Consider the following 576,716-nt stretch of genomic DNA (forward strand, 5'->3'; position numbering starts at 1 on the left):
GGAGCAGATTATTTGGAGTGTCCTCTCACTGTTCCATGAAGAAAACATTCCCAATTAATCCCATTCGTTTTTTTACAGCTGTTTGAAAATGCCGTGTTTTGTGCTCAAATTTAAGAGAAAACAATAAAAATAAATCAGTACTGGTTTCATTCCAGTTGGCCTGGGTTCAATTCCAGCCAAGGTCATTGAGATTTTTCTGATGTGAAATAATCTGTGGTGACGTCTTCCTTCGGAAGGGAAGTAAAGGCGTTGGTCCCCGGTCCATGAGTTGATGGATCGATATCTAGTCCAGAAGTGAAGTCACCTCTCTGACGTCGGTAAAGAAGAAGTATCCAACTTCTATACTTACTAACAAATATCCCCCTCCCGTGATACTTGTGGAGTGCGCAGTAGTATATACGGCCTCTAGCAAAAGCATGTATCGGACTAACCATTCCTTCACTTTCCTCCAGCGATCTTCGTTAGGGCCTGGCCGGCGCCGGTATTGATCAATAAAAAGTTTAGGATTACCAGGAGTTACACATTGAAAGATGTTTCGCTATTCCCAAGTATAATTATCTAATCCAGATCGATAACGGAGTAGCGGTAAGGGGTGGTTGCACAAGCTCAAGCTCAAGCTTATATGACAAGAATGATTTGATTGAGTCCCCAATATTATTTTTTTGTTAGATTGCGTCTATTAACCAAATTGTGCTATTATGACCACGATAGCTATATAAAACAGTGTAAAATATAACTTCCACTAATTGTGCTATATGAACCGTAACGTACACAAGTTGCCTTGGAAACGTAAGCGAAGCATCAAACAAATTATGTAATCTTCTCATTACAGTTCCTTGTCTCCGGATTGCAAGTGTTAACGTGAATAATCCAGATTGAATACGATAATCACTTGGATAGATTTCTATTACCGAATTTACAAAAACTTAAATATTTTTTTCAACTATAAGAAAACCAGAAAAGCAAAATTAACATGAAACAAAATGATATAATTTATGAAAACAGTTGAAACAGACTAAATCTCAATGTGAGGTTTCCTCAAACTGATAGATTAATCTAAAAACACATTTACATTGAAAAATAATAATGCTCGTAGAATACGTTTATTTTCGGCTTTGCATCACACTGCAAGATTGTTTAATATTTTCATATTTTGGTCATAAATTGTCCAAAACCACGAAAAACCATTTTTCATCACTTGTTATCGTATAAAAAAGCTTAAAAACATGTTAAATAATTTTGGCCATGGATTTGATATAGTTACGCCACTGTGCGTCGCACCTCTAACCGAAACTAGCTTTATGTGCAATTTTAGCTGAAAAGAAGCATGTTTTAAAATCTTTAGGTGAATGCTGCTGTTAGAATATGGATGTTCTTATCATTTAATTAAATTTAGGGGAGGCTGGAGTAAGTTGGCGGAATCTTTTTTTCTCCTTTTGTATTAGACATATGGCGCTGTTTATAGTCCTGCACTTCAAGTACTGTGTAATACATTCTCCCATGTACTTATGTTGCATTACATTCTGTTTCGTTCACGTTAAGCGTTAAGTTTTCGAGCATATTAGAGTGAAGAGCCCATTTTAGCCGTATTAGGGAGGGTGCCTCACCATCTCATTAATTACTCGGAATGCAATTGATGCGATGCGTATGAAGTGGCACCAGTATCTTTGCTTTCCAATGCGTTGAACAAAGATGGCTAGCGCTGCTCTAACCACCAGCTTCACATGGTCAGGGTGAAAATTACCCTAGGTAAAGTCTTTAAATTTCAGCAGTTTTGTTATTTAGAGCAAGTTCAAAGCTATTCCACAAATTATTAGATTTTTCGATAGCGCGCGAAAAGAACTTTCCGTGGCCGTATATACAATATACGTAACCACAAATAAACTTTATTCTTTTTTGTTTGTTTACTTCGGAATTTCACCTGAAGAATCTTGAAAATTCTCTTTTACACGATCTTCTTAAATTAAAAAATTAAACATGATAAGTGAAACCATCGCCAGCAGACACTGGTCTCCCCTACTATAAATAAGAAGTCAATAATTTAACAACCAAAGTACTAAAGAAATACTGCTTAGCTTGGGTAATTTGCGTTCTGATGGAGAACAAAATATAAACCATCTGAATTCGCTGATGTTGAAGTAACTAGAAGAAATTTTTTATTCGCCCAGGTGCCCAACACCGCCTGTAGGCGGCCTACTTATTTTAAAGCTTTAATGAAAAATCCACTTCTAACATGAATTATCAACATTATTTTCGTTTTTCTTCTCACGAAACCCACCTACAAAAGTTTTTTCAAGCCAAATAAAAATTTAGGCACTAGAGAGTTGAAGTCCATTTTTAATCTAGACGGATTTATCTTAAATAAAATACCGGCAATGATTTGATTCTTCTTAGCTTTTATCGGAAATCCTTTATTGTTGTGCCATCGCAATCGCAACGTTGCAAACTATTCAACGTGGTTTGAACATAAAAAATAGCAACAATAACTATCCACCAGTACATGCCATGAAAATCTACAGCATCGCTTACCTACTGAGCCCACTGTGTTATTAGTCGCCTAATAATATACAACCGCAGTGCACATCTTCTTTAGATGTACACATTTAGGCGTTTTTCAATAACACCAGGTAGAAGTCTGCAAGATTATTCCGTGACGGAAGACTGCCTAATGTAACGATAGGGTAGACGAGCCCTTATTCATCTCACTAGTAAGGATGTCTCACTATTTCGTTGATATCTTGACTTACAGTAATTGGATTGCGCTTAAACAGGTACGAGGTACCATCATATTTGCTTCGTTTCTAATGTCGTTTTTCATTGAAAAACACCGCAGTGGATTGCACTGGTTTTGCACTTTTTAGCAGAAGTGGGAATGAAGGAATGCTAGAAAATGCAACACCAGTGCAATCCACCGCCTCGGGGTTTTTCAATGAAAAACCCCATAAGAAATAGTGCAATTAGAAATCTTGCCTGTATAAAATGTATAATTCTCGCGTTTGAGCGAAGCGAAAATTCAAGTACAGCGCACCTTTCTTCATCCTATCATTTGAGCTAATGTGTTGAATAGAGATAGCAGACACTGCTCTAACTAATGTGTTCAAATGGGTGGGGTCAATAGAGGTACTGAGATGAATTAGGGCACAGTAACCCTATGATAATTATGTGATGTTCTTGTAGTTGTGGTCATATCAGCTGCAGTGGAAGCTACAGAATTTGTAGTTGCACACTTTCTAGCGGGTGATATTTTATGATCAAATATTTATTTTATTTATGTCGAATCGCTGTATAAAATAAATCAGAAAATTGCGCGTAATTCCAATTATTTGCCTCAACTATAGGAATACATTACACCTACAAAATATCTCAATCATAGGGACTAGCTTAAGTATTTTTTGGTTATACCAGTTGTTGGATAGAGATGGAGCTTTGGATCTTCTAAGCAGTTCACGCACGCTTTATGACGGGTGGCTTAGATAGAAGCTATATAATTCAATTAGTTGATTTGATGTTAAATAAACATAATCAGCCGTATTCTCTATTACGACGGATCGCTTTTACGAATGAATGTGATCTGCCTTCTCAATAACGACAGCAAAACCAAACGGGAGCCAACTTCGATCGAACCACATTCGTTCGAAAATGTGATCCATACCCACCGTAATGCAGAATAAGGCTGAATTACTCATTCGTTTGGGATATAATTTCCCCGACCCGTACGACAACAAATTGTCGATATCTTCGCTGATCGGAATTAATCGATGAAACAACGGTTCGAGAGTCGGTCCGGAATACCCACTTGGTAATCGACAGCTGATGAGCTGTGCCAATTATCTCCTGAAGACAATCATGGTCGCCTGCCATTCCCGTTTTGGAATGCTTTTGGCTTTAAGTGGGGCAACCTTTGTTATAGTAGTCACTAATAAACATTTTATTTCGTCTTCGAACTCCGCTAACAATTATTTAACACTGGTAAACGCTCCTTCGATCGCGTTCTCAAATTAATGTAGTTTGTCATATGTACGATTAGGAAAATAGCAGCGGGAAATTTCAATTTGATCAACAAGATGGAAATATTTTGCCCACTGTTGCCATCTTGAACACAGCTCAACCACATCGACCACGCATGCGGGAGGGCCGTAAAAGTGATCTCGGTATTATCTCAGATCATGCACAATAATTGGACGATCAGCAGCAGTAAAACTCTCCACATCGGTGCTCCGACGCGCGAGACCTGCTTGGGTGGTGGCACTGCAGAGGAACACATCTCGGCTGAACAGCTTGTTTCCTTCTGATGGCCATGCGGGTGCCTAGCAAGTATCGAACTATCTCGTCAGAGGCAGCCTACGTGATAGCTGGAACGATTCCCATAAACCTTCTACTCGAAGAAGATAGCGTGCGTTATAGCGATCGAGGCACGAGAGGAGTCCCTTAGCAAGCCATAGCTGATACCTTAAGCAAATGGCAACATTAGCGGGATATCGCTGTAAACGGTAGATGGACCCATCAACTAATTCCATGCCTGTCGGTGTGGGTGAACAGAGCGCGCGGTGAAGTGAACTTCCGCATGTTATCTGGGCATGACTGTTTCAAGAAGTATCTGAATAGGTTTGGCAACGCGAGATCGCCGTTCTGTATTATAAGCGGTGTTGCAGAGTAAACGTCTGAGTACGAAAAAGAACCATTGTCGGTGAGGACGTTAATATGAACAATATTGTCCAAAGAATGTGCGCGGCAAACAAAAACGGCACGCGGTGAACAGACTAGTTGTTCACATCATGACAGCGCTGCAACGAAGATAGCGAGAGGAGCAACGACCAGTAACGTAGCCGTACACGGCTTCGGGTCGTGGAGGTATCGATGAAAAGGTAGCTACACTCAAACCCGAATCGCCAGACCGACCTTGGTACTCGACTAATCAGTCTACTGAAGAGAGATAAAGTAGATCAGCAGGTGCGCCTGAAGTAGGCTAGATTCACCGCCGGGGACTAGACTGAGCGGATGTATCGTCGACGATAGATTGTCGGGCACCAGAGAATCGGAAGACATCCTTCTCCTGGAATCGTAGGACTGACCTCGGTACCTAACCGACCAGCATCGTGGTAACACTTAAGAGAGAACTTTTGGCGTCAGGAAATTTCTACGTTGGAGTTGGCTAGGCCCACCGCCGGGGACTACTTCGAGTATATCGTGAAGTAGCACCGGTAACCCTCCACCCAGAATCGCAGGCCCGACCTCGGAATCTGCCCAGGTAGCATCGGTTTTGGAAGATCTTCCACTACCTGGGAACTCTTTATTGTAGTAGAAATGATCCACCATCGGGGAATATTCCGAGCTACGCGAATCAACGGCTTGAATTCAGTCCGGAATCGCCTGATAGACCTCGGCATTCTACCGGACTGCATCGAAGCAAGAATAACGCGTGCGTCAATGGTTGCGGGCGACATTGTTTCGTCGGGGAGCTCTCCGCCGAAGTAGGCTAATTCCACCGTCAGGAACTATGCCGAGTAGCACCGAATGTGACAAACCACCAGTATAGGGTCGTCGAGAAAACAGTGAACCGGAAGGACTGATACGGCTGTTATGAGACCAGCGAACTAGTACGACCAGCTAGACCCAGAATCAAGTGAAGTGCATGAGCACAGTCTCGCCCCGAAATAGTCATTTCAAATGAAATCCGGAGAATCAGAAAAATATCGGACTCCTTGGTGGAGGTTGGAGGAGTAGAGTTCAGAGTTATCTTTTCTGTTCAGAGTCCCTTACTCTGGCACACGATCACTCGAAATGTACGACTATGGTCTAACTATTAAACGTGTGCTGGGTCGGCGTAGAAACTTCACCACCAAACACACACACACACAACTGGATCCCATTGGCGACCATTGAAGCAAGCCCTTGCTGTTGTGACAACTGGCTACATTTGGCCATAACGTAATTGAGCCATCCATGGGACTGCTGAAGCTGATTTTTTTGTGACAGGTACAGTTCCCTTGCCAAACAAACTTCATTCTGCTACAAACCGTGAGCAGTAGCCTTGTAAAATTCGAGCCCCTTCATTAATTTGAGATTGGTTTTCGCATAAGTTCCATCGTCGATCACGACACATCCACCAAATTTCGTCAGCACTTGACCGTACAGCTGACGGGTCCGGGTTCGGACCGGTTTCTGTTGTTCAGGGCTGCTGTTAGGTTGCTTATTTTCCCGGTGACATTTGTAGCCTTCTAAAAGACGGATTCGCCACACAGTTTAGTGTTCAGTTTATTTGCCATAATGGCATAGATTATTAACTAATAAACCAAAAATCAAGTGACTTTCTTGTGTGAAACCTATTGGCATTTCAACTAAAAGTGAGCTTATGGTACCAACCCTTCAAAGGCTGCATCAAGATATTGGATTTCAATCAACTATGGTCAACGAGTTAGAAACGGCGTTTCTCAACAGACTGACCTTTATTGAATGGGAGATTCGAGTGTGTATCTTCGTCGCGAGCGGTTGACTCTCGTAGAGCTCCCTTCGAATCGGTTAATTTTCATCATTTTCGGGACAGTTTACTGCCTCCCGGTTATCGAAAGTGTGAATAATGGTGCAATTTAACGATTATACAAAGTGGCTTATAAAATCATTTTTCGCCATATTCTCGACTGACGCGAGTGGTGACAGTTTGTGAAAATCGAATTCCGGCAAATAAAAACAAATCTTTTCCTCGCATTACGGGCCGTCCATTCCCGATGCAAGGACAATAAAAGTGCACAAAAAACATCTAGAAACACAGTGCACATTCTAAAAATTGTGAAAAATTGTCTTTCTGAGAAAAAAATTCGATCCGAAAAGTGAAAAATGCGGCAATAAGAAAAATTGGTATATTAAAAAAAATTGGCGTTTCACCGGCGACTAGCGACTACCAGGTGTCGCCCCAAAATTCTTCGCCCGAAAAATAGGTGGCAAACCAGCCAGTCGGTGCTCAGCTAATTTCGTCCGCGTCCCTTGTCACCTATTTTCTATTGGGTGTTTCATCGGCGGTGCAATCTTTGAAAATGAGCCGCCTTGGATATTCAACTTTTTTTTGCTTTCTTATTTTATTGCAAATGAGTAGAGATTTTGATTCTTTTTTATTCTACATTGCAGATATTTTGTCGCATGTAAATTTTGAGTGTTCGTTGATGTGATGACACTGTAAGGGAACACGTATCCGCCGGTCGGCCAGATTTCTTTGGACTAAGCAAACTAATTTCTATGTTTGTTTAGGGTTTGTTTTACCAACGGAGGAACTGATCCACAGAACATTCAATGTGCATAGGGAAAACGCATGGCCTTATTTGATTGGAATGATTACTTCAATCATGTATAAGGTTTGAGAATTGGAAATTCGCGAGAGGGATCGGGGACCGGTTGGCAATTACCTTCAGTTATGTCAGCACGAAGATTTACTGTCATGTTCATTGGTTAGCTTTCAATTCTATCTCACGCCTTCACGCGAGTCTAGGTCTATTGATGGCATTTGGTTCTTAGACCGGCGACGACTGGGTGTTGTCGGCCTTCGGCCGATAGTGGGAGAATGAGAGGGTGCGAATGGATCTAGCCAAAAAGACAATACCGTAAAAATATATAGTTGTTCTGAGGTCGGCTCCAATGGGACTTTGACTGGAATCGATGATCGCGGGTCAATACGTACTGAAAATTCCTTGTGTCTGTTTTAATTTCAAGTTCCGTTATTGGTAACAAGCCCGTGAATCAGGTTAACGATCCATGTATTTCCCTTCAATGTTCGATATAATCATTCGTATACGTGTATTTCACAAACAATCCGATATGGAAAATAAGAAATACTTTCGTTGATTTATGATATCTCGAGCTATCATAACTCTTTGTCTGTATAACGTGTTATCACTCGGTAATTTGCAACCCAAAAATTATCGTAGAGAAGGAAGAGCGAAATTAGTCTAAATAATGTCGCAATAAATAGTAATCCGGCTCATTACGCAGATAAGATTAGCTTTTCTAGGCAATGCTCCCACGGTCGGCTGTGTGGAGTTGAAATTGCTTTTAATTAGAAAACATAGGATACTCTCGGTGGCCGGCTACCCATAGTTTAAAAAGAACCAAAGATTAAACAAGATCTTCTTTTTCGAGAGATCGTGTTCTCGAAAACTAGCTACTACCTGATAAACTATGCTTTACAGGTCGCACCGCTTGCTTGGAGCGAATCCTAGACCCTATTCCCTTCCGTTAAGTAGGTGGAGCATCAACACTTCCCGTCTACCAATTCCTTTATCCTTCCCCGTGAACGACGAATAGGGGGCGGCCAGCAATGATGGCTATCATGCTGTTGAGGTCTTAATATGGGTCGGATTGGTATGAATTCCTACTTACCACTTCCTACGCAACTCTTATTAGATAATCAGCAGTCAAACATGATGAAGTCAGTGTACATTGGCCAAAATGCCATGCTTCACAACGTAACGCAACGCAACACAATCCAACAATGGAAATAACTTAGTTTGCATTCCTGTTTTCACACTTCTTAATAAAGTTTAATATTAATAAAAGCCCCTCTTACTACGAAATCATTATACATGTGCAATTCCAACTATCTACAAGAATAGTACTCGACACAAGAAACAAATAAAGGCGCAGGCAAATACCTTCTGTATAAGATTCCGAATTTTATTCAAACGATCGCCGGGTAAAATCAGAACCGACACGATAGAACCCACGAAAAAATTCGTCACGTGATTGAATATTATTACAAAATATAAGCAGTGCTCCTTATAGCCGGCTATCCGGAGCTCAAGTACCTTATTTTGCTAATCGTATTAATACAACAAATGATAAATTTCCCAAATTCTCGGCAGCCGGCTGCCCAGAGCACTCATTACATGATAACACTATTGGCACACTTACTAACAACTCTCCCCTTCCCTTTCATGTGGAGATGGGAGGATTCCAGAAGGCACACAAGGAAGCAATATAGGTACATTATTGTATAAGCTGTTCTTCAAAGATGAAGAATTTATATATGATTTTGGGTCAGAAAATTCGCCCCATCACATCAAACAGAACTTCAATTTGTGCATTTGTGTAAATTGCAAATTCGGTTGCGTAAAATTGGACTTGATTAACTGGAAAACAAAAAACATTCACCGCGTGTTGTTTATGTTAACAAAATAAATAGCGAAATGAACTCCCTGACATTAGTGGAGAAAAATAGAATAGTGATTGCATTCAAGGATGATGTGATTTGTCTAACTATTCGCCAATCTGTAAATACAAACCGTGTTAAGAAATAAGTTTCCAAAATTTGACACTATTTTGTCAGAAAGGGGTGCTCCCCCTTTGCCAGCCGGCTGAAGCTTTGCATAGGAAAAAAATCACTAGAGAATTGAAGAGATGTACGATATCAATGAGCCCGCCACTGAAAGCTCTGAGCCCGAATAGCAAAATGTAATGTGGAACATAGCTAGGTTTTGCTACAACCAAAGATACATACTATGTATAGTTCCTTCGTCCTAACTCCACATCGTTCAGATTTGCGGGGTGAAAGTCTGAAATCAATGGTAGTCACCGAACAATCTCAAATATTGAACGATAACAACTACACTAAGTCGAATATTTATATTTGTATGCATTTGTGGAATGTGATATTAATATTTGGGAGACATGCCGATTATGGAATCTGCGCAGTGTCTAAGGAGATATTTTCTTTCAAAATTAACAAGTGTTGATAAATTTTTAATTATCATATTTTATGGTGACTATATTATTAACATCTTTTCTGGGTCGTATTTCACCTCATACGACAAATTTCGCTCATTTTTTGCTTTGCAGCTTTATTTTAATTATTGATTAATTTCTCAATATTGTACAATATTATTGATTTCTTGCTTTTCCGTGATCATCATTCCTCGAACACAGTGTATCACTGCAATTTACTATCGCGTTCCTTTCATGCAATATTTCCTTTTTGGTTAACCAATATACAAAATAATAAATAGTGACTAAATAATTGCATTTTTAGCTAGGAAAAAGTTGAACAAAGATCCTACAAAAGAAATAAACAATGTATTCCTTACAGCCTATCAACAGTTCCTCTTAAAAGCTAAGCACATCACGTTCCATTTTCTGGATAGATCTCGCAGTCACACTCAAATCAGTCACATGCGCTCGATTTCTAATAGTAAATCAATCTATCATTAGTGCCTGCTCATTGGCTCCATCAGATCAAATTCAAACAACTAGCTTTCCCTGATTATCTGTTGCCGCACGGGACCCCGTTCTGGTTGTACCCGTTCCACCCGAGCCAACAACATCCCATCCCAGTTCCCGTTTCATCGAGTTTCAAACCTGAACTGGGGCGGTCCTTCTTGAGCGGGTGGGTGAACGGAGCTCAGCTACAGTCCCTGCGCCGGCTGCTTCTGCTTATCGGCATCTTTTACTTATCGTTCCGCTTGTTTCATTCGGGCGTTCTCGCTTCACTCATTCTCGTTCTATTACTAAATATGTACAGTTTGCTCCTACGATTCGTCCTAGTCGCGTTCATTCAGTATTATTAGCACACGTGGTCTTACAATTGCTCGTACAGGAATGCCCCCGTCGGAGGCTAAATCTCACTTGGTTATAGTTTACGAGAACGAAGGAAAAAAGATACCTACACAAGCTCTTCGAATGCGCTGTCAAATCACATAATCAAAACCAATGTCCGCACACTGTAATAGTGCCGGCTAGCAATCTCTCGGATAATCTGTCTTACGCGTTAGTATGTACAGTTAAAATCACATTTCGGGTTTGGATTTCCTCTAACTAGCAATCAATCCTAGAGAACGAAGCAAGATTTGTTAATGTCTAGTGTTGGTTGTGGCGTTTAGTGCAACAAAAGGGTCCTTTTGCAGTATTTCGTTTTACCGAAAGATGAATCGATGAGCATGGTTCTGAACCATGTTTTGGCATATGTTTAGCACGCAACCTATTAAATCTACACCAATTGAAAAGAGACGGTTTGGCTTTGCCCGTTTCTTCATCCGATGTAGGAATGAACTGGGCAGCATCTCGATCACTAAATCAAAACGGCATATTTGCCAAGTTTATTGCATGTCGTATTGGATCCTCAGAGGCCGAAAGATGATCAACTCTTCCAGTCGAACTGTCCTTTCTAATAAACTTTTCAATTTCTATTAAACGTCTAGGATAAAAATGTTTACATTTTTAATGTCGCAACCCGTTACCAATTTATTTGAACTTTGTGAATTGAATACTAGAAAAAGTTGTTTTTTCTTGGTGAAGAAATAAAATGATCGGAGTTGTGGAAGTAAAGTTAAATATCACTCCCAGTCAATGCCCTAACATATTTTGAAAAAAATTATAGATAAAAATAGTCGAATAATTCACATTCTCTTCCGATAAATTATGGTTAGAGCATGAAAACTACTCATAAAAAACGAGGCGTCTCCATCAATATAATGCGATGGAGAAAATACGAAATATTAATTTGAAACCAATGTCGATCAATTTTTCAGAATGGTATAACGTTCTGATAGATTCCTTCTGCATTCACTTTCAATCAGGCATATAGATCCTTGGCACCGACATTCTATCTATCCTCATCTAGTGTGATTAATGGGGCAGGAGAGTTAAGCTTCCCGCAGAAAACAAAAACATCATGTGATAAAACAATCTTTTCCGTAGCGTGCGTGTCTGTATTTGAAACTACATCCTCGAAGGTTGTTGTTGTTCATCGATTCTTTTCTTAATTCGCAAAAGCTAGCTAGCATCGAAACAGTAAACTGCAAGTGGTTATCTTTTTTTTGCGTCCCTTAACACTGTATCAACTGACTCATCTGTTTTCTCTCTAAAATGTCTAGCTTATTAGAAATTTGTTTGAGAATGAATGAAGCTTCTTACCTCAACGTAGTAAATCCTAGCAACTAACATTTTGAATTGATACTGTTAAATTTCGCGCTTATTCTGTTAGGTTGCTAGTTTATCTCTGAGCGCCCGACGGCGCGTCTTCGTCTGCAGAGTGCTTTCGAGCGGCGTCTGGAGCGACTGTCCGGTTCGGGTTGTTGCTGCTGTCGCTGCTGCCGGTGTCGTCATTGGTCGTCGGATGAGCCGACCAGTCTCGGCCAGGCTCGTCGTCACCGCCGTCAACCCCTGCACCACCAGCACACCGTAACCGCTCGTCGCTCCGCCGCAGCAGCGAGTAATAGTTATTGTTACCTCTCCTAGTACTATCATAGTAAGCAGCTAGTAGCGAGTAGTGCAACAACGTGCGGAATATCTAGGAAACAGAACCATTCGAATTGGGGTTGGCCGGCGGCGGCCCTTTGGATGCTGGCGTGGGCGCTGAAGCTGCTGACGCTGCCACCGCTGCTGCTACGGCTGCCACCGCCGTAGAGGTGCCGTTGCCACCGTTGGTTGTGAGCTGGGAGAGCGTTTCCTGCGATGCGTTCGCCTTCAGGATGTTGTTCTCGTACTCGAGCTGGTTGATGCGGTCCATCAGTTCGGAGATTTTTTCCTTCAGCACTTCGACCTCCTCGCGGACGGCAAACATCAGGTGCGATTTGACCAGATCCTGCAAATGGGAGAATGGAGAAAGGGAGAGATTGTTAGAACATGTTTTGCAAAGTTTGGCCGGTAAATTGACCCGGGTATTTTTTGGGAATTCAAGCATAGTTGCATTGGTCGTATTGATCAAAATGAGTTCACACAAGACAGATTTTTTTTTTATTTTGGTATAACTAGAACCACTAAATCTTTGATCTAAATTATGAGAAAGTTAAGATTTCTTGTGAAGTACCAAATAAGGCAAGAATCTATCTTTAATAATTTTCACTTTTCACAATGTGTATATAACAATTACATTTGCTATCTTGTTTACATGACAAGCGCCTTTTATAGTTTTATTAGAGCCACCCATGCAGGTTTTGTTCCCATCTTAAGCATGGCAATCCCACAATTCCGGTGCAGTGGCCCTTGGCCACTGGTACTGGTTCTTGTGAACTGGTTTATTATTTAATATCGGTGTATCATTTAATATTGGATAAAAGAATTGTTGGAAAGATGCCCAAAATATCTAGGTGGCAAAGGTATAAATTATTTATTATCTTTGCACCGAATGAAACGTTTTTCCTTAAAAAAAAAATAAAATGAATTATTCATCGCCGTATCTGGTAAGGTGCAAAAAATTATTTTTCGGACCGATTTTGGTAGATTTAGTTAAAAACGGGTTTGTTCCGAAATGCCTTGTAAAATAATTGTGATTAATTTAAAAACGCTGTCTTCATAGTTAGCTAACATACTACAGTTATGCCGTTCGTATTCCTTTCAATCAATTTTTACTTCAATCAAAAATCGTAAGATATAAATATCCAAAGGTTTAAAAATAGTAATATCAAAAGATTCGAAAAATTTTAAGATTTGAAGATCCATGAGGTAAAAGGTTAAAAAACCAGAAGCTTCAAAACGCCAATCATTCCATAAACCGATTATTCAAAAAGGTAAAAGAATAAAAAAAAACCCGATTTTCAAAAGTTTCAATATCGGGAGATTCAAAGATCCAATAATTAAAATGATGATCTGCAAATCCAGAAGAGCCGACATATCCAAAGACTTAAAGTTTCAAAAATTGAACCAAATAATCCAAAGATGATGAGATCCTATAACATAAGTAATCAAACATCCAAAGAGTGAAAGATCGAAAAACTCCAAAAAATAAATATTGAAAGATTCAATGATCCAACGAAAAATAGATTCAGAAAGTCATTGTAATGATCCAAAGACCGCTCTGGCTCAATGGAGGTCGATTTGAATATTTATCCGATGGCAAAATATTGCTGATAGATCTTCTTTTCGATATATATTATATTCATTTAATACAACAGGCCCCTGAAAGGTTTACTTCCGGACCAATAATAACCCATTTGTATATTTGTGTACGAAAAAGTATCTTGTCTACGTACCAGCATGGGAAGTAGAGATTGATGGTGTAGTCTCCAATCGAGGCCTTAATTGCAAAATATTGAGGTTGGTTCCTTCCAGAACCCTTTGATTTAGTCAGTGAAAAATTCTGATTTGCAAGCAAATGCGTTCAGCATACATCGAGGAGTATAAGAACTTTTCAATCAATCTCATGTCGAGTCTTTCGTCGGATCTACTCTTCCAAACTTTGTTCTTTTGAACGGGGTTCGTCTACCTGTTCGCCTTTTTGTGCCCTGGGGCATGCCGTCATTGCGAACATTTGGGCCATCAGCTACTCAATATAGAAACGTAGAAACCGCACCCTTGTCCACTAAAGAGTGAGAATCTGACAATCCCATATTCTAATGTGCCTATAAATTTTCGAAAAAAGAAAATCATTTCCTCTCCTAATCTGCTTCGTAAAGGCCTGAGAGTGTTCTTTGATGGGTGATATTTCAAAACCTAAGTAAGTGGCTCCTCATCGCGGAAATCTAAGAAATTAACAGGAGTTTCCTCATGGGACATCAAAAACCTCAAGTGTCCCTACATTTCATTCCTATGATTTTCCTAGGTTTAACACGAAGGTTTTTGGTTGACTGCCGACGTAGATCTTCCACGATTTTAACATTATTCGCCAGGGCCGAATTTAAAGTTGTCAGTTGCCAAGTCCGAATCAAAAGCCGACATTGTTACTTTATATATCGCACCTCAGCTGGTTCAAGAAGACTTCAACTCCCACGGTAACCCACTGAAAGAAAAGATTCAGCAATTCAAAGATTGCAAGATACAAAACACAAAATTAAACAATCCCACAATCTCACGCTTCAAAAATCAAAGTTGAGAAAATTCGATCATTCCAAAATCCAAAGATCCAAAAATCAAAAAATGAGTGAGATTTGGTATCCCCAAAGTATACAAAAATCTAGAAATAAAAATAAATATTCAACGATGAAAACATCCAAAGAATCTACAAAAAGTTCGTATAAGAGAGCTGCATAAGCTTCTCGTTTTAAGTAATTTTGCAGTACTTTTATGTTCTAATAGCGATTTAAGCAGCTTTCAAATTCCATTAAAGCTTAAGCAGCTTGAAATCCACCAAGAACTTTATGTGAACTTTAAAGTGTGCTTTTTAAGTATTATCCGAACTTCTGGTTGCTTGGGTATGATCCAAAGTTCAAAAAGTGCCCAAAGATACTAGGTTCCAAAACTTGAATGATTCAAAAATCTAAATATCTGAAAATTTCAAAAATTGAAGATCTAAAAATCTTAACAATCGAAGATTTAATGGTCCATCAAAGATTAAAAGATACTAAAGGAAAAAATAAAATAGTCGAAGCTTTAAGAATCCCATCCATTTACCCAAAGATCCAAAAGAGCCGAACGATCCAAGACATCCCATGATTTTACATGTAATGGACCAGATCCAGAAACCTAGTTCAGAAATCCAAAATTTTAAAGACACGACGATTTGAAAATGTAAAGATTAAAAAAAAGACAGCTCCAAAAGTCCATCGACCCGAAGCTCCAAAAATTCAAAGATTCGCGAATTCAAAAATCTAATTTAAAAATCTGGAAGAGTCGAAAGGCCCTAACGATTCAATAGTCTAATGAACAAAAAAAAAATGCTGAATTGCATGATCGAGAAATCCGTGCTGTCATGCTTTGTTAGTGGAAACCCAAAATTAGTGATTTTGAAATATAAAATGGCTGCTCCCGGTTAGCATTGAGCACTAAGACTTGAAGTTTAATAGATGTTAAGTAAATGAAGGAAATTGATGATTACCGACTGACTTTTAAGATTAATTATGGTCCATATTCCCCCATCATGGGTATTTTCGTATTGGGCTTCACGAGTAGTCATTAGGTACAACGGAATCCGCTATATTATTAATAAAGACTATCTTCGGTGATGGAGTTGACGAGTAAATGACATAAATCGATGATTGACGCCATTCAAAAATACGGCTTAGCAAAAAACTAAATAATCCTAACAATAAGGGTATTTGTGAAATGGGCTTCACTAATAAATACCAGATGCCGATGTTTGATAACAACTATGAAGGTAACTTACAGGGAAGTAAAATTTCGTATATTCCAAACAATACGGGTATTTTCTTAATGGGCTTGACAAGTGATCGTTAGATGTTGATGCTTGACAAAATACATAGGCTTTTTTCTGAATGGGATTGACGTGAAGATGCCAAGATGATATTTACGCTCGACGACATTTTAAAATCTAATATGGCGACATAGTTTGCGTTTCAAAATGCCATCCAACAACGATTTATAGCATCTAGCCAAGACGTCTACGACAATACCATACTGCTACACTGTTTTAAAGAAACCTGGAAATTTCCATTGAATCTGATGTAACAAAAAGAACTACAACGGAATGTTCCATGATATGAATATTACATGACCATTGCGTCCATAATAAAAAAAAGGGCAACCAGCAATGCCAGGGACTCGAACCGACAACCATTTGCTCACTGAGTACATCTGTTTACTAACTCGGCTATACTGACACACAGTTGCCTGGTCAAAAAATGTCCTAAATAAACTTCAGCTGAGTGCTATCTATCACAAACGAACTGAGTTGCGGCTCGTAATTTTACAGATTGGAGCATGTTACATTCTATAATCAACCAGAGAATTAGGATGCGATATTGTTAACTTCAACTGAAATATTTGTATTTTTTGAAGTGTGTAACATTAATATAATCGATATATAACTTGTCCAACAGAACCCTTTAAAAAATTGACCACCTGTGCAAAGTTTCGGTGTATTCAAAGTTCAAACTGATTTTTGTTATTTTATATGGAATGCCTTACGATTCAGATTACTCGAATGACCACAATTAAAGGTGCTCTTCTTGCCCGCATCTGCAAATGTCTTGCTGGATCGGAAGATTGTGTCATTTTTTTAAAGCAAATGAACTTGGACTTTCTGGTACGATAATTTCTGATCAATGACCAGATCAGTTTCGCTGCAATTCGAGCTTCCCAATATCCAGTTTCAGGTAAAATTTAGTGAGCCATTGTTAATAAGTTAATATCGTCGGAAGTACGTCTACATCCTTTTACATACTGTGCAATCCTAAAACTCGTCTTTTTGATACCATATTTATCTTTAGTGTCCGGTTCGACTGGACATCACACACAGTACATTTTTGCTATTTTAACGATTTCTTGATTTTCGATTATGAGACGTTGTACGTCCGATTTGAAGCAAGCTTTGCATACCGGGATGAGATTTTGGTTCCATCAAAGCACTTGATTTGCTCGTTGCTTTCTTTTAACCCTTTGCGACGCGATTTTTTATCATTGTTATTACTGTTATTTTTAGCTTTATATAGGTCGCTGATTCTGATTCTGACTTCTAAAATGTAAAATTCAAAATGGCGGATTGAATATGGCGACTGCTTGGCTAAATTTCATGTTTTTTATATTTGCCTAAAACGTCTTACAAGGGGATTTTCGGGGTCACTGATCCTGATTCTGACGTCGAAAATGTTAAATTCAAAATGGTGGATCCGATATGGCGACTGCGCTTGCCAAAATTTCATGTTTTTATATTGGCCTAGAACGTCTTACAAGGGGATTTTCGGGGTCACTCATTCATTTGTTGGCGCCATTTTGAATTTTAGAATTCTGTCATCAGAATCGTAATTATCGACCCCCTCTCGTAACTCTCGTAAATCGAGTTTTATGCTTATCGTAACAAAATTCGTAAATTTCGTAAAAAACAGCTGCCATTGTGTAGCCGCCATTTTGAGTTTCCAAATTCTGTTATAAGAATCGTAATCCGCGACCTCTACAACCACATAATTTATTTTTATGCTAGTTGAGAAGTTATCCCTGTCTCTCAGAATCTTTTATAGACCAACATAATAATAAACTCCATTTTTGCATGCTTTGATAATTTTTTTCGAAAAAAACTGACCTATGAAAGTCTGCAAAAAAATCTATTATTTAGTTAAATTTTTGAGATACCCGCAAAAAAAAATTAGATTTCTAGGACTTTTAGTTCAGACACAGCCGAATTTATTGTAAAAAACGAGATTTTCGAGTTTTAATTCATTAGAACTTAACAAATTCACATATTTTTTGTGTTAGTTGTACTTCGTACATCCCCGAGAATTGATTAAAAGAAAGAATTCGTATTTATATGTCAACGCTAACTGGAAATCCAATAAAAACTTAGGAGAAGTAGGTGAGACGGACGTATACGTCCCACAGCGTCGCGAAGAGTTAAGCAGTCCCAAATGTAAAGGAAGCATTTGTATTAGCATGGACATTACAAACTGGAATGTTGAACGAACTTTCATTGAGACGTAGCGCATGACCAAATAACCTACACGATGTTGTGATACATCCCTTTTAAAAAGGTTAAAGGTTTATTTGGATCCGTCAAACAAGCATTTATCATAGCGTTGTTTTACGATTCGTTTCTAAAACTTCAGCCTTAACTAGCTACAAACGCAAATAATGTAATCAAAGTAATCCCAAAATAAGTAATTAGTTTTGGAGCTACTGTGTATTACACAACTTGTTAATAAAATCAGTAACATATGTACATGTTAGGGATTTTGTGTGTTCAAAGCAATGCAATGGTAGAATTACATGAATAGTATTTCTGATTTCAATTGACAAGTAATGGCATGGTAATTATGACAATCTATTTGCAAAAATTTGACCTTCTGTTTTCGACAAACTTTCCAGTCGGTTTTCAACATGTAGAACAATTGCAACGACCCTTTAGCAATAAGAATATTTGCTGGACTGTGCAATGACTGACGTATGAGACAAGAGCCGTTCTTCCTGTAACTAATAAAAATATGTATTTCCTTATAATCGATTTAATATCACCGTAGACTTATTGTGGCGGTTTTTGCTTGTTGTTTTTTGATGAAAAGTAGAATGAACCAGCCGTGGTGACGTTTCGGCTTAGTGTTGCTCTTCAGAACTTGCTATTTGACCCTCTATTCCCCGTTAGGTTGCTATACAAACTAATTAAAATTATCCACCTCTCCCCGAACAGCTGTTATCTTGCATCGTGAGTGTCGTTGCAATTTTTTGAGTAAACAGTTGTAGGGGGACGAGAACCCAATCCCCAATTTTTTCTCTCAGTTTGATGTGGACAATTTCTGCGTTTAGTTGTTTTCTTTCTACTTTTCACCGTAGCACCCCAATATAAAACAGCCGCAATATACATTTCCTCTGCGTACATTATTTTATATATATTACAGGAAGAACGTCTCTCGCCTCGTACCTCAGTAATTGCAAAGTCCTGGAAGGATTCTTAGTGATAAAGCGTCGTTGTACTAACCATGCAATTGTTCTGCACGCTGAAAATCGACTGAAGAGTCTGTTGAAAACAAAAGCTGAATTTTTTTAAACCTAGATCGATCGGCGTAAAAATCGAACTGAGATCCACCGGTATAAGAATTGCAAAAAAAAGTTTTCCCGGAAAACATCGGCAATGATGAATCCCAGCATAATAACCGGTTAAAAATAAAAAAGTGGTACGCTGGAAAATCCCTATATCGTTTCATTCAAGATTGGAAGTCAGTAAAAGAAAACTGATTTGTAAGAACCGGATATATTTTCCAGGTTTTCACACTGAAGATTGTTTAAACAATTTTTATGATTTTTACGCTTGCAGTTTATATCCAATTTCCAAATTCTAACATATTTAAAATGGGTTTTACTAAGCATTACTTTCGGTTACTCAATTGAACTTAGCTTTGGTAAAACAAAACGAACCCTTCATCCGAGTAGTTGTACTCCAACCGCTATCGCGCAGACCAATAATTCCGTTGGAATCGCAAATACGACACTTTCATTTGTTGGTTCTCCAATCCATCAAACGCGACATTGCTGATCGAAAAAAAAGACTCTATCACTGACTTCAACGTACCTTACATAGGACGACACTCAAGAAAATAAATATTCATAGGTATGATAAAAAAGGTGCTCCTTCTTCATTATTCACGGTCGCCATGACACTCTGCTAGACCTTTAGACAGTTGAGTCATCCACAATCAACCATCAGACCGTACAAAGAATGAAAAGGGGGAGGGGGGGGGGGTGCGGAAACAACAAGTACGCCCGTGTCGTGTGCACTTTCCAACAAAGAAATTACAAACGGTTAACTGAAGCAATTAAAATCAACATTATTCCAATCATTGCCGTCCTGATAGTTGTTGTGATGTCCGGCCATGTGACGCACAAGCCCCCGCGATCGGTTTGTTCCGAGGTGTTGTTCTGTTTTTTTTTCGCACGCGAGGCGATAGGAAGTGTTATATGTGTACGCGCGGCCGTGCCAATGTGAGCTATTATCAAATGCGAATCGCTCCGTTACGAATCCAAAGATTGGCTGCCGTAGTACAATATGGCTGCTGTTTTTTCGTTGTTTTGCGCTTATTTACTCATTTTATTCACCCCCAGATGTCATAATTCACACCGAACCACCCCGCACGCTGTGGGTGAGATCATTTGCCATTTATTTATTTCTGTTTTCATTACACTCAGCGGCTCGTGTGACATTTTTACTAGTTGTATGTTTATGAATTTGATGGCAGCACAAAAAAAAGTTGATTGAAACGATTGAAGCTTTGTGGTGTGATTGTGTGTGAGAGGACACACGTGATGCCCGCCGGGACTAGTTTGGGCTGGTTTGTAGAATTAGATTATGATCGTGTCGTGTCGCGACGAATGGCATTGAGTCAGAAAGTAGAAAAATAAAATTCTCTTATCAGTTCAGTGACCAACGTGGATAAATATTGCTGTAGAAAATTGGTTGAATTCTGTTCTATTTTAGGGGGGGTGTGAGTCAGGCAGATTTTTTGCGACATTTGATGATATGGAGTAGTGTGTAATTGAGCAGGGACACGTCACTTTTGAAAGTCGGTTAATGTTTGCTCAAATTAAGATTTGTTAATTCCTTACGAATAAAAGTACTGGTTATAACGAAATTGCTGTAACACATAATGCTATTTCTGAAACCGTCAACAAATCAATAACAACAAAGTATTTTTATTAATAGAAATACGCACCAACAGAAAGCTCAAATCACCACTTCCCTAACGACGCTATTTGCGATCGTCTTCGCTGCGGTATCAAATCGCTTTTTCCTTATGGCATTTTTATTGACATTTTCATTTCTCTCGAACGACGACTGTTAATTGATCTCAATTGATTTTATACACAAATCGTGCCGAACCGATACTCTTCACCCGTTCCCTCGGTGGCCTCGAACAATGTAGTTGTATTGGTTCGCTGTGTGATCGTCCAAAAATAAACTCGAAGCGTGAACGGAAAGTTTTACTCTTGGGAGACTACCCGATGCCTACCGGTTAGTTTCGGAGTAAAGTTTGCCACCTCTCGCCATACAAATCGATTCGAACATGTTTCTACTTGTCATGAAAAAACAGCAAATCAGCGAAATTCCATTAGCACGATTTTCAAAACACCCCCCGCTGACCTTCGACGTGTGGTCCGAAAACAGATTTGTTTTCCCACCCGCATTTTGCTCTGATGGCCACTGACCCAGTTTGCAGTGGCAGCAAGAACAAGCAGAAGAAAAAATCTGACGCACGGTGGTTGATCTTTCGAAGCCATTTCCTCCTACCGGAATATGTTAACGAACGGGATTCGGCGAAGCCAGTGACCTGAACGGGAGCCGTGCTGCCACTGGATCGGAAAGCTGACCTTCACACATCCGAATCAGTCAGTCTGCGGCGAGGTCGGTTGGGAAATTTCTAGAAGCTAAATTAACCAACCGCCAACAGGCTGATGCAATCAATGCACGGACGGGTGTTTGAGAGGGGTTGCAGCGTTTACCACGTTTGTCGTCCGCTAGCTGTGCGCTGTGCACTTGGCAGCCTAGCATCGCGAACGAGGTGCTAAGCAGCAATTGTATGCTGCTAAGTTAGGAACGATACGGCCGGCGGTATGGCAGCGTATGGTTTAGTGCAATTCAAGTTTATTGTCGAGAGCCTACCGATTCTGATATGGTTGACATTTCAATAGTTAATATAATTATCGTTTAATTAAAACCCTGAGAGAATCAGGGAACCCCATTCCCCGTGTAAAACCTAAGAATCAACATGAAATGATAAATAGATGAACAAATTGTCATATGTCTAAAACTAAACTATTTAAATTAAATAATTTCGAGTAGATTCCTTTTAGAGATATGACAATAATGTAAAAAGAAAACTACGAACATATTTTGACACTGATTAATCAATCAAACCGATGACAACGCACCTCACGCGATGATTTCAAATAGGACACTCTAAAATTGACTCGGTGACTAACTGACTAATCGCAAACAAAGAATTTATTTTTCCAACAGGCTGGAGGCGTAAGCGTCTACGTCACATCAAATGATAGGGACACTGCCGGGCGGCGGCGTGGCTCAGATAACTGGAATGTTGCCGTCATAGAGTTACACACAAAAAGGCAACAAAAAGCATGCGGAACACATGACACCGAGAACCGGTTGCACTGACCGGCAGCCATCGCTGGTGGCCACGTCACTCAGATCGAGGGGCTAATCAGTTGAAATTTATGTGCGAAACTCACGGAACAAACAACGGGAAAAAATGACGTGTTAGACATCGGAAAGTGTTCTATGTTAGTACCTTTGAACAGCGCTTGCGTATGCGTGCTGGTGTTCGCGTGTGGTGTTGCGTTTTGAATTCTGATCGATCGGCTTACATTTGAAGTTAATGTGTAGTGTCGACTCGGGACCGATTAGAACAAAGAGTGCCTACTCACACTGAACTGGAATACATATGCGGTAATTATAATGCGCAGTCAGATGAAGATTTACATTCATACGGGAATCGAGTTACCTGCAGGTGTGACAACAAGCTCCGCAATTGCCACGTTTTTAAATCTTAAATCTTTATCCTACGATTCATAACGCATTCAGCTAAAAGCATCGCATTTTGGTTTCGGTATGCACACTCAGTACATAACTCAAACGCCAAATTATCAATGACACCGGGCTATTTTTAGCGCGTGAACCACTCTCGCATACATCGAACTGCTGCAAAAAGCAAAGAATAGACCCGCGGGATTCACGAATTCAAAAAACGAGGCCCTGAAACGGGTATATGACGGAAATATTGCGAAGTGGGATTTATCATCTGTCAAACGAACGTGGAATCGATGTTTAAATTATAATGCTGATTGCAGCCGCTCGCCAGCGAACAAGAAGTGCTGCTGCTGCTGGTGGACGCAATTAATTACAATAACTGAATGATATGAGGGGTGGACGTGAGGGACGCACACTCCCTGAGTTAGTTTTGCGTAGTACACATAAACTTGAGGTTTTGCAGTGCCAGACCTTGGTTAGGAACAAATATACCAACAACTGTGACCAATAGAACATTTGGATCATATTATTGTAATATATCGATGACCAAGTTGGGTATTGGGTTAGTGTTTCGAAACAATTATAAACAATCTTAGAAATAACACAGACTAAGAGACATAACACTCGAAAACAATGCTTCGTCCGCTTTAACGATTATTTTAAATACATTTGTAGTTGGGACTGTGGTCGCATTTGCGATAATGGCGCCACTGACAAGCCAGTGGGGGATAGACCACTAGTGAAAAATTGTTCAAAACCCACATGCAAACGAATGTTTGGAACCCTGTATAAAGGATGGAGCTCGTGGCGGATCTATATTCTTTGGAGGAATTTCCTCAAAGTGTTATGTCAGTTAGTATGTGGAAAGAGTGTCCATTTGTTACGAGAAATATCTTAAAGCGTGATAAAGATGCACTATAAGGGTCACCAAAACCAAAAGTCACGAAAAATCAAATCACGAAAGACACGAAAGTCGAAAGAGTCGAAGAGTAATTTCCAACAAACCGTTTAACTGTAGGGGAGTGTCCCCAGTTGTGGGCCACCGACATTTTTTCGCGTGTATGTTTTTTCTGGCAGTTTCAAACTTTGCAAAACATCATATCTCAACATATGCTAGTTCTTGAGTGCACTCCGAATAGTCTGTGTTGAACACTGTGTTGAGAATTAGTCGAAGAGTAATTTCACTAATTTTAGTGATTGATCTTTTAGCTGTAAAATCATTGGATCAAAGTGAGTAAAAATGCATAATCCATGTGTTACAGACGTACTTTATCGTACATAAAAGATTTTCGTGAAATCATTTAGGGGGAAAATGTTATGTTTTATCAAAGTATTATCATTCCCGGTTGTGGGCCACTTTTGTGCCCGGGTCCGAACCATCCTGAAAAATCATTCCATATGACAATTTTATCCCTAGTTATGTTCATATTTATTGTATTTAGGTTTATTTAATCGCTTTTCAATTATTATGTGATTTTATCGTTGGTTTCATAATTGAATGTCAAGCAGAATTTTGACTTCTCCTAAGAACATTGCCAATTTTATAGCTATAAAGACTGTAACAGAAAAAACACACCAAAACACGCAGAAGAAAACTCTGAAGAAACGCTGAAGAAAACGTTGAATAAAACGCAAACAACACCCACGATGAACGAGCAAACTAAAAGTCATCACAGAGAAGTTCGGCTTACTCAATTTGTTTTGTACGCACATCATCTTGATTTTTTTTAAATGTATCCAAAATATGATTTTAGTTCATAAATTATATTAAATAGGACCAAAATTGAGTACACTACCCTACATTTTACTACCACCTAATACTGCGAAGACCCATTACATTGATTGAATGCGATTGGAATGTAGATCTGAATTGCTGAAGAATGAATTTACGGGAGGTTGATGAAATCGGGTACAAAAAGTTAATAAAATCGGGGGTGCATTAAGACAAGGGTGCATCAAATCGGGAGTTTATAAAAACGGGTCGAAACTGTATGCCAATATGAGCAAGTCATATCACATGTGTCCACTGTGATTCAGACTTGAATGTACTGCGAATCTAGGTTAGTTTTACTCCATATTTTCGCATTTTAGAGCATATTCCTAGCCCACACCCGGGGACAAAATTTTGTTCGGCTAAAAAACGTCTTGTCAGAAAATGTTTCCTAATTTTTACGTTTCAAACCGATTTATTCAATACTTTATTCGACAGTTGAGTTGAGAATTCGTCACACCTTTCGGACGGTAGGTACAACTTAGCATACACATGGTCGAAAGAAATTTTATGGACTAAAAATAAAAATGGGTCCACAACCGAGTTACTTCCGTATTCAATTTCTTCTCTTAATAACTTGAAATCAAGCAATCGGCAAACAAACAATAGACCTCTACAGTATGCAGTACGAACTGCGAGGTACAGCTTCGTGTAGTGTCGTATACCGTTGAAAAATAGTGCGAACAACAAGGGTCCTAAGTTACTGCCTTGTTGAACACCTAACTTATTTACGAACTATGATGGTATCCTGTCATCTACATTCACTTGTAAAATCCTTCCGGAAAGATCAGAAATCCCGAGACAATTGTAAAATGAGATAACTGGAAAAAAGCATCCTGTGATTGATTTTATCGAACGGTGCTCAGTGTATCTGACATCCATTTGTGTTTTGACTACCGTAGACGCAAAACTCAGCAAATTTGTTGTAACTGATCTTCCTGATATAAATCCATGTTGATCGAATAATATGTAATCATTTGCACAAATTAATCATACCGTTTGCCTCTTCTCTTGGTGTAAAGCTGATTGAAAAAACCTCAGTGAAATGGGTTGCAAACTGTGGACATGATCGGGAAACTTACGTGATGACCTTAGGGCCTATTCTCAGTCACGTCCCCTAATGACTAGAAGAAAATTTTCTTCTAGTCACTAGGTGACCTGACTGTGAGGATAGGGCGCCTTATTATCAAGAAAGACATTTGAAGGTACCGATGGCTTTTTTCTTTTAAAATGGCCTGCGCTTTAGCTGAGTCTTCATCCGGAGTACATATTATCTATGTAAACTGGCATTTAGCGAGCGACATGGATTGCTGTCAATGCAATCGATGGAAGTTACAAGCATAGACAGAGGCCGTCGCATCGACGGCATAGGTTTCGTTGAGAAGCTCACGTTTTAATCGACGTAGCCAGTCCAAGCTAATCTTAGATAAAATGACGATTGCCATTCATATACAAACATAATACGATAGGCACCTGCAGGCCGCCCTGTGTAAATATGCATATGGGGTGGAATGATCAAAACCCTAAATTCAGAGCCTTTATGTGACTGAGAAATTGTAGTTCCTTTCTATTTGCAATATTCAATTCAGTGTTAAAACTATTGATGAGGACAGAGGAATAGTATGTCAAAACTAGAAATCATTCACGTTTAGTCTGCTTCGAAAATAAGGATTTCATAAATGCAATATCAGTAAATTACATTTATATGCCTTACAATCATTTAGTATGAATCTGAATCAGACTTTCCTGTTGGAGCAAGATATTCAGGTCTTACCTCGCTCATTTTTGTGCCAGACTTTATATGCATACTTTAGAAAATATAATATTATAAAGATAATAAAATCATTGAAAATCAGTGATTTACAGGTAATTATTTCTGCTATGAGATAAGATTGATCATTATAATTTACGACTATATTAACCATTCAACGGCCACTATCACTATTTGAAACCGCATTTTTCGTAATGTCATATTTAAATTTTGTAATTACGTAAAAACTTTATATGGAGACGTGTCATTGTGCGGCACGAAAAGTTGAACAAAAGATCAACATGTAAGGTTGTAATGATACCTAATCAATGAAGCAGCTCAACAAAATTGGGAATCTATAAAATATGATTGCACGATAGTGGAAGATGAAGCTTGTGTCAAGCCTAACTCAAATCAAAATGTTCTAAAATCGATTGAAGCAGTCAGTTACTCATTAAGACATTTATTAAGACTATTTATTGTCAGACGGATTATTCAACTAAATAAAATAATATGCTCAGGAATGGTAGAAAGACATGGACTTCCATTGGTCCACTACCCCTTCAGATCAGGAGCACTATTTACTGGTATCAGTAATTAAAACGAAGAATAAATAAACTGAGGTATCGTAAATATAAAAAATTAAAATAAATGTATTCCCTTTTATTTGAAAATTTTCAATAATCCGTCATTCAGTGTGAAAAGCTTAATTAAATGATGAACGATACAGGTTCCTAAGCAAATATCAAATTGCAAATACTAAGATAAATTATAATTATAGCTTTTTATGATTGGATATCAAAAAAAAATCGATAGCAAAACATTTATAGGAAATATAAATTTTTTTACAAATTCGAACAAATGTTGAGATTCGAACAGATGTTGAGATTCGACAACCATTTGAATCTAGTATTTAACCTTTTCCACTGACACAGCATAATTCGATCGCGCATTTATTGCGGAAGTTAGCTGCCTGCGGGCATCGAAGCTCTGCAAATGATACACTAAGCAGCTACCTAACAAATCATTCACAATATGTTACTGCCAATAATGTAGTGAGTTCTTCGAAAAATGTAATAGTAGGGAGCCCACAAGGAAGCAAGCTTCGCCCACTACTGTTTTAATATACATAAATGACCTTCTACAAATATGAGATCTTCGCTTATTTGGGTACGATACGGCGGCATTCTACGAGTTTAACACAGAAGAGAAGATAGTCGCAATCTATGAACAAGAATTCGCAAAGTTCCACGAATACTTCGGTGCAAACTTACTATCACTTATGACTTAATGTGTCCAAAATCTATCCTGTTTCTCTTCCTGTAAATAGATAAGTTATACCCTGTATTGATAGGATTACGTAAGGGAAGGAGACATTCACAAGGGGTATAAATTCCAGCAACGGAGATGTAGCAACCATATTATCAGGGAAGAGCGGATTACGACGACAGAGAAACGAAAAACGTAAACTTGCAAACGTTTTGGCAATCGGAAGATCAACTACTGTATCCGATTGCCAAGACAACTGGACCTAATTGAAAAATTCTGTGAAACCATCAAGTGCAAATCAAGAAGAGTCAGAACAGCAAAGTATGACAACATGTACAAATTCAATTGGCGCGCAGCATAAAACAAAATAATGGATCAAGCTGTTGTGAAAAATAAGTTCCTAAAATTGATCGGTTTAACAGTAAATCATTTCAAACTCTTTATTCTATAAAGTAGCTATAAGTTAACGAAGACAGTTAATAATAAATATGACCGCACCTAGTCTAAGAACCGATGTTCCTATATCTGCTGTGATATTCGAGTAGGTCGATATGATCGAAACTCAAAACAAGTATGGTGTTCCATCAAAACGGCAGTAATTGATTTTAAATAATGTTAAAGTCGGTTCGAGAAGTGAAACTTTTAGTAACAGAGAAAGTGTAAACGTATTTCTTCGAAAGATACCTATATCCAGCTTTATTCAGTAAGGAATATGGTACTGATTTTACTTCTGGAAATTATTTACCACTTGAAACAGTACATTGAGCATGAAAACAATCCAAACTCCCGTTGATACATAAGATAACTTTTTTGAGGTAATGTTGTATGATCTTTCACCACGAACTACTGTAGATTGTATTTCAAAATGCAGGCAGCCATTTGAAGACGTGGGTGGAATCCGTTACGAATGATCCTTGGAAGCATTTCTTCCGAAATATTATTTTCGGGTTTTTTTCTTGTGACGAGAAAGCGATCTATCCGGGCCTTTTGACACTATCTTCTGCAATAAGACACCAGTAGCGACGAAAGTATGGACGAAGGCGATATTTCAAAGGAAAGGGAACTGAAAAAGCGATATTAAGCGATACAGAAGACTGCGTTTCATCGTCGAGAAAAGGATCCCCGCGTGGACTGAAAAAATGCGCGTATGAACATTGCAGAATTGAGTAAATTGATATGCATTAACAGTAAGAATAAAATACCCACCGACTCTGTTATGCTTATGCATTGATTGATGTCAAATAAGTGAGTTACGAACCTTTATAATTCGCAAAGAAGTCAGACTAATTCGTGTGATTTTAGCTTTCTGTTTTTCATAGGTATATAGCGTTGTCTGAGTGAAAATAATATTATGACCCAGCGTGGTGAACGAAGGAATATAGCGGGATAAATTCATTTCTATCACCTCAAATACGTCGTCCTGATGAAATATTTCACTTGACAGCCTTTGGAATCCAAGCAGCAGTTTATGATCACATAAATCATCTGATTTCAGGGCTGTTAAAATTTTTAAACGCAAAGCTTTACATAGTGATGTGTCTACTGACAGAACAGAAAAGTAGCTTTCCGATTTTAAGTAAATAGCGTTGTCTGAGCGAATAATACCATCGTCAATGGTAATGGATGATGCATTGAATTTATTCTCTTCACCCGAACTACATCATTCAGACCTAGTGAAACATATTTCAAGTTCGCGGACCAACAAAAAAAGAAACTTGACCATAGATTCTTGAATATTTAATCGACGGATGTACGCGGTGAAAGATTATGTATTCACACCTCGGTTATGTTGTCTTCGATGTACCGAAAGACCTTCTTGAAACTAATGAAAAGTTTTGCTTGAATTAGTTTCGAATACAATGCTTGTATTTTTACAGATTCAACTATATAAAAATAAATTCAAGTCCATTTTAATTACAAGTTAGATTTCCATTTCACAAACCAATGGACAAGCGGTGCCCTCCTGAAAGTTGACCAATGTGTTTTGAAAACAAGCCTAAACGCTTTTATGCCACTGTAACACTAGCAATGTGAATGCGAGATTCTTTATTGCTGATTTTACCGTCGGTATTCGTGTGATAGTGGGATAACTGTTTCGGGTAATGATTGGAAGCAAAGTGATATTGAAAATATTTGTAAGTACTATAAATTAACAATTTTACCTAATCTGAGCATTGTTGTGAATTTAGATTTTAAAATAAGAAATATTCCTAGTTTACAATTAAAATCACAAAATTGGAGAAAAAATACAAAATTGAAGTGATTTTCGAATTTTTTTGCTTCAAACGAAATAATGTTTAAATTAAAACTATTTAAATATCGGAAGAACATCTGAAAGCAGAATTCAGAATCCGGTCATAATCTTCTAATCATATCATGCATTAAAAAATATTGTAGAAAACCTTTGCCGTTTTATTTTTCAAATTTGACATTAAATAGCCAGACAACATGCATCTTAGACACTTTTGGTAAATGAGATCTTAGTCCGGCGTACTCTGAAGAGTATTAAAAATTCTGAATGAAAGAGTTTTCATTTAATTTGTCTGTCACGTATCTATCGATACATTGAAGCAAAATTAAACATAAACCTTGTTATAGGTAAACACTTGTTTATTAAGCATTGCTCTAGAATCTTAATCACACATGATGAGAAAACAATTGAATAAAAATTCCCGGCTAAAAATCATAGAATTGAAATTGCATTTCCTAAAAAAAAACTCAGGTTTCTGTTTTCAGCAATTGCCATTAACCCGAAATTTTCAAAAAGAGCCCCAGAGAAGTGTGCGCAGCTCACTTAGGTACTGTTATCAACCTTCGCAAACAAGGAATTTCTTCTAATTGAAGTTAAAACCTCTTTAATCGAAACGAAAAAAACATAGTTACACCCCTACTTACTCTTGCATTCTGCACCATAACGTAGCAGGTATTGGTCTGATCCTGACCTTTCTGCTTGATTTCATACAGCCAATTGTCCGGCATGTACCGTTGGGGCTGCTGTTGCAGGGCAATAGTTTCCATTTTAAAAACGCTGCACTATTTTCCTTCGCACACAAAAACGATAATGAAGACACCTAGTTAATTCTTCCTTGTCCGAAATTTTCTGAAGCACACTCAGATACAGAATTTTCTGTCCACCGTTTGATTTTTCTGCTATCGCAACACTCCTCCAAATAATGGAGACGCCGAGTTTTTTCTTCCTTGTAGGGACTTGATCTCCCGAAGCACACTCAAATACAGAATTTTTTCTTTGCCCACCGTATTTTTTTTCTGTTATCGCAACAATCCTGCCAGCTCAGGACAAAATTCACTTTTCAGGACGTTGTTTGCTATGAACTGCTAGACTTCTGAGCGGCGACTGAGTGTCTGCTCCCGGCGGGATTAGGTTTTATTCAACGTATGGAAAGAGAGTCGCGACCGACTGTGCGCTCCCGTTCGATGTCACACACCCCGCTCGAACTGAGCAGTAAAGCCCGTTCATGCATTCACGTATGACACTCGTGATCGGTCGGTTATCGCAGTGTTTGATTAGTTTCTGTTCATACTAACGGACCAACCAAACACAAAGATAATCTCACTGCTTGCGGTAGCACGAGTTCGCGAGCCTGTGTGTATTCGATGGAGAGTATGAGAGCGACCCGAATATGCGTCATTGTCTACTCTCACAACCGGTCACTATCTGCCCCAGGCGGTGCTAGTAATGGTGCCTGGTGACGGAAGGCGACTGCCGAAGGCACCCGAGCTGATAACGTCATCATCAGCATTCAGCAGTGCCCGCGAATCTCAGTTTTTCAACTTTGTCTCTTGTTCATTTCGCGGAGCGGAAGGTGGAAATCAAATTATTATTGTTCTTTCGAGAATCGCTCAGTACCTAATTAAAGGGTATGAATTATTCGAAGTAGTGCTACGCGAACGAACGATGATGAAGTGAGCATGGGAATTTCCACGCGGAAGAATCAATGAAGCATACGACACTCGAAACATTTCCTTTTAAGGAACAGGCGACCATGCCACTCCATTGAAAGTATGGCCGCTGGAGCCGAATGGTGGTTGCAACGTATGTCACCGTAACTTGTAATTTACGGATCAAATAATCTGAATTTTAATTACAACATCGTTAAACGTCGCGGCGATATCAGATTAAGTCTATATCTTGATAATCGAATCAAGGTGCAAAGTACCCACTGTACGAATATAATTGCGTTTCGCTGATGAAGGCCACCTTTGTTTGTGCAAATTATTGTTTGGCCACATTTTACGCTTCTAGTTCATTCGCTTCTTTTTGTCAACAGAAAATTTGTTGGGGGCTGAACAGACAAAACTGATTGTGCTGTGCAAATTATTGCGAATTGCGCTACAATGCGCTACGGAATGCTGTACAGGCTGCGAGGAGATGTGCGATTTACGAAGAAAAAAATGACGAAAAACATTCGTTTGATTTGGTAAACGAATGTACCCGTCGTCCATCTATGGGGTTATTTTGAGACTACAACATAATAAGAAAGAAAATAACGTTAAGGACTTAGTCAGATTTTCACCAAATTTTGGAAGTTATAGCTTTTCAAAGTTTCATAATCGGGTTTATCCATCTTTTCAAGTATCATTTAATTAATCTTTCTCTATGCATCTCTCATTTTCTCCTTCAGTAATTATCGCTTTTGACTTAAACTTCTTTTTCGGATTGAATCAAGGAGCAATTCGTGGCAAATATGGCAAACAATCAATTGTTTGAAGATTTCTTTCCCATGGCAATTTTGGTTGTTTTCCAGTTATTTTAACTTCGCTTCAATTTTCGAAAAGATTGTTTTTAACCAATTTTATCCACAGCGAAAGACACCGAAATAATACCAAAGAGCGTTGATCAAATAATATTTGCTATAGAGTTCACCTAATCATCGGTGCGTTCTTTGTTTGCGAAATCTTGGGTGTAGTTATGCGTGGAAGATTTCGATTGCTTGTTCGCCTTCGCGTATCATCGCGAAGGAATCGATCGTATGTATGTTAACGTGTTCGATCGATCGCGGGGACATGTCGCGTGTATGTAACATCGCGTGAATAAATTCGATTTTATAACCATTCGCATATTCGCGTGTGTTATTGGATGATCACGAGGACCGTGAATACGATACTTAATTTTCAGCGAACGGTTAAAATGCTAGAAGAGAGTGAGTCCTCCTATATCACTACAACTCCATGTGATGTCGCCATGGAATGTGTAATCTAGTGTCTATCAGTGTCATTTTTGCATTAGATTGGGCCAAGTGAAAGCCTGTACCTAGGCTGCTAGGACCGAAGATAGGGACTTCCAGACGTGACCGATTCATGATCACACAAACACGGGCGTTTGCAGGTTCGCGCTTGAGACCACATTTATAAGTTCATAATTGATAAAACATTTATTTAATCACCGGGGTGTTCTCGTGTTTGCAAGATCGCGACCCTAGGTATGCGAGAATGATCGTGAAGGATTCGAGCGATTGTATGTTAACGGGTTTGATTGCGTTGGCGTTTTCATGTCGTGTGGATTCTTGAAAACTCGCGCAGACCGTGAGAGTGATGTTTAAGTTTGAGTGTACGGTTTAGGTGTTGGAACTGAAGGCTCTGGACTAAGGGCTTTCGAACGTGACCGATTCATGATTTCCCGGGGACGCGTGTTTCTATTAATGCACATGAGATCGCGTTTATAAATTGTAGGTGCTCAAACGTTAACTTGATCACAATATCGTTTTTATATTTGCCACATCGAGGACTTAGTTTTATATGGATGATCGCAATTGCATGTTTGAGTTTGTGACCAAGGCTGTAATATCACCCAGGACTCGAGCGTTTGTAGGTTAGCGGGTTTGACCACATGGGCGTGTGTTTCGCGTTTATGTAACTTCGCGTGAATAAATTCGTTTTTATATTTGCCACATCGAGGACTTAGTTTTATATGGATGATCGCAATTGCATGTTTGAGTTTGTGACCAAGGCTGTAATATCACCCAGGACTCGAGCGTTTGTAGGTTAGCGGGTTTGACCACGTGGGCGTGTGTTTCGCGTTTATGTAACTTCGCGTGAATAAATTCGTTTGCTTATACGAGTAACCGCTAATATATTAGCGTTGAATGTTCTCACAAACTGAGAATTTACGGTTCCCCTATATCCCTAGAGTATCCGGTCTTGGCGCATTGTGATTTCTAGTATATGTTTGTCTTTTGCGAACAAGATTGAAGGCATAGACCTGGGCTGCAAAGACCAAAAGTAGAGGCTTCCGGACGTGACCAATTCATGTTCGCGTGGGAACGGGCGATGGTATAATCAGACTTGAGAGGGCTTTAGTGTATACGAAATGGCGAAGGTAAGTCTGCGCAAATGATCTCGATTACAAGATCGCATGCATGATCAGATTTGTAATATCGCGAAAGACACGAGTGTTTCTATGTTAACGTGTTTCATCGCTAGGCGTTTTCGTGTCGCGTAAGCTAGGTTGTTTATAACTTCGCGCGTTTGAATTCGTTCATCTTAGCGTGTAGCTTTGTATATTCGCGAAGGCTTAAAACGTTCGTGCGAGCAGTCCTTCTGATTCAGTGGACGAAAGTAAGCTTTCCCATATCACTGCACAGTGGTCCAGAATGTAAATTTAGCAGGAATTTTAACCTCTCGCTAAAACCAATTGACTTAGTCTTACCATATGATAAGGAAAGTCGTTGTACTTTGCAAGGTCCTTCTTTTCGTTCAATCAGAAGCAGAAGTTGTAGAACAACATATTTTAGACAATTTTGCTGAAGACACCCAAGCTCTTTCTTTTAAACTTTCCATTGCACGAGAAATCCAAATGTAAGCTTTAGGGTATTCCTTAAAAAAGGGTTTTATTTCTGTAATTTTTGCAGTTTTTATTTTACGCTGAAGTATCCTTTGGGCAACTTGAAGATTATTTTAGGGCGCACAATTTGCTTTAAAACACTAAACTACCAAACTTTTTTTGTTTCAAAAGCCATGAGAATTTTTTTATAAAAACGCTTTTAATCCACCTAACAGTGTGATGAGACATTTCTTATAACTCTTATCACTCTCTTCGGATATTATATCGTTTGAGAACATTTAGAACTTGATGCTTCGCGATGTTTTTGATAACACATATTACATGGGAAAGTGGCAGGACTCAGAGAATCGCTCAAATCAGCATAGGACAACATCAGCGCTAGAAATCTCAAATCAAATCAATGGGAAGCGAAAAAATGGCCCATAAAATAGACATAGCTACGAATTATTGTTAATGTTCTGTTAATAAAATATCTAAATTGTGGTGGGAAAACTGAATTTTCCTAAAGGACACCATTCAAAGAAAATCAACAGTGAATATTTCCAGACTTTTATTTCCTATTTAAAAACTATTGTGTTTTTTATATACTAGATTGCATGATTCAGTGATCGAAACCCAAAACTTCATAAAGTATTTGAAATTATTAAATTAAAATTTGTTTTTGCTATTGAAATTTACAAAATGATAGTATCGCCCCTTTGGCGATTGTTTACCTTTTCGGTCCCACCTATCAGCATTGAAGTATCGTTCTTACGTTTTTTACAATAACTACCGTTCTACACCACCGATTTCGTCCGGGTTTTTTTCAATAGCGATCATTGTTACTATTTACAGCTGGTATCAGTTTGATAATCCTAAAAAATACGAAAATGACAGTTTCGCCCGTTGTATTTTTTGCTGTAGTTTAAGAAAGCAATATCGTAGAATCCAAATTTTTAGGTTAATTGGATGCGTTTCAAAGCCCTCATTCGCATGTATGAAAAAAGCCTTATGTTTACATTTGTAAGTATCGCCATTTTCACAAAAAAGGGTTGAAATGAAATCGCAGCTCCGGATATCACGCTATCTTTGAAGTGCATGCGTACATAGTTCCAAATTTTACTTCGACATCGACTTTTTCTAAAGGTGACTTCCCAGTAGTATCCTTGATTTGAATTATTATCGCTAATCCTAATGCCAAAGAACAAATAAAAACAAACAAATGTTGTAGCTCGATTCAATAAGAAATCCCCAAAAATGAAATGTACCTATTAATGTGAAACACAGTGAATAATACATACAATAAAGATCCATTTTTATCAGTCTCATGGTGTATTTTAGGCTGACAAAATGGGGACATTGACTAAATCGGGCAATTTTTTTTTTCTTTATAATAAACTGAAGCTGTTAAAATACTGTTGAAATATTCTTGATGTAGTCTGATAACTATTTCTGATTATGATGAACTTTTTATTTTTGCATATTTCCATCTTCATGATAAGGAAAACATGCTCAAGAAAGGATTTACTCGAATTCTGTCTTGTTCGTCTGCTAGAGCCCATCAAACATATGTTCATATTTTGCTGATAAAATCAGGGTTTCAATGTATTATAATAGATATTCAGCATTCGAAGAAGTTTCTTGTGAACGAGTGTAGAACGACTTTGTTTCTACTTACTTGAAGTCAGCAGCGTAGCCAGAAATTCGATTTGGTGGGGGTTTGGTGAAAATCGATCATACTGTCCAAACGGCATAATTCCGAAACCGTAATTCTTGAACTTTTAAAATTATGCAGAATTAATTTTTCAGAAATAGTAACAGAGTTCGTGTCTAGCGAATTTGTTGAGACTTTATTGTAGTCATGAATATTAACCTGAGAAAAATCACCATAAATACTTCTTGGACGATATACCGTCAAAATTATTTTATCAAATGATGCGCTGTTTAACGTTTGTAAAACTCATCGAAGATACTAAGCCTCCGAAGTTGGCGGTTTCAAAATGATGCTATCTTGACCTTAAATTACTGATTTTAAACATTTGACCTATACATATAATTGGTCATACAACAAAAATCAAATGCTCATCAAAATCGATCAGAACCTGCTAGTATCGAATGGAAATCGTCATTTTTCATAAATTTCTCTCTACATTCGTAAAGTGTTATCCTCGTTATTAATCATATTACGTTTTCGTCTCAACTCGACGCATTCCCAAAAAAAATCTGTCTTAGTCCACCTAGTGGTGCAATTGTGCTTGTCTCATTTGTCCAGACTACGATTCCATGGCTGGTTATGTTCAGTACAATGGTGGGAATGAATATTACATGTTCAGTACGATTTGCACATACATACAATGGATCGACAGCCACGATCTTGAGATAATATGTGATACTGAAACATCGCTTGAAACCAGCGGCGGATCATGGAGAAAGATCCGGGAGGTCCAGATCCTGCCGAAAATTTTCAACTTGTTAAGAAATTTTAAACTAGTTTTAATTTTAAAGTAGCAACCCCTTACTGCATACTCCCTCCAGGCCGGTATGATTGACGATTTTTAGAGTGATTGCATAACCTTTCTATATGAGAAAGACAAAAATGTACCAAAGTCCAAAAAAAGTCAATTTTTGTCAAACATCTCAATGTTTCATGCATTTTAAAGTCATTTGGTATCAAAAATACAAATTTGATTTTGAAAATTTTTCATTTCAGTTTATATGGGAATTTGCTGTGTGATTGCACTTTTCAACTCGTAACTCCGGAACCGGAAGTCCAATCAATAAAAAATTCAATAGCAGCCGATGGGAAGGTTGTACCTTTCATTTGAGACTAACTTTGTGCAAATCGGTCCAGCCATCTCAGAGAAACAGAGGTCAAATTTTTTCCACATACACACAGACATTTTCCGATCTCGACGAACTCAGTCGATTGGCATATGACACTCGGCCCTCCGGGTCGGGATTGGATTGACGAATTTTAGAGTGAATGAGAAAGGCAAGAACATTTTTAGCAAATGTTGAAAGTTATGCATTTTTTTGGTGAGCAGTTCTATGTTTCATAGACATTAAATCAATTTTAACTTCTCTTCCAATTAAACAAAGACCCTTATTACAGTACATCTCTACAAAAACGAGATCAATTTGAAAATAAATCTGAGGACTATGATTGATTACAGAACTCTGTAATTTTCTATTGGAATGTTTTCAGGCAGGAATTTGATATTGATGCTATTAGACAACTGTGAAATCAAGACCAATAGATCAGTTACATATCGGGACCCCATTCCGACAATTTATCAAAAGTCCTCATGATGTTTACAACAACAGGTTATCAATCTACGGATCAGATAATTGTTATTGTAATATCGAATTAAATCAGTCTGCATCAATAAATTTTCAACTTCAATCCAATATTTTTTTTTGGGTGTGGTGGGGGGGGGGGGTTGGTGGCGTTGTATGGTGTTAAACCCCAAAAACTTCTCTGGGCTACGCCGTTGCTTGGAGTTATTTATTTCGCTTTTCATTTTCCGATATGTTTCAGATCGATCCGATGGTCATTAGAAAAATTGCAGTCAGAAGGTTCGCACAAATGAACATTTTTGCACTGATAAGTTATCAAGTTCCTTCCAGACAACTTGGAAGTGTTCGGTGATTATTCCTAGCGGTTGTAGATAGAAAAATGAAATACAAAATTCGATTTGTCGAAATAATGTTTGGCTTATTTCAATGGATTATTTCTATATTGAACAATAAATAGGCGACAAAGAGTAATCAACAAACAACAAGCCATAACTTTTAAAGTATTCAAAATAGATATTTAAAGTCTTCAGTAAAGTTATTCGCAAAAGTAAGAGCTACAAATTTACTGATGGCATCATTTCAATATAATCACTTCCAAAAAAATTTGTGAAAATATCTCACTCATAGGGGGATTAATCAGCAAAAGCACAATACCAAAAGAAAGGGCATATTGCCTCCATTAAATTCCTCGAAGATACTATTGACCTAAAATAAGCCGTTTTGGCGTTAATAATAGATTACATGTTTTTGGTCATATTTCTGGCTATGGGAAATGATAAAAATCTTTCGTCCGCATTTAATGTTAAATATCTCTTTTGATAATAGTACGATTTCAATAATCTATAGCTTGTTCGAAAGGTATTCGTTAAAGCTGTCTAAAAACATATAAATTGTTAATCTATATTGTCAATTTCGGCAGATAATTTAAAAAAACTGCAAAAAACGCCATTTTTACGCATTCAAACATTCATATCTTGGAAACTAAACATCAGAATCAAAAACAAATTAATAGCGTTCATACTGTTTTTTAGTTCTTTCATTTAAAATTGGTTTGGATAAGATCGGTTCAGCCATTGCTGAGAAACACGAATGAGAATTTGTCCGTTACATACACACACACACACAGACACACACACACACACACAGACATTGTCCCAAATCGTCGAGCTGAGTCGATTGGTATATAAGACTCGGCCCTCCGGGCCTCGGAAAAAATCTTGAAAGTTTGAGCGAATTCTATACATTTCTTTTATAAGAAATGTAAAAATATGACATTCACATAGCATCATCTTCGATTAGGGCACTTGACATTAAATACTGTTGCTGGCATATGAAATAGCATGCATTGTTTTGATATCTATAAATATATCTTTTATAATAGTTAATCATAAAATTGTTCATTTGTAGTAAAACGTAACTTTCTAACGAAAGAAGCTAGGGGTTCGTATATTGAGACAAACTGTTCTCCTTCAAAATATGTAAAAGTTTGTATTTCGAAAGTCATCTTAATGGAAAATCAGAACTACAAGTTAAAAACACCCTATTTTTTCGGTTAATTTCTTGTAAAATGATAAGTACAAGGCTTACAGTTCCAAGTTATTTAAAATTTGATTTGCTTCAATTTTCTGGACGACTGCAAAACTTTATCGAACCATTAAAAAGCCATTAAACCATTAAATAAATAAATTAATTGAAAATAATAGAAAAGACTAGCAAAGTGCAAAATTTTATCATGAAAACGAAACTGTATCTTTTATACTGTCCACTGTGAAAGTAATTTAAACATACTACCAATTATTGAAAAACAAATTTTTAATATAACTTTTGCAATTTTAATTTTTTTTTTCTGGCAAATCCTATAAGTGTTTTTCAGAGTTTTGGAAGACGAAAATTTTCTTCAAATGCATCAAAACTCTAGCTTCTATTAATCAAAAGATATAAGTACCTACTTATAATACTACTCAAAAAAATTGATTTTTTGAAATCAATTTTGAGATATGTTAAAAATATCGTCTTCGTCATTTTTTGCTTGTCCAATCTTATATGTAGTTAGAAAACAAAATATTTGCCTTAAAACGCTCTTAAAGTTGTCTGAAGACTACTTCAGTTTTAAATCAACACCGTAAGTTATTTGAATATGACAGTTTTTCTAAGAAACACCCCAACCTCTGATTTAAAATTTGTTATAAAATGAAAAGTATGGCAGAAAGAGCTTACATGCCTTCAGCTAACTTTTCTAAAATTTGTCGTTCTGCAATTTCACTGAAGGTCGTTTGGGTCTAGCTAGAATAAATAGGAAAAAAGTTTTTTTTTATTTTGGTAAAATTAGAACCTCCCCAACTATTGTTTTAATAAAAAGAAGTGGCTCACAAACTACGAGAAGCTTTTCCAACGACCAAGTTGTTTGGTTTAAGTCAAATCTCAAAATTCCTGCTAAATTTTCCGAGCCGCTGTGCACTGAAGGGTCTACAATAATGGTGCCCTGAGACCCTGAGTCTAGTATAGATAAATACTGTATTTTAGAGTGGGAGTATGTTTCATGATCGCGCGAAAGCAAGCGTTTGTATGTTGACACATGAAACGGTGTTTGTAAATTCGCAAGTGCGACCACGTTGAGTTAATCGTCCGGACGTTGATATGATTGCGAGGTTGTTGGCGTGGGTATGAGTGAATGATCGCATTTGCGACCGGGTTTGTATTATCGTAGGAAGCTTCAACATTTGTAGATTATTGTACGCGTTCTTTTGGTCGTTTGTATCGTATTTTGTTTAAATATTCCAAAAATGTCAATATTTTCAACATTATGGGAAAGTTTTTTATTGATAGGCAAGTTCTTGACAGTTGAGAATCAATATTTTTGGATATTTTCAAAGCACTTGGGATCCGTCCATGGGTAAAAAATTGTATATTTTTCAACTTTCAGAGAAAAGTTTTTTATTGAAAGACAAGTTATTGGTCATTTTGGACATGGTGGTCCGTAAATCGATCAAAATGGTACATTTAGGGGCAAGCAAGCTATCGACAGTTGAAAATCAATAGTTTTGGACATTTTCAAAGTACATGGGGGTCCCGCAACAGGCAAATTTTTCAACTTTTCAGAAAGGATTTTTTCATCGACTTTCAACTTTTTTGATGGCGTGCAAACCATTGATTTTAGCAAAATGATGTCTTCGAGGAAGTTTCTTGGAATAAAATCCCCCTTGTTTCTGTTTCATCGCATCGATGATTAATTTCCCTAATAGTACGTTACGAACTTTATTTTCTTGAAAAATTCTTTCCAGTAAAACTGTTCTTTCCAGTAAAACTGTAGAGGAGCTTACCGCAAATATTTTAACGGAGGCATCAACTTTGGTGGTTTCCTTGGTTTTCGAGATATATGGCGGACAACATAAGTTATTTTATGAAATTTTAAATAATTTCTGATATTCTAGAACGCATGTAAATTTTTGAAATAAACAACTTATAAAAGATGCTATCCTGATATTGCTTAGGGCTAGGTGTAAAACTAACATTTGAAATTCGATCCGCGTCCCGAAAATGTGGTATAATTTTGATCGGCTGTAGTACTGTTAATTGATGATGGACTTTCATGATTCGAACATCAATCGATTCAATCAATTGCCAGTAAAATGTTATCAAATTTATTCGGGTATTTTAATAGTACACTATTGAAAAATCCGCAAATCTGTAAAAAATAGAATAAACATTCATTCCGCATGAAGTGATAAAAAAGTAAACTTGAAATCGACCTTGACAGATCTGAACCAATTTTGGAGGAATTGTTCGTCTATGACTAATGTATGCAACTCGACATTTCTGTGTTAATTGAACCACCCCTCGGGTCATGGGAGCACCCCCCGTTTTGACAAATTGCCAAAACCCTTGTTCTTCCTTTCGCTATATTCTCGGTCCTATTTGCTCTATAATCAAATCGCAAGCTGTTTTGTGTAAATTATTCAAGGAGTCTAGAAAAAATATCAGGTTTTAGCAGCAGTGCTGATAACTATGCAATTTTTTCAGTAAAGTTTTTCGCATATATTTTTTTAAATTTTTATGCCATCGTGTTACTCAGACATTTTTAAACAATTATAATTTCAATATAATTTCAGCCAATCCCGTGATACACTGTTTTGAAGCGAAAACTCGTATTTTCCCCTATAAAATACCATTTTATTATCTAATCTTGAAAAAATCTTCAAATGCTTATAAAAACCGTCCCTGATCTGCTAGAGGCAAACCAAAAACTTAGTTTTTCATCATATCTCGTCTACTTCACGATACATTGTGTATGAAATCAGTTTTTGCTTGAAAACGGCGTATCTCAGAACAGGCTCAAATTATATGGCAGTTGAAAATCCTTTTCCTGCAAAAATGTCTGAGGAACGCGGGATTAAATTATTCAACATTACAAAAAACGTATGGTGAGAAAAATGAACTTTTAGTTTTTAACTGGAAAAATCACATAGTAGCCAGCACTGCTGCTGGAAACTAATATTTTATTTAGATTCTTTGAACAATTTCTTTCAACAAATTTCTTGCAATTTGATTATAGAATAAATGAAACCGGAGCAATAATCAAAAGAATATTAAGGGTTTTGCGTTTTTTTTAACGGTAGGTACTCTCATGACCCTCAAGGGGTGATTCAATTGAATTGAATTGGCCCAAGATGAACAATTCCTCCAAAATCCGGTTCAAATCCGTGACGGCGGATTGTAGGTGCCTCGATCATTCGCGCGGAAGGACCCATATACAATTTTCACTTATCTGCGCAAGGCTTTCCCTAACACAGATCTAGTGCTGACACTCACCGTGTGGTTCAATTTCTGTCATAGTATTCTTGACCCGAAACACAAGACGTAGTTACCAGAAAACCGTCTTTATTAGGACGAATAATGATGGACCAAAAATTGAATTAGAAAAATAATTCCATTAACTTGGTTTATATTTGCGCTTGTTACTGGTCAATTATATGCCTTTACCAAAGAATAATAACATTTAAAAATTTGATCAACATTATATAGTTATCAGTCCGTTCAATATTAATCTGTGATGAGGGGGGTGGGCGTAGCGTATTGGTAAATCGATTGCCTTGTACGCAGCGCACCTGAGTTCGTGTCCCGATCCCGCACATAGGGTTAGAAATTTTTCATAAGAGATTTTTCTAACCCGAAGAGGCGAATGACCTCAAGGTTAAAACCTCTATAATCGAAATAAAAAAAAAAAAAAAAAAAAAAAAAAAAAAATCTGTGATGAATCAGCTGAATCAAAATGCTTATCATTGTAAAGTTGCTTTCATTCAATTGTTCCGTTCTACTGTACATTTTTCCAAATTGAAATACGTGTTTCAGGTGAAACGATCTTTTATCTGGGATGGCGAAAATTTTTGAAAAATGTGGAAATCTGAAATTCGCGCATGGGGGTCCTTTATTTTGTCTAGTCAATAGATGACGTGACTGTGATGTTAGGGCCCTCTTTACCATCTACTTATACACTCTAATACTAAAGGGTCTTATGAAACAATATCTATCCATTCGAGTTGAGCTTTCAGCCGCTCATATAATTCTACACGGAAAAAAAATCCGTTCATAAATTCATGAAAACAAGATCACGAGTTCGTGACCAAGTTCCTGAAATTATGAATAATAAACCTCGTATTTATGAAACTAATTGTGTTTCCAAAAAAAAAGTAGTACAAGGCGTTACATTCGAATGTTTGGTAGGGTTACTGTGGTATTTCCCTGGACATTTTTAGTTTTAATTGTGATCCTTGTTCACAATTTGGGAACAAACAGACGACAGTTAAACGATGTTCATGATTGCAGGAGCTTATTCGTGATTTCTCATCAAGTTACCGTGATATTTTATTCATGAGTTTGCTATTGGGTTTTTCTATCAAAGTAGCGTGAGATATGTTCATGATTGCAGGATTATAGTCATGATTTTCGCAATTTCTATTTCGTGGTATTTTAGTCATGAGTAGAGAGATTCATGCTCATGATTTCAAGATACTAACCACAGTAATGTGATTTATATTCATTTCAGGATATTCGTCAATATTTTCATAATTTCTATTCACGTTATCGTAATATTTTAGTCACGAGAAGAGTGATTTATGTTCATGAATTCAGGATCTTAGTCACGATTTTTGACATTTTAATCACGAGTAATGTGTTCTATATACATGATTTTAGGATCTTAGTCACGATTTTCATAATTTTTATACACGTTATCTTGATATTTTAGTCACGAGTAGTGATTGACGTTCATAATTTTAGGATCTTAGTCACGATTTTTGATATTTTTATCACGAATAGTATGATTTATGTTTTGGTGGATTTAGGATCTTAGTCACGATTTACGTAATTCATTTGCACGTTATCATGATATTTTATTCTAGAGCTTACTTTCGAATTTGGCACGTGGAGTGATGTGACATGACATCAACAGTTTTTATATTCGTAATTTTTCTTCGCATTATCGCGATCTGTTACTTTTTGTTTATTATCGGTTTTTGTACTCGCGACAATATAAGCAGGAACATAAATGAGTAACTAATAAGCTGGATCTTGCCCCATGAAGTATATCACGAACACGTATCATGCATTTTTGGTGTTCAGCGCAGTTTTCTTTTTCTGTCGAGATATCACACTTAACCTATTCAAAAGAATGTTCTAGGTTCTAATAATTTTCTTATTTCTACTGCTCGTGCCTCTAGCTGTTTGCTAACAGCTGGGCATATATGATATTTCATGGAATAGTGTATGGAACAAAAATGATTCTACTAATAATACTCTAGATTTTGTGAAATAGTTCCCGTGAAAATTTTATGACCATATTGCATGAAATTGAAAATGGCTAGCGATATCTTCTAAATATCATAAGGACGCAAGATAGATCCCAGGTCAACTAGGAATCATGAACTAGTTCACAAACCCATTAATAATATTTCATAATTTTGTGAAATATTTTACGTGCACGAATGGTCAGTCGTGACTATTGAATTAGGAATCATGAACAAGTTCAGGAAAACATGAATAATATTTGATGGTCTCGTGAACTATTTCAAGAGCACGAATGGTTTGTCATGTTTATTATACTAGAGATCATGAACCAGTTCACGAGTACATGAAAAATATTTTATGACTTCGTGAACTATTTCACATGGACGAATGGTAAGTCATGACTTTCAGTTCTTGAATACATGAATAATGTTCTATGATTTCGTGAAATATTTCATGATGACAAATGGTAAATCACGTCATTACACTAGGAATCATGAACCAGTTCACGAATACATGGATAATTTTGTGAACTATTTCTCGAGCACGGATATTGGATTGTGATCAATATATTAAGAATCATGAATTAGTTCACGAGGATTGTATGGATTCATGAATAAAATTCCGAATTTTATAAAATAGTTCACGAGAAAGTATCCACACTGTTTTGATTTTGTGAACTAATATTCCTAAATCTATGAATAACATCATAAGGCAACATTTGGTTACAGGAAATCGATTTGATAATGACATGGCGGAAAACATGACATAAGTTCACAAAACAAAAACAAATATTTCTACTAATAAAAGCGTTACCGAAGTGAAATTTAACCTGAACATAAAAGCCATGATTTTTAATCATGGTCCTGTTTTCGTAACGTAAAAAATGGTAGTTCCCGTGTAGTATTTGTAACCACTCACAGGTTTAATAAATGTCCCGAAAATTATGTTATTCGAATTTATTCCTATGCTTTGACAAGATTTTTATAGAAATTTTTTTCTTGCTGAATCATGGAATCCATCCGAATCTCTGCCAATACTTTGTCAAGCAAATATTTGCACTCTTTGTTCGTAATAGTTTTAGGCATATACCGATACAATTTTTTGAAATTCACACCTATTTTAGCTTAACGTTGATTATGCCACTATACCACAAAGACAGCTCAACAAACTACAACAAAAGGTTTGACTAACTTTCCCATAGAATCGTTAAGAAGTAAAATGTTTCATGAGAGTTTTCAAATAATTACGTAACATTTACCTACACATGGACTGAACAGTATTTGTAGTTACCGCCAACTAATCTAAAGCCCTATACTTCGATGATATTAGGTGTACTTTTTGATTTTTAGTGTCTCTTATCTTACCTCACTGTCTCATGCTTGTCTGTTGGCAAATTTCTCTCGCCAGATAACTTTCGAATTTGTCCTTGCTGTTTTATGGCGGAAACCGACACAAAAAAACAACTCGTCGACAATCAGCCCATCATCAGGTACAAACTTTCCGTTATCGTAAACAACGATTCAAACCTATGTCAACGCGATAACGCACAAGTTGTTTGCGTTAGATAGCGCATCGTAGCTGAAGGTTGTTGTTGACAAAACAAACAATAGATACATAATACATATTAATGCAACCTGTGGGCGTAATCGCCATAAAACCTTACCTTACTGACTCGTAATTTTATCACTATTAGATCTCTTTTCGTTTGCAATGTAGACATTTGAAGTTGCGTGGCAATAAAAATGATTGGTAATGTTAATTTATGTATAACGCACTTGCCGAACAGGTTTAAAGCAAAAGAGGCAACAAGTTTGATTTGACTTTTTCGTAAACAACATAAATCACTCGAGAAAAAAACCATTAAACGTATAAGAGCTAAAATGGGACTTTTACTGACAACGAACAAACAATTTTCGCTAGCGGTCACGTGCGAAATGGTAGCATCGCTTATCGATCATGTTTTATTGCCAAAAAAACCGAGTGTTTTTTAACAGACCGTGACAAAAGTTCCGTTTGTGTATAAAACAGATTCGCGGCACTACTTGAAAGTTATTTTCACCTAGAACCCGGCTGCTTGCGACGCAAGTAGAGCAATTTATTGTAATATGCACCAATATTGATAAAAGACATTCCAGATCGAGCCGGATCGCTATTTGAGGGTAGTACTTGGTATGGGAACACGCGCGCGCGCCAGCGCATAGTCGGACGGTGTGATCGCCGGCTGAAAGTGTTTACCAAAGTCAAACATTTGCATTTTGTGCAAATTGCAAAGCACATTGCTGCAGCGGACGTGCTAGGCATCTGGAATTTAGAACTGCACTCTGATGTTTCGAGGACTGCTTCATCAATGTCAGATAGTGCGAAAGATCTCAAGTTGCGTTCGCGCCGAGGGGGGCGAAACTTGGGTGACCCCATTTCAAACTTGAGTGTTCCTCTATAGTAAATGTGTGTGGTGTGTCTTTCAAGATTAAATTTAATCGGAATCGATAGTTATTACTGCGTCAAGTAGGAAAATAATATAACATATACTCAGCCATTAAGTTATACATACCTGAAATAGAAGAGAAAAATTAACGATTAGTTTATCCAATTAATAATAAAAGGTTGATTGATAAAAATATGTTCTTTTCCATCATGGATCATGGATTTGCATTAAACAAATTCTTTATCCTATCTAGTATGAGGCGAATATTGGTTTTATCAATTCCCTGAATGCTTATTACTTCGAACGACTTTGCAGTTTATAGGCTTGAAGTTATCTTAAGGAAATACTGAAGTTATTTTAATTTAAATCGAGTTGATGACCATTAAATGGGTCAGATGACAGGTAATAACAAAATCACGTAATAAGAACAGAAGTAGCAACGAAGGGTGTCTCTGTGACAAAGAATTAAGGATTTGGTTTATACGTTGACGGTCATAGATTAGAGGCTGTATTTTTTAAAGACGCACGATCCTTATTACGCTAATGGGGCGTTAATAGAAAAAATGAAACCTCACACAGCCCACATGATAAGTTGTGTACTTTCCCCCTAATGGTGTGATTCGCGACTAGACTCAAAGACACAACTGATCGAACGCCGTAAAGCATCAATCCATTTGTGAGTTACTTTCTGTTCACAATTGCCTTCTTTTTGTGTCTGCTATCATGCCAGCTTACGACCGATTGCGCCTTGTTTGTCCCGGACAATCATCCATCGCATGTTCGCCTATTTATTGTTGGACGAAAGCAAACAACCTGATGTCCTTATAAACAGCTGAGTACTTCTTTGTTTTTTTCCACTGACTACAGCTGCCGCCACCGCCGCCGTAAACGACATCATTGATCATTATTGTTCCGTTAGTCCATCGAATCCATCAAACAGCGCATAGTTCTCCGGGGAAACGTGCCGGAATAATCGTAATCGAGCCGGTCAGTTTCAGATATTCGTACGAGTCTGAACCATTACGGTTTCGACTGTCGCTGATAAGAACACGAACCGGCAATCTTGGAACCAATATAGTCGCTGTCGGATCACGTCCACTAGGTCTGGTGTACAATCGGAGCCGAAAAAAGAAATAGATTATGTAAACATATTTATATATGTTTAGCTTAAGCAAAGCTTACGACGTGTGGTGGCGCGGAATCTATAAAATTGATAGCGATAGACGTAGAACAAAAACGAATTTCAAGGACGCGATTGGGTAGGGGATTGATTAGCAAAAGTAGAGTGCTTCTTCCGGACTAGCAGGGGGCTGTTTGCATACGATAGCTTAGTAAGAGAATTTTTCGAAGAACGAACAAATCAACGAACTATTCTATTAATAGTAGCTTAAGAGTATTTCAAATGAAATTTCGTTATAAATAAAAACAACTACTACGAAATGCGCTTTTAGTTTTTCTTGATTTTTGGAAAATCATTGGTAACCAAACATCCAAAAAATAGAGGACACACGCAACAAAAAATATGCCCTATGGATTTTGTTGCACCTATTTCAACGGTGTTGCTGTTGCCGCATTGGAATAGCTAGAACAAAATCCATAGTGAATATTTTTGTGGCATATGTCTTGTCGCCTCGTGTGACCTTAAGCAACGTACTGAATGCAATAGAACTTGTATCAAAAACATGTTCCATGCAAGATGTCGATAAAACAGAGTGAAGAGATGATTGACTGCCTTTTACCACGTTCAAAAATTGATATGAATTTTAAAAATATCGCAAATTATGCTTTGAAACCAAATCACGAATCATGCAAAGAATTCGGATCCATGATTGTCTAAATGTTTCATTTCAATATAAACAAAATAAAAAGCAACGCGTTTTTTTAGTATGTATACCATTGCAAACAGGTATTATGTATGATCAGTGTGAGTTTCAAAAAGTCACATATGTTTGCCATGAGTCTACGCCCTATCGCGGGGCAGCGCGGTTCTCGAAAAGTTAATCTGCATTGGAGCAATTATTTCTTCCGAAACAGGTTCTGCTGACATCGCATCAGATGGCTTTGATCGTCGACGCACGTGATGTCGAATTCCGGACTAAGTCGGTTTTGAATGACAAACAACAACAGGTTTCTTCAAATGCGCTGCCCCCGAGCCGGTTTTCCGATGTGCTTGCCAGGAATACTAATCACCTTCGAATCTATAAGTTTATTAATAAATGACAAAAGTGTGTAGATAAAAATACAATGGAATGGAAAAAAAGGCGTCGATAGCGAGGTAGCTATTCGTTCGATGGCGAGAAGTTGATGTTGCACTAATTCATATTGATGAGCTTAATCGGCTTATTGATCTCCATATTTATACATTATTTTGTGATATTTTGTTTAAAATGTCGTTATTCTAAATAAATTCAAATTACACAAAGGAATCTGTTCTAGTTGTTTCTGTTTCCCTTAAGAAGGGTTCGAAGGTTTAAGTTATTTTGCCCTTCCTCTCCTTTGTTCAAAGAATCTTTCTCTTTGAACAAAGGGGGAAGGGGGTACTAATAAGTTACTATTGTTGTTGAAAATTGTTGAACACATTCTGGACTACTCTTTTATTGCATCGGTGTATCAATTTGAGTGGAATTGTGATCTGTATGAGCGGAGATGCAAAAAACATATTTTCCCATACTAATTTTCATACATACTTTAAACGCAAATCCGAAGAGAAACTAATCGCTCACAAAATTTGCATTACCATATGGGACTACAAAAGAGACTCAAACAGCGCTGCGCTCGCCAATTTTAATAATTTATAATTTTTTCCTTACAATCACGAACTAGTCTAATGAGCAGCCCTTGGTAGACGGAAAAAATGTTCCCAAAATCTAATACCATTAAGTGTCATGAATTCTGGAACAATAATGTTTTTACTTTAAGAAAACAGAACCATGATTAAAAATCATGTGTTTTATAATTATGTTCAATTTACGTTCAGGCCTGCACTGCATAACGCTTTTATTAATGGAGATATTTGTTTTGTTTTGTGAACTTCAGTCACGGTTTCCGCTATGTATCCAAATCCATTTTCTTTTCCCGAGCTAGTTTACAACTTCATGAACATTATTCATAAACCACAGGTTGGCTCGTGATTTTATTCACATATTTAGAAATCTTATTCGGAATCGCACCATACGACGTGAACTGATTCATGATTTATTACATATTGACCATGATCTGGTTTTCGTGGATATGAATTAGTTCACCAAAATCAAAACAATCTGAATATATTCTCGTGAACTACTTCGCGAAACTCAGAATATCATTAATGAACCCTTTCAATACTCGTGGACTGAATCATGATTCCTAATATATTAGTACCAACCCATCATTCGTGCCCGTGAAATAATTCAGAAAATCATAAAATATTATTCATGTCTTCGAGAACGTGTTCATGATTCCTAGTATATTAGTCACGACTCACAATTTGTGATCGTGAGAGTTCACAAAATCATAAAATAATATTCATGAATTCGTCAAATGGTTCATGATTACCAGTACAACAATTTTAATTTCACGCACAACTCTGCACACTAGAGTGACAAGAAAAAAATGCCCCTATCGGCCCACTCCTGAATCGATTCCTAGTCCCACCAGTAGTACTTGCTCCAAATTTGAAGCATTTGGACAAATTAAACTACCGGACCAAAGTGCCTAAAGTTTGTATGAGATTGTTTTATAATTTTCATGGAGAAAATCCACTAGCTCGCATTTTCACCGCTAGGTGGCACTATATACATCGTGTTATCACTGTATGTGAAAATAAGAAAGATAATTCAATTGTCTACAACTTTGTCGAAGACTGGCGGCCAATCTGACTTTGTTAAAAGAAGTTACGAAACTTTAAACGAAGTTTAACAAACTAAACATTTTTGTGAAATAATGGTTAGGTTTAACTCAATAGCATGCTCAGAATTATAGTAAATAATACGAGCCATGTTTTGGTTAGAAAATTTAAGTTCCACATGTTACCGTATAGAGGGCGCCAAACCTAACTTTTTAACGGAGAGAGATAGAAATTCTGCAAAGTTGTAGAACAGGCATTTTCCAGTAATTCTTCCGAACATCTCTATATTCTATCTCTCTTCTATGAAAAAATAGTGTTAGCGCCCCTAGGCGGTTACAGGTGGAACTACAATTTTCTTACCAAAACATGGCTCATATTATGCATCAAAATTTTTCTAAATATGCTATTGAGCTAAACATAACTATTATTTCACAAAAATGTATGATTGGTGGGAATCGAGTACTAATAAAGGATCATTCATAAATTACGTAACGCAAAAATTGCCCAAATTTGACTCCCCCTCCCCCCATGTAACAAATTGTCACAAATTTCTTTATCCCCTATTACCCCTCCCCTATTACGTAACAAATTCCTTGAAAATTTTTTTTTCTTCGGTGAAAACATGTTACGTAACGATCTAGCTTACTCCCCCTCCCTCCTATGTCACAATATGTAACAACTTGTCGAACCCCCTCCCCCCTAAAAGCATTACGTAATTTATGAATGGTCCCTAATACGCTTCACTTCGATAAAAATTAAGGTTTTCTCCATGTAAATTGTCGAAACATACTATACAAATTTCAGAACCGTTTGTTCGATTTGCTTCAAATTTGCAGAAATTACTCCTGGTGGGACTAGGAAACGACTCAGGAGTGGGCCGATTGAGTTTTCAAAAATTCATCATTTTCCTGGGCAGTCTACTGCAAACAGGCATGAAATTTTTACGTGAACTATTTCACAAAATTTGGAATATTATTCAAGGAACCATTTCTATCCAATATTTAGTTTATTTGACACGGTTTCATGCGTTAGCTTAACTGAGCCGTGGACCTTTAAATATTTACAATGTGCAAATAAATATAAAGAAATCGAATAAATTATAAGTCTATCGGATCTTGTGTATGTGTTTCGTGTCCTTCTTTCTTGTCGAAGATCCTGCATCGCCTGTTGTTGCTTGGGGGTAACTTAGTCCGTTTTCTCTAGATTTATCGTTTTCATCCATGCTGGTCTCGTTATTGATGTGGTATAGCTTCTCACGATTAACTGTCTTGGATAATCACGATCATATATCCGTGTTTTTGTCATTTGCTTTATCGTTGGTGGTACTGGTTGTTTGTTTGGGAGGTAGCAGACGCATCACAACGGTCAGAAATGCCGTGTTCGTACAGTAACTACAGCTGTTTGTGATTTAGTTGATGTTGATGAGAGCGGTGTGTTGGGTTTACTTGCAATTGATGTTGTTTCGTTAGAGATATTTTTACATCGTTTTCCGTAGTGTCTTCTTGTTACAAAACTGACACGTAGGGGGTCTGCCCTGCATATGCCCACAGCGTGATTTGAGATTCGGTAACGCCAACTATTTCAAACTGAAAGTTCAAGTAAGAAGGAATAGGCTTCGTCAGTTGGATTTTCACGACACGAACGCCGTTTGAAATACCTGGGAAAAAATTTCCCCAAGCTTCAAACTTAACGGATTCCACCGTTCTCTATTCCGACATAAGAGTTGTATTGAACTGATTGCTAGTACACGGAGATAGATCGTGCGGACGCACATCAATCTTATCATCGTCTATATAAACCGGGTATCTTTAATCTAACATTGTCATGTTCAACGACATGTCGTAAATTGTTTTCCTTGGCAAAGTTTTCTCCTCTGGCCAATGATTTTGATGTTATCAGTACAGCAATACGAATGTGGTGGAACTGGATGACGACGTCCACCATGAGTGTAAGCTTCATTTGCATATTTAATAAATGTTCCACTTCGGGAACACTAGGACGAATAGGGGTAGCATTTAAAATAGACGGCTACTGTATTGAACCGAACATTTTTCAACTGATTACCTTTACCTATCATGAAATAAACGATCGATACAGCGGTTTCACATATATTCTTGTACTTGAAATCGAGTATATGAATTCGAAAAGACTAACACGTTGAGTTAATCACGGGGGTGCTGGTATGATTGCGAGATCTCGGCTTCAGTATCGTGCAACCGCTACTACGAACCCTGGTCACTTTATGATTGAGTTAATCACCAGGGCGTGGATATGTTTGCGAGATCGCAAACATAAGTGTGGATGGAGGTCCTCGTTTGTGACCTGCTTTGTATTATCGTGCTAAGCTTGAGCGTTTGTATGTTTGATCGTATGCTCATTTGTATGTTGCGTGTATGTAACTTCGTGTCTATAAATTCGTTTTTGTAACCATGTGGCCGCTCGCTCGCATATCCGCGTGGGCTGTTGACTGCTCATGAGCCATGATTTTAATGTTTAATTTTTAAAGTATCGTTCAGATGCTAGTGCATTCCCCCATATCTCTAAAGTAGCCGGCAATTGCGCCCTTAACCTTGTTGTCTAATGTACAACATGTTAGCCATTTTTTTAGAATTACCTAGCTGAGAGCATAGGCATGGGCTGCTAGGTCCGAGGGTGAGGTCTTCCGACCGACGGACGGACGATTAATGATCGCGTGGGAAAGGGTGTTTAAATGATGATGTTAAAAAGTGTGTAAAAGTTAATAAGAGCTAACATGTGAACTTAGTCATCAGGGCGTTTTAATGCTTGCGAGATCGTGAGCTTAGATTTGCATGGACGATCAAGATGGTATGTTCGCGTTTGTGAACAAGTTTGTATCATCGCGAAGGACGCGAACGTTCGTATGGTAACGTGCTCGTTTGGCTAACAAAAAGCCCATGATACTTGCATGCTCGTGGTGTTTGTAATATGTTTAACCTATGAAATAACCATGAACCATGGTCCGATAGATCGCAGATAAAAACCATAGTTTGGAGAATTTATGGGATATTGAAACCATTTTATGATGTTTGCATGAAGCGTCATGCAAACTTATGACTTAGGGTTAGTGATTTTTCTTAAGATATTTATCTAACCCGAAGGAAGCTTTAAGGTTGAAACATCTACAATCTAAATTTATCCAATCCACGAGTTCACATCGCCGGTTTCGAAGCCGCATCACTAGGGAAGAGTGCAGAGAAAGTTTATACGCTTAGTTCTAAGGAACATAGGCCTTGGTGTGATCCGTATACTTTGTCACAGTATCGTGATCGTTGCCAGCCGGTCAATCTGAAGACCTTAGAATGTCGGTCGTAGTATCCAGCGAGCTGATAGCCTAATACAATTTATTTACTTTTGTATCCCCTAGGCTATCGTCCGACACACGATTATTTTCCAATATTTGAAAATTCGGCAAAATGGGTGGGAGCAACAACAAAAAAAAAACGTTTTTTTTTATTAGAAAAAAAGTAAGTTTTGTAAAAACGCCATTTCCCAAGTTGTACCAAGTCGATTGACGGAATTCCGACCAATCGAAATGTATTGGGATATCATAAAAAATAAACTGGAGAAGAGGGTAAAATACTAAGGATGCTACTTCAATGGACAGAAACTGAAACAAAAAAGCAGTCTGGGGAGTTGACGAAGAGTTTGTGCAGAAGTTAATGTCATATATCAAGCCGCCAAACTTCAAATTCTCATTCGAGAGGACAAAAATAGTCAACCCATATTTTTTTCGTGAATTGGAGCTGTAGAGCTGGGTTCTCGGAAGGGCTCCCTATCGGAATCACTCACTACAATTGCACACAAGACGGGGAATACCATCCATTTAAACGCTATTTCAGGATGATTACGGTGGGCCCTGATTCTTATTGTGAAACGATCGCGTGAGAAAGGGCTCTTATTTATGTTCACTAAATCATCGAAGCGGTTTTGTGTTTATGAAATCTTGGGCGTGGATGTCCGCGATTGCATGTTCGGCTTAGTGTATCATCGCGAAGGGCTCGGACGTTTGTAAGTTAACATGTTCGACAACGTGGGCGTTTGTATGTCGCGTATGCTAGCGTGTACGTAACTTCGCGTGTGTAATTTCGATTTTATGACCATGTGTCCATTCGCGTGTGATCTTGGATGTTTATAAATGCTAAAACAATCGCTTAATCCCCGGGCGTTTCCATGTTTTCGGCCTAGGTGTGTGAGGATGATCGCCAACGATACGGGAGATTATATATTAACGTTTTTGTATCGTGTTTAAAAGTCGTGGGGATTCTTGAATATACCGCGGATCGCGAGTCTGATACGCCAGTTCTGTATCCATTCCCTAACCCAGCTGACAAGGGACTTAGACGAACACATACACAGATGGACATGCGACCAACACATAACAATTGTACACTCGTATTAAAAACTACAATATTACTACACTAACACTAAGAAGCTTCTTGTTTTACATTTCGTTAATGATGGATCGTTACTTTGGGCTGGTGAAAAGTATGAAAAAACACTAAATATAATGAAAGGCCCATAAGCCCTCTCGGTATCCTCGATGCACCAATATCGAGACGAAATGCAATAAACATCTCAAAGCAATTGTCTGTCGGAGACCATTTAAAACTGATGCACGAAAGCATATGATTTTTGCAATACCGTCAAACCCACCATTCTAGGGGATTCCAATTTGGGAAAGTTTTAGAAACTTTCTCATTTTTAGATGAAACGTCGTTACACATCAGATATAACAATTCTAAAAATACAATGTATTTTTATAGCGTTAGCGGTACATAACATCTAAATTGACATAACATCTAAATTTAACATTTTAACGACATTCAATTAGCTAGAGATTACTGGGTAGGGAAAGTTATGAAAATTAGAGCCATAGTACTCAAGTGAGAGCAAGGCTGTGAAGTAAACAGATCGGAAAACTAGAAGTGGCAGGGTCATTAAAACAGAATTATTATCGTACGGGCTTAATCTTTGTCTTCTGTTAATGAGGGTCGAGCATAGGCAGTATAACTACGAATCACCCGAGTTCACTAACATGTGTCCTGGTATCTATAGACGTGTCCATCTTTACCGTGACAACCGACAAAATTAAGCCACGCAAGATCACCACTGAAAACCTGCCGACGATTGGCATCAATCTTAATGATGATTGCTGCTGTTCATCTCTGTTTGCCGTTCGAATGCCGGAATAGAATTTTATTAGACTATTGTCACTGTGCTTACAGTCGTAGCAGGTTTGCTACATTGTGTAAGGCAATGGCTGTGTCTACAGCGGCTACCCACCGCTGCCGATGGATTCCTTTTTCTTTTTTCCTTTTTTATTTCGACTATGTTAGTCATCTAAATTTAACATTTGTCAGAATTTTTCGACGTAGGTACGTATCGATTCGCAACACTTCTACACGCTCACTTCATACGCGGATCAACCGTACCGTACCGAAATCATCTCCTTCCGATTATCTCTGCTACCCGCGCGTACCCTCTTCTATGATCATCATGCCCATATTGGGGCGGACGCTTTGCTGGCACGACTCGCTTGACAACTTTTGCTTTCGTCTTACTAATCATACGTGCGCGCCTGAATTTTCACTTTCTCCAGCCCAGGCAGAGCAGCGTTCGAGAGCCGGGACCGAGCGAAGCCAAGCGCACTGATAGGGTTTTTTTTTGTGCGACTGATATTTGCACAGGCAGAAAGAAAATCGCCTTAAAAAGTATGTAGGTCAATCCAATTATAGAAATGCCTCCATATTCACCCAGCCAGAGATAGCTGTGGGTTTGATGTTTTCACTCGTAGCCAGCCGCCGAGCCGTCAGCGGTTAGCTGGGCGCATTTATTTTTGCCTGTTTTTATAACGTTTTCAGCAGAACCTGTCCGGGTGAAAGAATTGCTTTCCATTTTGGCGCGAGCAAGTGTTATTGAACCCACGGATCTCAACGAAACGTCCGTCGTCGTCATAGAGGGTAGTCGCCAGGATAGGATGGAGACTTAGAGAGAGTGTTTTAGGAAAGTTTGTCGTGAGATGATGCAGCTGTTGTTGGGCCTAACTTGACGTCGGTGAATTCCATTCAACCGTCTAGAATACAAACTTGGGAAAGTGGGGCAGGTTAGTTACAATTGCCAATCAAAAGATACACCAAAACTGACAGAATTGAAGTGTTTAGCATCCTTTGATTGAAATGTATCTGTTTTGAAAATCGACTGAGTTTAAAAGGAATCGAAAAAAGACTTCAAACCGACCTGAAAGGAACTTGCGTTTTCGAAATAGTCGAATAATGGCTGACTCACCAGCGGAGAGGAATGCCAATAATTTATAAATTGACCGATCATGCGCTGTCCTGAATAAAAAATCGCGTTTATCGCTCAAAAAGTCAATGCCCATTTGAAAATAAAATTTTCGTGATAACCAGCTCGCTCGCTATCAAATATGCACTTCGTGAGGAACCTCGAAAAATAACCTCAAACAGAACTCGTGTGCCATGGCAATAATCACAAAATTACAACCACAGTTTGGTACGATTTCGCTGCTTGGGTTGCACATTTCTGCATTCCGGTTATCGGTTTCACGTCAATCAATCTGTCAATCAAGCCCGCTGTCAATCGAGTTTCGTTGTTCAAGTAGTGGTTGCTATCTTGGTTTGCTTGATTAGTAGCAGAAAGAAATCAGGCAGCGTGTCACAAGCAAAATCTTCGCTCGACGTACGGAGTTAGAAAACTAAATCAGAATAGTGTTAGAGCACTCTTCGGTATAATCGGATTTCAGAATGATCCACGTTAATAGTACGAGTCGTCTTTCCGTCCCTTCTTGTTTGTGTCAGATTGTCACGCATGGTTATGAAATAATTGCTCGGTTTAGGGTTACATGCGACAAAGCTGAAGGGAAGACAAACGACCCGGCAAGAAATCGTCCCATGGTGTCTCTTGCATAATAGAACACATAACCGAGTAAATAGTACATTGTTGCATGCCTGCAGGTAATTTGAAACAGTTTTTTCGCCATTCTGCCTTAATGCGATTAGAATGTGGCGTGAATGAAGTGTTGGTGTTTTCTGTAGCACTCTCATTCTGTGTATTTCTTTGGTTAGACCATGTTAAGAATGTTTCCCTTATACACATCAGATAGTGAATCGGGTCACGCGACTGCGAGTTAACAATGTCTGTATCATCAAACAAAACCGGAAGCATTGTGTCTGAGAATGCGACTAGGAATAGTTCGAATGAAGTTTGTTCTATTTTTGTTCTCATTTGGTTTGGAAGCAGAAATCGCACAAATTATATCATCTATATTTGAGCTCAAATTCGTGCATTTCATACTACAATCAATCACAGTGTGCAGAATAAATTAATCGAACGTCCCTATTTTCAACTTACCATTTAAGTTAATGTGCTAATTAATGTGTTCAAAAGGTTGGTATGGTGGGCTAGGGAACAGCTACCCTATGAGTTTGAGATTATGTAACGGTTTGTTCGTGCGCAGAACTCCACCAAGGGCAAAATTTCACCAATAAGAAGGCTCATTGCATAACAAATGAGACTTCTACAAGTCAGGCCTACCTGCACATATCTATTGGTATACGTTCACTGGACATTATATACTTTGCTGAACTCAGCACTGACAACTCGTGCTATTGGTGTACGATGAATGATAGTAAAATATTCGACTCACTATAGTATAGCGAACTGGTGAGTTTTGTTCATCTTTGCCTAGTCGGAAAGAGATTCTGCTCAATCGCGGATCGTAAAACATTGACCGGAAATACACGATTGCAAAACTTACAAATTGTAAATTACAAAACCAGGACCAACGGCAGTCGCCACGAACATATCTCGCTTCGCTAGTGAACAATTAAAGGCACATACGGACTAAAATTCCACGCAAATCGTAAATGTGGAGAATTTATCAGACATGTTCAATTACAAAGAAATTTCGCAAAATAACGAAATATGCAAAATAACGAACTATGAAAACACAATTCATAGGTGAGTGGTAGAAAGATTTGATGTGGAGGAAGGAAAACGGCCTGGGTAACTTGTTGCCGGAAGCAGTTATATTTTATTATCATTCTTGTGAGCCATTCCTCAGAGACACGCAATCGGTACTAGCAGATCAGTTCATATTGAACTGAATCTATGTAAATTAGACTGGTTCAATTTTTGACTTTTAGCTCCACCCGGCTCTATTGATTCCTTTTACAGACCTTAGTAATGCTGAAAATTTTGGTACCGATCGATTGTGTCTATCGACCCTCCAAAAATTTCAAAGTTTATATGGAAATTAGTATGGAAAATCGGTTAAAATTGAAAAAAAAATCTTAAAAAAATCACCTCAAAAATCAATTCATGAGAACGCTATATATTTCTAAAGGTATTCTTCAACTGAACTGATTCGTGGCACATTTTAAGTTTGTGAAAATTCGCTGAGAAAAGCTATTAACTAAATAAGCAGCATGACTTCAAAACAAGTGGATTTTATTATTAATCATAGCAACCCTGTTTGAATAGCTCCATCGTTACACAAGTGTAAACTAGACTTACCACCAGCCGCTCCCGTATGACAGATGCAGCTATTCAAACAGGGTTGCTATGATTAATAATAAAATCCACTTGTTTTGAAGTCATGCTACTTTTTTAGTTAATAACTTTTCTCAGCAAATTTTCACAAACTTACAATGTTCCACGAATTTGTTCAGTAAAAGAATACCTTAAGAAATATATAGTGTTCTAATGAATTGATTGATGAGGTGAGTTTTTTAAGAATTTATTTTCAATTTTAACCGATTTTCCATACTAATTTCCATATAAACTTAGAAATTTTTGGAGGGTCCGTAGACGCAACCGATTGGTACCAAAATTTGCACAATTACTAAGAGCCATAAAAGTAATCAGTAGAGCTTGGTGGAGCTAAAAGTCAAAAATTGAACCAGTGAACATGGCGATTCAATTTCCATTCATTCTCACAAATTTGTTCGTTCGAGCTGTAGAGTAGGGTGTCCCAAAATGACATCATGTTAAAAAAGTCATCGGGCTAACTTCTTAAATAAAAGGTTAGGGTATTAGGACCACTTTCTTCTTCGGAGTGAATTTGCTAAAACGCTTCCTACTGGTGGCGAATTTTGATTTTTTGAAAAATGGGCCGATTTTGGATAAATTTTCCAATTTATGCCTATTGAAGTGGTCCTGAACTGTCTTAGTTTTTTTCAGCATTTTTTCTCTTTCTGGAGATCCAAATGGACAAGTTTGGTTAGTTAGTTTGACAAATTTTGAATTATAACAGCGGATTATTAAAATCCATTAAAACTTAGCAAAAAGTGAAATTTTTGTGTTTTTCAGTATTTTTTCTTCAAAACTGGGTATCTACAAAATTTTAAAAGTATAGAAACACTTTATATAGTTGAGCCGAATACAGGGGCGTGATTTTGCTGAAGAAAAAGTATAGCTACGGCTAATGGGGTATGAGTTATTTAAGTTTTTGTTGGATAACCTTTGACGTTTTTAGCAATTCATAAAAATAATGCTGTTCCAAAAAGTAAAGTCAGAATCACATACTACAACTGCAGACGAGACGGGCAATGGCGCCAAAAAAAATACTAAAATCTAAAATACTGCTTTAGGCCAATTGCAGCGGGCCGTGATTCTGAATGTGATAATCATTGTACGGTTCAGATATGTGCGGCTGTGGAGACTTCGCGATCGCGTGTATCATCGCGAAGGGCTCGAGCGAATGCACGTTAACGTGTTTAATCGCGTGTGCGTTTGTATGTCGCGTGTACTAACGTGTATATAACTTCGCGTGTATAAATTCTATATTAAAACCGTGTGCCATATTTCGCATATTCGCTTGTGCTCTAAAATGACCGCGCGTGGACTGTGAATCTGATACTTGATTTTTCGTGTGCGGTTCAGATTCTAGAACAAAGTCGGTTCTACCATATCACTAGAGTTCCCAGTCGTGTCGCCGTGTTGTCTAGAGGATATGAGCTTTATTTTTTGATTGGTCCAACTGAATGTATGGACCTAAGTTGCTAGAAGGAAGGATAAAGATTTGATCTCGCGCGTTTGCGAGTTCGAGTTTAAGACCGCGTTTGTAACTTCGTAAGTATTAAAACGTGCACATTGTTACCGGAGTGTTATAAAGTTTGCGCGATCGCGAACGTAGGTGTGTATAGATGATCGCGAAGGGCTTAAGCGTTCGTATGTTGACGTGTTTGTTGTGTGTGCTCGCGTGAATAAATTCGATTTTGAACCCTATGGCCAATCACATATTCGCGGGTATTCTTGGAGGGCCACGCGGATCGTCATTCTGATATTTAGTTTTCGGTGCACGGATCACATTCTGACAGGGAGTGAGTTTCTCCATATCTCCATATCAGAGTTACCGGTCATGTCGCCGTCATGTGTTGTCCAGTGGATATGAGAGCTTTCTTTCTAGACTTCTGGAATCGAGGATAGAGACTTCCGGACGTGACCGATTCATGCTCGCCCTAGTTCGGGAGACTGTAGTTTCACGCTTGAGACCGCGTTTGAATGTTTATGAGTGCTGAGACGTTCATATTATCACCGGGATGTTATCATGTCGGTGTAGGTTGCGTGGATGATCGCGAAGGGCTCAAGCATTTCTAAGATTGTTTGTCGCGTGTATGCGACTTCGTGTGTATAAATTCGACTTTTATGTCGCCATGGAATGTGTAGCTGCGAACACGGGCATTTGGGCACTGTTAAGACCGCGATTGTGAATTTATAAGAGCTTAACCGTTCACTTAGTCATCGGGATGATATCCTATTTGCGAGTTTACGGGTGTGGTTGTGCGTGGATGATCGCGAACGCCTCGAGCGTTTGTATATTGACGTTTTTGTCGCGTGTGCTAGTGTATATGTAACTTCGCGTGGACACATTATTTTTATAAGCGTGTGGCCATTCGCATGTTCGCGTGTTCTTCAATGATCGCGCGTGGATGTCTTGTCTAGTTTTTATTTCTATTGGTCCAACTGAAGGCATGAGTTTGGGTTGCTAGGATCAAGGGCATAGACTTCCGGACGTGACCGATTCATGATTGCGCGAGCGGTGGGTTGATTCTCGAGACCGCGTTAGTAAATTTTTAGGTTCAAACGTTCATTTAATTATCGGGGTGTTTGAATGTTGGCGAGATCACGGGCGTTCGCTTTTGTGACCAGGTTTGTGTTATCGCGAAGACCACGTTTGTACGTTTGGAATGATTGTGAGTGTATATGAGAGAATAAGCGATTTGTGTTAGTGAGTTAGATGTTACACCATAAGTTCTGTTAAGCCGATGAGTCACAGTGACATCACGTTTAACTAGTCGTTTGTTTGGAAACATAGTGTTTCCGTTTTAAAAATTAAAGAAAAAATTAAATTAAATTAAAATCTATTCCTACAATAAGCTAGTGTCGGTTTCTGGTGAGACGAAGTCGAAACGCACCCATGACTTTATTAAGTTAGGATTTGTGCCTTTCACGTGCACAGAGTGGTTTTCACCTACTCACCTTCTTCTGATCGGGTCTTATCCATAACAAAGTTGTTTTTCCACAAGTTTCCTGAAGACACCGTGTCTCTAACTATTTTTTATTCTCCATCATTACTTCTAGAAAGTTTATTCACCATTATTTGAAGATACTCTTAAAGTAGACGGTTTCAAAATTATTCGATCTTGTGACTCTTAATGTATAAATACATAGCGTAAGAACGAAACATCGCATACCAAATCTAATTTAGCCATTATATTAAACACACAACTGCCACCTACTGGACTTACTGCTGCATTTTTCATTATTTCAATCAATCGGGATCTTCTAGAGACAGTGGAGAACGCATTTTTTCAAAAAAAATTGTAACGTGTTTTCAGATGAGTCAAGTTGGATGAACAAAATTACGTTACAAATCCCTGGAGTAAAATATTTCGGCACACTGATAATATATATTCGTAAATATCATAAAATCGATCATGCAATGCACGAATTCATTCGTCGTTTTCTGCAACAAAGTATTTTCGTGCATTCTAAATAGTAGGTTTCGTTCATTTCATAAACAAGAATGGTCGCTTGGTGAACGAAAGCTTTCGTAAATTTTACACATTTAATGTACACTGCACGAATGTTATCGTTGATAACGACATTATTTTTCTTGAATGAAACGAAATGTTTTGTTTATTCTAATAAAAGTATCTGTATATTACGAACGATTTCGTTGGTCGCACGAATTCATTTCGTTTATCTTAGAAAAGTTTTCGTATTTGTTATCCTTTTATTGTTTTCAGTCGATCTTTTGTGATCATGCTGTTTTTAATTTAATTTAATTTAAAAAATCGATGTGGCCAAATCGATTTTATTGTGGTACGAAGAAATGGCCGCTTGATGAACGAAAGTTTTCGTAAATTTTACTTATTTAGTTTAAATTGTACGAATGTTATCGTTGATAACGACATTATTTTTCGTGAATGAAACGAAATATTTCGTTTATTCTTATAAACGTTTATGTATATCGAATGATTTCATTGCTCTCATGAATTTATTTCGTTCATCTTAGGAAAGTTTTCGTATTCATTAGCATATTATTTTTTCAATCGATATTTTTGGATCGATGTTTGACAACAACGATTTTTTTAACTAATAAAAAGGATCGATCTGGCAAAATCGATTTTATTTAAGCCTACTCACCTCCACTGAGGACTAGAAAGATTGTGGTTTGAAGTAATGGCCGCTTGATGAATGAAAGTTTTCGTAAATTTTACATATTTCGTGTACATTGCAGGACGACGTTGATAACGACTTAATTTTTTGTGAATTAAACAAAATGATTCGTTTATTTCCATAAATGTTTATGTATATGATGAACGATTACGTTGGTGGCGCGAATTCATTTAGTTTATCTTAGAAAAGTTTTCGTATTCATTAGCCTTTTATTGTTTTCAGTCGATCATTTGGGATCATGTTTGACAACATCGATTTTTTTATTTAAAAAAATCGATGTGGCCAAATCGATTTTACTGTGGTATGAAGAAATGACCGCTTGATGAACGACATTTTTCGTAAATTTTATTTATTCAGTGTACATTGCACGAATGTAATCGTTGATAGCGGCATTATTTTTTCGTGATTGAAACGAAATGTTTCGTTTATTTTAATAAACGTTTGTGCATATTACGAACAATCTCGTTGGTCGCACGAATTCATTTCGTTCATCTAAAAGAAGTTTTCGTATTAAGTAGCATATTATTTTGGCTTTGCTCCGACAGAGAAAGCGCAAACTAATTCATACAAAACCAACTAGCAGTTCGCGATGGCTCAACGGATTCATACTGCTCCGGATTCTGGAACAACTGGAAGCGAAAGAGGTTCAGGAAATCTTCCTGAAACCGACGAACACGGATACGGCTACTAAATAGTCAGACCGAGACCGTCGTTATGATCAACAATTGGTCGGTGTTAAGTCAGACCGGACTAAGTCGCAAAACATCAAAAAATGAGATAATTACAACACTGGATAGAGAATTTCTTCAGCTACATTCAACTTTTGCCAGATTTGAAATATGTAACCATAAACAAGAATTATGGGAAAAAATAATTTCCAATTATAACGTAGATGATGCTGCGATTCAAACTTCAAACCCGTTTTTCTCGAAATCAATATTTTGTCACTTAGTCCGGTCTGACTTAACACCGACCAATTATCTGACGTATAGCAACAATAACTCCATATTGAAGCTTTTTGACGTATACGGTTTGACGAATAATGCTTGTAAATATTATAAAGATATTCGTATATAACAGCGAACACTTTGTTTGCCGAACGAAGCTGTTTCGTAATAAGCCAACGAAAGCCGTTTCGTGGTTTTCACGAAAAATTAGTAACGAAAAATAAATGTGTTTCAATAGAACTACGAACGATTCATGATATGTACGAAAAATCCGTATATTTTATGAAAATTTTCTGTACGAAACTAATGCCTAGCGATTTACGAATATATTTTATCAGTGGCACGAAATTGCCATTCCTGAGCATATTCTGAGCCCGAAAGAAGAAAGAGTTGAAATTTCCACAGGAAGAATTTTGATCTTGCAGGCTATTTGTGGAAGTGGTAAAATTAGCACTCCCTGAATAATTTTTAAAACAAGAAAGGAGATTGATATGGAGCAATTTTGAAAATAACATTTTGTAAGCATCCTAAATTTGTTGAAAGTGATCAGGAGCTGAAGAAAATAAAATTTAAAAATTATTTGTACATAAACTACGATGACACAACCGGTTTAGCAGCACTACTAACATGATTAGGATAATAATTTCAAATTTTTGAATTTTGCTTTAATTGTAATATGCAAATGTTTGTAGCACCGTTTGAAACTATTTTGTGTTTTCAACTTGTTCGATGCTATTGAAATTTTAACTAATTATACGCCCCTGAGGAGCCAGTCATCGCAGCGGATATAGCATAAACGAAGGCGAATGCGAACAGTGCCACTATCCAGTTTCCCATCGAAGAAAAATCTAGTAGACAAATAATCATGAATCTTGACACAATTACCCGCTCCCCCCAGTGCTACCGGCAGCAGTGAAACTATTGCTTTGTTTACATAGTCGATCACACAGAAACTTTACCTACAAACATTTGACATTCCAGCTAAACCAGCTGCAACTACCTGTGACGGACACTGGACCCTTCGCCGTCATTGAGCGGAAAGGTGACTTCTTCGACACCTATTCGTTGACGTCGCCGAAAAGCGTCAAACGTGTATTAATAGCCAAATTTTACACTTATAAACACAAAACTACAAATTAATAGTTTAAATTTATTGGTCCTAAGCAAGCCAAGAAGAATCCGCGGGGCCGAGTCCGGCCTCCTCCGCCCAGCAGCAAAAAAAGGTAAACAACGCTCCAATGCGGTGCCAATCTAGTCCTGTTCGAATGAAGCCGACCTCGAACGGAATCGTTCACACGAAACGGCCGGGACGGACCGGCACGCAGGCGATGCAAAGTAAAGTGAACAACGAAGACAACGTCGGCGACGATCAAGGTTTTTTCGCGCTATTTTCGGCACCGGACCAAAATAGCAAAAACGCCTCCTCGATGCGATGGTTTGTCCACCACTACCGCTGTGTTGCGGCAAACTGGTTCGCTTTTGGCTCCTGCATATTTTGCTACGTTAATCGGATGGATGGAATCGTTTCGGTTTTTTTGATTAGCGTGATTATGCGGGTTGAGTCGGTGCAACGATGGTAAAGAGGCAGTGATATTGGATGGGCGCGGTTCGCTCCGGAAGTGGTCATCAGTTTTCGGATTATTTATTTGCAGATGATGCAAACGAGCAGCGATAGCTAGCCAAGTTCGAATGATTGAGTAATAAACGAATTGGCGTGCCATCTGCTAGAGCTTTGATCTGAATTCGCATGGATGCGCCCCGTTTTCCTCGTGGGGTCGGATTTTGGGAAAAATTTTCAAAATATTTTCGATTGGACGCGAATCGGAATGCGGTAGCATGACGCACATATGCGCAAGTGTATCGAGTTGTATTTGAAGACCTGATGAGTTTGGTGAATTGAAGGAAAGCAAAAAATAATTGTTATGAATTTCGATAATTAGAAGCAAAACTGCGAACAACATAATCCTTTTTTGAAGCGAGATAGATTGATTAAATGCCAATACGATTATCCGTAAATATAGATTTCAGCACAGATAAGCAATCATAATACATTTGGAAACCTTTCCGCACTAGACACATCATCCTAGTTTAAAAGTCTAAAGCACAAAATTTACATTCGGTACGCTTCAGGTATGCCTAAAAGCGATTGCTGCAATTATTTTGCCAAGCGGTATGTAATTAAGAGAGCCGAGCCCGAGCCGCACTTTCAAGCTTCTAAGCCGCGAAAAGAACCGCCGTCTCGGATAGTGCATAATTATTTCTGCAGCTCGGCTATAGTCAACCGACCGCCGAAGCGCTGTCTCTACCATTATTACACTACACCATTCAATTACCATAACTGGTAGAGCGCTTGCGAAGGCAAAGCTTGCATCTAATTTCATCAGCAGCGGCTAACAGTAGCTTAGCAGGTTTCTTTCTAAGACCTACCTCTCGCTTTTAGGTTTTAGTGCTAAGTAAACACTAAATAGACGATTTTTGTTATTGGTGATCATTAAAACACTTCAGTTCATAGCCGGCGTTCACACTATTTATGGCCGAACTATCTTTCGAAAAACAGTTTTTTTTAAATATTGGAAGCTTCAGGGTTAATTTGTTCACACTGGACAGGACACGGTGTCTAAGCCGTGTGGTGTTCGGCGCGCTAAAATTTTTTTATCACTATTTCAGCAAAAAATAAAACCACTGGGAACCTGCTCTCCCATATCTTAAGAGGCGACTAACAACATACTAGGGTCAAGGTATTGATCCGTACCAAAGACTTAACTTGGACGGTTCTTTAGTCATCATAACCTTTATCCATTCTATATTGAGTAAATCACTGACATAAGTCACCTTTTCTGATTCGCTATTCCTGATTGTGTACCAACGTTTTAGGTTTCTTCTAACGGTTGTACAATAGCCGTAAAGGATGAGGTCTGATTCTACACCAAGTAACAGCATGAATTAATATACCGGCTCTTCCACGCCAAGGTATAACTTTCAAAGCTTTGGTTTCAGAACGGTATTTGAAAAAAGCAAACTTTCAAGTAGGATTTTTTTGAATTGGCCAAAAATGAAGTCTGTCGAATTACACAAAAAAAATTGTGTGGCAAGCGATCTGTAGATGTGTCAAAATAAGTAATTTTTTTTTATTAAACATGAAACCGTCTACCGACAAATCTACATTGACGAATACCTCCAAAAGTGACTTCTTGAGGTCTCATGAACGTCGGACACAAGCTTTGTACTACTTTTGCTTCCCTAAACAGTGGTAAACATTTGCACACTCGGGCGAATGACCACCCGGTTAAAGCCCTCAATAAACAAATTACAAATTACAATTTGAACACTCTAGAACTACACTCTGTCAGGAAATGTAGAGGCATCAGAAGCTAAAACTTCGTTAAATAGCATTCCTGGTCCTTTCTTCAAAGTCGTCCAGTGCAGTAATCTGTGTCACTCTTTAGAGTTTGAACCGCTCATATAGTAGTCGGTCTTTGCCAGTATTGCTCTTCTCCCATCCATTCTTCTTCTGGGTCGCCGATGGGTCAAAATCCTTTGTCGTTGTGTTTATTATATTTATTACGCATGTCGTTTGCAATTTGGCATTCAACCCAATTTTGGAAACGTGTTTGATAGGGAGAGTGGAGATGCCAACTTGTCATTAACATTTAGCATTGAATTTTAACATTCATTTAGGATATCTTTTTCACTTTTTGTGCGCTTGCTTTGTACTGCAAACTTTGGAAATAATCATTGAAATGTTAACAAGTAGCAATACTCCCGATGACCGGCTGTTCGGAGTTCAAATTGCTCGTTTTGAATTATCGGAAATTGATCATATTGTCTATAGATGAATAGATAACTCTATTATATTCTACATGGCTTTATCCTGTTATGTAATGACCCGCGGAATAATAATCCTTAAAATGCCTACTGGAGGTCGCACTCCTGAAAACTTTGATCTAAAATGAAAAGACAAAATGCGTGAGTGCTTAGCTAAATCACAATATCTACCAAGATATATCCTGATTCAATTCCCTACCTACTAACACTAATCCTATCCTGCGACACTTGTGCATGATGCAGAATTCATAATAGTCACAAGTGTTGAACTAACATTCCTTGCCATCCCGAAATTGACCTGCATGGACGTGGCCATCTACGTTATTGATCATACTATAATCTTAGTCTGTTTAGGTTGCACGTTGACTTTGATGTGCTACTCCCAAGTATCACAGAATTGGTTCAATAAGCAATTTCAATAGGATTCGATCAATCACGGGAAACTCACGGGCAGTCAACTAAGTTAAGCTAAGCTAGATAAGACACGGTGTCTTTTTCCAACAACTTTTAAAAATATCTAAAAAACAATCACGTTTAGTTCTATGTAGAATTTTCCAAGAACCGTTCCAAAATTCATTAGATTTTCTATCAAGCCGTTTTGACAGAAATCCTATCAACATTGAGCTATGGTTTGGTTGGATTGATCGAAGATCATGGTTAGCTTGTAGCAATTTCATTTTCGTACGTATATAGCGTTTTTGAACTTGATCACCGAAGTCGTGCAATAATACTTCTCCACCTTTCAAGTTTTATGTCTTTCGCCTCGTTCGGTATTTTTTCGCCGAAAACAACTTATGCAAATCGATACGGTACATTATGTTGTTCGCTATATGATGATCATTCCAAAAATAATTAAAAAACGCTTTTAATCCACCTAACAGTGTGATGAGACATTTCTTATAACTCTTATCACTCTCTTCGGATATTATATCGTTTGAGAACATTTAGAACTTGATGCTTCGCGATGTTTTTGATAACACATACACATGGGAAAGTGGCAGGACTCAGAGAATCGCTCAAATCAGCATAGGACAACATCAGTGCTAGAAATCTCAAATCAAATCAATGGGAAGCGAAAAAATGGCCCATAAAATAGACATAGCTACGAATTATTGTTAATGCTCTGTTAATAAAATATCTAAATTGTGGTGGGAAAACTGAATTTTCCTAAAGGGGTTATATATTATACTGAGCCAAAAAAATCACATTTTTTTTGAATCGATTTGAAGTTTATACTTTACCTTTTGGCGATTGTTTACTTTTTCGGTCCCACCTATCAGCATTGAAGTATCGTTCTTACGTTTTTTTACAATAACTACAGTTCTACACCACCGATTTCGTCCGGGTTTTTCTCAATAGCGATCATTGTTACTATTTACAGCTGATATCAGCTTGATAATCCTAAAAAAATACGAAAATGACAGTTTCGCTTCTAAACTGCTAGCAAAAAAAGTATCGCCCTGTTTGTTTGCATGGAGCGTGGAGGGCGAAACTTTAAATAAACAAACAAAAATACAGTTTCGCCCGTTGTATTTTTTGCTGTAGTTTAAGAAAGCAATATCGTAGAATCAAAATTTTTAGGTTAATTGGTTGCGTTTCAAAGCCCTCATTCGCATGTATGAAAAAGCCTTATGTTTACATTTGTAAGTATCGCCATTTTCACAAAAAAGTGTTGAAATGAAATCGCAGCTCCGGATATCACGCTATCTCTGAAGTGCATGCGTGCATAGTTCCAAATTTTACTTCGACATCGACTTTTTCTAAAGGTGACTTCCCAGTAGTATCCTTGATTTGAATTATTATCGCTAATCCTAATGCCAAAGAACAAATAAAAACCTCTCGAAAACGAACCGTTTGGGAAAATCATCATCATTACTGGAATTTTCATTTTCACGAAACTTTTCGATAACCTTCCGTCACTTGCGTTAATGCACTGTGTGCACAGTGCACTGAAAATCTAGCGAAATCGTCTTAGGGCACCAGCGGGTCTAATTCAGAGCTATCTGCGCGGCGAGTAAAGTAAAGAATACTAAAAATTAATTTCTATTCCATAATTTTCAGTTCAGCAATTCGAGAGATCGTGCTCACCGCAAGCCATGAAAAATAGACTACGTTGTGAAGCGATGGTCACTATTTATTAAAAAATCACGGTTAAAAAAAAAAATTATACTATTAAAAAATTTCAAATAGTTTATAATTTTCACAAACTTATTAAGAAAAATTGTTTAATAATCTTTCGTAATATTGTGTAAGAAAAAAGCTGAAAATTTCAGTATTTTCTCTATCTGCAACATATTAACCCTTAAGTATACCAATTAATTGGTATACGAATTGGAATAGATTCGCCAAATTTTGGAAGAAGTCTATAAAAAACCCCTTGAAAATTACCTAAAAAATGTTGTAGTTCGATACAATAAAAAATCCCCAAAAATGAAATGTACCTATTAATGTGAAACACAGTGAATAATACATACAATAAAGACCCATTTTTATCAGTCTCATGGTGTATTTTAGGGTGACAAAATGGGGACATTGACTAAATCGGGCAATTTTTTTTCTTTATAATAAACTGAAGCTGTTAAAATATTCTTCCCGTCCCTTGATGTAGTCTGATAACTATTTCTGATTATGATGAACTTTTTATTTTTGCATATTTCCATCTTCATGATAAGGAAAACATGCTCAAGAAAGGATTTACTCGAATTCAGTCTTGTTCGTCTGCTAGAGCCCATCAAACATATGTTCATATTTGGCTGATAAAATCAGGGTTTCAATGTATTATAATAGATATTCAGCATTCGAAGAAGTTTCTTGTGAACGAGTGTAGAACGACTTTGTTTCTACTTACTTGAAGTCAGCGGCGTAGCCAGAAATTCGGTTTGGTGGGGGTTTGGTGAAAATCGATCATACTGTCCAAACGGCATAATTCCGAAACCGTAATTTTTGAAGTTTTAAAATTATGCAGAATTAATTTTTCAGAAAATAGTAACAGAGTTCGTGTCTAGCGAATTTGTTGAGACTTTATTGTAGTCATGAATATTAACCTGAGAAAAATCAACATAAATACTTCTTGGACGATATACCGTCAAAATTATTTTATCAAATGATGCGCTGTTTAACGTTTGTAAAACTCATCGAAGATACTAAACCTCCGAAGTTGGCGGTTTCAAAATGATGCTACCTTGACCTTAAATTACTGTTTTTAAACATTTGACCTATACATACAATTGGTCATACAACAAAAATAAAATGCTCATCAAAATCGATCAGAACCTGCTAGAGTCGAATGGAAATCGTAATTTTTCATAAATTTCTCTCTACATTCGGAAAGTGTTATCCTCGTTATTAATCATATTACGTTTTCGTCTCAACTCGACGCATTCCCAAAAAAACCTGTCTTAATCCACCTAGTGGTGCAATTGTGCTTGTCTCATTTGTCCAGACTACGATTCCATGGCTGGTTATGTTCAATACAATGGGGTGGAAATGAATATTACATGTTCAGTACGATTTGCACATACATACAATGGATCGACAGGCACGATCTTGAGATACTATGTGATACTGAAACGTCGCTTGAAACCAGGGGCGGATCATGGAGAAAGGTCCGGGAGCTCCAGATCCTGCCGAAAATTTTCAACTTGTTAAGAAATTTTAAACTAGTTTTAATTTTAAAGTAGCTACCCCTCACTGCATACTCCTTCCGGGCCGGTATGATTAACGATTTTTAGAGTGATTGCATAACCTTTCTATATGAGAAAGACAAAAATGTACCAAAGTCCAAAAAAAGTCAAAATACAAATTTGATTTTGAAAATTTTTCATTTCAGTTTATATGGGAATTTGCTGTGTGGTTGCACTCTTCAACTCGTAACTCCAGAACCGGAAGTCCAATCAATAAAAAATTCAATTCGATGGGAAGGTTGTACCTTTCATTTGAGACTAACTTTGTGCAAATCGGTCCAGCCATCTCTGAGAAACAGAGGTCACATTTTTTCCACATACACACATACATACACACACAGACATTTTCCGATCTCGACGAACTCAGTCGATTGGCATATGACACTCGGCCCTCCGGGTCGGGATTAGATTGACGAATTTTAGAGTGAATGAGAAAGGCAAAAACATTTTTGGCAAATGTTGAAAGTTATGCATTTTTTGGTGAGCAGTTCTATGTTTCATAGACATTAAATCAATTTTAACTTCTCTTCCTATTAAATAAAGACCCTTATTACAGTACATCTCTACAAAAACGAGATCAATTTGAAAATAAATCTGAGGACTATGATTGATTACAGAACTCTGTAATTTTCTATTGGAATGTTTTCAGGCAGGAATTTGATATTGATGCTATTAGACAACTGTGAAATGAAGACCAATAGATCAGGTACATATCAGGACCCCATTCCGACAATTTATCAAAAGTCCTCATGATGTTTACAACAACAGGTTATCAATCTACGGATCAGATAATTGTTATTGTAATATTGAATTAAATCAGTCTGCATCAATAAATTTTCAACTTCAATCCAATATTTTTTTTGGGTGTGGTGGGGGGGGGGGGGGGGTTGTATGGTGTTAAACCCCAAAACCTTCTCTGGGCTACGCCGTTGCTTGGAGTTATTTATTTGGCTTTTCATTTTCCGATATGTTTCAGATCGATCCGATGGTCATTAGTTAGAAAAATTGCAGTCAGAAGGTTCGCACAAATGAACATTTTTGCACTGATAAGTTATCAAGTTCCTTCCAGACAACTTGGAAGTGTTCGGTGCGGTGATTATTTCTAGCGGTTGTAGATAGAAAAATGAAATACAAAATTCGATTTGTCGAAATAATGTTTGGCTTATTTCAATGGATTATTTCTATATTGAACAATAAATAGGCGACAAAGAGTAATCCACAAACAACAAGCCATAACTTTTAAAGTATTCAAAATAGATATATGAAGTCTTCAGTAAAGTTATTCGCAAAAGTAAGAGCTACAAATTTGTAGAAGGCATCATTTCGATATAATCACTTCCAAGAAAATTTGTGAAAATATCTCACTCATAGGGGGATTAATCAGCAAAAGCACAATACCAAAAGAAAGGGCATATTTCCTCCATTAAATTCTCCGAAGATACTATTGACCTAAAATAAGCCGTTTTGGCGTTAATAATAGATTACATGTTTTTGGTCATATTTCTGGTAATGGGAAATGATAAAAATCTTTCGTCCGCATTTAATGTTGAAAATCTCTTTTGATAATAGTCCGATTTCAACAATCTATAGCTTGTTCGAAAGGAATTCGTTAAAGCTGTCTAAAAACATATGAATTGTTAATCTATATTGTCAACTTCGGCAGATAATTAAAAAAACTGCAAAAAACGCCATTTTTACGCATTCAAACATTCATATCTTGAAAACTAAACATCAGAATCAAAAACAAATTAATAGCGTTCATACTGTTTTTTAGTTCTTTCATTTAAAATTGGTTTGGATAAGATCGGTTCAGCCATTGATGAATGAGAATTTGTCCGTTACATACACACACACACAGACATTGTCCCAAATCGTCGAGCTGAGTCGATTGGTATATAAGACTCGGCCCTCCGGGTCTCGGAAAAAATCTTGAAAGTTTGAGCGAATTCTATACATTTCTTTTATAAGAAATGTAAAACTAGCCAAATAATATCTAGTTTGGCAAACGATCTGTAGATGTGGAAAAAAGAGCAAATTTTACGTCACAATTTAACGACTGAAAAATAATAGTCGCAAGAACAGAACATGTTTCGTAAAACTCGCCTCAAATATAGTAGAATGTAAAAATCGTATGTGAAAATCAAGCTTAAAAATTGGACTGAGATCCGACAGCATAAGAATCTCATCTCAGTTCTCATTCGGAAAAGTCCGCATTGATGAACCTTCAGAATGAAAACCGGTTAAAAATAAATAATGCGTTAGCTCCAAAATTCGTATAACGATTAAACGTATAAAGATTAAAGGTCAGACCAAGAAAAGTACTTTGTATAAACTTGATACATTTTTAACGGTTTGTATACTAAAGGTTAATGTCTTCTACATTCCAATATGTTTGTACTTTCAATTGGCAAATATACAAAAAATGTCAATAGAAGCGACTCCTAGTTCTAGGCGTGTGCAAAAACGATTCATCTCAAGGTAAGATGGAAGTCAAAATAAAATAGACTCCCCGGTTGAAACTATTCCTATTCTCCAGAACCGGGCCATTTATGATATTTTTTTAGTCAAAGACCTAATTTTCTTAAATCTATTTGAGATTTTTGGACCTCTGACGGAACGATATTTTGCTGTGATTGAAATATCAAAAATTCGCCCTGATAAGCTTAGGCTGGTAGTGAATAGTCTGAATTAGGTAAAAGATATGGCTGGTCTTTTACTAATAAGTACAGAGTCTATGTACCAGCAAACCAGATCATAATCGATGGCGTGGTGTCTGGTTCGAGTTTGAATTGAGCAGATCTGCTGAAACACGAGGTTGGTTAATTTAATGACCCCCTGCTTCCCTCAGTAGATATACAGTGACTACAAACGATTGCATTCAGCATCAGTCGCAACTGACGGGAAGAGAACCTATGCCAACTAAAACTCATTTTCGGGAGACCTTCGTCGGGTTTACTCTACCTAACTATCTTCTCTTTGGCAAGGTTCGACTGCGTGTTTGCTTTCTTGTGACGTGAGTTTTGCACTGTATTAATGGCAAACGTTGTGTAAAATGCCGTGAGAATTGCAGGGATGTTTTGCAGAATGATCTTTTGCAGAATCTTCCGCTGTGCCTCGAATAACAGAAAGAGGAGCAATTATTCCTCCCCTCAGTTTTACTGTAATGGCCAGAAGGTGTCTATTCAAGGTCGTCCAAGCAGCTCGCGGAAGCACTGGTGCACCAGTGCCCAAAGCAAGTAGCTTCTGGTCTTAGAATTCTGAGTTCACAAAGGAACCCACAACACTTCCTGAGATATTGAAACTCCCAGGTGTTCCCACGTCTCAGCCGGAGAAGGAATTCAGCGATGGATCAATAAAACTCTGACATTGTGGGTCGGTTTCGCAGCTTTCAATATTTCGGACCTTCTTGAAAGCATCCCGATAACTTTTCTTTCTCCCCGCGCAGTAAAAACATTCTTGGTGCAGTTGGTTGTAAACCTGACACCTCCTTACAACGATTGTATCTTTCGATGGCAAATTCATCGAACGAGGTCACGGATTCGATCACTATTTTACAGCGGAATTACAATGGCATTATCCCAGATCTCGATTCTTTTAAATTTTTAATGAAAAAAATTGACCGCATATTTCACGATTTTAATATTAGTTGTTGGAATCGAGAAGATTCTTACGGAGGAGTACTTCAACATCAAAAAAGCTTTGAAGTAGTTGCTTGATTAATTAGACCTCTGCATTGCTTCAACATACATTTCCCCTAGAGCCTCAGTTGGTTTCCGACGGGTTTACGATATTTCGAAACTGCTCTGCGCACCGACACTATTTAGAGAAGATTTTAACTCGCACAGTGGTTGTCTTTGTTGGAGTTGTCCTACTGGAGCTCCCTGTCAGAATGATTTACTACAATTGCAGACGAAATGGGAAATGTCAGCCACTAAAACATTGCTTAAGGCGAATTGCAGCGAACCGTGATTCGGAATATGATATTGAGTGTATGGTACAAATATACGGGCGTAGGGACTTCAAGATCGCGAGTATCATCGCGAAGGGCTCGATCGTTTGTATGTTAACGTGTTCGATCGCGTGGGCATTGGCGTGCATAAATTTAATTTTGTGACCATGAGGCCATTTGCATATTCGCGTGTTTTCTTGAATGATTGATCGAACCGCGAATCTGATACTTAATTTCAATGTGCGGTTCAGAATTGCTTAATCTCGCAATATTCCTTCTTGTTAAAATTAGTTCATGATGTCTGTCAAAATAAAGAGTCAAACTTCTGCAATAGGAGTACTATGCGAGTGCAAACATATATGCATCTCGACAATTTCATGGATGCGAATAAATTTGATAAATACTGGTTTCAGGGTAATCCTGAACAGTGCGACGTACAAAGCGTCCAGCTTATTGAAAACAAATGTTAACGAGTAAAGTTTCCAACAACGACTGTAAACACAAGTACGTTTGCCCTAACTCTACTCCGAACCAAACAGTCCATTCGAATGTGAGCTTCTAGAAACATCTGAAATACTCCCGGCAGGGGATTATACCTTCACTTCCAGGTGAACGCATTTCGAATCGGCGTGACTTTAATTACGCACAGTCATTCGTCAACCGGTTGGCGCATCGGAGTTGATTAGAAACAACTGCTGCGCCGGCGTTGGCGTTACGTTGTTGAGCGATTGTATGGATTGCATTAAAATGGACCGAGAGCGAATTCGTCACGCTTGCCGAGCCGTCCGTTCATCAAGTCACTTTCAATCCGCAGCACACTGTACCGTACCTCACAGAAGGAAACGTCTGTCTGTCTGTCTGTCCGTCGGTCTGTAATTGAGAATTGCTGTGACCCAAGGGAGCAGTAATTTCTCGCGCGGATAATGAGCCAATTAAGTAAGAGTACCAGAAAGCGCCAGAGATATGATGCTGAATGTGCTGAAGCTACTCACAAAGTACCAGCTACCGGTCATTATGGAGTCATGGTGGCATAATGTACCAACAGTTGCATAACTGGGGTGCAATTGATGCTTGTGCTAAGAAAATATTTTTTTTGCAGGGAAATGGAGACGGAGAAGATTTAATTTGTTTCTGATGAAGGTTTTGTTTTGAGCGAAGATAGTCGAGCACGAGAAATCTCACAACCTAGTTTCACCACTATCAGAGCAGTATATTGTTACAGTTCTTTTATGTTTCAAAAGTACTTATATTCCACATCAAAAGATGTTTGATGGTCTACAAGGACACACACTGAAGAAGCATTGAATATACGCATATGATAAAAAATAAATAAAGAGATAAGAATATCATGCTCTCTTTGCTACTTGAAGTGCATGGACAAGAACTTCGCCTTCAAGAACCTTCATGTGTTTTAAGACAATCATTTATATTTATCCAAGGAACCCGATAAATTTACGTGAATAGTACCGTGTTTCCTTTCACTTACCATAGCTTGCTCGATCTTGTTGTCAATTGCAACTGCACTCGTTCCAGATGCACTGAAAATAAAAAGAGAAAAAAGCTATTAATTCTGCTTCTGTTGAATTGCACTAGTTGACGGGTTGTGACATTTGTGAAAAAAATCAAAACACTGTATGTAATATATATTACAAAACACGCCTAAGTATTTGTTGTCGTAGCAACTATCTATGTGACTGCTTTTGAAATTTCCCCTTGTCGAATGAAAGGCGTCCTTCTGGAGAGAAATGCCATAAGACCGTCGAAAATAATTGGTCCTAAAAATGCAGCTCTCCGAATCCGAAATAGGATTTCTCCCCGCCAATTGACGTTTGTCTTATTCGAACCAACATGTTTATGTTGCTTCGATAAATTCAACAGCATGATGAAAGTGTTTAGATCTATATAAATTATACAGATGAAGCACAAGTCAGCCACCTGTACCAATTGATTATCATGTTGTATGCTAATGAAATGCGTGAATTTGTTTACACATAACATGATGATGGTAATACAATTATTTTGTACAGAACAATAGCACAATTAGTTTTGCTGTCATATGATTTATAAATACTAAAAATTCTTTCTGATCGAGTCCAGATCACATGACTGGTTTACCTACAGTTCGGGACCGATGAGTGAACTAATCATAAATTAATTCATCTGTCCTATATGAGGAAAAAATAATTGTTATGTTGAAGACTGCCAAACTTTAGATATCTTTCGAATGTAAAATGTAAATTTTTATTTAATCATCAGTTCAGTAATAAAAGTTCGCAACAGTATGTCGCCTACTCTATGTAAATATAGTTGAACGAAGAACGATAACAGTCTATTTGCATTTTCAATTTATATGGAAAAAATCGTAAACCTCTGCGATGCAAACGGACATAAAACAATCGCTTTCCAATTCATGATGTCAAGATAGTCATTGGAGATCTCGATGCTCAAATTAACCACAAGCAGAAATTCAGATCCGGATATTGGAAGATTCACGAGCATACGAACTTAAACGATCTTAGACTTGTTGACTTCACCGCCACTAAGAAGAATATGGTTATACGAAGCACTTTTAGCTTCTGATACAGCTATATCTGTACTTAACCAGGAAGTTCTGGAAAACCAAGTCGATTAAAGAACTATGTGTGATAAGATAGCAACCGAAAACAATAACTAGCGTTATCGTCTAATTTCGTGATCAATCGATTGTACAGTCAATTTTGGTGAAATCAACTTATTTGACATTGGCAGCGAGCGAAAAACAACTTTAGGCACATACCAGTTTGAACTGGAAGCTGAGATAATGGAACGTGCGATGCGATAACAGAAAAAGTTGGACCAACTGCCTAAGAAGCGTAAGACAGTAATACTGGCTGAGGTTATTCGGAATGTTGCGTGATCACGGCGATTGAAGATGCTAACGATAATCAGTAGGGACCTGAGTTGGTGAGAAAATACGGGAAGCCATGCATATGAAAGCAGTCGTCGGAAATGCAGCGAACAGTGTCCAAGGGTTTGTGTAACGAGCTCGGAGTTTCCAAACAGCCGGTGCCAAGGACCATCTACGACGGTGTATAGAAGAATTGAGTGTGGAGGAGATTTGCAGAGATTTTCGGTGAACTCAGTAGAGGAAACCGAAGAGAGTTGAAACAAAGGAAAGTTCAAACAAAGTCCATTTCTAGCAAAACCATATCATTAGGAATTTTTTCAAAAATACTTTTGTTAAACATATAGGAAAGATATACAACAAAAGTACTTTGGCCAGATTTATATCGGCTTGGTTTCGCTAGCAATGGGCGTTGTTTGAACTCTCCTCGGTTTCCCCTATCTGGAAAGTAGCCAAAGCTGGATAGGTGATATGAACGGAACTCGTTGCAAAATTGACGGACAGCAACTCGGCAAAAGATTTTCACTTCGAACCCGAGGAAAACAAGACAAAAAGTAACGCCAAATTTTAGATGAATTTTAGATAAATTTTTCCATAGTTTCGATTGGTTTCATTTAAAGTCCAATTGATTTTAGTTAAATTGAAACAAATTTTAGTGACATTCTAATACGACTTTATTAAAAATCTAGGTAAATGTGAGTTTCAGTTTTCCAAAATTTTCGCGAAATTTTATTACAAATTTTGTTAAATTTCAGTTAAATTTTAATTAAATTCAAGTTTACTTTTTGCAAGATTCTGGTTAGATTAAAGATAAAAACTAACTATTACTAAATCCCAATTTATTTTAGTTGAATTTCGGTTGAATCTTTGGTATAATTTTCGAATTATTTTCAATTTATTTTTATTTTAGTAAAATTTTAGTTGCATTTTGGTTTAATTGGGTAACATTTTAATTACATTTTAGCTAGCTAGTTTTTAAGAAAATTTTAGTATTTGAGAAATTTGTGTTTAAATTTAAGGCAGGTTCTTCGTTCGTACTATGACTCTCAGACAGTTCGGATGTTTTTTATAATTTGGGTGCGGTGCGGCTTCGTTTTGTGTTTTATTTTCAAGGCCACATTCCTCAGCGTTTTGTCCACGCAGTGAGAATCGAACAATAGCCAGCTATATAAACTGGACTGGAGTATCGTGGGATACAAATATAAAGAAAAGTGATCTCTTACTTTTATTTAGTGCTTTTTCCCGTCTGCGCGGGTGCTGACCCCGTGCGTTAACGGTGTCGATGGCGCCCTTCCCAGCTAGCTGGAGGTGATAGGCTCTCCCCGATCCAAAAAAAAATCGAGAGCTATCGACCGGTCCCATTGTATATTTTAAAGATTTTGAAAGACCTGACAGAACGGTTCTCGGCTTCTCCGACAAGGTAAGAGCCGAGATGACTAATTCAAAGTAGACAAACGATACTGCTGCCTGCGAGCGGTGTATGCGGGACTATTATGTGTATATTCCAGTAGTAAGGGTACAGTCTAAAGGCGACATCAACGATGAGTTTGACATGTGAGGATCTGCTGCAGTACGCTTACTCCAACCGGTGAAAATACTTGATTGCACGCGTTTGCATTCAGTATTAGTCGCGGGGGGATGAAAACATACTTTAGCTAAGGGGGGTGCTTTAGAAGCTGACATTTATGAAATACCAATTTCTTTCAACGAATTAATCATCAGAGAACCCTCGAAAGCTGGCAATTTTCGTTAAGAAATGGGAACTTTCGGAAACATTCGATAGTCCCTAAGGTATCGACGAAAGCTTGGTTCAAGGGAATGGGTGTAGGTCGTGACTTCTTTCGTGTGATGTCCCAACTGATGTCAAACTATTACACGCTGGATGAACATCCCCGGCGTATTGGGCTCGTGGATAGTGGTATATGCGCTTGTTGCGACGGCTATCACGATATCGAGCACATTGTCTGGGCGTGCACCGAGTACAGCTCCGCCAGGTCTCGACTAATGTTTACCCTCCAGGCCCGAGGAAGACCACCCGAATAGCCGGTTCGAGATGTTATGGTAAGTCCCCCATATGTCCCTCATCTATCTATTCCTGAAATAAATCAATATAAGAATTTATCTTCTCATTTTTCTCCTTCTCAGAAGTCTCCTGTTCTGCTTTGTGTCTCCCACTCGCATTAGAGCGTTATACGTGATTCAGTTTTGAAAAACCGTAGAAATACGATATTTTGAATCAGATTCGACTGATTCTCATTAGCTTTACCAGAATTTCTTTTCCTGTGGGACATCACGTTTGACTAGGTGTTTGCTCAGGAACATAACGGCTTCCGGTTTTCAAGATAGCTTAATTCCGGCGCTAGCTGAATTCGGCTCTATGTTAGTCTCGGATTCTGATAAAATTGAGTCGAAACACACACTTCATAACTAAATTTAAGATCTATCTATGATGTTCTCAGACACTTTTGAATATACATACTATTGATAATTACAAATCAATTCGCTGCGCATGAGAAATCTTTACATCATCGAAGCCTTAAATGAGTAAGGTCCATTTACAAAACTGAATAAATTGTATTTCAATTCGTTGGGAAATGAGAAGAGAATTGATGACAGATTCAATCATCTTTACTAACTACTTAATCTATTTTTTTCATTTCTATTGAATGTTTTGCAATTTTTAAAACTTTTCTTGCCAGAAAAAAAAATTATTTAGATAATTTTTAGAATTTAATTTATATTAAACTTTCTTGAAAAGCACATTTGGATGTTTACGATTTTTGGTTACTCGATTACGCTCGGTAACACAGCTGATCAGTAAATTAAGCTGACAGGAGCGAACAAACATTGCACAGTAACCATATGAGAGTAGAAGCTGATAGCAATTGACATCGAATAGAAATGATCAAAGCCCGACCCACCCCGAAGCCAACATGTTTTTAGTTTAATTAGTTTTTTAGCCTCCGGGATGCACCGCCGCTTGTACTATGGAAGCCCTCGATCCCCCCGCAACAGTCCAGCTACTGCAGCCAGCGTTCACCAGTCGTCCCGGTCCAGTGTGCGGGAGTGGAAAAAGGATCTTCCAAACTGCATATTGCGGCGGCAAGCATCCATCTATTTCGAAACCTTCTACCACCGAAATGTTCATCGATTCCAGCTCACCGTCAATTGCGCAATGTTCCTATCGGTATCAGACTCCGCCTTTCATGCCAGTGACCCGCAGCCGTTCAGGAGTGGTACCTAGTTAAACTGCATTGAGTACAACCCTCGGTTTCCCGTTTTCCCGGTCACCGGGACGCACACTGAGGAAGTCCTGAGGAAGCCCTTAGTCCCCCCATCACAGTCGAGCCCTTCCAGCCAGCGACCAACAGCCGTCCCGGTCCTGTGGTAGAGTAGGGACGAGGGGTCTTCCGCAAACCTACAGAAGACAAGTATGAAGCATCTGTGAGCTCTTTTTTGCTTCAAAACTCTTCGAATTCCAGCCTTGGACAACGACGGGACAAGCTGCTACTATACTACCAAAACGTTGGTGGTATCAATTCAACCGTTGAGGAATATCGCCTTGCAGTCTCCGATAACAGTTTTGATATCATCGTCTTCATCGAAATGTGGTTAAACGATGACTTCCTTTCCAGACAGGTGTTCGGTACTGGATACGAGGTTTTTCGTTGCGACCGGAACCTTAAAAATAGCTGTCAATCTACTGAAGGTGGTGTATTAGTAGCAGTTCATCGCAGCTTGAAGGTACGAGTTGTTGAGAAGACTTGCTGAGATTGCCTCGAACAGGTCTGGATGATAATCGAGCTTGATGACCGTAAGTTGTACGTCCCACCAGACCGAGTGACATCGAATATGTAGACGCACACTGCAGCTCAGTTTTTGCCATTCTCGAAGACGCTAAATCGATTGATGAGAAGATCGTACTAAGAGATTTCAATCTCCCCAGCATTTCGATGAAAATTTTTTCCCGCAATGAATTTCTTTACCCGGATTCCGATCACTCCGTTCATCACTGAGGGGCGGCGAAGCTTCTTGACAGCTACAGCTCAGCCACGTTACCACAAATTAATCCTATTGCCAACGAGAATAACCATCACCTTGATCTTTGTTATGTCAGCGATCAGGTTTCTGCTACATCAGTAGTGATGGTTCCCTCTCTAGTGAAACCAGTAGCACATCACCCACCATTAATCGCCACGATCGATCGCACCCTGGCGCCCGATTACAATGTTCATCCGGTCCTCGTCTCATAGGACTTCCACAAAGCTGATCATCGCAGTGTCGCAGACCTCTTCTCCACTCTCGATTGGCTAAATATTCTGGACCTCAAAGATGTTGATACCGCATTCCACACATTTTGCAACGTTTTCGGTTATGTTATTGACAGGCACGACCCAAAGAAAGTTCATCATCAACAAACCGGCCCTCCTTGCCAAACGAGCACGATGCGACGGCTGAAGTCCATTAAGAGAGCTGCTCTGCGAAGGTTTACTAAGTATCGCACAATCCCACTTAGAAACTTTTACGTCAGCCACAACCATGCTTATAAACAAGCTAATCAAGATTGTTTCTTTCAATACCGACAAAACATTCAGCGAAATTTCAAGTCGAACCCAAAACATGACTTTCCACGGCCGCGCAGCTACCACATCCCAGGATATGCGCAGACTTTTTTTCGGAGAAATTCGCGAATGTGCTCACTGATGAGGCCTTAACAGTTGATCAAATTGAACTCGCTGTTAGTCAAGTTCCGGTCGTGAGCCAAACTCTAAGCGCTATCGATGTCAATGAAACGAAGATTAACAGAGCTTGTTCTCGGTTACAATCGTCTTTCAATTTGGGACTCGGCGGCTTCCTTCAGTACTTTTGAAAAGGTACATCGACGTTTTAACGACTCCACTTCTAGGCATCTTTCGAGCATCTCTTGCCAGTGGCATTTTTCCATCCTGCTGGAAGTCCGCGAACATGTTCCCAGTCCATAAAAAGGGTAATAAGCGAGACATCAATAATTACCGTGAAATTACTTCAGTTGTTCGAGCTGGTGATCATGGAACCTCTTCAGGCTCACTGCAAGCAGTACCTGAATGACGATCAACATGTTCTGAAGTTCTGAAGACTCCACACCTGTCCTTCGCAGACGATCTCAAGATGTTTCTTCTCATCCGCTCTACTGAAGATTGTAGATTACTCCAAAGACAGTTTGAAACCTTCGTTGACTGGTGTAATATGAACCGTATGTGTGTAATTCCAAAGAAGTGCTCGGGGATATCGTTCTCACAAAAAAGACCCGCTTTGTTTTAACTACCGTCTACTGGATACTGAAATTGAACGCGTTAGTCAGGTGAAGTATCTAGGAGTGATACTAGATTCGCAGCTTACGTTTAAACAGAACGTCTCCTATACAGTTAGCAAAGCATCTCGAATGCTGGGATGCACGGACATTTATTGTCTCAAATCGCTGTACTGCTCTATGTCACGGTTGATCCTGGAGTACTGCTGCGAAGTTTTGAATCAAAACTATAACAACGATATTGAGAGAGTTGAGTCTGTGCAACGACGATTTTTACGTTTGTGCTTCGTAGGTTGCCGTGGAGAGATCCCGCCTGTCTGCCAAGTTACGAAATTAGTTTGGAATCCATGCTTGTTTGAAGGAATACAGCAAGGGCTTTGTTCGTTGCTGATACTTTGCGAGGTCATCTGGATTGCCCAGCCATCTTGGAACAAATTAACATAAATGTCGCACCTTGAACAACGCGTAATAACCTCATGCTCCGATTGCCATTTCGACGCGCTAAGCATAGCATGCACAGAACCATTACTGACCTAAGAAGGATCTTCAACCGAGTCGCATCAGCTTTCGACTAGAATTTGTCTCGCCCAAATCTACATCTACGATTTTCCAGAACCTTTAACGGACCAGTTAATTTGGACTGATTCCTTCATAGCTGTTTCTTTCACTGTATTGTAATTATTTTGATCAAAGTTTGTAACGATTTGACTGTTAGCAATAAGTTTAGCATTAAGACATCAATGGGGCTTTGAATTGCCTGTTGGTGTAAATATGACAAATACAAATACAAATGGAAATACCTACAGCGAAAAACTTAAATCCAAGAATTAGAAATTTGAAATGCAAATTCGACCCAAGATGTAAAATCCCCGAAAAAAAACTTTAGTCGGATTCTGGTGAGGTCCGAATTCCGGCCTCAAAAACCCTAACCCGATCTCTTTTAGTAGTGGTAAATAATCTGAAAGAATAAATCCACGCCTGTTTTCCAACCAAAATCGTCAATGTTGGCTAAATTTTTCCTACGGAAAAATTGAGATTCGCAAGCTTTTAATTAATAATGATCGGTGAGATTAAAACTCTCGTATATCCGCAATATCGGATTTCGATCTGCGGCACGATAGTTTCTGCTGTAGTACGTACTACGAATCGCAGCTACAAGTAAAATTTACTAAATTCCATTAGCATAGAAGCCCAACAAACTTGCTTTCATATTAGTCCGACCACCACCGCAGAATGCTTGAATGCGAAACACAGTGGTCAGACAGACCACTTGAGGTACTCAGCATGTAGGCCACATTACCACAGCATGAATTGCCGTTTCAAATTTCCCTCGTTCGACGATGGCGAATGTGCGGAGTATTTAGCGTGCACGCAATACAACACGCAACCATTAATTGATGTTTCTTATGCGAACTTATGCTGGGTTGATCCCCGGAAGGGTTCAATTTACTGGCGAGATCAGTCTAAGGCGATTAGTGTAGAATAGAGACAGCTGTGTTATCTCTTAAAGGTCCACAAAAAAGCGCTGATTAAAAGGAAAATTAAAACTGAAATAAAATTTCGAATCTACGACATGCATACGCACTTTCCTGATTGGGACTCAAACAAACGACGAACTATGGCTTGTTAAGAGTTACAACTAGTCCAAGGAGGTTCCAATTAGAATCGTACCCTTTCGTGTGCTGTCAATTCACTGAAGCAACCTCATTCAAAGGCGCGTCAGACGCACCCGCACTCAGATAGACCGTATTGCAACATATGTGCGGTTGCTGCAAGGGATCGCGTTCTCCCTGCCATGCTTGCAGTCGGTCTAAGTAGTCGGTAATTGGTGCAGCAGTTTTATGGCCTGGTTTTAATTAAAGTTAATTAGCCTTAGTGCGACCTGGAGTAGATCGTTTTCGTAAGTTGTGGTTGCTACCAGGAATTAAGATGAAATAAAGGCACTGTTTTATTTGAGCCATTAAAATTTTAACAATTGCGTTTATATTTTCAGTCAGCTATTTTCGTTGAATAGTCTATGAAAAAGTACAAAGTGCCGCGAAGCCTTTCAACAACTCGATCTAGAACCGTACAAGCACGATTTGAAATGTCACTTTAATTGAAAACACCCATCAGAACTATGTACAACAATTTTCCTATAGTGTGACTAATGGGTTAGTTTAGCGCTTGAGTTGCTAAATATTTCCCCCATTTCCCAACGCTTCGCTGAAAAAGTAGACACAAATAATTGTTCATGGCAGTGGAAATTTACTGCACCCTGACTCGGTTACCACACCGTAGAACAACAGTCGCACTTTTGATGAAAAACGTCCCAAACAAGGCGGCACTTATCTCGCCTGTTTACTTGCCCGGTCGTAAGTTATAAAGGGCAAGCGAAAAAGTTTCTTCAACAACAATAACACCTTCATCGGCCGAGACTGATTTGCGTCACCAAGCAGACCCAACTGTCCGATGTGATTTTTAAGCACATCGAATCGGGTAGCCCGCATGTCGCGCACCAGCCAGGGGAAAATGACACAGCCCTTCTTCTCTTATCAGGAACGACGAGGTTTGCGGCGTTACTTAACGTAATCGCGCTGCCGTCCGGCATTGTGGCACTGTTTGCCTGTTTGACATTCAACATCTGATAAGAAATAAGTGCTTGCAATGGAGGAAAATAAATTAAACTAGTTCAGCGATGATTAAAATCCGCTCTTCGCTCGGATCCGAAATGCCATTCCAAGCGAAATATTCCGCAGAATCCGAGCTCGGCTAGGGAGATAAAGAACCAGTTGCTGCTGCTGCAGATTGTATTGGTTCACGTAATTGTACGACGAATGACACGAGTCGCCGCGGTTCAACGTGCGAGGCAAAACGCACTGATAAAGGCGTGTTTACTGTCTATAGCAAAAGATTATATATATATATATACCGGATTTACTGAAGGTCAAATTTTATGCCGATTCCATACCGGGCACCGAAACCGGTTCGATGAACCGGAAAAAGTTGGATTAAACGATTTCCTGAAATGTTTATCCATGCAGTTAATTTATAAAAATGAAGACTTGTTGAGCAAAGATTTTTTTACAATGGCTCATAATAGGAGAAGAAATGCTCGATGGTTTTCGATCATTATCTCACTTTTTGAGATTTTAGTATTTAGATGGCTTTGACTTGACATCGACCATAAGATCTTATTAGTGTCAAACATGAATTTGAATCTTATTTTTTAGGGCTGTTCTACTGGAGCTGTAGAGCTGTGTCACCGGAAGGGCTGCCTGAATCACTCACTACAATTGCAGGCGAAACGGAAAGTGTCACCCAGTAAAACACTACTTAAGACCAATTGCAGCTATCTGTGAGTCTGATTGTGATATTAAGTGTGCGGTTCAGATGTTGGGGGCATAGCCCTAGTAACGATTGAGGTTTTATGGCATTCTTTAAGCCATTCTTAAAACTTCGGATGCACTAGTAATGTGCCTTTTAACACCAGAATTGCTACTTGGGAAGAACTTTACAATCGCGTGGGCATGAACATTTATTTGATCACGTTTGAGACCGCTTTGATTAGATTATAAGTGCTATAGCGTTGACTAAGTCATCGGGGACTTTTGTGTTTGTGAAATCTTGGGCGTGATCGCGATTACGTGTTCGTCTTTGAGTATCATCGTGATGGTCTCGAGCGTTTGTATGTTAACGTGTTCAATCGCGTGGGTGTTTGTACGTCGCGTGTGCTAGCGTGTATGTAACTTCGCATGTATAAATTTGATTTTGATCCGCATGTTCGCGTGAATTCTTGAATGATTGCGCGGACCGTGAAACTGATACTTAATTTCCAGTGCATGGTACAAATACTAGATGTCCTGCTCATGTCGCCATGAAACATGTGGCATAGTGGATATGAACGACGTGTTTTTCTTGCATTGGTCCAACTGAAAGCATGCACCTAGGCTGCTAGGACCGAGGGTAGAGAAATCTCAAGGTTTCGACGAATTGTGTGCGTCTTCTTCAGGGAAGACTATATTGCGGAATAACAGAGTAGAAATTTTTTAAATTTAATAATTAGAATTACATGTTACAAGAACTTACAAAAACTTATTATCGTTCCTCGTTAATATCACTGACATGTAAGTGGATTGTCAATATATGGGGATTTTTCTTCTGGCACAAACGGTACAAATAATACACAATAAATTTGACGAGCTGTACATTCACTTTGACGAGCTGCACATAAACTTTGACGATCTATTTAAACTGAATCTGGACTTTCTGCCATAACGATGAAATTACACATTTGATTAAATATTCTTTGGCTATGATCGATCTTGTTTAAAGTCGTTACTTAATGACCGTGTTGGAATCATGTTTCAGATATCTCGGGCGTCGGTGTGCGTGGATGATCGCGAAGGAAGCAAGCGTTTGTATGTTAACGTATTTGTCGCGTGTGCAATAACTAATAACTTTTTTTAAACTTCTTTAAGACCTGTTTTTTGGCGATCTGGTCGGCGTGGATTGGAAAATTATTCAAAACTTTGTAGATTTTAGGGCATTATTATAGTAGTTTCATAATTACCACTAAAAGCTTAAGTGCGGGTTAGTAGAAGAATTTCCGTCCATAGATTTCTTCAAGCCATGAACAAGAGTAACAATCAAATAGACCAGCTGTTGTTGATTATTTTTGTTATAAATACTAGACATTTTTTTTCTTCCCACTGCCTGCCATCGCAATATCAGTCCAAGGTTTCCATTGTCAACCGGATCAGTAAGATCCTTACGGTTCCAGCCTGACCGCCACACAGGCAGCAGGAGAGCATTTTGTTACCAATTTTGTTCCTCAAGGTAGTACGCTTGGTCCGTTACTGTTTACACTGCTCGTGAATGATGTGGTTTTCATCTTGATGCGTGGAGGAAAACTGTTCTTTGCTGACGACTTGAAAATATTTCTAGTTATAAAGAAAGAAGCTGATTGCCGTGAGCTACAGTATCTCGTTGATAACTTCTACAGTTGGTGTAAAAGAAACATGATGGTTCTTAGTGTTGCTAAATGCTTTGTTATCAGCTTTCATCGAACGAGGAACATGTTTACTTTCAACTACAACATCGCTGGAACTCAGCTGCAACGCGTTGACCATGTAAAAGATTTGGGCGTCATCCTAGATGAAAGGCTAAAGTATACCCATCACTTCTCAGCGATCATTGACAAAGCTAATCGTCTACTAGGTTTTATGTTCAAAATATACAAAATATTTATTCGATATGCGTTACGTCAATTGCCTTGGAATGATCCGCTGAACTTGCCACCATATGAAGACCGTTGTCGATTATTAGGACTAGGCCATAGGCACGCCTCGCAAGCCACCTTCGTATCTGAGCTTCTTCTGGCTGAATATGATGTTCCCGATCTCCTATCGCAAATTAACCTGTACGCACCAACCCGTGTCCTTCGTCCTCGAACACTGCTACATACTGAAATGCGCAGCACTAACTACGCTGCCAATAGCCCAACATTAGCAATGGTCCATCGCTTCAATGATTTTACGGACACCTTCGACTTTGCCATTAGTTCTGCACAGTTTCGGAACCGTTTGTTGTCAATTTAGGTTTATTATGTATAGTTTAGTCATAGTTATAGTTCATTACGACTCAGTGTCAGATGGACTGAAATTGTTTAAATTTAAATACGAATACAAAAGTGAGGGTTTCCAATCATTCTTCAAATTGAAACAAGCAATGGCACGCGGCACGTACAGAACTAACACTTATCTTCCTTAGATCCTATCTACCACACGGAACACGCGTCCTTGGTCTGCCAAAGATTATTTAGTATTTTGTCATCTTCGGGAGTCCTGGCATGGGACACTTCTAGTTTAAAAGAGTTCCAAACCAGGGGTCATTGCAATATCCCGGAGGATTTTGAATCTTATTTTATTACTATATTAATAATAAAATCATATATAAGTCACAAATCGCGTAATATGATCAAATGGGAATTTTTTGAGGCTAGTTTAAAAATAACCCGAGAAAACAGAACTAGAAAACAGAACAGGGTACCGTAAACAGGGATGACTTCGATCACCTTTCATAATCAGAAAGGTCAAATGGACGTTGTTAGACGTCCGTCACAAGATAAAGTTTCTCCCACAGTTAATTTCATCCTTAGAACTCGATCGGATCGTATGTGTGTTTTTTCCAGACTAAAGAAAAAATCTCTTTACCTTCACAATAATTCACATAACCTGATGCAACAATATCCAACCGTGACCCAGGTTCGTCCGGATAAGCTTAGAGTTAAAGTGTCCAGTCCAGGCATAGGCAAATAAGCAAGTGAAGTTACAACACTGCAGTCCCTTTGTGGAATTTTCACCTCTATTTCAACAGACTTCAAAGCAGATTATTAGCGCACATTGCATGGCTAGTGCTACTATCCTACTGACACTAATAATCCGTCCTGATCGTGACTCGAACATGTGACGCGTGGTTTATGAGGTCAGTGTCACACTCTCTGAGCCGCTGCACAAGGCAAATGAAATTGTTTCTTGAAAAACTTTCTAGGAACCAGCGCTGTGTCTACGTGCCACCTCACGAAGCAGAGATCGACGGTGTGGTCAATGACCAAAGCGAACATTTACTAGCGTATGATATTAGCCGTTTTGAAGACCTTTTAATTCAATCAGTGAATAAATTTGATTCTAAGCAATTACGTTCAGTATTCATCGCAGATGATGGAACCGAATGATATTATTAATCAAAGTTGTTAAGGATAGCTTACGCCGGGTTCACTTTGTCGTCTTTTTCGACAAGCTTCGTCTGTTTGTTCGTCTATTTATAGCACAGGTCGTGATTGCTCTACTTGGACTGACTGGTTTCTGCATTAAAAATTTAAAAATGATCCTAATTCGTAAGGTCCTTATTGTTGTCTGAAGAGTCTGTGCCTACTCCGTGATTGACCAGAACAAGCGAAATTGCTCAGAGATTTAACGAAAGGGTCCCGGAAGTAGCTATCCATCCTCAATGTGCACGTTTCGAGAGTTCTATACTTTGAAATGCCAATGACGGCACCGGCCACGTCCTTACAGTCATCGAGGAAGGGAAGAAATGTTAGAGTAACAAACGTTGTTCTGGAGACCGTGTATCCCTGTGCATCTTCACGTTTGCCGCGGGAGGGAGTTATTGTTAGTGGGGTGCGGTAAAGGGTTACACAAATCTGGATTCACCTTGATGAGTGATACTATCTATGCACCTCTTAGTAGTGTTATCATGTGTTTCTTGCTTTGGGCAGCCGGCTGTCGAGAATTTGATAGGTTTATTGTTTATTGAAATAATTTTGAAATGTTCGGTTTGTAGAAAAAAGAAGTCGGCAATGTTGCTTATGTTTGATTGAATCAAACGGCATATGAACGGTTTTATTATTCCTTGCTTTTTCATTCTGGCGAAACACGGCATTCCAAAAACAATACAAAATAACGAAAAGCGATTATTTTTAGTGTCTCGAGACATTTGTCGACATATCTATGTATTTAAAGGTTTCGTAAAAATGCATTATTTATCATGTATAAATTTTGGTACTATTATTAATGACAATTGTGTACCGGCATCTTTCTCCGCGGACGATTAATGCTTATGATCGCCCGTAGTTGCTACTCCGTAATTGACTAGAACCATATTAGGTTGCAAAATGTTCAATGAAAGAACATGCTTGGGAATAACATGATGAGTCACATTGTACAATCTGATCCGTGCATTCTGATCAATACCGACGCCGGCCACATCCGAGTGCAGATCTTCTGGGAAAGGAAGGAATGTTAGTCCAATACATGTTGCTACTAGACACCGAGGAATCCTCTGCATCTCCACATGTATCACGGGAAGGGGATAGCTGTTAGTAAGTGTGCCAATAGCGTTATCATGTAATAATTGCTCTGGGCAGCCGGCTGCCGAGAATTCGGGAAATTTATCATTTGTTGTATTAATACGATTAGCAAAATAAGCAACTTGAACTCCGGGTAGCCGGCTATAAGGAGCACTGCTTATATTTTTTAATAATATTCGATAACGCGACGATTTTTTCGTGGTTTTTATCGTGTCGGTGCTGATTTTGTATCAACGAAAGTATTTCCTATTTTCTATATCGGATTGTTTGTGAAATACACGTATACGAACGATTATATCGAACATTGAAGGGAAATACAGAGGATCGTTAACCTGATGCACGGGCTTGTTACCAATAACGGAACTTGAAATTAGAATCATTAAAACAGACGCGGTGAATTTTCAATACGTATTGACCTGCGATTATCGATACCAGTCAAATCAAAGTCCCATTGGAGCCAACCTCCGAACAACTATTCATTTTTACGGTATTGTCTTCTCGGCTAGATCCGTTCGCACCCTCACATTCTGCCACTATCGGCGGAAGGCCAATAGACTTAGACAAGACCATGCGTATTCCCCACGCGCATTAAGCACCCACTAGATTAGTTTCCTAGTTGGTCTAATAAACACATAACAAACAAAGAAACTAGTTTGCTCAATCTAAAGGAATATCAGCTCGATTGACATCAACCGGCGGATATGTGTTTCCCCTTACAATGCCATCAAATAAAAGAACATTTAAAATAATATACCACAAAATATGTGCAAATCAGAATATTAAGAAATGAACTATTTATATTAAAATAAGATCGGAAAAAAAATAGTTGTAGAATCGAGGTGGTTCATTTTAAAAAATTGCACTGCTGGTGAATCACTTTATAAAAATAAGTGATATAAGGGACGCGGACGAAAATAGCCGACCACCGCTAATTTGGAAGAACATTGTTATTAAAACTACAAAATTCAATCTTATCACTGATTAAAGTCGTTATCATTAAACTAATGGGATATGGGATTTAGCATGATCTCCGATAAAGTTTCTTGCAGCACAACCACTTCAAATCAGATTATAACGAACAGATTCATATAAATGGAATACAATAAAGCCAACTGACGTGCTAACCAATGCTGATATAAAATCAGATTTTTGAGCTTTAACAACCTTTTTTAATAAAATTCACAAAACCGATTTTACACACTGGAACCAGCGAATATCATTATGGACTGAGGTCCTGGACCTCCGTTGGAAATAAGATACGCTGAACCGTGTATAGCGTGTTTCCAAAGTACCGGATGTTGATAGAGTCGATGTAATGGATAGAAAAACCGGGCAATAAAAGAGATCGTCAAAAAAGCCATGGCAGTTTCATAGGGGTGGGCCTCAACCATCCGTCATCCATCGCTGTATTTTATTACACACAACACGCCCTACGCTTAGTACTATCATGCGGCTCAAATTGCAAATCGAACCGTTGATAGTGTGAGGTATTTTCAACAAGTGCTTTTGAAGGCATTGAAAATGACTAAATACCAACACAGACAGTAAGAAACAAAGAGGATTTTTTTCTTTATTTCGGAGCAGAGAAAAGCCTGCTGGAGTGGAGATTTTTGTCTTAATAAGCGAGCAGAAATATTTTAATTTCTTTCGTCGTATCCAACAGACATTATTAATTTTAGGAACTGCGTCATCCATTTTCACGTACGTATTTTTTAACGCTTGGAAATTCGCGTTAATGGCTCTCTAAACGAGAAGCCGCCTGTGCTCGAATACGATTCCGCTGGAGTTTGTGAACGTGCCTGAAACATATAATGCTTCTTTAGGCGGTAATGAGTGGCACTGGAATCAAACGGTAATGGTCTACATCAACATTACTTACCCTTAAAAAATAAGCCCTAAACATGTTGATATTAAAAAGCACCGCCGCTAAGGTCCAAACAAATTAAAAATCAACTGCCCCCTTATTATCAGAAAGGGAATTGAAAAAGCGAAAACTTTTGAACATTTTCATTCTCAAATGTAACACGGAAATTGTTGCTTATCTTGCCTATGAGAGCCCTCGTCTTTTTGATGCTTAACGTAATGTTAGCAAAGAATTAAAACACACCAAAATTCCTTAACCGATCCTTCTAACTCTACAGTTCAACATGTTTCGATTGCTTGAAAAATGAGAATAAGATTTATCGAGACCCTTTAAAATATCCCGCGTACACTATATTGCACCTTGAAACAACATTTCAACGTTGCATCCCACCAGAGCCGAGATCTAAACAGTCACCCAACTTCACAACGCCCCACCACCATCAATCAAAGGAAACGAACGGGTGTATCGCAATCATTAATGACGGTGCGATCAGATTCCCGGACGTGCTGTGTTGGTTGTGAGGTTGCACTGCAAAAATGAGATCATCCTTCAATCACGCAGCACCGCACTGGGTGCTGCTGCTGTTTCCATTCCAGAGCCAGACCAGCAGTCGCAGAGCAGCGATGAAAACAAGCCCCGAGGGTTATTGAAACATTTGATTAACAGCCGAGTTGTTTAAATTATTTTGAATAAATAAAACAGAAAAGGAAGCTTAAACACCTCGTCGGATGAGTGAGGCAGCAAAGATCGCACGAAGCACTGTTCAGTTTTTCTCGAATAAATTAAGTCTGCTGAGTGTTTTCGTTCCGGCCTCAGCCGCCGCAGAGCGCGGGGCAGGAGGAGTAACGATACGGTGGGCTGGGTCATTTTTGGCCACCAGTTTTCGGTCATTCGAAGCGTCTGGGATCGGGACAGAGAGAGAGAGGTTAGAAGACAAGGAAACAACAACGAATTCAATGTTTACACTTTCACAAAAAATGTACATCAGTCGGACAAAGACCTGTTGGTAAATGCGATTGTTTTATGCGCGCATTTTATTGCTTCGGTTCGTGTGTCCGCCGTCGCCTGTCTGGCTTGTGGTGCCGCCGGCCGGCCACGAACAGTCACTATAAGGTGATGTCTGGTTGAAATGAGGTAATAGTTTTGTTATGGCCACCTATTACGGCTTCTCTGTGGTCGTAAAGTCCGGCTTTGTTCACCTAACAGTGCAGCTCAAGCGAAAATAATAAGCGAGCGAATTTCGATTCGACGAACCACTTGAACTTTTTATACTTTAGAAGTATTGTAAAGGAACTTTGGTAAATATTTTACATTTCCTCTCTCGGATTCGGTTTGTTTAGGTTAAAATACACCGTTTTGGTAAAAATCCGGATTAAAATTGGACCTCTATCACTAAAGTTTCTAAACTAGACAATTACCAAACTAAGCCTACAATGTCCCCTTTTTTTAAATCGTTGTGAAGTTTAGGTATTGAAATTCTGAAATATCAACCAAGGTATTGATGTTGTCTAGCATAACTGTACGGGCCGTGGAAACTTAATAATTGTGTCGTGAAAATTTGATATGAAAAATAAAATAATCGTTATAAAACAAATTGTTTTGCAGTGAAGATCCCGAAAAAGATACAATTTCTTCAGTAAAATATTCTGTCCACTAAGGAAATCCAGTGGTGGCCATCTTAGTTAAGAACTTTATAGAAACTTGGTGCCAATATGTATGTGAAGTTGTGCACGAATAGCTTTATCTCATCGCATTAACAGCCAACAAAATATGCCGTCATGTTTTATCTCATCATCTTAATGGCCCATAATGTGCGATAGAGTATACGGCTTAATACTGGGGGCGTAGAGACGTCCTGGTCGTGTGGTAACGGGTGTTTATATGTTGGCGCTTCAACTCGCATTTATAGATTCGAAAGGACTAATATTTTCACTTAAGGCGACCTCTACATCAGTGGCTCACAAAAGGGTGTATTTTAGGATTTTTTAAACATGAAAGCAACAAGAAAAAGAAATTGACTTTTCCAAAGTTTTTTGAATGTCAATGGCGGTTTAATAAACAGTTGCGTGCAATGGGTCGCCGCGGACTATTAAAACTCTATGCATGATTCAGCCCGTAGTTTTTGCCCCTAACAAAAAAATTCTCATTCGAAAGGCTTTTCTTTTTTTTATTTCAATTATAGAGGTTTTAACCATTAGGAAAAATTTATAACCCTATGTGCGGGGTCGGGACTCGAACCCAGGTGCGCTGCGTACAAGGCAATCGATTTACCAATACGCTACGCCCACTCGCTTTTTCTGCACAGGATAGACTAGTATGATGATTGAAAGTTATTTTAGTAATTTTTACTAATGTACTCGATTTTTCAGACTTCTTATTAGCAGTAAGTGCTTTACAAGGTTATTCATTGTAAAATGGGATTTTTAAAAACATTTTTAGTTCAGTCTGCTCCCAATTAAATTATCTAAAAAACACCGTTTTTTGCAATCGTGCAAGAAATTTTGAAAACCATGGTTGTTAAACAATGGGCTTTTAAAATATTTAGAAGCGAAAAAAATAAATTAAAGGAAACTTACAGGTATGGGATGTTAATCAGCTAACTCTAAAACTTTGTGAGAATTTTCCCTGAAATTAATTTAAATGATTGAAGCAAAAAAAAACGATTTTTTTATATTGCCTTAGGGTCTCCTTATCAGGCAACTTAAAAAATCTTAATCATCGGAACATCGCAGATGTAGATTTCTGCAGTTTGTATTATCGCGAGTGATACGAGCGTTTGTATGTTAACGTGTTTTATCATGTGAGTGTTTGTATTCTGCGTAAGCCAACATGTATGTAAATATGTATAAATTTATTCGCATGTTTGTTTGCCGTGGTCGGTGATTCCTGTGCATATTTTCAGATATTCCGTTCAGATATTAGAAGAGAGTGAGTTTCCCTACTATAGTTATCAGCTATGGCTAATTGAAGTCTGTTTTCTAGTGTATAAGAGCTCGTCTTCCTGTGTATGTTCGGACATGAGACCGCGTTTATAAATTTAATGTTTGTCTGATTGTGGCCGTAAGTTTGTGTGGATGATTGCATGTTCGCGTAATCGGTTTGTATTATCGCGAAGAACACGAGAGTTTGTCTGCTAACGTGTTTGATCGAATGAACGCGTGCTAACTTGGCACTTCCAGTGTAATAATTTGTTTGAATCATCATGAAACCGATTGCCTATTCGCGTGGGCTGTAGCTCTGATATTTACTTTTGAGTGTACGATTCAAAAGCTAGAAGAGAGTGAGTTCCCCCATATCACTAATGTTACGGGCTATGGCGCCCTAAAACTTTTTTAGTGCATATGACTTTGTTTTTTTTTGTTGAGTATGATCCAACCAAAGGCCCGAACCTAGGCTACAATGCAATTGGTCGATCAGACCGGACTAAGTCGCAAAATCTTTAAAAGTGAGCAAAGGATAGCAGAGGATAAAGATTGTCTTCAGGTATATTCGACTTTTTCCAGAATTGCAATATGTTACATTTTGCAAGAATTATGACAAATATTAATTTCGAATTACAACGTAAAGGATGCTGCGATTCAAACTTCAAATTCGCTTTTCTCGAAATCAATACAATGTCACTTAATCCGATCCGACTAAACACCGAGCTGTTCATGATCGCGCGGGAACGGACGTGTGCATATTCAGAGTTGAGACAACGTTTATAAATTCGTCAGCTTCAAAAGATTGTTTTGTTTGACATCAACCGTTACAATTATTATCTGAGAATATTCTTGCAAAGTTTCAGAGTCCAGCTGATTAACATTTCATGCCTGTAAGTTTCCTTTATTTTGATTTTTAGCCTTCTAATAACTTAAACTACGTTTTTCCAAAATTCCGTGCATGATTACAAAAAAATGTAAACGCTTTGTATAGTTATATATTCTGCATAAACTGAACCAAAAATGTATTTGAAAAATCTCAGTTTACAATTATATTAGCGCACTTACTTCTCAAAACGCTCTTCCGAAGAATCGAGCACTTTATGAAAAATGACTAAAATATTCAAAATTTAAACTCTCAATCACCATAATAGTCTGTGCTGTGCAGAAAAACCTACCGAAAAACATTTGAATTTTTTGTTTCAGGTATCTTGCTGTGCAAGGATTTTTATGAATACGCCATTTGTATTTATTTTAGCATTCAAAAACTTTTGTTTTGAATAAATATGTGTTCGAAAATATTCAAAAGATCATTTGTTTCTTTTGTGGTTTCATGTTCATAGAAATCCGAAGTAACACGTTTTTATAAGCCACCGATGAACAATCTTAATCAGCGGGTGCTTTTGTTTGCAAGATCACGGGCGTAGATATGCGTCTATGATCATCGCTATTGCATGTTCACGTTACTGTCCAGGTTTGTATTGTCGCGAAAGACTCGAATATCTATATGTTAATCAAGCTGCTAGTGTGTTACATACATTCGTAAACTGACGGACAAGATTATGGTGCATTCATCCGGGGGAAATGCAGCAATGATAAGTTCCACGCTTGAAATTTACTTCACCCGAATGCCAGTCGAGTATTTTCGTTTCGTTAACTTGTCGCGGGAACTTTCTGTGGTCGTAGGAAGCGGGCGTTCGTATGTTTAAGTGTTGACACCTTTCTTTAACCACATGTGCGGCGATTGTATAACCGCGTGTGCAAGAGCGTTTGCAGATTCACGACTGAGATTATACATTCGTGTGATGAAGCGTTATTTTAATAGGGGCGCTCTTATCTTTGCGAGATCGTGGATGTATTTATGTGTGGATAAGTTCCTTTGTATATTCACGTTCGCATTTATCACACAGTTGTATTGTCGCGAAAAGCTCGAGCATCTGTATGTTCACATATGCGTTTGTATAATCGCGTGGGTTTGTATTTATGTAGGAGTATCTGTAAATAAAATTATATGGTTGTGTATGTGTGTGGGTGCGAGGGAGTGAGTATGTAACACAAGAAATATTAAAGGTTCTATGGATGTACGACATACATGCTACGATATGAAGGCTGTTTTACATTAATCGCAATTTTTTTGATACTGAGTCGACATAATTAATTCTGTAACATAATTTTTGTAATTTGTTCAGTTTTTTCTACAATTTTATCGCGCCACAAATATGCGTTTGAAAAATGTCTTAAAATTTTAAAAAGTCTGACCTTTCAGTCAGTTTGTGATTAATTGCCAACTATTTTTCTTTTAGATGAGCTTCATTTGTTTGGGGTATTAAATAAACTAAACTGCCCATCTCATCCTCATAAAGTGACTATTTGGTGCAGTTTGTGCACGAATGGCGTAAAAATGATGCTGGGGACAACATCATTTGCGAGCAATATCGAGACATGGGTGAGAATTGGTTGCTTCTAATTTTTTTTGCGCAAGATTTGGAAGACCTTTTGTCTAAATCAAATGGACTTTTCATTGGTCGATTGTTGGCTGTGAGACTGTTAAAAAAGAAAAAAAATCAGAACCGACACACAGCCATTCCCAGCGTGGAAGATTAGTCAAATGAGTCAAGCTCTCCTCCTTAGTTAATAGCCAAAGACAATGAATCATCTGGATGAAGTAATTGTGCCGCCCTGATACTTAGAGTCAGTTGGGAAAATAGTGCTAGTAGTGATGAAACGCTGCTTACAGCATTTCAGTGTTGATTTATGTTAGATTCAAGTACTTTCTATTCATTTGGATCGTCATCCACCCTATTCGAAATTATGCATTTCTATTTAGATCTGAAACCTATCAAATCGAAGCATTTTCTAATTTTCCCAGTCTCATTCATTTCATTTTCAATGATTCTAAGCAATGTTCCACAATATTTTAAAATTATTGTAAAAATGTAAGTTTTTCAACTGTAAGGGCAGAATGTACGGAAGGAGTTTTATCAAAATCTGTACGACTGTCTAGACAACTTTGCTAAGGAGATTCTAAATTTTCAGAAGTATATCAAAAAAGTTCAAAAATTCACTAGCCCCACGAAATCACAAATATCGATATAGTGCTACACATTCATTTATTTTAGGTGATGTGAAGCATTTCGATGAATTGCAATACTTATTGAAGCAATTCCATACTTTTGGCGGGTAGTGTATCTATTAGAACAGGTGTTGACATTGCCAGTGCAAGAATGACCCAACTCCAAAAAAATTGTTTTGAATTATAGGAGAATTTAATTTTTAATGAATAGTTGCCACTAAAGCGCTCTTTTCTTCTCGGCTTTTCTGGAATAAATTTGTACGGAATCAAGATATTTTAGACCAGGAATTTATGTTTTACAGTCGCTTTAACGGGTTTTTGAGTTAGTTGGTCCGTTTGTTCCATTCGATGGGAAATTGATCACAGTGAAGACCCGTTTTCATCAGCCGCATGGTGTGTTTTAGGTTGGCAAAATGAGGCCACTGATAAAATTGAGACATTCTTTTTCTCAATCTTTAAAACCCAAGACCGTTCAAATATTCTTCTTCAGTCGACAGATATAGCCTCACGACACTTTCTTATTGGTATAAATCTCCCGTAAGGAGGTCTCCCATTGCGTTTTTCTAATATTTCGCATCAAAAAAAATCACAAAAGAAAGATTTACTCGAATGCATCAGGCGGATTTTCATGTGACGCTGACAAAATAGGGGGCTAATAAAATTAGGTCTTCGTTGTATATAAATCAATTATTTCTCGACAAACATATGATTACGGCTTAAAAGCCAACTGTCAAAATTCACTTTGAAAGGAAATTCCGGGCAAACCGTTACTGGTCGAAAACTGTTCACGGTAGTTAATGAAAAAGACAACATTTCTCTTTTGTTTACTACCAACATCTGGGATTGGCGAGAAACGGTTTGTCCGGAATTTCCTTTCAAAGAGAATTTCGACAGTTGGCTTTTAAGTCATAATCATATGTTTGTCGAGAATTATTCAAAAATTTCAAAAATGATAATTTTGAGGCTGTACCTGATTTGAGTTGTGCATTCAAAGCAAAAAAATATTTTCTGTCAATTTTCGCCGAAATTATGCGTATCATTCACTACTGCAACTGTTAGTGCTCCACGACTATTGGCGCCAGGGATGCCACATTGAAATCTGTGTTTCGGCCAAAAAAATCTATTTACCATCTGTGATGACTAAAATAGGAAAAAAAATCTGTGAAAATCTGTGATAAATTTCCAAAAAATCTGTGAAAAATCACAATATTTCCAAAAATCTGTGAAATTTTCAACAGAATGCCAAAAATCTGTCATCTGTAAAAAAGAATCTGTGTTCAAAAATTGTGAAAAAAAATCTGTGATATTATAGAAAAATCTGTGAATATGGTAACCCTGATTGGCGCCCTTACCCTACCGAAACTTCCATATCCATTGTCTCAACTATCTTCGATTTGAGCACCGTTAGTCAAGGAAGCGGAACCCACATCATATCATAATCGCGCAATAAGTTTGTTCTCTCGTTCATCCTCACTCGATTTTGTTGCAGAACAAGGTACTATGACTGATAAACATGCGCGCAGTTTTTTCACGAACCATCTTCTTCTATCCATGCTATAGCAAGCATTACCTACCACCACTACTGTCACAGACTGTCTACAAAACTTCGCAAGTGACGTCATAGCGCACGTTTCTCCATAGCAACGCTGTGAGCTCTGGCCAAGTTAGTGTGCGTGATTCAGCGTTCGTTCAAAACGACGACGAAAAATGAAAAGACCGACCAATCACCACACAACTACAATCAGCTACCAACCCTGACTATAGTCTCTGCACACAGATGGGAGTTTTTTGATTTGTTTTGTTGTGACGGAAATCAGCTGACTTTGAATTGTTACACATCTATGCGGAACAAAGAAAGAGACAGAGAAAGAGAGAAGAGCGAAATAGCAGTGGGAAACGTAGAACGGGAGGTAGATGGTTGGGTGGTGACCTACGTATTTCTTCGCGTTCCACCTTCGGGAGCTATCTTCAGCAGAACTGGTCGGGTTCGTTTCGTGGTTGGTTTGATTGGCTAATGTTGACCTGACTGTTGTGTATGACGGGACTCGCACGGTTTGCTTCCGTGCCAAGCTAGCGGGACTGATTTCATGTGCTCCGAAGTGAAAAGCTGCATCGAATCCAGATGGTGTACGTGGAAGCGAATAGTAAAAAGAGCCTGGCTAAAGTGGAATTTAATTTAATTCCAATTTAATCAGAATACGAGTTAATTAATTGTCATCTAGACATACCATATGTGATTTGATTTGTTTAGCTATTACGACTTCTACAGTAGTCTACGAATATTGGGCTAAAATATTGGACATTGAAACATCTAAAATCAGCGTCCAAAAAGATGGCTTTATGAAATGGTACTTTCATGGAGTTCAATTTTGCCGCAATTATTTATGTTCAGTTTGCGTAACTTTTAAGGTTACTTGAAGTTAATTAAATATAATTTATTTGTATTTATTTACCTTACCATTTCACTCTCGCTGATACTATCTGTGCCATTTCACTTACGTTTATACTACCATCTATTGGAAATAAAGTCTATATATGTTGGTCAAGTGGGCTGTGCCATACTGATGAACCGAAAACGAAATGTTAACCTAAATTTACTGCAAATCAAATTGTTTGAACATATCGTGACATAAAAATAAAATGCAGTCCTAAGAATATAACAGATCAAGATGAAGAACTACTAGATTTGATAATTCCCTTACCCGATCAGAATGAAATAACAAGATTATATCAGAACACAATTTTTGTATCATATTGTGTTATAAATTAGGTCTCGTTAGTAGTTAAAATAACAAAAATTCATAACAAGTAACAATGTGAGATATAGTTTTGAAATATTTCTGTTATGTGTTTCTGATCGGGTATATTGCAAATGTCGATTACTCACGATTACAAAGTCCCAGTAGTGTTTCTGACTGACTGACGATTTCGATCAACTTAGCAGTTAAGCTGTCAATTCTATCAATTTGAACCACCCGCCCCGATCAGAATGAAATAACAAGATTGTAACAGAAATCAATTTTCGTTACATTTTGTGTTATAAATTAGGTCTGGTTAGTAGTTAAAATAACAGAAAATTATAACAAGTAACAAAACGGGATATACTTTTGAAATCTTTTTGTTATGTGTTTCTGGCTGGGACTGCAACCTTAAACTAATGCTAGGTCATTTCGCTGAAAAAGATCTCACGTATCAAGAATTTAAAGTTTTTCTGCCCCCCGCAAAAAGTCACAATCATCGCTTAAAAGAGCGGTTGCTCAATTCGAGTGCTGCTGATGAAAACTTTGCAAACAACGAATCGCACGGCACAGAGTTGGTTTTATGTAAGCTGCTACTCAGTCCACAGACGAAATGAATAAACTACTACTGTTTCGATATTCAAGAAATGCGCGATCCATCCAAGTGACAACAGGAATTAATACTTCGAAAGAACAAGCGAAGGACGAGAAAAAATTAAGGAAGCAAAACACGTCCGATTTGAATTCGCTCACATCAGCTAACCCTTTGCTGGCACGACAACCATTATTTAATGTATAATTTTAGCCTACACAATAATTTTATGCTATGCTGGAGCATGTAATGTTGTGTGATATCAAAATAAGAAAATGAAGAAGCTCAAAGCTAAAAGAGCCACGAAAAAACATAAAACAGCAGTAGACAACGGAAAATAATAAACAAATAAGTACATTCAATATAATAATAAATGTGATGAAATACTGAACTTGAAACCCCCAATAGTAACGAAATCGATAGTATAACTCGATCGACAGTAAAGGGTTAACTTAAAATGGCACGAAAAGCCGACTCGCGAAAATAATAAACAAAGCGACGTGCAAAGATTAATAAAACGAAACGGTCTCATTTGGTGAATTCCTTTGGCACGACTAAAGAAGAAGAAAAACTCGTCCCAACCCAGCGCCGTTGTTTGTAAACACATCGACCGAAATCTTTATGTATATGCATATTTCTGATTTGAGAAAGCGTGAATAACTTCTTTTCTTCAGTATTTTTTTTTTATTTGGCCCGATAGAAACGATTGACTGAAGAGCTCTGCTCTGTTAGTCATCATTCATTTTTGGAGTAACACTTGTTGGAAGCAGTTTTGCAAGCCCGGGTAATGAAGATGGCCGGTAAACCCAAGTCTTCACTTGATGATGGTTTGTTTTAAATGGCGGCGGAGAGAAATTCGTGATAACAATAAGAAAATTAAAAAAACCGGAACCAATCAACGAACGGGTTGGTTAGCTTTTTTCAGGGAGAGTTCTTATTTTACTTTGTTCGCACTTCAATCGAGACTTTCGCGGCACCTAGTGCAAAATCAAGGTTAATTTGATTTTGTATTAACTGAAACGGAGCCTGTTTGTCTGTACGATTGTAGGTTAGAAAAAATCGACATCATGTTGTCTTAAATTGAGAATCATCATAAAATGTTAAGTGATTTTTGCGAGTCTATTAGACCAATGTTACAAAAGCAAAATGCTAAGAGCGATTGCTCGAACACTGGTATCTTTTCAACTGTAGAGCTCTAATCCCGAGCCAAAATATTATGAGATATGGTTATTTATGAGATTGAGCAAAATTTTCGACACATTGTGTCGGGCTTTGAAAGAAATAAAAACCTGTATCAAAACAATTGAGCTAATAATACTAAAACTAAGCAAGTTTTGAGAATATCTCAGAATATCTCCATTTCCGCAAAACGTGTTTTTGCCTTTCTCATATAGAAAGGTTATGCAATCACTCTGAAAAACGTTAACCTAATCCCGGCCCGGAGGGCCGAGTGTAATATCCCATTCGACTCAGTTCGTCGAGATCGGAAAAAGTCTGTATGTGTGTGTATGTATGTATGTGTGTGTATGTGTGTGTGTGTATGTATGTGCGTATGTGTCAAATAATGTCACTCCTTTTTCTCAGAGATGGCTGGACCGATTTACCCAAACTTAGTCTCAAATGAAAGGTGCAACCTTCCCATCGGCTGCTATTGAATTTTGGATCGATCGGAATTCTGGTTCCGGAATTACGGGTTTCAGAGTGCGGCCACAAAGAAATTTCTCATATAAACTGTAGGAAAAATTAAAAATAGAATTTTTATTTTTGATGCTAAATGTGTTCAAGGTGCATGAAATGTCGAGATTTGATGCAAACTCGAAAAAAAAATTTGACTACGATTCACTTTTTTGGATTTTGGCACATTTTTGCCTTTCTCATATAGAAAGGTTATGCAATCACTCTGAAAAACGTCAACCTAATTTTTTTTTCGACTCGTTTAGGGTTTCTGGATTTTAACAGGGGCGTAGTTGATGGTTTACGGAGAGGGGTTACACCCCCCCCCCCTCTACTGTTCGCGCCCCTCCTTTAAAAATCTCTTTAAATCACCCCTCAGACCACCACCCCATCCAGCCCTCATACCCCTCCCTTTCAACCCCATCATCTTTAAACCACCACTATATCACAAAGCATACCAATTTAAGCTGGGGAGTCGTTCGTTCATGGAACTTTCGCCCTCTTCACATACCCAGCCCCGCATGACAAAATGAGTTAGCAAGCAGATAACATTGATCTAATGCTGATTAGGCTAATGGAGTAGGATATTTTTTGTTTCAAGTGTTTCACCGTCGACACGTAGCTCATCAAGTTCGTGGCTGGCATGCCATTGTGTATAAGTGCAAAGTGTACTAAGAATGTAATGGACATTTCCACGATTATGTTGAACATAAAAAGCCTCCGTACCAAAGTTTAGAGAAATGAGAAAGGCACAATCGCACCACTAGGTGGATTAAAACAGGTTTTTTTTAAAGAGGTTTGTCGTGACTACGATTCCAGCTCAACAGAAACCACCAAACTAAAAAAAAATCATTAGTATATGTACCTGTGGTGTCCTTGAACGATCGATTAAAAAAAATTCTTCTTTTTGAAAACGGGGACGATTTATCCAAAAAAATCACTATTTTACGCTAAAAAAAATTAAAAAATCCATAACAATAACATGAAAATTTTGACGAAAAAATGGTATCGTTCAAGGACAAGGCAGTTCAATTAAGAACAAGTCAAAAAAAAAAGTTTTGATATCGGTTGAAAACTTATCCGGCAATCGTAGTCAAATATGCTTTTGGGAAACATGATTTCGAGATAATCGCGTTAAAGTTTCAAGTATAAGCAACACCTCCATAAGAAAGCAAGATGAAAAACGCTATAACTTTGCGTCCGATCTCTATAAAAATTTGAGGTAACATTCTTAAGAACCTGAGCTTTACGATAGAAGAATAAAAAAAAATTCGATTTTTTGGACGACCTCAAAATATAAAACCCCTTAAATCGATAAATTCGTCATTCTAATCATGAGAACTGTAATTAAACTAAACATTTTACCGATAAGTTGTCCATCATACAATCACATTCAAAATGCTTCATTTCTCTTTGAATTTTTGTTGACAAAATATAAAAAAAACCACTCAACCCACCTGAAAGGCAAATATGCTGAACTACAGACATACTTCTTCCCTTTCCTCCTAACTGAAAATTGACTGTAACAACACTGTTCGCAAGTATGCACAAGGCATTCCACGAGGATTTTTTTTTGCATTTTTTGTTAAAAGCTACGAACACAGAATTTTGTAAAGCCGCAAGAAAGGAGTTACCTTTTGAGGGATTCCATGAAAAACCGGCCGACCGCAAAATATGATCATCGTCGATTCAAACGCTACTTTACATTTGTGTTCGGTTTATGAATCTCCATGATTTTCTCTGGCAATTGCAATATTCTAATACAAGAGCAATTTTTCAAAAGAGCGTAAGACGTTTCTACGTGCAATAATTTCAAAAAATTTTTATTCGATTTTCACTATTTTATATAGTAAAACTATTTGAAAACGAGTTACAGAGAATGAATACGTCTGCACGAAAAAAATGCAAACTGAAAAAAAATTTGTGTTATTTTTCACAAGAACAAAAATTTATGATAAAAATTCAAATTTCAAAAAACCCACTTTTTCTAATTTTTTATATTTTGCCAACAAAAACCTAAAGAAAAAAGAAACATTTTGAATGTTATTTCATGATGGAGAAATTATCGGTGTTTTCAGTTTACATTTTTTACCGCTTTGAAGTAGATAGATCGTGCGAAATAGAACATGCGGCTGTAGCCAACATCCCTGAATTTTATCACAGTGTTTGTTGAATTGGCTTTGTTTTTATAGACAAAAATGTGTGGCGCTGAAATCGCGCCAATTTACCCCGGGGTAAGTTGGCGGTATGTATGAATATGCCAGAAAAATGGAGATTCAATTATATCAAAGGTTCGTGCTGAATGTCTTTTCAATAAAATTGTACATTAACCGACAATTGCCAATATATTTCAGTCTCAATACCCCGTCATTTTACTTTTGCTTTTGAATATGGAATACGCGTCAAATTCCATATTCAAAAGCATATTTTTTGAAATTCTTCAGGCGATTTGCCGAAGTAAATATCCCCTGCATTGACGAGATACACAAAGTTTTACTTTGGAGTGAATTCCAAAAATAAAAATATTTGATGACTATATTTGCACTGTAAATAGTAGCGCCAACTTCCGCGTGCGTCACTGCCAACTTACTTCAACCGCATATTTTACAAAAAACTATTTAAAAAATAACTTTAATTCATGGATAGATTTAATATCTATACGGAAGCTCTTTTCACGCTCTATCGAAAAATAAAATCAATTGGGAAATAGATTTAAAATCACCCCAACTAACACAGAGTTCAAAATTTAAAAAAATTGCTCGAAAACACAATATCGCCCACAGCTTCTACAAAACAGAATGTTTTTCAACAAAAACATATTGGATAATGGGTTTCACATAACTTGAGCTACACAATGAGAGGTAGCGCTATATGTCTAATAAAAACGAAGACAAAGGGATTCCGCCAACTTACCCCAACCACCAACTAGCCCCGGGCTCCCCTAATATTTAATTAACTTGATCAACATAAGTTCAATATTATCTTCATGTGGTTATATTTTGAAATACCGGTGGAATGGGTTTGGAAGTGGAGCGGGTGGGTGTTTAGTAGAATGGGAGTGGAGGATGCGTCAGAAATCCTTCATCTTATTTCGGTATACGAGGTGGATGAAGGAAATGCGGATGTGAGGGTGTTCCAAAGGGACAGGAGTGATGAAGGAGCGAGGTGTGAGGGCAAGGGTGGGGAGGGGGAGTGCTGAGTGGCGACACAATACTCAACCGCAAATGTTGCCTTTCATTTGAGACTTGGTTTGAGAACATCGGTTCAGTCATCACCGAAGAACCGATGTGACTTAAATTGGGGAATATGCCCGGAATCCGGGATTTCCGGAATCGTCGATAGTGGACAATATATCCAAAGAATGTTTGATTGGCAATCAGTGATCTAGACGTGCGAATCGAAGTAATTTGGTGACCATTTCAATAGTTTTTAGCCTCTGCGGTGTTACGATTGTACCGATTTATATGGGAAATTCCAGTGCAACCTTACCAACCAACCGGTAACTCCGGAACCAAGAGTCAGAACCAAATCAAATTCAGCAGCAGTTAATGGCATTACTGTATCTTTCATTGGAAATCAAGTTTGTAAAAATTGGTAGAGAATTCGCTGGGTAATAGGTGCGATATTTGCTTAGGAACTTGGCGAGTTCCCCGGAGGCATCATGAACCGTCATAGGTGGCCAATGTCGTCAAAGCTGCTTTGATTTATCTTTAGTGATCCAGACCAGCAAACTAGAGTAATGTTGAACTCATTTTAATATGCTTTACGTCATTTGGACATCATGGTTGTGCCAGTTTATATGGGAATTTGCTGTGTGACCGAACTCTTCAACCCGTAACTCCGGAACCAGAAGTCGGATCAACTAAAAATTTCATAGCAAGCTGCTACGGGAGCGTTATATCTTTCAGATGAAACTAAGTTTGTGAAAATCGGTTCAGCCTTCTCTGAGAAAATTGTGAGTTTAAATGACACACACATACACACACATACGTACACACACAGACATTTGCCGATCTCGACAAACTGAATCAAATGGTATATGACACTCGGCACTCCGGGCCTCGGTTGAAAAATCGATTTTTGCAGTGATTGCATAGCCCTTCTTTATATGAGAAAGGCAAAACATGAACTGTAACTTTTGGAGAGCTACTTCAAAAGTTATAGTATTTGATATATTTTTCCTCAAATTTTCCCAATGTTGCGCCAATGTCAAACACTTCAGACGAAATGGGCGGGAGTCTAAAATAGTCCGAATGTTGTGAAATTTGGCATCTGAGCTTACTTTGACATTTGTCATAATATAAAGTGCGGTGGATCGAGAATTCAGAAATGAGTGCTTTTTCACAATGCCCTAGGTTACACTCTATTGGATTTAAATTATTCAATTTAAGAATTTAGATTCTTCAAATTCAATTTTATATACCATTGTTCTCTTTTCAATACACTTGGTTAGAAACCAATTAATTTTCAGCCCGTAGCTAGCAAAATAATTTCATTAGGAGACAGCAGACCAATGCCAGATCTCCAATTTACCTCTTCGACTATATAATTAGCAAGTCATACTTAACCGTCTGCCATAATTCGGTCACCGGAAATACATACCTGAAAATAGAGAAGGAATATAATTCGTTAGAATAAGCATTCTAGTTAGTAATAATTACATTTAGTACATAAGGTGAACATATGTATTAGAGAATTGAATATAGAAATAAATGTCGTTACAACATAAAAAGTATAGGACAAAATAATTATGATTGCGAGCTAATTAAGAAATCGTAACGTCAACCCACTTTCTGAACACTTGACCTGAAAACCTCGATTTTCAAAAAAAAAAAAAAAAAAAGAATCTGGAAAATATGTGGATATTCACTGCTTCTGAAGTGACTGCGGCTTCATTAAAAAAAAAAACTAACTTTCCTTCGTCAACTGGAACATCTTCGCCACGTTTTTTTCAGTATTTCGTATGCTACCGACTTACAAGAAGTCCATCAAAAGTAACTACGTTGAACACTAGCAACAACTCCACTGGAACACACTCTCCAGTTGACCTACAAATCCTCACCACCCACACCCTAAAGCCGAACTCGAACGACCCACGTCAGGCCAACCACATTTTCATCATGACAGCAATCACTTGACCTCTGACATTTCATTACACCTCATACAGCCAGCTAGCGAGCAAGCGAGTGCGTTCTCGGAGAACTGGTTTCACAAAGCAATTTTCAACTGACACCCCCGTTTCACCTTCAAAGCGCTATGTAAATATAAGTACCAAGGATGACGTAGTGTCAGTCTGTTGAAAAAAGCAAATAGGCTTGTTGGATCATTTTCAGGACCACAGCATTGAAAGCGCAACACATATCGCCTCGCCTCCGCCATTGATATACAATAAAGACTGACCTTGCGTTTGAATATTTTAATACTAAAGGCAAACGCTGGCCATGGGCCGAAGGGCTCCGACAACACCTCAGTGCAACCATGCACATGTCATCTGACTACAAACCGGACATGCGATGCGGTCTTTGTGCGCTATGAAATTGCATGTTTCCTGCGGCTCTGAAATCGATACCGGCACATGTCTGTAGATTCAACCATACATATAATAGCAAAGAAAAGAAAAATCGCCGGCATGGTCGGTCGAAGAAATTGTTTTCAGAGAAACCATCGGAGAACACGTTTCCCCTGAAAAGACAATATTTATTGCCATTCCACGGAGACCACTTCGGGAAAAACTGGCGGCTCCACGTCGAGTAAACAAAATTCGAAATGAACACGACAGTTCGCACCCCCTCCAAGTTTCATGCTGCCATCTTGTCCCCGCGGCAGGAATTTCTGCTTCCTGAACCAATCCGAAATCTTTTCCAAGCGACGGCGTTCGGTTTCCGCTGGCGACCGCATTCTGTTTGCGAAGAATTTAAAAACAAAGTTGTTAATCCACATGGCTACACGGCGATTGCGTGAATCACTGGCAAAGTTTGTTTTTGCTATTCTTTCTCACTCTCTTTCTCGGCGGTGGTGTCCTGTTGCCGACGTCAACCTACAGCGACAGGAGTAGCCTGGGGCTAGACGGATGTCTTGCTTGTGTGAACAGCAGAGGTGGGAAATAAATAATTTAAATCAGTTTGCAGATAGGAAACAGAAAATTGATTGGAAAAATAACAAACAAAACGGCGGGAATGCAAACCACCGAAAGCATTTTTTCGCGGAAATGACAGCATTTTTGCCAGGAAAGTTATCCACTGCAGCGATACGCATTCTCGATTATGCTACAAGACAGCAATGTCGAAGCGCAGTTAGACAATTCCAGCTCAGAATCAGAAATTGTGCAGCGTAAGATTTCAATGACTAACAATTAAACTATTTTAAATGTTAATTAAATAAGTCACAGTTAAACGCGTCAACTTCGTCTCATCAGTACCAACCAGTATAGTGAAAAATGCAGCACATTGACTTGCTAGCCCAAACTGCAATTATGCACTCATAGGCTCTGTTCCAATGGCACATAATCCATGGTCAGTCGAACAAAAGTAGTGTTTGCTTCTTGGATTTACCGTCTATTTGTATGGCCAAAGCGGCTGCCGTGATATTGATGAGACAAAGTCGAAACGGTAATCCAGTATTTTACTGATCAGGCGCCAAATGGATTTAACCTAATTTATTTCTCACGAATGTCAACCTTTAATGATTTCATTTTATAATTTGTGATTGTTTAGATTGTCGTATTTTTTCGGTTTGATTGGCAAGAAATCTAAATTCTTATAAAATTAAATAAAACAAAACCTTTTATTTCTTATTTTTCAGATTACTGATTTTACTTTTCTTTGTAATTTGAAAACGTTTTTATTATTTTGAGTTGGCGGATTTCGGAATTTTTAATGTCAATTATGAAAAGCATTGATTTTTAGTTCTTTTATATATTTGATTGATTTTGATTAAATTGGGGAACATTTTTCAAAGCATTGTTTTTTCTAAAAAATGCTTCATTGTATGTGTCGATTTGCTCCTATTTTTACGAAACTTCCAGAGTTTATTTATGCACGAGAGACTTTGGACAAATCAGCTTCCTACTTCAATGGGACGCACGACATTTTTTTTATTGAACAAGCAAATAAAGAAAGGTTGTTTTAATGATCTTCTGCTGTTAAAAGTTTTCACGCATTCGTTTTGCCATTTGTTATCGGTTTTGCCCTGCGGAATCGGTATTATCTAGTCTTATCGCATCACTCGTCTTTAATTTTTTTTTATTTCTGTCTCCTCAATTTTTCACTTTTTGTCAAGCTCTAGTACCGTGCATAAAAAAAAATCGCCTGAGAAAGACCAAAGAACTGGCACAGAAATATTCAGCCGCGACGGAAAGTGCACCCAGATCCTATTTACAGCAGAAAGCTGACATTACTGGAAAGTATTTTATAAAGGACTACCGAGTCTGCATCCCCGCCCACAAAATCGAGATTGACGGCGTGATCATCGACTAGTTTTGAATGCTATTTAAATGCCTCTTTTGGCAAAATATACGCCCGCATTAGTGTACTACCGATACAATTCCTTTTACCACTGTTGTGCATTCAAAATGCTGTTTACTAACAAGAAGTTTTTAAATAAATTTTGAATACTGATTAACAATATTTACAAAATGCCAAGATACTGCAAGAAACATCAAAGCTGCAAATAATATGCTACCTTACAGCATATACCAATGCTTGGTGGTAGCTGGATTAGGAATGCTGAAAAGCGTGCCTATTGTGGGGAAAGTACACATGATCTATTACCATGCTTCGCGTACAAACAGTGCTCGGAAAATCTAAATCCTTTGAAAGACACTCTTAGCGCTCTTTTGCAAAAAGATGAGCTACCACGACAAAATATTAAGATATCTTGGCTCAGGAAAAGTGTGACTCCAATATCTTTGTTACTTTTTTGGAGAGTTGTCCTACTGGAGCTGTAGAGCTAGGTTCTCGAAAGGGCTGCCCATCAAAATCACACACTAAAATTGCAGACGAGACAGGCAATGGTGCCCACTAAAACACTTCTTTAGACCAATTGCAGCGGGTCGTGATTCTGAATGTGATATTCATTGTACGGCTCCGGTATGTGTTGTCGTAGGGACTTCGCGATCACGTGTATCATCACGAAGGACTCGAGCATTTGTACGTTAACGTGTTCGGTCGTGTGTGCGTTTGTATGTCGCGTGTGCTAACGTGTATGTAACTTCGCGTGTATAAATTCTATATTATGACCGTGTGCCATTCGCATATTCGCGTGTTCTTCAATGATCGATGATTTCTATTGGTCCAACTAAAGGCATGAGTTTGGGTTGCTAGGATCGAGGGTAGAGACTTCCGGACGTGACCGATTCATGATTGCGCGAGCGGTGAGTAGATGCGCGTTAGTAAACTTTTAGTTGCAAATGTTCACTTAATTACCAGGGTGTTTGAATGTTGGCGAGATCGCGGGCGTTCGCATTTGTGACCAGGTTTGTGTTATCGCGAAGGCCACGTTTGTACTTTGGAATGAGAGATTGTGAGTGTATATGAGAGAATAAGCAATTTGTGTTAGTGAGTGTTAGCATGGATCTAATTAAAAATATAGCAATAAAAGAAGGGTGCCTGAGAAAATTTGGCCCAAAACCACCATTGTATATTATTTGACCATGGCAGTAGATAACAAATGTCGCCAAGTTAAGTACTAAAATTGATCACAATGTAGCTTAACTAAAAAGAAAATAATCGTATCCCAAGTTTCTGTGATATAATCACTGTAATACTGCTTTTTGATTCACTGAATCTTGGGATAGGTTTAAGTTATATTGAAGTTTTAGATGATTTTAGGTGTAAAAATGTTACAGGAACATAATGACATAATAATATTCAAAAGAATGATACATGCATTGCGAGAAAAATGCAGTTTTACTTTTGAACTGAAAATATTACATATTTGGCAACACTGCAACCAAATATTATTATTTTTCTAGATTCCTTGACCAATTTCCTTTAAAATGCATTTTACCGAATATTTATACACCAAATTAATTGATACTCTATTTGCATGAACAATTTGCCATGCACAATTATGACAAGTCATACAAATTTTGTCATCAATACACACTTATGGCGGTTTTTCAGAAAATACTTTCAATATAGTCAACCGATCCTCGTAACATTTGAGAGATTAATACAGAATAGATAGAGGCGCAAATTATCTTCCCTGAATTGTTTCAACTATCTATTAGCTTCAAGTTATTATACTTCAAACTTTAAAAATGGTTTTTTGTGCAATTGAAAGTTATTTATATACTACAAAATCTCATCCGGTGTTCCTCAAGGAAGCTACCTTGAGCCGCTTATCTTCATCCTATTTATTAACGATTAAATCAATCTCACTCCAATGTACAAGCTGTTGTTATCTGAAGATTTGTAAATTTTCAGTGTAATCCACCTCTTATGAGATCTTTGTATTTCCTCTAGTAATGCAAATTTTGAGGAACGCAAAATAATATTCTTCCTTATTACTCGACCTGCCAGCTTCTCACACATATTCACAGCGCTCTGAAAATTTTGCTTACGTTATCATGGTTTTGTGAACTTCTTCCCCAGGTGATGGAGTACGCCGTTTCAGTAAATATGTTTTACGATCCAATATATTCGTTATGATCTAATGTCTAGGAATCTATTCTTAAGGTTCGAGTAAATTTGTTCAATTTGTCATTCAATATGATGTGATCAAAGAAAATAGCTAAAAATGTTCTTTAATAGTGTCAACCAAGCGGAAACAATTCCGTTCCTAAAACTCCAGCCCACAGTGTTGATGTAGGGGCAAGATTCTGATCATCATTTCTAGAAATATTTTGTAACAATGCTTTGATATCGTTATCGTGATAAAAAAAAATCACAAAAATACTAACGATTTTTTGTGAATTTAATAAAACTACTAATTCTGCAATAAAAATAAACCTTAGTTTTCAGTTTTGTAGCACCAAAAATACTATTTAGATGTTTTATAGCAGGTTTTTTCAGTTTAATTTTAATCTGTTAAACTCCCAAGAGAATCACGAGCTTTTATGTCATTCCCTTTCCGATCAACCATTTTATCCCATAACAATCATCTCCCATTTACAATAGCTTAATTTAGCTGAGCTTAGGACAATTGGACAAAATGACCTATTCCCACTAAATCGATGCTGTTGACGAATTACCACTGTAGCATATTCCGGCTGATTAATTTCGGCAAATTCTCAAAGAATCAAAGTAGTTGTAGATACACACTCCATCTGACTTAACGCCAAATTTATGCAATTTTTATGACAACCACCCGCTATTTGTAACCGCAGCTGCGAATCGCCTTCCAAATTATTTGCGTCACGGCGAATTTAGCAATGAAAAGCAACTCAAAGTTGACACATCAAAGTTGAATCGTCTAAGCTAGGTCAAAATCAAGCTTTTGAGCAAGACTTCAACATGAGTGTTTGCATTCGTCAAAAATCATCCGCTACATTTGATTAAATGAATAAAATGAAGGTTCGGATGGCACACTTTTAAGTAATTAACGAAAAAAACTTCAAACATTTAACTAAAAAGTTTAGATTGTTGACGACCGGTAAAATATACTAAAAATTTTTCCTACTAGGAGAAACATTGCCACTTCGGCCACTATTCACATGTAATTAATTGGCCGAATCCGTTGTCGTTGTTTGCTTTCAATAAATGACAGCCAAAGATATGACGAAATTAAATAGTTTCACCGTCACAGATCTTCTACGAACTGAAACTAATGCGAAAAATCTATCCGCTTTACCCCACGCTTAGCGCGATAAATAACACATCTTCAGTCATCCAGAGAACCATTTCCACCATCAATGTTAACCGCGTGACAGAATTAATCTACCCATAAACTTTAACCACCGGTGACAAACACTGGTCACGACGATTGAGACAGGTGATTCAAAATCCATCCGACACTTAGCCGCTTCCATGTGGAAGAAACACGCTGAGTTAGCATGTTCGATCATTTTCTGTTACCGAACACTGCTTGGCGAATTGATCTTTTATGACGCGAGTGTCTCGGGAAAAGAAGAGAAATGGATAGCGAAGAGTGGTAGGAAACGAATTAATTTTTTAAATTTATGTTTTCGCCAAGTGGCCCGGAAAAGTGTTCTCACTATCGCACCGGTCACGGTCTGTCTACAGGTCTGGCGTCTAGCGAAATATGATTAAGCATGCAGGAAAATTGGGAAGAAACTTTTAGACTGGCGCCGAATTTATTTGTCGGGCAGTTTTTCGTATGATTGAGAAGTCAGTTACAGGTGTGATCAAAAACATCGAAGATTTATTGAGACACCAGCTCCTGTTCCGCTGGAATCCTGGAAAAGATTGCGTCCACACCGAGCCACGCCTAACTAGCTTCTATAACCTGGTTTCGCGATGTGGGTCGTAATCTGATCGAAAACAGCTGCAATAAATTACGCATCATTGTTACGATTTTTATCAACACACAACTTAGAATCGCTATTCATGCCACGAAATAATTGGTCATGCATCAGGGCACCGAACCCCGCACGATTCGCGTTGATGCCGCCCATTTGCTATCTTCTTGCAAGTGAGGCTTCGATAGCATTGCTAAACGCGATGTGCTGGCGGCTCTTCGCATGCAAAGTATAAGCATTGCTAATTAGTTTAGAAACGTGAGGGCGGAAATCGAAAGATCTCGACTCAGCTGACAACAAATTCCGCGCTTCATCGATTGAAGCTTATGGAAACTAGCCTTTCGGCTATCGCACCCGTGCCCATTTAGTACAAAGTCTCACAAAATCACTTGAGCATAACTAGCTGGAATTTTTATGTGCATTTACTCAACTCTTCGTGCTCTTCTTTTTCTCGTGTGCCAGGTATACCCCTGCAATCGGCACAAAAATATGTTCAGCCTTTGAGCCAGCTGCTTTTGCCTGGTTATGTGCCAGTTCGCGGTGTACCTCCACGGAATTGCATAATGTGTTGGAGCTCCACTATTGTGGCTTCATTTTATTTCGTTGAATTTTTAAAAAGGAATTAGTTGTAATGATCGTTTTTCCTCACGGGGTGGGTAAATGCCCGGGGAAACCGGTGGATGATGTATAAGTTTTTCCGCAACTCAACGGACTGACTGACTGACCGAGTCTGTGCGGCGTTGTGTTACGATTTTTTTATGCAATGAAAAACTTCACACCTTTCCCGCGGTATCTTCTAATAGCAAAACAGAATCCGAAAAAAAATATGAATTAATTGTAACGGGTAATGAATGATGGTGCGCATCCGTACCTGCTGCGTACAATGCCGCTTTGAGATGTAGCAACGTGACGCTGTCGGTATCCGGGTCAACATTTGATTTGAGAAGCAACGAAGAGCTGGGAGAACTGTGTGCCACTTTTTAACAGTTGGAAGCTGAGCAAGTTCGTAATGATTGGCTAAAGGTTGGCAAGGTTTGGATTTAGTACACAGTAAATCTTAAACCCTGATCTGACATTACAGATGATTAGGTGACGGTCTCTTAAGCCAGACGTCGAATGTTCAAGCCCCCACCTGAAAGGCTTTTTGAAGTTAGCAGGATCGAAGCATTTAAACAAACTTCTTAATTTTCTGAATAAGGCTCCGGTATAATTCAAGAGTTTTTAAGAAAAACGCTAACCGCGTTAAATCCGCGCGAGGTCAAACCGATTTGGAATATGTACGAATTGTTGGAAGTGTTCTTCCAATCATTCACATTGGGATCAATTTCTTTGGACCTTTTTTCAAATAGATATGTTCGACCATGCCCGACTACGTCCCGAGAAATGGACCTTAAAAATCCGAAACTTAGTTGCCTTCACATTTACAACTCTCTCCGAAGCTCCAAAGGGCAGCCACCTGCAACCGATAATTTTTCTATTATATATGAATGACTTCTTTCTGAAATGTCTAAAATAATCATATACCGACAATTTCATATAGATTTATATTAACTTCTTGAAAGATGTCAGTGATTCGGGTACTTGCGTTAATTGGCTTGACAAAAATAGTTTCCAAAACCTGTGGTAGCAGATATAACGCAGCAAAAAAAGTTAAATATTCAGAGTTTGAAAGCTCTTTAACATGCTATAGCTTGTTTCATATTATTCATATTCACAAAAGTCATCAGTGGTTCGAGTGTGGTACTATATACATAGACATCAAACCAGGAGATAAAATTGCTTTTCGTTATGCCTAGTGTTTAGTGTTTTGTTGATGTTTTACTATGTTTAACTGACAATCAGCTTAGCAGCAGACAAGGGTGATCACGAAATTATAGCAACATCTTATTTGGCCAGCAATCTGTACCGGCGGAAAGCAAAATGAAATTTTCGTAACAACAGATCATTTGCTGTTTTTGGAGCAATATAATGAAAAAAGCACTATTTTGGCCAAATTTAGCTTCATGCCCGATGGTCCGGAAGATCCCATATAAAAACCATATTTTGGTATATTCATGGGGTTTTGAGACCATTTTATGGTGTCTTGATGGTTGTGGAATTTGGCACGGACCATATTAATGGTATTTTTATGTGGTTGTATGGTGTTTGAACTCATAAGAATTTGCTCGGCTAGTCACGCACTTTAATCACAGTGCTTCAAAGAGTCAAAAAAAATTTTCACGTTGTTTATTCAAATGCGATTTTTGAACTGGAGTCGACTGTTTCCAGTTTGTAGGTTAGGTGTCTGGCTAAGCAATCTTATTCTTAAAGAAAGAGAAAATATTTTGTATTTGTCCGACGCTTCGGTCCGCTTGGGACCTTTTTCAAAAATTCGATAATTGTAGTGCTGCTGTCCGATTTGTTGTTGTACGACAATCGATTGTCATTTGGTTTTAGGCTCATCTGTTTCGATCGTCTTCATTTTTTTTTCAGAATCGAAGCGCTCGTCTATTCTACCTCGTAATACGGTTCACTCAACACTATTCTAGAACAACGAATCAGGCAACAAAGAAACAACAATTGTCGAATCCACGAAAAAAGTCCCGAACAAACCGAAACGGCTGAAGAAAAAAAGTTTGATTTTGATTAAAAATATGACTATATAGGCAGCCTAGTAACCTACTCAAATTTGTCAAATTTCACAAGATAATATTTTATATTCAGTTCGTTTATTTTTTAGGCACTCACAAAACAATATAGTTACAGTTCTATTTCCCGAAGATGACGAAACAAATAAAAAACGACTGCCAATTCGTTGGTCAATGTTTACAGTTGGGCCTTGTTATTTATTTTTAACTCTCAGCATCTCTAGGTAAATATTACTTTTGAATCATCTCTCAACAGAATGGCTTTGGTTTCACATAACACGGATTGAAATTTAAGAAGTTCACTGTAATATAAGATGTGAGTGGAAAGGCCGTACAAATGATTACAAAATTTAGTGAGGATTACTGATTCCTGGATAAGTCGAAAAGAGGGCGGGGAGTGGGGAATCGTTTCGCCGCTCGTTTAGATAAACGTGTATTGAAAGTGTTTGAGCATTTGTCGAACATGGGAAACTATGCGCTACAATACTTGGTGTGAACTCGAATTGTGAAGTCCAGCACGACGAATTTTACGTAAAAATTGACTAACAATCATTGTTGGGGGCCACGTTTTATACAGCACGATAAGAGAAACTACTATGAAACCTCCTTTTTAAACGAAAAAATTGGTAAAAAACTACAGATTGACAAGCAATTTGTACTAGCGGTAATATTTAACAACTCTTAGACGCAAATACTTTAATAGACAATGAAACATACAGCTAGGAGAAACTAAACTGTCATGTTCAAGACTCTTAACTCAGTCAGTCTCGTTTTTCTGATTCCGAATATAATTAAAGTTAGGTTTTGTGCCCTTTCGCATAAATTGGATTTAAGCCATTTTTTCCTAGGGAAGAATGCTGCTTAAGTTACCCATGATTAGTCAACGCATCCACTATCCTCTTTACACAGCTGAAATGTTAAACTGAAACGTAAATAGTTCAGTGATTGCCTGCTTTATAATTGACATGGCTCTGTGCGTGGTAATCGTTTTTTATTGTTGAAGAATTTAGTTGCCTTTTTGTTGTTACGGGCTACGATTGAATATTTGTCTTCTGCCCAAGACTGTTTTATTCGTTGGTACTGTGATAGCTATTAGTTTGGAGGTGCTGGATAAGGTCGTTGCTGAAGGCCCACACGTTATTGTCAGAGCAGCAATATTACTGATTGAGAAACCTTTGGTGGTCTAGCAGATGAGATTGAAAACCGTATGCTGGTTTGGTTTGCAGTGCAGGAACTATTCTGTGCAAGGCTTTCAGTGGTGTATCGCGTGTTTATAGAACTGATCGTAGCATAGAAAAATAACGGGAGCAAATTCGTGACCAAACCCAAAATAATTTTTTTCTAGCTTTTTATGATCGACATACCTAAAAATATACTGCATATTGACGACAAGTGTAAGTTAAAATTTGTTAATCCTCCGGTATTCCTGACAAATTTTGAAACATGTACACTCGCGCGTGATAATTTTTCAACCTACAATATCTCCAGTTTTTGATTGTCTTTGGCAAAGTTGTTTATAAAATCAAAACCTACCAGGTTGCATGCCGAATAATTCTGGATTCCATCACTATATGGCGCCAGCGCGTGCTGCATATGCAGAGATTTGGCATTTATAAATGACATTGCAACAAAATCATAACGGGGAATACCAATGTGTTGTACAAAGTATCAAAGCGCGTCCCCGAGCAAAGTCGAACATCAAAATAACAAGTAGAAATCATATTTTGATAATAACATCAAATTGAAATCTTATTTTGCTATCAATTTTAGATTTTTTGAATATGACATCAAATATTGATCTTATTTTGCTATTCTTGTTTCTTAGAAGAATTTTCTATGTTTATATTTCTTTGGTGAAACATCAAAGTGAATATATATTATGCTATCAAAAAAATTTCAACATCTCAATGAGCTTTCAATTTATTTTCATTGATAGCAGAATTAGTTTTCTGTTTGATGTCATAGGACAAGTTTGCTGCTCTCCATTTTGATCTTTTAACCGTTAAAACGACCAAAACGACAACAACCTGAGTAATCATTTGCCGAACATCACAACATCAAGTTAAGTTTTCAATTTGAGGTCAGACTCTAATCGGGTCGTGCAATTATATTATATTGCACTTTAGTTTGTGGGTCAGGAAGCAATTGATAAATCGGTTCTGCCACATTCCTATCATACAAACACCGCGGGTAACATTTAGGATGAAGTTCCTCCAAACCTCAAACCAGTTTCACCTATACATATTGCGACATTCAATGTTAATAGAATACGCATTAGTATCCAATGCTAGATCGGAGAGTATACCTCATACCTCGATTTTATCATAGTTTCTGCAAGGACAAAACTCTTGAACAGTACCAGTACTGCATTCTTTATATAGTGGAAGTTTGTATGCTCCCTCTCACGAACACATGAACAGACATTGCAGTACTTGAAATCAACTGCCATGGTATAGCTCCAAAGTTTGATTAGGCACTGCGTCTTAGTATCGTCCCCTGTTTAATCCATACAACTTCTACAGTGAGAAACTTCGTACAAACAATCAAAACGGGTAGAACTGTTCTTAATTCTTTTGATTTATTCCTATACCTACTATATTCGACCGAGCTAGAGCAAACTTTTAATCTTAAATACTTCAATAGTTCTTGAATCCATTTATATCAGACAGGGTAATCTACTAAGTGAAAAATCAGTTTTTGTGTACTTTGAGTTTCAAAAACCTTTGCAGCAATGTGAGAAAAAATATTCTTGACATCTATTTTCCATCGAACTCTGTCCGCACTGCATGGCCAGAGAGGCGATTCCACCAACTGGCCCCTAGATTGTCGCCCATCAACACATGGACCGAGACAAATTATTGTACCTCACTTCAAAATGAAAACGTGTCCAAAGATTTTTCCCCTCAGAAAATTTCAACTATCTCGACTGAGATTGAACCCATCGAGGTGAGAAGCAGTCACAGTTCAAGCTCAAATACCATCCAGAAAAATTCATGCACTAATGCAATTCCAAAAGTTTCCCGTCAGTTGAAATAAGTCTGAATTCTGCCAATTTATACCCGAGCAGATCGGAGAATAGAAAAAATAGAAATGGCGTATAAAGTTTGTTGAAAAATCGAATTTTGTAGTCATCGACAACGAATCTTACGCGCAAGTTGACTACAAATTATTATAGAGGACACACTTTTATATACAACAGAATAAGGACAAGTAATACGAAAAATGTCTTTCCAACCGAAGAATTAAGTGAAAATCTAAGGACTGGTAGGCAATTTGTAGTTGCAGTCATATTTCATAACTCTTAAAAACAACTACTTCAATGTTCATTAAGATTTCCGTGCTCAGTAGATTCGTTATTCTCAAACTAATCTCCGTTGAATTCACATTAGTGATGAACATTTCAGTAGAATAAAGGGTGAGTCGATAATTATTATGACACTTTCAAACTTATGGAGCTTGTTTCATATTTGACCGAAATTAACCAAATTTTGTTCAGTTTCTCTTTAGAATTAATCGGTTACAGTTTTGCAGTTGTCAATGAGATTCCGGTCGCGGTGGAAGAAAACCAAAAAACCATTCGTGAAAAGTTTTTGTGCTCCCACGTGCAAAATTCTGAGTTGTCGTATCGTGCTTTGAGTAAACTAATGGACATACACCATTCAACTGTCTCAAGGGTCTTCCAAAGGTTCCAGGAACGGATGACAATGGACAGTATGTCAGAAGCTAGACGAAAACCGGAAATAACACGTAAACAGCCGACAGGGTGCTGGTTGCTCATTTCGAGCGGAATCCGAACATTTCGACTCTGGACGGACAAAAAAGTTGATGTTTCGCAAAGCTTCATCCAGAGGACCAAAAAAACGATTCGGATTGGAAGCGCACAAGGTTCAGAGCTTCTCAAATCGAGACGAACAGCAGCAGGATACTGAAAAAGCACGAGCTCAAAAACACTACATCAACGCGGATTTTGAGCAATTGCCGGGACAGGAATATTTCACGGGTGAGGACAGAATTGCTGCGAATGACCCTTTCAAACGGAAGAAGCTATAAAAATTCGCTTCGAAAATCCTGATTTATCAGAACATGTGCACTTGTGACATCTGTGACATCATGGCCGGCGAGATTTACAAAATTTCTTGCCTCCGAAAACGCAAAAAGCACGATCATAAATCTTTCAAAGCGCAACTACTGGTAATACTAAAGTGTTTATTGGTCAATACCGACGCCAGCCAGACCCGAAGGAAAGGGAAGGAATATTAGTCCGATACTTGCTTTTGTTAGAGGCCGTATATACTACTACGAACTTCACAAGTATCACGGGAGGAGGATATTTGTTAGTAACAAGATATCGACCCATCAACTCATGGACCAAGGACCAACGACTTTACTTCCCTTCCGAAGGAAGACATAACCAATGAATTTTTTACCTCAGAAAAATCTCAACGACCTCGGTTACGATTGAACCCAGCCCAACTGAAATAGGTGGCGGTCACGCTTACTACTCAACCACCGGTGCCATCGACATTTCCTGACAGCTAGTCGAAAACACTAAACTTTTTGCAGGAAGATACGGCGATTCACCAGAGTCTGCAGACCGAGCAGCATGCATCTATCGGCGTGAGGAGGCAATATAATTGGATCATTTCATGGAAGCTTCCTAAGAGTAAATCACACAAAATATCTTTGTAACGTTCAAGTCGGTTACATTGAGAACGGCATGGTATGGTGCCCACATTTGCACAACGTACTCCAGAATACTTCTGATCAGGGCACAGTAAAGCATTCCGTAAGCCTAAGAAGTTGTCAAGGTGATATAGTCGAAAAAGCTTAACTTCCTATCGAAGAGCCCAAGTCACGGATCGATTTGACACTTTCAATTGTTCTTCCTCGTAGACTGTAGGGGAATTATGGTTAAAACCGACACCTTAAGCTTAACAATTTTTCTAAGTTGCCACCAAACCAATAAAATTATAGTTTTTATGCAGAATTCTTCTTCAGAAAATTCTTAACAAGACTTAATTTTTTCAGCGCTTCAAAAAATTAATTTCATTAAAAATTATTGGTTGTAAAACTTGGAAAACAAAGTGACTTTTTGTAGGCACTGCGGGTAAAACCGACACCCTATAGGGGTAAGACCGACACCCCCTTTAATTTATTTTCTCTCCACTTTATTAAAATCTTTATGTTTATTAAACATGAGATATATGCGTGAATAATAAAGTGTGAGTATGTATGATGCTAATATGTGCTTTTTATTGCTTCATCGTGTAGTGAGGGGAAGAAAGTTCGAAAGCGTAGTACTATAAATAAGAGTATTTTATGCTATAGGATTATTTATTGATGAGTATTTCCAAATAATCCTTGCGCACATCGTTGCAACCTCCAGTTTCATATTATTTCGTAAGAGAAGATTTGCAAGCGTTCTACGTTCTGCTAATTGGATTCATTCACTTATAAGTGACACACACACTTCTTAGTAAAACTATCTTTTTCAGATTTGATTTTTCGGACTCTGATCATCAACGATCTATTGGGGTACACATAAGATCACTGTCTCATTGTGATAAAGTTCGTCTATGACAAACCAAGAGAACACTAGAAATTCGGTTTGATGAGCTTTTTGCAGAAATAGCAACAGCTTCGATAGAATCAGATAAGCAAAAATTCCAATTTTCGATTTTTAAAGAGACTTACAAGAAATAAACACAATAAGAGTATTTCTGTGCATTTCTGTTGATACTATAGTGTTCTAATAGGCTAATTGAAGTGTCACAAAGATCCCCAGTATTTTGAAATGAATCGCAAATATACACAACCATCTTAACAGCGTGTCGGTTTTACCCTAACCATAGGGTGTCGGTTTTACCCCAACAGCGCACATTTTTTTATAAAAGCGATTAAAAATATTGAATTTGTCAAACTCGTCTTCAATGCACCTAGTTGATCGTAGGACAGGCCGATAATAAAAGGTAGTGAAAAATGTGGTGATTTGAAAAGCTTTTGTTCGGTTAAAACCTTAAAATCAACCAACGAAATTTAACATCCAGACGAGTATGAACGCTGCTGTCGTATGTTTTGTTTATTTTTATTACATTCGGCGTACCAACATAAATCCAATTTTTCTTCAAATGCTCTAAATAAACGTACTAATAATAATGTATCATTATGAAATCAATAAAAATTTGATTTCTAGGAAATGTTGTGGGGTGTCGGTTTTACCCACAGTGTCGGTTTTTCCCACAATTCCCCTACTCATAATGTCCTGAAGTAAGCAAACTAGTTACTTCGCAGGGATAGTTCGGAAGATATTAAAATAGTCCGCGTATAGCAATTTCCCAGACTTGATACGACTACAGATATCGTTAATAAATAAAATAAAAATCGGCGGGCCCAGTTGATTGCCTGTTGGTGTTCTGAATGTGCTTAAGCGCGTGTGCCGAGCGATCGGAAAGATAAGTCTGCAATTAGGTCAGCGAATCTCAGCACTCCACCATGGGTATTTGAAAGCTCTCCTTCTATTGACTCGTTTCAGTGGAATCATTTAGCGGAGTATATCATATACTTTACTGTAGAACAACTCGACTGCCTCGTCAAGCTGATTACAACACATTAAGTCGGTTAAGTCGACAGTGGCAATCAGTGCGGAGATATCGTTAAGATTACAACGGTTCAAGTCAAAATCAAAGTCGTCAATCGAGTGAAATGGATCATCTCCAGTGTTGGTACGTACATCTAGCCGCAGGATAAACGGTTCGTGGTGAGGATCAACTTGAAGAATAGCTGACGGAGGATCAACCAGCTCTGTGATATCCGTGCAACCTTAGACTCCGTTACGGTTATTTCTTGTTCCGGTGCGGCATCAATAGGTAAGAAACATGTTAGATCGTTATCGAGCGACCACTGAAGGCGTAGAAGATTGTAATCCCCAAAACCGACAACAGTGTCGGTGCTGCCAGCATTTTCTAAAATAGTTTGAACGGCATTAGCGTCCGCGTGATTCAAATCCGGAACACAACTAATATATACGCTAAGGGGAATTCTTGTGTTTTCGTTCTCATTCCTCTCACGTTCTGGTAGTAAACGGAAAGAAACTGCTCGAAATGTGCAACAACTTCGGGAGCAGATAATACAGGAAGTAAATCAGGTGTAAATAGTTGGGAGGAGGCGAAGAGCAGAAGAAGTCATCGTAGCTGAGTTGGGCGTATCTGGTTTCCAAAAAAACTTTCTAGAATTCGACTTCCCTTCGAACTCACGAGAAGCAAGCCAAACTGGCCATGTGGACGCCGTCATAGCCTTATCTTTGTGTTCCGTGGGCATGCCAACTTTGAGAGAGACAAACTGCAGAGTTTAAAGGTCTTTGTCAGGAGTGATATGCGGCTAATTCGTTGAATTTTGTTCTGATGGACATGAACCCAGCAAACTTTCATGAGCCCCTTCCGATCAAAACCTATTAGGCCATGAAGCGCGAACTTCGGAAGACCAAAGGAATGACGAAGGACAAAAAGGAAATGATGAGGAAGTTGAAAAGAAGAAAAAACGTCCTGGAAACGGCAGTACAGGTTCTGCGCTATGCTGGAATGCTTCAATAAATGTTTGTCTGCTTCCCGAAAGATGTAAGCAAAGCGTCGAAGAAATCCAGTACGTAAATGTGGTCAACAAACACTGTGTAGTTAGTAGTAAAGCTCGAAATATACGCATATGGGAAGGTTTCTTCAAGTATCGGGTTATTGAATAATCGAATCGTTCGGACCGTATGGCAAAAAACATTACGGTCTACACACGGGACCAAAAGCTGTATAACCTGGGGCTGATCAAATTCAATGGGTGCCTATGTGCCGATAAGCAATAGATCTGGCAAGGAATCTGCAGATGTGACCGGAAAATTTCGAATTTTAATTAAATCTGATCAAACTGTTATACATCAATGAATACATCAAAAATGTTTTCTGCCATTTATTAGATTCCTCCGAGGCTCCGTCAAGTTTTAGCCAGATTTGGCGAGTATCCATTATAGTAAGAATAAGTACTTAACAGTGATATCGCGTTAATAGAGTTGGCGATATTGAGAATAGGATGAACCTACCAATCTGCCCGGAATCTCGCCTAATCGAAATGTATTGGGGTATCATCAAAACTAAACTGGAGATAAGTGAAAAAATGGCAAAGGATGCTATCTCAATGACCTGGTGCTGGAAAAGCAGCCGGTGAGGTTGACTAAAGACTTGTGCACGTATGAAGCTCAAAGTTCAAGTGTTCATTTGAGAGGAATAAAAATGGAAAACAGTGTAGTGTACTGAGTAATCAGAAAGGGTGATATATTATGATAGAAGAATATTTTATAACAGTTTTACTTATTACAAAAAAGTCTCAATTTTGCAAGCGTAAAATACACCTAGGGGCTGATAATAACGGGTCTTCACTGTAATAAAAAAGCATAAAATACTAAAAAAATTACGATGTCTCTATTTACCTAAAGCTAACTGTTTGTGCACAAACAGTTTTTTTCTTTCTAAAATTAACAGTTTTGTTTTCCTATGAAGATCATAATGCGATGAGCTTTAAAATTCAACCGAAGACCAGTTTTCCAATTGATCAAAAGATGACAGAATTGCCGCGAAACAAATTTATTTCCTAGAAATAACGGCAACAACTCAAAAAAAATAAAGAAACTGCGCCATTCATTCGCCCATCGATTGCAATGTTATCACATCCAAGCGGTGGTGGGGAGAATCGAATCTGCTGTGTCGTTTCCTTCCACGTATCTGCGAGATTCAATCAAACGTGGCACGGCGTTTTTAGAACAAGCAAACAAACCGCACACTACGCACCGCGCGTCGAGAGCTCCGACTGGCTATTTCTCCCCAGGAATCGAGATCACGCGATACACGCGCCGCCATTCAATCCTCCCGATACCACATGCTCAATGCCAAATTCCTATATAAAACAGTTTTTTTTTTCTTCTATTCGCTTGCTCCTATCGTCATCAAGTCCGTCACGCTTCTCAGCGATAGTATAGTCATTAGCTTGTACGGTTTCGGTGGTGTATACAAAATATAATCTAAGCGTTGATTAGCTTCTGTGGTTTCACGAGCTGAGAGATTTTTTGCTTCACAGGAGGACACTAAAGACAGCGGAAGCGAACAGCAGGGGGCAGAGGGTGCTACGTGTCACAGAAACAATTAAGAGTTTGAATGCTAGCACTATTCACTGTAGGGTATCTTTCCCTTATTGGTTATTTCAGCGTATTCCAACACTTCTTTTAGCCAGCCTCGAAAGTGGAAGGTGGCGTGGTCGAAAAGAGCAACCGCATACCCTTCGTGATTTATACCGCTAGGGCCATTTAGCTGCCAAAAATAGAACTTTTTTGGCCCAATTACGGGTGTCTTTCTCGTAAACGTCATTCGTAGTCACTTTTCACAGAACAAATTTGAAGACATTTGAAGAAAGCAATAAAGCTAACTATTAGTAGCTTGAAATGTTACAGTAGTAAATTTGAGCGGCGAACTGAACAAACTTAATGTATTTAAATAGTTTTTTCAACGATGAATCTATTCCCACCGTGTTGAACTTGGACTGAATTTGGTCGTGCAGCATCACGGCTATCATCTATTGTGCCCCCTATCTGATCCTTCGAAACTCATACTACAGCCATTAATTATCGACTTTGAACGTCTGCCGGGCCCCTGTCGAAGCAAAAAAATCTTTTGTCGTGGCCGAAACCTGAACAACAATAGTGAAGCCGCAATTCAATCATGAGTTATAATAAAAAAATAATAAAGTGGCGACCACTTCAAAAAAAAATCAACTCAGACAGTCTACACTCCATCAGCCTAACTAAAGCTCGTAAAACAACCTTCAAGGTCTGTCTGTATGCAAGTGCCCCAGAGCCCACACAATCGTCCGAACGTTGATGTATTTAAATTCCTATTTTTTATACGACCTTTTATAGTGCAGCTGACCGCCACCAGTCAGATCATATGCGCTGTAGACAGACAGACCGACAGAAGGGGTCTATGGCGTCAAGGTTCACAGTTGGGCTTTTTTTTCTCGAACGTCATATGCTAACATATTTACGGCCCGTTGTTCACTCGGTGTTCGCACTGATGGAGTATATATGTAGTGGCATTAGAGCATAGCAAGGTAGTTGCAAACCACTTTCGCAGTATTCTGGAGTGTTGACAAAAAAAAAGAAGAAACACGGTGCACGAGAAACACGTACGGATGATGACCGTCAAAATCGGTCGGTAACTGGGTACAAGATTTTTCTTGGCTACCGTTTGGAGACGCCGTAGGCGATGCCGGAGGTACACGAAATTGTAAACGGAATATGTATCGTAGAGTGACAACGAAAAAAATCACCCCCGAGTCGATTCCTAGCCCCACCAGGAGTTTTTGCTCCTAATTTGAGCCAAATCGGACAAGTCGAAGTTTGTTTGGGATTTTTCGAGAATTTACATGGAGATCAGTTATCAGCATATGTATGCATCAGTTTATCACTGCACGTTAAAATAAGATAGATCGATTTATTGTCTACAACTTTGTCGAAGATTGCAAATCAATCCATCTTCCTTGGGAGAAGTTATTGAACTTTTAATGAAGTGATGTTTGAGTCAATTTTGCATGGGACCTAACAGCACATGGCGGCGAACCAGTAGTCGATTTCCACGATCTTTATTTTTTTGGAAATAATGGCCAACATCAACTTTTCACTGGAAAGAGATAGCAATTAAATGTCTTCTACAAAGTTGTAGAACAAGCCCTTTTCAGTATTTTTTGTAAACATGTCCATATTCTATCTCTCTTCCTTTAAAAGCTAGAATTGGCGCCCTCTGCGCTTTGTAGTCAAAAGATATACTGCCCATAATCGCGAATCAGTCCCATAAAGATAGGAAATCCCATAGAAAAAGAGACAAATATGCGATTATGGACGTATACTAATATATATTAGTATTGCAAGAAAATAAAGTTCGTGGAAATCTACTATTGATTCACCATGTGCTGTTATGCCCCACGCAAAACTGACTCAGACACAATTTCATTAAAAGTTCAATAACTTCTCCCATGGAAGTTGATTGATTTGCAGTCTTCGACAAAGTTGTAGGCTATAGAATTATATTTAATATTTTTTACTTGCAGTGATAAACTGATGCGAACAGTGCCACCTAGCGAAAAACCTAGGAACAGTCTCGAGCGCTTTTTGACGGGCTACAGCGAGATGAACGGCTCTCTTGTCTACTGATCAATATTGCTTAGAAAATTTTTCCGGAAGTCTGTCCAGCTTTTCAGTTTCCCCAATGACGTTGATATTGTGGCACGTAATCTTAAGATGATCGTGGGGATATACATCCGGCTAGCTTACCGCGTTTTTTAGACTGATTGTCCTTTACAGCCTTGAAACCTCGCCTCAATGTTGATAATTATCTAATTCCTTGGCATTTTTTTTTCAAATTTGTTTTCAGTGGTTTTCATATGTTTTAATACTAGATGTTGATGTTTTATTCTATTTTTAGACATATTATGAAGAATGTACTCCTCCTTTGCATTTTTTCTTATATTAAAAATCCATATTCGAAAGCTGCACCCCCTTAATGATGTACGATTAGGCTAAAAAATTGCATAGATTCCTTTTTCGATGAAATGTAGTTTATATAATACTTTATGTGAAAATTTAAGATGATCGCCTTTATTGATGTTTTGCCTATAGAACCACCGTAGTTCTCCATACAAACTTTGGTTTTAAACTGAGGAGCCCCGTTCCATTTTTTTTCAAAAATTTCTACCCTGGAGTGACCTGGGCCACCTAACTTTTGGCATTTATTTTGGTTCTACTCCCATTTTTTAATGTTGTTTCGAAGTGTTATATAAACAAATACAAAATACATCAATTACTCGGATTATTTGTCGTATAATGAATCATCACCTTCTGATAATTTCAACAGGGTTGTACCATACTATGGCAGTAAAGTGTTTTCACTCATAATTGACAGTGATGCAAATACCCACAACATTATCTGGGGTAGCTCAGATGCCAATTTGAGAAGTACTGTATTGATGATGATGATGATGATGGTCCCACCTCACACTCCCACAAATGACGTGATTCATGGAATACTTAAACAGTGTAAATATGCCTATACTCAATGTCAGTGATACGGATTTTCATTTTCAAAAGATAATTTTCCGTTCAATCCATCCCAACCATGATTCAAATTCAAAGCCTCCTTTGTAGTTGGTGGGATTTTCACGACAAAACCGTGCGCCATCATTTCAAATTGATGCTCTTTCATCCACCAACCAAATCGGTCGTCTGAACTGCAGAGGCAAGTTTAGGTTAAATGTTGACATTTTTTGCGTTTTCAAGTATACATGAACAGTAAGAAGAGTAGTTTTGCTTGAAAAACCTAGTCAAGGTCCCAGTAAAGAGATACCCACAGTGTCAATGAAATTGAAAATAAATGGAAAATGATCGAGTCTCTCTGGACTGTTTGAATAAATGATGCAACTAATAACTGCGAAATAACTGGCATGATTTGAGATTTGTTCTTCCTACCAGTACAAACAAACCTGTTGAAAATTTGCAGCTCTGCTCAATGTGAACAATCGCCCACTGTTTGCAAGATCCAAGAGAGAACAGGTGTTAGATATAACTCTTTGCTCTGACGCTATTACACACGAGTTAGCAAACTGGTTCGTACCCAACGAGCTCGAACCGTCGTTATCTGTTCATCGCTCTAGGAACAGGGCCCAGCTTTCATGGGTATTTTCCAACGACTGAATCTCCAAGTGACTTGGATGCAATGGTGAGTTCTCTCGTAGTAGCAGATTACAAAGAGGCTTGTCTGCTTCCTGTTACTATTACTTCCTTCTACGGGAACTTCTGGTTGGGATGCTGATTTCGCCGATGATTTTCGTTTAATGAAAACCGCATTAACACACTTGTTGATTTGAAGCAGTAAGCGTTATGTGTTCTTGAGCAATGGTGTCTTCATGTGAATCCAAGTAAAACATCAATAGTGCTTTTCACTCAACGGAAGATTACAACCAGAACTCGTTCATTGTAGTTCATTGACTTTGAAACTATTGTCATGGATCAAATTCTTGAATAATGCATTTAAGTTGACTCCCAAAGCCTACAGTGATACCCTTCGACCATCTGAGCAAAGTGGTTGGAAAAGCCATTGCATACATGTCTTAAGCGTCAACGGGGCTAGTAAATTAAATAAGTTACTTTCGAAATCAAAAGACTTCCATGTCAGTTCGATTAGAACTGCTAGCGGCGATTTCTCGTTTGACGGAGATGTAGTACTTAACTGTCTTTTTGTAACGATGAAATGGGCGATTGAAAACCTATCTTCGTATAAGTCTCCGGGAAAAGATGGAATCATTCCATTATATTTTGACAAAAGCATATTTTGAAAAAAGTTCTTACTTGTAGTCTTGCAAAGGATACATTTCATTAGCGAGGAGGGAAATAATTATAAAATTGATTCCCAAAGGTGGCCGCTACATTCGGGATGTTAGCTTAGGCGAACACCCGCTGCAAGCAATGCAACATGCATATCAGCGGGGGTTGTGTACAAAATGCTTTTTTCGCAACGGTAATCAAGTTTAGGAGTTTTTCTTAACATTGCTTTGACAACATGTCTTTCGAATTCATTTAGGAAGAAGCACGAGGTCACAGTGTACATTTATATATCATGAGCTGGATACACGCAATGCTTACCAACCGACATCTGTGAGACCGGTAGATATACGAATACTGAGTGTCTGCGGATGTCCGGGTGTGCTGTCACCACTTTTATGAGGCCTTGTCGACGATGGTTTGTTGAAGAAACTTAATAAGCTCGGGTTTCCGACGTATAGTTTTCTCGATGATTATTTTATAATGATCACCGGTAATTGTATTAACCAACTTTTTGATTTGATTCAGTAAGCTTTCTGTGTATTTGAGCAAGTGTGTCTTCATTTTGGACTATCAGTTAATCTAAATAAACCAACAATGGTGCTCTTCACGCAACGAAGGATTACAACCGGAGCTCAGCTGTTGCATTTCTTTGTTTATTGTCCGAGCGCGAAATTATAAAAAATTGATTTACATTATGAAGCTTCCATGTATATTCGCCATCCTTATTATCAAAGTATATAAATACGACTGGATAATGTTTATTAATTATTGTTTTTCATTCCTCGGCTTTGCGGTATTGTATACCACCCGACGCTTCGGCCACTGGCTTTGGCCTTTTTCAAGGGAAATATGTTATCGTTCTACGTCTATGTCGATATATGACGTATTGACATAGAACGATAACATATTTCCCTCGAAAAAGGCTAAAACGAGTAACCGAAACGTCGGTAGTATATAATACACGCTCTGATTTACAAGACCGCAAAGCCGAAAATTTAAAATTTTTTGAAACCCGATCCGAACCCGACTTGTTAATACGGAGGCCAAAGAACACGAAGATTTTTAATTTTAGGCACCCGAGCTGGTTCCCAGGCTCAGGGTTTTTCAATTTTAATATGTTCGGGATTGGCTCAGATTCGAGTTTTTCAAATTTTATGATTTCGGGCTCGGGTCGGGTTTAGATTTTTCGGAAATTCATATCATTTGATATGGGAATGTCTTGCAGTAATGCAATTGCGTATCCGGATTTTTAGCTCTCCATACATAGTTGAACCTATGTAGAGCTAAAACTCAAGGATATGTTCTTATTCCAGTATGGTAAAGAGCTATTGGCTTTATCGGAAGAGTTCGTTATGACTGTATTGTGTTATCATTTTTTATTTCCACTCCCTTTTCTCTTCCCATCATGATGAGACGACATGGAAAGGTACAAATATTCGAATAACATGGGGAACCAGCCAATCGAGAATAGTCTCGTTCCTGAACAATGGTCAAATAATGTACTGCGGAGCCTGTTGAAGGAAACAACGCAGGTCAAGAAGCGAAATATAGTACATTAGTTTAGATTTTATATCAAAAAACTTGGCTAAAAATAAATTATTTTAAGATGAGCTATTCACCATACCCTTCTGTCATTCCATCAATCCAAATTTTGGTTTTATCTTATAAAAAATTGTTTATAATTGGTGTATCTCCCTCTTTACAACATGAGCTGTTCATCATGTAGATAATAGAGATATCTCATTGAATGTCTTAGTCAAGGATGATTTGTGCTTAGATGTTCTGATTGTAGACTGTCATTTGTGCTTTCATAATATTTTATCTATCCTCGAAAACATCATTTATTCGAATTTGAACGATCATCGATTCTTCCATCCGATATCGACAGGCAGTTCACAGTTTTAAACCACCATATATCACACTTCAGGAGAAACTACCTATGACCCAAATAACTCTTTCGGCAAAATGACCTTTTCGTTCTAACGATATTTAGTTTAAAAATTTGGGTAGAAGTATTTTAGAGTATATTGTTTACACCAGTGGTTTTCAACCTTTTTTGTTTCATGTACCCCTTTCCGAATACTTGCTGAAAATTGTTGACCATCATTACCCTGCCCGAAAAATATATTTTCGAATAGATAAAACCATAATTTTACAATCAAAAATCAATACATACTGAAACAAATATGAAAGCAAATATCCGACGGGATTGTTATGATAACAAGTTAAAATTTCTTCAGCATAATTCACCCCCAAAAATAGTTGAATTCACCCCTGGGGTGAATTCATCCCGGGTTAAAAACCACTGGTTTACACTGTATTTTTTTCGCTGTCAGTTTTTCGAAAATAAGAAAAAATGATGTCACCCGGAAAGCAACGTCACGAATTGATTTTGCGCAAGTACCTGTAAAATCTTCAACTCTGAGCATCGAACGAAAGGAGACAAACGGTCAGAATGGATGTTCGATTAGTGATCAGAATCACAAGCGTTTAAGCGGAATTCCAATATTCCGGTCAGGGCTGTGGCCAAAAGTTGAATCTGTCCAAGTCTTTTGTTCAGAGAGACAAGGGCCAGGAGGGACTGCATACGTACAAAGTGCAGAAGGCTCCAAATCGTGACAAACGGCAAAATACGGTGGGAAAGTCACGGGCTCGGAAATTGTACAACCAGATGCTTACAAAACCTCATTGTTTCATTATGGATGACGAGACCTATGTCAAGGCGGACTTCCGGCAGCTTTCGGGGCTACTGTTCTTCACCGCTCAAAACAAGTCTGATGTTCCGAAGGAGGTAAGGAAGCAGAAACTTTCAAAGTTTGCTAATAAATGCATGATTTGGCAAGCGATCTGCTCATGTGGCAAACGGAATGCGCCGTTCGTGACTACCGGGACTGTAAACGGGGAGAACTACCTCAAGGAGTGTCTACAGAAGCGTCTGCTTCCTGTATTGAAGCAACACCTGGGCCTCACAATCTTCTGGCCGGATCTAGTTTCGTACCACTATTTAAATGTTGTCCTGGAGTGGTACGAAGCTATGTACCCAAGGACATGTTTCCCCAACGCATCGGAACTAAGGTTCATCGAAAAATACTGGGCAATTATGAAGCAGGCACTACGGAAGCATCCCAAGGTGGTCGAGTTTGAGGTAGACATGAAGAAAAAGGTTTTTGTACAGAATAAGCTGCAGCCAGATTTTTTACAGAACCTAATGAGTGGAGTTAAGCGTCAGGTGCGAGCGTACGGTTATGGTATTGAAGTTGAATGCAATAGATGTGCCAAAAGCCTGCTAATGGGTTATATTTTATTGCCTGAATGTTTGAAAAGGATCGGTCCATAATTTTCTACAGCGTTTTTTCCGTGATGCGATTTGATGTGGGACACCCTTTGTGCACTCTAGCTGTATTTTCCGGGCGTGGCGATTTGTTGTTTAACGATGATACGAAATCAGCTGTCTACAAATACAGATCACTTTGTAGAGGCTTCACCAACTGAAATCCGACCCGCACTTCGCAGCGATTGTGAAAATTTGAAGAGAAACGGATGACATTGGGAACCACGAGAAGCAGTTGAGGCGTAGGTGCAATTTAGATTCCAGCCATTTTGGAAGCAAGCTCGACCAGAAAGTGAAGGGTTGGGTCAGCTTTCTTTGAACCGTGTTTGGTGTTTATTTGACCAACTAAAGACTAATCCACTGGAAATACGCATGGTCATGTCGGAGTGGAATGATGACTGTTTAATGATGTATGAGGATTGAGAATTGACAATTCGCGAGAAGAATTGAAAACCAGTTACCAATTTGTCATATTCATTGGTTTATCGCAGTCTATAAAATCATCAATCATTTATAATTATTATTCTTATTGTATTGAGTACTTTCGAATACTTTGAAGCAGTACATACATGATATTATTGATTGTAATATTAAACTTATTTCGTCATGAGTATAAAAATATAGCTCAATTGATGACGTAAAGATGGACAAAACCAGGAGTCCCTTCTTTATTTCTCGCATCTACTCCATTTTATGGGAATGTCGTGTTTCGACAGAATAAAGAATAAAGAGTTGGGAGTGGGCGTAGCGTATTGGTAAATCGATTGCCTTGTACGCAGCGCACCTGGGTTCGAGTCCCGACCCCGCACATAGGGTTAGAAATTTTTCCTAAGAGATTTTTCTAACCCGAAGAGGCGAATGACCTTAAGGTTAAAACCTCTATAATTGAAATAAAAAAAAAAAAAAAAAAAAAAAATAAAGAGTTGAGAGTTGCATAGATCGTATAACTCATCAAGGAGACTCCAGATTTGTGTAACTCTTTACCCCATCCTACTAACAAAAACTCCTTCCCGTGGCAAACGTGGAGATGCAGAGGTATACACGGTCTCCATAACAACGTTCGTTACACTAACATTCATTCCCTTCCCTGATGACTGTAAGGACGTGGTCGGCCCCGTTATTGGCATTTCAAAGTATAGAACTCTCGAAACGTGCAAATTGAGAATGGATAGCTATTACCAGACCTTATTCGATGATTCTCTGTGCTATTTCGCATGTTCTGGTCAAACACGGAGTAGCGACTATGAATTGTACGGTCATCATGTTCATGCAACGCACTTGTCAGTTACAGATATTCAATACTTGGTAAAGGGTTTGTACAGCCCTCTGAGATCTGGCATTCAAATCCTAGTAAGGCAATCAAATTCATTAAACATCATTGGGATAAAATGCAAAATCAAACAGGACCCTTCATGTCTCCACTATAAAGGAAAAACTGAAATACATAACTTTAAATTAAATTATACCGCAATATTCCTTCAAATGGTCACAGAGTAAATCAAGGCTCTACAAGCAATAAAAAATGGCAGATGACTGAGTACAAAATATCCCGTTAAGTTCCACATACGAATCATCGACCATATTTTTTACTAAAGGTACAAGCCGCATGATGTCGTGTGATAACATGAGTAGAAGTAAGTGCACCGTCTTATACAAAAGGAAAACAGAACGTAGCAAGTAATGTGAAACAAAGGATACAAAGGTCGTCCGTCAGGTTAACTCCATAAAAATGTTCGTGTGGTGCACCTAAGAGCTGATAGGAGCATTGCCACTCGGACCACTCAACCATGGCAGCAGTCATAACCAAGCATCCACCATCGCCGTAAATTCAAGGTTAAATTAAAAAGGGCTCTGCAAGTGCAGGAGATTCCCATAGAAGGTGGCATTCGAGCCGACTCGGTAATTCCACTGAGTCATTAATTATCCAGAAAACGGACCTATCCCAGTGCAAATTCTTTCCTGATTCGCTCCCCTCAATGGATCTGCTGCAGTGTGTCAGCGGAAGGGTGCTTCTGCGCAGACTCGTCACATCAAAGTTCCAACCGTAAAACAACAAAAACAAGTGGAGAAAATCGTCCAGACCATGTAGCTGTAGCTCGTACCACCAGAAACTCATAATAACAATGTTTGTTTTCACTTTCCTTGTAGCTGTCGCGAGCTGTCTCTCCCCGTGCATCCGGAGCAGAGAACCTGTACCCTTCACCCCACCATGATCCGTTGCATATGATATTGCGGGAATCGCCTGAGTGCAGGTTTTTTTTTCGAAGAACCTCTTCTTCTAGTTCTTCTTGTTGCCACCGTCCGTGAGCTGAACAGGGTAGAACAAATTTTTCGCAAAATGGCTGCTGATGGAGAAAAGTATTTGCTCAGACACTTACTTTGGATAAAAGTGATCGATGTATTTCATGACAACCTCCCGCAGAATGTCCTGCTTGCCCGACAGGGAATACTGGTGAACGGACATCATATCGGTTTTCATGCTTTTGCTGCTGCCCTGGGTATGATAGAAGTAATTAAACCAACGGTTGTAACCTGACTTGCACAGAGGTGTGGCTCCACAGTCCGAACACTTTACACATTCAGGTTTTACCAGCCGAAAGATGGCCTTACTTCACACTTTTCGGACCCCTGTCCGCACTTAGATTTCCAGACGAACCGTTTTCCAGCACTGTATTTAATTCACCTTGAATGGCAAATCAGCTGAACAGAAAAAAAAATAATACGCGCACTGCAGATTCGTCTTGCAGGTTTCTCTTTTTCCACCTCTGACTGCCACTTTTCTTCGACCACGAATTGCGGTTGTTCAGTTTTCTTCTTTACGTAATATTCCAACTCGAATCACTTGCCGATACGTATCTATCTATTCTTCCGATTCGATTATATTTAAAATTGTATTGAACGAACAGCTATGAGCTCTGTTCCGGAAAAGGGAACGAATAGATTTCACCTGGTTTCAAACTAAACACTGCCGCCGTCGCGCACACACAAAAAGCCCTCGAATCGAAAGCTCAAGGACCCCACAGCTCTCGAAGGTAACAGTACCCGGAGCTGGTTGGAGTGCGATTTCAAAATGGCTGGTGCTGATGGTCTTACAGTTCTGAAGAAATTTCTACTCGGTGGCCATTGCCATTTTTATTTTCACTACGAGAAGGCCACCCCGCACCGAGGAAATGCCAACCGTGCAAAAAGCTCGCTTCTGATTAGAGGCCAACCAAAATGACGAAAGGTGTTCGATCGGTCTTCTGATCGCTACCACCGAGAACAGGTTGCCTATCGAAGATGGTCGAGAGAAAATTCGACCCCTTATTTCGTGTTGCTATTGGAAATGGGCACGGCTGCGAAGATGACAGCGACGACGACGACGACGTCGACAACGACGTGTTTCAAATTCAAAAGTTCACACTGTACTAGCCATATACAGACACACGGATTGTTGGTGCAGTTATTTTGTCTTGTCCGGTTGGCACTACCAGACCAGTATCCCACGAACCAAAAGGCACGGCAGAAACTCTCCGAGGTAAACCTCTCCCCCATAATATATGCTCTGAACCATCTTCGCAACATATAACGTCAGTAGCATTCGGGGATTGCTCACCGAAAGAGGGAAAATCATCAATATTTTCGTGGAACCACTCTCTGGGCCACTTTAAACAGCTACTGCTGCTGCAAAACTTCATCCAACATAGCATCGTCGCAGTTCAGCCAACCTAATGGAAATAAAAAACAACCCAAACTCTCTCGTGTGAATCGATTTTCGCTCTCTTTCTCGGCGGGTTTACCGATGCTCGAACTCCAAGGCAGCCGCGAGCAGTACAAGCGCAAAGCAACAACAACAACAACCCATGCAAGGGGGTTTTCTGTTTTCGATGTGTGTCCGCTTCACGAGCAAACATAAACATGCAAGAGTATGCCTTTATGCTACAGGCACGAATTGCAACACACCAGCTGAATCAAAACAAAAACAGACCAGCACTATCAAACCGAAGTGGCCAGCAAACAGTGGGAGCGAAATTTTGAAAGAGAGCAAGATGAGAGCTTCAGCCAACCATTTGCGAGAGTGGCCGAAAAGAAGGTAGAGAAAGAGTGGGCCATGATGTTTCCCAATTTACGCAAAGCCAAGCGATAACGACGATGAAGATGCGAAAATCGAAAATGAAAATGTATGCTCAGCCGAACGATTCCTTGCGAAACTAGGTTTTTAGGAAGCGAGCAGCACCATGCAAAAAAACAAAACATAACATCGATTGGCTTATGGTGGCGCAAGAATGGCCGCTTCTAATAGGTTATGGGGCACATTTAGAAACTCTTCATCGTTTTACTCGAATTGCTGAAACGATTACTCGGTCGGTCGGCCATGTTTGAAATTTTCCAATCAGTTTTAATAGATGTCGAAAAGGGGGGCATAAATCGAATGTTTTCCAAATATCCGCGTAGTTCAACCGGCAACCGAGCAGTCCAAAGCGGCACGCGGCGCGGCTGCTTCGTGTACGTGTACGCTGATGAGGTTGACCCAAATTTTAGAAAGTGTGGTCTGCCGACGAACGACGGCCACCGGCCAGTTGGTGTACCTTTAGCTGTACATACCTCCATATGTACATATACCGCAGACCGCACGCAATTCTACGCATTCTGCAGAAATCGGTATTTTGACGTTTTTTTCCTGTTTGACGCGAGGCAGATGCGCGAGGAAGAGAAGTATTTGGAGGAATGGCTGAATACACACGGTCTGTGTCCACAAGGCTTCGTTTGAAAAATAGACGTTGTTCGGTTGGCGGTGGCCATGAGGGGTCGCATACTCTTCCTGCTTTGGATAGTAGAATGAAAAGAACAGCAACATGGGGGCTACATATTTTGTCAACAGCAGCAGAAAGGAGGGGAGTAGGGAAGGGTTTTGGAATATACACAACGCAGCCGATTTGTTATGAATTGCGTAGTGACACATTTAAAGTGCGTCGCAGAATCTCCATCATTAGATTTTCTGTTACAAGAAAGCCTTTTCCAACCGATTTTTCTACCATAAATCTAGAGAGGTACATTTCAAAGATGTACAATCCTTGAGAGGACTCGGATTGTAGTATCTAATTACCTTGCAACAAATCAGCGCAAGCTGGCAACTTGCGTCCTTCTCAATTGAGTATTGAGTTTATTCATTTTATGCATTTTATATATTTTGTATATTTGATTATTTTATTCCTTTTAAATATTTGCCTAATTTTGTTTTATCCATTCGTTTTATTTATTTTTATCTTGGTTTACATGTTATTAATTTTATTTATTTTGCTAGTTATATTAATTGCATTTAGCTATTTATTTTATTTAATTCCTCTTATTTATTATTTCATTAAATTAACTAACAAAACTATCAATTTAACTAATTATGTTAATTTCATAATTAGATTTGTGTTATTCATTTTGCATTTTATTCGTTCCAAGTGATTTTTTTATATCATATATTATAAAGATTTTCATTCATTTTATATATTTTATTAGTTCTACTGATTTTATTACTTTATTCAACTGATTACTGTAATATTTTATTACAATCTGGTATTATTCATTTCATTTTATTCATTTACTTCATGATTATTAACTCTATCAATTACATCCATTTTTGCTAATAGAAAGGATATTCAATCACTCTGAAAATGAACTATTCAACCAAGGCCCGGAGGCTCGAGTCTCATATACTATTTGGCTCAGTTGGTCGAGACCGACAAATGTCTGTATTTGTTTTTCGTAGTAAGGTTTAAAAGGCTTCAAAACCCTGGCCTGTTATGTATTGGAACTGTGTCGGACTCACGGCTCACTTTCGTGCCTAGCCACTAATACGCTCCTTACTTTTTTTCGCCCTTGTTCCCATGGGAACTACGCCAAGCTATTACTTCATGGGGGAGAGCGGGTTCACGTTGTACTTTCATGGCACCACTTTCTTTTGCTCACGATTTTTCCGCAGCTATCTCGGAGCCTAACCTGATCCATGAAATGGCTTGATTTTTGAGCATTTTAACTCTTCTCTTGTTTTTCGCCTCCATCTATTAAGTCGTTATTTAGCTCTCGTCTCGGTGAGCCGATTAACTGTTGATTTCATGAGCCATGATTCCGAGAGTCATTCAGTCCCCAGCCTTATCACGATCTACTCCGATAGTCCCTAACGGGGAACTCACCCTACTCCGACTGAGAGTTCCGCGACGGAGGAATTTCTCCCGACACCAATACCCGCTTTCTTGAGCCGTTTAGCTCCCACCTTTATAGAGATCTACTCGGATATTATTCGGCAGTCTAACTACCCTACCTTGACTGAGAGTTACCAGGCATCGAAATTTCTCTTGGTACCGATGTTTGTATCGTGAGTTATTTAGCTCCCAGCCAATTAGAATCCACCCTACTGTGCATTCTTCGGCGGTAGATTTAACTCGATTGTTGTTTTCGTGAGCCATTTAGCTCTCCACTTCGTACTACAATCTTTTCCGATCTGGTCCCCGGCGGTGGACCGAGCTTCCGGTACACTGGTGCTCCAACGACCCGCTCCTGGCTGGTCTACTCGATCTAGTCCCTGGTGGCAGCCTACTCACGGTAGGGAGCCGAGGTCGGTCCGGCAATTCCGGTGGAAGTAGTCTACTCCGACGAAGAGTTCCCCGACGGCGGATTTTTTCCGAACCCGATTTGTTGTTTCACGGCGACCTTTTAGTCGGTGGTGCTGCTTGTTGGTTCCTTCGTCACTTCTTCTGTAGCACGGATAGTATACTCTTTGCTACTCTCTTCACCGCACCTCACGTATACTCACCATGGCACATCTCTTCGACGATATTGTCGACTGTCACGCCGAATTCCTTCGAACTTTTTTAAACCTAGCGCATTTGAAGACCACACGTTCCGTCACTTGCACGTTCATACACTCCAGATAAAGGGGTGACGAAGCATGTTCAAACCAACGCTGGTACTTCCGAAAGCATCCGTTCCAGGACAAAAACTGTGTCAAATGGAAGTTCATCTCACCATGCTATGCACCCACACCGACACATTTGGGAAGGGTCGGTGGGTCCACTTTCCTTTCTTCTTCTATTCTTGCTGCCACTTAGCCAATGAGTTCGCTCTGACCAGTCTCCTTGCATTTCGCGTATTTCTCCACTGGAAGCATTCTACGTTCTCAGCTAGAAGTTATACAGATGGCAATCATCCCGGCAATGATGCATACCGCCTCCGACGATATCGTTCTGTCCGCACGCTCGACATGAACAGCGCGAAACATGCTTATCAACTTCCTCCGGTACCGCTTTGAGTTCAGCGCAGCAACCCAGACAGGTACGCCATACCTCAGTCTTAAGGATGAGACATCCACCAAGTGACATCTCGTGCTGTATATTGTTCCTTCGATTGTTCGGCAAGATTCTTGCCAATACGTTAGTTGTCATCGCAGCCCTCTCGTATAAATAGTAGACATAACTGTTGTAATTTAAAACATCATCGACCATCACATTCATGTGCTTCAGCGCAAGAAACGCTGACCAGTACGACCTCCGTCTTGTGGTGAACCAACTGCAACTTGACATCAGCCATTCAGTTTTCCATGCCGTCAATAGCTCCACTTTTTTCAGTCTCTGCCGTCAATAGCTCCACTTCCTCGAGTGTCTCGCCTGTTATCGTCAGGATAATGTCATTTGCAAAGCCGATGTTCTCGACTCTCCTAGGAAGTTGCAGTATTAACACTCCGTTGTACATTATATTCTAGAGCGTACTCCCGCCGTGATCCCATTCGATCTCTGCCCCATGTTCATCTCGTAAACCTGTACTCGGTTTTGAAAGTAACTTTTCAGAAGCTTGCAAAAATGGTCTGGGACCCGCAGTCTGCAATAACATTGCGCTGTTGAAGGCGTTCTTCAGGTCGATCATAACCACGGTGCCGTAGCAATTACCCCTTCTCTTTTGCTTCAGTGCTTTCGACGCGCTCGCGATGTTTGTACGGATGGCGTCTGCGATTGTCCGTTCTCACTTTCACGTGCTTCGGGATAATTATCAGTTTGTCAGCGCATATTTCAGCTGGCGTTGTTGGACTCTTGATCTTGACCATCACGACACCGTAAGCGTTGCCTCAGGAATTAGCGTCGACATCTCTACATAGCAGGTAGACTTACTAAGCATTATCTCGCGTGAAAAAGCGGCCCTTGCCGCACGGAACGTTACTTTACTCTCTTCTCTGTCTGCTTCAGATCTTGCTCTCTGAACGCGTCTTCTGGCTTTCAAGCAGGCAGTACGGTAGATACTAAGCCTTTCGTTCCACCAATACGGCGGACGCCGGTAGTTTCTCGGCTCCATTTTCCTCGGAATGGTTATGTCACACGCCCTCGCCAATGTTTCCGAAACCCGACTCGACGGCGTTCGGCACTGGAGCGAGGCAGTCAACACAAAAATGCTTCCACAAAAAGGTCCTCCCCTAAGTTCTTTATTTTCCACTTCACTCTCCGCACTACAATGCAATTTCGCCGTCCAATGGTGTAGTGGACGTACTGTTCACTAACTCACCAATTCATGTTATCCATCAGCGATGGACTACAGAATGTTACGTCGATGATAGATTCCCGACTGTATTTACAGAATATGCCAGCTGAACCTTCATTGCACAGCCTTGCATCTAGTTTTGCCAGGACTAAAAAAAAGTAGTAACCTCTTGCGTTGGTCAGTCTGATATCCCACTCAAGTGTTAAAATCTCCTCCTATAACAACTGGCGTTCGTCCGACTAATGAATCGGTTAGTGCACCCGTTTGTACTGCTCTGGAGGGCATAACAGCTACATACGAATACGTCGCTGATCATGCTGATCACGAAGCTCTCGTGTGTGCCCCCTCTTGGACAGGGAAACCGCCCTTCACCTGGATTGCCGCCATCCCTGCAATATCCACCACCCAGTTACCGTTATTGGGAAGAACACGATACGACTCTGCAATAATTGCAACGTCGCTCTTCATTTCTGTTGTCCACTGTCACAACAGTTGCTGTTGTCGCAATTATTGAGATGCAACTGAGATGTCTCCATCATCATTGACCTGCCTTAACCTTTTGGTACTCTGGGCATAAGAAGCAGATCTGTTAGGGCCTTCACAGTTTCTTGCCTGATGGCCGAAACTCAGGCACCTGAAACACTTTTCCGTTTGTTTAATAGGGCTAGAGATCAATCGTAACGAGCACACCAACCGCCCGACTTTAATGTTGCCGGTCACCATAAGTTGGTTGGATGCGGTTAGTGATAAGCGTATCGCCCCACTGCCGGTATGCCACTACACGTCTTCCTCAACTTGGTTTACATCTGCTCTTTCTCTAGAATACAGTGTTTTATTACCGCGCTCCTCACTTCGTCCTCCGTTGTGATCTCGTCCAGATTCCTGTACTCGACTCCCACCGCTTCTGCCCTGAGTTCCCGATAGGTCGAGCCCTTAACCAATGGATATTTCTTCAGGTCGAACAGCATCTCACCTTTCTGAGTGCGCATGGTTCTTTCTATGTTCTCACCCAGTTCCTTCAGCTTGGGATCCTTTCTCACCCTTTGAGGATCGCAGTGTACGTCATGCCGTCGTTTGCTTTGTCGACTGGAGCCTCTCCCTTATATCTCCCCTTGCGCAGCCGAATGTCTTCTTTCTTCTTTTCATCATTTTCTTTCTGTTTTTCATCCTCTTTTCTACAGTTTCTTCGGTTCGCCATTCACTCTGCGATTGTCGGCTGTTTCGCTGTCCTTCACCGACCTTCTTGGGCTTCTTCGGTTCCTCCTCCTCTCCTGACGTTTCCATTATTCTTTTCACAGAACGAGAATACCGGTCACCCTTCGTCGTCTCACAGGTTTCTGCCTCCGCTATCTCTGTGATTTTCAGCGTCCTTTCGGCGTTTTCAGCACTCTCCAGCAGCGCTATCTGTTCGCATTCGGCGGCTGCTATGGCAAAATTGATACTGATCACTATATCCCTGATCTATCCGTGCATCCGAGCTCGTAGAGTTCTTTGATTTTTTAGGCTCAGCGTCATCGCTTTGGGCAACCCAGACTGGTGATCTTTTCGTGTTATGCTTGATTTCGGGATGCGCGCCTCAAACCTTAGCTTTCCTTGGCGACCCATTGGTTTATAGATGCTCGAGCTCGGTATGACCTCCCTGCGCAGCTTTCGCTGCTCTGCTGCGGTTGAATTTGTTGTGGCGCTTGTTCGTTTTACTGGGTCAGGACCTCGGTAGCCCACCTTTGGCGAACCGATTCACCGCATAGTTTTTTATATTTTTGTTTCTGTCCTTTTTCATGCTTCTTGGGTCCCAACTTCAAACAGCTATCTACGCCCATAGTAAGTAGTCGCCTCTATATGATTCCATGGTTGCCTTTGAAGCAGAGAGGTTACATGCAAGGGTTGACGCTGCCCTTCATGATGTACCGCGTTCAGAGCCGGATCGACGCTAGTCTGGAACGTTCAACTGGGCCTACTTCCATTGGCTAAGGTGCTAAGGTTTCGAACGTACTCGGATACCTACCAAAGTTTTGATGGAACAGGAGGCAGCCAGTAACATTAGCCAACACGCCATTCCGGGGAAGTATCCTTGCAAGGGTATTGGAGTGGTCAGTTTCGATGAAATCGTAATTCACATCCGTGTTCTGCCGTCAGTATGCCATAATTAGGATTTTACTGGTATCGATCATAATGTGCCGGTTGGCACTCCGGTTGGGCTAGGGTGCTTTTATTGATCTTTAGCCTTTGATAGGTTCTTAGCAGAAGCAGCACAAACTCGCTTCATCGGAGTTGCTATCGGAGTTATGGCTACTCGAACCCCACCATACCCTAGCAAGACTCCCCAACAAGCAGTAGGTCTGGAGGGGAGAGAGATGTGCCAGGGGGTTATTAATGTACCATCTACTTCTCAGTGGATTCCACACCCATTTTTACAAACTTGATTTCAATTGAAAGATATGACACTCCCATTAACTGCTATTGAATTTTATTCAGATCCGAGTTTTTGTTCCGAAGCTATAGGTTGGTTAGTACGGTCACATAGGAATTCCCCATATAAACCGTTATAATCGTAATACATCAGATGATAAATTATTGTCCACTGTCGACAATTCCGGGAGTCCCGGGCTTCGGACATATTCCAGAATTAAAGTCACATCGGTTATTCAGTGATGACTGAACCGATTTTTACAAATCAAGTAACAAATAGAAGGTATACAATGTAGTTGGTTGCACCTCCCATCAACCCTACGCCCCTTTTCGAAGTATCGTTGGCCGCATTGACCACCATAGAAGGTTCCGGTAGTCCCGAGACAAATCACACATCTATCTTTCACAATTATCGAGCTCACATCAGTTTCTTGGAGATCGTTGGGCCGAATTTAAAAAAATAGACTCAAATGAAAAGAATATTACCCCTATAGATAGCCATAAAATTTCGTACAGATCGGTTATATGGTTCCAGAAATATAAAGTGAATCGCCCAGTCACATATGAAATTCCCATATAAACCGGAACACATATCTTTTCATAGAGAGGAACCACATGAAATTTCAGAAATCGAATTCCTATTTTTGATGCCCAATGTCTTTAAAATGCATGAAACTTCGAATTTTGATGTGATCTCGAAAAAAATGTTTTTTGACAAAAATCTACTTTCTAGGACTTGCATCTTTTTGCAACCCATTGTATATAAGTGTTCTAAGAATGTAATAGGCAATTCCATAGCTATATTGAACATAACCAGCCATGGAACCACAATTTGAAGAAATGAGAAAGGCACAATTGCACCACAGGATTCAAACAGGTTTTTTTTTCTCATTCTCAGAAACGCCTTTAACTACAACTACACCACGAACATCACGCGCGCAACTCAGTGTGTTGCCGATCTGCATCTGAACCGTACTACGAAATCGTCTGGAGGAATCCCCTGCTGATCGGAGGAGGACCACCCGGCGTCTCAGTTAAAGGTGTCTCATGATGGCAGCCATCCGATTTTGTAATTAATGTTGTTGATCACCCGTTTGCCTAAAACTGACAGTTCATATTTTTCTTCTACCAATCATCACTGTCTACCCTCTCTCCCTTGTATCAGAAACGGTTGCTGCTACGTAGATATTGGAACTCACTTCCTCCTGTAAATTTTGCCGAAGAATAACAAACCCTGAACCCCCTCCCCTTCCCCCGATGTGTTTTCCTAATCCTAGAAATTACAGAATTCTAACTTGTATTTTTGATGCCTAGCGTCGAAATTTTTATATTACCTTAAAAAAAAATATACGTTATCAGGTTCATAGTGGTCACAATTTTTCTATAGGCACTCTTCCTGCTAGTTATTCTTGTCACCGTTCCTGTGAGTATGAAGTTTTTGCTGCTTCATCCACTGCTTATTTATTTATTTAATGATTTGCCGGTTTGCCATTCATTACCACAAACAGTGTTTAATAAAGTCATTTTCGTGCTCAAAATTAATAGCATCCAAACCGTTAACTTTAGTAGAATAGTTTGTTCGGAGAAGTTCTTAGTTTCATGATTGCGCTGCTATGGGAAAATACCGTTAAATGATTAATTCACAAAGTGATATACGAAATTAAGACGGACAATTTGTTCCTTGATCAAAGTTTTAGCAAATGTTGCTTCAAAATAAATTATTGAATACATGAAATATCTAGTTTGATAGCTTTCAATTTGGAACATTTTATATGGTAGAAATTAGTTTTGTTATCATAACTTTTTTAGCCATTCTCCTACGCTCCACAGAAATATTTGTGGTATCGGAGCAAGTATTTTTTGAGGAACATAATAACATCCTATCAGTTGAATTAAAAAAGATTTGAAAAATTTTGCGATTTATTTCCAGCTTAAATAACCCGTCAAGGAGCAAAAATTAGCAAACAAAATCATAAGATACTGAAAGTACTAGCTTTATACTTTCATATAGTAGCTGAATTGTTTAAAGTTGATACTTTGAATACCCTGGCAACATAAACATCCCTAATGTAACTGTAACGAGAAAATCACCCAAAATTACTAAGAAGATTTTCGTATATATCATAAATTCAGAACTAACAGTTTGGGCGAAAACAGTTTAGTCTTTACAAATACGATTTTGCGATCATAATATAATGCGTACCTCACCAGTGTTACAGGCACATGATGATGATGATGATGATGATGATGATGACGATGATTCTTTTTGTTTTACAGCTTAGGGGGTTCAGGGACAGCAACAATATGGATTTTTCACACGCCCAAATAAATCATAAACAAACATCTATTACAAAAATGAAGGTCAAAACCATTTGCACCTAAATGATTCAAACATTGGATATCCATTTACTGAGTAAACAAGTTGATCCGTAATATGCTTGCTCCAATCGGTGATTCGTTAAAATTCATTTGGAAAACGAAATATTCCACCGCCTGCTTATTACCTTTATGCGAACCCTGTCTGTCCGTAGAATGTATGGTCACTTATCGTGATCATATCACCTGCCGCGTAGGTATCTTTTTTTAGTTTTATTCGGCATGTACATTTCACCACGTGACATCCAACCACTTTGGAATAGGACCAGAGTCAAGAGTTCTACTCGAAATCAAAACAAAGCAAAACAGCCTTTGATTTATGTACTACACATGTTCGCTTCCTGCTTCGTCGCTGTTCGCTTGTTTTGTCTCACCATTTTATCGTATCGGTAAGATAGTCGACCCAGTAGTATAAAGGTTCGTTTGTATCACATGAAAACTTTGCCTAACTCATTAAAACAGAAATGTTGATAATACTTCGAATTAATTGCCAAAAAGCAGGTGGTGTTGGATGAAAAAAAAGTCACACACTACAATATCGTATAATATTTTCGAATATTCTAATTTAAGATAAACATTTTTGCACGAGCTTTGCGTTTATTTGACAGCCAAATTCTTTTCCTTTTTAAAAACGCTTCGTTGAAAACCATCACTTTCAAAATATCTTTCACCATCGTACAAAAATTCTTAATCGAATGTTAGTTGGAGTATTGGTCGGTTTCTGTCTGCTCGTCCGGTTTCACTGAGGGAAGCAAACAGGACCCGCTAGTTTTTCTGCTGTTCTTCAACGATGTTGCCGATTTTCTGTTTGAACTATCTACTTTAATAATAGTCATAACCAAATTTGACAAAACCAAAACAAAACTTACGGACTGTTAAAAACTTTTAATATTTTCTAACTGCACTCTGAACAGTTCTTAAAATTGTTTTTGATCACTACTCATCATGTTGAACGCTTTCTTGTATTCAGATTTTTTAATGGAACTTTGATTAAAATTAAACAATTGGGTCGCCAACATTTAATATAATTTTACTTCAAGACTTATGTGCGTATTTTCATTTTTATACTACTGCGACTAATATTTAGTTCAATTTTAGTAAGCCCCTACCCTTGCTTTTAGTTGATAATAATCATTTTGTAGAACTTTTTATTTCAGCATACTGAGCGAATCCTGATGAAATTTACAAGATTCTGGAATTTCGATCATACAGTTTAAACGAAGCCTATAATTTTTTTATTGAACGAAAAGTATCCAACAAATATAGTGTTACGCGCGACATGGTAATTACATAATCATAGCGTCATTAAAAAAACAAACCGACAATCATTTGCTAACTAAGTACGCCAAATGACTTACTGGCACACAGTTGCTTGTTCGTAAAATAGCATATATAAACTGCACTTCAACCGTTACAAACTCGCCGATCTTCGGCTTATAATTTTACAGATTAAAATATAATATTATATGATCTGATAAAAATACTTTGCGTAAGCTAATTACGTCTACTGTAATAATAGTATAATTTTATTGTGCAATGTCATTGTTGCCAAACCTAAACCGCGACACCACACGATCTAGTATGGCTCACCCTATTGACTGATACATCAATCAGAACTACATACACGTGCGCGAACGAGCGCTGAAGGTGGCTAAGTAGAGGTTAAAGTGCGTTTCAATTGTTTTTAGACTGATACGTACCTAACAATGGGCCATATATCGGATGCTGCAGGAAATAAAACGGACTGAAGGCACGCTCGAGCGCTCGACCTCGAACGGAATGCAACTGCATTAGGGACGGTGGGGGTTGTCTGCACATCTTCAAAGTGTTACTAGAGAATGCCATATATGTATGTGCTTCGGGGCAGAGAAAAATGAAAACATACAGAAATACCGGGCGATAAACTCAATCTTCCATCCGTGACTGAACCGCATCTAGCAAAGCCAAATCGATCAGAGTCCAGTACATAGTCTTGACTGTGACGACGACTGAAAGCTGACGGTTGCGGTGAAATATGAGTCCCCCTGACAAGATAAGCCACGTACCACAGCACCGGGTGTGCATATTTCTCGTTGCAACACACGAATACAAGAAGTTGGCGTCGTCCCCGTCTCCGTTAGCGATGCGATCGGTGCCGGGTTTGACGAGGGAAAATGGGTAAGACTAGATCGTGAAGAAACTGCCGGAAAGTTTTCTGCATTGCAATGAAATGGTGGCTTATACCACATATTTTCAAAAGAAAAATAAAACTCTTTCATCACATCAAGTGGCCATCCACTGATTGTGTTCTCACTCCCTTTTATCTTAAAAATTGCATAACATGTATAAGAAGTTGCGAAGGCTCTGTAAAATATAGACTGTTAGCCCAAGGGAAATGGCGACTTTTGAAATCCAAATCTCAAGAGAAATAGTCACTAGATTGTAATACAAGTACTCATGTTGAGCTTCTCATAGTTGGGCTTGACGTGGTACGTGAATTTACCCCTGTTGAAATGCTCGTATCTCTATCAAGAGTTTCCAGTTTGTGTTTGAACGGAAGGGAAAAACTGTAAAGTTTTTCCTTTCAGGTATCTAAAACTAAAAAAACTACTCAGGCTTCTTGGTAGGATAAGGGGTAGGATGCATGAACAATTGTGATGGTTGTTGCAGCGATAATTATGGGTCCATTGTTTCCTTTGAAATTACTATCTTTGTACACTCGTCAGATACCGGCTGCTGTAGAGCAACTTCTCAGTCAATGAACTGGGTGTGCCGTTCATAGAAGGTTTTTTTCAGACCATTAAATACCCACATTCGATGAAGTGCCAACTAATTGAATGGTTATTTACATGAGTTAACAATAACTACTTCATAAACACATAGTCATAGCGTTTGATTAACATTATATAATAATTTTTCTCTGTCGGTAGACAGATATCGATACAGATATGAACAAATACTAAGTGAAAAATCACACCTGCAACGTGAGCGTGAAGAAACGAAAGTGAAAGCTTGTGCTTCTAATTTGATATGCAAGCCACCTTTCCAGATACCCATTGCGTATGGCAAACACAGATTGCAGCCACGGGCGTGGCGACCACAAATAGCTAACTTTGGTGCGTGAGATACGTTGTTGGGTCAATACATTATTCCCAATCAGTGTGCTACACGGTAGGAATGAGTTTAGGTTGGATATACATAACTATCACAAACTGAGTTCGAATTTTGTCCTTTTAACATAATTTAGATCTTAACCATTTCAGTTGCAATTTGTCTAGTTCACCTCGTTGAAACTAAATTTGGCAAAACTTTAAAAATCTGGACAAAATTTAAAAAAATGATTTTTTTACCAATCTTTAAACATTTTCATATTCCAAGTTTCTATTCTATTCTATTCTAATCCTTACACAGCCAGTATTGAAAAGCATCCTGGAAAACACTGCAGATATTCTTTAGTGTTTTTCTTGTCAACATTAATATTTGAAGCATATTATGTGTAATATGTCGCAAACATTAAAACGGCCAGGCCTACTGTGCAGAGTTTGGTTTAAAGATGTTTCAAAATTATACGGCAATTACATTATTCATTTAATGAATAATCTAACTAACGAATTATTTTGAATCTTGAAGGAGGAAGAAACGAGGACAACCGTACCGTACCGGACCGTTAAACATTTTCGTATTCCGAGTTTCGTTAAAAACAAAAATGTGAATTTTTTGAAGCTGCAAATTCTTTGTAGTTTATTAAGATGAAGTTTACTGGGAAAAATACAATTATCATATGCATGCTGTGCATCGCTACGAAGCATTCTGCCTCGGCTTAGGAGTTAAACGTTATTAGTACCAATTGTCTTGTATGATGTAGCTGTATGTGTCAAACTTATGTAAGAACAAGTTACATTTTCACTTTGATCAACTGTTCCACCACGGGCACTGTGGGTCGAGATGGGGATGTGAAAAACCAATCGCGATGGGTGCAATTTACTTTGTCATTTCCTCATTTCACTCGCAGTTGAGGGCCGTGGGACTTTGCAGTTTAGTTCATACGTACACGCTATTACGGAGCGGAGCGGGTATTATTTTTTTTGTTTGATTTTTGACAATTGATCTGTACGAGATGAGGAAGCAGACTGAGCTTCACTGAATGGTGTGTATGGAAGAATTGTAGTATGTAATGAATCATATTTTCATAAGAAATTTTTAGTTGCTTCTTGAAGGAGAGAAATAGAAAGGTGTTTTCTACAACATTATAGAACAGGACTTTTGCAGTGATTCTTGTGAATAAATCCATTAGAGTGGCCCATAAAAAAGTGTTTCGTACGATAACGCCCCAACCGGATATTGAAAATATGATCAACAATAAGAAATGTAAGCAGTTTCTTTATTTAAAATTCCAACTGGAACTACGCGCACAAGTCACTTGAAAATATTGCGAATTTCACCGAGTTAACAATGCCTTATTTCAGTAAAATACACAATAGAAAGTTGTATTTGTTATTTATTGCATAAGGTGCTATTTATTTAAACTCTTTTCATGCTAGCTTAGCTTGTAATAATCAGCACAATAGTCGAAAAGTTTCAAAAATGGCTACTGTTGTGGCAGTCGACAACAGAAACGAAGTGCGACGTTGTTATTATTGCAGAGCCGTATCCTGTTCCTCCCGATAACGGTAACTGGGTGGTGGATAGTGCAGGGATGACTACAATACAAATAATGGGCGGTTTCATTGGTCAAGAGGTGGTGGATAACACACATGAAGGGTTCGTGATCGCCAAGATCAGCGGCGTATTGCTCTCCCGAGATGGATACCTGAGCAGTATAATCGGATGCTGGACGCATTAACCGACTCGTTAGTCGGACGAACGCCGGTTGTTATAGGAGGGGGCTGGATGCTACGACCGTGGAGTGGGGTAGCAGGCTGACCAACGCAGCTTGTTGAAAGCCTTGGAGAAGCTGAATGTGAGACTGTGCAACGAAGGTTCTGCTACCACATTCCGTAAAGACGGTCGAGAATCCATCATCGACATAACATTCTGCACTCCTTCGCTGATGGATAACATGAATTGGCGAGTTAGTGAGCAGTACACACATAGTGACCACCAAGCGATCCACTACACCGTTGGTCCGCGAAATTGTACGATAACACTTTCGGTGAGGACTGACGAGAGGAAATGTAAAATAAAGGACTTCATTAAAGACCTTTTTGTGGAAGCACTTCGAGCTGACAGCGTCATTCCAATTCCGAGTGCCGATGAGCTGTCGGAAAAAGTAGCGAGAGCATGTGGTGCAACAATGCCGCGGAACTACTGGCGTCCGGCGTACTGGTGGAACGAGAGGCTCAGCATCCTCCGAGCTGCCCGCCTAAAAGCCAGAAGACGCGTTCAGAGAGCAAGATCTGAAGCAGTAAGAGAAGAGTGTGAGGTAACATTCCGGGCGGCCAGGGCCGCTTTTAAACGCGAGATAGTACTAAGCAAATCCATCTACATGCAGATAAGTAGACGTCAACCCCTGGGGAAATGCTTACCGTGTCGTTATGGCCAAGATCAAGGGTCCAATGATGTCAGTTGAAATGTGCGCCGACAAACCTAAAACTATCGTGGAGGGTCTTTTCCCGAAGCACGACCCAACCGCATAACCGCCTACACCGGACGTTGATGTGGAAATGCTGGTGGCAATCGAGTTTCCAACGACGAGTTCCTTATTGTGGCAAAAGGGCTGACAGCGAAGAAAGCTCTCGGACCGGATGGTATCTCCAACGTGGCACTGAAGATTGCGATCCTGGCGTTTCCGGACATGTTCAGAATAGTCCTACATAAATGACTGGAAGATGCCTATTTCCGGATAGATGGAAGATCCAGAAGCTGGTGTTGCTGCCAAAACTAGAGAAACCACCAGGAGATCCAGAATTGGATTGGCCCATATGCCTGATGGATACTCTTGGTAAGCTCAAAAGGTCATCACCAACAGGCTACCTACGCTGAAAGTGAAAACGGACTATCGCAGAGGCAGTTCGGGTTCCGGAAAGGCATATCGAAGGTGGAGGCTATCCGCAGTCATCGCGAGCGCGGAGAAAGCATTGAAGGAAAACAGAAGAGGTTATCTCTACTGCGCCGTGGTAACAATAGATGTGAAGAACGCGTTCAACAGTGCTAGCTGGGGGGCTATCGCCGTACGCAGCACAGAATGCGGGTTCCGGACTATCTATGTAAGGTTCTGAACAGTTATTTCCAGAACCGAGTACTGGTCTACGAAACGAACATGGAGCAGAGATCGAATAGAGTCACGGCAGGAGTACCTCAGGGCTCCATATTCGGCCCAACGCTCTGGAATATAATATACAACGGAGTGTTAACACTGGAACTGCCCAGGGGAGTTGAGATCGTCGGCTTTGCAGACGACAAACCACAAGACCGAGGTAGCTGGGCCGGGATTGTGTTTTCAATTTTCAGAGTGATTGCATAACCTTTCTATATAAAAAAAGGTAAAAAGTTTTAATCTCTAAAAATTGCACATAATTACAGTATAAACCATAGACATACCCATAATTAAAGTATAGCCTAACCAGCTGGCGTACGAGCAACCTTAGCGAAGACCGGATAACCAACACCAATGTGATTTGTGTGGTATGTTCACAGGGAAGGGAAAAAAACAAAGATCGCCTGTTCTCCATGTTAGGAGCGGCTCGAAGCAAGATCTGTCCCGGGAATGGGAAATCGAAGTAGAAATGTGGTTCTGCGGCAGCCCCATCACGTAGCGCAACCTTGGTAAGGAAAAACACCGAATCTTCAATCAATAACTCTGAAAAATGTAAAGTAAGATACCTGAAAAACCAATCGGCAAATGACACTGGGTACTTGGAAAGTGAACATCTTATTGGAACCTTAGAAAAGTACCCTGCTTGCTCTAAGGCAACAAATAGTGAAGATGGATAATACGCTCAGGAAGCTCGAGGGCGCGGCATAGACGAAAGAGAATGCCGCGCAGTGAACCCCACTGCAGGTGTCTCACTTCGGAATCTCAAGTCGCTAAGAAATCAGAGCACGGTGTCGGTTTTGCAATGCTTGTTACGTAACACCGACGGGTCATTAGATGGAGGTCACTGAGTGATCATATCCGCGTGTTTAGGACAAGGCGTAAGTTCTTGGACTAAAGCTTGATCAACACCTACGCACCAACAAGCCCCTATGATGTGAAAGATGTCTTCTTTGGGCGTCTAGACGCGACCAAAGGATGACGTAAAAATCATCACCGAGGACGCAATTAAACAGTTCAGAAGGGAAAAATTCTTTCAATAAGTTATTGGCAATGAAAGCTTCCACTCAATCACTAAAGACGCCTAAGGTATACTTATTGCAGCCTACAGAGGGTATAGAGTTCTAAATTACTTTTGAAAATGTCTTAACTTAATGATGAGGAAAAAAATCAACTGTGAGCCGTTTTGACACACATAATGTCATTTGAGTTCGTTTATTTTAGAAATGAGTCATGGAAAAAAAAACCTGCGAGGGAGGCTGTAAAAGAATGTAAGTCAAATCGGTCGGCCCCTCCGAAGCTGACTCACGTCTCGTCAAGTTTCGATATTTGCGATGGTTGTGAGTAGACTAGTTACACAAGCAAAGGTCGATCAGCGAGCAACAGCAACAGCCACTAAAGATGAAAAAAGACGAACGAACAACACGAATTCGGAGAAAAACGAGATATAGTTGTCTAGATAAATTTCACCGTAAGGGATCCAACCGTCGGTGTGGCTAAGAACTAAATGACGAAAACAGGCATCGGTATTGGGAGAAATTCCGCTGTCGGGAAACTCACAGTACCAGTTAGCAGATAAATAGGAACGAGTAGCGCCAAGAAAAATTAGAAACTCTGCAAACAGGGTTGTAAAGAGATATAAGTCATTATGGTCTGCATTTCTGGATCCGATCGGGTCTCGGCAAGTTGACAATATTTGCAGTAGACCTGAGCAGGTCAGTTATACCAACTGAGGTTGGACAGCAAACAAGAAACAGGAACTGTGGAAAAAACACGAATGATTAATACAAAGTAAAAAGAGCAAGAGTACAATCACTCTCGTAGTAATACCTGATGGTGCTCCCGAAAGGATGATTGGGAGGAGCAAGAGGTTTAGGTTTAGTCGGTAGGATTAATTCAAACCACCGCAGTAAGAATACTATGAGCTAGCAGGCGGTGGTGTCTGATCAATATTCCTTCTCGATAATGTACATTGCCCCAATTAGTTGAGCCGAGTGGCCACAAGAATCGGCTCACCGGGCTTCGGAAAACATCTTCAACGTTTAAGAGTTTGTATACCTTTCATTTATAAGAAACGTAAAAAATCAATTTGGAGCAATTAGTAGGAACTACATTAGTCATTGAATATCTTATATTAAACGCTTTATAAGTTCAGACTTGCATCAACCATGGGTAAATAAATCCAGCAAGTAACCAAATGACTTTGATGATGTGATGCTATACATAATAATACCTCAGAATGTTATTGTTTTGCAATAAAAATTGTCTAATGACATCGAACTGAAAAGTGTTGGAGCTATCAGCGAGAATAAATTGAAAACTCTAACAGTTGTAGAATTTTTCCAGTCGATTACGAAAAAGGTATTGAATTTAATGTGTTGCCAACGCAATAAAAATGAAATTGCCCCAACAATAAAAAATTAAACTCAAACACAGAAAATTGAAAATAATAATCGATATTTAATTTTTTTCAATCGTAAATTGAAATCTTTTTGATGCTGACATGACCTCGATTTGCTCTCATCTGGACGATCGATTTTGTACCGAGAAAGGGCTGCAAACAACAACTAGCCATCGCGCATCGTCAGCTGCAGCTGACTGAAGGCCCTGCGGCCACACAGGCCTACAAACCATGTCGTAAACCAATAAATCGATTCGTTTTATTTTATTTCATCTCTCGCGATTCTTCCCCATTTTGAGTGAATCAAAACAATCATGGCTTCGACAGACTCACGGCGAGTCAGTATCATAAACCGGCAATAAAAACAAACACAACAAACAAACTCTCCGAAATAAGCTGTGACGCCGATGATGTCATACGACCGATACGTACCCGGTTTGTGTTTTTGGAGGTCTTTCTTTCTGTGTTTCTCCGCGAAGCCCCGAAGACCGAAACTAATGAATGGTTAGTAGTGTTGTTGCCTTCGGACTTTAATGGATTTTAGCACAATTTACGACCTCGGTCAATCGAGATTACCTATAAATCGAGTTTTTACAGGTAGGTGGTAGTGGTCATTTTATTTTGCTTACGTGTAACAGAGTTACTGAAAGTTGGTGGCCACGTTCTGCCATCAACAGAATCAGTTTGAATGTTGCTGGGCGCAACAATCCATTCCATCATCTAATCTGACAGCTGTGCAATAATCGCCACTGATATGGATTCCTATTGTTTACACTTGCTTGTAGGAAATGCAAATGGCTCTCCTACGCTGAATTGGAAGTAGGGTGAACTGCTTACAGATCGACCATCAATCTTCGTTTGTAGACATTAAAACACTATCTGATTATTTAGGATTGATGACCGATGACCGTTGATAGTAGTTAAGTTTCAGATAAAGCATCTCACTTCGCCGAAGAAGATTTCCAACAGGCTTACGGAGCAGGTAATATCTAGGATTCTAATAACGCATCTGCCCCATTATCAGTGACAATACCCTATCTGACGCAGTCAACCGGTTAATCAGTCAGAGTGCCACTTACGAGCACATTGTATATCTACTTACCGCCTGCAGCAAAAGGAATCACTGACAACTCATTCGTCAGCTGTCGGTTCGGTGTTTTGTTATGACAAAGAAGAATTAACTCACCTGGAACAAAAAGAGAAGGTGTAAATGTTAAAAGTTTTGCACAATAATTGGCTTTGTTCGAAGGAGACTGGTAGCAAAATGGTGGAAGATATAAAGTGGGAATACAAGTAAGGATGTAATTGGTGGAACGATGTGTGGTTGTTTGCTCTGTTGAACCTGTAGAAGCTTCTACTCTGTCGAAAGTGGCACATAGTTGACCTATGACACTGAGGTTTATCTCGTCTGTTTTACGCTGTTTCTACATTGTAATATATTAATATTATACCGAATACATTTTTAGACGCGTTCTTATCAAATATCTGCTATGTTTTTCTTATATGCGTAATAATAAATCGTTCGTTCTGACTTTAAGTTCGGAATAGCCACACGTTTAATGCGAGTGTAAAAGTTCTAGCTAAGATATGCGTTTACACCACTGTAGAGCACGATAACATCATATTTCGAGAATTTCTCCTAACCCAATGGTGTTAAATATTTGTGTTCCATAAGGCAAAAGAATCCTAATGTTCTCCATTTTTTGAAGTATTTAACGTTTCAATATAGGGTCACGTTTCACAATTTTCAGCCGGAATTTTATCCGAGTTTTTGAACGTGAATATCTGCTGTTGTACAGAATAAAAAATGATTTTTGTGCTATCTGGTTGGAAATGTGCACAACAATTTTGTAACTAACTCCGTAGAATGTAAAATTACTAAATATAACGGCAATAATGGATTTTGTGAAAGTGGTAATTATCCGCATTGGTCCGCACAATTCGACCAATCAGCGAGCGTTGCTAGGACATCCCTCTTTGTCATACAATGAACTGCGGAACACATATAAAAAGGAAACAATAAAAATTCGTTAGTTTGCGCTGTCGTTATGGGCGTAGCAGCTGCTTCGTTCCATGTCAGCTCGCATTCTTGGGTGTTAATATGGTATATAATCCAATGACACTGGAGTGTCAGTTTCATGCATGCACAGAACCCGAGCAGAAGAAAATAACTTAAGAATACCAAATACAGGTATACTGTACCCAATACTGAACACCACAATAAGATATTGAGGAGCCTTGCATAAGAGGTAAAATACTTGAAATAATAACTGAAACATGTACTACGAATAACTGCTTGATACTGAAACGAGTTATTATAATACCTGAATAATAACAAAACCTTTTCAACCTTCCAAATACAAAACTCGCTGTATGGAGGAATTCAATATGGTATTGATTTGGTATTTGTAAAAATAACTGGAATACATAAATAATACTAAAATAAAGTATTATACCTCATTGAGGTATTAAGCAGTTATTGAAGAATGTTTCTTCAATACCTGCTTAATACCTCAATGAGGTATTAATAATCAATTAATACCAGGTTTTGGTATGATAACAGCAAATAGTATGCTCGGGTTATTGGCCAGGTATTTTCTCCTGGTCGGGACCCGAGCAGAAGAAAATAACTTAAGAATACCAAATACAGGTATACTGTACCCAATACTGAACACCACAATAAGATATTGAGGAGCCTTGCATAAGAGGTAAAATACTTGAAATAATAACTGAAACATGTACTACGAATAACTGCTTGATACTGAAACGAGTTATTATAATACCTGAATAATAACAAAACCTTTTCAACCTTCCAAATACAAAACTCGCTGTATGGAGGAATTCAATATGGTATTGATTTGGTATTTGTAAAAATAACTGGAATACATAAATAATACTAAAATAAAGTATTATACCTCATTGAGGTATTAAGCAGTTATTGAAGAATGTTTCTTCAATACCTGCTTAATACCTCAATGAGGTATTAATAATCAATTAATACCAGGTTTTGGTATGATAACAGCAAATAGTATGCTCGGGTTATTGGCCAGGTATTTTCTCCTGGTCGGGAAGCTACAATGATCACACATCACAAAAAAGCAGAAAGCTCTTTCTTTCGGAGCTGAATAAACGGATCTCAAGCGTGCGCTGGTGATGGGGTGGTTCGGTGCGAGAGAATCACACTCTCTTGCCAATTAAAATATATGTGGCGTCCGGGGTGTTCTGATTAATTCACCATGGCGTGCGCTCTTTGGTTTAGTTTCCTCTGGCAAGCGGTAGTGCGTTGGTTTATGATTTACTGCTGATATTATGATTTACTGCTAATTGTTTGATACCAGTTACTTCGTAAAGCTTACTTACGAGTGCACGGTGTCTCTGGTAGAAAATATTAAGACAAAAATTCAGTATCGCTAAACTACACACTGATCGAAAGCTTAGATGCACCTAGCATGACTTTGAAATCTTCTATCGAGGGGTCTAGTACATTTATTTTTTTAACATTTTGATGATGATTTATTTAGGTAATTTTTCAATTTGCAGTTTATAACAAATATCTTCCTTTTAGAAGGTTACATCAGTGAACACACACTGTCAGTGGAACGGACTTGTAACGTTAAAGAAAATCTTCGAAGACACCATTTGGCCAGTTTCGCGTTGGTAATTAAGTATCTTGAAATTCTCAAAACAAAACGTTTCTTCCAATTTATGTTTCTACATTTATTTTTGCTCGGGGTTTCTATGTAACTGTTACATTCGAAATTATGTTCTATGGATGTTTTGAACAATTTTATCTCATTAAAATTTGTTTTCGTTTTTAGTTTCGTTGAAAATTACGAATTTAAACACGATCGAAAGACTCTCTCTTTAGAAACACATAAGATCAGTGGTCCACATTTTAATAGAAAATTATACTCTCGGCAAAATCATTTCATGTTCTGTTTTGTAGTCAGCGAGAAAATGTTTGGAAGCATCATGTAAAATGTAAAATGGTCCGAAAATGATATAATTTTGAACTAGAAAAGGGTAGGAAAAGTATCCCAAGCAAACAACTAATATTATGAAATATAAACAAAAGGGTATAATTTCGCGGAATTGAAGAATTTTTAAAACATTATTATAACAGGTTTATAGTTCCATGTTGTCCCAAAAACTCATTTGTTTAAGTCTTTCCACAACTCGATAGAAGAAAAAAATTGTAAAGTATTTTAAATAACAGTAAGGTGGTACCGGTACTGGAAAATTTTCTTTAAAAAAGTGAAGTTTGAAATAAATCTGAACATGTATTAACAAGTATTCTAATCAAGAAAGCACTCTCACTTACTTTCGAATAATATCTCACCTTCTTGCAGAAGATTTTTTCTTGTAAGGTGGTAAATTCGTTGATTCCTAGGTCGCGACTATCATTGGATTCGATAGCTGATAGATGCTGAACTGAATGGTTTGATACTGATGATAAAAAGAAAGATTCTATCTTCTAGCATTTTTCGAGCACGATTCAGTGTAAGTCACTGCACAGTGGCCTAATACAGCAGTTTGGTTTGCCTGCCTGCCATTCGTAAATCAGACAGCCCATCCCACCGACAACAAATCACAAATTGCGCCATTCCAGACGATGTCCGTCAAATCCAAAATTACTAGGTACTAAATCGGTGTTCGTTCTTTTATAGATAAATATTAAACAGTAAATCGAAGACAGATGTAATGTAGGCTGCAAACTAGTTGTAGCGGTACATTTCGAATAAGTGGAACTAATTCGAATTTCGTTTATGAAATATTCACAAAAAATCATATCCATTATTTTCTGCTTGTTGTAGGTACTCTGAATTGAAAGTCAAGATCATTCTAATTATGTTCGACCAAATAGTTTTGGAATATTGCAGTCTCAGTTCAGCGAGAGTTGCCAACATCAAACTTAAAATGCCGCCGATCCTGCTAATCTTTTTTTTGAAACATGTTTATATAATAAAGGTTTTCATCAGGCGTAAAATATGACACCATCAAGGTATACTGTGGTAATAATAGTTTCCAATACGTAACTTGCGAGTTTGCAACTACACGCTTCCAAGGAATTAGAGTTTTACCGCACAGATAACTGAACAAACGAAGTCAATCACAAAAATTTTCACAGTTTTTTAAGGCGAAGCAATCATTACGTTTACTTTATGTGAGCTTGTTATCGTTTCAAATTGGAGCTCCCATCCCAAACTGCCTATACAAACTGCATGTCGCTCATGAGGGCCTTGTCTACATATAATTCTAAGTGTCCAGTGTGGGTTGGAGAACCGGACACCAATAACAACACCTTTACTACAGTGATTTTTCGTTTACTTATATTGATTCCCGTTATTACGGAATACATTGGAGACGATGACATTTTGGTTTTCGTTAGGTTTCAGTTCTATGCTAGATATATTCATTATCAAAAATTTTGCATGGTACCGAAAATACTAGTTCTTAGTTTTATTCAGTAGCGGTATTTCGGTACCAAAAATGGGTCGGTATTCCCGGGATTGTTGGTACCGGTACTACCGGTACCACAACCCTACTTACGAGTTTTTGGAACATTTTTACACTACCCAGGGAAACTTAAAATACTCGGTGCCAGGAGGAAAACTGAGAAAACGTTTTACGTATCAACATATATCATGCTATAAATGCAAGTTTATAACGATCCGTAGAATCAGATTAATTTTATAACAGGTTGATGTATAACGGTATTTGTACATCCAGATTAGAGGCTTATTTTATGTGTGTCTAAATGACGCAATGTGCATTATGCTTATTTTATTTGTAGAGAAAATATGACCGAAACTATGGTAAAGTGCTATGGTACAGTGCCTATTTTCACCATACTAACATCACTGCATTCATTAATAACTCGCCCTAGAATCAATGGGATGCATACAAATTGGCATCAACAGAATTCGTTGTTAAGAACCAAGATAATAGTATAAATCCGCTGAGAACAGTGAAATTCTCGTGTTTGAGCGCAACGAAAACTCGAATCGAGTGCCCCTATTGTGGCGCTACCCTTTGACTCGATGCGTTGAACAAAGATGGCATATCGGATTCTCCTCGTCAATAACTAACGGCAACTTAATGCTAGTTAGATAAGTCCAAGCCAGCACCAAATTGGCGTTAGTTAGACACTAAAATCCATGTCTAACTTGCGCCAATGTGGTGCTGGTTTGGACTTATCTAATTAGCCTTAAGTTTGTAGTAGTTACTGACGAGGAGAATCCGAAACACTAAAAAACCATACTTTATGAAAAATATGCAATGTTTGAAAATCACTATAAATTACCTATTCTTTGAAAAATAGGTGGAGTAAAATGCACCACAACAAGGAGGCGTAATTCACAAAAATTTAAAATCGCCCCATCTTCCCCTACAAGATATTCGCCTTAACGATCCAATGCTGACATCCCACGTGTGGAATTCCCCATTCCACAAAGATCCGTCCGAAAATCTCCAAAATCGTACCCAACCAACTTATATTCCGATGAAACTAGGCAGGTTTCACAGGCATGGAAGGCAAAACATTTTCCACAGTCAATGATATTATTTTGACGCAGGCGCAATTTTTTAAAAGGGCGCAGAAGTTTCTACGTGCATTAATTTCGTTTTTTTGTTCGGTTACTCTATTTTGGACAGCAAAACTATATGAGCACGACTTACAGGGAATGAAAACTTCAATAGGAAAAAAAATACACTGAAAAAAGGTTGTGTCATTTTTCACAAAAACAACAATTTATGTTAAAAATTTAAATCGCAAAAAAACACATTTTTAAAATTGTTTATATTTTGTCAAAAGAAACCAAAAGAGAAAAGAAACATTTTAAATGTTTAGGTTTTTCAAAAAACCCATAACATTTCATATAATTTTCACTATGACATCAAGGCGATACTGTAAACTATTGGAAAGCTAGCTACAAGAAAACAACTAGAATATGATTCAACTATATAGTTAAATCATCAGTCCCTATGCTTGAACAAAATTTTGATTGTTTTTGTATAGCTTTCAAATGGTTTACGATATCGCCTTGATGGCAATGGGAAAGTTACAAGGAATGTTACAGGCCTATTGAAAAACCTATTGTTGTTGATGAAGAAACGCGAATAACTTATGAAAATGTCATAATAGAAAAAAGTAATTGTGTTGTTAAAACAAAGTTTAAAATATCTCGAGAACTGCTACGCTTCAGAAAATTTTTGTTATGAGCATTTTGATTTAAATTTGGCTTTAGAAACATTTTCGAAAATAAAATTGTATTTTTGACTGCAAATATTATGAATTATAAAAATTTGCCAAAAGTTGTTGTTAGGAAAACCTTTTTGACACTTTCTCCATGATCAAAATACACTGAAAAAGTTTATTTTATGTCTTTATGACGATAAACATTAGATTGTTGACATTTTATGATGGGATAACGCGAATAACTTTTAGAAAGGGCTTAATTACACGAATAAATTGTTATTGTTGCAACAAAATTCCAAATATCTCGAGAATTTCCGCATTTAGGAAGATTTTTGTTAAATGCATTTTGATTCAAAATAATACTTAGAATTATATTCAGTAATGAAATTACAATTTTGTATGTCAATTAGTATCAAATTTCAAAACATGTATAAAGTTATTGTTAGAAAAAGTTTTTTACCAATAACTTCTTCCTCATGCATCACATTCAAAATGTTTCTTTTGTCTTTAGGTTTTTGGCAAAATATAAAAAATGGGATTTTTGCAATTACATTTTTTAATGAAAATTTTTGTTTATTTGAAAAATGACTTTTTTTAGCGTACATTTTTTCGCATAGAGGTAGTCATTCCCTGTAAGTCGTTCCCAGATAGTTTTGCTGTATAAAATAGAGTAATCGACCAAAAAATTTTGGAAAATAATGCACGTAGAAACGTCTACGCCCTTTTGAAAAATTACTCTTGTATCAAAATATTACAATAGCTAGCAAAAATCATGGAGATTCATAAACCGAACACAACAGCAAAGTTTCGTTCGAAACGATGATGGTCATATTTTGCGGTCGGCCGGTTTCTCATGGAATCCCTCACGTGCAAATGCCCTTCTATTGGCTTTTAACTGGTGTGAAGTGGGTTTATTATCCGATTTGTCCCATAATTTTCTTTATTTGTGCATGCCACGCGTTAAACTGAGCTTTGTCTAAAAATATGCAGCAAGACAAATACTTTTTGGGACCAGTGTATGTGGAATAAAAAAACTCAATAATCGTATGTAAAACATATGAATTGAATTTATGCTAGATTTATTCTAGAGTTTTCAAGAAAGGTACAAATGTTTGAATACTTTTCATTCCAAGGTACGTGTACCATTATATCGGGATTTCCACCAGAAATACCGAAATGGCTGATTTTAATGCAACCATGCAGAAGATAGTAAAAATTTGCAGCAATCGAATTAACATTCTAAGTGTATTCTACTTCATTTAGGTTATGTCTCTGACATTACCCACCCATCTTTTTTCTATATTTCGGTTTATCTATTGACGCCATCAATTTAAACTGTGTGGTGAGATTTCACCCCTGATGTATCCGTAGCAAACTGCACGTGCAAGGTATTGTCTTAGCCGCAACAGGAAGCTTCCTACTTTTCACACACGATTGCGAAAATAATTTCGACACTACAGTGCAATAAATCACCTCTTGTCAAGGCAGCCCCGAGATAAACGATCCCACAGAAACTGCTTCAATCTAAACTGATCCCGTTGCTACTGCTGATGTGATTTGCCCCGCAATAGTGGGTGTGAGAGTTTAAATGTTTCGCTATCGATTAAATTATTTCGAATTGAGTAATTGACAAAAATAACTTTCAACACTATGCCTGTACTTTGTGAGCGAGCTGTTTGCTTTCTGTGGTAATGACAAAATGATATAACAGGCTACATCGAACTCAAAATCTATCATCCTCGATGTCGTTTTGCTTTAATACCTTTTACTAATTGTCTAACGAGATGTAATTACGTTTATCGTTTACCGCAAGGGATTTGTTTTCTATTTGCGATAAGCATTGAAATTATACGTCGTGTCCTTCACTTAAGATAAGGACACGCCCATCGCGTTGAGCAAGCTGCAGCAACCGCCAGGGTGGTGCACTGCATCGTAAAAAAAGCAGTTCCAAAGATAAACGTATCATTCAGTGACCCCTAGTAGATACGATATACCCAGCTGCTACTGCCTGATGCAACCAGTATCAAATAGAGATAGCGTCAGCTTCAGTGAGAAAAGAGTGAAATGTGAAACAACAAAGTGATCATATAATCGCATTAGTCCAACAGTCACCGGTTGCAAATTGGTTTCAAAGTTGATCGCAACGGCATTTCAACTCATTAATCTGTCACTCCTTATTCGAATCGAAACACCCCCTCCGGTGTCAATCTTACCATTTCAACCATTACAACAACCACCACCAGAGAGCTTTGCTGTCTTAATTTCGAGGGATTCAATCAAAGGCAGTAAAATGCACTTTCTCGGTTACTCAATATGTTCCCCAGTATGTATATTTCGCAACTACTTGGGAGTCTTCGACTCACCACATTTGATTCGTAGGAAACTGAATAAACGCAGAGACGAGGAAGGTGGGAACAGTTTCGATCGACGAATTGACGTCATGCTCGGTGTAGAATTACATCAAGCGTGTGGTTGTAGGGCACATGTTGCCTAAAGGGCGTTCGATGAACGCAAAGTATAACAGCCCCCCCCCTCGTCTGGACTAAGTTTGTCAGCATAGAGTGTTTTGGGGTAAATAGGAAAACTGTTAATATAACTTCGTTAAGTTGAAACTGATTAACACTGGCACCATTTTTTCATCTTGATTTGTGTTTAACCTGTTGGCAGTCGCGTCATTATCTATATTTAGGTGACCGACTGCAGTTCTAAGACGATTGTTTGTTGTGCAATACCTGTAACATTTTTTCCCACAAAACATCATCTGAAAATTAAAAATTATCCTAACAAATCCCATAAAGAGCTAAGTTGGTATAGAGGTACAGTTATTTCGGATACTTAATAACAGCTACAATTCTTGGTTTAGGCCACAAAAAAGGAAGTGACATTCGTTTGAGCACTAACTATTGGTTTGAATTATTATTGAAAACTGACAAAATATTGATGTAGAGTGTCTTTCACTACCTTTTCCATGTAATCGTATTATGTATATAGGATCTAATTAACAATAATCTTACTTCTATTCTAGGATAAATTAAATATAACAAATACTTATAATTGTTAGCCTGAAATTTTGGAAAACATGTTTGTGGGATTTACATAATTGCACCGTCATCCGACACTTTCACAAATTTTTCTCGAACGATTATCCTGCTTTCTGATGTGATAAAAATCTTCTTCTTAGTTGTCTTGGTTACATTCGCAAATGAACTAATAAATTGGCTACACCCTGGCATCGTAACACATTGCAAAATACAAATATCTTGTTTGGCAAGACATTTGTAGTGGTTGATTAGAACGCAGTTTTGTCATTACTGAAACTATAAATCAGCAAATGATTTCCAGTAATCTCGAGTTTATGCGGCTGCTTTCTTCTATTCACAATTATTCACAAATTCCCGAACAAAGTTTTAGGATTCACAGCTTTTGAAAAACCGCGATACTCGAACACTTTGAATTGTCTATCAATATTATTGAAAAAATCCGAGTTTTCCCAATTTTTTCCTAAATTGCTTAATATTGTTTTCAGGGTAAATTTAAATTTAAAAAACGAGGTATAACTGATGTTTACCGATTTATTATACGATGCGCGAACTATCGCAAGAAATGCAGGATACGGCCAAATATGTCGAAAAATTCTTGAAATTAATGCGTAGGCGGATATTCCAAACATTCGAAATCGACGACGCTTCTAATAAAATGCAAAACGTGACCAATATGAAAATCTATTTCCAAAAGTTCCAAGTCTCCACGCTGGAGGACTACACGCTCTTCCCTCTAATAACATGCCATAATTTATGAATAGTCCCTAATAGGTTTAAGTCAGCATTTCAATTCCTCTATCACTTCACTATCTACTACAGGAAGGCCTATTCTTATAGTCACCTCACTCACGTCACTTGGGTCACCGTCACGTAACTATTTTGAGAGTAAGTTTAAGTAAAGTGACTTTTAATTGAACATCGCCATTTTCGGTGTCACCTCACGCAAATTGTACAGCATTATTGGCCATGTGTACCCAACCTGACCGTGTGTGAGAATAAAAACCCTGATAGTATGCGTGTAGATGAATTGTGGTCAGTTTCTCCTCCGTTTGATTCATAAAAAACCTTTGCTGAATCGCAAAAGAAGAATATTTCGCGGTACAGTTGATAATCATTATTCAAAATTTTCAAACAAGTAGCCATAAAACATAACAACCTATTTGAATTTTACTTTTGAAAAAAAATAGCTGTGATTTGTCGTCACACTAAAACACTGTACTGGGACACTATAGCTACTGTTTCAAAGACAGTATTCCGATAGGTGATTAATTTTTCCGGCAATCATTTTACATGCTTCGCATCGTGATTATCAAGGCCATTAAAAGATTCCTGTAACGTTTGAAAGAAATTGAATTCATTATAAAGGACACATCTGGGAAGTAATCCCCCATACATTGAATGGTGTTTTTGTAGTTGGAATCTAGGTGTACAGACCTATTTCCTCCTACCTGACACTGAACGTACAAAACATTCTGCGATAATATCATTACACCATTACACATTACACCTTTGCACATCCATAGTCTCCAATCTGAAAAACAAACAATTACTAAATTTATAAGATTTTATGGTCACCGCAACATGTTTATTTCATGGACTTGTTGATTTTTCTCGGTGAAAATGATGTGGCTGCTGTTCAGATAATATTGACGGCAAAAGCTGCGTCTAGTATCTCAAAATCAACAGTCAACCATCATTGAGGAAGTCGACACTAGTGACCAATAAGGGCACGAAACAAAAATGAAATCAGATATTCGCGAACATGGATATGGCGGTAACAATGATGACGCAATCGCTGTCGCTCGCACGAGATCTTCTGGACATATAGAAGTTTTATAGAACACTGCGCACAAAAACTGTCCCAAAATGAGCACTGTGATTGCGTCTAACAAAACTTATGTTAAATTTTTATTATGTTAAAAATTGGCCAAAATAAAGTTGGTTAAATCATACGCAAATAGAATTTCTTTAATAGATTAGTGCACTGTACGCTTAGTAGTACATTATGCATCTTACTTAAGCGTGTTAGACAAAAACATTTCAATTAACTGATGACAATATAGCCGAGAAGACAGTTTTAAAATACTGTTAGTCCGGAAAAACTTGATATTTTAACAATCAAACAATAAGCAAGAAATAAGCAAAAAGTTAACAGGCCAAAAAGTGGCAAAACAGCGTTTTTTCTGAGGTGTTCATCAATCCACGAAGTATATACCCTCGTATATTATTAATTTTGTAGACATACAGAAACGAACACAGTAGCGGTAGGACTAACTGTCGTGATTTTATCCCTACTTTGTATTAGATTGATTGCTAAACCATATATCTATATCATCATAATCATAATAAATTCAATGTTGCAACCGGCAGCAGCATTTTAGTCGATTTCGGTGGTTTCCAATTAATATCTATGCAAGGTTGAAAACGCCGTGACGATACAGTGAACGTACTTCCGTAGATTATAACGGAGAGCGACTAAAATATTGTAACTAGTTGAGCCAATAAGTCAATAAGTTGGGATTATTGTTTCGATGTCCTATTTTCAGTATATCAGATGATCAGAGAAAAAGAGGGAAAAATTAATCAAGAAATTGAAATCGACTCTTCTGCATTTACTATACACTCAACTCGAGTGCTTTCGGAATTGCGCTCTGATCTTCTCATCTTCGAAAAACCCCTTACGTTTTCGTTAGGTGCAATTGAAACAATTTCTCAATTTGTGGTTAAATGAACCTGTAATAAAATAGACATTACAGCAATGTTCAAGTAGTCAAACATCTTCCAATCCTTATGGTAATTGTGGAAAAAATTGAGCGAATTATTTTTATTAAAAAACGAACAGATTAGTATCAATATATTTGTTTGAAGAGGTGACAAATTGACTTAGAAAGTAGAATCGAAATCATCATAGCAAGTTGGCCTTACACCTACGCTACTCTTCGGCAAAGTGCGATGTATTGCTTTCCATGTATCGGAATCAGGAGATGCTGAAATTATTGAGCTTTTTAATATTTATAGTTTCCAGTTAGTTAGTCATTCCTCCAATGATACATTTAACAATTTTTTACGTAAATTAGAAGATATTAGTAATCAGTGTTAAATAATTTTCATTCGATTTGTGGACAATTTTCTTTACTAGATTAAATTCTGGCCAGTCTCCTGTAATAGATTAAAGCATTGAAATATATATTGTAATCCCATTGATCACCAAAAATCCTTCCTAACTGTGGATCTTATCTGCCAGGCCAAGGTCAGTATTGAAAATAGTTTCATTTAAACCGAATATATCAAAAAATTGTGTTAGCATGATGCCTTAGACACCAGATCAAGAAAGTAAAGTTGAACCGTTTCTACAAATCGCTTGCTAAATCAGAAAATTTTGCTCAAATTTCGACCTTCTATTCGCATGAACATTTTATGGATATTTTTCTACTCATTTCGATTTAGCGTCTTCTACACATTTTAAACGTGTAGCTTAGAACACCTTGCGTTTTCCAGCACCGTCAAAGGATTGTCACATTCGGTTAGTGCATGAATACTGCGCACTCTAGAATATTCATTGTTGTACGAGAGTAAATTATAACTTGAAAATAAATAACAAAAATCAAAAAAGTGATTATACCAAGTCATCGGAATTAAAAGCTTTATTCAATACTTTTTTGAAGCCCCTCCCGAAATAAAATCCTGACTACGGGCTTAATGCTCAACCAAGTACACTTGGGCCTTAATGGGTATGGGTTTAGTTTGAAAGGTCAGTAGATGACGGAAAATAACGATTGATGCCATTTTGACATCCAATGTGGCGCTTTCCGCTACCACGAAACAGTAAAAACCATTATCTTTTTTTTTGACGTCGCTAGCCGTGCATTGAAGAATGCCTAAAACTCTGAACTAGGCCCCGTCGAGTCCAGTCCGTCATCTGTCCGTCTCGTCTGATGGCAGCGAATAGTCATTGTTGGCAGCAATGTTGCCCTTTTATGTTAAATTATCTCGGAGAAGTCATCAGAGGAATATAACACATGAGATAGAAAATAAATAAAATAAAATAAAGAGTAGAGCTAGTACTGTTATTGAATATTAATTGAACATCACATGTACCATGCAATAAAACTATTCGGAATCGTCCAAATGCCAGAAAATGATATATATTTACCATTAACGACAATTAACTCCGTTAGAAGTTTCTCATGCTATGCTGGACGGGAATGGATGATTGACGTGCATCGGTAAAGCAATCGTACCTTCATTTATCCAATCCGAATGAATCGAATCGCATGCACGAATTGAACACCAGTAAAAAATGACCAACGAATCCCAAGAAGGATCACCCACTATTCCCTCATATAAGCCAGTTCTGCATCCATTCCCTGGTCCACATGTCACAAATACTCAGACGCCCACATACACAGATAGACACAAGGCTAGCACACAATTGTACACTAGTACCAAAAACTACAATTATTACAACACAAAACAACTAATAGGGTTCTACTGTTATTTTTTTTAATGCGCCTGTGCACGTTACCGAGGTCGACCGATAAATCGACACACAATGACTTCCACAGCGAGCCGTGCTCACAAAGACTGCCGTTAAGCTGTTGAACAATGTCTGCAAACACAGCCCACAGAAAAAGTCAATCCACGGCGACCCGCCAATCGGCCACGCCAGTGTGCACAGGCTCTTAGTTGACTGTTAGTTTGGGCTGGTGCGGAGTATGAAAAAACACAAAACATAAAAAAAGGCCCATAAGCCCTCTCGGTCTCCTCGATGCACCACTATGGAGGCGCAATGCAATAACCATCCTAAAACAGGTGTCTGCTCAAATATGCTTGAAGATGTTTGCAATACCGTCAAACCCGTCAACCTAGGAGAGGGACGAAACAGTAAAAACCATTATCAAACCAATATGGGTGTTATTTGGTAGTCAGTAGATGACGGAAATTGACGATTGACCCCATTTAGAAATCCAAGTTGAATGCTTCCGGTAACCACGATACAGTGGAAACCATCATCAATTTGGGTAGCAGTTAAAAGAGGTGATACGTGAACGACGGAAATCGAGGACTACTTCGAAATGGAAGACGGTGGCTTTCAGATACAAAAAAAATGGAAATTACCATCGATATGGGTGTCGCTGAAGTAAATTGACGATTGACATCATTTTGAAATCTAATATTGCCGCTTCCGGTTACCACAAAGCACAGTGATTTTTATGCCAAAAACGTGGAAAAAATTTCCACTCAAAAAAGGTAAAGCGTACAACAATGATGTCTTCTGGGACGTTTTATGATGATTCAAAACCTTCATTTAGTGATCCTCCTTGAAGTGAGATATTTGCTACAATTTTTTCCGAAGTATGAAAAACAAGATGAAGTCTTTAAAAAAATGAAATGAAAATTTTTGCGAACATCTTTACTGAAGACCAAAAATCTCTTTTATTTCGATTATAGAGGTTTCAACCTTAAGGTCGTCCGCCTCTTCGGGTCAGAAAAATCTCTTATCAAAAATTTCTAACCCTATGTGCGGGGTCGGGACTCGAACCCAGACGCGCTGCGTACAAGGCAATCGATTTACCAACTACGCTACGAACACCCCTAACCAAAAATCTCTATTTATCATCACTGGCCGTTGTTTGTGATAAATCCTTAAAAACTTTTTTTCAACATCTTAAACATCGTAGATGAAGCTTCAGCAAGTTCCAGAAAATTATTCGTCTTATCAAGATGCATATCTTTCCTGAAGATTGGTCTATCTCTTGAGATAGAAGTTATTGGATAATTTTTGGTAAAACTTGAAACACCTTATTTTTCTACAATTGCCAAATTACTTTCAAAATACACGAGATAAGCAATTTTTGTAATATATAAAGTTGTCCATTTTGATAATTAAAAAAAAATTACGGAACATACCGAACTTGTCAGAATGCTATTTAAAAAGTTATAATAATAAATTGGCTTTAAACGGATCATCCACAAACAATCAGCAATAGTGTTGAAAATATTAAAAATGAGAACTTAGTGTTTTCAGTAAAGTTGTTGTCAAAAGCTTGCTCTACAACTTTGCCAAAAACGTTATTTTAATATAAGTTCATACAAGAAAATTGGTAAAAATATCCCACTTTTAGGGTGATTAAACATTAAAGTAACAAAACCATATGAAAGGGCTTCTAATGTCCATAAATTTCTCATTGAGTTTTATTGAGCCAAATTTAACGATTTAGACGTAATTAATAGATGGCACAATTTTTTTTCCGAGTATTGTCCTACTTTAGCTGTAGAGCTAGGTTCTCGCAAGGGCTCCTCGCCAAAATCACACACTACAATTGCAGACGAAACGGGAAATGTCACCCACTAAAACACTGCTTTAGGCCAATTGCTGCGGGCCGTGATTCTGAACGCGATATTCATTTTACGGTTCAGATACAGGAGGGTGTAGGAACTTCGCGATCGCGTGTATCATCGCGAAGGGCTGGAGCATTTGTACGTTAATGTGTTCGGTCGCGTGTGCGTTTGAATATCGCGCATTTTGTAAACTTATTTATTCCAACTTGCATAGCTGTTCTGAATAAATGAATGAATGCAAATGTTTATACTGAGATCTCGGGAAAGTTTCATTTGTTTTCTTTTTTTTAGCGAAATATTTCCGAGGCTCAGCAAACAATTGTAGCTTTCGCTGAGATCTTAGCGAAAAACGAATTTGCCGAGTGCTGTGCTGTTCAAATCTCGGCAAAAGCAAAATATGCTGAGATTCAGCTAAAAAAAAATTAAGTGCGTATGTCGGCAACCAAAATTCTACTGAAAAATCCATAAAGCGTCGATCGACTATCGTTAATATGTGTTCTTTTTCACCTTGATCGTACATGCCAAACAGCTGCCAGCGAGTGAGCGAGCGCACACCAAGATTCGCCTAGAAGTTCATCCCAACCAATTGAATCAAAAGAACAACAACAGTCCACCGCACAGCTCTCGCTTCAATCTTCTTGAAATGCGGGGAACTCCCATAAACTGGCCTGATTTATTGCAGTTTGCTTGCAGTCAGTCAGTGGGTGAAGCAATTTAATCCACCAGTCGAAACCGGCCAAACACTTTGAGATGCGTATGATGATGGCTGCTAGCTACTGCGGCAGCGACGACAGCGGCGTGTGGTCCGCTTGATCTGGTTTGTGTGCCGCGAGCAGCTGCCGTCACCGCACGCTTTTCCCATACGAGTGACGTCAAGTCGATAGGCGCATTTATTTAGTCAGTCATTGTGGATCACTAAAATGGAAGATTTTATGTTTGTTTACGTATTAAGTATTCTTCTTATTTGAAATCGAATCGTAGTCGCGCATGTTAATCCTTCGTGAAACCGCTTAAAGTGTGCGGTTAAGTTACTAACGATGAATATATTGATAGAATTGAATTAAACTTCCATTTCCCTCGGTTAGTATCGGGAGTGAGGCTTTTTTTACCTGGTTCCGGTTTTTGTCGCGTGTGCCAGCTGAAAAACCGGTGCACATTGCCTCGTTGACAATAACCATAATTTATTTTGGTACCACAATAAACATTACCGTAAAACCGCGAGCCCGAGAATGAGAATCACACCATCCGCGAAAGTGTTGACATTTGAAGTTTCTTCTGCTGTACACATCCGGGATCGTACGCACGCAATGTATTAAAAACACGTGTGTATGTGCTAATTAGCTGGGTACACATAGACGAATATAATCGCGCGTAAAGCAGGTCCTGAAAAGTTATGCGAATGAATGAACCGATGAGTGATGATGAGTTGGAAGTTTCCGTACCGCACATGGTGTTTGTTATTTGCCGCGTTTGAAATTGCGCACCTTCCACCGAACTGACTGTTCGTTGAGTAGAATGATGAATGGGCAACGATTTCTTTTGCCTTCCAGCGAATAGAAATGTCGGTCGGTGAACCGCTGCCTGCCTCAAATGCGACCGGAAACGGGAGAAATATGGGCTTGTTGGAGCACTTTGAAGTTTGTATGACAATGTATGACAATAAATCATCTGAAATATAAAAGTCGGATACTTCAGGGCTCAGGTTTCGGAAACAAAATAAAATTTTTCGTGCATTGACATTACAGCCAATTGGCCGTAGCTGAAAAGTCGAGGCATTCGAATTCGCCCACTACAATGGCTTCTACTGCAGAAATATTTTTGTAACGCTGTATAAGTTGAAAATTTAAAGGGAATATATGTTTTATTATTCCCATGTTCTTCAAAAGGGATTCAACAACAAATATCCGTAGATGACAGTGATGAGTCAATGTAGTTGTTTTTAATTTGTAATTGAAAACCTGCTAAATTCTAGGATGAGTTTAAGCATTCTGCTTGTCATTTGAGATTGACGTGCATTATCAGTTGAGTCATTAGAAAAAAATTGACCACCTCGGAGTCGTTTCCTAGTGAAACCAGGAATGTCTTCTTCAATTTTGAATTAAATCGCCGACAAGTATAGCATACTTGAAGTTTGTATGGGATTTTTCATTCACGGAACTTTAACGGAAAATAGCCAGTCCTGATAAATTATAGTCGAAATCACTTTTTCCTTTTTTTTTTTTTTCTAAAGAAGAACATTTTGTTGGATTCAGAAGCATTGGATTATCACTACACCGAAGGCTAAAGATATCGAAATGCTGCAAGAAATGTGCGTTCTTCAAAGTCCTAATACAGTTAAAGATTTTGAGGTCATCCGCGTACAACAAGCCGTAGTTCACATTGTTGAAGTAAAGTAGGAAGATGAGTGATCCACGATGGCTTCCTTGCGGGATACCAGATGTACCAGTAAACAGTTCCGAATATTCGTTTCCTGTATTAACATTTAGCTTACGAGTTTATCCTAGTTTATCCAATTTGGCAATGGTGATGTCGTAATTGGTCTTATCGAAGGCGCCGGAGAGATCCGGCGTACATTGCACCGCTTTGTATTCTATCCTCGAACCCTTCAGAGACGAAAGAAGTGAAAGACAAAAAATCATCATAGTCGATGGGCTAGACCTGAATCCATGTTCTGAGATATATTGCTTGCAATCAAAAAACACCGGTTCCATCACAACTAACAACCATTGCTCGTGAACTGGATACACAAAAGCTACTCTCCACAGCGCTAGAAACGTTGCGGTTAATAGCTAGGCCGGAAATGCATTTTTTCAAGAGAAAACGACAATTTGAGCTTGAATGCAGCTTTGATAATATTCAAACTACTCACTTGAAGCTCAGACAATGAAAGTTCAAGGGTACGCTACTGGTAGTGTTGGCAATCTGGTTCGCCAAAAAGGTTTCAGTAACAAAAAAACGCTGGAAAATTTGGTGGCGACCATTTAGCCAATACTTTTCGAATCATTCCCAGCTTTGCCAACTAAAAGATAATTTGATTATAACTTTGTCGAAGATTACAAATCAATCTTCGTTCGAAATTTTTTTTCTTTGAGAGTCATCCAACAGAGTGCTGAGCTGTGGAGCTTGGTTCTCTGAAGGGCTCCCTGTTAGGACAGGCTCACTCATTACAAAATTGCAGACGAGAAGGGAAATGTCACCCATTAAAACACTGCTTAAGACCAATTGCAGTGGGCCGTCATTCTGATTCTGATATTCAGTGTACAGTTTAGACGTGGTGACAAGACAATTTCATGATCGCGTGAAAACTAATGTTTATATGTATGCGCTTGTGACCGCGTTTATAAATTTTCACTTAATTGCCACGACGTGTCCGAGATCGCAGGCATGGCAGGTGTACATTGATGATCGCGAAGGACTCGAGCGTTTGTATGTTAACCCGTTTGATTTCGTGAACGTTTGCATATCGCGTGTTTTAGTGTGTATGTAACTTCGCGTGTGTAAAATCAATTTATTTACAGTGTAAATATAAACATAGCAGAACCCTCTTCTATAACAAGTGAAATTTTTTTAAAGATGGTCCTGCTAAATGCTTCGACCTAGGCTGCTAGGACCGACGGATTCATGATTGCATGGGAAAACGTGTTTGTGTAATCGTACTTGAGATCGCGTTTATAAATTTGTAGGTGTTGAAACGTTCACCTAATCACAAGGGCGCTTTTATGTTTGCGAGATCCTGGGCGCTGGTTTGCATGGATGATCAATGTTGTATTGTCGCGTAGGACTCGAGCGTTTGTATGTTAACGGGTTTCATCGCGTGGGAATGCGTGTAGTGTGTTCGTATTTTCGCGTATATAAACTCATTTGTATAACGATGTTCTTGCATGTTCGCGTGGGCTTATGAGTGTTCACGTAATCCATGATTTTGAGTTTACGGTTCAGATCTTGAAGGGAGTATAAGTAGAGTATCCAGCCATGGCGCCCTGAGGCTTCTAGTATATTTGACTTTTTTAGACGAGACTTAATACTTCCGGACATGAACGATTCATGACCACGTAGGAGCGGGCGTTGATAAAATGGCACTTGAGACCAATCTGATAAATTCGTAAGTGCTGTTTATGTATACGAGATCGCGAGCCTAGGTGAGCGCGAATGATCACGATTGCATGTTCGCTTGTGTGAACAAATTTGTATTATCGCGAAGGGCACAAGTGGTTTTAGATTACCGTATTTCATCGCGTGGATTTGAGTTCGTTTATATAACCGTGCAGTTGTTTGCATATTCGCGTGGGCTTTTAAATGTTTCCATGGGTTTGAGAATGTAAACTAGCCGTTCTCACAGGAATCCCCAGTTATGGCAGCCTGTATCTGGTTATCTAGTGTAGATAAGTTCAGCATTTTAAAATGGGAGCTCCCGGACAAGTACGATTCACAAAAGTACATAAGATTCACGAAGTACATAATTTCGTGATAGCAGCCGTCTGTATGTTGGCGCTTGAGACCCCATTTATAAATTCGTAAGCGTTAACACATTGACTTTATCATCGGAAGGATTTAATGATAGCCAGATCACGATCATACGTATGCGTGAATGATCGCGTTTACGACCAGATTTATACTATCGCGAAAGGCTCAAGCTTTTGTATGTTATTATGGGCGTTCTTTTTATTGCGCGGACGTTTGTATCTCGCGCTATCACGTTTGCAATTTCACGTGTACTAATGCGTTTCTGTAACCGTGTAGTTTTTTGCATCTTCCCGTGTGCTTTTGAGTATCACCGTGAAAGAAAAATCGAAGCGAGAAACATAGCAAAAATTAGACATACATTCAGTAAAGATTAGACAGACGAACGACTCGTATAATACAATATATTAAAAAAGATATTAGGTATTGTGGCAATCAAGAGCAAAATGGCAAAACATAATTGAAATGAAAAATGAGAAAGACAAAATCATACAGCGCGTGAAAAATAAATATTAGTATTCCGAACACCATAGAAATAGTACAAACCCTAACTGTTGGCTGAAGTTTGGATTGGGCTGGTGAGAGTAGAAAAAAGCATGCAACATAAACAAGGCCCCAAAAAGCCCTCCCGGCATCCTCGATGCACTACTATGGAGGCGTGTATTGCAATCAACATCTTCAAGCAACAATCTGTTAGAAATCAATATGAAAAGCTACAATTATGTGCAATAGAATATGAATGGTTATTTTCCTAGTATAGATTATTTAGCATAAATTATTTTATCTTTATTTCAAAATTGCGTCAATATCAATTTCTGGCACCTGTTCATCAAGACCATTCCGAAAATACCCGCATTGATTGGGTTATAGAGAATTTTGCTTAACCGGAAGACGCCATCTTTTATTTAACAATGATGTCAACAATCAATTTCCGGCATCTAACAGTAAACAGTAAACAATTTTGTAGTTTTATTGAAATTTCAACCGAGTTATACATTTAGATATACAGTACAGTACTGATATTTTATTTTGCGAATTGAATCCAGGTGGGTACCAAGCAAACATTTAATTCAACAATAGACCCACCACCCCTTGCTTTACGATTCTTGGCTTGCTAATACTTGGATTAACTTGGATATTACCGACACACATTTGTATTGATGAAATTGTGTCCTATTACTTTTTTTTCGAGAGTTGTCCTAGCGGAGCTGTAGAGCAAGGTTCTCGGAAGGGCTCCCCGTCAGAATCACATACTACAATTTGCAGATGAGACAGGCAATGGCGCCTAATAAAACACTGCTTTAGGTCAATTGTAGCGGGCCGTGATTCTAAAAATGATATTCATTGTACGGTTCAGGTATGTGCGAGCGTAGGGACTTTGCGATCGTGTGTATCATCGCGATGGATTCGAGCGTTTGTACGTTAACGTGCTTAATCGCGTGTGCGTCTGTATGTCGCGTGTGCTAACGTGTATGTAATTTCGCGTGTATAAATTCTATTTTATAACCGTGTGTCTTTCGTACATTCACGTGTGTTCTTCATGATCGCGCGAACACGGACGTTTGTAGGTTTGCGTGCGAAAACGTTCACCTTATTACCGAAGTGTTATCAAGTTTGTGTGATCGCGAGCGTCGATGTGCGCTGTTGACCGCGAAGGGCTTTAGCGTTCGTATGTTAACGTGATTGTCGCGTGTGCTAGCGTGTATGTGACTTCGCGTGTACAAAACTGGATTTAGTAACTGTTGCATTTTGTAACTCGCGTGCGTTCTTGGGTGGTCACGCGGATCATCATTCTGATAGTTATTTAGTTTTCGGTGTACAATTTACATTCTGACAGGGAGTGAGTTACCCCATATCACTAGAGTTCTCGGTCATGTCACCATGTTGCCAGTAGATATGAGAGCTTTCTTTTTTTAATTGGTCTAATTGAAGGCATGGACCTAGTCTGCCGATGCCAAGGATAGAAACTCCCGGAAGTGACAGATTCATGATCGTGCGAGCGCGGGAGTTTCTAGGTTCACGATTGAGACCGCGTTTAAAAATTTATAAGAGCTGAGACGTTCACCTTATCACCGGGATGTCATCATGTTTGCGAGATCTCGGGTGTAGGTGCCGTGGATGGTCACGAAGGTCTCAAGCATTTATATGTTAACGTATTTGTCGCGTGTATGTGACTTTGCGTGTATAATTTCGATTTTATAATCATGTGGCGTGTATTCTTGAATGATCGCGCGCGGATCCTGAATCTGATGCTTAATTTTTAGTGTATGGTACAGATGGTAGAAGAGAATCAATTTCCCCATATCACTAGAGTTCCCGGTCATGTCGCCTTGAAACGTGTTGTGTAATGAATATGAGCGTCATTTTTTTTGACTGGTGCAACTAAAGGCACGAGTCTAGGCTGATAGGACCGAGGTTAGACTTCCGGACGTGACTGTTTCATGATCGCGCGAGTGGTGGGTTAATACTTGAGACCGCGTTTGTAAGTTTATAGGTGCTACAACGTTTACTAAACTACCGTGGTGTTTTAATGTTGATGAAATCGCGGGCGTCAGTATGTGTAGATAATTGCAATTGCATGGTCGTGTTTGTGACCAGGTTTGTTTTATCGCGAAAGCCACGAGCGTTTGTACGTTTGTATATGTAGGAGTATAGATAGAGTATAGTATAAAGAAATAGCAATAAAAGGAATCATAACATGCCGAAAATAGAAATAAAGATGCATAGAGCATGATTTACATTAGAACGTCGCACTGGGGTATAAATGTACCCCATGTCATTCTTGGGGTCGTGTGAAAACGAGAATTCGTTAATTTGGAGTTTATAGTAAGAGTAGTAAAATATCTTTTTTCTGATCAAAATACTCCAGCGTCTTGTTGACGTAATGGGAAGATGCGTTGTCCGGCCAGAAGACGTACTTCCCATCCGGACGATGCACCTCTAAGAATGGCAGAAGAAATTTGTCAAGACACTCCTCCTGGCACACTTGTTGATTAATGGCCAGACCGCTCGACTTGAACCACGGCTTTGAAATCCCTCTGTCTGATATGGCGATGTAGCGCAAAGGTTTTTTTTTCAAATTTATTCTTAAACTTATATTTTACTTCGGGGAGTGTGGCCGACTTGTCGCTGGAGAGGAAGCTGTAATTTCCTGGAATGTTAGTCTTCGAAAGCCGAAAGTAACTATCGTCGTCCAGCACGAACGCGAAAGTTCTTCGTCATCCACCGGCACTGCGATTTCACGATCGCCATCTGCTCGTCCGTGTACTCAAGGGACCGAGTCTTCTTCCGACAGATGATGACCTCCATCTTGAGGATTCGGTGAATCAAGGTATGGGAGCAATGATATTTTCGGCCGGCGTCACGCAAACTCGTTCCGTCGAACAACTTTTTCAAGGCTTCTTTCTTCTTCTTCTTTATCTTCGCCGGACGGCCGCTACCGGCCTTCCGCTCCACGCTCAGAGATGCCAGGATCCGGTACTCATGGGCAAGTTTTCGTTTCGTTTGGTCTACCGTAAAATTTTTTCCACGATGACCATGCGTTTCGTAAAACCGTACAACACGCTCGCGGAGTGCTTACTGTTTCGACGCCATCTTCGATTGAACTGAGAGTACCCTAGCCATAAGAAACATGCCATCTATTTCTAGGGAGTCCAGAGAGCAATTCTCTTGGAGAGAAACAAGTTTATGCATATATTTCGAGTTAGAGGTATTTTAAGATAAATAAATTTTTTACACAAAAAGATCAATAATTCTGTAACGGTTGAGGTTTGTTGGTATGTGTAGAACCATTTTTTTCCCTCCAAATATAACAGTCAATCACCCCTCGAGAGGTTCTTAATCATGAACCAAAAATCCTGTATAAACTGACAGGGGTAGCCGAAGTTTCATAAAACTTCTTTATTTAAATTATTAAAGTCGGCTACAAACATCAAGCGCTAATTTCGGACTGTAGTCGTTCGGACTAACAATTACTTAAAAAGAACTTCATCAAAAAATCAGCTGGGATGCAACGACAGAGTAACATATAAACCGGTTAAAGATAACTGATTCTTACTCTACAGAGAAGTTGCTTTCTTACACTCAAGGATCTACTTAAACGATGATCTGCCCTTCCGACGTTTACTGTCTAGTCACTAATTGGTAAGCTATTCTATGCACGCAAGGAAAATACCATAATTGGATACCCGGGAAATTCGCGCGTCGGTCCACTTTTGCACTAAATACAGTCACGCTTCGGAAAATCGCCTCCTACCGTAAAGGTGCGGCCGAGGCCACCGAACGAAACTTTTTCATGATTATTATTTTCCATCGTTCACGCAAAGAACTAATCGCTACCGGTCGTAATCTGGCCAGAAGGACAACGAATGGCCAATCAGTCAGGCGAACAAGCGTTTGTTGTTCCCCCATTTGAGGGGTGAAACATGGATTCGCTCAATTGAGCGACATCCGACGGTTTGTGTAAAAATGAAAAAAAACATTCGCAAGTTTTTTTTCTCTCCATTTTATACTACTGTACCGAAACAGCCGCACCCACACGGCATGCATGCAGTGTGCATTATTAGATGCATGTTTCGATTGATGACTGGCTGGTTTCGTTGCAGTTGGAAAACATTGTTATTAAAGATGACCTACATTCGGGTCTAATCACGCTAATAACTGCAGCCAGCCTGCAACCCAGAAGGGCTGCAGTAATTTCGAAAAATTATTATTGGTGGCAATGCGATGTGTGCGATTGTTTAAAGGTTATTTTCGCGGAATGTTATGCAATCAGCGACTCACACAGCGGGTTTGAAGTTTTTTCCCTCAGACGATTTAAAAGCTTAACTGAATAATACATTCAAATCATGTTTTCTTCACTCTTTACTCTTTGGCCAAACCTCAATCAACGAGTGCCCACTATGCGACTTGGGTAGCATCTGGTCACGTGTCGTCACAAACACTGTAACTAATTCAAACAGCCAATTTTACAACAGAAATCACCTCTAAGACATTGCATGCAAGCAAACACACAGGTTCGTTCGTGTAGTATTGAGAATTGTACCTATAAATGCCACAAATGATTGTCGCAAATGACCCATGAATACCGCATATTTATCTTCTAAATTATAGACTTTAGCTCGATAAATCAAACGACGCTAACGGCCAAGGTTAGTGCGAGGGATTTTTTTCACACCGCATGAGAATGAATTAATTAATAACAAACGCTGTGCTGTGCCGGACTAACTAAGATGCAAAACACGCCTTAGAATGTAACCTCATTGGCCCTATTCAATAGCACTACTCCACTACTACTTACCTGTCCAACATTCGATGGATGTTCCGCTGAAGGTTCGCCTTCAAGTCCTTTGAGCTGTACTTCTGCTGCGAGGATCGCTTCCCGGAAGTAGCCAACTCATTCAGATCCCACAGTCCCATCTTCAAATTTCACAAGCAAACAAATGAATCCGTGTCACCGTGGTACAGAACTACCTCTTGCCGAAACAAAAAATCTTCCGGTTGTTGTTGTCGCGTACTGCACTAGCCGAGGCGAGAATTAGTCCCGATTCACATATGAACGACTAGTGAGCCTCGGTGATGCTGCTTTCTCTCATCGTTGCAACACCTTGCTGACGATGCAGTTGGCAAGTACTGGTCAGCTGAGGAAATTTTGGTACTATGTTACCGAAATAATGCCGTAACGCGCCGGAAAATAAACCACACCGCCAACCCGAGACGCGACGGGGATGATGCGCGAGGATGCCGCACACGGATAGAGGAAATCGCGAGCGAAAAAAAACCGATTCGAATGGATTCGATTCAATACTATGTTGCACCGTTGCGATTCTGCGATCTTCAAAACAGACAGTGGTCGGGATCGTGGTCGGTTGAAGAGTGAAAATTTTGTACCGCTAGTAGTTGCTGCTGCGAGAGGGAGAATAAAATGCACATTAATCGGACACCCCGAGTAGTGGTTCTTACTCTTTGATACGGTTTGCCGGTTTCCACGAATCCAATCAATGGAAACATGGTCATTAATATTTTACAAGGTCACTTGAAAATCGATAGCCAAGCACGGGAAAGTGACTAACCGGTTGCTGGCGGGACCGTAGGTGCAATTTGCCTTACGATGATGGAACGGAAATGCGCGCGTTACCCTTAAGAAATTCACGGTCAGAACTTCGTATTATGAAACGAATCAGTTGCTGTTTAGCGATGATGACCCGATTAAAAATGCACCCGGCGTTGATTGATTGAGCTCGTGCACGATCAAATAATTTAGCATAATGTAATACTTTGGAATAATTTAGAAGTTAATTATTTTAGGTTGAAAATAGTTGGAAGGCTATTTTAATTGCTAAACATTTTCATTTCGCTGATGATATCGAGGTAACTTTAAGCAATTACAATCACCATGGCATGCCAATTTATCGAGCAAATGCTAATAACATATGTAAAGAAAAAACTTCACAATGGTTCGTTCTCACAGTTAGGCCGCTTATTAGATTTTCCGACTATGTGTATTCATACAAAGAATCACTTTCAATAATTATTTAATAAAATTTAAAAAAATCATTTAAAGTTTCTGTTGTCGGCAGACTTTCCATGAACATCGACATGTTTGTGCCTATGTACAAAATTTCGTGCACGCGTTCAACCTCAAACATGCTTCGTCTCGATGTACAGGTTCGCCTCGAACATCGAACCCAAGCGTGTGGGTTTAAAATAAGCACAGAACCAGAGCGAACATTGCGTACGATATTCGTTTGGGAAGACTGGTTGTCCGAAAGATGATAACTCCCATTTATTTATTTATTTATAAACGTAAACCATTAACAGGCTGTATATTCTGTGCTACACTTTTATTTTGATCGTCTTTTTTCAATTTGAGTGAAATGGCGACCTGTATGAGCACAATGATGCACAAAGTGATTTTTCCTATACAAATTTCGATTATGATTTTAAATAGGTAAGGCGAAGCTCTGGAATGTTACGAAGGTTGATTTCATTTAGTACAAAACCAAAAACATCCAATATGCTAAGTACTAACTTTAAGTTAGATACTGTGCCCGGTCACAAAAAAAAATTAAGGAGAAAATTGGGTAAAACCATATTTGCATATGCAGAGCACAAAACCTATAACTAAATTAGTTAAGGAGTGTGCGGTTCTCCTTAACAGAGAGAAATTGGTTTCTTCCAAAACATTTTTTCTTGGGAAAATATACAGCACAGTGCTTAATTATATTAGCTTGCTAAGTTTCGACTTCACTGGTTCTCATCAGCTTAAACAGAACAGCTTCTCCTGCGGGACACCACGTTTGACTAAGTGTTTGCTCAGGAACACCAATCGTGTCTCCGTCTCTGGAGCTAGTGTCAATCCGGTGCTAGCTTACTCCTGTCACTAAGTTAGTGTCGGGTTCTGATGACACGAAGTCGAAAAGCAAACTCCATAGCTAATTTGAAAATTCGACGACAAAAATCCGATGTCGGAATTCCGACCTTGGAAATCTGATTTCGTAAGTGCGACGTTGAAAATCTAATGTCGCAATTCCGACGACAGAAGCCCGATGTCGGAAATCCGACAACGAAAATCTGAGGTCGGGAATCCATTACCGGCATTCCTTTGCCGAAATTTCAACACCAGAAATCTGATGTCGGAAATCAACGTCGACAATCCGATGTTGAAAGTTCGATGTCGGAAATCCCAGTCGGAATTGTCAGGAGTCCGATGTCTTAAATCGGACATCGGAAATTTGATGTCGAGTATTCGATGTCGGAATCTCGGTGCTGTACATCCGACGAAGAAAATCGACAACCGATGTCGGATTTCTAAAGTCGGAAATACAAAGTCGGAGTTCTGATGTCGAAAATTCCACGTCGCAAACCCAACGTCGTAAATCCGACATCGAAAATTCGACGTCGGATTGCCGATATCGAATGTCCTATTTCATATTTTCTTCGTCAGATTACCAGCATCGGGATTTCCGACATCCGATTTCCGACATCGAATTTCCTACATCGGGATTCAGACAGGCACTTTCCGACATCGGATTGCCGACGTGGGATTTCCGACATAAGATATCCGATGTTGGAACTTTGATATAGGATTTCTGCCGAAAGAATTCCGACATCGATTTTGCGACGTCAGAATGGCAACTTGGATTTCTGATGTCGCAACTCCGACGTCGGATTTCCAACGTCGAAATTCCGACATCCAACATCGGAATTCAGATGTCGAAATCCTACATCATATTTCCGATGTCGGATTTTCGGAATAGCAACTCCGAGTTCGAATTTCTGACATCGGAATTGGACAATGGATTTCCGACTTCGGATTTTCGATGTCGGATTTCCATGTTGAAATTCCACGGTCGGATTTCCGATATCGGATTTCTGACGTCGGATTTCCGCTATCGGAATTCTGGCATCTGATTTCCGACAACGGAATTCCGACAACGGACTTCCGACTTCGGATTTTCAACATCGCATTTCAGACATCGGATCTCCGACATCGGAATTCCAACATTGCGACAGTGAATTTCCAATGTCGAAATTTCGGCATCGAATTTCCAACGTTGAAATTGCAAAGTCGGAATTCCGATTTTTTGGATTTCCTACGTTGGATTTACGATGGTGAATTTCCGATATGGAAGTTTCGACATCGAATTTCCGGCGTTGAAATTCCAAGGTTTCTGAATTCGAATTTTCGATGTCGAGATTACAATGCGGGAAATCTGATGGAATTGGGGTGCCCGATTTCGGAAATCTGGCGTTGGAAATTCGACGAACGAAATTTAAGGTCGGAATTACAACGTCGGAAATCCCATCTCAGAATCTCGGCTTAGGATATCCAATGTCGGAATTCCGATGTCGAAAAACTGGTGTCGGAAATCCGTTGTCGGAATCCTGATATCAGAAATCCGATGTCGCAATTCCGATGTCGAAAACGGGACATCGAGAATTCGATGTCGGAAATCCGATGGCGGGACTCTGATGAAGGGAATCCGACTTCGAAAATCCGATGTCGCAAATTCCATGTCGGAATTCCGATGTTGCAAATTCGATGTCAGAATTTCGACGTCGGAAATCCGATGTCGAAATTTCGACGTCGGGAATCGGACGTTGGAAATCCAATATCGGAAATCCAACGCCAGAAATCCGATGTCGGAATTCTGACGTCGAAGTTTCGAAATAGGAATTCCGACATGGGATCTCTGACGTCGGATATCCGACATAGAATTTCCAACGTCGGACTTCCAGATTTCGGACATCGGATTTCCAACATTGTATTTTTGACTTTGAATTTTCGACATCGGATTTCTGATGTTGGAAAATCGGACATCGAAAATCTTATGTCGGAAACCGGATGGCGGAATTCCGACGTCGGAAATCCCATGTCGGGACTCTGACGACGGAAATCCGACTTCGAATATCAGATGTCGCAAATCCCATGTCGGAATTCCGATGTTGAAAATTCGATGTCAGAATTCCGACGTCGGAAACTCGATGTCGGATATCCGATCTCAGAAATTCGACTTAAATCCGATGACGGAAATGCGGTGTCGGAATTTCGACGTCGAAAATTCGAAATGAGAAATACGAAGTCGAAATTCCAAAGTCGGAAATCTGATGTCAGAATTCCGGCAACGAAAATCCAATGGCGGAAATCCCACGTCGGAATTCTGATGTCGGCAATATCAAGTCAGAATTCCGACGTCATAAAGTTACTTCATCTAAAAGCTGAAGTAGTTACATCTTCAGTAGTCGGATTTCGAATGTTTTGACAGCGATTGTTGCACCAAATGATGAAAATTTTGATTTTGAGTCCGTAACTGCAAATACCTTGCCAGATAATCAGTTTCCTAGTGAATTCATCGACGAAAACAAATTTGGATCTGCTGGAGCCGTCACTCCATGCTGTGGTCAGATAAAACTTTTGTCCGGGAAACTGCCTAAAATTCACCATCAGGTCAGGAAGACATGAACTGTACTTCATCAGAACCCGGTTGTAAACTTGTTCTGACTATTGAATCCTTCAATTTAGACTGTTTTCGGCTACGTTTTCCACGCAATTGGACTATTGTAAATATTCTAGGAGAATTGCACTACATAAGGCTTCTCGTGTTTTGTTGGCCCCACCGTTTTCAAGAAAAAAGATTATGAAACCTTACATACACTAGAAAAAAAGTTGGGTATGAAAGGGTTAAATAGACCATGAATATGGTCCGTGTCCGAACACTATAAGATGGTCTCAAAAACCCATATATAGTTCAAAATATGATGGGGATGGTATATGGGATCTACCGGACCATGGTGATGGTTTTTTCGTAGGTTGATCCCCTTGAACCCTCCGGCACTAGTGCGAATAGCTCCCCGAATGAGCAGCCGCTGGTGCTGAAAGAAGATTTAGCTAGAGTTTCTGAAGGTGTTGCACAAAATACAACGGCGCGAGTGCCGGAAGGTTAAAACGCTATGAAAACCGTATTTTTAGCGACATCCTGATCTGAGCGCTATGTGTTTGTTTTCAAAATGCCAGCAGAAGGTTTGCGTTGAACTTTTTTGCCGCATCTCGAAAGGACCATGTCGGGTTTTCTACGTTAGTGTGCAGGATATCTTTTTTTTCTCATATCCTATCTAGCCAACATTTTTATACTGCACCTATTCGAAACGTCATAACAAGAACACGTGTATTTTCCAAACAAATCGCTTTCAAAAGATTCCAATCCGACCATTAGAGACACCGCCACAGAACAAATAATTTGTCCAAATTCCAAGTGAAACACTATTTGTGCAATGGATAAGCAACAAAGTGGTAACTAGAATTGATTGCTTCCTCTAAAGATAAATATAGTGGAACGATTTTTAGTCGAGATTAGAAGACTTAGGAAATATTGTGAATTTCGTACGACAAAAAGCACCAAAAATAATATATAGGGTGATGAGCCCATTTGCGCTATGTTTCTATTATCACTCTACCCATTTGAAGCCGTTGGTTAGAGCAGTGTCTGCCATCTTTATTCGACGCATTGAGTCAAATGGTAGCGCAACAATAGGGGCTCTCGATTCGAGTTTTCGTTGCGCTCAAACAAGAGAATTTTACTGTTTGCCGCGCATTTGTGTTATTATATTGGTTCTTAGCAACGAAGAAAAGCTGTTGATGTCAATTTTCACGCATTCCATTGATTGTTGTGCGAGAAATTAACGAATTAGTGAGGCACCTTGCTTAGTATGGTGAAAATAGGCACTTTACCCTAATACAAATATTTGAGATATAATTTTTTGTTGTACCATTTCGGTTGGGATATCTTATTTATGTGCAATACTTTCGCTAATTGTTTAAAACAACGAAACTTTATTACACTGAAAACTAATACAGTTATCTTTGATTGGAAAATTCAGTTTCGGCTCATACTATTTCACAGAAGTAATTTTATTTCCGCTACACGTTTCTAGACAGCAACTAGTCGAGAAATGCGGGTTCTGTTCTACAGTATCGATAACTTCGATGTCTCATGGAAAGACTTAACAATAATAACAATAATAATGTCAATAAGATTTCACAGATATAAATAATAGAATAACACCAGTAAATCGATAATTTGAAATGAATTTACGATTCATTCGAACATCAGAATAAATTCTTTTACTCGGGTTACCAAACCATCAGCCACCAGCTGAGCGATTCGCTCAAGAAACCACTCAGCTGACAGTGACGATAAATTGCACCGAGTCAAATTTAGTCATCCTGATTGGCAGTTCACCAACATTTCCCAGCTTGCTAACCGCAAACTGGCAGCCAGCGCGTTTTTCTTCTGAATTGATTCAGGAAATATCGGACATACAGTTAATTCTAACTGCACAAACTTCTTCCGTTAGGGCACTGGCACCAACCAACTGTCACTATCAGTTTACTTGTCCAACACTAGGGCTAGGGCGATTTACTATTTCCGCCTGTTCTATCGATACTGACCGCACTAGAAACTTCGAGAGAGAGAGAGAGAGAGAGAGAGAAAAAAGACGAGCCACAATCGATAAGAAGTTCCGAACTGCACTAAGTGAACGATTCAGCGCGCACTTGATGGAAACAAATTGCACCTAGACCTTGTTGAACTCGAGCTTGCGGCACGTTACGTCAGGAACTACCCCTCATCATCTTCGGGTTGTATTGTCAGCATGACTACAACGATGAGACTATAGCAAGCACTGGTATCTACCGGGCCGTGGAGCTATTCACTATTCAAACGAATCAGACAGCTAGTCTGTGGCATGCCAGGTCGCCGTAGCTCACGGAAAGTACCTTCTTCGCCGCGCTGGCTGGCTGGCTGGCGCGTTTAGTGGTGTGGAATGCATAAAAATAGATTACCCACTCGAATGCGTTCCAATCGGATGTCTGGATCTCGACGTTGACCTTCGCCCGACGCGGAGCGGCCAGGAGTGCAATATATGCAAGTGAATGCAACGTGGAACCCGAAGCAAATAATTGTATTTGCAATAAGGAATCGATACGACAGCTCCATACGAATACGCATGGGTTCTGCGCAGTAAGAACCGAGCAGTTGATATGGGGGAACTGGCAGACTTGACGGAATTGTTGAACATTATTGATGGAACACTGCATACGGGTAGTTTTTTATGGTAATTTTAACTGAATGCTAAATTTCTATCGATAATGTACCATGCAAACACATCAATTAACAGAAAAGACGTAGACACTTAATGACTTGTAAGGAAAACAAATTCAACCTGTTTTCATTTCGTCCACTAAGTATAAGACACATTCCACAAAAGCAAAACACCTTAGCATTGAAATCGGCACTTCAAGGCAAAGACCACCGCCGTCACTGTGACTATGATTTGGATGATCTATTGCTAGGCTGACTTTGGGCTGTGGCCAACAATTTGTTTCTATTTTTTGTTTCGTTCGTTCGTTTTGTTTGTCTGCTTCGTCGGTCGGTCCCGTTTCGACTAAAGTTTGGATATCTGTGTCAGCAGCAGCCAGTAAGAGAGCAAGTAAACATTTGAAACGCTTCTTTGGACACGAATTCGGGCATGCAGAGCTCGGCCTCAGCTGGCAGAAGAAAAAACAGACACTGACTGGTTGGAATGGCCCTATCAAGGGGCCGTAGCGTCATTTGCATTCCGAAGTAAATGGTGCACTAAAAGATTTGCACTCAGGATGGCTAGATGTCGATCGCAGTTTTTTTCTGAGAGATACTGTCGCAATTGACGGAATGCCAAATTTAGATTGGTGCTTTCGGTAGACTGTTGGTCGCGGAGAAGAAACAATTTCTAAAAACAGTAACGAAGCTCATGCAGAAGTAGGAATTCTGAATGATGAATATGACGCATTTCACCGGCATGCATATCCGAAATCAGGTGGTGTTCTTCAAATATTGCACACGATGTACAAAATATATAATATGGGACAGTCGTTTTTAAAAACGGTAATATGTACAATCATTTTCGACTGGCTTTAGGATTAATGGATAATTCCGGTATGAGCTATGAAAATGCAAACATTTAACCACCTTGATTTCGTGAACCTTTGAACAATCTTTCAGCTATGCAAAACTTATTGTGCGATCACCGGAATCTCAACTGTTATTTGATGTATACAAAACTACTGTGGTCGTACAAAAGGGCAATGATTACAAAGGAAAAGGTATTTATAGCATACTAGTCGCCCAATGACTCGTAAATGAATTTTCGATCTATCACCTGCTTACCGCATACCCCATAAAACATGTTCGGCTTCAAGAACCATTTCGTCCAGTAGATGAGAACAGTTTAGGCCCACTTTAAAACTATCTGCATAGCTTAAGGTGAATCTGAATTAAAATCTTATACGCCCAATTTGGATGCACGCTAACGCTGTGAATATCTCGGTAACTAACATACTGATCCAATATGGTTTAGTTTGTTTAGTGTTCATTTGATTAACTAGAGATTCAATCCTTGAGTTGAATATACGGGGGAAATACGCATTGTTTGTCTGTGTGGAATGGGAACTGGTACATCATGCTTTAATTACCAATTCACTACAGCCATAATTGCACAAAATCGTGTTTTTTTTAATAATGGCTAATGTTGCAATGCATTCAGTAATATTAAGTTTTCAATATCATTCAGTAATATTAAGTTTTCAATATCCTAAACCTTCGTTCGAACCGGTCACAAATCTTGATAGCTCCTGGTTTACCTTGAGTTTTTCAACAGCAACAGTCTTTCTCAAGGCTACCTATATTTTCGCTCGATCAGTCTTTCTCAAGACTACCTATATTTTTTCGACAATTAGTCTTTTTCAAGACTACCTACTTTTTCTACTCAATCAGTCTTTTTCAAGACTAAAACATTTTTCAAGAACAATTCAGCCTAAAGAAATATTTAATTCTTCCAACATGCCTGGGTCCTCCCAGAAAGCCCGTGTGCCAAAAATTAAAGCTAAACGGAAAAGGGTATCTTCTCCACCCGAAAATTCAATTGACTGCAGCAACTCATTCGATGTTTTATCCGAATGTGAAGCTGATGAAATTTTTAAATTTCCTCGCATTGCGCATAATGCCAATGAGAAGAAAACGCAATCACCTCCGCCTATAACAGTGATGATCTCCGACTTCAAAGCCTTTCGAACTGAGCTTTCGACGTTCCTTCCGGACGTAAAAGTCTCTTTTCAGATTGGCCGAAGAGGAGAATGTCGAGTTACAGCGGAGGAATTGATTGGCCACAAACGACTACTCCAGTATCTTACGGAGAAGTTATATAAATTTTATTCATATGATTTCAAGACAGATAGACCATTCAAGGCTGTCTTGAAAGGGCTACCTCAAGGTCAAAGTTTGGATGAAATATCCAACGAATTGAAAAATTTACTTGGCTTTTCTTCTTCACAAGTTATTCTTATGAAGAGAAAGGCTACCGGCGATGACACGCCAGTACGCACTGGAATTATCCAGGAGCTATATTTAATTCATTTTAACCATAATGAGGTTAATAATTTGAAAGTAATTGAAAAAGCACGTTTTATGTTCCACGTGCGAGTAAAGTGGGAACATTATAGACGACATGGGGGCAGAATTCAAAATCTGACCCAGTGTCGTAGATGCCAAGGCTTTGGGCACGCCACAAAAAATTGTCATTTGGATTCCAAATGTATTAAGGTGTGATAAATCGCACACGAAAGATACTTGTCCGGTGAAAAAAACCACAAAAAGTTTCAAATGCACTAATTGTAGCGAAAATCATAAATCGAATTTCTGGGGTTGTCCTGTTCGAGAAAAAATTATAAATTCTCGTTCTAGACAACAAAAACAACAAATAAAAAATGTACCTACTTCTTTAGGTACACTTCAAGAAAACACGCCCAAATGTGTTAATCCGATTCAAAATAGATTAACAACTTCTTCTACCTCCGTCACACCATCCTACAATGTGTCATCTTATGCTTCAGTGGCAGGTAGCAATGCCAAAATAACGGCTACAACTACCACGCCCTCAACCTCGTTTGCACCCAACGCTTCCTTTAGTCCAATGGATCTAGGTAGCGTAACGGAAGAAAAATTAAAATACTAACAGGAGGCTATGTTACCTATGATGATTGCATGTTAAATTCTCCCTCCATTTTGAAGCTTTTCAAGCGGGTTGGGAATTTGCTAACAAAATTGTAATGAAATTAAAGTTTAACAATGACTTTAAATAATCATTTAAATTTATTAAATTGGAATGCTCGTTCATTAAAAACGTGCGAAGACGAATTTTTCAACTTCTTGAGGATACATAATGTGCATATAGCCGTTGTGACCGAAACTTTTTTAAAATAAAATATTAAATTGAAGAGTAACTCTAATTTTGTTATTCATCGATTTGATCGAATTGTTGGATTCGGCGGAGGAATCGCAATAGCGGTTAATCGCAGGATCAAACATTCCGCTACGCCGTCTCTTGACACCAAGGTGATCGAGAGTTCGGGTATCGAAGTTGAAACTGATCTTGGTATCATTTTTATTGCTGCAGCCTATTTGCCTTTTCAGTGCACTGGTGAGCAAATGAATTTCTTGAAAGGAGACTTACAAAAACTTACAAGAAATCGGTCGAAATACTTCATAATCGGTGATTTTAACGCCAAACACCGAGCCTGGAATAATGCTCAAAGCAATCCCAACGGTAAACTACTTTTTAATGATTGCTCTGCTGGTTATTATTCAATTTTGTTCCCGAATGATCCTACATGCTATTCGTCTGTAAGGAATCCATCAACAATTGATTTGGTTTTGACAGATCAAAGTCACCTTTGTAGCGAATTGATTACACATTCTGACTTTGATTCTGATCATCTTCCAGTAACTTTTTCACTTTCTCAAGAAGCTGTTTCCAATCCCATTAGCTCAGTGTTCAATTATCACAAAGCGAATTGGGAAAAAAATTATATTGAGAATAATTATAATCATGACTTTGATTTACAAAATAAAGCTGACATTGATACGGCATTACAAAATTTAAGTATATCTATAGTTGATGCTAGAAATTTATCAGTACCAACAACACAGAAAAAAATTAATACTCCTATTATTGACGACGATCTTCAACTTCTGATTCGCTTGAAGAACGTTCGAAGACGTCAATATCAACGTTCTCGTGATCCTGCTATGAAATGTATCTATCAGGATCTACAAAAAGAAATTAAGCATAGATTCACACTCTTAAGAAACGAAAATTTCGCGAAAGAGGTTGAACAAATCAAGCCAAATTCTAAACCTTTCTGGAAACTTTCTAAGGTTCTTAAGAAACCTCAGAAACCAATTCCAGCTTTGAAGGAAGGTGACCACATACTTCTTACAAACGAAGAAAAAGCTCAAAAACTTGCTCAGCAGTTTGAAAGCGTCCATAATTTTAATCTCAACGTTGTGAGTCCTATTGAAACCGAAGTCCTACAAAAATATGAAAACATTTCAAATCAAGTATTGTCTCTAGACGATATTGTTGAAATAAACTATGATGAGATCAAATCCATCATAAAAAAGTTAAAAAATATGAAAGCTCCAGGTTATGATGGAATTTTCAACACTCTTCTTAAAAACCTTCCCGAAATCACCATGAGATACTTGGTCAAAATATTCAACAAATGTTTTGAATTAGCATACTTCCCTGAAAGATGGAAAAATGCCAAGATTATTCGAATTTTGAAGCCAGATAAAAACCCAACAGAAGCATCTAGCTATCGAACAATTAGCTTACTCTCTTCTATTAGTAAATTATTTGAAAAAAATCATCCTAACTAGAATGATGTCACATATCAATGAGAATTCTATTTTTCTCCCTGAGCAGTTTGGATTTCGTATTGGACATTCAATTACTCATCAACTTGTGAGAGTAACTAACATGATAAAGGCAAATATCTCAGAGGGCTATTCCACTGGAGTTGCTCTTCTAGACGTCGAAAAAGCTTTCGTGTTTGGCACAAAGGTTTAATTGCCAAAATGTGGGATTTCAATTTTCCAATTTACATAATAAAGATAATTAAAAATTATCTTACTAACCATACCCTACAGGTTTCTTATCAGAATTGTAAATCTAATAAGCTACCCGTTAAAGCAGGCGTCCCTCAAGGATCAAGCGTCGCACCAATACTTTACAATATTTTTACCTCTGATCTTCCAAATCTACCTACTGGCTGTAAAAAGTCACTTTTCTATGATGATACTAGCATCTCAGCCACTGGGAAGAGTCTTCGTATTATCTGCAGTCGACTGCAACGAAGCTTAAATATTTTCAATGATTACCTGACAAAATGGAAAATTTCCACTAATGCGGCAAAAACACAATTGATTGTGTTTCCGCATAAGCCAAGAGCTTCTTTTCTTAAACCAAATAATAACCATATTATTAAATTTAATGGTTTGAATTCAACGTGGACAGATCAAGTTAAATACTTGGGTTTGGTTTACGATAAAAAACTTACTTTTAAGGATCACATTGAAGGAATCCAAACAAAATGCAACAAATATATAAAATGTTTATACCCACTTATAAATAGGAATTCTAGGCTCTGCCTAAAGAACAAACTATTAATTTATAAACAAATATTTAGACCGGCAATGCTATATGCAGTGCCAATCTGGGCAAGTTGTTGTGCTACTAGGAAGAAAACGCTTGAAAGGATTCAGAATAAAATTCTGAAAATGATTTTGAAGCGTCCTTCCTGGCTTAGCACAAATGAGTTGCACAGACTTGCAAACATAGAAACATTAGAAATTATGACGAACAGTATTATAAGCAACTTCCGACAAAAATCGTTGCAATCTTCAATTGTAACGATTAGCTCTCTTTATAGTTTATAAGTTAGGTTATAAGATTTGTTTAGCTCCTTATTCAGAAGACAAGTAGGTTTAGAACATCCTACTGAAAAAATACTTAACTGCAAAAGCATATTATAACTTAATAATAATTAACTGAATCATGTAAACAATAGGGATGAAAAGTCACCACTTGTGGCTGAACACCCAATATACTAAATTAGAAATGTAATGCAAACAAAACAATATAATCAAATAGAAAATAATATAAAAAAAATGTTTTCAATATATTCATTACTGTCATATAATTAGCAAGATTTCATTTTATATAGAACATATGCAATGCAAGTACGCATAGTAATTAATATTTCCTTAGGGGCCGTACATTAATTACGTCAGGAAACATGGGGGGAAGAGCCCCAAATTATTTTATAAAAACTTATTTGAGAGGGAGATGAAGTCTGTCCTTTCTTACATATCCGTAAGGCTGTGTGGTATTCGGTAGCTAAAATTCTCGTACTATTTCAGTAAAGAATTGACCCACTGGGTTTCTGTTCACATGTCATGAAAGGCGACGGTTGTGATCCACTACGAGTTTGATAACAGTCTATTTTCGTTCTCTGGACAAAACCAGCCTAGAGACCTAGTGGCATCCGGCGGGTTGAAGCATCTCAACCAAGAATTTATCCACTGGCTCCCATGTTGTCAGAGGCGACGGAAAAAAATGGCGTCCAGTCAAGGTGTCACTCGCAATGAAAAAATAAAATCCTATGTACATCAAATTGCGATAAATTCCGGGAATACAACTTGCAGACACACCATCTGTTTCTTGATTTCAAAGCGGCGTACTATTCAGTGAAACGAAACGAGTTATGGCAGATAATGGTAGAACATGGTTTTCCGACGAAACTGATTAGGCTGATTCGTGCAACGCTGGATGGATCGAAATTAAGTGTTCGGGTTGCGGATGAGATTTCGATGTCCTTCGTAACCCTAGACGGATTGAAGCAGGGTGATGCGCTGTCAAACTTGCTGTTCAACATTGCTCTTGAAGGTGCCATCAGGAGAGCAGGCGTGCAAAGGAACGGTACCATCGTCACTCGGTCGTATATGCTCGTAGGATTTGCGGAGGATATTGATATTATTGGAATCGACTGCCGAGCCGTGGAAGAGGCATTCGTACCTTTTAAAAGGGAGACAGCAACAATTGGCCTCACAATCAACACCAGCAAGACGAAGTACATGATAGCTGGAAGAATACGTGGGTCCAATAGTGATGTTGGTGGTGAAGTGGTGTTAGGTGGTGATAAATTTTAAGTAGTGGAAGAATTTGTGTACCTTGGAACTCTAGTGACGTGCGATAATGATGTTACCCGCGAGGTGAAAAGGCGTCTTGCAGCTGCAAATAGGGCTTTTTACCGACTTCGTAGCCAGCTGAAGTCCCGTTGTTTGCAGACGAAGACAAAATTCGCGTTGTACAGGACATTGATAGTTCCGGTTGCCTTGTACGGCCATGAAACGTGGACGTTGAAGGAAGTCGATCGTAGTGTTCGGTGTCTTCGAACGTAAGGTGCTGCGAACAATACTCGGCGGTAAAGAAGAAAATGGCATCTGGCGGTGTCGCATGAATCACGAGTTATACCAAGTATATGAAGGAGTGGATATTGTCAAGCTAATAAAAACGGCAGGCTGCGGTGGGCTGGTCATGTGGCACGAATGCCGGAAGAACGACACTTCGCCTGTCGTTCATTCAGTAGAGAACCGGGAAGAGGCCGGCGACTCAGTGGCAGGCCGCGTACACGATGGTTGTTTGCAGTGGGAGAGGACCTAAAAGCACTCAATGTCCAGGGTGACTGGAAGAGATTGGCCCAGGACCGGGTCCAGTGGAGGAGAATTCTTCACATTACTTCAACATTTACTAAAGGTGAGAAAGGAAAAAAACATACAGCACATGAAAAAATAACATTAGTATTGAGAACACCTCCTCGACCTCCTCGATGCACCACTATCGAGGCGTATCGCAACCATTTCCAATTCTTAAAATAACTTTCTGTTGGAGGTCGACATGAAAAGATATAATTATGTTCAATAGAAAATGAAAGGCTATTTTCCTAGTTGGCACTTTAAATAGAAATTCACGAATAAACAAGTATTGATTGTTGATAACACTAGTTTACAAATTTGAGGTTAATTGCATGAAGTTATGAAAAAGGTGTTTTCTAAGTCAATTTTGGGACGCTGATCATATCCATTTTCTTTTTCAAAGAACCGTTTTTGTGATTTTTTAAAAAAGGTGTTTTTGAGCACTTTTTGCAGTTTTTGGCCAATATATCAGGAACAAATCTTCCGATTAACACAAACGACACCATTCGAAAGGTATGGATGTGCCCATTCCAAAAATGTATAACATGTTAGGATAAAATATCAACAATTTAGGGTTAAGAGCAACCAAAATCAAAAAAAGTAGTGTTTGGCAAAATTACTAATTTTTGGTTGATTTTTCATAAAAAATAAACCAGCAAAAAAAATCTTTTAAAATCTTATGTGACAGGCAAACTTCTTACGTGAATTTTAAGCCTAAGATTACGAAAATCCGACAAAAACTGGTGATGTTATTAGGCACCGAGTGAAAATTGCTCTGTTTTTCACATATCTCTTTTGGTCTAAAATAAGATTACACTAGTTTACAAGAAAAATGAAGTTACGAGAAAAAGTGTTTTCTAGATTAATTTTGGGTCGCTGAATACGAAAATAATACTCTATTTCTCTTTCAAAGAAGTTCGAGTTTAAAAAAATCGTTTTTCTTTTGCTTCCGCTTTTTTGTTTTTGCTCTATTTTTTATTACAGAAAAATAATTTTTCATATTTTCAGAATCTAATGTGACAGATTTTAACAATTTTAATGTAATCGCGATAAGCTAAGAAGAAAGTTGTTTCCTCAGTTAATTTTGGATCGCTGAATACGAAAACCAAGTCCATTTTTTCAAAAAAGGATTTTCAAGATTTCTTTGAAAAAGGTGTTTTTATGCACTATTTTAGTTATTTATCAATATCTTGTTCAAATAGGATTCGATCGAAACAGTTCGAAAGGTATTGATGTTCCCTTTCCGAAAATGTATAATATGCGTTGATCAAATCTCGACAAACATATGATTACGGCTTAAAAGCCAACTGTCAAAATCATCTTTGAAATGAAATTTCAGACAAACTGTTACCCGCAAATCACAGATGATTATAGTACACAAAAGAAAAAAAGTTTTCTCTTGCATTAACTGCTATGAACTGCGTTTAGCCAGTAACGGTTTGTCCGGAATTTCCTTTCAAAGAGAATTTTGACAGTTGGCTTTTAAGCCGTAATCGTATGTTTGTCAAGAAATGTACATTTATTATGATTACAATCGACCAAAGCACTGAGTGAAAATTGTAAAAAAGTTTTGTTTTGTCTGTGGTGAGCACATATTTTACGAAGTAAAGAAATTTTAGCACATATTTTACGAATTAAAGGAACAGACTTCACAGCAGATTCTCAGTTCACAGAATATTACGTGGCTAGTGCTACGATCCCACTGAGACTCCTTTCTGATAGGGACTCGAATATTTGACTGGCTTATGAGACCAGTGCTACACCCTCTAAACCGCCGCACCAGGGCAGGGTCCGCTGAAATCATAAAATTTCCATTTCGCTCAATGTGCCATAGCATCAACATTTTCCATCCGATGTTAGTGATATTAGGCTTAAAATTAACGGAAACATATTATTTGTCATCTTAGATTCTAAAAGGTCCGAAAAAAATTGTTTCTCGGTAAAAAAATCGTTTAAAAATGAGTAACTTTTAAAAATGATCAAAAATGCACTTTTTTAAACTTTGGCGCTTGCAGCACTAAAAATTTTACATATGATCGACACATATTATATGTTTTTGGAAAGGGCATCTCGCCATCTTTCAACTTGCATATTGGCTAAATTAATTGAATGATTTTGACAAGAAATATTGACTAAAATCTACAAAAAGTGCTCAAAAACGAGTTTTTTGAGAAAATCACAAAATCGCTTCTTTGAATAAAAAAATGAATATTGTTTTCGTGTTCAGCGACCCAAAATTAGTCTAAAAAATACTTTTTCTTGAAGCTTTATTTTTCTTGTAAACTAATGTAATTGAAGCACTAAGTTTAGTAAAACCTATAGGGGAGAGTGGGTGCACTTGATCCTATTTTTGTTTTTTTCTCATAACTTTTCAATGAAATAAAAAATTTAATTGCAATATTCGCCATTTTGTAGTCGATTCGAATTGTAAGAGCTTTAAATAATGTGTAAATCCGAATACTGTGTCCTGTCTGTAATATTAATCCTCAAAAAGGCAAGGGGTCTCAGAAGCCCGGCTAGTTACAGTTCACTAGTTTCAATGAACTCGTAATTTGAAATACAAATAATCGAGCGTTTTCGGGCTTTCGATTTTTTCACTGGTAAAACTACAAAAAAGTGGTTTTCATTGGGTCTTAGGAGCAACGGTTCTTGAAGTCACAATTTTAGCTTGCCTTTTTGAGGGTTAACAGTTTTGAAAATCATGCCAAAATGAAATTTTGGTAAAAATGGGTGGTAACTTGATCCCCTGACTACTACAGCTAAAGAAGCAAAGTACCCTACGACTAGTAGAGACGAAAGTTCAGCTAATAACCTATCCTGACAAATTTATTAATAAGAATACCTCTTTAGATAGACGACAAACTTTAACTACAGTAGAAAGCCAAGACAAGTATTTGAGATAAATCAGTGCTGATTAAATGGCTTCTCGAATCTTCACTACTATTTTGTGGAAATAATGTTTTTACTATTTCTATACATTTCGAAAGTGTTTGAGAGAGCTAATGATAGGGATCAAGAATACCCAGTGTTACAGGTATCAAAAATACCTGTTGTATGAGCTGAACAAAATTAAATTTTTGTTTTTTGTATGTGTTCTGAAACTTTATATTCGAAAAACGTGTTTCTCCACAAAAGCTCTTAGAAAGTAATCTTGAAAATATTCGCTGTAAAAAGCCACCACCTTAAACACAGTAACAAAACCGCTACCACTGCAAGAGCAAAGACAATAGTCTAATAAAAATCGAGTTTTGGAAGGCAAACATAGATGAACATCAGCAACATTTCATTGATACTAATCGTCGATAGGTTTTTATTGGTGATCTTACGTGGTTTCTCTTCTGTCGGTTTTCACGGTAAAGAGGGACTAGCCTGTCTTTGCCAGGAAACATGTTGGTAGACTTGAGTGATTCGCAGTTATGTTGCTTAAGCTCGACTCCTGCCAGCAGAAGACAAAAGATTAGCCCGTAAGACTGTTTCTGATGACTCTGCTAATTCTACTTTTTCGATCAGCATATTTCACATATTTGCTCCAAATTTTTATAACTTTATAACTCAGTAATCTCTAGCTAATTAAATATCGTTAAAAAGCATTCATATATAATTAGTTAGACGATTTTATACAACCGTTCAAAAAATTTGTTAAAAGATCTTCGAGATGGATTTTCTAAAATATATTTTTCTAAAACATTATATAACTTTTTCAAACTAAATGTAATACATTAGATTTGTTTTTTAAACATCACAAATGATCAACTATTTCATTTTTTATATTGCGAAAACTTTTTTTTTATAGATTATGAGATATGGTCAGGGAATCAAATATATCCCCAATGATCAAGTGTCCTCACTCGCCCCTTGTTGTTGTTTGTTGATTACTGATATATGCGTTGCATTAATTTTCCATTCCATGCGATAGAACCTTCTTTGGTGGGTACTGAAGCCGGCATGACAGTGTTGACTAATGGGAAGGAATATCCGACGATCGACATCCTTTCAGGCTTAAATGGTTATATACAAATTGTGGCGAAAAGTGAGCTAAGTTCGTGATTTTTTAAAAGTGTTTTATGCAAATTTTATTTGAAAAAGTGAAAGACAGTTCATTAGTAGTACTATCAAAGTTCGAAAAAAAACAGATTGAATTAAATAAATATTCAAGGTTGTTTAAGTTATGGCCTATCCCCTGAAACGTGTTTTTGGCAGAGGTTTGCGATGAACGTTCTCCAAGCCGAACCGCTCAACAGAAATCAAAAAAGTAAAAAAAAATGAAGAAAAATGGATTGTGGTGTACTAGAACGAATCGGTTTCACAAAAAAAATCCGATAAAAAAATATGTTATTAAATTATTGGATGAAAAAGGAACCGTTCAAGTACACGAGAATATTAATACAAACAATTAAAAAAAATGAAGATCGGATGAATAATTTTTGAGATATCACGTTCACCGCAACGGTACCTTTCAAAAAATATAGTTCCGAGATAATTACGTTTAAAGTTTTGTGTTAACTTCACTCGTGGAAGAACCTGCGCGCTGCGAACGGCTGTAGTTTGAAATCTGGTGCTCCGATCTGGATGAAATTTCGCACAGATATTTTCAAAAATATGTACTTTCAGAATATTCAATAACATTTTTTTTTAGTTCGAACTTTGTATATAACCCCTTAATGGAGGTCGATTTGAATACCGAAAGCAAAAATAATGCCAACCTCCTTTTCAATACAAACCATATCCATCTAATACGACCGGCCCCTGAATGGTCTACCTTCGGACCAAAAATAAGCTATTCAACATAACCGATACATCGCGTGATCTTACTAAACTACATTCGAGCGTGCACAAAGAAGTATTTTGGCTACGTACCCGCCCGGGAAGTAGAGATTGATGGTGTAGTCTCCGAGGCCTTGGTTGCGAAATGCAGAGTTGGCTCCTTTCAAGACCCTTCACTTCAGTTAGAGAAAATTCTGCTATCCAAGCAATTACGTCCAGCAAATATCGAGGGGTATAAGAAAACAACTTAACAGTTATGTGTCCAACAAAAAAACACCTTTAACAGGCCAACGTGGGTACCCGGGTACCCACAAATTGAAATGCTCATAACTATGGCTTCCTTTAACCGATTTGGACACTTTTGGATATTTAGGACTCAGGAATTCGTCCACCTTTTGATTCTGTACAATAGAACCGGAATAATGGATCTGGTTTTTGGTAATCCCGATTTACCGGAGTAATGTTCCAGTACTAGGATATGATTTGTAAATTTTAATAATGTACTAGCAATATGAGTATCAAAACTCTTCAAATTGTATCGGAAGTCTGTTTTTTATTGTTACGGGACCCTATGGCGACTTGAAAAATGGAATTGGAATGAAATGGCCACTCACGGCCCCACGGGAACCTGCTCCGGAATGTCCGCTCCGGGGTCAAATCACCAAATGGTTTCAAAACCACGAGATACAGCCTACTGATGCAATTCCAAGAATATTGATACCCATATTGCTAGTATTCCATTGAAATTCGCAAATAGTACCCCAGCACTGGAACCTGCTTACGGAAACCCGGATTCGCGGGAACCGAATGAAGTAACACAATTCACTTTTACCAAGTCCAAAAGTGGATGAGTTCCTGAATCCAAAACGGCCAAAAGTATCGAAATCGGTTAGCTATTACCTTAGTTACGGGCATTTTAGTTTGTTACGTAGCAAAAAAATTCAGGAGCCCCTCCTCACTCCCACCCTTACTATATCAACAATATTATTAACCCAAAAGCTTGACTTAGTGAAGTTCTAAGATGTCACTAAGTTTCAATTTCCAGCTATGAATAAAACATAGGAATTTAGTTATTTGAAACTTAAAAAGGTACCCGGGTACCTTTCGCTGGATCTGTTCTTCCAAATACCCGCTGGTGCGCAAACGACGATTTCGCTAGATTTTCAGAGCAGCGTGCACTCAGTGCACTAGCGCGACTTCCGGAAGGTTAAGGAGGATGGATGAAGGTCGTGACTTCCTTCGGGTGATATCTCGGGTCATGTCCAATCATTATTCGTTGAATGCGCATCTCCGGCGTATTGGGGTCATGGAGAGCGGTCTCTGCGCTTGTGGCGACGGTTATCGCGACATTAAACATGTTGTCTGGTCGCGCACCTAGTGTTTTTGCGACAGATCTTCGTTAAACGAATCGCTTCGGCCTCGTTCCAGTCAAGTATTTTAAACACGATAGATATCTAAATTAAGTTATTTCTTCTCTTTTGGTTGACACGCTGACAGGTACCTGAAAATCTGAATCCAAAAGCATTCCCAGCATATTGAAAGAGGCTAACCGACGGTTCGGTTCATGATGTAAGGACAGTGATCTTCTGTTTGTCAAAAAACTGCAAGTTTAATTTCCTGTTATTGTTGTCCACCCTCTCCTCACCTCCCCTAATGTGGTCTTTTCTACTTATATTGGAATCAATCCCTTTTGTATTCCTTATAAAAACCTACTAATGTTTCTCCTTGTTTCAATTTTCAATCAAATAATTGTTCTTGTGAAAAAATACAAATTGTGTATCTAGTCTTTAAACATATTTTTAACTGCATCCTTTAGTGAGAATAAAATTGCAATTTCTTTTTTGGAGATCGATCTGAACTCCTAAATATAAAATATAATTTCAAATTTTAAACAATATTTTCAATAAACTTAAATTGTAAAGAAAAGAAATTTGTATCTGATTTAAAATATAAAAATGTTGTAGATCGAGAATTCCAGACGCATGCATTTTGTACGCGAGGCGCATGGTCAATCTCAGGTTTTGGTTTGTTCTAAATTTTCGAGTGGGTAATTCCCTCCTCGGCAATTTTCGAGTGGGTATTACTACCCATACTACCCACTTGTTCTGCCTACCATCAATCCAATTAGCCAAGGAGAGGGATTATCAGCTATAATTTTCATATTTATTAACTTTCTTATGATTGATTTGATCTTATCGCAGTTTTTTTCAAAAACTACATCTTGAGGCTGTTTTTGATGTAAAACGTTTTCATATTTCCGATAACTTCGATTTTAATAGGACTCACGTTTAGAATGATATTGTGCATACTATCAAACTGCTGAATAAGTTTCCATACTCGTTCCCCATTTGTAAAAAATATGTGATTACATTCTTTCAAAACTTGAACTGGTTTCTGATGTTTTCAGTCTCAAACCGAGAATGACCTCCATTTCGACGCATCATAATCTCATATTGTTGTTTGTTGATAGATTGCTATGCTAGATTGACAACGTGAGCGATTCCTAGTCGTTAGCGACTATTTCAAGCAATCTACGCCACTGATGCCGCATCCTATTGACTCAATTTCTCATGTTAAACAGCGTCACTCGCCCACCTATACAATAGAAATAAAATCCACATGATTCGAGAATCTGCCAGCGCGAGTGCACTACCTGTGCATCGCATCATTACGAACGCGAGCAGAGAAATAAACTGGTTCGATTGTTTTGACGTGTCTGTCACATCCGCTTGCTTCTGGCATTTGGTAAACTGCTACAAGCAAGCGGTGCAACTAGATGCCACCAAGGTAAATTTCCGAGAACACATTTCCCGCTATATAAACGTTTGCAACTTTTCGGGGAATTAATTTCCTTTACGGATCTTGCCAAACGCAAAAAAAATTGGCCAAGCTCCGGCAGGTGTTGTGAACGAAGCCTGTGCACTGATAGGCATTTTTGCGGATAATAATACCGGGCGCAACAAAAAACAACCCTAATGACAGCGAATGTAGACCATCTGCTAGCAGGGATGTAAACATTTAAATGGTTTACCACAGCAATTTGTGAAAAACATCACCTCGATTGCAGTGAGTCACGATTAGGGTGTCGTGTTGCGCGATTTGCTGCGACATACTTGGATCTTGAATTAAGGCGTGTGGTCAAACTTTTACGATCAGTCGATTCGCATTTCTCTTCCACTTTGTTTAAGCCGCGTGATTGATCGCTCACTTCATCTAGTCGCCGTTTATCGTTTGATCACTTCATTTGACATACATATATTTTATCTTCAAGCTCATCACCCGGTATTTTTAGTACGGAAGTCTGTCATCGGTTCTACGCCAGGGAATTGCATAAACCCGTCAACAACGAGCCAGTCTACATATTGAGTTTGTCAACAAAACAGAAGTGAATGCACCCGCGCAGCACCATCGACAAAAAAAAGCGGCCAGACCAAGTCAGGCCGGGTCTAGCGCACAATAACTCGCTGACGATGTCAGTATAAAGTTGTTGTATGGCAAATAGATGGGGAAAAAGACCACTTCCAGTGGCGTGTTGTGATCGGGACAACTAATGGTACAAACAAGAATGGAGTTAATATTTGCTAAATTTGTGGTAAGCAAATTTCAATGGGATTATTCACCTGAGTTTGTTTTGCTGATATCATTGATTTTTTCAAATAAAAATAAAAATGATGAAATACATTGTGAAATTGATTTCTTTCAATTTCGAAAATGATCAAAAAATTACATTAAAATGCATAGTAGTTGAAATAAGAATTTTAGCACTCTTTAAATCTTTACAGTGGTACTTGCCTTTAAATGTGAGAAAAAAGATAGCGCGTACTATCTATTTAGCAGCCGAGAAGAAGGTCCCCCCTCATCAAATCCCAAGGACTCGGTGCACAATCATATATCGTAAAGAGCCTATTTTCACGAGCAGCGTCTGTCATCTTTGTTCAACGCATTGCCTCAAATGGCATGGTGAAAATAAAAGCACTCGATACGAGTAATTGTTGCTCTCAATCGCAAGTATTTTACTTTTTCTAGACCATTTTTTTGATTATGCTTGTTCTTAGTCACGATGCAAAGAAACTGATATCAATTAATAGGCATTCCATCGATTGAAAACCGAATAAATAGCAAAATAGTACGACACTTTTCCTAGCAGCGCAAAAACAATCTCATCACCCTAACTATGCGCTGTGAAGAGAGAACTGTTTTCACTATGATCAATGGAATTGCCAGGCAGAAGCGATAAAAATAGATTCTGTGATTGGCAGCACAATTTGCTCGTTCGATGGAATAGTTATGTTTTTCTTTTGGTTCCGCAACTAGACTTTGTTTGTTTTGCTTTTTCTAGCACGCATTAAAAATTTGTTTCGATTGGCAGATCCCCTCATGCTAGGTATCGTGGTTGGGAGATATTAGATTAAACATTGCTTTGTCCGATCGATGGAAAACGTGGTGCACACGAACACGTTGGTAAAATCAACTAGAGTACATATATCGTCTACCTACCGCTGCCTCGTGGAGCCTTGGGAACTAGGTCAACATGTGGAACAACAATTCTTACCTGAAAAGATAAAAAAGAAAATAAAAAAAAGTTCAGTTCAAGTTGAAATTTTGGATGTGCAAATTTAGATTTGCAAATATAAACGGTAATTCAATGCGTGAACAAATCACTTCAAATTCCATAAGACCTAAACTCAGTGGTACTTAGACAACACATTTGTTAAGCAGATTTCGCCTTCAAGCGTGTTTGCTTTCTTTTGAGTTCGTTCGATCAGTGGTTCGAATTTGTGATTCGCACTCCTACCCCAAACATTTCCCTTCACGCCTTCCCGATCAGAAACACATAACAGAAATATTTCAAAACTATAACTCGCATTGTAACTTGTTATAAATTTCTGTTATTTTAACTACTAACGAGACCTAATTAATAACACAATATGTTACAAAAAATGTGTTCTGCTATAATCTTGTTATTTCATTCTGATCGGGTTCTCAAGTAGATTTAGGAGCTCCGAGTAGCACAAGAAAACAAGTCAGGTCTGCGGCGTGTGATCTAATGGTTCCATTTGCAGTAGAGATGGATATTTATAAGATAATAAGATATTAAAGAATTTCGAAAGCTTCTTTGAAAACAGCTGTGTTAAAGTTTTGATGAATGGAGCTCGGAACGGATCTGTATTTTTGATAATTTATTTTATTAGCTCAGTTTTTATGACGAAGCACCTATCTTAATACAACTTGATAATGCATCTATAGCTTTGTAGTGGTCTATTCGTAGAACCGCATGATTTTGGCTCATTCCAACTGATGCGAACGTAAGCGGATGGACGGCTTGGTAAAGTGTCCTGAATCGGCGTCTAACCCCAAGTAACAATTCTGGTTTTATAGCACACTACAAGTGCATTCTAAGTTTTAAGAGGGGCTCCAAGAGTGCCATGAAACCTCAATTGTTACTTGGGACACTTTAGCGACGCGGTATGGTGACAGCTTTTGATATAAAAACAGAACTCGAAGTTATTGCAACATAATAAATTCAATTTGTATTTGCATTAGTTTAATATCTATCAACAGACAGTCACGCGACATACATGATGCCTAAAGCAACTGGTAAGTCCCGGGAAGCATTGCGTAGTGTTTGGTTTCTTAGCCAAAAAACGTAGTGTTTGGTTTCTTAGCCAAAAATGCCTTTTCGAATTTGTATTAGGATTTCATTTTTTCGAGAGGTGCCCTATTAGAGCTGTAGAGCTAGTTTTTTGGAAGGGCTTCCCGTCACTACAATTGCAGACGAGACAGATAATGGCGCCCGCTAAAACACTGCTTTAGGCTAATTGCAGCAGGCCGTGATTCTGAATGTTATATTCATTGTACGGTTCAGATATGTGCGGGTGTAGGAACTTCGCGATCGCATGTATCATCGCGAAGGGATCGATCATTTGCACGTTAACGTGTTCGATCGCGTGTGCGTTTGTATGTAGTGTATGCTAGCGTGTATGTAACTTCGCTAGTATAAATTGTATGTTAAAAACGTTTGCCTTTCGCGTATTCGAGTGTGTTCTAAAAAATTCGCGCGCGGTCCTGATCTGATACTTAATTTTTCGTGTGCTGCTCAGATACTAGAACAAGGTGGGTTCTTGTATATCACTAGAGTTCCCAGTCATGTCGCCATGGAACTTGTTGTCTAGTGGATATGCGCTTTATTTTTTTGATTGGTATAACTGAATTTATGGACCTAAGTTGCTAGAATGGAGAATAAATATTTCCGGACGTGACCGATTCACGATCGCGCGTTTGCGGGTTCGCGATTGAGACCGCGGTTGTAACTTCGTAAGTACTAAAACGTTCGCGAACGTGCGTAGATGATCGCGACGAGCTTAAGCCTTCGTATGTTGACGTGTTTGTCGCGTGTGCTAGCGGGTATGTGACTACGCGTGAATAAATTCGATTTTGTAACCCTGTGGCCATTCACATATTCACGTGTGCTCTTGGATGGCCACGCGGACCGTCATTCTGATATTTAGTTTTCGGTGTACGGATCACATTCTGAGAGAGAGTGAGTTGCACCATATCACTAGAGTTTCCGGTCATATCGCCATGCAACGTGTTGTCCAGTGGATATGACAGCTTTCTTTTCAACCCATTCATGCCCATGTTGTTTGTGGACAACAACGTTTTTAAACAGCTATAACTTTTGATTAAGGCAAAATTTGCTCACAAAAACTAGTAAGGCTAATAAATGTGACTATTGCCTTTCATTTGAGTATTAATAGTTGCAAGGACCAGTTCTAGAACTGAAGTTATTGCAATTAGTCTGATTGGATTCCGATGGAGCAGTGCTGCCAGGAACAGTTTACGTTGACGACGGAAAATGAATTTTTCATATATCATCATTATGTTGCAATATTATTGAAAATTGATAAAACTTATCAATTTAGACTGTCTTTGGCTACATTTTCCACGCAATTGGACTATTGTAAATATTCTAGGAGAATTGTATTGAGCATTGGAAGATACAAATTGAGCAGCTTCTAGCACTGCAAAGGAAGCACCTATCTTTATGAAAAAAGGCTTTTCGTGTTTCTTGACCCCACCGTTCACAAGGAAAAATAGTTTTGAAACCCTGCATGCACTAGAAAAAAGTTGGGCATGAAAGGGTTAATTGATCCAATTGAAGGCATGAACCTAAACTTCTCGAATTGAGGATAGAGACTTCCTGACGTAACCGATTTATGCTCGCGCGAGTGCGGAGCACTGTAGGTTCATGATTGAGACCGCATTTTAATATTTATAAATGCTGAGACGTTCATATTATCACCGGGATGTTATCATGCCTGCGAGTTCGTGAAGGGCTCAAGCATTTGTATGATTGTTTGTCGCGTGTATGCGACTTAGTGTATATAAATTCGATTTTTATGTCACATTGTAACGCGTAGTTTAGTAGATATGAGCATCATCTTTTTGATTGGTTCACTTGAAGGCATTGGACTTATGCTACTAGTGCTGAGAATGGGGATTCATGATCGCGCGAGCACGGGCATTTGGAGGATCACTCTTGAGATCGCGTTTGTGAATTTATAAGTGCTAAATCATTCACTTAGTCACCGAGGTGTTATCATGTTTGCGAGATCGTGGGTGTGATTGTGTGTGGATGATCGCAAAGGACTCGAGCGATTGCATGTTGACGTTTTTGTCGCGTGTGCTAGTGTGTATGTAACATTGCGTGGACACATTATTTTTATAAGCGTGTGGCCATTCGCATGTTCGCGTGTTCTTCAATGATCGCGTGGACGTCTTGTCTAGTTTTTTTTCTATTGGTCCAACTGAAGGCAAGAATTTGGACTGCTAGGATCAAGGGCAGAGACTTCCGGACGTGACCGATTCATGATTGCGCGAGGGTTGATGCTTGAGACCGCATTAGTAAATTTTTAGGTGTAAATGTTTAATTTGCATTAATCACCGGGGTTTTTGAATGTTGGCGAGACCGCGGGCGTTCGCATTTGTAACCAGGTTTGTGATTAGGTGATTAGAGTTATAACTGAGCGAAAAAAAAATGGAGAATACGATATTTTTGCATATTTCATGAAATTGAGTTACAATAATCTATTTTTGTTATTTTAAGTGCATATATCTTTTGAACAATAGAAGCTAGAGTTTTGATGTATTAGAAGAAAATGTTCGTCTTCAAAAACTTTGAAAACATCAGAAGGATATGGACAAGGACAAAAAATGAAAACTAAAAAAGTTATATTAAAAAATTGGTTTTTCATGAATTGACTCTTTGTAGTATGTTTAAATTACTCTCACGGTGGACAAAATAAAAAATATAGCATGATAATTTATTACACTTTACAATACTTTTCTATTATTTTAAATAGTGGCTAGAATGGTTCTAAATTTATTGAAATCAGGAAATTAACTTTTGGTAGGAGATAGAGTTTCGCTGCCTTCCAGAAAATTTAAAAAAAATAAAATTTTAAAAAACTTTGTCTAAGACCCTGAAACTCTATGTCGTGTACTTTTCATTTTACAAGAAATTTAACAAAAAAATTTAGAGTGGTTTCTTAAAAAATGGTTTTCTTTGTATAACTTTTGTAGTTTTGATTTTTCATTAAGATCCCTTTAGAAATACTTTCAGATATTTTGAAGGAAAACAATTTGTCGTAATATACCGAACCTCTAGCTTCTCTCGTTAGAAAGTTATATATACTTTATACTAAAAATAAACTATTTATTGAATAAATATTGCAAGATATAAAAAATATCGTATTTGCCATTTTTTGGAGATCTATACTACAAAGCATGCTATTTCATATGGCATCAACGGTATTTAATGTTAAGTACCCTAATCGAAAATAATGCTATTTGAAAAAGTTATATTTTTTATATAAAAGTTCTCATAACTTTGAAACGAAAAAAGTTTAGTAGTTGGTGCTTTAAAGCCAATTATTTACCCTAAAATAATCTTCAATTTGTCTGAAGGGTACTTTAGTGTAAAATAAAAACCACAAAAGTTACATAAATAAAACCGTTTTTTAAGAAACACCCTAAAGCTTACATTTGGATATCTTATGCAATTGAAAATATAAAAGCTAGAGCTTGCATGTCTTCAGCAAATTTGGCTAAAATGTGTTGCTCTACAACTTCATCAATGACATTGCTCTATCTCGAACCGTTGAAAAGTTCAATTTTAAATATTGCTAAAATTAGAATCACCCTAGCATATGTTTAAGAACCCTCGTTGTCAAAGTAGCTTTGTTGGGTCATTGGTGTTCTAGACCGTAAAATCCAAATACCAACACAAAAAGAATTTTCTGTGTGACCGCATTCTTCAACCTGTAACTCCAGAACAGTAAGTCCAATCAGAAAAAAAATTACATGGCAACCGAAGGGTAGGTTGCACTTTTCATTTAATTTCATTTCGTTTTTGCAAATCAATCCAGCTATATCTGAGAAACAGACCAGGCCTTTTTGTGAGAATAAGCTCGCAGAGCGTCGAATTTACATGCATGCGGTTTATGCTACACAAATCGGCGAAGGTTTCAAAATCTGCAATCTTCAGGTGAGCTAATGACACGAAATATCTTGAGATCGTCTGCGTAGAAGAAGCGTGGAATCTTCTAGACTAGAAGTCATAGAAGTAAAGCGGAAACGTCAGCGTTTCCAAGTGTGGAACATCATGCAAGACTAGGAGATTTCTTAAACACACAAATAGTGTTTTAGTTTCTGGAGCTAGTGTCATTCCGGCGCTAGCTTTATCCTGTCACTAAATTAGTATCGAATTCTGATGAGACGAAATCGAAACGCAAAAAACTAACTGATGATTAAAACCATTTCCAAACCAAAATTTTGGGTTCTTTTTCCCCTAAAACAATGAAAACAACTGTCAATATGGGTATCGTTTGAGAGGGACTGACCAGGAGATGATGTATATTGATGATTGAGGCCATTTTGAAATCCAAAATGACAGCTTCCCGTTACCACAAAACAGTGAAGCCCATCATTAATATGGATGTCATTCAAAAGGATGTAGTCAGAAAACGACGGAAATTGATTATTTAGGCCATTTTGAAATGCAAGATGGCGGCTTCCGGTTACTACAACATCACCATCAATCCATATTGATTAGACCGGCAACAATTTTGAATTTTTATCGGAACACTGTTTAAGCAAAAGTAATTGGCTTCACATACCATTTGTCAAATATGAGCTTTTTCCGAAAACTCTGGTTCACTCACAAGAGTTTTCAAGTTTCCATGTGAAAATATATGAAAAATAGGCACCAGAAACAATAAATTCAGTAAAAAATGCCAGTATCATCTTGTGCATCTCGTAATCTGCAGATATATAGCTTAAGGTGTAAGGATCAACAATGTTGAAGACTGCAAATAGATCCGTTATTGCAGTAAAAAGATATTCTCATATAAAATTATGTGTTGCCTCTCCTTCTCGTACATGTTTAGAATAGAAAATTTAAAAAAAATTGGTTGGTCGTCAAAGTTAAATAACTCTCTCGGGGAACCTCAAATCGATATGCAACCTTCAACAAAGCTGTTCGTTATAAAATAAGCTAAGTTTGCAGGTATGAAGAGTTTCTGTGGAATTTTTCATTTGATTTTAAGTCTTTATTTCCGAGTTTCAATATATATTACTATAGAAACTTGGGTGAATTAGAGCTATCGGAAACAGTTCATATTTTGCATTTGATTTGTGCATCCAATTACCATTTGAATTAGCAGTGTTCCGAAAAAAGTCAAAATTGTTGCCGGTGTAATGGGTATCATTTGAATGGTGGTGGTCAGAAGATGACGGAAATTGATAATTGAAGCGATTTTGAAACTTAAGATGAAGACTTCCGCTTACCATAAAACGTTCGAAAGCTTTATCGAACAAGTGGTTCCTTTGAATGGGGAATGAAGGTAATGGGTGTTTGCAGTAATTTTAAATGTCAAGATGATGACTTCCTGTTATTATCCGTGAATGTACAGTTCTCGGCAATTAATTTATTGTAACCGCTTTGATTATGTTAAAATCAGTACTCACAATATATTGATACGAAACATGAAGATTTTAAGTATAAGAGTAGCTCGCACCGACTTAGAGCTTAGGTAAATATCCAGGAGTCAGTTGCATAAATTGTAAATAAACCATACTTTTTAAAGTACAATCAACCACAAGACTGAATTTCTAAGTAACTAGTGGTGTATTCCCTGCAGCATGCTGTCATTATAGACTTTAAAAACAAAAACTCCGGTATATCTTCAGCAAAGATCTAGATTCATTCACAAGAAATAATGGCAACGTGTGATAGTTACAGACACAGTTCAACAGAACTCAACTTCTTTTCAAATGATAATGTGGGTTTCTACAGTATGGTAACCAAAAGTTGTTACTTTGGTTTTGCAAATATTAAGTATATTGGTTTTTTACTTATTTGTGGTAACTGAAGACTTTGTTTTCAAAACGGCATCAATCATCAATTTTCGTCATCTAATGACCAAAACTTTTTGAATAAAATCCATATTGATGTTGGGTTTCACAGCTTTGTGGTAATCCATCATACTGATTTTCAAACCGGCGCCAATCATCAACATATTCTAAAAAAATTTAAGCGCATGTTAAAACGTATTTAAAATTACCTTCCCCTAGGTATGTATTAATTATCTTGGCATGAGTTGTTTTCATATTAGCTCGCGTTGGATCTGACATAATTTAACAATCGCTCACAAAGGGCTTTTATCGATTAGTGCAAGGGAAAACTCAAGAAACGCAATCGTGGTGTTTCAAAGTAGCTGTATACCTTCTACACAGGTGACGAATAATTAATCTATGAATATGCAGTTGATGTGCTAAAAATGCTTGTTGGAATAAGTATTTCTCAAATCAGTTTACGCCCATTTGTAGTGATTTTCAAGGAGAATATTTTGAAAGACAATAAATTCATATTTGATATTATAATATTGTGCATTCCTATTTTTTCCTGAAATGTATGGAGCAACCCGGATGAGGGACTGAAATAAATATGGACTCTTCTACGTAATACGGATATTAAAGAACGACACGTAAGCAATAAGCCCATAACCCTATCCCAATGCCATACCGTCTGACTTACCCAATGAAGTTCTTGACAAAGCAATACACGGCCACAAGCGAATGATCGTTCAGGAAGATTTCCGGCTTAATCACTGGCAACGAGGACGACATTGGTTCCAGCGAGCGCCCGACCGAGGAAGGATTATTGGATGATGCGCCGGAGGAAGCGGTAGTATTTTGAGCTGCTGACGCTGCCGCCGCCGCCGCTGCTGTTGCTGCCGCAGCTACCTGTGAAACTTGGGATGCTGCTGCCGTGTTGTAATGATTGGTCGAGGCAGCCGTTGCGGTTGCGTTCATTTTACAGTTAGAACGGTAACCGACATTCGGGTCTCACACTCAGTATGCCACACTCATTTTGTTCCGGATTCTTCCGACCGCGCGTTCACCCTAAAACTGGGTCACTGAACATCGAACATACCACTTCACTCGGTTGCACTGCTCAACCGAACTGACATCTTCCGAAACACTTTTTTTCCCAGGAAAACTAAGCTTACGAATGATTTACATGGTTTCAAAGGGGTGATTGAAGAATTTCGTACTGGTAAAGAACTAATTTCGCACACCGCGCGGTTTTTCTTTCTTTTCTAGTCTTTCCTTCCAAAACACAACCTAACTAATTCTACTGGTACAAGTACACAACCGCACGATCACCAAGTTATTTGTACTTCTCGAAATAGATATAAATTAGTCGATTGACATGAACCGCATCAGCTGCTCCAGTTTCCGAACCCACCGATTCGACTGCTACTGCTGTTTCTTCCCCGGTCACGATCGCCACCGAAATGGACCCGCGTCGATTCCGAACGCTGCTGGCCGCCGCTAACTTTCGCTGGTAGTGATTCTTGCACCTTAAATCACTCATATACAATCTTTTGACACTCTCGCTAATGGAGAGCTCTGTTTGTATACACGATACACGCCAGCACACAGTCAGGGCACGCGAAAGGGGGCGCGTGCGGGAGGCGAGAAAGAGACGAATTAATACTTGTTGGCTGATTTGGCAAATTTCGAACCTGCTTGTCACGTTCGGATTTTCTTTCTTTCTCTTTTTTTCTGAATGGTACTTAGGCGTGCACACTATGGCCAAATAAATATTTAGTGGGAAAAACCGTACGGATTTTTAGCTTTATTTTGGATGTCTTTTTACTGGCACGTGTTACCTGATCTCCTGCGCTCTGTGGAAGCACACTTTACGGGTTAGAATTGTTGAAATTTAGAGGTGACTTTTTGTTCAATGGCTGTTCACACGCTCATTCGATCCGTCATCGACCAACAGACAAAACAAACTGGCACACGTTCACGCCATGACAAAATCTCAGTCATCTCGTTCGCTCATCCCTAGCTCGGTCAACATGGGCATCGCTGAATCAATGCTACCGATCCAAATGTATTAGGGAATCAGCTATTGTCGATTTTTGTATATAGATATCGAATCGTAATAATTCCGATTAGAAGAACATAGTATGTGGCTCAAACCTGATATGATTATTCCTTCTCGAATATTGAAGTACTACTTCATAAAGGACATCTCTGAAGTTCCATTGGTCTTAAAATTGTTTCAATATTATTATGTTAATTGTTTTTTCGTTATGAGTCAATTAGACTATTAATTTTCTATCTTTCGCGTATAAAGGTATTGTCTACAAACGATACCACCAACTTTATCTCAACCATATCATAAAATCAAAATTTTGACGATATTTCTATACACAAGTCAGTCATATTTTCGGTTTTTCGGATTCTCCTCGACAGTAAATCCAAAAATGACACAAAACTTATGTGTACAATTGAAACCACTAGTCGATGCTGAAATACCCGGTTGGTACAGAAGTTATGCTTTTTACTGTTGAGGACCAAACTGCCTGGAAACTTTTGTAGCTAATGCACCCATTTTATCCCAATATGATACTTTTTTCCACGTTTCCACAAAAGTTTCGTTTCAGTGTGGTACTTATCAGTAAAACTCCGAACTTCTGTATCTCCCTGGACATCACTTTTGATCAGTCATTTCAACATTTCATATCAGTTTTGTGTCACTTTTAGATTTAGTGTCTAGTCAAGAAAACTGTTACCTACTGACGTGGAGAAACCGTTAAAAGTGGCCGTATCAACTGTTAGCTATGTGATAAAAGTGTTAGGTTAACGTTGAAGACAAAAAGAGATGCTAGCGGTGCCAGACGGAACCCTAACCTCTCTGTCCAAGATGTCCCAAACGTGTCTTCTACAACTTATACAACAATGCATCGAGGTAAATACGATCCGGAAATTCGACTTATAGTTAGAGATTCCAAATCTCGACGATAAACACAACAAGATGACAAGAAGGCCAAAATACGATCCAGGAAACTGTACACGACGACGATAGAGTGATAGTGGGCGATGAAACGTCAAGTTAGACTTCAAACAACTTGATCAGGACTTTTCTATGGCAACCAAAAGGGGAAATTTGTAGACAATTTTAACAAATGAAACTGTCGAAGTTTTTATGAATTTATTTGGCATTCTGGTTTAGCAAGCTACCTCTACATGTAGCTTGAAAAGCGAAATTTTCATTGCAACTAGGACTACCAAACAGGAAATTTACGCAAACGAGTTTCTGGAAACACATCTGCTGTCATTTTTAAAGCTGCTGAGATCTGGTATTATGGTACTGGAGCCCTTATTGGTACAAGTAATACCGGTAAAAACTAGAAGAATTATATTTTTTGTAAAAAATAGGAGATAATATTTTTTGTAAAAAATCGGCAGAAAAGAGTACAATTAAAAGTACTTAAGAGAAAGCTGTTTTCACGATTTATATATATATATATATATATATATATATATATATATATATATATATATATATATATATATATATATATATATATATATATATATATATATATATATATATATATATATATATATATATATATATATATATATATATATATATATATATATATATATATATATATATATATATATATATATATATATAAGACCTAGCCTTTTGACACTTTAAGTATATTTGTACTGCCCATGATCGCATATTTGTATCATTTTCTATGCGAAGTCCTATCCTGATGGAACTGATTTGCGATCATAAGCAGTTTAGGACATGCATAAAAAGCTCAAAAACTTTTGCGCGATGAAATAGTGAGATCAATGTACGACAAATAATACAGAAAACTATTAATAACTTTCTCTGTTATAGTGTTATCTTCCCGTCAACTCGAAAAAAAATATTTAAAAAATTGTGCAAAAATTGAACTTCCTGTAACTGTATGTATTAATTTGGAACACTCATTTATTCACATAAACTGCGTCGCCTTTTTTCTGGTTTTTGTAAAAAACCATTTTTTTACAGCAAATCAAAGCGAGAACGACAGTAAAAGCCAACTGGATCGGTCGCATTTACTCACGACATTTTTGTTTTGCTGTAAATTAGTTTCTCGCGTCGCATTCCAAACAACTTTGCCGAAGTCACCTTAATAAATTTGAAAGAGTTGGTGCTTTCTGTCATTATTTTCAGATTTAATTCCTAGTTTGTACATTTAAATAAATTAATAATTCCTAATCGCACAGGTTGTGGAATGCTATGAATATAAATAAATATTCTAAAAATTCTTGCCAGACTCATCGTTGATAGTGAATCTCAATTGTCTCATGTCTTGTAGATTTTCGGTCATCCGGTGACAAAAATCGGAAAAAAGTTTGATACTGAAGTGCCTTTCGGTAGTAAAAAGTTGCGTTTTAACTTATGCACAATTCCCCACTAAATTTTTACACGTCGTACTCAGTTCGCCATCTGCAGGCGAGTAGCGGAAAGCGTTCTCGCGTTCAATTAGGGTGAGTTCAAAGTGACTGAGTTCTGCTAGAGGTTCTACTCTAGAAGTAGAACAAATGATTATTATATTTGACGTACACGAACATCGCGACGTATTGTATATACATTTCACGAGACGTTATGTTACAGGGTGTATAGTTGAGGAAAATGGCGGCTTAAAAGAAAGCAACATATTTAATTGAATTTTATTGATGGAATTAGTGCTAATAATTCCATATGTGACTAAACGTTACCACAGGTGTAAAAGAAGTGTTGTCTATCAGAAGATCCGCAGAAATATGCGAAACAACGTATAATTTGTTTTTTCATTTGAGCTCACGAAATTTTGAGCATTAGATATTTTTATTTTCACTACCATTTTATGCATTGATTTTAGGTTTCCTTTAAATTAATGGACAAAAGGTAAGTTACATCCATTTTACACCGTATTTCCTACGTAATGTGGTTGAATAAGTTCCTGATAATTAACCTGCCTTACTAACACAAACTCCTATTCCTGAAACATCTATGAAAGTAGTATGGGTTCCCTGCACTTTCGCTAGTACATATTCAACGAACATTCCTACCCTTCCTCGGCGATTGTAAGGACGTGGCCAGGTGTACACTGTGATGCTTGTTCCACTATGAAGAAAAAGCGTTAATCCCAAATGTTTTTTTCTTGCGACGTGGTATGGTGGATATTTTGTTAAATATTAGCTGATCACTGTACAGCCACCCACGATTTGTGCAATCGCATATGCTATGCTATGCTATGGTGATAAAAGGAGCTCATCCTTGCCCTTGTATCGTCAGAGGCAAAACCACAATGAGGTAGAATACACTAAGTATTTCAATAGATAAGAGACCCCTTCCTTATCATTTGTGAACTTAGTCGGAATCTTCAAAAAGGAATACTTTGAATTCTCTTTTGAAATCAATCAACGGTACGTGAAAGATAGATTCCGGAATTTATTATGAATAATTGAAATAATGTACAAAATTTTCACTTGTATAGTGCAGAAAATAATCAAATAGGAAGACTTTATGTACTGTATTGGTGGTCCTGGAAAACGAATTTGGTGGTATGTTGGTGGTTCAACACATAGCAGAAGCTATTTCGAAATAGTGTACTTCGTAACGACCTCGGTCAATTCCGCAACAACTTATTTGTCCGTCTCTTCTGGCAGTACCTAACGACCTTGTAGCGTTGCTTTTGAATCTTCACAAAAATGTGAAACAATAGTCAATAGCAGGCATTGTAATTCTCACTCAAACGAGATGAGTTTATCCAATGTCTAATTTTTACAGGATAAGATGAATCGAAAAATTATCCATCTCCGCAAATAGCGTGATTTACCTGACAAATTTTAACTCATCATTTCCTTCTCATTGGAGAAGGTGTTATTTTTTATTTTAGTGAAAATTCATAAGTGTCAAAGTATATGTTCCATTACCAAGAAACCCAACAACGAAGTACGATAGACATGTTTTGTAATGTATTTGATGAGTGTCAGCAAAGGAGCGAGCACGAAAGGGGTACGCTGATAAACTTGTTAGCTCATTCTCCAAAGGATTTATTTATTAATGTGAGTTCTATTTGTAGAAATGTTAAATTATCTGGACTCATTTACTCATATGAGTGATAAATGCAATGCCTGGTCGATATTGTAAAGAAGTTCCATTCATCTTTACGAGGATCGTGTGATAATTCTTCGTTGCTCAACCCATCTGACGGTACAAGGACAGATTTAACCAGAGAGTTTTTAAATTTTATTGGAACATACTCTGTACATATTACAAAATAAAAATTAATTAAATGTAATACGAAAATTCTGAAGCTTTCTAGAAAAATCTGTACTTATGTGAAAACTGTTCGTATCAATGTACCTCAACCGTCAGAAGATTGACCTACGAAGAAATCATCACGCGAAGGATGGCATTTGATTGCAGTATCGCCAAGTATAAAAGAAACATAAGTAGGGCGAAGACCTAATGTTGGCCCCATTAGGGAGGGTGCCACACTATTCTATTAATTACGCAGCCTACAATCGATGAAATGCGCTTAAATTGGCATCAGTATTCTTGCTTCGTTCCCAAGAACCAATGTAATAACAAAAATGTCCTCAGAACGATAAACTACTTCTGTTTGAGCGCCACGAAAACTCGAATCGAATGCTCCTAGCTTTGCTTTATCATTTGAGTCAATGCGTTGAATAAAGATGGCAGACGCTGCTCTAACTAACGGCTTCAAATTGGTAGAGCAATAATAGAAATAGGGCGAAAATAGGCCCCACACCCTATATGTTTCACATTGTTTTATAAGGATGCGCAAACAACGTTGCGAGGAAAGCAAGACTGCCGGGAGGAACATACAAATATGACGTTCTGGAATTGACCAAACCCGTTACGAGTATACCAGCTCGAAATAACTTCTACTGTCTATCGAACCACCAATAGTAACCAACATATGGATTTTTTGATGGCCACTTATACAGTACAAAAAGAGTTTTCCTGTATGATTATATCCTGAGTTAGAAAAGCGAATGTTCTGAAAATAAATCCATAGTGTACCTCACAATCCATCTCATACGCACCGCAAAAAAAAGCCAGACATTGATAATTGCGACGAATCTTTTGGTTACGGCATTTTGATGTCTTCGGAAATGTTTCTTTATTTTTAGAATTATTTAAAATAATGTTGGAAAATTTTGATTCAAGGGGGTATATACGCAGATGGAAAAATTAACTTTGCAAGTTGTTGCCAAAATTGATGGTCATGTATGGAAAGTTTGTAGTGATTTTATGAAACTTTATTAAAGTAGCAAAATTGCTGAAGCACATATCAAGATACCCCCTTAAAAACGTTTTTACTGTAATTTTATTTGTTTTTTTCACAGTTTATCAATGTTCTACAATATTGTAGATGCTTTCAAAACACACCTTTTTGCAGAATAGATTAACTCGCTATCTCTCCGTTTAAGGATGTTTTTGGGTGGTTTTTGGCTAACTTTAAGGGGCTATGGTTTGTAGAGTAGCAGGTAGTTGGAACTGAATTTATTTATTTGGCGTTCAGCAAGAAATGCCCTATAGATACATTTTTAAATCATTGGGCGATTTAAAGGTATCCTTGGAATAATGTGGGGTAAAATACACTAGCGTTTCAATAAATTATTTGTATTATGAAGCATGGAAAATGAACCATTATGCGAAATTAATAAATATTTGAAATATTATAGTCTATTCCATATATTCCAACATTCAAAGTTATTTTTTTGTTATTATCATGCTTATTGAGGCATTGCAAATTTTGTTTTAATTCTCAAAGGCCCCGCTCTCATAGTTTGACAAATGTCAAAGTAAGCTCAGATGCCAAATTTCACATCATTTGGACAATTCTAGACTACCGCCAACTTCGCTTGAAATTTTTGAAATTGGTGCTATGGAAAAATATGGAGGAAAAATTATTAAATTCTATAACTTTTGAAGTGGCACTCGGAAAATTACAATTTATACCTCATTTTAAAGAAAATAATCTTAGTATTTGAATGGAGATATTTTTGTTTCTAGAAAGATACGGGAAAGTGGGGTACTGGGTCATTTTGGCACCAAAATCCCCTATTTTGCATAATTTTTCTGCTCCGTGAGGCCAGTCATACATATTTTGCAGTTTTTCTAATGTGAAAAAATCTCAGAAATGAAACGGAACCCTTTTGACCTTAGTCCGAATACGAGAAGTTGGGGCTTTTTGTCATTCATATTAAATTTCATCAGTTTCTCGTGCATATATCTCTATTATTCTTCAATCAATTTTCATAAAATGTAACTTGTTGAACGTGGAAAATTCTGAGGAATAAAACAAAAATAAAAACGTTAGAGGTAAAATTCAGAAACATCAAACATTTTGATATTAACTCTACAGATCTCATAAAATAGTAGTAAATTAAATAAGAACTTTTTTGTTAAATGTAGTTAATATGTGCGATTTTATGATAAAAATGTCGACACTATATGTCAGATAATTTAATGTTCCTGAATTTTACCGGTAACGAATCTAGTTTTGTTATGATCCTAAGGATTTTCCACGTTCAACAAGGTATATTTTATGAAAATTGAGTGAAGAATGATAGAGATATATACACGAGAAAATGATGAAATTTAATATGAATGACAAAAGGGCCTACAACCCCAACTTCTCGTAATCGGACAAAGGTCAAAAAGGCTCCGATCGATTTCTGAGATTTTTTCACATTATAGAAACTACAAAATATGTATGATTTGCATCACGGAGCAGAAAAATCATTAAAAATAGGGGATTTTGGGGCCAAAATGACTCAGTACCCTACTTTCCCGTATTTTTCTAGAAGCAAAATTATCTCCATTCAAATACTAATTTTGTAATTTTCTGATTGCTACTTAAAAAGTTATAGCATTTAATATATTTTTCCTCCATATTTTCCCATGGCACCAATTTCAAAAAATTTCAAGCAAGGTGGGCGGGGGTCTAGAACTGTCCAAAGGATGTGAAATTTGGCATCTGAGCTTACTTTGACATTTTTCACAATATGAGAGAGAGGGCTTCGAGAATTCAAAAACAAAAAATCTTTTTGCAATGCCCTAATGCTCATGAGTCATCATTGTTCTCCCGTCATTGGAAGAACAAGGTATGTTTGATACTTTATTAACATATCTAAACATTTTTGTACTCAACAGTTTAGCCACGAATCAGGACCTTTTCAACAGACTAATGGTGTCTTCCGATCCCTTAACCTTCCGGCAGTGCACGCTGCTATAAAAACTAGCGAAATCGTCTTAGAACATAAGCGGCTGCTCGTTCAGTGGACAATATGCCCGACTTTCGGAGGGTTAATTTCATCAATCCGTAAGATTTCCAAAAAAGAGTCCCATTTAGAGGAAAGTCATTGGAATTATTAATACAACCGAGTATACTAAGCCATGAAACAATCTTAAACTTGTCTGAAGACTACTTCAGTTGTAAATCATATCTCGAATATAAGTGATGCGTTCTTTCAATAGCTGAGGCATCTAACAGCATGCTTCCGTAAGTATTTCGAAAGCATGGGCGGACCGAACTTGATTTGCACCTACTGGAGATTTTGATGGGCTACAGCAGTTTAAGTTTATTCCAAAAACTTGCGAAGCTAGTTTACAGTGATTCTTGATAGTCAACCAAAAAGTAATGCCATCTGACCAAGATAAAGACTGATTGGTGTTTATAGTTATCATAGGTTTGCAAGTATTAATATTTTATATTAATCAAATTCCTGAGGGCATATTCAGCAGTAGTGATTAATATAGGAGTTTAAAAGTGAAACTGCAAGGGAGTACCAGCTTGAGCGGGTGTTCTTTTTTGTTTAAAATTCATGCCATGTCTTAAGCGTTACTGGGCGCAAAATTATTTTCCCCCGGTATATCCAGTTTGAGAAGTTGCTAACTGTAATCGATTAATGCCAAACGATAATTGATTCGTCGAAATAATTGATTAGTTTAAAAGTAAAAGCAGGAGTATGGTATAGGATAGTGCGTATGCATTGGCCTGCTAAGCCAAGACAAGTTTCGGCTTCGCTGTGTCTCATAGGCTTAATAGAACTTTTAGTCCAACGGGACATCACGTTTGACCAGTCGTTTGATTGGAAACATAAAGTGTTTACGTTTTGGGATTTAGCGTCAAGCCGACGTTAATCTATTCCAACAATAAGATAGTGTCGGTTTCCGATGAGACGAAGTCGAAACGCACCCATGACTATATTAAGTTAGGATTTGTGCCCTTTACGCACAAATAGTGGTTTCATAAAAAAAATTCGCCTTAGAGAGAAAGATTGGTATTTACCCAATTTTTCCTGTTAGGGGAAGAATATAACACAGTAGCAGGGTATTATACTCGATTTTAGATTTTTTTATATAGCAATTTGGAACATTGACTGTTCAACCATTTTTTTTCCTTTGGTCAAATTAAATGTTGCATACTCTCAGACGTTCGACTGTCACGCCAAAAGACAAGAGTTCGTCGTTTCCTTATACTCTTCAGTGACTGAGAGCTTCAGTGTTTGGCTAACCGAGACATCACTCGGTATCAGCCAATTGATTTAGGGCGTTTACATATGTTGTGTGAACTGTTTATTGTCTAACTTGCGCCGATCTGATGTTGGTTTGGATATATCGTCTGACAGCAAGTTGATGTCAGTTACTGTCGAATGAAACACGAAACATTCAAATCTAACTTTTATAAGAGAGGTGTTGTGCCCTTACATGCTAATTGGTTCAATCATTTTTTTAAATTAAATGATGCGTGTATTTTTATTGTTTTTTGATTGTAGGTTAAAAGGTAGGTTAAAACCTACCTTGGGGTCATACGCCACTAATTTAGTTAGGCATAGTAGACGATTGGCATAATGGACGAAAGACAAAATTCTCAAAAATACAAAAATAATCGCAAGGCTTTTTTAGAAAAAATAGTTTTTACCAAAACTGTTCTCCTCTAAGGAGAAATATAGCATAGTGCATCATTTTATGATCAAATAATTTTTCGTAACAATCATTTAATTTTTTAAACTCATTCTTTTATTAAATCAAAATGCATTTTATATTTTCCTAAATGTTATTGTAAGTCTGGTCATGGTGGCAAAAATAATCCGATCAATACTGTTAACAAAATTGCCATCTTAGAAATAGTTTACAGGCTGCGTTCCACGCCATGGAAACTACTAAATTCCGCAGTACATTTTCCGCCCGCCCGGCGCCGAAAGCCAATATGGTGGTCTTATTTTGCAAAATCATTCATATTCCGAACTCGCTACCGAACATTGTGCGCTTCTCAATGAACCGCCATGTTAGCAAAAATTCCGTCTAAAAATTTCCCTCAAGGACCTTGACCTGGCACAGCATTCGCAGGCACGATCCACACCATCACGAAAACGCAAATAGGGACACAGCACACAATCGAGGCATAAAACTAGCAAAAAAGGAAGGCTCGTTCATACCAGAGCACATACACCACACCAGCCTGGGACCAAAAAACCCCGCACAAACCATCGGGCGTTCAGCTCGCAAAAATGGTGAAAAAATCACACAACAGCACAGCGAATCACACAAAACATCCAACCAACCAATCTCATCGGCTCTGCAAACAAAACACATTCTTATCGCATTCCACAAGCGCCAACCAGCCAGCCAGCCAACCAGCCTGCAAGAGCAGCAATCATAAAAAGGGAAAACTTCGCACCAGCAGCCATTCATTTCAGCTCACATTTCCCACAAACGATCACGCGTCTCCACTGTCGCAACACCATCGAACGAAAAGCCAAGTTTAGTGATGGGTGAATTTTTGCCCATTCTGACTGACGCCATATTTGAGGGGGGAGCACCTCGAAGGGAAATCGTCGATTGCGTTTCTTTGACCTGGCTTTCTTTTTGTTCTGACTGCTGTATTGGCACCAGCCAGGGAACACAAAAAACTTAAAAAATTGAGGAAAAGGAAATAATAAAATTTCGTTTTATGATGAATTGATTTTTTTTCTTTTGGATCAAGAGGAATATGATTTTCTCGGCCGAGAAATTGCTGTTTGGTTTGGAACTGATGGGATCGGAAAAAGGGGCGGATGTGGACTTATAACCAAAAATAACGATTCATACCAACTGAAGGACTGGGTTTTGATTGAAAAATAAAACTCTAGTCGATTCTGTGTTTTCGTACAGACCCGTTTCAAGATGGCACTGGGTTTTCAAATTTTCATTCAGTGAATTTCTGCACAGGGCAACATCCTTGGTTTGATATCACTTATTTCTGTTCAAATTCACTCGGCACCCGTGGTAATCGATGGCGTATAGCTACACTTATTTTCCAAATTTCAAACAGCTCCTGCTGCACGAGAAAACATTTTCTTTTTTTTCCACAACCTTACACTTTGAGCGCAGAAAAGGGTTCGAATTTTCGTTATTTCTGTATGAAACTACTCCTAAAATTGCTTCTGATCGAATGAATTTGCAACGCGCTATTCACTGAACACCTTGGGCTCGTTCGGCACCGATTTGAAAATGCTTATGTTTTGGCTTTTTCCCAAATGGCACTAGAGGGCAGGGAAATTTTTTACTGTCGCAGCACAAGACAGCAGATTTCTTCGCTTGAACACTTGACACAAATGGGCTATCAGTGGAGTTGCAGGCTCAGGTTATCCATAGGTTTGTCCATCCTTCCGTTCGTGTGAATGCAAATACACACACACACGCACATACCCGTGCTCTCTTCCTCTCAAACAGGGCGTCGAGTAGTGAGAGCGAACAGGTTCCTGTATGTTTAGTGGGTATGCTATCCAACAGCTATTTAGCTCTGGAAGACAGCAAAACAGGAGAATATTCGCCAACTTTTCCGAGGGACTAACGATATTTGCGAGCTGAACAGCGAAAACATAACCACCATGTCGTAACAGTCGAGAATCTCTCGGTGGGAGAGCGGGCCGCACTGGAATCGGAACTATCGATTACTAGCTGGTGGACATGCGCAGTTCGAATGGCTATCTGTCGACACGCGCCCGATCTACGCGGAAATTGTTGGCAGAATGGGAATGGGCAGAGAGCACACACACACACGAGCGAGATGTGGAAAATCGAGTGGCACTTTGTGCGGGGAGGAGCGCCAAGCACGACCCAAAGAGAAGCCACTACAGATCGATCGGGGAAAGGGAAAAGCAACGGAAAAATGCTGGAACGTAGTGATAAGCTCATTATTTGAAGAATCCTTTACTGTTGTTTACACGAGAAGCTAAAAATAGCGAGCATGGCCAGAAAATTGCTGTTGTTTGGTGATCTGCAAAGTTTTTTCTGGCTATGGTTGAACATCGAAACATCAAAACATATACCGTAACATACGGTTTCAAAATAAGCTATGGAAAATTTTCAAATGATTGAAGCTCTTAAAAAATTAGAGCAAATTTCGTATACTTTTGAACTACAACTACACAAATTATTAATAAAACAAAAGACCCATGTACAAACGTTGTACGTGTAGACATCGAATCTGATTTACTAAAAAAATCGACAATTAAATTCAATGAGCAATTCCAATAAATTCGTCTAAAATGCTCAAAGGCGTGACCGATCATCTTTGGTTTATAGAAAACTTTACACTTTTCAGCACTATAAGCGCAATTTTTTAAAAGCGCTTAGGAATTTTTGCACGCGCAAGTATAAAATAGACATTGTTCGAGAACTGTTTTGTACAGCAAAACTCTTCGAGTATGAGTCGTAGCAGGGAATAAATGGTTCTTCTTGAATAAAATATACCCTGAAAAAAGTTGTCTTCTTTCAAAAAAATCAAAAAAATATTTTAATTAAATATCTTTCGCCAAGGAATTATTAATAATAGTAATAACTTTAGGGAGGAGGAGATACGACAAAATGTGACATGTTGTAACATATGGGGCGGGGAAATAAGCTAGAACGTTACGTAACATGCTTTTAAAGATGCTACTGAAGAAGAATTGTTTAAGGGGGAGATAAGGGTTTCAGCGTGAACACTTTTTTGGTGATTTGTTTTAGAAATTTGGGTGAAGCGAATTGATCGAAACTTTTGTATAATATACTGCATCATTTTAATAACATTATGTGTTTTTATATACAAAAATATTGACAAGCGACTCCTTAACCGATTTATTGCAAACTTTACACACACATTCTATGTAAAAAATACCCAATCCCTACGTAAGTTTTTAAGAAAATTTCTACTCATAAAATGACGGAAATACTATTTAAAAAAAATCCGCTATTTTGTGAGTAGAAAGCCCCCTTCATTGTAAATTTTTCCCAAAAACTCAACGTGGGGATTAGGTATTTTTTACATTGAATGTGTATGCAACGTTTGAAATAAATCGGTTAATTAGTTTTTGAATGGCAGTTAACACCGCAAATCGTATTTTTTCCCAGAGATGTTCCACAAAAAGCTTCGTCACCGAGTCACTTGTCGATATTTTTGCATGGAAAAATTACACAATGTTACTGAAATGATGCAGCACAATGCATAATTTCTAAAAAATCACAAAAAAGTGTTCTTTTAGCTGAAACCCTTGATCCCTTAATTAGCTCTTCCACGACTTGTCGCTGTCAATTGAAATCGACTGGTGTATACAAATATTTAGGTCATAGCTTTGAATTTAAAATTATCTGCCAGATAAGCGTAATTTCTGTAATTTGTGATTTTTATCAATTTTTATAGTAAACTAGTGTCAACCCGTCGCGCGTTGCTGCGACATTCAACGAAATACGAGTAAAACACAATTTGTTCCGAAGTGCCATCTGTCGGGCGGATAATCCCCAACTAATAGTCCACAAACATGCTTCAAAACAATTGTCTACTACATATAAATTTTTACGGCAATCGGTTAAGCCGTTTGGGAGTCTATAAATCATATACATACAAACATTGACTTTTATATATATATATATATATATATATATATATATATATATATATATATATATATATATATATATATATATATATATATATATATATATATATATATATATATATATATATATATATATATATATATATATATATATATATATATATATATATATATATATATATATATATATATATATATATATATATATATATATATATATATATATATATATATATATATATATATATATATATATATATATATATATATATATATATATATATATATATATATATATATATATATATATATATATATATATATATATATATATATATATATATATATATATATATATATATATATATATATATATATAGATAGATAGATAGATAGATGTAAAACTTCGTTGAAATTTAAGGTGGTATCAGGCAGCGGGCATAGCGCAATTGTTAAATCAATTACTTTGCACACAGCTCACTTGGGTTCAATTCTCAACCCTCATATAGGTCAAAGACATTTCTGAGCTGAAAAAGAGGCAAATGACCCTAAGGTTAAACCTTCTATAATCAAAACAAAAAAGCTGACAACAAATAAAATTGATCAGTGTACAACAATGTATAGGACATCGCCAAAAATTTAAAAGTTTTTAAAGAATATTTTGTAAAAATTACACACATCTGATTTTTTAAAGTGGTAGTTGTAGAGCTTGGTTCTCGGCTGAGCTCTCAATCATCATCACTCACTACAATTGCAGACGAGATGGGAAATATCACCCATTAGAACTAAACTGGCGAGGCGTACACGTGGCGATATGCAGATTGCATGATCGCGTGGGAGCGAGCGTTTATATGCTCGCGCTTGATACCAAATTTACAAAGTTATAAGTGTCACTTAATCACCGGAGTGTTTTCATGTTTGAGTTCGCGGGCGTGAGCTCTCCCATCTCACTGGAGTCGCTAGCTATGGCGTCCTAAGACTTGTCGCTTAAGACCACGTGTATAAATTCGTAAGCGCTAACATGTTGACATATTTGTCAGGATGTTTTAATAATTGCGAGCTCGCGTTTGTAACCGGGTTTATCTCATCGCGAAAAACTCGACCCTTTGTATGTCGCGTATGCTAGCGCTAGTGCTCTAGTATGGTTAGAGTAGCACAAATCAATCTTCAGCATAAAAGTACAGCAACTATGAATCTATCCTGCCTTGTGCAGGAAGGAAAAGTTTCCATAGCTTTGGTTGAAGAACCGTAAAGAAAATTTCTATGTTGGTCTTCGTAGTTCTCAACAAAAATAGCATGACAAATCTACGTGTATCATGTATACTTGCTATTGACGCATGTCTTATATCCGAACTCACAAATCGCAATATTTGTGCTGTCGCTGTCAATACAGAAAATACGCTCATTGTACGGCATATCTGCCACATAATGAACGATCACCTTCTGATGATTTCAAAAGGGTTGTATCATACTGTAGCAGAAATAGGTTCGAACTCATAATCGGCAGTGTTGCAAGTGCCCATCACATAAATTGGGGCAGCTCAGATATGAATTTGAAAGGCACCGAATTGATGAAATAAATAAGTGGTACAAATCTGCACATTCATAATGTAGGAAATTACCCACCATTTGCACTATCTGGTAGGGAAGAGGTGTTAGATGTAGCTCTTTGTTCTGACAGTATTACGCATGAGTTGGCAAACTGGCTCGTACCCAACGAGCTTGAACCGTCGTTATCTGATCATAAGTACATCGTGTTTGATCATTTAAACGTTTCGATATAGTCTCACATCGTAACCCTAAATCTTCGAACAGGGACACTACGAAGAGAGATTGGCGACTAGGTTTCATGGATGTTTTGCAACGATCGAATTTTCAAGTGACTTGGATGAGGTCGTGGATAAAACAAATTTACTAATAGTACCCAGAGAGTTACCTTATAGAGATACGCGTGCTTCTAGGGGAACCTCTTGGTGGAATAACTAACTTGTTAGACTCAAAAAGTAATGTAGAAGAACTTGGAATCGCAGACGTAGGAACGGATCAGAGGAATTCAAGTTAGTTCGCGAAACCTCCAGAAATTCCCTGCGATCATCTGATCGAAGAATTGGGAAAACCTCTGCACAAATGTCACAAGCCTCAATGAGACTAGTAGATTGAATAAGTTACTATTGAAATCCAAAGACTGTCATGTCAGTTAGAACTGCTAATGGCGAATACCTGTGTGACGAAGATGTAGTACTCAACCGTTTTTTTTTTGGCACACATTTGCGAAGTTGTATGGCTCCATCACCGACGACCTGAGCTCAGGTAGTTGGGGTTCTTGGGCATTTGCTCGTGGAATTATGACAACCGAATCGATCAAATGGGCGATTGAAAACCTTTCTTCGTATACGTTTCCGGGAAAAGATGTAATTATTTCAGTTCTACTTCAGAGAGAATATGAACACATCAAGCATATCTTGAAAAAAAATAGGTGGGTAATGTCTAGGACATAACCGGAGTGTCGTGACTACTCGTTTGACTTGTAATTCAATGCGAATGATACTCAATGAAATATGTGGGAATGTTCCAAGTTATTCTTTATTATAAATCTGGTGGTTCTGAAAAGAACCTTTGTTGTTGGCGTCTGCCTTGAAAGGGGATGCGCTGGATTATAAGCTCGTTGAGACATTCATTCATGAAATGAACAAATTTCATATTTTCTTGCTTTGATTAAAATTAAAATCTCTCGAAACAACCATCGGAATCTTTTTCCTAGCGTACAGAAATGAATCACGCTTTGCGAAAAACCGCGATGATCATATTCTTAAAATTCTGCTTGTATCTCTTTCAAATGGCTAAATTTTACGCATTAAGTTCGATTCACCGGGCTCGGCGAAATTTTCCTGGGGATCCCGCCCGTTAATCTATTTAGTAAAACAATTTCATTACCGAGTTCTCCGCATTGAATACAGGTCAATAATTTCATATGATTTCAACAAGCAGACAATGTATGACTTGTATGACAGGTGGGAGTGTTTTGAAGTGGTTTTAGTGGAAGTAACAACATAAAATCGTGTATTGGACATTTTACAATGATTCTCCTTAACCCCGCAAAACCATGGGGTTGGCAGCAGAGGGTTAAGTTGTTTGGAAGAGATGACCGTTATTATATGATAACTAAAAATATAAAATTGTTCTATAAATTGCAAAGTTGTTGCCGTGTTAACCTGAAAATTTGTCATTTCATTCAAATAGGAACAATCATTGAAATTATGTCAATTTATGCTTTGTAAGATTTGAAATAACTTCGAAGGGCGGTCACGACACCCCTGTTATGTCATATGCATTACCAACCCATCTTTTCCATTATACATTGGTCCTAATAATGACGGTTTGTAGATAACTATGGTGATACAAGATAAGAATCTTTTGAAACGATTCAAACCTTGCCGACGATGGTTTTTACTGCGTACACACATATGATTATTCCCCTTTCGCAGCTCATACCGAATGAGCACGCTTTGCATCAAGGCGTTCCTATTTATTAACTTTTCGGTGCAGATGAAAGGCCCCCCTTTTGTGCGATAAATGAAAATATTTTCATCATTCGTTTTGGTGTAGCTTTCGCTTAGTGATCGAGTTGCCACATTCACTGATTTTCTTGGAAGGATTTACAAAAACCTGTTATTAAGGTTCAAAATGTACGTAACGTTTTCGCTAATATGCACTACTATCGCTTTCTCGCTCGTTCTCCTGCCATGCATGAGCCTTTCCTTTCCATCCGGCTTCAAATGTCATAACCAAAACGAATATGCCGGCTTTCCCCCACCAACTACTCTCGTCAAGCAACCCAATACGAATAATTATAGGAAAAAACATGTAGTGGACCTATATTTAAAACTTTTCATCATTTTATTGTTCGGTTGGTGCACCATATTGACGGCTCTGTGCAGGATGGGCTGAAAATTTTCACTTTTCCGAGTCGTTTTCGAAAGATTTTTCAAAGCACTATTTTTCCGTTGATAATGAATGTCCTGCATATTCCAAAATTTAATACAGCATTGGTACAAATATTTTCGACAAAATGCCGGAGAAATTGATTAAATCCATTCAGTACAACAACAGATATAAGCGTTCAAAATCTTACATCATTTTTTTTCCGAAAAAAAAATATTTGTAGTTTTCCATTAGCGAATTGTAAAATTAATTCCAAAAGGTGGCCGCGTTACTTATGAGGAGGCAAAGAGCTTTTGACCGATCAATCTGACCTCCTTCTTACTCAAATCAGTGAAACACCCACTACATTCGGGATGTTAGCTTGAATGAGCATTCGCTGCATGCTATGCAACTTGCATATCAGCGGGAGAAGTCTACAACCGCCCTGTTACACAAAGTTATCTACTACATTGAAAAAGCTTTTTCGCAAAAACAATCAAGTTTAGGAGTTTTTCTTGATATTGAAGGAGCTTTTGTCAACGTGTCTTTAGAATCAATCACGAACTGGATACACACAATGCTTAGCAACCGACATCTGTGTTCACCGTTAAGTCACGTATAGATAAGAAAACTGAGTGTCAGTGGATGTCCTCAAGCTGGTGTGCTGTCGCCAATTTTATGGAACGTTGTTGCCGACGGATTTTTGAGGAAATTTAATGTGCTGGGGACATATGGTTTTGCCGATGATTATCATATAATGATTTCCGGAATTTGCACCAACACGCTTTTTGATTTGAAGCAGCAGCAGCAATACAACATCAATGGTGCTTTTCACGCAACGAAGGATTACAATTAGAGCTCGTCCGTTGCTGTTCTTTGACTGTGAAATTGTTGTCGCAGATCAAGTTTTAAAACGTTGGGGTAATTTTTGACTCAAAACTAAACTGCCGTTCTACACATAATTGTTCCATGTATATAGGAAATCACAAAGAACATGGGACAAATATGCTTATAACGGCAAAATCACGACAGTTTGCATGACCTTCGGTAAATGTGGACAAACTTTCAGCAAATCTAGGGGAGTTAAACCCAATATTCAGTGGTTCTACACAACAATTGTTTCACCAATACCGGCATACGGGTACCTTGAATGGTGGCTGAAGGGAGATTTTACGACAAGTTAAACCATCTTCAGAGGATGATCTTGATGGTGAGAACCGGGGCGTTCTCGACAACACCTACTGTTGCTATAGAGGGACTCTTAAGCATTGAACCGCTATATGTGTTTTGCCTTTCTCAATAGAAAGGTATTGCAATTGCTCTGAAAACCGACTTTTTAACGGAGGCCCGGAGGGCCGAGTGACATATACCATTCGATTCAGTTCGTCGAGTTCGGCAAATGTCTGTGTGTGTGTATGTATGTGTGTGTGTATGTATGTGTGTGTGTATGTGCGTCTGTGTGTGTGTACGCGAACACAATCTCACTCACTTTTCTCAGAGATGGATGAACCGATTTTTACAAACTTAGTCCCAAATGAAAGGTGCAACGTTCCCATAGGCTGCTATTGAATTTCTAATGGATCCGACTTCCGGTTCCGGAATTACAGGGTGATGAGTACGATCACGCAGAAAACGTCGATTTTAAGAAATTCTGCAATGAATGTATAATGGTGAAAATTTTTCCAAAATGTGACCACAACTGCTTCGATTTGTAGTACTAGGTCATTAACAGCCATTCAAAGTCTCTTTGGTCACATTGGCCACCATCATCGGTTCCGGAAGCCCCGGCGGAAGTATCCAAATTCAGACTAACAGTCACATCGGTTTCTCGGAGGTGGCTAGACCGAGTCAACCAAACTTAGTCTCAAATGAAAGATGTTGCGTCCCCGTAAATGGCTATTAAATTTTATCCCCAACCGACTTCCGGTTCCGGAGTTACGGGTTGTGGCGTGCGATCACATAGCAAATTGTGATTCAAACCGATACCCCGATGGAAGCAAAAAAGGTAAAAATTTCGCTAAAATGTCTCTCAAATAACTTAACTTTGCAGTTCTAGGTCACCGACGGCCAAACAAACTTTCGTTGACTACATTGACCACCATAGACGGTTCCGGAAGTGCCCGGGAAAAGCGGCCATCTTTCATAACTAGCAAACTCATATCAGTTTCTCGGAAATGGTTGGGTCGATTTTCACAAACTTAGTCCCAAATGATAGCTATATTATCCCACAGATGTCTATAAAATTTCGCACGGATCGCTTGCATGGTTCCGGAAATATAGACTGAACGGTCCGGTCACACATGAAATTCCCATATAAGCCTGAACTCATATTTTTGCCTTTCTCAATAGAAAGGTATTGCAATTGCTCTGAAAACCGACTTTTCAACGGAGGCCCGCAGGGCCGAGTGACATATACCATTCGATTCAGTTCGTCGAGTTCGGCAAATGTCTGTGTGTGTATGTATGTGTGTGTGTATGTATGTGTGTGTATGTATGTGTGTGTGTATGTGCGTCTGTGTGTGTACGCGAACACAATCTCACTCACTTTTCTCAGAGATGGATGAACCGATTTTTACAAACTTAGTCCCAAATGAAAGGTGCAACGTTCCCATAGGCTGCTATTGAATTTCTAATGGATCCGACTGCCGGTTCCGGAATTACAGGGTGATGAGTACGATCACGCAGAAAATGTCGATTTTAAGAAATTCTGCAATGAATGTATAATGGTGAAAATTTTTCCAAAATGTGACCACAACTGCTTCGATTTGTAGTACTAGGTCATTAACAGCCATTCAAAGTCTCTTTGGTCACATTGGCCACCATCATCGGTTCCGGAAGACCCGGCGGAAGTATCCAAATTCAGACTAACAGTCACATCGGTTTCTCGGAGGTGGCTAGACCGAATCAACCAAACTTAGTCTAAAATGAAAGATGTTGCGTCCCCGTAAATGGCTATTAAATTTTATCCCCAACCGACTTCCGGTTCCGGAGTTACGGGTTGTGGCGTGCGATCACATAGCAAATTGTGATTCAAACCGATACTCCGATGAAAGCAAAAAAGGTAAAAATTTCGCTAAAATGTCTCTCAAACAACTTAAATTTGCTGTTCTAGGTCACCGACGGCCAACCAAACTTTCGTTGACTACATTGACCACCATAGACGGTTCCGGAAGTGCCCGGGAAAAGCGGCCATCTTTCAAAATTTACGAACTCACATCAGTTTCCCGGAAATGGTTGGGCCAATTTTCACAAACTTAGTCCCAAATGATAGCTATATTATCCCCACAGATGTCTGTAAAATTTCGCACGGACCGCTTGTATGGTTCCGGAAATATAGACTGAACGGTCCGGTCACACATGAAATTCCCATATAAGCCGGAACTCAAATTTTTTTTTCAAAGGGGGGACCTCATGAAATTTCAGAAATCGAATTCGTATTTTTAATGCCAAACATCTTTAAAATGCATGAAACGTCGAGATTTTATGTTATCTCGAAAAATAATTTTTTTTATAAAAATCGACTTTTTGGGACTTTGCCTTTTTTCAGTTCAATATTACCGAGGCTGTTTTTTCTTTTTCAAAATTTTAGAACTAGAATAATGATTTATTTTCCTGTATATAGTTGTAATGTGATGTATAATAATAAAATGTAATATATGCATTTAAAAGCTTTTAATGAATATAAACAACGCACACATTCTCGTGATTCATGATTGAGAAAGGCACAATTGCACCGCTAGGTGGATTAAAATAGGTTTCTGGAACTAGTGTCACTTTCTTGTACATAACGTCTTAAGGCTACTGGACTCTGTAACAGTAATCCATTAGATTGAAACTAGTGCAACTAGTCACACAAGATTGTGGCTTCAAATGGTTACTTGGGATGAGTATACACTTGCGTCCAGTGACCTTACACTCACACGTAGTTTACCTTATAAAACTTTCAATGTGAGAATTCCTCCCCATGAGGAATGGCTGTATGGGCGTTAACCTGAACAATACGTAGTTTCTTTGTTGGAGAGCTGGTGTCCATTGCCATGAATCGAGATTAGACCATTCGCATTCGCTTGGTAGATACTGTACCGTATTCCAAGCAGAAATCTTTGCAATTCTATGTGGCGTACAACCGGCATATCAACAGGGAATTTTCGGTAAAACTATTTATTTTTACTCCGACAGTCAGGCTGCCTTAAGGGCCGATTTCTTCACCCTCGCTTAACTTTTAAACCAGGTTCACCAGTACGTTTAAACTTGGCTTAAGCGTTAAGCGAGGGTAAAGAAATCGGAACTAAACGCAGTTAGTTCAGCAGATTCGAGATCAAAATCAGTAATCGCATATCGAACTCAAATCGAAGAACTTAGCATTTCAAATACTGTGTATCTTCTATGGGTACACAGTAATTTCGGTATTTCTGATAATGAATGGGCGACTGAATTGACTAGAGCGGGTGCTGCGACCAACTCCGTCGATCCAGAACCAATTTTAACACTGTTGATTTATTGGATAAACCACCACATTGGCTCTTGGGCTGCATCCAAACATGCCAACCATTGGAGTAGATTGCGAACTTGCGATCAAACAGTAACTTTTCTCCCGGATGTAAGTGCGAAAATGTAAAGGAATTTGTATTCTGGTCAGGCTATTGACTGGACATTACGAACTCAATCATCACGTACCTGGATCTTTGGATCTCCATACATAGATGAACCTCTGTACCGGGAGCTAAAACTAAAGGATATGCTTTAGGTCCTAAGCCAGTAGGAATTCCACGAAGATCCGTCCGAAAGTCTTTAAAATCGTGACCGACCATCTTAGATTCCGATGAAACTTTACACATTTCACCGGCATGGAAGACTAAACATTTTCCACAGGTAATAAGATTATTTTGACTCAAGAGCAACTTTTCAAAAGGGCGTAAACGTTCCCACGTGTTTGAATTTCAAATTTTTTTTGTTCGATTACCGTATTTTATACAGCAAAACTATCTGAGAACGAGTTACAGTAAATGAATACTGTGCCATAAACTTTCCTGCAACTTTTTCTTTGACATCAAGGCGATATTGTAAATCTTTTGAAAGTTACATGAAAGCAACCAAAATATGATTCAACTATATAGTTTAATCATCAGACCCTATAGTGGAATCATATTTTGGTTGCTTTTATGTAGCTTTCAAATGGTTTACAATATCGCCTTGATGTCAAAGGAAAAGTTGTAGGAAAGTTTATGGGCCTTTTGAAAAACCTATTATTGTTGATGGAGAAACGCGAATAACTTATGAAAAAATCGTAATAAAACAAAATAATTGTGTTGTTGAAACAAAAGTTAAAATATCTCGAGAAATACTACATTTCAGAAAATTTTTGTTATGAGCATTTCGATTTAAAAAGGCGTTTAGAATCATATTCAAAAAGAAAATTGTATTTTTGACTGCAAATAGTATGAATTATAAAAATATGTCAAAAATTGTGTTTAAGAAAACTTTTTTATTGAAAGCTTCTCCAACGCGAATAACTTTTGAAAAGAGCATAATTACAGGAATTAATTGTTTTTGATGGAGCAAAATTCCAAATATCTCGAAAACTATCGGATTTTGGAAGATTTTTGTTAAATACATTTTGATTTTAAATGATTCTTAGAATTATATTTTGTGATAAAATTGCAATTTTGTATGTCAATTAGTATGAAATTTTAAAACATGTATGAAGTTATTGTTAGAAAAACTTTTTTACCGATAAGTTCTCCATCATGCAATCACATTCAAAATGTTTCTTTTTTCTTTAGGTTTTCGTAGACAAAATAAAAAAATTTAAAAAAATGGGTTTTTTCAAAATTTAAATTTTTAACATAAATTTTTGTTTATTTGAAAAATGACACATTTTTTTTCAGTGTATATTTTTTTTTTTGATAGAAGTATTTATACCCTGTAACTCGTTCTCAGATAGTTTTGCTGTATAAAATACAGTGAACGAACAAAATTTTTTTGAAATTTAACCACGTAGAAACATTCACGCCCTTTTGAAAAATTGCTCTTGTATCAAAATATTCCAATTGCCAGAGAATATCATGGAGATTCATACACCGAACACACCTGCAAAGTTTCGTTCGAATCTACGATGGTCATATTTTGCGGTCGGCCGGTTTCTCATGGAATACCTCAGTATGATAAAGAGCTATCAGCTTTATCAGTAGGATTCATTACTCCTTCGGTAGTAAAGAACCCAGTTTGTTTATTGTTTTGTGTTGTGATTGTAACGTGTTGTCCTTCTCCACATCCCCTTTTCTGTCAGTATTTCAATATATTACATACATAAGTATCTCCAGAACATTTATTAAAAATATCAGAATTGTATTATGAGTGCTTTTTTCCTAAAACGTTTTTATCAAAAGATAAAGCTGATCTAGATCAATTTATCCAATTATCTAGATCAAAATCAAACTTGTAAAAATATGGCTAAATTTTACTGCAGAAACATTATCGAATACTGTTAACCACTAGATTGCATAATTGGATCAATAGAGGTTCAGCTCGTCGAAAGCAGTTTCCTGTCCCACTTAGCGTCGGCCATAAAATCAATCAAGTTATAAACCAATTGTGCACAATTTAGGTGAAATTGGATCATATTAATACGATGCGTAAAGCGACTGAAGATTTATATTGGATATAGATATATATTTTTGGTATGTGTCTTCAAACAATATTTTTTAGCATCCAAACAATACGTTTGAAACCATACATCATTTATTCGATCTTTATCAAGTTTTAACATTTTTCTAGAATTAAGAAATGGTTTCTTGCGTCCGGATTCTGATTGCGACAAGCTTTATGTACGAAGACCTCTTCAGGTTAGCACGGTGAACTGTAAAAACAACTTTTAGCCCGTGCGGTATGAAAAATATGCAAATCTGTGGCTGCTGTATTTTGCCGCAGGACGGATGTGGAAAATGAAAGAAGCGCGGTAGTAGTACAATGACCGGTATAGAGTTTCAGCACCGAAAGTGAGAGTATCAGAAGCTTTCTCCGTCTTATGGCTGGAATGGTTCGGGAGCGACCATCGCTGTGCGTGGTTGTAAAAAATTTATGGAACGTTTTATTGATAGTACATAAGGGAAGGTGGTGTAGGATTATTTTAAAAGCTGCTTCCACAGGCCAGGTGAGTAAAAATATACTTTAACTTTTCCAATATTATCTATTATTTAAATCCTCGATATTTAACGTACATGCGTTACTGAGAAATACAAAGTTTCTTTACGGTAAGTACCGGGAATTTGAAGAATAAATAAAACAGGATACGAGATATTAATTATAGAGCTTGCGATTTTCGCATATAATACATTAATCGCCAGGACATTCCGTGAAACACTCTCCTCTATATTATTGATCGACCATCAAGCAAACATGATTAAATGCCGGTCGGCTCCTGTCAATCAATAGACCAATATTGATGAGTGAATTGTTTACAAAGGTGATGAAGATACATACATATATGTTTAATGCCAGAACCTTGAACTGATCCAACGTCACGTGGGACCAAAGTTCGTCAACCTCGGTTGAATTGCGTCGCGTAAATTACGAACCAAAGTTTAGGACTGGGAGCGTTTAGACTGTCTGCGGGTAGAAAATCGATGAATGCTCTACTTCAACAATTTTTGTCAATCGCGGTAGAAGTTAGGTTCCGTCCAATAACCTCCCCTCTCCACCACCCTACATTTACCGACACATATTAGTAACACTTCAAACTCTCACTATCGTTGAGGTGAAATTGTTTCAACTGGCTGGCAGCGCCAGCAACCGAAGAGAATGGGTGGGTAGGTAATAGTGCGTAAGTAGATACGGTTTCTCGGATTGGCAAAGTTCCGTGAACTTCACGGCGTCCGGCATACCGTCCATTGTATCACATGCAGCAATGATTTAAACCGCAGCAAATCTTCTGCAACCGGTGCGATTCAAGCAAACGCATACGCAAAGCGCATGTATATTTATGTAATGGTTGTTACTCTACTGCAAAAGAAAACAGTACGCTGGTTGCGGAATGAAAAAAACAAGAAGCTGTTGAGCTCGTGTACGTTGCCGTTAATTAATGTGGGAAAATCAGAAGCAATGTAGCGTTTTTGGATTCACATTTGGAATGAGGCGAACCAAATGAAGAAACTTACTGTAAGTAATGTATGAATAATCAGGGCGCCAGGTGACACTATCTGACATTTCCTGTACCAAAAACTTCAGAAAATCGTCCTTCTAGAGAACCATAACGACAATCTTCAAACTATATGGTCTATGATCATCTTGTCAGACCGTTGAAATCACACGTGCCGGAATCCAAACGCCACATCCGGGAAATCATCGACCGTCTCTCTCCCTCTCTTCACTCGAGTCGACAGCCCACTTCACATCTTTACAACCGTGGTGCGACAAATAGTGCGTAGAGCAAAGTGAAGTGCTGTGAAAGTGGGTTGTGGGCAGTGTAACTCAATGGCGAACATAACGATGGCAATTTAGTGTACAAAAAAGTTAGCGTGGAGCCAAAAAATCGAGCCCAAGTCCAATTACCGAACGCACGCACAATGTTACTTGGGTTGTTATTTTGCAAGTCATTCGATCAACGCAGCCGTCTGGCGGAGGGTAATAACTGGGCATCACACTCGTGACCATCACGTTTCGACCGACGCAAAAAAAAATTGATACAAACCGCTGCTCCATCTCCTCCCGACAAATCAATCACCGTGGACTGTACGATGCAGGCATCGTGGAGTGAAGAAAAGAGTTTCGTAACCGCTAGCTGAATCTGCAGGAGTGGATTTGCAGATTTTCAATAGACACACTAGATCAAGTAGTTGATTTAATGTCAGGTTCGGCCGGAGGTTGTCTGCTCTGTCTGGCTTCTCTTTTTGTCTATTCCATGTCGTTTCGCATGTCTGGACGGTGTCATTGAAAAACTGTTTTTGTTTCGCGCCGATCAGCTGTTGCCAATTTAGGCATAGCATCTGGACCTTGTCCGGTTAAAACCACTCTATCCAGCAGAGTTGATAGGTTTTAGCTAAGGTTAAAGCGCGCCCAGAAGCGATACATTCGAGTGTGAATTTGTTTTTCGATAACCGTTCAATGTGATGAGACGGATTCAATGAAGCATGAAAGAAAAAATATCCAAAACAAGGCCACGCCGCAAGCACCATTCATATCGTAACCGAACGTAACGGAAAAGCACATGAAAAATTGCGTCGATGAATTCGTGAACTGTGAAACATAATTTTCCCAATTGTGCGAAATCATCTTTCAATATCGAAAATAACACTGTTCACAATTCAAAAACGAATCTTTCATATGTTGGAACTATTTTAATACATACCTTTTTACGAATCACCCATATCAATGGATGAATCACATCCTTTCTTCACAATTAATATATTTCACCTATGAAGGAATACTTCACGGTATCACGACGCTGATCCCAATTTTCCTTGTTCTCGAATCTTCTCAAACTACACTGATGATGGGTGAATTAGACAAGTGTTCAACAGTCACAATGCACGTCACCTAAATAAGTTTATTCATGGCCAAAATCATGTACACCACGAACAGTAGCCAGGGACACAGTATGTACAGGCACAGCAGCTCGGTCATGATGTCTGGCGGTTCGTTTGTTGAGCTGAAAATTTAATTTGTCTAGTTAGCATGTAGTGCGTGTTAGTTTATGGCAGGACCAACCGAGGTGTTACAGTGCGACGTTAATGTTTTCGTCTGATTCGGAACACAAAAACATAGAAGTACGGCCAACGATTGTAAAAAGACGCATTTGAAATATTATAAAACTGATCTTAAACAAGTTGTCCGTGAATCTTCCAAGTTGATTAAATCCCGTGTATCATCGCGAATGGCTCGAGCGCTTGTACGTTAAGTGTTCAATCGCATGTGCGTTTGTATCTCGCGTGTTCTAACGTGTATGTAACTTCGCGTGTATAAATTCTATTTTATAACCATGTGCCTTTCGCATATTCGCGTGTTCTTGGATGATCGCGCGCGGACCGTGAATCTAATGCTTAATTTTGGTGTACTGCTCAGATACCATAAAAAAAATGAGATTTTCCATATCACAGCAGTTGCCGGTCATGTCGCCATAGAACGTGTTGTATAGTGGATATGAGTTTTATATTTTTTATTGGTTCTACTGAATGTATGGACCTCTACACACCAAAAAATAATGAAAATTAAGTTGAATTCGATGCACTCAATGAGAGCACCCGAAAGTATGTGATTTTTTAAATATCGCTGAAAAAAGCACGACAAGTTGTGTGTATTTGTGATAGAACTTAATTTTACATTTATATTAATGCTCTAAATATGTGCATGAAAATAAATTTAAAATTGCAAAATATTTTTTTCTGTGTAGGACAGAGGGCAATGGTTTCCGATTCATGATCGCGCGAACACGGACGTCTGTAGGTTCGCGTTTGATACTGTGTTTGAAACTTCGTAAGTGCTAAAACGTTTACTTTTATCAGGGTGTTATCCAGTTTTCGCGATCGCGGGCGAAGGTGTGCGTTGTTGATCGCGAAGCGTATGTTGACGTTCGTATGTTGACGTGTTTGTCGCGTGTGCTCGCGTGTATGTGACTTCGCGTGTAAAAAACTGAATTTTGAAACCATTGTATTTTGTAATTCGCTTGTTTTCTTGGGTGGTCACGCGGACCATCATTCTAATATTTAGTTTTCGGTGCACAATTCACATTCTGACAGAGAATAAGTTACCTTATATCACTAGAGTTCATGTGGCCATGGAACTTGTTGTCCAGTGGATATGAGAGCTTCCTTTTTTTAGTTGGTCTGGGAGTTTTTAGGTTCACGATTGAGACCGCGTTTTAAAATTTTTAAGCGCTGAGACGTTCACCTTATCACCGGGATGTTACCATGTTTACGAGATCGTAGGTGTAGGTGCCGTGGATGGTCGCGAAGGGCTCAAGTATTTGTATATTAACGTGTTTGTCACGTGTATGAGACTTCGCGTGTATAACTTCGATTTTATAATCATGTAGCGTGTATTCTTGAACAAACGCGCGGACCGTGAATCTGATGCTTAATTTTTAATTCATGGTACAGATGGTAGAAGAGAATCCGTTTCCCATATCACTAGAGTTCCAGGTCATGTCACTATGTTGTGAATATGAGTGTCACTGTGAATATGAGCGTCACTTTTTTGATTGGTTCAATTGATGTTGGAGAAATCGCTGGAGTATGTATGTGTGGATTATGGCAATTGCACGGTCGTGTTTTTAAATAAATTTGTGTTACCGCGAAGGACACGAGCGTTTGTACCTATTTGAATATAGATAGAGTATAGTAGAGATATACTAATAAAAGGAATCATAACATGTTGAATAAAGAAAAATAGATTCAACGAGCTTGTTTAGAAGTATATCAATTGATCGATACTATTTTGGTATACATAAATAATGGAAAAGCAAACTAATAGATATACAAAAGAAACAGACTAATGAAGTAGAATAGAAAAAAAAAACATATAACATGCATTTGACCTCGTCTAAATGCAGCAAATGTTGTATATTTAGCATTAACGACAAATGCATACTGTTAGACTTGCATCATGCTGTGCTGGCCGGGAATTGATGATTCACGTGCGTCGGTAAATTCATTGTACCTTAATTTATCCAATCCGACTTTCCCGAATGAATAGAACCAAATGCACAAATTGAACACCGGAAGTATTAGCCACTGTTCTATCATATACGCCAGTTCCACATCCATTCCTTGAACCAACTGTCAGAAATACCTAGACGAACACATACACATATAGACATACGACTAATAAGAAAAACTACAATTATTACAAAACGACAACTAACAGGTTTCTACTTATGTATTTATTAAATTAATTTAATTATTAAATTAATTCAATTAGTCTATGCATGATGACGAAGTCGACCGATAAATGGACACGCAATGACTCCAACTGCGAGCCCCGTCCATGAGTACCGTCATCAATCTGTGGAACATTGTTTGCAAACACTGCACACAGCAAAAGTCAATCCACGTCGACCCGCCAGTCGGCCACGTCACTGCGCACAGACTAGTGGTTGAGCGTTAGTATGCGAAGGTGCAGAGTATGAAAAAACATAAAAAGGCGCATAAGCCCTCTCGGTCTCCTGGATGCACCACTATCGAGGCGTAATGAAATAACCATCTTAAAGCATTTGTCTTTTAGAGGATCTGTAGCACTGATGCACGCAATATGCTTGATGATGTTTGCAATACCGTCAAACCCCTCAACCTTGGGGAGAGAATCTATGAAATCATCTGTAATTATACAATTAACATGTCGTGTCGACGTAATATTATTGTGCTCGTTGTAACGGGGAAGAAATTGTAGAGGAGAAGGGAAGCGAAGAATAAATTCGAGGGGACGGAAATTGGAACACACTACCCTATATTCAACTAGAAAAAATAAATAGAAAAATAATTAAAATATGATAAAATTATTAAAAATCAACAAAATCAATAAAATGATGCATACAATAGGCAAAACGAATAACGTAAAATACACGAATTAAACGAATCCTAATAATACAAATTATTAAAAAAAATGAATGAAACGAGTGAATAAATAGCATCAACGAAATAAAATATGATGAATAAAAAGTGAAAATTAATAAAAGAAAAAAAACGGATCATCAAATTTTATAAACAAAATTAGTTTAATTAAGAAGATTAATAAAAACATGAAAATGAAATATGTATTTTGAAGTAAATGATCAAGGTGAATTAATAAAATATATAAGATAATCAAAACGAACGAAATAAATATGGTATGTAATGTAATATATGTAATGCATGTAATAAACAAAATGAATCACGAATGTGTAAAATGAAAATGAACGAAATTCATAATATGGATGTAGTCAACAACTGAAATAAAGCGATAAATTAAATAAACTGAATATTGAATGGAATAAAAGTAAGAGAAAGACAGAAATGAAAAAATGTGTTAATGAGTGAATTCAATAGATAAAATGAGCAAATTTGCTGAAATTAAATAAATCAATAAAATAAATTAAGCGAACAATGAAATTAAATAATTCATAAAATTTTGGACATGATTACTAGCACAGAATCAATAACAGAATTAAATTAATCAAATTGAAAGAGTTAATAATATAAATAAAATTATTGACATTGATAAAATAAATAAATTGCAAAATAATAAAATTAACAATAAAAGAATTAACAGCATACATAAAATTAATGAAATTTTTAAAAAATAATTATATTAATACAGTGAAGACCCGATTTTCTCAGCCCCCGGTTTTATCAGGTTTTTGTCATCCTCATATGAAAATTGGTAGTTGATGGGCTCTAGCAGACGAACAAAGTTGAATTCGAGTAAATCTTTCTTGAGCATATGTTTCTTATTTTGGAGATCCGAGATATCCAAAAAATATTAATTTTTTTTTAAATATTGTACTGTCAGAGCCACTTAAGGGAAATTTAAACTAAATAATCAGAAAGGGGTATGTGGGTATATGTAGGGACCACAGAAGATTTTAAGAGCTTCGGTTTCTTAAAAAGAAAGAAAAACGTATGTCCCGATTTTGTCAACGCCCTCGTTATATCAGCCTGATAATCACCAAAGGGCTGATTAAAACGGGTATTTACTTAGTAAATCAATAAAATAAATAAAATCATTAATGAGATAAATAAAAATAACAAAAATCAATATAGCTTACAAAATAATAAAAGTAGTAAAATTTCCAAATAATAGTTTTGTATGAGAGTGTTCCAACTGGAGCTATAGAGCTAGACTCTCGGAAGGACTCCCTGTCAGAACCATTCACTACAATTTCAGACCATACACGAAATATCGCCCCCTAAAACACTGATCAAGGTCAATTGTTTATATAAGTTTATATTCGCTCTGGAATACCTATCCGTCTTTGAATTTCATCGCTAATGTAATAACATTCTGCTTAAAAAAGAAAATATTTGTAGTCCTGACAAAATTCACAAAATATTTGCATTGTGAGAAAACTATAACTAATTTATGCTTTCCCTTGAAGCTAAAGGCATATTTCCTCGAAACGTTGCACTATGGAGAGTCAAAAATATCCACCAATTATATCCGGGAAAAAAAGATTCCCAAAGATCCCCTGAACTCTTGATGGGGGAGGCGAGTATAATGATTCTTCTAACTTATAGCAAATGTTTCAGTTGTCCATATTTACCTTATTCGGAGAACGTTTCAATTAAAATTTCAATGCCACAATTAGTAGAGGCACCGGACATTAGTGAGTAATTTAGTGAGTATTATCATCAGAGTTTATGCATTGGGCAGGTCTGTCTACAATTTACTAAAAGACATCTTTGAATTCCATAACAATTTGAGCATTCCAGTGTCCTCATCACTAAAAAAGGCCTCACAAAATCGAACAATTCGGTTTATCCTTTATCTTTTTTTTTTTTTTCAAAATTTCGCTTTTTATGTTATTCTTTTTAAATATTTGGCTAATTTAAAAAAATATGATCACTTCATTTTAATAATTTTTCCATTCAGCATTCCTTTTATTTGTTTCTTTCATTGGATTCATTCTGATCAGTTCATTTATTTCATGCATTTTAATCATATCATTCATTTCACTTATTTTATTCACTGTTTTCATTTTACGCATTTGATTCATTTCTTTCATTCATTTTCTTCATTTTAATAATCTGGCTAATTTTTTTGGCCATTCATTTTATGTTGAATATTAATTAGACACAATTTAGTTATTTCTATTCATTTTCATAATTTTTTTAACATCGTTTAAGTTTTCATATTAATCATTTTATTGTTTTTTGTTTCTTTTTATTCATTTGATCATTTTTTTTCATTTTGTTAATTTTATTTATTTTCTTCGTTTTATACATTTTATTGACTACTGCATGTCCATGTTGTTTAGAAACAACAACGATTTCAATCAGCTTTAACTCTGGGGTTAGACATTTCCTCGCAAAAACAAATAATGCCAAAAATTGTGACTATTACCTTTTATTTAAGCGGGAAGAGTTACAAAAACTATCCGTAGAAATGAAGTTATTGCAATCGTTCCGATTGGACTTCACTGGAGCAGTACTATCAGAGACGTTTTCGTTTAAGCAGAAACCCATTGAAGGTTTTGATATACCTTCGTTGTCTTAAAATATTTTCGTGAACTGATAAATCTTATCAATTTAGACTGTCTTCATCTACCTTTTTCGTCCAACTGAACTATTGAAAACTTTGCATGAGACATGTTTTGAGGATCGGAAGGTAAAAATTGAGCAGCTTCTAGCACTGTTATAGAAGCACCTATCTTGATCAAAACAGGTTTCTTGTTTTTCTTTACCCCAACACTGTTAAGAAAAAACGGCGCTATATTACTATATACGCTACATAAAGTTGGCAGTGATGCGTTAATTTTATCCATATTATTCATTTTGCTTGGTTTATTAATTTTAATAATATCATTGTTTTTTGTTTTATTCATATTATTCAGTTCAATTATGTTATTATTTTATTTTATTTTTCCAGTTAATATATTTAATCGGTTTCTTTATTTTATTAATTCTGTTTCGACATCCGTTTTCTTTTTTGTTTTATTGCATCCAATATGTTAGTTTGAAACAATTTAATTTATTCTTTATATCTTATAACTTTATTTAATATTGTCTGTTTTTGAACTGAACTAATTTGGTTTAGTTTATTAATCCTGAACGAATAACCTGAATAAATTATAGAAAATAAAAATAAATAAATTAAATTAAGAAAAATAAAAATGCAAAAAAATGTAAAAATGTATTTATAAAATGAGTAGAATGCTTAATATTAATCAATATTAAGCATCCTGCCCATTTTATAAATAACATTTTTGTTTTTTTTTGCATTATTATTTCATTTGTTTTTTTTTTTTGATTTTCTATAATTTATTCCGTTTATTCGAGGGTTTATTCCTGCAGGACTTGAAAATGAGTTTATTTCACCTCTAGTTGGGTGCCAACTTCATGTGAGTTCTGCAAATTAATGAATGATCCAACAGTGATATGTGTAAGAAATGTCTCATCTCACTGGTAGGTGGATTAAATCGATTTTTTTTACCGAAAAAGGCTGCAAAACGAAAAAAATACCCGAAAAGCTCGCGGTAGGCCATAGCGACACTTTTTCTGAATAAATGAAAACTCATGCCAGATATTCCTAATATTTTAGACAGGAGATTGCCAACACTAACGAAAAATACGAGGCGTGAAAGGACGGAAATGGCCTTCCTAAGACACAGTTGTAGTAACGTTTGATTCCAAATATGTAAAAAAATCGAATTATTGCAACTGCTCAATCAGAAGACCGCCTTAAAGCAAATTGAGAAGACAATCGAACAACAACTTGTGTGGTCATCATCTGGCGATCTGAGATCTCGTATCGTTATCTTAAATATTCGGCATCACACGTCGCTGCGCAGGAATTCTTGATTTCTAATTAAATCGGACAAAAGCCTCGACAATGACTGATTTTAACCTTATCTTCCATAAAATTATTGTCAATTCATGACTCTGTGCCGGAACTCTTGTCAATCTTCTCCGCAACAAAAAAACACTCTTCGTGAGTTAAGAGTGTTCAAAGTTCATACGGGCTGTCGAAATCGTTTCTTTCTTCCGACTGGGATAAAAACCGGTAAACAAGCTATCGTCTGTCTGCAGCGTTTTGCTTCGATCTACGGACGAAAGGTGTAGGTGAAAAAAAATGCACACAACCAATCGAAAGTCAGTCTCCATTGACTGACGTCGTAGCCGCCACCGTCAATCCCAGCCGAGCCTCATTCCGGTTTTCTTCGATCCTAAAATCAGCTGCGATTTATGCCCGCCAGGAGCCAAACTGCTCTTCTCATTCCGCGCCTCTTTCTCTTCGCGCAGCTTTGAAGGTTTGAGTGATTTGCGAAACTAGGGGAGGTTCATATTTTGTCCGTCACCGGGTGAAGCACACGGCTGCAACGGCGGAGTTTACGCGAATGCAGATTTGCTTCGAAGCGGTTTCATGCTTGACCGAAACTGGATTTGAATCAAGATTTCATTGGATTAGTAGTGAATGATGTTTGATCCGGTCGGCCGAAGCCAGAAAAAAAACCCTGAATGGAAACACTCATTTATCTCGCTCGTTGAAGTGCTCATTTTGATAGATGATAGATTGTTCGGTTTAAGTTTGAACGTTTGCAGGGCGGTGCCAACTGACCGGTTCGATCAAAATCCCAAACGTCCTAAGGAGGTGAAAGTTGATACTCTTTGACTCGGGTGGCTATTTACAGGATCAGCTCAGGTAAACATAAATAAATAGACTCGCACCCGGAGGGCGCGCTTGAGTGAAGCGGATTATAATTACAAAAGTATGCGGTTGCGATTTGAAGGGATGAGCTGTACGCTTTCACATCGGGGATGATTGACCGGTAGATAGTAATAATCATTGGTTATCACTAAGTCGCTTCCCAAATAAGATTAAACATAGAGATTAAAACCTGGTAAAGTTTTCAAAAACCCCATCAAATCGGAATCGGAGAAACTTTTTGGCTGTAGGTAAAAAATTACGGAGGGTAGATCTCCGGCCGTGAACCCTTTGAGCATGAACATGATGATCGTATAATTCGTAGTTGCTACTCCGTGATTGACCAGAACAAGCGAAATTGTACAGATAATCAACGAATGATGCTTGGGAGTAGCTATCCATTCTCGATGTACACGTTTCGAGAGTTCTATACTTTGAAATGCCAAAAACGGCGTCGGCGGTCCTTACAGTCATCGAGGAAGGGAAGGAATGTTAGTTGAACAAACGTTGTTGTGGAGACCGTGTATACCTCTGCATCTCGACGTATGCCACGGGAAGGAATTTTCGTCGATAGGATGGGTTAAGAGTTACACAAATTTGGATACACCTTCATAAGTGATACGATTTATGCAACTCTCAAAACACACATGATTTAATGCTCTGGGTAGCCGGCTGCCGAGAATGTATGATAGATTTATCATTTGTTGAATTGATTTTTAAATGATCGGTTTGTAAAAAAGCAACTTAAGCTCCGAACAACCGTCAGTCGGGAGTGTTGCTTATGTTTAATCGAATCAAGCGTCAGGTAAACGATGTTATTAATCCTTGTTTCATCATTACGGCGAAACACTACATTCCTAAAACAATACAATATAATGAAAAGCATTTACTTTTAGTGTCTTTAGACATTCGTCGATATACCTATGATAAGGTTTTGTAACACAAGCATAATTTAACATGTATAAACTTTGGTACTGTTTTAATGTCAATTAAGTATTGGTTTGTTTTTTTCCGCGAACGATTGTTTCTTATATTATAATTATTCGCGCACGTTGTTATGCTATCTGAGGCACATTTTAAACGGTATAAAATAAGCACTACCGAAATACCTGAAAAGAATAACTTTCTAATACGAATGATAGTACTCGATGCAATAAGAACAATTAATATAATTGACTGACGATTTAATGGACTAAAAGTAAATCATTGAAAATAACAATAAAACATTTGTTCTTCGTGCTGATATGATTGGCGCGAATTAGTAATTGTATTTGAATTCTTCTTGCGAATTGTCATTTCTCAACCCCTATGAAAAATCATCATTCACTCAGACAAGACCATGCGTATTCCGCACGCGCATTAAATACCCAATGAATTAGTTTCCTAGTTGGTCAAATAAACACTAAACAAACAAATGAACAAGTTTGCTCAGTCTAAAGAAATGTCAGCTCAATTGGCATCAACCGTGTTCCTTTACAATGCTATCAAATCAAAGAACATTTAAAATTACATGTGACAAAATATGTGCCATTCTGAATATAATAAAATGAAGACTGCTTAATTATTTGCATTAAAATAAAAAAAAATATTTACATAACCGGTGGTTCACTTTATAAAAATAGATGATAAGGGACGTGGACGAAAATAGGTGATCCCCGCTGATTGATTTCTGATCGGACGAGGACCTCGCCGGCGAAAAAAATACTGCACTGCCGGCATCTTATATTGGAATTACTTGAAAAAATAACTTTATGTGCATCATAACTAGTATTTTAAATCATATTTTAAAGGATCTCGACTCTTCTCTTGAATGCGTTAAGAACACTGCACGCACACTAGTTTTTCTTTCGTTAAAAACGTGCTAAACATTATTCACGCGAAAGCGTTAAAGCCTACACCAACTCTAAATAATTTGTTTTTTCCAAAAATAATCTAGACTGTCAAACTTTTTTTTACCAATTTTTTTTTAAGTGGCTGAAGTCTAAAAATGCCAAATCCTACAAAAAAAGTGCTGTAGGAGTGATTTTCACAAAATTAGTTAAATTTTTGAATAAAAATATTGAAAAAATTCTTCATCGACTCATACACTGAAAAAATCGATTTCAAAAATTTAAAGTCGATTTAAAAAAAACATCTTTGCTTTCAATGAAATTTTTTTCCAAGATAAGCAATTATGTTGGGTGTGGGCGTAGCGTAGTTGGTAAATCGATTGCCTTGTACGCAGCGCATCTGGGTTCGATTCTCGACCCCGCACATAGGGTTAGAAATTTTTCATGAGAGATTTTTCTAACCCGAAGAGGCGAATGGAAAAAACTACTCGAAATAAAAAAAAGTAATTATGTTCCCTACCTACCATCAAAAGTCAAGTTGGGCACTTTAGGCAAGGAAAAAAAGTTATTTGAAAAAAACTTTTCTTGACCAAGCTGAATTTTTTCCGTGTATTTTTATTCAGGGTCCATAGCCTAGACACCAGAACCCAGAATCCCGAAGAGAGAACTCCGGATTCCATAGCCCAGATTTCAGAGTCTCGAAGACAGAGACTAGGATCCAGAGTAGCGAGTCCTTAACCCAAAATACTGAGGCGAGTCAAGAGCTCAGAATCCAGAGTTCAGTGTCGACAATGCGTACATAGCGCAGCGATCAAAACCCACGGTTCCGAAGATAGAGCTCAGAGTCCAGAATTCAGAGTTCCGAGCGCAGAGTTCAGAGCCCACAGTTCAGAGTTCAAATCCAAAACCAGAGACCAGAAACCAGAGTCTAGAGTTCTTATTCCAAAGTACTGAGCCAAGAGTCCTCAGCACATAATCCAGAGCCCAGAGCCCAAAGTCCAGTGCCCCTAACCCAAAATAGTGAGACCATAGTTTAGAGTCCATATTCCAGAGCTCAGAGTCCAGAATCCAGAGTTCAGATTCGATAATCCAGAGTTTAGATTCCCTAGCCCTGCGACCAGAACCTAGACCCAGAGCCCATAGCTCAGAGACCACAGTCTACAGTCTAGAGTCCATAGCACAGAATATCAAGGCGAGAGCTCAGAATTCTGAGTTAAGAATACAGAGTCCAGAGTGCAGAGAACAGAGTCGAGAATCATCGGTCCAGAGTCTAGAGCCCAGAGTCCTCAACCCAAAGTACTACGGCCAGAGTCCAGAGCTCTGACACCAGAATCCAGAGCCGGAATTACTTAACCCAAAATACTGAGGCAAGAGTTCAGACTCTAAAGCACAGAACCCAAAGGCCAGAATCCAGAGTCACAGAATCTCGAGGCGAGAGTCCATAGTCTAGAACACAGCGTGAAGAGTGCAGCATCCAGAGATCAAAGTCCAGAATCTAGAGCTCAGAGTCCAGAGACGAAAATCCTGAGACCAGAGTTCAGAGTCCAGAGACTAGAGTCCTCAACCCAAAATACTGAGCCCAGTGTCCCGAATTCAGAGCCCAGAGTCCCGAGGAGAGAGCCCACAATCCAGAATCCAGAGACCCGAGTGCAGAGCCTAAAGTTCAGAGTCCAGAATCTAGAGTTCAGATTCCAGAGTTAAGGGTCAGGACCCCAGATACAAGAGCACATGGTTCAGAGTCCAGAGTGCATAGTACAGAAATTCGAGGCCAGCGCCAAGAGTCCATCATCCAGCGATGAGAATGATGAGTCAAGAATCTAAAGTTCAGTGTCCATAGTCCAGCGACCAGAACCTAGAATCTAGAGTCCCGAGGGGAGAGCCAAGTGTCCAGACCAGAATCCAGAGTCCCGAGTGCAGATTCCAGAGTTCAGAGTCCAGACTTCAGAGTCTAAAGTCTAAATTCGTTACTGATACTTTTCGCATATATCAGGCAACTAGCAGTTGAGAAATTGGATTCTGAGATGATTTTGGCTTCCATTGGTTTAGTTTTTGATAAAAATACAAGGAAAAAAAATTCATTTTGTACAAGGAAAAGTTTTTTTCAAATATTTTTTTTCCTTGAAGGTGCCCAAACTTGAATTTTTTACGGTAGGTATGGAACATAATTACCTATCTTGGAACAAAATTTAATCCAAATCAAAGATGTTTTGCCTTTCTCCTATAGAAAGGCTATGCAATCACTCTGAACATCGTCAACTTAATCCCGGCCAATTTTTTTTTGACTTTTGTAGATTTTCTGTATTTTAACAGGGTGAGAGGTACCCCCTCTCCCCTACATCACTCACTACCTTTTTCTATACCGCCCTTCACTCATCATGTACCTCCCTACCCGAATAAAATTTTCTATTTCCTCCAGAATAAATTTTCCTAGTGGGTCTGAAAAACCAGTGAAAAATTTGGCTTGAAATGATTTTGAGTTGAGAAACTAATTTAAAACAAGTTAACAAGTTGAAAATTTTTGGTGGGGTCCGAACTCCCAAACCCTGCTCCTGGATCCGCCGCTGATTTCAAGTGTTTCAGCGTCGACACATAGCAACTCAAGTTCGAAGCTGTCGATTCATTGTACGTATGTGTAAATCGCACTGAATATGTAATAGACATTTCCATCATTATATTAAACATACCCAGCCATGGCATCGTAGTTTGGATAAATGAGAAAGGCACAATTGCATCACCAGGTGGATTAAAATGGTTTTTTTGTAAATCGGCTTTTTAAAGTCGATTTTTTTCAGTGTAGGAGTCGAAGTATTTTTTCTATTTTTTTTTCAAAAATTTGACTAATTTTGTGAAAATCACTCCTACAACATTTTTTGCAGGATTTGTCATTTTTAGACTATAGGGATATGAAAAAAATGGTAAGAAAGTATGACCCTTTTCAAATGACAGTCTTGATCCTTTTCGGAAAAAAACAAAATATGCAAAGTGGCTTTTTGTGGCAATGTTCTCATGTACAGAAAGATTTATTGAATTCTGAGAGGGGGCTGCCAACATTTGTTTGAGTTGGAGCGAAATTTGTCTATAACTTCTCAAGTATTTAAAGGAGAGGCTTAATATATTCAGCAAAAATATTCGCGAAAGAAATCTCCACAACTTTTTTAAAAACATTAGCTCATTTCTTTTACCAAACAAAAAATGTTGAAAATTCGTACTTATAGGAGGATTAATCACGAAAATCATTGTAGAAAATGACAAATTTTACTATTTTTGATGAGGTGTCCGAAAAGACATTTTGACGTAAACTCAGCCATTTCCACGATAACAACAAATCACTATTTCCAACACCTTATTCTTCCATATGGGAGGGCTTGTAATGTCCACAAATTCCTCCGAAAACGTCATCGACCCAAATTTCATTATTTAGGCGTAATCACTAGATCGCATGATTTAGGCAAAAAAATGCTATACAGTGGTGTAATCCCTTAATACAATTTGTTAGGAAAATCGTATTCCCTTAATCGTGTTATTTTATTTCGATCGGGATACTGTTCTATTAGGTGAATTTTTGGACAGTTGGCTGTTCCGTTTATTGACTAGTTTGCCACCAAAAACGTTGGATTTCACTGTTGTTTGTACAAAATACACTTACAAAGCTTTTTGATTTGAGGCCACTTTGCTATGCAAATGCAAAAATATTGTAATGGGAAATAAAACGGAGAATTGGATCTGTCATGATCGTAAAATACTAAAAAACGAATGCAAAGTATCTGAAATTTATGTAATGTTTTACGTAAATTTCGGATTTAAAATAGCAATATGGCACTCCCCAATTTTCCAGTAACAGCATACGAAAACATGATCTCAATACTTTTCGCGACGAACAAGCACCCATAAATAACTAATTTTCAACCAAACGAAACCCTGTTGTAGCTTCAACGGCTTATTTCTCACCCTCTTAATCACTGTAACACCTCATGCCGACCGTGGTTTGTTCAATTAGCTTCAAACAAATTACCTTCCAACTGAGTTTCTAGACCATTAGGTCTCATACATTCGGCCTGTGGGTGGTAAGTAGGTACAGGTACACCACAAACTGCGCGCGCCTAACCCCTACCCTCACCGTCGTCACATTTAGCTACTGCCGCGCACGTAAGTAGGTAAGTTCTATCTGCCAGATGCACCCAAACTAACAAAGACTTGTTTTTCGTGTTATTGCACTTTGCGAACATTTACATCCCGGGGGCACTTGTTGCTGCTGCGCTTCATCGCAACTGGGTGAACCAGTTTGTTCTGGTCCGTTCTCTGAGAATGATGCGTTCGAGGTGATTGTTTTTTTTTAATTTTAAATTAGCATCCACACGCGCTTCTTTTGCACATAAATAAAAATAACAGTGACACAATGGCGCACGCGAACTCGACCATTCCAACGATCGGGAAGCGGCAGTAACACTTTCACACAAACCAGCTGACTCGCGCGCAGCCCCAACCAAGGTGTTCAAAACAAGCTAGCGGAATAACCATTCATATCACTGAACTGGACGATTCTCACTCACTGATCGATTATGACATTCCAGCTACTACCTGCTGACATGAGGTCATTTGATAAGAGCACCAACGGAACTTTCGGTGGATTTTAATCACTTTAATTTGCTTCGTTCAAACAATAGATTAGGTGCTAGTGGGGAAAGGGCTTCGAAAACCTTATCAATTCAACTTGTTTACAGTGAACGAACCCGGTTCGACATATGTTCTTCGCCGCTAGATAATGAATGTCCCGATTATATTCAATGACCATAAGCAGCCAAAAACACGCCAAACATTCGCGCTTGATTTGTCGTACACTCTGTGATGGACTCACTCACGCGGCGCGCACTTCTATCTCGCGAGCGCGGACCACAGGCGTACACGGACGGATTGTTTTTAAAGTAAAAGTTTTTTTGCGAACCCACAAATACCTGGCCGGCGAATACACGGCTTGATGCCTGGCCGGGCGGCGAGGGTGGCCTCATCAAACACGAACGAGTAAGAGGCCACAAACAGCTGTGCCACAGTTGGGGTGGATCGAGGTATGGTTGCTTTGATAAAAAATTAGCGAATCGTCAAATTTAATTTCCGATCAAGGTTACAACTACGAGCTACTAACAAAATTTTATTTTTGAAGTCGTGATTATAGGAATCGTTTTGCGAACCACCCTATCGATGGTAAAACAGACGGAGCACACCACACCGGCTATAGTGCTGCGATTCAGAAACCTTCGTTGGGGCTACACACACGCACACAATTCCACAGCTAGTACCTGGCTATGAACGTGGCTTCAATTCGCGCCAACTCTGTACCTACTATGCAAAATTGTGGTGAGAAATGTTTTTTTACTGGATTTACTTTTACTACGCGTTGTATGTGTCGGTGCACGTGTACCCCGTCCGTAATGGCACCAACACTTCTCATGGAGGAAATTGAACACCGCACAAACAATCACCAGGTGAAACTTATGAGATTTATAATGAAATGTTTAATAGTCTCAACAGAAGAGTATCCGCAAGCAAATTTGAGCAGCGTGGTTTAACAGCTCATAAGGGCATTTGCTAGCGTCTACTTCTTTCACTATTCTTCTGAGTAAACTGATCCGGGACAACTGTGAACGACAGTGCCGCGCGGTATTTTGCAAACAACAAAATGAGCTGCTTATTTCTTATGCAAAAATCGTCTCCCATTTGTTTTTCTCTACTATAGATCAAATAAAAGACTGATTTTGCGCCAACTCGTCCACGGGATTGGCAGTTCCCTTTGAAAGTCAAATGAAACTTAGTAGCGGGAATAACTTAACTAATTAAGCCATTACGCATACTTATTTTTTCTCGAAATTCATTTAGACTTTAAAAGGACTAAATATTACCCAAACCTCCTGCCAGGTCTCGGTATGTTATCAACAAATATAACTGAAAAATAACAAAACGTACAGAAATGTGTTTATTGAGTTAGTACACGGATTTTTTTTTTCCCAAAAATAATAAATTGATTTGAATTCTGAAACAATCACGTTTTTACGTTACGAAAACATGACAAAAATGTGCTTTATAATTGTTTATTTTATAATATCTTTTTTCGTTCCGTAACTCCTGAATCAAGCTTTTTTGGAGATATTTGTTTTTTCGTGAACTTCAGTCATGGTTTGCACAATGTCATCAAATCATTTTTGTGTCCGTGAACTACAACTTTATGGACCTTGAACAACACCAAATGTTGATGTTTTATCCATGAATTAGAGAACATTGTTCACGGTCCGACTATATGGTGTGTACATCTTACATCTTGAACATGATCTGATTTTCGTGATTGTGAATTAGTTCACAAACAGAAAACAATCATGATATTATCCTGTGAGCTAATTGACGAAACTCGGAATATTATTCATGTATACCTTCATGCCTCGTGAGCTGGTTCATGATTCCTAGTAAATATACAAATCACGATTAATTATTAGTGAAATAGTCCACAATATCGTAAAATACGTTTCCACTTTCATGATCTATTTCACCAATATGCAATTTTGTGCATGATTTTTCTATTTTTACCTAGTCAATTCCATAGCACTCAGAATATTATTCATCTATTCGTAAACTTCTTCTTGATTCCTAGTATATTAGGCAGCATTCGTGCTCATGAAATAATTCACAACATCATAAAATATTATTAATAAATTCGAGAATTGGCACCTAATTTACAGTATTGTAAACTTTTGAAATTTGATTGATATCCATAATCATATTCACTTTAATGCAACTCGGCAAATGGTCTAGTTAACAGAATTTGAAACATCATTCATAGATTCACTTCAGTTCCGTGAACTGATTCATGAAATATAGTATAGCTGTATCCAGCTGCTGGCGACCAACCAAAGATGCGAACGGCAGATATAAGAAAACTATTAGCCAAGTTATTCATCAAGTCAAACCCTGATCCACCTGATGGCAAAACTAATAGAGATACACCTACGCCATCCGGTAGAAGGAATATACACAGTTTGACCGGACATTTTGTACTACTTGACCAAAAATATACCATTTAATATCATCACAATATTGCGAGAATTGCCGTAACCGATATAACTGGGGTTTGGCCAGATTAACTGAGAGTAACTATGAGTGAGTTTTATTTTGACCAGGCGAACAAGATTGCGAGCTGTAAACTTCTTACGAAGGAGCACCGTACCCGTACGTACCCGCAAGGGCAGTTGAAGTTTATGGAGTAATCACCCAAACCGGGACTGACATGCGATGATCTACAGACATATGGGATTCGGTGTTTCAAAGACCTCATGTATCAGCAAGTGAAAATTCTGTTGCGAGGATAAAAAATAACTTATTCTCATTCAGTCTCGTTTCGGATGACCATCGCCGAGTCAGTTTTGCCAAAACGCCCTTCATTATTAACAACTCGGCCATACGGTTACCCACCGTATCACTAAGGCATGTTCATGAGGATGATTCTTCCACTATGATGCTAAAAACTAAAGCGTTTCCTTAAAACACGCACACGGAGTGTTGTGGGTCTTACACTCGCTGTGTTACGCAAATCTCTGACACAGTGGACGTTTGTTTCTTCGCACATCGTGAGATTCAAATGATGGTCATGTCTTTAATACCCATTTCGGGGCTCGCTAAAGGCGATTATAGTCCAACGTGTTTGGTATAGTAGCTGCACAATAAGTGCTGATGATGAAATTGTGTAGTGCTGTCATCGAGTATGGTTAGAGTAATCGATTCCGCTTTGCGCAGGAACGAAAAGCTTCCATATCTTTGGTTCCAGAACTATATTTCCATAAAGGAATCTCCTATATTAGGAAGCCACTTATCTCTGTCTTCGCAGCTTTCAACAAAATCTTTGTTAAATACCTCGTGCATGTATACTGTATACGAATAGTGCTATTGACGCATGTGTTACATCCGACCTCACAACTCGTGATATTTGTGTTTTCACAATCAATTTGACGGTGGATAACATAAACAGGAAATACGTATATTGTTCGGCATGTTTTTTCGCATAATTATGCATCACCTTCTGATGATTTCAAAAGGGCTGTATCATACTAATGCAAATGTCCATCACATAATTTCGGGCAGCTCAAAATCAATATAAATAATATCAATTTGAGAGCCCCTGAATTGATGGAATACTTAAGCAGTATAAATCTTCATATACTCGATAGAGGAAATCGCCCAACATTGGCACAATCTGGCACAGTTTAGATGGTGTTAGATGTAACTCGATGCTCTGACAGTATTGTGCATGAGTGGGTCAACTGGCTCGAACCGTAAGTTTTTTGATCATAGATACTTCATCTTTGATTATTTAAACGTTTCTTATTTCCAAATCTACGAACTTCTAAAGTTTGAAACGCCAAGATATTTGGATGCGATCATGGATAAAACAAAATCATTCATAGTAGCAGTATATAAGAGGTTTGTTCGTTTCGAGTTAGGCGCGATTTTAGAGGAAATTGAAATGTCGAAATTGCTAGATTAAAAAACCTATGCGGATACTCGTATGAAGTAGATGAAGTAACTGTCTTTTGACACACACACACACTTTCCAGGCTGTACGGAGCCATTTTAAACAGTGTCCCTGAGCTCGTTTCAGGTAGTTTTAACTCTTGGACATTTGATCGTATAGTTAAGACAACCGAATCGATCAAATAGGCGCTGGAAAGTTTTTTTTGTCGAATGTGAGTTCGAAAATGACGGTTTTTTCTGCATTTTTGCAAGCCAAATTGCAGTATTCTAGTCAGGGCACTGACGGACATTGCGAACTCAATATCATATGGCTACTATTCAGCGTGCTGAATATTATTCATTTGATCTTTGTGAATCTGATTACGGAACCTCATGTCATTTGACTGCAGTACTGCCCTGCAGCAATGCAACTGTGAATCCGGATTTTTGGTTCTCCATACATGAAGTAATTGCTGGGGGTCCTCGAAGAATATCTTGTTCGGAAGGATTGTAAATTCAAGTATTTTTTCTGGGGGTCCGCAGCAACCCATGGTGATTTCGAAGGGGTCCGTGGTGCGAAAAAGGTTGAGAATCGCTGTTCTAGGATATGTTATTGTTGCTAGCCCAGTGTGGTAAAGAGCTATTGCAGACATATCTTCCACTGTGCCTAGGAGTCTTCGGAAGAGGAATATCTTTTATTTTCAAAAGCTTCCACGCAAAGGCACAAGGGTGTCCCTTGACGGGTCGCCGAATATAAAAACTCAAGAAAGTGTTGTTACAAAACCGAAACAACTAGCTCCTGGTCCGCTTTTGTTCTTACAGTAAGAACATGTCTGAAGCAACTGACTGTTAATTGACCCCTCTTTGCAGTAATCGTATTCTTCGATGACTAATTCATCTAGTGAGTTCACAGATTAGATCACGATTTTACAGAGGAATTGTAGAAGTGTCATCGGTCCTTTCAATATTTTAATAATCATCTGCATTTGCATTACGCGAAACTTAGTTGACTTCCGATATTGGCCTTATCTTTCAAGATTTCAACAAAATTCGTTTAGACCGAGAAGACCCATACGGAGGAGTACTTGTGGGGATCAAAAAGTTGTATTATTTCAATCGAATTAGTCTTTCCTCGGAGGTGAGAATAGCGTAGTTTAAAGGTTAATTACTTGGGTTCGAGTCCCAAACCTGTACGAAGAGTTAGAAGTTTTTTCAACCCTAAATCTATAAGCAAAACAAAAATAAACCTGCCCTCAACACCAGACATTAAAGTAGACGCTGTTAAGCCAACATCGAAGGTAAACCGTGCTGCCATGTTTATCTCTCCTAGGGTCTCAAAGTTCTGACTACTTTGAACGCAAGTAAAATGACATGGATTTCTATACCACCAGAAAGCCAAAGCGCGTTAGAGTTATCTCTGTGCTAGATCTCGCTACATTCAGATTGCACGTGGAAGGCAATCCCTTATCCCCATTTGCAATTTCTAGGACAGATCAAAGTTTCGTAAGAGCTCAGACGAAACATTGATTGGATGAGCTACGCATCTACTATATCCAAAGCCATCGAATCAAACGAACAATACGCTCCGGAATAAGAGAACATAGTTTGGAAAAATGCATAAATTTTTGAAAATTTAGAAAAAAATAGAAAATTGTGAAAATACGTGACGTTAGAAACGCAAATTAAAAGCTCAATAAATGCTACAAGCGCGGTTACTGGCGCGAATTCGTCAACGGATTAACTGGACGTGTGCGCAACCGAAACAATACCAACGAAAGTGTGGAATTTTCGAACTGCTGGATATTCGATTTCGCCAAGAAGGTTTGTGCGGATTTCGCTCCGGCACAGAAGAGCAACTGCGTTAATTTCCCCATGATACCCCGAACAAAAGACTGATTTTGATGATGGAGTTCTAACTTACTCTCTTGACATATAAATGTAAAATCCCAGGCCGAGAAAGATCTAAATTTAACTTGTTGAAAAATCCTCGTGGCTTTGCGAGAAGTAGTTGTTAACCCAAAAGGCAAGCTAAAATTGTGACTTTAAGAAGCATCGTTCCTAAGACCCAAGGAAATCAAAAACTTCTTTTTTGTAATTTTATCAGTAAGCCCAAAAACGCTCGATTAATTGTGTTTCAAATTACAAGTTCATTGAAATTAGAAAACTGTAACTAGGCCCGGCCCTCTGAGATCGCTTGCCGTTTTGAGGGTTGAATTCCTTCAACAAGTTGTTCCTTGAGGGTAACTTAGCCTTACAATTAGATAGGTCCAGCCTCCGATCACAACTGATATCAACCGATTGAAATGCTGTCTTGTATTCGAAAACTGTTCGATTATATTGTTCTGACTCCATACGTAGATCAGAACAAATAGATTTTTGTAAGATTGGCTAATTTGGCTTTCACAAAGGCAATGGGAGGAATGATTGTCTTCCGTTTGCTTTCAACCGAAATTCAAATGGTTTATGACATAAGTTGTCTTAGATACATAGGACCTTTGACTCAGTTTCCGTCACTGTTGTTTCTTAGAAGTAGCACAAGCATGGCCTTTCACCAATTTTAAACAACCCAAACTTGTCTGAAAACTACACGCATTTTTCGCATGGTGATTTGACAACAACACGATATAGTTACATAGGCCTTCCCAGGGCTCATGTCTAAGCCCTCCGCCCTAAATTTTCGTCGATGAATGTCTTGAAAATTCTAGCACACGAAGGCGACTTGCGACTCTCTGTTATAAAACTCTAAGCCGTCGATCTGTAAGAACCATTGCAAGGTTCTTTGGACAATTTTTCCACCTGGGTTCATTGGCTGGGTATCGAACTCTCCACGGAGAAAACTGAACTAGTCGTATTTTCCAGAAAGCGTGAATCAGCTCAACTACAGCTTCTACTAATGGGTCAAACTATCGATCAAGCTTTTACATTCAAACTCTTTCGAGGTGTGTTTGAATCTAAAGGTACCTGAAGATATCACCTTAGGTATCTGAAACAGAAATGGTGAGATACCACCCAGGAGACCTGACCAAACTGCTCCAAACAATGATACTGTCTTTGACCGTGTATGTTACTTTCGCTCCGCCGCGAACATACACATCATCAGACCGGGAAGAATTCAGTTTCGTTGGTTAGATACTTTTGATTCGACTGTTTTTTCGACACATCCCTAACGGAAATGGTTTGTGCTATACCCGATAACGTACGTCCGTAAGTTATTCCAAATATTTTTAACATTAATTATAATGTATCAAAACTCGATGAGTCCACTAGCTTCGGAATCTCCAATCAATATTTCTCCGCTTACTTATTGATCCCACTTTAGTTTACGTTGCACAATTAGCCATTATTCAGTATACCCAAGCGGACCAACTTTAACGAAAAAATCCGTACACTGGGCGGACTGCTTACTTGAATGTGGTGAACGATTTCGCTTCGTTGCGGTATGGTGCACGGATTTTTTCGTCAGAGTTGGTCAGCTTAAGTATACCCTTGGCATCACTGACACTTTACCTACAGACCATCACTTCATCGTTAAAGATAGTTCGACGCGTGGTAAGTGCCTATCGAGTTCATTCGGGTGATGTCCCGGCCTCTGTGAAATTATTATACATTGAATGCGTATTTCAAACGTATTCAGCTCGCTATCACGACATCGAACATGTTGTCTGGTCGTCCGTTGCATATTGTGGTACCAGATCTCAGCTAAACAATTCCGTTCGGGCTAGAACAGTGCGCTACCTTCCGGTTGGTGATGTGCTATTTGTGTTTGTCATCTACCTATTTTTACAAACGATTTGGTTGTCTATTTTACATTTTTTACTTTTTTCTGACATTTGACATTTTGACAGCGCTCTACTACAAGATTGTCAGGAAATCTTATGATGCAAAACTGGAAATCGAATGCTAACAGCGGTCTGGAAGCCTGGCCCTAATAGGATTCCCTGTGGGCCCAAGAAGGGCCAGCCGGCGTTCCGGGACACATAATGTCTTGACAATAATCTTCCATTTTACACAGATCTGCAAGTTTGAGTTCATCTTTTCTTAGTCATCGTTGAAATTGTATTTCTTGCCTTTAAAAAATGTCCCCAATTTTTTCTAAGTTTCAATAAAATTCAAATAATATTCTCTGCATATCAATCTGTATTCCTAGTTTTAAGATAGCTTATTCCCCTTATTATTAACGTCTCCAATCCCCATTTCATTGAAATATCATATTTTGAAATAATTAATTTGAAGGGGTTAGATTTCGGCCGTTTAACCCCTAAAAGAATTTCAAGATAATGGCATTCAACCGAGTTCCCACCAACTTGATGCAGTTTTTTGGAAACGATCACAAAGTTTATCTGGTTTCAGGAACCGGTGTCGGTGTTTCCGGAAATGACCTTAGTTCTGGATATATTGTTAGAAGATTGGGGTTACTTTTTTTTCCGAAAAACGAAAAGCTTTCATACCGGTTTTCAAACTTTGATTTTGTAAAACAAATGAATTGGAAAATATCTTGAGGGTTTTTGGTCGAATTAGCCACACCCCGTGGTATTCCGGGAACCTGGTTGCTTCGGAAAAGAGGACACTTTTCGACCGCTCGTCTTTCGACATGTCAAATTCCATGATTTTGCAAAACTAGTACACTGGAGGTCATTGGGAGTGTTTTTGGTCGAATTGGCCACAACCTAGGATATTCCGGGAAGCTGGTTCCTCCAGTAAAGAAGATATATTTCGCCCAGCTATAAAACCCGTCTTGCGGATTTTGCAAATAAGTTCACTGGAGGACATTTTAAGAGTTTTTGGTTACATCAGTTACATCAAACTTCGTGATTTGGCAAAACAAGTGCAATGGAGGAAATTTTTTAACTTCGTTTGTGTGATATGACTTCGACGCGTATACTAAATATGTATCACGGCAATCACACAACTTTGATATATTACGGAATTCAAAAATTGTCCTGAATAGTGAAAGCAATATTAATTCGAACATGCCGCTTCAGTGATGGTTTGGAGTGACATTTGCGATCATCTATTTGACCAAAATTTGACCGACGGTTAGCCAATGATGTTCACTAGATTTTGAAGTCTGGTCTACTTAGAACCCCGACACATTAAAGCTAGGGGAATTGATGTAAGAAAAATGTAATTAATTCAAAATGAAGGTATTTTATTGTACTTGCATAAAAATACAACATTACTTCACTGGTTTTCTGAGAAACTTACAGACCTTCATTAGAATCCCCGTTATCATAAGTTTCGTCGTCGTTCATTGGAAGGCATCCCTTGTACTTTGGCAGGACTCGGTACTACAACATCTGGGCGTGTGTTCTGGCCACTAAATTCTGTTTGATCATTCTTTTTGTAAGCTTGACAGCACAGAATAATCGGCAACCTGCTCGTAGGCAAACAGTACTACGGCTGACATCACGTTTCCCGATCAGAGAGATCCAATTTCAGTCTAGATCACGGATTGTGTGAGTCTTCGGAAGCCCCCCGTAAGACATTTTGATTGGGTTCTGATGTGCAAAAATATCCCCCATCTGGCATCAATTATAAAACAACCTGCCGCCTGCTGCTGACATCGCAATTTGAAATCAACACCATTATAACCAAAACAGTTTTGTTGACGCGATGCCGAGAGTGCAGAGATTAATATTTACCTTTCAATAGTTCGTAATCCCGTATTATTAATGGATGAGCAAACAAGAGATCCTCGGCGAGTTACGCGCCTATCTGGAAGTAGGGATTGAAAAAGACTGGGAATTTTTTCTACATGTTTGAAGACTTTGTCGTCGATGGCTCTAGTATTATTGAGTTCGATCACAATTCAAATTATGTCAAATAAATTAACTGAATAACCATAAGTCGTCCCTACAGAACATAGTTTTGCATTCGGCGAGGTAAATATCTCAGAGTGTGACAAAATTGCACAAAAATGCAAATCCAGCGAAGCGAGAAACTGCCGCCCCAAAATAGCGTCAAATGAATCACGCGAATGTTTGGCGTCCGACCAACCAACCTCTCGCGCGATCGGTTTATTGAATTTCGTCCGAATGATGTTTTTCACTGCAGCAATCGAATAGCCTATGCGGGATCATGTGTATGTGTGTGTGTGACCTTGTAAATGTACAAATCCAAGTCAGTGAATTCCTCCTTGTGAAAGGAGCACCGACCGCGAGCATTTGCCTGGTACCGGACGCGCTGACTGTTCCCTTCTGCTGGGACACCGGGGACGGCCGACGACGGAAAACAGAAATTTAACGCCAACAAATCGGTACAAAATGCTACATACCTAAGCAGTTTGAAGAAGGTACACCGGAATCGCGCCACGGAACCGAAACTGTGTCGCACCATGCCGCAGAGGGGCCAATGAACGGTCGTCATCGGAAGCGAAAAATCCGACTCGCAATGGCGTGCAATTTTATTTGATTAATTAGTTTGTTTTCGAAATATGAAACGGCGCTACCTCTTTTCTTCCCTCTTACACCTCAAATCAAATTACACGATCTGCCAGCAGAGCCACTGCGGTCTGTGTGTTTCCCCCACTACAACCCTACAACTTTTTTACATCCGCGAACAGTTCAAACCGAAGTGGCATAATTTTACATATGAGCTAAAATCTGTTCTGCCATCGTGTATTACGTTTAAAGCGATTTTCACAAATTTGTTTTCGGTAAAGGACCGAATGTTTTCTTCGTAGCTTCCATCAAATTAAATGCGACCCCGGCAGGAGAACGTTGCGCTGGTCCGAAATGTGGCGCGATATGGCGTGATATTATTTTTATTTGCTAACCTGCGTTGTTTGTTTTAATTTTCACGCGTGTGCTTTTTTCGGCATGATCCATGAATCATTGCCGTTGGTGGAGCAGATGACCGGCATGGCCCTGGGGAAAGATAAATCGTGATTTTCTGCTTAATCATTCAGTCATGATTCAGTAGGACGTTTTCTTTTGTCGCGTTAATTAATTTCCCATTTCTGAGCTCAGTCGAAACTGAGGTGGTGCTCCCTGGCAAGTTTGTGATGCAAATTTTGAACTTCCAAATGTGTTGTTCTTAAACGATTGGAATAGATTATTTACATAACATATTCAGCTGTGTTTAGAGCGAGTAAAGGCGCTATAACATAGGCTCATTAACCAGGACAGGGCAAAATACTTCTGTCCCATCCCAGGAACCTGAGACCAAAGGAGTGACATTAATCCTCTTAGCCACGTCACTCCCAACGATTTATCAAATCCTCATCAAATTGAAACGATCGGTACGGTTGTCCACGTTATTTTAGGTATATCGTCTAACTAACAGCAAGTTGGTGTTAGTTACTGACGAGTGGAACACGAAACATCCAAATCCAATAAAATATGATTTAATTTACTATTTTCAGTGTAAAAAATGTTCAGGAATCACACGGTAAATGTTTCAGCTCAGGGAAACTTTGGGAAGTTGGCGTATTAGGGTATTTGATGAAAAAGGGAGGTGTCTAGATTAAATGTCCAAAAATGCAATGTATCTGAATTTTACTGGCAACGAGTCTATTTCTATTTTGTTCCTGAGACTTTTCCACGTACAATAAGGTACTTTTAATCAAAACTGATTGAAAAATAATACAGATATATGCACGAAAAAACGTTTAAATTTGATATGACAAAATACCCCTAATCTCTCGTATCCTGACAAAAATCGCAAAGGTACCGATCGATTTCTGAGATTTTTTCACATTAGAGAAACTGCAAGAAATGCATATTTTACAGCGTAGAGCAGAATCGGTATTAAAATTGGGAAAAATTTTCGACGATATACTCCAAAGCTCCAGTTTCCTCTACTTTTTGGGAAACAAAGATACTTTAATTGAAATGCTTTTTTCTTTACGAAAAAGTAGAAATCGTAATTTTCCGAGTGCTACTTCAAAAGTTATGGCATTTAATATATTGCTTCCCCATATTTTCCCATAGTGTGAATGTTAAACATTTCAAGCGAAGTGGGCGGGGGTCTAAAATTGTTCGAATGATGTGAGATTTGGCAAAGGACGTTTGAGATTTCAAAAATGAGTGGGTTTGTTGCAATACCCCAATGGAAATCATCTTTTTAGTGCCTGTTTTAAAATGAAGCAATAAACTACCCATGGTCGCATATTTGTACCATTTTATATGGGATTTTCTATCTTTATGGGACTGACTTGTGATCATGGGCAATCAATCGGTTATCCGAAACTATCATGGGATTACCATTATCCCATGCATTCCAAAATTATTGGAAAAACTAAATAATGAAAAAAAAATATTTCAGTGAATAAAAAATCAAATAATAAGCAGGCAGCCTGACTTCTAAAAAGGTCGTTCTACCTTTTAGAAATTATAAATTCTTACTGTAAATACAATGGACAATGGCAACCATGTGGAAACCACATACTTTAATAAAGCATTCAACCGTAATGGCAAACCTTTACTACTCTTCAACCTGAAAAAATATTCCATATGCATGCATTTTATTGACAAAACCAATTGCATAAAGTTTAGATAACGTCATAATAAATAAAACTTGGTGACAAATAATTCAACGCTTTGCTTTGTGCTGATCAATCAGAATGACAGTTAGAATGGTATCCCGGAGAATTGGACTATTCATAAATACAAACGCAAAGACAGATCGCGAATTATTCAACATGTTTTCTATTCATATGATTAGCTTTTGAAATCGAACATATCCAAACCTGCGCTGTGTCGGGAGAAGGAATGACGAGGGAAACGAAACAAACATTTCATTCATCGCGGCGGGGATGAATTGAACTTCGTTTCTTTGTCACGTTCACGCAGGGATGTCAATTTTTTAAGCTCCTCCGGCTTGTACAACTTTAGGAACACATGTACCAATAGTGGTGCAATAGCTATTTTCAGTTCCTTTTGTTGCAAATCCCATTGATTTCTTATGAGACATACAATTGTAACTACAATAGATCAACTAGGGTAACCAACCAATTTCGGGCCCCTAGAGGAAGTGAAATTACGTGAACGTCAAAAAATATTTGCTTGCCTATGTGTTTTAATGCAATACATGCACGAGTCTGCTCCAAAATTTCTGTTCTTGAAAGAAAACTGTCAATGAATGTTTTATACATTGACATAAACTCGAAAATGACATTTCTTCACAGCATGAATTTTTTACATGTCGGACCCTTCCACACTAATTTGGACAGCGTTCCAAGCATATTTTGGACACACTGAATGTGACTGAATATATTTTGGAAACAGTGGAGTTTTTCTACTAAACTGACCTACTGGCTCGTTCTCTTTACAGTATATTTAATGCATCAAAGAAGAACATAAGCAAATCAGTGACTGTCAATCAAAAATGGTACATTAATCTTTATATGGAAGGCTGACTGCATGAAGTATTTTTTTAGTTCTATCATTTTGAGAACTAGAAAAACTTTCGGTACAATTAGGTTACTGCAGACTTAACAAAGCAGCATTAAATGTTATGCAATAGAGTTAACAATAATATATTTCGTGTAACAATTCATCTGTAGCAGTATTATGGAGTAACATCCTCAAGTGGATGATAAATCAAAGTTCAAAGTTCGTCAAAAATCTTCTTGTACTAAATATTAATTTTTAATTCTTTTGTTTACGAGGTGGTTTCTTGTTATTCTTTCTAAGCTCAGTTTTTCTTTGTTTCCATTCCTTTACTTTCCTTTTTTCTTCAGTTTTCGCCTTGTGCTATTCAACTGTTCGGCGCAATGTTAAAACAGCAGGACTACGTCGCTTGAATCATGATGTTCCTGTTCGTGTGAATGTTTCAGGCGATTCTAGGAATTCAGCAAGCACACTCTGATTATCATTATTTAACTGTGATATGCCTCTTAGTTTTGGTCAACATATAGCTAGTCGAATTCAACAAATTCGAACTACAAATGTTCTTCAACATGGATTTCAGAAGTCTCCTCTTTGGTCATATTATGGTCTTCAATGAAATGTTCCTCAATCGTTTGATTTTCGACATCCATTGGTTTGAATATTTTTGAATAATTAGACCAAAAAGAGCAGGCGACCTACCGTTACGAAATTTTTCACTTTTTGATTATTCTAACTCGATAAATAAATAGCTGTCAAGAAAAAAATAGCGAGGGGTGTCCAAAATTAGTTGATATCAATTTTTTAAGACATATTGTGGACACCATTCATTAAAGATTTTTTTTTGATAATACATTACGAAGAAACCTTTTCAAACACGTAAAATGCATAATACCAAATCAGACAAACTAATTAAATCGATAAAAAATATTATAATTGCACATTTAAATCCAATTTGAAAATGTATCATTTCCACCGGTTCCTCTTGGCTATCGTTGAAACATGAAACGTCTAAAAGTGCATATATATGCAGACGCCATGAAACTTTTCATGGAAATAAGAAACGTCAAAGACGCTGAAATATTCCAAAACGAAATCAATCTATTCCACACATGGAAATGTAACTCAAGCACCACCAACAGAAAAACTTAAAATATCCCCATAGACATATACTTACTTGTACAAAAATGTAAAATTATATGAGATTTAGCCGAAATTTTAGACTCCAAGCTTAAATTTGTGGAACATTAAAAATAGTATGCTAGGCTTTATCAAACCTCAAAAAGGCAAGCTAAAACTGAGACTTCAAAAACTGCGCCCATAAGACCCAATGAAACCAAAAGCCTCTTTTTTGTAGTTTAATCAGTGAGGGAATCTAAAACTCGAATACGCTCGATCATTTGTATTGCAAATTACAAGTCCATTGAAACTAGAGAACTGTAACCAGACGGGCCTCTGAGACGCCTCGCCTTTTTAAGGGTTAAACGCTGCAGCTATGATTTTGAAGACATTTTCACTATAAAATGATTACACAATACATACGTCAGACCAATTGTGGAATATTGCAGCACAGTATGGAATCCATACACTGTCCTGTACCGAATAACGCATCTAATTGGTCCAGAAACAATTTCTTTTGTACGCACTTCGTAAACTAAACTAGCCGACATTCCCTCTTCCATCGTATAAAGCACGTTGCATGATCATCAACATACAGATACTCAAAGAATGTGTACAACCCGCATCATTACTGTCGCAAATAAAGTTTTATGTGCCTAGTTGTCATCTAGTAACTCGTAAATTATTTCAAGAATATTCTTTTGGGGAAACTTATGTTGAAAATTGCCCCGGCAGTGAAAAAATGAATCATTATAATGAAAATTTTGAGATAATTGACCATGCCTACAAAACAAATTTAAATTTACTGTAGAAAGAATGTATAACATGTTAGTAAATATTGTTATATCACTCTACAAAAGCTTAAAGAAAGTTAAAAAAACAAAATAAATAAATTTTCATGTAATACCACAGTTGAACAATAATTTCTCAAAGGTTCACTACAAAATACTGAAAATTAAGCGAGTGTATAACATGACTCAAAATCTACTGGACCAATCGTTTAAAATTTTATTTTTTTCTCAATTTTTTTATTTTTCGCAGCATTGACAAAAAAATTAGATTTTTGCTAAAAAAGAATCGGTCAACATGTTATAGTAAAAATAATAATTATTTTGTAAAAAGTAGTTACCGATTGGGCAATTATGCGAAGCAAGAACTGTGCAAAATTTAAAATCGATTAATCCAGGAGATTTTGAGCTATGATATACACTGCATTTTTTCGAGGTGTCTCCTAATGATTCACCGTCATTCGCCCAATTTTCAATATTTTGCAATGAAAATTTAGCAAAATGTCGTTCAAATGTTGCATTATTGCATGGAAATTGACTGAATGTACTAACACCCGCCGCATCGAAAAATGGCATATTTGGCAACACTGCTACACAAATTACTAATTTTCAAGATTCCAAAATCATCTTGATGATTTTCCTATACCAGATATTGGCGGAAACAGTTGATGCTATATTTTCATATGAAATATTCTCAGCACAATTGGTCGATGTTAGGTCAGACCGGACTAAGTGACAGTTAATTGATTTCGAGAAAAACAAGTTTAAAGTTTGAATCGCAGAACTCTTTAAATTACAATTGAAAATTAATTGTCGCCATCATTCTTGCTAATTGTTACATTCTTGAAATCTGGCAAAAGTCGAATATAGCTGAAGAAATTCTTTATCAAGTGCTATCATTATCTCATCTCATTTGTCTGACTTAACACCGACACACCGTACATATTTTATCATCCATGCACCCTCATGACACGTGTGAGTGTGACTTTTGTTTACATTGCACAGTTCTTTAAAACGTCGTTTTCGAGCTCACTTTAGAAGTATAGTTTGTAAGGAGAAATTATTATTTTTATAATTGTGCTTCTATAGGAATATACGATTCAATGATTAATTCACCTATAAGCAAAATACCAAATTTAGATACAGATATTGTGTCTTCAGTAAAGTTATAGCTTCTTTTATTGCAAAAAAAAATTTCGGAGGTCATATCAAGCTTTAATAGATCTCTAAATATAGATGAACTTACATGAAAATTAGCTTTCTCGTGATAATTTTATTCTCCATTCATTTGCGTGCTTTGTATCTTCCACTAAGTTATTTTCTGTATTCAAACACGCATTTTGCGGAAGAAAGTATCTTCCTATCTATTGAAATAAAAAAGATATTTAAAAAATTTCCGATAGTTTTATGGTTACTATCTTAAATGACCCGCTAATGGGAGGTTGTCAAAATTTTAAGAACAAAATAGAACACGTTATTGATAATTGTTGAATCTCGCGCTTGGTCAAGTCTCCCCATGTTCCCCTACATGAAATTAAAACCCATAATCGACATCGCTGATTACGAATCTGAATTCAGTTTTTCGAAATTTAAAATGGCCCATCAAATATGGCAGATATAAGTTGTATTCAACCAAAATTAACCAATATTGGCTGAATTATTTGAGTTAACATGTATCGAAATAAAAAAAAAATAAAAATGGCGATTATAATATACTGTACTAAAATGGGACTTTAACAATTTTGAACAACATTTTTCGTTTTTCACCGTTATTCTGTGGTTGTTTGATCACTCACGATGCCTCTAAATATTAAGCCGGGAAATACGTTCTCGAGACCTGTACATATGGACAGTGCAACGCAAAGCATCTTTCAATGAACTATCGCGCTACTTCAAAGCGAACTTTTTACATCAAGCATCGATCGCCGCTATCCAACACATTTGCCGTGGTCCAAATGACATTATGTATTATAAAGTAGTAGGTATTTGTATCACCTAATGAACCTAATTGTTCCGGGCGGCAACCGGACAAGGGGCAGTCAGTGGTCTAGTGTAATGATTGAAGGCAGCAGCTGCGATGTTTGATGGAAACTGCCATGAGGTCTGTCATTCGCGTAGACTGATTTCAATTGACTAGCGGCCGCAGAGTTGGATTCGCGCATGCATGCCTTTAAACGGTGAATTTATGTAATAGTCTCTATATTACAATAAATACGCTATTGATTGCGATAGTGTCAAATCGTACCAAATGCGTTTGCGCAATAGTTGTTCCACGCTATTTTAGAGCGAATTATTCCGCTACACCGGTGACTGTTTTCTGTCTATTTTAAAACACCTATTAAGAAATAAAAATGGCAAAAATAAAACATCTCTATTCGACTATTGAACTCGATCCAATATAAACAGTGTCAACAAGATGCGTTCGCCATATTGCCATACGCTAAGTGGGATGCATTTATTTCAAAACAGTTTAAAAGCTGTTCACCTGACCACGCCGACAATGAGGTAAACCACATAAAACAAGAAACCCGCTTTCTCGAAAGTCCAATAAATAAACAAAATAATTCACCGCGCAAACGGTTGCCAACACTTTGCATTCAAAATATAAATATTTCAGCAAAGGTACGGCTCGTAAATCCTTAATGTCGCCAAACTCAGCGGGTAGAACGAAACAAACACGACCGACGAAGATGCACTTTTGCTCGTGTTTCGTGACCTCCTCAGCAACAACTCATCCTGATTGCATCCTCAGCTTGGCGAGTAACCAGAACCTCTTCTCGCTGAGCTCATCTTCGCGCTTCAGTGGTGCTCCTATTGGGAATTGAAGGTTACCGTTTCAATGCGGAAGTGTGTGCTTGCAAGCTCTATCAGTGATAACGGTTAATCAGTTACGAATCGATCGTGGCTTATCGATCGAAAACAGTCACACGCTCCGTTTCTCTGCCTGCAGTGATTAGCGTTAGTAATCGGTAAACAGATGTGTCATCATTGTACGTGATTTTGAACTCGAAAACTACAAACTCGAAACAGGGTAAACATCATTCGGTCACGAGAGAAGGTATTGTCTTTAGGTTTTATAAATTGATAATTTTGTTGAGCTTAATTAGGTTTGGCTTATTTTATCATCTTTTATCATTCTGGTTAAAATATCTTGCATATCAATCAAGTTTTTGCGTGTCCAATACAATGGGGACAATGTCAAGATAAAGGGCGAACATGTCATCGAAACGAAATCCTCCAACACGTCCTGTAGTTCAAATCTTGAATTTCTGCCAGCGTTTTGTGCAATGTCCCCATCAACTTCCGAGCCTGTGCGCAAGTAGACTAAGTAGAACTTAGATACAATTCGTATAATATGGTGAATTCGAAACACTAAAAAGCTAACTTAATTTAAGTTAATCTGGTGATAAATCAGTGCCAGATTCTGTTGAGACGAAGTCGAATTGAAATCTATCACTTACTAAATCGAGGTGATGTTGAAACTGTCCCACCACCGTGGAAATGAGTCACTGCATGCAATATTGGTAGAGATTTTAATTTTATTGTTTATTTCTGTAGATAGAAGACTAACGGCTTCATCAAGCTTAATCATCGTACGATGTCAAATAATAGATTTGTGAAAAAAGACTTCAACTATGTTCAGCTGAATAGCGTGAATTCGCTACGCTTCATGGAACTCCGTTACTAAATGTAGACTGTCTTCCTGGAATTATAATGGGATTGGGAGAACGAAAATTTACTAAAAATCTACCGTTTTCTCAAATTTATTCCAAATTCCAAGTTTCATAGACCTCAATCAAGTTTTGCACTATATTCTGACTAATTCAATGAACCTACTCAGCTTAGACGATTTTCTACGCATAATATAGGATACAGAATGTGGAAATATATTTTTGTCGAACCCCGGCTAGTTACAGGCTGTCCAAACCGGTTAAGTGAGATGGAGCCTTAGCTTCATAGGTGACATACTCATTCATACATTCAGTATACAGCATGATGGGGACTATTCTTTTCTCCAGACTTCCCATGAACATCGACAAGTTTGTACCTGTGTACAAAATTTCGTGCACGTGTTCAACCTCAAACATGCTTTGTCTCGATGTACAGGTTCGCCTCGAACATCGAACCCAAGCTAACGATAAGCAAAATCTAATTCAAACATCCGTGTACGTACACCGGGTGCGCACACGAGAACGATTCGCATAAGGCGAAAAGAGTCAACGCTAGTGATAATGAGAGTGAGAAGGAGATAACTGATGCCACTAACCTATGTGTACGCACACCGTGTTCTCGGACATGGGGTTCGATTGTGCAGGCGAACATGTGCACGTGCTTTGGTACGAAATAGCGTGTTTGAGTTCGTACACGGAGGGTTTAATATGCGCATGGAACCAGAACGAACATTGTGTACGATGTTCATTTGGGAAGACTGCTTTTTTCTCTTGTTGCCATGCACGACATTACATTCTTCCATTGCTTCTAGCACTTACGTGTCACGAGCGTTAACCCATAGTAATGGAAATTCGCTTCCGCACTGTTGGAACTGGCTGTTGATTAGGAGGTGCTGGACGCAGCTTTTGCCGTTGTCATTTTGGCCTATACAGCTGTCATAAATTTTCAAACCATTTCAGGCATTGGTAATATCATTACAGACTACATTTCGGGTTGATGTTTTATCGTAGATGAGTGGGCAACCGGTTGTGATAAATTCTTAGCAGCATCTCTGTGTAGTATTTTCCATCGTGTACCGTCCGAACACAGTACTGGCGCGTAGAAATTTGCCCCTGATGAGTGTATGCTGTTATTTGTTTAATTTCAGTTCAGTTTGTTTTGAATTGTAGAGTCAGTTAGGAAAAATGGGTCGTTCAACCTGCAACTCTCCACAAAAACACTATTGATAATATCTGAGAAGGAATATCTTCAAGCATCAGGTGAAACGAATTCCACTTGTCTGTATTTCGATATCTATTTTAAATAAACTTGGTGCTAAGACATGTAGGCGCACGTCTCTATTTACGTCTTCTATGTAGACTAGAGTGCCAGTGGGGAAAAAGAGATCATTAAATTTTACAAACGAGCAATTTGGAGTAAGTAACCTTTGGTTTTCGAACATCCAAATATTTTGCATAATTTAGTGATGCTCCAAGAATCCTAATGATATGACATATTTAGTCAGGACATCGAACCAACCTCAGATGGATGGGTATATCCTGAAAAACTATAGTTCAGAGTAATTTGGAGATGTTAGCACTTCTTATTCTCGCGCATTCTACATGGTGTAAAGTTTCCCCAAACTGAATGGATTTGTATAACTTGTCAAAGCTTCATACAACGTTGGAGCTGTAGAATTTCAAGATCTAAAGCTGGACAAATTGACATTTATTCCATATATTCTGCATGAAGTGATAATGGTACAATCAAAACCTATTCGTTAAAGCGGTAGAATCTCAAGACCTAAACATCAGAGTAATTTGGAGATGGTAGTACTACCTATTATGTAGTCAAATATATTCCATGGTGTGCCAAAGTTCCAAGAGTATCCATATATCCAAATAAACATCTGTTCGAAAAGTTTTTTAGACTAAATTCGAAAATTGTCCTACTGGAGCTGTAAAATTAGGGTCTCCCCGTCAGAACATCTAGTACAATTGCAGACGAGATGAGAAATTTCACCCAATAAAACACTGCTTAAGGCCAATTGCAGCGGGCCGTGATTCTAAATGCGATATTCATTATACGGATCAGACTTCAAGATCACGTGTATCATCGCGAAGAGCTCGAGCGTTTGTACATTAACGGGCTCGATCGCGTGGGTTTTGTATGTCTCGTGTGCTAGCGCGCATGTAACTTCGCGTGTTTAAATTTGATTTTATAAGCGTATGCTCACATTCGCGTGTATTCTTGGATGATCGCGCGTGGACCGTGGATCTGATACTTAATTTTGAGTGTAGGGTTCAGATGCTAAAAGAAAGTGAGTTCTTTTTTTTTTATTCATTTCGTTTATTTGATAGGCACAAATGCGTTAGCTTGGCGGTGCCAAATGCTTTTGTTTTTACATTTTGGATATCTTAAAACTAGGAGGTTACAATGTTGAAATATTTTTTTTTACAAAGGAAAAGAAAGTTTACAGCTATCTTAAGACTAGAAATAAGATTCAATATACAAAAGAGGGCCAAAAGATTTTTTTATGAAAAAAATTTAAAACAAGGGATTCACTTTGATATACAAGAGGGGGAGTAATAGTATTTTACGAAATATTTTACGGTTATCTTAAAACTAACAATATAGTTTAGTACACAAAAGGGGGAACAAATATTTATGAGAAATTTCACAGAAATCTTAAAACTAGGGATTCAATTCTATTTACAAGATGGAGGACAAGAGTTTCAATAAAGAGTAAAAATTATACCTATCTTAAAACTAGGAATACAGAATACTAATTTGAATTTTTTAACTAAAACTTATGCTTGGTCAAGATATTCAAAGGGTGGCTTATTTCCGCATCAGTGTAGCAGCAGTTGTATCAAAGACAGGGGAGAGACAGGGAAAGAAGAGCAAAACTTGCAACTTTCGCTCGAACGGCGGGGGGGGGGATAGATCAGCGTATCAAATTTGCGCCTCAGTCTAGTAAGTCGTCGAGTACCGGATTGGCGGATGGTATTCTTCGGACCCGCGGGGAATCCTTCAAAAGTCATCGGACCTCGAGTCGCTCTCGCTTCAGTTTCCTTCTATGCAGGCGTAGTGGTAAGGGCGACGGCGGTTACATAGTGGCACTTTGGAGCTGATCGGTTCCACAAGGCAGGAAGAAACTCTAAAAACGAGAAATAAAAGAGAGGGGCTAAATTGGGATATTTATCGTTTTTATGAAGGTATAAATAAGGGACATATAGGGGAAATCACGAGTTGCCAGCATATCTCGGACTGGTACATTGGGTGGTCTACCTCGGGCCCGAAGGGATTCCTTTAACTGAGACCTGGCGTCACAATACCCGGCGCACACCCAGACAACGTGTTCGATGTCGTGATAGCCCTCGTCACAAGCGCACAGACTACTCTCCGCAAGCCCAATACGCCGCAAATGCGCATCCATGGTGTAGTGATTGGACATAAGTCGGGACATTACACGAATAAAATCCCGACCCACATCCATCCCCCCGAACCAAGGCTTCGTTGATACCTTTGGGATAATCGAATGTAGCCATCGTCCAAGTTCCCCATTGCTCCACGAGGTTTGCCAACTGTTGAGCGTCCTCTGACGACAAATACTAAAAAATTCATTGAAGCAGATTGGTCTTTCGTATATGTCACCATTTAATGCGCCCACCTTTGCTAATGAGTCGGCCTTTTCATTGCCCGGGATAGAACAATGAGAGGGGACCCAAACAAAGGTAATCTTATAAGATTTTTCAGATAACGTACACAAGGACTCCTGTATCTTCCCCAGAAAATACGGTAATTGCTTTTTAGGCTTCACCGCACGAAGAGCCTCGATAGAGCTGAGGCTGTCCGAAACGATGAAGTAGTGATCTGTGGGCAGAGTGTCGATGATCCCAAGGGTGTACTGAATTGCAGCTAACTCTGCGACGTAAACTGAAGCGGGATCATTGAGCTTGAATGAAGCGGTGATAGTATTGTTGAAGATACCGAAGCCAGTGGACCCATCGAGATTTGATCCGTCAGTGTAAAACATTTTGTCGCAGTCGACTTCTCGGAATTTATTATAAAATATATTGGGGATCACCTGCGGGCGTATATGGTCCGAGATTCCACGAATCTCTTCCTTCATGGATGTGTCGAAGAATACAGTAGAATCAGAAGTATCTAGCAAACGAACACGGTTGGGAGTATATGCAGAAGGATTAATGCTCTGTGCCATGTAGTCGAAGTACAAGGCCATAAATCGGGTTTGAGAATTAAGCTCGACGAGCCTCTCGAAGTTTTCAATTACCAACGGGTTCAGAATGTCGCATCGGATGAGCAATCGATATGAAAGTTCCCAAAATCGATTTTTTAGCGGAAGAACGCCCGCCAGCACTTCGAGACTCATCGTATGGGTCGAGTGCATGCAACCCAAGGCAATGCGCAAGCAACGATACTGGATTCTCTCCAGTTTGATGAAGTGTATGTTCGCAGCGGAGCGGAAACAGAAACACCCGTACTCCATCACCGACAATATCGTTGTTTGGTACAACCTGATCAGGTCTCCTGGGTGAGCACCCCACCATGTTCCAGTTATTGTTCGGAGAAAATTGATCCTTTGTTGGCATTTCTGTTTCAGATACCTAATGTGACATCCCCAGGTACCTTTAGAGTCGAACCAGACCCCGAGATATTTAAATGTGAAAACCTGGTTGATCGTTGCACCCATTATTAAAAGCTGGAGTTGCGCCGGCTCACGTTTCCTAGAAAAAACAACCAACTCAGTTTTCTCCGTGGAGAACTCAATACCCAGCTGAAGAGCCCAAGCAGACAAATTGTCCAAGGTATTTTGTAATGGTCCTTGCAAGTCGGCAGCTTTGGGCCCTGTAACAGAGACCACCCCGTCGTCTGCAAGTTGCCTTAGCGTGCATGAATTGGCAAGACAATCGTCAATGTCATTCACGTAGAAATTGTAGAGCAGGGGACTTAGACATGAGCCCTGGGGAAGACCCATGTAGCTAAATCGCGATGTTGTTAAATCGCCATGCGAAAAGTGCATGTGCTTTTCAGACAACAGGTTTAGCAAAAAGTTATTTAAAATTGGCGAAAGACCATGCTGGTGCAGCTTCTCTGACAGAATGTTGATAGAAACTGAGTCAAAAGCCCCCTTAATATCCAAGAAGACTGATGCCATCTGCTCTTTGTTAGCATAGGCCATTTGGATTTCTGTAGAAAGCAACGCAAGGCAATCGTTCGTCCCTTTGCCTTTGCGGAAGCCAAATTGTGTATCTGACAGTAAGCCATTTGCTTCAACCCAATTGTCGAGGCGAAACATGATCATTTTCTCGAACAACTTCCGAATACAGGACAGCATTGCAATCGGCCGATACGAGTTGTGGTCGGAGGCTGGTTTTCCTGGTTTTTGGATGGCGATGACCTTCACTTGCCTCCATTCATAAGGGACAATGTTACCCTCAAGAAACTTGTTAAATAAATTCAACAGGCGCCTTTTTGCAGTGTCAGGCAGATTCTTCAGCAAGTTGAATTTGATTCTGTCTAACCCTGGGGCGTTATTGTTGCACGATAAGAGAGCAAGTGAGAACTCCACCATCGAAAACGGTGTTTCGTTCGCGGTATCGTGAGAAGACGCGGCGCGGTACGTTTTCTGTACCGGGACAGAGTCCGGACAGATCTTCTTGGCGAAAGCGAATATCCAACGGTTTGAATATTCCACGTTCTCGTTGGTACTATTATGATTACGCATACGTCGAGCCGTACCCCAAAGAGTGCTCATCGCTGTTTCTCTCGTTAACCCGTCGACGAACCGGCGCCAATAACTGCGTTTTTTGGCTTTCATTAGACTCTTCATTCGCCTTTCTAACGACGCGTACTGTTGATAGCTAGCGGGTAACCCGTCTTCCCGGAAGGCCTTATATGCAGTGGACTTTTCCGCGTACAGCTCTGAGCACTCTTTATCCCACCACAGGGTGGGAGACCGTCTATGGGTATTCGCGCTGGGTACTGGTTTAGTCTGAGCTTGATTCGCACTGTCGAGAATCAAGCCAGCCAAAAACCTGTACTCTTCCTCCGGAGGAAGTTCTTGAGTGGATTCGATTTTAACGGATATCGCGGTCGCGTAACTCTTCCAATCAATGTTCCGTGTGAGGTCATACGATACATTGATTGTTTCCGATGGTCTTGAACCGTTAGCAATTGAAATCACGATAGGCAAATGATCGCTACCGTGGGGATCAGGGATCACCTTCCACATGCAATCTAACTGTAGCGATGTCGAGCAAAGCGATAAATCCAACGCGCTTGCGCGTGCTGGTGGTGTAGGAATCCGCGTCATTTCTCCCGTGTTTAAGATGGTCATGTTGAAATTATCGCAAAGATCTTGGATTAATGTTGATCTATTATCATCATGAAGACAGCCCCATACCGTACCGTGCGAGTTAAAGTCTCCCAGAACTAGCCGCGGTGCCGGTAAGGATTCCGTGATATTACAAAGCGTTCGGTGGCCTACCGAGGCTCTAGGAGGAATGTAGATGGAAGCAATGCAAAGGTCTTTACCTTTGATGAAAACTTGACAAGCGACAATTTCAATGCCTGGTGTCGAAGGGAGGTTAATTCGGTTGAAAGAATAGCACTTTTTGATCCCCAAAAGTACTCCTCCATAGGGGTTTTCTCGATCCAGACGAATTATATTAAAGTCGTGGAAGTTGAGATTTATATCGGAAGTTAACCAAGTTTCACATAATGCGAAAGCATCACATTTTAAACTATTTAGTAAAAATTTAAAGGAATCGATTTTCGGGAGGATACTTCTGCTGTTCCACTGTAGAACAGTGATCGAATCGGTGACCTCGTTCGATGACTTAGCCATCGAAGGATACGATCGCTGCAAGGAGGGGCCATTTAGTAGTCAACTGCTTCAAAAATGTTTGCACTATAGGGAGAAAACGTATCAGAAGGCTTTTAAGAGGATCAGTAACATTGAAAGCTGTGAAAATTAAGTCCACTATGTCAGAAAATTTCATTAGTCCGCTACTGGACTGAGTATCTGTTTGAAAAAAGGGGACACTTGGGGTTTTTGGTGTCCCTGGAAGTGGTGGGTACTCCTTGTTAGAATTAATATTTCCAAGTCCTGGAGCAAATTGCTTCGGCTTTTGTGCATCACTTCCGTTGGGTTTATTGGTTGTAGATGGCGCACTCTGAGTGGACGACACCTTGGCACCCTTACGAGGCAATGTAGGGGAGGCTGGATTTCTCCTCTTCCTGGATTCCCCTGGGTTAACCAAAGATGTTCCCTCTCGTGGGTCGTCAGATTCTTGCTCAACGTTAGCCAAACCAGCATAGGGATTTTCGGACAGGACAGATGGCGAAGCATTCTTTAGCATTTCTGCATAAGAACGCCTTGAGCGTTCCTTAAGGGAGCGCTTAATTTTATCCCCGCGCTGCTTGTACGCAGCGCATGATTTAAGAGCATGTGAAGGGCCCCCGCAGCAAATACACTTTTCAGTTTCTTTGTCGCAAGAGTCATCCTCATGCTCTCCTTCGCATTTGCCGCATCGTTTCTTATTTCCACAATATGTGGCTGTGTGGCCCAACTGCTTGCAATTGCTGCAGCTCATGACCCGCGGTACAAACAGGCGAACTGGTAGGCGAACCCTGTCAAGGAGGATGTAGTTGGGAAGAGAGGACCCGGCGAATGTCACCCGAAGCGAGCCTGATAGAGAGTAGGTAGTCTTACCTCCCTCGGTGTTTGCGGTATACAATTGTTTGCATTCTAAGATCTTAATCTGTTCAAGAGAGGGGTCCTTAAAGCAGCCAACCCCGTGCTCCAACAGTTCTTCGCATTTCAGGCCCGGTTCGGACACTACCCCATCGATTTCACAGGCCACACAAGGCACGTACGCTTTAAATTCCCGCGTAAAGCGCTCACAGCAAGCAATCGCGTTTGCCTGGCCGAGATCACTCACTAGAACACGTATCTTGTTTGCCCGAACACGTGTTATCTGAGTTACGGCCGGGTAATTAGCAGTCAGATCTCGAGAAAGTTTTAATATATTAACCGGTTTCTCTCCGGTCCGAAAATATACCACCCATGGCCCAGAGGAACCTTCTGGGTACTGCTTTATACGGGGAGCAATGCGAGTATTAGGGGGATCAGGGACTTCCATGATTGCATCAGATGGTATTTCGCCCTCGGCCATTTAAGCACGAGGGCAGAGCGTTATATAAACGGGAATGTGTCTTATTATTTGATTACAAGGTAGAGTAAAAGTAGGGAAAAGGAAAGAAAGCAAACGAGGAAAAAAAATAAAGCAAAACTTATCTGCAAACAACGTCGATTGTTCCGCACCAGCGAAAACAATGTACTGGATTTACTGTCGGCACCAGCAGAACGGCTGCTAACGAACGAACAAAGGATGACCTTGACTCACTAAAATTTACACACCGAGCACCACTGTGAAATATAACGATCCGTTCCGTTCAAAGGTTGGGAGACGTATGAAAGTGAGTTCTTCCATATCACTAGAGTTCTCGGTCATGTCACTATGAAAAGTGTTGTCTAGTGTATATGAGCGTCATTTTCTTATTGGTTCCATTGAAGGTTTGAACCTAAGCTGCTAGAGCTTAGCAGAGACTTCCGGATGTAACCCATTCATGATCGCGCGAACACGGGCGTTTCAGGGTTCAATCTTGAGACCAAGGTGCTTTGAGTTATAAGGTGATTCGTCTTTGGCAGCAACTAGATGAGGAGTGAGGTAAGCGTGCAGCATACTGCGGGGAAGAAAAATGACAGCGAACAAATTTTTTTTATCGCCTGAAATCTAAGCAAACATATGGAGGAAAAAATAGTAAACAATGTTGTTAGCTGTCGTTTCTAAAACCAACATGGCTGATCGGCGTTTTTGAGGATTGTATCACCTGAGAATAAAAACTCCTTGCTTGAGACCTTGTTTATAAAATTAAAGGCGCTAAAACGTTTACTTAGTCACCGAAGTGTTATCCTATTTGCGAGATCGCGGGCGTATGTTTGCAAGGATGATCGCGAAGGGCTCGAGCGTTTGTATGTTAACGTGTTTGTCGCTTGCGCTAGCGTGTATGTAATTTCGCGTGTATAAATAAGATTTTATAACCGTGTGGTCTTTCACATATTCGCGTGTGTTCTTGAATGATCGCTCGCACCGTGAATATGATGCTTAATTTTTAATGTACATTTCAGTTACTAGAAGAGAGTTCCCCCATATCACCAGAGTTCCCGGTCATTTCGCCATGAAACGTGTTGTCTAGTGAATATGACTGTTTTTAAACGTATGGTGTACGACACACCTGATAGATCTATGTTGGAGGACTGGGAATCGAATTTAGGTGAGCTGCGTAATTTTTGAAATCTAGGTCATCAATGCATTCATGAATAGCATCTTTGATATTTTTTCTTTTAACGTGTCTGTATGTATTGTAAAGTACGTATTTAGAATTCCTAGTATATGCCTACCAGGATTTACGACAGTAGATTTCGTGTAAAGGTCATATATGTCAAAAAGGTGGATAAGGCGTAATTCAAAAAATTGTTCAACGTGTTATTTTAATCCAACACGAAATGGAAAAAGGTACAACGAACAAACCTGTGTATCGTTTAAACGGTATATTGCATTTGATAATAGTAATCAATTGATCACCGTGGTTTTAAACCCACGTAATCAGAAACCAGTAGCTGATATTGCTCGAAGCTGTGACACCGTTGCTTTGGCACATAAATTTGCTCTTCTAAGAAAACAGCTCAACGGGAAAGTCCTTCCTAATTGTCCCACAAGTGTGACCTCAATTGCTGCGCCTCGTGTCAACTAACTGACCGTGTGTCAATGCTGCAGATGCTGTTGAACTCGACCGAACAAATCAAGAGCAGCAAAAAGCGAATTTCGAATAAGTAGCCGCCTGCTTGGCTGCATGCTTTGTTCTCGGAAACGCTTTGTCGTATTTAGACGCGAGAAAAGAAACCACGTCAGGGGGAACGTACGTGTTGTGAACTACAAACAAAAGTAAACCACTGAAGAAAATTTCCTATGACTTAAAAGTAATTATTAAAAAAACAGACTGAAAGACTGAAATATATTTTATATGACTGAAATATATTTTATTTTTTTTATATGACAATTCGATATGAGGTAGCCAAAACTGAGCAGATTGAACATAGGAGCCAGTACACTACATAAAACCCTGACACCAGCGCGAAAATTTGGGAAAAGGGAATAACACAACGCTCACCCAAAAACCAGTTTATTAATACCGATGATCACATTCGTCAATGAACGTTTTAGCGTCTCTCATCGGTCTTCGTCAAATCGGCTAAGGCGACGTGCGGTCTGGCACGAGGTGCGGCTCAAATGTATTCAAATAGCATACATCATTTCAAAAAGTGAATAAGATTTTTTTGTTCTTTTTTTAATTTTAAATCTCTTACAACATGCGGACACAATTCTTTCGTGTGCCGAACACTTGGATACAGTTGTAGGAATTCAGTTTCAAAATTCAATTAGTCCATCAAACTGGGTGTGTGTTGAAAATGTGACACATTTTTTCAATTTTGGCTCACAATAGCTTATTTGAGGGGAAATTTCCGTAATTATCGGCCCGCCCATCAAAACTGAGAGCTCAAAGTGCACTGTTCCGATTTTTTAATCGGCGTTAAAATCACAGCGAATTTTCATACTCCTATATATTTTCATGTCTGAATATGGCTTGGTGATAAACAAAGTTATGAAACAACAACTAGAATAAAAAACTAGAGTCTGGATTGTGGTGAATTCGACCAAAACTAAAACTTTTTTAAAGACATAAAAGCTCTATGTATGTAACACATCGAGATTATAACTTGTTATTTGGAATTTTTAGTCTTATATCTTGGATAAAAATATGTATTTTATGATCTAAACAGCTTAGCAGAAGGTCAACAGATTTAAGAGTTTTCGTAAACAGCAATATTCGAATAACAAGTTTAAACTTTTTTTTTGAAAAAATAGATTTAGATTTATAATACATATAGTATTAATGTCTTCAGAAAATTGTTTGTAATAGCATTCTCAACAACTCTACTGAAGACACCTAGTCCCTAAGTAAATTAGTTTCAAATGTTATTTCTACGTAAATACTTCTAAGAGGATTAATCATCGACCCACAAAATTTAAGTAGAACATGTGCTGGGTTATGTTATACTTCTTCGTAGATACTTAACCTACAAAGTGTTGATTTCGAAATTGTGTGTTATGGCTGTAAAAACTGTGTCAGAATTTTTCACATGCATAACTTGAGAATGCTACCTTCTATACAAAATTTAATTACGTCATTTATATCAGGGTTTTATTTCTTTTTTGGTTTACTTGGTGGCAGTGTTTATAATACTTTTCTTTCGAGTGTTGTCCTACTGGAGCTGTAGCGCTAGGGCTCCCCGTCAGAATCACACACTACAATTACAGACGAGACAGGCAACGTCGCCCACTAAAACACTGCTTAAGGCCAATTGCAGCGGGCCGTGATGTGATATTCATTGCACGGTTCAGATATGTGCGGGCGTAGGGACTTCGCGATCGCGTGTATCATTGCGAAAGGCTCGAGCGTTTGTAAGTTAGCGTGTTCGATCGCGGGTGTGTTTGTATGCCTCGTGTGCTAAACTGTACGTTACTTCGCGTGTATAAATTCTATTTTATAACCGTGTGCCTTTCGCACATTCGCGTGTTTTCTTGGATGATCGTGCGTGGACAGTGAATCTGATACTTATTTTGTTCGTGTGCGGTTCAGATTCTAGAAGAAAGTCTTCCATATCACTAGAGTTCCCAGTCATGTCACAGTAGAACGTGTGATCTAGTGGATAAGAGCTTTATTTTTTAATTGGTCCAACTGGATGTATGGACCTAAGATGGCGCGAGAGCGGGAGTTTGTAGGTTGACGCTTGAGATCGCATTGGTAAGTTTATGAGTACTGAGACGTTCACTTTATCACCGGGGTGTTTGCGAGTTCGTGGGCGTAGGTTGATTGGAAAATCGCGAGGGGCTCTAACGTTTGTACGCTGACGTGATTTTGTAACATATTTGCGTGTGTTCCTGAATTGTCGCGCGAACCGTGAGTCTGATATCAAATTTTCGGTATGCGGTTAAAACTCTAGCAGAGATTGGGATACCATATATCGATAGGGTTCCCGGTAATGTCGCCATGAGACGTGTTGTCTAACAGGTACGCCAGCTATACAAAGTCCTGATCATTGTAAAAGCGAACATAAATGGAACAGCATGCAGACGTTGATATATATGTGACATATGTGTTATGTGTGGTGTTATTCAAATTATCTCTGAACTGTGTAGCCAACAACGTGCACACACCAAACAAATCTGAAGTTTATCGTTGACGTAATTGCAAACATGAAACAGTTTAACAAACCGTAATTCACGAAGTGACGAAACATAACCGTGTTCGTTTTATTTTACATGAAACATATACTTTACATGCGCAATAATATAAAATTACACTTACTGCCATTCAGAATAAACGCCATATGTGAAGTAAAATTACGTGATTTACGAAATCCAACGTCATGTAAAACTAAAATCCAACGTAAAACTAAGTTAATTTTCATGCTCGTATATGCCAGGGTCAGGAGACGTAAATTTACACGATTTTTTCTAGGTATGTAGCATTGCGGTTTGATATTGTATTGCACAAGCATGAGGTTGGCTGAACATTAACAAATAACTTGCGAGCTCTTCGCTCACAGTTCGAGAGCGAAAAAAAACAGATGAATTTACGCTCCCGACGATTCGTTTTGAATCTTTGGAAAGATAATTCCTTCTATTTTCCAGGACTCTCAAAAAATTAAAATCGGTTTAAAAAGACTGCGTAGCTAACTTTTTAGTGCCAAAAGTCCCGAAGAATAGTTTTGTTTTGCTATAAATCAATATTTTGACGGTATACAAAACTTTGCATACATTATTTTGTGATGCATTTGATGAGATCTACAACTTAGCCCTCCGGAAGTCGCGCTTATGGCCCAATGAACAAGCAGCCGCTGATGCCCCAAGACGATTTCGCTAGATTTTCGTAGCAGCGTGCACTCAATTAAAAAAAATTTAATATTTTTATTTTTGCATTTTTCGGATCTCTAAAATAAGAATTATATGCCCAAGAAAGGATTTACTCGAATTCAGCTTGGTTCGTCTGCTAGAGCCCATCAAATTACCAACAATCAATTTTCATATGAAGCTGATAAAATCGGGTAAAAAACCGGATAAAATCGGGGGTAAATAAAATCGGGTCTTTATTATTGATTGTACTGTATACTAGTGCATTCCTCTAAAATTTTCTTAAGCTCAGCGGGTTTCAACTGCAGTTATTGATCAATTTTGCGTGCTGAAAATACTAGCGACAATATTTGAACCCATTAGAACTCTGACTTCATAGTAATGTCTACAGTATTAAAGTAATATTTGACACCATCATTATATTTCCAGCTACGTAATCAATACAAATACTATCTTTCTTCATCAGCCTGGAGTACAGCAAACAGGCGATAAATAGTAAAATTTGCGAAATCATTCTCTATAGCAGGTATTAAAAGGTGGCTCACTGAAACCGATCATCCGACAACCACGTGTGAAGGCAGCCAGCAAGTGGACCACCCCGGCCAGGCTGCGACTGTTGCCGTGGGCCTTAGATAACGTGTTGTTCGTTCGCGACTTAGTTTGGATTTTTCCGGTTCGCGGTCAATCACGCGGTTCCGTCGGTCGTTCGTGTCAGATTCGGGTTGAAGGCAGGGAAATTTCGATCGAGAAATGTGAAGAAAAAAAATCAATCAGCTTATACAATCGCCTAGATGATGACAGCGAAAACTGCCGGTGTGTCTCAACGTGATCGGCTGCCACGGAAAATGAAAAGATGATAAACGAAAATGAAAACAACAGAACGACCTACTTTTTGCTGTATGTCTATGCGAAATGACTACGGTGGGTGCGGAGAGATGCAGGCAGTTCGCATTATGGGTAGGTTAAATATAATTACTTCTTGTGGAATGGAAGCAAACACAAAGTGTTTAGCTAATTTTCATAGAAAAATTTGGTTTAAAATTAAATGGTTTGTTTTAATTCAGGTCGCTTTGATTTTCATGGTAAGTTCTTCCATTAACATAGTCAATTACCAACAAGAATGTAAAAACTCGAAAAACTCTGACCATTCTCGAAAATCCTTACTTTTATCATAAAAATATACAGTGTAAGGAAGTATTATGCGATATGAATAGAATAAAGGAAAGTAAAGGTGTTTGGAAATGAATACTGGATTTAGGACAATTTCAAATAAAACACTTAAATTGTAAACAGTGTATTTGATTAAGCAATTGTGTCAGACTCCGCCTCGCTCCATCGCCGGAGAGTCAAACGTCCGTATAATTGTTACAACTCATAATTTCGGCGAAAACAATCAAAAACACTATTATAACGTTTCAAGCAACAATTGCAGGCCATATGATGCATAGTTATAACCTCGGTAGACCCAGCCATCCGGGCACCGCATCTTGTCTATAACCACCGGCCCGCAAACAATCGTCGGTTCGGTTCACACATCCATACGAAATGCGTATGTATATGCATGAAACCGATCGGCTTTTGTTTCTTCCACTTCCGTCAGTGCTGTCTGTGTGTATCATCATAATAAGTACAGCTCACCTCTATACCGAGTGCCGATGGCGTTGGCGGCACGCGAAAACAAAAACACCGAATAATATAACAAACAATCGCCGTCACACCGGCTGACGTCAACGTGCACGGCGACAAGCAGTCTGTGGGCGCGTGATTTTCGATGCTTTCTAATTCAATAGCGGCAGGTTTTGCGTAAGGTATGCGCTGCTGCTTACGGACAAACTTTTATATTGGGGGACTAGATGTATATAATTTGCTCTTTATTCACCAATCATCCCAATGTCATGAAGTTTGTTATTCACAGTTATTTACCGATTGAAGCTTAGTAGATCCAACAATCGGGTATACCTTCCCTGGTTATATATACATAAAATGTTATCACTCCGGTGTTACTCGGCGCGGTGCTCGTGAACCCCGGCGATCTCCGCTCTCGCAACTTCGGAACACTAATTGAATTATAACGATTCCCCGTAGACGTGAAGCTCTTTTTGTTTTCACGGATGATGAGTTTTAGTGGCGTGGCTCACAACTCATTTTAACGCTTCGTGTTTCAAAACAAATTGAATCGCAAATACAGCAGCGGGTTGCGGGAAAAACCTTTTACAAAATACGCCTCCTGAAGCAAATATATCACTTGATGCCGGATAATCACGCCTAGATAAATATGGGCGATTGAAATCTGGATAAAACTGCACGAGTTGTGGAGTGTTATTTAACTGATTACTGAAATGTTGAGAGGCTGGTGATTTGGTTCTACTGAAGTGAACATTCGGGTTAAATTTTAAAATGAAAATTGAATGTTTAAACGATGGATATGTTCGAAGGTATTGTGAGTATTGTGAGAAAGTCTCAAGCTTTCAGCTTCAACTATAGTTAAAATGGCACATACAGGGTGTTTGGTTCATGGTTAAGAACCTCTCGAGAGATGATTAACTGTCATATTTGGAGAAAAAAATCATTCTACACGTACCTTCAAATCTCAACCGTTACTAAGTTATTGAATTTTTTGTGTTAAAAACTTAGTTGCCTTAAAATAGCTCTAACTCAAAAAATATACTTTGTATTTCAAATCTTTTGAATCCATTGGAAAGGTGAGAAAATTTTCCATTGAAAAATGTCCTCAAATGTTTCAACTAATGAGGTTAAGTAACCTTTTCACAGTAATTTATTTAAAATTTAACAATTTTGATCGATTTTTCGTTCATTTCGCGAAAATCCTAATAGTTAACATCACCGTTTTAATAATTCAAATTTTTAGTCTTGAAGAGTTGTATAATTTGTTCTTTGACATGATAGGGGAGAGAGGGTAACAATGAAACACATTTTTTCTACAATTTAATTTTGATGATAATACTTGTTATTTGTGCAACCAAAAGTAATACATAGTGCCACTCTGTTGTTAACTAGTACATATATTTTTTCCAGCTGGTAAAATTCACAGGAAATAACATTTTTTGGATAATAAACACTCGGTGGTAAAATGTATCAGTGTGCCCCATGGGTAGGAACTATGAAACACGATGTCGTCTATAGTGAAATATTCTACTTATACATTTTATTCTTTTGTTTTGACGAAGAATGATCCTAGCGCTTTGAATTAAAGTTATATTGAGGCGAAAATCGCTTGTTTACGAAAGAATCCACTATATCATCGCGTAACATCGAACCACCATATATGCATATTAGCTGCCATTCTGAAATAAGAGACAATTTCTACAAAACTTGCCCAAATTTACTAATTTTGCACTATATGGGTAGTATTTACTGTGGAAAATCGGAACCCATTCACATTTTGAGACAGACCACAAAAACAATAAAAAATCACTGTTCCCCATACGCCATCGTTCCACAGTTACCCAATGGCTCTATTCATGAAAATTGTGAATTTATACAGAACCATGAGAGGTTACCAAAAAACTTTGTTCGCGGCAAATGTTGGCATAAAATTTGCTATAAATAGCAATAGATTAAACATTTATTCAATGAATGGTAACTCATAAAGATGGAATAATGTTTTTCATTGCAAATTTACTCTAGCTATCACAAAACAAACAAATATCCATTAAAAGAGATAGAGTTATCAGATCTCTTCCAAAATATAGCAACACATGTAAAGAATTAGAAATCGTGAAATATGAGGGAATGAGATGATTCTGATCATGCATTATGATTTTATTGCGAATGTTTCATAGTTCCTGCTGATCCACTGTTACCCTCTCTCCCCTACACTTATCTTGTCTTGTTTTCATGTGGTTGGGTTATTGAACTTGGATATTTTTATCTCATATTCACTAATACTAGCTCTCATTGAAAAAGTATGGCACTTATTGTACCTTTTCTTATTTTTATTCGAAAGCCAGGAAAATTTTGCAGAGAAAAATGTATTAATACCTTTCAGTTAAGTGAATTTAGTATTCTTTTAGAAGTTAATTAGTTTACAGTTAATGTTATTATTAGCATTTTCGTTATTTTCTTAAGATATTAAATAATAAACATCACCATTATTATCATGGAATTAATGCATCTCAGAAAGTTATGCAATTCTCCCTTTGACTCCATTCATTATCTCTTTTAGTATCGAAGCAAAAGCATTTTGATCTTCTCGTTTCATATGCAAAAACAACGATTTCGTACCCACTACATTTGTGATGAGGTCATGCTGTGTTAACTATTAATTTGCAGCGAAATGGAAAGCGATAGGGATAAAGTGTCAAATAACAAGTTGTAAAGAATATTAAGGGGCACAAAATTAACAATAGTGACGATAAATTTAGTTGATTAATAATTAAAATATCTGTACATACATCGAAAGGAAATTTTCTCAGCTTTCCAACGAAGCCCTGGTAATGGCGATATAAAGCATATTTTTTAGATTAGAGTCTTTTAAGAACTTGCAAGTCAATTACAGGAAAAGTTTAGAAGTGAAATTACAAGAAAACGAGAAGAGATAGGAATATCATGTTGAAGAACAAATTATAAATCGTCCTCAAACCCATCTTTTGGATAATAGATATTGCTATAATCATAATTCATTATTTTGAGAAAATTATCAAAAACCTCATTAAAAACGCCAACTTTGAACTACTTTACAACTAAAAGGTAATTAAAACTACTATGCTATATTTCACCCTAAGGAGGAAAATTTGGTAAAAACCAAGTTTCGGCTTCACTTGTGTCTCATCGGCATAAACAGAACTTCTGCTCGAACGGGACATCACGTTTGATCAGTCGTTTGATTGAAACACATAGTGTGTTTTAGTTTTAAGGGATTTGCGTCAAGCCGGCGCTAATCTATTCCGACAATACGTTAGTGTCGGTTTCTGAAGAGGCGAAGCCGAAACGCAACATAGTATGAATTAAAACTAATTAACTGAAAGATATGAGAACACCATTCAATAGAAAATTTTCTCACCTTTCCAATGGAACTAAAAGATTTAAAATACGAGGTATACTTTTCGAGTTAGAGGTATTTTAAGATAAATAAGTTTTTTACACAAAAAGTTCAATAACTCAGTAACGGTTGATTTGATGGTATGTGTAGAACGATTTTTTTCTCCAAATATGACAGTCAATCACCCCTCGAGAGATTCTTAATCATGAACCAAACACCCTGTATATATCGATTGCAAGAATTGGTACTCTTTTTACTGCTAGTATCCAGCGTTAAGCGAGAATTACTATCTAGAGACAGCTGTTTCTTTTTTTTAATTGATACTTTAACCCTTTCATGCCCAACTTTTTTCTAGTACATGTAAGGTTTCAAAACTATTTTTCCTTGAAAACGGTGGGGTCAAGAAACATGAAAAGCCTTTTTTGATAAAGATAGATTCTTCCCTCGTAGTGCTAGAAGCTGCTCAATTTTTACCTTCCAATGCTCAATACAATTCTCCTAGAATTTTTACAATAGTTAAATTTCGTGGAAAACGTAGCCAAAGACAGTCTAAATTGACGAGTTTTATAAATTTTCAATAATATTGCAACATAACGAAGATATACGAAAAACTCATTTTCCGTTGACAACTTAAACTGTCCCTGGCAGCACTGCTCCATCGGAATCATATCAGACAAATTGCAATAACTTCAGGTCTATAGCTGATCCTTGAAAGTGTTAATTTTCAAATGTCACATTTACTAACCTTACTTGTTTTTTGTGAGCAAATCTTGCCACAATCTAAAATTATAGTTGTTTAAAAGCGTTGGTGTCCACAAACAAAATGGGCATGAAGGGGTTAAAGAACATGTGTACGAAACATACTTCGATAGTACGTGAACCTGCGCATCATCTAGCGTACGTACTATCTAACCATAATTAGTATGGAATCACAAAAGTGATTTTTTCAATAATAATTTTATGGCTAATGGGTGTACCAGTACCAGTGCATTGTAGAATTCAAAAAAGTTAAAAAAAGGGTTTTTTCTGTAATTTGATTTTTTACCATAAATTTATTTTTGTGAAATATGTTATAACTTTATTCAGTGTATTTTTTGTTTAGTGTTCCGTACCGGTGAAACGTGTGATGTTCCATCGGAACCAAAAATGGTCGGTTACAATTTTAAAGGTTTTCGTACGAATCTTCGTGGAATTTCTCAATTAGTAATATAAATCCTATTTTAAGACATATCGATTCATCTCTTCATTGCGTTAAGAAAAATACCCGAAATATGTTCGTGCTCTCCAATGGCGTAACCCCGTAAATCACACGTTGAACCAATGTAGGAGCAATATGCACATTTCTTCCGAAATTCTTTCATTGAAAGAATTTAAACGATTTACTTACAGATGTTGAACCAACGTACAAAGGAGTATTCGTATCAAAAAGCTAGCCAAAAGCATTGATACGATTAGTTCCACGAAAAAATTTACGGTTATGAATCTATCGGTATGCATCTTAAAGTGCGGTTGTAACTTTCTGTAACAGTACCCGAATGATTCGACAGCGCACAGTGGGGCCGGCCCGGACAAAACCCTAAAAATTTATTGTCGATTGTATGTAAAAGGTATGAGCCTTTTATATTTTTTTCCTGAATGCACCATATCTAAAGCTGTATTCGCCAAATTTCTGAGTTAATCGATTGAAAAATATAAGTGCTACATTTTTTGAACCGAATAAGGTCTTGGAAATCTGCAAGAATTTTAGTGACAAAATGTTTTTGTTCTTTCTAATTCATCTCGCTTTAATAGGTACTACAAAATCATATCAGGAATTCAATGGTGTATTTTGATTTGAGAAATAATGAGTATTTAAAAAAAAAAAAATTCCCGTATTTTCTGGGGAAGATACAGGAGTCCTTGTGTACGTTATCTGAAAAATCTTATCAGATTACCTTTGTTTGGGTACCCTCTCATTGTTCTATCCCGGGCAATGAAAAGGCCGACTCATTAGCAAAGGTGGGCGCATTAAATGGTGAAATATACGAAAGACCAATCTGCTTCAACGAATTTTTTAGTATTTGTCGTCAGAGGACACTCAACAGTTGGCAAACCTCGTGGAGCAATGGTGAACTTGGACGATGGCTACATTCGATTATCCCAAAGGTATCAACGAAGCCTTGGTTCAGGGGGATGGATGTGGGTCGGGATTTTATTCGTGTAATGTCCCGACTTATGTCCAACCACTACACCTTAGATGCACATTTGCGGCGTATTGGGCTTGCGGAGAGTAGTCTGTGCGCTTGTGACGAGGGTTATCATGACATCGAGCACGTTGTCTGGGTATGCGCCGGGTATTTGGACGCCAGGTCTCAGTTAAAGGATTCCCTTCGGGCCCGAGGTAGACCACCCAATGTCCCAGTCCGAGATATGCTGGCAAATCGTGATTTCCCCTATATGTCCCTTATTTATACTTTCATAAAAACGATAAATATCCCAATTTAGCCCCTCTCTTTTTATTTCTCGTTTTTAGAAGTTTTCTCTTGCCGTGTGGAACCGATAAGCTTCAGACTGCCACTATGTAACCGCCGTCGCCCTTATCGCTACGGAATCTGAAGCGAGAGCGACTCGAGGTCCGAAGGATTCCCTTTGAAGGATTCCCCGCGGGTCCGAAGAATACCATCCGCCAATCCGACCTACTAGACTGAGGCGCAAATTTGTTTCGCTGATCTCCCGTTTGAGCGAAAGTTGCAAGTTTTGCTCTTCTCTACCGGTCACCATCTACGCCTTCTCTCCCCTGTCCTTGATACAACTACTTCTACACCGATTTTGGAAATGACCAAGCATAAGTATCCGATAAAAAATCAAATTTGTATTCCGTATTCCTAGTTTTAAGATAGTTGTAATTTCTACTCTTTGTTAAAACTATTGTCCCCCATCTTGTAAATAGAATTGTATCCCTAGTTTTAAAACATCTGTGAAATTTTTCATAAATATTTGTTCCCCCTTTTGTGTACCAAACTATATTGTTAGTTTTAAGATAACTGTAAATATTTCCTAAAAAACTATTAGTATTGAATTCCTTGTTTTAAAATTTTTCATAAAAAAAATCTTTTGCCCCCTCCTTTATATATAGAATTTTTTTTTTTCTAGTCTTAAGATAGCTGTAAATTTTTTCTCTTTTTTAAAAAAATATTTCAACATTGTAACCTCCTAGTTTTAAGATATTCAAAATGTAAAAACAAAAGAATTCGGCACCGCCAAGCTAACGCATTTGTGCCTATCAAATAAACGAAATGAATAAAAAAAAAAAAAAAGTATTTAAAAAGTTACCAATGAAATCAATGTAACTATGTTGTTTAACGCGAACTTATTTACATTCAGAGGGACATCTCTATCGGTAAAAGCGTGTTGAAGAATCTCATCTAGTACAACTGACGCAGAATGTTATCGAGTTTTCAAAAATTATAGTGCTATTTTGCGCCGTTTTGCGTCAAAGGTTAATATTTGGTCATTTATAAAATTAGTTTTGTTCATGGAGACGCATGGTATTTTTTGATTTCATGAAGTTTTGCATTATTATTCACGGGTGGTTTTTTTTTCTGAATGCTGCTTGTAAATTCAGGGTTTGGGGCGATTTCCTCGCTACAAATATAAGAATGCCTTATCCGTCTTGCAACTATGGCTCGTGTTTCTATATTTTCACAGTTATTTGCAGCATAGAAAAATTAAAAAAAAAAAAAATAGAATCCTACGATGCAAACTAACTGCATCTATTATTATACCTTTCCACGAATCCTATCTCTATGGTAGGTATTGGCAGTAACTTTACTGGTGACCGATGTAAGTTAAATGCGTGAGTGTGTGAAGTGTTCTTTTCTATCCGATTTTTAGTTATTGGCCAGTGATGCAACGTTCATTTTCAAGTGCAAACTCCCTATTGAATCTATCACAATCAACTATTAAATTCAAAACCTCCCTCAATAATTCACTTCTAAATTGTTTGAGAGTTTCATGCAAAAACGCTCACGCCTCTATTTCAAAGCATACACAAATAGTACAAAGTATGCTCAGGACATTTTTGCGCAAAAAAAAACAGTAACCAAAAAGTCAGTACCCATAAGGAGAGATATTCATATCATCATTGAAATTGAAAATCAATGGAAAAGTATTGAGCGGCTTAGCTGTATTATGCAACGTATGAGCAACTGTGACTAGAGCATAGTAGGGCATGAGTTGAGATCTTCATTAAAATCAAACAAACCCCTCATCTTTTAATAGCTTTGGCGATAACTGTAAGTAAATAAGCCAATAAAACAAGAATTTAAGGCATTCTATCAAAACACCTTGAGATATGCTATCTTTTATAACTATTCATAAATTAGTACATGAGGATTATCTCTTGAAGAGCTATGAAAGGATGTTTTTTCACGATGGTATATATCACTAAATATCACTTTATAATGCCAGAATATTTGGGAAATATTGCACAATATATTTGAGGTTATGTTCAAATGACTGGGATGATGAGATTTTGAGTTATTTGTAAACGGCTGTCTCAGTCTTTTAGAGCAAAACGATGGTTGTTTACTGCCAGACGTTTCGGCCTTGTGATGTTAGCCTTTTTTCAAGGGAAATTTCCTTTTATATTTCCCTTGAAAAAGGCCAACACCACAAGGCCGAAACGTCGAGCAGTAAACAACCATCGTTTTGCTCTAAAAGACTGAGACAGCGGTTTATAAATAACTCAAAATTGCACAATATATTCAGCTCGATTGTAACTGTCATATGCATTGAACTAGGTGGTTAATTTCGATTTTCGAATGTACATACCAATGGATTTAGCAGATACTTTACGACTAGCCGATATATATAATACTGGTTCTTAGATACATGAAACTAAATATCTTGACTTTTTCGACGAGTATTGATCGCCTTTATTTTATTCAATTTCTGACAGCTCATGCTAAATGAAATAAATAAATCAAACAAGGCTTACAAATTGTGTAGTAGCTATCCAGGAAACCAGTCATGATGGATTAGAAGCCTTTGCACGAGTTTGGAGTTTTCGCTTTTGGCCAGCTTTTAGCTCAAATACTCTTCTGTGCAACGCTCGACTGCAACCCCGTCTGAACCAGTTCACTTCTCGGCGGGATGTCGGCTTCAGTTTAGAATCCCAAAAAGAACCAACAAGTCACCCTGTCTGGCTTTGAACTAGGAAGAATATTACGATAAACACCATGTTTTGTACGTACCTGAAACGAGGAAAAAAGAAAAAGAAGACGAAAAATAAGATTAGTTTTACTTTAAACTAATTAGATGTCAGCTATGAATTTTTTACAAAATATGCGAAGAACACAAGACTACCACAAAAGTAACGTTAAGACTAATAAGAATTAAATTGAGCCTAGTAGGCACGAGGAAGGTATGTTATTGGAAAAGGGATGGGGGTCAAACTACACTCTTTTGCAACACGGAATGCTGTGTTAGACCTGAGCTAGCCGCAACACGAAAGCAGATTTTACGGAGTTAGTTTTCGATCTCATCTAATTGAGCAATATGACGAATTTCGCACTAAATAGTATTCAGAGTTGGCTGCACCCTCTGAGATTTTAATGAAACTATCTGTACATGAGAACTTTGTCACAAAAAGCCACCTTATTTTTCCAAAAATGATCTGGACTGTCTTTTGAAAAGGGTCAAACTTTTTTTACTAATTTTTTTCAAATGACAAATCCTACAAAAAAGTGATTTTCACAAAATTAGTTAAAATTTATTCACTGGAAGTTGTGTCAAAACCGTTCGAACCGCTCATCAACGAGGTACTGTTTTCAGCTTGCCGACATTACATCAAGTGTGAACATGAATTTTTCCAGGGTCGATCGGTTAAGAAGAATCTCGTCAGTTTCACGTCGTTGGATACAAAACAAATATCCAAAAAATATAGGTAGACACGATATGTACAAATTTTAAGACTACTTCCGATACAGGTAACCGTTAGATATTGTTAACTAAGTTTGATAAACTTGGATGCTCTGCGCGTTACTGCCATTGACTTCGATTCTACCATGTACACTGTGATATCGTCGTTCAAATAAGAGACAAAGGATCCTGTTTTAATAATTCCTGAGTTTCTCAAGATCGTCTGCTTCTATTTTCACTGTTCATGAGTGATGTTTTTTTTTAATTTTGATTATAGAGGTTTTAACCTTAAGGTCATTCGCCTCTTCGGGTTAGAAAAATCTCCTATGAAAAATTTAACCCTATATGCGGGGTCGGGACTCGAACCCAGGTGCGCTGCGTACAAGGCAATCGATTTACCAATACGCTACGACCACCCCCAACACATGAGTGATAGGATTTTCGTTCTAATGCATGGGGAAGCAGTTTTTCGCCAATGATTCCAAAAAATAAATAGTTATACTATGTTGACACTACAGAGTTAAAACACGTTGTAATAATTAGCAACAAGAAAAATGTCATCAAGATAACGTTAAAACACGTTTCAACTCGTAGTGTGAACGTAGTATTAAACTGAATCGGATGAAGTTTCTAGGCAAACGCGACTATTGAACATTTGTTCTAGCTTAAAACCATTCTGTTTTAGATCGTATCAGGTACTAAAGGTGTCTAGTCAATTCTGAAGACATTCTGCATTGCTGTGGAATGTCCTGTGAACTTGCTACAATACGAAGAGCATTAGTTATTAGGGCTATATACTATTGTAGATCGTAGAAACGCGTCACAGGCTAACTTTGTGTTTAAGCTTCTACTGTCTGAGTCCTGATCACAGCACATATTAACATCTACGTATCAACCGGTGTTCTACGCCCTCAAATACTGAAATGCGCTACACTAACACTAGTCTGTCAACAGTACGATTTCAGCAATGATCCTTCGCTTCAACGACATTTTCGACTTTGTCGTGAACTCTGCATAGTTTCGAAATCGTTTGTTGCCACTTCAAGAAGATGGACACAAATTGTTTGCATAATTACATAAATACATAAATAAATATTGAATGGAAGTTTGTATCTAGACTAGAATCTCCATACTTGCTTCGGCAGAAGATATTACAAATACCTAGAGTAGGTTTTCCCATGCAAATTTGTATAGAAATTTCAAACGCAATGCGGGATTAAACCAAAAAGATTTATGCTCGCTTGATGTGATCAAGTTTATTTTCTTCATGCAAATTGGGAACTGATGTGAATATTGTCGGAGCAGAGGGTTAGATCTAACCCGTCTCTCTTTCCAGAACGTAAAACATTGGGGGATTTTCTTCTATTGACTATCTGTACTGTGACATTCAATTAACTCAAAGCCACTAAAATTGATATTTGACCTACCATGAATTGTGTAATAGGCGTTCGAATTACTGCGGATTATAAGTGTAAACCCATTTTGCCACAGTGTGAAACAAGAGAAGATCGTTATATGACGAATATGCCGAACAACAAACGTATTAGCCCAGCCAATGTTATTTAGAGTCAGTTTTACTTTAACCACACAAATATCGCGAATTGTGAGCTCGACCTACATCAATCGCATTTAGTTGGAATTATTTGTCATGCCGTTTTCGGTGATAGTACCAAGGGTTTGAGTAAATTTTCAACATAGCTGTTTTCGTTTTGGAAATACTATCCGTAAACCAAAGCTAGATTTATAGTAACTGTACGTTTATGATAAATATGAATAAATTGTCCTACTCTAACCACTGTCGAGCAGAGCATTGTGTGTGTGTATTGTATCTAACCACTGTCGAGCAGAGCATTGTGTGTATCGTCAGTATCTCGCACATTTCATTCCGAACACGATGGCTTATAATCACCTACAGCGAATACTAGAAGGTTAATACGGCATAGGGACTCCTGTTTTGTGCCTTTCTGCGGTATATCAGCAGAAATCTAGTGGGTCAATTTAGCCTGGACAAAGGTAAAAACTTAGCAGCTTATGGCACTGCGAGTGACACTTGTTTTTTGACCCGTACACTTTCAAGGAAAATCTTTATGGAGCTTTATATACGCCAAAAGAAGAAATTGAGCACGAAAGCTCTATATTTACAATACATAAATTCTAAACAAAATATCATGTTGGTCAAACCGGAAAAAAATCCGGCAGTGCCGTTTAATTACAGAAGTGGTACGTATGAATCTGTCCTTGATGGGTGCAATTTTAGTTTCATGACATTTGAATCTAGCAGGAAAGCATAGATATAGGAGTGTGTATCTTCGTCGCGAGCGGTCGACTCTCGTAGAGCTCCCTTCGAGTCGGTTAATTTTCATCATTTTTGGCACAGTTTACTGTCTCCCGGTTGTCAAAAGTGTTAATAACGGTGCAATTTAACAATTATACAGAGTGAAGTGGTTTATAAAAGCATTTTTCGGCATATTCTCGACAGACGCGAGTGGTGACAGTTTGTGAAAATTGAATTCTGGCAAATGAAAAAATATCTTTTCCTCGCAATACGGGCCGTCGATTCCCGATGCAAGGACAATGAAAGTGTACAGAAAACATCTAGAAACACAGTGTACATTGTGGGAATGGTGAAAAATGGTTTTTCAGAGAAAAAAATTCGATCCGAAAAGTGAAAAAATATGGCGATAAGAAAAATTGACATTCAAATAATTTGCGTTTCACCAGCGACTAGCGACTACCAGGTGTCGCCCAAAATTCTTCGCCCGAAAAATAGGTGGCTCAGCTAATTTCGTCCGCGTCCCTTGTCACCTTTTTTATTGAGTGTTTCATCGCAGGTGCTATCTTTAAAAATGAGCTGCCTTGGATATTCAACTGTGTTTTTTTACTGTATTATTTTATTGCAAATGAGTAGAGGTTTTGAGTCTTTTATATTCGGGATTGCAGATATTTTGTCGCATGTAAATTTTGGGTGTTCGTTGATGTGATGGCGCTGTAAGGGAACACGTATCTGCCGGTCGGCAAACTTTTCTTTGGACTGAGCAAACTAATTTTTATGTTTCTTTAGGGTTTGTTTTACCAACGGGGGAACTGATTCACAGAGCATTCAATGTGCTTTGGGAAAACACATGGCCTTATTTGAGTGGAATGATGGCTTCAATCATGTATAAGGTTTGAGCATTGACAATTCGCGAGAGGGATCGGGGACCGGTTGGCAATTACCTTCAGTAATGTCAGCACGAAGAATAAGTGTTTTGCTGTCATTTTCATTGCTTAGTTTTCTATTCTACCGCATGCCTCCACGCGAGTCTAAGTCTATTGATGACATTTGGTCCTTAGACCGGCCACGACTGGGAGCTATCAGCCTTCTGCCGATAGTAGCAGAATGAGAGTATGCGATATAGCCGAGAAAACAATACCGTAAAAGTTGTTCGGAAATCAGCGCCAATAAGACTTTAATTTGACTAGTATCGATGATCGCGGGTCAATACGTACTGAAAATTCGCCGCGTCTGTTTTAATGAATCTAATTTCAAGTTCCGTTATTGGTAACAAGCCCGTGCATCAGGTTAACGATCCTCTGTATTTCTCTTCAATGTTCGATATAATCGTTCGTATACGTGTATTTCACAAACAATCCGATATTAGAAATAGGAAATACTTTCGTTGATTTATAACATCTAGAGCTATCATAACTCTCTGTCTGTATAACGTTTTATCACTCGGTAGTTTGCAACCCAAAAAATATATCGTAGAGAAGGAATAGCGAAATTAGTCTAAATAATGTCGCAATAAATAGTGATCCGGCCTATTACACAGATAAGATTAGCTTTTCTAGGCAATACTCCCACGATCGGCTGTGTGGATGTGAAATTGCTTTTGTTTAGAAAACATAGCATACTCTCGGTAGATCTTATTTTTCGAGCGATCGTGTTCTCGAAAACTAACTGAACTACTACCTAATAAACTATGCTATACAGGTCGCATCGCTTGCTTGGAGCGAATCCTAGACCCTATTCCCTTCCAAACCACCAACTCCGCGATACCTGTGGAAGATTCTGATGAACCTTCTGTATAAGATTCCTCATTTTATTCAAACAATCGCCGGGTAAAATCAGCACCGACACGATAGAAACCACGAAAAAATTCATTGTGTGATTGAATATTATTACAAAATATAAGCAGTGCTCCTTATATCCGGCTATCCGGAGTTCAAGGTGCTTATTTTGCTAATCGTATTAACACAACAAATGATAAATTTCCCAAATTCTCGGCAGCCGGCTGCCCAGAGCAATTATTACATGATAACGCTATTGGCACACTTACTAACAACTCTCCCCATCCCGTGATACATGTGGAGATGCAGAGGATTCCTCGGTCTCTAGTAGCAACATGTATCGGACTAACATTCCTTCCTTTCCCAGAAGATCTGCATTCGGACGTGGCCGGCGTCGGTATTGATCAGCATGCAGGGATCAGAATAGATTGTACAATGTGGCTCATCATGTTATTCCCAAGCATGTTGTTCTAATGAACATTTTGCAAACTAATTTGGTTCTGGTCAATAACGGAGTAGCAACTACGGGCGATCTCTTATGCTTATGCTTATTTGAATCTAGCAGGAAAGCATAGATCTATAGGCCGGCAAAGTTTCTTCAAGTATTTGGAGTAACGGATTCCATTTCGTTATATAATGTAGTCGTTCCTCAATTTTGCCATCTTCCATACATACCGGAATCTTAATTACAACGCTGTCAGTTTAAACCTCACGTTTTAGTTTGCTTCGCAAAGTAAATTTTTGACTTGGACTAACGTGTTCAATGTTATCAGTACTAAATTGCGTACGCGACGGAATGAAATTTTACCTTTAGTATTTTTTTCACTTTGCGCATTGTATTGACTCGGTTGAATAACGCTTTTTTGCGAATTACACTTCCGGTGACAAACATAAGAATATCGGTTTCTTTGCTTTCGAAGCAATGCTCACTGTTGTCATTTTGCTCGATATTGAAAGGATATACATCATCACCGTCGTGACGAAAAGCTCAAGTTGCACAGGGAATCAGTAGATAATTATGCTTGGGAGTAGCAAAAAACATCTTTCAATGTGCAACTCCTGGTAATCCTAAACTGTTTTACGCCAGCCAGGTCTGAACGTAGATCGCGGAAGGAAAGGGAAGGAATGTTAGTCCGATACTTGCTTTTGCTGCGCACTACACAAGTATCACGGGAGGAGGAAATTTGTTAGTATGTATAGAAGTTTGATTCTACTTCTTCATTACCGACGCCAGAAAGGTGACTACACTACTATCTGGACTAGATATCGACCCATCAACTCATGGACCGGGGACCAACGGCTTTACTTCTCTTCCGAAGGTAGAGGCGATCACAGATTTTTTCACCTAAGAAAAATCTCAACGACCTCGGCTGGGATTGAACCCAGACCAACTGGAATGAGTGGCGGTCACGCTTACCATTCTACCACTGGCGCCGTCTCACTCGATCTTGGGCCACTATTCTCCTTAAACCATAGCAGTCCAGCGTAAATTCATACGATATGCGTTACGTGAACCTGTCCAGCCTTTTGCAGTCTGCCGTATTTCATCACCCTCCCAATGTCAAAATGTTTGTATACTTGGTACAGTTCGTGGTTCATGCGTCTGCGTTCATTTTTCGAAACACTGCTAATTCTAATAGTACTAATAGATCACCAATAGGTCTAATAGGTCAAATATGGGCCATTTCCAATAGCTATAAGTTCACTCACAAGTGATTTCTAGATTCGATGGTAATATAGATGAAAAATCAGAAATAGAAACATAAAATACAAACAAAAATCCAACTGTTACTATGCATATCTCAAAACAGCAGGTCGCTTAGCTTACTTTGTTACGAACAGCTTAGTTGAAAGTTTATTTTATATTAGAATATCCCTTTACTAAAAAATCGGATCAATCTGCAGTCTTCGGCAATCTTGATACTTTCACCTTAAGCTATATATCTGAGGCTTTTGGAATGCACAAAATGATAGTTGCGTATTTTACCTGAGTTTATGGTTTTCATTGCCAATTTTTCACATATTTTTACAAACAAAAAATTCTCGTAAATAAACCAGAAGCAACCGAACAAGCTCATATTTGGCATAAGGCCTATGGAGCCAACCACCTTTTAATCGAGCGGTATTCCGAAGAAATCATATAAAGTCCTATTCGCAGCAGCAACACCCCTCGGCTACCACGCGACTAGTATTCCAAGGTCTATGAATTCGTCGACTATCTTGTGCCGCATCCTATTGATGTTCACCTTTGGAACAATGCCATTTGGACTGCCTCACTCTCTACCAGCTACCACGTCTTGTTACAGTTGATAGTCCGATTATCGCAGCTTCCTTTTTAGAAATGCACAAATGCCTCTTCCACTACTCTGCAACCAACGTCAATGATGTCGATCTCGTCCGTGAAGCTAAGAAGCATGCCTTTTGCACATCAGATCATCATACCTTTCAGCGCTAAGTTGAAGAATTGATTAGAGAACAATTTTTTAAAAGGGCGTCGACGTTTCTATGTGGATTAATTTATTTTTTTTTTAATTTTTCTATGGCGAAAAACACTGCTTTAGGCCAATTGTAGCGGGCCGTGATTCTGAATGTGATGTTTATTGTACGGTTCAGGTATGTGCGGGCGTAGGGACTTCGCGATCGCGTGTATCATTGCGAAGGGCTCGAGCATTTGTACGTTAACGTGTTCGATCGCGTGTGCGTTTGTATGTCGCGTGTGCTAATGTGTATGTAACTTCGCATGTATAAATTGTATATTAAAACCGTTTGCCCATCGCATATTCGAGTGTGTTCTAGATGCAAAGCGCGCGGACCGTGAATCTTATACTTAATTTTTGGTGCACGGCTCAGATTCTAGAACAAAGTGGGTTCTTCCATATCACTAGAGTTCCCAGTCATGTCGCCTTGGAACGTGTTGTCTAGTGGATATGCGCTTTATTTTTTGATTGATATAACTGAATGTATGGACCTAAGTTGCTAGGGTAAATATTTCCGGACGTGACAGATTCACGATCGCGTGTTTGCGTTTAAGACCGCGTTTGTAACTTCGTAAGTACTAAAACGTTCACATTGTTATCGGAGTGTTATAAAGTTGGCGTGATCGCAAACGTAGGTGTGCGTAGATGATCGCGAAGAGCGTAAGCCTTCGTACGTTGATGTGTTTGTCGTGTGTGCTCGTGTGTATGTGACTTCGCGTGAATAAATTCGATTTTGTAACCCTGTAGCCATTCACATATTTGCGTGTGTTCTTGGATGGCCACGCGGACCGTCATTCTGATATTTAGTTTTCAGTGTACGGATCACATTCTGACAGGGAGTGCGTTACTCCATATCAGTAGAGTTCACAGTCATGTTGCCATGGAACGTGTTGTCCAGTGGATATGAGAGCTTTCTTTTTAATTGATTCAATTGAAGGCATGGACCAAGACTTTTGGCATCGAGGATAGAGACTTCCGGACGTGACTACGTGAGTACGGGGGACTGTATGTTCACGCTTGAGACCACGTTGGAATATTTATAAGTGCTGAGACGTTCATATTATCACCGGATGTTATCATGTCTACGAGAGCGCGGGTGTAGGTTGCGTAGATGATCGGGAAGGGCTCAAGCATTTGTATGTTTGTTTGTCGCGTGTGTGTGACTTCTTGTGTATAAATTCGATTTTTATGTCGCTATATGTAGTTTAGTGGATATGAGCATAATCTTTTTGATTGGTCCTCCTGAAAGCATTCGATTTATGCTACTAGGGCCGATAATAGGGGTTACCGGACGAAACCGATTCATGATCGCGCGCGAACACGGGCATTTGGAGGTTCACTCTTGAGACCGCGTTTGTGAATTTATAAGTGCTAAACCGTTTACTTAGTCACCGGGGTGTTATCGGGTGATCGTGGGTGTGGTTGTGCGTGGATGATCGCGAAGGACTCGAGCGTTTGTACGTTGACGTTTTTGTCGCATGTGCTAGTGTGTATGTAACTTCGCGTAGACACATTATTTTTATAAGTGTGTGGCCATTCACATATTCGCGTGTTCTTCAATGATCGCGCGTGGACGTCTTGTCTAGTTTTTATTTCTATTGGTCCAACTGATGGCATGAATTTGGGCTGCTAGGATCAAGAGCACAGACTTCCGAACGTGACCGATTCATGATTAAATGATTAAAGTTAGTAAATTTTTAGGTGCAAACGCTCACTTAATTACCAGGGTGTTTTAATGTTGGCGAGATCGCGGACGTTCGCATTTGTGACCAGGTTTGTGTTAACGCGAAGGTCACGTTTGTACGTTTGGAATGAGAAATTGTGAGTGTATAGGACAGAATAGGTAATTTGTATTAGGGAGTGCTAGCATGGATCTAATTTGAAATATAGCAATAAAAGAAGGGTACCTCCAGATAGAATTAGGCCCTAAACTTACATTGTATATTATTTGACCATGGCAGTGGATAATAAAGGTCGCCAAGTTAAGTACTAAAATTGAAAATAATCGCATCCCAAGCTTCTGTGATATAAACACTGTAATACTGCTTTGGTGGAAAAGCCCCCGGACTACATCAAGGTACAGTATCATGCCGAGGTCATTCAAGCCAAATATGTCATTCTGATACAAAACACACTATCATACCTTCTCAATGCTATCACTCTTTGTTGCTAGAGTTGCGTCAGATGTATTTTTACATATATAGGTACAACCATTTCTACGTTAGTAAACTACTTTTGAACACGCGTTTGTGTTTGCATGCATATCATATTTTGATAATAGACAGACTATAGACAATCTAATTTTAATAGCCTTTCATTTCATTTCTACTCTTGATTTTATCAGTCTGTAGCTTTCAAATGTGTCAAGATTGTACATTGTATAACTCGGGAAACATTGCGGTTGATATTTACTACGGGTTCACCTAACCTATTTCTAACGCAGTTAGTACATTAATAGAAAAATTAGAACTTTTAAAAATTCTATTACAATTAACAGGAGTACTATCTGTCACACAACTAGCATTGATGAGTCTAAACTTCAAAATGCTCAAAGTTAAAAGTTGATTAACATATGTTCATTAACAAACGCTATTCGTTTGTTTTCGAAAACAGATAACGTATCAGAAAAAAAACACAAATTCACGCTGGTTAGCACTCAGGTTCAGAACAATGTCACTCAAATCTTTCAATATTGATTTAAAAGAACAAACAAGTAAAAACCAAAACCGGAAAACAGAACTCTTCGCTAAGGGGGTGGTATTGGAAAAATCACGAATAATTATCTGAAAAATCAAAAACAAAACACAAATAGAAATCTTCGAATCCCAACCTTGAGTGCTCTCCGCCGGCCGGTGCCAGGAACGAAGGGGACGGAGCTCGGCTAACCCGGGCACTGCTCGGTATACTAATGGAGTGGCCAATTGCGCTCAGCAGCTTCGGGGGTGAATCATGATGGAACATCTGCAGGGCCGGACTGGAACGTCCCGAGCCCGGGTGCGACTGGTATTCGCCGCCCCCGGTACCGTGATGTTGCAACTCCGACTCGATGTGAATGTTCACCAGGCTGCCAGTATTGCTAAGACTACCGAATCCGGGACCACGCAGCGAACCAACACCGAGCTCCTCCTTGATCAAATCTTGAACACATTTGTGGGGATACTGTACAGTGCACGTGGCAATAGTGTTACTACCGTTGCTATCGTTTATGAAATTGCAAGCCGCACGGCAAAAAGGGTCTCCCTGGTGTTCCGTCGGCGAAAAAGGATTCATGGGGTAGCGGACGCTTTCAGGCGCCGAAGGTCGCATCAAATTTTGAATAGATTTACCAAGAGCGATATCGGTATAGATGTTACTTCTGGAATTAAATCTACTGGCACTACTACTGGGGGTTTTAGTCCGATCTACTGGTATGTTTTGCTGTAGGTTTTGCTGAAGACTACTGGTCGATGATGAAAGTGAAATCGGGCCGCCGCCTCTCGACGACGGTTCATAGCTGCGGCCTGCATCGGGGACGTCCAGTCCGGCCGGTTCCATCGCTACCGGATGTGTTGGGTTGAAGCTGGACAATAGAAATGGTTAGAAATTGAGCAATGAATCTCAACGGATGCGTCTCGTTTTATCACTTGCTAAAGCTATCAGCGAAGGTTAACGGAAAGAACATAACATAAAGTAAAACATGTCAAACGTTAACAGAATGAAACGAAGCCAATTTGCCTTCTCCGCCCTCTCACCTCTGGACGCTACATGTGTTTTGCTTAAACCTAGATCTGGTTTACTTTTATATCCTCAACCTTTTAAGTGTGCGTACAGCGCTTTTTGGCTTACAAAAACTTTCACCGCGCCTGACTTGTGATCTTTTCTCCAATTTAGCTAACCTACTTTCACAACAATATCTGATCTAAAAGCGAAACATCGCTTATATCTGCCGAAGAGAAAAAAAATGTAGCTACTCTTAAAAAGTGAAATAAATTAAACATTGCGAGATTCTACCGAATCTCTGCGCTTGAAAACCACATAAGCACTGGATATACTAGTTCGGCACATTTGTGTAATGGTACATAGAGATAAGCTGCATTAGCTAAAGACCGGAAAGTGGGTCCTAATGAACGTGAATAGCTTTGGCCTGTTGAACAGATAAAAAGCAGCAGTACATCTTTTCATAGTGAAGCAAAACATATCGCAACGAACAGAACGAAAATTACACAACATATAAACGACGAACAACCGAAAACCTTAGTGTTGAGCATTTGTTTTGAAGGGGCAAGAAGGGTGAGGATAAGCGCTTTTGGGCTCCGTCAGTTTTAAGGCCAGAGAATGGTGGGATCAGTGTGAATTAAATGAATGGTTTAATGGATGCATGGATGGAATGTAATGGATTATGGAAGTTTTGGGTGTTAGAGTATTCTGGTTGAGTTTTTACAGCAAGCAACTTCATTTGAAATGGATGTTAACTTATGAATACTTATGCAATGGAATTTTATATCTCTTCTCATTATTGTACCCATGTTTACTTGTGGGAATAGGCTATGTTCGAAATAAAGACCCGATAGAAGACTCTGCGGAAGGATTTTTATCCAATCTGGATTATACTACCCTGCTAAATTAGTCTTACTACAACAGTCCATTGAAGATTTGACGTAAGTAAAACAACTGGTCAGTCGTTTATCGTTCTGAAATGAAACTTGTAAATGATCGTACAACTCGTCTTTTAACGATTTGGTTGTTTCCCCTAAAAATAATAATTAAATTTGGTGACCGTATGACATATGACAAAGGCCTGGAGGGCCAAGCGTCATATACCATTCGATTCAGTTCGTCGAGATCGCGAATTGTCTGTGTGTGCGTATGTATGTGTGTGTCAAATAAAGTCACTCAATTTTCTCAGAGATGGCTGAACCGATTTGCACAAACTTAGTTTCAAATGAATGGTATAACGCACCCATAAGACGCTATTTTTAGTTGATCGGACTTCCGGTTCCGGAGCTACGGGTTGAAGAGTGCGGTCACACAGCAATTTCCCATATAAACTGGTAACCCTATGATGTCCGAACTATGTTACACGTATTCAAACTCTTAACCGATTTCTACAAACTTGATTTCAAATGAAAGGTATAATACTCCCATTGACTGCTATTGAATTCCAATCGGTTCTGACTTCTGGTTCCGGAGTTACAGTTTGATTATTGCGGTGACATAGGAATTTTTCATATAAACCAGTACAATCGTAATACCTCATAGGTTAAAAATTTATTGAAATGCACATCAAATTACTTCGATTCGCAGGCCTAGATCACTGATGGCGAATCAAAGATTATTGGAATACATTGTTCACTATCGATAATTTCGGAAGTCCCGGGTTCCGGGCATATTCCAGAACTAAAGCCACTTCGATGATGAATGAACCAATTTTAACTAACCTAATCTCAAATGGAAGATATAAAATGCAGTTGGATGTTGGACCTCCATCACCCCGCATTTCAAAATATGTTAACATGAACACAACATTGAACTCACGCTGATTAAGCTAATAAAATATTATATTTTTGTTTGTTTCAAGTGTGTCAGCGTCGACATGTTGCTTATCAGGTTCGTGATAGTCGTGCACTTATATATGATTATCAAGGGTAATAAGAATGTAATAGACATTTCCACAATGTAATTTTGAACGTAACCAGACATTAAATCAATTAGTAAATGAGAAAGGCACAATTGCACCGCTAGGTGGGTTAAAACAGGCATTTTACGTAGTGATTCGTCAGCAATGTAACCTTTGAAAAAGAGCCACCATAGTGTGATAGGATTGTTTCCGTTCAGATTTTATCTCTGTTTAAAATTTACTTTATGTCAAAATTGCACATTTTGTTCGCTGATGCAATGGCATTGTAAGGAAACACGCATCCACCGTGACACCGATGAAGTTGACATATCTTTGGGATGCACAAATTATAATTGCGTGTATTGACCAATCTAGGAACCTGATTCATAGAGCAACTAATATGCAGACCAAATACGCATTGTTTTGACTAAGTGGAATGATCACTTCATGTTTAAATAGCTTTTATAAACAATATAGTAATTATTTACAATCAGTCAAAAAAATATCTGTCTGTAACCAGTATTACCGCTGACTAATTGACATGTGGACCAAGACCAGCGGCCTTAATTCTCTTCCGAAGGAAGATGTGACCAGGAAACTTTCAGTTCAGAAACTCCAAGCGACCTCGACTTCGATAGAACCAGTGCAAGCAACAAAATAAATTCAGTCTATTTTCACCACGTCGAATTCAAAAACAACTGAGAATAAGAGATTAAAACCCCCGTGTATATAGCAAATACGGATACCTTACGGAGAACTGGAATCCACTTGGATAAACTTTTTCCCGGTTTTCCCATAGGATTTCGTGTTGTGAGAATGCGATTGAGCCGTGAGGGGACCTTTACGAAGAGGGCTGGGCGACTAGGTTTCAGGGTTTTTTTTCCGACGATTGAATATCCAGGAGACTTGGATGAGGTCGTGGTTAAAACAAACTCACTCATAGTAGCAGCATACCAAGAGGCCTGCCCGCTTCGAGTTATGCTAGCTTCTAGAGGACCACCTGGGAGGAATACCGAACTTGTTCGACTCAAAAAGTTATGTAGAAAAGTTTGGAATAGCAGACGCAGGGACGGGTCGGAGGCATTGAAGTTGACTCGCAAAGAATATAGAAACTCTGAGCGAAGTGGTTGGAAAAGTCTCTGCACAAATGTCTCAAGCCTCGACGAGACTAGCAGATCGAATAAGTTACTTTCGAATTCGAAAGACTTTCATGTCAGTTCGACTAGAACTACTAATGGTGAATACTCACTCGTCTGACGAAGATGTAGGACTCAACTGTTTTTTTGACACAAACTTTCCAGGCTGTACGGAGCCATCACTGACGACTGCGCCTGAGTTCTTTACAGGTAGTTCTGATTCTTGGGCATAATTACGACAACCGAATCGATCAAATGGGCGATTGAAAGTTTTGCTTCGTATATAATAAGTCTCCAGGAAAAGATGGATTCTTTTTGTTCTACTACAAAGAGGAACACATCAAGCATATTTTGAAAGAGGTAGTCTTTCAACAGGATACATTCCATTAGCGTGGCGGGAAATTACTGTAAAATTCATTCCCAAAGGTGTCCGCGTCACTTATGAGGAGGCAAAGAGCTTTAGACGGATCAGTCTGACCTCCTTCCTTCTTAAATTAGCGGAACGTTTAATTGACCACTACATTCGGGATGTTAGCTTGGGTGAGCACCCGTTGCCTGCAATGCAACATGCATAAAGGACGAACACGAAATTATTGCGACACCGAAAATGTCATGCCAATTTTCTTATAATGTTTAAAATCAAACCAAAATTTTAGGGTAGTTTTATACATATATTCACTTCAAAAATCAAAAGAAGAGTTAATCGATGGAGCCTTGAGTGTAAAATTGAACGCATTTTCGCTTGATGCCCTCCATCAAAGTCTTTACAGTGTCATCTGGTACCAGTTTCTCAGTTTTTTTCCATTTTCTTAATACGTCCTTCTCGTCTTTGACTGTCTTCTTGCTCTTCCGAAGTTCCCGCTTCATCATTGCCCAGTACTGCTCCACCGGGCGCAGCTCCGGACAGTTTGGGGATTCATGTCCTTTGGAACAAAATGGACAGAATTGGCCTCATACCACTCCAGGACACTTTTAGAATAGTGGCAAGATGCCAAATCTAGCGAAAATAGCGGAGCTTCGTCGTGCTGCTGCAAGAACAACAAAAGGCGCTTCTCGAGGCACTTAGATTTGTAGATCTCGCCATTTACTGTGCCCTTTGTTACGAAAGGCTCACTCCTCAGTCCGCAAGAGCAGATCGCCTGCCAAATGAGATATTTGGAGGCGAACTTTGACATTTTCTTCTTCTTAAATTTGTCGTCCACATAGAACTTGCTCTTGCCGGTGAAAAACTCCAACCCCGGAATTTGCTTAAAATCCGCTTTTATATACGTTTCGTCGTCCATCACACAGCAGCCATATTTTGTCAGTATCTTCTCGTAGAGCTTCCGTGCCCGAGTTTTAGCCGTCGATTGTTGCCGCTCATCGCGGTTTGGGGAGTTCTGTACCTTGTATGTATGTAGTCCAGCTCTCTTCTTTGCATTCTGGACGTAGCTCTGCGACATGCCGATCTTTTTAGCCAAGTCACGGCTTGAGAGGTTGGGATTTGCTTTAATCATCCGCTTCACCTTTCCCTCCGTCTTTTTGTTCTCCGGTCCCGGTTTTCTTCCAGCTCCTTTGCCGTGGTCCAACGTCAACCGCTCCTGGAACCGCTTCAACACTCTGGAGAATTGGTGAATGGTGAATGTTCAACATTTTTCCCAACTGCCGGTGCGACAGGTCAGGAAACTCCAGGTGTTTGGAAAGCATTTGTTCTCTCGACTCGCGTTGGTTCACCTCCATTTTCGTTGAATCGAAAAACACAACTTCGAGTTTGACAGCATGTAAACAATACACATCAATGAGAAAGTGTGCAAAATTTGGCTGATTTTTACCCAATGGTAAAAAAGTTATGCCCTGTTGAATGTGTCGCAATAATTTCGTGTTCGCCCTTTATCAGCGGGGGAAGTCTACTACTACGTTCTGTTACACAATGTCGTCAACAACACTTAAAAAACTTTTCTACAAACGCAATCAAGTCTAGGAGTTTTTCTTGATATTGAAGGTGCTTTTTCGAATTCATTTTGAAAGCAGCACGAGATCATGGAGTACCTTCATATATCACGAACTTGATGCACGCAATGCTTAGCAATCGACAACTGTGTTCATTGTTAAGACAAGTAGAGACAAAGAAACTGAGTGTCTGCGGATGTCCTGAAGGTGGTTTATGGAACCTTGTCGCCGACGGTTTGTCGCGGAAACATAATGAGCTTGTTTTTCCGACGTATAGTTTCGCCGATGATTATCACATAATAATGGTATTTGCATTAACAATTTTTTTGTCTTTATTTAAGACCCTTTAACTGTTGTCATTCGGGTCCTTACACATTTTTTGATTTGATGCAACAAGCTTCATGTATTGTTGACCAATAGTGTCTTGAAGTTGGACTATCAGTTAATCCAAATAAAACATAAATGGTGCTTTTCACGCAACGAAGGATCACAACCGGAGCTCGTCCGTTGCAGTTCATTGACTCTGAAATTGTTGTCGCAGATCAAGTTAAGTACATTGGGGTTATTATTGTCTCAAAACTAATTCGACGACTCACATCGATTTAAGAATCAAGAAAGCTTTCATGGTCTTCGGCCAATGTAGACATACTGTGGATCTATACAACAATCGATAGACCAATACTGGTATACGGTTGCCTCGTTTGGTGGCAGAAGGGAGAAGTTATGACAATCCAATCAAAGCTAAACTATCTTCAGAGGATGGTCTTGATTGCGATGACACCTACTGCTGCTCTAGAAGCACTCTTGAATATAAAACCACTGTATGTGTCTCTGAAACAAGTAGCACTTTCTTGTGCATTCCGTCTTAAAGTTACTGGGCTTTGGAACAGTAACCCAAAAGGTCATGCAACTAGCCACACAAGACTATGACACCAAATGGTTACTTGGAATGAGTATACACTTGCTCCCAGGGACCTTACGCTCACATGTAGTTTCCTTTTAAAACTTTCATTGTGAGAATTCCTCCTCGAGAGGAATGGCTGTCTGGTTGGATGGAGCGACAACTTGAAGAATATGTAGTTTGTTATACTGACAGGTCTTTGTTTGGAGGGTCGAGCCGGTGCTGGAGTCTATTGTCGTGAAATGAGATTAAACCAATCTCATTCGCTTGATAGATACTGTACCGTATTCCAAGCAGAAATTATCGCAATTCTGTGTGGCGTGCAATCGGCACTTCAACAGGGAATTTGCGGTAAATGAATCTATTTCTGCTCCGACAGTCAGGCTGCCCTGAAAGCACATAGTTCGATAGATTTGAGATCGAAATTAGCAATCGCATGTCGAACTTAAATTGGAGAGCTTGGCATTTCAAATGCTATCTACCTTCTATGAATAGCCTGTCATTCCGATATTACTGGAAATGCATGAGTAGACGAATTGGTTAGAGCGGACGCTGTGATTGACTTTGTTGGTCCAGAATTAGTTCTACCACTGTCAGCAAAACATGCCAACCATCGGCGTAGCTTGCAAACTTGCGTTCAAGCAAAAACAATTCTGCCGGATGTGAATGCGAAAATGTCAAAGAATTTGCTGCATTTTTCCAAGCATAATCACAGAATTCTAGTCATGGCACTGACTGGACATTGCAAACTCAATTATCACATGACTACTATTCAGTGTGCTGAGTATTATTCGTGTGATCTTTGTGAATCCGACGACGGAACATTATATCAGTTGATATGTTACTGCCCTGAAGCAATGTAGTTCCGTATCCAAATTTTTGATTCTCCATATACATAGATGAACCTACCTACAGAGACCTGGAACTCAAGGATATTGCTCCTAACCCAGTGTGGTAAAGAGTTAGCTTAGTACTGTTGGATTCTGATAAGAGGAGCTCGAAACGCCTCTCCAATAACTAATTTAGAAACTATATGTTTTACATTATCCATTCAATTTAAACATATTACTAAAAGACAGTTTCTCAAAAACCAATTTTTTTATAACTTTTTATATTTTGCTAATATATCTTTCATATAACCTTCAGAGTTTTTAAATAGTAGAGAAATTACTTTGGTAGGGGCTAGTTGGCGGTTGAGGTAAGTTGGCGGAATGCCTTTTTCTTCGTTTCTATTAGACTTATAGCGCTGCCTCCCATTGTGTACTTCAAGTTCTGTGACACCTATTAACCAATGTGTTTTTGTTGCAAAACATTTTATTTTGTAGCAGTTGTGGGCGATATTGTGTTTCCGACCATACCAAGTAAATTTTCTATATTCTTAACTCTTTGTGTTATTTAGGTTGATTAAAAATATATTTTATATTTTTCGATAGTACTTGAAAAGAGCTTTCAGTATCCGTATAGATATCACACCAATCCATAAACTCGTTATTTTTCAAATAGTTTTTTTAATATGTTGGGGTAAGTTGGCGGTTATGCACGCGGGACAAGTTGGCGGTATTACAGCGCAAAAAATAGTCATCAATTTCTTTTCTGGAATTCACTCCAAAGTAAGAAAATCTTTTTCTTATGTATCTCGTCAATGCATGAGACATTGACTTCGGTCAATCGCCTGAAGACATTTGAGGAATTCCACGACGATCCGTCCGAAAATCTTTAAAATCGTGACCGACCATCTTAGATTCTAATGAAACTTTACACGTTTCACCGTCATGCAAGACTAAATATTTTCCACAGGTAATAAGATTATTTTGACTCAAAAGCAACTTTTCAAAAGGGCGTAAACGTTTCTACGTGCATGAATTTCAATTTTTTTTTGTTAGATTACTGTATTTTATACAGCAAAACTATCTGAGAACGAGTTACAGGGAATGAATACTTCTGTCTGAAAAAAGTATACACTGAAAAAAATGTTGTGTCATTTTTCAAAAAAAAAACAAAAATTTATTATAAAAATTTAAATTGCGAAAAAACCCATTTTTTAAAAAATTTTATATTTTGTTACCAAAAACCTAAAGAGAAAAGAAACATTTTGAATGTGATTGCATGATGGAGAAAAAATCGGTAAAATTTTTTTTCCTAACAATAACTTCGTACATGTTTTTAAATTTCACACTAATACACATACAAAATTGTAATTCTATTACAGAATATAATTCTAAGCACCATTTAAAATCAATATGCATTTAACAAAATTCTTCCAAAATGCGATAGTTTTCGAGATATTTGAAATTTTGCTCCTTCAAAAACAGTTAATTCGTGTAATTATGCTCTTTTTAAAAGTTATTCGCGTTACACCATCAAAAAATGTCAAAAATTTAATGTTTATCGTTTTAAAGACGTAAAAGCAACTTTTTAGTGTATTTGTATCATGGAGAAGCTTTCAATAAAAAAGTTTTCCAAACAACAACTTTTGACATATTTTTATAATTCTTACTATTTGCAGTCAAAAATACAATTTTCTTTTTGAATATGATTCTAAACGCCATTCTAAATCGAAACGCTTTTAACAAAAATTTTCTAAAATGTAGCAGTTCTCGAGATATTTTAACTTTTGTTTTAACAACACAATTATTTTGTTTTATTACGACCTTTTCATAAGTTAGTCGCATTTCTCCATCAACAATAATAGGTTTTTCAAAAGGCCCGTAAACTTTCCTGCAACTTTCTTTTTGACATCAAGGCGATATTGTGAAACATTTTAAAGTTACATGAAAACAACCAACATATGATTCAGCTATATAGTTTAAACAACAGACCCTATGGTTGAAATATATTTTGGTTGCTTTCATGTAACTTTCAAATGGTTTACAATATCGCCTTGATGTCAAAGAGAAAGTTGCACGAAAGTTTACGGGCCTTTTGAAAAACCTATTATTGTTGATGGAGAAACGCGACTAACTTATGAAAAGGTCGTAATAAAACAAAATAATTGTGTTGTTAAAACAAAAGTTAAAATATCTCGAGAACTACCACATTTTAGAATTTTTTTGTTAAGAGCATTTCGATTTAAAATGGCGTTTAGAATCATATTTAAAAAGAAAATTGTATTTTTGACTGCAATAATAAGAATTATAAAAAAATGTCAAAAGTTGTTGTTAGGAAAGTTATTGAAAGCTTCTCCAGGATCCAAATACACTAAAAAAGTTGCTTTTACGTCTTTAAAACGATAAACATTAAATTTTTGACATTTTTTGATGGTGTAACGCGAATAACTTTTAAAAAGAGCATAATTACACGAATTAATTGTTTTTGAAGTAGCAAAATTTCAAATATCTCGAAAACTGTCGCATTTTGGAAGACTTGTTAAATGCATTTTGATTTTAAATGGTGCTTAGAATTATATTCTGTAATAAAATTACAATTTTGTATGTCAATTAGTATGAAATTTAAAAACATGTACGAAGTTATTGTTAGAAAAACTTTTTTACCGATTTTTTCTCCATCATGCAATCACAATCAAAATGTTTCTTTTCTCTTTAGGTTTTTGGTAACAAAATATAAAAAATTTAAAAAATGGGTTTTTCGCAATTTAAATTTTTATCATAAATTTTTGTTTTTTTTTGAAAAATGACAACATTTTTTTCAGTGTATATTTTTTCGGACAGAAGTATTCATTCCCTGTAACTTTTTCTTAGATAGTTTTGCTGTATAAAATACAGTAATCGAACAAAAAAAAATTGAAATTCATACACGTAGAAACGTTTGCGCCATTTTGAAAAATTACTCTTGTATCAAAATATTCCAATTGCCAGAGAATATCATGGAGATTCATACAGCGAACACACCTGCAAAGTTTCGTTCGAATCGACGATGGTCATATTTTGCGGTCGGCCGGTTTCTCATGGAATCCCTCATTTGAAAATTTGCTTTTGAATATGAAGTACGTGTCAAAGTCAAAAGGCCGGGGTATTGCAACTGAAATATAATATCAAATGCCGGTTAATGTACAGTTTTCTTGAAAAGACATTCAGCACGTTCCAAAAGAACCCCTGGAGTATTTGAATTTTCATTTGATTGGTTATTTTTTGGCGTATCCATACATACCGCCAACTTACCCGCGGCCGGGGTAAAAAGTCTGATAATTTAAAAAGTTAGAATTTTCGAAGTTTGGTTTGCCTAAAATAATAACAGGAAAAGTTATATTAACTTCAAACTATTCCACTGATTTAGATTTCGAATCATGATTTCGATAAATGTTGGGCCAAAATATTGTTTTGGTTTTTTTCCTGCTTTGTTTAGTGTCATTTTTAAGTCAAAGCATGTTACTTTGTTACCTATACTCTCCCCCGAATATAATAAGTTCACACTAAAGTTTGGCCACGAAACTTCCTCGGGACTTCCGAAACCGTTAGGAGTAATCACAATGCTTTGCATGGTCACTTAACGATTCAGAGTGAAAAATCAGTGGGAAAGTGACTTTCCTGCTTTTTGTGACTAAGTAAAAAAGCATAATAAAGATTTTAGAGGTGTGCTTCGTTGAAAAAAGTAAGATCATTGAGAGGAAGGAAATTGTATATCATTGGCAAAATGTCATTATTCCCGGTTGTGGCACCTTTCTAGTACCCGTTTGTGGGTCACCTTGAAAAATCATTATATTTGTGTCACTCGTATTTGTTGCGTTTAAGTATATTTAATCGCAGTTTAATTAGTTCATTTAAAAGTTGGTGTTGGTGCCCTCTATGCGGTCACAGGCGAAACTAAAATTTTCTAACCAAAATATGAGTCGAAGAATTTTTGTACAAGCATACTATTGAGCTAAAACTAACCATTATTTCAAAAAAAGGTATAGTTCGTAGGAATCGAATAGGAATACACAATGTAAAACTGACTCAGATATTGTTTAAAATTTAATAACACTGTGTATAAAATTTAATAACTTCTACGAATTGTCTTGCAGACTTCGACAAAGTTGTAGACAATTAATTTTTTTTTAATTTTGATTATAGATGTTTTAACCTTAAGGTCATTCGCCTCTTCGGGTTAGCGAAATATCTAAAGAAAAAATTTCTAAACCTATATGCGGGGTTGGGACTTGAACCCAGGTGGGCTGCGTACAAGGCCATCGATGGTGCCAGCTTGATGAGCGATGGCTGGAATAACAGGGTGAGTGTCAAGGACGACTGCTTTTTCTATTCCCTTTTGCACCGGTTCAAATCAAATATTGAACCAGCGTGCATTGCTGGGCGTTGGAGCTATGTGCAAAACGAGAGCGCTTTATAGAGTTCTATGCAAATGATTTCACTCACACTACTTGGGAGTTTGTTTTCCTCCAGCATATGTAAACCTGTCCGTCAATTTAAACGTTTGAAATCGCTTGCCCAAAGTATTTATAATGGTGTTTAAATGCTCTGTGCTACCTATGATCGCAAGTCAGTCCCATAAAGATAGGAAATCCCATAGAAAAAGGGACACATATGCGATCATGGGCAGTGTGTCATTGTGAAACTTATTCCGGAAACTTCAATACTGGTTGGGTTCGATCCACCATGCAAATAATCTGACCGAAAAGCTTTTTTTCGATTTGTTTCCTCCAGCTATCAGAAATTATGACAGGTGGAGGAAAACAAATCGTTGAACACACTAATACAGTTACAGATTGTCAAGTACTCTATAATTTTCAAACACATTGCGCCATACGTTCATACGCTTGTTCTCTTGGGTAGCCTAACAAAATGTTTCTCCCCTTGGGAGGGACATACTTGTAAGCGCGTATGTATTTGGTTGGTTCAACGATAAAAATGAAAGAAACTGTTTGTTGTTTGCATTTACATGCTGAAAATATGTATACTCAAAGTGTAAAATAGACAAACTCAAATCAGGAGATGTTCTAATCATGAGTGCTAGATATTGAATGCAGTTTTTCTATGATATTGGAAAAAAAGTTCTCTGGATTTAATTAATTGCATTTGGAAAATTCCAATTGCTATCCCATTTGAAAGATGTAATATATTTTTTGCTCTTGTTCTACGGTAAATTAAGAATCATGTGATCAGAAACGTCTTATGGAATTAAATTAGTGACGTTTCTGATCAGTTGCTTATTTCGTGACATTTTGAGGGCCCTCGTGATATATTGAACAGGTTAACGGTGGAACCACGCGTCGCCTCTGGTTTCTCTATCTAAATTGTCGAAAAATCCCATATATCTTTCAGGTACGGTAGCTAGACATGTCCAACTTGCTTCAAATTTGGAATAAATAATCCTGGTGGGACGAAAATTTTCAAAAATTTATCATTTTCCAGGGCAGTCTAATGCACATGTGTCCATTATGAATTTGAACTGGATGTAAAGTGGTGAATCTACGTGGGTTTTACTTCATATTTTTTCATTTTCTGGTGTTTTCTAGGAGGCCCACAACCAGGGACATAAATTTGATTGGCAAAAAAAAATCTTTTGAAAAAATAACTCGCAGCCTTTGTGTTTCAAACTGAATCGATATACTTTCTTCGACGTAAATTTAGGTATTTGTTACACCTTTCGTATGGTATATAGAAGTTAGCGTTCAAATCATTGAAACAAATCCCATGGACAAAAAACAAAACCCGGTCCATAACCGGGGACACTCTCGTATTACTTCATTCTACGAAGTACGAAGTGCAACATTACTTGCTTATGCAACGTAACGCGTAGCTTTCATTACACTTATATTAATAGTCAACACGAGTCTAAACTACGACTTTTTCGTTGACAAATTTTAGGATATTTCAAGTCGCAATTGGTTTGCAGTCCAATATTTTAGCTACAATTATTCGTAATAAAAATTATCAAAAAATTCATGCATTATAATATTTTGTTTTCCTGTCTATAGATAGACTGCAACACTCTCTGTATATGCGGTTGCAAGCTTAACCCCACCAGGTTACTGCACATATCTCCAAAGGAAACCAAGCAGTTTGTCGCAGAAAAACAACACAATAGCCTACATATGTCTATCACTGTCTGTCAAACAACAGCTTGTGAACCGCATATTACATGACAAAGCGTAGTTCCCTTTCCCAGGTCGTTAGACTCGTCGACATGGGCCGACATAAAACTATCGATAAATTTGTTACAACAGATCTCATAAATCTAAGACATAAAGCCGCGTCTTTATTTCTTTAACCTCTGGCGGTGTTTCTACTGCTGCTGCAACACTTTCGTAGTCTTATTACACCGTCCAGAACTTATCGCCTTACGGAGCATGCCGACGACGATGTTGACAACTGCAGGTACCTCACAAACAGCTGGTGGTGTAGTCTGTGCATAAAGAGACCATTTCACGCTACTGGTCTTGAACAATCCACATCTGGATTACTGTCCCCCGGACACGGGTAAGGTAGGTGGGTGTGATTTGCCATGCCACCACCGACTAGTCGTTGTTGTTTGATTTATGTTATCGCACTTTGGTTAATTCATCGCTTTATTTGGTTTGAAATCCAGGCACACTTTTGCGTCGGCCAGATTGTTATGCATTTGTAATGAGGGTGAACAACTTACTAACTGGAGCAGATTTGCTCGACGTGGTGACAACTCGTAAGATATGGAGCAGATCAGGTTGGTGGCCGAAGACGGAGCTGTGTACGGACAGGTTTTCGATTGGATTGGATGGGTGATGGTCGAGACAAATACGTACGAAGCAGTTGCTGCATTTGTTGTTTGGATTAGATAACCATTTCATCGGATATACAATTTAATTGAATGGCTCAGATTCCGGTTTGAGCCAAAGTAGCACAAGGCTTATTGAAGTATTGAAGTAAACTTCAGAATCTTAAACATTTTTGCTGCGAGGTATAACCCCATATATAACGTGATTACGTTCAAATGACCCTGGAAAATCAGATCTACCTAAACTAGACACGTCAACTTTAGCGTGTTTTTTTTCAAACCTCGGAAGTCAAACAATCGGCCTATTTGCCCTCCGTCTACTATTGGCCCTAACCCATAAATATTTGCACACTTTGGACTTTGATCCGCGTCAGCTGAGCCGCCATGGTGAGACGTGGCGACGTCACTTTTTATTTTTACCACGCACCCGTCACCAGATGCGACTCACCAACCACTAGGCTTGGCTCGTGTATTTGTTCAATAACGCGTCTGACTTGCCATGACAACATCGCCCCGCCATCCAATCTGCGAACCGGCATTTTACACATGTTCCACAATTTGCAGGATTTCTTATTTTTCGATCATCATATTTGTACAACGATGATCTGGGACACCGGCGTTAGTTTGCGTCGGTTTACAAAAACCTCAACCGGTTGGTGTCCCGGACAATCAGCTGGTCTCGGTAGCTGGTCGGTCCTATGGTGACCCGAGCGGAGCGCAAACAGTTTTCAATCAATCAACCTTCTCCGCCGACCGAATGTTGATATAGACTGTATATTTACACAAGGCGGACTAGGACGGCAAAAATCAACAAATCCGGCTCACTTGACAAAGATAAATTATGAGCATGGCGTCGTCGGGTTGCGGAAAAGTTTAAACCGCATGGAAATTGTTTGTTTTCATGATCAAAGTATTTATTTCTATATGCATTATAAGATGTGGCCGGGAAATTCACTCACCGTTCAATCAGATCCGAGCGGCTTGCCCTCAATCTGAACCGATACTACTGGTTTAGGCCTACAACTTCTGAAACGAACTCAATTGCCAAAATGACCTACCTAACCCACATATGTTTACGGAGAGATCTAAGCTTGAACAAACACAAAATTATCAGATAAAAAAAAATCTGTACCAAGGCAAACAAATATTTACTGTCAAGAGTGAGTCAGTTTACAAGCTACAAGCGTCTATTAGCGACATGCATGGGATTTGTTTGGCTAGGCCATAACTGAGTTATACAAAGCAAATTATTCTAATCACAATGTTTCCCAATGTCATTTTATGCATCGCCAAAGTACTGACGTAATTGCGGTGGTTTCTCATTCCGTAGAGCATTGGGGTTTGCCCTGGAGGAGCAGAACATGCAACATTTGACATGCAAGTTGACGTGATTCTTTCTCGTCCGCTGACTGGAGAGCGATAGCAGCTGTGGACGAAAGCTGTTAAATGTGGCGATAGGGGGCGACGAATTTGATACCCGTTCGCGTTGAAAGTATTTGAACTTACACCGAGGAACACATGGAAGCAAAATGATGTAATCGAAAGGCAATTCACATTTTTTGGCGGTTGATGCATAGTTCGCGTCGATCTAGATTGAAGTACTAGTGGGCCTGCAGAAAGTATTTCTGGTATGTCATTGCCAAGGGCACCATTGTGACGCTGTTTTTGTTTTCCAAGCACGAGAGAAAATTTATTGTAATTCACGGTCGACATGTCGATTAGATTGTACGGTTGGTAGCCTTTTCAAGTTTATATAATTAAATTGGCTTTGTACGAATAGTCAGTGAATGTTCCAAGAGGAGTACTACAGTAATTTGCAGTCAAGATCTAAATTATTAAAATGTACCATGTTTTGAGACACTGAAGGATTGATTTATTGTATGTGATAGATAATAGTAACAGTAATATTTATTGAATGTTTATTTCTAATTTCTATGAAAACAAATGAGAACCGATTTGTTTGTATGAGAACATAGGTCCTAAATATTTGTAAATTTGGCACTTTTTCAGACACTGCACGGGTCAATAGGCACTGAAAATTTTCCTCGTCTGCCTTTACTAGTCTAATTTCAAGTTGCTAACAAACCCGTCAATTAGTTTATCAATACCTTGTATTTACCTTCGGTGGTCGTTATTATTGCTCGCACACGCGTATTCTACAAGCAATCCGATATGAAAAGTAGGAAATACTTTCCATGATCTATAATATTTCACGCTATCATCATCAACTACATGTCCATATTACGTGCTATTATTCGGTGGCTTTAACTCTATAAATATTTCGTAGAGTTAAACTCTCTCTAAATACTGTTGCAATAAATAGTGATCTGATCAATTACGGAGATAAGATTGGCTTTTATAAGCAATAATCCCACCTCAAGCTGTTTGGAGTTCAAATTATCTTTATTTAGAAAACATAGGTTACTCTCAGAAGCCGACTGCCTAGAGTTTAAAAATGTAAAAACTAACAAAGATCTTATGTTTTGCGAGTGACCAAGCACTCGAAAACTAAATAAACGACTATATAAGAAACTATACTTTATGGGTCGCATTGTTTGCTTGGAGCGAATCTTGGGCCTTAACCCTTCTAAATCTCAGAGTCTGATGTCTTTCTCCTGGATTCAACGGAACATCAATGCAGTATTTGAAAAGACATACGAACTTCTTTTTTTATCTTTTATACATTATTTATTTAATAAAAAAATGATTTTTTTTCGAAAATTCAAAATGGCGGCTTCAAATGGCGATTTTCTCGAAACCATATTTTTTTTGCTAACGTCAAGAGTTGGTCTTGCTCTATTGATCTGGTTTCCTTTATTCAAAGAATATTTGGAAATACATTCAGGTTTTTTACGCGGATTTTTGAATTTACGCGGCTTTCATTTACGTGGATTTTTGAATTTATGCGATTTCCATTGACGAGGTTTCCATCAACGCGGATTCTTAAATTTACGCGGTCTTCATTTACGCGGATTTTGAAATTCACGCGGATTTTTGAATTTCATATGTCTTTTCGTTTTTTTACAGAAAATTCTCACATATTGCATGATTTTCCGCCGAATCCAGGATCCAATTGGTCTGGTATGAACTCGTACTTATCAATTCTTAAGCAATGCATATTAGATAATCAGCTGTGAAACATAATGAAGTCAGTTCCGCCGAAATCATCGGCACAGCGTAACGCATCGTACTAGCAGTGGTCTGTCCTATATCTAATGTTACATTTTTCGGGGTTGTTCGGTTTTTATTCGGTATGCCGTCTTACAAGGACTGCTGCACTTAGTCTCGTAATGTAGCTGCCATCTTGGATATAGCTGACGAGACGCATTTCTTCGTCAGCCGTCCGTTCTGGAAGAGACGCTGTTTAGAGCCGATGCTAACAAAGGAACACAGATGATCTACCATTTCCCGTTACGACCAAAGATCCCACCGGGGATGGTTGCCCAATTTTCGCTAAGGATGCTTTTAACCCAGCTAGTGCTCATGGGCTCAGATACGATACAACCCCTTAAAAAGGCCATAATCATGGTCCGTGCAAAATTGTGTACCCATCAAAACATCGTAAAATGGTGCTAATAACCCATTAAGGCACCAAAATGTAGTTTTTATATGAGATCCGCCGGACCATGATGATGGTGTTTTTATGGGTTGATTCCATTCAAAACACTATCAAAACTCCATGCAGTGGGTATAAAATTGGACCATGACCATGGGAGTATTATGCGCTTTTAATTTGCTCGGGTAGTAGTTCTGTATCAGACGTCCAATGATCATAAATGTTGTACATGAGACAACTTCGGCAACCATGTCGCCGAATGGGTTAAAATCAAGCTTCTTGGCTTCGCGGAAGATATCGACGACAGTACCGTTGATCGCAGAGTAGAGGCATTTTTGCATTTTAAAAGAGGGGCTGCGAAAATCGCGCTGACTATACTCTTTGATAAGACAACGTACATGGTAACTGGTAGAGAGCAAGGCAGTCCGAACGGTGCGGATGCCGAGGTGGAAAGTGATCAAGTGCGGTATGAAGTTGACGATGAATTTATATACATTTTAGAAGTGTCATGTGATAGCCATGTTAGCGACAAAGTAAAACGAGTGAGGCGACTGCGAATAGGACTTTCTATGGTTTACATAGTCAGTTGAAGTCTCGTAGCCTACTCGGCGGCTGAATATCAACATGCAACCCGTCGTTGGGTATAACAACGTTAGCATCGAGATCTTAGTTTATATGGACGAAGACAATATCGAGGCACGACTACGCGATTAGTTCATCGCACAGTGTTTTTTTTTGCCACAATCGTGCGATCTATTAATATCGACTGAATCGTTAAATGTGGGTCAATGACGTCTTCGGAGAAATTTGTGGACATTACAAGCCCTTTCATAACGTGTTGTTATTTTAATGATTAAACCAACTTTCTTGCAAGTCCATTTATTAAACTTATGTGTTCGGCAAAGTTGTAGAGCAAACTTTTGTCAACAGCTTTACTGAAGACACATAGTCATTTTCTACATTATTGCATGTTTTTTGTGGATGATCTCTTTGAAGCCAATTTATTAATATAACTTTTTAAATATCATTCTGACAAGTTTGGTATGTTCCGAAACAGATTTTAATTATCAAAATGGACATCTTTCTACATTACAGCAATGGCTTATCCCGTGTATTAAAGTAATATGGCAATTTTTGAAAAATAAAATGCTTCAAATGGTGATTGATTGTTAATGTGGAAACGATTGAAATTACGTCAATAGTGTTTACGGACTGCTCTTCAAAAATAGCAGGATTGTCATCTGTATTGCTGCTATGATTTTCGTGATTATTTCTCCTATAAGTGAGATTTCTGAACTATTTTTTTGTAAAAGAAATGGGTAAAGTTTTGGAGATTGCTTTCAGAAATAGCATTGCTGAATACACGAAGTCTCTTGTTTAAATGCTTAAGAAGTTATAGCTCGCTGTACTTGGATGACCCCCAAAAACATTTTAATTATCATTTCTACGGGTTTTATACATTTGAAGTTATTTCAATCATTAAAATTCACAATTTTTATTAACTCATAATTTTTCATTTTTCGAGTATTTTCAAAAATAAAAATGCTATAAAACATAAGCAATAAAATTCCATTTTTTTATATTTATTACTATATCACAAATTAATTTTTGAATTAACCAATTTTGCTACAAATAGTTTAACGAGTTGAATCATGTGGTATACGTTAATGCTAACTGCCAGTGTTATATTTTCAACTGGACGTATTAGCTTTTTCAGCCGCTGTTTTTTTGTAACAAATACAAATTAGCTTTGGGAAATCAACAATCGTTTAGCAGTATCGAATATTAACTAATCTATTTTAGAAATACAACTAATAAATTAGCTACTATGCGATTAAGAGCGTTTCCTTGCAGGCATGTCCAACATCGTTCGTATCGTGAGAATGAGCCGTATCTAACGTATCGATTCTTACCCGAACGTAGAATACAAAATAGGAAGCGTTATCAGTCTTCAAAGACCGCTTTGAATATATGAAAAACAGACCCGTATGTGCCAGTTTTGTATGAGGACGGCACACTACGGAAAATTCCGTATAAAAACCATCAATAAAACAACAACTGCAACCAAATCCATCAAACAGGCAGCAACGATTGATGGAGAACAATAGAAACCTGTGCACTGTGTTTTAGGCCACGTGGCTGCACCAGCTACCTCCAAAACTACAGCCAATACCGTTAACAAAGATAAAAATGATAAAAAAATATCGATACGCTGTCGTGATTCGTAAGCCTAACAACCAATCGAAACCATCCAATAATGAAAATCTATACATCAACATTGAGGATACCATGAACAAAAATGATAATCCGAAAGATAGCGGACTATTTGATCCCCAAGCGACGCACAGTGAGGAAGGAAGCTACTTTCTCGGCGAACAAAACCGCTGCTACCCTGAGTATGCATTTATGGAATAGTAGCTTCGTGTACTACTGATGTGTTCAATATTTCTCTTCCATCATCAAGGCCGCATATAATTTCCGACCTATCTTTTAAATCCTGTTCTTATGAATTTTCATTCGCATATTCTGATGCGATGCGGGACTGTGCTTTCTGATTTTAAATCTTCTGATTAGTTCATTGACTCGAAAGATACAATGTTTATTCTACATCGATAATCTTACAAGCAAGATAAGTTAGGCTACCTATGGGCAACGGCACCGTGCTTCGCAAGGCAACACAACTGTGATTATTATTTTTTCATCACTACGGGAGCTTATCCCGATTTCACCTTTTGGATTGCTAAATGGAGCTCTAAATGGTTTTGATTCTCAAAACTCCAGCTGGCCTTGCCCTCTCGATTCAAACGGTGCAATGCTGGGAACTCTCAACCGGTCTATTTTTGATCACTTCCGGCTAATAAATTAATCTTCGAATCTATTGAGGATTTCTAAAGACCTGGTAGCCGAAATACGCGGGTATACTCAGGGTCGAGTTGGCAAGTTCAAAGCAGGCAAGCGGTACTGATTGCTGCGAGCTCTTCATAAAGGACTATTGTGTGTATGTTCCTACTGGAGAAGTCGAGATCAATGTCGTTGTCTTCGAAACCAGTTTGATGTGTGAGGATCTCCTGGACTACGGGGTTAGCTGGACCCCTTACTTCATCCAGTCAAAATACTGGATTGCAAGCGTTTGCATTCAGTACTAACCGCGGGGAATAAAATTAAACCATAGGGGAGCCCGGGGCTAGTTCCATTTCCGACATTTATTCCAGTCAATTGCATGAAGAATTTCGAAAATTTGCTTTTGAATAGGGAGTACGCGTCAAAGTGCCGGGGTATTGAAACTGAAATATAATAGCAAATGTTGGTATTTATACAGTTTTCTCGAAAAAACATTCAGCACGTTCCAAAACGACCCTTGAAGTAATTGAATCTTCATTTGATTGCTTAGTTTTTGGCGTATCCTCACATACCTCCAACTTACCCCGGGGCCGGGGTAAGTTGGCGGATTTTCCACGTCACATATTTTTGTCTGTAAGAACGGAGACAATGCATCAAACACTTTAAAAAAATCAGTGATATTGCCAACAGTCTGCTCTTTCATGCCACATGTTCTATTTTTCAAGATCTACCTACATCAAAGCAGTAAAAATTGAAAACTGAAAACACCGCCAACTAGCCCCGGTCTCCCCTACCACCAATCACACACTTTTCGGGTGATCTTCGCTGGGTTTTGCCAAACTACATTCCTTTGTACCAGATTCGTCTACCTATCTGTCTGTTTGTACCGCAAGTCATGAACAGTCATAATTGCAAACAATTGGGTCACACAACCACCTAATGTGCCAATAAGGCCCGCTTTGAAAAGTCCAGCGAGAATTGGCCTGCGTTAAGCCAAACCGAGCTGAGCGCCATAATTTTTTTCGTGTATTTTTCGCACCAAAATTAATTTTTCGATAACTTATCATTTACATAGAAAGTTAAAGAACACTGGCTTGCTTTCGTTTGCTATTTGGGTTCCCAAAACATAACAGATATTAGAGTTCCTGGTGCTACATTGGATGCTGGAGCGATTTTAGATAAAGTACCTCAAAATGGCGCTTGGTCCTGTTTGGTTTAACACAGGCCAATTATAAGGATAATACTTTCAGTAATAATACTGCAAAGGTTCCTTTCTGTGTGGAGAAACTGCATGATATGTCGACATGTCCAAATGTACAATCTATGCGGATAATGACTGTAAAAACGCTAAAGAAAGCTATGCCACCACCTCTAACGAACTTCTACACTCTTTGGTCTCCTAACGAGAGCTACTCTGATGCTTCTTTAACTAAACTTCCTTGTAAAGACGAGTAGAAACCACTTGATGGGGCTCATCAAACACCATCTTTCGGGAATGTTAAAAAAACCGAAGCAAGTAATTCCTGGTCTCGGAGGATTAAGGCCAGACAAGGAGTTCACAGTACTTCTCGGATTACCAAAAACCCCAAGAGTTGCTTTGTTTTAGTTCGAGAATGGCCGCTGTGCAGGATTTTTTTTTTATTTTTGTTTATAGAGGTTTTAACCTTAGGGTCATTCGCCTCTTTGTCGGGTTAGAGAAATCTCTTTAGAAAAATCTCTAGCCCTGTGTGCGGGGTTGGGAATTGAACCCAGGGGATCTGCGTACAAGGCAATCGATTTACCAACTACGCTATCTCCACCCCTGTGCAGGAATTATCTTGCATTGTCGACTGGATAATAAATAATTTCAATACCACTGATCCTCTGAAAAGTCCGTTGCTAGCCTTCTTACTTGCAGTAAGTACATTTTACAGGTGCTGATTACCTTTCAGCGAAAGTAATCTTAGATGGCTACTTCATCCAACGAGGCCAAGGGTTTGCTCACAATTCTGCAGTTGAATTGCAGAAGCATCATTTTGAAAACCGATTTTTATTTCAAAATTTTAATAAATAGTTTGAGATGTGTTGCTTTGTATTATGTGAAATTTTGATAGGGTTCGATATTGAGCTCAATTTCCACGATTTTAATATAATTCGAGAGACCCTCTAAATAATACTTTTGGGGATTAAAAAGTGCTATGCCTGCTAAAGAGTTAACATCCCCTCGATGGCGGAGTTTTCATTTGTTCTCTTATCATATAGCAATAAAACCCCATGGCCAGACAAAATAAATTGTAATTTGTTGAAGGATCTGCCAAACTTTACCAAAAGACACTTGTTGAATTAAATCAACAATTTTCTTGAGGTTACCATTGTCCTACGCGATTGAGGATATTTAAGTGATACGAGCGGTGATACGTGCGACAAACAGGAAATTTATCCTCCAACCACAATTCGTATCGGCCGATTGAGATGCTGTCCGTATCTGGAAATTGTTCAAGAAAATGACATTATTTCGCCTCGACAATTGAGTCAAAGCAAATGGCTTTCTGCCCGATACACAATTTCCACAAAGAGAAAGGGATGTACGATTGCCTTGCTTGTTGTTAACAGAAATTCAAATGGCCTATGCTCGTAAGGAGTAAATGGCATCTGTTTGGTTGAGCATTCAGGGTGCTTCTGATTCAGTGTCTATCAACATTCTTTTTGAGACCACCAGCGAGGAGTTTCACTATTTTTTTAAAATGTTTCGATGAATCTGTTGACTAAAAACACATGTACACAACCTCATTGAGCAATTGGGGAATAGGAAATTCTTTAAAGATGCTCCAATTATGTACATTGATATTACCTTAATTTTCAACCCATTTTTCAATTAGAATGATCTAAATATTTTAACATAAATTTTCAAGTGGTATTATTTTGTTTACAACATAACATAAAATGTGCTTCTAGCGTTGCACAAGCAGCAAACCAGAAGAATCACAGATCCCAGTTATGTATCATGCTCCACAATTCAATAAATTTCCGCCAGCCATTCACTTCAAAATTGTGCCTGTCAAACTACAACTCAAATATACAACTTATGGCCACAAGTAGTAATGACAGCAGTTTGATTCGTCGAATCAACGACAACACGTGGCTGCTGTTTTGTACAATTTTTTCTCCCGAGCTATTACGACGACCGGTGATTTTTGCCTTAACAAAACCTCAATTACAGCAGTTTGCTTATGAGGTTCCAACATAGGAAGAAAAACCCACGCTCTACCAAGAGGGTCCAATTTTTTCCTCCCCATTTCGAATCGGTTAGCAATTATGTTGATCGTGGCTTTTTAATGCGAGCATAAATAAGCATAAACGACTGAATGGTAAGCGTAACATTAAAGCGCCCATAGAGGAGAACTATTACGTCAGCCGGTTCCTCGGTTGCATAGTATGACACGATTCAATCTCTATCAGAGCTGAGCATAAATTCTTGTTGTTGAAGTGTGCCCAATGCAATATGCCCATATCCTAACTGTGTGCAAACGTTCGCCGTGGGCCATAAAATCTAATTGCTACAATGAATTTCAGTACTTCTTTCACGGGGGGTACGAGGGAACAGCGATTCGTACATATACGGGCTTTCGAACGTGACTCGAGTCATTGTGATAAGATTGCGCCACTTTCGAAAATGTTCTTGGTTACTACGGTCCGCTTTGCAACTGTGCCCAGGCAAGGTTCGGGAGGGTGGCGATGATTGCATAAACGTTTGGGTTTTTCTAGCGAGTTACATCTATTCACCAAAAACAGTGTAAAAGCCTTAAGTTTCGTTGTATTGTAACACATGTCACAATCGATCCGCCAGTTTAATATTTCAATCGTGGCACAGATTCGTAGGGCTATTTACGTTAATTTTTCATGCAAACCCAGCGTTGTCCTCGTTTAGCTACCGTTGCTTATTAAAAACGTCATTGGACTACTTTAAATTCCCGGAAAAGGTAGTACGGCTGTTCATGTACTTTTAATTTTATGTGCATTGCGATTCACTTTTGTTTTCCTGCTACTATGTACTACTGCACCGGTGGCGGACCGGGTCCGAGGCTAGATGGAAAATTGTTCCATGAATATGTTATGTCTAAATTGCCCAGCGCTCTCAGGAAGGAGGAAAACCCGACCGTGCCGATTGATGTATGTTGCGTCACCATAGCTTTTTATTTCACTGGAACTCTAGACATGAATGCAAACCGTAAAAGGTTCTGACTGGGGAATGATTACGTATTCGATGGGTTTTCCAAGCTTTGAAACGTTTCCCCAAGTTCATCGTGATTTCAGGAAATTTCGTTGCTTGGATAAATGGAAAGTTTCCTTTTCATGATAGTTGATATCGCAACTCCAATGACCTATTGAAAAATTGTATTAGCTATTTGGAAATTGTCAGACTAAACGTACTGAAAGTAAATTATTGTACGGAAAGAAACCTAAGAATTCAAAACATATGTGCTGAAAAGGAAATCTCGTTCTAGGCTTAATTTCAATAACTGTCACCTTCAACCAATAGGTAGTTAAAGCTAGTGTTCCGCAAAAGTGGCAATTTGATAAATCCGAGCAAGTACTAGTTTGATATGTACGGAAGCATTTATCCTAACGGTGCGCGTCATAGACTCGAACAATTCTCACGATTTCCAATAATCAAAGCCCGCACCTTAACAAAAGATTCTCAAAACGGAAAACAAGCGTGTGATTATTATTGCGTTAATTCTTCTACCCCGTCGCCAATTTGTCTAGTGAGTGAGATCACTACCATTTATGAAAGTCATGGAAAGACAAATTGCAAAACACTACACTGCGCTCTCGCTATTCCGACCCCGTTTCGATTGGAGTTATTGCGTGCAACGAATTCGACCGGAGGAACGAGGCTTTCCTGTGCACCTAAAGCCGTCTCCAAACGGGCACATTCACGACCCGTTGGCAAACAAATGATTGCAATTTCCAGTAAACCGTATAATTGTAATTGCCTCAGAAAATGCCACACGTTTACCTTGAACAGCTCTAAACAACAGCTGTGCGGGGGAACAATTTTGCACCCGCTAACTGAACCAACGACGACAACGCCAATCCGTCATCGATGTTGTTCGGTCGGATGTGGGCAATTTCTCAAGCAAACAGTTAGCATCTAATAAAATGGCTCGACGAAGCGTGTGTGCGCGAAAGTGTATCGCTTGTACACGCGAACAGTGCCATCTAGCTTTGAACAGAGGGAACCAGTGAAAGATATGTGCTCTGTCTTTCGCTTCGGGAAACTTCGTACGATTACATCGACTGAATGAATGAGCGGTTTGCGTCTGTGGCAGATGGCATGCAATGTTGAATGGCACTAATCGAGTTAAAAGGTAGGGTGTTGAGCACATTATCATCACTTACTTATTGTTATCTAACTCTAAACATTCATCATATTTACATTTTTACACATTTTTTTTGTAAAAATTGTAATGAACCAATTTCCACTTTATTTCTATAGAGCAATTCCACCAAGATTAATACCAATTAGCTAGGATTGCTATCACTATTTACTTATTGTTACTTTAACCATTAAACCAACTCTGTATAATTTACACATTCTTTCGTGACGTTACAACGATTTGACGAATCTTGATTCGACAAATATGTTATAACTTTATTAAATGAACGCCTACATCAAAACATATTACAGATTCGGAAAGTAGACAAAATTTCACGAAAGATTCAATCAACATTAACTGAATATACTGGAAGAGGATTGTTTTATGACCGATAATGTAACGTAACGCTACAACGCGTGACAATTTAGAACGTTCAACATATTTCAATAAAAATCAAAACATCAAATTTTAGAATATTCAGTATATTTGATTGAATCTTTCGTGAAATTTTGTCTACTTTCCGAATCTGTAATAAGTTTTGATGTATGCGTTCATTTGATAAAGTTATAACATATTTGTCGAATGAAGATTCGTCAAATCGTTGTAAACGTCACGAAAGAATGTGTCAATTTTAGATTTAAATTTTTCATGCAACGCACATAGGAGTATTTGACCAAAAAAGTTGGCCAAAATTCAAATTTTTGAAAACTGTTATCAAGGGCATTATACTATGTCATATGTTCTCTAGTAATTTCTGCATTTGGTAAAATTTGGCAACACTGTTAACTGCCAAAGGAAGAGGTTTTACATTTCTTATAAAAGAAATGTATAGAATTCGCTCAAACTTTCAAGATTTTTTCCGAGGCCCGGAGGGCCGAGTCTTATATACCAATCGACTCAGCTCGACGATTTGGGACAATGTCTGTGTGTGTGTGTGTATGTAACGGACAAATTCTCATTCGTGTTTCTCAGCAATGGCTGAACCGATCTTATCCAAACCAATTTTAAATGAAAGAACTAAAAAACAGTATGAAAGCTATTAATTTGTTTTTAATTCTGATGTTTAGTTTCCAAGATATGAATGTTTGAATGCGCGTTTTTTGCATTTTTGAATTATCTGCCGAAATTGACATTATAGATTAACAATTTATATGTTTTTAGACAGCTTTAACGAATACCTTTTGAACAAGCTATAGATTGTTGAAATCGGACTATTATCAAAAGAGATATTTAACATTAAATGCGGACGAAAGATTTTTATCATTTCCCATAGCCAGAAATATGACCAAAAACATGTAATCTATTATTAACGCCAAAACGGCTTATTTTAGGTCAATAGTATCTTCGGAGAATTTAATGGAGGCAATATGCCCTTTCTTTTGGCATTGTGCTTTTGCTGATTAATCCCCCTATGAGTGAGATATTTTCACAAATTTTCTTGGAAGTGATTATATCGAAATGATGCCTTCAGCAAATTTGTAGCTCTTACTTTTGCGAATAACTTTACTAAAGACTTCATATATCTATTTTGAATACTTTAAAAGTTATGGCTTGTTGTTTGTTGATTACTCTTTGTCGCCTATTTATTGTTCAATATAGTAATAATCCATTGAAATAAGCCAAACATTATTTCGATAAAACGAATTTTGTATTTCATTTTACTATCTACAACCGCTAGAAATAATCACCGAACACTTCCAAGTTGTCTGGAAGGAACTTGATAACTTATCAGTACAAAAATGTTCATTTGTGCGAACCTTCTGACTGCAATTTTTCCAACTTATAACCATCGGATCGATCTGAAACATATCGGAAAATGAAAAGCGAAATAAATAACTCCAAGCAACGGCGTAGCCAAGAGAAAGTTTTGGGGTTTAACACCATGCAACCTCCCCCCCACACCCAAAAAAAAATTGGATTGAAGTTGAAAATTTATTGATGCAGACTGATTTAATTCAAAATTACAATAACAATTATCTGATCCGTAGATTGATAACCTGTTGTTGTAAACATCATGAGGACTTTTGATAAATTGTCGGAATGGGGTCCTGATATGTAACTGATCTCTTGGTCTTGATTTCACAGTTATCTAATAGCATCAATATCAAATTTCTGCCTGAAAACATTCCAATAGAAAATTCCAGAGTTCTGTAATCAATCATAATCCTCAGATTTATTTTCAAATTGATCTCGTTTTTGTAGAGATGTACTGTAATAAGGGTCTTTATTTAATAGGAAGCTTAAGTTAAAATTGATTTAATGTCAATGAAACATAGAACTGCTCACCAAAAAATGCATAAATTTCAACATTTGCTAAAAATGTTTTTGCCTTTCTCATTCACTCTAAAATTCATCGATCTAATCCCGACCGGGAGGGCCGAGTGTCATATGCTAATCGACTCAGTTCGTCGAGATCGGAAAATGTCTGTGTGTGTATGCATGTCTGTATGTATGTGTGAGTATGTGTGTATGTGGAAAAAAAATATGACCTCTGTTAATCAGAGATGGCTGGATCGATTTGCACAAAGTTAGTCTCAAATGAAAGGTACAATCTTCCCATCGGCTGTAATTGATTTTTTTTATTGATTGGACTTCCGGATCCGGAGTTACGAGTTGAAGAGTGCAATCACACAGCAAATTCCAATATAAACTGAAATAAAAAAATTTTCAAAATCAAATTTGTATTTTTGATGCCAAATGACATTATAATGCATGAAACATTGAGATTTGATGTAAACTCGAAAAAATTACGTTTGACAAAAATTGATTTTTTTTGGACTTTGGTACTTTTTTGCTTGTTACTATTTTCTGAAAAATTAATTCTGCATAATTTTAAAACTTCAAAAATTACGGTTTCGGAATTATGCCGTTTAGACATTAAGATCGATTTTCACCAAACCCCCACCAATTGTAAAATTGGTATTGTAAAAAAACGTAAGGGCGATACTTCAATGCTGATAGGTGGGACCAAAAAAGTAAACAATCGCCAAAGGGACTATATACTATATATACAATCATTTTGTCAATTTCAATAGCAAACACAAATATTAATTTAATAATTTCAAATACTTCATGAAGTTTTGGGTTTCGATCACTGAATCATGCTATCTAGGATGTAAAAAACACAATAGTTCTTAAATAGGAAATAAAACCAAGTCTAAAAATATGCACTGTTGATTTTCTTTGAATGGTGGGTTTTTTCAAGAAAAAGCGTTGATTTGTTAATTCTCAGTCGCGTTGGAAATTTGAGTAAAGTATAAACTTTAAATCGATTAAAACAAATCGATTTTTTTTGGCTCAGTACAATATACATAACCCCTTTAGAAAAATCAGTTTTCCCACCACAATGCATTGATTGAGGAATTTAGATACTTTATTAACAGAGCATTAGCAATAATTCGTTTGTATGTCTATTTTATGGGCCATTTTTTCGCCTTCCCATTGATTTGGTTTGAGATTTCTAGCACTGATGTTGTCCTATGCTGATTTGAGTGATTCTCTTAGTCCTGCCACTATCCCATGTAGTATGTGTTATCAAAAACATCGCGAAGCATCAAGTTCTAAATGTTCTCAAACGATATAATATCCGAAGAGAGTGATAAGAGTTATAAGAAATGTCTCATCACACTGTTAGGTGGATTAAAAACGTTTTTTAATTCAGCTTGGCTGGTTAACAATTCGAATCACCAATGTCTGAAGATTTTGTTTCCACGCGCGACTGAAAACAAAATCTTCAGACATTGGTGATTCGAATTGTTCCGACACAAATATCCTATGTTTTCAATAAACCGAAGTCAGGGTCATGTTTTGGCGTAGATAGACCCATGTATTCTAAAAATTATCTGTTTTGTAGAACTTAGATACAAAGAAAAACAAATCCGCGGTTTTCTCACTTTTCAAAATTGAAAAAGTTTATGTTTCCGATTCAACCCAGTGAAAATTCTTATACCCTGATTAAGTTTAATCCAAAGACTACTAGATCGGCAAGAAAAAACTTGCGCTTAATTGCGGAAGTGTAATCTATTTGATTAATTAGATATTTTTTACATTTTCCTCGTTTTACTACACTGTCCGTGCGAAGTTCATACTTTTGCAAAGATATTTCTTTTGGATAGTTCTAGGCAAGATTCAGATTTAGTAACGTGGGAAACAAAATGATGGTCTTATCATGGTCTCCAAAGTGCTTCAGCACCAGTTGTTTAATTTCGAAACGCAGTTGAAGCACAATATGTAGGTCAATTTTGCACGAAAAGAAATTGATTCATAACTGCAAATAGAAAATGTCTTCAGAAAACTATTTCATTCGCCTGCTAGAAGATTTCACCGAACGCTGGTTGTGCTGTTGACTCTTTCGAGAACATGTATCAATAGAAAAAAAACTTCCAATCTTAGGAAAGCTGTTCTTGATATTGAATATCAAATGCAGTTCCCATCGGTCAACGTAGTGCAGGTAATGCAGTTGATTCCAAGATCATGAAAGTTGTTTCAGGGTGTCGGGAAAAGCCGTTGAAATTAATTACACTTCGAAATTTGTAACTTGTAACAAAACTAAGAAACAATATCCCGAAGAAGATTTTTCCATATTGGGAGAGACGAACTTTACTAGAATGGCAAACAAGATAACGCAAAAAGCAATCAAATATGCCTTTCCTGGTTATTAAATCCTAAAATCTGCTAAATTTACTTGTTATCAACCGAAATTCTCAATGATGAAAATTGCAATACAAACAGCCTTTGGAAATACAATATGTAAAAAATATTTCTTTACATAATAAGCGGCCCTTACACGTTCAATATTTTTGACAATACTCGAGAGTACTGACAAAAGTATTGTACGTGTAATGGAAAAAAGTGGTATTGACGATGTGGATTTCAAATTGAATTATTGTAACAATATCGACAATACGTGTATTGACAAAAATATTGAACGTGTAAGGGCCGCTATAGATAACGCTAATAACAATTGAGATTTTATGATAATTATATAGCCCCTCATAAAACATAGATTGCACTTGTAGTCAGAGTAGTACCGTGAGGTTGGCTGGGTTGACGCCCGCCAAGGGCACAAACCTTGGGAGGCACTGAAATCCCGATCTGCTCTGTATAATAAAGGAGAATAATTGTAAAAATAAGACAAGCAAAATTTTTGTTCGAAAATTGAGCTGAAAAAGAAAGCCAATGTAAACATCAAAGTAGTGCACAACTGAAACATCAATAAAGGTGCCAAAAGATTACCCTACAGCTCTGTCAGTCTTATCCAGATTTATTCATAATATATGGTGTTGTTCGTAAAAGAAAAGTGAATAAAAGAATAAACAACGAACGTGCTCGGGTTACACAACACGAAAATTTCAACAGCAAAGACATCAAATTAAATAGTAGCGTAATATTGCAAACTTTATCGCTTGTTCACTGAGCTTCATACATTGGGATAGATTTGTGGTCATGGGCAATGAAGCAGTAGCAAAGATCGTGGAGTAAGCTAGATCAATTGTAATCGAGAAGACAACCCTAAGACGTTCCGTAAGAATTGAAGCCTATTCGATGCCGGGAAAAGTTTCGCAATATCACAAAGTTGTCAATCGTCAAAGAGCTTTGCACTAAGTCGAATCTCGGGTTGAAATGTTACATGAGATTTTTGGTGTTCCTGGAAGCGCCAAAAGCTCCTTGACTTATCTCATGTTTCTAAGATCAAGAACTATTTACTTCGGTTTTGTGTTAGAGCTTGTTTGTGTTGGTATATTTGGTGGCCTCTCAAGAGAAGCTTTTGTAAGGAATCTCATTTTCGTATAATTTTTGGGAGTAGTAAAAGATGGGGATCATCAGAATCATACTCCTCAGCCAAGAGAGTATAATGATTTGTCGTGGTGAGTGGCGTAGTTCTTTTTAATAGTTCTGCAAAACAGTACTCAGAGTGCTTTTTAAGGGAATGCTTCAGATTCCTTGGACGCTGTTTATACACGTGGCATGGTTACGTGGAATTTCCTGTCAAAGGTTACTTGACACGAGTTTGAAAGGATACACCATTTTGTTCCGTCCAGTTCGATTGCCATTCAAAATCTTTGTTCGATACAGCAAAGGGTTACTGAAATAGCCAACTCCGTGCTTCAGTAGATCCACGCATGACAAATTCGAATCGTTGACTGCACCGTCCATCTCAACATTATGAGCGTGCATGTAGACACGGTAGTCCTTCATAAAAGGCTTGTCGCTAGTAACGTGATCTGTTTTCTTTAGTTAGAATAACACAAATCTGAGCCTATCTGGAAGCAGTTCATTCTAAATCGTTAGAAACTTTAACGGATTGTCTATGATCCAAAAGAATCACAGTTAAATGTGTATGATTCAAACGGGAAATGAGTGTTTGATACTAAGGGCAGATCACTCTAGAAATGTACATCAAACGTGCATCGAATTTGAAAAAAGGCATTATGTTTATAATTATATCTGTTTGAGCTGAAATTTTGCATAGAGGTGCTAATAATTTCGAAGTGTGTCTAGTTATAAAACTCGATGGTTATTTTCCTTCCATACAAACTATTGGTATACTAACATACAGTCTCATAAACAGATGCTCCTCTACTGCCTACAAATACCTAGCGTCAACTGATTTCATGAACATACAGATTTGCGGCTGGAATTTACATGAAATGAGCGACAATCATACACGAACTAACGTCGGTCGAATCTTTTCTAAATCGGGTTTTTCTGCATTTGTAGCAGTTTCCAAGCATCGGAGGTAAATCAGCCTTATTCTGAATTGCGACGGATCGATTTTTCGTACGAATGTAATTTGTATTCTTAATAACGACAGCAAAAGTAAACTTAAGTCGGAGTTGATCGAACCAGAAGAAGATAACGAACGGTTGGTGAAGGTACAAATACTCAAATAAAGTCTTCGAATTATTATGTGATAAAAGCGGGTTGAATTCCCTAATAAATCGTCAGCTTAATAAACTGATCTACACATCCAGTTTTGTAGAAAGATCCGTCGCCTTCAAATACGCCTAGCGTCAACTTATTTCCCAAAGTCTTCCGAAAAAAATCTTCATCTGCAACCTTAAAACACTTGGCTTTAAATTATATTAGATCCAATCTGTGTCGAGTTTATACAGGGTGCGCCATCTGGATGTATCCTATTGCAACATGGAACAACTCCGCCATTTCCAGCCGATTTTGACAGATAAACAGACAGTTCTGAAACGTCATATAGTGCAATTTTAGCTATGAGTCGATTTACACCAAAAGAACGCGCTGAAAACGTAGCGCTTTACATTGAAAACGATTGTTCAATAGTAAAAACTGTGCGTGCTTATCGCAAAAAATATGGCAGGCATTCGGTGCCTACAAATAAGACAATCCGTAATTTGGTTAATAATTTCTTTGAGTACGGGTCTGTAGCAACTCGTCGCTGTTGTGCTATCTTATGACAAGCACCATTTTGTATATTTCGAAAAAAAAAACGATTTTTAAAGTTTGAGATTTAATATCTTAATACTTATGAATGGCAAAAACAATTCAAAGAAGACAATTGATGCTTCTATCTATTCTGTATTAATCTCTCGAATATTAAGAAGGTCGGTTGACTATGTTGCGAATTTTTACTATAAATGGAAACAAAAGTCGCACTCACACGTGCCATAGGTGTGTATTGATGACAAAATTTGTATGGCGTGCATGGAAATCTTTTTACAGAAGAAAAAAAACATCAATTATTAACTTTGATTCATATCTTTGGCTTCGTTTGGCTTCTAAACAATCGGTGAGATGCATTTTGAAGGCAATGAGTCAGGGAATCTAGAAAAAAGTTATTTTTGGTGTTGCCAAATATGCTATATTTCCAGTTTAAAACTTAAACCGCATTTTTCTGATAATTCGTGTATTTTTGTTTTGAAAATGATTAGGGCCATTGTGTTTCTCAGATAGTTTTACACATAAAAATATACATCAAGATAACTTGAACCAATCCCCAGACAAAGTCATTTGAAGCAAAAAATTAAAAATTTCTCAGCACGTTTCCTACTATATCTCAGTAACCGAGCAGAATGTTAAAATTCTGAAAACGCTACTTTGTACAGATTTTTTAGACAAGTGATGTGGCATATATAACTCAGTTTACCCCAAAATGGCGTTTGTCATAAGATAGCACAACAGCGACGAACTCCTATTCGACAGCGCCATCAACGTTCCAATGAAATTGTTGTAGCGGTGTTAAAAAGGGAGAGACCATCGACGGCGCACTCTACCGTCGGATTTTGGCGCACTTTGTCTGCCCACAAAGGCAGAAAAAAGGTCTGAAAAACTTCTATTTTCAACAAGACAAGGCACTTTGCCACACCGCAGCCGCTACAATCAAGCTTTTGCTGAGCAAATTCCCAGGGCGCGTTGTCTCAAAAAAATGGTGATTTGAAATGGCCTCCTCGTTCTCGGGATTTAACAGTACCAGGCATTTTCTATGGGGTTACTTGAAAAGTAAAGGTTATTCTAGCAAACCTAAGAACCTTGACGAGCTCAAAGCTAATATACGAGTTGAAATTGCTGCGAATGAGCCCGAAATGATGTCCGATGTCTTGGAAAATGCCCGCAAAAGAGCTGCTTTTTGTGTATCAAATGGGTCATTTAATTGGCTTGTATTGTATTCTAACCCTGGTTTATAATAAATGGCATAAAATATCCTAAAAAACTTGTTTATTTGTGAAAATCGGCTGAAAAATGGTGGAGTTGTTCATTGTTGAAAAATGATACATCCAGCTGACGCACCCTGTAGTTAAGAAATATACTAAACAATGATACACGATTAGGTGGGCAAGTTTCGGATGAAAATTGAATTTAATTAGAGTAAGGTGGGGTAAAAGTGCGCGTGGGGCAAAAGTGCGCATAGGACTTTTAGAAGCACACAAGCGCTAGAACCTGGCAACTCTGTATGGATTTAGTGTACCATTAAGTCAACTAATCGCACATATAAGCATGAAAGGTTTGAATATAGTGGCTTGAAATGAAGGGGGAAGGACCATTTTTCGCTGATTTGATATTTTTTGAATTTTGGGAATCATAAATTAGCTGTTTGAATAAATCAGGATCTATAAAACTACAGTACCCTAAAAATCTTCAACATATGGTTCGTTGCGAGATATATTTGATTTAATAAAAAAAAATTAAGTAATTTTCGTAACAATTGAATAAGTTAAAAAACTGACAGTGGGGTAAAAGTGCGCATAGCATATCCGCCCCAAATTAAAAGACGCGAGTGAAGCTTTTTATATAAAAATTGAACTAATTCTTCCATGATTTAAAGAAGGGATAAGCACCTTCAATAACTGCGAGCTCACCGGTCAAATCACGACTGATATGAGCGATTTAGGAGCAAAAGCATCAGCATAACTGGTTCCAAGGAAAAATATAGAGTTCCGAAAGCTCAGAGTAATTAAAAAAGAACCAAAAAACTATGAATATGTAAATAAAGATGTATTTCCAATATAAATAGCATATTCGCAAGAATTCTTGTAGTGATCTACCCAACTATGACAAATAATGATGTTACCAGAGGTGACAGTTTGATCATGAACCACATTGTCTAAAAGATGAAACATCCAAATTTTTTCAACATAATAGAAAACTGAAAAACATCAACCGAGGTAGAGGGAGGGGTACTTTTTAGTTATGAAGGAAGAGTAAGAGGGGATGGATATCCTAAAATTGATTAGTTTAATTTATGGGCGGAAATAAATCGGCTATTTATTGCTGCGTGCTATGCGCACCTTTGCCCCGATCATGGGGCAAAAGTACGCATTTGAGTATTCATAAGAAAATAACTATTTCTCGGATTACAAGCAAAACCAAGAGATATCTAGTATTACGTTTTGAAGATGTGTGATGAGAGTAATAATTTGTAATCATGCCGATTTTCTAGTGCTTTTCTACCAATAGTTATTTTACGAAAACTGTTAGGTGCGCACTTTTGCCCCACTTTACTCTATTGTTTCCAAATGTATAGAACGTACACACCATCGCACCCAATTTCGCATACGCGAAAACCATTGTATCCAACTTTTCATGCAAGGTACGTATACCGCCAAGTTTCCAATTGCTGGTGTCATTTAAAAACGACAGTTAAATTTCTGACATACATGACTTGTATGACAGTTATCAGTGTTTCAATGGTTTGCTAATTGAATCCTGGTAGAAAAAAAAACAAAGAGAAAAATATGAAAATTTGATATCTTCTTTCATAGCATAAAAACCTCAACTATAGATATAATAAGTTTGGTGATCAATCCTGCTTGAAAAATATGCAAAAATCATCTATTTAACACAATTAATATACGAATTCGGAGTTTTCGACAAATTCGTAAAGAATGTTATGTCAAACAACTTTGTTAAAGAGGAATTTCACGAAGATCCGTCCGAAAATCTTTAAAAGCGTGACCGACCATCTTAGATTCCAATGAAACTTTACACGTTTCACCGTCATGCAAGACTAAATATTTTCCACAGGTAATAAGATTATTTTGACTCAAGAGCAACTTTTCAAAAGGGCGTAAACGTTTCTACGTGCATTAATTTCAAATTTTTTTTGTTCGATTACTGTATTTTATACAGCAAAACTATCTGAGAACGAGTTACAGGGAATGAATACTTCTGTCTGAAAAAAATATACACTGAAAAAAATGTTGAAAAATGACACAAAAACAAAAATTTATGATAAAAATTTAAATTGCGAAGAAACCCATTTTTTTAAATTTTTTATATTTTGTTACCAAAAACCTAAAGAGAAAAGAAACATTTTGAATGTGATTGCATGATGGAGAAAAAATCGGTAAAAAAGTTTTCCTAACAATAACTTCGTACATGTTTTTAAATTTCATACTAATAGACATACAAAATTGTAATTCTATTACAAAATATAATTCTAAGCACCATTTAAAATCAAAATGCATTTAACAAAAATATTCCAAAATGCGATATTTTTCGAGATATTTGAAATTTTGCTCCTTCAAAAACAATTAATTCGTGTAATTATGCTCTTTTTAAAAGTTATTCGTGTTACCCTATCAAAAAATGTCAAAAATTTAATGTTTATCGTTTTAAAGACGTAAAAGCAACTTTTTAGTGTATTTTTTCCTGCAACTTTCTCTTTGACATCAAGGCGATATTGTGAAACATTTTAAAGTTACATGAAAACAACCAACATATGATTCAGCTATATAGTTTAATCAACAGACCATATGGTTGAAATATATTTTGGTTGCTTTCATGTAACTTTCATATGGTTTACAATATCGCCTTGATGTCAAAGAGAAAGTTGCACGAAAGTTTACGGGCCTTTTGAAAAACCTATTATCGTTGATGGAGAAACGCGACTAACTTATGAAAAGGTCGTAATAAAACAAAATAATTGTGTTGTTAAAACAAAAGTTAAAATATTTCGAGAACTACTACATTTTAGAAAATTTTTGTTAAGAGCATTTCGATTTAAAATGGCGTTTAGAATCATATTCAAAAAGAAAATTGTATTTTTGACTGCAAATAGTAAGAATTATAAAAAAATGTCAAAAGTTGTTAGGAAAACTTTTTTATTGAAAGGTTCTCCATGATCCAAATACACTAAAATGGTTGCTTTCACGTCTTTAAAACGATAAACATTAAATTTTTGACATTTTCTGATGGGGTAACGCGAATAACTTTTAAAAAGAGCATAATTACACGAATTAATTGTTTTTAAAGTAGCAAAATTTCAAATATCTCGAAAACTATCGCATTTTGGAAGATTTTTGTTAAATGCATTTTGATTTTAAATGGTGCTTAGAATATTCTGTAATAAAATTACAATTTTGTAATAAATAATTGTAATAAAATTACAATTTTGTATGTCAATTAGTATAAAATTTAAAAACATGTACGAAGTTATTGTTAGAAAAACTTTTTTACCGATTTTTTTTCCATCATGCAATCACAATCAAAATGTTTCTTTTCTCTTTAGGTTTTTGGTAACAAAATATAAAAAATTTAAAAAATGGGTTTTTTCGCAATTTAAATTTTTATCATAAATTTTTGTTTTTTTTTGAAAAATGACACAACATTTTTTTCAGTGTATATTTTTTCGGACAGAAGTATTCATTCCCTGTAACTTGTTCTCAGATAGTTTTGCTGTATAAAATACAGTAATCGAACAAAAAAATTGAAATTCATACACGTAGAATCGTTTACGCCCTTTTGAAAAATTACTCTTGTATCAAAATATCCCAATTGCCAGAGAATATCATGGAGATTCATACAGCGAACACACCTGCAAAGTTTCGTTCGGATCGACGATGGTCATATTTTGCGGTCGGCCGGTTTCTCATGGAATCCCTCTAAAGACAAGAAGTTGCTTCATATACTCAACTTCATATATTTCTTCAATCGAACTACATCATTCAATACAACACAATTTTTTTTACTTTTTTGTTTAGATAACTCTGCGGGAAGTGACAGAAAAAATGAGCGCATTCAAACCAATTTTGAGAACATTATTCAAAACTTTTGTGTCATTGGATTCAGAATGAAATGCTGGAAAATTCTTGATTAACGCAAAAAAGATATTTGAAAAAAATCGCATTCTTTACATTGTTTATAAAGTTCCTTGCAATTGATGACTTTTTCCCCGATCAGAAAGGATACATGGGACAAAAATACTGAAAACACTGATATAGTTTAGGTTCAGTTACATGTTCGGCCGAAAAGTAATGTTGTAATACGGATTAGCGATTTCTTTCTTTTTGTAGTCGATTGTTTCATACAGAAATTACTTCATATTACAAAATAGAATTTTAATTGCATCGATAATTTGGAACCAATTTACAACATGCATCCAATCAAGCAGAAACTCTCGAAGGGGCATGTAGTAGGGCCAACAATTGGCAATCCTACCCAACGGACAAATAAATAATCCATACTACCAAGAAGTAGCGAAAGCACGTTGCCACAAAAGATTCCCTCGGCTGTGTCGTAAATTAGTCACTTGCACAAAGAAAATGAAGATCGTCACAGCTAGCAAAGATGTGGTACTAATACAATGCACAAACAGTCATTCAAGCGCACCGAAATGGCAACGACATCGACGGAAGGAATCTGTCACCGGCGGACAACGTGAAAATCAAAATTGATTACTGGTGATTGTGTATGCTGCATTTGTGGTAATAAACTAAAACAGGATTTGCTGAAGGCTTACTATAAAGCATTCATTGTAACCATCACTGACAGCTATTATGAAAATGCACCAAATCAACGATCCATAAAAATGTTAGGGTTTTTAGCTCTAGGAGGAAAGCAACGAGTTTACGACCTCACAACGAACACTTCTCAGGAAATCACACACGCACCACAGGACATAGTTGTCACCATCATTACGTAAAGGGCTAATAAAATTAAACATTTTAAAGGCGGAAAAGCGATAACGTTCGATGGTGCGAAAAGTTTCTCATCTTTGACGAGACGACAGCCGAATGAAGGCGTACCATCAAGTAGTGTTTGTAAACAATGTGCTGCTCGACGAGGAACTCACTTTGGTGAGTGTACTGTGTGGGTGTGTTGTTAGGTAGAAAGCTAACATACACGCAAATATCGCGGAACTCAGCAGTAGGCTATCTAAAGACAGAACACACAGGTTCAATTGAGAGGAGAGACCCAATGATAAAGTCAACAACAAGAAATTCATTGAAAAAAATGTAGGGCGATAGATTGTAGGGATGGGAGATGGGACGTGGTGAACAGATATGAGCGGATATTTTCGAATTACCGCCGCTATTTATTCAGTTAGTGCGGCGCGATGTGCGCACTATTTTTAGCGCACTCACTTGTGATAACAACTGCGCGCTCTGCGGTCGCTCGTGGGAAACTCGTGGGTTAAGCAGCGAACGTCAGTAATGCTGGATGAGCAGGAGACAGGCAGTGGCAGGCAGCGGGGAAAGTAGTGCGCGACGGTTCACGGAGAGAGTAGAATTGACAATGAACGTTTGAAATAATGGCAATCGATCGTTGCGCGGGCGTTTATCTTGGATTGGCAGTTGACAGGGTGGTAAGATTTACACTTTGGGTGTCTTTAAAATAGAATAGAAAAGTTTTCGGTACCTATCAGCTGGTTTGGGAGTATCCGTTTGATACGCACGACTATATATTCGATGAAATAATATTAGGAGCTGTTCTCCTTACACAATTGCTAGGGAGGTGTTGAAACCGGTTGAGATATAAGAGAAAGCAATGATATACAATAATTTGTACTAATTAGGAGTTGAAAGTTCTACCTTTTCCTTTTTGAGTTTACAATTCGTTTCGTTTTGAATATAGCTGTTAATTTAGCCAAGTTTACATTAAATGAGGTTTAATATTTGACACACCTGTTTGACCTTCATTTGACTTGTCATGTTATAAGGACAAGTTTTATGAATTTTCTTAAGAATTTTCAGGTTAGGACCGCACTATTGGGACCAATTGCGGCCTATTAATGAAACAAATAAATGAATAAAAAATGAAAAAAAAAATTGTTTTATACGTCGAATTATAATATACTATTCAAACTTCCATTCGTTATGTTCTTATCAGTAAAACCACAACTTTCGGACCATTATTAACTGTAGACAAGTCATGTGTCATTTTTTGGTTTTAGTATCTAGCTAACGGACCAATTTGAGTAGTGGCTAGACGTCCCGAATTGGGGGTCCAGGGTTAAAAGAACCTATATCGCATGGCCAAATCGTCTGGAAAGTTCCCGGCTTAATCAAATTAGTTGGTTCTTCAAAAATTTCCATTTATAATGTACTAAGTTATATTTACACAAAATTATAAACAACAACGTAGCGAAATATGCAATACAGACTTTGCCTTAAAAGCTCAAACGTTTTCAAATGTTTTGAAACCTCAAACAAAATAGTTACCTAGAGCACGTTCCACAACTACCGAATTTCGCGCCAACTCGAACAAATGTTGGCAGCACCCTCTCAGAATTCAATGAACCTTTCTGTACATGAGATCTTTGTCACAAGAAGCCACTTTGCATACTTTTGAAAGGGGTCAAACTTTTTTTACAATTTTTTTTTTAAATGGCTATAGTCTAAAAATGACAAATCTTACAAAAAAATACTGTAGGAGTGATTTTCACAAAATTAGTTAATTTTTTTAATAAAAATATTGAAAAAAAATACTTCATCGACTTCTACACTGAAAAAAATCGATTTTAAAAATTTATGGTCGATTTACAAAAAAACTCCATCTTTGATTTGGATGAAATTTTGTTCCAAGATAGGTAATTCTGTTTCCTAACTAACGTCAAAAATTCAAGTTGGACACTTTCAAGGAACAAAAGCTATTTGAAAAAAACTTTTCCTAGTCCAAACTGAATTTCTTTTTTCAGTGTATTTTATCGAAAACCATACCAATGAAATTCATAATCATCTCAGAATTCAATTTCCCAACTGCTAGTTGCCTGTTACATGCAAAAAGTATTAGTAACGAATTTGGTACATATTTATAACAAACTGAATGAGTGCAAAGATAAGCAAATTAACATCATCGATATATGCGACATTTAACTAAATACCACTTGGCCGTGTACGAAGAAGTAGCTTTTCTATGTACCCGCCCGGGAAGTAGAGATTGACGGTGTAGTCTCCAACAGGGACCTTAATTGTGAAGTATGAGGTTCGCTCCTTCAAGAACCCTTTGCTTCGGCCAGTGAAAATTCTGGTTCGCAAGCAATTGCGTTCAGATGAAATAAAAAAGTATATGAAACCAACTTATTGTCTATCAGCCTCATTTCGAACCTGTCGCCGAATCTGCTCTACCAAACTTTGATCTTGTGGACGAGGCTAGTCTACCTGTTCGCTTTTTTGTACCGCGAGGCATGAACTGCCGTCGTTGCAAACAATTAGACCTACAACGACTTATTGTAGAAACAAGGCACGCTGTGGAAAATGCGGAGAGTATCATGAAAAGTTTTCCTACTGTGGTAAGACTCTGCATGATTTTTCGACATATCCTGCATATAAATAATGTGAGGCCAAATGAAACATTCTTTTAAGGAACGCTCCGATAAGAAATGTAAAAGAGCACTACGCCATCGACAACGACTAACTACGTTTCCTTGGGCCATCAAAAACCCCAAGTGTCTCTATGTTTCAGTCCCGACATTTCCCCCTAGGTTTTACACCATGCATTTGCACTACGATTAAGGGTCAGACGAAACGAGTACCCGACGCAAACAACCGTTAACAGTTACCTACTTCGTGGTTGGTAGAGATTGCTTTACTCACTATTGCTTGCTAGCCAAAATTGTACGCGAAAGGGACTTTTGAACGTCGGATCGCCCGAATTTTTTTCCAATATACGCGACGCTACAAATGCAAATGAAAAACTTGATAGTTGAAAAACGCGATTATTGGTACCAGTCCGTCGACGAGTTAACGGCCGAATCATCAGAGAAACAATGCTTCGTCTGGTGGCTAGGACTTACGTTGTGTATTCGATTCATCCTGTGATTGGAATACACCCAGGTTTTTTTTACGCGGGGGATACGTACCGCGTAAAAACGCGTTAATTAGAAAATCCGCGTAAAAAACTACTTTAATTGGAAAATCCGCGTAAAAAAACCGCGTAAAAAACGCGTTAATTCGGAAATCCGCACAAAAAAAAACTCTCAGCGAAAGACTTAGAATATTTGTGGAAGTTTTTTTTTGCGCGGATTTCGCAATTAACACGGTTTTTGCAAAAAATATTCTAAGTCCTTTTGAATGCAAAAGACTTAGAAGATTTTCGGAAAGATGGATGAGACGGATCTGAAAGATTCCTTATGGCCCGCACCCAAACAATATGGGTATTTTTGGAATGGTCTTGAAGAGTAGGTACCAGAAATTGATTTTTGACGCCTTTTTGAAATCATAGATGGCGACTTCCGGTTTTAGCGAAATTCGCTATAACCCAATCAATATGGGTATTTTTGGAATGGTCTTCAAGAGTAGGTGCCAGAAATTGATTTTTGACGCCATTTTGAAATCAAAGATGGCGACTTCCGGTTTAGCGAAATTCGCTATAACTCAATCAATATGGGTATTTTTGAAATGGTCTTGAAGAGTAGGTGCCAGAAATTGATCTTCCAAAAATACCAATATTGATTGGGTTATAGCGAATTTCGCGAAATCGGAAATCGCCATCTTGGATTTAAAATGGCGTCAAAGTTCAATTTTTGGAACCTACTTGTTAAGATCATTCCAAAAACACTCATATTGACTGGGTTATAGTGAATGTGGCTAACCCAGAAGTCGCCATCTTAAAATTCAAAATAGCGTCAAACATCGATTTTTGTCTACTACTCATCAAGACCATTCCAAAAATACTCATATTGATTGGGTTATAGCGAATTTCGTTAAACCGGAAGTCGCCACCTTGGATTTCAAAATGGCGTCAAAAATCAACTTCTGTCGCCTACTCTTCAAGACCATTCCAAAAATACCCATATTGTTGGGGTGCGGGCTATAAGGAATCTTCCAGACCCGTCTCTTCCATTTTTCCGAAAATCTTCTAAGTCTTTTGCATTCAAAAGGACTATTTTTTGCCAAAAACGTGTTAATGGCGAAATCCGCGCAAAATAAAAACTGCCAAAATTCTTCTAAGTTCTTTGCATTTAAAATGACTTAGAAAAAATTTTTTCAGAAAAAAGTCTAAGTCTTTTGCATTCAAAAGGACTTTTTTGCAAAAACCGCGTTAATTGGAAAATCCACGTAAAAAAACCGCGTTAATTGGAAAATCCGCGTAAAAAACCTCGCAAAAAACCGTGCAAAAAACCGCGTAAAAAAACCTGGGTGTACACGGAACGTTCGTCATATGATGACAGCTATGCATCGCTTTTATGTCAATTATTATGACAGTAGTGCTGTGCTGTGCTGCCAACATTCTCCCACAAAACTGATGGTTTTATATTCATCTATCAACGACCTTGCCCACATCGTTACAGTTACGGGAGGCTCTCCGTTTGATGGAGCATGGAAAGCCTCTTTATATTTCCTGGAGAAAAAATTTGAGTACTTTATCTGAAAAATAATCGCAGATTACTTTAGTTTGAAATCTTTCGCAGTGCTCCATTCCGGGTAATGAGAAGGCGGACACTTGGATTAGAATGATAATGAGAAGGTGGACATCTAGGCATTGAAAGGTGATATTTATGAAAGATCTCGTAGTTTCAACGAGTTTTTAAATATTTCTTCTAAGAGTACGCATGAAAATTTCGTGGAGCGATGGAAGGTCGAAAATTGGCAAATTTCGTGGAGCGATGGAAGTTCAGGAATCCAAAAGGTATCAACAAACCTTGGTCCAAGAGAATGGATGAGTGTCATGATTTCATTCGGGTGATATCTCGGGTCATCGTTATACGTAGAAAGCCCATCTTCAGCGTATTGGGGTCGTGGAGAGCGGTCTCTGCGCTTGTGGTGGCGGTCATCGCGATATTAAACATCTTGTCTGGTCGTGCGCTAAGTGTTCTAGTACCAGATCTCATTTAAACTAACCACATCTGCTGTGTTATGGAGTAAAGTCGTATTCTAATACTTCTTACTCACTATTACTTGCTAGCCAAAAGCGTTTTAATCCATAAAAGGTATTATCGGTTAAACCAGAAGTTCTGCACTGACGGGACATCAGTCCCAACCAGGCGATTCAACTGTATACATAAGTTGTGAGCCATTTTTTTAAATTTCATGTCTAGCTAATGGGCTAAGGTAATTTGCCAGCTACTAATGAGAAGTTTTAAAACAAAAGCCCGACTCATTGTTAGAAACGATTGGAAAACTCTTAATGGAGACGTCTTTATCGTTTTGAGACCAGCGCAGCACCCTCTAATGATGCCCGATTCTGAAAAAGTTCAAATTTTTTTCGATAAAATTAATACTTTGCATATGGTTCGTTGGAAAAATAGCAGATGTTCATTTTCATTGAACATCCCCAGTTCTCCATAAAAACTTTGCTTAAATTGAGAAGCAAAATCTTGAGATGACTCAGAGCAATTTTCCGAGCTCCTTAAATGATAAAACGACCTAAATGGCACTATCAAAGGCACAAATCTAATAAATAACGTGAGAAACGTGTGCATAGAACAAATTCTTTCTGAAACCTGTAACAGCACTACGTAGAAACGATGGCCATGTCCTAGGACTATGACATCGGCTATTAAGGGCAGAGCTAGAGGAAAGTGCAAATCAAACATTTTCAAACGATTCGTTCTCTTAGTTGCCACCCGGGAAGTACTCAGGAGACAGTCCTCCGTACAGTCACGTACCTCAAGTGTTTGCTTACGACTGAACCCACACGGTTTAGCAATAACATAAAACATCAAAAGCAAGCACATGTCATGTCAGGTTACACGTTTCTATTGTCTATAGGAACAATTTAGAATGTAGCGTCCGAGGCCCGAGAAATCTAGGAATCTACGGTGTTTTCAATAAATCAGTTCGGGAATTCTGCAATCTACGAAGTGTACCATACTGAATACTTAGGGTTAATGTCTTTCTTAAAATTCTTCCGATTAAGTACCGTTGCTACTGAAACATCGGTCACTGGATTCCATTGGATCTAAACAATCTCTAGATAATGCGGTAGAATGCAAAACAAGGCAGCTAACAAAATGCACAGATCCGCGATACCCTCGAAACAATGCAGTGTTCTCCCATCCATTCAAATCGCACCTAAACGCAGTACAGCTATTATTTTACAACCCCATTCAACGTCGCAGTTTCAGAAGGTATGACGCGTTTTGTCCGAGTAAGTCAACAGTTACTATTTTCCAACCCTCGACCCGAGAAATGCATTAGTTCTGTAAACACACACACACACGTGCCGACTCAAAGTCGCACATACAAACTCATACGGAAACGTACCCGCCGAACGACTGATGATCATTTTTACGCGGTATCCCAACACACTTGGGCGGTATCCCGCCGATTGTGATCCTTCTCCCGCCGGGGTTCATCTTGACGGACACCGAACATCAGCAACGCTGTGACCGTGGAATTGGTGTCCGACCTTGCACCTGTTTCGATCGCGAATATTTGGTAAATTTCAACTGGCGTATTGTCTTTGTCGCTTCCGCTCGGACACAGTGGGTGAAGCAAACATCAAACAAACATCGTAATGCACTGTCAATACAGGAAAGACAATAACAAAGCAGCGGGCGATTTTTTTCGTTTTTTTCTGTCCACAAGTTCGAACTGTTTACGTTTTCGCAGATGTGTTTCCCCTGCTAGTTAGTGTCACACTGTCTGTCAGACGCACTCACGACGCTTTCGATATAACCAGACTACACGCTGTTCACGAAATAACTTGTTACGACGACGGCAGCTAACGAATATGTGGGTGAATTGTTTTCCCGCCCTTATCGATCCTCGTATTCACGTCCAGAACTACGCCGCGACACTTTGGATGCACCACCAACTAGTATAGAAAGCTTATCACGTTCGGATCACGGGTCGCGTTAGATTAGGATCGCTAGACGGCTACTGTTTCCGAGCGGAGGAATTGAACTGGTACGGCACCGTGTTTTCTCGTTTTAGCTTCAAGTGCCCGTTCGGGAGCAATCCAAGAATAAATCAAATCAATTTAAACTTGCGGGAAAAATATAATCAACAACTAACTCGTAGTGACCGCTGGCTGAGCGAGAATCCGCTCACAACTACTAGCGCGGTACTAGGGCGATAGTGGTCGGATAGGTTGGGGGTCTGGTTGGAGGGGAGGGGGGAGGAGAATGTTTGAGTTTCGGAGAAGAACACTAGTAACTGACACCGGTGAGTGTATAGGGGGGATAATGCCCAGCTCACTATCATCTAGTCAATAATGGTGAAATGGTGAGCTGTTCGTAGCCATGGTGACTATTATGGAGTGACGTAACGGATGTAGGGGAATCGATTAGCGGATGCATCCAAATTCGAAATATTCAAGTTTCGCACGTATGTTTTAGTTTGATGAATTGGAAGCATATGTATTTACATATTTAATCTTCTGAATGATTCATTTAATCTGAAATTACGCGAATCAAACGCAAGTCAGCCCGTCGGTACATAGTAAAGCATAAGTAGAAACTACCCTAATTCGACTTAATTCACTTAATTCGTTTCTCATTGTCACTTTTGTGTTACTCGCTTCTATACAAAGCATCTGATTGGACGTTAGAGGCAGACTTACTTCAGAAACTTTCTTCGTTGCTTGTAAGAGTACCATATAGCAATATGTCCACCGAGTAAAAAAATGATTTCGCAATATTTTTTACGAATTGGTTATTATTAAGACCTCGTTTATGTGTCCGATACTGTTAGCATAGTAGGTTATTAATTGAATTAGCAAATAAACGGCAGGCCGAGGAATAATAGCGTAGCCCGAATTTTTTTAATGATTCCCTTTTAGTTTACTTTGCACGAAAAAAAACAAGTTCCTGAAACCATGAATAATAAACCTTGTATTCATGAAACTATTTGTGTTTCCAACAAAAAACTAGTTCGCATCGAATATACACATGGCGTTACATTCGAACGTTTGGTTGGGGTACTTTGGTTGTTCCCTGAACGTGTTAAGTTTTGTTGTGATCCTTGTTCGCAATTTGGGGATACATCGTCGACAGTTTAACGATGTTCATGATTGCAGAAGCTTATTCGCATTTTTTGTGATTTCTCATCAAGTTACCGTGATATTTTTTTATGAGTTTGCTATCGGAATTTTCTTTCAGAGTAGCGTGATTTATGTTCAGGATCGCATGATCTTACCCACGATTTTCGAAATTTCTATATCGTGGTATTTTAGTAGAGTAGAGTGATTCATGCTCATGATTTCAGGATACTAGTCACGATTTTTGTGTGAGTAATGTGATTTTTATTTATGATTTCAGAATCATTGTCACGATTTTCATAATTTCTATTCACGTTATCGTGATATTTTAGTCACGAATAGAGTGATTTATGTTTATGAATTCAGGATCTTAGTCACGATTTTTGATATTTTAATCACGAGTAATGTGATTTATATTCATGATTTCAGGAGCTTAGTCACGATTTTTGATATTTTTGTCACGAATAGTATGATTTATTATACATTTTAAACATTGCCAGACGCAAGAATTTAGGACGAGCAGTTCTTTTTTGTGTGGCAATTATTGTCACGAGCTTCTAATTAAATTTGGCAATCAAAAGAAGCCCGAGCGGTCAATTGGTGCAAATTAGTCTCAATTAGTTCAGCCAGCACACGAAAATGACTGACGGTATGCGTCAGAGCACGTGAAAGTCAATGGCTTGCTCCCCATGTCATTTTTACGCTAAGGTTTGTATCCATTTATTTCGTTCAGAAAAGCGCAAATGTATATTTTCAAACAAAAATGTTTGCAGGAAAATATATATCAGCACACGTCGATTCGGTTCCCGCAAAGGATCGAAATTACTAGGGTACTGTCTCTTTCAAATTTCTTGACTATCTGGTAAAACGCACGAAAAAATAGAATAGTAAAAATAGAATAGAATAGAATACGTAAATGGCTGGTAAAATGTACGTAAAAAAATGGTGTGCACGTAGAGAAAACGCCCAACTTCGTATCTCTTTGAAACCTATATTGAATTATGAATAAACTGTTTGTGTGAAACCAGTTGCGAACCTAGGTTCTTCAGCTGATATATCAGGTGAATTGCAGCATTTATGCGCAGCATTTAGACAGACTTCATTTCAGACTCAAACAAAGATGACAATATCAACATACTGTGCTGGTTAACGCAACACAATGAGTCAAGTTAAAGAGACAGTTATTAAAAATAACTGCGTGTTTGAGTTATGGATATTTAAAATTCATTTAAATTGGCGGTTTTGATATTCACTCATTAGCTCTGATGATAGAGATTTTTCATAGTCATTTTTAAGGTTTAAATTGATGTAAAACAATTCACGTATAATCCTGAAACAAAGTGAAATCGAATCGTGTTGTGCAATAGACGTATCAAAATGAGGCTATATACATCGATGTTTCCGCTGTTTTCGAAAAAAATTAACCAACTGAAATGCTGTTTCTAAAACGTTTCATATTGAATCCTAATCGACTATAAGAAGCGTGCGAAAAATTATGATTTAATGTCATCATTTCTACCATAACTGTCGGGATACCACAGGTAAGTCACCTAGGACCATTTACTTTCCTTCTATATCTCAACAATATCCACAATTATTTAGAACTTCTGTAGTTTATTTCTGCCTATTTCGTGAATGATTTCTTCTTTAGAAAACGTTGTAAAGCACCATCTGATAACAGGTAGCATCAAGACTAAGCGATTTGAGCATTCGAATTGTTCTTCATATACATCGGTGGGGTGGCTAACAATATTTAGCTTGTACATCAAACTTTTGAACTACTGTACACTAATCAATTATTCTTTGCAAGATGGTTGATAAATGAACACGAGTGCGTTGTTGTACTAACTGGAGTGCATTGTGGGTGATACAGAATAAACACTACCTGAATACCTGCCACGACCGACTTTGTATATCGGACAATCGAAGCCACACACGCCTAGAAATTTAGACAATATTGGAGGACAAGATGAAATAAAATAATGGGGGAACCCGGGACCATCAAGCCCGTGGGGGTAATTTAGACCCCTCCCTTTCTGACTGTCGTACATATTTGCGGAAGCGCCATTCTCAAACATCAATTTTGACAGATGAATCTCATTCTGCAATTTTCCTAGAAAGGAGATACAACGTGTTTCATTTTTTCGGCATCAATTATAATTATAATTGTAAAACCGTGAATAAAATAACAAATACATGTGAAAAAATAACACGTAAGTGTTTGGGAAAGCTTGAGGCTCCTATGATATGGAATGATTTTTGTTTGCGTGAAAACGCAGATATTTTCAAGACGCTCACCACTTTTGTGCAAAAATGAGCGAACGAAGATATTCAGACCCCCTATTCCACCAACCAACGTTCAGCGGCTTGCGGCTGCACACACCAAAACAAAGAAAATACATGATGCGCCAATCGACAGCTGTGACTACCCAGATTTATTTTTTTAGTCCAATTTTTTTCGCTTCTTGAGGAGTCTCTCCAATAAAGATTTCATAGGTAAACATAATTCCATTGTAAAACTAATTTTAAAAAAATTGACGGCCTGATGTGGAAGTCGAATTACCCCTATACATATTGTAAAAGAATGAAAAAACGTAGAGTTTTGTAAATCGTACCATGGAGTGGGGCAGATGAATTTTTATGGCTCCAAAATGTAGCTGAGGTTTCAAACTAATAATTACGATCTTTGACCGATCAATTCTTTCACATCTATCCACCTAAAAGGGAAATTTACTTAGCTAGGTCCGAATAGCCCCAGGTCCCCCTATATTTCATTATTTTAATATCCATTGTTGCAGAAGGCTATAAAACGCAGAAAATATACGACAATAATCAATCTATAATATTATTATACACACGCTGACTATTGTCAGCATTAAGGGGTTATATACAAAGTTGTGGCGAAAAAGTGAGCTAAGTTCGTGATTTTTTAAAAGTGTTTTATGCAATTTTTTTTTTGAAAAAGCGAAAGACAGTTCGTTAGTAGTACTATCGAAGTTCGAAAAAAAAACAGATTGAATTAAAAAATATTCAAGGTTGGTGAAGTTATGGCCTATCCTCCGAAACGTGTTTTTTGGCAGAGGTTTGCGGTGAACGCTCTCCAAGCCGAACCGCTCAACAGAAATCAAAAAAGTAAAAAGATTATTGAAGAAAAATGGATTGTGGTGTACTTGAACGGATCGGTTTCCCAATAAAAAAAAATTTGCGATAAAAAAACATGCGGACCAAAAAAATAGGTTTTTTGTGTTTAAAACTTTAAACAAAAATTCATTGCGAACAATCGAAAATTATTGGACGAAAAAGGAACCGTTCAAATACACGAGAATATTAATACAAACAATTAAAAAAAATATCACGTTCACCGCAACGGTACTTTTCAAAAAACATAGTTCCGAGATAATTGCGTTTAAAGTTTTGTGTTAACTTCACTCGTGGGAGAACCTGCGCGCTGCGAACGGCTGTAGTTTGATATCTGGTGCTCCGATCTGGATGAAATTTCGCACAGAAATTTTCAAAAGTATGTACTTTCAGAATATTCAATAAACATTTTTTGCGCTTTTTTAAGTTCTAACTTTGTATATAACCCCTTAATATAAGGAGTATGCTTTATTAGTCTAAAAGCAATAAATATTTTTTATTCGTGCTCATATGACAAGCGCAAATTCGCATTTGGTTTTCGATCATTATCGAGTATTGTCAATTCTCGTCAATACCTCGTAATGCCCTACGATCATTTAGTCCCCTTGGAAATTGTTGTTACACGAGCGATCTCTTTGTTTTTTCATTATCAATTTGAGTATACATAATACTTTTATCGTTTACAGGTTTCGGTTGATGTTGTTCGGTGAAAAAGTATATTGTTAACGTTTCAGTCTGCTCATTTTTCGTTCATCCTCAGAAATTAAAGCCCTCGCGGGCCGTCAAATATAGTACAGATTTATTTTTTCACCGAACAACATCAACAAAAACCTGTAAACAGATTTGAGCAGTGACCAAATCTGAAAACAATACTTTTATTGCAAAGTTACTCAAAATATATCATGAACACGCAAAATCTCACAAAACGTAACCAGCTTAATACACCAAACAGGATTACGTGCTGATCCCGGCACAACGGCAAGCCCTCACAGCAATCCATCATACGCAAATAATAATCAGACCATTGTTTCAACCCCACATCGACGAAACGCGTATCGATTCGTCGCAACGGGACGCATATCAGACAGCGCGATACAAACCGCAAACGCCGGTAATTCTGCGAACGAGAACGTTTGAGTGCCGTTGACAGATGTCCACCCGGTTTGGCTGGCAAGATGATTGAAAACACTGTTATGCTCAAACTTGGCGTCGGTCGCTCTTTCTGCTACTACTGCTGCTGCTGTTGATGCTGAGGCCCCGTTGCGGTGCACGAAATGTGACAATGTTTGTCATTATTTTTGTGCCGAGAAAGTGAAGGCAGTGAGTGGATGGATGCCGTTTTTTTGCACATTCAGCTTGATTCCGGCGCCAACGTACGAAATCACGGTCATCTGATTTGCCCCGTAAAAGCTGGTGAGAGTTTAGTTGAGAGTGCGCTAAAAATAGCCCGCCAGTTAGGGTTAAAAATATCGAATCAGTGGTTAAGTACGGTTGAAAGCGGGACCGGTGGGGGTGGTGGTGGAGTAAGAAGTGTTAAAAATATGTTCAGATATGTTTGGGATTGGAAAGATGGGAAAAGTTTTATATATGTTTAGTGGTAGCAACCAGCGAAGGTTAATGATCTGCGACGAACAGGTGGTGTTGATCGCTTGTTGGACTTTGAGCCGGAAAGGATGGCAAAACATGTACGATGTGAATGCCGGAAGATTTCCTTCTTAACCTTGATCAAACGCATTTTATTAATTCATGACTGTGGGATGAGATTATTTGTTTTAGTTGTAAATAAGTATGTCTGCATCGAGAAAAAAATGTAGAATCTCTTTCGTTTAAGGATACCCTCCGTCTTCCAGAAATGATTCGTGTGATTCCATTAAGCTTCATCAGTGCAAAACAATCGTTGCTACCTTCTCTGTATATGACCATTGATACACCGGTAGACTGAAAACGTTAAGTATTTACGCACTTGTCACGTGGGCCCCAGTATCGTATGACAAGAATTGTTGTTTCAGTATTTACTATAAGCTATTTTTACTAAGTTAAATCACACTCACGGGACCAACGTCGCTCTTCTCAGAAGTGAAAGCAAAGTGGTCTGTTTTCCCACTCAGCCCTACTAACCCCAGTCAGCTGTCTGAAGACCCCCGCTGACTGAATGTTTACATTTTGACACACAATAAATCAGCGTCACCGTTCGAGTAGAACCTTGTCTGGTGGTATTGAAGTAAGGACCTGATCTCACAAATCAATCGCCATATGTGCGCAACCGATCCAGGAAATGTGTCAGTAGAACGGAATGCTGTACCAAGGATTTGCTGTTCACTACTATCGATGCATGCGCAGTGAATACCAGTCTGCAATCGGAAGCCAAATCTCCCTGACCTACTTCCTCAGGAAATCAAAAATATCCAACCTTTCCATAAAAGCACACCTTTTCCCAAATTTCTACGTAGTCGTGCTAAAAACCTTTCGACGTTCAACCGAAAAAAAGAGTTCAATGTATATCCGGAATCTATCAGTGGAGCACCGCAGTAGCCGGCCGGCCGGCGCTCGCTAATAGCGAAAAACATCATTCGGGAGAAGAAAATAACAAACTCAAGTGTTTCCTTCCAATTCGAAAACCATTTTAACTCAATTATCCCACAGCTCATCGACGCGCTCTCCCATGCCAGACGCGAGCAAAATTCCAAGGCGGTAAACCGAGCACAGGGTCGATCCGATGGGTTTAGTTTTGAATGGCACCCCCTCCCCCGAAATGAGCACCTGACTAAAGTGGGTGAAGAATTTTCAAATCCTGTACTCTTTCCTGAAAGCCGAGGTTTATTTTACATACTCATCGTTGCTCGGCATCACATGAGCCAAAATTTCAGAATGAAAGCGAATCTACGCCAGTTCTCCGTCACCGTCACTGCGTAGTAGATATAAATACGTGGAGTAATTGTTGTGACTTTACGCGGACAGTAGGTTACGTCTTCAAGGGAGCGAATAATGCGATGTGTGGGAGGGAGGCCGGTTACACACCGCTATTAGGCGTGCTACGGGTTGTCTAAATAATGGTTTTAATGATGGACACAAGCTGAGGCGACCTTGATGTGTTCGGTATTTTTCTTTATTTGAAGTAATACATTGGCTGGTGGAACTTGATCGTAGTTATTACTTTGTCCGTTCTAAAATATTTTCAAAATATGGTTAATCAATTTTGTCAATTTCCATTTATGCGATATCAGCAAATATGCATTGAAAAGTTTCATTTTCGTACTAATATTACCTTATCGTACAGAATATCATTAGGTAAAAATACGTACAATAAAAATTAAGCGAAAACAAAGGAGAAAATTGAATCCGTTACTGGAAGCTGTATTTTCAAACCACGCCAACGCCCATAATACAAAACACAGTGTAATAAATATTATTTTTGTGCTTCGTAGAATCGGAAAGATAAATAGAACAGTAAACTATAAAATTAATTCTCGCGTAGTGATGAATACTCATGGGTGGTCACTGGAGCTTGAAACGGTCCAATGAAAGTCAGTTTATTTCGAGGTCATAGACTTTTGGTGTTGTACCAGTACAAAACCAGTAATTATCAGCTCTGCAGCAGTATGATGGACAGTGGGATTCCAAGCCAAGCATTGATTGAGTTTCTTCGCAAAAATAATAGTTGTGTTGGTAATCTTCACTTAGATACCACTGAAACTAAGTGATAATCCATAGTTTCGATTATATTTATGAAAAAACAGATGTTTTGAACCTGACTCTAAGAAAAAAGTCGACTTTCTCAAAATAACCAAAACTCTTCGATTATTCTATTCTATTCTATTCTAACCCTTACACAGCCAGTATTGAAAAGCATCCTGGAAAACACTGCAGTTATTCTGTAGTGTTTTTCTTGTCAATATTAATATTTGAAGCATATTTTCATATATCGCAAATATTAAAGCGGCCAGGCCTACTGTGCAGAGTTGGGTTTGAAGATGTTTCAAAATTAGACGGCAATTAAATTATTCATTTAATGAATAATCAAATTAACGATTTGTTTTAAATCTTAAAGGAGGAAGAAACGAGGACAACCGTACCGACCGTTTCAGTTTAAAGGGGATATAATAAATCGTTGGGAGTGACTTGGCTAAGAAGGTTAATGTCACTCCATTGGTTCTTCGGGATGGGACAGAGGTATTTAAACCTTGCCCTGGCTAATAAGCCTAGGTTAAAGCGCCTTTACTCGCTCTCATTGTTTTGAATGTTGTGTTACCAAACAAATAACTACTGTGCAGAGTAGTTATTTGTTCGGTAAGTATAACGGTTCTTTTCAGTACTGGTAGTAAATTCACGATCGTTCAATATGTAAAATTAAATTAAACCGTCCAAAGTAGCCAATGTGACCAGGACCACATATTACAGTCTTTATCGCAGGTTGATTCGCCAAACAATTGTTTATATATTTTAACTACCAATATTTCTTTTCCTTTGTTCCGATGGGTGTGGCGAAGTACACCGGATACAGGTAGTTACATTTTAAAATTAGGGTAACAATACTTATCTTTTGTCCTCCATTGCTAAACAACCTCTAGACGCCGAAAACCAATACGAACCACACCTCTATGCTATCCCACTAGATCCTGTAGGAAAACTGTTGATCTTGATCCTGGTATCGGGATATCCAACTCTTTTACATCGTTGCTCCCATGATCCAATCCAAACGGCCATCCTGCCTCACAGAAGGACCGCGACACACCGGTCCTGGTAATCGTTTTAAAAGTTCAACCTTCCTATTTTCCAGCAATTGATGCCCAATCGATCGAAATAGACTTAGTAGCGGGTATCGATATGAGCATCCATTTTTCAACGGAACCATGTGGCTAGTTAGGTGTTGACAGGAATATCACCTCTGTATCACTTTGCTCCATAAAACTTCACTCCAAACGCCTTTATTACGCACACACAAAAAAATTGCGGAAACTAATAGCGACGAAACAAATTGCCGCTGCCAATTTATTTGGATTTTAATGCCGACCGCCGTTCACGGTACAATCAAAAGTTTACAGATACTAATAATCCGAAGGAAAATTTTACCAACATTTTGCACCACAAGAATTTTTTACGTCAGATTCAGGCAAGGCCTACTTTCCAATCCCAAAATAACCAAAACTCTTCGATTAACCAGAAAAGTTCCATATAAAACTGATCAAGTTGGGGAATAGAGGCCGATCATAGCGTAGTCGGTACATCGATTGCCTTGTACGCAGCTAACCTGGGTTCGATTGACAACCTCGCACATAAGTTTAGACATTCCTAAAAGAGCCTTTTATATCCCGAAAAACAGGCGAATGACCCCGGGCCCCGTGGTGGTGGAGGAACGCTACGTGGGAAGCTGAGCTGCAAGCAACCGGGCGGGTCATAGGTGGTGGATAATGCTTAATCGCGATAGCAACTAGTTGTGATTCGCGACCCGAACCAGCAGCGGGGGCTGACTGCGGGTGTGGTAGGACGAGGTAGTGGGCCCTATACGTCCTAGGCCTAAATACCACATGCCCTAAAGCAGCCCTGACAAGGCGAGTCAGCGCCGCCTTTAAATAAGCGCTTAGCCCAAATCCCTCTCCTCCCATTATCCTTCCTTCCTTCCTTCCTTCTGCGGCTGTTCGCCCATCTAAATATGGAAACTGTTCTTCAATGTCAGCTTCTTTCACCGAACAGCCTAGATAAGCCGTGTAGTGTCGGTAGTGGTTGTTTCAACCGGCTAAGAATAACACTACGGACTACCTGTTTCAGTGGTAAAAATCTACCAAACAGGGAACCCCAATTCCATAGTGTCATGCGACCCGTGCTATGGGTAAAATTGTTGAGGGGGTTTAAAACATTCTCAATGGCGAACGGAGCCTGGGAAAAGTCGGGCGAACTCCCCAGTATGCTGCATTACGCAGCGGAACGTTCACTCTACACACCGATTTTTTTCACCGATGATCCACTTAATTTTGCCGAATTTTTGTTGGCTGGGGGTTTGCAGAGACTCTCGGCTGATGGTACTTCGGTGAAGTTTTGTTGAGTTTCGATTATCAAATTTCGATGTGTACAGATGAACCTGCCCAGAGGCCGTGTGGTATCCGGCCTAGAATTGAGCCACTGGAGTCCTGCTGCCATGTCGTAGGAGGCGACTGAAAGTAGGAGACCCTAAGTCAAGGTGTAGTTCCGTGCCGAGGACTTAATGATTGGAGGGTCTAAAATATGCCAGTCGCGCACGGAGCATTTTGGGTTTTGCCCTTGCTGTGTTATGCGAATCTCTGACACAGTGGACCATTATTTTCTTCGCAAATCGTGGGAATCAAATGATCATGTCCCATTTAAACCTGATATGGCTCGCTAAATGCGTTAACATCCCAACTCGCTTGGTGTCCTCTAGTTGTTGTGCAATTTGTGTTGGAGATGAAATGTACAGTTCTCTAATCAAAAATGGTTAGAATAGCACAAGTCAATCTCCAACATAAACGTACAGCAACTATGAATTTATCTCGACTCATGCAGGAAGGTAAAGCTTCCATAGCATTGGTTCAAGAACCGTATTTCCATAAAGGAAACTTCTATTTTGGAAAGTTACTTAACACTGCCTTCATTGCTTACAACAAGACAGGCATGACTAACCCACGTGAAATGCCTCGTGCTTGCATTCTTGCAAATAAGGCTATTGACGCGTGTCTCATATCGGAGCTCACAACTCGCGATATCTGTGTTGTCACAGTTACATTGACTGTCGAAAACGTAGACAAAAATATATATATTGTTCAGCATACCTACCGCATAACGAATCATCTCCTTCTGATGATTTCAAAAGCGTTGTATCATATTGGAGCAGAAATGGGCTTCCGCTCATTATCGGCAGTGATGCGAATGCTCATTACATTACAGGTGTTAGACATAACACTTTGCTCTGATAGAATTTTGCATGAACTGGGAAATTGGCAGGTTCCAAATGAAACTGAACCGTCTCTATCCGATCATAAATATATATTTTTCGAGCATTTTGATGTCACCTTCAATGTGGTGACCTATCGTAATCCTAAATCTACAAACTGGGACCTCTTTTTGGAAAACTTGGCGACTAAATTTCATGGATATTTTCCAACAATTAGTCAACTAGACGACTTAGATGACGTCGTGGATACGACAAACTCATTCATATTAGCATCCTACGAAGAAGCTTGTCCACTTCGTACTGTTAAATCGACTAGGGGAACCCCTTGGTGGAGGGCTGAGCTTGAAAGAATGAAGAAAGTTATGAGAAGAGCTTGGAATCGGCGTCAGCGTGATGACTCCAGGGCTTTCAGGTCAGCTCGTAGTGCATATAAGAAATGTCTTAGATCTGCAGAACGGGCTGGCTGGCAAAGCCTATGCACTAATGTCTCTAGTCTGAACGAGGCTAGCAGATTAAATAAAATTCTCTCCAAATCGAATGATTTTCAGATGAACTCCTTGAAAACCAGAGATGGTGTTTATGTGACGGACGAAAAAGATGTTCTTAATTGTCTCTTCGACACACACTTTCCAGGCTGTATCGATCCGGAGTTGATCAACGTTCACAGATCTCATTCTGGTGATTCGGACTCGTGGGCGTTAGCACGCACATTGGTTTCCACTGAATCGGTCAAGTGGGCAGTTGACAGCTTTGCTCCATACAAATCACCCGGAAAAGATGGGATACTTCCCGTGCTACTGCAAAAGGGATTTGATATTCTTAAACATGTCTTGAAAAAGATTTTGCTTTCCAGTCTTGCTACCGGGTATATCCCGAAAGCATGGCGAGAAATAACTGTTAGATTTATTCCCAAAGGGGGGCGCTCAAGCTATGAAGAAGCCAAGAGTTTTAGGCCAATCAGCTTAAGTTCTTTTCTTCTGAAAGCTTTGGAACGGATAATCGATCATCACATCAGGAACGTTAGTTTAGTTGAATATCCACTGCACAAAATGCAACATGCATATCAGTGTGGGAAATCCACGATCACTCTGCTTCACGATGTTGTTTACAACATTGAGAAAGCCTTCTCGCTCAAGCAATCTAGCTTGGGTGTATTCCTAGATATTGAGGGTGCTTTTGACAATGTGTCCTTCCAGTCCATTCTGGAAGCGACGCGCGGTCATGGGATACCTGCATGTATCTCAGGTTGGATAAACGCAATGCTTAATAACCGCATGCTTTGCTCGTCACTGCGACAGGCTGAGATACGGAAGTTGAGTATTTGCGGTTGTCCTCAGGGCGGCGTTCTGTCACCTTTGTTATGGAACTTAGTAGCTGACGGCTTGTTGAAGAAACTCAATGAGCTTGGATTTCCAACCTACGGGTTTGCTGACGATTACCAAATACTAATTACTGGATTTTGCATCGGAACAATCTTTGACTTGATGCAACAGGCATTAAGAGCTGTCGAACAGTGGTGTCGACAAGTTAAACTATCAGTTAACCCAAGCAAAACTTCAATGGTTCTTTTCACGAAGAAGCGAATAACAACCGGGGTTCGTCCCTTGCAGTTCTTTGATTCTGAGCTACTGTGTGCGGATCAAGTCAAATACGTTGGAGTCATATTGGATTCCAAACTGAATTGGTCTGCTCACATTGAGTTCAGAGTCAAGAAAGCGTGCATGGCCTTCGGGCAGTGCAGACGAACTTTTGGAAAGACCTGGGGTCTCAAACCTAAATACATCTATTGGATTTACACGACAATTGTACGTCCAATACTGTCATACGGATGCCTTGTGTGGTGGCAGAGGGGAGAGGTGGTGACAGTCCAGTCAAAGCTAAACCATCTGCAAAGAATGGCGCTCATGGCGTTGACTGGTGCTTTCACCACGACTCCGACTGCTGCTCTTGAGGCACTTCTAAATATCAAACCATTACACATAAACTTAAAACAAGAAGCACTATCATGTGCATACAGACTGCAGGTTACTGGGCTTTGGAACAGTAATCATGTTGATCTTGCTACCAGTCATATACGATTGTGGTCACAAATGGTTACATGGGGTGAAGATATTCTTGCTCCCAGCGATATTACACTCACTTGTAGTTTTCCTTACAGGACATTCCATGTGAAGATTCCCTCTCGAGAGGAGTGGTTGTCTGGCTTTATGGAAAGACAGCAACAAACGCAAGTAGTCTGTTACACTGACGGTTCTCTGATGGAGGGACGTGCTGGTGCTGGTGTCTACTGTCGTGAAATGAGATTGGAACAATCTCACTCACTAGGTAGATATTGTACTGTATTCCAAGCAGAAATCTTTGCGATTATGTGCGGGGTGCAATCGGCCCTTCAACTGAGTTTGTCCGGCAGAGTTATAAACTTCTGCTCCGATAGTCAGGCTGCAATCAAGGCCCTTAGCTCAGACAAATCCCGGTCCAAGCTAGTGATCGCGTGCCGAACCCAAATCGAAGAACTAAGCATTGTCAACACTATCTACCTTGTCTGGGTGCCCGGACATTGCGGTATTACTGGAAATGAATGGGCTGACGAATTGGCCAGGGCAGGTTCAGCGATTGACTTCGTTGGTCCTGAGCCCGCCCTGCCAATTTCGACAAGTTGGATAAGGGAAAAAATACGGTCCTGGGCTTTGTCCGAGCACCGCAATTATTGGAGAAATCTACAAACGTGTCGCCAAACAAAGGCGTTTCTAGAACAACCATGCCCAGTGGTTTCGAAAAATCTCTTACATTTTTCGAAGCTCCACTGCGGCATGCTGACCAGGGCTTTAACCGGCCACTGCAAACTCAATTATCACATGGCAACTATTCAGCGCGCTGAGTCTTTTTCATGTGATCTTTGTGAATCCGACTACGGAACCTCATATCATCTGATATGCAACTGTCCAGCGCTAGCGCAATTGCGATTTCGAGTCTTCAGCCGTCCTTATATAGACGAAACCATGTTTGGTCGACTGAAACTCAGAGACATACTAAAGTTTCTTATCCAATGTGGTAAAGAGCTTTAGGATTATTCGCAGGCAAGTTGAACTACTTGTGAGTTTAACTTACCTGTTGTTTATTTTTGTTTTGTGCTGTTATTTTTCCCACCCTTCCAATTCTACTTCCCCACTCCTCCTTGTCCTTTCCTTCCACTCAGGAAATGATGAAAACACACGGCAAGGCACAAATCCCCGACTATGTACGGGGAACGTGCCATTTGAGCCAATATATTCTGATTCCTGATTCCTGATTCCATATAAAACTGATCAAGTTGGGGAATAGAGGCCGATCATAGCGTAGTCGGTACATCGATTGCCTTGTACGCAGCTAACCTGGGTTCGATTGACAACCTCGCACATAAGTTTAGACTTTCCTAAAAGAGCCTTTTATATCCCGAAAAACAGGCGAATGACCCCAAGGTAAAAACCTCTATAATCCAAATGAAAGAAAAAGCTGGGAAGACCGTTATTGGTTGAAGCAGTGCTATCGAAACAATAATCTGGCAACAATGCTGTAATTGATGTTGTCGATTTTAACGATTGTCATCGTTGTCCGTATTCTCTTCGCTATCCCTGATACGGTTAATACTACTGTTGTAGAAAATAATTCCTCTTGTGAGTGTCCTCCTCCTTACAAAAAGTCAAATTGATTGTGTTTTCCCTAGTTGTGATTGCTGAATTTAATATTCATACTTGGTAAGAATATCAAACTGTATTCTTCGTCCTTTAGAATGTTTCTAATTGACTCCTTCTCCTTTAGCTTTAATAAAATTCCATTAAGGCCATTACAAATCTTTTTTAAAAATTATGTCCAAGTACAAATTTTTTTCTGAAGGGGGGGGCAAACAAAAAATAAATATTTATTTTAATAAAAACAATTTTTTTTTCTTTTTGCATTTTCTTTCGATTGTTCTCATGGACATTTCCGCAGGGTGATTTCGTATAGCGGGGTTGAGCTATTTGTTTTACTAGAAAAATTCAAGCAAACATTACTGAATCAATCAAAAGTTCACATAGGAAAGGGATGCTAAAGTTTTCGTTTTAAATAATTTTCCGAACAGTGCCATTTCTAAATTCCCAATAAGAGCTTGAAAGTTCTCTAAGAACTTAAAAAACATTTAAGAGTACATTAAGGTATTAACTTTTGGTTGCTTGAATAGTTTTCGTTCCGTTATGGCGGCACATGGACCGACTGTACACACAAGGCATGAAAATCGGTCAAAGGTGAACCTGCTTGATAACAATGTACAGAAACAGGATTGCAACATTTCACTTATGGACTTTTGGAAAACATTCTGAAATGAATCCAAAGGTAAAGTGTGCGTCAATGGAATTATTTATCTCAGATATGGTTTTCTCTGATATTTTTTCTATTGCGTATTTCATATACAGTAGCCTGGCAAACGTACATCCTGTGCATACTATACTTTTTCGAACTCTAGTGGAAACATCAGCTTTGGTTTATCGCTTGTGCTTGAAGACTTGTAGATTTGTTTGTTTGGTACATGATAGTAATTCGGCTCGGTTCAGTGTACATCTTCGAAATCTTTGCATTTTTCTCCATCTTGTTGCGCAGTAGGTAGCCATATCAGAGAAATTCATTTACGGATTTATGAAATGTATAGCAATCATCAGTTCATTTTTTGCCTTTTTCATATAAGGAAGACTGTGCAATCACTCTGAAACTCGACTTTTTAAGCTACACCCGGAGTGTCGAGTGTCATATACCACTAGATTCAGTTCGTCGATATCTGAAAATGTCGACTGCATCGAAGCGTTATATCGTGGGGAGGCTGATTCAGTCTTAAGACAAAATGATACATTAGAGCGGTTTAGCTCCGAACACATATCCGGCTAATCGCAGTGGTGAACTTCCGTTAGCCATTTGGCTCTCGTTTCTGTGAACCATTTAGTTCCTGTTTTCGCGAGCCATCTCAATTCCTCGTCGGAAGTTCTCCTGATACCGATGGCTTTTGCGCGAGTCATTTAGCTCCCAGTTTTGTCGCAATCTACTCGCATAGTATATAAATCCTACTCAAAGGGCCAACCAGTACTTGGCGAGGGCGGTTCGGCGATACTGGATGGAGCGTAGCTTCTAGTTCGCTGCTTCCAGTTCGTTGAAAACTCGACGACCCACCGCTGGTGCTTCACTTGACCTACTCGATCTTGTCCCTGACGGTGAAACTAGTCTGTTCACATGCTTCGGTCCAGCGATTTCCGCTGGTTCGTGGTGCCCAGTACACTGGCGCCTCAAGCAAAGCTGTGGTTACTCTCACAGCCTTCCCCTTAACATAATCGTCGTGACTTTAAAAGTTCAAGTCGATGATATATTTTCCGACCGCGCTGTCTTTCGGCTGCTAGTCATCACCAACTCTGTTTTATGATGGGCAATCGTCTCCGTGTCGAGTGTCTCCTCTTCTAGCGATTGTCCGATTACTTGGAACACCACATCATCCGTGAAGCCGAAAATCGATATATCTCTGGGAAGCTTCAGCTTCAATACTCCATCGTACACTGCGTTCCACAGCGTCGAGTCGAGGAACGTCAGTTGTAGTTGTGATTCCCCCTTGTCTGTCTCGTAGATCAGTGTTCGGTACTGAAAGTAGCTCTATAATATCCTGCAGAGTTACTCGTGCTGTACAGCGTGTGGGCGATTGCTTCCCAGCTAGTACTATTGAAGCATTCTTCACGCCTAAGGGAACCACCACGCAAAAACGATATCCTTATCTCTGCTGTCTCCACAACTCCCACAACCGTTCGGGTGGATTTCACTGTAGACCTGCCTATAACGAAGCCGAATTATATGAGATGCCGTTCTCACGGTCCGCGTACTTCGTTAGCTTGTTCAGGATTACTCCTTCTCTCTAACATTACCAAGGGATATATTGACTACGCTGAAAGATTTCCATGTTGTCCCGGCATCGGAAGCAACATCAGCTTTTGTCGCTTCCAATTATCGGATCGTTTTGAAACTATCCGGGCTCTCATGTATCGCTTCACTTTTATGGCTTTCGCCATCTCGATAATCTGTTTGTTGGTAAATCGATCTTCATCTTTGTGATCATCCTCCTCACTGTACGGCGAGAATAGATTCATGTTGTGGGGAAAACCTTTCGATGGTGACCTCCATCTTTTCCGGGCACCTTTCAGGTGGTGCAGCTGAGCCTTTTATTTTTGTTATGCCAACTTTGTAGGTCTTTCCTAAGGAAATTCGCGTTGGCTTTGTGGCAAGGCTTTCTTGTACAGCTTGACTGCTTTGTTGAGAGCGGTTCTTGCAGCTCGCTTCGCTCGAGCTTTCTGACTTCTTTTTAATTTTAAATATATTTTACACAGCTCAATGCGTTAGCACAACTGAGCCGTGGAGCGCACATTGTGGGTCATTTGGTCCGTCTTCTCTCGCGTTTTCGTTTACGTCCATGTCATCATCGGTACTGCATTCATCTTGCTCATCGTCGGATGTTCTTATTTGTTGTTTGTGCTTACGGGTCGCTATTGTAAATCCTTCTTCATCGGTATTAGATTCCTTATTGGTGGTGTTGGTTGTTGGTTTGGAAACATTTGCTGTAATCGTTGTTACTTCGATGTTGGTAATGGCAGATGGTTTAGTGGTACTGGGGCCGATCGTTGTTGAGCTGGTGTTTGTGAATGTCCGGTCTGCAGTCGTTGGTTTACCAACTGGTTGTGGTTTAACATACGATGATTGTATACCGGCTTTGCTCGTATCAGGTGGAATTTCTTTAGCAGTCTCTGCGCAAGGTTTCCTGTGGTGTAGCGGATGATCACAATATTGACAGGTAGGAATCTGTCCTGGGTGCGTGACTAGTGTTCGTTGAGAATATTCAACATCATTAGGTGATTAGCATGTGAAAGTCAAGTAAGAGGGAATAGGTTTTGTCGGACGCATTCTCACCACACGAACTTCGTTGTGGAGTCTTGGGAAGAAGTTCCTCCAACTATCTTCCTTAACACTATTCACCTCTCCGTATTTTGACAGGATTGATAGCGAAGGAACTAGTACGTGGTGCCAGGTCATGTATCTTTTTTTCGATACTGTCAACATCTATATACGTTGGAATACTGTATAAAATGTCATTACATTCGATGACGTGTTTCGTGTTGTTCTGGGAAGCGAATGATTCTGCTTGACTAATATTTTTTAACATGTTCAGTAAATTTGATTACTTGCCCTGCTATTGCAGCGGAGCGATTTCTAGCTTCTGAACTGAGCGAGATGAGAAACCGAAGTGATCTCCGACTTCTTCTCCAAGCTCGGAGGCAACTTATACGTAGATCGATAATCGTCGTATTGCACCCGGCGACCGTTTCTCAGTTTCCCATCCCTTGGTATGGTCGCATTACACGCCTTTGTTAGTAGTGCCGTGAACTCGTTCGCATTTAGGTTGAAGAGGATACCCTCAAATTCAAGTTCTTCGACGGACACGTTCCTGTGAAAAATCGCTGTTTTCCATCTTCACTCGTTTATATATCTCCTACATATTCATATTCATGTGTAGTTCATAGTCCTGTTATCAATGCTGTGCCAAATCGCTTGGTGGTCGCTGTGGATATATCCTCGCACGCTTTTCAGTCCATCTTTACGGTTACTCCAAGGATACAAAAATTAACATCGATAATGGATTCCCGGTTCTTCCTGCGGTAAGTGCCGATGATACCATTATTTGTAAGATCTATATTTAGCTTTGCTAGAGCATTCTTGATCGCGGATGGCCAGACAAAGTTCTTTTGATTCCAGCGTCTATCTCGAAAATTTCGCATGTTTCTGGTTCTTGGAATATTTCAGAATTAATGTCTCTTCGGCTTCTCGCAAAACGGCTTATTCGATTTTCACAAGCTTAGCCTTAAATGGAAGGTTTGGTAGCAGATTTTGATCTGATCAAGTTCATAAGAATCGCACATATGGCTGCGGAAATACGGTATGAATACTACGATCCCATATGAAATCTTTAAATGTCAAAAACCTTTCGGTAAAGCTCATGTATATAGAATATTGAACCACATATAAATCTCCAGGAGTCTGATTTGAATTCAGATTGTTTCCTTATCGAAATTATTTTCGAATGCAACGATCGATTATGTCTCGATCGACTGTTGAGTTTAATTTGGAATCGATTCAGAAGTCGGTCTGTATTAGCCTTTCCATGAGATGTTTGTTTGATAATACACAGATGGGTCCTTCCTTCCGCACCCAGCAAATGTTTCATTTGATGTTGGACTGGATCGATGATCTCATTTAAACTTCACATTTACCCGAGAATGGTCAAAATAAAAATTATCATGGGATGGTAATTTCTAAAACTACCATAATAGTTTTCAGTTACGAAAAGCAAAACTCTATGGAAGCTATTTTTATTCTATAAAACGTGACAATTTTTTGAATTTTGGTTATTTTAAAAAAAATTATTTGCCCCCTGATTTTTTTCAGCGATTTTGCAGGGGGGGGTGACATAATTTTTAAAAAATATTTGTAATGGCCTAATCTCTCTTGTATAACGCCGACTGTATTCCTGATTTTAAATTGGCCTCGAAATTGTTCCTCTCAGTTTCAATACGAAAAAGAATATTAAATTGTAATCAGTTTTAAAACTTTTAACGGGGCGGGCATAGCGTAGTTGGTGTATCGATTGCATTTACGAGACGGAGACGAAAGAGACGAATGACCTTTAGGTTAAAATATATTTAATCGGAATATGAAAAAAAGCTTTTAACAGTTATGTGTCCAACAAAAAACATCTTTAACAGGCCAACGAGGGTACCCGGGTACCCACAAATTGAAATGCTCCTAACTATGGCTTCCTTTAACCGATTTGGACACTTTTAGATGTTTTGGATTTAGGAACATTTTCTGTAAAATAGAACCGGAAGAATGGATCTGGTTTTTGACAATCCGGATTTTCCGGAGTAATGTTCCAGTACTAGGGTATGATTTGTAAATGTCAATAATGTCCTAGCAATATGAGAATCAAAACTCTTCAAATTGTCTCGGAAGTCTGTTTTTTATTGTTACGATACCCCATGGCAATTTGAAAAATGGAATTGGAGTGGAATGGCCACTCACGGCCCCGTTCCGGGATCAAATCACCAAATGATTCCAAAACCACGAGATACAGCATACGAATGCAATTCCAAGAATTTTGATACCCATATTGCTAGTATTCCATTGCAGTTCGCAAATAGTACCCCAGCACTGGGACCTGCTTCCGGAAACCAGGATTCCCGGGAACCGAACGAAGTCCAAAAGTGGATGAGTTCCTGAATCCAAAACACCTAAAAGTATCGAAATCGGTTGGATATTACCTTAATTATGGGCATTTAAGTTTTGTGGATACCTGGGTACCCACGTCGGCCTGTTACGTTAAGTTTCAATTTCCAGCTATGGATAAAACATGGGAATTTCATTAATTGAAACTTCAAAAGGTAACCGGGTACCGCGTGGGACCCATAACGGTTAACATGTAAAACAGAGAAATTGGCACCGTCAAACTAACGCACCGTGCCATACTAAATAAACGAAAGAACATAGCTTTTGTACTGAGAAACAAGAGCATTTTAGCCAGAAAGTTAGCGGTAATATTTTGCTACGGTGTCCCACAAGGAAGTCACCTAGAGTCATTAATCTTTCTTTTGTGTTACAATGATATATTTGCGAGCTGGAAAATTACTCAACGTCGAGAAACTTTTTTTTGCTTCATTCCATTCCGAAGCTGCTCAGAGAAGAACCTGGTCAACATTAGGGTGGTCATATCAGTTGAGTAAAAATCCAGGGATGCCCTAAGGGGACCTCACCTTTCCGGTGATATAAAGTCGATTTGACGGTACTTCCTGCGCGAATGATAGTGAAAAAATATCGCGTTCAATTTATGCAGATATAATGAGATCACTAAAGACTTCTTAAGGTTTACACACATGTGATTCATTCTATGTCAATCAACAAAAATTGGATGCTAATGTTGGAGAAATCTTCAATCTTCGATTGAGATCATCTGCGAAGAACAGTCGCAAAGTCTTTAGCACTACATGTACATCATTGAAGTACAACAGAAACCTCAACGGTACCAGGTGCCATTCTTGGAGTATTTGTTGAATTTGAAGTAAATATGGGTACCTGGAAATCTCTATCTCTCGATCAACCAGGAAGGATCGAAACAACTACAACAATTATTATTGATTTAAAAAATCTGCATTTTAGCGCAAACTGGTTGGTGTAAATAACACCAAATTGATTGTGACATTCCATACTCTCAATTGTGTATGATATTATAGAATGCTGGCAGTAAGCCCCATAATGAGCAGCTCGAAAAACTTCGAGACTGTGCTCAATGAAGTTATTCCACGATAGTTATTAAAGACTCACTTATCTCAGCGAAAAAACATTTTTTGGGTTAGAGGACAATTTTTTTAATCTATTTATAAATCGGGTAAAAATCTGATATTCGCAATTATCGTGGAATTGCCATTCTATCTTGCTTTCCCAAACTTTTCGAATCCATCATAAATAAAAACATTTTCAACCAAGTCAAACATAAAATAACAAATTCACAACATGGGTTTTTTATAGGCCGTTCAACTAGTACAAACCTTTTAGAATTTGTTGATTACTCGTTAAATGCCATGGGTAAAGGAAATCATATAGAAGCTCTTTACACTGACTTCAGCAAAGCAAATCTGATATAATTAATGTTACTTCGGAGGTTCCTCAAGGTTCACACTTAGAACCTCTTCTTTTCATTTTATATGTCAACGACATCTTTCTTATATTGAAAAACATTAAAATTCTCATATAGGCGGATGATATGAAGCTATTTTTAGAAATTAGAAATAATAATGACTATCATGTTTTTTAACAATGAAACACAAATCTTTTGTACATGGTGTTGTAAATAATTACTGAAATAAAATGTTAAAAAATGTAATCTCATAACTTTATGCAGAAAACAAATCAGGACCTCCGTTTCAATTACATTAGGTAATCAAATCGGTCGGAAATGCGATAAAATAAGACATTTAGAAGTTATCTTAGACAAAAAGTTAAAATTTGTGGAACATTACAACACAATTGTTCATAGAGCTAGTAATATGCTTAATTTTATAAAAAGCTTCGGATATCACTTTCAAGATCTTTACACAATTGAAACTCTTTGAGTAGTATATGTTCGGTGTATTTTAGAATATTGTAGTATTGTTTGGTCACTATTCATAAAAAATACGAAGTGAGAATTGAGTCAATCCAAAAGCAGTTTCTATTATATGCACTACGCAGGTTAAGATGGACAGCATTCCCTCTTCCATCTTATGAAGCACGTTGTATGTTGATAGATATTCAAACATTCAAAGAACGTCGGGACTATGCCATGATCTCGTTTCTAAACGATATCGTTATGCAGCGTACTGACTCATCTTACATATTGTCAAAATTAAATTTATATGCTCCTACTGTCAATTACGCAATAGAAATTTGTTAGCGATAGGTCATCACCGTACAGATTATGCTAAATTCGGACCACTAAACCAGATGGCTGTGTATAACGAGCATTGTGAAAGTATGCCCCGAACAAATTTAAAACAGTTTTCAACTATTTGCGAAATCATAGAACATAAGAATAGTGTACAGTATAGTATATAAGCAATTAATGTTTGTGTAATGTAATCTACAATTGATTAACGAATAAATAAATAATAAAAGAAAAACCAGGACTAGTCGAGTATTTTCCTAGAAGTCCCAGGACATCAGAACAGTCAATTGAAACTCAAGTCATGATGGCCATGTCCATAATACCCAATTTAGGCACAAATCCCCGCCTACATACTGGGAACGTGTCATTTAAGCCAATATATTCTTCTGATTCTAGTTGTGTGTACCCAGGGCAATATGTGTCAATCAGAATATATTGGGTTAAATGGCACGTTTCCCGTATGTAGTCGGGGATTTGCGAGATAATAAACCATCAGTGTTAACAGCGGCATGCGACCTCTAGTAGTTATTATCTCTTTTGCTATAACCGACGCCCCGAATTGTTTGGGTATTTTTCTCGTAATGGGCACCTGAAAGTTTTGCTCCGTGTGTCTCCAGGAAAACATGGAATCATTCCAAATCTTCTTAAAATAGGATATGACCAGTTCAACCATTGTTGTGTATTCACAATAGTTCTATGTGAAGACGAAGCGATGGATTGCTCCTCCCTGTGTACTTTACAGTACCAACCATATTTCGAAAGAAATTCTTACTTGTAGTCTTGCAACAGCATACATTCCATCAGCGACGCGGGAAATGATTTAAAATTCATTCCCAAATGTAGCCGCTTTACCTATGAGGACTGGCAAAGAGACTGATCAGTCTCACCTCCTTCCTTCTCAAAATCAGTGCAACATTTAATCGACCACTACATTCAGGATGTTAGCTTCGCTCATGCAATGCAACATGCGTATCAGTGGGGGAAGTTACTATCACACTGTCAGGTAATGTTGTCCACAACATTAAAAAAGCTTTTTCGCAAGTTTAGGAGTTTTTATTGAAATTGACTTTTGGCAACGTGTCTTCCAATCCATTTTGAAAGCGCATCATTAAGACAAGTAGAGATTGGAAAACTGAGTGTCTGTGGATGTCCTCAAGGTGGTGTGCTGTCACCACTTTTTAATGGAACCTTGTCGCCGATGGCTTGTTGAGAGAACTTATTCCATTCCCGCGAGAGACAACATATATTTTTCCCAGCATTTTTATAATCATTAAGTACCAGAACCAGTTTGAATATATTCAAGCAAGTTATTACTATGAAATTGCATAAGTCATGTCTAGTCATGCCATATGGCATTACAGGCGGGTGATGGGTAAATGAGCTTGGATTTCCGACATATGGTTTCGATGATCATCATATTATCATATCAGCATTTACATGAACACAGTTTTTACATAAACACAGATCAACATTTACATGAACACAGTTTTTGATTTGATGCAGTAAGTTATGTGTGATTGAGCAATGGAGTCTTTATGTTGGACTATCAGTTAATCCAGATAAAACCAAGGATTACAAAAGAAGCTTGTCCATTGCAATTTGTTGGACTTCGAAACTATTGTCGTAGATAAAGATAAGTACAATTTCAAAATCGACAGCGACAACTTGAAGAATACGTAGCTGTTACAGTTGTGATTTTTTATTGAAGGGACGATCCGGTCCTGGTGTCTACTGTCGTGAAATGAGATAAGACACATCCTATACGATATAATCCACCGTATTCTAAGTATAAGTTTTCGTGATTCTGTGTGGTGGACAATCGGCACTTGCAAAGGGTGTGATAAACGAATTTAGTTTTGCTCTCACAGTCATACTGCCCCCAAAACCATTTAGTTCGACGGATTCGAGATCGAAATTAGTAATCGCATGTTGAACCAAATTGAAAACTGAGCATTTCAAATGGTATCTGCGTTTATGCGGTTCCGGAAACATTCCGGTACTACTAGAACTGAATTCCCGGACGACCTGGCTAGAGCACACGCCGCGACTGCTTTCGTCGATCCATAACCTGTTTTGATTCTGTCGATTAGTTGGATAAAACACAAGATCCGCTTGTAAACTTTTCTGTCGGTTGCATTTTTCCAACTACAATTGCAGCATTTTAGTCAGCTCACTGGCTGGACATTGCAAACTCTATTGTGGCTAATATTCAGGGTGCTGAGTATTATTCGTGCAATCTTTGTTGAGTTACGAAGCTTCATATCTTGTGATATGTAACTGTCTTGCAGTAATGCAATTGCGTATCCGGATTTGCTGCAACTGTTATTGTTCTAAACTTAATGTGGTAGAGAGCTATAGACTTTATAAGTAGGTTTCTCTATTCCTTCGAGAGTAAAGAATCCATGCTGGATTGTCTTGTGTTGTTATTTTTATTTCTATCTTTTCAATTGACTTCCCTTTCCCTTCCTATCATAGAAATGATGAGACGCCATGGCAAGGCAGCACAAGAATAAAAGAGAATATTTTCAGTTATTAGCCATATTTGTTTTTGTGTTTTTTCTTTTTTATTTCGTCTATGTTAGTCACATTTTCTTTTTTACATTTTAACGACATTCAATTAGCTAGAGATTACTGGGTAGGTAAAGTTATAAAAATTTGAGCCATAGTACTCAAGTGAGAGCAAGGATGTGAAGTAAACAGATCGGAAAACTATAAGTGGCAGGGTCATTAGAACAGGCTTAATATCGTACGGGCTTAATCTTTGTCTTCTGTTAATGAGGGTCGAGCTTAGGCAGAATAACTACGAATCACCCGAGTTCACTAACATGTGTCCTGATAAAGGTAGACGTGTCTATCTTTACCGTGACAACCGACAAAAATTAAACCACGCAAGATCACCGCTGAAAACCTGTCGACGATTAGCATCAATCTTAACGATGATTGCTGCTGTTCATCTCTGTTTGCCTTTCGAATGCCGGGATAGATTTTTATTAGACTATTGTCACTGTGCTTACAGTCGTAGCGGGTTTGCTGCATTGTGTAAGGTAATGGCTGTGTCTGCAACAGCTAGCCACCGTTGCCGATGGATTCCCATCAGTTCCTTTTTCTTTTTTCCTTTTTTATTTCGACTATGTTAGTCACATTTTTTTTACATTTTAACGACATTCAATTAGCTAGAGCTTACTGGGTAGGGAACCCCCCCCCCCCTACATTAAGATTGATGCTAATCGTCGACAGGTTTTCAGTGGTGATCTTGCGTGGCTTAATTTTTGTCGGTTGTCACGGTAAAGATAGACACGTCTACCTTTATCAGGACAGATGTTAGTGAACTCGGGTGATTCGTAGTTATTTGTTTTTGTGATTAAATTATGGCTGTTCAAAAGCATTGTTATTTTTTAACAACATGGGCATGAAATGGTTAACATGTTCCTTTTGACAGAAAAGGTCTACAAACACCGGGGTCGTGTCAATTGTTAAAAAGTTGGGTCAATTCCGAAGTAATTTGATTGTAGAATGCGAATCCGGGGTCAGAATTGGAGCATATTGAGATAGTAGAGATTATGTACTCGAAGCACGATGTTTTCCCACTTTTGAGGTTATATTCAGGATTCAAACAATTTTTGCGGTCTGTCTTTTCAGTTACATCATGTAGTACCACTCTTACGCTTTAATTTAAGTGTTCAAGAGATCCATTAGATTTTTTGGGGCAGTTATGGCTTTTTGAAATTAAGAAATTTATACCTTCGACGTCAGTAGCATCTGCATCAAGTCTTTGAGACAATAATTTTTACTGATCAATTTTTCTTGAAACTTTTCACTTGGGGGTTTTTGAGGTCGCTGAGAACAAATATGAAATCAAAAAAAAAACAACAAAATTTGTGTTTTTAAAATTGCGCATTAAGAAACGTATTTAGATATGCGGCTAATTGAAACAATCTTAAAGCTGATAGAAAATTACTTCTGTTTTAAATCAATACTACATAAGTTATCAAGTAACAAAAAATTGTTGTGTATGTTATTTGTACACTCACCACAGAGATGTTATAAGTATGTGGTAAGTTTCATACGTGGAAACTAACAACAGGGATATTTTAATGTGAAGTGCCAAAGAGCAAGAGGACGAGAACAGTACAACCTAAGAGCCGTATGTTCAACTGAGAAAAACACATGGAGTGTAAGCACAACGCAAACATCAGTGACAAGTTGTTGAAGGGATCGAGATAAATTTGAATCTATGTGAGTGCTAGGCAGTATTGAAATGATTGAGTCGTCAATTTTAACAAATAATTTGCAGTTTGCAGTGAGCTGACTGCAGTTAAGATTTGCCTGGTCTGCTTTGCTTAGAAAATTGTTTTCGTGGATTATCTTCGTGATATTTTCCATTACTGTTTACTAACCACGAAAAAAAGTTAAATAAACGACGCGATTTGCGTGATGAGGTGCAACATTCTATTTCACACTGAGCGAAAAAAGGTGAGTAGGGTCGATTAGCCAGTTATGGGAGTAGGTAAAACTGGTAACGGATATGTCAATATACCATTTTAATACATTATTTTCACAGTACATAACTGTCAATATTCATCAAACATTTCACCGTAATTGGATGAGAAATTATCATGTGCTGAATCGTGGAAATTTTATCTACTTAATAATGTGGTACTCGTCAAATAGCCGATTGGAAATGAGTATAGCCATAATTGAGACTATTACCATAGCAGACTTACCAGCCCTAGATCTGCCACATGCAGACGAGGTATTTACTCCCGATAATGGAATCGATCAACAGAACAAGCTCTCCATTATCCATAAGTCTAACCCACGGTCAAGGTTTTCGAAGCGAATTTTTAGCCCACCGGACAACAACTCATAGATTTGCAGATGAAAACGTCTATCGAACTACCTGCCCGTGTATCGATATTTGCACTGCGCTTGATGTGAGCCGGTGGAACATCGGGATCATCAAACGATTCGCCCGAATGACGGAGGTAGCATTGCTAATTTTGGACTCACCATGTGGAATACATCGAGTTCCTGCGGTCGATATAAACACTCTGTGATCGTCGCGGCAGCAAGGTTGAATCGGAGTTGCGTTTACCGTACATGACGAAGCGGATGATGGCTGCTCGTACAATTGTCCGAAAGAAGAATTAACACGTAACACGACGGACGCTCGAAACCGTTATCACCTTCTCCAACCGGGACCGGCTTGCCAGAGGACTCTTTATTCTGTGGCTAAAGCTCACTCCGACGAACAGCGACGCGTCGCGCAGATGCAAAATTCAAAGTGAGACTAACCTGTCATATTCCACAATACCGATCGGTGCTCGTCGTTTGCTGATAGACAGATCTTAGCGACCGGTCCCCCTCAGCGTTGGGGGTGGAAATGGGAAGAAGCATGGGGCGCAACCAACAAGGTCCACTTTTTTGCACGCGTTCGACCCGGTGTGCGGCAACGGATGGCATTTCGGCAATGAGGAATAAACTTTTCGCACAAATCAACGCTGGTTGTGTAGGAATTTTAGATTTCCTCCCCCTTCACGCACATCATCATATACGAGTGCGGTTATTCTGACGGTTGTGCGAGGGTTGTTTGTTTGTTTTGCGAAGCGAGAAGAGCGTATCGTATAGGAAATCAAAGCAGTTGCAGGCAGGCATCTCCTGCAGGTTATATGCGAGTTGGTTTTAGTTTTGTTGTAGTAACTCACTGTTCTGCCGGTCTCTCTGGTAGGGTGCTTTGGCGAAATCTTTGGCTGCTGAACCTTGTGTGCTGTTACAGGTGATAATGTGTTACAGGTCTCGCTCGATTTAACGGACGTATCTAGCTATTGATAACAAGCGTCCTTTATAAACAGCTAACAACAGTGACGATAAAACGTAATTCGTCCAAATAAACGACGTTTTTGTTTTTACTCTACGCTTTGACTACGCTTCATATGAGTCAACTTTGCAGAAAATCGAATCCTACCTGTGCTAAATATCACACCGTTCGGCAGGGTGGAATTAGAAAAAATGCGCCGATGATCTGTGAGAATCCGGAAGGTGCGAAAAACGATACCGGTCGGAATGATGAACAACACGATGGCGCTAACAAATGGTTCGGTAACAGTACACCTAATCTGTTTAGCTACCCGGCTTGGTTAGTGGTTGTGTAATGCAAGACCGAATTACAAGTCACGTGACTGGGGCAGTACTCGAACCGGTTTAACCGCTCCCTTACAAGTAAATTGTTGCAAGGTCACTGCAAAAGAGGAGTGTCTGGAATGAAGCTTTAAGTTATGTGGCGTTCGTAGAGAACTTTTGTTGATATTGTTTGCCGGGAATGTTTGCCAATGCACAGTGGTCGCAATGGTACCAACAGGTGCGTTTAATTAATGGTGCTCTAGGAGGTGATTTTTGCGATTTTGTGTGTTTGGAATACTTTTCAGAATGGAAGCCCTCTTCTTTTGATGCATACTGAATTGTGATTAATACAACTAAAAGTGAGATAGAAAATTTATTTCCTCTAACTTTCGAGATGAAGTCAGCGACAAAGTTATAGCAATTTATACTGCGAGAAAACTTACAGAACATGTTAACTCTTCAAAATGTAATGGTGTTGAGATGAAGCCCGTTGTTTTCGGTAGGCACTCAAAAAAATTATTTTTTCATTAAAACTTTTTTCTGACATTTTTGCAACTCTTCAAATGTTCTATGAAGTTGTCGGAATTCAGAAATTACAGACATTTATCGAGGATGTCAACATTTTTTAATTGCAAACTTAAGAGTTATTAAATAAAGTGTATTAAAAATACCGCCATTTTGAACGTCAATTATTAAGAGATGTGGAAATATGTGGAAGACTTTTCGATTCTATGAGAAAGACAGTAATTCATTGATGCAGTGTGTGTAGATTTCTCCAAAGCCTTCGATCGCCTTCCTCATCAGCTTGCTGTTGAAAAGTTGAGGCGTATCGGATTTCCGGACTGGCTGACCAATTGGATCTTCTCGTACCTTACAAACCGCAGTGCATCTGTGCAACTTGGAACTGTACTTTCAGACCCATTCGACTTCACATCGGGTGTACCTCAAGGGAGTCACCTTGGACCTCTTCTCTTCGTGCTCTTTGTGAATGACATTTGCAGCGAATTTACATCGTGTAAGGTGATGTACGCAGATGATCTGAAAATTTATCGCATCATAACTACTCTGGTAGATTGTTGTGCACTTCAGATGGACATAGATAGGATCATGAGTTGGTGTGATAGAAACGGAATGACTGTAAACATTCAGAAATGCAACATAATCACATTCACACGAATCCTCTCGCCAATTACGTTTGTGTATGCAGTGAGCGCTGCCCCAGTAAAACGAGTTTCATAAATCAAGGACCTTGGTGTTATACTTGGCCGTAAGCTACGTTTCATCGAACACTTCAATGCAGTAACTGCTAAAGCCTATGTAGTACTAGGACTCATCAAACGACACACCCAAGATTTCAACGACGTCTACTGCCTGAAGGCACTGTACATCAGTCTGGTACGCAGCATTCTAGAGTATGGAGTTATCGTTTGGGCCCCGTATCACACCGTACACATTAATCGCCTAGAACGGGTGCAAAAGAGCTTCGTCCGGTATGCCCTTCGACGGCTTCCCTGGCAAAATCGATTTGAACTATCACCGTATGAGCATCGTTGTGCTCTTATCAACCTGCCTACGCTACGAAACAGGAGTTTTTCTGCAGCGACTTTTTGTGTTCGATCTTCTCGCTGACAACATTGACTGCCCTCTGCTTCTCGCTAAGCTGGACTTCAACGTTCCTGGTAGGTCTCTGCGGAGAATGGACTTCTTTCGGCGCTCTACTCATCGCACGCAGTACGGCCAGAATAACCCGGTAGATGTTTGCTGTCAGCTCTTCAATAGCGTTTTTCATCATTTTCACTTTAACTTAAGTAGAGAAATGTTCAAATTGAAAATAGGTTTAAGTTAGTATAGTATTTCAGTCTGTACGAAAATTTATTAATTCGAAGACAATATATTAATTCAATATTAATTATTTCAAAAAGTACCTCAAGAAAAAAGCTAGTTATAGCCGGCATCTTCGGACTTCTATATAAAAAATAGTTTGTTTTGCATTACAGTTTCAACAATATTATATGGATTTAATACCGCCATATTTGTTTGGAATATCATTTGCACGAAAAGTCATAGTGGAAAAAGTTAAATTATAAAAAAACTAGATTTGAGGGGGTTGCCATAAAAAACGCTTTATAAATGTCCAAAAGTTCAAGTTCTCCAACAAAATTCTTCATTATGAGCATTTCTAAAACTTTGTCGAAGACACCAACTTTCTACCTCGTCAGTATAAAAGGTTAATTATTTTAGTTTGATCATACTACTATGTCAAATTTTAATTTTTATCAGATTGGGGGAATATGCATACAAACAATTCCTCCAAAGATCCTGCCGAAAGACTTTAAATTGGCTCGCCGGATCCGCCGTTAGCGGAACTATAATATTTTCCACAATAAAACAAACCATTGGTTCTTTTCAGGACAAATCAATTACATTGTAGTAAGAATACTTAACTGAAATTTTCATTTTGCATTGCATTACAAACCAATCCCTACCCGCCTTTCTCTTCTTCCAATTTGGATTATTTTCAATCCTAATACTGCGTGGCGGCGGCACTGGTTTGCAAATTCATAAGTAATAACACGTGGAAAATATAAAAGTCTGAGGGTATGTGTGTGTATTGTTTTCAAGGAAGTTGTAATTTAATTTTAAAAAATATGATACGCCAACGAAGGAGAGAAAAGGAATATTAAATCAAAACTCTTCATGCGAATACAAAAGTCGCCTGAAAAGGGCAGGTTCGAAGCCAAATGGGTTGGTCATCGATTGAAATCAGTTTACTTCCATCGTCAAAGAGGTGAAGCTTCAAACAAAAACTGTTCAAAGCCAACCAAACAGGAATGAGGTTCTATCAGATGTTTTAAAATATGTTTTTCCTGTGTGCATGATATTTTCGACCCTTCGGATATAAAAATAATAGTTTATGAAAGAAAAAAATTTCAAATTTAATTTTTGGTTGATGGTTTCATAAGGCTGATAAGGGCTAACTTGATTTCCAAAGAAAATGTATTCTGGGTGGGATTTTTGTTCCAATAGGTCCCCATTACTGGCACGGAGCTATATAAACTGATTATTACAGTCAGTCCACGGAGCCGACTGAATCCTTATAATTACCTTCTCTTCCGATATTGAAGTGTAGTCTCCGGCCATTCAACATGGTTGACTAACAGAAACAGACTAAAATCACAAATATATTTGTTCAAGATTTGCGGCTTGGTGAATGAAATTAGCGGTAACCAATCACTCCATTCACTTGTATTGGTATAAAATAAGATTTTTTGTTTGCCAATTTGTATTCTCTTGTTAAATTAAGGATAGATTTCCGAAGCGTTAGTCTTCTGGTGACATATGAACATTAAACTGGAGTACACTGGGTGCCATCAGGCTTATGCTGTAGAAGTTGTTGAGAGGGTTCGAACGGATCAAGACATCAAAAACTAGTTTTAAAAAAGGACATTGAAAGGAAATCAGCTTCAATACGACTTCAATCAGATTAATGAATAGGGGTCAATACTGAAAATTCGCTGCCTCTGCAATTCTTAATCGAATTCTAAGCTTCACAAATGATAGAAAGTCCGTTAATCACAGTTTGTCATCCAAGACAACAACGGTCACAATACTGCTTTCTACTTTCTGCTCTGACCGAGTCAGTGTGAAGCGAACGATAAAAACAGTTACTTTTATTGTGTGTGCATTGTCTGAATTACAAAAGAAACCGTTATTTTTATGCCTGCCGAGGTATTTAATCTAAGGAGATGAGTAAGTCTCAGAAGCAAAACGTGGTGTGTCGGCCAAATACGGTGGCCTTTTCGTATTAGATCAAGTATTCGAAGAGTATTTATTGAAGGGGAAAAATGGAGCTTTGTCTATCCAGTTCCACGGCTTACAAAGGTCGCCATTATCCAGTTTCATCCTATCAGGCACACTATCCAGATAACGTTCAACAAATTGATGCTGACAACCCAAAACAAAACACTGCGGTATCATAGGCCACTCTTTACACAAATAAAGGATTAAATTATACGAGCCGTTTCGGTGCTCAAACGGCACGTTATGGAAACCATGGTCACAAGTCGTTAAAGAAAACTTTAATACTATTGCCCGAACCATAAACCGTACCCAAATTGGTGACTGCTATTTGGGCAATACTGACAATTTCCAGTATCTCAGATTCAACAGCGAAAAAGTACGAGAGACGACGGGTTAACACTCGTGAACCGTAAGTGATCCCGAGCAGAACGCTAGCATTAACGATGACTACATGAACATGTACGGCGAAGGAGACTTCTAGTTGCAGTTGGCAAATATTTTGCCTCTGCGCAAAATATGCGAAATCTGACGAATAGTCAGACCTTGTGAGTATATGTCAAAAAAGGAATTGTAAAAAAGAACATGTTCATGTTTTTTGGATTTCAATGCTTCGTAATGCCCTTCATATTGTTCCCCGATTATTATTGGTATAGTTGGAGTTTTGTGGTCGCTATTACAGCATTTCAATTAGTAATGGGCACATGAATAATAGTAAATACTACCTTGTAGTCTTCCCATATGCACATCGCACACAATGTTCGCTCTGGTTCTGACGTCATATTAAACCCACACTTCGTGTACGAACTAAAACACGCTATTTCGTACCTAAATACGTGCAAATGTTCGTTTGCACAACCGAACCACATGCACGTACACGGTGTGCGTACTCTCTTCATCACTAGCGTTGACTCATTTAGTCTTATGCAAATCGTTCTTGTGTGCGCACCCGGTGTACGTACACTAGGGCATTGCAAAAAATGTTTTTTTGAATTCTCAAAGACCTTCCCCCCTCTCATATTGTGATAAATGTCAAAGCTCAGATGGCAAATTTCACATCATTTGGACAATTTTAGACCCCTGCCCACCTCGTTTGAAATTTTTGAAATTGATACTATGGGAAAAATAGAGGAAAAATATATTAAATGCTATAACTATTGAAGTAGCACTCAGAAAATATCAATTCATACCTCTTTTTAAAAGAAATAACCTTATTATTTGAATGGAGATATTTCTGTTTATCGAAAAATACGGGAAAGTGGGGTACTGGGTCATTTTGCCCCCAAAATCCCCTATTTTTAATATTTTTTCTGCTCCGTAATGCAATTCATACATATTTTGCAGTTTTTCTAATGTGAAAAAGTTTCAGGGATCGAATGGAGCCTTTTTGACCTTTGTCCGAATACGAGAAGCTGGGGTTATAGAGCCTTTTGTCATTCATATTAAATTTGATCATTACCATCAATACCTCAATTTCCTCTATTTTCCCGGGAATGAAACTATTTTCATGTGATTCCTAAGAAGATTTCACACTAAAAGTAGTAAATTAAAGATTAATTTATTGTTAAATGGAGTTGATATAAGCGATATAATGATAAAAATGTGAAATCGAGACTACTGTTTGTTTGTTTGCACTAAATGTCAGAAAATTTGATGTTTATGAATTTTACCGGTAACGAATCTATTTTTCCTAACCCCAACTTCCCGTATTCGGACAAAGGTCAAAAAGGTGCCGTTCGATTTCTGACATTATTGAAAATAGTGGATTTTGGGGATAAAATGGCCGAGGACCGTATTTTTCGAGATACAAAAATATCTTCATTCATATAATAAGGTTATTCCCTTTAAAAAAAGGTATGAATTGTAATTTTCTGAGTACTATTTCAAAAGTTATAGCATTTACTATATTTTTCCTCCATTTTTCCCATAGTATCAATTTTAAAAATTTCAAGCGATGTGGGCGGGTGTCTAGAATTGTCCAAATGATGTGAAATTTGCCATCTGAGCTTACTTTGACATTTGTCACAATATGAGAGGGGGGGGCTTTGAGAATTCAAAAAAAACTTTTTTTTGCAATGCCCTAACGTACACGGATGTTTGAACTAGAGTTTGTACACCGTTCGCTTGGGTTCGATGTTCGAGGCGAACCTGTACATCGAGACGAAGCATGTTTGAGGTTGAACGCGTGCATGAAATTTTGTAAACAGGTGCAAAATTGTCGATGTTCATGGGAAGTCTGCTACCTTGAATCTATTTTTCCATGCTCTTTTCGTTCAATCGTAACTTTTTTCTCCATGGTAGGTTTACTGCTCCCTAATTCATCTTAGCTCCTCTATTCATCCCACTCATTCGAACACATTAATTAGAGCAGTATCTGCTATATCTATACAACGAATTAGCTGAAATTGTCAGGATGAATAAGGTTACGTTGTGCTCGATTTTTCGCTTCGCTCAAACGTGAGTATTTTACATTTTCCAGGTAAACATTTAACTGTACTGCTTCTTAGGAACGAAGCAAAGATGATGATAGCTATTTAGGCGCAATCCAGTCACTCTAATTCGAGTTATCAACGAAATAGTGTGATATCCTGACTAATGGGATGAATAAGGGCTCGCTAACCTGCTTGTTATCAACCGGAAGCTTTTGAGCCTAAAAAATGCATCGTAGTGTTAAAAATAACAAAGATAATTTTGAGATATATGGCTATCCGGTCAATTTCAAGATAAGAACAACCGTTTTAGGTTTGGAGCTTAAATTGAATTATGTAGAAAATATGTTACCATTGGAAGCTGGCTGCCCAGAGTTAAAAAACAAAAAACTAATCATTTCTTTCAACTAACCATGTACTGGAAGACTATTAATAAACAACTAGAGAACAACTATGATTTACACTTTCAGGTTACATTGCTTGCTTGAAGTGAACTTATTTCCTTCTAAGTCCCAAACATCGTGTTACTTAGAAGAGTCTGATGAACTGTATTTTCGTTAAGTAGCTGAAGCTTCACCACTTCTCGTCTACCCTATTATTCATCCGTCCTTGTGTACGATCGAGATTATGCTAAAGTATCAATATGGGTCGGATTGGTATTAATTTCTACTTAACATTTTCTAAGCAACTTTTCTTAGATAATCAGTGCAACACGATGAAGTCCGCCAAAATCATCGTCACAACGCAACGTACAGCAATAATGCACGTAAATAGAAAATCATTTTTGCAATCCAATTTGCCACTAATAACATTTTTTAACCCATTCATGCCCATGTTGTTTGTGGACAACAATGTTTTTAAATAGCTATAACTTTTGATTGAGGCCAGATTTGCTCACAAAAACATATAAGGCTAATGAATGTGACTATTGCCTTTCATTTGAGTTATAGCAGTTACATGGATCAGCTGTAGAAGTGAAGTTATTGCAATTAGTTTAATTTTATTCCTTAGGAGCAGTGCTGCCCTGGGACAGTTTGCGTTTACATCGAAAAATGATTTTTTCAAATATCTTCGTTGTGGTGCAATAATATTGCAAACTGATAAAACTTATCAATTGAGACTGTCTTTGGCTACGTTTTCCATGCAATTTGACTATTGTAAATATTCTTGGAGAATTGTATTGAGCATTGGAAGGTAAAAATTGAGCAGCTTCTAGCACTGCAAGGGAAGCACCTGTCTTTATGAAAATAGACTTTTCGTGTTTCTTGATCTCACCGTTTTCAAGGAAAAATAGTTTTGAAACTCTACATGCACTAGAAAATAGTTGGGCATGAAAGCGTTAAAGAAAATAAATTTTATTTGTTCGTGTCATGTGCGAAGTAGAACATTCATCACCTTTATACAGTTTCATCATATACGGAATTCTATACTGAAATAGTGATGATAACGTTCATAACATCATGAACGGTTGCTAAATCAGTAACGACTGTTCGTGAAAGAGAATATTACAGAAGCGAACGGAAATGAGTTAGTTAACTCGACAATTGTTATTTGCAACAGCCCGGAGAAGAAAGAAGTCTTCTTCGTGTTAGTTCGGGTAAAAAAGGAACATAGGATTTTTGAAAGGTACTACATTGAATGTCGAAGAAAAGGTACTAAACACAGATTGCACATTTCAGTTATGTTTAAAAATGTAAACCAACAACAGAAGGTTAAGGTTTTATCACATCCTTACATCTTTAAAATGAGTGTTTAACGGAATGATTGTTTTTCAACTGCCGAGTTCGAAAAGTTACACAAGTTACAGAACCTTGAGAAGCTGCATATTCGGCCACCCTTTTGAGGCGCACAAACAAAATTAATGTCATTGAACTTACAATTTTCAATTTAATTTGCACCTCGGAAATAACGAAACTCGTGTTTGAGTAAGACACTTTCTAGTGCTATAACCGAATCTTCGCAATAAACCAACACGCAGTTCCCAAAATAAACAAATACCAGTACCATTAAATCTAAATAGCATCCACCTACATCCCTTAAAAAACAATAACATTTCCGTATTAGAAACGCTCAATTTCACATAGCGTGCAGTCAAACAGCGCAATTAATGAATTCTTGTCCATCATCATCATCATGCTAGCACAAAAACCACGAAACAGCCGATGAGCGCCACATCAGTTTCTATTGCGGAAGATAGCGGAAGGGAGGGAGAAGCAGTGCGGTAATCAAATTAGCATCCGCGATCAAGTGCATTTCGCTGCACCGGCTCGTTACACTTTTTTTTTTTTATTTTCGTGCCGCGCGCCGTCATTCGTGTCGCGTGGGATTCATCGACTGGCTGACGAAGAGATGGCGCCACACGGTCATCTGTGCATGTGTATATATGCAACAGGCAGTGCATCGCCATCAACCGCACACGTACGGCACCGACTGTTGATATACTTTCCCGATGTTTAGGTAGTAGTTTGTTTGAGTACACTCGTAATCATCGGCAATGTTAGAGTGATGTTTGTTCAACTAGGGACTATTTTCGCTGCTGGGATGTTTCTCCCTTGCCCTCCCTTCTCCACTATCGGCTCAATCATCGACGCTTTCCAACTGGTGAGTGAAAGAGATAAAACACTAGTGAGTTGTGTGGATTCATGAATGAAAATTGTTTACGTCAAGCACCTAGACGTCGCGCGATAGTAGTAATAGTGCGGCGTATTTCAAGTCATTACACTCTCGGTGCGCGGATTGATTAGAACGCTGACATTGAACTTGCGATTAATGGATTATGGTGGCTGTGAAAGCACGACGAACGCGGCAAGTAGTAAATGGACAGTAAATGATTAAAAAAATCATCGTAAACAAAATCTGCGATGAACTACTACATTAATTCGGAGTAGACTGCGACTTTCGGAAGAAAAGAAATTAGTTCTAGAACACTTGTTTCGTAGTGCTACAAAAGATCACAAGACGCGATATGGAACTATAACGCTATACTGTTTGTTTATTTGCAGTAAATATAACTTTCTGTAGTAGCAAATACATGTCGCTACAGTTTGCACAGAAAGTTAGCGGAGCGAATGTCGAAGGGCGTTGTTTGTTTTATGGATCGTTTGGACTATAAATTGTGGCATTATTATTCGCGTGTCTCGTTAGGCGCTACAGTTGGGAATGGAAGAAATGGCAGAAGTTCTAAGTTGTATCTTCACAAGAGCTATTTAAGTCCACCGTTGTGACGATAGGTTGGTATGTGACATTGTTACACGTGATGATCGGGGGTAAATTGATACTTCAGGGTGTATTGTCAAGAACTTGAGAGCTTCCAATAGGGATAAAAGAAAGATACTGATTTTTCTACTCAATGTTTGCTATTGTTTTCAGTAAACATGAGTTCATCGTGCAAAGAATCAAGCTGGAGAAACGCACCATTTTTTCATAATGTTTTACTCTATTCTACCAACTTATACAGATAAAAATACAAAAACATTGGTTTAATGGAAAAATCAATTTTGGTTCAATGATCTTATCAACATGAAGATTTGAGGAATATGTACTGACGAGAAGCCACAGGAGATTTTATGGACTCTAAAGATACACTCTTTCGTGTACATTGAGCGCAGGTAGCATATTCGAATTATCTTGGATAAATCACCTAGCAGGCCAGGTAAAACAGGCTGTCTTCAATAAACCGGCTCAAATCATCCGGAAATAAATAGCATGGGAAGGGTAATTGTGTAATGTTATGTTTTCGGACGGAGAAAATCACTTCGGATAGACTAGAATGTTACAGTTGTATTTAGCACGATTTGAGCTAAGCGAGTGTTGTGAGATTAAAGCGGAATTTTTGAGTTGTAATTTTGATAACGTCTGAAACATTTCTACCATGCAATGCGTTTAATATTTATTCACCCGAATGAACTCCAGAAAATATTTTGAAGCATTTGACACAATTTGAGCGAGGGAATTTCAATTCGAGAACTAGGGGAATGACGAATAGTCTTTCCGTAACACAACGAATTCCACCACATTTCTAAGCAATTCATGACTTGATTCATCGAGAAAAAACATCCCTCTTATTATATGGGTTGCTTTCAGTCTTTACTAGAGAACTTTTGGGGAATCTTGGCATGGATGGTAGTGAAATGGACGCCCTTAAAGATGCTAAGTTCGAATCCAGCCGTGGAGCCGACAGATGATGTCCTTTATCTCGAGGGTTCGGTATGGGAGCAGTGATATTTTCGGCCGGCGTCACGCAAACTCATTCCATCCTTGTAGTCGAACAGCTTTTTCAACGCTTCCTTCTTTATCTTCTTCTTCTGAGTATCGAACTAAATATCAAGTGAAATTGGGCATTATAAGCTGAGACAGTGTTTGCAATGTTACAGATAAGTACATAATTTTTACGCTGTACTGTTCTAGATTGCACTTAGTGATTAATATCACTTTCGGGTGACTGGACAGCTCTGATTACCAGTGATAGCAACGGATGGTGATGCTTGCCAGTAAGTTGGAAATAATTTCTGCAATGAATTTTATCTGTTTTTGGCATGGCGAAATTTAATTATGTCTTTGTCAAAAGGAGAGGGAGACGTCTCTATTAATGTCAGCGGGTAATGTGTAACGAGGAATCGTTCGGAAAAATTTAGATATCTACGATGCGTTCCAACAGAAGAATTAGTGATCTTCCGGATTTAAGGGAAGTTCTCTATTGAGACTGTCTACGATATCAGCGAGCACCTGAGCATAGATATGTGCAGCAAGGAATTCTACCTTTTCTCATTGGATAAATGGTTTGCATTGCCAAAAGGCCCAGCTGGTTTTTTATAGTTCTGCTTTCGAAAGGTGTGGCTAACGGTCCCATAACTCGCCGAAATAATTCACACTAAATTTTCCATTTTTTTTTCCTAACCGCGGGACCTCTGAAAATAGCACAATAAAACAAGTTTTCTTCCAGAGGTTCGGCCGCATGCTTTTTCTCAAAATTCTAAATTGATGATAAATTTACATATATATTTGCCGACGATATTAAAGGGTAAATCGATAATGGTTTAGTAGGAAAATTCAACAAATAAGTAAAAATTATGTTCCACATTTAATCCTGATATTCGGACTCAGAACTTTCAGTAGCGGACTCATTGATACCGTAAATTTCTTCAATTTTCTGGTGGAATTTTTCCTTATGCAAAGCTAGTGTTTCCCATTCATGGTAACTATAATTCCTGTACCTCTGCATAGTTGCAATAATGGAGTCCCACCAGGTGAGGGATGGACGACAAGGACGCAATCTAGACGCGAACAATCTCGACGCAGCTTTTACAGGATGACCAGCAGGACGGCGCACGACATGACCGAAATATCGCATCTGATGTGCACGAACTCTTTTAGTAATCCGCCTCTTTCTAAGAAGGACGGATACCGTCCTCTTGATTCTTGCGTCACCGTCATGCGTACACAGGGCTGCCATCTCGCGTACAATTTGCCTCTCGTAGTTTCGTAAGGACTTCCGACTGTATTTTGTTAGCACTGCTGTTTGCGTTCCATAGAGCATAGCGGGAGCTAGGACGGTTTCATAAATCAATCTCCCTAATTCCCAACTAGGTTCGCGTCTTCTAAGAAACTCCATGACAGCCTTAGAAGTCTTGATTGTGTTCTGACAACGAATCCTAGTGGTAAGTGGGCGATCAAGATGAGGTGTCAGTGTCACTCCCAAATACTTGAGAGCGGATTTAACATCGAACTCTCTGCCCAAAATATTTAACACATTAACGCCGGGACCCATAGGGTTACGCACCAAAAGCTGACACTTGTCCTCATTCAATTTCAAACCAACACTTAGCAGATACTCCTTAATGCATGTTATAATCTTCTCCAGATGCTCAGGAGACTCAGCAATTATTAATAAATCGTCAGCATATGCAAGAATTATCGGCAGGGTAATTTCCGCACCCTGGTTCAAGCAGAAAAATCCGAGTTCTTCTTCCACGCTAGTGAGAACCGCCTCCATTACTAAATTGAATATGAAGGGGCTCAGCGGGCAGCCTTGCTTGATACCCATCTTCCTAGCCTGGGAATGCGACATATCTCCCTGCCAAAGAGTCTGCTCCATATCTCCCCGCAGACACTCAACCACGCGGTTGATAACACAATGAGGAACCCCTTTACCTACAATAATGGTGCAGTATTAGCTTATGTGACTACATTTAAGTTAATTTTGTTACCTTTCAAAATTGCAGGTAAAGCTTTCAAATTTACTTGGTCGAAAGCCTTTTCTATGTCTAGAGACATTACATAAATGGGAATCCCTTCATTCCAGCGCTCTTGGAGAATTCGTTGCGCGATGTATAAATGGTCAGTTGTCGAACGTTCAGCTAAAAACGCAGCCTGATGATGACCAATATCACCCACATATCTCTGAAGTATCTCAAGCACCCACATGGCGTAAATTTTATATCCGGTGCTTGATAGACAAATCCTACGGTAGTGCGAAACAGTTTTAGGTTTCTGAATCTTAGGAATCGGCACAATAATGTTCTTCTTCCATTCACTGGGAATTGTGTTGGAGGACCACACCCTCTTCATAATCCCTAATAGCTCCAACAAAGTAGACTCATCGGCATACTTGAAATATTCAGCGGGCAACCGATCATGTCCTGAAGCCTTGCCATTTTTCATGCGCGCCAGTAACTGCTGCAGATGAGCCAAAGACGGGCCAGGTGGTAGTGATATCCCATCAGTCTCTATAATCGGATCCGGCAGACCGTCAACGTCCAGACCATCGTCTCGCTGCCAGGCACTCATAGATATGGTGGGATAGGGTTTTGGACATTTGTTTCGTCTATCTCTCTTCAAATACTTATGGGTCCGTGTGATACGCTCCCCAGGTGAATATTGCTCTAATTGTTTGAAAAATTGGATACATTCCTCTTCCTTGTTCTTCTTGAGTAGGGCCTTAAGGCGCCGTGTAGATTCTTCCAACTTGATGGCTATTCTCCGGGATGGTTTCCATGACATCCAAAATCTATACTTTGAAACCAATGCAGCTGCTTGACGACAACGGCGATCCCGAGGTAGAAATGAATTCTTTCGCAAAGAAGAGGAAGCAGCCTTTTTTGTCTTCTGACCCAATTTCTCCCAGGCACTATCCACCGTTCCTAAGGAAGGCACAGAGCTGTGTTTTTTTAATTGTTCGTGGTAGGTTTTCAAGGTAAGGGGTTTCTGCAACGATGATGCTTCGGACATTGGCAATACTGATCGTATTCGGAAAGGTTTTCTACGAATCGCTATTGATGCGGCTTAACCGCGATGCTGCGCTAAATCCCAGACAACTATTTTATGGTCGGATCCAATGCCGACAGGTTTCTTCGCCCTGATTCTGCGGATATACAGTTGTGAGCGCATAGGTAGGATCACGTGATCTAATTGTGAACAAGATGTTCCATTTGTCCAAGTCCACATCAACGACTTTTCGCCCTGCATCGAGCGAACAGATAACTGATGTCGGCTAAGAAAATAGCGAAGTTGCACACCATTCTCGTTGGTTTTGGTATGACATGTCATCCGCCCCAGCAGCAATTTTTCCGCATCCGAAGCATCGTCAAATGCTAAATGGCTGTTAAAATCACCTGCTAAAATAACGGAACTTCTATCCGGACAGATTGTTAAAAATGCACCAAGGCGACCGAGATACGTTGCATTGCATTTGTTAGGGCCATGCACGTTAACTACTGTTATGTTATGGTACTTCAAATTAGAAACATAACGAATGCTAGCGTGCAAAATGTGAGGGCCCATCATACTAACCCTCATAATCGAGACGTTGTGCCATTTCGAAACAAGAACTGCTAAGTTTCGTTTACGTGTACTACAAGCGCTAGCGGTGACCCAAATATAATTCTGCGTTTCGCTGTGAAACGCATCGATATTGGCCTCCTGTAGGAGTGCTACAGCGATTCCACTGCCATGAAGGTACTCATCAATCATCTTTCGCTTCTCCCTGTTACGACAACCGCATACATTCCAAGTGGCCATTTTGAGGTAGTGACTTGAACTTTTGCTATTGTCGGCGAAGTTCAGAGCTGTGAAAAAGGGAATTCTTGAGTGGGGTGAGTTGACGTTGGTAGATTAATGATAAAACTGTTTGGAGCATCGCATCCCGCATGCTCTATGAGGACGGCCGATGGGCATACTGCCGAGAGTCACCTTGGGGGAGGATTCCGGATAGCCTGTTGCCCGCTGGGTACAGATGTTGGCATCTTATGAAAGAGAAAAGTTTTCTCTTTCGTCTACCGCTTCGATCTTTGACAGACGAGTGATAGTCTGTCCGGGATCTACCCTCGGTGTGTCTTGGCGGTGTGCTTGTTGGTTGCCTCCGGGAAGCATGCAAGATGCGCAGTCACTTGGTACGGCTTACGGTGGTTGGTAGATCGAACATTCTCTGTGGAGGTAATGGATGGACTGGTCTGCGACGACCTATCACGACTGAGATCGGCAGGTTTGCGTTCTAAAGCAAGACTCCCTGAAAAGAATGTCTGCCCGGCTGATTGAGGCGGTCGACATGGTGATGAAGATACGTCCACACAAACAACACTGTCGTAATGTGACCCATCATATAGCAATTTAATGCTCCTCGTCGTCTCGGTATTACCATAACGGTAGGATTGCACTTGACCGGTTCTCCGATCCCAAATGTGAACATCAACTTGAAACATTCTACTTGCGGCTGAAATCGATTCTTCCCCGCCCCATGTGCCATCCCTTGACAACAAATCCAAATATCCATCTACACTATGGTCATCCGCTTGATCCTGGGCAAATGGCAGCAAAAAATAATAATACTCCTCCCTGTTCAATTTTAAATATTGCACTACATCACGTCTCATATCTGCAGTGGCAGAAGAGAAACGATCGTGATTCCCCGGATGTGTCCCATACAGTTGGTGAACAAAACTTCCGTACAAACAATTCCCGTCACCAGGAATTTTTTGATACCATATATTATATCCGGAAAGGACACACTTTTGCATTCCTAATGCACCAGCCATTTTAAACAGAAACAGAAGTAAAAAGAAGCTACCAAAAACTATCCATAGAGTTCTGTGCAGATCATCTCACACATACTACTTTGTGATCTGTGCGCCTCAGGTTGTCCTGTGAGCAAGTTGGATTAGATCGCATAAAGCGTTTATAAATGTGTTGAGACGTGATGTGCCCCTATGAAACTTGTTGCGAGTCGCGGAATACCGGTTGTGCAGGTTGCATCACGAAAGAGATCCACCGATGTGCTATCTTCAATTATTTTCCTCCACCTGTCGGAATGTTGTAACTGGTTAAGGAGGATAAACTTATAGGGATCCATTCATGAATGACGTAGAGTTGTATGGGGGGAGGGGGAGTTTTGTATTTTGTAATGATGTGTGCCGGGGGTGGGGGGTCATGTCATTGCTACGTAGCTTTTTTGAAGGGGAATGGCAGTTGACCTAACGTCACTACAATCTTACCCGTGTCATCTAATTAGCATCGTTTTTCTTTTAAATTTTTTTGCGAGGCAGGCGGGGGGAAGGTTGGCCGTTTCTAGATCTCCTAATTATTTCTACGTATACTAGATAACCGATTAGTTCCCGATCTATGAATCTAATACCATGGGGATGAAATAACAAAATCCCACTACTTTCTACTCGATTGATAAGATAGGACAGATTAACTGCATCAGGCAATACTCCCACGGCCGGCCGTTGGAGTTCAAATTGCCATTGTTTAGAAACCAAAGACCACTCGGAGCAGCCGGCTGCTCAGAGGTTAAATACCCCAAAAATCTAAATAAGACCTTTTTCCTATCCGAGTAACCGAACGCTCAAGGACTAACTTAAAACTCGATAAAATATGCTCTATGGTCGCATCGCTGGCTTGAAGCGAATCCTAGACCTTACACCTTCCCAAATATCCAACTCCGCGACACTTATGGAAGAGTCTGATGAATCGTCGTCCTTCCGTTAAGTAAGTGAAGCATCAACACTTCCTCTCTAGCCCTTCCTTCTCCCTCCCCCGTGAACGATGAAGATGGGGGCGGCCGGCAATGATGGCTATCATGCTGCTGATGGTTTAATCTGGTTGAATTGGTATTATCTCCCAAGTACCATTTCTTAAGCAATTCTTATTAGGCAATCTGCAGAAAAACATGATGAAGTCAGTGTGCAATCCGCCAAGATCATCGTCACAACGCAACGCAACGCAACGCTTCCTTCTTTATCTTCTTCTTCGTCTTTATCTTCGCCGAATGGCGCTACCGGCCTTCCGCTCCACGCACGTTTTTGTCTCGAAAGGGGTCTACCGTAATTTTTTTTCCACGATGACCATGCGTTTCGTAAAACCGTTCAACACGCTCGCAGAGTACTTGCTGTTTCGACGCCATCTTCGATTGAACTGACAACACCCGAGCGGAAAGAAACATGGCACCCATTTCTAGGGAGTCTAGAGAGCAATTCTCTTGAAGAGAAAAAAAATTACGCTCTATACTTTAATTACAGAAAGGTATTGAAATCATTCTAATATTTTATTAAACACCCGTTACAAAGCGGAGAGACATTAGGAAAATCATTATAAAACTGCTGATATCATGGACATGTGTCACACGAATACATAGCATACCAAACACGACCGGGTGGCTGATGCAGTGAAATCTTTTTATACAACAGTATACACCTGGCCCTGGTCTTACAATCGTTAAGGTTGAACAGAGAATGGACAAAAATCGAAAACGAAAAAAGCAGTTTTTTGCACACCGTATGTTAGATCTTCATAAAAATCAATCAATTTTCGTTTTCGATTTTTGCCCATTCTCTATCCAACCTTAAAGGGAAAGGAATATTAGTTGAATACTTACTTAAGAAGATGCGGGGAACCCACGCAATCTCCACAGATATTACGGACGTTAGATTTGGTTAGTAGCGAAGGAAAGTGGAAATGGAAATAAAATGTCACGATGACGTGCATAAAAATTACGCAAAACGGGACTAAGATCACAACATCATGAACATAAATTATACTATTAGTGACCAAAATATGAAAGATCTTGGTTAAGATCCTGAAATCATGAACATAAATCACTACTCGTGACTAAAATATCACGATAACGTGAATAGAATTTACGAAAATCGTGACTAAGATCCTGAAATCTCACAATGCTCTGCCCAAAAAAACCGTCAGTAAACTCTCGAATAAAATATAACGTGATGAGATATCACGAAAGTCACCTAAACTCCTAAAATCAAGGAACATCGCTTAACTGTCGATTCTTTTAGTTGATATAGTTTATATAAACCAGTGTATCCCCTAATTACGCACAAGAATCAAACGAAACTAACCATATCCAGGAAACAATCATGGTTACCCAACCAAACATTGAAATGTAACGCCAAGTACATTTTTGATGCGAACTAGTTTTTTGACAACACAAATAATTTCATGAATATGACAAGCGAGTAAAGGTGCTTTAACCTAGCCTCAATAGCCAGGGCAGGGCTAAATACCTTTGTCCCATCCCAGAAACCAAAGGAGTGACAGTAACCCTCTTAGCCACGTGACTCCCAACGATTTATAAAATCCCCATCAAATTGAAACGGTCGGTACGGTTGTCCTCGTTTCTTCCTTATTCAAGGTTTGAAATAATTCGTTGATTAAATTCTTCATTAAATGAATAATTTAATTGCCGTATAATTTTGAATCATCTTCACTTTGTACGCTGCACAGTTGGCCTGGCCGCTTTAATGTTTGTGTCGCGTACCATATGTACCACAAACATTAATATTGACAAGAAAAATTGTAGGTTAACATCTGCAATATTCCAGGATCCCTAAATGTATTGGCTGTGTATGTGTAGACTAGACTAGACTAGACTAGACATGTGTCTTTGAGGTATGAAGTTTTGAATAAAACTGATTTTCGGAGTGTTCAGATAGTTTTTGAGTATATATCAAGTTCTGTTTGACCATTTGAGCATTTGAGAATAGAAGAATGTTCATCAGCAATGTAATAGACACTTTTACAATGCATAATATTACATGGAACAAACGCTTCCTAAAATCACAAAATATTTCTCATCTTTTCGTGAACTGGCTCATGATTCCTAGTATATTAGACACAACCCATTTGCGTTTTTGATATAATTCGCAAAATCGTGAAATATTACTAATATTCATAGCATAGTAGTCGCGACTGACCATTCGTGCTAGAGAAATAGTTTGCAAAATCATGGAATATTATTCATGGATTAGTGAATTGATTCACGATTCCTAGTATATGGTTCACCATCTATCTTGAGTGCTTGTGATATTTAGAAGATATCCCTAATCATTAACAATTCCATGCAACTCTGTCCATGGTCATGAAATTTTATTTTTTACAAAGTTTGGAACGATATTCGTAGAATCATTTTTGTTCCATACACGTTTTCATGAACTATATAGTCATGTACAGCTGCTAGCGAGCAGTAATAGGTACGGGAAGTAGCTATAGATAAACTATTAGGACGTCGTCGTCGACCATCGTTTTTCATTTGAAAAGGTTCAAGGTGATGTCCGGATAAAAAACGAAAACTGCGTTGTACATAAAAAATACGTTATAGAGCCACAAATCGTATTCGTGATATAATTCGCAAAACTAGATACCGCGAATCAGTCACAATTTCATGAATCATTCCATGTTGGCATGTTACTCTGAGTACACAATTCAATAATAACCAAAAAATAAGATATCACTATCATTCAATAAAAAACGAGAATTTTTTCAGTCATCTAGTTGAAAAAACAAAAAAAAAAAATTCAACCGAAAAAGCCGAAAAAATCCTCAATGGGACGGCACTGGGGCAAGTTGGTCGGGTTCGTTTCTTTCGGCACGTAATGTATCTTTTTTCTGTTCAAGATACTCCAGCGCACAGAGGAGTAACTGAGATTGAATCCTGGCCAAAATTATTTACTTCTGCTATTGCTGTTATTGTGCCTTAATATGAACAAAAAATTGACAATAACTAGTTTTTGGGACAATTTGGAATCCATCCACCTATCAGTGCAGAGGTCAATTTTCAATATCCTTTCGAATACTAGTAATCTCGAGGTATCTTTGTGAATACATTTGTTTTCTAGTTGCATAAACAAATGATCAGTGGAAAAGGAAGAGGGGAAGGGACGTCTCTGCACGCATTCGTAGAGATACATTTTTCCAAACATAGTATTTGGCCTTACAGCATTTCGGTGTAGGGGAGAGAGGGTAACAATGAAACACATTTTTTCTACAATTTAATTTTGATGATAATACTTGTTATTTGTGTTACCAAAAGTGATACATAGTGCCACTCTGTTTTTAACTAATACATATATTTTTTTTCCAGCTGGTAAAATTCACAAGAAATAACATTTTTTGGATAATAAACAGTCGGTGGTAAAATGTATCAGTGTGCCCCATGGGTAGGAACTATGAAACATGATGTCGTCTATAGTGAAATATTCTACTTATAAATGTTATTCTTTTGTTTTGACGAAGAATGATCCTAACGCTTTGAATTAAAGTTATATTGAGGCGAAAATCGTTTGTTTACGAAAGAATCCATTATATCATCGCGTAACATCGAACCACCATATATGCATATTAGCTGCAATCCTGAAATAAGAGGCAATTTCTACAAAACTTGCCCAAATTTACTAATTTTGCACTATATGAGTAGTATTTACTGTGGAAAATCGGAACCCATTCGCCTTTATAAACAGACCACAAAAACAAAAAAAACCGTTCCTCATACGCCATCGTTCCACAGTTACCCAATGGGTCTATTCATGAAAATTGTGAAATTACACAGAACCATGAGAAGTTACCAAAAAACTTTGTTCGCGGCAAATGTTGAGCATAAAATTTGCTATAAATAGTAATAGATTAAACATTAATTCAATGAATGGTAACTCATAAAGGTGGAATAATGTTTTTAATTGCAAATTTACTCTGGCTATCACAAAACAAACAAATGTCCATTAAAAGAGAAAGAGTTATCAGATCTCTTCCAAAATATAGCAACACGTGTAAAGAATTATAAATCGTGAAATATGAGGAAATAAGACGATTCTGATCATGTATTATGATTATATTGCGAATGTTTCATAGTTTCTGCTGATCCACTGTTATCCTCTCTCCCCTACCCCTAATTAGTAAAAATTTCAAAATTTTCAAATCGCTAGGAATTTGTGGATCGAATGAGTCGGGAAGAGTTTACACTGGCTTCGACTATCTATATAGTAATAAATAGTAATGAACATCGGAGTGTAAAAAAATTAAACAACGTCTAGCACCAATAAAAAATTGTGTTTTCGAACAGGTTTAACCCATTAGGCATAAATACGGTAGGCATATGGACGATGGGTACATGTGCGTTAGGCATAAAGACATTAGGTATAATGGAGGTTAGGCATTAATTATCATGTTGATGTATCACTTGAATCGTCGGTAAGAGCGTGAATGGTTGCACTTTTTTCTATCTTGCAGAATTACGCTGGAAGCTGGTCAACCTCGGTCGGCATTTTGTTCTACTGTACACACTTGAAGAAATCATTGTTGAAATAAAAGAAGCGGACCGAATGCATTTAACATGGATAATCTCATTTATATTTAGGTATGTAAATTAATGTTCTTCAAGAAGAAAATATTTGTCTTGCAGAACAGCTCATGATATGAAGAATGATACATATGTATTATTATTATCCAACGAACCCACCCATATTGCTATCTCTACACTAATTTCCTCGCATAATCAATGATAATACTCTTTTGCCGTCAATGACCGTAATACATAATACCACAATACTGACTGATACGAAGGAAAGAATTTTCCATGTAATACTTCGTATATCCAAAATACTGTAAATTTTCATAGGTTCCGAAAATTAATGTTTGTTCGTATAATAGACTAATATAAAAAACAAACAATATTGTTTTGTTGATTATTGCACATTAGAGATCCAAATTTGATTACAATTACAATAGATGGTATTGTTCATTTTGTAGACTCGTTACCACAGTTTGAGGGGATAGTGACACATAACGTGAAAACGTAACAAGCGAGCCTAAGGTTAAAATTTCTACAATACAAAGACGTTATATGATTATTTCTAGGAAATTATGCCAATCGTCCATTATGCCTAACGCACCTATACCTAACATCGTGCACCCTTTTCGAACTTAACAGTTTTAAAGAAAAATTGTTTTGGAAGTCTACCCGCCCTAAGAGAGGGTTCGGCGTATGCATAATTATGAAACCATAGAATCAACTAGGATCCAGAATGCAAAAATTAAGATAACTACGGTTGGTATATGTATTACCCAATTTTCAAGCTCAAACAACTGACACGAGACTAGGTAGAAAGCTACCAACTTTCGTGTTATATGAATGTAGATTAAATACGCATCAAAAGTGCCTCCATCTTATTGACCCAAGCGAAGCCCTCAGCATTATTTGGTCGCATGTTGGTGTGACACGTGATGGAAACCCATTCGACCAATTCCCAGGGAACGGAAAGGAGTCCTATATAGTTGGACAGCACATTGTAGAGCATTGATATGACGATACCGGTATGATTGTCAAGTTTAGGAAATTTTATCACTCATTGATCCAGCTGAAACTTCGATCTCGTTGACAATTGGGGAAATGAAGGAAGAAATCGTTTCGGTGCTGTGCAATTTTCGCCCCGCAATGTATGTAGGTAGGTAGGTACGTAATTTGGATCACATCCATACACAGTGAACCAAAGTCGAGACGACACACATAGTCTGCGAGACGAGCCACGCTGGAACCGCTGCTGTTTGCAGCTGACGATATGGCGATGGTGAAAAATCGATGAACTGATGTAATGATATCCGTCTGTCGGTCTGTTTGTATGTCTGTCTGTCTGTTTTTTCGCACAAGCGAATTCACACACGAGGTTTGCTGAAATGTGTGTAGGTGGAATTAAGAAAACATCCCAATATAAAGTAAGGTAAATAAATGATCATCTAGTTAGAGCTTCTTATATACGTACAGCGAAAACTGACACCACCTGAGAGAAGGCGACTGCTGAACTGGCTGAAATGCTATTAAAGTGTCAAAATATATATTTATTGCCCAAATTGGGAGTGTCACGGGCGCGTAAATCTAGGTCATGTAGGGATGACTACACTGTACACGTAAGCAGCAGTTATGTCTTCGGCGAGCGAGGTTCTATTTGATTCTACGAATAATGCTAGAAGCAAGAACGTTTAATGATTGTTACAAACTCGCGTATAAACCCAAAGACCAGTTTAGGTTACACGTTACACGCGACTTTCAAGTCTCACGTATGTACTACTAATCAGTTCTATGTGTATGTTTAACTGACAATTAGTCGAACGCGAAGATTTCGCGGGCGGATCCTTTTTTGCCTTCTACGACCGAATTTTTAACAACTTATAAACGACATCTTCACTAGAAACAATGAAATTTTACTTACTAACTACTAATAACGACCATCTTAAAACTAAGAAATAAATGTTCCCCTAATCAACAATCAGGAAAAAAATCGAATAATGAAAAAAGACGACGATACATTCCTGAAACGACCCAATCGATTTTTTCTGTACCTACCCCTTGAAGGGATCAGTAAAAAGATTCATTCAACCTATTAAATTAGTCACGCCCAACTCGTACAACAGTATGGGAATGAACACTAAGCGCACACAATCGTCTACCAATATAGAATTGCTAACAACGTCACAAGCCCCCCGATCGCTGTTTAACCCCTCTGATGTGGCCCTCCTCTGTCGACTCAGTATCGTGACTCAGGTGAAGTTCAAGGCCGTCTGCAGCCAGGCATAATACAGGCGGGATAAATCGAAACTGCTAACCGGCCCTGCTATGAATATACATCAACAAGCGTTAGTGTTTAGAATGGCAAAAGTTTAGCGTTCTTTTCGCAAACTAGTGGTACGTACCTACCGGTGGTAGCGACTCATTTTTGAAACAGGCAAGGGTAATATTAACGCACGAATGTGAATCGCTCCTGTTTCATAGCAGACGAGTAGCGACGTTACGTGTAATGAAAAGCGACTTATGGAAACTAAACCCAATAAGGGGTGGGGTTTTGGGGCACTGCTTAATGCTCCGAACATGTCGCTGAATGTGAAGGGTTAGTTCCAGGTCTGTTCAAAATAATGAAACATAGTTTTAAAAATGTTGAGATAATGTGTTTCGGTTAATTCGCTGAATGTTTTTCTCAGAAATATTTGAATGCTTTTACCAGAAAATTTTACCACCAATTATAATAATGAATTGAACCGTTACAGTTGCAAACAAAAATCATCCTCACCGAAGTGTGATTTGGTGTCGATTTCTTGAAAAAGGTCGTTTATAATCTGCGTGCTCCATTGCAGGTCGAGCGAAACGTGCCGAGCAGAGGTTATGGAGAATCAATAACCTCCGACAAAGACAAAGTTTTGTTTTCTTAGGCTTCGCGAAAAATACCGATATCGTTTGCCCGCGTGGCACTGTGTTTACAATACAATGGAGAGCCGGCATCAATATCTATGCGGATATGTATCGACTAGTTGCTGCTCGTCGAAGCAGATTACATCAATTATGTTGCTACTACTGAGCGAGTTTGCTGTTGTTTAAGTTTCTAGTACTTACTAGTTTACAGAAGCGTTTATTTGATCGATAATGCCGTTTAATTGCATAGGTGAACTTTGAAGTACAGTAAACCCATTGGCCTCGATTTGGTGTGGATCTTTGCCAAGGTCTCCGGAACGGACTGTTCTCTGGCGGAGGATTTTGGAAATGAAATATGGGAAAAATAGGACATGTGCTTTTTCGCAAAATGACAGCATGATGGATCCGGTTGCAACATAATTTTTTCACGAGCGTCATATTTTTCGATGAATTGCTTTAATTTCGGCAACTTTGCAGATATTAACAGTTGTATCGACCGCATTAGTTTCTTTTGAGCGGAGCTGACACACTTTTCTCTGATAGTGTTTACGGTGAAGTGTACAAAAACAAATTGGTATATTTTCGAGTTCTTTCGCTGAATATTTTGGTGATCGCCTTCGTTTGTGATATGTAGTTTTTCATCAAAATACAGTGGACAAATTGCGCGCATATTTGCGTATTGATTGTCCAATCCTATTTTTGGCATTTGATAGCAAATATCTTTATGTTTTAGCACTTAGTATGGAAAGCGACCGCATTTCTTGTAATTTTCCGGCCTTTTGCTATCGCGACAATTATTTAAAACATTGAAAATAGATGCACGCGAGATTGGTTTATTTTCGAGCACTTGCAAAATTTTGTACTGAATCATTCAAACGAACTGGCGACAGATTTACTTAAATCCAGATTGCACAACTTTTTGTTATGGCTCAACTGAGACAACTTCATAAAGTGGATATCTTTAAAAGAAAAAAAAAGGTGTATTGGACACCGTTGGCAAAATCATCATGAAAATCAAACAGTATTAATCCAATAATGTCTTGAATACATTGGTTAATTTTCAAAAAGATTGTGTAAAGGTCAACGAAAAAGCTGCTTTTTTCGTTTTCAAACTTGGCTACTTTTTTGGCTTTCAGGTATAGGTCGATAGTACGTACACCTTCGCTTCGTTTAGTGTACGTACTATCGAAACGTACGTACTATCGAATCACAAAAATAAATTTCAAAATATTACTTTTTATGTTTAATATTGCATGAAAACTTACAAAAATAAGATTTATCACTGAATTAATCCCCATATTAGTGATAAACTGTTCAATCCCTGTGTACTTGGTTTTAGAAGAGCGGTTTGCTAAAACCAGAATGGTTGAAAATGGCATGTAAAAGCATTTCCTCGGACTTATTATTTGTAATAAAAAACCGAAAGGAATAAGATGCCTCTGAATATCGTAGGATATTCGATAGTTATTGATAAATTCTTTGAATTTGGTAGCATTTCCGCGAGCGCGATGCCATTAACAACATATTGTTTTTCTATACCTTTATTTTTTTGGTCGCAAAACGGATATTTAAAGAGATACCGTACATAAAGCATGCAAAAGTTTTTGGTCAAACTTTCATAATTTTGTGAAGTTAACTATGAGTTTTAGAAATTTACTTGGGGTTCGTTGTAATTTATTTGTTTGAAGTAATATTGCAAAGCTTGAAGACACCCCTTGATGTTTGAATTTTTTCCATAAATCCTTTAAATACTCTTGAAATTTCGTAAACTTTCCAGCAGTTCTAAAGATTTCGATCAAGATCGTAAAATTTTTTGAAGTTCGCAGAATTACCCTGAGTTTGGTAAAAGATGAGAGAATATCGTGAACACTCTGTAAAATGTAAAATGTTTGAGTGCATGAAAATTCTCTGAAGTTTGAAGTATTTTCCTAAATTTTATACAACCGGCGAATTGTCATCCTTAAAGCTCATTGAGATTCTCTAATGTTTGACAAAAAAAACTATGAATGATAGGAATATCGTACAAATTGTCTGTAGTTCTAAGGATTTCCTTAGAACTTATAAGACTTTCAAGATACTTGTAGTACGTCCCTAAAGCTCGTAGGATTCTTTTCATACTAGGTAGAATTTCATGATGCATTTATGGTTTACTTAAACTTTGGAATACTTTGCTGGAGTTTGCAGAACTACTCTGAGTAGCACAGAACCCTTGACATAACCTCTCTAAAGTATGCAGAAGTAACATGGAACTCGTGAAACTTCTATAAAATGTGTCGCATTTTGTTGAAAATTACAAAATCAAGCAAAAAAAAATTGTTGGTAGGTGTACGTACTATCGAGGCAAAATGTACGTACTATCGAGGTATACCTGTACTAATGTTGATACGTGATTTGACCAATACAGAAGAACCGACTGTCGGAATAACGTATCAACAAACGGAACAATATGATGCCCTATATAAACCAGAATATCGCCAAAAAGGCGCAACGTTCTGTAACAAGGACACAGAAATTGCATTCACTAGTTTTGCAGCTATCGGATATAGTATTTTTGCTAGTAGACCGAGACTTATGCCAATACTACAGCACGAATGTAAGTGAGACAAAAATGGAAAAAATGGTTGAAAAATGTTAGTATGGCAAGCAATTCGTTCCTACGGTTTGAAGTCTACCATTTTTGCCTTTCTCATATAGAAAGGTTAAGCAATCACTCTGAAAATCGTCAACCTAATTACGGCCGGCCAAATTTTTTTTTGACTCGCATAAGGTTTCTGGATTTTAACAGGGGCGTAGTTGATGGTTTACGGAGAGGGGTTACACCCCCCCTTCTATTGTTCACTCCCCTACCTTAAAAATCTCCTTAAATCACCCCTCAGACCACCACCCCATCCAATCCTCATACCCCTCCCTTTCAACCCCATCATCTTTAAACCACCACTAAATCACAAAGCATACCAATTTAAGCTGGGGAGTCGTTCTTTCATGGGACTTTCGCCCTATCACACACCCACCCCCGCATGACAAAATGAGTTAGCAAGCAGATAACATTGATCTAATGCCGATTAGGTTAATAAAGTATGATATTTTTTTGTTTCAAGTGTTTCGCTGTCGACACCTAGCTCATTAAGTTCGTGGCTGGCAAGCTATTGAGTATAAGTGCAAAGTGTACTAAGAATGTAATGGACATTTCCATAATTATGTTGAACATAAACAGCCTCCGTGCCATAGTTTAGAGAAATGAGAAAGGCACAATTGCACCACTAGGTGGAATAAAACAGGTTTTACATTTCTTACAAAAGAAATGTATAGGATTCGCGCAAACTTTGAAAATTTTTTCCGAGGCCCGGAGGGCCGAGTTTCATATACCAATCGACTCAGCTCGACAAATTGAGACAATGTCTGTATGTGTGTGTGTATGTGTGTATGTATGTATGTACAAAATGTCATGTAATTATCTCAGCAATGGCTGAACCGATCTTAATGAAACTAGTTTAAAATGAAAGGCCTAACGCTCCCATTTGACACTATTATTTTTGTTTTTGGATATGTTGTTTACTTTCTGAGATATGGGTAATTTTGTCAAAACAGGACTGGTTTGAAGCGAAAAACATTCGAACAAGGCAACTATACCGCGTGAAATGAACAGAAACAAAAAGCTTATGAAAATACCTTTCTAACAAGCTATAGATTGTCAAAATCCGTTCACGAGCGGCGGAGATATTAAGCATTTTGTATTTTCATTGTTCGCTTACCAATTTCCACTAACTAAAGCCAAGACCGTTCCATACAGAGTATTGCTTTGCTGGTTTTTTAGGGTCAAAACTAAACCGATTTTGAATATCCGGGTATGCAAACACATCTGCGTGATTCAAGGATTTTGATTCCGAAAACATTTAGTGAATTTACTTAATAATCAATTACCTATTTCTCAAAAATTAATAAGCAAGTTCATTTCAAAGACAAAATAATGTGTAAATTCACTTCAATGTGCAAATGCAAGTTTTTTAATTTCGATTATACAGGTTTTAACCTTAAGGTCATTCGCCTCTTCGGGTTAGAAAAATCTCTTATGAAAAATTTCTAACCCTATGTGCGGGGTCGGGACTCGAACCCAGGTGCGCTGCGTACAAGGCAATCGATTTACCAACTACGCTACATCCACCCTCATTGTCCAGAGTTGATGAATTTTACCCGTTGGATTGAGCAATGCGTTCACTCGTGAGATAAACGTTGGATGGTATATGAATACATCAAGTAATCCTCCTAGTAGTGAGAAAATAGATTTCTGATATAATTCATATTCATATTAGACTCGTAGCATCACCAAGAGCAACTGTATTTTGGAATAACAAAATTGTAGTGAAAATTTATGAGTTGCATTATTGAAAATAAAGATTTAAAGAATCAAAATTTCGCACTGTAAACAAAAATAATGTCACTGCTCTAACCATCATTTACCATTCCTCACAACTGACACTGAGTTGTACTGAAAACCCCAATATACAGTTTTCATGATCAATGTGACTAAAAGCATATTTATTTGCGAAAAAATACGACATGTAATTTCAAGAATGTTCGTGTCTCAAAGCAGTCCAGGGGCACTTTCAATACTAACTGGCTTTTCGATGAATTTAAGTACTTATTCTGGTAGTTTGAACCATTTCTTTGCAATGGTATTGCTTTGTATAGGACTCATTAACCCATATCTCCAGAACGAGAGTTCCGAACGAAACAATTCGCAAGTAATAAGGATGGGTGGAAAAAGACTGCATTGTAATCGACTGCATGTATGAGTTTTATGCCATCGACAATAATATAATTGCCAACATAGCCTGGACACTTGACACTCTTTTCTAGATATTTCAATGCGAATGAATACTATTTACAGGTGGCCTTTTCTCAGTTTACAATTTCTAATTACGCGTTAAAATACTGGACCTGAAAATTCCATTCTATACAAAATCATTTTTCAGATGCCTGTAACCAAAAAGATATCTTTTAATTCCTGATTCCAAATTCCTGATTTCTAGATTTTCTGATGACTAATTAAGGACCATCAATAAAGTAGAAACACCAGATAATCCTAAAAATTCCGTCAAGAAAAGAAGAACGAAAACGTGCTCTTTGCAATGGGATTTTCACAAACATTTCAGAATATTCTGAAACAATGCTTTTGGAATTCGTGAAATTCGTTTTATTCATTTACTTTATTTCAACAGCTTTCTTAAAATATTATTATATATTCTCATTTTTTTCCAGCTCATTCATTTAATGTATTATATTCGATTGGTTTATTTTTTGCATTTTAAATATTTGACTAATAATAAATATATGATCATTTCATTTTAAAGATTTTTTTCATTTAGCATTGTTTTTATTTATTTTGTTTATGTGACCTAATTTTATCTATTGTATTCATTTAATTCTTTGTATGCATTCCGATCAGTTTATTATCTTATGTATCTTATTCGAATTATTCATTTAATTTATTTTATTCAATTTTTGCTAATATTTTTTTCTGATATTTTTCCGGTTCACACTTTTATTCATTTTAATAATCTGACTAATTTTGTTCAGTCATTCACTTTATTCATTTCATCTAGAACATTAATTAGATACAATATGATTTCTTCTATTAATTCTATTACTTTTAATATCGCTGATTTTTTTCATTTAAATAGTTTAACTGCTTAAAAACAAACAAAATGATAAAAAGATAGAAAACATTTTTATTGTGATAAAAATTCTTTATTTTGTTTATATTATTCATTCCATTCATTTTATTGATTTTATTAATTCTCTGTTTATACTGTTATTTATGAACAACATTTTCAAATAGCTTTACTGCCCATGCTCGCAAATCAGTCCAATAAAGATATAAAACGGGACAAATATGCGTTCATGGGCAGTATAACTTTGGGCTTGGACAACGTTTCTTCACAAAAAAGTAAAACTAATAATTGTGACAATCACCGTTTATTTGAGCGCTTATAGTTGCAAGAAAGATCCGTAGAACTCAAGTTATTGCAATTGTTTTGATTGGATTTCACTAGAGCAGTGCTGCCAGAGACATTTTCAGTTATCGGTGAAAAATTATATTTTGATATATCTTCGTTTTCTTCAAATATTTTTGAAAACTGATAAATCTTATTAATTTGGACTGCTTTTGGCTACCTTTTCTGCCCAAACTATTCAAAACTTTGCAGGAGATGTATATTAAGGATTAGTATGTAAAAAATCAGCAGCTTCTAACACTGCTAGAGAAGCATCTATCTTGATCAAAACAGGTTTTTCGTGTTTCTTTACTCTAACACTTTTAAGAAAAACGGCTTTGGTGCCCTATATATGCGACAAAATAATGCGGTATGAAAGAGTTAATTTAGTCCATATTATTCATATTAGGGTAAGGTGGGGCAAATCCGACCGTTGGGTAAACCCGACCCCCTCTGTTATCGAAAATCGAAAGCACTAAGCGAACTAATATCAATGTTGTCGTGTGGAGCATCGAAAATAATTATAATGCTGGTATGACAGAATTTTACTAGTCTACATTGAGATGCTCAAACCTTATTGTTGTTTTTACAACTTTTGATTTGATTTTTGTGTATCATTGACTACAGGATATTTCTTATTTTTAAAGTGAAAGCATAAAAAGTGTAAGTGGATTTAAATTCTTTGATTAAAGGCCTACAAAGTGCATAGATGAATTTAGTCCAACTTTTTCATCATTTTTTTTAATTGCATCGTAATGAAAAATGACGCGGTGGGGCAAATCCGATCTCTAAATAGTAGGGTAAATCCGACCGCTTTTTTGCTAAGAAAATGATTATTTATAAAATTGGAATATATTTTTATTGTTATTTTTTATTATTTTTTCACAATGCTTCATAATTACAAACGAAAGATACAAAAACGTGATGAATATAGTATTCGTCTAGTAATTGCTCCGAGAAAAATGGGAATATCTTTACGTACTACTGCTCGTGATTTGGACATTCCAAGATTGACATTGAATTCCATTTTATTCATGCTACAATTCAATAACATAACATTCATTGATTTATTTTCAATGATAAATCCATATAATTTGGGTAGTATCTATACTAAATCAACCAAAAACATAGGCGGTCGGGTTTACCACACCATTTTTGAAAACAGCAAGAATGAACGTTTTCGTAAAACACTGGTATCTCAAAGTTTTCCCAAGATAGGAATAAAATATTATACATTGAACGTTGTTCAGAAGTCTAACCTTAATTTGGTATATAAAATGACTTGATCCGATGTAAAATGAGCATTTTACTGCCAAAACCATTTACTAGGTCGGATTTGCCCCACCTTACCCTATTTATTTTATTATTCCAATTTTTATATGGTTCTATTCATATTATTTATTTCAATCATTTTATTAAATGGTTAGTTTTTCCCAGTTCACATATTTTATTCAGTTTCTTAATTTTATCAATTCGGTTTTGCCAGTCCTTTATGCTATTGTATGATAGCTTGTTATCCTGAAACAATTTAATTTTCTCTCTTAATTTCATTACGTTTTAATATCGTCTAATTTTAATTTGAGCTAATTTGATTTATTTATTTTATTAATTTGATTTATGTTAATTATTCTATCCATTTTATGAATAACTTTTTTATTTTAAATTTTGTTTTGTTTTATTATTTTTCTTTAATTTATTCAGTTTATTAGAAGCGTTATTCGTGCACATCTCACATCTAGTTGCTTGTAAATTTAGCGTGTGATCGGCAAGCTAATGAATAATACAACAGTGATATGTGTAAGAAATGTCTCATCTCACTGATAGGTGGATTAAATCGGTTTTTTACATCCGATCTGAATATCTGCCAAAGTACTGGCTACCTTTAAATGGAAAGCATTGTTCCACTGCCTGTTTTACCCGAGTTTATCATAGCTCATAGCCGAAACGTGACCTTCTGGGTCCTTGGCGAAGTCTTAGTTTTGCATCCCTTTGGTGTTAAGTTTGTCATTCTTTTTTGTTCGACTTTCGAACAATGATTTCGTATGTAGAGTTGACGAAACCTTATTCATCTCATTAGTCAGGATGTCACAATACTTCGTTAATAACTCGACTTAGAGAGACTGGATATCCTTTGAGCTAATGCGTTGAATAAAGATAGCAGATACTGCTCTAACTGATGTGTTCAAATGGGTGGGATGAAAAGAGGAGCTAAGATGAATTAGGGTGTAGTAACCCTGCATAGAAATGGCTCCGCTCTCCTAACGCGGGGGCTACAGAGGCATTTGCAGTATTTTCAACGAATATGCCGCGGTAAACATGAATCCCCCCGAAGAAAGACTTCAGATATAAAGGTTTAAAGAAATTCACATAGAAATGTGATTACAACATACGTTGTATATGTATAACATTCCACTGACACAAATTCGAGGAGCAGGTGTTTCAGTTCGTTAACACCAAGTTCTTTCGGGAATTTGGAGGTCAAAGTAATGTTACAATGCAGTTGGATGTTTCGTCGTTTATAGGCAATCACATAAAAAGTTTTGTTGACGTGACAAAACAGTTTCGGTTAAATACTGTTGGGAATGTCATCCCTTGCGAACCCCCAGACTTACCACATGTTTGCAGGTTTGTCGTTTTGCTTGTCTTTCAATTTATTATATCTTCTGTAATTTCTATCTCTGCCTTCGCATTCTTTAAATTTTCACTTTGTCCCGGGGCTTTAGACCCGGTCATAAATCAACTCTTCTGATAAAACCCAGATTCCGACTACCCGTTTAAAAACATTGCTTGAATTCGGTTGGAACATATTTGAGCTAGTTTTGGAGCAAAGATAATTCGCTAAATATTGTAAAGATTTTGAAAAAAATAACACAGACATATTCAACAGTGACAGATATCCCGTAAGGTCGACCAGATAAGTTCAGAATTGTGATATCCTGTCTAAAGCAAACAAATGATGTTAGTGGCGACAAGGCTTTATGAAGGACTATCGCGTCTAAATGTTCGCCTATAAAGTTGAAATCGACGGTGGGGTCACCGATTAGAAATTATGCGTGGATCTACTGAAGCACGGGGTTGGCTGTTTCAAGGGCCCTTTGCTTCATTGAGTAAAGATTTTTGAATGGAAATCACACTGGATGGGACAAAATTGTGTATCCCTTCAAACTCGTATCGGGTGAACTTTGGTGTTTATTTACGTCTTCTTCGACAAGAATCGTCTGCATGCTCGGCTGTTGTACCGAGAATCGTGAGGATAACTCTTACATTGAGAATGCTGACCAATAATTATGCCTATTATGAGAGAGTCCATATGATCAAGAGTGCTAGGAATCCAAAACATTCCCTTTAAAGATGATCTAAGTATTCTTGCAGAAAAACTAAAAAGAGCTACGCCAAGCACTACGACAAATTATTATGCTCTTTTGGAAGAGTATCACTCTGGTGATCCCCATGTGGGGATGAGTCAGTTAAAACAGCAGTTGGTGTTAGAACCTTGCATTAGTTTTGCAACCCTTCAGTTAAACACACAGGTGTTCAATAAAAAATGAGAATGATTTCAATACCTTTCTGTAATTAAAGTAAAGGGAGTTATTATTTACTCTCCAAGAGAATTGCTCTCTGGACTCCCTAGAATGGGTGTCATGGGTCGCTCGGGTGCTGTCAGTTCAATCGAAGATAGCGTCGAAACGCATAGTCATCGTGGAAAAAAGTTTAAGGAAAGGGGTCTCGAAACGAAAACGTGCGTGGAGCGGAAGGCTGGTAGCGGCTGTCCGGCGAAGGCAATGACGAAGAAAAAGAAGGAAGCGTTGAAAGAGCTGTTCGACAACAAGGACGAAACGAGTTTGCGTGACACCGGCCAAAAATTTCATACCATACCTCGATTCAACGCTACTGTAATGGACACTGGATTATAATTTTCGCTTCCCACGAGTATTTGGTATTGTTCAAGTCATTTTGGTTATTCTGATGCTACGAACTAAAAATATCGGTGCTAGTTTATGCGCAGCCTATTAATTTTATGCCAAGTAGGTAATGAAATAATTTAGGGTTCAAAATAGACAAATCACTCTAGCTATTTTGTTAAACTATGTATAACTTATTAGCTGTACTGGCCAAATCAGGTAGTCCAGATATGCAATCTCAGTATTTCAGTATGTCAATTGAAGGTTTCAAAATTTGAGATTGTGACGGTTACTATTTGGTTTGACTAGTAATTCTAATGTGGTTGAACACTTAACGCATTGGTGGTATCCAAAAAGGTGCCATTAGGCAGTAAAAATCATTTCGGATCTGATTGCATCTCTAAAAATAGCGCTGCTCCTCACTAATTTATCTTAGTCCATCTATTATTTCTATCCATAGATGACATCAGATGTACAAAAACTCTAAAAAGAGAACTGCAGAGACTCCATTTCGGATCGATTGGATTCGCGTTTAGCTGTCAAAAAATGAATCCAATCGAACATTGCCTATCCTTATAAGATTGTACGTGCTGCCATACAATGCTGGGTCATACGTTGCCAAAAATGCTGTTTTTCTCTCCGCAGTTCTCTTACTAGAGTTTTTCTAATCAGATGCTCTATTGCTCTCTACATTAGACACGTTGCCTTTAAGCTGTCCGCAGACGAGGCAACAGGACACACGCCACAACGATGGATTCTGTTCTAGCTATTCGACAACGGAAATAGCGTGCGAATAGCTACAACAAAATCCGCAGTGAATATTTTTTGTGGCCTGTGTCATGTTGTCTCGTTTGCGGGCAGCTTAAATAGTAGGCTAAAGAAAGGGGGTTTCGCTTTACTCACAGACCAGTAATTCACACCTTTTACGTTGGTGATGTTTTCATTTCAGTAAAAAAAAAACAAAAAATATCAATGAACGAGCTTACCATCATTATTTATAGCGTTTCTTTAACGAAGACGCATCAAAGAAAGAAAAAAACAAATGAATCAGAAAGTTACTAAAATGTTGGCCTACGAGATTTTTCCATCTAGTCCTGTCTATTATGGTTAATACAGTTACCTTTGAAAATACTCAAAAAAGATTACGCTTGGAACTAGCACCTCAAATCAACTGTATCATATTCGATTAATCCATCACGAGGTTAACCGCATACAACGATTGAACCGTACCTTCCACCAGGCGCCGGTACGTACCATTCCCAAAAAAATGCATCCGGTAGCCAAACGACTCAAAGCTGTTGAGCGATGCATACCCATACAAAGCTGCGTTACCTAATCTAAACCTCTAGCGCGATTCGCCTAGCTCGTGCTACCAGCTCAGGGACGACGGGGAAAAACACCAACCAACAGCATCACCGGAACGCATTCCGCGAAAGGAAGGTGTCAGAAACGCGCAATTTGCGATAGCAAAAAATCTTATCTTATCCGCGAAATCGTGCCATTTCTTGTAGCGTCGCTTTGTTTGCCCCCCCTAGTCGTACTCTCTTCCATCATTTGCAAGAAAATGTAATGTACCAGTGTCGTACAGGGGGGCTAGGGTATTGAAACCTTAGTCTTCTTCTCATATTACAGTAACCGCTTTTTATGTTCAAAGAAAATGTTTTTTTTTAAATTGGAGTGTCCGATTAGAACTTTTGTTTTGTTCGAACACGAGTATTCCACAATTTTGAGAACACCAATAAAATAGTGTTTCGTAAGAACGAAGCTAATAGATTGATATCAATTTATAGGCATTTAAAAGATTGTACGCTAAGCAATTAACAGATAGGATAGTATCAAAATAGATCCATCACTCGGTATATTGTTTTATTCTCACTACAACTACCTGATCCAGCACCTTCACACCCAACCCGTTCCTGACTGTTTTGACGCAACACAAAAGAAGCCTGGGGTTGTAATTTATTTTTTTCGCCATCCGTCGATTACCTTGAAAGCTATGGCTTGCTTCCGTTTTTCCATTGGCTCTACATTTTTAGTGCAACCAGAAAGAAAAAAAAAATAATCCGTGCGAGTCAGTGAAATCGCACAACGGACAATAAAAAAGTAATAACTAAGCTGTTTATAAGTTGGACGATCGAGAGGAATTTATAGTTTCATTCACTGCCAGGGTGCGTACCGTAGTTTGTTATACACCTTTGAAAGGTATGTTTTTAAGATCTTTGTCAACTATATATTTATATTAGAAATCATGTGATACAGTAGGCGTTTACTAGATTGGCACCAATCATACCTTACCGATTGTTTAAGGGCTGAAATAATCAGAGAATGCACCAGATCTTTTTTGATGATACCTGTTGAGTTCCTCAATGCTGTCATCTCGTCGCTGTTGCGCTATCTTATGATAAACGCCATTCTGGGGTAAGCTGAGTTAGATATGCAAACATTACTAATCTAAAAATTCTCTACAAAATGGCGTTTTCGGAATTTTGAAATTTTGCTTGGTTACTGAGATATAGCGAAAAAAGTGATGAGAAATTGTCAGTTTTTTGCTTTAAATCACTGTATCTTGGGAGTCGCTTAAGTAATGTAGAACTTTTAGATGTTTTTATATGTAAAAATGTCTGAGGAACACAATGACATAATAATTTTCAAAGTAAAAATACATGTATTGCGAGAAATATACTGTTTTACTTTAAAATTGGCAATATTACATGTTTGGCAACCCTGTAATTAAAAATTACTATTTTTTCTAGATTGCTTGCTCAATTTCCTTCATAATGGATCTCACCGATTGTTTCTAGGCCGTATAAAACCGAAGATATTAATAATAGTTAATAATTGATGCTTTTTTTTCTATGGAAAATTTTCCATGCGCAATTATGACACGCCATACAAATTTTGTCATCAATACACGCCTACGACACGTGTGAGTGCGACTTTTGTTTAAATTTTTAGTAACAACTCGCAACATAGTCAACCGATCTTCGTAATATTTGAGAGATTAATACAAAATAAATAGAAGCATCAATTGAAGTGTTTCTATCATTTATAAGTTTGAAGATATTCAATTTCAAACTTTAAAAATCGTTTTTCTCGAAATGTGCTAAAAAAAATGTGCTTGTTATAAGATAGCACAACAGCGACGATCTTGGGTCGTTAATATTTCTGATCTACCTTAATTATTTAAACTTGTCATTGTTTTAAACTATCATTCGCCAGCGACTTTAATTTATATGGTAATGAGCCTATTTTGGCACTATTAGGGGGAGGGCCACACTATTTTTCGAACAACTTTTCAATGATTATCGATAACCTTTGTCAGAATAAAGTATCACTGTACGGCTTCTTAAACATGTATATAGTGCTTACTTAGCAGAAATGTCCCTATTCTTAGAACAAATCAAATTATTTGTTCTATTCATTCTCACCTCAACGATCCAATTGTCGCCTCCTGGGCGTGCCGAATTTCACCTCATCGAAAAACAATCTTGTTGAAACGCAATGCCTAATATGCTATTTCCGTCGATTCTAGATAGCTATCTAGATCATGGACACAAACATATAATTTGTAAAATGAATCAGTCTACTTTTTTCAGTTAAACCAAATGTAAACAGACAGATGAAAGAACCTCATCAACAGTTGGAAGAAGAGTGCCCAGTATTGCAATCGCAGGAAATAATCATGCGAAGGCTAACAACTGGTAATGACTAGTTTGACATCAAACATTGCATTGTCCCCAGCAGAATTTTATGTTCAGATTAAAAAAAAAATCTGCAATAAGAAATCAGTATTCTTACAGTCATAGATAGATATATCGACAAATTAGTGTATAGTGAACAGGGTAGTTTGAAACGCTACTGTGTTATCATTTCTTTCACTCGTCAATGCTCATTAGTTACAAACGGCTAAGTAATAACTAATAATTCGAACTTATAGGTCGTTGATTGTAAATGATCTCTTGAAAAGTTTTTTCACAATTACTTTTTAAATGTCGTGGATAAACTTTCACTATTTTCTAGGAACGTTTTGCTAAGACGTATATCTAGAAAACATCGTAGATCTATCGCTCCTCAATACATTTCGTTTGTCTCCCGTTATCTCCGCGCATAGATGATTTGAAGACTTTGAAGACGAGATAAGTACCTAAAAATACGCATGTAATGCCGTTGAAATGCTGCCTCGTGACCGAGTACTTTGTATGTTGGGTTGCTGCGTTCGTCGATGCTTCGACACGTTTGTACTATGACAGGATTGCGCGTTCCACATGCATGCTTTGCAAAGAAATTTTGAACGCATTCGCTTTGCTTATCGCAAACGCATCACTTTCCACGCAAGTATACCATCGGTCTTATGTTTTTGACGGTACGAATAACATTCTGGAACGTATCAAACTCATAGGAATTATATTTGAAAAGACTTAAAAAATATTTATTGGGGATAAGCGATCTATAACGAGCTATAGGTTGAAAGAGTATTTAAGGAAGTAACTTAATGAACTTAGCAAAAAACACTCACTTTTAGCGGGGTTAATCATTAACAACATAAAACCATGAAATTCGGTCAATATTTTCGATAAGTATTCCGTAAATATTATTGACGTAGGTTCAATCATTTCAACGTGGACAATTAATCACTATTTTAGTCTTACTTTTTCCATTTAGTGCGAATATACACTGACTAAACCAATGCTGCAGTACAGAAAGTTGTCTGTCTCAACAATATAAACCTTTTTACGGCGCAGACTGAACTAGTCAGGATGCTACTCGTAAAAAGTTGTATCAAAGAATTGGTTTTGAAGGAGTCATCCATGAACTACAAACAATAATGTTAAAATAATTAAATATAAAGACTTAGCGAATTCAGCAAAGCTTTCGGCGAAAGTATGCTCTAAACCTGCAATATTACCGGAGACGCAATCTTATTAAATTTTCTTGAATGAAAGTGGGTAGATAAATCTGACTTTAGGGGGATTAATCAATAATGTCAAAAAATACCATCCGAAAGGACTAATAGCGACCGTAAATTCCTCCGAAGATGTAATTGAGCCAAAGTTTACGATTTTGTTAGAATTAAATGATTACACGACTTTGGCCAAATGAAATGAAACCACTGTGTGTAGTAGAAATGGGTTTCCAGTCGTAATCGAGGGTAACGCAAATATCAATCATATTGTTTGGGGCAGCACAGACATCAATTTGAGAGGCAATGAATTAATAGAATACATAAGTAGTACAAATCTGTATATATTGCATAGAGGAAATCGCCCATCATTTACAAAATCTGATGTAACTTTCTGCTCTTACAGTATTGTACATGAATTGGTAAACTGGCTCATCCGAAAGAGTTTGAGCCTTCGTTATTTGATCATTTAAGCATCTCCCTAGAAATCGGTACATATCGTAATCCAAAATCTACGAACGAGGACCTGTTCGAAGAGGGCTTGGCAACTAGGTTTTACAGGCATTTCCAACGATTGAAACTCCAAGTGACTTAAATACGGTCATGGATAAAAAAAACTCACTCATATTAGCTGCATACAAGAGGCTTATTCGCTTTGAGTTTTGCGTGCTCCTAGCGAGACCATTGGTGAAATGCCGAAATTGCTAGACTCAAAAAGTTATGAAGATACTCATGAAGTACCTAATTGATCTTTTGACACATACACACACCGTCCACCCTCGGGGTAGCAGGAACAGGAACGACAGGAATCCATAGGCCTAACTAACCCCCCGGTCTTACTGCGAGTTAGGGAATCTTGCTTGGAAATGGTGGTATTTGGATTGGGCTTTGCTAAAACTCTAAAAAAACCATAACTCCGAAAGCAGCTCCGACGAAGCGAGTCTATACCGCTTCTGCTAAGATCCTAAGATTTCAGTAATCTAAGATCTTAGCAATAAAAGCACCCTAGCCCAACCGGAGTGCCAACCGGCACATTAGTATCGATGCCAGTAACAACCTGATTACGGTATACTGGCCATGGTGAACGTCAACGGACAGGACGCGGATCACGAATAGGACAGCTACTTTGGGCTGACAAGCATGCTGTTCTACTTCCTCTGTAAGGAAGAATAACACTTACCTAAAATGATGAGTGGGCTAGCAGCACAGCTGCCTCCGCCCCGCCAAAACCTTGGCAGATCTCCGAGTACGTTCAAAACTCGACACCATGCAGTTGGTGACACTAGTTTCGAATGGACCATTCCCGATTTTACGCCGATGCGGTTCTGAACACTACTCCCCATGAAGGATAGTGTCAACTTTAGCATGACTTCCTTGCTCGCATAGATAACCATGGGATCACAAGAGGCGGCTACGTACAATTAGTGGGGGTAGCGGCTTAGTGTTAGGATCCACCAGAATGAAGACATCCAAAAAAGCAAATGAGGAGAATGCGATTGCGTTTGAAACGAGCGGTAAGCTGCCGAAATGTCTGACTACGCCATCGGTAGCTACAGCGAGTACCAGCAGCGGCTTGGTACAGAGTGAGCCACGAGGAAACCAACGAGAGATTAGGTTACTGAATAGAGTGCTCACCCCGAGATCAGGTAGCGACACCACCCAAAATGACTCACATCCTGGGAAGATGTATTTCACTGAGTTGAGGAAGATGGTCGACGAGCTCTAGAATTTCGGGAAGGACAAGTACAATGTGCACACCAAGGTGAAGCAGCTAGGAAGGAGTATTAAATCGGCCGTAACAGCTGCTGAACGCTAGCAAAAGGCGCTCTTGATGAGTGCTGAATCAACCAAAAAAAACTCTCATGGAAGCCACAGAACACGCGACGGAGAAACTGAGGTGCCACCAAAGAGTCATTGTTGGGACCGTGACTGGTGCATCGTGGAAAACCAGGAAGGAACAAAAAGGGAAGAAAAGAAGAAGGAACAAGAGAAGAACGAGAAACGTAAGCCTCCTCGGAAGAGGTACAAGGGTGATGCACTGATCATCGAAGCGAACGATAAGACGTTCTACGCCGCTCTTCTTGAGACAGTGACAGAGGACCCAGAGCTGAAGGAGTTGGGAGAGAACGTTGTTAAAACGAGGCGCTCTCAAAAGGCGAGATGATCTTCGAGCTGAAGAAGCACACTTCCGTTGTTAAATTTTTGGGAAGCAAAGCTAACGTAAGAGCTCTATGGCAGGAAGCCGTAGTCGAGTGCAAGGGTCTAGACGAGATAAGGATCGTAGAAGAATTGAGCGGTGCACTGATCGAGCAATGTAAACTAGATGTACCGGCGACTATCCGGAATTGGAAATCGTATGGAGGCACTCAAACGGCGGCAATTCGACTACCGGTGGTCGTTGCCAACAAGCTGGCGGATACCGGCAAGATAAAAGTTGAACTGTCGGTGTGCACGCTGGGAGTCGCTACGCGAGTTACCAGGCGGCTGGAGCGATGCTTCAGGTGCTTGGACCTCGGACATCAGGCGAGGAACTGCAGGGGCCCTAGCAGGTCCGCACTGTGTATACCTGTGTCGGTGGAATTGCATCGTAACGCGGAGAGTGAGGGCTAGCGAGTGGAAGTAGAAAATAAAGGACTTCGACAGTGACTTTTTGTGGGGCCTCGCTCCAATTCCGAATATCGGAGAGTTGTCGGAAACATTAGCGAGGGCGTGTGACTTAACAATGCCGAACAAAATGGAGTTGAGGAACTACCAGCATCCGGCATAACGGTGGAACGAAGGGCGAAGCCAGAGAAGAGTGTAAGGTGACATTCCGGGCGAATAGGGTCACTTTTAAACGCGAGATAGTGCTTAGTAAGTCCACCTGCTACAAGGAGCTGTGCCGAGGAGTACAGAGTGACGCCAACCGCATAGCGGCCTACCCTGCACGTTGATGCAGACGGTGGAAATGCTGGCGACAATCGTGTCTCCAATGACGAGCTCCTTACAGTGGCGGAAGGGCTGAAAGCAAAGAAAGCTCCCGGTCCAGACGGTATCCCCAACGTGCACTGAAGATCGCGATCGTGGCGTTTCCGGACATGTTCAAAATAGTTCTACAGAAATGCTTGGACGAAGGCTACTTCCCAGATAGATAAAAGATGCAGAAGCTAATATTACTGCTGAAACCAGAGAAGTCACCAGCAGATCAGGCATCGTATCGGCCTATATACCTGCTCTTGGTAAACTTGGTCATCCTACACAGAACTACGCTGAAAGTGAGAAAGAACTATCGCAGAGGCAGTTCGGATTCTGGAAAGTTATCTCGACGGTGGTCGCCATCCGCACTGCAATAGCGAGCGCGGAGAAAAATCATTGAAGCCAAAGAGAAGGGCTAATCGCTACTGCGCCGTAGTGACGATCGACGTGAAGAACGCGTTCGACAGCGCCAGCTGGGTCGCTATCGCCGTAGCACTGCACTTAATGCGAGTTCCGGACTATGGGTGCGAGGTTCTGAAAAGTTACATACTTTCAGAGTCGAGTACTGGTTTACGAGACGAACATGGGGTAGAGGTCGATTAGGGTCACAGCGGGAGTACCTCAGGGCTCCATACTCGGCCAAAAGCTCAGAAATATAATGTAAAACGGAATGATAACGCTGGAACTGCCCAGAAGAATCAAGATCGTCGGCTTTGCAGATGACGGTTCCTGACAATAACTGGTGAGAAAGTGGAAATGTTGACAGCAGAGACAGTAGGCATCCTGGAAACCTGGATGATTAAGCCAAGTTGCAGCTGACTCATCATAAGACGGAGGTAGTGCTGATCAGTTACCGTAAAAATTACCAGTGCTGCTTCGTCACCCCGTTGCTCGAAGTGTATGAACGTTTAAGAGACACCGGAACACGTGGTGTTACAATGCCCTAGGTTCGAAGAAGTTCGAAGGGGTATGCCTGATGTGACAGTTGCCAATACCGTCGAAGAGCATATCTAGGATGCTGTCAACAGAGTAGTTACGAGTATACTTTCCGAGGTGCAGAGAAAGTGGCGAAGGGATCAAGAAGTAGCGCTACCTGGCAGGAATGCCGCTAAACTACATATCTCTGGAGTAACTCATCCGCCGATGTAGATTAGGTCTACCGCCAGACACCAGTTGAATAGTGCGCGACCTGGCGCCGGGTTCGGGTCGTCGGGGTGCTAGCGAACCGGACGTCAGGATTCACCGGAATCGCCAGACTGACCTCGACACCCTACCGGGTAGTCCGTGAGCAGGCTAAATCCACCGCCAAAGATTAGAGCAAGTAGATCGTGTCGAATAGTTAGCAGTGGGTCGTTTGGGTGCCAGTGAACCCACCCGGAATCGCTGGACAGCCCTCAGCACCTGCTGTCTGGCCCATTGAGTAGGCTAGGTCCACCGCCAGGGACTAGATCGAGTAGATCAGGACGAAGCGGGGTGCTAAATGGTTCACGGAAACGAACATCGATAAAGGCACAAATCTACCGCAGTGGAATCTACAGAAGGATAAATTCACCGCCGTGGACTATCCGACTATATCGTGACAAAAATGGGTGCAAATTGGTTATCGAGGCACCGGTATCGAGAGAAATTCCGCCGCCAGGGATCTTTCAGTGAGACTAGGGTGAGTTAACCGCCAGGGACCATCCGAGTAGATAGGGATCAGACTAGGAGCTGAATGACACACTGAAACAGGAGCTAAATGGCGACGGAAAGCAAGAGGAGAGTAGAGAGTTGAATGGCTCAAAGGTTGAGCTTTCAATGTGGGAATTTCTCCTCGCGAGAAATGGCTACCTGGCTGCATGGATCGACAACTGGAATAGAACACGTAGTTTGTTACACTGACGATTCTTTGTTGGAGGGAAGAATAAAGGGTGCTGGCGAATATTGTCATGAAATGAGGTTAGACCGATCCCATTCGCTTGATAGATACCGTACCGTATTTCAAGTTAAATTCAAAATCTTCGCGATTCTTGTGGCGTACAATTGGCGTCAACAGGGAATAAGAATTTATTTTTGCTCTGACAGTCAGGCTGCCGTGAAAGCACCTAGGTCGACAAATTCGAGATCTAAATTAATAATCGCATGTCGAATTCAAACCGAAGAACTTACATTTCAAATGCTATCTACATACCTTCTATGGGTACCTGGTCAATCCGGTATTTTTGGAAATGAATGGGCAAACAAATAGGCCAGAGGTGCTGCGACTGACTTCGGTAGATCCAATTCTACCACTGTCGATAAGTTGGATAAAGTAACTGCAGTTTCCTAGTCAGGCCGCTGACTGGACATTGCAAACTCAATTATCGTATGGTTACTATTCAGCGTGCTGAGCATTCGTGTGATCTTTGTGCAATCGATTACGGAACTTCATATCATTTGATATGTAACTGCGCCGCAGTAATGCAATTACGTATTCGGATTTTTGGTTCTCCATACATAGATGAGCCCATGTAAAGGCATCTGAAACAAAACAATATGCTATTGTTCCTAACCCAATATGGTAAAGAGCTATACTGCCCATATATGCATAAGAGTCCCATATTGAAAAACAGCAAGCCGAGAAAAACGCTGTTCAAGATTTACATTTTCATTGAGCCTTATGGATGGGACAACCATGTTTTGGTATTTTTTTCGATATTTTCTGAACAAACCAGGTAAACTGATTTGTGTATTATGATTCAGTGGTGATACAGAATACAATCCAACAGATATATCATTTACGACAAAAATCCATATGGGACTCTTATGCTTATATGGGCAGTATAGGCTTCATCAGTAGGGTTCATTATTCTTTCGTGGAGTGAAGAATCCAGGCTGTTTATCTTTCTTGTGCCCGGGTACACTGATTGATTTAAATAAACATTGTGTAATAGCGAACAAAGTGGCATTCTTCGTTTAGAAATATGGCCGCATTTTGAGGCTTTCTCAGTTGAACTTTAAGCGTATTGCAAAAATACCAGTAACTTGTCACTTTTACACCACAGATTTCGCTCGTGAGTTGAGTTGGGAGTGAATCAGCTGCCACGTTGTTGAAGAGGATCGTCCTATGATCAGTTGCTTAACGAATTGCATTATTGTTGTGGAGAACGTAGACTATGTCAATTTGTAAATTCCTGGAATTAGAAGTTCAAATCAGTCCGTAATCTACGTTTTATGAATCATGTTTCAATGTGCACTCAAGTCCTTTCTATCGTACCACTTACAATGTAATCATCCAGCAAAATAACGCGATTGTTTCTATATTAGAAGATAAGGAATGAAGAAAGCGATTGAATAGCTTTCATAAAGGTACATGGAGACTACTGAAGCGATTTTTTAACTCGACGAAATATCATCAGGTCCGGTTCTGAATGAACTCCTAACTACCTGCTAATTATTGAAGCCATCGGAATTTAAGTAACAGTTCGTTTGTAATTTCCACTCAAAGTATCCAAAAATAATTTATAAAATACTTGAGTAATAGTAAATGAGTAGTAAATTATTTCTGTTATTCATATTCTAACTTTCGGTACCCAAATTACAAATTGAGAATGTCTTGAAATGTAACAAACAGTTCTTAAGGTTTTCCACCAATTCTTTGGTTGAATTTAGCACCTTCCCGTACCCATTAGTGATTAAACTGAACAATTTTTTTTCGATAATTAGCCATGCGAGAAAGGCGTGTGGCGCTCCCACATCGCCAGGTTTAACTCCAACTGACAGAGGGCATAACACACACGCAATATTATATAAGTCCGTGGCGGGTGATTCGTGCTTTGTGCTCCTTCTTTCGTGCTGCGTTGCAGTTCGGTTTTGGATTTTTCCTGTTCCTGTCTGTTTGTATCGGTTAAGATGTAACTTTTCTCTCCCCGATCAACCGACCTCTGCGACCGCGGCAAGTGTGCAAATTTTCTTCTTTCCGCAGAAGAAAGTTGAAAGAGGTACTAAATGAGAGAGTTATAGTTTCAGTTTGTACCGCACCGGTGGCCCCAACATGCCGCCACTGCCAACAAAGCTACGAAACTACCGTCCATTACAACTTCACACCTTTCGGTGAAAAAGGCATTAGACGTTTCATTAGACATGCCCAGCAATGAACCGCCGCTCTAGGAGTGGCAAATGCTATACAGGACGCTTAAGTTGCGGATTTTTATTTGAACAACACCAGGAGGTTGCTTTTTGTTACACCCAAAATACAAATGCATGATTCTTATGCAAATAGGGATGATTCTTGTGAACATTCTTTATCAAAATTGACGTTGTGCTTAACAGTCCATCATACGGTGATGAATACAGTTTAAGTCGCAACCTATTTCTGCTCCATTTATTGTAAATACAACCGCTTGAGTTTTGTATTGGAACCCTTGAGTAGGAGAAGACACTTCGAAGCTCAGCTATAAGCCACCAGATCGGTCACAAGTTGCGAATAATGAAATACATAAAATAGATACAGGACGGTACTCTTAACGAATTCTCGTTTTCAGTTACATTCCCATACCTTACGGATAAGTTTATTTCACTGTTCGATAAGCTTGGTTAATATTTTATTTAAGTCAATGTCATGATATATTCTCTCTTGATTGAAACTACGCAAATAAATACCTATTGATAATAGTACAATTTTAAACAAAGCGTAAGCTTAAAGTATTGGTGATATAGATGTGGCGGCAGATGAAAAGTGTGTGTGTGCGGGTGCTGAATATCGGGAATATGTGAATTTGTGAGAAATGCAAGGAACGAAGAAAGGAAATATATGTGCATCGTAAGAACGAAAGTTTTGTTCCCCAATACATATACACATACAAACACAAACGGAATAGAAACAGAAAAAAACGTGCTATGCTAGAAACAGAAGGTGCGTCAGAGAAGCAACAAAAAAAACTCACCTTTCGCCATCTTCACCAGACTTTTCGGCATCCTCAGCGCCCGCAGCTGCAACAGCCGCAGCCGTGACACCGGCGACGGCCGATAGCAGGTTCGATTCCGTCAGATGATCACTGGCGGCGGTGGCCGCAGCGGCAGCGGCTGCAGCTGCTATGGAAGCATGCTGGCTGCTGATACTGCTGTTGCTGTTGGTAGTAGTTGCCGCGATCGGGGCGGTCGACATCGAGGGAGAGCTGACCGGAACGGTCGGAGCAGTGGCCGATGTTGGCGTGGAACCATTGTCACCGTTTCCACCGGTAGCAGTGGACGTTACTGGGGACGAAGTGGTCGACGAAGAGGAAGCTACCAGAGGCTCCGTCGTGCTAGCGGGTACAGAACTTACTGTATCCGGTGACGGTTGAGGTGGTGCGTTTGAGGTTGTCGGGACCGGCGGAGCCGTTCCGTTGCCAGTCATGGAAGATGATGGTGACAGGATGGTAGCTTCCGAGGCAACCTGCTCACCGATACTGGCCACGACAGGCGAGTTTGTTTGAGATGGCTGCGGTTGATGGAATTGCTGAGGAGAAGGGAAGCTCGTTGGCTGCTGATGATGCTGAGCATTACTAATGACGATGTTCATTTCCTGTGATGAGGTTGGAACCGCTCCAACCGACGGAAGAACGTTTGTAGACACGGAAGCAGGATTGTTGGTCTGTTGTTGTTGTGGTTGCGGTTGCATTTGAATGTTTGTCGGCAAAGTGACGCCATGTTGATGGAGTTGTTGCTGCTGCTGCTGTTGCGGTGGCTGCTGTTGCTGCGTAATGTCAGCCATATTGGACATCGTGTGAGGATAGTACTGGGTTTGTCCTTGTGGATGAGCCGCCGCTGGAGCTGGTTGTGTTTGTTGACTACCTGCCATGGCTCCGCTGCCAGCAAGCGCATTTTGAAGCTGTGACTGTGGCATACTATGAGGCACTCCGACCGGTGGGATATGACTAGCTGGCAGAGATTGAGCAACCGGAACACCGCCACCACCCCCACCACTGGCGTTTCCGATGTTCGGTTGGGCCAGATTAAGACTTTGACCAGGAGATTCATTATTTAGTAGACCTATGATTGGATTAGTCGGGACACTGGCAGCTAGATGAGTGTGATAGTCAGGATTCTCGCCATCCGAAGTGGTCGTAGTTGGTGCCGTTGTGGCAGCGTAGTTATCATTGAGCACTACGCCGCTGTCTTGGGTTCGAATAGCATTTGAATCTGCAATCGTCGAAACAGTCGATGTTTCCGGTTCTCCCGAACCAACCGGACCAACTCCACCCTCTTTTGGAGACGCTTGAAGTGTGGTATGATCAAGATAATCCATACATACCCAACGACCACGTTTAAACGGTTCAGTACTTTCAATTTTTACCACCTTGAAACGTTCATTCCTATGGTGTAGCTCCTTCCCATCATCCTTTCCGTGACCCATTATATTGATACCGGCGTCTGTGACGCTAACATGCATTGCGTCTGCAAGAGCTTCCGCCCCATGGGCACGATCCGACGGAGCTACGATTGCCAGCCCGTACTGAGAGCTAGTCGGAATGACCGGAACACTACCGATGGCGTTCGAAGCGAAGAACACATCCTCCTTGCTGAATGTGTCCTCCGAGAACGAAGGGGTTTCGTTCTCGAAATCCGTTATCCGGCTGTTGTCGTCCGTATGGGACTCGTCAAGATCATCGGCTGAGTCATCGCCATTATCGGCACTGGTCCGAGCGCCAACCGTGACAGATGTAATCATGAATGATGATGTTTTTCCTGCAGCCGCAGCAGCAGCAGCAGCGGCGGCGGCAGCAGCTCCACCAATGCCACCTTTCCGCGAGATACTGTTGATCGAAGAAGACGAATTCATCAGCGTTGACGGCGGAACGGCGCTACTGGAAGAATTCTCACTACCACCTCCTCCACCTCCACCACCACCGCCTGCAGATCCGGGACCACCTAACCGTAAACTTTCGCTCGTTGTTCGATGTATGACATTAGCATGCTTTCCCCCGGTGCTAGCGGCTTTCCCTGTAACGGAACCTGCCGTTGCGCCGCTTCCACCACCTGCCGTCATTTCTAGTGACTTGTTATGATGCAGCAAACTACTGGCCCCTCCACCCGCTGTCTTATGATGGTGCTGTGACGGTGGTAAACTGTTGCCAACCGAATTTTCGGCCATCACTTTCTTCTTGCTTCTCGGAATTTTTACTGCTTTTGCTGGAACCGTTGGATACAAATGAAACACTTGCGCGTGAGCGCTTACACGTACACACACTCACTGGCAGCCACGCACTACTGCTGCACCACCGAGACAGAAATACAATCACTCACGATCACACCACGAAGGACGCGCACTTTGCACTCAATTTCCTGTAAATAGAAGAGAACAGGTTGTAATTAGTTTTGGAAGAATACTCGTGTGCTGGGATGTAATAATTAAGAGATGTATGTAGATAACGGCGAGGTTGTCCATATTTGTCATTTTTGAGTTTGTTGCTTTTCAGTTTTTGAGATAATCGAAAATCAATCGAAAAGAACTGAAAAAGATATATAACGAAGTTTTTGTTTTCTCCTTCACATCTTGCTCGAGCGTAAAATATTATAAGAACTTTGTCACACAATGAAATGTGGACACCTGTTCATACAGCTGAAAAGGTCTATTGCAAGGTAAAGGATGGATGAAACATATTTGAAAATATAGGAATCTTATGAAGGATCAGAATAAAATAAAAGAGCTGGTATGAAAATAAGATTTCACAAATCTAAAGCGGATATTACGCTTTAAATGGATATCATGATTTAGTGCTCCGATCTCATTTTTTCAATGATTCTCGGATCCTACAGTCAATAAAGTATTCAAACTCCTTGAAAATATATTCTCCGTCGCATCGCTTGCTTGAGGCGAATCCTGACTAACAACCCACCCACTACCCAATCCGTGGTACTTATGGGAGTGTCACTGAGTCGGGGCCTTCCGTTAAGTAAGTACCACATCAACACTTCCTTTCTCATATCCCAAGTTACGGTAAAGATGGTCATGGCCAGCAATGGTGGTTCTCAGGCGAAATTCTCGCTTGGACTGGATCAATTGTTATTCCCATAGAATGTTCGTCAAGTAGTCTGGCTGGAAATGAGAGTCATCAGTCTGCAATCTACGAAGTATACCGTGCTTACGCAACGCAATGTTTGGGTGAATGTTATTTGTGTTCTGAGCCATTTCAGAAAATTACACTAAATTTTCTAAAAGCGTCAGAAACGCATATTTTTAAATTGCATCATCACATAGTTTCTACTTCTGTAATGAACACATATTATACTGGGACTACCACCATGTTCTTATTCTGTAATCGTTTTATGACCTGAACCTTATTTTCGAAACAAATTTTTGGTTCAATAATTTCCTCCAAGATGTGGAACTATTCTCCTTGAACGCCTACCGCATGTGTATCTTCCTCGATTTGCTGAGCATAATTTTCCGACATTCGCACTACATGTCCAGCGTACTATAGTCTGCAGAGTTTTATAAACGTTCTATTGTCAGTATGTTGGTATACTTGGTTTTGCTTCCTTCATCGCCCATACAGAGCAATAAGGGGAAACCGCGATTTGCATAGAGCAAGTTTTGTGCGCGTCTGTAGATTACGAAATTTAACTAAATAAATAAATAACGGCTATCATTGTTACAGGTCACTAGTGTTCCAAGATATTTGAATTCGTCGACAACCTCCTACCATACCGTATAGATTTCCGCCTATAAACCGACACTTTTCGGACTGCCTTGTTAACTACCACCATGTACTTTGTCTTGTCAGAGTTTCGGGTCAGTCCAATTCTCGCAGCCTCCCTTTCAAAAGTCAAAAATGCCTCTTCCACTGCTCCGCGATGAACGCCAAAGATGTCGATGTCGTCATGAAGATGGTTCCGTTTCTCTGCACATCATATCGTCGTATCAAACCTTCGAGCGCTGCTGTAATCTATCTAACGTCACAAATGAGTCGGATGTTCTTTCCGGCTACTTCAACGCTTGATTTCGACCCATCCGGCGCCATAAGAATCACTTTGATCGGTTTTGTTGGAAAACCATATTCAAGTATTATTTGTTTGTTGGGTTTCGCTGAGTCGCACGCCGCCTAGAAATCTACAAACAGATGATGAGTCCGTAAGTTGTATTACCGAAATTTATCCAGAAATGGTCGCAGGTTAAACATTTGGTCCGTCACTGATCCAGCCTTCTCGAAACGCGCTTTGGTATTTGCCAACAAAGGAGCCAGTCAACGGGTGCAGTTTGCTAAATAAAACATAAGAAAGAATACCTTGTAGGTAGCATCTTTATGCCTCGATAGTTATAACTTCTTGATGATAGCGCATGTGAGGCCATCCAACCAATCCGAATGCATTTCTTCTTCCACCCTGATCATGCAGTGAATTGCTTCGTACAGCCGGTCACTGTCAACTTTTAGATGTTAGACCAGGATTTCGGCCTTCCCAACGGCTTTACCGTTTTTCAGTTCTCGAATCTTTAGCACTTCGTCCAATGTGGCTTGACCCACTGTTTGTTCATCATCTTGAATCTTCATTCTGTTTGTGTTTTCTCTATTCGTTTATTCATTCATTAACCACTCAAGGTATTCCTTCCACCTGGCGCCTTTTCTGTACGATCTGTCAACAGGTTCCCGTACCGGTCGTTAATCATGACCGAAGTCGGGGTACTTTTCCTCCGAATGCTTTTTTTTCTTCTTCTAATTTATTTGACACGGCTCACCGCGTTAGCAAAACTGAGCCGTGGATCTTTCGTGTTTTTACATGATGTAGAAATAACAAAAGGAGAAAGTAACGCCCTGTCCATCGGATCTTGTTGACGCAGCATGCTGCTGCGTGTTGAGATTTTTTTCTTGGCGGTGATGCATTAGCTGTGTTATTCTCGGCAACTTGGGGGTCAGTCCGTCTACCTTCTCTCACGTTGTCGTTCACGTCCATGTCGTCGGTACTGCTTTCATGCTGTTCATTGCCGCAAGTTCTAGGTTGTTTCTTGTTCTTACAGGACGCTGTTGTAACTCCGTCTTCATCGGCATTTGTTTGGTGTTGGTTTGGAGATATTTGATGTAATCGTTGTTACTTCGCTTTTGGTTATAGCAGTTGATTTACTGGTACTGGGCACGATCATTATTGATTTAGCTGTTTGTTACTGCCTGAATTACAGTCACTGATTTAGAAACCGGTTGTGCTTTAGCATACAACGATTGTGTATCGGTCTTGCTTGTAACAGATGGAATTTTCTTAGCAGCCTCTGCGCAAGGTTTTCCGTGGTGTAGTGGTTGATCACATAATTGGCTCGTAGGAGGAATCTGTCCTGGATACGTGACTAATGTTTGTAGACTGTATGTGACATCATGGATTGATTTGCATTGAATGGTCATTTGGCTTCTGGTATCGTTTTTCTTTCGTCTGTACTTCGGATATGCTGGATAACGTTACGTTAACGGATAACGAGTCTCACACACCACCAGATCATGGTTAGAGACGAGGTTCTGTCTTCGGAAGCTCTTGGTATCAATGACAAGGAGGAAATGTTGACCGTCCATTTAGTTGACGTAAGTAAAAGTGCAGTACGTGGATGTTTGGTTGTTTGGAATATGTTAGTACCCCTTCACAATCACCATTCTGCTTTAGAAATTTTGCTGAAGTTCTGTCAAATGTGTTCGTTACGAGGACGAACCGATTCTCGATAAATCCAACTTTCGCAAAACAGATTACTTCGTACTTCGTCGCTCTCTAATGCGGATCAACTGGAACATGTTGCAACATTTTGCGAATGTGTACGATGCTGTACTGCTTATAATCGCAAGTCAGTCCCATGTAGATAGGGAATAGAACATGGTCTTACTTGCGATTATGGGTAGTGTAGCTCACTACAACTGTTTACTTCAGGAATGTGTTTCAGGTTCGTTTTTATTTTGTAGCATTTGGTGGGGCAATGAGAGCACAAATCAATTCAAGCCCGCGTGCTTCTTTGTCCTGCTGTGACCGATAGAGCAGGCTAACTCGTGCATCTGTGAGATAAGATAAGTGTACCATTAAATTACTTTCATTGCCTATATCTACCCCTATCGTTAAGTATAGTGTTGAACCCGCGCTGGGATGGATCCCCCAATACCAGATTTTCCTCCTCCTGATAACAGCAGAGATGTCGAGCAAGATTCGCTACCAAAGACACCGGCAGACCATGGAAAAAATATCCTGGTAGTACCAATGGTCCATGCGTAGTCTTCTTTCGGACCAAAAATAAACCATTGAACAAACGACAAAACCAAACTACCAGACTACACATCTCGCTACACCCGACGAAACATTTCTTGGCTGTGAGTGAAATTAAAAAAGTCCGTCGTGATCAAGGATAGGAAGAATCGCATCGTTTTACGCTCACTCAAGGTTCATGCGCACTCACCTACCTCCGATGCTTTATTCTGTTTTTCTTGTTTATGAGTGTGCATCTGTTGAGCGCCCGATCGGCCAGAGCCAAGTGAATATGGTATCTCACATGTTCGTATTTCTTCTCTCTTACGCTCACCTTGGATCGCTGCGATTTAGGTTCTTTTCGATACATGTTCGGAATTGTATCCGAACAATGATGATCGGATCCGTTCGGCAATGCGATTCTTCCTCAAAAATTTGGATCGCGATCTATGTTCGCCTAAATCGAAAATCGATTCAATTCCCACCGCATGCGAGCGGGAGCGGTGCTTGCGATTGTTTGCATTGACGCTGCCGCGGTGTTTTGTATCGATGGAATGGTGTAGTGTCAGTCGAGTGCATGTGCGTGTTTGTAATTTGCTAAGCGAGCAGATTGTCCCTTTGTATATCATTCATATTCCACATAGGTATAAATGAATAGCGGACTTTACGCGTTCAATATTTTTGATGCATATCAATAATCCAACTTTGTTATACCACAATGGATTATTGAACGCTTAAGAGTCAGACTTTAGAGTTTTTGTTTTCAAGACAGTTTGATGTTTTGCATAATTTGTAGTATGATAGTACAGTAAGTTGACTTTGTGGCCAAGCCGGGGTGCGCGAAATCGGTTTCTTTCACTAGGCTGTTCACAGTGATGTCATGTGGATCTAATTCGGCATGATGAGCGGTCAAGAATGGATCTGTTCTAAATATTGTTTTCCCGATGTTTTGATTGCTTATGCTTTTTGTGGCGCTTTTTGTTATTTCTGCTGTCAATCATCATATATACTAGTAAAGAATGTTTGATCTTGTTTGTGTTCCGTATTAGCGGTCCTTACACGTTCAGTTGTTTTGTCAATACTGAAGCGTATTGACAAGGTTTTTCAACGTGTAATGGAATGGAGGAAGTATTGACGATATGTGTTTTTTATGTTTCTTGGAGGCTGTTCAATGATAGTACAGTAAGATTGCGTTTTTGGCACGTTCCGATTTTTGCATGCTCCCTTTTCGGTACACTAAGATTTTGGCAACAAATGGGCTCCGTTTTTGGCAACATTATCGTTGTACATAATAGGTCTTTTAAAAATGTGCAATAGATATTTTTTGTATCAATTGATATCACATTTTACTTTATTTCCAAACATGGTAGTCATGTTACCCTCTAAGGTGCAAATATTTTTTTTTTAAATTTTGTGAAAATTGTTTCCTAGTTTCAATACATTACTGTGATAATTTTGAGATGTTTTGCGTAATATTGTTTTAAAACAGCGTTATGCATTTAAGGGTTAACTATATTTTATGCTACACGTGTTATATTTATTGATTACAATGCATAGAAATGTATTATTTATGTATAATATAACTGGTAACAGTATAACTAGTGTCTGACGGAATCAATTTTTATAGTAAGACCCAGAGTCTGTGCACTTTAGGAGTCAAATACAGAGGAATGCGCTGCACTGGATAATAAGACTATTTCCTGAGAAAATTTTCAAAAGAACCTTTTGTTTGAACAGTTGAAAGTGATTTTTACAACAAAAATGGTTTTCTTCAAACCTTAATATCTTCAGGCATTGCAATTCGATTTTCAATCTATCGAACTCGGTCACCAAAAACATGACGACAGTAACGCACCGGGTGGAGATATCCCAATTAGCTTCGACAACGTTAGTGATTTTTACACAAGTTCAACGCTAAAGATGGACGCCTGTTCTCTGTGGTATGTGCTTCTCTTTCAATAATAAGCTACTACTCAATGTTTACTTGCCGAAGTACAATAGAATTCCCCTAGAATCTTTGCAAAAATCCAGTTGCTTGGAAAATATAGCCGAAGACTGTCCAAATTGATAGTATTTATAAGTTCTTCAGTTCTACGCAGTTCTGTATCGTAAGTGCCCCAGTTATCGCAATGAACACCATTCTCAGCAGAGAGCTAAGCTTTTACAGGATTGTCATCACTTCTTCCATCTGACACCACACAAGAACATTATTAAACATACAATTTTTTATATAAACTCAAAGATGTAATTCGGTTTGAGACTCCAAGTTTTCCTAATAGCTTTTCTGTGCTGTCTGAAGGCTTTTCACATTTTTTTTGGATCTGACCCTAATGAGAACAGTTTAGTTTAAATTCTAATATAATTCACACAATACTCACAATCATAGAATTGCGACCAGGATTAAAATTCGCATCTTCGTAAAATTACCCATGTAACATTTTTCAAATTTGAATCTTAGGAAAGTATCTTTATACCGTGAGATTTAACCAAGTAAGTAGTAGTATTAGTAGAAAGTATTATATAACATGGGGTCTACTATTAATATTAGATTCAAACTCAACTGATCTTGTCCGATTCAGAAATTCCAATCGATTTGAAAATACTGTGATTTTAAACAATTTGAGGCGGATCGAAATGTTGTTGGCCAGTTATCATGATTGGAAAAATATATGGCTACGAAAGTTGCACACGTTTTCCATCCCCGGTTTTTGAATGATGTCTATAAACAAATTCATTCACACCGATCACTCGAAACCTTTTATGCTAAACTTTTTTTTGGTTTGTTTGTATCAAGAAACATCAAAAACCTCTGATTATCAAGAGTGATGCTTCTATCAGAGTGCAATGACCTGCCCAATTGTTCAATAGCCCATAGCATAGGAAAGATAGACAAAGATTGTTTACATTTAGATGTTTTTATCAGTTTTCAATAATAATGCAATATAACGAAAATATTTATACAAATATCATTTTCACTGCTAACTGAAAATGTCCCTGGCAGCACTGCTCCAGCGGAATCCTTTCAGACTAATATCAATAACTGCAATGCTATAGATAATACAACTGTAAGCGCATACATGAATGGTTATAGTCCTAGTTACTAGCCTTATCTATTTTTGTGAACAAATCTTGCCTGAAACAAACACCAATAGTTACTCCGCCAGATTCCACATTCCAATTATTAGTTCCAAGAAACTTAATAAACTTAACAGCATTTCAGTGAAAATTTCGCTTGGTAAACTGTTTTTAAAATTTCGATTTATCTATCATATTTTATTATATTGTTATTAGTTGATACATATGATTCCCTTTCTATCTGTTTATTCACACCTAATTTCATGCACACAAAAAGGTATGAACTTTATGCACCGGACTCGTATGCCCTAGCACGAATGTGTTTTTGTTTGATCTCGAAACTGAGTCAGGTTTCAACCGAAACTGTTATCACTTAATTTATTTTAACATCAATTTGAGTTATAACCTGGCCCAGCTTCGTCTCAAGCCAAAACCACCTAAACGTGGATAATCATATGATTGAAGCAAAAGATATTATCATTACAGTTAAAAACAAGAAAATTGATCAGCGACAATCGATATTTTGTCAATTTTATGCAAATGCATATCACCGGAAGTAGTGAGCTATATTCGCGCAATGATACGCTATAAAACGCACAACTTTCGAGATTATTTATTGGCATAGAAAAGAAGACAAATCTAAGTTTCCTCTCGAATGCAGCGCATGGAAGGAGCCGAACGCGCCTGAACATTGATAATTAAACTAAATCCAAACAAATCTAAACCAATGTACATTACCACACATCTTGTCTACATCGTAAGTACGGCATTTGTACATACAATGGTAGAGTTCAACTCGAGCGATAACATGCGCATGATAGAATTAACACGCAGCAAGGAAATGATTGCGAGTTGAACCTACACAGCAGAAACTGCCACTCCGTGCGGTGTCCAGGCGGACACTGACTCCTACCGATATTTTCAGGCCAGCCAGATATTTCAATCGTTTAGTTTCAGGATTGCGCACGAAGATTTGGATCATTTTTCCGAACGAACATGTTCGCTGCCGAATATGTTCGATGGCACTCATTACCTCACTGCATCGGCAATACGGAACGCGTTAAAATTTTTTGCGATTTCCGATTCTCTCTCTCTTCGTAATCGCATACGGTGTGATGCGAAACGAGTTGTGTGGGTCTGTATCTTTTTTAACGAGAGCGTAAACCCCCGACGATGTATAAGGAAACAAATTCATGTACGCTCATGGCGGTGAGCGAGTTTTCCGCACCTTGACCCCTATCGTTAAGTATAGTGTTGAACCCGCGCTGGGATGGATCCCCCAATACCAGATTTTCCTCCTCCTGATAACAGCAGAGATGTCGAGCAAGATTCGCTACAAAAGACACCGACAGACCATGGAAAAAATATCCTGGTAGTACCAATGGTCCATGCGTAGTCTTCTTTCGGACCAAAAATAAACCATTGAACAAACGACAAAACCAAACTACCAGACTACACATCTCGCTACACCCGACGAAACATTTCTTGGCTGTGAGTGAAATTAAAAAAGTCCGTCGTGATAAACTCAGAGTTGTGGTAGCCAGCTCAAAGCAGGGAAATGAGATTGCTTCTTTCAAGCTCTTTACAAAGGAATATTTTGTCTATGTGCCAGCTAATATAGTAGAAGTAGACGGCGTCGTTCACGATGAAAGTTTGACATGCGAACAACTGTTGGAATACGGAGATGGTTTCTTCAGGGACCCTTCACTTTAGCCGGCGAAAATACTAGATTATAAGCGTCTGAATTCCGTATTAATCGTGAAAGATGAGTAAGAAATCATACCCTGAATCAAATTGTTATCGGGTGACATTCGCTGTGTCCGCGTTGCTAAACTACATCTTTCTGCACAAGGTTCGTTGGCATGTCCGTCTACTTCTACGCGGTTAATAAACTGCCTTAATTGCAAACAAGTCACACAGTCACCCATTGCAGTAATAAGTCCCGCTGTGGAAAATCCAACAAACATCACGTAGATGATTCTTGTAGTAGAAATGCTGAAAAGTGTCATTACTGTGCGGAGATCTTGCGCGATATATTGGCATGTCCCGCGTACAAATTAGAACGTCCTCTTATGAACCGTTCCAAGCGATCTCTCGCCGAAATGCTAAAGAATCTTTCGTCACCATCAGGGTGGCCAGATAGAATTTCTTAATATCGGTAAAGTCACTAAAAGTTTATCGGTAGTTATCGGTAGGCCGGGTTGTTGTCCCAAAAACGTAATGTTGACATAGAAATATAAAACACTGAAAACACAGATCTCAGACCAAATCCAACTCAAAAATGAATGTTGATGTAGGATGTGTCCAAAATCCATAGAAATCGGTAGTTGTCGGCAGAGGTGGGAAAAAACCGGTTTAGTACCGGTGCGGTAAACCAAATCTCCACACGATTTTGTGTTTCCTTTACATGGTGTGCGGTCTTACCGCTGGTTGTGTTTCAACGAGACACGAAAACCAAACCGAGTTTCGTTTACACAGCACCGTGGTTTGGTTTTGATTTTCGTTTACCGGTGCACGAGTATGGAACGAAACACGAGAATAGCGAAACCAAACTTCGGCTGTGTTGCGGTTGTGTATTCGGGTTGATGTTTATCGACTATGCTAGTGCTGCCAGCATTTTTATTAGAAATTTAGCGCAAATTTATTTTAGATATAATATCAGGTAAAAGTGGGTTAAAATATTCTCTTAGATCCGAAATGGTATATTTATCAAAACTTCAGGCAAAAGCGGGTCAAATATCATTTGGCGCAAAAATTGTTCGACAAAATTTTCAGAGCAAGAATGGTATAGAATATTAACCCATTTTTTGCGGTACGAAAATAATACATAGTTTCATAACAGGCGTTCAGAATATTTCTTATTTGGACTTGTGAACAGAAATCGTAAGATTTTGGATCCGTATTGGTCAGCAGACACCGAAAATTGACCATTACCGCCATTTTGGAATCCAAAATGGCGACTTCCGGTTCCCACAAAATAGTGAGAACCACCATCAACATAGGTGTCATTTGAAAGGATATTGTCAGCAGACACCGAAAATTGACCATTAGCGCCATTTTGAAATCCAAGATGGCGACTTCCAATTACCACAAAATAGTGAGAACCACCATCAACATAGGTGTCATTTGAAAGGATATGGTCAGCAGACACCGAAAATTGACCATTAGCGCCATTTTGAAATCCAAGATGGCGACTTCCAGTTACCACAAAATAGTGAGAACCACCATCAATATAGGTGTCATTTGAAAGGATATGGTCAGCAGACACCGAAACTTACGAATGCCGCCATTTTGAAATCCAAGATGGCGACTTCCGGTTCCAACAAAATAGTGAGAAACACCATCAATATGGGTGTCATTTGAAAGGATATGGTCAGCAGACACCGAAAATTGATCGTTAGCGCCATTTTGAAATCCAAGGTGGCGACTTCCGGTTCCCACAAAATAGTGAGAACCACAATCAATATGGGTGTCATTTGAAAGGATATGGTCAGCAGACGCCGAAAATTGACCATTACCGCCATTTTGAAATCCAAGATGGCGACTTCCGGTTACCACAAAATAGTGAGAACCACCACCAATATGGGTGTCATTTGAAAGGATATGGTCAGCAGACACCGAAAACTTACGATTGCCGCCATTTTGATTTAATTGATTTAATTGGTTTTATTGATTTGATTGATTTGATTGGTTTGATTGATTTGATTGATTTGATTGATTTGATTGATTTGATTTTTGATTGATTTGATTGATTGTTTTCAATTTGATTGATTTCATAATTTTCTTTGATTGCATTGATTGCATTAATTTCATTGATTTGATTGATTACATTGATTGCATTGATTGGATTGGTCACATTGATTGCATTGATTGGATTGATCGCATTGATTGCATTGATGTCATTGTTTTTTATTGATATCTTTGACGTCATTAATTTCAATTTCAACATTTTTACATTAACATCAACGGCTTTCCCGAATCAAACATATCTACATTTCTCGGTTTCATACGATTATTCGCCAAGAAAGATAGCCATTTTGAATTTCGTGTCCGTCATCTTGGTTTTTAATATGGTAACGAACATCAATTGTGAAACTTTAACAATCGCCCAGAAGCTAACATTTCGATATTGCCCCATCGACTCTCAACAACTAACCTTATTCAATTCAGTTGTTCAGTTGTTTATTCGGCAGCACTGCACATGAATTTACTGCCTCCTTCTTCTACCGTAGTACCGCGTACAGAAAAAACCAGGTTCGGTTTTCTAAAACCGAACCGATACCGCTGTTTAGAATACATTAACACGAGTTGAAACTCGTGCACACATGTAAACGGTGCTGAGTGACTCGGTTTGGTTTTCAAAACCGACCATACCAGTGAATGTACGTACCGGTTGGTTTTCTTACCCACCTCTGGTTGTCGGTAGGGATAAGAAAATATCGGTAGTTTACCCTTGGCCGTCTGTGAATCGGTAGGGAAGACCAAAATCGGTAGGACTACCGATAAATCGGTAGGTCTGGCCACTCTGGTCACCATCCTCTCTTGCCACCTAACGAGGACGAAGTTGATCACCCAAAAGATGAATCATCTATTGTGGTTCCTAAGAGTTATAGGAAGAATAGGAACGCTTCCTCCCCTAAACTTCCTTGTAAAAGCCTTGTCCTTTGAGGGGGCTCCGAAAACTCTTGGAAGCGTTGCAATAACATCGAAGCTAACAGCTCCTGATCTCGGAGGGCTAAGATCAGACAATGAGTTTCCAGCACTTTCTGGAGCATAAAAACCCCAAGTGTTTCTTTGTTTCAGTTAGAGAATGATCGCTACGCTAGATTTATTAAATTCTCTGACAATGTGGACTGGATAATAGAAACCTTCAATGTTACAGATCCCATTAAAAGTCTGCTGTTAATTTTTGTACCCATCGTAATAACAGAAACTCTACGGTGGTGAGTATCTTTCGATGGTAGTCTCAATCACCAACGGCTCAAGGCCATCGGAATCAATCAGTGTTTCGCATGACCTCTCTCGAAATATCGACTGGACGAAACGAACACACTTAATTCAGCTCGGCAATTTCCCAACATCCGTGTAGTCAGCAAATCTGGAAACTGACATCTCAGTAAAGTGATATTTGTTTACTGATTTTCGGTGAAATATTTCTCGAGTCTCAGCTATCAACTGAGATCTTAGCAAAAACAAAACAAGCTTTCACTGAGATCTTAGCAAAAACAAAGATGTTTGCTGAGATCTCAGCTGTTGTGATTTCGGCAAAAGTTACAAAAAAGCTGAGATTCGGCAGAAAAAATTAAGTGTGAATACCTGGCACGAACATCCAACAACGCTCTCTCAAGAGTGAGTCAAAGAGTATACGCAGAGAAGGCTGCCGCGAATAAAGCCTACCGCGGTGACGGGTTAATCGTTGGCTACCGACAGTACGTGACGTTAGAAACGCGAATGAAAAGTTTGATGAAAGCCAGGAAGTGTGGTTACTGGCTCCGGTTTGTTTATGGATTAACGAGAAAAACATCGATGAGCACACTTTCGGGCAAAGCGCGACGTATGCGAAACCGAAACAGTACTAACGAGAGCGTGGAATATTCAAACCGTTGGATATACGATTTCGCCAAGAAGGTTTGCTTGGATTCCGCCCCGGCATCGAAGAACTTCCAATTTCACGAACGAAACACCTTTTTGGTCAACTTGTTGAAAAATCAGCCAGACTCTGCCAAAAGACGGTTGTTGAATTTATTTAATAAGTTTCTTGAGGGTAACATTGTCCCTCATGTTTGGAGGCAAGTGAAGGCCATCGATATCCAAAAAGCTCTGATCACAACTCGTATCGACCGATTGCAATGCTGTCCTGTATTCGGAAGGTAATTGAAGCAAATGGCTTACCGTCAGATAAAAAATTTGGATTCTGCAAAGGTAAAGGGATGAACGATTGCCTTACGTTGATCTCTACTAAAATTCAAATGGCCTATGTTAGCAAAGAGAAGATGGCATCAGTGTTCTTATATATTAAGGGGACTTTAGATTCAGTTTCTACTAACGTTCTTTCAGAGAAGCTGCACCAGCAATCTTAAACAACTTCTTGCCAAACTTGTTGTCTGAAGTGATTTATCGACATCACCACTTAGCTACATGGGTCTTGCCCAGGGCTCATGTCTAAGCCCTCTAGTATACAATTTCTATCTCAAGGACATTGATGAATGTCTTGATAATTCCTGCACATTAAGGCAACTTGCCGTCGTCTGCAAGTGAGGTTTTTGTTACGGGATCCAAAGTTGACGACCTACAAGGACCATTACAAAATACCCTGGATAATTTGTCGACTTGGGCTATTAAGCTGGATATCGAACTCTCCATGGAGAAAACTAAGCTAGTTGTATTTTCCAGGAAGCGTGAACCAGCTCAACTACAGCTTCTATTAATGGGTCAAACTATCGCTCAGGTCTTCACAGTAAGATATCTAGGGGTCTGGTGCAACTCGAAAGGTACCTGGGAATGCCATATTAGGGGTTTGAAACAGTAATGCTAGCAAAGGATCAATTTTTTTGCATAATAACCGGAACAGTGGAGTGCCTACCCAGAAGACCTAATTAGGTTGTATCAAACAACGATACTGTCGGTAATGGAATATAGATGCTTCTGCTTTCGCTCCGCAGAGAATATACCTTTCATCAAACTCGAAAGAATACAATGTCGTTGTTTGCGTATCGCCTTACGAAGCACGCACTCGACCAATACGATGAGTTTCGAAATCCTTTCGAGCGTTCTCCCGCTAAAAAAAAGGTTTCAGAAACTTTCATATTGATTGCTCATTCACTGTGATATCTTGAACCCATTGGATATTGAAAACTTCGAGAGACTCTACTTTCACTACATGGCACAGAATATTAACCCGTCTCCTTACAATCCCAACTGCAAGTTTTTTTACAATAAATTTCGAGAGACCGACTGCTGTAAGATAGGTCTGACCAATCTTGGTGGATCCCTCACTGGTCCAAGAAGAACCACCCGACGTCCCGCGGCGTGCCTTCTTGGCAGTCCATGAATGTCACAACCGTCGTCGAAAACTGCTCGCTCGATGTTCTTTCCTCCTCTGTCTTCGTTGTTCATCCCGTCCTCCCTGTAGCTGACATTGCTGTTACACCCATACTTATTTTAGCGGGCTGATAGGACTGCAGCTTATAGCTTACGGGATCTCGGTCCGTCCCGCGAGACGAAATTTGCAAAATCGGACGAATTAGCAACTGTCTGCCAAGTAAACGCCGGTCCTCGTTAGAAGGACTATTTTGCGCATTTTTGACTCGAAGAGTGTAACGTCAAGTCCTCTATTTTCTCTAATCCAAGGTATCTTGCTCGTAACAACGCGTGCTAAGTCGTCAGTGTTGCAATTAGAACTTTGCATTGATTCCGCTTCTGTCTTCTTCCTGATCTCCTCTTGGGTTCCCTTGATCTGAAGCGGATCAATCAACTATTAAGTAAATCAGCGAGCGCTGTCAACCGCAATGTCCACTAATACTAAATTCCCTCTAGCTATTCTACCAATTATTCTTCCTGTTCTAGTGTGCATAAATGATTATTTAAATTATTTAAATGGCATCAGATTGAATTACCATGTTGTAACACCACTCTGCTTGTTTAATATAGTGGAGAACAACTGTGCTATTTCATCTCTATCCTTTACCAGAATCCTCAGTTTTTCTATTATCATTGTGTTGAGTAGTTAGACGAGTGAAGGCATTTTAGGGTTTCACAAAGAGAATCTCTGCCCATAAAGGATACAAGAAATATTTATCCACTAAAGTTTGCTTGAACCGAATGTCCGCCTGGTTCGACTCGAACAGACACCCCGACACGAAAGGGCTGCTTATCATTTCTGAGAGCCGGTGTGCTTGATCGAGTTAAATAATCATAAGATCAAGTCCTGAATAGTTAATTATCTCTTAACTGCCAGTCCTGCAGTCCTTTCCTGAACCAGCCTCATATCCAAGTTCAAAAGAGTCGACAACTAGCAGGATCCACATGTTGCGCACCCAAGCGAATTGAACAACTTGCAAGTAGGAGCACATATCCATCAACCAGCTGTGAAGACTACCGATCCACTGAGAATGGACCATGCCAGTCGAAGGCCACAGGCCCAGCGCCATAGCGTACAATTCCTGAAATTAGATGCTGTCATTTCAATGGTAGTAACTGTATCATTCCCTCTTGTAAAACTCGTTTACCGCTGTTCATCTCTTCTGGCATTTCGAAGCTGTCGGTCGACCGTTTCATAGAACAGATCTCTTTCATCGAATCCGTCGGAACTCATATATGAGACGCTCAAGGGGATCTACAAGCTCGAATATCAACTATCTGAAGCGAAAAAGACATTATATAATTTTATAAATATTCCCTAATCCTATAATCAACTAAGACTGTCTGTCGATTCTAATGCAGAAAAGCCAATGATGTGACCATCAAGAATACGTCAGACAACCTTAATTGGCCCCCTTCGACACCAGTTTGGCTTTACCAAGCCGTATCGCGGGTGGCAGCGTGAAAACTGCCGAAAAGGGGTTGAGAACAGCTTGAAGCAACATCTGATGTTCCTCCAAACGTGTGTAAAATCCAAGACCGACCTGGATAATTCCATCGAGTTTAGTTTGCATACTTTACGTAATTAGACTCACTCTTCTCCATTTACCAACAATACAAACCCATTAAATCTTAAACTAGTATCCTAAAGGTGTTCCCTAATTTAAAATAAACGAAAATTGCGCCGTAGTTTGAAAATACAGTTGTCATATAATTTCATATAGTTAGCCTCTAGTTTTAGGAAACATAAAATGTAAATGCAAAAATTAGCACCTTTAAGCTTCAATAATACCGAGCCTCCTCAGATAAAGTGAATAAAAAAAATAAAAGAAATATGTTTGACTAGAAATATATTTCCTCTATTCCGCGTAAACTCGAACAAATCACACCGATCCGAAAAGGCTGCTCAAATTTTCCAAGAGCCGGTGTGCTTGACAGAGATGAACAATCATCAAAACAAGTTCTGAGTAATTAACTAATTCTTAGGCGCCAGTCCTACGTTTCTTTCCTGAACTAGCCTCATACCCAAGGTCAAAAGATTCGACAACTAGTGTTGGAACTGGCAGCACGGGCAATGTTGGAACTGGCAGCACGTACATTGTTGGAACTGGCAGCACGGACATGGTCGGAACTGGGAGCACGGACATACACGAGTAGGATTTACACACTTAGAGAGAGGAAAGATTTAGAGTGTAGAGAGGAAGAAGTGTCAGAATCAGAAAAAGGAAAAGATTAACAGCGTGCGGAAGAATTTCTATTTCTAAACCTAAACCCTAAAATTTATTGGCTAGTGTAAAACTTATTAACTAGTTAAAACTTAATATCTAGTGTAAAACTTAACCTATCTTAGAACTACTGCGAAAAACTACTGTAAGTAAATTTGATTCAATTGCAATAATTAAAATATAAGCTAATTGGAAATTTATCCTAACCTAGATTCGCGTACGATAGAGTTAGTTTGCACTAAAAGCGGGAGATAGCGTATGCAATTGAACGAATACCGATTTATGTAAGTCTTTATTGTATAACTGCATAACTTTTATCTAAACAAATATAATTGCAGCTAAAAGCTGAATCGAAATCACAAATTGTGATTTGTTGTTTGCGATCTGCTAAACAAATTTCGGATCTTCACGCGCCCCGTCTTCTTGTTCTCCGGAACAAAACTTTTAGATAAATCGACCAACGGATCGATAATATGGCAACAAGTGGTAATAACGAGACCCCACAGACGCCAACTGGTGGCGTTGCTTCGAGCTGTGCGAATTGCGACCGTCCGGATAGTGCGGATAATTTTGTGCAGTGTGACAAATGCGACACGTGGTGGCATATGTCGTGCGCTGGTGTATCGGAGTCGGTTGAAGGTCGTCCGTGGTCGTGTCGTAAATGCACCCCAGATAACGTAAGCATCCGTACGGTATCGTTAGCCACTCGAGCCGCTCGATTAGCGCTACAACTAGAGGAGCTTGAAGCGAAACGAGCCTTGGAAAAACAAATGTTGGAAGCGGAAAAACGACATCTGTCACAAATGTTCCAACTTAGAAAGACCCAACTGGAATGTGAGGAAGAACACACGGACCGCAGCCGGATAAGCAAGCGGCAGAGTATCGACCAGGTGCGTCAGTGGATGGAAGAATGCGCTGAACAAGCAGAAGGTGCCGTTAGATTCTCAACCAATCTAGAAACAGCCTCGCTGTCAATGCCGCAGCAAACATCCCAGTTCGAGGGGAACACGAAAGACAGTTGCTACCCCGGTAGGACAGTGATGCCACAGGTAGGACAAGTCCAGAGTCCGCTGAGGCATCCTTCGTTACCAAACGTACTTCAGCGTACGTCATTGTCAGCAGTAAATCCAGCTGGCCAATACGGCTACTCCGTTCCAGGTGCCGGTAATTATAAGCAAATCCAACTGGTGGATACCGGTGCGATCCCCAAGGGAACCAACGTTGAGCAAGCCGTAGTAAGCGTTACCCACAACCCCGCAGGTAACCCTTTACCCCCCGTAGTACCAGGTAAGCCACCACATAGTAAAAATAAAGTGAAAGCCCAACTGTGTTGCGAGGATAATATTGCTCAATTAACCGAGCAGTTCGGGAACATTCAAATTCCCTCGGCATTACTAATGAACCAAAAGAGTGATGCTGTATTCCCAAAGAATCTAACGAGGAATGTGTGTATAGAGCAGGTACAACCGAACCCTTCGTTTGGAACAGTCCCAGTTCCTCAAGGGCTTTTGAATATGTCTACATTTGTTCCAACCCCCTCGCAGTTAGCAGCCCGACAGGTGATGACGAAAGAATTACCCCCCTTTTCGGGCAACCCAACCGACTGGCCCGTATTCATAAGCAGCTTTATGACAACTACGCTTGCTTGTGGATATTCGAGTGCCGAAAATTTAACACGTTTACAACGCTGCTTGAAAGGTGCTGCATACGAAGCTGTCCAGAGTCGTTTGGTTCTACCTGAGTGTGTTCCCCACGTGTTGGAGGACCTGCATTTTCTCTTTGGTAGGCCTGAGCTTTTAATCGACGCACTTCTTGAAAAGGTTCGTTCTGTCGCTGCACCGAAATCCGAAAAATTGGAATCCCTTATCGACTTTGGTATGGTGGTACGAACTCTTTGCGACCACTTGGAAGCTGCCGGTCAACGTGAACATTTATCGAATCCGTCCTTGTTGACGGAGCTTGTCGGGAAGCTTCCCGCTCACGTTAAAATGGAATGGGGTGCACATCTGAAAAACTGCCGAGAAGTCAATTTGAAAACTTTCGCCAGTTTCATGTCCAGTGTGATGACTTCTGTGGGTAGAGTGACAATGACAAAAGTGAACAAGCCGCCGGAGAAAACGAATCAAAGAACTAGAGGATCGATTAACACACACGCTGCTAATCCAGTAGCCGCCGTTGTTCCGGATAGGTTGTGCTATTCGTGTAGAAAACCTGGTCACCGCATTCAGGATTGTGGAATGTTCAAAACGCTGCCTATGGAAGAACGTTGGAGGTACGTGAATACGAACGGACTTTGCCGAAACTGCTTGAATGCCCACGGGAAACGTAGCTGTCGCAGCAAGGGTTCGTGTGGCATCCAGGGTTGCGAGTATCGTCATCATCCTCTACTGCACGCAGCACGAAACAATCAAGTCTTGAACGGCCAACACCAACATTCAGCGGGAAACTTCACGCATAGAGTACTCGAACAAATCATCCTGTTTCGTATTGTGCCTGTGGTGTTACGCGGGAGTAAAGCTACCATTAACACGTTCGCTTTTCTCGACGAAGGATCGTCACTGACGCTTGTCGAAGATAAACTAGCAAACGAGCTCGGCGCCAACGGGATTACGAAGCCTTTGTGTCTGATGTGGACCGGAAACGTGACGAGGATGGAATCAGCATCAAAACAAATTTCTCTGACGATCTCGGCGGTGAACGGAAATAAGGAGTACGAGGTAGAAGATGCACGTACAGTGAAGGAGTTGTCTCTTCCAAAACAAACAGTATCATTTGAACGCTTGGTCAACCAGTATCGTCATCTCCAAGGACTTCCGATTGCCAGCTATGAAGATGCAACACCCAGACTGTTGATAGGAGTAAATAATTTGAATCTGATTGTTCCACTACGAACTAAAGAAGGCCTACGTTACGAACCCGTTGCTGTCAAAACCAGATTGGGCTGGTGCGTCTACGGCGGAAAGACGGGTGATGGAACAACACATACAGTGAACTGTCATTCATGCGGTTGCACTGTAACTCAAGAGCTGCATAACACAGTGAGAGATTATTTCGCGCTAGAAGATGTCGCGGCTAAGGCGGTTACCGTGCTTGTGTCAGAGGAAGAGAAGCGTGCCCATCGTATCCTGGAACAAACGACAACTCGTATTGGCAAACGCTTCGAAACGGGGCTGCTATGGAAGTATGACCATATTGAGTTCCCTGATAGCTACAATATGGCTATAAGCCGACTGGAATGCCTGGAGAAGAAACTGTCACGAGAACCGAAGCTTAAGGAGATCGTTCAGGAGCAGTTGACTGCATACCAAACAAAAGGCTACGCCCATCTCGCTTCAAAGGAGGAACTACTCAATGCGGACCTGAAACGAGTCTGGTATCTGCCACTAGGACTGGTGACGAATCCTCGGAAGCCAGGCAAAGTGCGAATAATTTGGGATGCAGCGGCGAAGGTCAGCGGAATTTCTCTCAATACGGCGCTTCTGAAAGGTCCCGATCAACTGACTTCGTTACCAGCGGTCCTGTTACGTTTCCGCCAGTTCAAAGTTGGAGTTACCGCAGACATCAAAGAGATGTTCCATCAAATCTCTATACGCAAAGAAGATCGCCATTCTCAGCGATTCCTCTGGCGTTCGGATCCTTCACACCGTCCAGAGATCTTCTTGATGGATGTGGCGACGTTTGGATCAACGTGTTCACCCGCATCAGCGCAATTTGTGAAAAACAAAAACGCTGAAGAGTTTCGGGAACAATATCCTCGCGCCGTGGAGGGCATAATTGAAAACCATTATGTGGACGACTGCTTGGAGAGTTTTGAGAGCGCTGAAGAAGCCTTGCGCGTCAGTCGAGAAATGCGCATGATACACGATGAAGGAGGCTTCGAACTGAGAAGCTGGCATTCGAACAGTGCAGAAGTGCTAAATGGCTTAGGCGAAACCAAATCAGCTGAAACGAAGACCATCGTTCAAGGCGGTGGATTCGAGCGCGTACTAGGACTACTGTGGAGTACGGAAGCAGATGAACTTCACTTCTCTACAACGATGACGAACGAGATCCAGAACTTGGTGGAAGGCAACCAACGTCCAACTAAAAGACAGATGCTGAAATGCCTAATGGGTTTCTTTGACCCACTGGGACTTATGAGTTTCTTCCATATCCATGGTAAGATGCTTCTGCAAGACGTCTGGCGATCGGGAATCGAGTGGGATGATGTGGTCAGCGATAGTATCTTTGAGCGTTGGCTGAAATGGACAAGACTCTTCAGCGAAGTTAGCGTAGTGCGCATACCCAGGTGTTACTTCCACGAAGCGACCCTAGAACACTATGATGGACTACAGCTGCACGTTTTTGTGGATGCTAGCGAGGTAGCTTACTCCGCAGCTGCTTATTTTCGAATAGTGAATCCTCACGGTGTAGGCGAATGTGCGTTGGTCGCTGCGAAGGCGAAAGTAGCTCCATTGAAGCCCCTCTCAGTGCCTAGGATGGAATTGCAAGCAGCTGTTTTGGGATCGCGGTTGATGAAATTCGTGGAAGAAGCTCATAGTCTCACCATAGCGCGAAGGTACTTGTGGACCGATTCGGCTACTGTGCTGTCGTGGCTTCGAGCGGATCATCGCAGGTATAAGCAGTTCGTGGCCTGTCGTATTGGAGAGTTACTTACCACAACGGATGTCGGCGACTGACGATGGGTGCCCTCGAAATTTAACCCTGCTGATGCCGCAACCAAGTGGGGTAAAGGCCCAAAATTGACAACGGACAGTATGTGGTTCAAAAGTCCAGAATTCTTATGCGAACCGGAGACAAGTTGGCCTGTTCAAAGAATTCGTTCCGTGGACACGGAAGAAGAGTTGCGCCCTTGCCATGCACACCGCGGAATTATCCTGCCAACGCTGATAATCGATTTGGATCGATTTTCAAAGCTTTCTCGGGCGGTGAGGACCATGGGCCACGTGCATAGATTTCTGGGGAACCTGAAACGGAAGCGACTCAGCGAGAATGCGGTAAATGGAAGATTCAGTTCGGAGGAGCTCAAATCGGCAGAACGCTCATTGATACGGATGGTGCAATGGCAGGCATTTCCCGATGAAATGGCGATAACAGCGCGAAATCAACAGAAATCAGCTGAGCAGTGGGAACCTCTGGACAAGAGCAGCAGAATTTACCAGTTGTCTCCGATCGTGGATGATTATGGGGTGCTCCGGATCGGCGGACGCATTGGGAAAGCCCCTAATATCGACCTAGATGCGAAGTTTCCGGTCATACTCCCACAAAATCATAGGTTTACCACACTATTGGTGGACGACTACCACCGTAAGTTTCGTCATGGTAACCACGAAACCGTGACAAATGAAATACGCCAAAAGTATTATGTACCGAGATTGAGAGTAGCAGTGAAGCAGCAAGCAACAGCTTGTCAATGGTGCAAAATAAATAAGGTCAAGCCGCAAACTCCGCAGATGGCTCCATTACCGGCAGCACGCATGGCCGCATTCACTAAACCGTTCACTTATGTGGGCCTCGATTTCTTCGGACCGCTACTCGTGAAGATCGGGAGAAGCAACGCAAAGCGTTGGATCGCTGTGTTTACATGCCTGACCATTAGAGCCGTTCATGTAGAAGTAGCGCATAGCCTCAGCACCGACTCGTGCGTGAAGTGCGTACGGCGTTTCGTTTGTCGACGGGGTTCGCCGGCAGAGATACACAGCGACAACGGCACCAACTTCCAGGGTGCTAGCCGACTGTTGAGGGAACAAATGCAAGAAATACAAGGAGAGCTTGCAGCAACCTTCACCAATACGAGCACAAAATGGTTATTCATACCACCCGCGACCCCTCACATGGGTGGATCGTGGGAAAGAATGGTGCGCTCTATCAAAACCGCGATGGAGACGGCCTACAACAACTGTCGTAAGCTGGACGACGAAGCTTTGGAGACGTTAGTCGTAGAAGCGGAGGCGATCGTAAACACTCGTCCCTTGACGTATTTGCCATTGACTTCCGAAGAAAGTGAAGCCATTACTCCGAACCACTTTCTGTTGGGGAGCTCAAGCGGTGTTCGTCAGCCAACGGTTGAACCAACGGATTCATCGGCAGCCTTGCGGACCTCCTGGAATCAGATTCAGTTTCAACTAGACGTCTTCTGGAAAAGGTGGACTCGGGAATATCTTCCGACCCTCACGAAGCGCACGAAGTGGTTCGGGGATGTAAAGCCTGTCGCCGAAGGAGACTTGGTGTACATCGTGGACGGAGACAGAAGAAACGGCTGGGAACGAGGTCGCGTGCAGTTAGTCATCAAAGGAGCGGATGGGAAGATTCGTCAAGCGATTGTACAAACTGCGAGGGGGGTTGTGCGTAGACCAGTCTCGAGGTTGGCTGTCTTGGAGGTGGATCGTAAAACTGAACCTGGTGGCCAGTGTTACGGGGGGGAGGATGTTGGAACTGGCAGCACGGGCAATGTTGGAACTGGCAGCACGTACATTGTTGGAACTGGCAGCACGGACATGGTCGGAACTGGGAGCACGGACATACACGAGTAGGATTTACACACTTAGAGAGAGGAAAGATTTAGAGTGTAGAGAGGAAGAAGTGTCAGAATCAGAAAAAGGAAAAGATTAACAGCGTGCGGAAGAATTTCTATTTCTAAACCTAAACCCTAAAATTTATTGGCTAGTGTAAAACTTATTAACTAGTTAAAACTTAATATCTAGTGTAAAACTTAACCTATCTTAGAACTACTGCGAAAAACTACTGTAAGTAAATTTGATTCAATTGCAATAATTAAAATATAAGCTAATTGGAAATTTATCCTAACCTAGATTCGCGTACGATAGAGTTAGTTTGCACTAAAAGCGGGAGATAGCGTATGCAATTGAACGAATACCGATTTATGTAAGTCTTTATTGTATAACTGCATAACTTTTATCTAAACAAATATAATTGCAGCTAAAAGCTGAATCGAAATCACAAATTGTGATTTGTTGTTTGCGATCTGCTAAACAAATTTCGGATCTTCACGCGCCCCGTCTTCTTGTTCTCCGGAACAACTAGAAAGATCCACACATCTTCCACCCAAGCGAATCGGGTGTAAGTAGGAGCACACGTCTACTAACCAGCCGTGAAGACATCAGAACCAATGAGAATCGACCATGCCAGTCGAAGGCCGCAGGCCCAGCGCCATCGCCAAAAAATAAATCTTTCTGACAATTTGCTTCCTGATGGAATTTGATTCCCAACATTCGCAGCAATGTCCTGGTGGTGATGAAGCGTCTAGACAGCCCCATTACTTACTTCGTGACATGTTCTGGAACATGGCACCCCATATGATCAGATTACACAACAAAATTAGACTGTTGTCCTACCAGGAACGTAGATCATGATCTGAAGGAGTATAACTTCATAGAAAAAGAATATCAAAACAGTTATCAGTAATCTTCTTGAAGCTCTCGCTAACCTAGTTCTGATAGCAAAACTTGTGCTGTTTCATAGCAAACATTCTAGCCACTGCCTTTTCATCTCGGATTTTTTTGTTGACATGTTAATTTGAAGAAAAATTCTCTCCACTGAGGTGAGATTTTAATTTGGGAAAATGAATCATACCGGACAAGGGCAGGTGGATTTAGCGGGTTGGCAATGATTTCATACCGTAGTTCGTTCAATTTAACCTTTAATGCCAGCAGCTCGCATGTATGAACAAGGGCGTTGTTGTGATGGAACAGTATTTTCCACTTCGTCAAACCAGAACGTTTCTCCTTAATTGAAGCGTCCAAGTAGTCTAGTAGCTTCGCATAGAACTCCCTCTTGGTAGGTTTTGGGGAAGCATAAATTGTAATTGCCATTCATCCGAGATTTGTCTTGCGACCCGAACCAAGAATCAACTATTATTACGTTACAGTCCAAGGACGAGGTAAATTGATTTTTATGGACAAAACTTTGGGGATGTCCCTAAAACGATAGTTTCCTACTATGTGAAAAGAGTAACCAAATTAAAAAATCATGCATGAACACAAGCAACCTTGAAAATTTAGCAACCTTCGCAGTGGCAAGGGTGGTCTAGAAATTGAGTAAACTAGGTCGTGCATTGTACGAAATCTTGGGTAACCTCCAAAAATTAGTGACGAAACATGTTTAGCATAAAACAATTTTACGCAAAAAACAAGCATCCACTTAACGTCGATTGATACCAATGGTCCACAGTTTAAGAATGCATTATGAATCCGGTTTAAAAAGTCCCTCTTTGGAAAAGGTGTTAGAGTAGTTTTCTTAAACATCTTAAGCTCAAGATAATGTGAAGACCATAAGTTCTACTAGATAGGAGGAAACAATTAAAGTAATAGTTATGTTGATGCCGTTTACAGCTTTCAGCAAAAGAAAAGCTTAATAGCCCAACTCTTCCAATATGTAATGTGGAAGCTCTCTCAAGAATTACATTGTCTTTGAATGCTTACACTAGCAATAAAACTTAAATATAATAACACAAATAAAAATCGAACAGTTGCTGGTCGTTCGATTCTTTTCATGTATCGTACAACAAAGACAACTTCAATACTTCAAACCTGCAAAAAACGCCTATTTACCTTTTGCAACACCGAAACTGCCTCTGACCACTCGCGAACAATACGACTAGCTTTTTATATTATTTACAGATTGCAGATTTCGGCCAGAAATCACTTATCGCTAGAAAAATCACACCGATTCACCGCAGAGAACATCCGAAACGGCACCGCAGAGGAAAAAAAAACAACGGAAAAATCGAAACACACAATCCGCTCCGGCTCTCTTCCTACGTTTTGTTTTTGTTGTTATCGCACGCTGCCCTCCAACACGCACACAGTCACACTTTGAGAACTGTCAAAATTTTGTTCGCTCCCTTTCGCTCTTCCACACTTTTGCTCGAGGCGATCTTTTTTTTTGGTATCTCTCGTCTTGCTTGCTTCCTTCCTTCCTTTGAACTGTGGTTCTTTTTCTCACACACTTTTCAGCGGAATTTTCTTCCGTTCATCGCGCATATTTCCTTGCTTTTTCGACAGCACGGCAGCAGATTTGGCCTGCTTTCCTTGTGCTTCTTGCTTCTCCACGGCAGTGCGATGTAGCTGCAACTCAATATTTGCACGCAATTAGCAAACTCCCCCGACGAATGATCAGCCTATTCCCCTTGTCAATATATACAATCTGCGGCGATTCCGCTGGAGAAATCGAGCAAAACACTTGGAACTGCAGACTGCTACTCTTTTGTCGACTCGTTGACGTTTTAACTTGCTCCTTTCCGCGATTCACCTTTTTTTTCGCTTCAAACACAAACCCTTTTACGGCAAGGGACTCTTCGAAAGAACCATTTGTGGTTAGTCAGTTCCGATAGGTTGGAGTGATAATCTATTAACCAGTCGACCGATGCTTTTCGCTATTCCGGATGCGGCCACGCGAATCTTTCTCCTTCGTTCCGTGTTGCTGTCTTCCGACCGATGAACTGACGGATGATTCGCAGTGAGCGAGGATCACGATTGACCACGAAAAGTAACAGATTATTTTCAACTTTTCACCGTTTGTCAACGTTTCTCGGACAGCAATTTATGCACCACCGAACGTACCGTTTTGTTCTGAACAAAACCACGGTGTTAAACTTGTTGTTTTGCTACGTTTTGCGCACAAATAAAACCGAAAACCACGAATGCTGCAAAAATTTTCAATACCACGGCAGCCATATTCGATTTTTGCTGTTCCGTCCCGACCCACGATAAGTTTCGCTGTAACGACGATGGGATCGTTGTGTGCGTGCCTGTGTGGTGCGGTCTCTCTTTCGCCCTTGGCATGTTCTTCTGTTGCCTTTTCGTACTTGCGATGATTTTGGGAGTGTTCCCAACTACGGTGATTTTCGAATAGATAGTTGTCAATTGACAGTAAACGACCGTCATTTTCGAAATTTTGAAAAGGGATGTAGCACTAAAGCCGTAACATATGAAATAAAACGATAGAGCTTCAGGTTCAACTGAGAAGGCTTGGAAAAGCAGCCATCTTGGAAAACGAAAAAAGTTTTTTCTCTCAACTTTGCAAAAATCTTCAAGAAAATCAATCAATACTACTATGCCAATGCTCCGAATAGATTGATTCATTTTCATAAAGATATTTCCAAAGGTTTGCGAAAAAACTGCTTTTTTCGTTTTCCAAGATGGCCGCTTTTTGAGGCGTTCTCAGTTGAACCTTAAAATAGAAAGCGGAATTTATTTAATATTTAATTTTATTCTTTCAAGGTTGTGTAGAGGATACCGGAGTACCGGACACGTTGATACAAGCAATTTATCATATCAGCTGTGTATTTTATCGTGTTGGCTGACAGAGCTGCCAGATGATATAATGAATATCTGCATTGTAACCTAGAGGCAGATCACTTGTGATACATTTTGAAAAATCAGCGAAATTAAATGCATTTCTTTCCATCAAAATAGAAATTCAAAATGTATTTCGCGTTGCGTGCAATGTATTTTGCGTTGCGTGTAAGACGTCAAAACCCTACAAAAAACTAGCCCTATATTCAACACAACGTCGAACAAAGTGGATCAGCGTAGGACTATTGTTAAACAAACTTTTGTGCGAGGGAGTGCAAAGTTGATGCAAAAATGGAAATTAAATGTATTTTTTCTAATTTGATGCAAATTTGTTATACATTCCTAGAGTGATCTGTCCCTAGATTGTAACTTATAATAAAGAAAACTATTGGTTATAATTTCAAAATTTTAAAGCAGCAATTGAATACAATACATATTGTGATCGTGTCGTTAAATGGGTCTTTAAACGGACCCTACATGAGATAGGAATATTGTCAATAATAATATAGACAAAACTGTTTCAATATGTCAATCCCATTTGAATTCTACAGCATCAGTATGTTCAAGATGATTGATTATTGATCAATAAGTAAACGGTGTAAAGCCATTTTGAAAATACTGATTCTGTAGAATTAAAATGGGAAATGATGCATTGATGTTGTCTTAAGCTCGGTCTTAACAATACTTTTATTGACAGCATTCTGTCTCGTGTAGGGTCCGCTTTACACCATCAATGTATTGATTAATATTGCGCACTACCCACCAACCCGGACTCCGCACTTTCAAAGTGATCTAAAAACTTGGAGCTGACAAAACACATGTATTTCAAGTGATAGATATGGTACTTTCATGGAGACACCAGTCGAACTAACAAGTCTATGACAAGAATTTAAAAGGAGAATGGTAAATGTGCAGTGCGATTAGAATCCAGTTTTTGTGCCACAAGCAATAATTGATTTATTGTCAATATATCTGCTCGTGTAGAGTTCGCTTTAAGCTATATGCTGTTTTTGGGTTTCCGATGCAACTGATGTTAAATATAAGTATTTTATTGCTTGATTACCTGTAACACATGGCTAATACATATAAGTAAAACTAGAGTATAAAAGAATGTATAAAAAATAGCATCAAATTAGAAAAAATACATTTAATTTCGCATTTTTTGCAGAAACAGTAACATTTAATGCTAATTTATTGTATGATTGTTTGTTGAAAAATGAAATTAATTGTTACTTGAAATTTTAGTGTAAAATTATTGCAAGAACACTGCTTTGAATAACGTTCAACCGCTCTTCAATTTAACCCTTTCATGCCCAACTTTTGCATGTAGGGTTTCAAAACTTTTATTCCTTGAAAACGGTTGGGTCAAGAAACACGAAAAGCCTATTTTCATAAATATAGGTGCTTCCACGGTAGTGCTAGAAGCTGGTCAATTTTTACTTTCTAATGCTCAATGCAATTCTCCTAGAATAATTACAATAGTCCAATTACGTGGGAAACGTAGCCAACGACAGTCTAAATTGATAAGTTTCAACAGTTTTCAATAATATTGCACCATAATGAAGGTATATTAAAAATTTTTCTTCCGTCGTCAACGTAAACTGTCCCTGGCAGCACTGGTCCATCGGAATCTAATCAGACTAATTGCAATAACTTCAGGTCTAGAGCTGATCCTTGTAACTGTTAATACTCAAAATAAAGGCAATAATCACATTAATGAGCCTTACTTGTTTTTGTGAGCAAATCTTGTCTCAATCAAAAGTTGTTGTCCACAAACAACATGGGCATGAATGGGTTAAAGATAACTTGAAGTTGCTTTCTGTATCATAGTTAATGTCTGAAATTGCTTTATCATCTTATAAATCGGACGATAGAAAATTGTTAATGAATTTAACCGAAGACATTCGTAAATTGAATTCAACATCAACAGATCAAAAAGTGTATAATGAACCGATGGAAGAAAAAAAACAGATGGATAACACCAAATATAGTCTAAGTCTAAAATGTCTCCCTTTTTCCAGATGTACCTTGTGGAGCTGGAGTATTCTGAACAGGTTTCTGACGATAGCGTTTTCGATGACTCAGAACGTAATCTAGTGTACTATATTGCAGGATTCATTCTTAAGAGTGTCACGAAAAACTATACTGTTTGTGAGGCATGCTTTACACCATGTATTAGTATGACTCCATTTTTAAAACAATTTACAAAGTATACTATACTTCAAGATTTTAGTGGGGAAGCACTATTGTATGTAACAGAAGTTGTTTATTTGTTTTTTATCGCGCTGGAGGGAATATTTCTAGACAACGTCACCAGTCTTGTCACTTGTAATGAAAACGTTTCATCAAAGCTGGCAACACTCATGAAATCACTTACTACAAAATCAAAGGCCTTGGTATAAAGGTACGCAAAGAGTGTGCAGAGAGTGAAGCCAAAAAAGTCCACCTATCGCGCAGAATTAGAATCCAGCTTTGCTGCAGATAAATCAGAGATGGGTTCCAATTGTGATCGATAGGTAGACTTTTTTTGACTTTACTCCTTGCGCAACTGTTCTCTATAAACTGTGTATAAGATTTATAGTAAGTGATTCCTGAATGTTGCCAGCTTTGATGAAACTAATATAATAATATTTAATATCTGTGAAGAAGAATGTCATAATCTTCGCAATAAGATAATCGAGCGTGACATATTTCGTTTGCGAATTTAAAAAAAGAGAAATATAATAAGCCTACACACAGAAGAATCAGGCCTTTTTGAATCAACAAAACGTTTGGTTGAATCTAAAACGTGGCGAATGACTGTTTCAAACTGAAATGGGCATTATTCGAAAGAATATGTATTTGGCTTAGTTCAACAAATACTTTTGTTTACATTTGAAATAGAAACATTGTTGAATCAAAATAAAATTTGTTAGATCTAAACGATCGCTTTGTTAAAAACCAACATAATATTTGTTTAATTTCAACTAAATTTGAATTGTTCTCTCCGTTTGTTAATACAAAAGATTTGTTTTTCGAACTTGTTTGTTCGGTTAAACCTATCATGATTTTGTTGTTTCAAACGAAATATTTGTTGAAACAATTGAAAAGCCAACAAATGATTTGTTCGTAATTTCAAGCAACAGTATCGATTGAATCAAGCCTGAAACTAGTTTATCACTATATCAAACGGGAAAATTGTTATTTGAAACCAAAATTTGTTTATCTTTACTAATTTTTTTTCTGCGTGTAATAGTCGTTCAATGTAGAAAAACTATAGTAAGAGAACTGCGGAGAGAAAAACAGAATTTTTGGCAACGTGTGCCCCGGCATTGTATGGCAACACGTCCAATGTTATAAGGATAGGCAATGTTCGATTGGATTCGTTTTTTGACAGCTAAACGCGAATCCAATCGATCCAAAATGGAGTCTCCGCTGTCCTCTTTCTAGAGTTTTTCTAGTTCAATGGTACAGAGGCTCGGTGAATCAATAAAAATATGCATTCATCGTGTTTTTTTAACTTGTTGATTTTTGTAAGCAATATACAGGGTGTTTGGTTCATGGTTAAGAACCTCTCGAGGGGTGATTGACTGTCATATTTGGAGAAAAAATCGTTCTACACATACCATCAAATCTCAACCATTACAAAGTTATTGAACTTTTTGTGTTAAAAACTTATTTGTTTTAAAATACCTCTAACTCAAAAAGTATACTTTGTATTTCAAATATTTTAGGTCCACTGGGAAGGTGAGAAAATTTCGCATTGAGTGCCCTCACATGTTTCAGCTTAAGAGTTTAAATAGCCTTTACAAAGTAATTTATTGAAAATTAAACAATTTTAATCGATTTTTCGTTCATTTCTTGAAAATCCTAATAGTTAACCTCATAATTTTAATAATCCAGATTGTTAGTCTTGAAGAGCTGCATAATTCATTCTTTGACATGATACACTTAAAATTTCTTATTTTCATGAGTTTAGGTTATTCAACTTGGATATTTTTATCTCATTTTCACTAATACCAGCTCTAATTGAAAAAGTATGGCACTTATTGTACTTTTTTTTTCTTTTTATTCGAAAGCCAGGAAAATTTTACAGAAAAAAATGTATTAATACCTTTCAGTTAAGTGAATTTAGTATTCTTTTAGAAGTAAATTAGTTTAAAGTTAGTGCTATTATTAGCATTTTCGTTAATTTTCTTAAAATAGTAAATAATAAACATCACCATAATTATCATGGAAATAATGCATCTCAGCAAGTTCTACAGTTCTTTCTTTGACTCCATTCAATTATCTCTTTTGGTTTCGACGCAAAATCGTTTTATCACATCGTTTCATATGCAAAAAGAACGATTTCGAACCCACTACATTTGTGGCGAGGTCATGCTGTGTTAACTATTAAATAGCAGCAAAATGAAGAGAGAGGTAAACAAAGTGTCAAATAAAAAGTTATAGAAAACATTAAGGGGCATCATATGAACAATAGTAACGATAAATTTTGTTGATTAATAATTAGAATAATTAAAAAACTCTCCAAAAAGCACAAGTTTCGAGTTATTTCGATAGTAAAAAATCATTTAGTACACTTAACTAAAAAATATTTCTACATACACTGATAGGACATTTTCTCAGCTTTCCAATGAAATCTTATAAATAACGATATAAAGCATATTTTTTAGATTAGAGTCTTTTAAGCACTTGCAAGTCGGTTACAGGAAAAGTATAGTAATGAAATTATAAAGAAATGAGAAGAGATAGGAATATGACGTCCAAGAACAAATTATGAATCGTCATGAAACCCAACTTTTTAATAGTAGATATTGCTGTAATCATACTTCATTATTTCGAAAAAATTAGCAAAAACCTTCTCAAAAACACTAACTTTTAACTACTTTACAGCTAAACGGTAATTAAAACTAATTAACTAAAAGGTATGAGAAAACCATTCAATAGGAAATTTTCTCACTTTTCGAATGGAACTAAAAGATTTAAAATACAAAGTATACTTTTAAAGTTAGAGATATTTAAGACAAATAAGTTTTTTACAGGAAAAGTTCAATAACGGTTGAGATTTGATGGTATGTGTAGAACAATTTTTTTCTCCAAATATGACACCCTGTATGAAATAAGAAAAGGTAAATATATTAACAAATCTCGACAAACATATGATTACGGCTTAACAGCCAACTGTCGAAATTCTCTTTGAAAGGAAATTCCTGAAAAACCGTTACTCTCCAATCACAGATGTTGGTAGTAAACGAAAGAGAAATGTTTTCTCTTTCATTAATTGCTGTGAACTGTATTTAACCAGTTAGGGTTTGTCCGAAATTTTCTTTCAAAGAGAATTTTGACAGTTGGCTTTTAGGCTGTAATCTTATGTTTGTCGAGAAGTATTCTCTTTCATTGAACCACAGAGAATACAAGAACAAACTTCCCGGGAAAATCTGTGTAAACATTTAAATGAAAATACGTTGAAAATCACCATCGCATACAGGTTTGCATGCGTGAGTCACCATTGTATCCAAGTTTGCATACAAGTCCTGTATAGCGATTGCTGGCCGATCGAAGCGCCGACCAGTGACAAGTTGCTACTTGCTGTTGTCATTTCAAAGTGACAGTTTAATTTCTTACACAAGTTGAAAACTTTACTTGTATGTCAGTTCTCAGTGATTGAACTGTGTTTAGCCATTAACGGTTTGTCTGGAATTTCCTTTCAAAGAGAATTTTGACATTTGACTTTTAAGCCGTAATCATCTGTTTGTCGAGAAATAGTTTTTCACTCCAATTCTCGGCAAACATATGATTAGGGCTTAAAAGCCAACTGTCAAAATTCTCTTTGAAAGGAAATTCCGGACAAACCGTTAGCGTTGAAAATTGAACTTGTGACTCGAAATACTAAGGCGATTACTTAGAAAAATGGATCGATGCGTTGTATTGTACAAAGACTATTCGTCATCACCGTAGCTTTTGTAGTAACTACTCAAATCATCTTCTAGTAGCTCCAAATGTATTCTATGGTTCATTCTGATGGTTATCAAACAAATCGAAGCTATTGCGCGATAGTAAACTGAAACAGTCGAGTCCACTCGAATTGATTTTCATACTTCTATCTTGTCTCTGCATATCTGCATGAATTTGAGCCGGCTCTGTTTCTTGAAGTCTATTTGTTTCGGTTTTCTTAAGAGTTTCTTTCACTAAATGCCTGGTAGTTTTTTTAGCACACTTGCAAATTATCCTCGGAAAATTAAACATTCTGAGGTAGATTTTCAAACAATATTAGCAGAATTACTATAATTGCATCTAAAACTCCTGCTGTAGCGTGTACCTTCGAGTGACAAGTGAATGGCCCCTGTCGGCCCACCCCTGAGTCGATTCCTAGTCCCACCAGAAGTATATGCTCCAAACCGGACAAGTCTAGCTACCAGACCAACGGCAACGTGCCGGAAGATTGTATGGGATTTTTCGACAATTTACATGGAGAAAGCCCACTAGCTCGCAATTTCGTCGCTAGGTGACACTGTATGTGTTGTATCATAACTGTTAGTGAAAATAAGGAGGATAATTTAATTGTCTACAACTTTGTCGAAAACTGCTAGCCAATCCGGCGTTGTTAGAAGAAGTTATTAAACTTTTAACGAAGTAATGTCTGAGTCAGTTTTGCATGGGGCCTAGCAGTTCATGGGTGTGTATCAGTACTCGATTCTCATGAACCAAACATATTTGTGAAATAATGAAACTGCATCCCAGCGTTAAAATATAAGTCTGTGCTGATACGGTTCGTAATGTATGATCGGATAATTATACTGCTTGTGTTCTGAGCAAGAATGCGCAGAACAAAGAATTAATTATTAATTTACTAAACAGCATCGAAAAACTCCATCGGAATATTGGAATGATTATACTTTTATTTGGAAATGTTATATGTTATCTGTCCGTAAATAACCCAAAACGTAGAGAAAAGTTTATGATAAATTTATAATTATAATAATCCAATGCAGTCTCCGTTTATTATCCTTTTAGAAGTTTTTTGGGGAGTATTTGGATAAAAAGTGCGAACCCATGCGGTTTTTATCGATAATGGCCTTAGAAATTACATTTTAGATTAATGGGAGAAAAATTCAGTGGACAGCATTCCAAAATGGTTGAAAACTGCAATTGCAAGCAAAAGTAACCATAATGAATATTTATTATAGAAATTTCAATTGATTTTTAAAAACAATGTTTGTACAGTACGAATATGAGTTTGAGTGCATTTTTGGCTACATTTAGCATTCTGTTTATTTAAAAAAAACATAATTTGTAGTATAAATACGATGATTGTATCTTCCCAATGCTGTCTAGAAAAATCTTTCTACAAAAATGCTGTACGTAATCTGATAATGAAACATCGTCATGTGGCACACCGTGACTTGGAGACATCGATAGGCACTACTTTGATTAGCAGCAGGAAGATTTTAAAGGAGAACTTGGATGGGAACAAATATACTTGTGTAGGATCTCACATAACTCTCGATAAACATATGATTAGGGCGTATTTATGAGTCAACTGTTAAAATTCTCTTCGAAGAGAATTTCCGGACAAACCGTTATTGGACGAGCACAGTTTACGGCAGGTAATGAAAGAGAAAACTTTTCTCTTTTACTTACTGTCAACATCTGCAATTGGCGATTAAGGGTTTGTTCGGAATTTCTACTCAAAAGGCAATTTTGACAGTTGGCTTATCATTTGTTTATCGAAAATTCGAGGGCCACTCAAAAAAGCCTCGCTTCCATTGGTGTATGAAAGTGATATGTCAAAGTACACAGGTAACGAATCGTGGGTCTATACATATTGGGCCAAAAGTAAACAGCAATCTTTTCGTTTATTTGGAGCAGGGCAAAGCCCGTTCAAGCAGAACATAACAAATTCTCTCTTGAATAGGCATAAAACCTTCTCATCTTTTCACATCAACAGATTACATCGAATCTTAATGATACACATACCAACATATTGAACTTAAACTAACAAATATTCTACAGGTAACATACGCTAACAAAACAAACATGGTATACTCTTATACTATGAACTAGATTTACGTTTAAGTACAGAACGGGAGAGAATCGCCCGATGAAGCGAATGAGGCATTCAAAATGCATATTTAGGAGTCATCTGCTCTTGAGTGGAATTATAAACATTTCGAAAAATTGTTTAGGTGCTTGTTAGAGTATATTAATTTTCAAGGAGAAGAGGCAATAAACCCATTTTTGAGATTATATGTATTCATACCTATTCCCACAATACATATGTGGAGCAACACACGTAAAGAAACATATGCCCAAGATTTTTACGAACAATAAATATGAAATTATTTTTCGATCCCTGGAATGTCGATCATTGTACAATGTGCATATAATTTCCAATAAAACCATCTGGCAGCTCTCATCGAGGGGTACTATTCAACAGTCGATTCAGTTTTCTAGCAAACGAATGCGCCGACGCGCAGATCAAAATTATGGGAACGATAGCATACATTCAGGCGTATAACTATTTCGTTTCGCTATAATCGCATCTGAAAGAAAGTTGGAACCGTAAAACGAAGGAATTATGAACATTTTGCACAACAATTTAGACATGAATAGTCATATAGGGATCGAATCCTAAGTCTCGAGTTATGATGAAATTGTTGTTGTTTCGTAATTGTAATATTTTGGTGCATGAATTGAAAAAAATATTTTTATATGACAAAATGTTCGGGATCACAAGATGTAAATGTTTAAAACTTTTAGAAAACATAGTTTTATTGTTTCGGTGAATTTATTAAGATAATCAAAGTAGCGCCGTTTTACGGTACATTTTTCTTTTGGTATTCTTATTTGATTATGCTATAATTTGAAAGATAATATATTATGAATAATTGTCCACGGCTTACATGTACTAGGCTGCAATGAAATCGCTGATACAAGTTATTCAAAGTTTGTAATTGTTCAAAATGTTACTCTGCCTTTATTATTGTCGTGAATTATATAATTATAACCACATTAAAAACGATTGGTTTTAGGACATCGAGGAGATTGGCAAAAATTTGTGTAAAAAAGTAAAATTCTCGGCCAACATGTGATTACGGATTAAAAGCCAACTGTCAAAATTCTCTTTGAAAGGAAATTCCAGATAAACTGTTACTCACCAATCACATATGTTGGTAGAAAACAAAAGAGAAAAGTTTTCTCTTTCATTGACTGCTGTGAGCTGTTTTTGGCCAGTAACGGTTTGTCCGGAATTTCATTTCAAAGGGACTTTTGACAGTTGATTTTTAAGCCGTAATCATATGTTTGTCGAGAATTCTACAGACTGTAAAATATATCTAAACGTATCACTCCCTGTCTACCTTATCCTTATGTAGCCACCAGCGCAGCGTCCTGCAAAGCAGTCATCTTGGCCCGCTTATTTTTAATTAATCAACGATATCGGTCAATCACTAGAGTCGCGTCGTGTCAAGTCTGGAGATTATTATAAGCAGATGATTTCAAAATCATTCGAACCACGGCTACGGGATTTTTTGCCCACATGTGCAAATCGCCAGCTAAATCTAGTATTTTTGGAAAGAACGTCAGCTTGAAATTGCCTTGAAAGTTTCCTTTGGCGGCAGCCATGTGAAATTTGTGACTTTGGAGTTTGTTGTCATTTTCCTCCCGATTCAGGTTTTTTCCCAGCATTAGTCAGACGTTCTCCGGACACTAATAACGTTTGTCACTGTCGATTTGGCAACTTTCAGCGTTTTGAGAGTACTTTGAAAGTTTCTTAGGCGCGATCATACGCTGTTTTGAAACGCTGTTTCTCTTAAAGTTCGACTGAGAAAGCTTGGAAAAGCGGCCATCTTGGAAAACAGCAGCTTTTTCTCACACCATTGGAAACATCTTAATGAAAATCGATTTGTAGTATTCAACCAATGCCCCGAATAAAATGATTCATTTTCATGACGTTTTTGTTTATTTTTCATTTTCATTATGTTCTGATTTTTCTTGTGGTTCCACTAAACCGTTGCCCAATTTTTTTTCCCAATATTAATCCGAATTGCTGGGCCTTTCGTTTGACTCATTCCATTAAGTTTTGCACAGCCTCCTTAGTCACTTTCCTTGCCGCAGAACGTCAGTTTGCCTTGAACTGCCTCTCGCTTACAACTTTTTTTCGCGTCTTATTGAGGTTTCGCTTAACGGGGGGGGGGGGGGGGGTCAGGGGTAAATGTCTTAGGGCACCACCTGGATGTTGTTCACGGCATACCACTCTCCGGCCCCAGTTGCGATGTAAATGTCCCTCTTCAAGCCACAGAAACAGATGGCCTGCCATACGAGATGCTTCTTTGACTTCTGAAGGTGTTTAAAGTCTTGACGTAGGTGTCGTTATAGTGTATTATGCAACTTCCGTGATCGATCTATGGTAGCAAACGATGTATTTTACGCAGCAATGATATCTCAACTGAGATATTTTCCAGAAGAACACCGTATTGAAAAAAAATAGGACTTAGCCTTTAATAAGAGTCAGCTTGCAAATATAGTTACATTTACGTATCGTTTATTACAAATATTACGAGATACCCCCGCGATGTAATGTTTTATTTATCAATTTCATCGCTGCAATGTATCCACGGTTGTATGTGTTTGAGCAAAGAGTCCCACATGCTCACAAAGCGAAATCGCCTCTAGCCTCAGCCCCAAATGAAGCCCCAAAAACTCCGGATAATCTCCTGCTCATTAGAAGAAGGAATGAAACAATGAATTCCAACGAACAATGAATGCATTGTCCTTCAAATTGAAATCGATTGTTTCCGGAAAATTTTTTTTATCACACCTCGGGGAAAGTAACGCATTCACATTGCAATAAAAGTTGGCAAAATATGAATCTACAGCGAACAGAATATCACTTTGCTCATTGTTTGTACTCATCTGTATGCTGCAATTGAAGCAACCAGGCGAACGAAACGCAAAAAAGTGCTCCAGGGCTTGTGGGACTCGAAACTATGTATTTCTCCAAACTCCTCACACATCAGACCACCTGCTGCATCGCTGATGATTGCAACATCCGATCCCCCCGAGCCTGCGGAAGTTTAGTCGGATGTTATTGAAAATGTTTTTTGCCTTTTTCTTATGTGAAAGGCTTGAAATCACTCTAAATGCTGACATTTTGTCTAAGTACCATTCGATTCAGGTCGTTGAGTTTGGTAGATAGCGAAAGATCATATCGGGTTCTGGGAGATGATAGAATCGAATTTTACAAACAAAATGCATATATAAAACCTGTTTTAATCCTCCTAGTGGTGCAATTTTGCCTTTCTCATTTGTCCAAACAACGATTCCATGGCTGGTTATGTTCAATACAACGGTGGAAAAGAATATTACATATTCAGTACGATTTGCACATACATACAATGGATCGACAGCCACGATCTTGAGATGCTACGTGTCGACACTGAAACATCACTTGAAACCAGCGGCGGATCAAGGAAGAGGATCCGGGGGGTCCGGACCCTGCCGAAAATTTTCAACTTGTTAAGAAATTTTAAACTAGTTTCAATTTTAAAGTAGCAACCCCTCATTGCATACTCCTATCTATGCCCAAATAAGTAAAAAAAAAATCGGGATTAGTTTGACCAAATGCACGTACATTCCTCTTAACACTGGTCATAAGGTCTTGTACAACGTTTAGGCCAACTTGATTTTGTGTGAAGATCCATGTTTCTCTCTGTTTTTCTCTTTTCCATCTGATATTTTGCGGCCGTTGAGACGGCATCGATCGCATCTGACGACTTCATACCATGAGCCGATTACCTGATTTAACGCAGTTCTATCGTTCAGCCAAGTCTCGGTGAGTGCGATTATGTCGTAGCAAGCTAGATGGTAAGCATTTGTGCAGGAACTCATTCCACCAACATTCTGGTAGTAAATTTGCACCTGCGGCGCTACTACTGCATTGCGTTGGCTGGAAGGTATACTTACCTTACCGTTGAGGCTAGAGCCTTGCAAGAGACCTGTATGCAGAAGCCGTGTCCACTCCACTTGGTCCATTGCTGCTTGTCGCGAGCCTCGCAGTCTTCGAAGGGTCCACAGGGCTATCTGGTCGATCCATCGTGCTCGCTGTGCGCCCCGTCTTCTTGTTCCTGTAGGGTTGTCCTCAAGAACCATCTTCACCGGGTCGTCGTCTGACATTCATACGACGTGTCCAGCCCTCCGCAAACGTCCTATTTTTGCGGTATGCGCGATGGATGGTTCTTCCAGTAGCTGATGCAACTCATGGTTCATTCGCCTGCACCACGTTCCGTCTTCCATCGGCACGCTGCCATAGATGGTACGCAACACCTTTTGTTCGAAAACTCCAAGGGCGCGTTGGTCCTCATCGAGCATAGTCCAGGTCTCGTAGCTGTAGAGGACCACCGGTCTAATCAGCGTCTTGTAGATAATCAACTTTGTGCGGCGGCGAACTTTGTTCGACCGAAGCGCCTCCGGAGTCCAAAGTAGGCACGATTTCCTGCCAAGATCCGTCTTTGAATTTCTCTGCTGGTATCATTGTCGGCGGTTACTAGTAAGCTCAAATACACGAATTCGTCGATTATTTCGATTTTGTCACTGTCAATCCGAACTCGGGATGGGAGGTCCACATTGTCGTCTCTGGAACCTCTTTCTCTCATGTATTTTGTCTTTGAAACGCTAATGGCAAGTCCAATCCTGCTGGCTTCAGCCTTCAGTCTGATGTACGTTTCCGACATCGCCTCAAAGTTCCGTGCCATTATGTCAATGTCGTTGGCGAAGCCAAGAAGCTGTACGGACTTCCTGAAGATTGTGCCATTCGTGTCTATCTCCGCTCTTCTTATTACACCTTCTAACGCAACGTTGAACAGCAGGCACGATAGACCATCACCTTGTCGCAACCCTCCTCGAGATTCAATGAGACTTGAGAGTGTCCCTGATACTCGAACAACGCACATCACTCGATCCATCGTCGCGTTGACTAATCGTGTTAGCTTATCCTGAAAACCATACTCGTGCATTATCTGCCATAGCTGATCTCGATCGATTTTGTCATATGACGATTTGAAATCGATGAACAAATGATATGTGGGCACATTGTATTCGTAGCACTTCTGCAGAACATGCCGAATCGCGAATATTTGGTCCGTGGTGGCGCAGGAACCCATGAATCCCGCTTGGTAGTGCCCCACGAGCTCCCTTGCAAATGGTATCAATCGACGGCAAAGAATTTGTAGGTGGCACTAAGTAGTATGATCGCGCGGTAGTTGCAGCAATCCAACTTGTCACCCTTTTTGTAGATTGGGCAAACGACACCCTCCATCCACTCCTCCGGAAGAGTCTCTTCCTGCCAAATTTTGGCGATTACCCAGTACAGCGCTCTTGCCAGTGTTTCACCACCGTATTTAAATAACTTATTGGGTAGTTGATCTACATCGGCAGCTTTGTTGTTTTTCAGCCGACCGATCTGTTCCTTGACTTCTTGGAGATCAGGGGCCGACAGCCTATCGTCTTCTGCGCGTGCTCCAAGATCCGTTGCCATACCGCCTTCGTCCTCTGTTGCTTCACCGTTGAGGTGCTCGTCATAGTACTGCTTCCACCTCTCAATCAACTCACACTCGTTTGTAAGAAGGTTGTCGTCTAAGTCCCTGCACATATCGGCTTGTGGAACGTAGCCTTTGCACGAACTGTTCAGCTTCTCGTAGAACTTCCGTGTGTCGTTTACGCGGTACAGTAGCTCCATCGCATCGCGATCTCGTTCCTCCTGTTGGCGCTTCTTTCTACGGAGGACCGAGGTTTGCCTGTTCCGTGCTTGTTTGTATCGTTCCACATTCTGTCTCATTCCGTGCTGCAGCATCCTCGCCCGTGCTGCATTCTTCTCCTCTATTAACTGCTTACATTCGCCATCGAACCAGTGTTTGGAAGGTATACTATGAGGAAGGCTGACTTACTCTTTAATTGTCGAATACTTGCCTGAGTGTACAGGCTGGAAGACCCCCTCTCCATTTCCAGACACAGGGCCGGGGCGACTAATGACGCTGGCTGTAAGTGGCGCGACTGTGCTGGAGGGATTGGGGGCTTCCGGCTTGCTTTCTACGGTGCGTCTCGGTGTTTGGCAATCATCTTTTGACTGGTGTGTAGAGATGCGTATAGCGTAGGCGTTTTCCAAAACCCCAAATTGTCTTCGGAAGATCGTTCTCGTTGTAAATCGACGAACTCGCGGAAATACATTCCATCGGGCCACGTTTCAGCGTTCAGAGCTAATTCTCGATGCTTGGAGTCAATCCCAATTTTGAAGGAGATGCATTTTAACTTCTTCACTTCTATCGGATCACTTGACGAAAGGCACTCTTTGTCTAGTGCACAGATATCATCCTCAGAAACGCTAGTGGCAATGCGTGAAATATAAATCAAATTTTTTGTTTGATCACGGGCTGAACAGTAATTAGTACCTTCTCTGTGTCGTCCTTCCGTCTGCCACAGGTTAAATCGGGAATAGCACGCTTAAATGGTGAACTAGTCTCTTCTGGTTCTCGGGCACGTTTGGCTGCGGGTTGTTTCTGAACCGGCCAGATTGTGGGAGTTGCAGGTTGAGCTCGAAGCGACTTTTTACCAGTTCTCTTGTTGTCTCCATTTCAATTTTTAATTCAGCCAGTTCTTATGAGTATCGCTCAGCGAACGAAATGCGCCACTCATTGCTGCGAAGGCAGTATTTACTGCAGAAGATTTCATTAGAATGACGCAGTTGTCGCAGAGCCAAAAGATATTGACTGTATCATTGATCGAATTCAGAGTTGAACGAGTTAGAGACGAGCAAGCAAGGTGCATAATCCTGCTGCAAAAGCTTTGGCATTTCAATTGGCTAAGTGTCGCTCATGGCTCAGAGCACTGTAAGCAAATTGAATCCATTACGCCAATCAGTAGGCAACAGTATTAGCGTTGATGCCAAGTTTTACGGTGACAGCTTCAACAGTTTGCTTCCAGCTGGCGCTTCAGTTAAATATTCGAGCATGTAGGTCGTGTAGGTAGATGTTGAGTACAAGAACTTTTGAACGGGTAAATATCGGATAACTTAGAAAAAACAATAAATGTATATCGACGCGACCAAAAACAAACCAAAGTCACAACAACACAGGGTTGAAGTTTTTGGTTCAGATTGTGGAGTCATTTCTCTGGTGTAAGTGTTTGGCACTCAGTGCGACTGTATAGTGCACAACTAACCACAGACAAAATATCGAGTTTAATTAACTTTATACAAAATATATTTAATTTTCACATCAGGGAACTGACAAACATACACCCATAAAGCGATAATCCAAGCAAAGCCTCGATACTACAGTGCGTTACGGAACCTTTTCTTTCAATTGACTTCGCATGCGGCAAGATGCTAGAATCCTTCCGACCACTGAAAATCCTGCCTGGCGTGTGAATTATGAGAGCAACGCACCTGATCCTCTGATCCATCAAAGCAAATTCTACTAGGTATTCTACTGTCACCGAAATATCGAAGATTCGCCCTAATAAGCTTATCTTGGTAACCAGTCTATAGCAAAAAATGGCTTTACTGGTGACAACCCTTTTTCGAAGGTGTACCGCATGTAAGTACCTACACAAGAAGTTGCGATTGACGGCGTGGTCACCGAGACGAGTTTGCTTTGCGCGAATCTGCCGAAGCACGAGGTTGGCTGTTTTGCAGACTCCATACTTCAGCCAGTGAAGACTGTAAACGATTGTATTTAAGATCAGTCACAGCTAACGAAATAAACACCTATGCCAGCTCAACCTCACATCGGATGACCTTCCCTAGGTCTGCTTTACCTTTCTGTTCACCGTTTTATGCAACGGCAGCCAACCGGACATACAACAGTGTTATTTTGAATATGAACGCGAGCAGTACAACGTGATTGATGTGAAAAAACTAAGAAAAAATTTACTTCTAACGGGTGTTCAATAAAAAAATGAGATTTTTTTTAGTCATGTAGTTAAAAAATAAAAAAAAAATTCAACCAATTCAGTATTTTTTATTAAAAACATAATACTTAACCTCCAAAAATAGGTCAATTAATATTGGAGAAGGGACCCTGGTCAGCCGTACGTCGCAATTTAGTCGCGATGCTCTCACAAGAGCGCTGGGCTGTACAGACGTCCACCTTCCGGATACAATTCCGGATCCTGATGGTCAACTGCTTCGTATCCTTGGCCCGCCAATTATTTGTGTAGACTAGGGCACTGAGGGAGCCGAACAAATGCTCAATGGGATGACACTGGGGCAAGTTGGTCGGTTTCCTTTCTTTCAGCACGTACGGTATCTTTTTTCTGCTCAAGATACTTCAGCGTCTTCTTGGCGCAATGGGAAGACGCCTCGTCCGGCCAGAATGTGTACTACCCATCCGCATGTAGCTCCTTTAATAGTCAGCAGAAGATTTTTCTCAAGACACTCCTCTTGGTACACTTGTTGATTAGGGCATTGGAAAAATTTTTTTTTATTGGATTCTCAAAGGCTCCCCTTCTCATATTGTGACAAATGTCAAAGTAAGCTCAGATGCCAAATTTCACATCATTTGGACAACTCTAGACCCCCGCCCACTTCGCTTGAAATTTTTGTACTTGGTGCTATGGGAAAAAGTGGAGGAAAAATATATTAAATGCTATAACTTTTGAAGTAGCAATCAGAAAATTACAATTTATACCTCTTTTTAAAGGAACTAACATTAGTACTGGAATGGAGACATTTCTTTTTCTATAAAAATACGGGAAAGTGGGGTACTGGGTCATTTTGACCCCAAAATCCCCTATTTTTTGAATTTTTCTGCTCCGTTGTGCAAACCATACATATTTTGCAGTTTTTCTAATGTGACAAAATCTCAGAAATCGTACGCCTTTTGTCATTTATATTAAATTTTATCATTTTCTCGTGCATATATCTCTATTATTGTTCATTCAATTTTCATAAATTGTACCTTGTTCAACGTGGAAAATCCTTAGGACCAAAATAAAAACAGATTCGTTACCGGTAAAATTCATAAACATCAAATTATCTGACATATAGTCTCTATTTCACTTTTTTATCATAAAATCGCACACATTAACTCCATTTAACAGCAAAATTCTTATTTAATTTACTATTTATAGTGAAAAATGCGCTTAAGACTCACATGAGAAATTGAATTTTAACGCAAACGAGTCTATTTTTGTTGTATTTCTAAGAATTTTCCACGTTCAACAAGGTACAATTGAATAAAGAATAATAGAGATATATGCACGAGAAAATGATAAAATTTAACATAAATGACAAAAGACCCTATAACCCCAAGTTCTCGTATTCGGACAAAGGTCTAAAAGGTTCCGTTCGATTTCTGAGAATTTTTTCACATTAGAAAAACTGCAAAATATGTATGGTTTGCACCACGGAGCAGAAAAATTCAAAAAATAGGGGATGTTGGGGCCAATATGACCAAATACCCCACAATCTCGTATTTTTCTAGGAACAGGAATATCTTCATTCCAATACTAAGGTTATTTCCTTTAAAAAGAGGTATAAATTGTAATTTTCTGATCGCTATTTCAAAAGTTATAGCATTTAATATATTTTTCCTCCACATTTTCCCATAGTATCAATTTCAAAAATTTCAAGCGAAGTGGGCGGGGGTCTAGAATTGTTCAAATGATGTGAAATTTGGCACCTGAGCTTACTTTGACATTTGTCACAATATGAGAGGGGGGGGGGGGCTTTGAGAATTCAAAAAAAAATTTTTTTTGCAATGCCCTATTGTTGATTGATGGTCAAACCGCTCGGCTTGAACCACGGTTTTGAAATACTGTTGTCCGATATGGCGATGTAGGCCATAGCTTCTGTGTTCAAATTTATACTTATATCATATTTTATTTCGGGGGGTGTGGCCGACTTGTCGCTGGAATAGTAGCTGTCATTTTCTGGAATATGGGTCTTCAATAGCGGAAAGTAACTTTCGTCGTCCAGCACGAACGGCGTCCTACGGTAGTTCTTTGTCATCTATCGGCACTGCGATTTCACGATCGCTATCTGCTCTCCCGTGTACTCGGGGGACCGAGTCTTCTTCCAACAGATGATGTCCTCCATCTTGAGGGCTCGGTGAATCAAGGTATGGGAGCAGTGATATTTTCGGTCGGCGTCACGCTAACTCGTTGCATCCTTGTTGTCGAACAGCTTTTTCAATACTTCCTTCTTCTTCTTCGTCATTACCTTCGCTGGACGGCCGCTACCTCCACGCTCGGGGATGCCAGGATCCGAAAAACTGTACGGGCACGTTTTTGTCTCGAAAGTGGTCTATCGTAAACTTTTTTTCACGATGACCATGCGTTTTGTAAAACCGTGCAATACTTTCGCGGAGTGCTTGCTGTTTCGACGCCATCTTCGATTGAACTGATAGCACCCGAGCGAAAAGAACCATGCCACCCATTTATAGGGAGTCCTGAGAGAAATTGTCTTGGAGAAAAATATTGACTTCTAGTCACGTTTAGTTTCTCAATATACATTTCACTTCGCTATGATATTGTGTTGCACCTTGCAAAGTAATCCGCTTTCAATGACTTTTTGTCCATCCTGAGTGTGGTGTCCGCTAGATCCCTAGCACTGTGTGTCCATTCGTAAATACGGTACTTCCTTTGATGGAGGAATCTTCTTCGATAGCGACTTAGGAAGCAGCAGCGCAGGATACGAAGCACTAAGAGTTCGACATTGAACTAATTTCATCGAAAATTTTTGTAGAAAATACAGTTTTAGCAATTTGAAAGTGATTAAATTTGCTTTTTGTTTTTCGAATTCATCTCGTCAGTAACTAGCACCAACGGGGTGTCTAGTTAGATAATGTATCTAAACTAGTACCCAAATTAGCACTAGTTAGACACAAAACATCCAAACAGTTCACACGGCCCATGTGAACGCCGAAAGCAACTGGCTGGTCCCGAGTAATGTCCCTGGAAGTAAATACGGAAGCTATGGTTTGCTGGCGAGAAAGCGAAAAGGAACTCTTGTCCTTTGGTTAGGGAACCAAACACCTGGCATTATGCAATATTAAATTCCCAAAAGGGAAAATCAGGCAAGACAAAACATAACTTCAATTAGGTTTGTTTTTTGTTTTACGAAATCATCTCGTCAGTAACTAGTACTAACTGGGTGTTTAGTTAGATGATGTATCTAAACTAGTACCCAAATTAGTGAAAGTAATGCAATTTGATTCCGTACGATTTTTATGTACACGAGGTACATGCGTGACCTGACAGTTTTCAAATTATAAGCTTGTTCAAAATTTCGAATGGGTAATTACCCACTTGGATATGTTCGAGTGGGTAGTATTACCCATACTACCCACGTCATTCGCCGATATGAGAAAGAATTAATTACACTACTAGAGAGATGAAGGTACGTTTTTCAACAATGTTGTCGCTATGAATAAAATGTCTCATTTAGTGGCGTCATGTCATCGAGAAGTGGGAGGGAAATGGTACGCTGTGGTTTACATGTTTGCAATTGTTCATGTGGCGAGGATAATGGGCGTTGGGCGGACTTTTTAGGGTTTGGGAAGTGCCATGAAAGTTTAAATCACTTTTGTGTTCAAAGTATGATGTTCGACTGCACATTCAATCATTTCATTCATTTTATGACAGTAAATGGACTTTTCATAGAAAACCAATGATGTCAAACACAACGACTAAACTATTTTGGTGATGTAGTACCATTATTTATAAAAGGTAATTTTTACTAACCAAGAGCGCTACTTCATCCGATGATATTTAGTTGTTGCTCAAAAACGATTTGGTCCGCTTAGAGGCCTGAGTAAAGTGTGGGCGCATAATGTCTTATCGATTTGTCGAAATTAATATCGTGCCCTAGGTACCCCTTCCTGAAGCAACATGTGCATGTTATTTTCAGAATACTTGCAACCTAAAAACAATACCTACATGTAATGGATGGATTCCCTATTCTTTTGAAAAACCGAGTGAAATTCATCTTCTAAAACACTGAAAATAGCAATGTTGCTTCAGAATCTTCATCGCGACGAAGCACGGTGAATATGAATCACCTGCATTCGTCTCACATCGTTCTTCGCTGTTATATTCAACTTGCTGTTGATATTCACCCACGAATGAAGCCAACTGCCAATCCGTGTTCATCCGAATGCCTTATCCATACACTCGTGCCTTGCTACTCATCGAGCGACCGAATGAACTGCACGAGGAAGCTAGGAAGTGAATGACGAATAAATCTTCAGCAAACCATTCTTCACCATAGCGATGATCGCTTACAACTATTGGCGAAGATGACTTCAATTTTATCTTCGCAGAATGATGGCTCGCGAAGAACTATATTTGTATTCTGATGCGTTGTACTGTTCGGAACAAGCCAATGCGCTACTGGTTCTTCAGTACAAAGCTATGGGTTAAATTACCAGCCGAATCAATGCAATATTTGTTAAATATAGTACAATCTTAATAGAAGCCTTGTGTGTCAAGTATTCAAAGGAGATTGAACCCATGTTTGGTGATAAAACTCGCAAAACAAAATTCTTTTGGATGAAGTTTTGATTTTAATCTGCACATGGTGTTATATCACAATAATTTAACCTATTGCGCATGTTTTGCTAGTATCACGACGAAATCGCTTAATCAGCACGGTTGTTTAAAAATAAATTAGCTGTAGAATGAACAGTGTGTTGTGAGTGTAATATGGACAATACAAATATTACTTCTTGTTCCTCCATCGGGAAAGACTTGGCATAAAAAACGTGCTGTAATTATTTTACTCCATATTGTCGAGATCCTTAGATACCAACAAAAATATAAAATGGTTGAATTTCGATTTTTAATGCATTCCCTTTTAGGGATTAGCTATAATGATTACATTCACGAATTCAACAATGACTGCTAACTTTGTTAACTAGTGCTATAAAGATAGATTGATGTTTAAGGTGAGATTTTTTGTGACGTTGTTAACATTAACAGTAGGTACCACAGCTTAATAAAAAAAATCATTTAACGCAAATTTATTCATTAGGGGTCATACACTAATTACGTAAGGACATATGGGGGGAGTGGGTGTTTTAAAATATCTTACCAATTCTCACCATATCATAAAACATGCATGAAAAATGAAATCGATAAGAAAAATATTCTTCCCGTAAAAAAAGAAACTACTTCTTAGGGGCCATGCATAAATGACGTAGCATTTTGGGGGGTAGGGAGGGTATACCAAATTTGTGACGAAGTGTGACGAGGGGGAGGGTAGGGTCAGAAGTTGTGCGACGTAGCATTAAGTTTAAATTTTTTTGACGGGCACCCGTTAATTCTGGGCGCAGATCACTTGTGATGCATGTTTAAAAATCAGCTAAATTAAATGCATTTCTTTCCATCAAAATAAAAATTCAAAATGTATTTTGCGTTGCGTACAGTGTATTTTGCGTTGCGTGTAAGACGTCAAAACCCTACAAAAAATCAGTCCTACATTCAATAAAACGTCGAACAAAGTGAATCAGCGTAGGACATTTGTTAAACAAAATTTTCGGCGAGGGAGTGCAAAGTTGATGCAAAAATGGAAATTAAATGCATTTTTTCTAATTTGATGCAAATTTGTTATATATTTCTAGAGTGATCTGCCCCTAGTATTAATTAGATTAATTAGAGAAAACAATTTAATGTTCTATTTTTTGTCAAGTTATTAAAATTAAAGCATTGATTCAATTTAGTCCTTCTATTACACCAGGCAATCAAAAATGGAATGGGGCAGCTCCACTTTTTAGTAATAGGGTAGATAAAATTATTCATTCATTAAAATTATTAATTGTTATTCAATTTGTACTAAAAATTAACATTCTATAAATAATAGAAAATAATAAAATAGAAGAAGCAAAAGCTTGAATAAGAAAATGTTTTAATCTACCTTCTGAAGTGAGAATATTTGTTTTACCTTCATTTATTAGAGAATAAATTAAAGTAAATTGATTTTTAATCCTATTCAAGCTAATAAAATATAACTAGCTGACCCGACAGACGTTGTCCTGCCTATAATTATTCACTAATAAATACAACAAAAGCAAAAATAGCAATTCTTGCGGATCAAATTTCTATTCATTTCAATTCCAGTGAGGTGATTCCAATTGTAAAACCTATGTCCTATAATATACGTTATGATCAACAATGCTTTTTTGTGCCTATCTCTATAAACAGTAACAATGCTGTCGACGGTACTTCGAATTCATTCCGGTGCTTTTCAATGAGTTATTTTCATTTTCAAAGTCGAATCGGATTTGAATCCGTTTGAATCATGGAAATTCGTTTGTTTCCACGAAGCATCGCTGCATTCATACTCTCCTTTGTGAATAGTGCCTTCATACACGTTACTTATCAGCAGAGCCTAAAAAAATTGACATTTCTGCGTGAACTTGAAACAAAACGAAATTCAATTCATGCCCGCTGCGATGAATGAAATGTTTGGTTCGTTTCCCTCGTCATTCGTTTACCAGACGCAGCGCAATCAGGTTCGGACGTGTTCGGTTTCAGTAGTAAAGTGAATTTCGTTTTTATGCTGGCTCTGTGAGGGATTATTGAGCAAAAGTGCATCAGATATAGATTATGCAGTTCACTTATGCTCGAAAATGTAGAAGATGCCAACTTTTGCCACCCCTCTCCTTATTGGAAAGGCTGGTGATAGATGGCCGTTCACAGTCAAGCGAGACGTGGACTGGTTAGCAAAGCGAGAGAGAAGATTCACGAGTTCAGTGTTTAGTCCAATCTCTCGCATCGTTTTGTAGAGAAATTCTCTATTTATTCGATCAAATGCGTGTTCCAGATCAAATGAGATCAGTTTTCCTCTCTGTTTGTGAGCAGTCAGTTGTGCAATTCGGTCCTTTATCGCCAGTGTTGCTTGGAAGATATTTCTCCCATGGTTCGAGCATTTTTGTGAGTTACTGATAATTCTGTGCTCGCGTAGAATTGCTTCCAAACGAGCTTTTAGAATTCGAGAGAATAGTTTGTAGTCGAAGTTTAATAGAGATATTGGTCTATACGATCGTGCAGTATTGCATGTGCCCTTCTTATTTACTAACACAATCACGCCATCCATGAACTCATTTGGGAAGTTGCCTGCCAGTGCTTCGTTGAGTATCAAGTTAAGCTCACGGTGTATTGTGTTAAAAGTTTAGAGATAAAGTTCTCTTGGAATACCATCAGCTCCCGGGGATTTCCTGGACGCGCTGGTCTTAATTGCCGTCCATATCTCGGATGTGGTTATATCGTTCATGTATGATTCATTTAGCACGTCATTTTCAGGAATTACCCTCTCACTGTCGAATCTGTCTTCTGCATTTTCATCAGCAGCCACACTTTCATACAGCGTTCGATAGTACGTAAACATATGTTCTTCGATGGCTTCGGCTTCAATAACACGATCATGCTCATCCTGTATATGTGTGATTGTTGTTTTTTTCCGCCGTCTCTCGCCGAGTTGAAACACAGATAGAGGCTCTCCTCCAACGTAGGTTTCATTGATTTGGATGAACATCTGAGAGAATTTCCTTTGTAGAGAGAATTTCCCTTGATCAGATTTATTGTTGCCAGGATTTGGGGATTTTGAAAATACTCGTCATAAGCTACTCTCAACTGGGTATAAAGGCGTTGGTACTCGCGATGAAAGTCATCGAAAGCAGCCTTGGATTTCCATCGAAAAAAGGTTTTGATTTTTGGTTTCGCAAAGTGTATCCACCAAAGTATCCATGAGGAAAAATTCCGACGTTGTCGGGTCCAGTGTTGCCATCTGAGCTGAAATTCTTCCAGGTTCTCTGTTGTGAGTAAATGGGGACGAAGTGACCAAAACCCACGACCGTGATCCCTTCCAAGGCGGGGAAGGCAGAGTCTTACGGTGAGTGCCTTATGGTTCGTAAATGAACAAACGTGTGTGTTGGTTTCGCGTAGCTGATTACTGAGGCCGCTGCTAGTATATACTCGATCCAGTCGTGAAGTCGAATTTTGTGTTATGTATGTGTGCCCGGGTTCCCTTGGGTGTAATTTCTGCCATACATCCTGAAGTTGCAGTTGTTGCACGGTAGTTCGCAAAGATGGGCTCTTGTTAGACCCTGTAGCATCACAGTCACGTAGCACACAGTTAAAGTCCCCAGCTAAAATGATATGTTCAGTCGGTATTCGCAGATAGTACGCTAACGTAGTGTTGAAAAAACGTTCTCTTTCGGCTCTCAGTGCTGTTCCAGATGGTGCATAGATGTTACATAGTGTGGTGTTCTGTATTCGGAGAGCGATCAATCTACCATCTAGGCTTTTTTCAACATGTGAGTACCGTATATATTCTTTAAGCGCAATCGCGGTACCTCTTCCTGCAATGTCGATGTTAAAGATAATATGAAACCAGGAAGAGATAGCTGTTCATTTTCCACTTCTTGGAGAAATACAATATCAAGATCAGCCATGCGTATGAAGGAACGAAGTGCGTTAATTTTTGTTGTGTTAGTAATATTGTTAATATTTATAGTTGCAAGGTTGTAGCTGTTATATTCCATCAAATATTTAGTTGCTCATTCTCCCTTCTTCGGTATCATGCCGTTGCTTTTTGTCCGGTGGTCGTTCGCGCAGTCGTTTGCTGATCGAGGACGTAGAAGATTCATCTGTCTCATTACCTTCTTTCCTCCCGCTTGCTGTAGATTTTCTCGTCCACTGTGCCTTAAGGTCAGCTTGCTGTTGAAGTAGTATCAGATTATCTTCAACCAGTGGAAGAGTATTTTGTTCCATATTACGAGGAGCTGGTGGTGGTAACATTTTGGAAGTTTGTTGTTGTGTATTTCCTTTCGGTTTCAATATCGTGAAATTTAAAGCTGGTTGTTTCTTCGACTGCTTAAGTTGAAACTTCGGTTTCGTGTTGGCTGGTTTCGGTCCCAGTTGCTTCGAGGTGATGATGGATTGCTTCGCAACATTTGCATAGGTCTTCTGATCGGCGTCGAGCTTCTGAATCAAAAGTTTTTTATTTTGTACACATGGAATACCTATGTGCACAAACTCTTCACAATGTCTGCATGTTTGACGTTGTCCATAATAGGACAGAGCCGTCGTTTCTCCATCAACGGTGACGTAAGAGGGTATATTTTTCTTCACTACCATCTTTACGATCCGAACACCAGTCGGGATTTCTCCAAAGGCATATGTGTTGTCCCACATTTGTTGGTGGATTGAGTATACATCTCCGAAGTCACTCAGAAATTCAGCGATAGCCATTTGAGCCAATATATTCTGATTCCTGATTCCTGAACGAAGTGATGAATTTCTTCAAACGATGGTTTTTTGGTACGTTTGCATAGTCAATGCGAAACGTATTTTCGCGGCGATTCATGTCGTAACCACGCTTTGGCCCGACGGTACTAATAAAAAACAGCTATTGACTGTGTAAAATAGTCTGTGAACTACTCCCGGAGCGTAAATAATTGAACTACTCAGCTCGGAAGTTGAGCGCACACGGAAACCATTTCATTTATATATATATATATATATATATATATATATATATATATATATATATATATATATATATATATATATATATATATATATATATATATATATATATATATATATATATATATATATATATATATATATATATATATATATATATATATATATATATATATATATATTTAGCAAAAGGTGCATATATGAGAAAAACACAACTGCACTAATAGGTGGATTAGGAAAATTTTAATATTTGATTTTTATGTCAAAGAATTTTCCACAGTAAAATAACCAACAAAATAATGCAAAAATCAAAGAAATCCGATATCTCGTTCTTGAGTTATGCGATGACACATGGAATCCATTTCATTTTTATATATAGAGATATCCAGCAAAAGCTGCATGTATAAGAAAAACACAATTGCACTAATGGGTGGATTAGGAAAATTTCAATATTTTATTCATATGTTAAAGAACCTTCTACAGAAAATAACCAACAAAATAATGCAAAAATCAAAGAAATCCGCCATCTCATTCTTGAGTTATGCGATGACACACGGAAACCATTTCATTTTTATATATAGAGATATCCAGCAAAAGCTGCATGTATAAGAAACACAATTGCACTAATAGAAGGATTAGGAAAATTTCAATATTTGATTTTTATGTCAAAGAACCTTACACAGAAGATAAACAAAAAAATAATGCAAAAATCAAAGAAATCCGCCATCTCGTTCTTGAGTTATACGATGACACACGGAAACCATTTCATTTTTATATATAGAGATATCCAGCAAAAGGTGCATATATGAGAAAAACACAATTGCACTAATAGGTGGATTGGGAAAATTTCAATATTTGATTTTTATGTCAAAGAAACTTCCACAGAAAATAAAAAACAAAATAATGCAAAAATCAAAGAAATCCGATATCTCGTTCTTGAGTTATGCGATGACACACGGAAACCATTTCTTTTTTATATGTAGAGATAGATGTGCTCATATATGAGGAAAGCATAATTGCACTAATAGGAGGATTATCAAAGATTTACAGATTTTATTTCTATCTAACATTGTTCTACATAAAATTTTCAACAAAATGAAGAACAAATTGCGCAAATCCATCATGCCGTTCTTAAGTTATGCGCGGTCTTACGTACGCCAACTTTGTTTTATATATATATCGATATAAAATATAATAAAAAAGATTATTTGAAATTTTATTGATTAAAAAAAGGATTATAACCTTTATAATTAGGGTATGAACCTAAAAGCTTAGTTAGCTTATTTTTTATAAATAAAAAGTTATTTTAGTGCATGAAGCACATTTTTTGAAATTTTTAGAAATAGTTTTATTCTATTAAATATAATGAATACAGTAAAACTTTATGATTTATCCAATCAAGATAATCCTTTTTAGGGGCCGTACACAAATGACGTAGCTTTTTTCTGGCGATTTTCGACCCCTCCCTCCCCCCTCGTAGCATTTGGTCACAAAATTCTAACCTCCCCCTTGTAAATGACGTAGCATCTTACTAATCCCCCCCCATACAACGCGACAGGGAGATGAAAAAATTACATATGTTTTTCAATTCTTTTAAATATATGTCCTTTCAAAATGTTTGACGACTTTTATCAACATTTTCATTATAACAGCAAATTGCCTACTAAACAAGCCCATTTTATGACAAATATAATGTGGATAGTTTTGTTTAGCATTTTACATGTCATATAGCATGAAAAGAAGTTCACAATCCTGCAGCGGTCAACGATTTTAGGAAGTATACGCACAGACTAACAGACATAACACTCAAAAACAAAGCTTCGCCCGCTTTAACGGTCATTTTAAATATATTTACAGTTGGGACTGTGGCCACATTTGAAATTATGGCGCCACTGACATATGAACAAGCATATGGGGGATAGACCATTAGTGAAAATTATTCCCAAACCTGAGGGGAAACCCACCAGTAATTGAGTGTTTGGGACCGTGAATAAAAGGTGGAGCTAGTGTTCTGCGAAAATTGTCGGATCGATGTTTTTTAGGGAATTCCCTCATAGTGTTATGTCTGTTAGTCTGTGGTATAACCTCAACTAAATAACTAAATTTTCTTTGATTGAATCCGAAAGAAAATTTAATTCAGCTACCAAAATAAGTCTACTAGTTAGCAATATTAGCTAACTAATGTGGAAATTTAAATCCGCATGAAAAATCTTTCAATTTCTTTGCGAGCCTGCCATTCCTCGAACAGTAAAATTTACAAAATGAAAAACCGCATGAAAAGCAACTTGGGAATGGAGGAACATTAAATTGTTTTCTCTAATTAATCTAATTAATACTAGGGGCAGATCACTCTAGAAATATATAACAAATTTGCATCAAATTAGAAAAAATGCATTTAATTTCCATTTTTGCATCAACTTTGCACTCCCTCGCCGAAAATTTTGTTTAACAAATGTCCTACGCTGATTCACTTTGTTCGACGTTTTATTGAATGTAGGACTGATTTTTTGTAGGGTTTTGACGTCTTACACGCAACGCAAAATACACTGTACGCAACGCAAAATACATTTTGAATTTTTATTTTGATGGAAAGAAATGCATTTAATTTAGCTGATTTTTAAACATGCATCACAAGTGATCTGCCCCCAGAATTAACGGGTGCCCGTCAAAAAAATTTAAACTTAATGCTACGTCGCACAACTTCTGACCCTACCCTCCCCCTCGTCACACTTCGTCACAAATTTGGTATACCCTCCCTACCCCCCAAAATGCTACGTCATTTATGCATGGCCCCTAATCGGACTCCACGGATTTGAACAAAATTTAGAGGAATTGTTCATCTAGGGTCAATATATAAAAACCCAAATTTTTGTGACAATTGAACCACCCCTCGGGTCATGGGAGCACCCCCCGTTTTGGCAAATTGCCAAAACCCTTGATTTTCTTTTGATCATATCTCCGGTTCTATTTACTCTAGAATCAAACCACAAGATGGCTTTTGAAGAAAATTGTTCAAGGAGTCTATAAAAAATATTATTTTTTGCCGATAGTGTTGCCAACTATGCAATTTTTTCAGTTAAATATTAAAAGTTAATTTTTCTCTCAATACGTATATTTTAATTTTGAAAATTTTAATGCCATCGCGTTCCTCTGATATTTTTACATAAAAAACACTTATCATCTCAATATAATATGAGCGCATCCTGAGATACACCGTTTTGAAGAGAAAAAACCGCAATTTCCCAAATAATATCGCAAGCGCACAACACTAAAAAACCAACTTGAGTATTCTGAGTTCAAACATAATTTTTCGTGAAGTAGACGAGAAATGATGAAAAACTACGTATTTGGTTTGCTTCTAGCAGATCAGGGTCGATTTTTATGACAGTTTGAAGATTTTCTCAATTTTGGCCAATAAAAATGGATCTTTATATGAGAAAATCGGAGCTTTTCCCTTCAAAACGGTATATCTCAGGGTGCGCTCATATTATATTGGGACGATAAGCGTTTTTTATGTAAAAATGTCTGAGGAACGCGATGGCATTAAAATTTTCAAAATTAAAATATACGTATTGAGAGAAAAATTAACTTTTAATATTTAACTGAAAAAATTGCATAGTTGGCAACACTGTCGGCAAAAAAATAATATTTTTTATAGACTCCTTGAACAATTTTCTTCAAAAGCCATCTTGTGGTTTGATTCTAGAGTAAATAGAACCGGAGATATGATCAAAAGAAAATCAAGGGTTTTGGCAATTTGCCAAAACGGGGGGTGCTCCCATGACCCGAGGGGTGGTTCAATTGACACAAAAATTTGGGTTTTTATAAATTGGCCCTAGATGAAAAATTCCTCTAAATTTTGTTCAAATCCGTGAAGGTCGATTTCAAGTTTGCATCTTTTTTTGATCACTTCGGGTGGAATGACCCATATTAATCAAAAATGGCTTTAGAATGTTAAAAATCATATACCAAAACATGGAAGACGAAAACAATACATAAATATTGAGATTTTCAATTCTACCGCAATTCCTCTTATGTATATCTCGTGTGTACTGAAAATTTTAACCGCGTTTTTCTCGAAGCCACTTTTTTTGAGCTGGCCGCAAATGTAACTCGAACAAATGATTTTTGAACGCTTGGAAATTTTCACAGTATATTCAAAATTGATTTCTCCAGCGACGTACGTAGGATTTTTTTATTGCTTAGCTTTTTTAATTAATTTTGTGTCGATTTTTATGACATGTTTGGCGTGCTCTACAGTGGTGTAGCCCCTTAATAGAATATATCCAAATTTTATTTCTTGATGTCATGTCAAGTGAAATATACATATTCAGCTTTTTTTCTGTAATGCTTTGTTGTACAACTTTATTGAAAACATGCTAGATTTTGCTGAAATTAAAACCATATTAGCTGCTATTTAAGCTAAAGAATAGTCTTTCATGGTACAAAAACTTATGTTTACAAGCAACAATTGAAGTTTTATAGCACGCTACAAGTGCAATTTAAATGTTATGAGTGGCTATAAAAGTACGATAAAACCTCAATTGATACTAGGGTATAAGACTAACCGGTTCAGTTTTGGCAAAAGTTTAATATTTGCTATGTTTGGTTGAAATTGGAATGCATCGATTTGTCAAAAACTTGTGGCTTGATTATACTTCTATAGATATAGAAATTATATTATATAAGAGTATATCGTCTTAAGGTTGCTATTTGTTGTCATTAAACGTAGATTCAAGGAAACTATCACCCAGTGTTAATTCATCATTAGAAAAAAAGTTATTTGAAGTACCAATAGTCTAGTATGTAGATTCATAATTGTGTTGATTCGGTTTTCGCCCGCGAGACATCCGCAGATTTACAAATGTAATTGATTTGTTTTGCTTTGCTTACGCAGCTTTCCGTTTCAAATCTGATAAAAAACATCAGCAAATAATCATTATGTACTACTAATTGTTTATAGCAAAAGTCATCCTATTCCGAACATAGCAAGCATTTCTGCACCACTTCAGTCATGAAGCTCTGACCCTTCAATCAATGAACAAGAAATTTGTTTTTCTTGGTCGCAATGCAGGAGGAATGAAGAACGAAGAATCCTTAGCGAAGAATGGCTAGTGGCGATTATCACCTAAGCCATTCGTGTGCCGATCCGAACGATGCGTGAAGATGAACATTGCATGAATGGCTAAATTCAACAAACAACGATGCGAACAAGCAGCGAACAGCAGTCATCAGATTCGGATTTTTTGTATGTTTGTATTATTCATTTTCGCTGATTCTGTGCTTTCGTGTGACGAACGGCGCAGCGTTATTCGAGGCATGGGTGAATGACACGACGAATATCGCATCGATGATGAACGAATGAACTAGTTCGGTGAAGAATATTTGCAACATTGGAAAATAGTATGAACGTACTGCATAGCAAATAAAGTAAATTCTGCGGAACAAAATTAGCAAAGTCCATCTACATAAAATAAACTTCCCTCAGAGCTGCTGGTCTGGTTCGTGCCGGAGCAAAAAGTACGTCCACAGATTATCTGTGGAACGTCCTAATGCCGACATTCGCAAAGCTATCTCTGGTACATGAATCTCTTCCCAAGCCGTTTGTCAGCTTTCCCAGAATAAACACTTCCTTTGGTTGAATGTGTGAAAATTATTCGCCTTGAAGCGCAAAGAACTGATTTGCTGAGTCTATAGGGAGCTAATTTATGAAACGTGCAGTCGACATTGTTTGAAGAATTTCCCTCTGTATGGTAATTTCTCTAACATATGTTTACTCGAGGATGAGAAGTTCGTTATCATTCGTGTACAGCCGCGACCACAGGCGTGCACGTGAAAAATCGAAACTAATCAACCACGTTAGCCAGTTGTAGTTGTGGTGTGGGTCTCATATTTCTTAAGCCACAGTATATTCATCAAAAGGGGTGAGCATAAAAGTCAGCCTCACAGGTTGGTAGAGGCTAGCACAAAAGTCAGCCTAGCAAGGAATGAAAAAGGTGAGCACAAAAGTCAGCCTCGCATGGTATGTCAGAAGTGGGGCCTAAGAAAAATGTCCCACATGGGATGCCAGAGGGAGTGACAAAGGTACAATAGAGTGGCACGTTTGAGAGTGAATCAGGTGATAGGGTGAGCACCCAAGTCAGCCTCACATGGATGGGTAGGGCGAGCACAAAAGTAAGCCTAGCAAGGAATGAGTAAGGTGAGCACACAAGTCAGCCTCGCATGGAACGTAAAAGGTGAGCACAAAAGTCAGCCTCATGTGGGAGTGTTTGAGAGTGAATCAAAGTGTGATTGGGAGAGCACCCAAGTAAGCCTCATACAGGATGTATGATCGCGTGAGTGAGAGTGAATGAGTACACTTAGTACAGCCATCCCCCCAGAAGTAATACCGAGAGGTAGTTCCTGGGAGGAATGATGGCGGAGCCCAATGGAGTTTAGTCGGTATTAATGGCTGGTCACCATTCGAGTCCGACACGCCCCCAGTGCACCCCGCGTGGTAGATTGGACCCTACCGTTAGCACGTGTACTGGGCTAGGACATAAAGGTCTTCTCCATTGTAAAAAAAAAAACAGTATATTCATCAGCTTTGTCGTGAAGAAATTATTTAGTTTATACAGAAGTTTTGAGGAAATTTATATTTTATATTTAAACAACCATGTGAATGAATTTACCGCCAAAATGGCGTTATAATCCCTCTTAATTAAGATATTAAGGTTGTGAACCATTTGGCGATTTTTTTTAACCTTTAGTTAAAATTTTACAGTTCGAAAGTTATTTTCTCTTGAATGGAAAAATTTAACCGAGAGAGCGAACCATTTCAAAAGTTGACATATGGATAGTTATTTAGGATGGACAGCAGTGATGACCACAAGTTGGTATAGGTGTGAACATTTGTCGATATTTTAAAATTAGTTTTTTTCTTATTACATTAAGTATGACAGTCATAGCCTCGACAAGTAAACATCCACATCATGAAATAACCCAAACAAATCTTAACACAACACGTTATCGCTTCCATGTTTATCCCTTAATTTTGTATTGAACAATATTTACAACCTCAATTAGGTACAGAACATGTTTCCACCTTTTTATTCTGCATCATTTGCAAAATTTTAACCATCGATCTGTCAAATTTAACCATGCTCCAGAGTAGGGTTATTTTGCAAATAACTTTCGAAGTGTCAGATTATAACTAAAAGTTAAAAATTTCACCAAATGGTTCACAGCCTAAAAGGCAATGCAGACCTGACTCTTACCCAGTGTCAAAAATAAAAAAAAATGAACCATTCGGCAGTATTGTCCATCGTTGCGAGATAATAGTAACAAAAATTATGCATCGAACAATGATGCATTCCACATGAATTAACGTCTGTTTTCGAGGTTTCAGTCAAATTGACAAACGATTGGTTGACGTAATGGAAAACGTAATATCGTTTCGACTGTTCTGTGATTATTATTGTTGGATTTTAATTCAATAATCGTTTGCTGAATTTTCGTCTATTATGAAACAAATTGTATTATCTTCGGAAACGCGTGAGCACCTCGCACGGATAATTGCCCTGGCTTGCTGCGATAAAAAAAGGATTCATATGACTATTACATCGACAACGACCGTAAATTAACGTTATTATGTGCCTACCTGCCACTCTCCCGAGTTATTTGGAATGGAAATCGATTGCGAGAATATAAAAAAACGGATTCACTTTTGAATGGTGTGGCATAATACCACGCAGTAAATGCGATAAAGTATTATTGTGTACGCAAATTATTTCCATTCGTTTTGACTGGGCGCCGACATAAATTATTCCACCGGGCGAAAAAAAAAGCTTTGCAGCTTAAATTTATGAGATGAATGGTGAATCGTTTCATCCCGGCAAAAAGGGCAACAGCAGTAGCAGCACAAAACTAAAACATCGTGGCTAGACTCCGAGAGTGGGGTGGATAAGCAAAAACAAACCCAATTTGGTTAAATATGACTTGGCTTGTATCCTATCTACCTATCTCGAAGTCCTTGCTTCGACATAGAAAAAAAAGCTAACAGGACCCTATTTTTCTGAAAGCAGCGTCGTACCAACAAAAAGTAGCAAAGACGAATGTGAAATGTAAACACAATTTTCAACCAGGCGGAATAGTAGAAATTGGAATACTAAATGTACATCCTGTTGGTTTGGAAACGTTGGCTATGTTTCCAATGTGGTAAAATATTTGTTTTCCTGTGTATGCGCTGCGAAATGATACTTCCACCGTCTTTTAAATTGTTACGTATTATTTCTTATTTCTTACTTTTTTACTAAGTAAAATCTTTTAAAATTTTACTTTTTATTTCTTACTTTTTACATTTTACTTTTTGCGTTTTACTTTTTAATTTGCTCTATTCTTTTTTTATTCCTTGTTTCTTGTTTCTAATTTCTTACTTTTTACATTTTACTTTTCAATTTTTACTTTTCACATTTTATTTCTTACTTCTTACTTCTTATTTCTTACTTCTTGCTTCTTGCTTCTTGCTTCTCGCTTCTTGCTTCTTGTTTCTTGCTTCTTGCTTCTTGCTTCTTGTTTCTTGCTTCTTGCTTCTTGCTTCTTGCTTCTTGCTTCTTGCTTCTTGCTTCTTGCTTCTTGCTTCTTGCTTCTTGCTTCTTGCTTCTTGCTTCTTGCTTCTTGCTTCTTGCTTCTTGCTTCTTGCTTCTTGCTTCTTGCTTCTTGCTTCTTGCTTCTTGCTTCTTGCTTCTTGCTTCTTGCTTCTTGCTTCTTGCTTCTTGCTTCTTGCTTCTTGCTTCTTGCTTCTTGCTTCTTGCTTCTTGCTTCTTGCTTCTTGCTTCTTGCTTCTTGCTTCTTGCTTCTTGCTTCTTGCTTCTTGCTTCTTGCTTCTTGCTTCTTGCTTCTTGCTTCTTGCTTCTTGCTTCTTGCTTCTTGCTTCTTGCTTCTTGCTTCTTGCTTCTTGCTTCTTGCTTCTTGCTTCTTGCTTCTTACTTCTTACTTCTTATTTCTTATTTCTTACTTCTTTTTTCTTAATTCTCTAATTATTTGAAGAATCGATTCTTTGAAGAATTGACTATTCGAAGAATCGCTTATTAGAAGAAGCGATTATTTGAAGGACTGAACATTTGAGAATTTGATTTTTTGAAGAATCTGTTGTTGGCAGTCTCGATTATTGGAATAATCGATTATTGAAGAAATGGGTTATTTCAAGAATCGATTGTTTGAAGAATCTATTGCTTGAAAAATAGGTTTTTAATGAATCGATTATTGTAAGAATAAGCTATTTGAAAAATCGATTGTTGAAACAATTGGATGTTGGAGGATTCAATTTTTTGAAGAATCGATTATTTAAAGAACCGATTATTCGAAAAATTTATTTTTTAAGGAATTGATAATTTAAAGAATCGATTGTTTGAAGAATCGATTAATTGTAGAATCGATTATTCGAACAATCGATTATTTTAAGAGATGACTATTTGAAGAATCTATTATTTGAAGAATAGATTATTTGATGAAGCGATTCTTTGAGAAGTTAATTTTTTGAAGAATTGGTTTTTTAAAGAATCGATAATTTGAGGAATCGATTATTTAAAGAATCGATTATTTGAAGAAATGATTATTTTAAGAATCGAATATTTGATTTGTTTGAAGAATCTATTTATTGACAATTGATTCTTTGGAGAATTGCTTATTTGAAGAATCGATTATTGAAAGAATTGTTTTTTTGAATAATTGATCAAGAAAAAATCGATTATTTGAATAAGCTATATCCATGAAAAAATTTGCTTTACTATTTGAAGAATCGATTATTTGAAGAATCGATCGTTGAACAATCGGACGTTATAGTATTCAATTATTTGAAGAATCGATTGATTGTAGAATCGATTATTTGAAGGAACGATTATTTGAAGAATCGATTATTTGAAGAATCGATTATTTGAAGAAATGATTATTTGAAGAATCGTATATTTGAAGAATAGATTGTTTGAAGAATCGATCATTGAAAGAATGGGCTGTTTGAAGAATCGATTATTTGAAGAAACAATCGGATATTGGAAGATTCAATTATTTGAAGAAGCAATTTGTTGAAAAGTTGATTTTTGAAGAATTGATTAATTAAAGAATTGATTATTTGAAGAATCTATTAATTGTGGAATCGATTAGTTAAAGAATCTAATATTTGAAAAAATGATTATTTTAAGAATCGAATATTTGAAGACTCGTTTGTTCGATGAATCGATTTTTTGAGAATTAATTCTTTGGATAATTGTTTATTTGAAGAATCGATTAATTAAAAAACCGATTTTAGAACAATTGATCAAGAAAAATCGATTATTTGAATAAGCTACATCCATGAAAAAATTTGCTTTACTATTTAAAGAATCGATTATTTGCATAATCCATTATTGAAAGAATCCATTATTAAGAGAATCGATTATTTGAAGAACCGACCGTTGGAATAATCTTTTTTAAGAATTGGTTAGCCGAAAAATCGATTATTAAACGAATCGACTATTTAAACAATTGATAATTGAAGAATTTGAGAATGGAAAGAATGAATTAGTTGAAGAAATTATTTGAAAAATCGATTTTTGAAGAACGGACTGTTCAAGTAATCGATTGTTCGAAGAATTGAAAGAATCGATTCTTTGAAGAATAGATAATTGCAAGAATAAATGATTGGAATAATTAATTATTGAAAAATCGATTATACGAAGAACTGATTATTTGAAGAATCGATTATTTGGAGAATCGATTATTCAAGGGATCGACTATTTAGAGACTCAATTATTTGGAGAATCGATTATTTGAAAAATCGTTTATCGCGTGAATCGATTTTTTGAAGAGTCGATTATTTAAGAATCGATTATTTGAAAGATTGTTTTTTGAAGAATCGATTATCTGGAGAATTTATTATTTGGAGAAGCGATTATACGAAGAATCGATTATTCAAAGGATCGATTATTTGAAGATTGAATTATTTAGAGAATCGATTTTTGAAAAATCGTTTATTGAATGAATCGATGTTTTGAAGAAAACTTTTAAAAATATATATTTTTTAAATTTTTTGCATGTTTTGGACCTTTGGAATAGAAAAATATGGATATTTTGGATGAAAAATATTTTCATATGAGACTGCCAAAATCGGGACAAAAAGCTGACAAAATCGGGAGTTGGTAAAATCGAATCTTCACTTTAACCCACGTAACGAATACAATGCATTGATTGGATATTATGGCGTTGTTGTCTGGTCCTTGGTAGTTTTTTCAGAGCACTGAATGATAGTGTCATTGGTTTAGAGTTTAGTGATGTTTTGTTAAATTTTAGGTATTATGCTCTTTTTGTACCCTATTTTACTCTTTAAAAAGAGGCAAAGTATTGCCACCTTGCCTTGCTAACTAAACACGCTCCGTTTTCGACTAATCAACGCATATTCTCCCACGTAGTCAATGCCTTATTGATAGTGGGCGAAATAAACACTGAACAGTTCAGAGCTATATCAGCCTGATTGACGTCATTTATAACTACATGCGACATAATGCGTACAGTAAAAATAGTGAATTTACGATTACACCAAATTTTGCAATAAAATATGAACGGTGCTAACCTAATTTTATTATCTTACCGATTCATTTGTAAAGATAGCTTTGCTGACAAATCACCACAAATCACCACATCGTAATCAGGTGGAAAAGTGAGGCGGACGAAGTGAACTGATTACCGATTTTTCCAAGAATTGCTCATTAGCAATAAATTTGCACATATGTAAGCAATATATTGCTCTCGCTCATCAGCGCAAAATGATTGTCTGAAATTGATACCTTATTATCGACCTGTTTCAATTAACAACTCATCCCGTATTTATCGGCTAATAAATATTCCGTCCATCGAAACACCCTTCTTCACCAGAAAGGCCTACAATCGGTGGGTAAAGGTCTCCCTCATCGAAGTCCTATATCGAATCAATCAATACACCGGATATCGAATTGTACCAGCATGCCGTTGCCGGAAATACCTTCCGCTAGATTTACTCTGGATTATTTCCTCGCTTCTGTCGGAACAACTATACGCCACGGTTGCTGCTACTCTTTGCCGATGATAATGGGCGGAAAATTAGTTAGTCCTGCGAGATTGCAGCCGTCTCGCGCCCATCGCTGCTATGCGGTCCGATACCCGACCAGGAGGAAATAGCTGGTCAATAGCCCGAGCATACGTACCGTAACTTGACATTAATTGTTTATTTCTTATGTTTCTTCAACACGTGCTTAATGAGGTAGTTTAGTTTAGTATTACATATGCATTTCAGTGATTTTTATAAATGTCAAATCAATACCCTACTGTTGTATGTTTCCTGGCATGAATACATGAATACTTAATTATTATTGAATACCTCCATACAGTAAATCTTGTTATTGTAAGTTCGAAAAATGGTTTATTATTATTCGGGTTTTAGAACTGGGTGCCACATTACTGACTAGTTATTCATAGAACATGTTTGAATTTTTATTAGAGCTTATTTACATCAACAACAATAATTATGTAGAGCTTATTATAATGTGTTATTCACTTGTTGACTTGGAATACCTGAATTTAGTATGCTGGAGTTATTTTCTTCTGCTCGGGTAGGGATGAATAGCGGAATATGGGTTGATTTTGCCGAAACATTTTTCGGGTACCCATAGCTATATATGCGCTGATAGTGGATGAAGTGTTCGCCGGAAGTGATGAAGTAAGGCTTCAAAATTTCTATAGCCTATGCAGAGATTGATGACGATTTTCTTTTCGTCAGTGCTGTCAATTTTGGCAAGATTTCTGATTTTTTTTGCTACCGCTTTGTACGCCCTGTTACGATGAATTGTGTCGTCTTTCAAAACTGACTGAATGGAAAAGTGGGTATCATAGAATGGAGTCTCTACATTCATCCGCCACCCACACAGTGTAATGGTTCTCCAAAACTTTGGCTAACACATTTTAATGCTTTTATAGCCTTATCACATATATGAAAAAACCGTTATCTGTGATATGGAACTATTTCTGTAAAAGGGATGAAAACACCAATAACCAACATTAATTTTTAGATACCTTTATTGCATTTACTTACATTTTGGACGCGATTTGCGACTCACCTATCGCTTTGTGCGCCGGATGCCCTGGTCTGCTGATGCCATTGTAGTCGGGTTCCACAATTGTACGTCACGATTTTCGTTTCAGCTGTTTTTTCTTTTCACCAAACCGAGCAAATACTGAGACGGTTTTCCACAGTTCCGCAACAGAAAGGCTTTTGAATTTTTTTTCTAAAGCAGGTCTGCACAATAACGGAAAAGTCATTATTACAGTTGAACACGGAAAAATTGTACAGAGGACCTAATTCAAACGAGGGAGAGCGATATTTGTTATGGTTCGCTAACCAATCCACTTGGAAGCGTTCTACGTTACGTCTGGAAGAACTTCGGTCTCCGGTCATTAAAAATTTAGTGGTGCCATTGAAATTCTACTTTCGTCTATTCGTGTGATAAAATATTCTCTACGAAACGGAATTTGGCTTGGTTGAATTATTTAAATAATGACAAATTGTTGAAATAAATTGCAACAAAGTGTCGGAATCGACTGGGGATGGCAATAGAAGAATCATAACAGCGAATATGGTGCAAGACTATTCGTTGGCATATGCTCAGCATTTCCAATCTGCTCACGGCTAGGCACAACCCTATTTGATTTTGATGAAAATTGGCACATTTCTTCGATAAGAAAGATTATGTATTTTTCGACAGTCCCCTCTTGACCCAAGTCCAATCTTTTAAAAGGGCGTATGCATTTTTACACATTTTGTTTAAATTGTAACTTGAAGTTGGTTGTATTGAAGTCATGTCTGAGAAGAAGCTGTACAGAAATGATGAAAGTTTATGAAAATACACACTGAAAAAAATTGCTACAGAAATGATGGCTCGAAAAAATCTGGAGTAAGATTGATTAAAAACACTTCCTGGAGAGGAACTTTTCATATATATATATATATATATATATATATATATATATATATATATATATATATATATATATATATATATATATATATATATATATATATATATATATATATATATATATATATATATATATATATATATATATATATATATATATATATATATATATATATATATATATATATATATATATATATATATATATATATATATATATTCGAAATGTTGTGATTTCCTGTAACTAGGAATTTACATAATAAATTATGATGAGTTATTTACAGTCAGGATGCTCACGGTTTTTAGTCGCAGCTGTTTTTAGTTTATTTATTGTCGTCAAACAAGAGTAGACCGTTTTGTTACAACGATAAAATATAGTATACACTTAAAACATAAAATACTAATAACTAAACTAAACACTATCTGGTTTACATAGCACTACTTTAGGATGTTCTTTATAAGCGAATAGAATTGAGATATTTTTTTAATTTGCTTTTTGTCATTGTTAAGTCAATAGCTTCGCAGTGCTTGTTGTAAGTTGCCATCATCTGATTTAATGGTCCAAACTTGGCATAATTTGTACGATAATTGTTTGTTATAAATGTATTTCGGATTCGTAACTGCCGGGAAGGTATATAAAAATTAAGTTTAGATAGAAGTTCGACTGAATCAATACGACACGAAATTATATCGTTTAGAAATGAAACCATTGCATATTCTCGGCGCTCTTTTAGTGTTTGGATGTTAATGAGCATACAGCGAGCTTTATAAGATGGGAGAGGAAATCGTGTCCAACCTATTTTGCGAAGTGCAAACAATAAAAATTGCCTTTGTACTGATTCTATTCTTTCTTCATGTGTGATTGAGAAAGGTGACCAAACTATGCTACAATATTCCAGTATTGACCTTACATACGAGATGTATAATGTTTTAATTGTATATGGATCATTAAAATTGTAACTAAAACGCTTTATAAATCCAAGCATGTTATTTGCTCTATTGATGATTGTGTTGTAATGGTCAATGAATGTTAATTTTGAATCTAGAATGACTCCCAAATCTTTAACTCTTTCGCACTTTTGTACCACTTGATTTCCTAGAGTGATTGAAATGTCAGGTGTATTTCGTTTCCTACTAAAAGTTATTGCATTACATTTTTTTACGTTTAGTTGCAGAAGGCTTTTGTTACACCAGAGGTAAAACATATGTATTTCTTCCTGTAATATCTTTATGTCTTGTTTGTTCCTAATTTCTAAAAAGAGCTTCATGTCGTCGGCATAGATAAGAACTTTTATGTTTTTGAGAATGTATGATATGTCGTTTACGAATAAAATGAACAAAAGAGGGCCTAGATGGGAGCCTTGAGGAACTCCTGATGTGACTTGAATGGGATTCGATTTCTTCCCTTTAAATCTAACTATTTGTTGACGGTTAGTTAAATATGATTCGAGCCATTTTAGAAGACCTGATTCAATTCCTAATTTTTTCAGTTTGAATAATAGCAAGGGTATGTCGATACGATCAAATGCCTTGCTAAAGTCCGTGTAAAGAGCTTCAGTGTAGTTTCCATTCTCCATTGCAATCAATGAGTAGTTAACGAATTCTAGTAAATTTGTATTAGTTGAACGTCCTTTGAAGAACCCATGCTGCATGTTAGTAATTCTGTTTTTGATTTGATTGAATAGTTTTTCGTTAACGATTGCTTCAAAGAGTTTAGGCATACATGACATAATGGCAATTTCACGGTAGTTACATATGTCAGATTTTTTGCCACTTTTAAAAATGGGTACCAGGTACGAGCTTTTCCATAAATTGGGGAAAATGCCAGATTCAAGCGACATGTTAAAAAGCCAAAACAGAGGAGCTGTGAGTTCCAACGCTAAGTTCTTCATAAATACGGGTGGGATCCCGTCAGGTCCAGAACCTTTGGATGCATCTAGTTTGTTTAGAGCCTCCATAATATCTTGCACACTGACATGATTGACGCCAATGTCTGTGGTGAATTCTGGGAAGAAACCGAAATATTCGCGATCACGATCTTCTTCAGAAAATGTGGTATAGATGTCTTGAAAGAAGGTTGCGCAAAGATTGCAGATTTGTTCCGCGTTGACACCGACATTTTCTTTAAGTTTCATTTTTGAAGGGAAGTTTTCCGATTTTAAATTATTTTTAACATGATTAAAGAAATTTTTTGGGCAAGATTTTATTTGAAGTTCGGTTTTTGAGTTATACTCTTCAAATGCTATTTTAATGGATAGGTTTAGTTGATCGCAATATCCAAATAGTTAAATAAGTTCCTTTCATTTCTGATTTTTTTATACTTTTTGTGGGCCTTTTGTTTACGATTTTTTAAATTTTTAATTTGCTCGTTATACCAAACTGGATATTTTGTGTTGCCTTGTCGCCTAATTTTTTTCAATGGTACTTGTTCAACTATTATATCAAACAATTTTGTGTAAAAGACGTCTACTGAATTTTCGATACTTGTTTCATTTCTAAACAACGTTTGCCAATCTATACTGCTTAGTCTTTGTTTTATGTTGTCAAAATTTGCCAATTGAAATTGAAAGGCCTCTTCGTACTCGCAGTCATCGGGTCTTTTGTTATCATGTACAAATACAGAAAACTCTATTGCTGTATGGAACGCTTCATTTTTCCATAGTGGAGTTAATGATTCGATGACACAGAAGTCTTCAAGAATGTTTGTGAATAATAAATCTAAATAACAGTTTTGCTGATTTCTAACATGATTGATTTGGTTAAGTCCTAAACTTGCAGTTTTGTCAAATATGGCCTGCAGAGTTTCGTTATCCCCAACGACTGGAAGTAGAATGCTTTCATTTTCAGTGTCTGGAAAGAAGTCAATGCTTCGTTGATTGAAGTCACCATAAATATGAACTTTTACCTCTGGGGGGAGCTTGGTTATAATGTCATCGGCAATAAGAAAAAACTTTTCAAATGTATCTTTGCGGGCATTATTTGGGGGGAAGTACACAGAGGCAAATATATGTGTTTCACCTGCCAGATGGGTTTTAACCCACACATGCTCAAATTCTTTAAATTTCCTTGTAGTAATGATTTCTGCATTAAATTTTGATGTAATTGCTATTAAAACTCCCCCTCCTGACTTCTTTTCAGACATATGAATGTCTCGGTCAGCTCTAAACACATTGTAGCTGTTCCCGAAAACTTCTTCACTTCTAACACTTTCGTCCCAACTAGTTTCTGTAGCCAAAATAATTGTATAGGAGCTACTTAAAATATTCTTGTGAATTTCATTCATTTTCGATGCACTTTTCATTCTATTAAAATTTTGACAGTAAATTAAAATTTCTACTGACGACTCTACTTGAGGAATCGAGATTACCTCTTTTTGTTGTCGTTCAAATGGCGTCGAATCTTGGCAAACTGCGGTGTCCTCGTCATTTCCTTCTTCTAAGGAATGCGTCAATGTCGTCGAAAACACGAATGTTGAGAATGGCACGCCTTACACAAAACTGTTGACAAGCGCTCCGATGTTGGGTGCATTTGCATCGTCGATCGTGGTAAATCATCCACTGGATAGGGATTCAATGTCGGTCCTCTTTGAAACTGAATTGTTGGCCTATAGTTCGTGGGGGGTCCTGAGAAATGATCTTTTGCAGCCGCAAGAAGCACTCTATCCGGTGGCAGGAAACTATTGTTGTAGTGACTACTCATATGGTTTTTGTTATAGTGGGTGTTGCCGGCCCTAAATGTGATTTTGCGATTGGTATTACTCGGATGGTTACTATTAACTGGCTGTCGTGAGTGGCGCGCTGCTTGCTCTTGATCAGGTCGAGGAAAATTTGTGGTGCTTTTGTTTTTTTCATTAACGTTATTATTATTATTTCGCCTCGATCTTTTTCTACGTCTTCTAGCCTTTTCGGCCTGTTTTTGCTGGTTCAGGTTTCTTAATTTGCGTGCATCGTAATCGCTCCAGTCTGCTTTCCATACTTTCCTTGTACCCAAAAAGCGCCAACCTGAGTTATCGATATTTTTGTCGTTATTTAATTCGGCTTCCAAACTGGGGCATGAATCAAGCGATGATGTAGCGTTTTGACTTGCCGTTATGTTTGATGAAAGCGCCTTAAGTTCGTCGAGGATATCAATAGTTCGATCAATAGTAATTTTCGAGATGTTTTGAAAACAAATTCGCTTAAAACGATTATCGATTTCTTTTCCTAAGCTAGTCGTGATTCTCCATCTCCGACAATGATCTTTAGCGTCTAAGAGATTGGCTTTACGGCAGTTATTTTTGCGATGTTGGAATATTGTGTATCGTCGGTCAAACACTGAATAAAGGTTACCATATTAGGTAACCATATTAACACGTGCCATAAAGCACATGTAATTTTTCATTCTTTTTATACAATAATTCATAACTTTTTTCAAAGCGATCCAAAAATTTTGAAGCTTTGTGTTTCATGTTGATGTCCATTTTTTGCAAAAACAAAGATGTCGTAAAACCAGCACAAAATTCATGTTCAGCATTAATTTTGACGTAAGAAAAAAACTCACTTGACACTTTTTACATTGATTGAAGTAATGTACATAGGACGAAAGACAACGTGTTTTCGTAGAATAGCACGCTAAAACATAAACGACGCCGTAACTAATACAGTTGATTCACGGCATCAGCCGAAATGACAGTCGTCAACGACTTAGTTTACCGTGTATCTAATTCACACAAGATGAGCGACCTCTGCAATAACATAGCAAAGATCATGACCCCCATAACTATTTGACCCCATTCTACTCTACACCTCAACTATAGGAGCACACACCCTTTTGTATTACGAAAACGCACAGATTTTGGGGTTTTCTTTGAACACAAATTGTTTCTTCCTTGTAATTTTTTTGAAATCATTCATTGTGTGCTCGAACTCTACCAAGTTTAAAAATTTCACTGAAAGGAGTTATGAATTTTCATATAAATGCATCTTTTATATAATAACTTTAGTCATTAATTCTCCTAGAAATAATTATGGAGAATTAATTCTTCAAAAAACCTGTTTTAATGCAGCTAGTGGTATAATTGTGTCTTTCTCATTTCTTCAAAATATGATTCCATATTCAATATAATTGTGAAAATGTCTATTACATTCTCAGAACACCTTGCACCTATATACGGTGACTCTCTAGCTACGAACTTGATGAGCTACGTGTCGACGTAGAAACACTTGAAACAATAAAAAATATCATACTTAATTGGCTTAATCAGCATTAGTTCAATGATGTCTTTTTGCTAACTTATTCCGCCATGCGGAGGTGGGTATGTGAGGAGAGTGAAAAAGCTACTACTCCTCAGCTCAATTTGGTATGCTTGGTAGGTGAAGGCAGTGAGAATGAGAGAGTTATGCGTCTGGATGGGCTGGTCTGAGGGGGTATGATGGAGAGGGATACCCCCGACACACACCCCAGTTAAAATCCAGAATACCTATTTAAGTAAAAACAAATGGGACGATCTTCAGAGTAATGGCAAAACCTTTCTGTATTAGGGACAAAAAGTAAGTATTATGATGGTACAGGTATATGCGACCTCAGTAACTAACCTGTAACTCCGGAACCGAAAGTCAGATATCTGAATGAAATTCAATAGCAGCAAGTTGAAGCATTGTATCAATTATTTCAAATTTGGAAGATGGTGGAAATCGGTCAAGAATTTTCTGAAGAATGGATGTAAAATTAACTCTGTACATTGGCAAGTTCTCCGGGGCATCAAGACCGTTCTAAGTGGCCAATGTGATCAAAGCGACTACGAGCCTACAAGTATAAATAATTTAAAACCCATTTTAATAAGTTTTGCACTATCCAGATATCATGGTAGTATCATAATCGTCGAGTGTCTTTTTCCGACGCACGATCCGACTATCTGGCCATCAAAACCGTACGGCGAAGAAGCAGGAAGCTGCGATCCCGGTATTCCCGGACACGTCCAGGAGGGTGCTGCAGAAGTGACTAGATGAAGGCAAATTCCCCGAAATGTGGAAGGTACAGAAGCTGGTGTAGCTGCAGAAGCCAGGGAAGCCACCGAGCGAAGTACTTAGATCTATTGTGGTTGCACTTGGATAACTCCTGGAATCATTCTCAACAGGTTGATGAAATGCGCGGAGGGCGAGCGCGAACTGGCCGAGATGCAATTCGGATTCCACACAGGAGAATCGATAGTGGATACAATTCGGACAGTGCTCGAAAGTGCTAAGAAAGCATCTGAATGGAGGCGAAGAAGAGATCAATACGGCGCTGTAGTCATGATAAATGTGAAGAATGCATCTAACAGTGACAGTTGGGGAGCCAACACCAAAGCACTGCACAGAATGGGTCCCTTACTATCTATCTATGGGATGTCTTGACACTGCGGCTGATGAGTGCGTACAGAACAATATTGTCGGAGGCAGTATGCGTTGTCGTCGGGATGATCCCCATCTGCATCACCCTGGCGGAGAACATCGAATGAGATTATTAGAGAAACGTCAGAAACGTAGAGAGATACTTGAAACGGAAGGACCGGACATCAGCTCATATAATGTCGTCTAGAGAATGACACGCGACGTAAACACGTGAAACGAGGTCAACAGAGTAGTGACGCCTTACAGGGGGAATGGTGTAATGAACAGCGAGCAACGGTTTCGGAAGAGTAATCACCGACGGGAAACTATCAGCCGGAGTAGGTTAGATCCACCGCAGGGGATTATTCGAGTAGACTGCGACAGAGCACCGGGTATGGGTCGTTGGGGCGCCAACGAACCGAACGTCACGTGCCATCCGGAATCGCCGGACCGACCACGGCATCCGACCGATTGGCCCGATAGAAATATAGTGGAAACGAAAGAAGAATGTTTTTGAACATTAATTCTGCGCTCCAAAAAGTCGTGTCCTAAATCGTCGAGCTGAGTCGATTGGTATATAAGGCTTGGCCTTCCGGACCTCAGAAAAAATCTTGATGGAAGAAACAATATTTGAGCGAATTCTATACATATTTTCATAAGAAATGTGAAACATGAAACATGTGCTGAGCCATGATCAAGATTCGTTTAGGTTTGAATTCATTTTAAATTGGTTTATTTAATACGTTTTAGTGCATTAGCATCATCGTGTCGCAGGTCTTTCTTATTTTTACAATACTTACAGATAAAAACAAAGAAGTGCTTATTAAGCCTTGCGTTGATAAGTGTATGTGTGACTGAACAGAAACATTTTCTAGAGAAGATGGATTTGAATGCTTCGTGTTCCACTCGTCAGTAACTGACACTAACTTGCTGCCAGTTAAACGGTATATCCAAACTAAAACCAAATTGGTGTCAGTTAGACATTGAATTCAAACAGTTCACACAACATGTGTGAACGCCTAAAGCAACTGGCTGATACCGAGTGATACCTCGGTTAGCTAAGCACAGAAGCTCTACGTCGCTGACGAGTATAGGGAACGGAACTTTTGTCTTTTGGCATTAGAGCCCACCGCCTGTGAGTATGCAACCTTCATTTTTCCCTAAAGCGATCTAGAGCTTCTGTGCTAGGTTAATCGAGACATCACTCGGTATCTGCGAGTTACTTTAGGCGTTCACACATGTTGTGTGAACTGTTTGGATTTAATGTCCAATAGGTTGGCGCCTGTTGGTGTTAGTTTGAATATATCGTCAAATTGACAGCAAGATGGTATTAGTTACTGATGAGTGGGACACGAATCATTCAAATCCAAGTAAGGGTGCTTACAGAGTGGCTGCGATCAGCTGAGCTGGGGCTGGCGCTGTCATTAGAATGCGAGAAACCTGCTTGCAGCTTATCAAATGGAGCCTGTCAGAGTGAAAGCTGAGCGGATCTGCGCCGACTGCCTGCTTTTACTCTGACATGCTCCATTTGATAAGCAGGTTTCTCGCACTCTAATGTCAGTACCAGTCCCAGCTCAGCTTCTCGCGGCCACTCTGTATGCACCCAGTTAGGTTTTGTGCGCTTAAGCGCACATTGTTACATCCATTTTTTTTTCTTTTGTAAAAAAATAAAGGTTGCGTACAGAATTTTCTGATTATGCACCATGTGGACCTATTTGTTTTATCTAGCTACCAGCCTTGAGCTGCTAGGTACAATGCATTTCCAGGGTTCGAATTTAGTGGAACGTTCGGCTCAAAGTTGCAAATGTGCCTGTCAAAACTTGGTTAGGTTAGGACTGACCCACAGCTGCACACAAAAACTCCCTGCGTGCATTGCAAATGACCTGAAAAAACTGAACCATCGCCCGTACCATATAAGGCCTCGTCGAGATGAAAGCAATTTAGTTATTATTGATTGAATTTATCGTTTGAAAATGGCACTTTTCAGAAAGTTTTTAGGCTGTGCTTTGATCAGAAGAAAACGTTTTCCCGCTGCACATCGGGAGCTACTGTTCGTTTCGCACTCATTCGGATTTGCTCTGGCTGCACTGCTGATGTAGCTACCCAGGTAATGCGCAAATTGGATCAGCGTGAAGAAATAAAATTGAGTTACCGATAGAAACACGCTAAAAGCTTTTATCGTTCAGCCCGAGAGTAGTCTAAAAGCATTCTTTTTTCCTCCCCGCGTGAGGAAAGTGTGCAACGTTTTATCCTTTCCGTCGCCCGTCTGATTAAAAGTTGTTAAAATTCTGCTTGCTCGGGATGCATCGCAACTTTCCATGTTCGTGATCTAAGCAGAACAAGGAAAATCACTTACCAAAGCTTGCAATGATCTGGTAGGTCATCACTGTTTGTCTATTATAGTTCGGAAAGCTAATTGCACAGTAGTTACGAAGTACTCTTTTGTATTTAATTGCGCTGACTTATCAACCAGGACAAATCAATCGAATTTTAATTCGGAATGGAACTCTGAAGGATTCCCGTCTGGATTTCAGTTTCAGGAGGTCCTCCGCTTTTGAGGCTCGAAATGCAGTTGTTTTTGGGGGAAAAATGGTAAAGCATCTGCTGAATAGATTTGAAAAACTAAAGTTACTTAGGCTATTTAATTTAAAGATATTAGGACACCGTCCAATAGTAAATATTCTAATCTTTCCAATGGAACTAATAGATTTGAAAAACGAAGTATATTTTTTGTGTTAGATGTATTTAAAAACATTCAAGTTACTTACAGAAAAAGTTCAATAACTCAGTAATGGTCGAGATTTGATGGTATATTTTCCCCAAATATGATTCTCTATCACCCCTCGAGAGGTTCTGAACTATAAAACAAACACCCTATATAAGTTGTTGTTTTCGGTGTGCATCTCATGCCTTGGAAATTCAACAAAATTGAATGTTTCACGAAATACGCTTATGTGTTGATTATTTTTTGATTCAGTTATTACGCGGTAATTTTTTGCACATTTAGCTCAGAAACGCTTCTACGAAAGGATTACTGTGAATGAAACTACAGATTGTATATTATGCATTGGAAATTTGAATAATTTGAAACATAGATCTATAGTCAAAATACCATGCGTTACAGAAGGTTGCGCATCCCTAGTACGAAGTGATGGTTGTAGGTCTCCGGTACGAATAATATATGTGATGTTTTCCATTCATGTTTCAGATTGGCTGAAACACTTCCACGAATGCTGTGATCTGGAAAAATCTGAAGTGTCCTAGTGAGGTGATTCATCGTTGTACAAAACCAAAACTCCGTCCGGAATCACTTTGGAATCTCATAAGCGTTCTAAACCGGAACACTTCCTTTCCGCTTCTAAGCTGCAGTGTTGTCGTGCACCGTTCCATTGCGTACCGATAAGGAACAAGTATAGTATGCAGTCGTATGTTTTCTTGTAATCGCTAAGTGTGAAACCGACCAGTTGAATGGGTGAAATTATACGAACCCTTTCTTGTGATGCAATTTGATTCGGTACACCCTTTAATACAGTTTTATATTTGAATGACTCGTCCCGTTAGATATTTATAAAAAAAACTTCCAAAAGCCCCTTTTGCTTTGTTAAAAATGCATTTAATTTCTATTTAATGTACGGTGACTTTGATTTCTCATTTCATCAATTGATTAAACAAACCTCCAAAGTGTATACTAGAAGTATAATCGATGTATTTCTTGTGGATCCACTGCCTATGAGATGAAACATAAAAGACACTTATTATCAAGCATCAGCACCCATAGCCTTCAGCGAGTTCCTCGATGAAGTGTTCGAACTTTGTAAAACTTAAGACTTCCGTCATGGTCGATTGTGACAAACACTGCGTCACTGTGTTCGATGAAATTCGCCTTGCCAACGATATGCTCGCCTTTATTTTACAAGAGAATAAATAATTGGATACTTTTTCACACGAAACACATTTTTAGCAGGTATGCCTGAAATCAATACTCTCTGAACTTGTTGAAAAGACTGAATCAATTGAGTAGCTCGTTCACGGTGTCATCAGTGAATGTTTTGGCACGACCATTCTAGTTGAATTTATTATTTCCTATAAATTAAATTTTATTTTTCTAGCAAACGGGTTGTGCCACTCGCTCGAAATAAAGTTTTATACTTCGAATAATTTTCTGCACTGACGTAGAATCACCGCAATCAGTAACTTCAACGATCGTAATATTTCGCAAGCTCTCCAGGATTCAAGCGTTTCATATCACACGCTGTATATCAAGCTTTCTGTTTCGTGCATTCCAATAAAATATTGCCATTTGACAGAAGCGATGAAATTTTCTGCTGACTTATGCTATGGTGCCTAAAACTCAATATATTTTCTTATTTTTTTGGCATGCTGGATTCTCGCATGCATATTTAGAAAGTAATAGCTTTTTATTAATCCAGTAGAAAGCATCACTCTAATTTCTGGTTCCAACCATATATATATATATATATATATATATATATATATATATATATATATATATATATATATATATATATATATATATATATATATATATATATATATATATATATATATATATATATATATATATATATATATATATATATATATATATATATATATATATATATATATATATATATATATATATATATATATATATATATATATATATATATATATATATATATATATATATATATATATATATATATATATATATATATATATATATATATATATATATATATATATATATATATATATATATATATATATATATATATATATATATATATATATATATATATATATATATATATATATATATATATATATATATATATATATATATATATATTGTTGATGGAGCAAAATTAACTTTTAGTTTTTGTTTTACTAAATTGCGTCCTCGATTTTATTCTACTGATGACTTCTCCAAAGAAAAAAGAATTATTTGATCAAAATATGAGATAGATATGAGTTTCAATCAGTGCTACACAACTATCCCATACAAACGCACAGTGATTTGATTTACACTTGATTAGTTTCTTTATCTTTCTTGGGTGGGTAATTTTTTCTCAATTTTATGAAAATCGTATAAAAGCTTGATTTTTGACATGGTCTTAAAGCATGCAAAGTCGACATTTTCTGTTCAGTTCAATATGATTGAAAAGCTTCAATATTTAAATATTAATATTTTCAGAACAACACATTAGTGTAGTTTTGACTTCGTTGTAAAATGGAACGAATTTTTATAATTTCACACTTAAGTAGATAGCTGACATTTTTTCCCAGGAATCAATCAATGATTGTATTTATGAATGTATGTTTCTATGTATACCTGTTACCACAACATCATAAAATTTGGATGTATGACACCCAAGTAGCAATTTTTGTTTCAGTAACTATTTCATAACTACTTGGCAACAAAAAATATGTGCTGTTGCGACTGACATCTAACTTTCTGCGCGACCCAAAAAGCGCAGTTTTAGGCCGAATTTCAACATAATATTGATTGAGCAAAACAGTAAAAACTTGTTGCCGGTTCGTTGCACTAACGATGCGAGCATAACTAAATGAAATCATATTGTTTTCAACATGTTGATTGTAGGTCGCAACAAGATTACTTAATCATACCTTTTTGCCGTTCACTTGGACTGTCAATCGCAACTGAAAAGTAACCTATTTTCTTATAAATATGTTAAGATTATGTCACCAGTGGAAATCAAAATGAAGACCAAGTCCAAATATATGTTGATAATTTAAATATGAACAGTAGTGTCATTTTTCATATCAAAAATTGCCAATGAAGCATCAAATTGCACTGCGCAGCAGAGTCTATCGACTGATTTTTTATTCTACTTCTAATTATTTCAAGCGCTCTTGGTGAAACCAAATCCGCAATAGTATTTAAAAGCCATTTTTCATTAGGAAAACGGAAACATTCTAAAATCCAATATAATTCAAAGAAAACACACATTAAACATAAATCAGGGACACAAATTGCTTTAAAGGTAAACATTTATTAAGGTTCGCGAGCCGGTTGAGGTTTTATTTCCAATATATTAGAAAATGGAGCATATAAGCAGTATGGCTTTCAACCCATCCAGGGTCAAATTAAGGATGTGATTTTGGTGAATGCGAAACAATATGCTTTCCGAACTTATTTATATTAATGAGCAAAGCTTTTAATTTGTGAACAACCATTTTCCAGCATACGGTTTGTCTCCATTGAGTAATTTTCAGTTTGCATCAAAATATACCTTTCCTTAATATGACCCTGTACTATACTATTCTTGCTGGAACGTTCTAGTCACAAAGTCGTATTCTTGTCATGCATACGTATTAGGCACATATCATTATACCTTGAATCACAAACTCATATGTATTGATGAAAGGCATTCGCAACACTGAATTGACCAATTCATAACTAAAGTTCAGCAAAACAAAAATTAAGTTGTATTTTTGTTTCCATTACGGTGAGAAAATACCCTGGTGCCACTTCATGCGCTACACTTCATATTATACAGGCGTCGAACTGTACGGTGGCGCCAACTATAACATGTTCGGTGTATCGGTAATAATGTAAACATGTGACATGTATGACTTTAACGAGAAATTTTAAAAGGAAATTATTCTTTTACCGCCAAGGTAGCATTAATACCAATAGTTCAACTATTGGATCACACTCCTAAAAGAAGCACAGGGAAATTTTATTACAAGAAACAATAATGATTATATCCACTAAAATTGGAGCTATTTGAAACCAACGGTAAATCAAATGTATTTATACTTGCGTTTCATATAAAAATCAATGGATAGGAATAAGAACTCAATGATTATAGGAACTGAAATTGGACGCGATTACTATATGAAAAATAAATTTACTCGCAACTTTAATGTTTTCCAATAAAGAGGAACTGATAGTATTTGATTGCTGTAATGCTGCTACTTTCAACATTTTTTCCAATTGGATGATTTGACAAACTGAGTTCGCATCTGATCATTAATTTGGGTCTAAAAATGCCGGATTTTTTTCTACGAGGTTTGTAAACGGTATCTTTTCAATTGGCGTTCTTGGGAAATTCTTGCATTCTTAGACCAAATGTCAGTTAGCATAAGTTATTTATAACAAAATCTACAAGACGCTTCACAGATTAAACAGGAAATTTGCTAAATAGGCTGCTATTGTTTTCGGAAGGTACTTTAACTAAACGATTTGTCTCAAATTCATACTACTCGTTCCGATCTATCTACCATCCTTCTTGTTCTTAGTTCCGAAATTATTTTCAAATATTATAGTTGGCGTCACCGTATAGTTCAGTGCCTCTATAATATCAAGTGGAGCGCATGAAGTGTCATCGGTTAATCTTCGCAATGTAATGGCAATAAAAATACAACTAATTTTTCGTTTTGCTAAGCATTTGTTGTGAGCTTGTTGATTCAGTGTTGTGAAAGCATTTTGTTGATACGTGTGAGTTTGTACTGAAAGGCGTAATGATGATATGTGACGGATACATACGTATAACATGAATACGACTTTGTAAACTGAAACGTTTTTAGTAAGAATTTTGGTGTTTGACAACTGTGCAATTGTCATAATACATATCACAAAATCAAAATCGCAACTAATTTTCAACAAACACTGCAACATCAGCAACCAGTTCGGAACATTAATGAACATGTTCTAGCTGCCAACATAAATGACTATTTGGTGACAAAAGATGTTTTGAAATAACCTTGATGTTATCTATGTTCAACCAGTGCAACAAAAATAATCTTATTGTTCTTTCGTTGCAACATAGTTCGGACTTAGACAAATAAAACTGCGATTTGCTACTTGGGCAAGTTTCGAATTTTCGTACCAACACAGTATGCACCAGTGATCTATTTCTTGCTTATGGAATCAAAATTTGGGAAAAATACATCCAGCAGCACTGTTCATCGGAATGTGCCCGCAACCAATCTGTTAAACTGCCCAACGCTTCTTACGGCCAATTTCTTCACTTGGATGAAAACCGGTTTTCGTTGAAAACCGGTTTTCGGCAAATTGGTCACTAGCAATCTGAAAACTGGTTTTCAGCAAAAACCAGTTTTCATCCAGTGAAGAAATTGGCCGTTAATGGGATTCGAGTCTGTATCTTCGTCGCGAGCGGTTTACTCTCGTAGAGCTCCTTTTGAGTCGGTTAATTTTCATCATTTTCGGCACAGTTTGCTGCCTCCCGGTTATCGAAAGTGTGAATAATGATGCAATTTAACGATTATACAAAGTGAAGTGGCTTATAAAAGCATTTTTCGGTATATTTTCGACTGACGCGTAACAGTTTGTGAAAATCGAATACCGGCAAATGAAAAAAAATCTTTTCCTCGCATTACGGGCAGTCGATTCCTGATGCAAGGACAATAAAAGTGCACAGAAAACATCTAGAAACACAGTGTACATTCTAAAAATAGTGAAAAATGATTTTTTAAAGAAAAAAATCGTTCCTAAACGTGAAAAAATACGGCAATAACAAAAACTGGCATATCCGTACAATTGGCGTTTCACCAGCGACTAGCGACTACCAGGTGTCGCCCCAAAATTCTTCGCCCGCAAAATTGGTGGCAAACCAGCCAGTCGGTGTGAAGCCAATTTCCGCGTCCCTTGTCACCTATTTTTTATTGGGTGTTTTATCGGCGGTGCCTTGGATATTCAACTGTTTTTTTTTTACTTTCTTATTTTATTGCAAATGAGTAGAGACTTGATTCTTTTATATTTGAGATTGCAGATATTTCGTTGATCTGATGGCACTGTAAGGGAGCACGTTTTCTTTGGACTGAGCAAACTAATTTCTATGTTTGTTTAGGGTTTGTTTTACCAAAGGGGGAACTGATCCAAATAGCATTCAATGTGCTTAGGGAAAACACATGGCCTTATTTGAGTGGAATGATGACTTCAATCAAGTATAACGTTTGAGAATTGACAATTCGCGAGAGGGGTCATGCATAAATGACGTAGCATTTTAGGGGGTAGGGGGGGTACACCAAATTTGTGACGAAGTGTGACGAGGGGGAGGGTAGGGTCAGAAGTTGTGCGACGTAGCATTAAGTTTAAATTTTTTGGCGGGCATCAAAACCCATTAATTAGAGAAAATTTAATGTTCCTCCATTCCTAAGTTGATTTTCACACGGTTTTTCATTTTGTAAATTTTACTGTTCGCGGAATGGCAGGCTCGCAAAGAAAAGGATAGATTTTTCATGCGGTTTTAAATTTCCACATTAGTTAGCTAATATTGCTAACTAGTAGACTTATTTTGGTAGCTGAATTAAATTTTCTTTCGGATTCAATCAAAGAAAATTTAGTAATTTAGTTGAGCTTATGCTTCCTAAAATCGTTGGCAGCTGCAGGATTGTGAACTTTTCTTCATGCTTTATGACATGTAAAATTCTAAACAAAACTATCCACACTATATTTGTCATGAAATAGGCTTCTTTTGTAGGCAATTTGCTGTTATAATGAAAATGTTGATAAAAGTCGTCAAACATTTTGTAAGGACATATATTTAAAAGAATTGAAAAACATATGTAACTTTTTCATCTTCCGGTCACGTTGCGGGAGGGGGGGGGGGGGGTTAGAGATATGCTACGTCATCTACAAGGGGGAGGTTAGAATTTTGTGACCAAATGCTACGAGGGGGGAGGGAGGGGTCGAAAATCGCCAGAAAAAAGCTACGTCATTTGTGTACGGCCCCAGAGGGATCGGAGACCGGTTGGCAATTACCTTCAGTTATTTCAGCAAAAAAGAATAAGTGTTTTGCTGTCATGTACATTGGTTAGCTTTCAATTCTATCTCATGCCTCCGCGCGTGTCTAGGTCTATTGACGACATTTGGTCCTTAGACCGGCGAAGACTGGGTGCTACCGGCCTTCTGCCGATAGTTGCAGAACGAGAGGGTGCGAACGGATCTAGCCGTGAAGACAATAACGTAAAAATGAATAGTTGTTCGGAGGTCGGCTCCACTGGGACTTTGATTTGACTGGTATCGATGATCGCGGGTCAATCCGTACTGAAAATTCGCCGCGTCTGTTTTAATGAATCTAATTTCAAGTTTCGTTGTTGGTAACAAGCCCGTGCATCAGGTTAACGATCCTCTGTATTTCCCATCAATGTTCGATATAATCGTTCGTATACGTGTATTTCACAAACAATCCGATAAGGAAAACAGGAAATACTTTCGTTGATTTATAACATCTCGAACTATCATAACTCTTTGTCTATATAATGTGTTATCACACGGTAGTTTGCAACCCAAAAATATATCGTAGAGAAGGAATAGCGAAATTATTCTAAATAATGTCGCAATAAATAGTGATCAGGCCCATTACGCAGATAAGATTACTCCCATGATCGGCTGTGTGGAGCTGAAATTGCTTTTGTTTAGTAAACATAGGATACTCTCGGTAGCAGGCTACCCAGAGTAAAAAGAACCAAAAACTATACAAGATCTTCTTTTTCGAGCGATCGTGTTCTCGAAAACTTACTAAACTACTACCTTGCTTGGAGCGAATCCTAGACCCTATTCCCTTCCAAACCACCTACTCCGCGACACCTATGGAAGAGTATGATGAACCTTCTGTTTAAGATTCCTCATTTTATTCAAACGATCGCAGGGTAAAATCGGCAGCCGGCTGCCCAGAGCAATTATTATATGATAACGATATTTGTATTTGTATTTGTATAAAAAAAGTCCAACTGACAATTTGTCTTAATGAACTATACTAAACTAAGGTAAACTAAACATAATTAAAATAGTGACAATACACGACGACGAAACTGCGAAGAGTTCATGACGAAGTCAAAAATTTCAGCAAACTCGTTGAAGCGACGACTCATTGCTAAAATTGGACTATTGGTAGCGTAGTTAGTGCTGCGCATTTCAGAATGCAGCAGGGCTCGAGGGCGAAGAGAACGGGTAGGCGCGTAGAGGTTGATTTGCGCTAGTAGCTCCGGATCATCATATTCAGCCAGCAGAATCTTTGACACGAAGGTAGCTTGCGCTGCATGTCTCCGGCGTGTTAAAGTATTAAGTCCTAAAAGACGACAACGGTCCTCGTACGGTGGCAGGTTTAATGGATCGTTCCACGGCAATTCACGTAACGCATATCGTATGAATTTACGCTGGATTGCTTCGATCCTAAGGCTCCACGTAGCTTGATACGGGAACCAAACGACGTTTGCAAATTCCAACTGCGGGCGCACCAATGAGCAATAAAGAGCCTTGAGGCATAGAGGATCCCGAAATTCGTTGGATATTTTGAAAATAAATCCCAGCAAACGATTGGCTCTGTCGATGGTCGCTGAGACGTGATGAGTATACGTTAGCTTATCATCAAGAATGACTCCTAGATCCTTCACGTGGTCAACGCGTTGTAGTAGAGTTCCTGCGATGTTATAGTTGAAGGTAACCATATTTCTCGTTCGATAATAGCTGATGACAAAACATTTTGCAACGCTAAGGACCATCATGTTTCTTACACACCAGCTATAAAAGGTGTCAATAAGATGCTGTAGCTCACGGCAATCGGCTTCATTTCGTATAACAAGAAAAACATTTTAAGTCGTCGGCAAAAAACAGCTTTCCTCCACGCCTTAGAACGAAAACTGCATCGTTCACGAACTGTGAAAAAAGTAGTGGACCTAGCGTACTACCTTGAGGAACTACGGAAGTGTTGAAAAAGGATTCTGAAACAATATCGCCAATTTGAACAACGATTTCACGGTGCACAAGGTAGGATCGAAGCCAATGGCAGAATCTAGTAGAACACCCTAGCTTATCAAGCTTTGTTATCAGTATCTCATGATTAACTCTATCAAAAGCTGCTTTTAGATCAGTGTAAATAGTATCCACCTGCAATTTCTTAGATAATTGTTCCGTGCAAAATGACGTAAAGCAGACGAGATTCGTCTCGACTGAACGTCCTGGGAAAAATCCGTGCTGAGATGTACTAATGTAGTTTCGACAAGCAGAAAATAACGCCTCGTTGATAATTGATTCAAAAACTTTAGATTCGACTTCTAGCGAAGTGATTCCGCGATAGTTCGCTATGTTGTGTTTGTCACCTTTCTTGAATACCGGGAACATAACTGAGCATTTCCAATCCTCAGGAAACGTTTGCTGCTGAAGCGATAGGTTAAAAATATATGCAAGTGGTGTTACAAGTAAGTCCGAACATTTTTTCAATACAGTTGAAGGTATAGCACTGAGGCCGGGTGCATGCATAAGATGACTTGGTTTTCCGAATTGCAGATATAACCATTTGTTCAGAGACAGTAAACACATCCAAATCAACAGCACAAGCAGGAACGTCGCGAGAGGCATTTTCGAGTTCGTTTGCGGTTGGCGAGTCAGTTGAAAAAACACTCGAGAAGAATCTGGCAAACAGCGTACATTTCGCCACAGTTGTCGTAGCTTCTTCGCCGTCGTAAAGCATCCTTGATGGAAGTCCAGTTTCTTTTCGCTTCGTGTTGACAAATGACCAAAAGCCCTTCGGGTTTTGGCGTAGATTATTCTGGATGCGGTTTACATAGCGTTTGTACAGAAGCTTGTTGTAACAACGATACTCATTACTGGCTAAAGTGAACATGCGCTTAGAAAGAGGACACCGTCGATTTGTATACGCACGTAGGGTTTTTGCTCGAGTACGTTTTAGCTTTCGAAGAGTGCTGTTTGACCAGGGCGGCTTGCTAGGAGGCTGAAATTTAGGCACTGAGGTCTCAACACAGTTCAGTAGTAGTCGCTTGTAGATGGCAACTGCAGCATTAACACTCACTTGGGCATGCAGTACACTCCAATTAATTTGCGACAGAGAACTGCGCAGCTTTACAAAATCAGTTTTGCGAAAGTTGAGACGGTCGACAGAAAGAGTTTCTACATACTGAACTGATCGAATAGTGCCAATTGAGATTTCAAGCGCGGGATGAAAGTTGTCAAGTGGAACAATCACGCTGGATGCTTCATTGACGGAACATACAGGTATAATAGTTTCACTAACAAAGACACTTACTAACAACTCTCCCCTTCCGGTGATACATGTGGTGAGGCAGAGGATTCCTCGGTCTCTAGTAGCAACATGTATCGGACTAACATTCGTTCCTTTCCCAGAAGATCTGCATTCGAACGTGGCCGGCGTCAGTATTGATCAGCATGCAGGGATCAGAATAGCTTGTACAATGTGGCTCATCATGTTATTCCCAAGTATGTTGTTCCAATGAACATTTTGCGACCTAATTTGGTTCTGGTCAATAACGGAGTTGTAACTACGGGCGATCTCTTATGCTTATGCTTAACACTTCTTAATGTCAATAATGTCAATAACCAAAATCGGCGTTCATATTTATCGCTGATATTAAATTCGGCATGTAGACAATAAGTTCTTTTGAGGTGAATTTTTTGAGGTGAATTTTAATTTTATTCTGAAAATGGCGTTACATCATAGTAATTGAACCTCCTGGAGATATTTCACCGTAATAAGTAGGGATCAGGGCAAAATGGCTCAATCGGAACGACTGTTTGAAAGTACCAAGCCTCGAAATTAGTCGGAACGCTAACTTCAAGTTGGTATATCTTCACTGTGTTCCAACAGATCCTATAAGTTTAAAAACTCATGGATAACCCCAAGTTTGTAGAAGTTTTTCGATTTCATAGGATTGGTTAATATTACGTCATAAAAAGGTTATTATTCCGTGACGTTTTTTTCCCACAAAATGCCATGTGTGTATGCAATGCTGATGATCCGCTGAGACATCAGTATTGATCTGAAAATACTTTCCAACGCTACGTATTGCATACATACAGGACATTTTGCAGGTCACTAGAAGGTGTTCATTTTAGCCACACGATATAAACATGTTTCATTTTTGGACATGTTTTGAAATCGAAAATATTGTTTGAAAAAAATGCGTTTATGCCGAAGTATTTTCACCAAATGTGTACAAAACATGCCTAACAAGAAAAATATAAAGCGGTTGTAGTATCTCAATCACTTGTTAGTTAGAAAACAATGACTTTGTTTAACATGTTCATTTTACCATTCTTCTTGCTTTACTTGACGTAGAAGTCGCCAGGTGGTCCGAGGTGGCACTTCGAGGAACATGAAGTTGGACTAGTTTATCCAGGATAGCTTGACGCTACAGTCCACTACCAGACGGAAATTTCTCAGCAGAAAAACGCTGCAAACGTGGAGACGAATATTAGTGATTTTTGTTTTGAGTGGAACATTTTCACTCTTGCACTTAGGAGTATTGGGAACAGGATTATATGCATCAATCCTTTTCCAACATGACATTTTTTAAACCGTCTATGTCATCCTTTATAGATTTCAAACAAGTAAGCACAGGCGTTACACATTCAGAATAAATTCCGTTTGTGAGTTCCCAGTATCGAATAATCCATCTTAACACATATCATATCAAATGAATTTCCGCAGTACCCACGGTAAGTGATTCGCTCAGAGCCATTAACGACTTTCGAGCAGTTGGTACAAACCATGTTTTTGAGCGAAGAAATCACGCCTAGTGGGTATGCAATACGCGCAGGAAATTAAATAACCCCAACGGGTATGATAACATGTGTCGATAGAAGGGAACTTGCACGTAACACTTGATAACTCAGCTATAAACCAAAATTCGCTGTGTTACAACCGTTACTTTTCTATGAATCAGTACACGCTGCGTTACATAGCGGTACTTTCCGAGCTCCTATTCGACCGGAATGACATTTGGTGCGCTCTTTGTTTACTTGGCTGATCAGCTGTTCAGAAGTTTTCTAAAGAACAGCTGATCAGCCAAGTAAACAAAGAGCGCACCGAAAGTCATTCCGGTCGAACTGGGGCTCGGAAAGTACCGCTATGTAACGCAGCATGTACTGGTTTATGCTCGTTGTTTATTCAGCTGATTGTCGTGTTTTTTCTTTGGAGTTACCTTGAATTTTAGTTGAAAAACTGTCGCTTTATGAACTGCAGAGAAATGACCCAAATATCCATCGTTGTTATCTCCAGAAAATCAAGTTAATACATTTTTTGGATCCATGCAACTTGACTATCCGCAATTGTGAGTTACTAGCGATAGTGAACACATAGAATGTTGGGGATTACCAACCCGGGGACAACATGACAGATAGTGCTTGTTTCATATATGTACCACCGATTTGATGGTGGCGCTAGTATGCCTTCTCTGTACGACTACCACGAACAACGACACGAAAAAGTTTCAAGAGAAAAGCGTGTTTCGTTACGTGTGTTATGAACGCCGTCAATTCGGCTAGAACAACATTTAGAAAAAGCGTATTCCAAAATGTGAATAAAGAAAAATATTATTAGAGAATAAATTTATCCCTGATTGGAAACCGTCAGCAAAGTTACATAAATCTTATTATAGGTTTAGCTGGAAGGTGTTCTTTTTAGCAAACGGCTCTCTTCCTTCCTAAAAATGGTTTGGTTTTCTTTTTGTGTGAAGTTTGTAATCGGTAAATCATTGGTGTTATAACTGAAATATAAATGAAAAACATTTTGGCCAATGAAAGTAAATCACCAAGCTTAACAATTCGTGAATCTGCGACATATTGTTTCAAGTTCATTAAGAACGTCAAGAATTTTAGTATTTTGATCGACAGAATAAACAATATATGTAGGATTTTCTATACATTTAGCAAAATTGGTTTTGAATAAAATTTTTGTGCTTTTATCAGAATTCTGGCAGCAAACCAGTAGTGCTCGGTTTCAGCAAGAATGCTGCCAGGAATGTACAATTTTGTTCGACTTCGGCCAGAGTTTTGTTCGAATTTTGCAATAATTCTGTCCGGAAGATATTGCGATGGTTTTGGTATGGATCCCTTCAGAATTGTTCTGGCATTTTCCTTGGCTCTACCGGAGGATTTCATGCTTTAGGAGATGTTGATTAGTTTCGAAAGATTTTCGGAAATTCCAATATAAGTGGTAGTGGCTTGATTTTGAAAGCCATCTTCTTGTATTTCCGAAGATCGATTTATTTTCTTTCGGATTTTTTAAATTCCAAATGGTAGTATGGGGGAATGAGGACAGTTTCTAATGTAAACAGCGAAATAAATTTGATGATAGAAATGCTTAAACTGGATATTTTTTAGATAGGGAAAATAGTAAATGGGATGCGCCTTTTTCAAATTTTGCTCCATTCGAGCCGCCATGACATCAAAGAGAATAGGAAAAGAGACGAATAGTGTGAAGCCAAAAATACCTTATTGAGCAAACCAATCGTGCAATGTAAATAAACATTACTCATGCCTGAGTTGGAGGAGATAAGTATTGTAAATCTATCAAAAAAAAAATTTGAATTTTCGTCAGAATTTAGTGCAATCGTGATTGTAAGGTGCATTCTAGAGTCTATGTATGAGTAAAAACAAGTTTTAGAATTATTTCATCTCTTTGTTTCGAAATGCACATCGTTTGATAAACAAATCCAACGATCGACAAAAGGTTTGTTTTCAAAATATAATAGGAGTCATTTAAAGTGCTGCCTTTGGAAACGGTTGCCAAATTCTAGTGTTGAAATCATCGTAAAGGGAGTGTTGCCGTTTTGACCGATTTTCACTCTGCGTCTCTTTCACTATTCTCTTTGCATGACATCACCAAATCACCACAAAATTTGCTTATGAGTTCAATATATGGGAGCTGTCAAGTTGTCCCCGGGCTGGGGATTACTTATTAAACTTCCGCTCGCTCTACTCTGGAAACAAGAGTTTGTTTTGACGTAGGACTACGTCTTTGTTTTCAATATGGGGGTGCACTCTGCAAGTTCTACAACAATGGTATATAACGAAAAGTGGTCCAATTTTAAACGCATATAATTCAGCCATCTCACGATAAATTTTCAAATTTTTTGCGCAAATCGCCCCGAAATACTTCTAAGAATAGATTCCAATAGATAAACCCAAGGATTTTTGATATCATAGCATTAAAAAATTAAATAATATACAATCTTGTCAAAATATCGCGCATTTACCCAGAAGATAGCGCTTCTCAAGCCCTTTACGACGGATTGGTGTACCTAGCGCGCAACGCTTCTATGAATGACGTCATCATCGACTATTTAAAGAACGGATTTGGCCAGACACGCTCAGTTCCCTGTTGGACGGCTGGCGAAGTAGATCACTGCGCTGTGTTTTTTACAGCCAGTGTAGCTGAGCTAGAAGTCCGTTACACTCAGGGTTACCACATATACAGATTAATCTGTATTTTACAGATTTTTCAAGATAATTTACGACCAAGATTCTGTATATACAGATTACAGTTTTTTGCTAAAATACAGATTTTACAGATTTTCAGCGTATGTTTGCCTATCAGAATTTCGAATAACACTTGAAACGCATCATACGCAGTTCAGATCTTAAGCAACCGGTAATGCGTGGAACAAAAATGTCAAATTTAGATATAATTTGTTCTACAGATAAAGAATAAAAACAATTTGATTGGTATATTTGTGATTTGATAATTTTTGATTGCAAAAATATCGTTTTTTGGGTAGCTTCTAGTTATTTTTTGAATACAGATTTTCGATTCAGAATTTTTCTACCGCGATGCAGATTTCCAGATTTTTTCGCGAAAAGATACAGATTTTAATGTGGCAACCATGACTGGCTGTGGAGGGACGCTACCCTGTGTCGTCCAACAGGCGATCGCTCCAACTGCTTCCTAAATGCCGCTGTAATGTTGCCAGTAAATTTTTGGTTTAACTAGCACATGTATTTGCTATTTTCGCTTGAAATTAAGTAATGTAGTGGTAGTAATAAGCTTCCCATTTTGATTTAAACGCAAGGACAGTTTTTAAAACAGGATTTGATTAATTAGTTTAGCTCATCTAAGTAATTTTATCAATTCTGTAATTTAAAAGCAATTTTACGGAACTTGGTGAATTTGGCCCCACTTGCAACTGGTATAATCAACCTGCACAAAGTGTTGCATAACGCAGGGCTATTTTTGGAACAAAATCATTCAGCCCTTCGCTATGCAAAATCACGATATTATGGCAGATGGGCTAAGCGTGGCCGTTCCTTTCAATCGAGAAAGGCCGCGTGGAATTTTGGTGAAACGCGCTAATAGTGTCGTGGTGGTACTAGTTGTCTCTTTCGCTCTACCCATCATCATCAGCGTTGACTCATTTTGCATTGTACGCTTGGGTTCAATGTTTGGGGCGAATGTGTTGGTAGGTAGGGGAACTGGCGGTAAAATGAACAGCAAAGTCATTATTTTCTAACTAATAAGTGACTGAGATATTACAATCACCTTATGTTTCTTGTTAGACATGTTTTGTTCATATCTGGTAAAAATACTTCGTCATAAACACATTTTTTCAAACATGATTCTTGATTTCTAAACATGTCCAAAAATGAGACATGTTTATACTGCCGTGATACGCATAACAGTCCCATTTACTATGGATTTCCTATGCAGGTGGGACTGTTATGCATATCACGACAGTAAAGCGAGTGGGTTAAATGAACAGATTCTGGTGACCTGCAAAATGTCCTGTATGTATGCAATGCGCAGCGTTCGAAAGCATTTTCCGATCAATGCTAATATCCCAACAAATTATGAGCTTTGCATACACACAGGGCATTTTGCAGGCAAAAAAAATTTTCACGGAAGAATTGAATTTTCATGACGTAATATTAACCATTTCACAATCCTGTGGCATCGAAACACATTTACAAACTTGGGGTTATCCATGGGTGTTTAAACTTTTAGGATCTGTTTGAGAGCAACTAGAAAGCTTGTTCTATACATGAGATGTGATTATATTGTCTAAAATTTGATTTTTCTTCACCGGTTCGGGTGTTTTTTTTCCCACACACTACGTACTAAGAAAATAATTTTTTTACATTAAGTAGTATAGTCCTACGTCTACAGTTCGTGCAACCCCATAGGGCTGCCCCTTGTAGTTTTTATTATAATTCATAATCGTGGCGAACCCTGCAGGTATTTCATTCGATGCGACCTAATGAAGCGATGTTGCAACCGCGTGTGAACATCCAAAAAGACGGCAATGTAGAATCTGCCCATTGCGATTGCATTGCCGGATACAGCGAAATCTGCTCGCATGTCAGTGCAATATTATATTTTTTAGCAAACCATACGATTTGAAAAGCATACCCAATTGAAGGGTATGTTTTGCCTTTCTCAATAGAAAGGTATTGCAATTGCTCTGAAAACCGACTTTTTAACGGAGGCCCGGAGGGCCGAGTGACATATACCATTCGATTCAGTTCGTCGAGTTCGGCAAATGTCTGTGTGTGTATGTATGTGTGTATGTATGTATGTGTGTGTATGTGCGTATGTGCGTATGTGTGTGTGTATGTGACCAAAAATGTCACTCATTTTTCTCAGAGATGGCTGAACCGATTTTGACAAACTTAGTCTTAAATGAAAGGTGCAACGTTCCCATAGGCTGCTATTTAATTTCTAATGGATCCGACTTCCGGTTCCGGAATTACAGGGTGATGAGCACGAACACGCAGAAAATGTCGATTTTAATAAATTCTGCAATGAATGTATAAAGGTGAAAATTTTTCCAAAATATGACCACAACTGCTTCGATTTGTAGTATTAGGTCACTAACATCCATTCAAAGTCTATTTGGCCACATTGGCCACCATCATCGGTTCCGGAAGCCCCGGCGGATGTATCTAAATTCAGAATAACAGTCACATCGGTTTCTCGGAGATGGTTAGACCGATTCGGCTAAACTTGGTCTCAAATGAAAGGTATTGCGTCCCCATAAATGGCTATTTAATTTCATCCCGATCCGATTTCCGGTTCCGGAGTTACAGGCTGTGGCGTGCGATCACATAGCAAATTGTGATTCAAACCGATACTCCGATGAAAGCAAAAAAGGAAAAAATTTCGCTAAAATGTCTCTCAAACAACTTAAATTTGCTGTTCTAGGTCACCGACGGCCAACCAAACTTTCGTTGACTACATTGACCACCATAGATGGTTCCGGAAGTGCCCGGGAAAAGCGGCCATCTTTCAAAATTTACGAACTCAAATCAGTTTCCCGAAATGGTTGGGCCGATTTTCACAAACTTAGTCCCAAATGATAGCTATAATATTCCCACAGATGTCTATAAAATTTCGTACGGATCGCTTATATGGGTCCGGAAATATAGACTAAATCGTCCGGTCACATATGAAATTCCCATATAAATCGGAACTCAAATTTTTTTTTTTCAAAGGGTGGACCCCATGAAATTTCAGAAATCGAATTCGTATTTTCGATGCCAAACATCTTTAAAATGCATGAAACGTCGAGATTTTATGTTATCTCGAAAATTTTTTTTATAAAGATCGACTTTTTGGGACTGCCGATTTCGCACCTTTTTGCCTTTCTCATATAAAGAAAGGCTATGCAATCACTGTAAAAATCGACTTTTTAACGGAGGCCCGGAGGGCCGAGTGTCATACACCATTCGATTCAGTTCGTCGAGATCGGCAAATGTCTGTGTGTGTGTATGTATGTGTGTGTGTATGTGTGTGTGTCATTTAAACTCACACAATTTTCTCAGAGATGGCTGAACCGATTTTCGCAAACTTAGTTTCATATGAAAGGTATAACGCTCCCATAAGCTGCTATTGAATTTTTAGTTGATCCGACTTCCGGTTCCGGAGTTACGGGTTGAAGAGTGCGGTCACCCAGCAAATTCCCATAGAAACTGGTACCACCATGATGTTCAAATGATGTAAAACATATTAAAATTGATGTAACATTACTCTAGTTTGCGGGTCTGGATCACTAATGATCAATCAAAGCAGCTTTGACCACATTGGCCACCTATGACAGTTCATGACGCCCCCGGGGAACCCGCCAAGTTCCTAGGCTAATATCACACCCATTCCCCAACGAATTCTCTACCGATTTTTACAAACTTGATTTCAAATGAAAGTTACAGTAATACCATTGACTGCTGCTGAATTTCATTCTGTTCTGACTCTTGCTTCCGAAGTTACAGGGGTGTTAGTAAGGATACACTGGAATTTCCCATATAAATCGGTACAATCGTAATACCTCAGAGGCTAAAAACTATTGTAATGGTCACCAAATTACTTCTAATCGCAGATCTAGATCACTGATTGCCAATCAAACATTCTTTGAATATATTGTCCACTATCGACGATTCCGGAAGTCCGGAATTCCGGGCATATTCCACAAATAAAGTCACATTGGTTCTTCGGTGATGACTGAACCGATTTTCTCAAACCAAGTCTCAAATGGAAGGCAAAATATGCAGCTGAGTATTGCATCAGAGCCCCTCCGCCCCCCCCCCCCGCCTTGCCTTTACATCTCCCTCCTTCATCACTACCGTCCCCTTGGACCACCCTCACGCCCGCATTTCCTTCATCCACCCGGTATACCAAAATAAGATGAAGGATTTCTGACGCATCCTCCACTCCCACTCTACTAACCCCCCCCCATTCCCTCCACTTTTAAACCCATTCCACCAATATTTCAAAATATAATCACATGAAGATAACATTGAACTCATGCTGATAAAGCTAATTAAATATTATTCTTTTGCCTTTCTCATATAGAAAGGTTACGCAATTGCTCCAAAAACCGACTTTCTAACCGAGGCCCGGATGGCCGAGTCTCATATAACATTCGGCTCAGTTCGCCGAGATCGCAAAATATCTGTGTGTATGTATGTGTGTATGTGTGTATGTATGTATGTATGTATGTATGTATGTATGTATGTATGTATGTGTGTGTATGTGTGTGTATGTGACCAAAAATGTCACTCATTTTTCTCAGAGATGGATGAACCGATTTTGACAAACTTGGTCTCAAATGAAAGGTGCAACGTTCCCATAGGCTGCTATTGAATTTCTAATGGATCCGACTTCCGGTTCCGGAATTACAGGGTGATGAGTACGATCACGCAGAAAATGTCGATTTTAAGAAATTCTGCAATGAATGTATAATGGTGAAAATTTTTCCAAAATGTGACCACAACTGCTTCGATTTGTAGTACTAGGTCATTAACAGCCATTCAAAGTCTCTTTGGTCACATTGGCCACCATCATCGGTTCCGGAAACCCCGGCGGAAGTATCTAAATTCAGAATAACAGTCACATCGGTTTCTCGGAGATGGCTAGACCGATTCGGCTAAACTTGGTCTCAAATGAAAGGTATTGCGTCCCCGTAAATGGCTATTTAATTTCATCCCGATCCGACTTCCGGTTCCGGAGTTACAGGCCTGGGCGTGCGATCACATAGCAAATTGTGATTCAAACCGATACTCCGATGAAAGCAAAAAAGGTAAAAATTTCGCTAAAATGTCTCTCAAACAACTTAAATTTGCTGTTCTCGGTCACCGACGGCCAACCAAACTTTCGTTGACTACATTGACCACCATAGATGGTTCCGGAAGTGCCCGGGAAAAGCGGCCACCTTTCAAAATTTACGAACTCACATCAGTTTCCCGGAAATGGTTGGGCCGATTTTCATAAACTTAGTCCCAAATGATAGCTATAATATCCCCACAGATGTCTATAAAATTTCGTACGGATCGTTTATATGGGTCCGGAAATATAGACTAAATCGTCCGGTCACATATGAAATTCCCATATAAGCCGGAACTCAATTTTTTTTTCAAAGGGGGACCCCATGAAATTTCAGAAATCGAATTCGTATTTTTGATGCCAAACATCTTAAAAATGCATGAAACGTCGAGATTTTATGTTATCTCGAAAAATTTTTTTTTATAAAGATCGACTTTTTGGGACTTTGCCGATTTCGCACCTTTTTTTCAGTTCAATATTACCATGGCTGTTTTTTCTTTTTCAAAATTTTAGAACTCGAATAATGATTTATTTTCCTGTATATAGTTGTCATGTGATGTATAATAATAAAATGTAATATAAAGTTTTTAATGAATATAAACAACGCACACATTCTCGTGATTCATGATTGAGAAAGGCACATTTGCACCGCTAGGTGGATTAAAATAGGTTTTTCAGTTCAATATTACCATGGCTGTTTTTTCTTTTTCAAAATTTTAGAACTCGAATAATGATTTATTTTCCTGTATATAGTTGTCATGTGATGTATAATAATAAAATGTAATATATGCATTTAAAAGTTTTTAATGAATATAAACAACGCACACATTCTCGTGATTCATGATTGAGAAAGGCACAATTGCACCGCTAGGTGGATTAAAATAGGTTTTTAAAATTATACTTGTTGCATACAACTGAATGAGCTTTTCCGTTCAAAGATCACTGTTACCGATCAGTCTGCATACTGGCAGCAACCATCGAAGCGTGTACGGGAAGATATATACAAAATGGTTCGAGACCCACGCACGACGTGGAATTATAATATGCCGAGAATACGAAATCCAAATGAATTTAATAATTTGTAAAAGCTATAGCAGAACACCACCCTGAACCAATTTTATTACATAAATTTCGTGTTGGTGTTAATTTTATCTGCCAGAAATGCGAAGAAGCAGAAGTTCAAAATCGTTTTTATATAACACGTGCATTTTTCTTCAAGGAAATTTCGACATCAGATACGAAGCCAGACTGGAAGATTTGAGGAGAATGGACCTCTCGGAGAAAGATGCGGAAGAAATAGAGCGACGAACACGCAAGCAGCATAACTTTGAATTGTGGCACAGGTTAGAAGTTGGTAGGAAAACTGGGTCGGTTTTGAAGGAAGTGGTTCGGTCGTCGAACTTTTTCTGCCACCAAAAAGAACAATAATCAAAATATGCCATTTTTACCTTATAAAATTTATTTCGTTCGCAACAGTATATAGATGACGCCATGAAGATACTGCACTGAAGCAACTTGAAAAACTATTAATCGTTTCGTTAACTTCGAACTTATTTTTGGCAGGATCTTCTGATGCTTTGGGAAGGTGCGAATGTTACGGGACATTTGCAGTTGAGATAAAATCCAAACTCGGCATATCCTATGTAAATCCGAATGGCCTAATGCGTTTTCAAGAGCCTAGAAGACGATCAACAAACGTTTTATGGCTATTCACAGATCCAACTGCTACTGAAGTAGCCGCACTCGAACCTTCAAATGCATTTGCATTCGACTCAATAAAATTTATATCCGTTCCTGCGATCAAACTGAATGTTCTTATGTCATTCTACATAAAACGATTAACAAATGATTCGTATCCGCTCAAATTCAATTTTGAATGGTACTGTGATACAAATGTCGGATACATTTTGTAAAGGCGCTACCAGCTTCATGAGATTAGGTATCTGTATCTGACCATATTTCCTAACATCTGGATTAAACTATTCTGATGACCGGCGAAAGATTCTTTGACGGTACCCGATCAACGTTCGAAATATCCAAAGCAGCTGCAGCTCCTGCAAAGCATTTTAGTTTTAAGTAGTAGTATTCATATGAGAATGTCGTACGTACCTTCAACGAAATGCGAGTTACAAACAGCCGTAATTGCCAGCTCATTTTTTTACGTAGGGGAAACGAAAAAAGCGAGCACCGTTTGTTAAAGATGTAGCTCGACATTCTGGCATTTTTCACTAATTCGTGCGAAACGATTAACTGCAATCACTTCGGTGAAAAAAATCACTTCCCTGAAAAAAATGTTGTCTTCTTCGAAAATCTACAAACAGCTGATCGGTAACAGAAAACAAGAGTGTAACAAAAGTCATTCGGGACGAGCTGAGGCTCGAAAAGTAACGCTTGTAACGCAGTGTATCAACCAAATTACGCTGTGTTACAAGCGTTACTTTCCGAGTCCCAGCTCGACCGGAATGATATTTGGTGCGCTCTTTGTGTACTTGGCTAACTAGCTGTTCATTAGAAAACCTGTGAACAGCTGATCAGCAAAGTTGAATAGGGGCTCGGAAAGTACCACTATATAACGCATCGTGTACTGGTTCATTTTGGTTTAACCTAAGACAAGACGTGACAATAGGGTGGGTGACGTTTTTGTTCCAATTTTACGTCAGAATGGTCCAGCTCCAGATTGGTTGATTCTGATTTTTTGCACCGTACGCAATGTTACTGCAGAGATAGCGAAATGATGTTTGTCAGTGTTGCTATATTTATAGGAAAAGATTGTTATTACTTTTGACAAATAAAATTATTATAGTTTAGAAAAGTAAAAATGACTAATTTGAACTGAAATTGTGCGGCAAAGTAAAACAAGTATTTATCATCCATTCAGGTCCGTGCGCAAGGGGAGGGTTTTAGGGGTTCAAACCCCTCCCATGGGGGTTTTGAATTACTTTCAAAATATTATAAACTTCCTGTTCAGGGATGAAATTATACAGCGAGCCGTGTCATTCGAGTTCGGTCACTCTAGAAACAAGTCGTTGAAAAAAACCAAGGAAGAAACCTCGCGAAGGTGGCTGTTAAGGGGTGTACGTTATGTTGGTCGGCATCTCTGGATCGGTTTATGTTTCGGCATGTTTCGATATTAGCACTAGTTTTGAGTAGATCAGCTTCACAGCAAAGGTCGGACAGCGGACTAGCAAAGTGATCTAAGGAAAAAGCATGATGTCAGAGAAAATCAAGATATCGTTATTATTTATTGCTGATGATCTCTCCATCGGAGTGACTGACAGTTAAATGGCCCGCGAAAATGGTCATCGGTATCGGGAGGAATACCGCCACCGAAAAATTCTCAGCAGCAGCTAGCAAATAAATAGGAACGACTAACGCAAAGAAGGATAAGAAACCCTGCGAAGGTGGTTGTAAAGACATGTAAATCATTATGGTCGACATCTCTGGATCGGCTCATGTCTCAACAGATGACGACATTTGCAGCAGATCTGAGCAGGTCAGATATACCGAGAAGGTTGGACAGCAAACAAGAAAAAACATCAATGAAAAAAACATGAACGATTAACACAAAATAAAAAGAGCATGAGTACAATCCTCACTGAAGTAGTGCATACACGGAAAAAATCCGATCATAAATCCATGAAAAAATAATCGCTATTTCGTGAACTGAACGATTTACGAAAACCGTGACCAAGTTCCTGAAATTATGAGTAATAAACCTCGTATCCATGAAACAATTTGTGTTTCCACAAAACTAGATCGTCCCGACTATATACATGGCGTTACATTCAAATGTTTGGTTGGGTTACTGTTGTTCGCTGGACATGTTCAGACTTTGTTATGAGTCTTGTTCATAATTTGGGAATACACATCCGACAGTCAAGCGATTTTGATGATTTCCGGAGCTAATTCCCGATTTTTGTGAATTCGTATGACTGCAGGAACTTTGTCATGGTTTTCATAATTTCTGTTCATGTTGTCGTAATATTTTAGTCACGAGTAGGGATTCATTTTTATTTATGTTCATGATTTCAGGATCTTAGTGACAATTTTTGCTATTTTTGTCACGAGTTGTATGATTTATGATTATAATTTCAGGACCTTAGTCACGATTTTTGTAATTTCTGTTTATCTCATCGTGATATTTTATTCTAGAGCTTACTTTCAAATTTGATACGTGGAGTAATGTGACATGATATCAGCAGTTTCATCGTGGTATTCGTAATTTCTTTTCGCCTTGTCGCGATAAAAGTGTGACTGGTTCGCGGTATCTTGTTCTGTAAACTATATCACGAACACAATTTGTGGCGCTCAGCGCAGTTCTCGTTTTCTATCCAGACATCACACTGAACCGTATAAAATGAATAACGATGTTCGAGGTCCTAATATTTTCATGAAAAGTGCACGGAGCAAGAATGATTCCACGACTAATACTCCAAATTTTGTGAAATTAGTTCACGTAAAAATTTCATTATACTAGAAATCATGAACCAGTTCACGAATACATGAGTAATATGTAATGAACTTGGGAACCATTTGACGAGCACGGATATTGGACCGTGAGCAATATACTAGGTTTTACACCAATCGACATAACCCCACAAAATGAGCCGGATGAACTTCGTTTGACAATTCTCGGTGGTTTGTTTACATGGAAGTTACGTGAGTTCTAATGTAACAGATGAGCACCCGTTGCATTCGCACTCACGCAACTGACAAAGTAATTAAACTACCGAGTCATGTCATGTCAAACATGAACTTCATTCACCATGAGTTCATTCGTGTCGTCATCTTGTAAAACTCAATTACGAAACATGTACCTGTTTACGATTATATGAATAATATTCGATGGATTTGTGAACTATTTCACAAGCACGAATGGTAACTTGTGACTATTATACTAGATAAAATCAACTAGTTCACGACAGGAATAACATTTTATAATTTTGTGATTTATTTCACGAGTACGCATGGTCAGTCGTGACTATTATACCAAGAATCATGAACGAGTTCTCGAATACATGAATAATATTTCATGATATTGTGAACTGTTTCAGGAGCACGAATGGTAAGTCTTGACTAATATATTAGGCATCACGAATTAGTTCACGAGGATTGAATGGATTCATGAATAAAATTCTGAGTTTCGTGAAATAGATCACGAGAAAATATCCACAATGTTTTGATTTTGCGAACTAATGAGCCTAAATCTATGAATAACATCATGAGTCAACGGAGTTTAGTGATCATAAAGTTGTGAACTAGTTCACGTACAGAAAATCGATTTGATAATGACAAGGAAACCGTGACTGAATTTCACAAAACAAAAACTAATATTTACACTATTTCCGCGTTATGAGGGCGTCACTAAAGCGAAATTGAACATAATTATAAAATACATGATTTTTGTTCGTTGTTTTGTTTTCGTAGCGTAAAAACGTGAATATTACAGAATTCATGGTACTTAATTCACGATTTTAGGTACAATGTTTATACGGTTTAACGGTGGCGCCGGATGGATGAGGATGGCAAGATACAGGAGGTTGTTTAGTCGGTAGGATTAACTACTTCAAACCAATCAGACACTACTGCTAACCAATTTCATTCCTTCTCGATAATAGACATTTACCCAATTTGTTGAGCTGAGTCGATTGGTACACAATACTCGGCCTTCCAGGTCTCATAAAAAGTCGTCAAAGTTTACCTTTTCTTTTATAAGAAACGTAGAAAAATCAAAACCCTCCCCATGAGCATTTTCTGCGCACGGGTCTGCATGTATTTACCGTATACGTGGTTGATTAACTTTAACAAAAATAAGACAGAAACCACACTATAATCTAAAAATTTTCAGAAAATGGCTTCATCAAGCCTTACTAAACAGCCATGGCATGGAAAAACGGTGCCCTTTTTAATTATGATTATAGAGGTTTAGGGTCATTCGCCTCTTTTCGGGTTAGAGAAATCTCTTTTGGAAAAATCTCTAACCCTATGTGCGGGGTTGGGAATCGAACCCAGGTGAGCAGTGCCCTTCATCAATATAGTGAATTCAAGATACAAAATATTGCAGGCATAAAATAAATTAACAAGACTCCATTTTCATTAATAAAAATAGCAACACTGTTCGGAAGATTTTGGCAGGGTGAAAATGTGCGAAAAGAAGAATGTCGAAAGAAAAATAAGAAGCCGATTGTCACGTCTTGTCTTAGGGTTTAACCACCAAAAGACGAGTTCATTGAGCGTGACGTGGTGCGAATTGATAACGTTAACTAAAAATAGCACAAACAAAACAAAACTGTTCCACAGAACATTACTACCGCCACCAGATATTATCCTGATTGAAGTCACGAAATATCAATGTACTTCTACAACGGATCAACTAGAAATGGAGATAAAATAAATAAAAGAAATCGCGATTGCACAACTAAAAATTTAAAGAAATTTTTAGACCTATTGTATTAACATACTAACACTTTGTATCATCGTGTTTCATTATATCTCAGAACCCAGCAGGATTTCACTTTCAAGTCAAATCAAAAATCAAATAATTCGAACATATTCTTTATATCGTATCAGTGACGTAGCCAGGGGGGGGGGGGGGGGTTTGGGGGTTAAACCCCCCCCCCAAACCAAAATTAATTGGATTGAAAAAAAAATAATTGATACTGACGAATTTAATTTAATATTCCACAAAATATTTTTGGAAAAATATTCTCTGATCACTACATTGAGAACTGTGTTTAAAGCGTCATGAGAACTTTTGGAAAATTGTGGGAAGGGGATCTTGTAACTTATCTCTTAGCCAAAATCCCATAGTTGTCAAATTACTTCAATGTAAAATAAAATAACTGTCTGAATTATTATGAGCTCATTTTTGGAAAGATGCTTCAAAATATGGATTAGACAATTTTTCGAATGGAAATCTAAATTTGAATAGGTTGATTGCATATAAAACATAAGCTTGTTTACCGAAAACTTGCATACATTTCAACATTTGCTGAAAATGTATTTTTTTAGATTGTGTAGAGTTTAGACAACAATTCAATATAGTTAACAACAAGAATAACATTTCAGAAACTAGTAGAAATCTGATGTAATTTTGTCTCTAGCAGGTCAGGATCGGTTTTATGAGCATTGGATTTTTGTTGTATTATCAACTATATGAATAGCCTCTTAGCAGGATGCAATGAATGGCGTACTAAAATTTTGTGTGCTACGTACTAGTACTGCAAGTTGTGAGGTTGACTAATGAAGAAAAGTAAAATTAATGCTCGATTAATTTTTAACGGTCACGATCACATTCATTCGAAACTGCCAAATTTCGATGTTAAGTAACATTGAAGAATTTCAAAACGTAAAACTGTTCATCTGCTGATAGAATAATTTTGACGGTTAATCCTCCTAGAAGTTATTATAGAGAAGAATTACTCTTCAAGCAAATTTGAGTGGAGACTTAATGTCTCCAGCAAAGTTTTCGAAAGTGCTATTTCAAACAACTTTGTCAAAGACATAAATGTCCCACATATTCAGAGTATCGAAATATAGTACAACAAGCTATTCTGAAATTACTGTATTTGATAAATCACTTCTGCAGTAATTAAATAATAAATTCACATTGCGTTCAAGGTGCCTTTGAAGCTTACAAAAAAAGGGAACTGGATTTAAAACAAATAATTCCCAGGGATTAAAAGGACTCAAAAACACAAAGAGTGATTCCATTTTCAGGAGCTAGCATCAATTCGGCGCTGGCGTAGTCCGCCCACCAAGTTAGTGTCGGATTCTGATGAGATGAAGTCGAAACGCAAGTTTCAGTTCCATCCATCCATAATTTAGTTATAGGTTTTGTGTTCTCAACTCGCAATGATTGTTTCAAACAATTTTATCTGTAGCGCAGAAAAAATAGTTTTCACCTAAATTTTTCTTCACTAAGGAGAAATATAGTAGGCCCAGTCCATTTAAATCCCTATATGTTGAATTCATGTAGCCTTCATATTTTCAACAAAATTGTTTGAAATGACATTATCAAAAACTTTGCTGAAGGCACCATGTCTCTTAATATTTTTGAAAAATTAATTCACCATAATTACCTCTATGAGAATCAATCACTAAAATTTCTATATCAAAGCAGGCGCTGTTTTTATTGATAACTTCCCGAAGTTGCCAAACCTTCAAAGTCTAGGATTATTATATTAGGTGATCTTGAACGTTGAAAAATTTTTAGATCATTTATCCCACTTTAAAAGATCGCAATTTTTGACTTCATTGACATTTTATACAAGAAAATAATCTATAGAGGTTTGAAAACTGTTCCATGTTGATCCTTCTTGATTGTAGACTGGAATGACATCTGTTAGACTACTTATGTTTTTGAGTTTTCAATAATTTATCAAACTCATATTAAATTTTAGCATTTTTCAAAAAATTTGCGGTTCTCATCAAAACCCCCTCCAAACCAAATTTCTGGCTACGCCACTGTCGTATAATAGTCCAGAGAAAAACTATGAAATAGTTTAATCAATAGCAAAATGCTAAGCTGGCAGCTTTGGACACGTTAACATCCCTCAAATATACTTTCAACAATAATTATTACAATGCCAAAATTATGTGATTGGCTGGCACTCAGCATCCCCGTCGAGCTCATGAATTAAATATGGTAGGATTACACGTTTCGCTACTGTAGCTAGCTTCTCGGCTAGACACAAGCCACTAGTAGCAGTAAATCATCTTTGCAGTTGATTAACCCGAGATATCATCCGGTGCCAGGTCAAACCACTCCGGCTAAGAAACGACACTGGTGATGAATTTATTACTTTGCGGGCTACTACGAGCGATCATTCTTCAATTTCTCGGCTGGAGAAATACAGCTCGGTCCTACTAACGTTTCCACCGTTGCTAGGTTACAACTTGCTACATATATTATAATGCATAACTACCGGATCGGACACCGTAATCGGACACGCACATTTCCACGAAAGGACTAGGTACATTTTCCGCATGGTTGGCTAAGATTATGGAGATGCCATCGTTTCCAGAGCTGCGCGTCCCCAGCGCATGCCGTGAAATTGTGTGCGGTTTAATTAAAAGGGCATCGGCGGTGGCAGTTGCTGCAAATTGCAAAGATCAAATCAAAACTAACTGGAATTAACTTACACGGCCAACCGCATAGTTCGTCCGGGTTGCGATGGATGATGTTTCGGTACTACACGGAAGTGAAAGTTTAATTTGATCGCCTTCGTCTGCATATATGGTACGTGAACGTAGAGTAGCATCATGTCGCAATTGGGGCGGTGGTAAAAATCTTTTCCTTTAATTTTCCGCTCGAACTGTCCTGGAAAGTCATTCAAGTTTAATTGCATTTTGAAAGCCAGCGGATTTGCCATGGTTTGTTTTTCTAATCGTGATTATGTATTATCAAAGAGGATGAGAATTAACTGTACTTTGAAGAACTGGGTGTGCCCAAAGCAATCCTGGTGGTTTAGAATTGAAGATTTCGTCATTCCAAGCATATCGTGAAATTAGTCATTATTATTTTATTTAAAACACCCTTTGCCCATTAGGTTGCTTGCTACGGCTCTTGACCACCAACTAGCTCCGAGCGCCCCTGCACTAGCGCATCCCTCTGGTGCTATTATTTACATATTTCTATAAACAGCAGTTGGAATATTGATTTTTCTCGATAATCCACGCAGAGGAACTTGAGTGATATGAATAGGTATTCAATTGAACGCATGAAAAATTCTTGGAAAGTATTTAATGCAACAGCCCACAGAGCATTTAGGAAAATTAATAGATTGTGTTGTGTATTGTACGTACAGTGTGATTTATTGCTTTCCAGCATTACATTTCCCATTCCAATTTGCTTGCTCCTACCAACCATGTCAATTCGAAAAAAATGCTCCATTCCGGAAAACGATAGCTTAGATTTATTTTGACACATAAATTTGTCACATTTTTTCATCATTCGCTTCGCTCATTCTTCCCGTGCCGTGTCCTTCTTAAACAAACATCAATATTGGAATGGCCCCATCTCGAAGATATTACCCCGGGAAAATGGATGGAGAGATTGCACAGAGTGGCGATCGAACCGGATAGGTGACATATGGGAACCAATTTCGGCATAGCATCCGGGTATACGATAATATGAATCACTAGTTTCTTGATTGCTGTGTAATGATTCGGTTTGTTGTTACGATACGTTGAATAGCAATTTGGTGGTTCAATTTCGCTCATGAATTGGAAGGAAATTACGAGGAAACGAAGAAACAAAGTAACAAGATGATGAACGTTCAAATGACATTGCATGGGATTAATATGGCGACATAAATTGGTAAGGATGGCGCCGAAGGTTGGGTAGTATGCGTGAACACTGCTAAGCCTAGTGGGCCTCGGTTCAATTCCAACCGAGGTCGTTGAGTTATTCTGAGGTGAAAAATCTGTGGCGTCATCTTCCTTCGGAAGGCAAGTAAATCCGTTGGTCCCGATCCATGTGTCGATAGGATCTGGATAGAATGGATGATACTTTTAAGTGAGATCATAGTCTCTCCGTTGTAGTCAATCTTTTGGTAGTCTAGCGAAATCGTCTTTTAGCACCCGCGGCTGCTTATTCAGTGAACTATTTACGTGATTTCCAAAAGGTTTGTTGTTGGATATATTATTTTAGATACATTTGGATTTTGTTGTTTCGAATTTATTTCTCATCAGTAACTGGTTTCAACTTGGTGCCAGTTAGACGATAATTGGATGAGAAAGATATCATTAGATCATTAGAAAAAGCCTTTAAATCTTACGACTTATCGTTTGTCTTCTGCTGGAATACGGTAATAAGAAAAAAATCTCTAATAGCAAGACGTTTCATGCAAAAACGGTCCCAACAAAAAATTCCCCAAACGTCATTCAAATCATTCAAATCTTCTCTGCGTCGTCGTCGGACATGAAACTCATGTTTCATCAATTCTTACACAATAAATATTAACCCTTAAATGCGCAATGTTGTTTTAAAACAACATTGCGAAAACCATCTCAAAATTATCATAGTAACGTATTAAAGTTGTGAGATAATTTTCAGGAAATTTGAAAAAAATTGGTTTGCGCCTTTAAGGGTTAACGCGTCGAATTGTCTGGAAGTGTGTAGCACTTCGTTTGTCATTGTATTGCGCTTCAAGCGGAGTAAACACAATGGGGAGTAAACACAATGGGGAGGTTCGATTTTTCTACACGACACATTCCGTATTTGAAGATCAGCTCACACTCGGCTAGCTTCAAAGCACAGTCAGAAAAAAAACGACTCGGAATAGTGGTGGGGTACTTAACAGCAAGATAGTGACTGCACAAAACATGAACAGTCCTTCCCGTCATTTACTGGAAACAAGACCTATGGTTTGGATCCATGTGTCCAAACCGAGGGTCCGGATCCAGACACTTGCCTGGATCTAAGCACCAAGTCTGGGCCTGGTTCAGGTCCGGACTTGGAAAGAGGAAAAGAGGATGGGCTAGATCCAGGTACTGGTCCAGATCCGGTTACGGGTCCAGATCCGAGAACTGGTCCGGATCGGGAACTATGTCGGATCTGGCAACTAGGCCGGATCCGGAAACTGCTTAAAAAAAATTTTTCGCTATCCAACCTACCCAGTAAAAATCCAGATTCCAGCCTGAATTTGATATCCGCCAGGATTCCGGTTAGTTTGACTCGGTACAAATACTATCATAGAAATCGACCGAATTATTCTACATGCGAACAGAGCCGAGGTTGACACATGCGTTGCGTTGCGTTGTGACGATGATTTTGGCGGATTGCACACTGACTTCATCATGTTCGACTGCTGATTATCTAAGTTGCTTAGGAAATGGTAAGTAGGAATTCATACCAATCCGACCCACATTAAAACCTCAACAGCATGATAGCCATCATTGCCGGCCGGCCCCATCTCCATCGTTCACGGGGAAGGATAAAGGATAAGGTAGACAGGAAGTGTTGAAGCTCCACCTACTTAACGGAAGGACGACGATTCATCAGACTCTTCCATAGGTGTCGCGGAGTTGGTAGTTTGGAAAGGTATCAGGTCTAGGATTCGCTCCAAGCAAGCGATGCGACCTATAAAGTATATTTTATTAGGTAGTTGTTTAGTTAGTCTTCGAGTGCACGATGACTCAAGAAAAGATCTTGTTTAGTTTTTGGTTCTTTTTAAACTCGGGGCAGCCGGCTACCGAGAGTATACTATGTTCCTTAAACAAAAGCAATTTGAACTCCACACACCCGACCGTGGGAGTATTGCCTAGGTAAGCTAATCTTATCTGCGTAATGGACCGGAGCACTATTTATTGAAACAGTATTTAGACGGAATTTGTTACTTCTTCTCTATCATATATTTATTGGTTTGAAAACTACCGAGTGATAACACATTAGATAGCGCGAGATGTTATAAATCATGGAAAGTATTTCTTATTTTCCATATCGGATTGTTTTTGGAATACAAGTATACGAGCGATAATAACGAACACTGAAGAGAAATATAAAGGATTGTTAACCTGATGCACGGGCTTGTTAGCAATAACGGAGCTTGAAATTAGATTCATAAAAACAGACGCGGCAATTTTCATTACGTATTGAGCCGTGATCATCGATACTAGTCAGATCAGTCGTATTGGGGCTAATTTCCGATCAACTATTCATTTTTACGGAAATGTTTTCTCGACTAGATCTGTTCGCACCCTCTCATTCTGCTACCTGAAAGCTAACCAAAGAAGATGACAGAAAAACACTTATTTTTCGTGCTGACATAACTGAAGGTAATTGCCAACCGGTCCCCGATCCCTCTCGCGAATTGTCAATTCTCAAACCTTATACATGATTGAAGTCATCATTCAACTCAAACAAGGCAATGTGTTTTCCCTAAGCACCAAGAAAAAACAAATCATGTAGGTTGGTAGATAAATCAGCCTTCACACCCAGCACGGCTTCAACTGTTCATTCATTCACCACCCCCCACCGACACGCGGCCACTCACACACGTAGCACATCCAAGCAACCGAGCTCCACAAGACGACGACACGAATGAACTCATGATGAACGAGATTCATGCCTGACAACTTTCGGCGGCTCGTCGACCATGTCAGCTGCGCGAGCTTGAGTGCAACGGGCGCTTATCTGTCATACTCAAAACCACGCAACTCCCATGCAAACAAACCACCGAGAGCCGTCAAACGGAGGCCATCCGGCTCATCCTGTGAGGCTATGTCGACTGGTGTAAAACCTAACTCGCGCTGCATCTGTATTCAGCTCTCCAAACCAAACAATGCCCACCTCCACAGTCGATCAGAGTCTGCGAAACGAACCCAGTACATCCGTGTGAGTGAACGTCTCTCCGTTCCTGCATCGAGCGGCAAGTCAAATCCGAACGCAAGAATAAAAATCAAATCCCAAACAAGATCATTCAAATAATGCACATGCAGTCACGACCTCCGACCGTCCATCCATTTCGCGCCTTGCAAAACCTCTTTCCGGAATTGGAAACCCAAACCGTCCCGGAATCAGCCTCTCGTACTAGAAACGAGAATTTGCTCGTCCGTGCACAAGAGTCTTGAACTGTCAAAAGTGGTGTTGTATAATATCATGCAATGTTCTATTCAACTCGAGCGAAAGAGAGCAAGTGCGCGTCACTCATGACTGCGTTTACTTGTGTGCAAACGACTCTACGAGCTCCCATCAATAATTTTTCTCTGATGAAGAAAGAGCACACTGAAAGACCGCTACTAGGGTTTCCAAAACACAAATACACCTATCTTGCAATAAATAAAGTATTCAATATGTTCGAGCTCTTCGAAAACGTCACAAAAACAAAAGCTTTTTGCCATCTGTTATGAAGTCTCGATCAAAAAAAATCTGCTGAAGCACTAGAATATTCCCTAAAATCTATTGAGATTCCAAAAAAACACCATAAATTCTTCATCTATCAAATGGATTTCAAAAACGGTTGAATAAATCGATTTCGCAGAATACTGAAAATGTCGCAACACTAGCAAGTGTCCTACCGTGCTGCACTCATGTCAGTATGTCTCCCTTCATCATTTACTTTGCTGATGCAAAGGAATTTGTTTGAGATTATCAGCGAACAGAGCCGAGGTTGACACATACTGAAAAAGTGTTTGATTGTGTGATGCACATACATAATTCGGAGTTGAAGCAGAATGTAGTGAAAGCTCGTCGCATTCAGAAAGGTGAGATTCCCGTCGAACTGAAGAAAGACCCGACGATCAAGAGCGTAGCCTTCAAGACACTAATTGAATACTCGCTAGTCGAGGAAGCATCCGTAAGGGCCCTCGAGACAGTGCACTGCAGTGATTGGGTGCAAAAACCTGGACGAGATAAGAAGAGGAGATGAGCTGAGAAGTGCGCTGAAGGAACAATATGATATAAAAGGTTCACCAATGCTATGCAATGACAGCACCAGCACAACTTCCCGCAGAAATGGAAGGAAATCCATAATCGAAGTTACCTTTTGTAACCCGTCGTTAGTGGCAACCATGAACTGGAGAGTTTGCGAAGACTACACGCATAATGACCACCTGGTAATCCGGCACAGTTTTGAATAACGATACCAAACGCCAATACAGAGCTCACGAGTGAAAGTGGAATGTGAAGTCATTTAGTAATGATCTTTTATGGAAGCACTTCAGGCAGCGAATGACCCCTATGACATTAATGCGGAAGAGTTAATGGAAACGCTAGCAAGATCATGTGACATAATAATGCCATGAAAACTAGAGCGAAGAAACAGATGGCGTCCACCGTACTGTTGGAGTGAGGAACTCGGAGCCCTCCGCATAAGTTGCCTTAGAGCCAGAAGATACGCCCAGAGAGCTAACTCCGAAGTGGAAAGAGAGAAGCGTAATATAGTGCTCCGCGCCGCAACGGCCGCATTGAAACGTGAGATAAAGCGCAGCAAATCGATTTGCTTCCAAGAGTTGTGCTAGGCTCCTGACGCCAACCCGTCGGGCGACGCATACTGTGTGACGATGGCAAAGATCTGAGAGCCCATGACGCCTCGGGAATTGTGCCCTGATAGACTTAAGGTTATCGTAGAAGTGCTCTTTCTGGAGCACGATCCAATGATATGACCGATTATACTGTACGGCGAGGTAGAGCGATACAATGCCGAGGTGATACAAGTCTCTATAGAGGAACTCGTCGCATTGGCAAAGGATTTAAAGGTGATTAAAGCGCCCGGACCGAATAGAATCCTCAACATCGCATTGAGAGCGGCATTCCAGACACTTCCGGATATGTTCAGAAGTGTTTCAAAAGCTTCTACATGAGGGTCACTTTCCCTGACAAATGAAAGATACAGAAGTTAGTGCTACTGTCTAAACCAGGTAAGCCCCCCAGGAACCTTCGTCGTATAGACCAATATGCCTACTGGATACACTCAGGAAACTCCTGGAGAGGATTGTCCTTAACAGGCTGACATTATTTAAGGAAAGCAATAATGGGTTGTCGAAAAACCAGTCCGGATTTTGGAAGGGCCAGTCTATGGTGGATGCCATTCGGACCGTGGTCGAGAGAGTCGATATGGCGTACAAACAGGAAATCGATAGTGTGCCGCTATAAAACGCGTTTAATAGCGCAAGCTGGGAAGCCATTGCGGAATCACTTAAACAAAATGAGGGTATCTACATGTATATAATTCTAATGAGATTAGAGATGGGCGAGTGAATCGCGAATCGATCAAAAGAATCGACTCTTCAAAAAGAGTGAATGAACCGCGATTCTTTTTTAAAGAACTGCGATTCACTGAAGGAGTGACAATTTATTATAAACTCAACGAGAACCAAAAAGAACCGAATGAGTTTGCCATGATTATGAATCACTCTAAAATAAACGAACACGATGAAGACATGAGCTCTGTTTGTCGTACACGGAATAAAATATCAACTCATAACTAATTTAAATTTAAAAATAATAGTTGTAATTTCAAGGGAGAAATCAATCTTGAAAATGGAAGATTTTTTGTGAAAATAGCAAATGAGTATAAAATTGTCTAAATTGAAAAATTATCTCAAAAATTCAACATAGGGGTGAAGTATCTTGTACAAAGAATATGTATGCAAAGTTTGAAATAAATCGGTTAAGTAGTTTTTGAATGACAGTGATACCGCAAATCGTGTTTTTCCAGAGACATTCTACAAAAAGTTTCGTCACCGAGCCGCTTGTCTATATTTATGTTATTGAAATGATACAATATAATGTACCAAAGTTTTGATCCATTCGCTTCACCCACATTTCTAAAAAAACGCAAGTTTTTTTCACGCTGAAAAACGCACCACCGTACCCATCTCGCCTTAACGCCTAATAACCTTTCATATGCAAAAACATGTAAATATTTTCCATAATACTTTTCACATGAATGTTATTATTTTCACACCTAATATTTTCTTTCTTCCGTCCTATGAAAACCAGTATTGACTACAGATATATGTTACGTGATGTTCAGTTACTTTCTATCGGAATGCCACATATTTTCTATTCGAAACCTATATACCTTTTATCTGATATTCAGATGATTGTTAACTAAATGTATAATAGCAATCATGTTACGTGAAGTGGATTTATCTGATATTCATGTGATTGTTAGTTGCCTATATAATAGCATTCAAATGCTTTTAGGTAATGAACCTGGGTTGAATAAAGGTGCGGAGTATCCTTGTAAAGTCCAGCCGAATATTTAGCCGTATTAGTCGGATATATGGACTGTTTGATTACCAAGTATAGACTTGTCAGTCAAACAGAAAATTACGAGCATTCAGTGCCTTTAATGGGAAATGCTTGGTCTAGAAAACAAACTGAACAGATTAATCAATTATGAAAACGTTGATTGAATGCAGTTTTATGATTACAGAATATGGTGCTTTCACGGTAACATAAAAATGGTTTTCATTTCATATCCAAATTTAAATGTCTATTTAAACATTGATCAATTTTGTTAACATTACCACTTTTTCCCATGGGTTTCATTCACGCGATTCCATTTGTTGGATGTGTTTCCCGTTACACTGCCTTAGCACCTCATAGAGTTATTGGTAAACACATTTGTTTAATGAAGTTGCATTTTTATGTTTCGACATCTACTGTCCACGTCAATAAATCCGAAAAAGACGCACAAGTTTTGTGAACGGTTAAAACAACTGGTAGGAACTGATGTACCGTTGGCATAGAATTTTCAATTTTCACTGATGAGCACATTACGAAATCAAAACAAACTAGCAAGTGTAAGTTTTCCCCGGAGTAAGTAAATTAGATGGAACAGACGGTATTGTGCCCTACCATTGTAATAGAACCTATTGTGACTATATTTCACAACTCGCGATTTCGATTCAAGAATATGAGATACGGGCAATAGCAACATGGTTTAAAAAAACAATCCTTGCTCATAGCTATGAACGACGAATGAATAAATTATAATAAAATTTCAAAACTGAAAACGATGCCTACCTCAAATAATGGATAAATATAATTTTATCAGAGGCGTACTCTAAATTTTGGAGTTGACTATGTTTCGTTTGCTTACGTGTTAAATAATGGAAACCAACTGGCATAATTATAACTAATTTGCATTTTTGGGTGTTGTCGGGATTGTGAGGAAATTACCTAATTCAAAGCCTATGATAATGGCAGGCTAACTTTTTGAACAGAGTTGGATCCGATACCTAATTTGATTAATGCAAATTGCCAAGAAATTATTAATTTCTCCAGATTCAATTTCTAAATTTAATCTATGCGTAAATAAGCAGTACGTGATGTTTATTTTGTGGAACAATATGTGGGATATCTTTGCCACTTTGTATACTCATCTGCTCATATAACGTCGTCCTCTTGTCGAATGCATGCACCATACGTTGCGTTGATTCCTCGAATCTAGTAGTAACGGGAGCAAGCGGGATCCTTCAACACGTCGCACAGTGGTTCCAAGTCCGAAAAGGACGGTTAAAAGGATTTTCTGCTTACTGATGATTTTGCTGAGTGTTGGCTCGAGCTTGGGTGTATTCAGCGAAAGGTCGAACGATTTAATAACACTTCGAATTGGGTCCCCATCATTGTTTTTAAACATCAATTTTTTGGAAATCTTTTTGCATTCAACAATCATGGCTTTGTTTGTAACTTTGTAAATTAGGTAAATCTGAGTAAATGAGCTGAAAATGTTGTTTATCTATATAGCAAACCTTGCGAAATATATCTAGGGGTTAGCGGATGTACCATGAAATTAGTCTTTGCATTTTCTACATACGATAAATTTATTTCAATTAGGTTTGCATTTGGAAAACTAGACACTAGCAAAATACTCAATTTTCCTGAACACAATAAAAAATTTATAAAAATACTCCTTTTCCAAAATAAATTTATCAAAATTTGCAAATTTTGTAAACCTACCTACAATAAGGTTTGCCATTTCATAAAAAACATATGCGAAACTGACTTCCGATACTTCTCGGGTTCTTAATCGTTTACCCTTTTTTATAAGACATGCGATTAAATTGCCAGCTAGTGGCGGGTCCATCGCTGAATCATCTATAAACATAAGTAGGCTAGTAGGGGAAGATGGGGTAAAACGCGCCCCCTAAGGATATATGATCATAACTAAGCTATAGAACATCAATTGGGAGAATTTAATTAATGATATCATTTAACCAACATTTTCCTCTGTAATCAAAATCATAATGCTTTGCAAAATATTCAAAAACATGAAAATAATTCAATTCTTCAAAATCATTAAAAATCACCTTTTGAAAAATAAACTGGGCAATACGCACCTGTGCGGGGGCAAAATGCACCACAACAACGGGGCATAATGCACTACAACAACGGGGTAGAATGCTCGGCGAACAAGCAAGTAATTTTGTTTTCTGACGATATTTCACAAAAGTGTGCCATTAAGTAGCCTTAGGTTATGCGATTGGTAGGTATTCAGAACGATTTTTCTGCATTCGATTACAAAATCCACAAAATTGGAGAAGAGGGCATTTTGCCCCCGATGGAGCTGAGATATAAATTAGAGGTGTGCGCCGATGCATTTTTGATCGGCGGCGGTGTAAGCGACATTTTTGGCCGGCGGCGGCGGTGTTGGCGGTGTCACGCCGTTGGACCCTATCGGCGGCGGCGCGCCGGCGTGTGTCGGCGTACCGAATATTGACGCCTAGGTAACTAAAAAAAATTCTTAACAGTACAATTCCTTTCCCAAATTTTCGGTTTCTATTGTAACAGACTTCACAGCACATACAAACAAACGTTACAGCTTAAAGAAAATCTAAAAAAATCATCGCCCACGATGTACTAGCGACATCTGTTGAACACATTGCACAAAATGTAATTCTCGCAACCATATCAATTTTTTCCAATAGTGCCCACCCTGCTTGCCAAATGCAAGATAATAAATGAAACGTGGAACTATTTTTACAGTTGTAAAATTTGAAGAACGAAATAGAAAAATTGTCGATGTCGCATACTACGACTTCGCATGAAACAATGATTGCAATTGACAAATTTGAAGAAAGCAGGGTAACGACTGTATTTCAATGACCCATAATAATTATTTATTGTTCTATATTTGGGAAATTAAGCAGCGGTAAAACAGTTTTTGTTTTGTTTGAGGAAATTGTTGTTGTCGTTTCATTGTTTTTTGTTTCTATTTAGTCATCTTTACCGTAAGCCCGTGGACAATTGACAGCTCCCATATATTGAATTCATAAGCAAACTTTGGGGTGATTTGGTGATGTCATGGCGGCTCGAATGGAGCAAAATTTGAAAAAGGCGCATCCCATTTATTATTTTCCATATCTGTGAAAAATAATCGATTTAAGCATTTTTACCATTTCTACCATTTCTTTTTGCTGCTAGAATTTTGATAAAAACACAAATTCTATTCAAAACGAATTATTAAGCTTGGTGGTGATGTACTTTCATTGGCAAAATGTTTTTCATTTACATTTCTCGAGATAAAAAGCACCAATGATTTAACGATTTCAAACTTCACACAACAAGAAAACCAAAACATGTTTAGGAAGGAAGAGAGCCGGTTGTTAAAAACAACGACTTTTAGCTAAATATATAATAAGATTTATGTAACTTTGCTGACGGTTTTCAGTTTGGGATAAATTTATTCACTAATAATAGTTTTCTTTATTCACATTTTGGAATAAGCTTTTTCTAAATGTTGTTCTGGCCGCATTGACGGCGTTCAGACCACACGTAACGAAACACGCTTTTCTCTTGAAACTTTTTCGTTTCGTTGTTCGTGGTACTCATACAGAGAAGGCATACTAGCGCCACCATCAAATCGGTGGTGCATATATGAAACAAGCACTATCTGTCAAGTTGTCCCTGGGTTGTTTACCGTCGCTCTTTTAGAATCCCGCAGATATCAGGAACCCTAACACAAGGCGTTATTATTGGCATTACTGCGCAGATATTTCACTTTTAATGATCGTGGCAGGACCTTTCAAGGCATTACTTCATTTTCCAGGCTGGTGTTTACTTTTACTTCTTGTAAGTACAAAATCGTCACGATGATAAGGAATACGATTCCCTGGCACTACATTTTCTTGCAACGTACGGTCTGCTTCTATCTTGAGTGCAAAGTATGCTCGATGTGCTGGAATCATACAAATCTACACGCTGACGAAACCTAAATATACAGTTACTATCAATCATAATCATTCCACGACTTGACGTGTTAGCTACTGTTAGGTTGAAACTGATCACTAAACAAGTCTGTCTGAAAATGGTCTGAGCGTATCTCTAGTTTTCGTTGCACCTGTACCCCGCCAATTTCTCCGGCAGTTCCGGGGACCAACAAATTCTAATCCATTGCATACATTCGATACACCGAATCAATTAAATTACTAACATCCTGTTATGTGCTTACTCACCGATCGGCATCGTGTTGTAACTTAAGAAATGGTTATGAACAACTCCCACCTTGGTCACTTCCACAAGAATGAATTTCACATTTCCGGCCCATATTGTTTGTTTTGGTTTGCATGAGATTAAAAAGACCGTTACGTTTTCGTGTGGGTGCGGAAACTAAGTAACGCATTTAGCTCTGTATCAAAATCTCTTCACTAACGCCACCGATTTGTAATTGAAATCGACCATTTTTTTTCTACGAGTGATGAAAATTCATCTCGTGTTACGTCTTATTTGTCTGTGATACCGGGCTGGTGCAACTGACACTGAAAATCTTTCTTGAGTGCGGCTAGATCACACGATGAATAATTTATGAGACTAGAAATCTTACCCTCTGCATCGCCACATCTGTGCACCAGCGTCGCGAAAAGTCAAGATCACTTTGCTGAGAAATCGAGATTTTTTTTAAAATAGGTCACGATTCAATCAATTATAAATAAACCTCGGATTGAAAATAATTTTTGTGTTTTCACAAAACTAGTTCACGCAAAAAAGATGACATTATACTGAAATGTTTAGTAGGTGGCTGTGTCTGAATATGTTTAATATTTTTATGATTCTAATTCATAACTCGATGAAACATTGATTTGTATTAACTTTATTGACTAAAAGAGTCAAGAATTGAACGACGTGCAACGATTTTCGTAAATTCTCGTTGTATTATCGTGATATTTTAGTCTTGAGCTTACCGTTGGATTTTTTACACAGAGTCACGTGTCTTATGGTTTTCTAAATTATTTCACGGACATGAATTGTGGCTAGGTAATGTATTTTGCTCAGAGCAGTTTCATTTAATTCCGAACATTTCTCTGAATTTTAACAAAGGAATAACAGGGTTACAGGTCCTAGTAATGTCTTTGTATCTAATGCTCGTGCCTATGAGACTGGTTGCTAGCAGTTGTACACAATAGCTCACATAGAAATTTCAAAACCAAAAAGCAGAGCGAATAATCCAAGAATAATAATCTGAGTTCCTTGTAAAACGCGTGCAATTCCACCGACGTAGCGTTATGTGCGTATCCCTTCCCTAAAAACTCTGCAATTATACCACGAACTTTATCCTACAGTTCGGGGTTCATACTTAAGCGCTTCTCCAAACACTGTAAACGTTTCATCGCCACAGGGAATCTATCAAGAAAGGTTGGGTCATATTCCTTCCACAGCGGACCCGTTTCGAAACGATCTGCTATCCTCACAGTTGTACTCTTCAAGATCTCGTTCACTCTCCTATCTTCTTCCAATTCAGGAATCAGGGCGCGGATCCCTGTATGCCCGTCGGCCCGTAGACAGTCCAATTGAGTTACATCCTGAACTCTCAGAATGAACATTAGCGATTTTTCCACCAGCGTGTGCGATGATCCTTTTCTTATTCTGTTGTCGATTCTGCACAAATCCGGCTCGGTTTTCTTTCCTTCGCCGGTGGACTTTGACTTCTATTCTGTGCTACGTTATGAGCGTACAGAAATCCTTCGTGCTTTCGCTTCGAGTTTTCCTTTTGCACACCTTGTTCGATGAACCAGGTTGCTTCTCCGTCCGACGCCCTCTCGCTTGCGTCCTTTCCGCTGTTTGACAGGAAGTTTGATAGAGTATGCAACGATACGATTTTACTCTTTCATCGACCTTGCTCCCACTCCAGCTGAGTACCTGCTGGCAGTTTCTCTGTCAGCTTGTGTATCAGCATCGAGTTCACTAAATGAGCGGTTAGACTTCTAGCTTCGAGATGATGGGTTAATTGTTGTACTACCATACCGAAGCTAATGAAGCTCGATAGACGGTCTGCTTACTGTGGTGCTATATTTCGGACCTTTTTAGCAGTTTGTTGAGAAATTTCTTCGGAACCGCTTTAGGTACCAGATGCCGGCTTCTGACCGTTTCCAATGCCTCTCCTCTCAGGCATTGTTGAAGCCGCGCAATGTTTTTGAAATTAGATTTTGATAGCTTCTTCGTCTCTGGATCACTTCGCATCTTCATTGAGACTCTCTTCGGTTCTCCTCTTCGTCGGAACTCTCTTCCTTGGCTTCGGAACTATCTTACTCCTCCTCGGCACTATTTACTTCCTCTCTGCAACTCTTTTCTGTTTCGCCGCTGTCGTTCTCTTCCGAACTATTTTCTTCAGAACTAATTCCACTCTCAGACTCCGAAACTTATTCCAGTTGCTTCAATTTTCTACTGCTACTACTGCCATTCTTTCTTGGGTGACCAAAAGGCGTTTTATTTTTGACACTCCTCAAATATCAGTAAGAGTCACGACCGCCAGATCTGCTTCTCCAGGCTTTCCTTTTCTCGACTTTTTCTTCTCGGGCTCTGTTTTCCTGGTTGTATTCTTTCCGACTTCGTCTTCTTTACTTATTCCTTATCCACAGCTTGAGCATCGACTTCCTGCATTCTACTGCCACCAGTATCCTTGCTCCGCTTCCGCTTCAACTGTAGCAGATTATCCTCCATTTACGTCCGCTCTCGTCGAGTTTCTCCTGGTGGTCCTTTTATTCCGCAAGCTTCTTCTCCATTTACGTCTTCTCGTGCTCGAACTCCATCGTTCGCTTTTCCCATTCCGGATACTGGCGCATTTCAAACAACTCCATCTCATCTCAAGCCGCTTCTGGCGCAAAATCTTCTCCCATTCCATTTCAGCCTGAAATTCTGCAAATTTTCTTTTTAGTGTAGAAAAATTGGACATCACGCTTGACTAGGGGTTTGCTCAGGAACACAATTTTTGTCTCCGATTTTGGAGCTAGCGTCAATCCGGTGCTAGATTCGTCTCGGCTCTAAGTTAATGTTGGAGTCTGATGAGACGAAGTCGAAACACAAATTCCATAACTAACATATGACCGAATTGTTATGGAATTTGTGTTTCGACTTCGTCTCATCAGACTCCAACATTAACTTAGAGCCGAGACCAATCTAGAACCGGATTGACGCTAACTCTAAAATCGGAGACAAAAATTGTGTTCCTGAGCAAAGCCCTAGTCAAGCGTGATGTCCAATTTTTCTACACTGAAAAGAAAATTTGTTATAACAACTTTTATGCGTTAAGGGCATAAAACCTATAACTAGGTTAGTTATGGAATTTACGCGCAAAAATGGTTCTAGTTTTAGTGGTTCGCCCAAATGTTTCTCCTTAGGGATAAATTTACCATAGTGCATTCGGTCATGTTAAATCTGCGAAACAAATTATAGTTTATGGTAAATAATTTACTACTTGTAAACAGTTATGATGAAAAATTACTGCTGGCCACCCAATATAATGTATTAGAAATTTAATGTAAACTGAAAAAAGAGATGGAATAAAATAATTTGAACACACTCTGGCCATCTTGTTGCGGTTTGGAACCATTATGCGTCTACGCTTTTGGTGGAAGTAGGGTGAAGTGCCCATTTTCACCATACTAAGGAGGGCGCCTTACTGATTCATTAATTACTCGGCCTACAAACAATGGAATGCGTACAAATTGGTATCAACAGCTTTGCTTCGTTGTTAAGTACCAAGATAATAACATACATGCGCTGAAAACAGTGAAATTCTCGTGTTTGAGCGCAACGAAAACACGAATCGAATGCCCCTATTGTTGCGCTACCATTTGACTCAATGCGTTAAACAAAGATGGCAGACACTGTTCTAACCAGCGGCTTCAAATGGGTAGCGTGATAATAGAAACAAAGCGATAATGGGCTCATCACCCTATCTAAAATATCAACCGAACGCTTCGACGCGATTCCGCTTTAAAGTTTCGCACGGAGAGTCTTGGAACAGTGAAACATCACTTGCCGTTAAGCTGCACAGGGGAATCGCTAACGGGTCCACCAACAAACACGCTTTCTATTCTTTACACATTTCGGAACCACATCACGTTTGGGCTCCGATATGCTAATGTATCTAAAACTACGTTTGCTGGTGAGACGTCACGTCAAGATAAACGAAAAGTTTCCAACCGGCACTTCCTCATCGTTCGTCTGCGGTCCAAAGGAGGGAAAACGGAAGTGGATGTATAACGAAACCAAGTCATTTTTCGTTGCTACGCCGCGCCCTGTCGAGAAGGTAATTATCATATCCAGTGATGCTGGCAGGTAGTAGGGAAACCCGCGGCAAAGGTTCTTCCACCAGCAGCGCTTGGGTGTGGCACTCTGGGCACAAGGTTATTTTCTTCAAGTGATGTTGGTGGGAAACCAGAAAATGAGCAAATTAGCTGTTAGTGTTAAGAAAATTGAAGTCAGGGTGAGTTGGCACTTGGTGAGCGCTTCATCTCGTCCATAGCCGTGTCGTGATTTCTCTTTTTCTTGTAGGTACGTAGATAAACAATTTTGCGTGGAAACCATGGGTAAGTGAAACTTTGTGGGATTTACTGCAGCATTTTGTGGTTTTGTTGTCTCTAGCAGGGTACAGTTATGTGGAAATGTATAACGAGATGGTTTGTGTATTGTGAATTTTCAAAATAGTTTTCATACAAAACATTATTTATTTCGAAACTTTAAACAACGAACATTTTTGCAAAATTTTAGACCTGAATTCCTCGAACTAGTCGAGTTGAACGTGTTATGAAGAGGTATATTAAATGGTATATCTCTCTCATGCATTATAGAGGAGCGAAGTACACTTTCTTTCCCTTGTTTGCTAATAATTTAAGTATCAAACAAAACATTTGCTTCCTAATTTCGTATTTTAGCAATCGATTTACAATGTAGTGACTATGGTAATAATATGGATATTTAAGTAGCTTGTCTTGACAGGGATAGAAACAGTATCTGAAATCACGCTGAAAACGTTTCTGTAACTACTTGTTGTTACATGATCCCCTGCAAACTAAGGCTAGGACCCTAGGTCTATTAACGTAGATCTAGCCTTGACTAATAGATACAGAAGTTCATAGGGTAATTTGGGGAGAGATGCCGAACATTTCTAAAAATCGATCCTGCATCAAAGTAAACCATTAAATATTTGAAGAAATCATTTTTTATCAATTGCGACAACTTTCTAAAATACTGTGAAATGGTTTTTGTCATGGAAAAAATCATCAAATTTCCATGAATATATTTTAAAAAAAGGTCATTGCGGGAGATATGCGGCATGTGCGGGTGAGACGCCGCACGGTGGTCACAAACTGAAAAATAGTGAACAACAGTTTTTTTTAGCTCTCCTTGATGTTTTAGTGCAGGTGTCTTCAGCTGAGTATCATGAAGGTTTATTACACCTATAAATCTACCATTTCCATAAACATTTTTTTATTAATCATTTTAAAAATATTTGTCTTTTGCAACCTTGTGTAACGATTAAGTTAGAGAAACTTAATTAAGGGTACTATTTACTTATATGTTTGTATGAGCTGTATATATCTATGTGTTGGTAGGGGTTCTTTGAAAGCAGTTTTTGGTTGTTTCTCCCAACAATAAATTTATTTAACATAGGTTCTTGAAAGATTTATTTTGAAAAAGCATTATTTCGTTGAAATTTTCGTTTCTATCCCAATATTGACATAACTACAAATCAATGCGTTCACGAATATTAGTGTCTGAAACTTTAAAGAATAAACCGAAGTAACTAATACTCAGATACATATTGTCCGTTTAAATATATAGATAAATTGACTCATAATTCTATATGTCACTGTGTTAGGTCGGTTAGTTTGTGGATATACCTTGTTAAGAACCTATACCTGATGCAAATGATCATCTAATGACATTCCGAAGTGAAAAAATACATTTTAGCTACATATCCTCCACCATCGAGTGCGGCATCTCACCCGCAATTTTGATGCGGCATCTCTCCCAATTGTATGGGAGAGATGCCGCACGACGACATTTTCCTCTGAAATTATGAATGACCGTACTTATGATCAGAATGCCTTCTAAAAGGTCCCAGCTATTCAACCGATACGTAATTTACCAAAAAAAAATCGAATAATTTAAAAAAAATTTAATGCCGTGCTGAAAAATTTTCGACACTCCGTGATGTAACTGGACGCACATAATCAATAATAAAATTTTCATGAGTTAATAAAAAGGATTATTTGACACCTCCAGTGTTGTAATTCTTCGAAAGACAAACTCACAATGTCACATTACCGTATAAAAGTGACCCCATATACGAGATATAGGAAGTGCGGAATCTCTTCTGACGCGACCTCTCTCCTGATATTACCCTAAAATCAATTATTCAAACAGAAAACAAAATAGGCAATCTCTATAGGAAACCATGGCAGCTATCTGTAGTTTAGCTGAATTTGCTAATATTTTGTATTACCGTCATCGGGGGTTACTTTACGCCACGGGGGCTACTTCAAAATTAAAGAATGATACTTGAGCTAGTTCAAATTTAACGTTATATTTTGACAAAAACAAAACATAGTATTAGGTTCTTTACTGAAACAGTTAACCTCACTTTTCTTGACAGTTCGATTGTACTGTTTACATGGACTTAGAAAAATTTGTGGCCGACTAGATTCGCTCGAAGCAAATCGTAAAGGACTTTTCTAAGTCCATGTAAACAGTACAAGCGAACTGTCAAAAATGAACACTCAGTTCATTTGTGACGTCACTGTACAATATTCAATTATTCGCTGGTTCAACACGAATATAAAATTTGGATAAAAATTTATGAAAATGCTTGCAAGTAATCGTAGCAGGCGATGAAACTGAAACATAAAATATACGCAAAAAACATTGTGACATAAATTCTCTTGGGAAAGTGTAATATACTAATCAAATTATTAGATAAGAGAATATAGATTACGTGAAGTTAACCTGGCAGTGTAATGCAATTATTTGTGTTTGTACTTTTTGTCCGTATTATCGATTGCTTGGTAATTGGTAACCATATGTCCATTTTATCTAGAATTGGGGCTACTTTATGCCAAGATTTACTTAAGTCTAAAGTACGCAATCTGTATATTTGATCTAAAATTTACTCTTATTGTGTGATTTGATTCTAATTCAAAGTAGATTTTTATTAGCGAACTAGTTTGACTGTTTTGAAAAATAACAGTAATCGATAATTTGCAAGTTGACTAGTGTAGTTGCAATGGAGCAAACATATAAAAACGTTATCGTTTCTAGAAGTATTTAAACTATGTGTATTGAAGCAATTTGTTGTGGAATTACAGAGGGGAATAGTTCTGCAGTGTATGCAAATAACCTTATGGTTAAAACCTTACTAAACAAAAAGCTCCTCAGTATATTGAAAATGAATAAGTCACAAAAGATGGATGAACTGATCTGACCATTAAATATAACTACCCCTCTCGTTTCTGTTGGAAAAGCCTTTGCACTCCGGAAAACAAAACTACTTTTAGAAAAATACTCAATCTGTTACGAATAAACAGGTACACAGTTGTCGTATGCTAAACCACAACCGGTTTCCGAGAGTGAGAGATCCCTGTCAGGTGCGCGGGTTGAAGTCCAATCACTTCGACATCAAAGCTTTCGCCGCGGCCCTGGGACTGGAGGCCAACACCGACAGTCTAAGCGGGGATGCCCTGGAAGCCGTCCCATCACGCGCGTGCGCGCCACTATGCCGAGGAAAACCCGGCCAAGAAACGGAAGACGCCCGGTATACTGGTGGAGTGCCGAGATTGCAGCTATACGATCAGCCTGTCTCAGAGCTAGACGTAGAACTCCGCTAGCGAATGACGGATCTCAATAGTAGCATGTCTGTAATAACAAACGTACCTGGAACTATTGAGAACCAGACCTACAGGTCCAAAGCCCTGGTAAAGGAGGATGTTTGTGATGATCTGGGCCGCGGTCACCACGTAAAGCAACCCCAATTCCAAGACGTGAAGCGACCCGTGCCGAGGGATGAGTGATCGAGGGGGTGAAAAAGATGCGTTGCTGCGGAGCTCTGGCGTGGCGGACCTTTCTTTCTCGCGCAATTCGTGGGTATCAACATGAACGAAGTGAATAAAAACAATAAACAAACGGAGGTGCCGAACCCCTTTGCTAGAGGTGGTTTGGCGAGGTCTCCCCCCGTGGGGAGAGTAGTGGAGCGACGAGTGATGGATCCGATAGCATCAGTGACCCCCCAGCAGTGGTAGAAAATAGCCCTACCAACGCGCTGGACGGGCCACTATCCGCGATGCGCAAGGTGGTGGAGGTAATAGGTAATCAGACAGGGGCCCTCCCTTCCCTTTCTATGGAGCAGCCATGTCGCTCGAAGCGGCGGCTGAGTTCCCCTCGAAGGACAAAGGCAAGGGCAAGCGCAAGACGGCGTCGAACGCTAAGCGCCCTAGGAGGTCACCAGGCGAGGGTGAAAAAACCAACACCACACGGCGTGTAACCGTCACGGCAAACGCCGTTTGGTCGAGGTAAACCGGGGCGAGAATACCCCCGCTGGGCAGAGAGAAGGTACCAGCAACTCGGTGCAACCGGGGCAGGGGGGTGTAAACCCCTGGACGCTGGTTACCAAGAAGAAGCCGGCACCGACACCAAATGTACCGCGGCCCGCGAAGAAGGCCAAGGACAGAGGCGAGGCCTTGTGGTTAAAAACAGACTAGGACAAATACGCCGACGCACAGTGGCCGGAGGCTGGCCAAAACCTCAAAAATTTATTTTTGAAATATTGATATTTTATATTTTTCCTAAATTTTTCATGTATTGAATGATATATATTCAGAATTGTATGATCATTGGATAAGAATACGATTTTTAACACGAGTTTAAACGTACCAAAGTCCGGATTTTTTAATGATTTTCATTTCCGAAACCACAATTGCTCTGTTCACTTCAAATGCATGTTGCTCTTTTGATTTTGGTCCGATTTTAGCACAACTAGTTTCATTGTGTAGAGGAACGGAAGAACTTTGTTAATGAGTAAAATACATTTGGAAAATTTGTTTGGAACTATGACTTTTTAGTTTAAATATGTTTAAGGTGGTCAGATCCAAAATACTTTTTTCACTAATGTATTCTGTACAAATTTCGGAATCATTTCGGAACGGTCACATAGTATACATTCTATGTGAAATTACCTCTACTTTTCGAATATCATGGTCTTGTTCTGCGCCTAGGTGCGCAAAAAGGTTTAAGGCGATTTTGAAGCGTTGTTGCTGATATGGAGACGCATGGTGTTTTGTGTAAAAAAGTTAGACAATCTACAGTAAACCAACACATTATACAATGGATTTAAAGTAGTGTTATTCATTTTTTATGAGATTGCTGACATTGGTGAACAGTAACGGAAAATCTATCATGAAAACGGGATCATAGTTATAAGAAAGGTTCAATTCAATGCATTTAATATTTTACGACTTTTGACATCAAAAATGAGCTCAGCACCTCAAAATTAGCTTAAATTGTGATTTTCAGCCAAATTAGGTAACATTTGAGGTTTTGTCCGACTTTTGTTTGAAGAGCCGCCACTGTGCGACGTCCTAAAGTCGATGAGGGCGGCCAAAAGCCTCTCGGCCCTCGGGCAAGACGTGCGCAGCGTGAAGCGCACCAACACAGGAGAAATGCTTCTGGTGCTGAAGCGAGGCGCACAATCTAGTGCGGTGTATAAGGCCTTGGCCCAAGAGGTCCTGGGTGAAGGCGCCCAGGTCAGGTCGTTAGGGGCGGAAATGACTCTCCAGTGCAAGCATCTGGACGAGTTCACGACCGCAGACGATGTCGTCGCAGCCGTCAAGGAGCAATGCGACGTGACAATTGAGCGGGCCTCTGTGCGTTTTAGAGGGGGACGCTCCGGCACCCAAGTAGCCTACCTCAGGCTACTGAAGGCGGATGGCAAAAAGGTTATTGTGAAAGGTAAACTGAAGATTGGCTGGTCGGTATGCTCAATTAGCACACCCCAGCCGCCTTCAGTGGATAGGAGCTATCGGTGCCTTGAGTCCGGCCATAAATCCTACGAGTGTAAGGGCATAGACAGGAGCAAACTGTGTCGTCGCTGCGGCGAGGAGGGGCATAAGGAGCGGGGTTGCACTAAGGCGCACAAGTGCCTTATCTGCACCGCTAAGAAGCAAGCCCGTAATCATGCTATGGGCGGACCTTCGTGTCCCTTCGGTGAGGCAAATAAGAAGAAGCCGTGAACGTTACACAGCTAAATCTTAACCATTGTGCAGCAGCCCAACAGCTGCTGTGGCAGTCGGTCTTGGAGTCGAGGACAGATGTCGCCCTCCTGTCAGACCCGTACAACATCCCTTCCGGCAACGACAATTGGGTGTCGGACGGGTCTGGAATGGTGGAAATCTGTACAACGGGACGGTTCCCGGTTCAAGAGGTAATACACTCCTTCGCCGAGGGTGTTGCGATTGCCAAGATCAAGGGTGTGTTCTATTGCAGCTGCTACGCTCCACCAAGGTGGCCCATAGAACAGTTCAACCAGATGATCGACAGGCTCTCGTCAGACCTGGTGGGCCGGAAACCGGTAGTCATAGCAGGGGACTTTAACGCTTGGGCAGTGGATGGGGCAGCCGCTGTACAAGTAGCAGGGGCCAAGCGCTAATGGAGGCGCTTGCGAAACTCGATACTGTGCTAGCTAATAATGGCTCCGCTAGTACATTCCGTAGAAACGGGGTGGAGGTGTGGATTGACGTAACATTTGCCAGCCCGAGTCTGGTTCCAGGCATGGAATGGAGGGTAGACGAAGGCTACACCCATAGCGATCATTTAGCAATCCGCGGCCCTGGCCAAGACCAAAGGGGGCTCTCCACCCCCAGAACGGTCTCCGGACCGGTTGGCGACGATTATCGAAGTACTCTTCCCGTCTCGAGCCACAAGCCCCTGGCCACCTGCACAACGAGACAGTGCGGGCACGGCCGAAACGGTGGCTCCGGTGACGAATGAAGAACTACTCGCAGTGGCTAAATCCCTAGCAATGAACAAAGCTCCAGGGCCGGATGGAGTTCCAAACAACGCTCTCAAGGCGGCGATCATAGCGAACCCGAACATGTTCAGGCTAGCTATGCAGAGATGCCTTGACGAGTGCCGTTTCCCCGATAGATGGAAAAGGCAGAAATTGGTGCTGTTGCCGAAGCCCGAGAAGCCGCCAGGCGACCCATCGGCGTACAGACCAATCTGTTTGATCGACACGACTGGCAAATTGCTTGAGAGGATTATCCGCAACAGGCTAATCCCGCACTCAGAAGATACGGACGGCCTGTCAAGCAACCAGTTTGGCTTTCGAAAGGGTCCACGGTGGAGGCTAGCAACTCAGTGATTAAAACTACCGAGATGGAACGGAAAAGGCGAGGCATTCGATACTGTGCGTTAGTGACACTTGATGTGAAGAACGCATTCAACAGCGCAAGCTGGGATGCCATCGCGCTCTCGTTACGCCGGCTTAGCCTACCGGTGGGTCTGTACCGGATCCTGGAAAGTTACTCCCAGAACCGCGTACTGCTGTACGAGAATGATGCCGGTCAGAAAAGGGTTCCTATTACCGTCGGAGTCCCGCAGGGCTCGATCCTAGGTCCGGTGTTATGGAACCTCATGTATGATGGGGTTCTGAGACTCCCTCCTGGGATCTGTGGCTGGGACACAACCCCTGATACCCTTATTCAGCGGATGTGTCAAGCGGTGGAGAAGTGGAACGCAGTCTCGACTGCAACCACCCAGATTGCCTGCAGGCTACAGGGAATCTGGCGCACCGAGCAACAAACGACGGGCACGACTAACTAGTGATTGGTTAGTTGGAGCGGAAAAGGCCGAGCGCAAAAAAAGTGAGTGAATGGTTTGGCGCAGCGACTGGCAACCGCGTAAGGGGTAAACCCAGCCACCCCTAAGCAAGGCAGAAAAGCGAGTGTATAGGCGTATATGTGGACTGCCTCATGTCAAGATGGGAGGGTCGTAGCGTAGTATGTTGGGACTTAGCTATTGATGCCTCGTGGCGTGGCAGAGGAGTGAAGGGTGAGCATCCAAGTCAGCCTCACACGGTATGTTAGGGGTGAGCACAAAAGTCAGCCTCACATGGTACGTTAGAGGTGAGCACAAAAGTAAGCCTCGCAAGGTACGAAAAAGGTGAGCACACAAGTGACCTCGCATGGCATGTCAGAAGTGGGGCCTAAGGAAAATGTCCCAAATGCCAGGAGGAGCGACAGGGGTGTAATAGAGTGGTATGATCGAGAGTGAATCAGGTGATAGGGTGAACATCCAAGTCAGCCTCACATGGTATGTTAGAGGTGAGCACAAAAGTAAGCCTCACAAGGTACGAAAAAGGTGAGCACACAAGTAAGCCTCGCATGACGTGATAGAGGTGAGCACAAAAGTAAGCCTCGTGTGAAGTGTTAGAGAGTGAATCAGGGTGTGACAGAGCGAGCACACAAGTAAGCCTCATACAGCCTCGATAGCGGATTGGGCAGCAACAAACACTAACTAAAATAAAGCCAGCTATATCACTAAAATATGAAAACGTAAAAACAGTGACAAATATTTTTTGAAAGTTGAGACGTAAACAGATATTCAGCTATCGCCTAAATCTTGGTGGAAAAAATATCATTGCTCTTTTTCCCACCAAATCATCTACCGCTGGATCACTTTACCATCCGCAACGATACCATCATTCGGCAGAAGGTTGCTTTCGACGTTTCAAAATTAATGCATGTCATTATTTTTGATCCTGGTGGCTCCACGAAGCACCATTCCGAACGGCACAAAAAAATCGTACACACTGACAAACTACGTGGCTTTCCCATTTTCAACAATATTATCGGATTCATTTTTCATTTATTGAAACCGTTTTCAAAAGCGGTGACAAGAGGTGGTTACTATCCACGGATGGATTGGGACAAACAGACGAAAAAAAAAGAAATCTGAGCTGCAGAATCAATTTCAAACCGTGGTGTGTGTGTGTGGTTCCGATGATGGTTTTCTACTGTTTTGCATTTTGTTGATTTTCGCATAACCACATTCAATTTAGTCGCGTGATGGAAACTTGGTGAATACAAATTCCGATGCTTTCGCATTATATTTATGATTGCTTTCGATGATTATCGGTTTGAACGGCTTGCGCGGAGGAGCGGTAATTTCATGTTTGAGTTTGAGCTGGTAATTATTAATAATTTTAATTATCGAGTTCTGTTACGTGGCAAGCACATTGTTGGAAAATTATTATATAATTGGATAAAAGTCCGTCTATTGAAAAAAGTGATGAATTGAAACCGTAATTAAATCATTAGAATAATTGCAATTTACTCGTTCCAAAAATATCGCAAGAGCGTTAAACCGTGAATGATCTTGAAACTGCCGCTTTGTATACCCATCGTACATGAACCCTGGGAGCGCCCATACAAAATTCATTGCTAGTTATATATGCTCTAATGTCTGGTGCTCTCATTATGTCAAAAATGCCAGCAGACAACAAATGAGACATTCAACAGAAATGACACGAGTGGAAAGAAATAGTAGCAACGAAAATGATGCTTGTTGGTTTTTCGTCCTGTTCCTTAGGCAGTCAGTTGCCTTCTTTGCTTTCACAGTGCACGAATATGCCACCGTGACACACCATGGACGTTACATATTCGCACATGGCGCCAAGAAGCTGAAAATGAATCTCCAGCCAGAAGAATGAAACAAATATTGTCGCCGTAAATTTCCTTCGCCCGCCAGCTTTTTTTCATCCTCACTACCCGTGCGTCATTACACACAGATACAGACAACTTTCAACTTGCTTTCCGTCACTGCGAGGTTGCTGAAAAACCATCTCCAGACGAGCAAAGGTACGGTTTCTCTTTTGGGCTAGATCCTGATTGCGCGATGTGATCAGTTTTCACATGAACGATGCACGATTTAGAAAAAAATATCATTTGGATTCATCGTGATTTGTAAATCAAGTTCAAATCAAAAGGATCAATGGTTTCAAACGATATAAGGTTGAATTTTCTACTGGATACTTTTTAAAATACAGATCCATTCGGACATATAAGGGTGTGAGTAAAATTATGTCGGGATTGGTTGGCTAATGTAACAACCGTTCTTTGCGGTAAAGATTGGCCAGATCCTATGATGTATAGAACTGAAAACAAAAACGATGCCGGATGTAAATTGAGTTGGCAACGAAATCTAATTAAACCCTTGAGCGGATCCAGAAACAAATTTCGGAGGGGGTCCGAAATGTTCATTGTACAATACGTAATATGTAATACCCTTATTTAATTAAAATCAGTTTTGACGGTCGAATCTGGTTTGGAATGATTTTGAATTTAGAACGAATTTAAAATAGAAACTATTTTAAAATTTCTCAAGAAGTTAAAACAGACCTCCAGGACCCTCCTCCTGGATGCGCCACTGCCATGTTTGTTTAATTTCGAGCAAACAACATGAGCTATGAGTTTTTTGAAAGACCACCCAAAGATCGTCGAAGCAGGATGTGGACAATTTTGGTGAGGGAAGGGGTTACGAAAAAGTTCACGTTTATTCATGGGAAGATTGAGATTAAGCTGAATACTTCATTATACTAATGTTGTGATATGCTTCCGAACATTGTCATACATAAACTATCACTTCAAAGGCATTTCCCAACAATGAAATCTCGCAAGATCTCTGGATAAAGATATGGGTTCCGTAATAGATTTAATATCAGACCAACTCCGTACCGAGAAAAACATAATGTTGCTTTCTACATGTTTCAATGACTTGTTGGTATATTGTGACACGGAATCCGAATACATTGTTTCTCTTTAATTATGTACATCACTGTAAGATCGATCATAATGTTATATATGTGGTTTATATCACCGGATGCTGTCCAGCTTCACAGTTTCATGATTAACTCATTTTTTCCTTACGGGAAAAATGAGCAGAATAAGCGTTGAAAATACTGGTTTTGAACGGTTATTAACCCATAATATAATATCTAATAGGTAGAGTGGGGTCAAGTAGGTCAGTTTACGATGGCATTTTTGAACTGATTTTGACAAACAAGCACTCGATGGAACGGTTATACATCTGGAAACGTTTTGGCAATAATGATTTAATGTTTGGCTTTTAGAAATCTGGAGTTATGATATTCGGGATTAAATAAAACTTTTATTTAAAGAGTATGAATACTGCGGATTTTTGAAAAATTATTAATATTAATATATTAATATAACATTATGGAAATGTCTTTCATTCTTATTACACTTGGTAAGTATATATAAGAGCACCTTTTTGCATTCATCGCGGTATCGGTTTGAATCGGAGTTTTCTATGTGATCGCACTCCACAACCCGTAACTCCGGAGCCGGAAGTCGGATGAAGATGGAATTTAATATCAGTTTCCGGGGACGCAACACCTTTCATTTGAGAATAAGTTGATCAAATCGGTCTAGCCATTTTCGAGAAACCAATATAACCGTTATTCTGAATTTGGATGCTTCCGGATGCGTCGATGGTGGCCAGTGTGGCCAAAGAGACTTTGAATGACTGTTGGTGACCTAGATCTACAAATTCAACAGTTGTGTTTACATTTTGGAAAAAAATTCACCTTTTTACATTCATCGCAGAATTTGTTAGAATCGGGATTTGCTGCGTGATCGTACGTATCACCCTGTAATTCAGGAACCAGAACTCGGATCCACACAAAATTCAACAGCAGCTGATGGACCTTTCATTTAAAATCAAGTTTGCCAAATCGGTTCAGAAAATTCCGAGAAACCGATGTGGACAAATCAACAAATTTTGTTTTGTAACCATTCTCTTCAACTCGTAATCCGGAACAAGATGTCGGTTGAAAATGAAATTCAATAGCAACCTATAGGAATATTATACCTTTCATCTGAATCTTAGTTTGTAAAAATCCGTTCAGCCATTTCCGAGAAACCGATGTGGACATTTTGTTAACAAATCTGCACATACACACATACATGCATACATGCATACATACACACATACATACACACATATATACACACAGATATTTTGCGATCTCGGCGAACTGAGTCGAATGTTATATGAGACTCGGCCCTCTGAGCCTCGGTTAGAAAGTTATATGAGAAAGGCAAAAGAATAATATTAAATTAGCTTAATCAGCATAAGCTCAATGTTATCTTCATGTGATTATATTTTGAAATGTTGGTGGAATGGGTTTGAAAGTGGAGGGAATGGGTAGAGTGGGAGTGGAGGATGCGTCAGAAATCCTTCATCTTATTTCGGTATACAGGGTGGATGAAGGAAAGGCGGGCGTGAGGGTGGTCCAAGGGGAGGGGAGTGATGAAGGAGGGAGGTGCCCGGGCAAGGCGGGGGGAGGTGGGAGGGGCGGCGACGCAATACTCAACTGCATATTTTGCCTTCCATTTGAGACTTGGTTTGAGAAAATCGGTTCAGTCATCACCGAAGAACCGATGTGACTATAATTGTAGAATATGCCCGGAATTCCGGAATCGTCGATAGTGGACAATATATTCAAAGAATGTTTGATTGGCAATCAGTTATCTAGATCTGCGATTAGAAGTAATTTGGTGACCATTTCAATAGTTTTTAGCCTCTGAGGTATTACGATTGTACCGATTTATATGGGAAATTCCAGTGTATTCTTACTAACACCCCTGTAACTCCGGAAGCAAAAGTCAGAACCGAATGAAATTCAGCAGCAGTCAATGGTATTACTGTATCTTTCATTTGAAATCAAGTTTGTAAAAATCGGTAGAGAATTCGTTGGGGAATGGGTGTGATATTAGCGTAGGAACTTGGCGGGTTTCCCGGAAGCGTCATGAACCGTCATAGGTGGCCAATGTGGTCAAAGCTAATTTGATTGATCATTAGTGATCCAGACCCGCAAACTAGAGTAATGTTACATCAATTTTAATATGTTTTACATCATTTGAACATCATGGTGGTACCAGTTTATATGGGAATTTGCTGTGTGACCGCACTCTTCAACCCGTAACTCCGGAACCGGAAGTCGGATCAACTAAAAATTCAATAGCAGCTTATGGGAGCGTTATACCTTTCAGATGAAACTAAGTTTGCGAAAATCGGTTCAGCCATCTCTGAGAAAATTGTGTGAGTTTAAATGACACACACACATACACACACACATACACACACATACATACACACACAGACACTTGCCGATCTCGACGAACTGAATCGAATGGTGTATGACACTCGGCCCTCCGGGCCTCGGTTAAAAAGTCGATTTTTACTGTGATTGCATAGCCTTTCTTTATATGAGAAAGGCAAAAAGGTGCGAAATCGGCGAAGTCCCAAAAAGTCGATTTTTAGAAAAAAATTTTTTTTCGAGATAACATAAAATCTCGACGTTTCATGCATTTTAAAGATGTTTGGCATCAAAAATACGAATTCGATTTCTGAAATTTCATGAGGTCCCCCCTTTGAAAAAAAAAATTGAGTTCCGGCTTATATGGGAATTTCATATGTGACCGGACGATTTAGTCTATATTTCCGGACCCATATAAGCGATCCGTGCGAAATTTTATTGACATCTATGGGGATATTATAGCTATCATTTGGGACTAAGTTTGTGAAAATCGGCCCAACCATTTCGGGAAACTGATGTGAGTTCGTAAATTTTGAAAGATGGCCGCTTTTCCCGGGCACTTCCGGAACCGTCTATGGTGGTCAATGTAGTCAACGAAAGTTTGGTTGGCCGTCGGTGACCTAGAACAGCAAATTTAAGTTGTTTGAGAGACATTTTAGCGAAATTTGTACCTTTTTTGCTTTCATCGGAGTATCGGTTTGAATCACAATTTGCTATGTGATCGCACGCCACAACCTGTAACTCCGGAACCGCAAGTCGAATCGGGATGATATTAAATAGCCATTTACGGGGACGCAATACCTTTCATTTGAGGCCAAGCTTAGTCGAATCGGTCTAGCCATCTCCGAGAAACCGATGTGACTGTTATTCTGAATTTAGATACTTCCGCCGGGGCTTCCGGAACCGATGATGGTGGCCAATGTGGCCAAATAGACTTTGAATGGATGTTAGTGATCTAATACTACAAATCGAAGCAGTTGTGGTCATATTTTGGTAAAAAATTCACCTTTATACATTCATTGCAGAATTTATTAAAATCGACATTTTCTGCGTGTTCGTACTCATCACCCTGTAATTCCGGAACCGGAAGTTGGATCCATTAGAAATTCAATAGCAGCCTATGGGAACATTGCACCTTTCATTTGAGACTAAGTTTGTCAAAATCGGTTCAGCCATCTCTGAGAAAAACGAGTGACATTTTTGGTCACATACACACACATACGCACATACACACATACATACATACACACATACATACACACACAGACATTTGCCGAACTCGACGAACTGAACCGAATGTTATATGTGACTCGGCCCTCCGGGCCTGCGTTAAAAAGTCGGTTTTCAGAGCAATTGCAATACCTTTCTATTGAGAAAGGCAAAAAGCATGAAACCGAAGGAAATGTTGAAAAAATATGTTTTTTTTTCAGCAGTTGCGTCTGGTTTTGTACTTGCGAACGATTTCTTCGACGTCCTCATCGTCACCAGAGTGTGGAGTTGAAGTTGTGCATTCCGGTTCACGTGGTTTCTTAGCTGTGCAAGCATCACGTTTGCGCTTAGGTACATTTTTTGGATTGCTTTTCCTTCTGTTTTTGATCACGTTTTTTGATTATGTACTTCTACAACATCTTAAATATTATATTGCTAACTTATGCAAAGTATCTTTCCTTTCACGCGAGCATGTAATGTTTGAACTTCCGAATTGTTCCACTAAACCAATTCACGTCTATCTACAGTGAAATGCTAGTAACAGGCTGGAGGCTGTATTCCCCAGTTTTGCCTTTCTCCTATAGATAGGCTATGCAATCACTCTGAAAACCAACTTTTTAATCGAGGCCCGGAGGGCTGAGTCTCTTATACCATTCGACTCAGTTCGTCGAGTTAGGCAAATGTCTGTGTGTGTGCGTATGTGTGTGTGTGCGTGTGTATGTATGTGACCAAATAAGCATATCGGTTACTCAGGAATGGCTGAACCGATTTTTTTAACCTTAACCTTGAAAGGTACAACGTTTCCATAAGCTTCTATTGAATTTCATTCGATTCCGACTTCCGGTTCCGGAGTTACAGGTTGATGAGTGGGGTCACGCATGGAATTCCCATATAAATCAAAATCAACATGGTATCTTAAAGATGCAAAACTTCATAAAATGTGTTCGAAAATGTTTGGATTTATAGTTTCAGCTCACTGAGGCCCAGTCAAATCCACGTTGATCACATTGGACAACTTCGGCGGAACCGGAATCTTCGGGAAAGTGGTTATGTTGCTGAGTTGAATTCGCGTCTGCTTCTCAGAAATATCTGACTCGATTTTCACAAAATCAGTCTCAAATTAAAGCTAAAATATTCCTATTGAATGCTATTTAATTTCCTTTGAATCGGAGTTCTGGTTCCTGTGTTACGGGTTGAAGCATTCGGGCGCAAGCGAAATTTCCATATAAACCGGTAATCAATATATGTATAAATGATGCAAAAATAAATTAAATGAGTTACAAATGGCAGCCCTAAGTTTGCGCCACTAAAACAACAAAAATGATCCAAAAAACTTGAAAAACGATCCATTAAAAAGATGTTTATGTTCCATAAAACAAAACTGAAAATTCCTAAAACAGTGTGAATGATCCATAAAAAAGGGTGATTTGATCCATAAATTACGTAAAATTGAACCATAAAATGGTCGCAACAGAGCACTAAAATAGTGATAAAAGAGCAATTAAAATCAACCAATGCCCCATAAAAATATTGGAAATGTTCCAAAAATGTTACATTATGCGCCATAAATTAGCTGACATTGATCCATAGAATATTAACAATGTACAATAAAACACGTCGATATGTTCCATAATATCGACAAAAATGTTCCACGGTATTACAAAATGGAGCAATAAAATGTTAGAAAAAGTTTCATAAATTTGATGAAAATGTTTGCTAAACAGTTTTTCTTGGTCCATAGAAGATGTAAAAATGAACATTAGAAATTCTATGTATTGATTCATATATCGAACGTTAAATTATGGTTCATGTATATTTACAAAACGATTCATAAGAAAAGAAAATGTAAAACAATCCATTAATATGTGCTTATGTACCAGAAACATTAAATTTAATGAATTCATGCAAAATTTTGCTATTCGAACTAATAATAAAAAATATTACATTTGGTTGAAATTCCAAACTACAACAAACAATGCATACATTATAGTCAGAAAACTTAAGCTTCCGTATCCACTAGTCAGGTAACTTACCTTCGCTAACTTAAAATCATTGTGGCAACTCTTTAAAAAGCAGGGTATCTATGACATTAGCGCGTTGAGAGTTATTGGACCACTGATACAGGCTTATACCAGTCGCAAATACCAACTATCTGAAGCGAAAACGGAATATATATATATATATATATATATATATATATATATATATATATATATATATATATATATATATATATATATATATATATATATATATATATATATATATATATATATATATATATATATATATATATATATATATATATATATATATATATATATATATATATATATATATATATATATATATATATATATATATATATATATACTCATAATCCTTGGAATTAGACACAAATCAAAATGAAACTTGAACCGAGCTTCAAATAGGGCCCACTGCCTTACGACTGTAGCCAATGTCATTATTGTTCATACGGACAATTTTACCTAGTGTAGACGAATATGTTTTGTTTTAGAAACTCAGCAATAGTCAGCAATTTGTCGAGCACATTAATCCAATTAATTTCTATTTCATACCATGAAGTGCTCACAGCAAAGTTGTACTCTGGTATTTTTTTTTAATTTAGAACGTTAGTAACCTCCACAGCTCCCATCTCCACAGTCAAACTTCACCGCAGATAAATGCAACCCAAACGAGTACGGTAAACAAAGTACCCCGTTCCATTTGGTCGCAACAAATTGGTTGAACCTAATTTTAATTTCAATCTAATTAAAATGGTGGAAATTCCTAAACGAAGAAAACATTTTCGATCCCGCCCCCCACCGAACCGTGGGTCATTCGCCGCAGCACAGGAACCGCAGCAAGAGCTTGTTAGACCATTTGGCGCATTCTCCCACTACGGGACCCGACTTCGCCTTACCATGCTGGATGGCCCATACCGTTGCTATTTCAGCATGCGGGGTTGGGTTTTACGGTGAACCGATGTCCTTCATCAACATAATTCTTCGCTGAACATCTGTCTCCGTTTCTGGGTTCTATGCTGTGGCCATGTGAGAGGAAGAAACAGCTAGGAAGGAGACAAGGTTTCGAAAGTTAATTAGAATTGCGTGTACGGGTTTACCCCCACAAAAGGGTACTCTTATTGACGGGACTTTACGAAAGGATATGTGCTCATTTTTTGGCATTTTTTTAAGATCGGGTAGCATAAAAATCAGTAACAACTGGATGCGTCTAGCGATCCGGATTTGTTATATTCACAGACGGTAATTGTTGCTTTTGTTTCCCGTCAATGATATGGCAACGAACCCAAAGAATATCTGCATAAAATGTTGTTAGTAGTAATTAATGAATAATTAAAATGTGTATGCACCGAATAGAAGTTGCTTTATACACAGAAATCACGCTTAGAAAAGCTAAAGTAGGTAAAAAAACCAAAAAAAAGTCGAAAAGTTATTAAAATACTAGAAGAAGTTTCAACAGTCTAAAACAGGCTGAGGGGGAAAAGTTTTTGAAGGCCAATAAAGATTCGAAGACGAGAACTAGCATCCTTTCGATCTAGTGTACATTGTCTCAATAATAAAGGGAATATAGTTTTTTTTCTTGCCATCGTATCGTCGACTTCCAATTTTGTGCGGGCGTATTATGTTCTAAGGGTTGACATGGAGCTTAGACTCACGAAAGTGGTTTTTATTCAGTTTCACTAACTGCGTCATTTTGTACAGATATCATTTAACACGTTAGCTCAAGCATCTTGTAGCTGAACAACCTATAACATGTGGTTGTCGTAGGCACACCAACGATTTATATTTGTTACAATGAGTTTGATATAATTACTAGAAATGTAGCTAAGTTTTTTGTTGACTTTTGAATAAATTTAATGGAATTGAAAAAAACAGATGCGAGGGAAACAGATTCAAATTAGTTTTTTTACAAGACAGGCCTATTAGTTTGAGAGACATTTTAGCAGGTTTGAGCTCAGCATCGGACTGAGAGCAATATCAGGTACGGGGCAGGCAGGGTCGACAAGGCTGACGGAGAAAAATACAGTAAGCCTGCTTGGTTTATGACCAGCAGAAAATCGACGACGTTATTGTTAGCTTTAGACTGCCACGTTACCACGCAGCGTCGCATCGAGTGGTTCTCCTCGGACACGCAGTAAATCCTTCATGATGGGTCGGTTTTTCAGGACATTTTCGGGTTCAATTTCGAGTGACACCACAGTAGTGAGAAAGAAGACGATTACTTTGTTTCGCTCTTGTGCGAGTCTGTATCACAAAGCCATAACGAGAAAAAGGAAAAAAGAGGGGCTATATTTGTATTTTTTCAGAAAGAGATACAGAGGCATATAGAGAAGATCGCGGCTTCTTCTTTATATCCCAAACCGGAACGTTGGGTGATCTTCCTCGGGCTCGAAGGGAGTCCAGTGACTCAGACCTGGCGCCACAATACTCAGCGACCGTCCAGACAATATGCTCGATATTGTGATAACCATTCCTACAAGTGCAGAGACAGCTTTCCACAGGTGAATACGTCGAAGATTTGACATGATCCGGTATATAACACGAATGAAATCCCTAACCAAATCCATCCCCTTAAACCAAGGATTCGTCGATACCTTAAGGATGATGGAATGTAGCAACTGCCCCAGGTTCCCATTGTTCCATGTCATTCATTGAAAAAGTTCGTTTCTCGGAATTGAAGAAATGAATTACCTGCCAAAGTACTTGAAGTTTCCCCAAGAAATACGGGGGTTTATCGACTTTAATTGATCGAAGAGCCTCATTTGTACTTACGCCAGCAGTGAAGATGAAAAATTCCCGCGCGAAATTCCGCGTGAGATTCCGTGCGAAACCACGTGCAAAACTCTACGCGAAATTCTGCGGAAAATTCCGTGTGAAATTTCGCTTAAAATTCCACGTGAAATTCCGCATGGAATTTCGCTTGAATTCCTGCGTAAAATGTCACGTTAATTTCCGCGTGAAATTTCAGGTAAAAATCCGCGTGAAATTATACGCTCCTCGTGAAATTTCTACCCGAAATCCCGCGCGAAATTTTGCGCGAAAATCCGCGTGAATAAACGTGAAATTTAACACCGGTAATGACACTGAATTCATCGTTATCGGCGGCTAAGTGGAACGTTAACAACCCTGCTTCAGTTCACCACTATAGCTTTATTTTACATTTTTCCTCAATTTATCCTTCATAACACTACTAAAATGCAGAAAAAGTGAGTGAAAACCCCATTTTCTGGATAAAAAAAATAAAAAACCCATTTTCTTTACTCCAGCTCCATCCCGCCCAATTTTTGTTGGGATTAGCATCTTTCGGTTAGTTAGTAACTAACTAAACATATTGGGCTGCGGTAACTTGCGGTATCTCATGTAAGACATTCAAAATAGAAAAAGCAGTTGTAAAAAACACTTGAATGGTTTCTTACCAGGTGGGTGAACGGAGAACAGTGAGTCTAGTTATGTACTGTATGCAAACTAGGCTCGATGGCAGATCCAAGACATAGTGTCTCGATAATATACATTTGGAACAACATCAGATGTTGTTTCAAACTGTTCTCAACTCCTTTTCGACAGCTCTCACAACGCCACCCACGTTACGGCTTTGTAAGGCTAAACTGGTGTCGAGGGGGGTCAATTAAGGTTGTCTGACGTATTCTTGATGGTCACATCATTAGCTTCTGCACTAGAATCGTCAGACAGTCAGTTGATTATAGAATTAGGGGTTTTTTTTTATAAAATTAATTATATTATATATTATTTTTGCTTCGGGTAGTTGATATTCGAGTTGAGAAATAAGTTTCTAAATGTGTTCTACTAATGTCATACAATTCAGCGCATTCACCGGAAGGTTAAGTATGGGAGATCTTCTGAGTAATTGAATTGTATCATTAATGATACATACATATTTATATATATTTAAATACACTAAATACGCGTCGATTCTTCCTTCCGGAAAGGAACCGAAAGTTTTACTGTAACGTTAAAATCCAATTGATACAAACATTACATTAAGGCGGCGGTAGTTGATGGAACGATGACCTCGGAACATGTCTGGCACTGTACACGAAATGAGTCATCGGAAAGTCAATTGAGCTAACACCTTCCTAAATCCATGAACCAAGTTATTTGCACGAATATATTTAAATACTTGCAAATATCTTTTTTCTGTAAATCACTACCAGCTGTGGGAGATAGGATGGTTAATACACATACACTTGAATGGTTTCTTTCGAATAATTTGCACACACTCCGGTTCTTGTAGGAATATTTAAAATCTCCGGTTATGTAGGAATATTTAAAAAAATAATTTGAAGGGTGGGGGAACGGTGTCTAAGATTTAACCTTAAGGTTAAATAGCAAATTCGACTCATTCATGGATGCATTGCTCGTAAATTGCACGTAAACCGTGATTTGAGATCATGTTGCATCAATATAAGAACTTACACTAATAAAATTTCAAGCAGAAAATGTATAAAATGATTATGAAAAAGAGGCCCAAAATCGTCAGTGGTATGGGAAAGATAGATACTTGGGGTGGGTAAGATGAACATGCAGATTTGGTAAAGATGGACATAGGATAAGGGCAGAGAGAGATGCTTCTTGGCTAATAAATTTTGATTCCTGTCAGTACATCACAATGTAGCGATAACAAAAATTAGCCCAAGGGTATGCAATTTGACGGCATTCTGCTTTGTATTGACGTAAGGAATATGTCCATCTTTCCTTGCCCCAATGTTTCCATCGTACCCAACATGATATAAATTTTAAAAACTCTATATTTAGAAGGATTATGTAAAATTTATGTATTTTTCGCCAATCAACTGTTAAATACCCAGTGCCTCTTGCCCACTTAGAAATATTTCCCGAGATCAACGATTTTCAGGTTTTAATCGTTATTTTCTACTATCAAAATATGGTATCCATTACCATGCTGTCGAAAAAACAAATTGTTTTGCTCGTATATCTGATATTTCCCATACTTCATTATTTCAGTATATTTCAGAAGCATTTGAAATCATTTAGAAATGTTACAATATTATTACATTTTTATTTAATTTTGCAGTTTATGAGAAACGCAAGGTGTCCGTCTTACCCTCAGTGTCCGTATTAGCCGACGTTCCCCTAATTTTTATTCTAGACGAAAATTACTCAGAAAACAATTATTGAATTCTTCAAAAATTAGGGACCTTTTTTATAGATTCCGATAACGTACCGGCTTATTTTTAGTTTAAAAATTAACGATTAAAACCTGACAATCGATGATCTCGGGCAACATTTTAAAGTTGGCATGAGGTGCTGGAAATATACCAGTTGATTGGCAAAAAGTCGGAAACTATACCTAATCACTCTAATTATAAACACAATTTTAAAAATAGGTATCATGTTGGGTATGACAGACACGCTAAGGTAGGGGAAGATGGACATATTTTTAACACGAATACGAAGTAGAATGCCGTCAATTTTCATACTCTTAGGTTATTTTTTATCATCGCTACATTGTGAAACTTCAATTGGGTGTTCAAAAAATGTTCTAATTGTGTTACCGTCGTTAGTTGTACCCATTCCGTGCTCAACTACATCGACGAGAATTCGCAACTCCAGCCGTAAAATTTTTTGAATTTTCACTTTTCTCTCTTTGTAAAGTACCTCCTTGCAACTTCATGTTTTAATTTTCAATTTATAGGATACATGCAAAACGCACTCAAGCATACGTATACGTGTGTGGAGTACGGATAATCCGTACTTGAAACTCGAAACATTCACTGACTTTCGTATGGATATGCTTTTGGCCATTTTTGACGCCGTCACTCCACAAGTGGAACAAGTCGCCATTGATGAAGTATCAGTTAAAATGTTTCTCATTTTTTCTTCAACCATAGTCATGGTCAATAAATACCTAATTTTTATGGTTTCATCACTTTGTAGCAAAACTTCCGACGGTTTCAAAGCCATTATTTGCTTCAAGGAATGTGCTTCTTCAGTTTGCAATGATTCTTTGGATTCCTTGAACATCTGTATTTTCAAGAGTTGGCAAAACCGCGTTCACGACGGAGATGGATTCGTCCAAAGGGTTATCAACTTACCAGTAGTATCTATAACTTAAAGCTCCAATGGAACTAATGCGGTAATCAAAATGTTTGCGCACTGCTTATTTTTTCATAATTTTTTTGCTTGTATGTCGAGTGACCACCACTTCCATCAAAGCCCAATTTGTATAGGAATTGTAAATCAGATTCTTTTGCGACATGCCTCAAAATATAATATTGAACTTTACTTAAATCGGTTTCAAGAATCGAAGAGACTTTAGACTTCAGAACTAAGCTTTTTATGGGGCAACAATGCGTTCAAATAATTGAAATTTTCAGTACTTTCAGTAGTCTCCGCAGCTTTTTACACGGAGCCATTGAAATAGATCGATCCGGCATCGTCTCTGCTAAATCTTTCTCGGCACTGTAATTCGACAGGAGTTTGGACCATCTGATACCTTTGCCATCCAAAGGGCAAGACGTGAATCAGTACAATCTGTTATATATTATCTTTTTTTATCAATTTCTATTACCAAAAGTACAACACGTAGCGTAAAAAAAATTCCGAACGGATTGTAAAACTATCTAATTACTGAATTTCTGTTAATCGGTTAATTCATAATGCCTAACTTTAAGTTTTAAGCGTTTCGGATTCTCCTCATCAGTAACTAGCACCATTTTGGTGCCAATTAGTCTTCCGGGACATCACTTGGAATATGCCAGTTGCTTTGGATTTTTTGGATTTAGGATTAAGCGTCTAACTAGTTCTAATTTTGGTACTATGCTATATTTCACCCTAAGTAGAAAAATTGGGTAAACACCAAAATTTCTCATCAGGGCGATTTTTTTGGTAAAATAAGTTTTTGTGTATAAAGGCACAAATCCTAACTTATTAGTCATGGGTGCGTTTCGACTTCGTCTCTTCAGAAACCGGCACTAACTTTTTGTCGGAATAGATTAGCGCCGGCTTGATGCTGAATCCCTAAACTAATGGCGTTTTCGTTTTTAAATTGCACTACACCGGTGTAGCGGTGTTTGCACTGAAACCGTTCGTTTTTGCCTAGGATAGGATCCGCCAGCTGACTTCTTCTTATATTTTGCTAATCCCTGCTGAAAACGACATACCCCCACTCGACAAATGTTGCCAAAATATTTGTTTTGTTACAATCGTGTCCAAAACTTCTGATTAAAATATTCTATATTATGTATCAATTTCACGCTCCGGGAAAAATCAATGATTTAGTCTTTATATCCGCATTTAAATGATCATCATTACAGGTTTTCCATCGGAATACAGCAAAGCAAAATAATATATAT

The 576,716-nt window shown here is 38.6% G+C and overlaps 3 protein-coding genes across 6 annotated transcripts; 2 read left to right on the plus strand and 1 right to left on the minus strand.

Annotated features, from left to right (window-relative positions):
- Positions 1–9,719: 9,719 nt before the first annotated feature.
- Positions 9,720–459,591, minus strand: LOC131682379 (protein bunched, class 2/F/G isoform). Of its 4 annotated transcripts, XM_058963810.1 has the most exons (5): positions 458,439–459,584; positions 431,245–433,624; positions 309,481–310,209; positions 77,353–77,404; positions 9,720–12,562 (listed from the first exon to the last, which is right to left on the minus strand). In XM_058963810.1, exons 2-5 carry the CDS (start codon positions 433,431–433,433, stop codon positions 12,269–12,271), a joined length of 3,264 nt encoding a protein of 1,087 aa, XP_058819793.1. In that variant the 5' UTR covers positions 433,434–433,624; positions 458,439–459,584; the 3' UTR covers positions 9,720–12,268. The 4 variants fall into 4 exon arrangements, with proteins under 4 accessions (XP_058819793.1, XP_058819797.1, XP_058819795.1 ...); XM_058963814.1 differs by lacking the exon at positions 309,481–310,209 and having other exon boundaries at positions 458,439–459,581; XM_058963812.1 differs by lacking the exons at positions 9,720–12,562; positions 77,353–77,404 and adding an exon at positions 109,278–109,353 and having other exon boundaries at positions 458,439–459,591.
- On the plus strand, positions 450,342–454,547 carry LOC131679925 (uncharacterized). The gene has a single exon (XM_058960672.1). The coding sequence runs from the start codon at positions 450,342–450,344 to the stop codon at positions 454,545–454,547; it is 4,206 nt and encodes a 1,401-aa protein (XP_058816655.1).
- LOC131679927 (uncharacterized) lies at positions 454,806–456,401 on the plus strand. The gene has a single exon (XM_058960673.1). The coding sequence runs from the start codon at positions 454,806–454,808 to the stop codon at positions 456,399–456,401; it is 1,596 nt and encodes a 531-aa protein (XP_058816656.1).
- Positions 459,592–576,716: the final 117,125 nt, after the last annotated feature.

This window comes from Topomyia yanbarensis, chromosome 2 (genome assembly GCF_030247195.1).
Source record: "Topomyia yanbarensis strain Yona2022 chromosome 2, ASM3024719v1, whole genome shotgun sequence".
NCBI lineage: Eukaryota > Metazoa > Arthropoda > Insecta > Diptera > Culicidae > Topomyia > Topomyia yanbarensis.

Coding starts and splice junctions, on each gene's coding strand:
- LOC131679925 (XM_058960672.1), top strand. CDS start 450,342: ATGGCAACAAGTGGTAATAACGAGACCCCACAGACGCCAACTGGTGGC.
- LOC131679927 (XM_058960673.1), top strand. CDS start 454,806: ATGGGCCACGTGCATAGATTTCTGGGGAACCTGAAACGGAAGCGACTC.
- LOC131682379 (XM_058963810.1), bottom strand. CDS start 433,433: ATGGCCGAAAATTCGGTTGGCAACAGTTTACCACCGTCACAGCACCAT. Junction 310,210..431,244: donor TCTGGTGAAGATGGCGAAAG/GTGAGTTTTTTT, acceptor TCTATTGTCCAG/CTTCAACCCAACACATCCGG. Junction 77,405..309,480: donor GCCGGCGGAGAGCACTCAAG/GTTGGGATTCGA, acceptor TTTTATTTTCAG/TGCATCTGGAACGAGTGCAG.